Source organism: Desmodus rotundus, chromosome 12 (genome assembly GCF_022682495.2).
Source record: "Desmodus rotundus isolate HL8 chromosome 12, HLdesRot8A.1, whole genome shotgun sequence".
In the NCBI taxonomy this organism is placed as follows: domain Eukaryota; kingdom Metazoa; phylum Chordata; class Mammalia; order Chiroptera; family Phyllostomidae; genus Desmodus; species Desmodus rotundus.
In genome coordinates this window covers 30,476,185-30,995,622 of record NC_071398.1, presented here as the reverse complement: position 1 = coordinate 30,995,622, position 519,438 = coordinate 30,476,185, and the positions used below count along the sequence as shown (strand labels likewise).

The window sequence follows — 519,438 nt, the reverse complement described above, 5'->3', positions numbered from 1 at the left end:
CTCCGCAACACACAGGGCACCACGCCATTGCTAGATCTGAAGCACAGCCAGCACGCTTCCAGGGCACAAACACAGCCGCAGAACTCAGTAGCAACACACTCCCAGCACAATCGCACACACAGTTGTTTGCTAATGAAATTCTAGTTGTGCAGATATGGCAAAAGTGGGCTAGTGTCAATAACAGAACAATGTCCTCCTTCTTGCAAAAATGTCCATGAGCACTTCAGGGGTGATCTTTCCAAAATGCAAACTTCGCCATGCCACGCTCCTGTTCACAAGCCTCTACGGCCCCCCTAGTGCCCTTAGGAAGACATGTACTCTCAGTAGGAAATTGAAGGCCTTTCCGACCAGGCCCTAAGCTATGTTCCCAGACCCCACGCCTGTCCCTCCTCTTCCTGATGATGATGATGGTGATCATGGTGAAGGTCATAGTGATACTGATGATGTTGGTGATGCTGGTGATGCTGGTGATGATGGTGGTGGTAACAATAGGGGTAGTGATGATAATAATGGTGACGATGATGATGGTAATGGTGATGGTGATAATGGTGATGGTGATGATGTTTTCAGTACTACATCCTTCAAAGAATGCTCTTATTTCCTGCTTCCTTTGTATGCAACATAGAACTTCATGGGGTGCTGAGTCCTGGGTGGGTGGCAGGTGTGGAGTGTGTGTGAGGGGAGAGAGCTCAGCAGCAGGAACATACTGGGCACTCATATTCTGAGTGACGTTGGCTACATCTCCTCCACTCTCTGGGCTCTGGTTTTCTCATCTGTGAAACTGATGGGGTTCAAATGGGGTATCATCCAGGTCAAATGGGGTTGAACTGGATGATACCTCAAGTGTCCTTCTGGGTTTAAGGCTTTTTGACTATCAGTTTTTCTATTATGTCAAGCAGTTTTGCAGGGGTCCTTCTTCCTCCTTGAGATATTTGTACTTTCCTGGGTGAGCCACTCCATCCCCAGGGACAGGAATGAGTGGGGTATAGAATTTGGGCTGTCCTATGGAGCTGAGTGCTTTAGCCTTGGGTGATCTTGAGTGATGATGGGCACATTCTGAACCCCCTGGACTTAGTTTCCTCCTCCAGGTGACTGTCCCACCTCTCAAGGAGGCCTGAGGACACACAGAACAAGGCAGAAAAGGACTGGGTTCAGAGTCTGTGGCTCTGCAAACACTTGGGGACACCCGACTCTGCCTGGCACTGTTTCAGAGGCTGGGACACAACCAAGAAGGGACTGACATCATCCCTGTCCTCTCAGGCTATCCTCTCCACTATCTACTTCCTTCTCTCCCCTGGGAGGTGTGATGCCTGAGGTCCTCAGCCATGGTGCCTCGAGAGATGGGTGCTTGGGTCTCCTCTCTGAGTTCCTCTCAGACCCAAAAGAGTGGCTGTCAGGAGACCTGTCATCTCTGTGTGGGGACTTCTCTTTCCAATGAGCACAGTGTACTGGGTTGAGTTGGGTCCCCCTAAAAGATGTGCTCAAATATAGCCCCCAGCCCCTATGAATGTGACCTTCTTGGGAAAGGGGTCTTGCCGATGTCATCCAGATGCAGTCCTGCCGGGCTAGGATGTCCCCTGTCTAATGACTGGGGTCCTTATGAGAAGAGGGGAATTTGGACATGGACTCAGAGAAAAAGGTCATGTGCTCATAAGGGTAGAATGGAGTCGAGAGGTGCCCAGAATCCCCAGGAGCTGAAAGAGGTAGGAAAGATCCCCTTGGAGGGGTGTGGCCAGTGCACACAAATGCCCAGTCCCGGGAAGGGACATGGTGCTGCATTGTTTTCTTTAGCAAATTGCCAAAAGTTTAAAAACTTAGATTCCCAAGGTTGGCTAGCGTATGAGACAATGGGGACTCCCACACTGCTACATTCTGGCATATTCCTCCATTTTGTGAATCCATCCTGAGGAAGAATCAGGTTCAGAGGGAAGTGGGGTCGCCCCTGCACTCTGTGATGTCACAGGAGGGCAGACCACATAAATGCTCACAGTAGAAGATGGTTTAGCTACATACACCATAGCCAAGCGGTACTGGGAAGTGACACTTTTACTGACATGGGAAGTTGCTCCTGATGTGCAAGTGTAAAAAGCCAGATATAAGAGACATCTGTGCTAATTTTGTAAAATGGTAATGAAAAGAGATGCTCACTCCTGGGGCAGGAAGCCTGTGGGAGAGTTCACAGTGGGTATCTCTGGGCCTGAGAAGGGTCATTTTGAAATTTCCCTATTTGGGTTTTGCAGTGGTTTCCAAACTTTGGTAAAGAGCAGACATTATTTTTGAAACATGGAAACCATACAATGAAAAGCAGTGGACTCAGCCCGAGCACTTGAAGCCATTGCTGCCCAGGCCAGTTGGCGCATGGGATGGGCTGGAGTGAAGAGCGGTAGTTTCTGAGGGATGGCAGGAGCAGGGTGCTGTGACTATGCAGGCATCTCTGGGGGCTGAGGCTGAGGGTCGGGCCTTCTGGGACTGAGTTTCACTTGGCCCCCCTTCAGCAGGTCTACGCTCAGCCCTATGAGAGCTTGTTCTGCCATCTGAGAGACAGGTGGTGGGATAGTGTCACTCTGTAGGATTGTCGTGAAAACATGCACATGCTGGGAGAGTGCCATGAGAGCGTGAACTGTGACATGAGTATCTCAGTGCAAGATGAGGGCTGGGCTCAGAGAGGCCAAGCAACTTGCCTAAGGTCACATAACGATGGGCTGTGGGCCAACATTAAACCTGGTTGTGTCCAAATTCAATTCTCACGTTCTTCCCACATGGCTTGGTGGCCCTTCCTGTGGAGAAGCAGGACAGGAGGTCCCACAGGCACCCATCCTGCTGGGTGGCCCTCATTGGGCCCCCTGGGCCAGCCATATGCTGATTTGGAATAGATTTGGCTCAGCCTACATGCTGAGAAGTGCCAAGGAGAGTGGAGGAGCCCAGGGAAGAAACAATAGGCCTTGGTCTAAAGGGGTGGATTTGCATGTCACTGGCGTGCCAGGCTGGGATGTGGTTCTCTGATACGTGGTGCAGGCATGGCCTGGGAGATGGGCTTGCCTGTGATACAGCCAGGGAAGGACCTTTGAGGTCACTGATGGGTGGCCAGAGCCATGTGTGGGATGCGTGTTGCAGGTTCAGTATTTTCTCTGGGATCCTTGCCATCCGCTGAAGGCCACCCAGGACTAGATCCCCCTTTTGGAAGTGACACTGAGGCTCAGAGGGCTGGGTCACCTGACTGAGGGCTCCCAGCAGGAAATGGCCCTGCTCCAGAAGAGATCTGTGCTAGAGCTCCAGCTATCCTGGGGGAGGGCTTACTCCCATTGAGGGAAGGGGAGTCCCTGGCCATACAGCTCCCTGGAGGTCAGCAGTTCACACCCTCCCCTCCCCAGAGGAGAGTGGTGGGGACAAGCCACTAAGACTTGAGGAGTGAGAGGAGAACAGCAAGCCAACATTCACTGCAGAGGCCACACTCTCTGGGCCACACTCTGCCAGGGCTGCTTCCAGCCAATGACTATGCTCCATCCTTGAGAAGAGAACCCAGAGGCATTGGAATGCTGGGGAGAGGAAGGACAGAGCTGCCACCTTGCAGTGCCCCCGGGGTGCTCTGCCTTCTGTCTGCTTCTGGGACAGGGCCATATCCATCCTCAGGAGAACCCTCAGCAGACTCCCAAGCGCATGGGGTCTCTTGCCCCCTCCTCCCTCCCCTCTCCTCAGTTCCACCCAGGCTGTGACCCAGAGGCTCAGCCTTCTGTCCAGAAAGGCCAGGCTCTGATGCCAAATCCCTTTCCTGGGGCAGAGGCAGGGCGAGCAAGCAGGCGTTTGTATTTGATATAAGTGCTGGATTGTTCTCTCTGCCCTCGTTGGCTATTATGCGGAGGCAAGTCCTAAAATAATATTGCACTTCCTCTCTCATAATTTGGAGGGAGGACACTCATCCGGAATTGAGCTGGTTGGAGATGCTTTCATGTAGGGGCACCAGGGACTGTGCACTGCCTCCCAGTGTGGTGGATAAGAATGCTGGGCTCTGTGCTGGCCACGTTCTCCAAGCCCGACAGCGTGGGGGGGCTGCCCTGGGAGAGGACTGCTTTTGTGTTTTAATGAATATGTCTCTTGGAAAGTTGGTCTCCTCATCGGATTGTTCAGCATTCTGGACGGGGCCATGAGTCCTGGACCCCAGAGACCCGAGCCAGTGACTGGCTGGTGACCAACAGTGAGTCCGGTCACAAAGGCACCACTGGGAGACGGTGGTGCCTGGCATGCAGTGGGTGGTCAGCACATACTCAAGTTGACTCCAGCACAAAGAGCACTCACACAGCAGCCTTCCCTTTGCTGCCATGGGTCGCGTGGCTTTGATTGCTAAATATTGCTTTAGTTTGTGACAGTAGCTGGGATGTGCACTTCCTTCTGTGTCCTTAACTCCTTTCTGTGTTTGCTATCCTGGCAAGTGTCCTGGTGCCCTAAGCATTCTGGGAAGGGGCAGTCATTCTTCCTGGTGGAGGTGAAGCACAGGCTTCCGTGCCACTCACACCCTTGTTCAAATCCTAACTCCACCTCTAATTCTGGGACCTTGGGCTTCACCTTTCCTGTGCCTTGATTTCCTTTCCTGTAAAATGGGCTAAAAAATACTGTCCTGGAAGCATTGTTGTGAGGATTGAGATAAGACAGCATAGTGCCCAACATCTAACTCAATACACGATGTTACCCTTATTAAAATGAAGAACATGTGTGTAGTTGGACTGAGTGTGCCAATTTCTTTCATTTACTCCATAGGCACTCATGGAGCAGACCCTACGGTAGCCACCAAGGGTGCACAAAGAGGGACATGGATCTTGTACTCAGGTGAAACAAGATGATGACATGATGACGGTGACAATGATGAAGGTGATGATGGTGATGGTGATGATGATGATGGTGATGGTGGTGAGGATGGTGATGGTGATAGTGATGGTAATGATAAAGATGACAGTGAATTGTGCACTCCCCCCCACCGCCCCCCACCGAGGTACATCTACTTGGGAACCTGTGGATGTAAACTTGTTTGGAAAAAAGGTCTTCGAGGATGTAATTCAGTTAAGGACCTCCAGCTGAGATAGCCCTGTGTGTCTGCTGTCCTCACATAGAAAGGCAGAGAGGGGTTTGAGACATAGTTGCAGAGAGGAGGCCATGTGAAGACAGAGGCAGAGACTGGAATGATGTCTGGAGCCACCAGAAGCTGAAGGAGATAAGGAAGGATCCTCCCCTAGAGCCTTTGGGTGGAGCAAGGCCCCAAGACATCTCTGTCTCAGACTCTGGTCTCCATAAGAGGGGGGCAAAAAATTTCTATTGTTTTAAGCCAGCAAGTTTGAGGTCATTTGTTATAGCAGCCACATGGAACTGGTATAATTCTCCTGGGAAGCTTGGAAACATCCAGATTTCTAGACTGCCCCAGACCAGTTAAATTCGGAGTCTCTGAGGGTGGGGCTGGGCATCTGTGTTTTCTAACACCTGATGGAGCATAGAACTCAGCCTCTGGGGCTTGCTCAGGGCTAAGGGGTCAGGGCCCGGAGGAAGGGATTCATTGGGAGTCACAAGTCCCGGGTTCTCACCTGCACTTGCCACCCACTTGCTGGGTGACTTTGGGCAAATGGCCCCTTCCCTGGGCCACCGTTTCTCTATTGCCATCTGGTTCTTCAAGGCATTCTGCCAGCAGCCGGGGCATCCAGAAGGTCCCCTCTTTCAGAGTTTACAGATCATAGGTCATCTGACTTAGCCCCTGACCCCTTCCCTGGGCTAAACAACAGGGACTTTCATAGAGAGGGGGGCTGTTGGGAAAACTCCTGCCAGCCATGAGCAAAGGCAGTTCAACCAGCCCCATGGCTCCCACTCTGTCCCACCCCAGTGCTCCTGAACTTGTTTGCAGGGATGTTAGAATTAAAGTAAAGACCCTTTTAACACAGACAGTTTCAAAGGCATTTCCCAGTGCGACAAACAGGACCTGTGGTGGAGATCCAGTTGTTTGCCCCTGTTTGTAGAATCACAGTGACCAGGACAGATGTGCCTGCAGGACAAAGAGGGCTTAGTGTCTGGGATGGCACTGCCATTGAGTTGCCCCAAGGGAAAAAGGAACTCCTAGTAAATCTCTAAAAAGCAAGAGTACCCTCTTTTCTAAGATACACTTAGCATTTGCATTCCTGGAAAAGTCAGCGTGTGTTAAAATTGTGCACAACTGGGATTGGACGAAGACGGTTATTATAAAGACATGTGACCTAGTTGGATGTCCTGCAAGATGCTTGCTCCACAGGCAGGTGGGTGGTGTGGCACTTCTTCACAGAGAAGACACATTTTCATTTTGAAAAATGACAGCAGATCCCACAGTTTGGGGCACCCCCAAGTGGTGCCTCAAGATCCCCCTACCCACAAACATCCCTCCAAAACCTGCACACTGTTGCTCAGGCGCTGGCTGTCCTGTGTGTCGTTTCAAATTGTTACAATGCACACTTCTTGGGTGTAAGGGCTGCAGGCACAGACAGGGGAACTGCAGAGGCTGTTCAGCTTCCTGCCTCAGGAGAGAAGAGTTTGTTTTCACCTTGGGCATAAAACAGATGCTCTCATGGTTCCAATTCAAGTGCGAAAAGGGCTGACAAGTCTGGGACAACATCAGCAACAAAATTAATAACGACAGTAATTGATTCTTAGTAACCAATAGAATGAAGTAGATGGCTGCAAGTTCACAACAGTATAAGTAATTGTCTCAGTACATAAATTGGGGGGCATAGGCAACCCCTCTTAGAGCATATCCCAAGTATAGCCGCAGAGGGAGCAACACACAGGGGATCATTATTTGTCCAACACCACAGTTATAGTTGTTGGTGGCAAGAACCATCAGTGGATGTCAAAATTGGCAAGCCAAAGTGCAATGAGAAATGGAATGTTTATATCCTTGCAAAGTATTGCCCACAAGATACTTCTTAATTACAAAGAGAAAAAGAACAGTTCACAGCCTAGAAACTCAGCACCACTTAACCCAGTGATCAAAGCTACTGCTGCTCGGAAAGGGCCCCAGTGGTGTCCTGTGCTCCCCAGCTCTTGTGTTGAGAAGGACGAAGCATCCCTTCTGTGGGGTTCCTGCCACAATGAACAACTCGTCTCATCTTGAAAAATGTCAAACACAAATTGAGGGACATTATCAAAATAATGGGTCAATACTCTCTTCTCAAAAGTATCAAGGTTGTAAAAAACTGAGGAATAGGCCTGGATTGAGACTAAGGGACACCACCAGCAAGTGCCATGGTAATAAGTTGTAGCATGTCGATGTTAATTGCCCCATGGCTTTGGTCCAAAGGGGTGGGTGTGCATGTCACTGGCGTGCCAGGCTGGGATGTGGTTCTGCTACGAGGGTGCAGGCATGGCCTTGGAGGTGGGCTTGTATGTGATACAGCCAGGGAAGGATCTTTGAGGTCAATGATGGGTGGCCAGAGCCATCCCAGGCTCATGTGTGGGACGAGTGTCGCAGGCTCAGTAGTTTCATCATCAGCTGGAGGTCAGCCAGGAACAGGTCCTCTTGGTAGTGCCACTAAGGCTCAGAGGGCTGGGTGACCTTACAACCTCTGTTGCAATGTTACAGATTTTCTAGGCCTCAGCATCTCCTGCTCCTTCTCCTTTTCCTAAGGCAGAGTGTAGATGCCTCCACCATCCTGGTCATGGTCCTCTGAATGTGCTCTCGATGGCCAAGATCTTTCCTCAAGGCAGTGTGACACACCTGGGGGTGGAGAGCTGATGGGCCCCGCCCTCCATCTCTCTGCGACTCCATTGCCTGATCAGTTTGCCATGCACTCATGGTTCCAGTAAAGACTTGTAGACCACATGAGCCCCCCTACCAGCTTTCACCACCTGTCCCAACCCTTCTCTTCTTTGGGCCCCTTGAGAAAAGCACTTGTGGTGAGTAGAATAACAGTCCCCAAAGGCATCCATATCTGAATCCTGGGCCCCATGGACATGCTACCCCACGTGACAATGGGACAGTGCAATTGTGGTGAAGCTGAGATGGGGAGAGGGGGAGATGGTCCTGGCTTATCTCGGCAGGCACTGTGTTATCATGAGGGTCTTTTTCAGAGGGGAGCAGGACAGGCAGAATCAGTGGGAGATCTGAAGAGGCCATGCTGCTGGTTTTGAAGAGGGAGGAAGGTGCCACGATCCAAGGAATGCAGGTGGCCTCTGCAAGCTGGAAAAGGCAAGAGAATGGATTCACTTCTAGAGCCTCCAGCAGGAATTGGTTCTTCGGACATCATGATGTTAGGCCAGTGAGTCTTCTGACCTCTAGAACTGTGAGGTAGTAAATGTGTGTTGTTTGAAGCCACTAAGTTTGTGGTCATTTGTTACAGTAGTCACAGGACCCTCATACACTGGGAGGAGTGGTGGCGGTGATAATGAATTAGGTTGCCTTGAGTGCTAACCCCATGCTAAGCTGTTTTGACTTATATTGTTAACATTTTAATCTCCACAAGAATGCTGAGATAGGCAGAATTACCCCCACCGCACAGAATCATAAATTGGGAAGAGTGAGGTGAAGTCGGCTGCCCACAGTGACAACATGGAGGCGGGGCATGTAGCAGCTGGGACTCAAACTTAGTAGCCTCACTCTTATCTCTTTCTGATGGTCTATGTGGTGATAGCCCCTCTGTTGTGATAAGTTAAATGGGACCCTCACCTCCCTTCCCCAAGTTGTTCCAACCACAGTTCTTATTTGTCAAGTGTTCAGGGATGGTGGAGGACATTCACAACCAAGATCAGCCCTGTGGCCTACAATAATCCCCTGGAGTTGATTGCTCATGGCCAGGACCCTCTGGTGGGCTGTGACAAGTGACAGAAGAGCCAGCCCAGATGAGCCAAAGTTAGAAAGGGAATGTTTTGGCTAACATAACTGAAGAGGCCATCAGCAGCCCTGGTGGTAGGAACATAGCCATGACAATGTTAGCCTCAAGCCCTCCTGGTTCTGGTTCAGCAACAAAAGGGGGCATGATTCGATTCCAATAGCCCCAGAATACCAGATCATTGCTGCCGAATGGGTCACATGCCAATCATGGTGGCCAGGGGGATATGTTACTCCCATTGGAGGTGCTGAGAACTAGGCCCACACTTGAGCTGTGGGTGTAATCAATACCAGCTTATCTCAGGAAGATAAGTAGAGTGACATAAACCAAAAAAGAAGGGAGACTGGATGTTGATAGTTAAAAACTCAACAAATATCTAGCACCTAGGCATAGCTTCTACTCTGCAGATAAGAACACGGAATTCAGGAGATCTATGTATGATTACTCAGCTAACGCTCAGTAGGTCTAGGACTTGACTCAGATGCCCAAACAGTGCTACTTCAATGTCTCCACAAACAATTAGAAAACAAAATTAAAAAATCAATACCATTTGAAACATCAGAAAACATCAAATATCTAGGAATAAACTCATGAAGAATGTGCAAGACATTCACACAGAAAACCGAATAATGTTACTAAGAGAAATTAAATGAGAACCAAATAGAGCTTCCAGCCAATATGGAGGTGTAGGTAGATAACACTTTGCTTCTTCACACAACCAAAAGAAGGACAACAGAAAATTTAAGAACAAAAAACGACCAGAAACGTCAGAAAATTGAACTGTATGGAAGTCTGACAGCCAAGGAGTTAAAGAAGAAACATTCATCCAGATTGGTAGGAAGGGTGGAGATGGGCAGAGAGGGTGGAGAAGACCCATGGCAAGGTGGCAATTGGAGGACTGGAAGGCCGAGAGGCTGCTGGCAGATCTGGGTGGTCCCACGTTCGTGTGCAGATAAGCCAGGAGGAACAACTGGGGAGCAAGATACACCGTGCAACACAGGATTCCAGTGCAGGAAACTAAAGCCTCAAAACCTCTGGCTTTAAAAAACTCGGGGTTGTGGTGGTGACAGGAGAAACTCCTAGCCTCACAGGAGAGTTCATTGGAGAAACCCACAGGGTCCTAGAATGTACACAAACCCATCCACCCGGGAATCAGCACCTGAAGGGCCCAATTTGCTTGTGGGTAGCAGTGGAAGTGACTGAAAGTGGGGTGAGAGCTGAGTGAGCGGCATTGTCCCCTCTCTGACCTCTTGCCCACATACAGTGCCACAATACACCAACGTGGGTTACCCTGCCCTGTTGAATACCTAAGGCTCCGCCCCTTACAGTGTAACAGGTGTGCTGACACAAAGAAATCTGGCCCAAATGAAAGAACAAATAACTCCAAAAAAGAACTAACTGATGAGGAGATAGCCAACCTATCATATGCAGAGTTCAAAACACTGGTAATCAGGATGCTCACAGAATTGGTTGCATATGGTCACAAAATAGAGGAAAAAGTGAAGGCTACGAAAAGTGAAATAAGGGAAAATGTACAGGGAACCAATAGTGGTGAGAAGGAAACTGGGACTCAAATCAATGGTTTGGACTAGAAGGAAGAAATAAACATTCAACCAGAACAAAATGAAGAAACAAGAATTCAAAAAAAATGAGGAGAGGCGTAGCAACCTCCAGGACAACCTTAAATGTTCCAACATCCAAATCATAGAGGTACCAGAAGGACAAGAACAAGAGCAAGAAATTGAAAACTTATTTGAAAAAAATAATAAGGAGAACTTCCCCAATCTGGCAAAGGTAATAGACTTCCAGGAAGTCCAGGAAGCTCAGAGAGTCCCAAAGAAGCTGGACCCAAGGAAGAACACAACAAGGCACATCATAATTACATTCCCCAAGACTAAAGAGAAGGAGATAATCTTAAGAGCAGCAAGAGAAAAGGAGACAGCTACCTACAAAGGAATTTCCATGAGACTATGAGCTAATTTCTCAAAAGAAACCTTGCAGGCAAGAAGGGGCTGGAAAGAGGCATTCAAAGTCATGAAAGGCAAGGACCTACATTCCAGATTACTCTATCTAGCAAAGCTATCCTTTAGCATGGAAGGGCAGATAAAGTGCTTCCCAGATGAAGTCAAGTTAAAGGAATTCATCATCACCAAGCCCTTATTATGTGAAATGTTAAAAGGACTTACCTAGAAAAAGATCAAAACTATGAACAGTAAAATGACAACAAACTCACAACTATCAACAACTGAACCTAAAAGAAAAAAACAAAACCAAAACCAAACTAAGTAAACAACTAGAACAGGAACAGAATCGCAGAAATGGAGATCATGTGGAGGATTATCAGTGGGGAGGGGGAAGAGGGCAAATGGGGGAAAAGGTACAGGGAATAAGAAGCATAATTGGTAGGCACAAAATACACAGGGGGAGGTTAAGAATAGTATGGGAAATGGAGAAGCCAAAAAACTTATATGTACAACTCATGGACATGGACTAAGGAGGGCGAATGCTGATGGGAGGGGGTTTTCAGTGTGGAGGGGGATAAAGGGGAAAAAAATGGGACAAGTATAATAGCATAATCAATATAACATACTTAAAAAAAAGAACCAAATAAATGTAGGGAAATAACACCCTTATGCAGTGGGTTACTCAAATGTGTAAATATGTCAATTCTTCCTAAATTGGTCTATGGATTATGTGCGATTTAAATCAAAATCCCACCAGATTGTTTGAAATCAATAAGCTGATTCTAAAATTTATGTGGAAATGTAAAAGAACAAATATAATGAAATGTAGCATATCTAAAACATGTCACTCCCAATGTCTAGGGTGCAATCCAAAATTACGTGAAATATGAAAAAACAAGAAAATATGACACTTTTTGAAGAGCAAAGACAACCAATAGAGGCCAACTATGATGTGAAACAGATGTTAGAATCAGTAGTTAGGATTTCAGACAAGGATTTCAAAGTAGTTATTTCACCTTGATCAAGGATATAAAGGAAATTATGTTTGTAATAAGTGAAAAGACAGAAAATCTCACAGAAAAATAGAAACTACAGAAAGGAAGCTGATGGAAATTCTAGAACTAAAAAAGTACAATGTATGAAATAAAAATTCACTAGGTGGGTTATACAGCAGAATGAAGATAACAGAGAAAAAAGTTAGTGAACTGAACATAAACCAATTGAAATTATTTAATTTGAAATCAGAGAATAAAGACTAAAATTAAAATCATCAGAGCTTTAGGACCTATAAGACAATATCAAAAGGTCTATGATATGTAATTGGGGTCTCAGAAGGAGAGAAGGACAAGAATGGGCAAAAAAAATATTTGGATAAACAACTGAAAATTTCCCCAATTTGGTGACAGACATAAATTTACAGATTTAAGAAACTCATTGGTTCCCCAGAAAGAGAAATATAAGGAAGACTACACATAGGTTTGTTATAGTCAGACTTGTGAACACCAAAGATAAAGGGAAAGTCTCAAAGCAACCAAAGATAAATGGCACCAAAAATCCCAGTGGGCAATGATCCAAATTACCACTGAATTCTCCACAAGAACAATGGAAGCCATAGATTCCAGATTTTCCCCACAAGAGGTTAGTTTTTCTTTTTCTAGATCTTCATATAGATGGAATCATACACTGTGTTCTCCCTCTGTGGGATGTCAGGGGGACACAGATTACCTGGGATAGGGCATGAGGGTACTATCTGGGATTCTGTACCTTGACAGATTTGGGCTTATATTTGTTGGAACTCATTGAATGACATCTTTAAGGTCTGTGCATTTAATTGCACATGAAGTTTACCTGAAAAGAATATCAAGAACCATATACAAAAATTGGCCTCTAGTTAATGATATACAAGTTGAAGTATTTTGGGCAATGTATATTAGTGTCTGCAACTTATTTTGAAATGCATCAAAAAAAAAGGTGTTTTGATGGATCAATAGGTGGACAGAGATATGATAAAGCAAGTATATTTGATGTTAATTTTAGGATCCAGGTGGTAGATATATGTGTGATCACTGTAGAGCTCTTTCAAGCTTTTTTTATTTGAACATTTTCACAATTAAATATTAGGAAAAAAGAAGAATCAATGAAAGCCACACAGTTAGAGAATATATTTTCAGTGTTTTTTTTCCCAACAAAGAGTTGGCATTTAGAAAATAGAACACAACAGCATCTTAGATAAGTGGGCAAAGACTTAAGCAGACACTTCATAAAAGACGATCTCTCCGTGGTCAACAGTGTTTGAAAGTTCTCAGTGTTCTTAGTCAGTCAACAGTGAAATGCCAATAAAATCAATGTAGTCCCTTCTACACAAACCAGCATGGCTAAAATGAAAACAGTTCATGAGAACAGATGTCAGCCAATGTTAGCTAAGAGACAGAGCCACTGGAATGCTCAGGTATGGCTGGTGGAAGGGTAATGTGCTACAGATACTCTGAACATGTATTTGGCAGCATCTAAGTAGGCTGAGCATGTGCCCATCCATGACCCAGCGACTCTACTCCTGGGGATAGTCCTGGCAGAAATGGGAGTATCCGTGGACACCACAAATATGCTCAAGAATGTTCATTGCAGTACAAGTCATAATAGCCCTAAACTGGAAACAACCCGTATCATTACCGATGGCAGATGGATAAGAAAATGTGGCACCCTCACCCAATGGATATGATACACCCAAGGTGTGGGTGATTCTCATAATGTTGAGACATAATGTTGGTAGAAAAAAAAAAAGCCAGACACAAAGAGTACATTCTGAATGATCTCATGTATATAAAACTCAGAACTGTGAGCCTGATCTCTGGTGATGGAGGACAGAGACTGGCCACTAGTGGGTACCTTCCCAGCCAGGACTAGGACGGTTCCAGTGTGCTGGAGTGTCTGGATGTTGGTGGTCATTACGTGGGTGGGTGGGTTCACTTTGTAAGCATTAAAATTATGCAGTTTGCTGTATGTAAACGATTCTGCAATATTCCTACAGGACACACTTTATGGCACTCTGCCCGAGGCAGCCTGGGAGGCTGGGCAGGAAGGCCAGCCCTTCCCCATGCAGGGACCTTCCAGCTGGCGGGGTCCTGGGGGTCATAGGTCTGAGACCCTGGGCACTGGGGAGTCCAGGCCTAGTCTGTTTACTTAGCTGGGCCTCCTCACAACACCTCCTCTGTTCTTCCTGGCTTACGTCATGCACTATGGTTGCAGAAGGAGGTGGCCTCTCAGGCAGGCAGCTGGGGATGGAACCCCTGCAAGGAGCTGGAGAAGGCAGACCTCAGTCTGCCCTAACTGTTCCTTGCACCTCCACCACGGGCTTCAGTTTTCTCCTGGGCCAAGTGAACATTGGGGCAGAATCTGCCGCTCTGAGCAGCCCTTGAGGCAGTGATAAAGGACGGACACTTGGAGGAAGAGCAGCTTCTTGTTTCCGCCCATCTGCTCTGGCCACTCTGGGTCCTCACCACCCACTCCCTCCTGCCTCCCTTGTCTACACCTCCTGGCCTGAGTCACTCACTTAATAACTAACACGGTTTGCGAAACATTTAAAGCACGCTGCACATTTTTTTCATTGCACGAGCAACGAGAGCATTAATTGAATCATGATCTCCCATAAATGTGGATGGGAAATAACTCCGCACAGCCTTGAAATAGACTTGGCATGCTTTCCAGCTGAGTTGTAGCTAACTCAAACCAAATCCGCTGGTTTCTTTACTGTCTGGGCTACAGCCCCAACCCCAGCCCCACCCTGCGCTCCAAGTGAAGCCAGCTCACCGCAGCTGCTGGGACTTCTTAATAAAGGCCTCGAGGTCAGCTTCTACCTCCCCCTGGATGCCCCCAAGGTCATGGGACAGGAAGGAGCTCCAGGATCAAGGCTGGGCTCAGACTAGAACCTAAGTCTCCTGGTGCCTCCTGGGAGGCCATTTTCCAGGGCTCAGTGATTAGGTGTCAACATGCAGGTGAGGGAGGCGCAGAAGTTGGTGTTAAGGCTGCAATGGCAGCAGGTCCTGCCTCTGGTGGCTTTGAAAGCTTCTTATGACCCCTGTCCTCACAGCTGCTGGGATGGGGTTGTCATGCCCATCTTATAGGTGAGAAAACTGAGGCCAGGAGAGGCTGCCTGAGGAGAGAGTAAGTGGAGAGGGAGACACTGCTGAGAACAACCACAACTCCACAACTATTTCAGAGCGGAGTAAACCAAGCTTCCAGAAGTTTCTCTGTGCTTACCCAAGCTTGCACAGCTGTTAGCAATAGAACAAAATTCAGCACATATATGCCTGGCCTGGTGCATCTTGCCCCCTCTCCAGCTGCATGTGGTTCCTGCCCTGAGGAGCTTCCAGGCCAACGGTGGAGAAGGCGGGTCTGCCTGGCTGTCCCAGAACTGGCTGCTGCATGGGGTGCTAGGTCTGTGTCTCAAGGCCATAGAGGAGGGGGCCAGTGCCTTCCCCCAATGTTGCCTTCTTCCTTGACTGGGTCCTTCAGAAAATTCTGATTGGATCCACACACAGTGAGGATGTGAGGATGTAGTGAGGATGACAAGAGTACTTATGTGTTTACATAAGTGTACACAAACATGCACACCCTCCCCCACACAAACATAGGTACACAGAAGCACGTGTATATACATGCCAGCACACACAGGTACACATCAGTGCCCACAGGTACACACCCACACACACTGACATTCAAGAGCAGCTATTCCCATGGACAGAGGCTCACCTATTGAATCCTTTTCCTGGAAGTGCACTGAGACTCAGAGTGTAAAGGCTCAAGGTCACATGGAGTGAAAGAATTTGACCCTGGAGCCTCTGAACCCAGCCCCTCCACTCTGACCTCTGACGCAAGGCTCCCATACTTGACCCCTGGTAGGCACAGCACTGGTCCGCAGGGCTTCAAGGGCTCCTGTGCCCCAGGAGAAGCCCCTTGAAGCCCAGGAGAAGTCCCTTGAAGCCATGAGTGGGGTGTGCAAGGGAAACAAGCATATGGATCTGATTTTCTTGAAAACAGAGATATCAAATGGAGTGGCAGAGGGCTTGACAATCCATTCGGTTGACATTTGAAAGAGGTTATGAAGACCAGTGGGCCCGGCTTGGAAGAAGCTCAGGTGAGGTGGCCATGCCGGGGATGACCACAGGAAACCCTACAAGGCTGAATCCTCTTCCTGAGTTCCTGTTTGCCAGCCTTTGTGTGGGCCCACAGGCTGGTGGTGCCTGCCCCAGAGCCAATCCCCAAGAATGGGCTGGTGAGGACCTGTCTGCAGTCCAAAGCCTCCTTCTCATCCTCCCTTGGGAATTCCATGCACCCTCTGGTCTGGCCCCAACACCTCCTCTGGCATCCCCTTCTGAGAGTTCCCACAATGCCTGGTTGTGGCACGGCTGAGCGACCACCATGCTGCAGAAGGGTGGCCTGGAGGTCTCTCTTTTCCATATAGGTCTACATCCCTCCAGGGCAGGCCTCTCTGTGTCCTTGTTGGGCCTCCCATGGATTCTGAAAATGCCTATCCACTAACCTGCAGCTGGGGCAACCTGAGGACCACCGCTGTGATCACGGGCCTGGCCTCAGGTCCCTTACCATGCAGTAAACCCACCTTGCAGTCTAGGACTGGGCCAGGCAGGCTGTGTATGCCAGGTTGGTGGCAGCTATCATTGAGAGTGCGGGAGCCAAAGTCACCGACAGTGTTTTCTCACGTTCCTCAGCTCAGTCCCTCAGGCCAGGTGCAAAACCAATGAGGAAAAGAGCATATCTCTGCTCTGTCCACAAGAATGGTTAGACGCTGGGAGGGACCTGGGCTGCAGGGGTCAGAGCCTGAGGTTACTGTAAGGAATCCATGTTTCATACTCTGTGTTGTACAGTGGAGGAAACCAAGGCCCATGAAGGTTAGGGGTTATTCAGGGTCACACTGCTGGAGTCAGAGTGACAAATCAGATTGCTCAGTTCTCTAGAGCTGTGGCCTGTGGGGGTTCAGTGGTTTGCTCCACAAAGGAGGGGCAGTTGTCCCATTTTAAAGCTAAGAAACCGAGGGCTAGTGTGGCTGAGCGGTCAGCAGCTCACTAGATGGGCCTAGCTGGACCCAGCATCTAGTTCTGTCCAGTGTCCTGCGCCCCCAACTGCCCTTGGTGCACCTGAGACCTGTGGGAAACCAGGCTGCATGTCCACATTCCCTGCATATCAGGGTGGGGTGGGGGGGCGGCAAGATAAGAGCCCGGAGGAGATAAGCAGGGCTGGAATTAAGGAAGAGAAAGTCTTTCCAGCTCCTGGGTGCCCTCTGCTTGGGACCACTCAAACTTGACTCATCTCCAGCTCTTCCCTGGCAACACCCCACTTTGATCTCTTTTGCCCATCAAATCCTGGAACATTAGAACTAAGAGGCCCCTTTTGAAACTGATAGAGGTGGTTCTAGGACACATAAAAGGCAGCACTGTTTAATGGGCTGCAGGGAAGCTTGGGGAACCTGGTCCCCTTGGGTGGCTGTTTAGGCTGAAAATAGAAATTAAATTCAAGGCGGGTTTAGATAAATTAGTGCGTGATAATAAACAGCTGCTATTTCATTCGTGCCAATGAGCCAGGCACAGTGCAAAGCCCTTCCACATACATCCTCTTACTTAATCCTCAAACATTCCTCTTTTTTTTCTATTTTTTAATTTCGATATGCAGAAATATCTATTAGTTATTTTTTTTGTTTTTTCTTTTTTTAAATTGTTGTTCAAGTACAGTTGTCTCCACTTCCCCCACACCAGTCCCCCCTCCCCTACCCATCCCCACCTCTAACCCTCGATCCTACCCCCCTTTGGCTTTGTCCATGTGTCCTTTATACATGTTCCTTGATGACCCTTACCCTCTTACCCCTGTTATCTCCCGCCCCCCTCCCCTCTGGTTACTGTCAGTTTATTCTTTATTTCCATGTCTCTAGTTATATTTTGCTTGCTTGCTTGTTTTGTTGACTAGGTCCTACTTATAGGTGAGACCATATGGTATTTGTCTTTTACCACCTGGCTTATTTCACTTAACATAATGCTCTCCAGATCCAGCCATGCTGTTGCAAAGGGTAGGAGTTCCTTATTTCTCTCTGCTGCATAGTATTCCATTGTGTAAATGTACCACAGTTTTTTGATTCACTAATTTATTGATGGCACTTAGGTTGCTTCCAGCACGTGGCTATTGTAAATTGTGCTGCTGTGATCAAACATTCCTCTTAAGGTTTCATTATCCCTCCTTGAAGAGGGAAACTGAGGTGTGGATAGCCTGCATGGCTGGCCTGAGGTTACATGGCTGGTCAGCACCAAAAAAGGACTTGACCCGTGTTTCTTCTGACTCCAGATCTTGAAGCCAGTGCCCTGTCTTTTTTCACACCAATCTCTCTGCTTCAGACCGAAACCTGGGCTCCAGAGGACAACATCCAGAGAGCTGCTGGGGATTCAGGACATTGCACTTGCCTCCAGGACATGAGGCACCACCCCTCATTTCTCCCTTGCCCGAAGGAGAGCTATGGATGTGGATTTGGACACTGGCAGGTCCTGCTGTCCTCTGCAGAGGACCAACTTGCTTCCCATAGAAGAGAATTCTTTGGGTTTGGAGGGGACGTCACAGGGAGTTGTCTTGGTTTTTGATCCAGTCATTTAATTAATTCATTCAATAATTAAATTCATAAGTATTTATTGAGTGTCTACTATGTGCTAAGCATTGTTCTTGAAGTGCTGTGTTAGAAGAAAGGAAATAACAAAGATCAGAGCAGAAATGAGTAACATAGAGATTTGAAAGACAATAGAAAAGACCAACAAATCTAAGAGTTGGCTTTTAGAAGAGATAAACAAAATTGACCAACCTTCTTTCTCTCTGCTGCATAGAATTCCATTGTGTAAATGAAAGAAGGAGCTTATACCCTTTGTGACAGCATGGATGGAACTGGGGAGCATTATGCTAAGTGAAATAAGCCAGGTGGTGAGGGAGAAATACCATATGATCTCACCTTTAACTGGAACATAATCAGCAAAAGAAAAAAGCATACAAAATATAACCAGAGACATTGAAGTTAAGAACAATCTAACAATAGCCAGAGGGGAGTGGGGAGGGGATAGTGGGGAGAGGGGATTACAGGAACTACTATAAAGGACACATGGACAAAATCAAGGGGGAGGGTGGGGGTGGAGGAGGGAAGTGGGTTTGGCTGGGGTGGGGTGGAGGGGTGGGGAGAAAATGCAGACAACTGTAATTGAGCAGCAAAAAATAAAAAAAATTGACCAACCTTTAGGTAGACTAAGAAAGAATGAGAGAAGACACAAATAAATAAAATCAGAAATGAAAGAGGAGACATTATAGCCGATACCCTGAAATACAAGGGACCATAAGCATTGACTATGGACAATTACATGCCTACAAATTAGATAAACGAGAAGAAATGAATAACTTTCCGGAAATATACAACCTACTAAGTCTAGATCATAAAGAAGTAAAAAATTTGAACAGACAAATAATGAATAAGGAGGTTAAACAGTAATAAAAAACCTCCCAACACATAAAAGCTCAGGACCAGATGACTTCACTGGTAAATACTACCAAACATTTAAAAAACAATTTAATATCAATCCTTCTAAGGTATTCCACAAAACTGAAAGGGGGTGGGGAACACTGCCAAAGTCATTTTATGAGACCAGTATTACCCTCATACTAAAACCAGACAAGGACACTATAAGAAGAGAAAACTACAGACTAGTATCCTTGATGAATATAGAAAACTTCTCAACCAAATACTAGCAAATCAAATTAAAGAGAATATTAAAAGGATTATACACCATGATCAAGTGGAATTCATCCTTGGGATGCAAGGATTGTTCAATGTACTCAAGTCAGTCAACATGATACACCACACTAACAGAATGAAGTGTAAAAATCATATGAGCATCTCAATAGATGCAGAAAAAGCATATGACAAAATTTAACCTTTTCAGGGTAAAAGTTCTTAACAAATTAGGTATAGAAGGATTGCACCTCAATGTAATAAAGCCCATGTAGGACAAGTCCATGGCTAAACTCATCCTCAAAATAAAGAGCTGAAAGTTTTTCCTCTAACATCAGGAACAAGATAAAGGGTTCCTGCTCTTGCCATGTCTATTCAACACTGTACTGGAAATTCTAGCCAGAATAATTAGGCAAGAAAAATAAATAAAAGTAATTAAAATTGGAAAAGAAGAAGTTAAATGATCTCTGTGTAAATGATTTCTTGTATGTAGAAAATACTAAGATTTCACCAGAAAGCTATTAGAACTAATAATTCAGTAAAGTTGCAGGATACAAAGTCAACATACAAATATCAGCTGCATTTTTATATTCTGGCAGCTATCCAAAAAAAAAATGAAACAATCCCATTTATAAGAGCACCAAAAAGAATGAATTACTTATGAATAAAATTTAATCAAGGAAGTAAAAGATCTATAAACTGAAAACTATAAAACACTGATAAAAGAAATTGAAGACAGATAATTGAAAAGCTATCTTGTGTATTATAGATAGATTGGAAAAATTGATATTGTTAAAATGTCTATACTACCCAAAGCAATCTACAGATTCAATGTAATCCCTAGCAAAAGTCCAACTGGCATTTTTTACAGAAATGGAAAAGAGAATCCTAAAATTTGTATGGGACTACAAAAGATCCCAAATTCAAAGCGACCTTGAGAAGAACAAAACTGGAGGCATCACATATCCTGATTTCAAACTATATTACAAAGCTTTAGGAACCAAAACAGTATGGTACCGGCACATATATCAATAGAACAGGATAGAAAGCCCAGAAACAAATCCATGCATACATAATCAATTAATGTTTGACTAAGACACCAAGAATACACATTGGAGAAATGTGTATCTTCAGTAAATGGTGTTGGAAAAACTGGACATCCACATGCAAAAGAATGAAACTGGAGCCTTATCTTACGCCATACACAAAAATCAACTCAAAATGTGAAAGACTTAAATGTAAGACACAAAACCCTAAAAATTCCTAGAAGAAAACAGGGAGAAAATTTCTGGACATTAGTTGTGGCAATTACTTTTTGATTATGGTGTCAAAAGCACAGGCAACAAAAACAAAAATAAACAACTTATACTACATTCCACTAAAAAGCTTCTGCACAGCAAAGAAAACAACTAACGAAATAAGAAGGCAGACTTCAAAATGGGAGAGAATATTTGCAAATCATGTATCTGACATGGGGTTAACATCCAAAATATATAAGGAATCATACAACTCAATAGCAAAAATACAGACAAAAAACAAACACAAAAAACAAAAACAAATAAGCTGATTTAAAAAATGGACAAAAGACCTGAATATACATTTCCCCCCCAAAAATACACATGGCCAAAAGGCACATGAGAAGATGCTCAACATCACTAATCATCAGGGAAATGCAAATCAAAATCACAATGAGCTATTCCCACACACCTGTTAGAATGACTATCATCCAGAGGATAAGAAATAACAAGTGCTGGTGAAGATGTGAAGAAAAGAGAACCCTGGTACATTGTTGGTGGGAATATAAATTGGTGCTTCCACTATGGGAAACAGTATGGAGTTTCCTCAAAAAATTAAAAATGGAACTACCATATAATCTAGCAATCCCACTTCTAGGTAGGTATTCAATGGAAATGAAATTGGGATATTGAAGAAATATCTGCACCCCCGTATTCACTGCACCACAGTACCAAGACATGTCTGTGGATTGATGAATGAACAAAGAAGATGCAATATACACCAGGGGCCCCTGAAAGCTCTCTCTATGTGAAATTTGGGACCTCGAGCATGTGCACCATCAGCCTGACTGTTGTTAAGGATTCTGGCATTTCCCCACAATTCCCATCCTCTCCCCAAGTTCTCTGGACTTCCAGCCTGCTCGGCAGAATACCCTCCAACTCTGCACTGTCTCAGGTTTGCTTGGCGTGAAGCCTGGCCTCTCCCTTGCCAGCTCATTGGCAGCCCTCAGATCCTGAGGCTTGAAAGCCAGCATCGGTCTAACTTTCCTGGTGGGGCGGGCACTCGGTCACCAGCATCCAGGCACCTCACCCCGATGGGAACCTGCAGTGGGCAAGAGCCCAGAGGAGCTGATGCATTGGGTGGACTGAGGGGCAGAGCCCATGGGTCACCTCCATCCCGTGGGGCTGGGTGGTCATCAGAGCTGGGAGGTCAGGGGCAGCCAGATATGGACATCTTCCCATGACACGGAGATGCCCAGGGAAAAAGGAGGAGGGGACTGAGACTCTCGGGGGTGTAGCTGCTGGGGCCATGGAGGTGGCTCCACTCAGGGCAGCTCCTTACCAACATGCCTGCCATTTAACCCTCCCAATGACCCCGTGAAATCACCCCTACGCTCGTCCCTATGGTACACATGAGGAAACTGAGGCTGGATGCCTGAGGAGCTGGACTGACAGCCTGGTGTGTGCTTAGCCCCGCTGTGTTTGTCTGAACAGGACACACTGTGCCTGGCACTCGGAGGTGGTGAGAATATGTCTCTTTGCTTGTGCGATACCTCCAAAGGGTGATGCCCCAGTTATTTTTTAATTAAAAATGTTTTTTTTAAAAAAGACTGGTTGCTAGAGCTATATGATTTTAATTTGTCATTTCTGTAGGTTTGCATGAGCTTTAGTATTGCAGTAAAATACACATACCTAAAATTTCCTATCATGACCATTTTAAAGTGCTTAATTCAGTGGCATAAGGTACATTCACAGGGTGTAATCATTACCTCTGTCTAGGTCTAGAGTGGTTTTTTAAATCTCCGCAAGAGTAAACCCTGAACCATTAGCAATTACCCCTGATCTATGCCTCCCCACTACTAATGGACTCTTTGCCTTAATGGATTTGCCTGTTCTGGATGTTTTGTATAAATGGAATCACACAATAGGTAGCCTTCTGTAACAGGCTTTTGTGCTTTGCACAGGTTTTTGAGGCCCATCCGTGTTGCAGCCTGTGTCAGAGCTTCACCTCTTTTTATGGCTGAGTATTATTCCAGTGGATGGATGTGCTGCATTTTGTTCCTCCACCACCCCTTGGATGGCCCAGGTTTGAAACCCCCACTGTGGGCGTCAAAATAGGATGTTAGAGGAGAGTGACTTTACCCACACAGACAAGCACGAGAGGTGAGTGTGGGTGGTGGGCGGGGACATCTGGGCTGGGTGCCCCCTCGTTTCCCTGCAGCAGAGTCTCCACCAACCCCCTTCACCTCTGGCCAGCTGGGCAGGCACTGCAGGGGCGGCAGGCTCCCTCAGAGGCTGTCTCAGCACAACTACAGCCTGTTGGGATCTGTACACAGTGACCTGGTGTCCGCACCCACCCTGGACCTTTCCCAGGGGAAGCAGGAACATCACAGCCACCATCTGTGGCATGTGGCCCCTAGGAGTCAGGGCTCTTCTGAGGCCTCATCTTTTGATTTAGGTTTTCTTGACAACACATCCCTAAAGCCCAGGGAGGAAGCCAAGTGAGCCTGAGGGGCAGAGAGAGATCTGGGGAAGTCACCATCCACATTGCCCTGCTTTATGGATGGGGCAACCGAGGCCCAGAGCAGTATGGTGACATATTAGCAGGTGCTTGGGGCCACCAGCAGGAAGGGATGGCAGTCTAGGCCTTTGTCCCCCACCCCTTTCTGTTGCGATGTGTTGTCTGCTCCCCCCAGATGCCAGTGTGTGGGGGGCCTGGGAGAAGCTATGCTGACAGATACTTGTCACCTCTTTTCTGAGTGCCCAGAGTGATGGCCTTGCTGAATTCCTCCGCCATAAGGGACGGACTGCTGCTACCCTACTCATGATGAGAAAACCCAGTGAGGTCAGGACACTGTCCAAGGTCACACAGGCACAGCAGGGGTGGGGCATGTGGTTCCTGTGGAGCTGTGACAGATCACCACAGAGGTGGCTAGAAACCACACATGTTTATTCTGACAGTTTTGAAAGTCAGAAGTCCAAAGTTAATCTCGCCGATTTGACTAAAGTCTAGGTGTCACAGGACTGGCTCCTTCCGGAGGCTCCAGGGGAGAATCTGTCCCTTTGTCTTTTCCAGCTTCTAGAGGTGCCACAGGCCTTGGCTGGTGGCCTCGCATCACCCCGACCCCTGCTTTGCTGCCTCTCTCCGTCTCTCTGCCCTGCCTGCCTTCCCTCCTAAGGAGTCTGTGATGACTTTGGACCCACTTGGATGGATAATCTGGGTCATCTCCTTTAATCACAGCTGCCAAGTCCCTTTGTCATGTGAGGTCACACACCACAGGCTTGGGAATTAGGGCAGGGATGTCCTTGGAGCTGTTGGGCTTGAACTTAGACTTCCCAGTCTCCCAAGTGGGCATTGCACAGAAGGGGAAACTGAGGTTCTGAGAGGGAGGTGAGGGGAGCTGTCCTGGTGGGCAGCCCAGCTGCAGGCCGAGTGCTCCAGGCTGAGGGGCTGGCTGCCCTAGGGCACGTGATAGCACCCTGGAGCCCATGCTGGGTCCCGCCCAGGTCCTACAGGCTGGGGACAGGTGACAGGAGATCTGGGGATGGTGGGCAGGGGCCCAACCACCCTCAGGAGGGGGGATCCAGCAGAGAGGCCACCCTCAGCAGAAGTATTTGCAGAATCAGGTTTAGAGGGGCCATTGTGGCTATCTTCTCTTTAAATGTGGAAAGTATTTTTCCTCCAGTAACTAAAGTAGTTCTGTGTTTATACCATCAGCCCCTGAAGTGGGGGCAATGGGAGGGAAACATCTGGAATATGAGGTTTGCTATGGATCTGTGAACGGTGACCTGGCATCCATTTGCTGAGAGGGAGCCCTGCTAACTTCTGTGGTGGGGATGCCCTGAGGCATGAAAAGTGGAGGTGTGTGCCATGTGCCTGCATGTAACATGCATGCAGCACGTGTACTCACATAGCAGGCGCACACAACACACACACGTTGTATGTGCACGTAGCTTTCCTGTGCATGTTGCATGTGTGTGCATGTTGCATGTGTGTGCATGTTGCATGTATGTGGGTGCTGCTGCCTGGCAGGCCTATCTGTAGCACCTTCACTGTGAAACTTGGGTCCTGTCTCTGTCAGCCTCAGTTTCCTTATCTGTCCAATGGGGACGTGTACTGCTGACTGGCTGTGTAGCTGGAATCAAGATGTTGGCAAGAACGAAGTGAGTGGCTGCCCCGCTTCTTTTTCCAGATTGCTGGAAGCTCCCTCTGCCTTCTGGCTGGAGCCATGCTGGCCTGCGGCGCCACAGCACCTTCAGATCTTTCCGAGTGAAGTGATGGAAACTGGGGTCAGAGAGGCTGACGGTCTGCCCGGGGCCCACAGCCGGGAGGCAGGAGACAGAGCGCCTTTGGGATCAGGGTGCAGCAGTTGGTGGATCTTTCTGGGAAGGGCATGGGGGTCTGAGGGCCTCTACCCACTGCTATTACTCTCCCTCCCTCAGGGGTCAGACCTGTATGGCTGGAGGCTCTCGTCTCTCCAGGTCTCACCCCCATAAACTTCTGGCAGGCCTAGTCCCATCTCTCCCTGGGGGACCCAAACAAACTCATTGGTCCTGGAGGCTGGGGTGCAGGGTGGTGTGTCCTGGGCCCTGGAGAGGGGCCCTTGGGATTGTGGGGAATTAAGATGAGACTGGAAGGATGAGAGAGTGGAGGGAACAGTGAGTGCAGAGTCCCAGAGGTGGCAGTGAGGTGGGAAAGGTGGTCTGTTATTTCTTCTTAAAAGTAGGGACTCTAGTCCCTGCTTCCAGGCTTTGTCCTGTGCCTTTGAGGTGACGCTGTGTGAAGGACCCAGGCCAGAGTTGGGCAGAGGACCTCTTGGCAAGCGGATGAGAAGTTTCCCAGAGAACGCTGCCAGGCCCTAAAGCCTCTGCTTCGGACACCAGCAGACAAGGGTGGCTGACCCCTCAGCCCCATGGGCTCCATTTCCCCAGAGTCTCCCATGAAGTGAATGGACCACAGAGGCTAGATTCTCCCTGTCCAGCTCCTCAGCTGGCTGGACCAGGGGTGGGAAGAGCCATCTGGAGAAATGTGCCTGGGTCAGAGCCAGAAATCCCCTCCCCAGAGATGTTAGCTGGGCACCAACAAAGAAAGAGTAGAAATGGAATAAAAATTCTTTTTTAATGCTCTCGGCTGCTAAGTTCAGCACTTTAGCCAGAAATCTGAGCGAAGTGCTCACACCATGGCCTGTTCCAACAGTCCGCCTTTCACGCTCCCGCCTGGTCCAAGAATCATGGGAAGCCATTTTCCTCTGGTCCTTCCAGGGCCCTGTGTTGCCAGGCCGTTACCATGAGATTGGATTAGAGCAGAGCAAGATCATCCATGATTAAGGAAGACAGGCCAGGTGAACAAAGGCAAAGTCATGAGAAGCACAGCCAGGTCGCTTCTGGGGCCCACAGAGGCAGGGCTCGTGAACTTGACACCAGGCCCTGGGTGGGTGTGCTAGCCCCATGTTCCCTGCTAGAAAGCTCTCTCACAAAATCTGCCTTCCTTCCAGGCCTTGGGGGTTTCATCAGCATGCGAAGAACCTGGACCATATTCCAGCAAAGCCTCTTGGAAATGACCCTTAGCGGCATTGCAGTCCTGGGGTTCTCTGTGACTGTGTATAAAGCTGGCTTGGAAGAAGACCCCATGTGGAGGAGGGAGGGCAGGTCCAGCCTGCCCAGACCTGAACTTGAATTCTGAAATGTCAGCCTGGGGTGGGGGTGGGGGGTCCTAACAGCGCTGTTGGACTGACTCTTTCATTTTACAAGGTGGGGGTGCTGAGGCCAAGGAGGAGAGTCACGTGCCCAAGTAATGTGCTAAGTAACCACCGAGGGGCCATAGCTTGGGTCTCCTCCCTCTTTGTCCCCCATTACCCCCAAACAAGCACCAGCTTTATTTAGCAACATAAGCTTGACTAGAAGATTGGACTTTCCAGCAAAGATGCACTCTTTCCTCCCCAACTTCTGTGGTAGGGTTAGACTCCTCTGCCCTGTGGCATCTGGCCTGGGCCCACAGGATGTGGGAGGACAAGACGATGTATGGGTTCTGAGCCCAGGACTTAAGAAGCAGCTGTGTTTCGATTTGCCCCTGGGATCTTCTGCTCGGCCAGGAGAGGGGCAAGCCCCAGGTATCCCACTGAACCAAGAAGAATGTGGGGCACATCTGAAGTGAACCCATGGCCTGGTACCAAGTTCAGCTGAGTGCAGACTAGCCCAGATGTATCCCAATAGATCTGTGGACAAGTGAGTGAGAAAGATATGTTTATTGCTCTATGCCACTGAGATTCTGCAGTTATTACACAGCCATAGCTGACTGACTGATAAAGCTCGAAATCTTGTAAAGACAGAGGGAAGACAGGAGAGAGTTCCTAAAATCTGCAGAGTGTTTTCCACGGACCATGTTCTTTATAAGAATTACCTTATTTTATCTTAATACATTATCAGGTTGGAATGGCTATGGCCCTCATTTTGAGACAAGGAACAGTCTCAGAATGGTGAAATGATCTGCTCAAGGCAACACAGGGAGGGAGTGCTGGAGCTGGGGTCCAAGCCCATGTCTATGTCCCCAAGGTGCCTGTGTTTAGCCACTGCATCTGCACTGTCCAGTCGGGTAGCCACTGGCTACCTGTGGCTGTTTAAATTTAATGAATTAAATTAGATAAAACTACAAGCTCAGCTCTTCACACTAGCTACCTTTTGAGTGTTCAAAAGCCACATGTGACTGGTGGCTGCTCAGGGGAGCAGCACAGAACGTTCCCAAGTGTCCCAGGGAGTTCTGGTGGGCGGAGCTGTGTGGGGATGGATTCAGCCACTGTTCTGACCGCCTGGGAGTCAGTTCACTTATTGTCCGAAGTCTCCCACCAGTTTGCTCTGTGACCTTGGCAGCAGCTCACCTCCCACCTCAGTCTTGTCACCTGTAGGACAGGAGACAAGGCAGATGGATGTTCTCAGACGCTTCTAGAACCTCGATGCAGGACTCTGGGGCCATGCTGGCCGAACCCACAGTCAAGGCAACTGTTCTGACAGACAAGACTGTGCTCTCAGGGATGTAGCAGCCACAAATTCAAAATCTGGGCTGTTGTAAGAAGTCCCATATGCTGAGTGATGGAGGCAGGGTGACCGAAGGGGGTGGTACCTGGAGCACTGAGCCAGCCTGGGTTCCTAGAAGTGAGGCGTGGGTGCCAGGGGAGGTAGTTTAGGAGGAAGCCCCAGCCCTAGCCCAGCCTCACCATCAGGGTGGAGGGCACATCCCTGAAGGCCAGTCTGAGGCCTCAGGTAACCCCTCCTTAGAACCTAGATGCTTTGGGGGGAACTTCTAGATGCATCTTAGACCCATCACAGCTGTGTGGAGAGCTGTTCCCCCTTTCCTTAAATGCTGTGGTCAAAGGGGCCCAGAGACATGTGGGCACTGCCTGAGGGCACACAGTGGCAAGAGGCAGAGCCTGAGCACAGCCAGCGGTCTGGCTCTCAGTTCCAACATACCCCGCCCCGCCTGATCCCTCCCAGAGCCTGGCCGCTCACCTCTGCCTGTGTGCCAGACACTCTGATCAAGCGAGCCCCTGGCTCTTCAATACGCCTTAACTTTCAAAGCAGTTTGGGACTGACTGAGTGTTGCAAGGTTAGTATGAGCTGCTCCTGCATGCCCTTCATGCAATCTCCCAGGTTGTCTGCATCTTACCATCGCGGAGTCCAGTGGCCACAACGAAGACACCAGCACAGACACACTACTTCGTTCAGATTTCCTCAGTTTGTCCTTAATGTCCTTCCTCTATTCCAGGATGCCACCCAAGGTCCCATGTACATTTAGTCACTATGTCTCCCCTGGGCTGTGACAGTGTCTCAGATGTGCCATGTTTTCAATGGCCTTGACGGTTTTGTCCTACCGCCAGTCAGCGAGGAGCAGCGAGGAGCTGGAGAGCCAGGCTGCAGGGGTGGGTGAGGACTCGGGCTCCCACTGCCTATCCTGTTGAGTGGGGAGAGGGGGAGACGGCTCCCGCTAGGGTCCCCTCCTCAGCCCTTGTGTGTCACCCAAAGACAGAGGCTGTGCAGGGCTGCAACATCGTGGGCGGTGCCATCATTACCTGGTGACATCGGAGCTTCTACTCATATTAGGAGAAACTCTAGGTCTGGGGGTGGGGGTGGAAGGTGTGGAGTGAGGGGCCCGGAGCAGAAGCCTCTCTCCCGTCCTCCTGTGCCCATTTCCAACCCTGCTGCCCTTCTCCCCTTGCCTTCCTTGCCTCCTGTTTTGTGTCTTTCCCCTCACCTTCCTCTCCAATATTGCTGTTCAAGAGCCCCTCAATCCAGGATGCTGAGGGCAAGCCCTCGCATTATCAGGGCTACTACCCTCCATCACCTGAGCGCCCATCTCTCCGTCCTTCCCTGCCTCCCCTCTCCCATCTTACTTCTCCAAGTGGACGTGCCTACCGTCTCTAAGTGTACATGTTATCGCTGAGCTGACCCCACCCACCAGCCCCAGTCCTTCCCTGGTCTTTCTAGGTTGCCAGGAGCCCCTTGAGTCAACCTTGACCCATGGTGCCATCATGTCCTTGGTCCCTGAGTCACACCCTTGCCCCAGGTCAATTCTCACCCAGTAGCCCTCTGTCTGTAGCCCCTCAAGCCTCCTGCCTCCTGTGGAGGGCAAAAACTTGCACTGTGTCCACTTCTGCTATGCTGCCTGCTGGCCCTCCACTCCGACCCTGTAGTGCCCACTGATGGGAGCTAAGAACACTCTGGTATACAGGTGTCTGCTCTCCAGGCAGGGAGTGAGTCAGTACAAAAGGAAACCAGGATTAGGTCAGAGCCTGGAGGGGGGCCTGATGTGAGGAAACCTGGAGGTGGCCCAGGATAAACCAACCCTGAAGAGAACAGATCAGAAAAGCAGCAGCTCGCGCCCTTTGCTGCCCCTTCTAAGTCTGCTAGGAAGAAATAATATTTTCCTCCTTAAACGCATTAACCTCCCAGCTCTGGGTCACCCGCTTGCTCTTTCCTTGTTTGAGGCAGCAGGAAGCACAGAGGAAGGAAAAGTGTTTTCCTGGCCAGCTCAGTTCCTCGGTGTGTTTCCCCCAGGACCTGGCTACCAAGGATGGAGGCAGCAAAGGCTAGCCCAGGCATGACTAGGACAGTGAGCTGTGTGCTCAAGTCTCCCCACTTCCTCTGGACCAGAGGCCCTAATGGTGACCTGGAAATGGCCCCAAGATTCCATGGGCCCATCATAAGGTACAGAGAACCCAGAACCCAGAATCTCAGCCCTGGCCCTCCCACATGGTCCAGGTGAGTCAGTGTTCCCTCCCACAGTGGTCAGGAGATGCCAAGAATGTTCTGCAGACAGGCCCTAGAAATGGAGGATGCATGAGTGTTAGTTAGCTAGAGTCTCCACATACTGCCCTACTTCGTGAAGTCTACGGAGGAATGAAGGAAGACCAGTGAACTCAGGTCTATTTGCCATTTCTTATCCACTTGCCCCTTCCTCCAGGGAGCTTTCCTGGGCCCCTCCCTGGCTGTTTGGGGCTTCCTGCCCTCTCCCACTGCTATGCACTTGCATCAAGCTGGCTTGAGGGTTTGCATGAACATGTCTATTTCCAGCGACAGGCACAGAGCCTGCTGCGTGCCTGCTGAGTGAGCGAGCAGCCTTGGATGCATTGTTGGGCAGATGGTGCATCCACACCAGTGTGCAGAGTAGGGCTGAGTCCACAGTGTCAGATACAACCTCACATTTTCCCTCCCTCGGCCCTGTAAGCTTTATGTGGTTCTGGGGGCAATGATCTACTCACTTTCAGGAGCAGAAGGTCATAGGTCCATTGTCACTGCCCCATGGTTGAGTTCGAGGCAGGAGGGACTCATTTAACCATTGGTGACTTAGCCTTTTGTGACCGGGCCCTGAGTCAATGGTGGCTCAGGTGCAGTTCCTGCCGGAGGCTTGGAGCTGGGGGCCAGGTGGGACAGGGGGTGCCAATGCTGCGCAAGGATTAGACAGGTCCCTGAGGTGGTGATGCTGTGAAGGGAACCCTTTAGCTCTTGAACTCCCATCAGCACGTGGGCTTCTCTGCTTTGGCCATCCCAACAGGGGAGTCAGCTCCCAGGCATAGCTGTGAGCAGGGTTCAGTCTACCGTCTTCCCACCAAAGGCCAGTGGGCGTGGGCTCACCTCCCCTGTGAGGGCACCCTGGCCATTGGGAGCAGGGATGGTGATAAGGGGTGTGGGACCCTCACACACATTAGCAGGCAGTAAGCACTCCATAAACAGGGTAAAGATAACCAAAGGGGATGGCCACAGCCTGTTTGTACTGCCTGTGAGCTAGGAATGATCTTTACATTTTTAAAGGATTGTTAACAACAACAAAAAAAGTGATAGAGACCATATGTGGCCCACAAAGCCTAAAAGATTTACTATTTGGCCCTTTACAGGGAAAGTTTGCAACCTCTGGGTTAGAGGAAAGGGCAGGGCACTCAGGCTGCGCAGGAGGGGACTTTGGGTGATGGCCAGGAGGCCTGCAGTTGTACTCCCTCTTGGGCATCAGCCCCCACCAGTCCAGACCCCTAGTCTATCTGGAGACCCCCAACTCCCTCCCACCCCAGGCCTAGTCTCTCTGGAGGGTCTCACCTCCCCCACCCAGGCCTGGTCTCTGGAGGCCCCACTTCCCCTGTCCTCTCTGTGGCCTTTCAGAGCTGGTCCTGCCAGCAGACATGTATTCTATAGACAAGACTTCCCCCACTGGCCCAGGCCTGCAGATTCTGTTCCAGAGCTCCTCCCTGCACAGCCCCCTTTCACTGCTCAGGCCATGGAGCTGTGTGGCCCTGAGCCAGGTGTTCCTCCTTCTGGGCCTCGGTTTCTTCATGTGCTTGGTAAATAGGTCTGCTTCCCTTTCCCTGGGGGCATTTTCACCTCTAAATGCCCATATTCTCCAATTCTCCCAAGCTCAAGGACCACCTTGAGCTTCGAGAACAGAGGGGCATCCTGGGACCTTAATGGCCATGCTCTGACACCTGGCCTGTGTTGCTTGGCTCTAACACTTGGCCAGTGACAACTGGCTCACTCCCAGCTGTGAGGTACTCTATTCAGAACAACACGAAGCCATCCTGCATGCCAGCTCCACCAGTAGCCTTATGGGCCTTGACTGCCTTGCTGAGAAACAACCTCTGTGATGGATTAGTGATGTCTGCTGGGGGTGGAGGAGGTGGTGACAAGAGTGCTGGGTACTTGCTGACCCCATTTTACAGTGTGGGCAGGTTTCCTTAGCTCAGATCCTAGCACCGTTTCCTCCCTCAGAATAGAATCCAAACTTCTAATCTCAGTTAGGAGACCTGTCTTCTGGCCTGCTCTGTCTTGGGGGCCCTGCCAGCCCCACCATGCAAACCCGGGCTTGGTGATTCCCAGCTACATGCTCTGCCTCATGTGGGACCCACAGGGCACAGGCTGGTGGTGCCTAATCCAGAGCCAACCTCCAAGAATTGGCTGGTGAGGGTCTGTCTGCAGTCCAAGTCCTCTCTCATCCTCCCTGGGGAATTCCATGCACCCCTGGTCTGGCCCCAACACCTCCTCTGGCATCCCCTCCTGAGAGTTCCCACAATGCCTGGTTGTGGCGCGGCTGAGCAACCACCAAGCTGCAGAGGGGTGGCCCCGAGACTCCTGTTCATTGTCAGGGCCCCTTGAGCCAGGGGGCTGGTGGTTCAGCCCGCGTGCCCCGTGACTTTTGTGCTCTTTCCAGAGGCCTCCTTGGCCTCTGTGTTCTGTGTCTTGTGGCAGCCCAGACCCTGGCTGGCACACCTGCCTCTCACCCTCTCAGGAACTGAGCTGCAGGTGCTCAGTTGACACTGGGTGCCGTGGAACAAAACGGGGCCCCCACCTACCTTCTGCAGCTCCCTGGTGGCTGCATTTCCAAGAGAAGGGCCCTCTGAGGGCTGAGCCCTGGGTTTTCCCTGACAAAACAGTGAAGTCTGAGGTCACCCTCTTGGTCCTGTTTGCCAGAGTCCCCAGGATAGCCCCCAAGAGCCCTGTGTAGTCCCCAGGTTTGTTGGATCTGGAGAGCCATTTGTACATGGGTCTTCCTCCTCACAGGGACAAAGGTATCACATATTGTCTGTCCTGTTGTGTTTCCGAGCTGGTTGGGCTGTGTGGGTGGAGTTGTCTTATTCTTGACACCTATTGCTGTCACCGAACTGTTCCAGAACAATAAAAAGAGAGCGGAGGGAGTGAAAGGAAAGCATTTCTTCACGCTTGTGGGAAGCAGATGAAAGAAGAGGTGTACCATTCACATAAATTTGACTGTTTTGGACAAATCTGTGTCACTTTTGTGGGGCCTGCAGACTGACACTGCATTTCACCCCCTCCCCCAAGGAAATGAAGACCAGCCTGTTGGAGAAGGACTCAGGGAGGAGGAGCCTTGCCCACACCAGGCACAGCCCAGAATGCCTGGGATTGCACCCCAAAAGGACTTGTCCACTCAGACGGAGCTCTCCCTCCTTAGGACACAGTGCCCATGGGGATTTAGCTCGTGTAGTTCCTGGCGCTCTGCTTGCATGAGTACTATCAGGAGTTGTGCTAGGTTCCAGAGCTGCTGTAACAAAGTGCCACCAACTGGGGGGCTTCAAACAACAGACATTTCTTCTCTCCCAGTTATGGAGGCCAGAAGTCCAGGGTCAGGGTGTGGGCAGGGCTAGGCTCCATTTGAAGGCACTAGGGGAGGGCCCTTCCCACCTCTTCTAGCTCCTGGGAGTTGCTGGCACTCCTTGACATGCCGTGGCTTGGGGCAGCACCATTCCAATCCTGCCTCTGTTGTCACATGGCCTCTCCTACATGTGTGTCTGTGTCCAAGTTTCCCCTCTGATAAGGACAGCAGTATGACCTCATCTTAACTAACTCCATGGGCAAACCCCCTATTTCGTAATAAGGCCATGCTCACAGGTTCTGTCGGGTGTGGATTTGGGGGCATGCTGTTCACCTGGCACAGAGGCCATGCCACAGCTCTGACTTGCTTCCTTCTCTGAACATCTGTGGGTCTTCCACAGTTACAACTGTGAGAGAGATGGGTGTTCTAGGGATCTTAGAAGAAGGAAATCCTGAGGATGGGCCAGTAAGGGTACAGAATGTCCTGGGGGAATGAAGCAACAGTGTGTCCCAACACGGCCTTTCCTAATCAAATAGCTAACGTGTCACAAAAGACGCTAGCAAATGGGTGGCACTCTGGTTGTCAGGGTTCATTTCGTGCCAGGACAGACATTATTAATGAATCACAGAGCCCTTCCTTGCAAGCCTAGTTGCAGCTTAGTCTTGCCTCAGCCCGGCACACAACGATCTCCACCACCCAGGACCCCTACTCCTGGAGCCAGAGGGTCTCTCCCCAGTTGACCAGAGGAAATGAATGGGCTACTTGGAGCATGTAAACAGAGAGCCAGGTAGTTTGCCTGTGGCCTGTGGAATGTCCTGGATATGAGCACTAAAAGCCAGCACTACTGGTCACATTATAGCCATTTTCTGAGATATGTCACCTAAAATGAAGGTAACCAAAGGAAAAGCAGACAATTAGACTTCATCGAAAAAAAAAAAAAATTTGTGCTTCAAAGAACACCACCAGGAAAGTGAAAAGACAATCCACAGACTGGGAGAAAATATTTACAACTCTTATACCTGATGAGTTTAGTATCTATAGAACTAATATACTTATAGAACTCTTCCAACTTAACCACAAAAAGGCCAAAAGATCCGAATAGATGTTTCTCTAAGGAAGGTGTATGTGGCCAACAAGCACATGAAAAGATACTCAACCTCGTTTGCCATCACCAAACAAAAACTCAAAACCACAAGGGGATGCCACTTCGCCCCCACTAGGGTGGCTAGAATAAAACATCAGACTATAACAAGTGTTGATGAGAATGCGGAGAAATCAGTGCCCTCCTGCACGGCTGGTGGGAATGTAAAATGGTGAAGCTTCCTTGGCTGGTATTTCCTTGACGTGGTAAATACGGAGTGATTGTAGAACTCAGTGGTTCCACTCCTAGGCGCACACCCGAGAGAAATTAAAACATGTCTCTGCACAGAAGCACGTACACGAATGTCTGTAGCTATGAAACAGCCTAAAAGCTCATAAGTGATCAATGAATAAATAAAATATGATCTATCCATACAATAGAATATTATTCAACCATAAAAAATGAAGCACCTTGAAAACATTATGCTAAGTGAAATAAGCCAAATACAAAAGATGAATGCTGTATGAATTCACTGATATGAACTTTCCAGAACAGGCAAATCCATAAAGATAAGAAAGTGTATTTGTGGTTGGCTGGTGGGGGGTGGGGAGTGACTGGGAATGGGAATGTGTGAGGTTTGTTGTGGGGATGAGAAAAATGTTGTGGAATCAGATGGTGGCGATGGTTGTATGACTTTGTCAATGTGTTTAAAGCCACTGACCTGTATGCTTTAGAAGGGTCAATTTTATGGTGTGTACATGTATCTCAGTTGTAAAAGTGTCATTCGCTTATTCACTCAGCACTCGCCAGTGCCCACTCTGGAGAGCTGTTAGGTTGGAGCTTCTAGTCTGGAGGGTTTAGGATTGGGTTCTCAGTCACATTCCCCCATCACTCTTCTGATGGATGTTCCCCCTGCTCCTGCCCCCTCACCCCTGCTTGGAATGTGCCTCGGTTATTACCCAGTTCTATGGCTCTGCCAGGAGTGTAATCCTTTTGGGTTTCCCTATGAAAATTAGGGGCTCCTCCTGGGGGCTGGGTTTGCCTAGGTGAGGAAGGGACATAGGAGGGGCAAGGACTGAGCAAGCGGGACTGGAAAAGCGCTTTGTAAAGTGACCCTTTACGTCAGGCATCATCATTAACAGAGGTGGTGGAGCCCCATCTGATGACTTTGCCAGGACAGTGCTGAGTGTAGCCCCAGATGGAGCCAGGGAGGCCCAGAGCCTGGGGGAGGTAGGGAGGCTGATGGCCAGCAAACAAGCACAGAAGCCACCAGAAGCACATCTGGGCCCCTGCACCTGGTCTTCCACCCAGCATGGGATGGGATAAACTGTGATGTACAGTTTGCGGTAGAGCTGGAGATCTCTCAGTTCTGGGGGTCAGAGTCCTGGGGTCTGGTCTCCTCTGGTCCAGTTTCACTTGATTTGCTGAATGACCTTCAGGTGGATTATCTTCCAGATCCTATGTGCACCTGTCGTGTCCCCTAGTACTGACATCCACCTGGAACTTGTGAGCATGGCATTATTTACAAATAGGGTCTTTGCAGAGGCAATGGAATTAAGATGAGGTCATCCTGCAGGAGGGTGGGCCCTGATCCAAGATGACTATTGTCCTTATGAGAAGAAGGGACACATAGAGAGGAGGCCTCAGGAAGAGGGGGACAGAGACTGGCCATAAGCAAGGCTCCCCAAGGACTGTGGCAACACCAGGAGCTGGCCGAGGCACAGGAAGGATCCTTCTCTGGGGCTTCCAGAGGGAGCACGGCCCTTTGAGGCCTTGACTTCCGACTTCTAACCTCCAGCATGTGAACAATAAAACATGTGAGATAATGTGTGGGATATCTACACCACAAGACCAGGAGAAACAGGGGAGGGCTGGGAAGAGTGGCAGGGCCATGCTCTTGGCTGCTCCATCTCGTTGAGGACGGAGGCACCACCGGGTGGAGGATCGTGGTGTCCAGCAACCAGTCGGGGAGAGTCTAAGGCCACACAAATGACACATGACAAGAGGCTGGCCTGCCTCCCAGCTTGTTTGCTGTAGTCCGTCACTGCACCATGCCCCCGTGAGAAGGCTCCAGGGCCTGACGCCCATGGCTATCAACTGCCCCAAGCAGCTCAGAAAACCGTGACGTGTTAGCACCATCTTCAGATAGAAGCCCCACTGGCCAGCTAAAGAGGGAGATTTGTGAATGGACCGAATGGACCAAGAAACACACACCCTTCAGGGTGGGGTCTGAGGTGGCGAGGAAGGGACAGACATCTTGACATAGGAGACTCAGCCCCAAAGCAGCGATGAGACACCAGGGACATGATTCGAGGGAAGGAGGAAAAGTTAAATAAATGCTGATATGCCATCAACAGGCCTGCAGAGTTGGCCATGAGCCTGTGACTGTTGGAGGGTACCCCAAAGGGACCCCCGAAAGGACCCTGCAATGTAAGCCCCATTGGGGATTTCGGCCCATGCTGTGGATGTGGTTCCCCCCTGGCAAATTCAGTTGGTTTTCCTGGTCTGAGGACTCATTTGGGAATAGTGCTTCTGCAGCTTGTTCTGCAGGTAAGAGAAGCCTTGAGACTGGGCCTTGGCCACTCCCCGCACTCCCTTCACCCCAGGCTGGTGAGCTGACCTTTCTGTGAGGGCCCTGGCATTGCCACAGCAAAGGACCATGAACTCAGCACCTTAAACACAGAAGCGCATTCTATGTCACTTCTGGAGACCAGAAGTGTGAAGTCAAGGTGTCTGCATGGCTATGTTCCCTCTAAAGTCTCCAGGGGAGGGTCCTCCCTGGCCTGTTCCAGCCTCTGGTGGCCCTCGATATCCCTTGGCTTGTGGCCGCATCACCCCAGTCTGCCTCCATCTTCACATGGTCTCTTCTTGTGTCTGTGTCATAAATCTCCCTCTGTCCTTTTCAATCCCTCTTAGAAGGACACGCCATTGGATTTATGGCTCACTGTAATCCAGGATGATCTCATCTCAAAGTGCTTACATTAACTACATCTGCAAAGACCCTATTCAAGTCAGGGCACATTCTGAGGTTCCAGGTGGACATATATTTATGGTCTGAAAGTCAACCCCCTACTCCCAGACAAGTTAACAGCTCCTGGCTCTGGGAGCCATGCCCACCTAGATTCTCACACTGCACTGCTAGGGACTTTGTGGGTAGGAGTCTCCACCAGCAAGCCCTCACTGCCTTTGGCTGTTTTATTTACTATTATATCCTCAGAACTGACCTCAGAGCCTGGAGGTGTCCAAGGTAAGAAGTGATGAACTGAGCTGACTCCTTCACCCCATTCTCTCACGTCCAGTGTGGGTTGACTTTCACCTTCTCTGTTTATGTTTATCTTGCTCATGGTCTTTTGGAAGACACCAAACCTCCCTGGCCCTCAGCCACTGGAAGAATAGAAGTTCCTTCCTCTTGGAAGGTGAGCAAAGCAGCCGTGAGTGATTGTGTAGCCACGTCTGTTCCCTGACAACTCTGTCTTTGTACCTATCCTTTTTCCCACCCATCAGACTGGTAGGAAGTACCCCCAATTTTAACCATTGCCATGAGCCCCGCTGTGAGCCTCTCCACAACCCGCTGTTCCCCAGGACCTGGATTCTGTCCAGCCCGGACTCCTGGGTAGACGGACTTGAGGATGCCCGTCTTCCCCATGAAGGCCAGGGTATGGCTAGGGTGTGATGTGAGCCCAACTGGGGTCCTTCCACTGAGCCTCACAACAAAGTCACCAATGGATGGTAGCAAAGGTGACAATAGCACACAGTGGTGGAGGCATCACTCACTGGAAGCACAGTTCAGGGGCTTCGAGGGGCATAGGAAGGGCTATAGGCTGGGAGGCTGGACCTCAGACTGAAGGGTCAACCTGGGACCTTAGTCTTCTCACCTGTGAAATGGGGTAATGATGTACCCCTCAGATGTTGTTAATACAGATCCCCCATGGGAAGATCTTTGCAAACTGTAAAGTTCTGGGCACTGTGTACCATAGAGGCTCCTAACATGTTCCTCAGCATCCCTCCCTCCAGCCTGCCCTTCTCAACTCACGTGTTGTGGGGTTCAGTGTGGAGGCCTTGCTTTATTCACTTTACTGGTGCCTTTTCACTGCCCATCCCACTATAGCACTTGCCTGGTGGCTGCACAGAAAGGGTTTGTTCTATTAAGTGGCCCTCAGCCCATGACTCAGATTCAGAACCAGGTCAACACCAGCCCCAGCCATGCTTGTGAGGACCACTTGCTGATGGTTGGTGCAAGCTCTGATGCTGTGCCCAGGATGGAGTGCCCATGCAGCAGTGGCTGGGAGATCCGGCTGGGGACGGGCACAGAGCGTGCGCTGACAGCCGAATCCAGGGTTCCCACGGGTGTTTCCAGGCCCCAGGCCCTCCCGCAGCTCCCCACACAGACAGCGTCATCCTCTTGCAATAAGCCACAGCATTTTTGGATGCCACACTGAAACCCAACTCACTTAATACCTAAGGGGATGGAGCACTGGGAATGCTGTTTCTTATGAGTCATTTTCCGTCTTCCATCTGTCAAAAATGCAATTTTGTTTATTTCTGAAAGATTTTCTCAGTGGCTTTACTGATGACAAGCAAACACAAGGGAAGGGTTGGCAAGAACCACTGTCTCACTTTGCCTGTTCTCAAGACCATGAGGGGAACATCTGCCGAAGCAGAGTTTGGAGCTCCAAAGGCCCAATTTGGGGGAGAGGGCCTCTGACTGAGCAGCCAGGTCTAGGTCCACCTCTGCTCTCAGTGAGACGGCCTTTGGCAAGTCACCACCACCACAGTTGGCTTCAGTCTTCCTGTGAGCAAACAGGGGACTGTCCCCAAAGCCTGTGTCCTGTAGTTCCAGGACATAGGAGTGGACCCACAGAGGTAATATGGATGGTGATAATGATGAAAGTGGTGGTGATGATGGTGGTGATGATGATGGTGATAATGATGAAGATGATGATGATGATAATGATAGTGGCGATGATGACAGTGATGATGCAGCTACCCAGCATTTAGTGAGTATGTACTGAAAGCCAGGTGTTTTGCCAACGCTCTCTCACTCAATCTGTGTGACCCATTTGTAAAATAAGGAATGCTGCTTCCTTTCTGTGGATAAGGTTCAGATGAGTGAAAGGGCAAGCCCAAGGTCACAGGACAGCAAACAGGTAGTGTGAGGTGGTGGCCAATCTGGCCGCCTCTCAGTGGGCAGGCTTCATATAGGAAGCTTTGGGAATAGAGGCCAGGGGAAGGCCAGGAGAGAGCTAGACATTTTCCTGGGGTCACAAGCCTCACTTCCTCCATCCCAGCTGGGGACAGAGGCAGCAAACAATATGGGAGGGTCTTCCTCGTCCCCAGTCCCCACTAAGTGGTGGCCCATCGGAACCGAAGAAATGCAGAGTAAAACTAGGAGATGACGTTTTGGTTTTTGGTTTTTATTCTATTGTGGGATCCATTGGTAACATGCAGAGCTAATGCAGGCATAGTGGCCTAACTGGCCAGCATTTAGGGAGGCTTGGTGGTAGGCATGAGTACTTTACCCAGTACTTCTGTGGCCCAGCAGTCCTGTGACCAGGGGACAATGCTACAGAAATGCCGAAAGAGTATTCACACCTACACAGACGAGGTATGCTCGTGGTGGACAGCTCGTGGTAGCAGAAACAGCAAGGACCTGTGTATGCATCATCCAGGGACTTGGTGAGTGACTTATCAGATGTGTCCATGGAGAGACGTCCCTGACAGCACAGTCAGTAGGCTGGTGTGCTAAGTGAAAAACACAGTTTTGGATCCCACTTATAGCGACACTAACTATATATCCACCAAGGCATAGAAAGTTCCAGAGTTACTATTTACAGTAACTCTTTGCTGACAGAGAGGGGCTAGGTCTCCCTTGGACGTGGGCTCATTTGGGTGGAGACTGAGTCTTAGCTGTGACTCCGTGTCCCCAGCACTGAGCATCGTGCCTGGCAGAGCAGGTGGGGCTGGTATGTGTGGATGCGTGGGTGCAGAGTGGATGAGCTGAGCTGAGTAGGGACTAAGTGAACTGCGGAGCAGATGACCAAATGCAGGGCTTACATTCTGAGGCCTTGGCCAAGCTGCTTGCCCTCAACCTCAGTTTACGTCTGTAAAACGGGGCGTGAAGGACCCTACTCCACGGGACTGCTGTGTGGGGGGAACCGCAGAGTGGACACGAAGGGCTGCGCACCACGCTCCGTTATGGAACTGCCATTCCCCTGCTGCTCCCTTTTTTTGCCAGCTCTTCTTAGTTTGTGAGGTAAGGGCAGAAGTGGTTGAAAAAAGATGGGGAATGGCTTTGAATGAAGGCAAAGACCTGAGGACTTGCCCACAGGCCAGGCCTTGTCCCTCGCCCCTCCCTGGAATCAGTAGTGAAATTCCTGAGCAGGAACATCAGTCCCCTTTCCTCCACCCCCAGGCCCTCCCAGCAGGGGGACAGGCAAGCAGAGGATTCCCAGAGAACCTCTGACAGGCAGCATTTAGGGGAGGGGAGCCCTGTACTACAGAGAAAGCAGGTGGGGCCTTAACGAGGGTCCTGAAGGACTCGATGGTGGGAGGCCCTCAACCTACCTGGGTATCAGGAGAAGCAGCAGGAGGCCTTGCTGGCAGGCACCATCTTTAGGCAGGTTGTGGAGGAATCCGGATGTGGGGTATAGGGTGATTGACTGACTGCCCCAGTTTGCCCATGACAGGGAAGTTTCGGGATGTGGGATTTTCAGAGTTAAACTCGGGAAGGTTGGTTGCCTGGGGCTGTGGTCCAGGGTTGCCAGTTACTTTGGGGCATCTGACACCTTCCTGTGGCTGCCTGTTAGCTGAAGGGATAGGATCAGATCACAGGTGACTCGTCCCAGACCTGTGCCTGGCCTGGTTGCCTGGAGTCCTGGGCAAGGAAGATCCGTGGCCCCAGCCCAGTGCCAACCACTTGCTGAGGGCCTGCAGAGCCCTGGTTTGTGCTCCCAGAGGCAGCTGGAGGTTGGATTATGGGTCAGGAGCAGCAATTCCAATAGATAGGCTCTGGCCCAGAAGAGACAAACACGGAGCCCCAAACCAGGCAGCATGAGTCAGGGGAGCCACCTGGAGGATGAGGGGGTGAGAAGGGGTGTAAGTGCCAATCAGAAGCGGGCAGAGCTGGGGGCACAACCTCTGACACAGAACCAGGAGTGGGTACACTGGTGATTAGGTGGCTGCTAAGATACTGTTTCCATAATTTCCTCAGAAAAACCCGAAATTGCTTCATTGACTGATGGGTGTAGTTTTGCCGGAGGCATGCAGAGGTCCTTACTGGACACCCTCTCGGCAATGCTGCCCCCAAACGTCTGGGTCCCTGGGGGAAGCACTGCTGGGTCACAGAAAGTCATGTGAGCTCTGAGCTCTTGTGTCCCCCACACACCCTGGCTGACTGCCGGAGCCCCACCCACACAAAGACAGCTAGGACATTTCAGAGATCTCGGAGATGCTGAGGGAGCCTCTGTCTCCTTGGATACAGGCCTCATGTTGACTGTGGCTCTGTGTTTCCACGTCCCTCCACCACAGGGGCCAGTGCCGCTGGCCCTCCATGTCCAGCCCACCTCCCAGGTGCTGGACTTTCCTTCTCAGTTTATAACCAAACCAGCCATGGTCCTTCTAAAAAGAGAATGACCACCGGTTGTCCAAAATAGCAGCTGCTCCTGGGACAAGTCACACGCCAAGAGCCCTCTCAGAGATATCATCACTTGTGGAGCCCGGTCTGGGTTGCCCCAGAGGAGTGGCTGACAGGGTCCATCCGAGGGCTGCCCGGGAGGCTTTCCTAGGCCAGGGGAAGAGTAGGGAAGGCAGGCTGCTCCACCCATAGCATGGGATTAGTCCCTCCCCCACCACGGCTACCCCTTCACCTGTTCTGGGGAAATGGCTGCTGGGATGGTGCTTAGTGGGGACAGGCCTGGGCTCGGCCTGGAGCACATCAGGGCCTCTCACTGAGCTGCTCTGGGCCATTGGCCTGCGTCTGCTCAGGGTGCAAAATGCTGGGCAGGAGCTGAATGCACGCTGGTTGAAGAAAGAGAGAAAAGACAGCAAGAAAGAGATCCGACAAGTGGCCTGTAGGAACGAGGCACCTGGAGGCAAAACCTGACCCCAAAGTCACTGGAGCAGAAGCCTCTTTGCAGTCCCTGTGGGACGCTGGCTACAGCAGGCACTTGGGGTCTTATTCCCTTGGCCCTGGGTGGGGTGCTATGCCCTGGCTATGGGGGCAATATCCAAATGGCCCTCTGTCTGGGCTCCGACCATTTGGAGACCTGGACACATTGATCGGCCCAGCTGGCTCCCCAGGCCATTGAGGGAGACACAGGGTCAGACGACCTCTGCTCCTATCTCTCCAGGAACTCAGAGCTGCAGCCAGCCCCTTGAACTGTGCCCCAGGCCCCATGCTCCTGTAGACCTCTGGGACCGTCTACTCAGGAAAGTGAGCATTTGATCTGGATTGGAAAAACATGAATTCTTTGAATTCCCTCCTTCCAGCAAAACAGAGTCAAGGGGGGTCATGACCTCGTCACTTCGCCTGCAGGCCCCTTGGCTGAGGCCTCACAACCACCACCTCAGCACACCCCTGGGGCCACAGCAGTGCCTGTCAGTTCTTCTCTGACAGAAGCCAGGGCCACAGGCATATTCCTTTGCTTTGATTTTAATACTTTCTTTGGTAATTTAAAGATTACCCAAGTAATACTTATTCGGTGTGGGAAAGAGTCAAACCTACAGAGGAAGATGCTTCCCTCACCCCATATGGAATCACTGTCAACTCCCAGCCAGAGTGAGCCACCTTCTGGGTGGCTTGTCTGGGGCTGAGGTGTTCCCAGGATGTAGGCTCCATTGGGGACCCCATCCTGGGACATGTAAGCTGGAGCTGCTGGCGCTCACCTCTGACCACAAGACCCTCTGAGGAGCGTGGTTCAGGTCCAATGACATCCCACCCCATGGAGCACCTTGCTCCATCTTCCCACCTGACCCACTCTGCCTGGGGGCTCAGTGCCCACACCCCAGCCGCCTCCACACCCTGTGTAGCTCCAGTGCTGTCAGGCTCAGTTTCCTCGAGGGAGCGTCCTGCTGGGTCATGAGGAGTGATTAGTGGAAGGAATGAAATCACATCCATACTCCTGTCTTATCTGCCACCTGTTTCCACATCTGGACTGAAGATGCTAACCCAGACTTTCCCCTCTGGCAGTGTTTCTGAGTTCTCAAAGATGAGGCAGCAAAGCCCAGCAGAAAGTGCTGAGGAGCCTCCACCATCCTGTTCATGCTCCCTCCCCATCCAGTGAGGACAGCAGTGATTGTGCTACTCCCAGCTCCTGAACCTTTGGTGGCTCCCTATTGCTGACAGTAACAGTTAACATGAAGACCTCTGGGCCCCATTGCCAGGCATCCTAATCTGCGGGTCAACAGCAGGGCCCAAGAATTTGCATTTTAACAAAACCAGAGGAAATTTGGAGAGGGGTGGTCTCTGAACTTCCTTCACAGGACTCCACTTACATGTACAAGTCACAGACCTGTGTGTGGCATTAAAGGCCTTGCACGATCAGGCCCGATCCGCCTTTCAGCTCTGTTTGCCTCTACTCTCTTCTCTGCCCCTACTGCTTTGGCCAAACTGCATTTCATCTGCTTTCACGGTGGTGTTCATTCTGTTCTCTCTTTCTCTGGAAAGCTTGCCTCTCCCCCGTGTGTCTTAAGTTCCAGCTAAAGTGCTCGCCCTCACTGGCAGCAAATTTCTTCCCCCTGCAGTCAGCTCTCAGCCGGGGCTCCCGAAGGTTATGTCCATCTTTGTTTCCCTCACCTGGTGCCTGGCATGGGTGGTTGCCTCAGGAGCAATTGCCACTGTCATTGATGCAGTGTGGTGCGATTGCTGCCTGTGCTCTCTGAGAACTTGGTGTGGGCATCTGGAGGCAGAGGAAGACTATTTCCCAGTTTTCCTAGCAACCTGATGGGGGCATGCCTAGTTCTGGACGAGTGTGGAAGGATGTGTGTGCAACACCAGGCGGTGCCCTCTTCTACTCGCATCCCAGATTTTGGGGAGTGGAGGAGAGCTGTGATGGCAGGAGCTGAGGCAGTTATCTTAGGCCATCAGGGAAAGCTGAGGGGTAAAGAAATAAGAGCATCAGGGAGAAGGACCCGGGGCCTGGACACCTTGGAGATGCTGTGTCAGCTCTAGCATTTGCTCAGATGCTTCAGCAGAACAAATCAACTGCTGCTCTTTGTTGGGGCTGTTGGCAATGTTTATTTCAGCAGTTCAGCCTTTGCATTAACTAGCGTGGCCAGGCCCTGGGCTGAGGGGTTCCAATGACATTTTCTCAGGGAACTTTTTCAACAATGCCGAGAAGTGGAGGTTCAGATCGCTTACTGGCTTAGCCTCAGTCAAGCAACTCACGGCAGAGTGGGAACTTGGTTCTTTTAAAAAACATTGAAAATAAACTTTTAAAATAGAATACAGCACATAAACAGAGAGAGACACAGTTCCTTCAGTGTACACCTCAGCTCAGTGTACCAACCAAGAAGCAGATGGCTCTGGGTCCTGGGACTCCTGGACTGCCCCTTCCCTTGCTGCCCTGCCCTCCACTGGGGCTTCTCTCCCAGTTTCTCCCTTCACTTCTTTCAGCATTAGGGCCATGGAATCACACTGTGTGTGACTGCTTTTTTGTGTCTGGGAGAGCCATCCTGTGTGAAGAGGTGGCTTGTCTCTGCCTCTCTGTAACACCCCTGTGGCTAACTCCCACTCTGTGGGGGATGGCATGTGAGCAGCTGGGGTCTGGGGCCATGACCTGTTGTCATGGGCAGCCTGTGCTGAGCATGGTGGACATGGCTGTTGGAAAATGCTGTTCCCAGCTATGGTCCCACTGCTGAGTAGGTGAGCTCCAGCTGTTTTCAGGAGGACCGGGAACCCAGGTCTGACCACAGACCTGGCCTCCTCATTGGTCCCAGAACCTGTGCAGGGAAGATGGGCAGGAAGGAAGAGCACAAGGAAGGAGGAGGAAGCGTGGGGTGGGCTTGCTGAGATTGCTCAGCCCCCTCTAAGTCATGGAGGGAGGACACACCTCATTCTGCTGGGGGTGACTGGAGCCAAATGTCAGCACAGCCCTTCCCAGCCAGATGTCCTGTCACTCAGAGGATGGTGTAGAGCATGGCCCCAGGTGCCCTGGCACGTCAGATGTGATCGGTCAGCTCCACCAGGGCCTGGCCTTTCCCCTCACAGATTCTACTCAAGAAACAGATAATCATGCCTGTTCTCACCTCCACACTGCGGATGAGAGAGAACGAAACCACCTGCATCTCTCTGGCGGGCGGGACGGACCCAGTGGGGCCCCGCCGGCAGCTCTTCCTCAGTCAGCCTGGGCACTTTGATGCTCCCGGCACCCACCCGGCTCTATTCTAGTGGGTGTAATCCCTGTTTTGTCCAGGGGTCAAACCTCCACTCAGCTGAGCACTTGGGGGAGGGACCACCCCCACTGGGGGCAAATCTTGATGACTTCAAGCCACGCATGGTTTGAGAAAGGGCAGCTCGTGTAGTATCGGCCCTTGTTAATTAGTAAGCACTTGACGAAGGGAAAACCCCGTCTGGACAATCCTGTGCACCATGAACCAACCCTGGGAACCGCCAACCGTGTACTCCAAGTGTCTGGTGACATGGATGATAGGCTCTCTGAGGGCCCAGGGCCCCTGGGATGGGCTGTGCGCTATCCCCCAGACACACCAGTCATACCCCCATGATGAGGCAGCCACAGCGGGCCCTAGATGTCCCCCTGCCCCTGCACCAGTGAGAAGAATGGATCTCACTCTTGGGTGCAGAGTGACATTTCTGCCTGGAGACCCCACAGGGAAGATTCTGGGAATGGAGGAAGGACATGCCGGACATTAGCCTCATGTCAAACATGGCTGTTCTTACAGTGTTGGGGGAGGGTGCTTGGCATAGCATCCAATTAGAGACAGAGGGTTGGGGGGACACAGAGTCAGAAAGAGGGACAGACAGAGGAGGGACAGGGTGCCCCTGGGTGTCTGTGTGGTGATGAGGGATGAGTCAGGAGAGTGCTGGGGGTTCAGAGAGCAGCCTGCCTGGCCGGGGGAGGCCTGGGTGCCCCCTGCCCCACACAGGGTTGTTCTAGAAGGTCTGTAAGGCACTCACCCAGCTGGAATCCGGATCAGGGAAGTTGATGCAAACACCCAAAGGTCTCTGGGTGCTTAACTCCCAGGTCTTGGGAGAAAGGTGGCTGGAGGGTGACCTCCAGCCGAACATCCCTGTGTCCCAGTCTGGCAGCTCCGTCTTCCTGGAAAGGGACCTCAGGGCTCTTTCCAACAAAAGTCCTGGCTCAGTGACAGCCAGAGGCTGCAGCTTCCGGGAAATCCTGTGGTACAAAGGGTTTCTGGCCCTTTCTCTGATTGGCTCTCAAGCCCAGGGTGTCCTGGGGGCTTGTGGACAACTGAGCCTGCAGGCTGCCCCTTGCTGCCAGCCCAGCCCCAGGTGGAGGGGCTTGCTATCCACAGACACAGTGGGGGTTTGCCTGGGTGGTAGGAGGTGGGGGCATCAGCTAAGTTTCCCACCTGGCCTTGGACAACAGTGAAAGGCAAGCTTCCAGCCTTCTCTCAGACCCTCTGTGGTTCCACCCCACTGGGCCCTGACAGAGACTCAGCGCCCACAAGAAGTTGGCAGCGCAGGGCACAGGGAGCTAGAGGCCCCAGGATCATGCTGTGCACCAGGCCCCCCAGCCCTGTCTTATGTATGTAATATGGGGGTGCTGCTTGCATTCCCAGGAGCCTGTGAGCTAGAGTCAGCACACAGTAGGTGCTCAACACGTGCTCGACCTTTGTCCTCCTCTGTAGGCATTTCTGGATGCTCAGTGACTCCAAAGGGCCACCATGGGGGGATAGGCTCTTGGGATCCTGGGCTGGCCTCATGGGTTGGGGATAGTCTGTTCTTCCACAGGAGAGAGTGAGAGGGAACATGGGATCAGGGCTCCCTCCTTTCTCTGTGGGGGTCCTGTCACCCTCCTGCCACCAGAACCCCCAGTAAAGCCAGAGCTCTGTGCCTTCAGCAGGTTCTCAGCTCTTGGGGCAACACGGGGGCTGGAAGGAGAGCTGGCAGTGGACAGGGGTGTGGCCCAGCCCTGTCCAGCAGCTCTGGGCAACTTTTGACCCACCTGCCACCTCCATCACCTCCTTCTACATGGTCACATTGCATCTGACCGGTTTTGGCTGGCTTGTGAGTGATGGCTGATCAAGACTATGGTGGTGACAGTGTGCCGAGGTGGGGTGACTCCTCGTGTATCATGCGAGGAGTCACGATGGGGACTCAGCACCTCCTAAGATGTTCAGAATAACCCCAGGCAGTTACAGTTATGGGATGCAATGGGACTCCAGTTGGCACACCTGTGAGAGCCGGGCTGTGCTCCCCACAAGTACGAGCTTCTGGAGTGTTCCTGCCAGTTTGCCCCCATCTTCCTCGGGCCCACCCCATCTGGGGACCAAGGCTCAGGAGCCTGACTGATCAAGCTTGGGACTCAGGCCAAGTCTCATGTTTCCCAATAAAATCCATGCTGAATCCATTTCAGGTGGAATATAAAGGGAGACTTTCACTTATTTTCTGATTGACCTCTCCTGCTTTTAATCACCAAATAGAGGAAAACTGACGCTCTGAGCGGAGGCGGCTCTGCTGTGTCTTCTCAGAGGCACGTGTTCATAGTTTGTGAGGTGCAGCCCCATCACAGCTGGCTCCCAGCAGCATCTGCACTTTGGGCCCCTTGTAGGAGGGAATTCAGGCACCATCTCAAGTAGGTTCTAGTACTCACTCTCTGAGTCAATTCTGAGCACCTTCAGCCCCCAGACAGCTATTGCAGCTGCTCATGATGTCCCATTTAATTAAGCTCATCAGCCAGAGCAGAAATGAGTGACAACCTTGTGCCTCCACATCCAGCAGTCAGTTGTTCAATTAGCTGTCTGGCCTCTGGAGACCACAGCATGTGCCAAGCAGGGGCCAGGCTGGCAAGGAGGAGAGGGAGAAGGTGCCTGCCGAGCCCCCATTGTGAGCGTCGGGCTCATCCCCAGTCAGATGGAATAGGGAGGAAAAGGGAGAGCGGGTGCCTGGCTGTCTTCCCTGAATTAGCAGGAGCACGAAGAAGTGACTCTTTGCGTGGGGGTGAGGGGCTTCAACTCCATGGTGGACCCACCTGTGGCTCTGGTGGTGGGATCAAGAACGCAGGATGCTTGGGTGTTGGTTACTGAAATAGGCTGTTGCCTTCCTTTCTTCCTTTTTTTCTTCCCTCCCTCCCTCCCTTCCTCCTTCCCTTCCTCATTCATTTGTTTATCCACCATCTATCAAGCTAAGCCATTCTGGGGGTGTGGGCATCAGTGAACCTAAGGGCGGGGTGATGAGTGACCCACATCAGTCACAACTGTGCTCACGGACCATAGGAAGTGCAGGGCCGTGTTGGCTTTTAAATGTCTATCCACCACGAGCTGGCACTTTGGGGATATGCCCTGCTCGAGATGAGTCCACTAATCATGTGCCAGGATGTCAGAGACATGTGGCTAGGCTGCTAGAGAAAGTTCTAGAAGTGGTCTCTGAATTTCTATGCTGGTGCACATGGGCTGGGGCACTTGAGCCCATTAGGGGCTGGTAAACACAGCCAGGGATGTGCAGGGCTGAGCAGGTAGGTGATGCTACAGCAGAGGAGGGGTGGAAGTTTCTTGAAGCAGGAAGATGAGCAGAACCAAGGACAGACGTCCCACATTCCCAGCACGTGTCCACACATGAACAAATATGCCGCATCACTAGCATCTGGGGAACACAGATCAAAAGTACATGGCACCACCTCACACCTACCAGGATGCTGTTGTCACACACACACCAGGAAAGGACAGTGCTGGTGAGGCTGTGGAGAAGCTGGAATACTCGAGCACTGCTGGTGGGAAGGTAAAACGGTGCAGCTGCTGTAAAAACAGGCTGGTGGCTCTGTGACATGTTAAACACAGAGCCTCCAGACGAGCCAGCAATTCCACTGCTAGGTGTATATACCCAAGAGCACTGAAAACAGGGACTTCAGCAGCTACTTGTGCACCCACGTTCATAGCAGCGTAATGGCCAAAAGTTGGAAACAAACCAAGTGTCCACAAACGGATGAATGGGTAAACTAAATAAGGCCCGTCCCTGCATTGGAGTATTGTTCGGCCATGAAGGGGAGGGAGTTCCAACGCACGCTGCAACCGGGATGGACCTGGAGGACATCAGGCCGAGCCAGTCACCACAGGACAAGTACTGCACGATTCCGCTCGTGTGAGGTCCCTAGAGGAGTCAAATTTATAGAGACTAAAAGCAGATTGGTGGTTGCCAGGGGTGGGGGAGGAGGAAATGGAGAGGTAGTTTCAGTGGCGACAGCATTTCAGGTTGGGAAGATGGGAGAGCCCTGGAGATGGACGGTGGAGACGGTTGCACAGCAGTGTGAGTGTACTTAATGCCACTGAACTGTGCACGTAAAGTGATTAAAATGGCAAATTTTATGTTATGTATATTTTACAAAAACCCTCCAAAACACTCACCCCAAAGTGTTCATTTTTCAGTCCTCTCAAGTGAACCATAATTCCAGTTGTCGAGTGTGTGTGCTGCCCTCGGAGTGCGACTCAGTGTCTCAGGAAAAGAGCGGGGCACGAGGAGGCGGGTCCTGTCCTCTGGAGCCCAGGCACATGGTATGCGGTCCTAGCACCACCTGGCCAAAACTGCCATGGAGCTGCGGTGCACAGGGCACAGGGGGAACATGGGAAGCAAGGAAAGTGACTGTGGGGGAAATGGGATCAATCATGGTAGGCCTCTTGGAGGAGGCAGCATTAGAGCTGGGTGTTTAAAAATGGGTGGGTGAAAAGGAGAATGAGTCAGAGAGAGCTGGAGGCATCTGCAGAAGCAGATATGCGATGCCTGGGCTCAGTCCCAGAACTTTGTCTGTAAAATGAAGAGGACCCTATGACTCATCCAGACTGAGATGCCTGCAGATGGGGGCAGGGAGGTGGACACGATGGCAAGAGCAACTGCCACTGCTGGCAAAGTGCTCAGTGCTTTGAGACTTGAATTGTATGTTCAGTTTTCATAACCTATTGACAGCAAGGACACTGAGCACAGGAGTGAAGTAGAGACCTTAAGTCTAGTAGGACAGAGAGTGCGTCTCTGTGGTCCTGCCTGGGGGTGCAACACACAGCGTGTGTAGAAGGAAGGAGGGAGGGAAGGATGGAAGGAGGAAGGCAGGGTGCTGTAACTCAGCAGGAAGTGTGTGGGCGAGCCCTCAGACCAGGTGTCCTGGCTCTGCTGTGGACTTGAGAGGTGGCCTTGGGGAATGAAGCAGGCTTTCTCTCTGGCCTCAAGGCCAGGGCTGCATCAGAACCATAAGCCCTAGAGGCCCCTTCAGCTCTAGTGCCTGAAACCCAAGTCCCTTCTGGCAGAGACTGGCAGGTGTCACTACCCGTAGTGCCCCCTGGTGGTATGTGGTGGGTGGTGGGGCTGTCTCTTCTGGGCTCTTGCGCCCTTGGGTGTGACTAGGAAAATGTATCCTCTGCCATTTGAGCATAAATTGAGAATCAAGATGTTTTGAGAGGAAGCCCTGCCTCTCCCGATACGGCACCAACAGTTTTCTTGCGTGGGCACTGACCTGGTGGGAATGTGCTGAGTCTGAACCCTAGCCTCCTGCTTTTTGGAGGGATGAGCTGGGCCTCAGTCTCCCTGTCTGAGGATGGGGGTGTGGTACCCACGTGAAGCTGCTTGTAAAAACTGAGGTCATGAACCAAGATGGAGGCGTAGGTAGACACACTGCGTCTCCTCGCACAACCAGAACTGACAGAAAATAGAACAGCAAGAAGTCCGACACCAAGGAGATAAAAAATAAACATTCATCCAGACCGGTAGGAGGGGTGGAGACGGGCAGCCAAGGTGGAGAGGACTCGCGTTGCCGTGGCAGGACTGAGACTGGTGACCGAGACTGGCGGAGTGTGGGACGAACGGGGCAGGCAGTCTGACCACTAGCAGACCCTGTGGCCCCACATTTGCGCACAGATAAACCGAGAGGGCCGGACTCAGAGTGGCGGAGAACGGGGCAGACAGTGTGGCAGGTAGCACCCTGCGGCCCCACATTCGTGCATAGATAAACCGGGAGGAACAGTGGGGAGCGAAGTAGACCGTGCAACCCCAGGATCCAGCGCAGGGAAATAAAGCCTCAAACCTCTGATTGAAAACACCCGTGGGGGTTGGAGCGGCAGCAGGAGAAACCCCCAGTTTCACAGGAGAGGTCGTTGGAGAGACCCACAGGGGCCTAGAGTGGGCACAAGCCCACCCACTCGGGAACCAGTACCAGAGGGGCCCAATTTGATTGTGGGTAGCAGAGGGAGTGATTGAAATCCGGTGGAGAGTGGAGCAGGCGCCATTGCTCCCTCTCGGCCCCTCCCCCACGTATAGCATCACCCCGTCCCAGTGAACACCTAAGGCTCCGCCACTTGACATAACAGGAGAGCCAAGACAGAAAAAATGGCCCAAATGAAAGAACAGATCAAAGCTCCAGAAATAATACAACTAAGCAGTGAACAGATAGCCAACCTATCAGATGCACAGTTCAAAACGCTGGTAATAAGGATGCTCACAGAACTGGTTGAATTTGGTCGAAAACTAGATGAAAAAATGAAGACTATGCTAAGAGAAACAAAGGAAAATGTACAGGGAACCGATAGTGATGGGAAGGAAACTGGGACTCAAATCAACGGGGTGGACCAGAAGGAAGAAAGAAACATCCAACCTGAAAAGAATGAAGAAACAAGAATTCAAAACAATGAGGAGAGGCTTAGGAACCTCCAGGACTTCTTTAAACGTTCCAACATCTGAATTATAGGGGTGCCAGAAGGTGAAGAGGAAGAGCAAAAAATTGAAAACTTATTTGAACAAATAATGAAGGAGAACTTCCCTAATCTGGCAAAGGAAATAGACTTCCAGGAAGTCCAGGAAGCTCAAGAGAGTCCCAAAGAAGCTGGACCCAAGGAGGAACACACCAAGGCACATCATAATTACATTCCCCAAGATTACACAGAAGGAGAGAATCTTAGAAGCAGCAAGAGAAAAGGACACAGTTACCTACAAAGGAGTTCCCATAAGACTGTCAGCTGATTTCTCCAAAGAGACCTTACAGGCAAGAAGGGACTGGCAAGAAGTATTCCAAGTCATGAAAGGCAAGGGCCTACATCCAAGATTACTGTATCCAGCAAAGCTATCATTTAGAATGGAAGGGAAGATAAAGTGCTTCTCAGATAAGGTCAAGTTAAAGAAGTTCATCATCACCAAGCCATTATTATATGAAATGTTAGAGGGACTTATCTAAGAAAAAGAAGATCAAACATACGAACAGTAAAAATGACAGCAAACTCACTGTTATTAATGACCACACCTAAAACAAAAACAAGAGCAAACTAGGCAAACAACTAGAACAGGAACAGAACCATAGAGATGGAGATCACATGGAGGGTTGTCAGTAGGGGAGTGGGAGGGGGAGAGGGGGGGAAAGGTACAGAGAATAAGTAGCATAGATGATAGGTGGACAATAGACAAGGAGAGGGTAAGAATAGTGTAGGAAATGTAGAAGCCAAAGAACTTATAAGTATGACCCATGGCATGAACTATAGGGGGTGAATGTGGGAGGGAGGGGGTGGGCAGGATGGAGTGGAGTGGGGGGGGGAATGGGACAACTGTAATAGCATAATCAATAAATATATTAAAAAATAAATAAATAAATAAAAAAACTTGAAAAAAAAACCTGAGGTCATGAATGTGACCCAGTGAGTGGGAGGAAAAAGGAGCTTTGGGAAGGACCCTTCCCAAGGTCAAGGTGGGGATCCAGGGACGGGGTGAGATGGGAGGCTGGGAACAGCATGAATGATGTGACAGCCTTGGAAATGAAGAGAGGGTGTGGTCAGTGCCCCTGTAGCACTTTGTAAGATGGTAGAATGTTTTAGATCTGCACAGACCAATATGGCTGTCACCAGCCACGTGTGGCTTCTGGGCACTTGGAATGTGGTTGTTGTGACGGAGACACAAAATCTTCCATTTTGTCAAATTTTAGTGAATGGAAGTCTAAGAAGCCCTGTGTGGCTGGTGGTGACAATACTGGATGCCCCAGAATTCGAGGGTGGGGGTGGCTGGATAGGGAGGCTGTGTGCAGAAACTGAAAGGCTGGTGATGAATTTGAGTTCTTGCTCATTACAGACAATGGCTTTGGGCGAGTCACTTAGTTGTTCTGAAACTCAGGCTCATATCTGAGAAATGGGGCTGCGCCCCAGCTCTGATGGGGCACCAGAATCCTGGACAAATATGCCAGGTGGGAGGTCAGGGAGCCAGTCTGTGTGTCCGCGAGCCCAGCACCGCCCGGGCCTGGGGGACCTGACCTCCAGGGTAGCTGGAATGAACCTGAGCTGACCGGGGAGGCTGTGGTCGTCCTGTGGCTTGTCGTCATGGTGCAACACCTTTAGCTAATATGATTTCACGTTTAAATTGTGACAAATGACTTATTGGAACCAGGAGCTGACAGTGGGCCCAGCAGAAACCTGTGTCCCAGGCAATCACTGTCACCAGCCAGCTGGGGAGAGTGCTGTGCCCTGCCGGGCAGAGGGGCTGCTTCAGGTGTGCGGCAGATGCTGCAGGTTCTGGGGTCTGAGCTCGGATGACACCCAAGGAACCTTTCCTCCCACTGCTCTCAACCCCTCCTGGCAGCCTAAGCTGCCACCTTGGGGTAGAGACAACCCTGAAAACATCTCCATTCAGTGGCAGACTCTGTGTTCCTTCCTGAACCACAAAGGGGAGGGCCTGTTCACACAGACCCTGCAGAAAATTCAGGACTGGAGTCCTGCTGTGGATGAACTTCAGGAAGTCCTGCCACCACATTTCACACCCTCAAGGTAGGCTTCCAGCAGATGCACCTGTCTCTCAGCAGCTCCTCACATCTCCCTGCCCACTGCGGGGTTCAGGGTCCCCCTTCCCATGATGTCAACTAGATGCTGCAAGTTTATCTTGTATGGGGACAGATAGGGCAGGGAAAGGGCCCTTGGTCACATCAAAGCACCGGATGGAGGGTCCCCAATGGAGGCTGCCCACAATGGAGGTTGCCCATATGGTGGAGGGGCTGCAGGAAGCCAGCCAGACCCACTGGCATATCAGAGGACACGGCAATTTGTTTGGCTGAGGCCTTCAGTTCTCCCGGCTGCAGGAGGGGTGCAGGGACCCACATGAAGTGGCATTTCCTGGGAGGGGGTTAGAGGCAGGGAGGGAGGGCACAGAGACATGGCCATGTGGGACATCAGATCCAGGGATGACTTGGGAACGGCTGGTCCAGCCCTCTAGTTGTCATTTTACAGATGAGGGAACTGGGGCTCAGGGAAGGATAGCTGTGCTGGCAGTCAGAGCCTGAGCTAGAGCTGAGGATGGGCGGGGTGAGTGATGCCAAGCCCCTCCTCCCACCCACGCGGCAGGGCATCCATACTTGGAGAGTTCTGGGCAGGTCAGCGGGTCAGATGACACAACCCTCCTGTTCTTGTGAACTCTCCCCATTAAGGGGTGTATGGGGCCTGTGTCCCCTTCCCTTCAGCCTGGACTTCTTGACCAAAGGGAGAGTGGCAGGGTGACACTGAGAAAGTTCTCAGGCCCAGGCCTGAAGAAGCCAGCAGCCCCCATGCTGTGAGGCGCAACTGGAGAGGCCCCAAGAGCCATGCCACCTCGAGAGCCTACTGTGTGGGAACACCATCTTGCAAGTGGACCCTTTGCGCCCATCCAGCACCCCAGCTCATGCCCCTGGCATGGAGAAGTGTTGCTGCCCCCATCCTGCCCAAACTGTAGATCTGTGAGCAGAACAAAGAACTACTGTTTGGGGGTGGTTGGTTATGCAGCATGGAGAACAGGGACAGATGAAAGGGTGAATACCCCCTAATGCCAAGACCACAGGGATGATCCTGGCTCCATAATGCTAGCTGTGTGTCCTGAGGCAAATTGTTTGCCCTCTTTGAGCCTCACTGTTCCCATCTTTAGAATGAGAATACTAACTTTGCAGGACAGTGGGAGGACTGTGCCCGGGGAGAGCAGGCCCCTAGTTCATGTGCATGACCATTACCAGTTGTGGGTGGTGGCTGGTCCAGGGAGCAGTCCCACTCACTGTGGGTCCTCCACCCCATCCACAGGGCAGTGAGGATTTGGAGAGACCAGGACTTCTCCAAGAGGGTGGTTGGCTGCAGGACTTCCTACCACGTCCTGGGTGCTCCTGGCACGGTTTTCCTGTGTTCCTAAGGCCAGGTATGATGGCCCTCACACTCACAAAGACGTCATGCTACTATGTAACTTCAGAGATTCTCCAAACACAAATGCTGTCGGGGAGCATGTACAGAGGGAAGTGGTTGTTAATCATTTCAAGTTCATGAGTAAAACAGCCACCATTTAAGGCAGCAAGACATGACCCCAGTGTGACAGGACTTTACTGACCCACTGAGAAGCCTGTGAGTATGCCAGGGGCTGGGGGTTGGGCCAACTTGTGCAGGTGGCAGTGGGTGTGGGAAGACAGCACAGATGTGGTAACAGAGGAAGAGATGGCCTCAGTCCCCCAGCAGCTTGGATCTTACAGTTTATAGATTATTTAGGGGATGTGGCACTTTATAGCTTGCAAGGATTTCAGAGCTGTCTCCTCCGAGCCCCACAGAGGGCCTGGGGCAGGCTGTGTGGATAAAAGATGGCGGGCAATCACTTAGCCTAGCACAATGTGGAAACCCAAGAAAGGCAGCATAAGGCGATGACTGTCCCCACTTTACAGAAAAACTGAGGCCCTGCTGGATTGGGATGATAGTAGCTAGATGGCTGTGGCCAGGGAGCTCACCCTGTTTTCTGATCCTCAGAGGGACACAAGCCCCGAGGGACCTGCTCCTTTGTGCGGAGCGCATCTCTCAGGCTCTGAAAGGCTAACGCTTTGGATCTGGGCAGCTCTGAGCCTGGCCTTCCTGTCCTGGGCCAACTGCACTTGTCACAAGCTCTTTCCTGAGGAGCAGGGGCAGCAGTCACTCAGAGGGGTGGGAGATTGTGTGGGGAAGGTGTGACTTGGGTCCTTCGAGGGCTCCAGAGCCCCTCTGTGGGGGCATGGCCTCTGTCCACTCTGCACATGCTCCTTGTAAACACACCCTCCCCAGCATTGCTGGATTGCCCATTGCTGCGCCTGCCATCTGGGGCCAGAGCCACAGCACGCTGCTTGATATCGAGAAAATTGCAATTGGCATTCCCCATTAAGGAGGGCAGCTGCGGGCAGTGCCTGCCAAGAAGCTGTCAGGAGGAATGTGCCCAGAATAATTACGTGAGGGAGGGAGAGGGCAGGGGACTGGAAATGCCATGAAAACTAGAAAATGATCAATCGTTCCCCAGGCTGCCTCACGTGTCACCACTTGTGTGACATGGGACGGTCACAGCAGATGCTGGCTTGGGCCTGCCCAAGGTTGGCAGTAGGGCCTGGGGCAAATTCTCCTCCCCAGGGCCTTGGTTTTCTAGGGTAAAATGGGTGGGGAGCTTAAAGTGCCAGCTCTGAAGTTCTGTGGCCCCATCTGTGCAGGAAGCTGCCACCCAGAAGCTGGGAATGAAAGCCCTAGGGTATGGGGAGGGTCCGAGGGGGCCTGGGCTCCTCCTGCCTATCATCCTGTGATTCTGTGACCTGTAGGCATGTTGGCTCCATCCTGGCTCACAGGATTTGATGACTGGGTTTATGGGTCAATGTGCCCAGGCTGTGGCCCCCAGCAACTCAAACACTCACTTGGGTATTGCTATGAAGTATTTTGGAGATACAGATGACATCTACAATGAGTTGACCTTAAATAAAAGAGATGACCTTCCATCATGTGGGTGGGCCTCTTTTAATCAGGCGAAGGCCTTAAGGACAAACAGAGGTTTCCTTGAGATGAGGAGACTTTGCCTCAAGGCTGCAGCGTCAGCTCCTGCCCTGTGCACCTTGGACTTGCAGGGACACGAACCTGGACCCTGTGTCTTCTCAAGGGGCAGGCTTCATCCTGGGGCTGCTGGCCATCAGCCCACCTCTTCCCCGGACCACACCCCATTTCAGACCAGGTTTGCTGGGGGTGTTTGAAGTTTGAAGGTTGGGACATGTTTTCATCTCTTGCCAGCGCACATTCCTAGTTCCTTCTGTCGGTCAGTGTGAGGCATGTCCCCAGCCCCACTGTTCTCCTGGGCTCCTTCTCTCCCAACAGAACACACTGCTGTCTGCCCAGATCCCTTGGAAGCACTGCTGAGGTAGAGGTGGTCCTGCGCTGCAGCTTCCTCAGTCCAGGACAAGACCAGGAGGGCCCTGAAGCCCCTGGCCTGACCCCCAGCATTTTACAGTCACGAGGCAGCCTCCGTCACAGTGTCACACTCACCAACCTGTCTCTGCACCCATACCTCACTTCACCCAGTGTCCCCTCCCATTTGCAAAGTCCTGGGGGATAATCGTGCCCTCTGTTGACTTCTGTCGGGCAAAGCCACCCTGAAATCAAAGACCAGTAAAACCAGTGCCCTCAGGTGACACCCCAGGCCATCTGGCAACATCTCCCAGGCTGATGGTTGGTTGGTAAACTGGTTGACAGGCTGTTGAACCATTTTATTGCTATTTTAGTGTTTTTCTAAGAATACCAGAGGTATGACTAGCAACCTCCTGCCCCCCATCACTCTCTTCCCACCAGGTGGGTGCCAGCCAGCCTGAGGGGCTTCCATTCAGCACACGTGAACCTAAGTGCACGTGACCATGAGGTGGGGGGCTCAAGACAGCATATCAAATTCAATAGCAGCTTGTCATTGTAGAGAATGTCGTGGCTGTCATTTAAAAAATGGTGACATTACTGTTAACAATAATTATTCTTGTTAAATACATGATTTCTGTCCTGACAGATATATAAACATATATATTGACTACATATTGAAGATGACATTTTAAGCCCTTAATTTCTTTTGGGGTTCACTTAGTAAACATGTATTGCCCACCCTCAGCTATTTAAACTCACTCCATCAAAGCATTTCCCATCATGCTGTGTGTACACCTCCAAACTTGCCTCTGAATGACTGTATAGTATTCTGTGGATGGTGACACGCCAATGTGGATTAAGGGGTGGGTCTGGATCGGGCCTGCCCAGGTGCCCCACTGGGGTGAGTAACTCACCCCAGCTTTCCTGAGTTACCTGCCCCAGCCCCACCCCTGAAGGTTCAGGACCACTTGGTTCCACGGAGTGGAGGCTCTCAGCCTGTAGGAAGTGTGGGTTTACAGGCTTGCCTGTCCTGGACACCCCAGATCCTCTATCCCGGCCTCCAAAAAGCCTGAACTCCAAATCCAGCATCCAGAGCCTAAGCCAGAAGATACTAAAGTGCCCTCAGAGAACCCGCGTGGCTGAGACTCCCACCCGCCCACCCCAGTGTGCATAGGCCCCCACCCGGATACCGTACCAACAGCACACCCTCCTCCATGGGATCCACTGGAAGCCTCAGGTCCGCCCACATACTAGACGTCTGGCGTTCTGCATAAACCTGGACTCGCTTCGACAAGCTCTCCCTGGGTTTCCTCAGCTGATGTCGGGAGGGAAGACCACGATCACGTGAGGACTGGCTGTTTCCCGTGGACTTGTGTCCCGGCTGTGGGATCTTCACCTCAGTGCCGGTCCCTCTGGACGTGACTCCATCCCATGCTTTCCACACAGACACTTTCTTTCCCTTTCTACATGCTGTAATCTCAGGCACTTCCTTTGGCTGAACAATAACTAAATTCTGAAACACTGGGCCCATTTTGTCCATTCGAGAGACGGGACAGCAGGTCCAGGTGGCTGGGTGACAAGCCCAAGCATCGTTGTTCATGAGAACAGAGCACAGTGGGGCCCCCTTCCCGGACTCCCCGCCCTCAGCCAGCAGAAGCCATGGCTTCTCAGCTTTCTAAAGGGCTTGTGGGGAAAAACCACCCAACTTATGATGTAATTTCTAGTCCCAAAGCCAGTGAGAGGGCCTGCTGCCCGGGGAGGCCCATTCCTGTCTGCCCGGGGGACTAAAGAGTGTCAGGTAGAGGAGACGATGGTGACCTCTCCAGAGGAGAGGAGGCAGCTCGATGTGCTGTTCCTCAGAGGGGTGGCTTCCTCCCTCCTACCCTCCCTCCCTCCCTCCCTCCCTTCCTTCCTTCCTCTCTCTTTTTCTAAGATTTTATTTATTTATTTTTAGAGAGAGGGAAAGGGAGGGAGATAGAGAGGGAGAGAAACATCCATGTGCAAGAGAAACATCGATCAATTACCTCTCGCACATCCCCAACTGGGTAGCTGGCCCACAATCCAGGCATGTGCCCTGACCAGGAATCGAACTGAGGACCTTTTGGTCTGTGGGATGATGCTCAATCCACGGAGCCACACCAGTCAGGACCAAAGGGGCAGCTTTTACTCCATGGAGTGTCCCTGGTGACCCCTTCCCTCCCATCCTTGCACAGCTCAGTAGCCCTTGGGAGCAAAGAGAAGCCTGCTAAGATGGAGGCCACTGCTGTCTGGCCATCCAGACCCTCAGTGGCTGCAGCCAAGAGTCCTGGGGATCAAGGTCCCTCTCACCACATGTGGGACACGTCTCTGATGCTGGAATCTGTGGTCATAAATACCTCGTGATGAAGAGATTGCAGATTGGGGGCAGGGCTGCAGCAGCAACTGGGTCAGCAGGGGAAGGAAAAAGTCTTGCCCAAGAGCCACCGAGGCAGACCCACCACACGTGCAGGCTCGGGGAGCCCTCCCCACCCCCGCTAACACACAACTGCAGCTCACGAAGCCTGGGCTCATCACCACCCTGAGAGGAGGGCGGCCCAGCTTGGAGACAGGCTGGCTCAACGACTCCGAAAACAGGAGGAAATCTGGGGAATCCTTAACTGGAACCAGATGGACTTTGGGAGATAAAGGGAGATTTCTGGAAGGTTCCTCCGAGTTCCTGGGGACTGGGGTAATCGTCAATGAGAACCAGTTGGGAAAATGTTTGCACAGACTTCCTGAGGCTGAAAAGACTTGTGGCTGGAAATCAGAGTGGGAAAAATAAAACACCCCGTACAGGGTGGGGGACAAAGGGAGTGGCAGACACACCACAAGGACTGGAGAGGTTGCCTTAAAAGGGAGGAAACGTAAGGGTGATTTTTGACAAAGGGGCTGCCCTGTAAGCCCCAAGTCCTGCGCTCCCACTGGGTGACCACCGGAAATCTGTGGAGGACAACATCCACCCCAGGTTGGGGAGTATCGAGGAGAGGCCCCTGGGTGGGGTTCTGCAGACCTCACACTGTCCTTCGCTCTCTGCTTCAAGGGGATGCAAACCTCTTCCAGCAAATCACTAGCCATCCTCTCCTGAGCCCCTATCCTCCCAGGTTGGCCAGGTGTGCAAAGGTTCAGACATACTGGGGGTTGTGGGCCCCCAAACAAGCAAACCCTCCAAATCCATGTTTCAAACATGGGAAGAATGGAACATGCCAGGTGCTGCGGGTGCTCTGTCTTGGGGAGCAAGAAGAGGAAGTCTCCATAGACAAGGTGATGCCTGATTTGGGCTGTGATGTATGAGTGGGAGCTCATCAGGTTGGAGGAGTAATTGGGGAGCTCTCCTTGCCTTTCTGCTCCTGCTCACTGAAACCACTGGAACAGAACAAGTGAAATTCTGTTCCCGCCTCCTGCCAGACTAGGAAGGGGCCAAGTCAGCTTCTGAGTAAAAGGGCTTTAGCCCTTGGTAGATTTGATTCTCTCAAACTGGGAGCAGGGGGCTACTCATATGTCTGAGCTAAGGGCAGCCCATGTGGCCACTCCCCTGAAGTCTCTATTCCATTAGCCCATTACTCTGCTCCAGATCGCACCATTCAAGGTTGATTTATCTGGGTTAAGCATTACCCCCTCTCAGCCTAGCTGGAGAGGAAAGGACTTAGGCCAGAGGCTCTGAGCTTTGGGCTCAGAATCCCGAGGACTTGTAACTGTAGGTATGTATATGTCTTTTGTGGAGAGAGTCCCACTTTCAGCAGATTCCCAGCACGATGGGGAGTGGGGCATTGTGATAATGAGCATGTCTGTACTCCCTGGTGTTGTCCATTGTGAGCTAAGCGGCAGTCTGCTCAGGCCTGTTGCTGGGGCGGTCCACGTTTCCACTGGCATCACCCTCATGCACAACAAATCCAAAGTAGCATTCTGCTTGGTTTTCTGGATGAGGAAAGATCGAGGCAGATAATGGAAGAACCATACCAAGGAGAGCCCGGGCAGAGCCTCTGTCCTGGCCTCATTAGAGTGGTACTTCGTCCTATCCCAAAGGTCTTCCATACAGTGGTGACAATGCTGGCAGGAGTGGGGCTGGTGGCTGCCATCATAGTCCTTCAAGGTGTAAAGATTCCTGCAGCTTCCTGGGCCCACCCCTTTCTGCTGTATTCAGATGACAGGGAGTTAAAGAAATAAAATAATATAACTACTCTGGAGATTCTGGCAGAAAGGAGCCTACTGTCGGCACTTCAGTTTGGGAGGCCATGGGGGATGGTCCTCTCTGCCATTTCTACCCACTGCTCTGGCCTGGATTAGGGAGAGTGGCCTGGTGGCTGGGAGCCATGCAGAGCTGGGCTTGGCTTCCCTGGGCAGTGCCTTGTGGCTCATAGGCCTCCTCTCACACCTGGGACCACAGACGTGCTACAAGTAACCAGTGGTGTGAAGCTGCAGGTGCCTGGCTGATGGAGGCAGTCTTCCCAGGGGTGTAGCCTTGCTCAGTTCAGCTCTGTGTGCACTTGGTGGTTTTGTCAGCAATGTCCAAAATAAGTGGCCTGGGGCAGTGGAGGCTGCATGTGGAGCCTCTCTGGCTCCCAGAAGACCTTCGCATGTCCCCTCAGTGTCTTGGGAGGAGGCAGAGGGGCAGGAAAACTGGCTGGCCAATAGTCCTATGCCTGACACCCTCCAGTCTTCCTCCTCCCAGTCCCCTGCCAGGGCCAGCCTCTCCTCTTGGCGTGGCATCCCACTCCTGGGCAAGAGGTAGGAAAGGTACCTTTTGGATCCCTGGGGTCCTCAGGGCTGAGCTCCTGGGAGAGGGTCTTTTCTTGCCCTCCTCCTGCACAGGAAAACACACAGCTGTATGTTTCAGAGTGGAAGCTCGCAGCCATGGAAGCCATCCCACACTGGCAAGGCTACAGCCTTCGGAGAGCCTCTTAGGCCTGACTTCCTCACCTGTAAATTTACTTGGTCACAGTTGTGATAAAAACAAGCCAGCTGGGGTGAGTGGGATCTATAAAGAACAAATGAAAATATTCTGTCCCCACTGGTGGAGGGGTAAGAACCACACTGCAGAATCTTGCCAGGTATCAGGTACACAGGTGGCCAAGATAGTGAGAATGGCAGTGGCCACTGATTGCTGAGTCTGTGGCTGTGGGCACCTAACTGTCCCCAATGATCTTTCACCTTGCACCTGTGGGCCATGGGCACCTGACTTGACCTCTTGGGGTCTTAGTTTTCCCTGCTCTGAGATGGGACAGCATCCCCCACCATGGGGTTGTAAGGATTAAATTAGGAGTATTTTGGGAGATGGTAAGAATAGACCTTTTAATATTAACTCATTTTGGGGGAAAGGTTCTCCAGGCTACCCCCAAATCACCCAAAGAATCATGGTTTTAAAGTCCTATTTCTGATCCAATGCAGTCCCCATTATAATCCCAGCTGTTTTCCCCCCAAATAGTCAAGTTAACCCTAAAATTCATATGGAAATGCAAGGAACCCAGAATAGCCAAAATAATCTTGAAAAAGAACAAAGTTGACTCACATGTCCTGATTTCAAAACTTACTAAAAATCTGAAGTAATCAAGAGTGTGTGGTATTAGAATAAGAATACATACATGGATTAATGGAATAAAATAGAATTGAGAGGCCAGAAATAAACCCTCACATTTATAGTCAATTGATTTTTGATGAGGGAGCCAAGACAACCCCCGGAGAAAAGCAGTCTTTACAACAAACGGTGCCGAGACACCTGCACGTCCACACACAGAAGAATGGTGTGGGCCCTGCTGCACACCACACACAAGACTAACTCACCAAGGCCAACAGCCTAAATGTCAGGACTAGAACCATACGTCTCTTAGAACTGAACAGGAATAAATCTTTGTGACCTGGAGTCAGGCAATGATTTCTTAGCTGTCACACCAAAAGCACAAACAACAAAAGAAAAAAAATAAGCAGGACATCATCAAAGTTAAAACTTCTACACTGCAAATAACATTATCAATAAAGTGAATAGGTAATCCATAAAATGGGAGGAGATATCTGCAAATCATATATCTGATAAGGGATTTGAATCTAGAATATTAAAAAAACCTCTTGTAACTCAATAATAAGAAGGTAAAATATCCAATTAAATACTGGGCAAAGGACCCTGGCCGGTGTGGCTCAGTGGATTGAGCACCAGCCTACAAACCTAAAGGTCACTAGTTCAATTCCCAGTCATGGCACATGACTGGGTTGCAGGCCAGGTCCCCATTTGGGGTCCATGTGTTTCTTGCACACACATGTTTCTCTCCCTCTTTCTGCTCCCCTTCCCCTCTGTCCAAAAATTAGATAAATAAATTCTTAAAGAATATATCGGGCAAAAGGTCTGAATAGACATTTTTCCAAAAAAGATACGCAAGATTTGCAAGACATGCAAATGGCCAATAAGCACATGAAAAGGTGCTCAACATCATTAGCTAACAGAAAAATGTAAATCAAAACCACAGTGAGTGATAACCCCTTCACACTTACCAAGAAGGCCATAACCAAAATAACAGAAAACAACAAATGTTGGTGAGAATATGGGAAAACCGGAGCCTTCCTATTGCTGGTGGGAATGTAAAATGAGGCAGCCACTTTGGAAAACAGTCTGGCAGCCCCACAAAATGTTAAACACAGAGTTAGCACATGATCCAGTAATTCCACTGCTACGTATCTACCCAAGAAAAATGAAGATCTATGTGCACTCAAAGACCTGGACATGAATGCTAACGGTCGCATTATTCATAATAGCCACGAAGTGGAAACAACTCAGATATCTATCAAATGGACAAATAGACAAACTCTCTGTAGTATACCCATACACTGCAGTATCATCCAGCTTAAACGCAGCACTAACACAGCCTGCAGCATGAAAGAACCTTGAAATCATTTGCTAAGTGAAAGAAGCCAGTCACAGAAGGGTCACATACTATATGGTCTATTTATGTGAATTGTTAAACCCATGGAAACAGAAAGTAGAGAAGAGGTTGCCAGGGACTGGGGTGGGTGTGGAGGGGAGGAATGGGGGTGTGATGGGTAAAGGGTTTCTTTCGGGGGTGATGAAAATGTTCTGGGATTAGGTAGTGGTGATGGTTACAAAACCCCATGAGTATAAAACCTACGGAATGAACCATACATTTAAAAGGATGAATTTAAAGCATGTGAATTATATCTAAATAAAGCTGTTTGAAAAAAATCTCACTTTTCTATACCGTCCGTGTGCAGCAGGACAAAATGAAGATGGAATAAAGTCAGGTCCCCTTGAAACCTACCTCTGGAACAAGGAAAGACAGGGTTTGCAGGTGCTCATAAAATGCACACATACAGCACTGAGCAGCCAGCCACACACGTGCGGTGCCGGGCGTGCTGTCAGTGACTGGACTGGATGCTTCCTTGCGTCCGTAAGCCCACACCAGGTCTGGCAGGAGCGTCTAACCCCAGCATGTCCAGGTCTTCCCACATGGAAGTTGAAACTGAGCTGTGTAATGCTCACATTCATGTATGTGTGAGTGGATGGGTGTGAGTGCACATGTGTGAATGTCCACATGTGTGCATGTGTGTGCACTCACATTTCCTGGACATGCAGAAACCCCTTTACCTTGACCTGCCCCACACCAGGCACGGATGCCAGAGGCTCCAGAGGGATTCTGAGGTTTTCCACCAGGGCATCATCACACCTGCTGACGTTCACCACTGGCAGTTCACCCAGCATGGGTGCCCTTCCCCTTATCAGCTTCCCCTGGAAACTGATCTGTTTCCAGCCGGGTCCTTCTTGCCCTGGCGTCCAGAAAACCCCTGAACAATCCAGAAGCTGGGTTGGGGTGGGGGTGGAGGGGACTCCCAGATGGAACATGGGTGTGGCTTGGAAAGGCCAGAATTCAGGACCTCAGTTGGGGGAGCCAGCTCCAGCACTCAGACCCCTGCAGGAGAAGCAAGTCTGCTGGTCTCAGGGCACAAGCAGCCCCGGGGTCCTCCCTTCATCGATAACACATAGTGTAGTTTCCTCCTCAGCCAGTTGAAACAAAGCAAATTCCTCAAAGAATCAGCCCAAAGCCATAAACTGCTTTTGCAACATCCAGGAGCAGCTGCTCTTTGGGAGGAATAAAATGCTAATAAGATGGGAAAGAATGCACTGGGCTGGTGCTTGCCTTTTTATGCTCCTTGGCTTCGAACTCCTGAGGATGAGTACACCATGGAGACCAGAGCAGCTGGGCCCCATCAGATGCACAAGTTCCTAAGTGAGTCTGGTGAACATGGGGACACGCAGGCCCTGCCCGTCACCAGGATGAGGGGTGACTCAGTTGCCGTAAGTCAAGCACCCTCCCTGCTTGTTTGGAAAGGGAGTTTTGGACGGAGACCAGGTCTGCTGGTTCCTCTGCTCTGTCTCGTGTCAGTTTCCCATTTTCGGATGGTCCGAGGCTGCTGGACAAACGCATGTGCAGCAGCGAGGGATATGTGTGGGCTCCATCATCCCTGTTCACCGGGTGGGGCTGGGTCCATGGCATTGGACTCTCAGGGCCTCGACCACCTCTAGGTAAATGGGACAGAGGTCCATTGTCTCACCCATTCTAGCCTCTCTCACACCCTCAGGACAGCTTCTGAAAGAGTGCTATGTAAGGGTACCCACCTGCTTGCAAAAGCCTGTGAAGACTTCTCACAGCAAGTCTCCACTCACTCTGGCCGGAGTAACAGCTCCAGAACTGGAGCTCCTTTGTCACCTCTGGACAGTGGCCCACTGACCAGCAGCTCCTTGCAAAGGCAGGTCTCCAGAGAAACAGCGGCAGCTCTCGGACATCACCAGCAACTTTTGACAAGAGCAAACGACACCAGGTGGGGGCCTGTGGTGTGTGGTGCACATGCCCCCTGAGATGAGCCTGTTCCTGTTCCCATTCTCCAGAGGGAGACTGGAGACTTGATGGGAGAGTCTAAGCTCTTAATGAAAGGCAGGAGAATGAGTGGGATAGAAAACAACACAAGGCAAACTGGGGCTGTGGATCCTTCTGGAAGATATCATGTGGGAAGATGGAGCTGAGCCCGATGTCCTTTGGAGGTCCTTTCTATCTCTGCGGTTCTGAGACGCCTCAAACGAGCACAAGTGGAACACTCAGCAGTGCAGTTCTGTGCAAGGCCGGGCAAGTGGAGCAGCTGCGGGCCGGTGGAGGGCTCGGGAAGCTGAGTACAGGACCGCAGGCAGAGGTTTGGGGACAGGAAGGGCTCCATGGGTTTAGATGGCTCCCAAAGGTGCAGAGCAGCTGCACTGCCCAGGAGAACTCAGGCAATGATGTTCTTGAAAATGGCTAGTGTTACTGAGGACGTGAATTTTTAACTTCCTTTAATGATAATTTACTTAAATGTAAGTAGCTGTGTATGGCTAGTGGATGTCATATTTAAAGAGCACCTCTGGACTCCTCTGACAGCCTGTGAGCACAGAATCCTCAGACACAATTCCACACTCAATTATTGGGCCAGAGCTACAGGGGGATTGATGTTTTGGTCTGACAGATAGAGACCAAGGAATAAGGAAACTCACCTCTTGACTTATAGGTTTAAGTTTAAACCTCCTGGACCTGCCCCCTGAAGGACCAATGAGATTGAGACTGGCATTCCATGCCAGTGCTGGGAAGTGGAGTGCACAGGGGTCAGAGGTGGCTGGCGCTGTTGGGTACCAAACACTTCCCACCCGTTTGATTTTCTGTGGTTTTCTGGGATTGCTAGTAAGCATCCCCTCCATAGCAACCCTGCAGCAGCCTGGGGAAGAAGGTGCTGTGATGCAACCACCTACCAGCCTCTACAGCACAGAGTTGAACTGGGAGATGGACAAGAAAACAGGGAGGGCAGAGACCCAGGGGTTTTGGAAAGAGGGCAGATGGGGAGCACAAGAAGCAGCAGCCAGGGCCTCACAGTCCAGACAGAAAGCCCGAGCCAGGGAGAAGATGCAGGTCCATCTCCTAACGCCTTCACATCCATTCGCTCTCACCGGCAAGCAGCTCTGGGTGCCTTCTGCATGCACAGCCTGACCCAGCATCTCCTCCGCCAGGACAGTGAAGCGTCTGCCCAGACACGGACCCCAGCTGTGAGCAGAAGGAGGTGGCGGGAATGCACTTTGCTTTTAATGGAAGAGAGCTGAGAGACCAAGGGCTGGGGATCAGGCTGGGCGGGCTGTGCATCCTTGGCCAAGGGAATCAACCACTGAAATAGATTTTTAAGACGTATGAAGCACCACATTTAAATATATTTGCTCTTAAAAATAAAAAAAAGGAATGAACTTTATCTTGAGAAACTGTCAGCCAGACTCAGAGATGAAATATTTTTACCATTAATATCATCTGGGCTCATATGTGTTTGTTTCATAAGAGCTTGGGGCCCCGGGCCAGCAGCAAGGACAGCGGGTCAGGCAGCAGATGGCCAGGCTCCTGTTCCCACCTTGTCTCACCTCTTCCCGGTGTTGGTTACACCCTGGGTCTGCCACCACCCAGGACACTGCGATGCCCCTCCCCCAACTCAGACCACGAGGGACATGGCTCTTCATGGGCTCTGCCTGGAAAGGCCAGAGCTTGAGCAGGGATTGGCACTGCTGAGATGCAGTCATGGGCTTCTCTGTGCCTCAGTGTCCTTGTCTTCAAAGTGGGCACAATGACACCCATGTCACAAGTGTTGTTTGAAGATGAGGGCCTGGGACTCACTGGTGAACTAGGAAGCGGCAACCATGGTCAGAGACCTCCACTCTCCCCAACAGTAATTCCCACTCTCCCACCACCTGGGATCCCACCACCTGGGAGTGGGACCTGGTGGGGCTCAGGAGACAGAAGTGACAGATGAGATGGGCCGAGACAAAGCCGGGCTCGCTCTGTGGATAGCAGGAGGGTCCCAGCTGACTCACAGCCAACACCTCAGCTGGCTCCTCTGGTGTCTCCTGGGAATTCCCGGCTGGATTAACTGTCCACGTGCCCCACACAGGCCCCGTCACAAAGGACGATCTGTGCCCCACTAGCCCGAAGGCTCCCTGAAGGAGCTGCTTGGGGAGTGTCCCTCCCCACCCCCTACTACAGTGTTCCACTGTGTGCAAAGGGAGGTTCTCATCCCAAAGGTTATCCCTTATACAAGTGAGGCTGCCTCCTCTTAGCTTCTCACGCAGGAGGCCTGGTCCCAAGGGCTATCTATATTCAGAATTAGTCCTCTTAGGGGTCATCATGTAGGCCCCACGGGACTGGGATTTTTCCAGATGCAGACTCGTGCAGATTTACCTGTTAATTATTTCAAGGGGCTAAGTCTGCTCTGCAAGTGTTAGATTCAGTTGCAGCCCTCACCCAAGCTCCCTGTGTGTGTAGCAATGCAGCCTGTGAGAAGATAGTGGCCTACTGTGGGGTGGCAGCTTCCTCTGGCCTGGGTAGAACACAGTGCAGAGCCAACAAGAGCTCTCCGAACCCACTGAGGGATGTGTGCCTTCAGCTCTGTGTGGGTTCCAACTCCACGAAGAAAAATAAGGTGTATCTCTAATGATCTCAGCTGAAGATGGTAAGACAGTTGGTTAAGGTGACTGGCTCCTGAGGGTGGAGCCCAGCTCTGAACTTGGGTCTCCCGGCTATAAATCCAGGGTCCATCCACAAAGACCTTCTCACCACCACGAAAGCCATGGCCATTTCTGCACAGCAGTGGGAGGGCTTCCAGGAGACCCATCAGCTCCTGAAGGAGAATCACCCTTGTTTAAATCAAAGTGACTGTGGGCCAATGACAGAGAGCAGAGGAATTCCAGTTTCTTTTTCCTGGGTCAGACAACCAAGGTCAAGTGATGTAAGCCAGACTGCCTGGAGCTGGGCCTTCTTCGCTGGGCTCTGAGGCATCCAGGACCCGCCCAGTTCCTTCCCCTCTGCAGAGGCCCTGGCCCTGCCCCGCTGTCTCCACCACGGCAGCAGGCTGCATTGCAAGAAGTCTGGCAAGGGACCACATAAACCTGCCACTTAAAGATCCAATCCTGCTCAAAGAAACATGCCGTGACACTGCCACCCACCCTGGGCAGTGCTGGCTGAGGGCCAAGAGAGGGAAGCTCCAGGAGGGGTGCTCAGGCCCCTGGTAGAGAAGTCTGCACAGCTCACAGCTGGGCATCTCTCATTGGCACAAGTCCCCCGCAGAGGGACAGACCTGGGGCCACCACCCCGTCCCCCCATCTCATCCAGTGGAAGCACCAGGAGAACCAGCAGGACCTCTCAGGGCTTGGGCACAACCCACCCAAAGTCCCAAAGACCACCCAGCACATCCGGAGGGATTGGTGCCCAGCTGGGTGGGTTCCTGCAGGACCTAACCCACTCGCGCTGCCCAGGAACAGAGATCTGCCTGCTCTGCCTCTGGGAGCCTCTGCTCAGACTCCTACCATCTAAACTTCACTGGGTTCTGCCGGTGGCCCCAGAAAGCTGCAGCCTCAACATGAGCCACCACCGGACCATCAAAGATGTTGTTCTTCCGCACCTTCACGGCATCTAGCGCTATGTGATTTGTCCCTGTCCTCTCGCTCCTACTTCCAGAGCAGACTCTGCTAGTGCCTGGAACTGCCCCACCCTCTAACCCATCTGGACCCCTCACACTTCAGCCCACCTCCTTCCTCGCAGCCCCTGTGACACCCAGCCCCTGACTTGCAGGGCTCTTCCTACTTCCACTCGAGTACCATCAGCCCACTACTCTACAGGTCAGGGACTCCGGGAGGGTGGCCTGGCTTCTCCCCACTCAGCAGACATCTGCTGGATGTCTGCATCCCCCAGACATACATCTTGCTCTGGAGAAAGCTCCCGGTCAAAGGTCAGCACTGGAAGGGCTGCTGTGATGCAGAAGAGGGGCTGCCCCTCAAAGGAGACCTTGCAGGACCTTGCGTGGATATGGGGTTTGGCTTCAAAGGTGGAAGGAATTTCCAGAAGATCTGTCTACTTAGAGACAGAATGTCCTCCTGCCTGCATAGTTGTGAGTTCCACCTCAGGAGGAATTCCCGTACAGTCTGCAGAAACTCTCAGGAGGGTGGGATAGAGGGGGGTCCTAATACAGGGAGTATGGATGGGCCCTGTGACCTCTTGGGGGTTGCCTCCATCAGGGACACAGAACCACTACACAGTCATAAATGCTTCCATGCCTGTGTGCTTTATTCCATTTTCCTAACACGAGAAGTTAAAAACAAGAAGAGACATTCCCGGGTTCTGCCCTCTATGGGCTGCCTTGACCTGTGGTTGCGGCCTGTCAGCCTTTCTCCAAACACAACTTCCCGTGTGGGCAACACTGAGAGGCTCCTCTCGGAACTCGGTAGCTGGATCCAGTAAAGCTTGTCTGCGTGCTGGACCCCGCCCGTCTCCCCAAGGGCATCTCTGTGTGGCGGCACTGCGAGGAGAGAGGAGCCCCGAAGAAGACACTCTGTCTGGGGTGCTCCTGACCATCCATCTCAGAGGGCAGCTGCTGCCTTCAGCAGTGGACAGCCACAGGCCCCGAGGCCTCTTTCCTAAAGTCTTGATGGAAGTGGTGACAAGATTAGGGGAAAGAACTCGAGTGTTTGGGACCTAGGTGCCCCTCGCCCCTACCCTGTGGGCTGCGGCACTGGTGGGGATAGTCAAGGAGATGGTAGAGTCATGCTTGCAACTGTTACTTTAAAGTACTTGGACCACTTATAAATCTGAAGACAGAAGGGTTTGATGTCTAGAGCACAGGACCTTTACCCTGGAGGTCCCCATCCCAACCTGCTTTCTTTCTCCTTCCCTTCCTTCCCCTCAACTCTGAGCCGGAGCTTCCTTCTTAGCCCTTGTTCCATTTCTAATCAGGGGGCAGTCACATCTCCAAGGAGAAGTGTAAACAGGATGTCAGGCATGGGAGGTGGCAACTCATTTCAACAATTTCTCCTGCTACCTTGCTGCTTGCTGTGTGCCGTGTGAGATGCAGAGGGGACCTAGGCAGGCCTGTGACCCCCGGCCACTTGGGGAGGTAGGCACAGGTGCCCCACAGGTAAGTGTTCAGATAGCAGGCAAAAGGAAAAGAAGAGAAGAAGCAGGGAAAAGTTGCTATGGGAACAGCAGGCCTGTCCCACAGGTGGGATCACCCCTATATGTCACTGAAGCATGTCTTAATGGGACCTGGAAAACACACCTTTAGTGTGTGGGCTGTTAACATGGTCAGGTGACCTGTCTACCCACTGCCAGCTCCTGTCCCATCTCTGCCTGGCCGCTGACCCCACCTTTGCCAGCTGGCCTGCGGACTTCTGGGGCAGACTGAATGCAGGTTGCAGACTTGTGCCAAGTGCAACCCCTGCGCGAGGAGACAGGATGTGGGGCCATGGTCGCCGGCGGGGAGACAGATGTCTGCTGGCTGCATGTCTGCTCCAGCTCTCTAACAGAAAAATGGTTTCTCTGAAGTTTGGGAGACATGCTGGTTGAACATAGCACTTGTTTCCACAGCTGTTGTTTTCACTTCTGACCCACCTGGCACCAAAAGACCCCACTGAGGAGCCACACCAGAGCCGCCATTCTGCCTGAGGGCAGATGGGTCCTTTCACCCTTCCCTGTCCCACCCCTATGTGGTGGGAGCCCTGGGTCCTTGGAGGGCAAGGACGCCCCTGTGGAGCCTGGTGGCCTGCCATCCGCAGTCTGGGACCAGTTATCAAATGCCCTGCTGTGGCCTTGGGTCTCTTACAACACATGGGGGTCTGTGAGGGTTGCTTTGGAAGGAAAGTCGCCTGGAGGAAGGATCTGCAGAGATTGGGATGTTGCATGGCACCACCAGGGGGGGCCACTTCCCGCCCTTCAAAGGCAATATCCTCTGCAGAGCCTGAGGCAGGCGAGGCTTATCACACCAGGCGTCCCACCAGCAATGGCACCCAGCAGTCAAAGGCTTGCTGTGAGCAGAGGGGCCTGCAGGCGCTGCCTGCATCAGCTGCCTCCATACTTCTGGGGCCTACTGAAGGCAGCTTACAGGACTCCTGCCAACTGCGCTGTGCACATCAAGGGCATATCCACATGGGCTGCCATGTCTCTCGTGTTCAGGGAGCACAGTCGTTCATACAGCGTCTTCATGAGATCCTCCCCGAGAAATGACTTCTAGAGCTCAGCCCTCCCAGAGCCACAAAACACAGCAGTGAGCGGGACTGCCCTGCCAGCACCACCTGGCCCCCCCGTGCACATGCCTCCTGTGTGCGTGTGGTCAGCCATGAGGTCGCAGATCACCGCTTTCAGACTGCAACCCAACTCACGCACCTTGGCACACTCAGGCTGGGCGTTTCTCCGAGAGAGAAACAGATGCTCCCAGCTGGAGAAGCACCTGGAACCCACTTGGTTGCTCAGCAAGCATGTCCTGGGTGCCCCCTCTGTGGGAGGCACTGTTGTGGGCGTCCGGCAGGGGGCAGTCCCATTCACGGGGGAGCACACGATTCTGCAGCCACACCAGGAACAGCAGGCAGAGGGTGGGGGTCCCCAGGGAAAATGCGTCCTGAAGACAGGGTTGGCCTAATGTCCTTCAGGTTGTTTTTGATCAGGGTCTGAATAATCAGGTGCCTACTAGCTGTTACTTCATTCACGCCCTCATTGACACCCCCAGCATGAAAACCCAGTGATGATGGCAAAGCTGAGGGAGACCAGACCGGGAGAACTAGTTCCGAGGTGGGAGTGGGGGTGGCTAGACAGGAACCGACATCAACGGTGCTACTTAGTATACGATGCTCAGAGTCAGGGTTGTTTAAGTCTTAACATTTACTAATGTGAAATTGTGTACAGCAGCATGGAGCCCTAGAATTCTCAGGAATCCCTTAGGAAGGGAATGACTCCGCATCTCAGATGTGCTGCTGGTTGGGGCTCTTGGAACCGAATTCCGCCAGCTTATCGTGTGAAACTGAAGGCGGCCCTGAAGAGGCACAGTACCCACTCTGCAGAGGTGACTGTCTGTGGGGGAAGGGGCCTCGCATGCCGTGCAGGCAGCAGGACGTTCAAAGAACTTTCAACATCCGCCCCTTTTGTGCAAAAAATGTATCTTCATCTCTCCCCTTTATGGGCACAGTTCAAGAGGAAGTGAGAAGTATCCAAGAGACAACTTTGAGATCAAGGGCACAGGAAATTTTGCCTTTCATCTGGAAATCCATCAGCTGCAGAGGAAATGCGCAGCCAGGCTGATGCCTGGGCAGTGGCTCAGAGTGCATATTAGTTCCTGCTGGTGTGAATAAGCCCGTGGAGACGGCTCCCGTCTGCGGTAAGTGCCTCATATCTCTGGGATGGAGCCACCCCATAGACAGCCCATCTGCGGTGTCCATGGCTGCTGTTTGTGCTCCAAGCAATGCCCAGACAGAGTCTGTCTCCTTGTGTTCCGACAAAGCTCCAGGCTCCGGACACTTCCGAGTGCCCATGACCCGGAGCAACGGCATGAAGTTTCTTGGCCAGAGAAAGCTATTTCCTGGTGAGGCAATGTTGCAGGGATTCCCTCCCTCCATATAAAACATGCAACAGCCACGTGTTTGGGAAGGTTGCATATTTGTTCCATAAATCCTAATGTGAAGCCTGCTAGTCTGTGCATTTCTGACAGCTGTCACGAGATTCTCGAGGCACATGGACCATGAGAGAGCTCGCTGCACACTCGCTGGTATGCGCCTCTCTTTGGAGTCCCACTGCCGGGAGTGAGGTGCCTGTTCCACCCTCCTAAGCCACTCTGTTTCTCTCTGTGTCAGTTTCTTCATTTGTACACTCACCTCCACCCGCATGGAGTGGGGATGGGTTTTTTACAGCATTTGTTACCTCTTTATATTAAGTTTTCTTTGTTCATATTTGTTATCATAGGAAGCACAGAGTCTGGAAATCAAGAGACCTGGGTTGGTTCTTTGCTGGGCAAGGAAGTCCTGTGATTCTCTGGGTCTTGGTCTCTCCATCTACATGACAGGGGATTTCATGGGATGATATCGGGCGTCCCTTCTAACTCCAATATTCTAGGGTCCTTCTTGATGGCAGGTTGATCCTTCAGCTTGTTTTTGATCCATTGTGAAGTCCCTCAACACACATAATAGGTGATCAAGAAAAGCATGCTGAATTAATGAATAATTACAATGAGTATAAATGCCAAAATGGTAATGCAGATAATATTAAGTATCATTAGGCTTAGAAGGAAGAAGCCATCACTTGTGACTGAAGCAATCACGAAGGCTTCCTGCAGGAGGTAGCAGTTGAATTTAGCCTTAAAGATTGATAAAGATTTGAGTGAGTAGAAGGGGAGCAGATAATATTTGAAACAAGAGAAGTAGAGTGAACAAAGGTGCAAATGATGAATCGGAAAAGGTCCTGCCACAGAGGAGCCTGAATGACAGAGTAGAATAAACACATTTGAAGACATGCAAGTTCTCAACAAATGTACCTCCCTAGAATCCTTTGTCAGAAAGCTATAGGGGATGCACTCCAGAAAAACAAGGGAGAAAATCAAAAAAGTGAAAGATATGGATCGCAGAAGCAGGGGATCCAACACAAGAGCAAGGGGAAGATATTTCCAGGGAAGATGGGGAAAGGAGATTCCCAGAACATCAGTCGGGCACCAGGCACGGAGAACATGCAGTTCAGAGTGGAGCAACAGAAGACTCCAGAAAAGCTTTCTTCATGGGTATGAAATGCAAAGATGGTCTAATGTGTTTCAAAGTATTGGGGGAAGATTTGTACAATGGGTAGAGAGTTTGGGATTGAACTAGTGATGAGTGCACAGAAATGCAAGCCAGCTGACCACAACCAACCAGCTGAAATCCCAAGACACTTATAACAGAACTAGCAATAAAGGAAAGGAAATTAATTACAGCATTCAACCAAACTCAACTATGAATCGTGGCCATGTGATTGGTATGAAGTCAACACTACAGAGCTAACAGGAATGGGTTTGAGAGGTCTAGTGTGGAGAGCGAACACACAATGTCCAAAACAGAACACAACAAGGTGCCAACATACAATTATTCATTGTGACTCGGAGGCAAAGGCCCCAGGAAGCAGCTCTAGGAATTGTGCATAAAACACTCAAGGCCAGGAGATGGTACCAAGGGGATGGAGGGCCCGGGAGGAACATTGTTTCTCATATAAGCCTTATAGAGCTGTTTGACACTCTAAATGATGTGCATTTACAATTATGATGAAATGGTATACAAAATAAACAGTGAGATACAATTTGTCACCACTCAATTGATGGAGAAAAATAGGAAACGCTGTTTTGGCGGTGCCTGGAGCCAGGGCTGCCCTCTGGTGGGCGTGGGTAGTGGTGCAGCCCCTTTGGAAATGCCTGGCTCTGCTGGTGCAGTTGCACATGCCTGTCCTCGGCATGCAACATTCACATGCGAGCTTGCACCTGGAGCAAGCTTTGTACACCAGGGGGCTCAGGATGTTCCCAGCCACTTCATTGATGATGGTTAAACCCTGGAAGCTCCCTTGTGTCCATGACAGGAGAATGAGGCAAACAGTGCTGCATCTGCACAAGGGAATATTATATAGCAACGAAGAGAAAAGGCTGTCAGCTATGGACAGCACCCCAGATGCACCTTAGAATCAGAGTATTCAATGGAATAAAGCGAGTCACAGAATGAAATACACCCTGGATGATACCATGTTAGTAAAATTCAAAAACAAGCAAGACAAATCACAGGGCTTAGGGACACTCTGTATTTGGTAAGATTGTAAAGAAAGCAAGAGAATAAGAGCATGAGGAGTGTGGCTGCCCCTGGGGGCACAGCATAGGGGGAGGCAACTCCCAAAAGAGGCGCTATGGAGTGGACAGACTGTGTCTTGGCTGGGGAATGGGTTCGCAGGGTGGACTTTGCCTTTGAGCTCACAGCTCTCTTGTGCTTTGCATATATTCACGTCAGTGCATCAAATACATCATTACAAGGTTGGGAAAAGGTTTCCTTTTCATGGGAAATCTCTTGCTTTCTTTACAGTCTTACCAAATACAGAGTGTCCCTAAGCCCTGTGATTTGTCTTGCTTGTTTTTGAATTTTACTAACATGGTGTCATCCAGGGTGTATTTCATTCTGTGACTCGCTTTATTCCATTGAATACTCTGATTCTAAGGTGCATCTGGGGTGCTGTCCATAGCTGATGGCCTTTTCTCTTCATTGCTATATAATATTCCCTTGTGCAGAAGATTCCATGGGAATCTTTTTCATTTCCTTCAAGGAGCCCCATGGTGTGAACTGCACACTGCACTGGGAGTGTGACGGCACTTTTCATTGCTTCTCAAGCTCACAGCAGTTCCCCTGTGTGTCAGGAACCCTTTCATCTCAGCCCCAGCTGAGAGGTGGCATCTCATTTGCACTGACATTGCATTCCTTCCCACACCTGCTCAAGACAAAGCCCTGGCTGAGGCCCAGCCAGGTAAGAGCAGGAAGATGGCCGTCTGCAGCCCAGACCAGCAGCCCCCACGTGCCAGGCTGTGAGAGGATGGTATGGGAGAACTGGCTTCTGCAGACAGGTGTGATGGGCAGGGGAAAGGAGAGGAATGTGTGGAGAGGTTTAGAGCAGACTGGCAGGTGCAGAAAGCTCTGACCACCACCTAGGACTGAGTCTTCTGATAATAGCAGGCAGATGCCAGAACCAGGACGGCTGCCCTGGGCTCTGAAAAGTGTGTCAATCCTGCCACACAGGGAGGCAGGCTGCATCCTCAGTCTCAACCTGTAAAGTGTTCTGTGGGGAAGGACATGGGCCTCTTAGGGGAGGATGGCATGGTGGCGCTGCCCTGCCCCCATCCGTCTGTACCTGCCTACAGCACCCCTTGTCTCTCCTTAGAAGGGGCTCCCACCCTGGGACTGTTGGTGGTCAATTTCATGCTTATTTTTACTGAAGCCTGTTTTTAGGGTTAGCCGCGGGCTCTGTCTGTTCACGGAGCTACAAGACCACTGTAGCAACACCATCAAAGCATCTAGGAAACTGGCAAAGTTGGGTGTACCTGGGGGTCACTTTGCATTGGTGTTCACAGCTAACCTGCTGTCCCTTACAAACTCAATGTCAAGATGCTTTGAATTCTGTATGTCTGTTCATAGAGCTTCAGGGCTGCTGGGAAGTGGTACACTCTGGGAACACCTTCTCCCCCTTGCAAATCCAATCAGAAACAAGCCCAGAGAAAGCTGCTTTCCAGAGGCGGGTTTTAGGCTGTAATCAACAGCCTCCTCTGTCCTGTTAGGAGACGGAAGGTGTGGCTGGTTCTCATAACAGGGATTACCATTGTGGGCAGGACAGCCTTCCACGTTTACAGTCAGGTTCTTTCTCGTGGTGCTCTGCCACAGCCCACAGATAAGGGTTGTGGGTTGGCGAGTCGACATCTGGACAAGCAACGGCTGCGCGCTCTGCTTGGACCTGGCCACGTTCTGCACTTCATATGCATGCTCCCACTGCACGCGTTGCCTTCACATGTTCCCCAGCACCTTCAGCAGGGTGGGCACTGGAAGATCACTTCCTTCCCGAGGAACATTGAAAGGCGGGGCTGAGGGCCAGTACACCACAGGCGGCATGAGCTTGCTCTGAGTGAGGCTCTCCTCCCATGCCTACCAGGGGCTTCTCTGCCAGGCCCAGAGATGGCCTCAGGTTATTTCTCAACATAGCACCAGGTGGCTGCTACCCAGTGCCCAGGTCTGGCTTAGATGTGATCCCAATTTTCAGCCTGGAGCACAGGGTGAAGATGGACAGCTGGAGGCACTATTTCTGACCACTGTCTAAGCACACGGTGCTCACCCAGGGCTGCCTTCCGCCCTCCTGTGGACACAGCCAGCACTGCCCTCTGAGCCACTTCCATCAAAGGCTGCGGACCTGGCTGAAGACGGTTTTCCTGCCCTTGGTTCATTCCAAGAAACACTCGAATGCCTGGGTCACATGTCTTGTCCATGACCAACCGAAACCGTGCACAAATATCAGCTTAAAACTAACCATGTACCAATGTTGACACAAAACTAAATGCCCTGTATCAATGTCAGCTCAAAACTCACCACGCACTAACGTTGGCGCGATACTGTGTCCCAGCTTCAGTGCCACACTAACACAGGCATCATCATCCGCTCAGTCCTAACCTGTGCACAGTACAACCTGTGATGATAAGCACGGGTAAAACAAGGCAGGACATGGCGCCAAATCAACCTTCAAAGAGAAGAGAAAGCTGCCTCTTACCTTTGCGATACCAGGTCACAGGCCAATATTTCCACTCCAATGGACAGGCCAGTCTGCCCGCGGGTCTGCCGTCCACACAGCTCTTCCTGCTCAGCCACTGGCAGACTCTGCAAATGATAAATGACCATTTAGACTGAAACACGATGAAGCAGTGCCAGGGTTTCGAGCATCCCAGAAAACCACCATAGCACAGACCCGCAGGTGTGGAGGGTGAGGGGTGGCTGCTGGGGCATGTGGTGGGTAAGGGCACTGCCTGAAACCTCTTCTCCCACCCCTTCTCACAGACCATCTTCACTGTGCGCCCCCCTGGCCCCCAGCTCCATGTATGCCACTCAGCCTGTGTGTCCCGGAGTGGCCTCAGTTGTTGACAGGCACGGCCATCGAGGTTTCCAGGATACTGTTTCCTTGGCACCTCCCTTATTTTTCTCACTCCACGTGCCCCCTTTGAGGTCAATGGGTACAATTCTAATGTGTTCTTGTTGGTCTTTGCCTGGTGTCCCTGGGGGGAGGGGTGTCACTCGAAGGAGGGGGACCTTTTTTGCCCCCTCACCATGGGCATCACTTGCTGCCCTGTGCAGGGCTAACTGAAGCATGCTGGGAGGCACCTTGCGGGGCAGGGTGGGTCTCTTCCACAGGCTCACAGGAGGGGACCCTCATCTTGATGGGCCTTCATTGCTGCTTTCTCCAGCCCCTCTTGTCCTCATCCTGCAGGGCTCTGTGTCACACCGTGGACCTTTCAGCCAGGAGTATGTGGTCTGGTGCCTTCCCCTCCCCTCTCATGTCTGCTGCCTGGCCTCCTGGCTGGTCCTCATCCTCTTGCTCATCCTCTTCTCCATCCACTGGACAGCAAAAGTGGCAAGAAGCCAGATGCCAATGAGGACACTTCTGTTCCCATCCACAGGCTCAGAGGGCTTTTGGGGAAGGGAAGAATCAAAGCTGTGACAAACGTTTATTTAAAAACTGTGCTGAATTCAGAGTCAACAGACCGGGTCAATCAGCCCAGCCTCTGGGCTGATTTTCCAGGGAGCCCGGCACCTGCCCTTTCTTTTGGAGCCTCGGTCAGTCTGTTTAGGACACAAAGATAAAGACCCATGTCTCCTTTTCAGGACTGTTACAAAGATGGAATGAAATTGTGAGGACTCAAGAAGCTCTCAGTGTGATAGGCTTTGGAGGTGGCTCCCTATCCCCAGCTGTCAACGCCACACTAGGAACGCCGATGGCTACAGGAATGGCGAGGTCCGAGGGTGTTCTCCGGGCAATTGCTTCCAGCCTCCGCCCTCACCGGCCCTGAGTGTCTGAATGAACTCTCACTGATCTGAAGTGGTCCCCCACAGAAGTGCTTTCCTGCCCTCCGGTGATATTTCACATTTAAAAGTGGACACTCTGGTGGCTTGGTCTTCATAGTCACAGCTGTGTTCTCATGACGCTGCTTGCATTTATCCTCTCCAGGTGCTCACTGGCTACTTCCATCCTCTGCTTTATGTAGAGTCATTTGGACTGTCAGCAAAACATAAAAAATAGCTGCCTTCTAGGCCAAACACACCACAGGCTCCTATCTCATCTGCTGTCTAATGAATAGTTTCCAGGTCACCGTGGCCCTTGGGAACATCTGGCCTCCGTCTCTCCAGCCCACAGATGTTGAGGTAGAAACAGACACGCTTTCTGGAGAAACCCCCGCCCTTTCCCCACACTCACTCTCTCTTTAAGGAACATTTGTGTGTGTGTGTGTGTGTGTGTGTGTTTTAATCTTTAAATTGGAGAATGCTGGTGTGCATGTGTTTGTAACATAGCCTGGCCGTTTGCACAGGGGCTGGTGTTGCCCCTCAAGCCAGCCTTCTCCAGCACAGGCCTTCGGACCACACTGGGGCTATGAGGGAGTTCTTGTGATCCAAGGTGACGAGGAAAGACTAAAGGCAATATGGTGAGTCCTCCATGAAGCTGTAGACCTTTATTCCAAGATAGCACTTCCGTATTATTAAAACTTTTCTCTGAGTGTAACAGACATACAGAAAAGTGAACACATAGCATCAGCTCCCTGCACTGCCACACACTGAGCACACCTGGTACCTAGAGCCCCATTGAGAATGAGAACGTGGCCCCCTTTTCCCCGGATCTGCCCAGGAGCAGCCTGACCCTCACAGCACAGTGGGTTGGTCAGCTGGGTAACTTCTGTCGGTGGAATCACAGTGTGTGGCTTCTTTCATTCAACTCTATATTCATGAGATTCATCACATTTTTACTTTTAATTGTTGGTAAAATATACATAGCACAAAATTTACTGCCTTAGTTTTAGGTGTAGAGTTCATGGCATCAAGGGCATTTGCATTGTTGAATAACCATCAACACTAGCCATCTCCATCGCTCTTTTCATCTCGTGGAACCGAAACCGTCCTCGTTAGGCAGTGCCTCTCCGTCCCCCTCCCAGCCCCTGGCAGCTGCCATCCTCCTTTCTGTCTCTAGGAACTTGTCCACTATAGGTCCCGCATGTTAGTGGGATCTTAAAATATTTGTCTTTTGTGACTGGTCTGTCTCACTCAGCATAATGTTCTCAAGGTTCATCCACGTTGTGCCATGTGTCAGAATTTCCTTCCTTTTAAAGGTTGAATAATATTCCATGGTAGAAATAGACCACATTTTTGTTCATCCACTCATCCGTCAATGGATGTTTGGGTTGTTTATACCTTTTAGCTATTGAAAATACTGCTTCTATGAACACAGGTGTGCAGATTTATTTTTGAAGCTCGCTTTCACTTCCATTAGGCATATATCCCAAAGTGAAATTGCTGTGCCATATGGTGAGGAAGTGTTACACTGTTTTCCCAGTCTATATTACCACCAGCAGCACACAGTGGCTCTAATTTCTCAACATCCTCATCAACACTTGTTATTTTCTATTTTTTTATGGTAGCCATCTTGATGGGTGTGAGTTGGCATTTCATTGTGGTTTTGATTTGTGTTTTCCTGATGATTAGTGATGTTGAGCATCTTCTCATGGGCAAGAGTTGTCCATATTTTTGTGTAAATTCTACTGTGTGAACTCAATTTATCCATCTAGTCTACTACTGATCAGCATTCAGGCAGTCTCCAGCTTGGGCTACTAAGAATGTTCCAGTCCATGTCTTTTATGAATATACATGAGCATTCCCACCCAGGAGTAGAATAACAGGATTGTGGGCAGAGAAAGCTCAATGGTTCTCTGGTTTATATTCCCCTGCCTATCTATGCACATACCTTCTAGGAGCTTCATGTTCTCTGGACGCTTGACGTGGCCCAAGGCTTTCTTTCACTGTAGGCCTTCTGGTGAATGAAGAGTCGTATCTCATGGGGGTTTTAATTACATGTCCTTGATGGCTAATAAAATTGAGCATGTTTTCTTATGCTCAATTGTTTCCTATGCTTCTATGTTTACTGTCCATTTGGATTTCTTCTCTGTGGAATGTATGTTCAAGACTTTTGTCCATTTTTCTGCTGGGGTGTTTGTCTTTTTCCTTTTGGTTTGTAGGAGTTTTTTAAAGACACATTCTACATAAAGGTCTTTTGTTGGATGAATATGCACTGAGAAAATTCTATAAGGGACAGAGCTGTGACTGTCTTTCTTGGAAGGTCATTTTTCCCTAACATACCATCATGCCAATTGCAGCAAATGGCTTCCACCATTTGCTGCTTGTGAGCAACTTCATTCATTCACTCATTCATTCATTCATGCACATTCAAGAGCATTTGCCACATCTAGAGCCTGGCACAACCCCCCATCCCACCCCACTGCTCTGGTCTTAGACATAGCTAAGACAAAGTGGCACCAATCGCCATGGCAGGTGGCTTCCTTTCTATGCTGTCCAAACCTCCCTCCTACCTGGGCATTCAAGGCCTTCACAGGCTGGTCCCCTATGGACTCACACCCCTCCCCAGGAACTGGGAGCACTCAGGTCTCTCACTTCTGCCCGTGCTGGTCCCAGCTGGACCGCCTTCCTGCAAACTCACTCTCCACAATCCTTGAGCTGTCGTAGTCCCTTGCCTGCCCCTCCCTGGTGCTGATGAGCCACGCCTGTCCCTGCATTCCATGTGTTCTACAAGCCTGTCCCAGAAGCTTTTCCATGGAGTCTATTATTAATGAAGACAAAGAGGGTAGTGGCTGACCTTGCTGAGTTCTGTTGGAGGCCAGAACATTTTGTCCAGAACGTTCCACACAGTGTCTCACTGACTCCTCTTAACAACTCAGAAAGTAGGTTCTATTGTACTATTATCCTCATCTTACAGATAAGGATGCTGAGGTTCTGAGAGGCAAAGCTACTTGCCCCAAGCCACACAGTGAGTAAGTGACAGGCAGACTCCACGATTCCAGAGTGGTTGCAAGCCCTGGACAGGGGACAGGATCTCTATGTTCCTAAGCCAAACCAGAATAAATGAGTGCAGAAATGAGCAAAGTCTCAAGCATATAGCACGGGTCTCAAAGACAGAAGGGCTCAGAGTTAGCCACTAACTGGGTGTCTCCCAACATGCCTCAGGACTGCCCGGTAACACAGACTTTCCTTCCTATACAGGAACAGCAAGCAGGAGGGAGAAATCAAGAGAAAAATGGTAAGCAGAGAAAAGTAGCCTTGGAAACTTCCACTGCAGCAAGCGTGATTGCTTTGGAGGTCTGGAATCTGGGTGCAGTTGGAGAAACATCAGGTCATGATCAGTGTTTTATTTCACTTGCTGCAGGCAAATGAAATACAGCCGTCTGGAGAAGCTCAGGAGCGTGCCACATGAAGGCCCGGCGAAGCTGTCCTAATAAATAGGCCCTGACGCCCTTGGCTGTTCCTACTTCCCACTCACTCTGCAGGCATGGGATGCTCACATTTGTGGGGCTCAAGGAGCTGGCTGTCCTGAGGACATCACAGAGCCTTCAGCACACATTTCCTGCTGGGCTCAGGCCTCACTCAGGGCCCACAGGGTCTGGTGTTGTGAGCCTTTGTGGAGCTCACACACTGTGTGTCTCAGCTACAGAATCATCTGTCCTCAGGAAGGGCTGAGGCCAGGGTCTGGGCCAGGGTCGGGAGGTCCATGTGAGCCCCAGTGTAGGACAGGGGAGGCCCTTTCCCCTTGGGCTTTAGTCTCCCCAATGTACAGGACTCCGCTGGTCTCGAGGGCTCTGGGGTTGCCCCAGTGCAAGGCAGTGGGAAGTCTCATCAGCAGATCGTAGGGCCCTGTGCACCCATGAGGTGAGGTGAATGTTGAGTGCAATGAGAGAACCCACCTAAACCAGTGTGGAGTTCCTGGCATGGAAACACAGCTGTGGCATGCCCCAGGCAGGAGCACAGAAGGGCCAGGGTTGCACAGAGTGGGAGTCTAATCTGAGGGTCGGGGAGGGGAAGGGACACGCCTCTGCTCTGCAGGCACTTCTTCCTCGGCACCCAGTTGCCCTAGCTTTTCAAATGTGGATGAAATGCCACCCCTGGGCTTGGAGTCTATTCTCTGGAGTGGCCCTGGTGGATGGGCAGAGTGCTCACTCCAACAGGGCCCGCCCAGCCAGGAGAAACAAGAGGGAAGGTGCTGAGCAGATGCCTGCCCTCCTTTCTCTCCCGCAGGTGCTCTGAGTGGCGGTGCCTTCCCCCTCAGGGGACCCTGCCCACTGAACTGTCACACCAGCTGGGCTCCTGCCTGGCTCCAGAGCTCCTGGAGACTGGCTCCCAAGCAGGAGATACACCTATAGTACCCCAAATAAAAGTAAAATCCTATAACCTTTGCCTCCACTCTGCACTCTGGAGCACCTGACTGAGGTAACCAGAGCCACAGATCTCACTCCAGAGGTACTAGGGTGGGGTCAGACCAGGCCAGGGTGGGTGGCTAAAGGGGAAGGAGGAGCAGGCCGTGACCAGAGGAAGATGGGGGCCTGTGGGTGGGGGAAGGGCTTGGTGACAGCCTGACAGACAGCTCTTGTGCAGGGGGACCTGGGACGAGTCAGCAGGTATCTCCTATTAACCAAGACCTTCATCTTCTCATTTTCTGTGGGCAGAGAAACATGTCAGATGAATAAAGTGAGACACAGGTCTTAAAAAGCAGGGAGGGCTCTCTGGAGCCCCACTGTCACACGTGTGAACTCGAGGCCAGATCTGGCCCTTTGGGGAAAGCCAAGCTCCCAAGGGATCCAACCTCCAGAAGGTCTGCACTGCAGAGAGGCAAAGATCTACACCACAGCATTTTAAGTCGACCGGCGCAGACTGCTTAGGGTCAGAGGCGGGGTCTCAGGGGGGTTTTGTTCCTGGGAATCCCACGAAACCTGGAGCCACTCAAGCCTGGGACACTTGCCAAACCTCACCAGGCTGAGAGCACACAACAGGCCCTTGGGGAGCCACGGCACCCTCTTTCACAGGTTGGGGAGGCTGTTTGGGGAGCATAATAAACCCAGAGCCTTAAAGATTAGCCAACAAAACAGCAGCTTTTTGAAGAGTGAAGACAAAAAATTGAAGTTAAAAAGTACCGCAAGGCCCAGCCAGACAAACCATAACAGAGGCCAAGCAGGGTCTTTCTGGAGAAGACATGATCATGTGAAAAGTGAAAGAAACTAAAGCAAAAGCAACAACAACTAGAGCCAGAAACTGGGCAGGAGCCTGCCAAGGTCAGAGACCCCAGACAGAGGCCTTGAAGTTCAAGGCCTCCAGACTTGGAAAATTCAGACAAGTCGGACTTGGAGTAAGGCATTGAGTCAGTTCCGCAGAAGGTGAGCTGGTCAGGAAGCAGGTGGCTGAGGGCCGCCCTTTCCAGGGGCAGTCACACACTCTCCCTCCCAAGACCCCCAAGACCCCACCTCCTTAGGTGTCCCTGTGACCCCCATTACTGCTTGGACAACCCCAGACTACACCCCTGTGTCCAACAAATGGCGAGGTGCCTTCTCTTCCCCAGTAGGGCCCCAGGGCTTCCCCTCAAAGGTAGGATGACCCACACCTACCCTCCTGTTTGGAGGCAATGGAATTGGGACATCCGGCAGCCAAGATATAGGGCCACGCAGAGAGCATGTCAGTCCTGGATGAGCAAGGTGATTCCTGATTTTGGTGCCATTTATTTTCTCCCCTCCTCTCTCGTCCCTTGGTCAAGCTGTCCTGAAACCCAGTGGTTGCTTTGCTTAAAAAAGTTAGTACAACAATTACTTGCCACTGCCACTTTCTCCACTGGCTTTCCCTAGTTAATCTGGAGGGTCTGAGGGCCCCCACACAGCTGGTGTGGCTGTACCAGGTGAGCTGGTGGGGGCAAGCGTGGTGGGGGTGAAGTCCCGGGTCTGGCAGGTGACCTCACAGGAGGGTTTGTGTGGGCACAGTGGGGGCTGGGGCAGGGCTTTCAGCGGGGCAGTACCAGCTTCCAGCCTTGCACTGCTTCTCCTGGACTTCCCTGCGGGAGCCCCTCAGGTTGCTGGGATGGATGGGGTGTCACATCAATCCCTGACACCCCTGAGTCTTTGAGAAAACATGTCTGTCATGCTGCCATCACCTGACAGATGCCCCCAATGGCCACAGCCCTGGGGCTGTGCTGGCGCCAAAAGCAAGATGGTCCTGCTTCTTGTTGGTCCCTGTGTCAACCTCAGTGGCAGGCCCCATGCCACAGTTGGCCTGGGATCCGCACTGGTATCTCCCCTGCTTCTTCACCCAAGCCACGCTCAGGCATCTGCTGTCTGGCCCTGCAGCATCTTGGCAGAGGTGGGTGGAGTGGGCAGACACGGCTGTGTCCACCACTTTCCTGTGGAGGTACAAGGGCAGCGCCGTCCATGTTTTGGTGCCCTGGCCAGCTTTCATAAATGACATGTTTATGAAAAGCTATGTTTAAGAGCTTTTGCCTGGAGAGAGCAGGTCAGCACATTCTGTGTTCTTTGCAAAGTGGACCCCCTCCTCCACTCCTCCGTGTGTGCCATGTCCTTTACCAGCTGGCTGAGCAAACACGTGACACTGAGCTCCTGTGACCTTACTGTGGAGGAAATAGGGCCTCGTGAAGGGCCGATGAACTGACCTGAGTCTAAAGATAACAGGTATTCCTTTAATGCGCATACAAGCTCCTAGAATCAAGAGAAACACTATGTGTGGAAAAGCAGGTAAAGGATGTGAGCAGATGATTAAGAAAAAGGGCTCCCAAACACGTAATAAGATGCTCACTCTTATTCCTAACAAATGAAATGCAAGTTAACTTATATTAAGCTACATATCTACAGTGATAAAGACAGCGCAATTTTGGCAAAGGGATAGATACAGAGATCAATGGAATAGAATAGAGGTTGGAAATAGGGCCATACTTAAAACAGTCAACAGATTTTGGCAAAGTTGCAAAGCCCATTTAAAATGGGTCACATACCTAAATGTATAATGCAAAATAGAAACTTGTAGAAGAAAACCTTGGGAGAAATTCTGCTTGAACTTCAGGTTGCCAAAAAGTTTTTAGATTCAACACCCAAAGCATGATTCATGAAAGAAAAAAAACCCTGATGGGTTGTATCAAAATTTTTTAATTTTCTCTGTAAAAGTCAGTGTTAAGAGAATGAAAAGATAAGTCACATACCAAGGAAAATGTTTGCAAATCGTGTTTCTGATAAAGGACTCAAATCTAGAATGTATAAAGAACACTTAACAAGAAAATAAACAAGCTAATTTAAAAATTGGCAAAAGATCTGAACACTTCACTAAAGAAAATATGCAGATGGCAAATAGGCATATGAAAAGGTACTCATCATTTGTTAGTAGGGAAATGGAAATTGAAACATGGAGCTACCTCTGTATATCCATCAGAATGGCTGAAATTCAAGAAACTGATAACACCAAATGTTAGCGAGAATGTGGAGCGGCAGGAACTCTCTTCCACTGCTTGTGGGAATGCAAAGTGGTACAGTTACTTTGGAAGACACTTGGCGGTTTCTTAGAAAACTAAGCATAGACATACCATTCAACCCAGCAGCTGACTGCTAGGTATTTAATCAAATGAGCTGAAAATAAGTTCACAGAAAAACTTGTTTATAGCAGCTTTATGCCTAATTACCCCAAACTAGAAGTAACCAAGATATCCTTCAAGAGGTTTTTTTGAGAAACAAGCTTGGTGCATGCATACAGTGGTATAGTATCCAGTGACAAAAAGGAACACACTATTGATTCACAACATCATGGATGAATCTTAAATGCAATTTGATAAGTGAAAGACACCAGACCCAAAATGCTACATATTATATGACTCCATTCCTGTGACATCTGGAAAGGCAAAACTATAGGGACGGAAATCAAGTTAGCGATTGCCTGGGGCCGGGAGAGATGCCAGTGGCCAATTACAAGACACACACGGAGAATGTTTAGGTGGATGCAATGGCACTGGGGTAGTGCTTACAGGTCCCCAAGTATTTATGTCCCAGAGATAACTTCATGCCACAAAGAATGAACTTTTTTTTTTTAATCACAAATAGGCCTTTTTATTTGTCACCATTAAATGTCTGAATTTAAACAGATTCTTGGACTGGGGGCTCAAATCCATCAGCTCGTTCAACTTTAGCACCTGTCTCATCCCCAGTAGCTTTTCCAGAACTGCTACCTTCACCATGAAGCTCCATGAGTTTTTCCAATTCAAACTTTGGCTTCTTCAGCATTTTGACTTTTCTAACAAAGACATCATGAAGTGGATAATAGATTGGCAAGCCTTTCCTATGTCTTTCCCAGTGCTATCTGGGATCAGTTTACTGACCACTTCTTTCAAGTCATTTGTCTGCACCTCTCGGGTCATGATTTCCATCATCTTCTTCCGGATTTGGCGGACCTGTTGATGCTGAGCATAAGAGGTTTTCTGAATCTGATTGTTGTGTTTTTTAGTAAAACCAACACAGAATAAACAAAGCAAATACCCAACAGTGGTCTTGACATCAACATGAGCTTCAATCATGGTCTGCTATTTTTTGACCATGGAGCACATTTTGTCACGGGTAAGATCCGTGCCATGGAAGTCAGTCAGGCAGTTTTTGCCCTGAACATCCTCAGTAATTAGCTTGAATTTTCTAAATGCAACTTCATCATTCTGCATATCAGCTAGGCTCACTTCAAATGCTCGGCCCTTCAGACCATCCGATGCGATTTCGGTTCCCTGAGTTCTCGTGACTAGTGTTTTTCCAGTGTTTCTTATGTTGAACATAGCTGGTGCTTTCACATCATACCAATCTGTCTTAGAAAATGGATCAACCACTTTCTTCTTTGCTCCCTTTTTGCCACCTTTTGTCAGGCGCTTGTTCTTGCCCACTGCCATGGTGCTGCTCAGAGAGCCAAAAGGGCAAGAATGAACTTTAATGCATGCCAATTAAAAATAAACTAGTCCGCGTGGCGGGAGATGCCAGGATGGACACAGACTGTGACCAGAGAATCTAACTGTATTGCAAACATTGATACAACCTCACTGGGGAAAGAAGCTGACCTAAGTAGCTTTGGGAAATGGGGCTTAGGCTGGGCACTAACAGACAGAAGAGCTACCTGCACATTCAGACTTTAGCTGGTGGAGTTGCATCCCATGGGGACACAGGTTAGTTTTCAACCTGCTTTGCATGGACAGAGGAGTTGAGAAAATGAGGAGACAAATGGTGGACAGTGGAGCCACTGTCTCTCTGTTGGAATGGGAGGTTGCACATGAGCAAGGGTGGTCCATGTGCTGGGTTAGTCAAGGACAGCAGCATAAGCTCATGTTTAGCTTTATAAATAGATAGGTAATAGATAGATAGATAGATAGATAGATAGATAGATAAATAGACACGGAGAGATAAAGAAATACTTGCAGATCTGTGTGTATACACGAGCCAGTACACACATATATTCTCTAGTGTCCAACCTTTTGGTGTCTCTGTGCCACACTGGAAGAAGAAGACTTGTCTTGGGTCACACATTAAATGCATTGCAAAACGTAATCACACACAAAAAATCTCATAATATTTTAAGCAAATTTACGTTCTTGTGTTGGGCCACATTCACAGCCATCCTGGGCTGCACGCAGCCTGGGAGCCGCAGGTTGGACACTCCTGTGAGTCTATACACTCCCTGACTCCATCTGCTCAGTAGGCGGACAGAGAGTAACATCCATAGCAAGTGGCACACCTGATGACCAGATCTTGGTTTCTAATGCCATCTCCAATAAAGGGACCAGGGCTTCTTGGGGAAACAGCTGACTCTAGGGCTGGGTCAGCGAATATCTGAGATGAGCCTGGAGCATCTTGTAGCACCAAAAAGTAAGGAAGTGTCCAAAGAGTAAAAGGATGGGTGGTCACAGGGACACAAGGGCCACCCTGAAGGAGTGCCTGCTGGCCAAAGCTGGAACACCTGAACAACAACATGGAGGACATGGGATTAGGACCCAGTGTGCAAAGTCGTCAATATCGTGGAATCACACTGAGAGAAATAAATGAGTGAATACCTAAATACACAGGAGAGAAGAGACACATCTCCTACACACAAAAAAAACTTCAAATGACTTATGTAGGTACCTTCCCTTTAGGAGGTGAACCTTAACCTCTCCTGTTCTTAGTATTGAAGGTGGCCTAGATTTAGTGACTTGCTTCTAAATATAGAGCAGTTTAGAGTGGACAAACCTGGCAACACAACCTCAGTCAGTGATCAAAGTCAACATCAACAGTGATAGCCATGGTACAGAGTGTACCCCTCTATATGGGGAGGGGTGGGGAAGGATGGAGCACTTGGCCTCTGTGTGTTCTTCCCCAAACCCCATAATCTCAGTCTAATCATCGGGAAAACATCGGACAAACTCAAACTGAGGGGCATTCTACTGAATGCCTGTCCAGTATTCCTCACAATGATCAAGGTCATAAAAACCAGGAGAGCCTGAGAAACTGTCACAGCACAAAAGAGGCTGAGGAGACTAAATGTAACATGGTATCCTGGACAGGACCCTGGAGCAGAGAAAAAGACATTCGTGGAAAACCTACTGACTCTGAGTGAAGCCCAGCATTTAGTTCATCATGGTAAATGCACCCGATGTTGCTCCTGAGTTTCAATGGCGGCACCACGCTGCTGTGAGACGTCAACGGTGGTGGAAACCGAGTGATGGGCGCTCAGGAACACTCTGTGCCATTGCTGCAACTTTTCTCTAGATCTAAAATTCTTCCAAAATAGAGAGTTTATTTTTAAAAGAAGGGCAAAGACTTGAACAGGTATTTTGCCAAAGCAGACCTTTGAATGGCAAGCAAAAAGGTTTTTAACCTCATTAACCATCAGGGAAGTGCAAATTAAACCATCGGGAGATTGCAGCTCACACCTGCTAGGACAGCTCTCGTCACAGAGACAGGCAATACGGGCAATATGGGAGAGAGCTGCGAGACCACGGCCACGCGGGAGCTCTGCACCAATGGTGGCGTTGAGATGAGACAGAGTTTTGCAGTCTGGTAGTATGTTAAAGGGTAGACAGAGACTTACCCATTTCACCCCTAGTAATCCACTCAAGTGAAGTGAAGCCCGTCTGCATGGAAACCTGCATGCAGATGTTCATGGCAACATTATTCATGAGAGCCCTGAAATGTTCATGGCAACCCAAATGTCCGCTGAGTGGTGAATGGATGAACCAAATGTGGTGTGTGCATACACTGGAATACAACTCACAATAACAAAGAACAAGCTTCCAATACAGCTACAAAATGGATGGAATGCAAATACATTATGCTAAGTGAAAGAAGCTACATCTTAAAAACTGCATGCTCTATGATTCCATTTCTACCAAATTTCTAGAAAAGGCAGCTCTCTAGAAACAGAAAGCAGAGCAGCAGTTGCCTGAGGCTGGGCTGGCAGCCGGGACTGACTGTAACTGGGTGGGTGGGGTACTTTCTGGGGTGATGGAGATGTTTTAGGGCTGTACTGTGGCAATGGTGATATAACTCTATACTCAGATTTAATGTGGATCGTACCCTTATGATGAGTGAGTTTTGCGGTATGTGAATTACACCTCAACAAAACTGCTGAAAGAAAAGAAAGGAGATGGGCGGTTCTGTGGGGCAATTTCACTTTCAGTAGCTCTCAGATGGGTCTACAGTGAAAATATATCTTTAAGTTTTGAGAGTTCCTTGGAAGAAGGGGAGCAAGTGAAACACAAATACAAATACACTCTGGAGAAATCCCACACTATGAACAAACGCCCAGGAATTGAAAGGACAGCCGATTGTTTCCTTGATGCTCCAAATGTCTCTGAGTGCAGCCATCTTCATGGCCTTGGATAAGTCAACCCACTGACAGGCACCCTCCCCATCTGTCCTTGCTCTGCTGGGAGGAGCACCTACTCAGTGCTCACCATGCAGTGAGGAGCCCCCGTGGAGGTGCCCTGCCACAAAGTGTGCCCACAGAGGGGCGGATGTGGAGCCCACCTGAACTCTGCATCTCATCCCTACATCTCTCAAATGTTGGCCACGTGCCACTCTGCACCCGTGGCGGGTCTGACACTGGCACAAGACCTCCAAGTTCTCTTGCAGGGCAACCCAGGGGCACCTGGAATACAGCACCAGGCTCCAGCACTTGCTGCCCCATGTTTGATTTCGGAGACAGTGGTCCCCTTCCTGCCACATAGGATCTGGAAATACCACCTCACCCCATTCACTCCCACCTCTGTCTTCTTGACCCAGCTGCCCAAAGAGCCCCATTGTTCACCAGTCCTTGAGGCTGGGCTTGCTCCTCACACACTCCATGGTCTGAACTCCCAGTGACTTGGTGTGCAGTAGGCGCCCAGTCCTCGTGTATGGATGGAATGGTGAACTGTCATTGAAGGGTCCCAGAGCAGAGGGTGAAAGAACACAACCATCACTGCAATCATATGGGCTGTGTGTCCTTAGGGGAAATCAGTGTGCTTCTCTGAGCCTTGTGTCCATGAAGGGTTGACATCACCCTCCAGGGGCAGAGGCCCCTGGGCACAGGGCCTGGGGGAGGGAGAGCTCAGCCACTGGAATGTGCTGGTGTTCTCTGCTCCCGGGGCTGCCTGGTTGCACCGCTCCAGGGGCATCAGTCTTGTTGTGGCCAGTGTGAATGGTGACCTCACCAACGGCCACCATGTCCTCATTATGTGCGTCACTCCTGGCTCACACACTGGCCTCAAACACTGCCGAGAAGCCACGAGTGGCCAATTCGGCGTAGGCCAAGGTCCGCCAGGGACACCTGAGTTGTCAGTAGGGGCAGGCCGCCATCCTACGGGATGCAAAGGTGGCCAGTGCCTTGTTATAGAGAAGACGGCCCAGACAGGGGTACATGCGGAGGCCTGGCCGACTGGGGAAAGTGGCCAACCCATCTTGGGGGAGGGACACTGACCAGGTGGTCAGGATCCAATAGGAGTGACTTTGGGCAAACCATGGTTGGTCAGATGAGCATGTTGGACCATGTCCAAACCAAAGCATGTGAAAGTGCCTCTGGGAGTCTGGATTCAGTGCAGGAAGTGAAGGAGTAGGTGGTGGTGCACCCAGCTGGGCCATAGGCACACCCGGGGGCTCACCTCTCTCCCAATGCATGTGATGGCAGTGGGTTTCATTGCCCCACTTCACAGATGGGAATACTGAGGCCCAGAGGAGCTGAGCTCAAGCAGTGCTCCCACTGCCCTTAGGGAGTCTCCTGGGGCTGGTCCGCTGGCAGGTGGGTGGGCAATGGGGCACCTCTCCAGAGCACCAGGGTTATGCAAGGGTTCAGAGGTGCACCCAGTGTGCTCCCCAATTACTTGGATGCTCTTCCTTGGGTTGCTTTTCTCTCTCTTGGGAGAATATTGGGTCTCAGAGCCAAACCCTGCAAAGTCATGTGGCGGTTGTTGGAGGAGGGAGCGGTGACTCAGCCGCATGAGAGAGACATGGGGTGCTTCCAGACCCCAGTGGGGAGGGATGGCCCATCAGGAGGGCAGCTTCTCATCACTCCATTGGAATCCAAAACAGAGTCGGCCTGAGGTGTCCCATGCAGGGTCAGAGGTGATGTGGTGGCTGCTGAAGTGTGCAGTTTCTCCTCACACCTCCCTGCCTCCTTGACCCTAGTACTTCTGAGTGGTCAGTGTTGGGGTTCCAAAAGCCTTGCAGAGGAGTGAAGTTCTGTCTTGGCTAGACAGAAAGGTCCACTCTGTCTCTGCCCCTGATGAGGAAGGGAGGAAGGGGGAGGAAGGAGAAGGCATGGCTTACATCACCTGCCCCCTGAAGGTTTGTGGGGTACCCACTTCCAAAAATACACTAAAAATGCAGCCCAGTGAGCATGCAGGAAACACCGATGTGTGGAGGCGAGGGTCCAAGACTGGGAGCTGGCTTGGTTAGGTGATTTGAGGCCAAGGCAAAGCTGGGCACTGAGTTCTAGAAGGAGCAGGATGAGCAAGAGCTTAGAGATGGAGCTCTACCAAGCTCTACCTGGTAAACAAAAGGACCTGGGGGTCCCCTGAGTGGTGGGATCACCCTGGGTAGTGAGGGCAAGCGAGATGTCCTAAAGTGGCTGAACCGGAGCTAGAGAGGCCCCTGGTCGACAAACCCCCTGCCACCAGGGCTTCAAATGGGAGGCTGGTGGAGACTGGAGGCTTCCTGGGGTTCAGGAAGGCCCAGGAGGGGCCCACCCTCCCCTCGGGCACCCCTCCAAGGGCCTGCTGGTCTTCCTACCATGGTGTAGGAACAGCAGTGGCAGGCCTGTGCCTCACAGCTCCTCCTCCCACAGGAGCGGCAGCCAACCTGGTCGCGGCGATCTCACTTCCCTGCAGAAGACAGCAATGGGGAGGGCCAGGTCACCCTCTAGAGAAAGCCATCGCTTCTTATGTTGGCAAACCAATGAAACATCCAGGGTGAAAAATTCAGGAGAACTTCTGAGGAAGCCGCTGAGCACGGCTTGGTTTCCTGTTTGACTAAGGTCCAGAACTTTCCCCAAGCACTCCCCCGCCAAGTCTCGTGGCCATGACTTCCCTGGATGTTGGGGTCCTGCCAGAGGCAGGAAGGCCTGCCTGTCTGAGCTCCGCCAAGCTCCCTGCAGAAGGCACTTGCCTGAGGCCAGGAGCCCTGGGACCTGTTTGGGGGCCTTCCTCCCGCCTTGTTCCAGCCTCCTGCACGTAGGATGACACCTGGTGTCAGTCTGCTCCCCCTGCTGGATGGGGGACAGGCTGTGTGATGGGTTCCAGACCTGCTCCTGGGAGGTAGTTTTGAAGCCATCCACTTGTTTCCCTGGCTCTTAAGTGACTCCCAGCTGCCGACATCATCAGAGTCCCAAGCTCCTTGGGGACGCAGAGACTTCTCTGCTCATGTGGTTGGGCCCTCACCTGCCCACCATGTCCCTGTGTTGCTGGATTGACATCTTCCACACAATGGCCCAAAAGGCCCCTCTGCTCAGGCAACTCTTAGAATAGGGCCCAGGCCCAGTGCCACCCCTCTGGGCAGACACACGAGCAGCTATTCCTAATTCCGTGGGGCTTTCCACCTCATGGTGGGGGTCTAGCAGCTTCTCCCCAGTGACAGGTGTGTAATTCCTGTGACTCAGCCACTGAGTCCTGACCCGCCTCCCACACCATGGCCCGATGGCAGGGAGGGTCCTGCTCGGTGCAGTGGAGATGTGCTGAGGATCCAAAATCTCTGTAAATTCAGGGGGAAAGAGAACAGCCCATTCCCTGACACGAACTCTAACACAATTCCCGTGAAGACTTAGCCTTTACACAGTCTTGATTCTTCTTCCCATTTGGGACGGCGGGATTTTCACAGATCTTGCTCCCCTTAGGAGGCCACACCTCTGTTTTCGTGGAGAGCAATACTCCAGCTGTCTCTAATGAAATCCACTCCAGACTGAGATCTTATGTGAGTCAGAACTTGGCCACCAGGGCACTTTGTGCTGGTCATGCCACCATGCTATGCAAATCTTTTTTTGCCAGAAGTCTCTGTTTTATCATGCTTTGAATGATTTCCCAAGATAAACCTTCAAGAGTTTCCTTGTAAGCACTTAGGCCTTTGTTTATGAGAATCTTTGATCCACTAAGAGTGTTTAGAACTCAGAGAAGCTTCTTCCCTGCCCTTCTTCACCACTTGGGGAGCTTGGCTGCCCGTGACATCATCAGCCTGTCCTTAGTCTGGGGACCCAGGGTCCCAACAGAGAGTTCCCAATCCAAGGCCTTGTTCCCTTGACAGGCCCCTCCAGGCTCATGGCTGCCTTTTCCAGAACAGAAGTTCTGTACTGGGCCCTGGAGAGCTACTGAGAAGGGGCACATTTCTCTAATCCTGTATGGGAACTTGGCCTTCAAGCTGCAGGTCAGGATGGGGTCTATTCCCCCTGCCCCTATGAAAGACCAGCCACTTACCAGCCACTTGAGTTTGAGGTGCAGCCCCCTCCAGCCCCCTAAAATGTATGACCATCTCCAAAGTGCCCAGCCCTTTGGCCCTTCTGAGTGCCCCCATCCCCTCCATGTAATGTTGTCTCCAAGACAACATTAGAGAGCCTTTGCAACATGCCCAGTCCTTTTGTTATTTCAGGTTGTTTTACTTCCAGCCCAGATTTCCATTCTGTTACCACCAGGAATGGAAAAAGCCTCCTCCATCTGACTCCCACAATCCCAAGATTCCGACTCTTTAAATAAAGCCGAATGTGGTTTGGGGCAGAAACAGCCTACAGGATCCAAGAGAATGTGAGGGTGGGCGGCCACGTGTGGTTGGAATTACTGGCACAGCGCTGAGGTCACCCAGCCTGGTGTCTGCGATGAGCCTGTGGAAGCTACAGACAAGCCTGGCGACTCCGGAGGCTGGTTCGGATGAGTGGCTGACTCCTGTGCATTTCAGACCAGAGTCTGCATCTTGGCTTCTATTCTGCGGTTCTGGTTCTCTCGGGCTGTGAGGCCTTCCCCTGGCTCAGAGGGCACGATAGAGTCCTTACGCACCGACTGACTTCAGAGGCCCCCACAAAAGCCTCCTCCTAGCCAGCAGGGAACCTCCAAGAAAGTGGTGCCATCCTGAAGATTCGATGGATTTCTTCATTCCCTGTACTCCCTGCTTGCTTCCACAGCCCTCACAAATGGCACATCATCCATAGGCAGCACCCCCCATCCCTGACTTGCTCCCCGATGGGGACCCTCAACGAGTAGGACACACGGAGGTCTGGTGGGGGAAGGACGGCCTGCAGATGGTGGACTTGCTGGTTAATTTTACTCCTCTGTACTTTCAATCCAGTCGAAATCAGTTCTAAGGCCAGGACTGTGGTCTGGACTCCGGTGGCACCAGGCCTCCATCTCATATGGTAGGTTTATAATTCCACAAGGTCAAGGAGTTGGGGTGACCTGCAACAGGTCATTTGTGGAAGGGACAGGGTCATCTAAAAATGTCTGTACCTCACGTGTGATATGAAGGGTCAAGCTCTGGGACCTCAGACAAGCACTGTGGCCTCTGGCATCTTGTCTCTCACCTGAGGGTTCAGAACCAGATGGTTGTGAGAAAGACCACCCATGGGGATGTGGTCACACACTCACACCCATAACCATGAGTCATGAGCCTCCACCCAAATGGGGTGGAGGGAGTAGGGTGAAGGTTGCCACAGGGGAGAGGAAAGCGTGCTGGTGGGCAGAGGTGTGAGGCAGGCCCAGAGCTACACTCACGAGGCAAAAGGAGTCCATGTGTAGCATTGACCTTTCTGGGCTCCCCGCTTCCTGGACCGAGGCTCCCTTCACCCCCATCCCCTCAATTGTCTCATCCCCTGAGAGGCCCACATGTGCCCCCTCCCTGCCCACTACGCGTGAGAACTGGATTGGCTCCTGGGCCACAGCATGCTCAGACCTCTCCAGAAACCCTCCCAGCTTATAGACAGAAAGCTCCCGCAGGCAGAGCACACTCCACAGGCTGGCCCTAGGCCCCCATTTTCAGCTAAATCTGGCAGATTCATTGCTTCCGGCCCCCGCAGGCTGCAGGCAGGCCTTGGCTTGCGGCCACATCACTCCAGCTTTCCTCTGTGTTCAGGGCCTTCTCCTCTCTTTGCATCTCAGATCTCTCTGTCTCTTTACAAGGGACCCCTCAGGACCTTTAACTCAGCCACGTCTACGAAGACCTTTTTTTCTAACACACTCACACTCACAGGTCTGGGGATAGGACCTGATAGCTCTGGGGCCATTACAGGCAAGTCTGGGGTTTGCTAACCGAGGAAGGAAAAGATGTATCTTTAGCTATGTATCACAGTAAATGGTGGCCACTGTATGTTATTGAATAGAAAAATGTCAAAAATCAAGTGTTTTTTTGAAAGATTACAGTCTCTCTGCTCTGTCCCAATTCCAGCAAATTTCTCAAAAAACAGGGACCGCTCCTGTGAGTGGCAGGGCACTGGTTTTCCTGGAAGGGTCAAGGGGTGGAGAGGGAACTGTGGGCCCTCCTGGGGGCCTTTCCCACGACTGTGTCAACCTAAGTAAGTGCAGGGGCAGAGGTGTAGGTTTCGACTCCTGGAGCACCAGCTGAAAGCTTCAGCCCCTGAATGCAGTAGTGCCGGCGCCCCCCGGCCTCTTTCTGTCCACCCATGCCTGCTTTGAGAGGGGTGTCCTTCCAGCAGCAAACACAGCGGCACATGTATCACGCAAACTGGTATGTGCCATTTCAGACAGTCTCCAGTGTGAGGTTCAGAACCAGATGGACCCCAGGAGAGATGGCTTGAACCCCGATGCTTCAGCTGCATGTCCTTCCTGAACAGCACGGCCACTGCAGCTGGGTCTTGCTGAAAGCCACAGCTCCTCAGAGCTGGAGAGGCCCCAGGCCCATTGGCAGCGTCCTTGGCCAGCCCAAGGCCACACAGGGCCAGTTCCTTACCTGCCCCTGACAAGCCCTCCCCACCTCTCCTGCTCTACGGCCCAGTGGGCTGGGGTGGTCTGGCACAGGGAAGAGTTGGAGATGCTGTATGTGGAACTGAGCGCCAGGGGAGCCAGGAAAGTGAGAGCACAATGGCTCCAGGTAACAAGAGCAAACACTTATTGAGAACCTTCTATGTTCATGTCATATAAATGTCCATTCCTTCATTTAGCCAAATGCTTTTTAAATAAACTTTTCACTTTACAACACTTTCACATTTTCACAAAAATTGTAAGATAGTGTAGAGGGGTCCTTTATGCTCCACTCCTAGTTCCCTTACTGTTACCATCTTACATTAGCGTGGTCCATTTGTTACAACTAATAAATTAATATTGACACATTATTATTGACTGAAGGCCATTGTTTATTCAGATTTCCTTAGTTTCCCCCTAAAGTCCTTTTCTGTTCCAGGATACCAGGTTACGTTTAATCGTCATGAATCCTTAGGACTGTGGGGTTCAGGGTGTGGGCACGCATCTCTTCAGCCCGAGGGGAAGGCCCTTGAGGAGGTGGAGTTTGGGAAGGCACTTCACGCAGGAGGCACCTGCTGGGGCCCCTGGGGAGCTGGGTGTGAGCAAGTGATTGGAGACAGGGAGAAAGAGGCGGTGGTGGGGGGCATGGTGCTAAAAGCGTGGCTGAAATCCTGGAGGCCACGGGAAGCAGGGGTCCTGGGGTCTTTCTAGGGGTTGAGGGAGCAGAGCTCTTTGGAGGCAGGAGGGTTCCCTGCAGCTGCAGCCCTGGGACAGTTGGGGGACCAGGCCTCCAGAGTCCTGTATTTCCTCACTAAATGAACAAAGACCATGACTTTCTGCGTGTGGAGGAGAAAGCATGCAGTGTATCTAAAGCTATAAAGGCTCCAAAGTGGAAAAACCTGTTGTTTTTCCTGAAAGCAGCGCCTGGAAACAATGGTGGTTTTGTTTCACAGACTCTCCCCTGGCTGGCTTCCTGGTGGGAGAAGAGGTGTGGGGTGCCGGGTGGGAGGTGGGGGGAGGTGGAGATGCCCGTCAGTGGCCCTGGCATGCTGCCCCACACAGCCACCTCTGCAGCCACCTCCCTCTGGATGGGCCAGCCTGCCATTGTCTGAAGGGAAACCTCAGGAGGTTCCTCTTCACAGGCCGGTGGGTGGCCATGAGACCTGAACTCAAATTGCTTTATTCCCAAGACTCTTTTGCTTGTGGACATGACTTTTTTTTTTTTTTAAAGAATAGTTTGCTTAAAAAGAAAGAAACAAATGCACTGTTCTCTGGTCCTTCTAAGGGCTGAGCTAAGCTGCATCAAGAAGCCACAGCTCTGTCGCTCCTGGAGAATGTGATCCCAGGAGACTCAGCAGGCAGCTCTGCACTCTCAGCCTGCGCTCCCACCACAAGGCAGGGGCTTCAAATGCAGCGCCGCCATCACACGCTGTGTGACCTCTCCGAGGCGCAGCCCCTTGAGGGTAAAACAGGTGTAAGAATAACGCCTGTGTTGTAGGATTATTGTGAGAACATTACCCATGTGTCAGCCTCTGCTAGATGGCAAGTTCGTGATGCTGGAGTCATGTCTTTTCCACCCACTGCTTCAAGCTCCCTGCAATGTCAGCTGCTTTTGTCACTACCATAGTGACTTATTATTTTGTTATTGTTATTATTATTATTATTATTGCCCCAACCTCTTCAATCTCCAAGTTTCTAAAAGAAACAGAGGGTTCATGCCAAGTGCTACAATGCTTAGCATCCCATAACCAGATCTAAGTCTGCCCTCCAATGTTGCTGCCTGAGATTTCCAGCCTAGAACCTTGAATGAACTCAGACTGGCCCTGGGCTGACCTCCTCCAGCCATGGCTCCAGGGCCCCCAGCCGGGACAGCGAAAGCTGAGCAGCAGAGCGCTGCACCGTGGAGGGAGGTCTCCTGCCCTGCTGTGCTGGGCTGTCGCAGGGGCCATCCCTCCTCTTCCAGGAAACCCCCCTTGTACAAAATAATCAGATATCATCCAAGTGGTCTTGAAACCCCTTCCTCTGGGGCCCTGTAATTCAGATCTCCTGACACTGTTCCCCTGAAGGCAGAGCTAGGTGGCTGCTCCCCCCACTCACACACACACACATACACTAACTTTGTCGATTACGTCGTCTCCCACAACTTTTGCTTTAAGCTGTTAATGCAGCTTCCATTGGTCTGTACCAGATTCTATTAAAATAACTTCTGGTTGGGGCAAAATCACACATTTAGTTATTTTGTGAGTGTTTTTTAGTGTTCCGTAGTAGGTCCCAGAGCCCCTGGGGCTTTGGGAACAGTGGTCAGAGAATGCAGACTGAAAGGGACAGCGTCTGGGCCAGGATTCTGTTATCCTCATTCTGGAGTCTGTGAAACAAGGAGGGGTGTTTAAAAAAGGAAGTGATTCTAGAGCCTTCTGTTGCATCTTCCATAGCTGAGTTTCCACAAAGCTCTGCCCCAGCTAAGTCCTCTGGATAGGGCAGGGTTTGGGGCTCCTCTGCTGATCAATGGAGGCCTTTATCCCAGTTATCCAACCTCCCCAAACTGCATCTGTAAAATGGGCCCGCTTTATGGTCTTGCTACAGTGCAGAGTAAGTGAGGGAACACGGGAGGTAGAAGATGCCTGGCCTAGAAGGGGAGTCAGATGGTGTTTAATTGTCATCCATATTGAGCTCCTTCTCCGTGGGACTGCACCTGGGTTAGTGCAATATGGGGTAGGAAAACAGTATACAGTTGTTCATTGGGAACATAACACAATAATTAAAAATAATAATACAAGAACAAAGTTGGTGTTTTGCATACTCACAGTTGTAAACCTACTCTTGCCCCACCCTATATTCCCACGTTTGGGCACAGGGCTGACACTTGATGAATGTTTGAAGAATGACTGAGACAGCTTGCATGGCCAAAACCACACAACGGCCAGAGTGACCCATTACTCACCTGTGAATGACAACTTGTCTTAAATTGCTTGGGACTGATGTCCAAATTTTAGGCCTTTCTCTGCTACCGAAACCCCCAGAACCCTAGAATGGGGCTGATATGTTTATGTCTTAAAGAGCTTCTGAAGAATTCTACATTGAAACAACAAAATGTTATTTTGAGAAATTAAGAAAGACCTAAATGGATGGAGAGATGCACCATGTCTATGGATTCACACACTGAGAGCCATCAGGATGTCAACATTGCCCCAGATGTAAGTATAGTCAAACCAGCCCCCTTCACAGTCCCAGAAGACTTTTTTTTTTTGGTACAAATTGATGAATGGTTTCTGAAAGTTACATGGAAATGCAAATGATCTAGAGTAGTCAAACAATCTTTAAAAAGGACAAATTAGAGGAGTTACACGCATGATTTTAGGTCTTACTATACAACTACAATAATCCACGAAGTATCATTGATGGGCAGATAATGCCATAAAGGCCTAATAAAGAATCCAGAAATAAGATGCAAAAAGACAATTAATTGATTTCTTCTTTTAAAAAAGGTGTCATGGCAACTCAATGTGAAAAAGAAAGTCTTTTCAACAGATAGTGCTGGGACAATTGGCTTCCAAATGGGAGGGAGCGAACCTGTACCTCAGTCTGCGCACACACATTAATCTGCAGGGTATTGAAGACAGAGAGACAAACACTAAGGACTAAAACCCTCCTGCATGGGTGGGCCCCTGGCGAGATGGCAAAGGTAAGAGCAAGAGGAAACCAGCTCAAGATACCATACTGTGGAGAGAAAGGTGCCGCCTCAGCCCACAGGCCAGGCTCCAGGGCCCACTGCCGCCAGAGCTCAGCTCGCACAGGCCACTCCCGCAGCACCCGAGGTTCCTGTCTGTGCCACGCAGGGTTGAGATCGTCACAAAGTTCGTAGGTCTGAAGTGTCATTATACTGAGCTCATGAACATGTTATAGAAACCCCCTCTTCTCTGATCTGTTTCACAACTAGCCTATCCCCCCTCCCAACACACACCAAACAGCATTCTTCTAGCATACACTCAATGTTATAAATTCTACATAAACTAAAACTAATTGGGAGGAAATTTTTGAGAGTATTGCAACTCTTTGAGAGAAATTGGAGCAGTATTAGGAATATTGCAAAATCCAAGAATATCTGCTCAAAGGCTTTATCAGACAGCTCCAGCTGGTCTACTTTTCCATGTCTGGCAGTCTCTGGCCTGCTTCACACACCAACTCTCCTTGATGATTTTCATAGTGGCCATTAAATGCCTCTCCACATCAAGGTGAAGTTTCCCAGTCAGGGACTGGGCTTCATTCAGATTTGGACTTGGCTGTTGAGTGGTCTATTTGCCTCTATCTGAGTAGTCCAAGTGGCCTCCCATTGGGCAAGGTTGGACAGCTGTGGCAGACTTCTGTCCCACTTACTTCACAGTCTAGAATCTGCAATGAATGATGCTCACAGATGCTGGGGGTCAGGAAGGTGGATATCTGGGGCCAGATGGAAAGAATGGAAGGCTGCAGATGATTCACCTATGAGGCTGGACTTATCAGGGTGGGGGAATCCTTCACAGGTTATGGGGGCACCCATCCTTCCCACACATAGCCTCTCCTTTTGGCTTTGCTTCCTCTAGCCTGGTGGCCCCAGGGCACTCAGGCTTCTCACATGGAGGCCCAGCAGCCAGCACGAGTTCCATGAACAGGGAGATAGCCAGCCCGCTATGCCCAGCCTCCAATGTCTGGCTGCATCTTCCATCGCAGTGTGTTAGAGAAGACACATGTTCCACTTTCAAGGGGAGAAGACCTAGTCATAGACTAACCTGTCTCTCGAAGGTGTGACAGGTTTTAAACCTCCATTTCCTTGGTCTCTATGCAGTGGCAAGAGGGAGCAGTACACCATGAACACCAGTTTGCCGCTGCCCTAACTAATTCAAAACTTCTATGGATGCCCTGCCCCTGGGGTAAGCCCTCACTCTTGCATCTGCCCTCAGGCAGGCTGCCCAGCCCAGGGCTACCCACTTCTTTGCTAGTAGCACCCTGCTTTGTGCTGGCTTCCTACTCAGAGCATGGCCAATGGTCGACATGGCAGCTCTGTCATACTAGGGTGACAAGTGGGTAGTGTCCCTAACATAGCTATTTTAAAAGTTCTGGCAAATTCTTCTGCCTTGGGTTTTCCAAATGAGCATTCATTTTAGGCCAATACAGATTTTACCATGGGAAATGCGGCTTACTCTCCATTTTTGTTAGTGGTTTGTTTAGAAACTTTGGAACTCAGTGTAGTGAAACTGTTCCAATACAGAAGTAGGAATAGTAATAGTTTAAGAATGTATATAGAAGCCTACGGTTCGCTCCCTGAGCTCCTGGGTCACCTTGAATTGACTCCCTAGGGCTGGGGGTGAGGACAGCACTCTGACCATTGGCCTCACCAGAGCGTCTCCACCTTCATGGGCTTCTGTATTGGGTGGAGGGGCCATTGGTTTCTTTGGGAAGCCAAAAGGGTCCTCCTGTTCTGGGGAAGTTGGAGCAACAATGTTTCTGCAATGTTCTACCAGGATGACAAGTAGCAATGTTCCATGAACCTGCTTTTGCAGAAAGTAACCGGCACAGGGAAGGGATGGTGTTGGAAGAACAGCATCTGAGAGTCAGGCTGAAGGAGACCCAGGGAGGAGGCACCACGTGTTTGTGAGGTCATCCACATGGAGGTCCTCTCTAGGCTCGTCACAGGTGTACTTGTGCCTCCCCTCTACACTGGCCCTGGGCCTTATCCATGGAGTTCGGAGACCAAGTCAAGGCTGTCCTTCCAATTGTGTGATTAACATGGTTGTCAGCCTCAGACCCTGTATACATGACCTTGTCTGTAGGATATAAGAGAGAAGCTTAATCTTTGTAGACCCAATTCCATCATAGCAAAAGCAACTCCAGGCTTGTTCATTCATTCGTTGGTTCATTGGCACTTCCACCTCTACCCTTTGCACATGCTTCTCTCTCTGCCTAGAACAGTGGTTCTCAGAGTGAGGTCCCTGGACCCACAGCAGCAGCATCACTGCAGACCTGTTAGGAATGTAAATTCTTGGGCTCCCCCCTAACCTATGAATCAGAAGCTGGGCAAAGGAAGGTCATCTGTGCTACAACAGGGCCTCTGGCAGATTCCAATGTAGGCTCAAGTGTGGGAACTACTGTGCCTGAACATCCCCTCCCATCCCCCTCCTGCCCAGCTGATGCCAGCTTATCAACACTCCCCTCCTCCCAGAAGCCTTCTGTGACTGCCTGCCCTCAGCCCCTCAAACTTCCCCCACCATAATATATGTTTCTCCTTGTTTCCTGGGATAAATTTCCTGAGGATAAAGCCCATACCTTGCACAGCAGGTGCATGATAAATGTTGTATGATGAATGAATGAGAGAGCAAATGTGTGAATGAATGTAGACTTTATCAAGCCTTTTCTCACTGAGGAATTGGGGTTGTGAGCACAAATGAGGTGGAGCTCTTACTCTTGGATTGCTCTCAGTCCGCTGCTGGAGTTGGAGAAGAAGTGGATGGAGCTCTCGGGGGTCAAGGGTCAGGATGGACGGCCTCTGGGTGGCTGCTCTGTGAGCCCTGCTGGCCCTCAGTGCTGGTGATCTTCGTACAGCACCCGGATTGGTGCTTCCTAACTGCTTGCACTGGGTGAGCCAAAGCAACCATTCTGGCTGTGGTCTAGGCTGGAGGATGTCCAGGTGTCATGTGGCTAATCCAGCCCCATCCCCTGTGGTCTGGTCAGGCTGCCATTGTCACCAGGGCACACGGCAGTCGTCCTTCCTCCCTGCTCCCTGTTTTGGAGCCCACAGTGGGATGGAGAGTTCCCAGAGAAGCTCTGATCCAGGGTAAACAAGCCTTGCCTGCTTCCACGCTCTGGAGAAATGGCCTAAAAATAGGTGGGGAGGTTTGACTCATGGAGGGGAAGGACACTGGGGGATGAGAAGTTCCCTTTTCAGAGCTGACTTGTTTGGGCTTGCGGAGGAGAAAGGTGACTGTCACTCGGTTACTCATCTGGGAATTCTCAGAGGTGACCACTGCCCATCAGCCTTTGATTTCTCCCAGGCAGCTGACCTCTCAGCCTTGGGATGGACACATCACCAGATTCACAGAGGAGATGACAGCAGGGAGCCGTGGGAGGACAGGATCCAGGGTGGGAAAGGCCAGGAGCTGACACATCCTCTCCCCCACTCTTGAGAAATGGCCCTGCCTCTGCAGTCTGTGGACTCAGCCATCCTCGCCTCCTGAGGTTCTTACTTGTATCTGCCCCAAACTCCTCATGCTGCAGGAAGCCTGCTCTGTGCACCCAGAGAAAGATCCTCATCAGGAAGGGCAGCAGTACCCTCAGAATATACTCCTCCCTCTTTGTGCCCCAATAGCAGCAGGACCCTCAAAGAAGCCATTGATACCACGCTAAGACCTAATACCTGGGCAAAGTCCAGTCTTCTGGAAAGTCCTCGGACTGGTTCATGATCTTCCCTTTAGCAGGGATGTGTTGATGAGGGATCTCTTCTTATCACTGGCAGTAAATTCCAGGTCTCCTGGGGATGATCAGTCTCTCCCCTTTCTTAGATAATGGGCTTTCTGAGGCACCACACTGGGCAGATGACATGCTTGGTTGTCACAGGTGATCGCCCTACACTCATCAGCCCATCCATCCACCCATCCATCCCCAAAACATACATGAAGCAGCTACTCTGCACTGCTGCCTACATGCCCACTGGGAGCACGGGGCTGAATGAGGTGCTCCCTCCCCTGTGCTCACCTGGGAACTCGGGCTGAGTGGGATGCGCTCTCTCCTGGAGAAGTATATAGTCTCTGAGCGGCCCATAGCAGGCAACTGCAGAGCAGGGAACAAGTGCCAAGTGTGGATACAACTGATGGGCACCCACTCTGCCTGGAGGGACTGAGGGAAACTGCCAGGAGGGCTTGTGTATGTCCTGCGTTCCAACTGAAGTCAGAAGCCACTTGCAGTCAGGGCCTGGAATCTGTGTGGACACAGGACTTTTGAGCAGGACCAGCATGAACGAAGGCTCACAGATGAGCATTCACGGGCTATGGACAGACCTGCCCAGCACCAGCGTCCACGGCACCAAGAGGGACTGCCTCAGGTGAGTGCCTTGGGACGGAGTGAGCTTCTGTGTGGAGCCAATGAGTCAGCTGCTGGCCAAGGGCACTTCACTGTTTTTCCAGCCTCCGAGAGCCATCTCCTGACATCTTGTGCCATTATAAGCAGTGACTTAAGCATCTGGAGAGTGGATGCAGGGGAATGCAGACAGCCAGGGCCCCTGGGGCAGGGCAGGGAGCTGGGAGCTGCTAGGATGGTAAACATTCCCAGTCAGCGGCTCCCTGCGGGGGGCTCAGTGAGTGAGTCAAACGGCTTTTGTTCCTTTTGTTTTTGCTCATTCCACAAAAGATTTCACTTGACTCATGGTTTCCCAACCAGCTCCTTCTGCAGCTTAAGAAAGCTAGAGTGAATAACTGCTCTGGGTTTTTGCTTCTTGGGTTTTCCTTCATTACAGGAATGTGTAAACAGCCAGGGTATTTGGAGAAGGGCTGCCAAGCCTTGTGTGTGAGAGACTCCTCGTGCTTCGGGCAATGTCTGGCATCTTCCCTGGGGCAACTGGGCTGACCCTTTTGGTGAGGTCTGCCACTTACCAAGCCATCGAGGACCCTGGCCTGGGAAAGTAACCTTGGCCATGCTGGATCTTCTCCATCTGCCAGGGGCTGAATCATATCCCCACCCCACCCCTCAAGTGCACATGTTGAAGTCCTAAGCTCCAGGACCTCGGATGTGACCGTATTTGGAGAGGGAAACTTGACCGGACACACACGAAGGGCAGGCCATGTGATGACAGAGGGGAGGGTTGGGTAACGAATGAGGTGCAAGTTCAGGAACGCCTGGAGTCCCCAGGAACTGGAAGAGGCAGGAAGGACCCTCCCGTGGAACCTAGTCCTGCACACATCTTGATCTCAGTCTTCTGGCCTCCAGGACTGGGAGAGAACAGATTCCATTGGTTGAGTCCTCATGACCTGCATTCACACGGTGCACCCGCCTGTTCTCTCCATGGCCATTTGGCCCTAGCTGCCACGTGGCCCATGGCCATTGGGACTCCACACGCAGGCTCCAGAAGGGAGGCTGTTTACCATGGCACAGTGATGGACTGCAGCTGGAAACACATGCTAAGCTAGCTGGATGCTGGACTGGCTGGACTTTGATAGGGCACAGAATCTCGTGGCACTGACTCCCTTTTTGGCCCTGGTTTGCCATGTCAGGATGGAGGGAGAGGGAACATTAGAAGCCCAGGGGGCAGCTTCTATTCCCTTGTAAACAAACCATCTTGCCACCCCACAACCTCCTGTGCATGGGCCCTTGGAACGCTTTCCTTGTGATTGTTTGGAAGAACCTAATTTCCACCAAAACAAAGCTACTCACAGAACCTTCAAGAAGAGCCTGTCCCTCAGGCATCTGGCCACCTTTGACAAGTGGGTAGGTCACTGTCACTGTGCTGACTCCCAGATTTTCATGTGGCCTGTGGAACGTGAGTACAGACCTCAGGGGACTTGGCATGTCACGTCTGGCCCCAAACTGCCTTTCTAGCCCCATCTGATTATCCTCCCCCTACTCTCACCCCTCACAACCCATGCCAGCCTGTGTTCCAGTGCAATCGGGGGACCACTTGTATCACAATAGCCTGGGGTGCTCACAAAACATGCTGAGCACTGGGCCCCACCCCAGACACCCGGCTTCAGAGGAGTATTCTTGAATTTGCATTTTGACAAGCTCTCCAGGCATCCTTGTATCTGCAGAAGCTGGAGGAGCACAGCCCAGGCCCTCAGCAGACCGAGTCGCTCACATTCCCTGCATACATCCCGCTCTGGCCTTCCTACTCCCTCTGCCCAGCAAACTCCTACTCATCCTTCAAGACCCAGGTGATCTGTCTCCCCTCTGAATTCTTAGAGGCTCTGCCAGGCATACAAATTCTTCACTCTGTGCTCACCTGACACTTTGCAAACAGCTCTATTAAAGCTCTTATACTCTCTGTGTGGTTTGAGTGTATGAGTATGTTGGAGTGTGTGTGTAACACTATTAGTGTGTATTATGAATGAGCTTATGTGTTAGTGTGTGTATGTGTGACACTGGAAGTGTATAGGTGTTATGTGTGTAGTGAATGTATGGATCATGAATGTGTATATGTGTGTGTCCATCCTTCCAGCAGGGCAAAAACCCCAAGAGGGCTCTTGTGTGCACCCCCAGGGTGTGACTCAGTGCCTGGTGTGGAGAAACGAGGCTTGGGGAGCAGGAGCTGATGTGGTGATGAGCATGTCACAGCCAAGGACCTGGTGGGCTGGCACAGGGCTTGGAGGGGCAGGGCCTATCCTTAGAGTCTCCCATTAGGGGTGGGTCCTCCCAAAATGGATGGACAGAAGAGGAACGGGAGAAAATTTTCAGGGTTGAGAGCATCTACCATCTAAAGCTGTGGATGGTGCTTCGAAGGAATGACACAGGCAGGTGTGAGGGCGGGCAGTGGGCGAGGCTCCCCAGCTTCAGGCATATCTACACATTTTTACAATCGTGGTGGCCATTTCTAGCAGCTGACAGTGACTGGTTTTTCACCACAGGGTTTGCGGGTGATTTCCTGACAGGTGTGGTGTCTTGGAGAATGTGCCCTTTGTCCAGCTTGCACAACCCCCCACTGAATGCCTCAGGGATCCCCAGCTGCCACAGCAGAGGGCTGCCTTGTGCTCTGAGAAGCTCTGTAAGGCCAGAGGGCTTCATTGCCTCAGCTACAGAGCAGGGCTGTGTAAGGGCTGGTATTTGGGAGTGGGCTCACTGCCCCACTCTTTCCCCCCAACCCCATCCCCTCAGAAATGGATCAGGACACCAGCAGGCATGGCCTGTCCCTGCAGCCTCCCTACATGCAGGAAGGGCTGGGAGATGAGAAGGAAGACTTGATTTCACTCCTACATGACCTGCTGGGTGTAAATGGTCGTGGGCTTGCAGGGAAAGGTGAAGATGCTCGTGGGGTGTCAGGGAGGGCTTCCAGGCAAACCCCTCCACTGTGGGGAAAGAATCACAGAGCCCCAGGAGAGGGTGGCCACTGTGGCTTCCAGGGCCCAGTGGGCTGGTCCAGGCTCCTGGCGTTTGACTGCCCAGAGCCAGCTTGCAGAGGGCCTGGCTTGGCGTGGTCATTCTTGAAAGCAGGCCCTGTGGATGGCTGTTGTGCCAGCGATCTCTGGGGAAAGCCCTCCTGGCTCCAAGGGCAGCCTTGCTTCCTTCTGGAGGCCCATGCTGGCTCTGTCCAAGGCGCTCAAGCTCCTGGAATGGGCCTTTCTTGCACACAGTCTTCAGTTATCTCCCCAAACCCCATGGGTGGGTTGCAACTCACTTCCTCCTGTCTGGTCAACAGCAGTGATGGGAAGAGCTCTTTCCATCTCCTGTGTGTCCTACACTTCCAGGCATTTCCAGAACATTAGGGCACCCTCAGTCCCCTCCCCCCTGGACTCCCTGTCTCTCCTCATATCCTTGTCTCCCAGCAGTGTCCTGGTGGCTGTGCTCTGAGCTCCGGCTGAGACCTCTCAACCTTCCTCAGTGAGGAGGGGCGCAGTCTGAGGCCCCAGGACTTGGGCCCCTTACCTACCAGTCTCCCCAGAGGCAGACAGGGGCAGAATGAGCCCCTGTTCAGTCATTTATGTGCCACAGCATGTGCTCCCTGGTACCTCTGTTTCCTCTCAGGAACGGCCTCTGTCGCTCCAGCTCCAGGTCTGCAGGAGGAGAGCTTGTGCAGTGTTGCGGCAGGACACGGTGGGACATGAGGCACTGTGTCAGGAGGATGTCTGGAGACCTGGTGCCACCTCCCCCTGCCCTGGGAGGTCAGGGAAGTTCCTGCCATGTACCTCAGTCTGCCAGTGTGCAACAGAGAGAAACAACCCTCATCGCGGGCCTGCCCCTTTCTGGCCATGTCCCTGGCCCTCACCTGGGCCCTGATGGTGGCATTGGTGCCCACTCTCCTGAGCCTCCTGGGTCCCAAATAAAAAAACTTCTCATGAAGCAAAGAAAGTACTTCTAACTCATCCCACTGCACTGAGAATGAATGAAGGTTCACCAGTTAGTGTGCGAGCAGACATGTGCTGTGCAGACGTATATGTGAGTAGATGAGCATGTGTAAGACATGTGTGAGCAGATGTACCTGTGGAAGTATATATAACATGTACATGAGAAACACTTGTGTGAGATGTGTACAGATAAGTGCATGAGCAGATGTATGTGAGGCGTGCAGACATCTGGGGCAGACATGCACGTGAGCAGCTGCTCCGGGACCACAAGGACGCTGGTGTGGGCGGGTCTGCCGGAGGACAGGGTTTGTGCCAGCCTCCAGCATAGACCTGGGTTGAAGGCACTGATGCATCTCTCACCCCCACCCCACTGAGAGAGGGTGGGCGGCTGTGCCTTGGACATACCGAAGGTCCCTGGTGAAAACTGTGGAGCAGCCAAGGGCTTGGGGAGGTGGCTTTTCACACTACAAGTGCCTTCTCTTTCCAACAGCCTCTGAGCCAGCTGGAGGGAGCCTCGTGGCTGTAGACAGCAGCTGGATGATGTGCCCCCTCTCCCAAATGTCCTTGAGTCACGTTCTACCAAGAGGAGCTCATTGCCTCCTCCTCATAGCTCTGGAGTGCTGCTCTATGCTTCATGAGCCCCAGGTCCCACTCTGAAGGTGCTTTTCTATGCTTTCCAGTGGATGCATCTACATCCCTGTGGACTCGAGCTTCAGCTCTGTGCTGTTCATCACTATGCTCCTCTTTTGGTCCTTGGACGTGGTGGTATGTAATGGGTGCTGAGGGCAAGTGGCTGGCATGCGCACAACAGCTGACCTGTAGAGGGAACCCAGCACCCTCATCCCTGCCTCTGCCAGCTGCTAGCTATGACCCTCCCTCCCCACTCCATCCCTGTTTCTCTCCTGCCCCCCAACCCCTCCCTATCTGCCCTCCTCCCTTCTTCCCTCTCCCTCATCTTTACACAGTTATTAGAGGAATGACTTGAATGGTCCCAATGTTCCTCAAGAGAGTCATTTCTAAATGACAGGAAGAGCAATGATTGGGAATTGTTCACTTGCAGAACCTCCCGCAGCAGATTGGAAGAGGCCAGGGCAGATCAGGTGCTAGAATCGCCCCTTACACTATCCCGGGCAGCCAGCATCACGCTTAGGGCTGGCAGTGAACGGGCCTTTGCTGCATTCTGAATGGGGAGCAGACGGCTCTGAGAATGGGGCAGAAGGCCCTCTGTCTGGCCTGGCCTGCCAACCTGCCTTTTCTAAACCAGGGCATCCTAACACCCACTGGCAACTTGAATCCTGAAATGACATAAAGGTGGGAGTGCCCTGAGTTGCACGGGTCACTGAGAACACACACACAAGTTCACGAGCGGACCCAGCTCCAAAATCAGCCATTACATCACACATTCCATGTCTTATCTAAAGGCAAAGCAGCATATAAAAGAATTCCAAAGTTTCCTTGATATCTTTTTTTTTAACAAGTCCGTGTTAAATATGTAAAGAATCCTCTTCATCTTCTTTTTAACCACATAAAAGAAAAAATGAAATTAACCACTTTTTAATTTTTTCCTGGCCTACCCCACCAACCCACAATTCTGGATTGTAAAATAAACAGAAGTCAGCAGGACCTATAGGAAAAGCCCAAGAGCATGGACTACCCAATGGTAGAGTCTTGAGCCTTATCCAATGTCCCACTCTCTCCTGCACCATGGCAGACATGTCTAATCCACCACAGAGTGTGGATCCAGGGCTCTGCACAGTGATTACCAATCATCCCCAGCTGACTCACAAGATGAAACCTGTCACTCGCCCCTCATCTGAACCCAATCAAGAAGTCAGAAAGGGGGGGTGACTCACTCAGTGAGGCTGGACCTGCATCCAGCAGAGTGATGCCCCAGGAGTGGTGCTCAGGGCTATAGAAGACTAAGAACAAGAACCTTCACCTACTTGTTCTCTACCCAAGGATTCTGCTACAAAGCAGAGCATTTTGTTCTTCTCAGCAAAGGACACTAGGCTTTTGGAGGCTCTGGGGGATGAGAAACAGCACAGCTGCCCCCTTGTCTGTGGTCACACCCCCAAGACTGTCCCCTATTACTAGAGAAGATTGGGATCTAAGTGATCACATCTGGATGAATAAAAGATGTCAACTTCACTCAATTGTACTTGGATCCTGATTATTCTCAGACATAAAGATTTTAAAGAGTTTAAATCAGGTGGAGATTTGCAAAGCCCAGTCTGCAATGCCAAGAGATCTGAAGGGAGGCCTTGAGCAGCCTGAGATGGGTTTAGACAAAGTGGCCTCTCTAGGGTCTGCCCCTCCCCTCGGGGTGCCCTCCTACTGCCTCCCAGCACAACTGCCACTTGTGTGGCCCTCCACCCCTCCACAGGGATAAAGACCAATTCCTCTCTCCTTTCTCAGTCAGGATCTGCCCTCTCTTCTATTCCCCACAGTCCAATTCAACAAATACTGATGAAGCAGAGGGCGTGACTCTCACTCGGACGGGGTACTGCCGGGCACATGGACACAAGTGGGCTGAAATTCCTCCCCCTGGTAACTCAGGGCCTGGTGTGGGTCACAGAGGGGCAAACAAATGCAGTTAGAAGATGGCTTCATTCAGAATAGCCCAAACCTGGAAGAACCAAGGTGCCCTTCACTAGGTGAACAGATAAATAAACTGTACATCCAGACAAGAGAATATAATTTGCCCTAAAAAGAAATAACTATCAAGCCATGGGAAGACATGGAAGAATTTCAGATGCATATTACTAAGTGGAAGGAAGCAATCCTAGAAGGTTGTGTTCTGTGTGACTCCAACTCTATGACATTCTGGAAAAAGCAATGATAATGAGACAGTGAAAAGATCAGCAGTTTCTGGGGCTTGAGGGGAGGGGGAGTGAAAGGTGGCACACGGAGGATGTTTAGGGCAGTGGAGCAACTCTGTATGATACAATAATGGGGGTACATGCCTTTATGCATTTGTCTAGACCCATGGAATGTATAGCACCATGAGTGAACCCAATGTAAACTGTGGACTCATCAATGATAACAAGTGCACCACACTAATACCCAAGTTTAATATGAAGGGGGGAAATGAAGTGGGAGAGTGGTGAAGGGAGGAGGAGAGAGTACATGGTAACTGTACTTTCTGTTTAATTTTCTGGAAACTTAAAACTGCTCTTAAAAAGGAAGTCTATTATAAAGAAAAAAACGAGGGAGATGGTGGTGTGTGCCACACACCATGAACCTTGTCATAACAGGGAACAATGGTTTGATGTCTTTCTCTTCTCAGATCTGAGTTCATATGAAATGTCGATCTTCCAAATCAGGAGGCAGAGATAAAAGACAGGATAGAGAATCCTCTGGAGGTCCCATTTCCCTTTACTGAAAGCCCCCTGATACCGTTGAAGGGAAAATAGCACTGGAGTCCAACAGGGCTGGTTTCAAACCCTGCTTTGCAATCTGATCTGGGGTAAACAGATTTTACCCTTGGAAGAACCAGGAAATGCAAAGCCTCCAACTCAGGGCCTGGGTAGGGGAGCAAGCTCCGGAAGGGAGGGGGGATGGGAAGAGCCAGTGCAGGCTGATGGTGCTGTCTGCGCTCCAAGCATGTGTTATGGAGCAATGCACATGAGGGCGTCTGTGCAAAAGGAGGGGACTGGGAACATGGGCCCTGCTCTGAAGCCAATCTTGCCAGAAGACATCCCAAAGAAAGGAGCTGTTAGAATGGACAGAAATGGAGGTTTACATCCCAAATTCTATGGACAGGTGGGGGCACACAGAGACAGTAAGGGACTGAGGAGTGACCCCCAGGACTTAAACATGATGAGGCAGGGCCAGCTTTGTCACTTGTGGTGCAGAGTGAATGTGCGGGGCCCCTTGCCAGCAATCACTAAGATTCCAAGATGGTGCAGGCATGGGGCCCTCCTGTCACTCCGTCATGGCAAGAGGCCCATGTTCTTGGGGACCTGAGACCTTGGCTGATGCTCCTCTCCTTTCCCAGGGTCCTGGGCACATGGCAGGCATTTTGTCAAGTGGACAGTGTAGGTGCCGGGAAGAGAGGAAGGGCCGGTGTGAGGCCTCAGCTGGAAATTCCTCTTACTTCTATGAGCCCAGAGCCCAGAAAGAGCCCAGGAGTGGGGAAGCCTCCTAACTTCTGCCCCAATTCCTATTTTTTTTTACCTTCCTTGTGAGTCAGACCAGGATAAATCTGCACTCTGTCCAGACCATCCCAGCCTTTATCTGATTGGAACGAGGTTCGCTGAGAGCTGTGTGGGGTTTGGGAGGGTGTCGGGACACGGGGAGATAAACACCAGGGATGACTCGCCCACGTTCTGTCAGGAAGAGAGCTGCACGCCCACCGCAGAAAACCACCACCAACCAGCCCAATGGCCATCTGTGAGAGGTGCTTTCAGCTGACCTCCCCAGATGGGTGAGGGCCCCTGAAGGGAAGGCCTGGCCCCACAGGCTGACCAAGGCAGCCCTCTGCACCCTTAGTGGGTGATCCAGAGCCGAGCCCTTCCTCAGCATGGCCCCTTTGTGCCTCTGAGCGGAGGCCTCCCTGCCCCCAAGTCACGCTGTTTCTCAACTCCTGGGAAGCCTGGTTCTGCGGGATGTAAACCCCAGCCCATCTTTAATTAATATTTGAAGTTGACAGTTTAATCCTGTGGCTCACTTGAGAGGGAAGCTGAGACCATTATAATCTGAATGCTAACCTCTCCTCAGGGGCCTTATTAGAAATCTACAGTGATCTCAGAATGTCACAGAGCTTCTCTTACTTCACTGACTACTTGGGTGGGTGTCCTGGAGACCCAGCACCTTTGGGTTCCACGGCATGTCTTCCCCCTGGGTTCAGAAGTACACGACCCCCTCCGATGAACAAGCTCCCATCAGAGCCAGTGAGCTCATTCACATAGAAAACAGATAATTTCATATTTTAGAAACGTACTTAACCAGCAAAAGTTCCTGTGGAAACCGCATGTGGAAAACTCACTTACAAACGGGCCAAATCCCCAAACCGAGGTTCAGAGTTGCAGAGGGCTCACGTGGTGCTGGTGGGAGGGAGAGGGACTAGAGGACAGGGGTTGAAAGCGGAAGGTCCACCAATGTGCAGACCACAGCAGCACAGTCCTCCCTGTGCGTGCAAGCAGGCCAAGCTCTCCACACTCGTTCCACCTCATCAGGCCGTCCCCAGCACTGACATGCCGAGCAGCTCCCCCAAGGCTGTTTTGTCTCTTGAGCATCTCCACGTGTCCAGACCAGAGCTGCTGCCACAGGTTGCTTTACCCTCAGGAGGAGGGGAGCCAATCAAAGGCTCCAGTTTGGGCTCCTATTTCTTGCCTCCACCAGGCAGAATTTTGTTTTTTCCAGATTAATCGAACTGTCTCATCAAAACCAAACTCTTTGAAGTCACCTGTTACTGGGGAGACTAACTGCTGCATGTTTGGACACCTGTGCACAGGGCTTCCATTCTGCAGAAATCTCCAGAACAAGGCACGCAGTTCCAGTCTATGGCCACGCAGGGCCCATCCAGGGTGGCTGTTGCTGAGTGTCCAAAATCAATTCCTAGGAAACCCATGGCCTGGCCTGGTCCAGGAAGAGAGTGCAAGGTCCAGACTCCAAGTGGACCAGACCAGTCCAGGCTCATACTCTGGGCCACAAGCAGGGAAGAAGAGGGAGTTAACAAACCATTGACCTTGGTGGTTTACCCGACAAGAAAGTTGGGGGTTTCCTCCCAAGCTCCATGATGAAAACAGAAGCAGAAGTCAGATATAAGTATGAAGAATTGAAAGGGGCTACTCTGCAGAACGCCACGGGCAGAGAACGCTCGCCTGGCTGCAGTCTGAGGCGTTCTTTCCCATTTGTCACAGTGTGTAGCCAGCCTTTTGTAGCTGTGCTGACTCGGGTCCCCCAGGCTGGAAGCCTCCTCCTTGGATGACTGGAAGGGGCAGGACTGTGGAGCCTGAGCAAGCTAGGAGGACTGGATGGGGTCAAGGGCAACTGTGGCCCAGCTGGCCCACACTTGGCAAGGCAGTGGCTATACCAGCCTATCCACCTGCCAGAGCAGGAGCCTCATTCACCCCCTGCTCCTGGCTGTCACTGACCTAAGAAGGATTTAGGCACAGAGCCTAGGGAAGCAGCTCCCAAAGTCAGGCAGTCAAGGGGCTCCAGAGGGAAAGACATATTGACCTTGCCCAAGCACATGTCAGTTGCGTCCTGAGTAACCTTGCACACATGCCTGCCCCATCTGCCAAGAAGAGCGTTCTCAGGCGTCAACATAAACCACCATGGCGGTTTCTCTGCCGATAGCCAATGGTACCTTCAGATGGGCCTTTCCCAGTCACTTACCAGTTTCAGCTGCAAGTGTGAAGACAATTTTGCTGTCCTCTCCTCCCTGAAGTCTCAGGGAAAAAACAGTAAGTGGGACTAGAAACCAAAATTCCAATTCCATTGCCAATGAAGCTGAGAAGTACCCAGAGCTTTGAAACACAAGACATGAGGAGCCCCTTCCAAATGGAGGGCGGAACGGGACTAGAAGTGGAAAGGACCACAAGAAAGGATGCCTGTCATTGGGGATCCTAGGCTCCACCAACACAGCCCAGGTTTCCCCAGAGGAGAGTGTGTCCCCCGAGAGAAGAGCCAGCCTTCCTGTCAGTCCTCTCAGGGACCTACTAGGGACAGCAGGTCTGAGATGTGAGGGTGGCTGGGGGGTCACCGGACCCCTTGGACACGTAGAGTAGCAAGAAGGAACACACAGATGCCATTGCTGGAGGAAGCAGTGTGTGGGCGAGGCTGGAGGGTGGGGAGGATAGTCTGGGACTGCATCACACACCAGACATGTGCACATACACTATACATGCTCACACACACCACACATGTACAAACACCACACCCACCCACACATGTTCACGCTTTTGTGCTAACACATGCCACACACACCACACACAATACCACATGTGCACACACACACTTACATGTGTTCACACACACTAACCCATACCACACATGCTCACACACACATGCTCCAAATATGCTTATACACACCCATACCACATACTGCTCACTCTCCTACATGTTTACACACACTCACACCCCATACATGCTAACACACAGTCACACACGCTCACTCACACACACACTCATGCTCTCTCAGGCACAACTCTACATCACAAGGAGCACCACACTCAGGAGAGCCGCTGCCAGCCCCATGCCCTTCCTGGCCCATCCTCACTGCAGCCCACAGCTCACGCAGGAAAAACTTTAGTTCAAAAACAACTGAGTTCAGTCAGGACCAGCAGTGGGGCTGGTGCTGCACCAGAAGCCCACAGGCATGCGCCAGTGGGGCATCTGCCACTGACTCATCTGTTGAGCCAGTGTCCATGGGGACATCCTCCACGTCTAGTCCTGCTGGACATGTGGCCTCACCTCACCTCACGGCTCAGCGCAGGATGGAAAACAAGCTTCCTGCTTCCTTCCCTCCAATCACTGCCAAGCACATCCATGTCTTTGGAAGTGGGGCAGCCCCCACCAGCAGGCCCTTCACTTTAGAAGTGATTTATTCCTGATGTCGGACCGGAGAACAGTCTCGGGTGAGCTGGGGACTCAGTGCAAACACTGTTGGTCAAGGTCTTCAGCAAGGTCTCTCAGGTATTTCTTCTTGAGGAAAGATATTGCAAAATTGGTGATAATATTTACATTGACTTTATCTCTTTATCCTGGTTTGACTTTTTGTTTTCTTTTTGTGGTCGATTCATTTTAGTGAGATGGAAAACAAATCTGTTTACGTCTGCAGTCTCAGGAAAGACTGAAATCCTCAGAGAAATGACTGGTTCAACGCTGTTTGTCCAACAGGCACCACAGGTGGTTCAGCTCTCACCTGGATGAAGATGAGGATGAGGATGGCTGGTGAGGGGCAGCTCAGCCTCACCGGCCCACATGCTGATCCGTCCTCAGATATGGGCTCTAACCCCAGCTCCCCAGCATATCAGCACCAGCTGCCAAACTTTTGTGTCTCACACTAAAAATAAAGCCCATTTATAATATCTGACCCAGCCAAGCCTCCCAAGGGCTGTGTAAAAATTGTTTTCCAGATCAATCCCAACTAGTAAAACAATTTACAGTAAAAAAAAAAAAAGTCTGAAAGTAAATACACCAAAACATGAATAATGGTTGTTTTGGGGTCTCTTCTTGTTCTTTTTATCGACTTCTCTGTGTTTTCCAAATTTCTTAATGAGAATGTATTACCAAAAACAGGAGTTGCAGGTTTGGAAGAGCCAGCTTCCAAAAACTGCTACAGAAATGTCTTCTTGCTCCGGCCAGGAGACCAGTTGGTTGGAGCATCATCCTGTACACCAAATGGCTGAGGGCTCAATCCCCAGTCCGGGTGCATGCAGAAGGCAACCAATATTGATCGATGCTTCTCACATCAATCTTTTTTTCTCTCTTTCTCTCCCTTCCGCTCTCTTTAAAATCAATAAATATATCTTCGGGTGACGATTTAAAGAAATATCTTCTCCCAGAGAGCACTTCTCTGCTTGAACCAACTCATGGCAGAGTAAGAATGAAATGGTCACTGAGCCCCACCTGCCCAGGGGTCCTGCGAGGCAGGTGCTGTGGTCCTATTATCGTGAGGGAGATGAGACCCAGAAACACGTGGCCTGAGGTCCCAGGAGGCTCACATGTATGCCCTGTGCCAGGCTACAGAGCTGGCCACCAGCTTAGGACCATCTGGTCCACCTGTGCTGGAGAGGCAAGAAGGATCCTCCCCAGACACCCCGAGAGGAACCAGCCTCCAGAATGTCAAGAGAGTCGTGTGGGCCTTTGTTAGGGCAGCCAGAGGGCACGGACACTCTCTCAGTCTCTACTGGTATCTGATGACTACAGGGCGATGATCTCTTAAAGGTGACAATCTAGAGTCTGGGTGGGAACTAGAGTGGGTTACCAGGGCCTGTGTCGGCCACAGGGGCCGAGGAAGTGCATGGAAGACATCCGAGGGATGGAGAGAGCCCAGAGGTCAGGCACAGCTTGGGGGCCACAGGGTCCTTCCTCACTCTCCCACTCCTTCTACCGATATGCGTGGAACTCTAGCCTCACATGAGGCATGGTCCCAGGCCCTGCAGGCCAACAGGACGAGCCTGGTTCCTGTCTTTATGGATACTTAAGGTCAGCAAGTGCGGTTCAGGAACACCTACGGCAAGATCTTGCCGCCACCATCTGAGCGTAATTGTGAAGTGTGGGGGCTCCCGAGAGGAGGAAGGAGAGGGCATTTCTGGGGGTGAGATAATTCCTTTCCTGAGAGTTCTGTGGAAGACTGGAATTTCAACTTGCAACCCTGTGGTATAATTATTTTCCAAATGTCCTTTGCTTTGGAAACCACACTTGTGAACTCTAAGGTGAAGTGAGCAGGGATGGGAAATAAGAATGTAAAGTGACCAAAGGGCAAGGAAAGAGAAGTAAACAAGAAGAAAACACAGGGGAAAGCGAGGGCGGCCGTTTCGCATGCTTTAAGAGAGTTCCCCATGCAGGGCGCAGCCAGGCGCCTGGGGCCTGGAAAGACTGTCACTTGCCAGTCCTGGGCTGCCATATCCACAGACGGGGTGGCTTAAACAACAGGAATCTATTCTCCCACAGCTCTGGAGACTGGACGTCGGAGATCTAGGTGTTGGCAGAGCTGGTTCCTTCCAGAGACTATAGGGAAAAACCGTTCCTCATGTCTCCAGCTTCTGTGGCTCCCAGTGCTCCTTGGTGATACTTGGCTGGTAGATAAATCACCCCAACCCTGCCTTGTCATTTCACGGCCTCTCCCTGTGTGTGTGTCTTTTCCTGTCTTATCAGGATCCCACCCTAATGACCTCATTTCAACTTTATCACACCTGCAAAGACCTATTTCCAACCAAGTAATATTCTTAGGTACAAGGGGTGTTAGACCTGCACATGTACTTTGGGGACATAGTTCAACCCACATAACTGTCCAAAAGAGTGAGGACTTGGAGGAAGTGGAATAAATTTAGAACCCTCACCACACATACACACACACACACACACAGAGGAGAAATCTCTGGTCATGGCATCATGGGTGACTGTGGACACAAGGCCATAGAAGGACTGTCACATCAAGCACATCGCAGCTCCAGCTGCCCCATCACTAGGCACTGGAGAGAGAACCTCCTGTACGTGGGGGCTCCAGGTGAGTCCAGTCACCAGGCTAAGCAGGCAGAGCCCCACAGACTTTTCAGGGAAAACACAGCTGCTCCTTCTTCACCCATTTGCACTTACCTCCTACAAAAGGAGAAAGTCCCTGCTCCCAGCCCCCCTGACTAATCTGTGCCCATTGATTCCCTCATTTCCATTAAAAAGGGCCCCTTTGTCTAAACCCTCCCTGAAGTGCCCTACACTGTAGGAGATTTTAGGATAAGGGTAAAGAATGTGTCTTCAGCTTAGCCCTTGGGTGCAGGCATTCAGTGGGAATTCAGCCAGCCCAGGAAATCAGAAGCAAAGACTCACCAGGGTGCCATCAAAGGTGATTTTAAAAACATTGAAAGAAACCTGAAGAAGTCTGAGAAAGGGGCCTGAGGAAGCCAGTGGGGAACCTGGGAGGGAGGCCAGGGAGCGGGGCAAAGTGCTGAGAGTCAGGGGTCTTGCGCCAGCCCAGAGGCCCCAGGACAGCAGATGGGTGGGGAGGAGCAGGGGGAGTGGGCGTGGGGGAATGGCAGCCAGCAGGGGCATCCTTGTGGCCTCTCCTCCCACAGTGGGTGCATGCTCTTCCCTGCTCAGCTCCCAGAGGGACCAGGGCCAAAGAGGAGACGTGCCGGAGGCGTCTCAGAAAAGGAGCCAAAGGCCGTGAACCTACAAGCACACGTGCAGGCACACACACACCCGTGCACGGTCACATACATGCACACAGAGCCACCTACACACCGCCTCACACATGGACACCACGTTCACCCCCACTCTCACCCCGCTCCACACACACTCACACTCACACTCATGCACTCGCACACTCACAGATGCCCTTCTCTGCCCTCTCCCCAACATCCCATCATTATGATTTTTCCATATAATGTTGCACATTTTTTCTCAAATGCCCTCTTTTTCCCACTCTACGGCATGGCCACAGACCCAGCTCTGGTGCTGTAACCAGATACACATTGGGAAGGGCCGGTGGATGTGGACAGTGAGTCCCTGACAGACAGGGCAGGTCGTTCTAGGAGACGCACCTGGGGTGGGCTGGCTGCACTCAGACCTTTGCCCTGGAACTCCCCTCCCCAGCCTGTCACTCAGCTCCTGCGGAGAATGCCACACATCCTCCCTAACACATGGCAAGCATGCGCCCCGTTTTGTGTGTAACCACTGCTTCCTCCCAAGTCTCTGAGCTCAGGGAGCAGTAGCCCAGCACCCTGACGGGACCCCAGGGTCAGCCCCCAAGTCACTGCTGAGTGAATGAATGAATGAGGATGCCCTGAGGGCGCTGACCCTCCCTCTGAGTCTGGCTTGGGGAGGCACTCAAGAGGATGCTCCCCCTCCACTTCTGAGAACCAAGGCCCAGCCAGGTGAGACACCTGCCATGACCCACAGCTGACCTCATCATCCCTATTGCACCCCCGGCTTTGGGGCACCCAGCACCTTGGGGCTCCCCTTCCAGAATGGGTTTCGTTGAGAATGGGAGGTAAGGAGAAGGCACAAAACAGGAGGATCAGGGGTGGGCCTGGGAGGAAGGGAGTGATGATGAGGCTACCCTGTTGTGGCCCTGGAGGGCAGAGCCCTGCATAGTGCTGCTGAGGCCGTGCCATGAGGGACCAACTGTGGAGCCCTGCACTGGGCCCCAGCCCAGTCCTCTTGCTGTGTGACTTTGCCTAGTCCCCCAACCTCTCTGAGCCTGTCTCCTCTCCATTACTAAAATAGAGCTACTGTGTTCTCCCTACGACATGTGAGAAGTGCCTCATCTGAGCTGTGGACCGGGCAGGCACACACGCTAGTGTCCTTGCGGCAGGTCCTCAGGTGTTTGTTGCTGACATGAACCAGAAAAGAGGGCTCCTTCAATGGGCGAGGATCGCATACTTGAGACTTGTGGTATTGGTGCCGTGGCAACATCAAAATGGAAAGAAATGGCTTACCTCTGTGGAGTCGCATGATCCCTGTGTCCTGATTCTGTCCACGTGGCTTGTTAACACTAGGCCCTGACACGTGCTGTCAGCGTCAGGAATGGACAGCTTGCGTCGTCAGGGAGGGATGGCCCAGCCCAGGTGTGCGGGGTGGCATCTCAGGGCCATTGCTTCACCATGTGGCTTGCGTGTGGAGGGAGCTTTGTCCCTCCAACCCCTTCCTCAGGGTCCGGCAGTTGGGCCTCTTGTTCTCCAGAAGGAACTCAGCTCCCTTCTGACACCTGTGTGGGGAAGCAGCAGCTTCTTCAGCTTTATTTTATTTTGTTTCAAATGTAGAAAAATAAGTATCACTCTTGCCATCTGAAAGAAAATGATCTTCATCACAAGTGATCAGGGAAGTAGGGAAATGCCCAAACCATCACCCACCTGTCATCTGTCATCTGTCACTCATTCATTCAGCAAACACTCACTGAGCCCTGTGGGTGGGGTTGTGTGAGGCTCCAGGTTGTGTCATGAGCAAACAGACAGGATGGGCACTCATGCTGCCTGCATTCCACGGGGGAACAGACAGCTGAGAGGGACAGAGAAAGAACGGAACCAGCACGGAGTGGGAAAGTGTGGAGGATGGAGGACACGCGGACGTGGAAGCAAATATTTTCTAGTCTTTTCTCAGAGTGTTCACTTATTCAATCAGCAAACATGTACCGATGTCTCCCCTGCACCAGGCACCACTGTGGGCACTACAACTGCAGCATTGTACCCAAGTATACATCATCTTTAAATCCTTTACCTGCCACTGTGTCAGAAGTTTTTCTCCATGTTTCTAACCCATTTCTAACTGTGGCCTTTGGGGCTGTATAACATCCAGTGAGGGCCCCCCTAGTTAGTAAACACTGAGGGTGTCTCCATCCTTCCCTATTATAAATACCACTGCTGTGAACGTCTTTATACTTAAGATTTTCACCTGCATGTGAGGCTCTAAGCAACTGGGTTCAACCCTCCTTCACCAATCAACATGATTACCTCAGGTGTGGACCCGAAATGTCAGGTGCTATTCAGACAGCCTGGGGCCTTGCAAAAGGAGCCTTTGATACAGGCCACCAGGAGGCCAGGAGTCAATTTAGAGCATTTGCAACTGATATGGGAGAGAAGGAAGGAGAAATAGAATAGAAAATATTGCTGTGTGAAACAGAAAGTAAGGATTAACATCACTGTACTGTGTTTCATCTGTGGGTGTGAGAGTGCACATAGGGTTAGGATCAAGATGAAAAATGCATTCCTTGCTGTGGATCTCAGTAAAAGGGGTTTGAAAGCATGATGCAGTGTGTTGAAGGTGACCCCCTCCCAAAAGGTATGCCCAGGCCCCAGAGCCCGTGAATGAGACCTTATTTGGAGAAAGGGTCTTTGTAGGTGTGATTAAGTAAAGGATATTGGGATGGGGTCATCCTGGATTAGGGTGGGCCCTAATTCAGTGTCCTTATAAGAGGAGAGAAAGGAGAAAGGACACACAGAGGAGGCCCTGGACAATGGAAGCAGAGGTTGGATGGTGCATCTAAGTGAACAAATACCTGGAGCCACCAGAAGCTGGGAGAGAGACAAGGAATGGATCCTCCCTCGGAAACCCCGGGAGGAGCCAGTCCTGCCCACACCTTGGTCTCTGACCTCTGGCCTCCAGAACGTGAGAGAAGAAATTTCTATTATTTTAAGCACCCCCATCCCAAGTTTGTGGTCAGGCACAGGAAATAAATCCCTGAGTTCAGCCTGGTCTCAGGTGGCACGTGTTGGACATGCTGCAGGCCTGACAATGGCTTTCGCCTGGAGTAGAGGTCTGGGCAAGGTTCCTCCTGTGCTGCAGTCTGGAGGGAGCATGCAGAAGCATTCCCTTCCCTCTGGAAACCACTACATTTGGTGATTCTGCAAAACCCTGTACTCTGGCCCTACAACCCCCTCAGGAAAATGTCTACATGACTAGTGAGACCTTTGCTGGACTGGAGAGGACAGGCAGCGCCAGAATGTGATAACAGCCCACAGAGACTGTTTTACAAGTGACAAAGCATTTCCTCTTACATCATCTCACTTGAGCCCGCACAACTGTGGGAAGCTGGTTTTATGGATTCAGGAAGGAGAAAACCAAGGCCAGGAAGAGATCACAACTGTGGCAGAGCTAGCCCTGGCCTGTCCAGGGCACTTCAGTGGGACAAGAAAGTGGCTGGCATTGTTCTCTGACAATAGGAAGTGTGGGATTAACTACACTCGCTTCCCATTATGAATCCCAAAGCACCTCAGCAGAGCTGACACCTCATTGCTTTTTCCATTAATAAGCAATGATCCAGGTTCTGCACATGGTGGGAGTGACCTCTGGCCCACATAGCAGGCCTTGTCCAGATCTCGCTGAAGGATGTGCTAGCAGAGGGAGCCACAGAGCTGCTGGGTTCGGGATCCTAATAGTGAGCTCCAGGTGGAATTGAGAGCCAGCATGCGGTGGTCACTCTTGCTGAGAACAAATAGAAAGTTCTGGAGGACACAGAACTGCTGAAAGACATCAGGAGCTGCTGAGTGATGTGAGCAAGAGGAAGACTTCAGTGAGGGGAGGACCAGGGAGGTATGCTAACTCTTGCTGCTCCTTTTTTTCTGGAGCATCTGCCAACTGTAGGCACTGGCAGGAGGCTGACAATTTCTGTGGTTTTGTACCCAGGTGCCACTGCCGGGGGATAGATAATTAGTGAAACTCGGTGGAGACCTGAGAGGTATCAAGGATATGGTCAATTGTTCCCCTGGGGTCTCATGGTAAATTCTGGGGTTATGGAAAAATGGGATATATTGGAGGCCCTGGAGAAGTAGAATCACAGCAAAGTTTAGACTTAATGACCCACCAGGAGGGGTGAAAAAGAACACATCAGGCTATCCATTGAAAATCCCAAAGGACCAGAGGGCAATGAGTGGGAGACTGAGTTTGCCGGAGCTGCAGCCTGCTTACTTGGCAGAATACCTGCGTGGATTAAAGTCATCCATGCAGTGGGGAACATAGAACCTCTTTGAGGAAAATAGCATCAAGAGCCTCTACAAAGCTCTTTATTTGCAATGTTTAGCATTTAATTAAAAATAACTTGTCATGACAAAAGACAAGACCACCTGACCAAAAACCAAGAAAAAATACAGGTCTTAGACAGAGACCCAGAAATAAACCAGGTATCAGATTTAGAAGGCAAACACTTTAAGCTTAACCATGTTGAGTAAGTTCAAGAAAATAGAGGAAAAGTTGGAAAAATTCATCAGAGAACATTCTAGAACTGAAGGCAAAATATAATATCTGAAAAGGAAGAACATATATTAGACAAAACAGAAGACAGAGTTAGCAACATGTAAGACAGGTTAATAACATAACCACATTGAAACAAGAGAAAAAAAACTAATAAAAATATTGGAGACAAAAGGGTAATGGTTAAAGGTTAATATGAAGTAATTAGAGTCTTAGGAGAAGAGAAAAAGAACAACAAAGAAGGAATATTTGAAAGGCACTAAAAGAAATCAACCCCCCAATGCCCATAAAATCCAAAGCATGATAAATACAAAGAAAGTCACACATAGGCACATTATATTTAGACTTCTTAAAACCAAAGACAAAAATCTTAGAAGAAGCCTGAGAAAAACCTCATTATCTTCAAAGGCACAGCAGTGAAACTGACAGCCAACTTCTCAATAGAGAGGATGGAAGTGTAGAGGCATTAAAATAATGTCATTAAAATGCTGAAAGACAACCCTGGCTGGTGTGGCTCAGTAGACTGAGCAGCAGCCTATGAACTGAAGGGTCACCAGTTCAATTCCCAGTGAAGTTAACATGCCTGGGTTGCAGGCCAGGTGCCTGGTTGGGGGCATGCAAGAGTCAACCACACGCTGATGATTCTCTTCCTCTCTTTCTCCTTCCCTTCCCAGTTCTCTAAAAGGAAATAAAACATTTTTTTAAAAGATTAAAATGGAAAATTATTTTTTTTAAATGCTGAAATATAGACTTCCAGTCAAGATGGAGGCATAAGTAAACATACTTTGCCTCCTTGTGCAACCACAGAAAGAATTACAACTAGACCTCAAAATAAATAACACCAAGAACCATCAGAAAATTGAGCTGCACGGAAGTCTGACAACCAAGGATTTAAAAAAGCCACATTGATCCAGATGGGTAGGAGGGGCAGAGACATGGAGATGGACAGAGAGGTGCAGAGACATGGTGTGTTGTAGAGAGGGGGTGGCGGTGGAACTGGTGGTCTAACATTCATGTGTGGTGGATAAAAATCAAGAGGGATACCTTGGGAGTGAGAGATCCTAGCCCCAGGCCAGACTGCACAGCCCAGGATTCCAGTGGCAGGAAGAAAAATCCCCATAACTTCTGGCTGTAAAAACCAGTGGGAATCAGGGCGGTGGAAGAAACTGCCTGATTTTCAGGAGACTCTGTTTAAAGGGCCTGCACAGACTTAAAACATAAGCAGACAAAGCCCCTCTGGAATTCAGCACTAGGGCAACACCTGGAAGGTTACAGGTTGTGTATAGGGAGTAAGCGAAGTGACTGGGAAGTGAGAGTAAATGAAGTGACTGGAAACAGGGCAAGTTTCAGGCAAACCTCCAAAAGCCAGGTAGCAGCATTGTCCCCATTCTGAGCACCCTCCCTAACCCCTCCCCCCCCAACACACACACAGAGCCACAAGGCAGTGAAGTGGGTTGCCCCACCCTGGTAATTACCTAAGTCTCCCCTCCACACAATTTACAGGTGCTTTTTCTACAATAGGCCACACTACGAAGACAGGGAGTCAAAACAGCTCTACCTAATACACAGAAACAAACACAGGGAGGCTACCAAATTGAGGAGACAAAGAAATAAGGCACAAATGAAAGAACAGAACAAAACACCAGAAAAAGAACTAAACAAAATGGAGATAACCAACCTATCAGATGCAGAATTCAAAACACTGGTGATCAGGATGCCTAAAGAACTCACTGAGTATGACAACAACATAAAAAAGACCCAGGAAGAAGTGAAGGTTACACTATGTGAAATAAAGAAAAATCTACAGGGAACCAACAGTGGAGGGGATGAAGCTGCTATTCAAATCAACAAGTTGTAACATAAGGAAGAAGGAAGCATTCAAGCAGAATGGCAAGAAGAAAAAAGATTAAAAAAATAAGGATAGTATAAGGAGCCTCTGGGACATCTCCAAACGTACCAACTTCTGAATCATAGGGGTGCCACAAGGAGAAGATGAAGAGCAAGAAACTGAAAACTTATTCAAAAAAATAATGAAAGAAAACTTCCCTAATTTGGTGAAGGAAATAGACAGACAAATCCAGGAAGCACAGAGTCCCAAAAAAGTTGGATCCAAAGAGGACCACACCAAGACACATCATAATAAAAATGCCAAAGGTTAAAGATAAAGAGAGAATCTTAAAACCAGCAAGGGAAAAGCAGAGAGTTTCCTACAAAGGAGTTCTCATAAGACTGTCAGCTGATTTCTCAAAAGAAACTTTGACTGGCAAGAAGTATTTAAAGTCATGAAAAGCAAGGACCTACAACCTAGATTACTCTATCCAACAAAGCTATCATTTAGAATGGAAGGACTTTTATACAAGTGCTTTCCCAGACAAGTTATAGCTAAAGGAGTTCATCATCACCAAGCCATTATTACATGAAATGTTAAAGGGACCTCTTTAAGAAAAAAAAGAAGATAAAAACTATGAACATTAAAATGGCAACAAATTCACAACTATCAACAACTGAATCTAAAAAAAACAACCTAAGCAAACAGGCAGAACAGGAACAGAATCATAGATATGGAGATCATTTGGAGGGTTATCATTTGGGAGAGGGAAGGGGGAGAATGAGGGAAAAGGTACAGGGATTAAGAAGCATAATTGGTAGGTACAAAATAGACAGGGGAGGTTAAGAACAAGTATAGGAAATGGGGAAGCCAAAGAACTTGAGTGCACAACCCATGGACATGAACTAAGTTTGGGGGGAGTGCTGGAGGGAATGGGGGTACTGGGTGGAGGGGGGCAGAGGAGGAAAATTGGGACAATTGTAATAGCATAATCAATAAAATATATATTTAAAATACATAGAAAAAATAAAATGCTGAAAGACAGTATGCACCAACCTAGAATTCTGTGTCTATATAAATTACTCTTCAAAAATGAAAGTCAGATAAAGACATGTTCAGGCTGGTAAAAGCTGAGACTATGTTGCCAGAAAAACTGCTACAAAAAAAGAAAACAAAACAAAGACAGTCCTTCACACAAAAGGAAGATGACCCCAGAGAAGAACATGAAATTGAGGGAAGCAATAGAAAGCAACAGAAAGAGTAAATATATGAATAAATACAACGAATGCTTCTTGACTATTGGCTGCACAAAGCAATGATACAATAAATTGTGGGGTTCAAAGTATTCATACATGTAGAATTAAAATATGTTGCCACAAAACCACAAAAAGCAGTTGGACTTAAAAAAAGTTAAGTTATTCTAAGTTTATATCATCAGGGAGAGACCAAGGCGATAATTTGTATTAGATTGTAATAAATAAATGTGCCTGTTTTAATCCCTGGGGTAACCACTAAAAGACTTATAAAAGTTAATAGAGGAATATAATGAAATAATAAAAAAAATTTAATGGTCCCAAAAAAGGCAAGACATGAAAAACAGAAAATATAAAAGAGATGAGTCATATAGGAAAATATTATGGTGGATATAAGTCCAAATAGTTCAGTAATTCCTTAAATGCAAATAGTCTACTGCAACTTAATGACGACGGTTATTAGAGACTAGGTAAAAAACATAAACACTAAAATCTACTTCTGATTATAATAGACATACCTTAATTAGAAGGCAGAAAGTTTGAAAAATAAAATCATGGAATGAAAATCATAATCCAAACATAACCAGAAGACAGCGGCGTAGCCACCCTAGTGTTCCATACGAAGCTCTAAAGAAGGAAGCGTTGCCTGGGCCATGGGAACATTTCCTCATGGTGAAATGGTTAATGCGCCAGAAAAATATTAGAATCTTAAGTTTGTTCTTATTCAGTAAATAGTCTACAGAACCTGAAAAAGAAGTAGAGAGCCCTTGCTGATGTGGCTCAGTGGATTGAGTGCCAGCCTGTGAACTGAAAGGTCACTTTCCGGTCAGGGCTGCAGGCCAGGCCCCTGGTTAGGGGCGTGCAAGAGGCAACCAGGTGATGTTTCTCTTGCACATGGATGTTTCTCTCCCTCTCTTTCTCCCTCCCTTTCTCCCTCCCCCCCTAAAAATAAATAAAATCTATAAAAGAAAAAAAGAAGTAGAGAAACCTACATAGTGGATGACATCAACACACCTCTTTCAGGATACCAAAAGTGATCCTGGCTCCTTCCCTTGGATACCCTAACTTCTGCAAACGCTGAGCAAAGACCTAACCTAGCCTTCCCGGGGAGCATCCTCCCTCTCTGAAACGCTTGCTGTGAGCCAAATGCAGATGGGCACTCCTGGAGAAAACCTAGGCATGCTCTTGTCAAGAGGGATCAATGAATCCTTTCTGAAGGAACACAGCCTCTTTATGGAGTAGGCTAGTTTTGAGTGGACACACGTTCCCTTGTATTTAATACCTGTGCCCACATTTATTGCTCTTTTCATTCAAAAGTAAGCTCAGTACTTCCCCAAGCTTATTCATTTCAAGGTATGAACAGTTCCCTATTGAAAAAATGTGGAGGTAGGAGTTACGACTTCCCTGGCAGCCGAGATAATAGTGCCCACCTAGATCTGAAGCTTTCCAAACATCCTCTAAAAATCATGCAGAGCAGCAAGAGCAAAACCACACAAATTCCATGCCTTCAGCATATCAACATGACAAAGAATACCAAAAATGTAAAAATTACCTGTAGGTAGAAAAATAAACATGAATTTTAAACAGAGCTATTTCTTGAATTCCCACTGCAGAAAGCTGGGTGGGAACAGAAAGAGTCTGGAAAGGCTGCATGGAAAACAGAAGTGGAGACTGGGCTAAGAGCACTCCCAGAAGAAGAAATCCATCATAATGTGAAAATACCAGAAAAAGAGTCCCGATAAGTCAGAACACTTATACAGGGAAGGATCTCAGAAGTACACATGAGATTTGAGGTGCAGTCTCAAAAAGGCACTTCTGAGGAGAAAGGGGGCTGTGCCCTGTGGAAAGAGCACAGTAATGGAACACAGTCAGGAAAGAAATTTAGGATCACAGAAGACACAAAAATGTAGAGGAACACACCCCCTTCTCCATACTCATCCCCAAGGCTCTTTGCTATCCTGGACTCAGAACCTTGTAAACCACCCCAGCTTGCCAACCCTATCCATAAAATGCAGATATGTAAAAGGCCTTTGACTCCTTTGAAGAAGGTCATCAAAAAAAAAAGACAGTCTAAAACTCCAAGTTCTAGATTTTCCATTCTCACCCTGGCTCATCTACTTGCAGAGCCATTATAAAGTAATACAGCTTCTGTGTGTGTGTGTGTGTGCAAGTGAGTGTGTGTGTATGTGACTGTGTGTGATGTATATGCATGTACACACACACTCTCTGTGAGATACAAGAACTGAGATTTTGGAACCTGGGAGTATCTTCTGGTCAAGATGACAGCATAGGTAAACATGGTTCACCTCCTTGCAAAACCACATCAAAATTACAACTAAAATATACAACAACTATCACCCAGAACTATCAGAAATCGGGTACAGTGGAAGTCCATATCTATGGAATTAAAGAAACCACATTCATCGAGACTGGCAGGAGGGGCGGAGACATGGAACAGGCTAATCTCACACCCACGTGTGGTGGATACAATTTTGGCAGGGCTATCTCAGGAGTGAGGAGTCCCAGCCCTACACCAGGCCTCCCAGCCCAGGGTTCCAGCACCAGGAAGATAAGTCTCCATAACTCCTGGCTGCAAAAACCATCAGGGATTGAGTCTGTGGTAGAAACTTCTGGAGTCCCAACCATTCCCTCTTAAAGAACCTACACATGGACTTATTCAGACTCACTCCCTCTGAGCTCCAGCACTGGGATCGCAGCTTGAAAGGCACCAGTGGCATACTGGGAGGAACTGAAGTGCCTGGCGAGGGCTGGGGGACAGCTTTCTCCTAGACAGATAGGTGGGCAGAGGCCATTGTCTCCTTTCTGAACCCTCCCCTACCACAGAGCCACAGAGCCAGCAGGTGGGTGCCATATCTGAGACTCCATCAACCTTGATAACACTGTTTGCTCAGGCCTGGAGACACCCTGAGACTTCGTCCAACCCAACTTACCAGCACAACCAAAATGTTAACTATGACTTTTCCATGTGAATGGCTGGTCTTGGCTCATGCTTCACAACTACCTAAATCCTCTCAAACAAGAAACAGCTGGCCTCAGCAAGCCCCAAGCCCCCTATACCTCTTGCTAAATGGCCCCAGGAGAGGCACTAGCAGCAGCCAGACTAGATTCATAGCTTGGCTTCACCTGGGAATCTCCAAGCTCAGCACAAGTAGCAGCATCTCAGATTGCTTTTTAGCTCATGGAGGGTGGCCCCAGGCAGAACAGAGGTGGGGGCTGATCTTGGCACAACACCCAGGAAACCCTGGAGCCTATGCACCCAGTGGACAGCTACAGACCACGTTGGAGCACTACCACCTGGTCCTCCAGGAGAACCAGCACAGCTGATCCTCCACAGAAGGTGGAAGTTGGTGGCTAGTGGTCACAGCCAGTCCTTGCAGCTAAGTGTCTTGGGTAAATCCCTCTCATTGACCTGCCAATAGAAATCAAGTCTCAACTACAACAGGAGGGTGTATTCAGCCCACCTGAAGGGTACAGCCCACCTCAAGTACCCAGCGTGGGTGATAGGGGATGCTGTGCCATTTAACCCTATAGGATACCTACTACATTAGGTCACGCTACCAAGACAGGGAATCATAGCAGCTCTACCTAATATATAGAAACAAACACAGGGAGGCTGCCAAAAATGGGGCGACAAACAAACATGGCCCAAATGAAAGAACAGATCAAAACTCCAGAAAAAGAACTGAACTGAATGGAGATAAAGAATCTATCAGATGCAGAGTTAAAAACACTGGTTATAAGGATTCTCAAGGAACTTAGTGAGGACCTCAACAGCAAAAAAAACCCAGTCAGAAATGAAGGATACACTAACTGAAATAAAGAACAATTTACAGGGAAACAACAGTAGAGTGGATGAAGACAAGAATCAAATCAGCAATTTGGAACATAAGGAAGCAAAAAACAACCAATCAGAACAACAACAACAAAAAAGAATAATGAAAAAAAAACCAAGAAAAGTGTAAGCACTATTCTTCAAGTGATCCAACATTCACATCATAGTGGTACCAGAAGAAGAGAAAGAGTAAGAAATTGGAAATCTACTTGAAAAAATAATGAAAGAAAGCTTCCCTAATTTGATGAAGGAACTAGACATGCAAGTCCAGGAAGCACAGAGGGTCCCAAATAAGATGGATGCAAAGAGGCCCATTCCAAGACACATTATAATTAAAATACCAAAGTTTAAAGATAAAGAGAGAACCTTAAAAGCAGCAAGAGAAAAGCAGTTCGTTACCTATAGGGGTTCCCATAGGATTGTGAGCTGATTTCTAAAAAGAAACATTACAGGTTAGAAGAGATTAACAAGAAGTATTCAAAGTCATGAAAAGCAGGGACTTACAGCCAAGATTGCTCTACTCAGCAAAGATGTCATTTAGAATCAAAGGGCAGATAAAGAGCTTCCCAGACAAGAAAAAACTGAAGAAAAACATCATTACCAAATCATTATTATAATAAATGTTAAAGGGACTTATTTAAGAAAAATAAGATAAAAACTATGAACAATAAAATGGCAATAAAAACATATCTACCAACAATTGAATCTAAAAAACAAACTAACCAAACAAGAAGAACTAAACAGAACCATGGATATGGAGAGCGTTTTGATGGGTGCAGAATGGGTAGGGTGTATGGGGAAATGGGTGAAGAGGTGAGGGGATTAAGAAATACAAATAGGTAGTTACCGAATAGCCATGGGGATGTAAAGTACAGTATAGGAAATGGAGAAGCCAAAGAACTTATACTCATGACCCGTGGACATGAACAATGGTGGGGGGATTCCTAAGGAGGTGGGGGGATTCCTAAGGATTTGGGGGAAGCTGTGTGGAGGGTGACAAAGGAGGAAAAATTGGGAAAACTGCAATAGCATAATCAATAAAATATAATTTTTAAAAAGCTGAGATTTTGAGACAGTGTTAGCAAAAGAAAAAAGCTATTGTAAAAATCAAACAGATTATTAGGGTCACAACATTTTAGATGATTAAAAATCACTGCTGTCTCCAATCACAATGAAACAGAAGGGAAGTAAGATAACACTCCAAACTGCAAGGTGTTCTCAAACAAGCATTGGAGTATGTGAAATTCACCCTGAGATGTAAATTCAAAACTAACAACAGAAATGGATGCACCACCCCCCCACAAACCCACAGGAGGAAATTCAAGAAAGAAATAAAAGAAAAGGACAAAGTCACATAAAAAATGAAGACTGAATTAAAAGTACTCCAACAAGAACAGATTTGAATAAAATTGGAATGATACTAATGAAGAAGGTCAGAAAATCAACCATAGAAATGAAAATGAGATGAAATAAAAAAGCAAAAAGTGTTAAAGAAAAAGAAGTTAACATAGAAGACAGGTAATGAGAGCCAACTATGTATGATTGGAATCACTGAAAAAATAACTAAATGCAATAAAGCATTCCAGAAATAGAAGATCTGAATCTACATACCTGGGCCCACCATGTACCTGGGGAAATTCACCTGGAATAATAAACTCTGAGACATATCCCAGTGAAACTATTAGACATTAAAAATAAAGGAGAATCCTCAGATTCTTTAGGCTAAATAAATAAATTAGGATAACACCAACTAACACACAAAGCAAAGCAACTAAAATTTCATTTACACTAATGGCAAATTACCCCCATAAGATTAACCCCCCCACAAATAACAACTGTAAACACTAGACACCTAAAGGAACTGGGAGGATTTGAAAGGAGGAGAATCTGGAAGAGTGTCTACACAGAGATGAAGGGAATGACACTGCGTAAGTTCCCATTTCTATGGCGTTTGGCTTTGGAGAGACCCGTTGGCACTGCACAGATGGCTAACATTCTAATAGAAGACACATGATCTCACTGGGTTTAGAAAACAAAGGACAGCATTTGTAGCAATCATAGAGCTGGAAAGTAAGGCGGGATGGGTGGGGGGTGGGGGAGGCCCGGGAAGAGATATATGCAGAGAGGCAGAGACTGAAATTCTGCGTATAAATTCAGCCCAAATCCCCGTCTGACACCTGAACTGTGTATGCGCTTGTTCAGCTAAGTGAATTGTCCAATAAAAAAGACAGACACAAAAAAATCAACACACATCAGAGGAACATTACAGAATCCAAAATTGTACGATGTATTAGTCACAATTTAAATATTAAAAATTTTAAAAGTACGGACCACAATGAAATTGAAGTAGAAATCAATAACAGATAGATAACTTGAAAATCTCCAAATATGTGGAGATTAAACAATGTATGGGTCAAAGAAGAAATCTCAAGAGAATTTAAAAATATATTGAACTAAATGAAAATGAAAACACAACTTATCAAAATTTGTGGGATGCTGCAAAAGCAGGACTTAGAGGAAAGCTTGTAGCACATATATTACAGAAGGAGAAAAATCTACAATCAACAATCTACACTTCCATCTTAGAGCACTAGAAAAAATGAGAGCAAATTAAATCCAAAGTAAGCAGAAGACAAAAAGTAATAAAAATTACAGGAAAAATCAATGGAACTGAAATAAGAAAATCAATAGAGAAAACCAACACATCAAAAGCTGACTCTTTGAAAAGATGAATAAAATCAATAAGCCTTGGGGTAACTAAGAAAAAAGAGAAAACAAAAAATAACTAATATTCAGACTGAATCCCTACAGATCCTATGGATATTAAATGTATAAGAAAGGGATACAATGAACAACTATAACCTAGGTAAAATGGACCAATTCCTTGAAAGACACCATAGCCAAAACTCTCACAAGAAGAAAGAGATGACCTGAGTATGTCTGTATCTACTAAAGAAATTGAATCAATAATTAATAACCTTCAGAAGCAGAACACACCCAGCCCAGATGGGTTCACTGGTAGAATTTCATCCTTAAATTCTACCAAGCATTTAAGGATGAAATTGTTTCCATTCTCTCCCACCTCTTTCTGAGGACAGACGCAAAGGGAACACTTTACTCTCTGAGGCCAGCCTCACTCTAATGCCGCAACCGGACCAAGACATTACTAATGTCTTTCATGAACATAGATGCAAAAATCCTCAATAGGACACTAGCAAATTGAATCCAACGAAGTATGATAGAATTACACACCATGATCAAGTGGGATTTATCCCAGATACACAAAGCTGGGTCAGCATTAGAAACTGATTAAAGTAATCCATCACATCAATAGAAAAAAAGGAAAAGTACACAATCATATCAATAGATGCAGAAAATATATTTGACAAAATCCAACACCCATTCATGATTTAAAAAAAAAAAACAACTCAGTAAACTAAGAATAAAGGGGAAGTTTTTGACTTGATCTATTCACAAAAACTTATAGCTACAATCATACTTAATAATAAGAAGCTCAAAGCTTTCCCAGCAAGATCAGGAGCAAGTCAAGGGTGTCCTCCTCTCTCCCCACTCCCTTCCTGCATCATATTGGAAGTTCTAATTCAATCAGACAAAAAAGGAAATGAAGGTATGCAGATTGAGAAGGAATAAATAAAACTCTGTTTGTTGGTGGATAACATGATTGTCTATGTAGAAAATCTGATAGAATCGACAAAAAAAAGTCTGGAACTAATAAGTGATTAAAACAAGCTTGCAGAATGCAAGGTTAATATGCAAGAATTAATCACTTTCTTATATACCAGCAACGAACAAGTGGAATTGGAAGCTAAAAACACAATGCCATTTACATTAGCACCCCCAACATGAAATACTTGAGTATAAATCTAACCAAATAGGTATAAAATCTATATGAGAAAAACTACAAAACTGAGGAACAAAATCAAAGAACTAAATCCTGTAAATGGAGAGATATTACAAGTTCATGAATAGGAAGACTTAATATTGTCAAGATGTTAGTTCTTTTCAACTTGATTTATAAATTCAATGCAATCCCAATTATAATTCCAGCAAGTTATTTTGTGGATATTAACAAATTCTAAAGTTGATATGGAGAGGCGAAAGACTTGGGTTAGCCAGCTCCACACCGAAAGGGGAGAACAAAGCCGCGGGCTGACACTGCTCAACTTCACAACTCATTATAGCGTCACAGTAATCAAGACAGTGTGCTATTGGCAAAAGAACAGACAAATGTAACAATGGAACAAAATAGAGAGCCCAGAAACACACCCCCATAAAGGGAGGCAACTGATCTTCTGCAAAGGAGCAAAGGCAATACAGTGGAGCAAAGATAGTTTTTTCAACACATGACACTGGAACGCCTGACGCCCACATGCATAACCAAACTGAATCCAGACCCAGATCTTACACCCTGCACACACATTACCTCACAAAGGATCACAGAGCTAACTGTAAAATACAAAACTATAAAATTCCTGGAAGACGACATAGGAGTAAACCTAGATGACCTTGGGTTTAGTGATGACTTTTTAGATTCAACACCAAAGCCATGATCCATAAAAGAAATAATTGATAAGCTGGACTTCATTAAAATTAAAAAAAAACCTGTCAAAAGAATGAGAAGACAAGCTCAGACTGGGGGAAATAGTTGCCAAAGATGCATCTGATAAAGGATTGTTATTCAAAATATACAAAGAATCTTTAAAACTAATAAGAAAACAGAAAACCTGATTTAAAAATAGGCCAAAGATCTGAACAAATACCTTACCAAAGAAGATACACGGATGGCAAATAAGCACATTAAAAGATGCTCCATATCATATGTCATCAGGGAAATACAAGTTCAAACAATAAGATAGAACTACATACCTATCAGAATGGTCAAAACTCTAGAACACTGACAACACCAAATGCTGACAAGGACCTGGAGCACCAGGAGCTGCCACTCACCACTGGTGGGAGTGCAGAACGGGGCAGCCACTTTGGAAGGCAGTCTGACAGTTTCTTACAAAGCCAAACATACTTTTACGATATTATTTTGTAATTGTGCTCCTTGGTATTTACCCAAAGGTTTGAGAAGCTGTGTTCATACAAAAGCCTGCATATAGATGTTTATAGCAAGTTTATTCATAATTGCTAAAACTTGGAAGCAACCAAAATGTCCTTCACTAGGTGAATGAATAAATAAACTGTGGTACATCTGGACCGCGGGATGTTACTCAGCGTTAAAAAGAAACGAGTGATCAAGCTATGCAAAGACGATGTGGAGGAAGCTTAAATGCATGTTACTAAGTGAAAGAAGCCAGTCTGAAGAGGCTGTGCGCTGTATGATTCCATATGACGCTCTGGAGCAGGCCACACTATGGAGACCCCATAAGGATCAGTGGCTGCCGGGGGTTCAGGGAGGGAGGGGACGAACAGGTGGAGCGCAGGGGGTTTTTAGCACAGGGAAAATGCTCTGTGTGATACTGTCATGGTGGATACATGTCATTACACATTTTTCCAAACCCATAGAATGACTCCCAGAGTTACCTGGTATAAACTACAGACTGGGTGACGATGATGTGTCAGTGTGGGCCCATCATTTGTAACAGATGTACCACTCTGGACAAGGGAGGCCGAACGTGTGTGAAGTCAGGGAGTACATGGGAAATCTCAGTACCTTTCCCTCAATTTTGCTGCGAACCTTAAGCAGCTCTAAAGAAAAAATTAAAGATTTAATTTAGAAAATCTACCAGCTAAGAGCACATGAAAAAAAATAATTTTAAAAGCAAATTCTCCAGGGTTAAGAAATACAAAATAAGAAAATTTAAAGGACAAATAAAAATTGGCAAAATATACATATCAAAAATAGAAGGATAATACCTTACACAGAGAGAACTATTAACACTTGAGGGTGGGGGTGACCAAAGACCTAAAAGAAAAGTGAGCAAAAACATGAAGAGATAATGCACCAAAAATATACAGAAATGGCCTTTTACTTGTGGAAAGTTGCTCAACTTCACTCACAACAGAAAAGCAAATGAAAGTGCCCTGTGACATCATGTCTCGCCCCTCAGAGCACAACCCTTTCAAGGTACTGTTGCCGTTACATTCTGTTGGTAATGCTTTGGGGAAACAGGCACTTCAGATGCTTTTGGTAAGCACCAAATTGGTATGACGTGCATGGAGGGAAATTCCACATGATCTAATAAACTACGTGTGGGTTCGCCTCTGCTTTAGCAATCTCACTGCTAATGTTTACTCTCGAGACACCTCTAACAGAATGAAAGTACATGTGCACAAGGATGCAAAACACTGCAAACAACCTACATGCCCACAGACAGGGGAGTGGTAGAATGCACTAGGGTGTGTGCATGTGGTGGAGTACTATGTGACTCTGAAAAAGGAGGCAGTCCTCTCAGAACTCATATGGAATAATTTCCAGGATTTGTTGTTAAGTGAAAAGAGAGAGCAAAAAGGTATACTACCTTCTGGGTAAAAGGAAGTGGAGTAAGAAAAAATATGCTTATTTTTGCAAAGAAAAACATGGGAAGAATAATCCAGAAACAAATGAGACTGTTTATCTGCAGGAAGTAAGTGACAGTGTGGTGGCAGAGATGGAGTAGGGTGTGACACTTTTCTGAATATACTGGTGTGTGGTTTTGTGGAACCCATGTTGACATATCACACACCCCAAAAAAAGGGTGAGGTGACTCTCAACAGATTATAGATAGAAGAACCTCACTATATTTCAAATTAATAAAATTTAGGGAGAGCGAAAACCCAAGCCATGTTTGAACAGCATTTTAACTAAAGACAAAAAGAAATGTAAGAAATATCGAACTTCGGTTAATAGATTTCCTTTTTTCAGTGGTGTGGGGTAGCAATTCTGAAACTATTTTCTGTTTGTTCTAGGACTGAACAAATAAGTACACCAAGGATGACAAAAGCCAGGTTTCTCCCTGTGGAAGAAGAGTCGCAGCTCAGGACAGGAGCGGGCGGTCTTGAGCCTGGAGGTCCGGGACTGGAATTGGCGGTAGCAGCATGAGCTCACAGTCACACGTATAATGTGTATGTACACATCCTCTAGAGAGATTATGGGTATAAATATGTGATGTTTTTTCCCCTGCTCCCCTCCTCCTTCCCTCATATCTCCTTGTTCAAGCCACTGAGAAGTCCCAGAAGCTGTGGCCTATCAGTGGCAACATGCACACCTAGCTACCAGATCTTGGTTTCTAGAGGCCACTCTCCAGCAAAAGAAGGAGACCTTGGAAAAAATGCCAGATTGTAGGGTTGAGCAGAGAAAGCACAAGATGAGCTGTAAGGAAGTGCTCGAAGAATGACGGGGGCATGTCAAAGGGCACAGGAATCAGTTTGAAGGGGGTTCCACCAGACAAATCTGGGCATCAAATATATAATGATAGTAATGGATTAAAACCCATAAAATAAAATAAATTCTATGAGCCCATACTGATATATAAATAAAAACATAAATAAATGGCAGAGGAAAGAGATCTCTTTCTTATAGTAGGATGTTCACTAATACACATAGAAAAAATGATAGAAGCAAAAAAATATAATTTAGTATAACCATGAAATTTAGTGAAATACCACAGGACATTTGTATATTCTTGAAGCATATCAGAAAATAGTTTTTAATTGCTGTGGTGGGCTAAATAATGGCCCCCCCAACACGTGCACACCCAAGTGCCCAGAGCCTGTGAAGTGGCCTTACAGTGAAAAACAGTCTTTGCAGCTGCGATTAAGTTAATGATTTTGAGATGAGATTTTCCTGTGTCATCCAGGTGCGCCCTAATTGCAATCACTTGTACCTTGTAAGGGAGGCAAAGGGAGCTCTTGGACCAAAGAGGGCGGGGACATGCGAAGACAGAACAGAGATTGGAGTAATTCAGTCACAAGGTAAGGGACCCCTGGAGCCATCAGAAGCTGAAAGAGGCAGGAAGGACCCTCCCCTCGAGCCTCCAGAGGGATCGTAGTCCTACCGACACCCTGATTTCAGACTTCCGGCCTCCAGACTGTGAAAGGACAGATTCCTGTCATTTTAAGCCGCCCCATCTGTGGTGCTTTGTAACAGCTTTCCCAGATCCTCACACCACTGATCAACCACTTACCAGTGGAGAAACCTAGAGGGCCCCCTAACCAGTAGTCATTTATCACCACAGTGAGGGGCCTGCTGACAACTCATGCCTCTGGGCAGGATATACGGGGCAACACAGCCTCACCTCTGTTCTGCTCCTGACAGAGACGCACGACGGATTCTCAGGTCCCGGAGGCTTGAGGTATGTCCCACCAGACAGCCATCTGCACCCCGACGACAAATATGTCCAACACTGGCTCCTGCTTGGACCCTGGACCATATATATATTGCTACAAAGAACCTTATTGGGACAAAAGGCAGAATTTGAATGAGGTCTGTAGACTAGTTAATAGGAGAACTATTAACTTCCCAAGCTGAGCTGTGGAAGAGACTATCCTTAATGTTAAGAATCACACCTAAAATATTTGGGGTGAAAAGAACTCAATGAAAAGTTCTGGGAGAGGTGCCCTGACCTGCCCCCACCATGTTTCATCTGGGTCGCACATCTGCTCGGACAGGCTCAGGACAGCAAGGTTCAGTGGCCCTTCCCTCCCTGAACCCAGGGCCAGGCCGGCAGCAGGAAGCCTTCTGGTCAGAGTGGGCTGAGTTTGGGGATGGAAAATGCAGCACAGACCAGAGCAAGTCATAGACCCTTCACACCCTGCACCGCTGTGGGCAAGAGCAAACACGGTCTCCACTGGACCATGTGGTGCTGGGCTCTGCTGAGCTTTTCCGAAGGCCACTGCCCAGGCCCTTTCACGTGCCTGGAACCCTGGCAAGGAGGCAGTGCCCCCTGCCTTGACCCACACAAACCTGTCCCTAGGTCACCCTGGTGCCCTTATCATGTGACTGGACCCTCCTTTTGTCTTAGACCCTCCAGTGCCCCCAGCCCCTGTCCCTCCTTGGAACATTCCCGAGGCTTGGCCTCCCTTCGACTTTCCTTGGCCTGTAGGACTTCTGTCCAGGTCCTTGTTAAATCCATCAGTTTCCTGGCCTGCACGTGTCCTGACACACGTCACTCATCTCTCCCCTCACGAGGTTCAGAAAACCCAGTTTCCTCCTCCTAAAAACATCTGACAGGACAGTGCCTCTCTGACACTTCGTTACAGTGACAGCGGGCACTGAGATGGGGAGATGGCCGTCTCAATGCTTTCGGGCCTGCCTGGGTTATTTGTGGGGCCAGCTTGGGTGGGTTTTTCTGTGCAAAGTCTTATGGAGCATTCCAGCATAACTCCAAGATCTTATATTCCCCCTTCAGGGTTGCCACGTTGGAGCTCAGCCCATTAAATTGATGTGAAGGAAAAGATTGTAAGGTTGATGGTAGGTGTTAAAGGGTGTTGGAATACAGGATTAGAATCCTAAAAAACATGGCCTTCTCCAAATACAGCTGAAATGGGGAACTCTGCCAGGAATCACATTTCCAGCCCGGCTGTCCTGTGTTCCTGCACCCTTCAGGAAACTTCTCAGCTCTCCCTCCTGTCCTTGGGGCCACCAGAATCCTTTCAGGAAACCCTTCAGCTCTCCCTCCTGTCCCCCCAGGCCACCAGAATCCCTTTAAGCAAACAGGAAAATAATCAGGGGTCATAAGATGCTGACTTTCTATCGGAAAACCTCTCTATGTGGTTTGAGGTTATGTATTTGGATATTATTTTCCTCATTCACCATTTATTTTCTTAAAATTATCAGCTCCCTCAGATTCTTGTGGCAAGGAGCTTCCAGTAATGTCTGCGGTAAAATCAGGGTGCTGGGAAGGTTGCGTGCTTTTTAGCTAGAACGTCTCATGAAAGAAAGCCCGTAACATTCCGATAATACACGATAGGTCTCTGCTCCCTCAATGACACCTTTGAATGTGCGCCACTGCTTTTTACATTATAAATAAAGAACTGGCACTCGCTGAGGTTGCTATTGGATGCCTGCAGCACACCGCTTGCCAACTTCCTAGACGCTTGGAGTCAGGCTGCCAGCATCCAAGTTGGAGCTCCAACTCGACTTCATAGCAAATGACTCCGTTTTCCATGTCGGGTTGGATCCAGGTCTCCAGAGTGATAGTGAAAAGCTGCAGACTCCTCAAGGAAAAACACAACAACGCCCCACCTACGACCTTCAGCTTTCAGAAGGCCGAGTTAAGTCACGTGGGGACAGTGCAGAGATGTCTGTAACCACCCCAAAACAGCCAGCTGCGCTTGCTCTGTCCTCAACTTACGCCTGATTTCCTCTCAAAAAGGTACCCCTGTGTTCTGGCCAACATGGTTTTCAGCCATTTTAATAGGTATCTTCTCTCTTCTCCACCCATCTCCCTGTGGACAGTTTTCCACAGTAAGGGAAGAGGAGGGCCTGGAGTAAGGGGATGAAGCACAGGGGCATTTCCACTTTGCTTGGCTCCCAGGAACCTCAGAGCCAAAGCAACCTGGCTCAGAGACAGGTGCTAAGAATGTCGCAAGTGGAAAGGAGAGTGAAGAATGATGCATACTCATCAGGCCTCTGCTAGCCACTCTGTGATGTTTATGACACACTTCTTTAAAAAATCATCTTATTTCAAAATTTCTACTTTATGGGTTGCATTATGCCTACTAATTAAGTCTTAATGCTGGTACCAGTAAATGTGGCCTTATGGCCTCTGCAGGGGTGATTAAGTCAAGATGAGGCCCTTAGGGCAGGCCCTGACCCAATGACTGGTGCCCTTGTGAGAAGAGGGACTTGGAGACAGAGAGCTACAGAGAGATGCAGAGGAGGAGGCCATATGAGGACAGAGGAAGAGATGGAGGGATATGGCCATGAGCCAAGGGATGCCTGCAGCCACCAGGAGCTGGAGGAGGCAGGAAAGATCCTCCCCTGGAGCCTTTAGAGGTAGTACAGCCTTGCTGGCCACCAGGTCTAAGAGAGGATAAACTTCCGTTGTGTGAAGCCCCCTGGTGTGTGATCATTCATTACAGAGGCCCCAGGACACTAGCACAAGCACCTGCTCAGCTGGGCTGCTGTGAAGGCAGGAGGCACAATGCAGGTGAGACCTGTAGGCACACCCTGGCACCCTGAACTGCAGGAATGCTGATGGTGAGGGAGGCCTCTGGGCACAGAGGAGGTGACCCACAGCTAAGGTTCCAAAGACCCTCTTCCTCCTGTGCCTGGGTCTCAGGGATGTCCAAGCCTGCTGCCCTATGGGGCTGGGGGCTCCTGCCTTCCCGGGAAGTTGGGTAACCTCTGCTCAAGCCCCTGGCTGGGCCAGTGTGGCTCCTGCAAGTCCACTCTTCCCCACCTCTGGGTCTCCCCTGCCCACTTCCCCCTCTCAGATCCAACTCCCTGGTGGCTGATTTGAGCATTTCTTTTGTTCCCAAAGACTTGCTCACCTTGCATTTGTCGCAGGGCTCTTTACCTGGATGTGTACAAGGCTACCTGCACTGTATGGTAAAGGTTTATTACAGTAAAGAGGACTCTGTGCCCAACACTAAGGGACTCACAGGCACAGACCCTCCAGGGCTCAAAGCCTGCCCTGGGGGGCCTATCCCATCAGGGCTGCTGGGCCGCCCACCCAGAGCCCTTTCAAAGCCCCCACTGCTGCCTGTTGTTCACTCCACACCAGCAGGTACTGGCTCAGAGACAGGTGCTAAGAATATCGCAAGTGGAAAGGAGAGTGAAGAATGATGCATACTCATCAGGCCCCGCCCTGAAAGTGTGAACTTGGTCATGTTTTCCAAAGCTCCTCTCCAGAGCCACAAAGCCTATTCTGCACCCCAAACCTTGGGTTCTAAGGAAAAATGAACCTGGATTTGACATGCTCTCCAGTGCTGCCTTCTGTGTTGATTCTGTCTGAGATGAGGGCGATGAAATGGATGATGAGACGTCCCTGTCCCAGAGACATTCAGGGATGAGGTCTCCATGCAGCTCCAAGCCATGCTTCCCCTGGCCTGGCATGGGTGGCTGACCACGGGAACATCCCAGGTCTGGGTTGTTTCATCCATTGCTGGGACAGCTGGACACTGCTCACCCAGAGAGGCCTCCATGGTAACACAGGGGCAGGACGGCCAGAACCACACAAACACCCCTGACCAGAAGACCTGGATCTGTCACGGCTCCTGCGGCCTGGGCAAGCTCTGGGCCTCATTTCCCCAAGTGAAGCACAGGCTGTGAGTACTCACCTTCCGTGCAGCTGCCATGTGAAGGGCGTGTGGAGAGTGGAGTGATGATCAGCCTCATAACTTGGCAATAATAATGGCCAACGTGCATGAGCAGTGATTAGGTCTGAGGCACCTGAGTGCCACGGGGAAGGAGCCCATGGATGCCATACTGTGTTCAGCATCGCCCCATCTGGGGTCACTGGGATGCAATCTCCCTGGGAAAGGCCTTGCAGAAGTCACTGGAATCCCTAGTTGGGGGGGGTCTCCTCCCAGAGGGAGAAAGGAGGAGAAAGGGGTCCGAGGGGGGAAGGCTGAGCCCCTGGTGGCAGCACAGATGCCTCTGCATGACCTGTGTGTTAGTCAAGAGCACAGACAACAGGGTGGCAGGACCAGGCTGGGATAGAGCCCCTACCAAGCAGCAGGCAGGATACTTTTGGAAATTCTCATACTTTAAAAGCCTCAGTTTCCTTATTGGTAAAGCACAGGGCTAATGCAAGTGATCATGAGAGCTAATGCTGTGCCAGGTCCCAGGCACTGTTCTAGGCACTTCTGTGCGACCCTTGAGGCAGCCACTGTTTTCACCTCTGCAGTCTACTCAGGGAGTTGCCAACTGTGGCTTGGCCAGACCTGGCCCAAGGCCCATTTGTGTGTGGCCTGTAAAGTGAGGCTGGTGTTCTACCAATCTTATAAATGATAGAAAGAAGGAAGAAGCAAAGCAAGATTAGGTGACAATAGCATTATTTACCATCTGGCTCTTTCCAGAAAAGAGTTTGCCACCACAGATCTAGATGGGTAAACTGAGTCAAAGAGTGGGCCAGTGGCTTGCTGCAGGTCACAGGGCTAAGGAGAAGCATGCTCAGTGCAACAATGACAGTGTCTGGGGCCTGGGGGGGCAGGCGTCCATGGACACAGAGGGGACCCATCCTTTCCTGGCAGCACAGAACTACTCAGGTCCCCGCCCAAGTGACAATGTGCTCAGAACGAAGGTTGGGAGCTTGTACACTCTGGCCGCCTCACCACACACACATGGGCCCCATGCAGGCAGGGCCAGAGGTCTCTGAGGCCAGAGCTACCCACTGCCTCTCCTGCAGCTGGAGCAGCAGGACAGCACCGGGAACGTGGGCTGGAGTGTGGGGGAAGGGAGGGTAAGAGACTCAGGGGCTCCCAGAAGACTGGAAATGTATCTTGTTTATTAGAATTCTTCTACAAAGTCACATCTGATGTGTTTCCCCATCCAATGGCTTTGACAGTGAGACCAGGCAAAGGAAAACAAGCTGCTGGTCCCTTGTCCAGGCTGCCCTCACCTGGCCATGGCTGTGACATCCAGCCCCAGAGCTAGGCAGACAAAAAGCAGGAGCACCCATCAAAGCAGAGTTAGGGCGAAGCTCCTGAAAACTCTTTCCTTGTGTCACAGATCATCTGTCCAGTAATAAGGGACAGTCAGTCTTCCTGCTTCAGCTCAGCTGGGGGGGGCGGAGAGGCACCAGTGTGCCGAAAGCACTCTGCCCCAAACCAGCCTTCAGTTCTGGGTGACAGAGGGCAGAACTGAACTGTCCCTTCTGCAATCCCTTGGTTCATGCTCTGAATGTGAGAGTCAGAGCAATGATTTCCCAGTTCTTCCCAAGGGAAGGTTTCTGCCTATGAATAGGAGGCAGTTCCTGGATAAGATGGGACTTCTTCCTGGGCCACCTTTGAAAACCAGGCACATGCTGACTCCGTCTCTGCTTCCTGCTTCACCTGCTGGTTCCTACTGAGTTTAACCTGTTCCCAGGTGCCACCTCCTCTGGGAAGCCCATTAGGGTTTTGTGGTGCCACCACTGCCTGTGTGCCCCTTATCATTCCTTGCTCACTGACACATCCCTTTCATCTGTTTGTCATCCTCTCCATAGGGACAGGAATGCCTCCTTCCACCTGCTTGACTATCTCTGCTGCCTAGGGGTGGGACCTGGAGGTGCTCGGTATAGAGTGTTGAATGAATGACTGGGTGACCAGAGTCAGGCCTGATGAGCCCCATGGTGTGCCTTCTTGGCCTCAGGCCAGTGGAGAAATCTCTTGGGGCTGCCAGGACTAGAAACTTTTGGAGTTTCAGCCTGGCCCCTCACTATGGTCCTCACTCCCCTTTGTCCATCTCGCTTTTGGTTTCTCCACCAAAGAGAGGTGAGGACACAGAGAGCTTGCTTTGGGCAGTCAAGAACGTGCCTGCGAACCCACTCCCAAGCTCCTTGCCTCCACGGGTCCCGGGTAGGCCACTCTGCGCCTCCTCATCCCCTGTTTGAGGCCCTCAGTTTGCTGGGGCTTGAGTGAAACAATGCAGGAAATATGGGATAGTCGAAGGGTTTCTACAGCCTTGTTGGTGCGTGCTGCGACTGTCTGCACTGTGCTTGGGGCCACTGTCCCCTACCCAGACACCCCCAAGCAAGTGCCATTTGTGAAAAGCAGGAACCCTGAAATTAGATCTTGCTTTGCTGTGAAAATGCGTGGGTGGTCCAGGCCAACTGGTTCTTGAGAAAAAAGATGGGACGTTCACCAAAGAATGTCCAAGGAGAGAGAGGTGGGTTCAAGGGCGCCTTTATTCAAACAACAGTCAGCACAGAGGCTGGAGATGACCTCTCAGATCCACATACCTTCAGTATCCTTAGAGGCCTGAGGCTCGAGGTGGAATGCTCTCCTGCTGGCCCAGCCCACCACAAAGACAAGGGCACCTCGGGGCTGGACGGATTCCACTCTCATCTATCAGGCGCTTGCCCCATGTTGGCTGGAATTTTTCCCCCCAAACACCTTTTTTATAATGAAAAGGTCTCATCTTTCTCTGGCAAGCTCCATTGTTTGCTCTCACATAGTCCTTTTGTCTTGGGGCTGTCAGATGCCAGGAGGCTGGGGGACGTGCTGAGGACAAGCTCACAAACTGCAGAGCTTCCCAGGCGGGCCAGGCCAGCACCCTGCGAGTTTCCTTTGGAAGCTTCATTCATCTGCAGCTCCCTCCTTAGCCAAAAATCCACAGGGGCATGCACCAGGGACTTGGCCCTGAGCTCTCACTGTGACCCAAGGGCCCCCTAGCTGTATGACGAGCAGGTGCACAGCAGCTGACAGGCTGTCCTTGGAAAATATCTGCAGCCACCTCAGAACCAGCAAGACCTTCAGCATGCATGATGAAGTCTCTCTCAGGTGAAACAGAAGTTTGAATCCCCAGTGGCATTTTGCAGGAGGGGAAGGGCCAGAGCTGGGCCATCAGGGCAGGCCTTACCACAGATCCCAGTGCTCCCCAAATGCTCTGAAGAGAGCCCCAGCAGAACCTTGGCCAATATAGGTCACCAGAAGAACACCAGGAGGCAGCAGTGTTCCTTGCTAAATAGAGCAGGTACCATAAAGATGGGGCTCTCATCCTGGCCACTTGGTGGGGCCACTTGAACCCCTGAGACCCTTGCATGGTGACTGCCCCAATTTTTAGTAAACTTGGCAAGGTTTCTGGATTTGACTGGCCCACAGAACCACTAATGAATAAAGCCAGAATTCAAACCCAGATTTCACAACCCTGAGGCCTGGGCCACTAATGACTCATCCTATTACTCATCAACACAGTTCATCATCAGGAAATCCATCAGACCCTGGCTGGCTGGCTCAGTGGACTGAATGCTGGACTGTGAACCAAAGAATCTCCAGTTCAATTCCCAGGCAGGGCACATGCTGGGGTTGCCGGGCCAGGTCCCCAGTGGGGGGCATGCAAGAGGCAACCACACATTGGTCTATCTCTCCCTCTCTTTCTCCTTCCTTCCCCCCTCTCTAAAAAATAGTAAGTAAAATCTTTAAAAAAAAAGGAATCCATCAGCCCAACTTTTGAAATGTACACAGGCTCTGGTCACATTTTACCTCCTTCACCACTGCCACCCAGACCCAAGTCATTGCCACCTGGCTTGCAGTGTCCCCTGTGGTCACTGCTAACCATGGGTGGCTATTTAAATTCAGAGTGATTAGATTTAAATGAAATTTAAAGTTCCCTGCCTTGGTTGCGTGAGACACATTCCTAGCAATCTACAGTCACATGTGACTGGGGGTGATCACAACAGTGCAGATGTGGAATGCGTCCAGGTAGAAAGTTCCACTGAAGGGTGCTGGTCTGGACTACTGCTGCAGCCTTGAACTGGTCTCACTGCTTCGGCATTTGCACCCCATTGAAGTCCCACCCTTTCTATCAAAGTAGAATCCCCACCCTCACTCACATCCTTTAAAGAACTTTTTCTTCAGCACATATGATGTGGAATACACCTGTGTATTGTCCATCTCACCCACTATGACGTGAGTTCCATGGTAGACCACTTATGTCTGCCTGCCCTCAGAACTCAGAACACAGCAAGCATTCATTAATTATTTTTCGAATCAATAAATGGTCTAGCTTTATCTAGATTTGGTGGGCATGGTGGTTTTAAAGTGTGCCCCAAAGTTTTGGATGCTCCTCCCTTCAGAAAGGGGAAACTAATTCCCCTCTCCTTGAATATGGGCTGGATTTAGTGACTCACTGCTCATGGTGTGTGACTTGCAAGACAAGGGCAAAGATACTGCAGGCTGTGCCTGGCTGTCCTGATTGCTTGCTTTTGGTGGGGGAGGGACATCAGCCACCATATTGTGAGGACCCTCATGTAGCCCCATGGAGACATCCACATGGTGGTGACTTGAGGCCTCCTGCCATCAGCCAATGCACAAGTTCTCCAGGCATGAGCTTGGAGCTGGAACTTCCGGGCCCAGGAAGGCCTTCAAATGGCTGCAGCCCAAGTGACAGTTTGACTGAGAGACCGTGAAGCCAGTGCCACCCTGTTGCTCTTGGGTTCCTGGCCCATAGAAATTGTGTGATTTGGTAAGCATCAGTTGCGTTCAGCACCTGCACTTTGGGGTTGTTTGCAATGCAGCAGTGATAACTAACACAGTGGGAATGGTCTTTCTCCACACCTGGTCAGTCATCACAGATGTTGGCCCATACACTTTTAGGACAGACATCCACTTTCCACGCTGCTTTAATCCCACACGACACGCACTGACTAGGTACCTGCTGTGTATCCAGCACTGGGAATGGAAAGATAAAATATTAGCTTGTGCCTAACTCCGTGTGAGGAGGCTGTCCCTGCCGGTTTCTGCTCTGTGGCCAGAGAGACCCCATCTCTCTGTACAAGGAGGCAGCCCACTTCCCGCCCTGAGGCAAAGGCAGGTTTGGGCTACCGTCTACGTCTTCTCCCATCTCTTGCCTGTACTTCCTGACGTTCTTGCTCCATTGCGGAGGCCAAAGTGGCAGCTCTCCCCTGCAAGCATGGTTTATCCAAAGGCCTCAAGAGAGGGAACAGCCAGCTTCCTAGATGTGACAGCCTCGGTGATGCAGTCCAAGACCAGTAAATCACAATGAAATGGGTGGCAGCCATGTCTGAAGACGGTCAGTGGTGGAAACCGACCGACAAATTATGACCAGCTGAACAGCATGTTCCTACTCTTGAGAACCCAAGTTGAACGTGACCCAGACAGAAAGAAGCTGGCTTTTCAAGATCACGTCATCCATTCTGAGACATCTCACTAGAGGCACAGGCAGTACTTACTGTCCCCAAAGAGCAGGAAAAAGATTGGCACGGAGGCCACTTGGTCTCTGGGAAAGATTCCTGGTGTGGGATGAAACCATGTGCAAGTCCTGCTCCCGCTCTCCCCACTGTGTGGCCTCAGGCCACTTGTTGCTGTCTCTGAGCCCCACTTTCCTGTCTACAAGAAGCAGCTGATATCGCGGTACAAAGGGCCATTATGAAGACCCAGGAAGTGTGACACCCTGGTGGTCCATGGCAGGCAGACGCTAAATGCCATTTATTCTTCATTCCGTCACAGCATCTCTCCAGTTACTTTCAGTGGTTGGTTCTCAGTGGACTCCACCAAATGCTCCTTCTCCTCATGGACGGAGTCCGTGCTTGGCAGAGCAGTTTCCCCAGTCATGGCTCTGGTGGACCCAGGGACAGCTGGACAGGCTGGGCCCCTTTCCTCGTAAGATCACAAATGAGAAAGATCCCATTCAGAGCCACCTCTTACCTGACCCCAGTAGCCTCCTCCTCGGCCCTCCTCCCACTGTGCGCACTGGTCACAGTAGCAGATCTGACCTGGGGCCAGCTCCTCAAAGCTGATGGCCGATGAGGTTCAGTGCCAACCAAACAAATCAAGGCTGAGATTGAGGGCATTCAGACTGTAAGCACAACTTCACATTGTCAGTGTCACTTTGGGTGAGCCACACCCTTTCCCCATTTCCCGGCCTCACTTTCCCCACAGACTGAAAGGGTAGGGTCAGCCTTAGAGGTGCCAATGTTCTGAACACAGCCGGGCAGATGGGGATGAGTCACAGCACAAATCTCAAGTAAAGATAGATTATTGCTGATTTGGCCTGAGACATTGGGAGACTTCTGCGGATGGTGTCTCAACCTCCTCTGGGTGAAATAATTCCAGTTCCCCAAGTCAGTCATCATGGGACCAGTTATCTGGCCATCGAATCATCCTCACAGCTCTCTTTGGAGCTCCAGCCTATCTTCCCAAGCCCACAGAGAATGTCCTCAACCAGTTTACACAGAATATAAATTACTTTGGAAGAGATTCCTGTTTAGATAGCTCAGGGTACAGAAACCAACAGGAGTCATTGGGGCCCTTTCTTGATGTTCCCAGCTCTGTTCTTGTTCGCGCCTCTGGGACACCCCAAGGTCTCAGAGCAATTGCCCATTTCTACCCCTTCTTTAAACAGACTTCCACATGTCATTATTTGTTGGATTCATCCACTTGGTGAGGACTGTCACCACCTGTGTGCCAATCCCTGGTAAGAAAGGTCAAGTTGAAAGTAGGTTTGTAGTTGCGAGTACATGAAACCGAGTTTATTCTTGTATTATTATTTATTAATTGTTGTATTATTTTCCATATAGACAACTAGAAACCTACTTTTGCCCACCCTGTATCCCAGAGACACCCTCAAACCAGACCTGGCTTTCAGAACCTACCGTGCAGCCGCAGCCTGGGCTGTGGTCAGGGGCAGGGCAGAGGGCCACAGCCTCCAAACTCACTAACAAGCAACCTCTCACTTCCTCAGAAAATTGTCACTCAGCAACAGCCTCAACTCAAAACATTAGTGTGAACCGAGTCGTAGATTTTCAGGAAACCACTCGCTGAGAAACCATTCTCTGAGGCCCCCAAACCCACTATATCTGGTGGCACAGCCCTGGTGCACAGGCTGCACGCTGTGCCAGACAAGGAAGGCAGGCAGTCCCTGCCTCCTTCTCCTGGCTTCCTCTAGGTTTATTAAGGCTGGGAGATTTTGTTTGTACACACTCATACTCATGAAAGCACGTCCGTGTGCACATTGTTTATTGCCAAGGTCTGTAAGTGATTACAAGACAGCCTGGATATATTCTGAGAAGAGGTGGTTTGTGAGGAGATTGCCATGCCTTGGAGCATGGGCCTCCTCACCCAAATTGGCTCTCCATTGGGGCTGAAGTTAGAGAGAATTATTCCCTGGGAGAGAATTCGGGTCTTTCCGACCAGAACCCCAGAAATTCTCTGAGTATCTTTAATCTGCCGCCTCCCTTGTGACCCATCCACTCAATGTGCTTAGCCTCCTCTAAATTGCAAAAGACAACATTGTTCTTGTCCCTGTATTGACTCCTAAAAGGACAGAACAAAACCTGATATTTCCCTTTTGGCCGGCTCTGTCCTGGCATGGGAAAGGTAGATTTATGCAAGTTAACCGAAACGTTGACAAACCACTGGATTGGAAAATAATAAGTGGCATAAATCTGCCCCAGAGCAAATGATGACAGCATGGGGAAGCAGAAGATGCAGTGTGAAATCCTAGGCTGCCCCACCCCACGCCAAGGTAGGAAGAGCCAATGTGGTGATGTCGCTCTCTCTAGCACAAGCTAATTCCTTCCAGACACTGGCCAAGCACCTGGAGCCCAAAGCCACCACGCCTGGGAGTTGTGAGGTCCTGCTGGGCCAAGGAAAGGAGTTAATGCAGGCTGTTTCTTCCCTCGTCCCACTGTCCAGTACGTGCAAAGAAATTGACGTCTACCTAACCTGAGCTGTGTCCAGACCAACTCCCCACTCTCCTCTAAAAACCGCAGCTTCCTCCCTCCTCAGCTGGAATGACCATGCAGGGTGCTGAGGGGGTTGAGAGTGAGCTCTGCACTGGCCACCACACTGCCATCTGCTGGCTGTGACCTGGGCAAATTATTTCAGCTCCAGGCCTCTAGTTTCTTATCTGGAAGAGGAAAATAATGAATAACCCCAACCTAGCAGATATGTGAGGGGAAATAACCAAGTAATCAAGGTCAAGAGCTTGAAAGAGTGGCTGGAACAAAGCCCATGCTTCAACAGGTACTGACCTTCATCAACAATGTTATCATCACCATCATCATCATAATCCCCATCACCATCAATATCATCATCACCACCATCACCATCATGATCAACATCATCACCATCACCATCACCACCATCATTATTATCATCATCTGCTCTGGACTGAATGTTTGTGTCCCCCCAAAATCATATGCTGAAGCCCTAATCCCCAAAGTATTGGTATTTGTAGGTGAGATCTTTAGGAGGTGACCTGGGGGGAGGTCGAGAGGGTGGAGTCCTCATGATGGGGTCAGAAGATACATGAGGGTTATTCTTTCACTGTCCTCCATGTAAGGACATAGCAAAAAATGTGAATGTGTCCAGACCAGAAAGTGGGCCTTCACCAGGTACTGAATCTACCAGTACCCTAACCTTGGATATCCCAGTCTCCAGACTGTGAGGAGTAAGTTCTCGTTGTAAGCCCCAGTCTATGGTATCTTGTTATAACTGCCCAATCGGGCTAATATGCCGCTGTGTCTGGTGAAGTCTTTGGGTGAGCATGCCCCTGCAGGGAGATGGGGTCAGGGAGGCCATACCAGTGCCAGGGATCTGTAGAGCTTCAGTTTCTTTGGCTCAAGCTAGGTAAGGTGAGAAGTCTAACCCAGGAAGTTCTAAACATGCCTCTTTGGTAGCTTTCAGAAAATGAAGACAGATTTCAGCGCTGGCCCACCTTGTGGAGAAAGATGATAAGTCATAACAGGGCAATATGATGGGAAGACCCATGGATTAGATTCCATCCCATGAGATTTGAGGTCACAGTGACTCTAGGCCATTACTGGATCTCAAGCCTCTTCTCCTCAAGAGCCAGAAGCCTAGGATTGTGGGTCAGCTGAGTACAGACAAAGTTTCAGTGTGGGCTCTCTTTCTGGCTCCCAGGTGGCTGCCTTCTTGCCATGTCCTCCATGGTAGTAAGAGGTTGGGAAGAAGGGGGAGGGAGAGGGGGGGAGAGAGAGAGAGAGAGAGAGAGAGAGAGACAGCGAGCCCTGACTGGCATGGCTCAGTTGGTTGAGCATCGTCCTGCAAAGTGAAAGGCTGCCAGTTTGACTCCTGATCAGGGCACATGCCTGGGTTGTGGGCCAGGTCCCCAGTAGGGGCACATAAGAGAAGCAACCATTCGATGTTTCTCTTACACTTCAATATTTCTCTCACTTTCTTTCTCCCTCCCTTTCCCTCTTACTCAAAATAAATAAAATCTTTTAAAAAGAGAGAGACAGAGACAGAGAGACACACACACAGAGACTTCTTCCTCCTCTTATAAGGGTACTAATCCCATCATGAGGGTCCCACACTTGTGACCACATCTACCGACCCTCCAAGGCCTCACCCCCAAATACCATCAGAGTGAGGGTTAAGGCTTCAACTTAATGAATTTCATGGGGGGTGCAAACATTCAGTTCATCGCAGGCAGGCTTGAGAGAAGCACCTCAGCGCTTCACTCCAGCAAGAAGAGCCCAGCAGAACTGCCAGTAACTCTCCAAAGCTACCACTGTAGTGCACTTGAACACAGTCGTTACTGCCTATCTGCTTACATTCTGTGAGAGCTGGAATTCATCATTTCTTTTTATATTCTCAGCAGAGCCCATTACCATGTTTTGGTGTTTAGGAAATGAATAAATGAAGTCTACCAATTGGTTCCTAGGGGAGATGCTGATGGCATTCTGCTTTTTGTCCCAATACACACTTTTTCTATTGCCTGTCCCTCGATGCTGTCTTTCTTCTACTCTTATTTATTTATCTCCCTCAGCCCTTTGTTTTTCTCATCTGTGACCAAATGAAGAAAAATAAATATATTAAAGATTTGTTCAAAGTACCTTTAGATGCAGTTTGTCAATCTTTCCCATTTGCCAGGGGTCAGTTGAGATCACACTGCTGAGGCACCTCATAGACTCAGACCCAGGTTTTCAGATCTCAGATCCAGTGCCCACCCACGCTCAGGCTGCTTTGTGGTCTTGCTGCAGCCTGGGAGCCCCTGACGTCTCGCCCCAGATGGAGCCCAGGGTGCCTTGGTGCTTTTAGCAAATAGTCGCACTAATGCTTGGAAATGCAGGACAGTGCTGCAGGAAGAGCTGAGGACCAAAGCCAGCATGCTAAGGATGGTAGGGTGGAGAGGTGGGACCAGCTGGGTCCTTGGTGCCACAGGGGAGCTGCCAGTCAATCCTAGCACTGCCCAACTCTATGCTTGTCACATGAGGTAACACGTGTCCGGAGGTTCAAGCAATGTTCAGTTGGACCTGGGGTTTTATGCAGGTTGGAGGCTTTACTAGAGCATTCGAGAGCCTTTATTATGGTTTGCCCAGCTCTGAACCTCTTTTCTCTCACTTCTGACCCCCAACCCCCATAGCCAGTGTTCAGCCACAGTCAGTGTTCAAGTCAGAAAGGAGCACCCACAAGACCTCATCACCTGCAGTTCTCAGGACTGGGCTGAAGCTGTGGACAACCCAGACTGCTAGTACCGGTGAACACATGTACTTTCAAAGTAGCAAGTACTTACAGAAAGCAATTCACACATTGACTTTCTCTCCATACTGCTGGTACACCTTCTCCTTCCTGTTGGTAAGCTTCAAGTTCTTATCAGCACCTGCCCAAACACTGCTATACCGGTGCAAGAGAATGAGGGTTGTTTGGATGGTCAGGAAAGGAGCCCTCAGGGAAATCAAGACAGGGACCCTCATAAGCTTAAGGTCAGATGGAGAGAAGCATCCCAAGCAAAAGCAAAGAGCACTCAGTTCATTAGCATTGGACTTCCCAACAACAGCACACACAGTTCTCTCATTAACTCCTCTGTACACCCAGGGGCCAAAACCCCGGCTGTGGACTCTGGACATCCCCCCCAAGAACAGCATACAGTCTGCACACTGTCTCCCTGCCCTCGTTACCCTCCCAGACCCACACTGCTTGGCCATTCATGGAGGCTCACACGCTTGGCAGGACAGCACCAGCAATGTGTTGTGCTGTGCTTGGCATGGGCCCCACACAATGAAGGATGAGCTGGACAACAGCAGCAGCGCTGGTGCCAAACTAATTGATTTCACAAGCAAGAGGGCAACTTGCCAGAGTACCCCGCCTGCCTGAAGCAAGGAGGGTGCCAGCCATTCTCCTCATAGATAGGAGGGGAAAGAAGGCAGGGCAGGAAAGGAGAGGGGTGGGGAGGGGTAGTGTGAGGGACGGGAAATCAGGGGTGGTCAGCGGAGCAAGGGGAGGGAAGGAGAGGGGAAGTGAAAGAGGATAATGAGAGGATGGAAGGGCAGGGGAGGGGACAAGTAGAGAGGGGCAGGCAGGGGAAGGAAGAGAAGGTGCAGGATAGACTATACCTATCCTCACTGATAACTCTGACACGCAGCTCTGACAAGAGCCTAGGGGGACTCTGGTGCCACTTGGCAGGTGTGCTACAACACCTAGGAGGGGCACAGAGACCCTGCCCAGAGCCGGATTTCAGATGGCACACCCACTGAGCACACACGTTATCCTGGCCTCTAGGCCTTGCACAGCCAACTGGCCAGACAAGGGCTTTCCCTCAGAAGCAGCCCCACACCCTGGCCTGGGTGAGTGGTCTCCGGGGTCTGGTCTGTAAAGCAGGGATAATGACGTCAATGTCACAGAGTTGTGAGGGCTGGAAGGGCTGTGGGAGTGGAAAGGCAGTGTCCAGCCCTGTTTCCACCACCCTCTCGAGCCTGTAGAGCCAGGAGTGCCAGCTCAGCATTCTGGGTGCTCATCACAGGGGAGGAAATGAAGTCTCCAGGTAAGAAAACAAAGCAAGGCAGAGACACCTTCACACCATATAACATAACATGCATATGAGGTGGATAAGCAACCTTGGCCATTAGAGTGATGGGTTTGGAGTCTGAAGACCTGAATTTGAATCCTAGCCCTTGCCTTCCAGTTGTGGAACCTGAGTCTGGGGTCATTGTGTATGAAGTGGAGACCCTGGTACCTGCCTTGTTGGGTTGCAGGGTCCCCACTGATACCATTCTGTGGTCTATAAAACGGGGTCATAGCACTGAGCCCAAAGTTGCCAGGATCTGAGCATGGGAGAGGGGAGGATGTGGTCCCTCCAGCCTTCGAGGTGGTCCATCTTAAATAAGAGGTGAGATTATCTTCCACAGACAACGTTCACAAAGACTGGGAAATATTTCAAGGTATTCAGATCCTGCTCACTGAGGAGAATGCCTTAAATGCAACATTTGTTCCAAAGTCCAGCTGTACTCTCTTCCCAAGTAGCTCCCTCCATATTCCAAGGCACAGGTGGCAAACACAAGGCTTGTGGGCCAAATCCGGCCCTCCACCTTGTTTTATCCGGCCCGTCACCTTGTTTCTACCCGGCAGCAACGCTGAGCTCCTTGCCCCTAGTTAAGGAGTGGTTACATTATACAGTCCTAAAATTACATTTGGCCCTTTGAAGGCTACCGTGAGGCCGATGTGGCCCCCGGTGAAAATGAGTTTGACACCCTTGTCTAAGGAAATCCAGAGACTCTCAAACTGTACACTCAATTCCCTTCGCCGGAAAGGGATGGCATTTGAGAGATTGTCTAGAGAGGGATGGCATGCTAATCCAGCATAGCTGGAAAGTAACACTTTTGTTCCTGTGTCCTCACATCCGAAATGCACAGCACACATTCTCTGGGCTCAAATCCTGCTCTGCCACCTGCTGCTGGGTCACCAAACCTCTCTGAGCCTCAATTCTCTTACCAATACATGAGGATAACCAGAGCCCCTTCTCAAGGTTGTTGAAGATTAAAGTGATATGTCTGTCAGATGCCCAACACAGCGCCTGGCACATAGCAGATGCTCAATAAACACACGCTTCCTTCTGTCTTCCCTTGCCATGATTTGAAGGCTCATAACTTTGCCCCTGGCACAGGACTTCATGAGAATGTAAACAGCTGAGACTTTTTCCTATAAAGTTCAGGACATCACTGGTGTTAGAGAGAACCGAGCTGACTGCAGACATGTATTCACATGAAACTTTCCTCATTTTTTTCCAGTGTTCATTTGATGTGGTCGCTGGAGTCTTAAATGTTTGTAGTTGTTTATAAATGCGCTCTGTCCCCCACACTCAGGAGGGAAGGCCTAAGTGGAAGCTGAGCCTGAGCCCCTAAGCTCTGCGTGTACACTGCGCTTGGCCCCCTACTGACTCTGCCAGGCTGGGGATGGTCACCGTCTAGCCTGGTCGTAAGGCAGGCTCTGAAGCAGGCTCTGCCGCTTGGAGTCTCAAGAACAAAACATCCCCAGACAGAGCTCGACCTTCCCATCCGATACGCACATACTGGCCACAGCTCTACCCAGCATCCACGCCCCAACTCCTTGTGATGGGACCCCTGCTGTCCTCCTCCAGCCCCTGATTCCCTCAGGTCAGATGGTCTGGGCCAGGCTGACCAGTGCCATGAACGACCATGTGGTCCGGCCCATCAGAGCATCTGTCACCTGGTCTCAGGGACTGGTCCAGAGGGGCAGTGACTGAGTCAGACCCAAAAGATGAAGTCCTGGGATGTGGCTGGGGGTGCTGGAGAAAGGGGGTGTGAACCAGAACCTTCCAGAGGCTACCCTGGCACCATGAGGGCCAGGTCCTCCTGAGAAGAAAGCAGAGCCTTGAACTGGAAACATGCCAATCAAACCTTTAAGCTCTGTGGTCAGCCACCCCCAGGCAGCATTCCCATCTGTGCTTGAGGCAGCTGGGCTGGGTTTCTCTTACTTGCAGCCAAAAGGTCCTTTCAGTAAAATGCTCTCCTAGCTTCCCCAGCACGATGGGTTGCCTAGCTTTTCTGCAATTGCTTTCCCTGGCAGCCCAGCCACCCTGCTGTCCTGCCTCCAAACACCCCTCCTTGCCCCTCTGGTCCAACATCAGAGCATGTGGTTTGCGTCTGTTGGTGCCTCACTGACTGGGCACACTGGGCCACATTGCTTACCTTCTCTGAGTCTGTCGCACCTCTGTCCAGGCAGGGGTGCAGCTGCCTCTGCCTGCCCCTCTTGCCAAGTTCCTTGGAGGATCAGAGGCCATGGAATGCTTCCCAATGGCAAGGTCTGGGTGAGGCCAGAGACCATGGGAACCACTTCCACACGATGGAGAGTCACCAAATGTAGGCGAACCCTCAGCCACATGTGGGGGCTGAACAGAGTCCCTGCAACCTGCAAATGCTACCCTGCAGTGATTGCTAAGGCACTGTCGATTCAGCAGATGCTCCTGGACTGTCAGGGCAGGCCATAAATGCAATCACAAACATCCTTCAAAAGGGGGGGCAGAGGGAGGTGTGATACACAGAGGGCTGTGTGGCCACAGAGGCAGAGAATGGAGTGATGCAGCCATAAGCCAGAAGCACCTGGAGACCCCAGGAGCTGGAAGAGGCAGGAAGGATCCTCCTCTAGAGCTTCTAGAGGGCACTTGGCCATGTCCACACCTTGATTTCAGATTTCTAACCTCCAGAACTGTGAGAGGATAAATTTCTGTTGTTTAAAGCCACTAAGTTTGTGGTACTTTGTTACAGAGGGGACAGGACACTAATATTCCATGTAAGTCAACTGGAAAATCAGACTATGACAATTTGTTACAATACCATTTATACACCTTTATATGTATATACTGTCCTAGTTCTAGCCAATGCCACTCCCCTCCCTGGTTCAGCCTCAGCCTCCATCTCAGCCCTGACAAATCCAACAGGGATGCTTCTAACACACAATTGTGCTTGTATTGCTCACAGCCTAGAGTCTTCGATGGCTCCTTACTTCTTATAGAACAACAATTAATCTCAAACATGCATTACATGGCTGTGTGTGATCTCATCCTAGTTTACTTTTCTTGCTTAGTCTTTGCTACCCTCTTTGTCATGCCCTCCCTCCTCCAGGTAACATGAACCTCTCTTCATTTCATACATGGCCATCTCTCTCACTGTGTGAGCTAAGAGGGTGAAGTGTGCAAAATGTTTGGCATGGTGCCTGCTAACTGGGGGCTATGGAGGGAAAGGGCAAGGCATAAGTTCCCTTCCACAGGTGCCTAGCTTCCCTCTTTTCTCCTAAAAAACGTGGCAGTGTTGGACCTGAAACTAGCCTTCAAAGGTCTTCGCCACTCTTGTGAGTCCACAATAATCAAAACATTTCAGATCAAGAAAAAAAATACACGTTACCCAGAAAAATGGGAGGATCTTGGCCTGACATATCCAGACTAGCTATTTATGTGGATCTGGACCACCACACCGAAGCCCTGTGTACAAGTACCCGTTTCACAGTGTGAAGGCTCAAGGTGAGGAGATGAGACAGAAAAGTCAACACAGCAGTGAGGCAGGTGTGGGAGTGAGAAATCACGCATGAGGCTCTTGAACTTTCTCCGGAGCCTGTGTCCTTCCTGCTTGGTTAATATTTCTGTGGCTTTTTCTACAGTGACAACTAGCACAGGGAACAACACTTCCTATGAGAGTGTTTCTCCAGTCCCCAACCCAGTACCCTGCATACACTAGGAGCACAATAAGTAGAAGTGAAAATTGTGGGGCCCCATCCCAGGCCTCCTGGATCAGCAGCTCTGGGTGGGGCCCAGGAAGCTGTGCTTAACAAGCCCTTCGGGGGGAGTCCAACGCTGCAGCAGGTGTGAGCACTGCAGGCTGCAGACCATGGTTGGCAGATGCCTGTCCAGAAGCTGCCATTTCCTCCTTTCTTGCACATGATAACATCACTAAATAAGACGTCATACTCAGTCTCAGAATCCTTCTCAACACAGCAGTCCAGACAACCCATGGCCCTGAGGATGACAGCTGTGCCATCTAAACAGCAGACAGATGGGCCCCACAGTGTGACAGATGCTATAATAACAAGATGCACAGTGATGTGGGAGCTTGGAAGAGAGCAGCTCATGGGTTTGAGGTGGGCAAGGTATCACCGAAGAGGTGACACAGGAATGGGACATTAGGAGAATGAATAGGAGTTCTCCAGGCCAATAAGGGAAGGCACTCGGGTAGGGGCTAACAGTGTGGGCAAAAGTAGGGGTACAAATGCACATGCTTTGCTTGGAAACTGTGAGTGTGAATCAGTTTAGGGCCAGACCAGGGCTCCAAAGTAGAAATGGGGCCACGGAATGAGGATGGTGAAACAGGATCCAGGAGGCTTGTGTGAGAGAGGCAGAGCCCAGTGGGGTGGACACCACAGTCTCAGCAGGAGGGTCTGTGTCATCCAGGCTGCCCCTGCCCACCCTGCCTATGTGCCCAGGCCCCTTCCCTGAGACCCCACTATGGGGGAAAAGGACAGGCGGCAACACGGGAGGAGGAGAGAGGATTGACTGATGAGATTCGAGACACTCCAAGATAAACATACAGAGAAACTGAAAAGTTGGGACCTATTGCATTAGACATGGGAAAAAATTAGCTTTAGGCACTGGGTTTTAATAAAGCATTCTGTCTGGTTTTGATTTCACAGATGTAAAATAATGCAGGCAATCTGGAAATAGGTTGGACTACTTTAAACTGTTTCTATAAACCACATTTGGGATTCTCTCAGCATTGCTGAGATTCAGTTTACAGAGACTTCTTCAAGTTAAAAAGAAAACACTAAATAAACTCTGGAGGGGGGTGGGCATTGTCGGGTCTGTGGTGTGTAATCTATTACCACAAAAAGCATCATCCAACGGAGTGAGGCAGACTTTCCTGTATTATTTTCATTGGCGTGATCTAATGTCGCTCTGATTATGGAGATGCTGTGAGATGCTGCATTTAGGAGACATGGAGATTTTCCTTCCTGTGTTCAATGCAATCTGTACAGAATTTGGCTATGAACAGAAAGCATGCATTCTCAGGTTGACCAGGAGACTGCAGTGTTGCATCAGGGCAGGCACAGTGTCCCCCTGGGGTGTGGGTACACACTGAGTTTCTGGGGATCTTGGCAAGACCCAGGAGGCTCTCAGCTTTGAAGGGTTTCTGTGGGCAGTGCCTCCAAGTAGGAGCCCTCTGGGGCACACACACCCCAGTCCATTTGCTCAGGGCTCACCAGCCTGCAGAGCTGGACAACCAGAGATCTTGGGCAGGGACCTCAGCTGGACCTGACCTGTGGGCCAGATTTCCACTGGCTCCTCGTTATGACAGGGGACACCTCCCACACACCAGCACCTCCCACCCTTCCCACCTGCTGAGTCACTAGAACCTTCTTCCAGGACAAATCCTGCTATCACATCCCCCGCCCCCTGCCCTGGGGAGTCCTGTGAATGTCCACAGTCCACTGTCCCTGAAGGTCTGTCTTAGCAGTGGTGCCTCTGGATCTCACCCCCGCTCAGTCTTGGCTGCTTCCTCCAGTCCTTTGGCCAACCACATCCCCCAGTGAGATTAGAACCTGACAAGGAGCCCTCCCAATGAGGTGGTGTTTGTTTTAGTTTGCACACATATTTTCCAACACGAAGGAACTCAAGCATATGCCCATCCAAAGCCCTGGGTGACATATTCTAGCAGCAGCCTGTGCCATTTGGACTGAGCTACCTTCGGTTAGGGGAAGTGAGGCCCTGCCACATTCAGGGTGGGGGACGACCACAGCTGGTACTTATATTTTAGAGCTGTCTTTTGACTCTTCACCCCTAGCTGGTCAGTCTTCTCTGGGAGAAAAGACAGCCAGCAACCCTGCAGCTAAATGCTTCTGAGGAGCCGGTGCCAAAATCAGCTCTCCAGCACATGATATGAGCCTGGCTCACCTTCCTCCAAACGCATCACTGAGGGGGAGCCCGCAGGGGGCCAGCCAGATCCTCACACATGGCTCCTGGGATGGCTGGAGCAAAGCAGCTCTGCTTCCGGAGGCTTCTGGTGAAGTGCATGAGCTCTCATTACTGGCTGATTTATAAGGAAAGGGGGAAAAAGGCCCAGTTTAGATATCCATCAGCATGAGCTGATCTACACCCTCTGACAAAGCCAGTATCCCACCAGGAAAAACAACACCCTGGAATATTGAGACCCGGGGCTGGGAGCTCATCTTCCCGGAGGGAAGGTCACAGAGCTGGCCTGCACACCTCGGAAACACCCCACGTCCCTTCCGGTGCCCTTGGAATCTAACATGCTTTCACGAAGAACAGAACAGTAATGAACAACAACAATAGTAATGAACAACAACAACATCCACTGGTGGTGAAGCAATTTTATAAGAGTTTAGAGCACTTATATTGCTTCACTTATCCCCAGAACAACTCCTGTGAGCGTGTGTGTGAATGTGTGAGCTAGTGTGTTCCTGTCTTCAAGTCTGTGTGAGAGTGTATGACTGTGTGTGTACTGTGTTGGGTATGTGTGTTTGTATATGTGTGCATGTTTGTATGAGTGTGTTTCATGTGTGAGTCTACTCATGTGTTTATGTGTGTGCATGTGTCCATGAGCATGTGTAGACTTACGTAAGTGTGTGTACTTTATGTGTGAGTCTGTGTGTGAGCTCGTGTGTGTGTGCATGTCCTCGTGCATGAGAGGGCCAGCGAGAGGGAGTGTCCCCTGAGTAAATCCGTCAGCAGCACTTGCTTAATGACAAGATTATGGAAACAACATCAGTGAGTTCACAAGTGCCTCCAGCACTTTCCAGCACACTCTGAAGTAACAGCTCATGAGTGCAGTCCATGTGGCCGTGGGGTTTTCTCTGTCATCACTGGTTGTTTTGCTTGTGTGGCCAGTGGCACTTCCTTGCAAACTTCAGAGGTGACCAAGCTGACAGGCAGATGACGAGGGCATGGGTGGACGGAGCCCCCGCCCACCGCTACAGGCCCACGGGCACCACTGCCGCTCAGTAGTGAGGAGAGAAAACAGACCCAGTGCCAAAGCAGAGGGAACTGAGACCACACAGCCAAGAAAAATCGCCTTTTTCTTTCCAGTCTCTTGCTAAAATAGCTTTCTCGTTGGCTGCACCATTGGGGAATGGCAGACATAATACGTTAAATAGCTGAGCCCTCCTCCTTTCTGAAGGGTTTTTCCAGCTGCAGGCAGACGGCAGCACTGTCGCTTCTCAGTCAATGGCTCCTGCATAGTCACCCCAGGATGGGGAGCAGTCCTTCTTAAAATGGAGTCTTGTTAATCAGTCAAAGTGATGCGTGGCTCCCCCCGCCTCCAGGGAGAAGGAAGGGCCACCAGCTGGCATGCCACCCTCCTGGCGGTCTACACAACAGAAGGGGCAGATACATGCTGACTTGGAGCTTCTCTTCGTCTGCCTCACCTCAAAATAATTAGAGCTCTGTTCCAACACTGGCTTGCTAGAGTCAACTCTCCCAATATATCCATCATTTGTCAGCTGATTAGCTGTGCACCATGTTCCTTTAACCATTTCTTCTCCCAGGCCCCAGTTTCCACGAAACCTCTCATTTTCCACTGAATCTGACACAGCGGTACAGCGAATCTGAATTCTGTTTCCCGTGGCATCACCCTGGTTTGCCAAAGAGCTCGGCCAGAGGAAGGGAGAAGGGTTGACATCTTTAGGAAAACAAGTTTGCTTAATAATGGGTGAGGAGACTTTGGAGGCAAAGCCAGTTGGATAAATCCTCACATGTCTGGTTCCCTTCCCAAATGCAGCTGAAATGTCCATGCTGGAAAGCCTGGAATGGAAGTTTCATCCTCCCAGGTAGGAGCAGAAAGCTGGGAAAGGGCAGGCATGAGAAGGAAGTGTGCTCATAGGTGGACAGGATGGAAAGGAATGAGGTGTTCCTGGTGGAAGTCTGAGCAGGTATGAGAGGCTGGGAGTTGGCCTCTGTATTCTAATGGTACCTGGTCAAATAAATACCAGACACAGCTCTGAAATACAGTTGACCCTTGAGTAATGTGAGGGTTAGGGGCACCAATCCCCCTCCCGAAAAGTAAAAATCTGCGTATAACTTTTGATTCCCCCAAAACTGAACTAGTAATAACCAGTTGTTGACCAAAAGCCTTACTGATAACAGTCAATTGGCACACAGTTTGTATGTTGTATGTATTACATACTACATTCTTACCACAAAGTAAGCTAGACAACAGAAAATGTCATTAAAATCATAGGGAAGAGAAAACACATCTACAGTACTGCACACATGTACTTTAAAAAATCCACATATTAAGTGGACCCGCACATTTCAAACGCATGTTGTTCAAGAGTCGACTGCATGTGCCTCAACTCCTGGGCTGCTCCTGCCAAAGCCACGCCTCCCCTCCCACTTCCTGCTCCTCCCACTCTCCCAGCAGTGGCTCAGAGCTCCCAAGGGCACAGGGTACAGGTTCTCACTTACTCTCACTTCACAGGCAGTTCCAGCAGGTGTGACAACCTACTTGCCATCCCAGCCTGGGGTCTACAACAAATTCAGAACAGGGCAGATGACAGTTTGGCTCACAGAAACCCAGCCAGTTGTTAGGGCTGATGAGATTTTGTGCATTATCTCCCCAAGCAGAACTAGGACACAGCTGAAACCTTGGCTGGAGCGCCAGAGGCTCCATGAAATTTAGCTCTGCCCTGAGTTTGAGAGCTTCCAATAGTCCCCACCATCTACCGTAGTAATCAGAGCTTGGAAACGCAAGACATGAGTCCCATGCCTCTCCCCGTGCCCAAATGCATTCCAGCACACTACCCACCAAACGTCCCCATGTGCTCCTACCCCCTTGCCTGTGGTGGGCTTTCCCTCTGCCTAGAGTGCCTCCTCTCATCCATGCCCGGTAGGGCCACCTTCTCCTACATGACACCTTTCCCAGCAAACAGACAAGATGGGCAGCAATAATAGGATCTTTTCTTTACTGAATACCTAATTGTCCTTTGTTGAGCTTGGTAGTGTTTGCCATTCGAAAAATTTACTCATTACATCTACATTATTAAATTTATTGTCATAAAATAATATTCCCTTATTATGTTCCTTAGTATTCCATTTTGTGTCTGTAGGATTTGTAGTGATGTCCTTATTTCACTTTGAATGTTGGTAACTTGTGACTTCTCTCTTTTTTTCTTGATCAGTCTGGCCACAAGCTTATCAATTTGTTGTTCCATTCAAAGAACCAGCTTTTGGTTTTGTTGATTTTCTCTGTTGTTTTTCTATTTTCAAGTTCATTGATTTCTGTTCGTATTTATAGGTTCCTTTCTTCTGCTAACTTTGAATTTACTATGCTCTTCCTTTTCAAAATTCTTGACAGTGGAAACTTAGATTATTGATTTGAGAATTTTTTTCTTTTTCAATATATACATTTAATGGTATAAATTTTCCTCTAAGTATGGCCTTACTAGCATCCTACAAGTCGTCATATGTTGTGTTTTCTTTTTCAATTAAATTTTTTTTCAAATTTCTCTCTCTTGATTTTTTTGACCCATGGTTTATTTAAAAGTATATTGTTTAACTTCCAGTGTTTGCAGATTTTAGATATAGATATTAAATACTTCAATATTGTGGACAAATAACATATTTCACTCCTTTTAAATATGTTGATATTTGTTTTATGGTCCAGAATATGGTCTATCTTGGTGAATGTTCCATGAGCACTTGTAAAAATGTGTATTTAGCTGATATTGGGAGGATTGTCCAACTAATGCTAATTAGACCAACTTGGATGATACTGTGATTAGGATTTCTACGTCCTTAGACTTCCTGCTCGCTTCTTTTATAACGTACAGAGAGGAGCATTGACATTTTCAACTACATTTGTGAAGTTTTCTATTTCTACTCTGCTTTTGTTTCATGTGTGGATACAAGCACATTTATAATTGTTATGTCTTCCTGCAGAATGGCACTTTTATTATTATTATTATAAAATATTGTTCTTCTTCTTTAGTAATATTCCCTGTTCTTAAATCTACTTTATATGATGGTAATATTTCTACTCCAGCTTTATTTATTTTTTATTAGTACTTTCATGGTCTAACTTTTTCTGTCCTTTTACTTTCAATCTGCCTATGATTTTATTTTGATACTGTGGGTGTTGTTTTTTTGGAAACAGCATATAGTTGGGTCCTGTTTTTTAACCCAATCTTACAATCTCTATTTTTTTTATTGGGGAGTTGAATTTAAATCTATCATCTTGCTACTTAAATTTAATTTGTGTTACCTGTTCCTTTTAAAACTTTTTCCTTTTTCCCTTCTTACACTGGACTGAGTCGTTTTGTGATTTCATTTCATCTCTACTATTGCCTTAAGTTTTATACCTTTTAAAATTTTTAATGGTTTCAATAGAGGTTAAAAGTACAACTTTAACTTATTAAAATGTATCTTTAAGTGATACCATTTCACACAGAGTGTGATAAATTTCCAGCAGTATCCGTTGATTCCCTCGGTCCCATCCTTTGTGCTACTGTTGTCACATACTTACTTCTACATCTTATAAACCCCAAAACACATTGTTATTATCTTTGCTTCAGATAGTCTATCTTCTTGTTTATGTTTCTGAGGTCTTTGTTGAGACGTAATTCACTTGCTTAAAATTCACCCATTTAAAGTGTACAGTTCCATGGAAAGGAGGTTCTCAAAATGTCAGAATTACCTGGGGGCTTATTAAAAGGCATATAGCTGTGCCCACCCTTGGCACTTCAGATTCAACAGATCAGGGGTGGAGCCTGAGAATCTGCATTCTGTTAAGTTCCCAGATGGTGCTGAGGTCCAGGGACCCCACTATGAGAATCAATGCTACAAACAGAATTACAAACACAAATTATTAACCTAGAGCAAATGGTGATTCAGCCACATTAGGAGGATGCAGAGAGATGGGTTGGGATCTGAGGGAAAAATCCTGATGGCTGATGAAGTGGTCTGACCCCATGGGTCTGTGGAAATACAGGAAGCCTGACTCTGAAAGAGAGGGGACATCTTCCAGCGGACAGCGGTCAGTACCCTGTGGCCAAGGCAAGGCTGCAATTGGAACCCCATAATTACTTCCAGTGAATGAATGATTTTTGTTGTCCTCTTCCTCTGGGCACTGTGACTCCTCTTCAAGCAAACCTGACATGCAGGGAAACTTAAGTCTACACAAAATATGTTAGGTAACGAACATTTGTTTTATAAATATTACTTTTTTTTTGTTCTTCTGACATAGCGAGTTTTAAAAAGAGACTCCTGGTTATACTGAAAACAGCCAGAATGCTGACAGACACTTTTTTCATGTTCTCCCTTTCATTGGCAATGCTGACTCTTCTCCACAGGGGCACCCTTGGGAAGGGTCTGGCCCACCATCTGAGCAGGTCCCCACCGGGCATTGTCCCTCATATCCCAGTACTTCAGAGCACTTTAAATGCACCCAGTTCATAACCTGCAGCGTCCCTTCCTGTCCCTCCACTCAATTCTCGAGCCTACCCCCCAGAGCCCCTTTTACCAGAGTTCCCTCAAACCTTCCCTGTTACTCTCTCAGTTGTCACCTCCCCATCTCTCCTCAGTTCCATGGTTCCTCCTGCCCCACATCCAGGAGCCAGCTCCCCCCGCCCCGTTTCTGCATCACATGTCAGAGGGAGTGAACAGTGGGGTGGTCTCTGTGGTTTGGCCAATGAAATAGGATCAAAAAGTCACAAAACTCCTACAAGAGCAAACAAACCATCAAATTTGACTGTTGCCTAAGTTATAGCCCGAGGAGATTTCAGAAGCTCTGGACCGCAAGAGTCAGTACCACCTCCATGAGGACTGTGCCAGGTGGCAGTTGAAAAGCAGAAAGAATTTAATGAGTGAGTTTCACTTTGCTCCGATAGAAAAGGCTGGCTAAGTTGTGACTGTGACTGGCCATGGCAGGAGGAGCTGAGCAGGGTGTCATGGTGCATCCCTGGGGCTATATTTGGGATGCCAAGTGCCAGTACGGAGGCCTGACACCCTTCCTCTTTCAGAGGAACTGTAAAAATGTTGCTTCCAATAGAGCTAGCATTCAGATTCCGACGGACTCACATGGCAAGAAAAATAAGTTCATTTGCCAGTGGGGAGTGAGGACAGAGGAGGGGAAACTAGGAGGGACAGAGGAAATTCCACAAGTTGCACAAAGTTGGACCCCTCCATCCCTCGATAAATAGTGTTTTAATTTGTTGTGATTAATTCAACATTTCATTTCAGTTATGGAAGTTGGGCACATGGTGTGTGTAGTTTGGCAAATGAGTTCAACTTAGCCCCCTAATCTGCTTCTATTTTCTCATTCTCTCCTCTAAACTCCCCCTTTTTATCCAGATGAGTGAAGGAATAAATTAGTTGGGAAATGTTTCTGCTCCAATAAAACATTATCACCTGTCAATCACTGGATAAGTACATGGAAACCCTCTCCTTTGCTTTGTGATTTCTATGACCTCGGAAAAGCTTGCGTGGTTCTGAAATTGGAGCTTCTTTGCCATGTGAACAAGCCATGCCCCTGTCCTGCCAAAGCTTTCAGGGCACGGCATGAGAACCATTGTTTCACTATCTACAGCTTACATACGTGTTTTGTGTAACATCTGTTTGGTTTTAATTCTCTCTTTTTTTCAAAGCGGCTTTTTACCCAAACTTACTACGAAATCAGACAAGTAAGTGAGATGATGGGCTGGTCATCTGTGAGTTTTGATAGATGATTGGATTACAATTGGACTGGCAGTTCACAGTCTACCCACCACAGGCAGCTCAGAAACTTGCCAAGGGACAAAGACAGTAATAACAAAAATTTTCCCACCTTAGTATTTCCCTCAGCTAATGTTTCACGTTCCAAGTTCAAGACATTTGGAGCAGGACCTGCTGTATTATCTCATAGGAGAGAGGGTGGTGTGCGAAGCTGTCTGAGCTGGCTCGGGGCACCACTGCCCCCACGGTCCTGTGTTCTGTTGGAGAGGATGCTGGCCGTGTCTGGAGGTTACTGTATGGCCTTAGCCAAGCTCCTTGGCATTGCAGAAAAAATCTCCTTCTCCTAGGCCTCTGAACTTTGACTGAAAGGATGCAGGCTCCTCAGCCAGCTTTCCTTGGGGGCCCCAGTCCAGTTCCTCATGTTTGCTCCACTGCTTCTCTGGGTCCTCTGGAGAGAAAGGCCAGCAGTGTCAGTTCACGCCGGTGTCTCTGAAGACCAAAGCACTCCAGGAGCGGAGCACGTGAGGCCCTTCGTGATGATGGACATGAGGCTGAAATTCGTGTTTGGGCAGTCTGGTATTAATAACACACTACCACCAGCAACTTTAAGCATTTTACAGAGTGCAATTGGTGCAGGACGCCAGACGTCTGCAGTCCACCAGCCACAGGCCCACTGACTCTCCAGTAATCTGGTCACCGGCCCCAGGCAGTAGGAAGTGGGTACAGCTTGCAAAAGCAGGGAAGGTTTGTGTTCAAATCCTAGCTCCAGCACTTCCTGGCTACCTGGTCTTGGAGAAGTCTCCTGACCTCTTTGAAATAATTCCCTCATTGTCAGAAAACATACTTTATAGGGCTTTAATCTTCTTAATTTATTGGGACCTATTTTATGGTCAAGAATATAGTCCGTCTGGAAGAATGCTCCATGTGCTCTCTATTGTTGTTGGGTGGAATGTTCTGTAAATGCCAACTATGTCAAGTTAATTGACAACATTTTCAAGTCTTCTGTATGGTGACTGATTTTCAGTCTACTTGTTTTACCAGTTGTTGGGAGCTGGTTTTGATGGCTTCTGATGTGTCTGTTTTGCAGGCTACAGTCCCGTTATCCAATCAAACAATAACCTAGGTGCTGCTGTGAAGGGATTTTGCAGATGTGATTAAAGTCCCTACTCAGCTGATTTTAAGTGAGGGAGATGCTGCAGGGAGGGCCTGACTTAATCAGTTAAAAGACCTTAAAAGCTGGGCTGAGGCTTTCCCAGGGAAAGAAGAAATCACTCCTATGAACGGCATTGGCAGTGCCTGCACTCACATTGGCATGCTGTCAACTTGTGTGGCCAGCCCGGCATTTCTTGTTTTTCTTGATACATAAAACCTCCCTCTGGTTCTGCTCCTCTGACTGAGCCCTGACTGATACAAGGATATTGAAACCTCCAGCTGTGATTGTGATTTATTTATTTCTCCTTCTACTTCTATCTGGTTTTGCTTCACATATTTTGAAGCTGTTATTAGAAATCTATGCATTTCAAATTTATATCTTCTTCATGAATTGACTTCCATATCCCTGGAAATCTTCCCTGGTATGAAACCTACTTTGGTGTTAATACAGTCACAGCCATTACTACAGCTTTCTACTGCCTCATGTTAGCAAGATAAATCTTTCCCCACCCTCTTACTTTGAACTTGTTTGTGCCTTTCTATTTAAATTGCACCTATTTAGGCAGAATTTCCTTGGTTTTTGCTTCTTTATCCTATCTCACAATTTCTGCCTTAATTTTGAATGTTAGAGGATTCACATTTAATGTAATTACTTATCATTGTAATAAATAAGGTTGAATTTAAATCTATTTCCATGATATTGTCACGCCTTCTTTCAGATTAACTGAGGATTTTATTTTAATGATATGCTTTTATCTCCACTATGGGCTTATTAGCTACACCTTAATTTTTTGTTTTTACTGAATGTTCCAGAGGTTAATTACAGAAGATAATCTATAACTTATCACAGTCTACCTTCAAATAATATTATTCCATGTCACATATGATGTAAGAGTCACTCAAAAATCTACTCTTAAGCCCCCTTTCCATCCTATGTGCAATTATTGTCATATATTTTACTGCCACGCATACTAAAACCCTCAAAATACGTTGTTAATTATTTTCACTTTAAACAGAGAATTATCATTTCAAGAGATCTAGAACTGAGAAAACATCTTTCACATTTACCTATATAATTACTATTTCTGGCACTTTTCACTGCTTTTGTGTTGATCTAAATTTCCATCTGGAATTATTTTTCTTCTCTTAGAACTCCCTTTAACATTTCTTGTAGAGCAGATTTGCTGAAAATGAAATGAAGCAAAGGACAATAAATTCTCTGTTTCTGTTTGTCTGAAATAATCTTCATTTTATCTCCAATTTTGAACCATATTTTTCCTGGATAATAATTGTTGACAGGTTTCCTTCCCACCCCCACCTGTTAGCACTTTACACATGCTTACCCATTGTTTTCTGGCTTGCATGGTTTCTGGTAAGAGGTCTGCTGTGCCTCATGGCTCCATTCCTCTGTCCGTGGTGTGTCATTTTTAATGTGGCTGCTTCCAAGATTTCTCTTTTTCGCTTGTTTTCAGCAATTTGTTTATAATGTACTTTAATATGGCTTTCTTAATGTTTATTTTACATGGGTTTATTTAGCTTCTTAGATCTGTGGATTTATAGTTTCCATCGAATTCAGAAAACTTTTGGCCATTATTTCTCCAAAATATTTCTGTGTTCGCCTCTCTCTCTCTCCTCTTTCTAGAACTCCAATTTATATTGAATACATAGGCCACATGACTGGATATTATCCCTCAGCTAACCAGGGTTTTGCTATTTTATTTTTTAGACCTTTTTCTCTCTGTTCCAATTTGAATATCTATACCTTCAAACTCACTGATCTTTTCTTTTAGACTGTTTACACCTGTAAGAGTCCCATCCAACATGTTTTTCATTTCAGGTATTATTAAATTTTCATTTGTTGAAGTTCCATTTTTGACTTTTTATTTCTCTTATCTCTCTTATCATGATTATGTATTCCTCTTCTTCTTGAACATATGGAGCATATTTAAATAGTTATTTTAACATCCTTATCTGTGAATTCCATCATTTCTGCCACCTGTGGGTATCTTTCTATTGATTTATTTTTCTCCTGATTTTGGCACTTAATTTTCTGCTTTATTTTGTGCATGATTATTTTTTGATAGAATGTCTGACATTGTGAATGTTCATTGTTGCTTTCTGACTCTTGTACTCCTTTAAATGTGTTGGATTTTATTCTGGTGTGTAGTTAAGTTATTTGGGATCAGTCCAATCCTTCTGAGGCTTGCTTTAAGTCAGTGGTCCCCAACCTTTTTGGCACCAGGGACCAGTTTCATGGAAGACAATCTTTCCACGGATGGGGGCCCGGTGGGGGCTGGGTGGGGGTGGTGAGATAGGAGGTGGAGCTCAGGCAGTAATGTGAGCAAAACTTGCTTGTTCACCTGCCACCCACCTCCTGCTGTACAGCCCACTTCCTAACAGGCCATGGACTAGTACCATTCCACAGCCCAGGGGGTTGGGGATCCATGCTTTAAGTGACATTAGGGTAGATCCAGTACAGACTTAGGCTAAAGATTATTCCTATCGTTATTCAGAGAAATACTCTTCTGATGATTCTGTCAATTCCTATTGTATGTATAGGACTTTCCACCCTGACTGTCATAAATACAAGCTGTCCCCAGCCTATTGTAAGCTCCAAGGACTGTTCTGCTTGCTCCTTTGGACAGTTCCCTCCCCAGCCTTCTGTAGTTTCTTAACACACATGTGTACATCAGCACTCAGCCAAAACTTGGGGGGCCTCTCTGCAGAACTCTGGAGTTCTCTTCTGGCAGCATTTTCCTCTCTAGCACTCTGTCCTCCAGTTCTTGCTAATTTGGCCTCCCTAAACTCCAGTTTCTATCTTTTCTACTCAGTGAGACCCCCACCTCTACTCATCCCCTCCCTGCAGCAAGCTATCATGGGGTCTTGTTTGTTTTCCCCATTATACTGTCTGTCTCTAATGTGGGAAAACTGGTTTTTGAATATTTCATCTGGTTTTCTGATGGTTTACAGTGAACAATAGATTTCATTCCTGTTACTCCATGTTGGCCAGGATCAGATGTCCAAAAATCAATAAAATTATCAGAAAAGATTTTTGGTCTAATATAGGGATGATAATTTTTTATTTCCACATTTTAAATAAAAACCCTAGAAATTATTACCTTCTATTATCATTGTATCAAAAAATAAGAAGTACATAATTTCAGGATTAAGGGCATTTCTCCTAAGGTAGGACAGCTCTGGATCTTATACCAATTCATAAACTCTCTGCAATTTCCTTATTTAGCCACAGACTATAAACAGTTTTCATAGAACACCCAATTTAAAGATGGTGGCATAGGCAGACACTGCTCACTTCTTTGCACAATCACATCAAAATTACAACTAAAATATAGAACAACCATCACTCAGAACCATCAGAAATTGAGCTGAACAGAAGTCTGACAACTACAGAATTAAAGAAACCACATCTATCCAGACTGGTAGGAGGGGCACAGATGCAGAAAGGGCTGGTCCCTCATCCATGTGTGGTGGATAAAAATTTGGGAGGGTTATCTCAGGAATGAGGAGTCCCAGTCCCACACCAGGACCCCCAGCCCAGGGTTCCAGTGCCAGGAAGGTAAGTCCCTACAACTTCTGACTATAAAAACCAGCAAGGATTAAGTAGGTAGAAAAAAACTGCTGGAGCCCCAAGCATCTCCTCTTAAAGAATCCACACATGGACTCATTTGCTTAAAGTTACTCCCTCTGAGCTCCAGCACCAGGGTAGCAGCTTGAAAGGGACCAGTGGCATACGGAGAGAAACTGAAGTATCTGGCACCAAGGTGAGCAAAGGCCATTGTCCCTTGTCTAAACCCTCTCCCTACAGAGCTGGCAAGGTGGTGCTATATCTGAGGCTCCATCAACTTGGTTAACACTGTTTGACCTGCCTTGGAGATCCCCAGAGACTCCACCCCACCCAACTTATGGACCCACCCAAGCTGCTTTTACATAGGAATGGCTGGTCTTGGCTTATGCTTCACAATTTCCTAAATCCTCCAAACAAGCAACAGTTGACCTCAGTGAGCCCTAGGCCGGGCACTTGGAGCAGCCAGACTGGATTCATGGCTTTGCTTTGCCTGGGAGTCTCCAAGCCCAGCACAAGTAGCAGCCATCTTAGATTGCTTTATAGCTCAGGCAGGGTGGCCCCTGGAGAAACACAGGTAGGGGCTGACCTTGGCCTACACCACCTGGGAAACCACAGGGCCAGCACACCCTGTGGACAGCTACAAACCACATTAGAGCACCACCACTCTGCCCCGGCACAGCTGATCCTCCACAGTGGGCAGAGGTTAGTTGTCAGTGATCACAGCCAGTCCCTGCAGCTGACTGGTCTGTGTAAATCCCTCCCACTGACCTGCCAAAAGCAACCAAGGCTCAACTACAAGACGAGGGAGTGCTCAGCTCACATGGAAGGTGAATCTTGAGTACCCAGCTTGGGTGATAGGGGAGGCTGTGTCCCTGGACCCTATAGGACACCTACTACATTAGGCCACAATACCAAGACACAGAGTCAAACTAGCTCTACCTAATACACAGAAACAAACACAGGGAGGCTGCCAAAATGAGGAGACAAAGAAATGAATGAAAGAATAGATCAAAACTTCAGGAAAAAAGCTAAACAAAGTGGTGATAAACAATCTATCAGATGCAGAGTTCAAAACACTGGTTATAAGGATGCTCAGTGAACTTAGTGAGGACCTCAAGAGCATAAAAAACATCCAGTCAGAAACAAAGGAATTGAAATAAAGAACAATTTACAGGGAATCAACAGTAGAGTGGATAAAGCTGAGCATCAAATCAATGATTTGGAACAAAAGGAAGCAAAAAACAACCAATCAGAACAACAAGAAGAAAAAAGAATCACAAAAAATGAGGAAAGTAAAAGCAGCCTCTGGGACAACTTCAAGAGTTCCAATATTCACATCATAGGGGTGCCAGAAGGAGAAGAGAGAGAGCAAGAAATTGGAAATCTATTTGTAAAAACAGTGAAAGAAAACTTCCTTAATTTGAAAGAAATAGACACACAAGTCCAGGAAGCATAGAGAGCCCCAAACAAGATGGATACAAAGAGGCCCACTCCAAGACATGTCATAATTAAAATGCCAAAAGTTAAATATAAAGAGAGAATCTTAAAAGCAGCAAGAGAAAAGACGTTATTTACCTGCAGGGGAGTTCCCATAAGACTGTCAGCTGATATCTCAAAAGAAACTTTGCAGGCTAGAAGGGACTGGAAAGAAATATTGAAAGTCATCAAACTCAGGGACCTATAGCTAAGATTGCTCTACCCTGCAAAGCTATCATTTAGAATCGAAGGGCAGATAAAGAGCTTCCCAGACAAGAAAAAACTAAATGAGTACATCATCACTAAACCATTATTATATGAAATGTTAAAGGAACTTATTTAAAAAAAAGAAGAAAATCAAAGCTATGATCAATAAAATGGCAAAAATTCATAAGTATCAACAATTGAATCTAAAAAACAAACTAAGCAAACAAGAACAGAGATGGAATCATGGATATGGAGAGCATTTTGATGGTTGCCAGATGGGAGGGGGCTATGGGGAAATGGATGAAGAAGGGAGGGGATTAAGAAGTACAGACAGGTAGTTACAGAATAGCCGTGGGGATGTAAAGCACAGTATAGGAAATGGAGAAGCTAAAGAACTTATACCCATGACCCATGGACACAAACAATGGTGTGGGGATTGCCTGAGGGAGTGGGGGATACTGGGTGGAGTGGGGCAAGGGGGAAAATCAGGACAACTGTAATAGCATAATCAAGAGATACAATATCTGGCAATAGGAGTTTTTAAATACTCATTATTATTATTTAGATGTGTATATTTGAAGCAGATATTTTGAGCCTGACCTTCCCATGTATGGCCCTGGCAGATCTCTTATTTCGGGAGCTGTTGGATGTGCTGGGTGGGCTAGGGCTGGGGTGGAGCAGTCAGAGACAGGTACTTTGTCACTAATCACCTACAGCAGTGATGTTCACATACACCTAGGTAAGCACTTTATATCATCATCATATTGCATTCTCAAAAGGACACTGTAACAGGCTGCAGAAGGGCCAACCACCCTGAGAGGTAGACCTGGGATTGAAACTCAGGTCTGCTCAGCAACAGTATAAGGGATTCTCCACTATTTCAGGGTTTTCCAACCAACCAATCATTCACAAAGCACCCTCATGACGTTCGCCAGATCTCCACAATGCCTATCTTGTTGTTCACTTAACATATTTTAAAAAGTCATCTCATTTCTTAAATATCTAAATTTATTTTTAAAAGAAATTTATGTCACTACCAACAATGGGATATCAGTATCATTTGCTTTTAAAAAATGAGGGAACCCATGAAAATAAAATACAATGGTACATTAATACTAAATTCTAGCTAAATGCTCCTGGTATCCTGTTGCTTTCTCTTTCTTCATTAAAAAAGAGAGACCAGCCACTTTGTGAGAGGTATGGAAGTCATAGTAATACCTAATTGAGACTTTCTCTTAGGTAATAATCAGAAAACTTGAAAAAGTTGCCATAACTTCCAGTCAAGTTTGGCTGACTGAACACCATGCCATTTTTTTCCTGCCCCTTAACAAAACCCAAATGACAGCACAAACCCATCTGAAATAAAAGAGCTAAAAGGTAGGCACATCAGAGGAAAGATGAAACACAAGAGGAGAGAAAGCTGGGGTGTCTGAGAAACTGAGAGGAGGGTAGACAAACCTGGAACTTTGGTGCCTACAGAGAGGAACACCCACTGAAACAAGCTGATTCAAGTGGAAAGCCTGCCAGCACTTTAGGAAGAGAAGACCCCAGGAATCCCTGAAGGTGGGAGTATGCACAAAGATGGAAAACAGAACACTGGTTGGAGCCCCTTCCTCCCCACCCCCAATCAACTTACACCATCTCTCCCCCTGTCCTGGTCTGTTCCAAACTGGGGGATCCAAAGTGTAATGTGAAATAAGCACTAACTGCCTCACCCAAACGTCAGTTGAAGGCTGCCTGCCATGCTCCCAAACCTCTCCCACTCACTGCTGGGGTCTGGAGCCGGGCTTACATCCTTCCTTACCCTCAGATGGAAATTGGTGGGCCCCACTCCAGAAAAACTGCCATCCCAGGAGCAATGGCCACAGATTTGGAAATCCTCCAGTGAAAAGGCTGGTTTCCATGTTTTTGCCTCCCTGAAAGTCCATTGATAAACCCTACTGTGGTCACAGCATCAAAGTCCAGGTCTTTTCATGTCCACACTAAGAATAGTGGTCAGCCAGGGACGACTGCATCCTGGGTGAGGTCACCACAAAAAAAGACAGAGACAGACTCCCCTCCCGTGCCCCCCAAAACAAAAAACAAAACAAAACAAAACAAAACAAAAAAACCCCAAAAAACCCAGAGGGAAAAAGGAAATAAAGAGAAAAGTACTCACAGGAAACAGAAAATGCAGAAAAGCAAGAACTTCAGAAAAAGCACATTTAATAACCTCCAGAAGAAAAAGGATAATATATTGATTAAATAAGAACAGAATAATGTAAAAAGAAAAAATATTCAAATAATTTTAAATTTAAAGCATATTAGTAAAAGAAAACAAAACCAAATCAATGGAAAAGTCAGAAGAAATAGTTGAGGAAATTTCCCAGAATGTTGAACAACTAGAGGGAAACAAGAGAGATCAAGAGATTAAAAATAAGGAGGGAAAGATATGAAAATGAAAGTATCAACTCCAAAGGTCCAAGACATGAGCAACAGGAGTTATAGAACACAAAATAATTAAAGAAATAATAAAGAAAACTTCCCAGAACTGAGAGGCATGAAACTTGAGAGAGAAAGGCACTGAGTTCCCAGATGAGTCATCAGAAGGGACACATGCCACAGCCCATCTGTGTGAGAGTCCAGAAAGCCCAGGGTCAAGAGGGGTCCTAGCAGTTTCCGGAGAGAATACAAATCACCAAGGATCAGGAATCAGATGGCATTAGTTTCGTAACAGCAACCGTAGATGCTAGAATATGATGAAGTACCTTTGGTATTCAGGTGAAATAATTTTTAACCCAGAATTCTGTGGTCAGACCTGTTGTCTGGTGTGAGGGCAGAATAAGGGCATTTTCAAGCACACAAGTCCTTAAAAAGGTTACCTACCTCACTGTTTCCCAAGAAGCCATGGAAGGAAGGAGAACACCACAAGAAGGCAAGACATGAGGTCCAGGAAATGGTGCTTCCAACCAGCAAAGAAGAGGCAGGAATGGCAGTGAAGGGGAGCAGAGAAAGAAGGGTGGAAAGAGTGCTGGGGTACGCTGCAAGAGCGCTCAGCAAGGACGGACAGAACACCTGAAGGAATACGGAACTGATGAACTGTCTGATGGGCTTCCATTTGGAGAAAAGTCTGAGAGCTGAGTTTAAGGGCATGGAGAAAAATAGAGAGGACAGGTACATGGAAAACTAACCAAGTAGGAGAGAAGCATTTACCAAGCCCAGAGAAGACAGAAAGTTGTACAAGAAAAGAAATGTGATCATAACACATCATGCACCTTGATGTGAACATTATTTACATAGCCCATTATAATTCACACACTGAATATTTGATTTAGCCAGGGGTCACCATTAAGCTATATTAGGAAGATTGGGAAGACGCGGCCGGAATGTGAATATTGAGGGTGGGGAATTGTGTATGGGAGACAAAATGTGCAAAAAATGTCAAAAATTAAGAAGTAGCAACACAAGCAAAATATATTTAATGGAAAATAATCAGAACAACTAAAAGAGATAAGAGCAATCAGTGTGGAAAGTAGGATTCGAGGTGGGAAGATAGGCAGGAAAGGGCTGTTGTTCAGTAGAAAGTATCTCCTATTGGACTTTCCACACTATGTGTATGGATTACATTGGGGAGGAGGGAGGAAATACTCTGAAGAACAAATAAGCAGGAAAATAATTGGAAAAGGGGGGCGAGTTTTTCATGACAGCTAGTTACTGCAGTCCCAGATCAGGTGGGCCATGATTTGTCTGCATGGCCTGTCTAATGGTGCTTGATCTTCCTCTCCGTGAATAAAACTTGACTGTGAAATGGCAACCAGTGAGCTGGCACTCAGGCAGTAATCAGTAGACCGCCCTATTCCTGGAGCAGGCCTCGAGCCCCCCAAGCAGGAAGCCCCTTACCCTGAGGGCTCTGAGGACCAGAGAGCCGCCCCTACCATCAAGCAGTCCTGCCTCTAAAGAAGGGTTCCCACTTTGGACACAACTGACATTTGGGGCCAGGCCGTTCTGTCTTGTGAGGGGCTGACCCGTGTGGAGGGCATCCACTCTGCCCACTGGACGCCAGTAGCACCCCCAGCTGCCGCACCCAAATCCTCTCCAGACAGTGCCAGAGGCTTCCTGGGAGCAGGGACGCCAGAGGTAGCAAACGAAAACATAGGATGCCCAGTTAAATTGAATTTCAGATACACAACAAATAGTTTTTAGTGTAAGTATGTCCCAAGCAATATTTGGGATATACTTATGCCTCTTTTTAAGCCTATTAGCTTATCCAAACAAGTCTCAACTTTCTAATTGCACATCTCCATCTGTAAATAATTGTGTCTCCTTCTTTATAAATCACACGCATATGCTATTCTATTACTACTCAACGCAGATGCTGTTAAACACATATACACACTGAAAGATTAAAAGAATGATATTCAGAAGTTTGTGGAAGTTTTCATCCTTTCTTCTCACACCCTAGTGGGTCACCTTGCTCACCCCATTTGAACACCTGTGTGTTCAGTAACCACCTGTGTGAATCTGACCAGCCCCTGGTGATGTGACCTCCAGGGGCCCCTTCTAACTCCTTGGTGGCTTCAGAAAAACAATTGTCCTCCTGACATGAATTTCATGCTAGGACTACTGCAGCTCTTGGCTGTTACCATTTCCTGATTGATTCATCAAGTCATTCGTGTGTCTGTTTGGCAAGTATCCATGGGCCCCACATGTGCAAAGGGTTGGGTCCTGGGATGGAGCAGTGAAAAAGACCAGAAAACCCCCACAGCGCAGGGCTGATATCCTAGAGGCAGGACAGACACTAAATACTAAATATGTACATCAAATGTTGGCTGGGATTGCAGTGGGGGACAGAATGTGTCTGGGGAGGTGGCCTTTGAGCAGAGCCCAAATGGAGTGTAGGAGCAAGTGGGCAGTGATGGGTCTGGGCAGGAGGTCCCCACACAGAGGGCTAGGATACCTGCCCTGGACAGAAGGGCAGACAGACAGGAGGTGTGGGGACCTCTCTGGCCACAACTTGATGCCAGGCCAGGGGGGATTGGGAAACCTGTCAGCAAGCCATGGCAATAGTCCAGGTGAGAGGTGGGGCTTGGGCCAGGGTGATGGAGGTGATGACAAGATTTTGGATCTTTAAAATGGCACCAGAGGACCTGCTGAAGGACTGGATGTGGGCGCGCGAGAGAGGGGATGGAATCCAGAATGATTCCAAGGTGCTTGGCTAGAGAAAGCGGGAACTTGGAATTGCTCCGAAGGGGAGCTTGTGGGAGGAGGCAACTGGATGCGTGCAGGCGACTGGATGCGTGGAGCTGGGGGAGGGCATTGTAAACAAGTTCCCAGAAAGAATGGGTCACTGTGTATCTTCTTCCCTTACCTCAGAAAATAAAATGACGAATATGCGAAAGCAACCTGCTAACTGTAAAGTTCTGCATGTAGATTAATCACAGCCTCCTTGGTTATTGATTTCATCATGATGACTAAAAAAGTGAGGAAGGAGGAAATTAGCTAAGTCCACTGGCAGAAACAAAGCATGACAGGGAATTATAACAATGACGATGTAATGAACATGAAATGGGGTTCAGAACTCAGGGTGCCTGAGAATCTAGGGAAAACCCCCACTAACCTGGCTTGGGGGAAAAGCAGAGCACAGCCATTGAGAGCTACTTCGCATTACTACGACAACTTGGCTAGCTTAATAGTTATGTTAAAAAGCTGTGCTTGTGCCTGGGGCAAGGGAGATGGGCATGACTTTGATTTGTGATGTAGATAATTGTGGGAGGAGTCAGAAGTGGGGAGTTTACAGTGTCTTTGAGAGAAGCCAGGAGCTTGGAGTCAGAATTTAAATGGAGCGAATGGGTAGCCAATAAAGAGCTGATCATGAAGTCTGAAAGCAAGCAATGAGAGGGAAGAAGTAAGCGAGCAGCTATGTAATTTATGGTGAGGAAGAAGGCCATGAAGACTGGACTAATAAGAAAGGAGCAACTGCTGTGATCATGCCTGCTCTAGCTGACTCTGGAGCTGCAAAGGACTTCCTTGCAAGACCCTGACCTGCTGCACCTGTATTTTACCCGGACTTTTAAGACCCGGGCCTTTCCTGAGTTTCGCCATGATCCAGAGTAACACAGCACATGCTTTTCTGGACTATTACACAGGGGCTGATGACAGCGTATTTCAGATCCAGCACAGATAAGATGTGGGGAACTTTGGGGGATGTTTTTGGCTTGTAGCCTGGTGGGAAGCATGGGAAGTGCTTGGTCTCATGGGAGAGGAGGCTCTGAGCTGAGATGCTCTAACCTCTCCCAAGGTTGGAATATTGTAAATAAAGACCTGTTTCTACCAGCATTAATTGTTGGGTCATACACCAAAGCACCACATGAATGGGCCCTGGTCTGCTCAGTAACAAACATGCAACTGTACAGTGATTTCCACATGTTGCCTTGGCCTCCATCCTCATAACAGCCCCACGACACATTATTATCCCCAGTGACAGGTTAGGGGAAGGGATTTTGCCCAACATGACACAGCAGGTTAGCAGCTAAGCTAAAACCAGGACTCAGGACCCGACCCCCAGGCTGGGACTCATTCCACCACACCCAAAACAAATTCCTTTTAAAAACAATGGAAGCCCATGGAAAGATCCTCAACATATCACTCATGAAGAAATACAAATGAAAGTCCTAGGGAGGAGCCACTGCATACCCACCCGGATGGCTGAGAACAGAGACACTGAAGAGACCAAGATCGGAGCCTCTGGGCTTCACCAGTGGAGATGCCTCATGGTGCAACCACTTTGAAATGATTCAGCAGTTTCTTATAATATTAAATATATTCTTATGCTACAACCAGAAATACCTACACATATGCATAGAGCATTGGCCAGGAGTGGGGAGAGAGGGGCAGAAATACCAGTCTGAACACAAAGCCCATAGCATCTCTATTCACGGCTGCCAAGAACTGGAATCTGCCCAGATGTCCTTCAGCAGGTGTCTGGATAAACCAATGGCAATACGTCCGAATCACAGACTATCGCTCAGCAATCAAAGATGCAAACTGCTGCTGCCTGCACCAACCCAGTCATCAGATGCATTATGACGAGTGGAAGAAGACAGACTCAGAGGGTTTGGATCATTCCCTTTTGATGACGTTCTGGAAAAGGCAAAACTAATCTCTCTGACAGAAATCAGATGGGGGCTGCCAGAGGTTGGTGGATGGAAAGGGGTTGACTGCAAAGGTCAAGAAGTTTGGGGTGTGGGTGATATAACCCTCCTGTATCTTTAAAGATTTTTATTTTTTTAATTTATTTTTAGAGAGAAGGAAAGGGAGAGAGAATGAGAGGAAGAGAAACATCAGTGTGTGAAAGAGACATCTATCAGTTGCCTCTCACATGCCCCCAACCAGGGACCTGGTCTGCAACCCAGGCATGTGCCTTAACCAGGAACTGAACCTGCAACTTTTTGGTCTGTGGAGCAATGCCCAACCCACTGAGCCATACCAGTCAAGGCCCTTCTGTATTCTGATTGATGTGTTGGATACACAACTGTATGCATTTGTTGAAATCAGAACAGCATAACAAAAAGAGTGAATTTAACTAATGTAGATTATATTCCAATAAACCAGGCTTCAACAACAATAAAAATTGGACCAAGTCCCTCTGCACATGTGTCAACATCTTCTCATTACTCTTTGGGTAAAGTGCAAACTCCTTTCTATCACCTCTGAGCCAAACACGAACTGGCCCTGCCTCCTCCTTTTTGTCAACACTCCCATATGACAGTGTCCTGGTCCTTGAGCACACCCTGTCCTTCAGTGACTCAGGGATCCTGCATATGCTGTCTCCCAGCCAAATGCTCTTCCTTTTGCCCCTCCCCTCATCCTCCTTCTCAAGCTTCTGACTTCTGACCTCCTGCCACAGGAGGCCCTGCCTTGTCATACCTTGCTCTTTCCCTTCATCACAAGTTGCCATCATATTTTTATTTAGCTGTTTACCTGTCAGTCACCTATCTCCCCCATGAGAGTGTCAGCTCTAGAAGGGCACACATATGTGCTCATCACCGATGCCCAGCCCTTACCATCATGCTTGTCACGTGATAAGTTTTCAATAAAATTACTGAATAAGTGCATGAAGAATGAATGAATGAAGTTCTAGAGAAAAGAAACAGACAAAATTACTTCTCTACATCCCATTCTTTGGCCAAAGAAAAAAGGCCATAAAAAAGAAGAAGAAGAAGAAGTTACCTAGACTCCTCAAGACCTTGTGCAAGGCAACGTAGCCACATACGGGACCATCGCAACCAACAGAGGAGCAAGTGACACTGAGTCCTACCTGTCACAGAGGTGGGCCCTTGGTTCCCTGCTCAAATCCTGTTGTCAGCCTGAAAAATATAAAGGCAATAAAGAGTTAACAACTTTGTCTAGAGTCTAGTCTTTCCCAACTGCCTGGCTTTGCTCAGCCTAAAATCAGTAGAAAATGTTTGGCCAATTTCAGTGCCCACTCAAACACCAGAGCTGCTGAGTTTCAGACCAAACATCAGTCTTTTGAAGTGGAGGTCCTTTTAACACTTGGCTGAAAACAACAGGGTCAGTAAGAGGCTTATAAAAAAAATTTGAAATGCCACCTGGGCACCAATTTGCTCTTAACAAAAGTCCATATTTTGATGAGCAATGTGTAAATGAATTAGCTACACATGGATTACATTCTCTGGAAACACATAAAGGATGGTTGGGAGAGGTGGAGTCCAGGGAGAGGGATCTTTGGGACCAAACGTCAGTGCAGGTTTTGCCAGATTCCTAATGTTGGGAGGAGGTAAGTAGTTGAGGACATCTGGCTGACATAAAAACATGGCTGGGTTCATCCTTCCTCGAAGCAAATATTATTCTTGTTAAAACATAACCAGATAATCTATTGGGAGGAGCGAGTCATCGTGGAGAATGATGCAAAGAATCCCTTTTGTTACACAACAGCTGCTTCTCCATGGGACACCAGGAGGGAGGTACAGAATCACCACTGTTGTGGTTCCTGCCCAGCATGGGCTCCCTCCAATGACTAGTGAGACTCTCAACCAGGAGCATGGCCCTTCCATTCCAGGTAGGTCTCTGGAAACCACCTTTCCACATTCTCAGCCAAGGTGGGGCAGAAGGTCTCAACTCAGAGACATTGCAGTGTGTGTTAATTTTATGCATCAACCTGGAGAGGCTATGGTGCCCAGTTGCTTGGTCCAACACAAGTCTTAGCATTTGCCATCAGCTAGCTTTCAAGAAGGGAGACTATTCTTCATAAAGTGGGTGGGCCTCATTCAATAAGTTGAAGTTCTTAGGAGCAAAAACTGAGGTTTTCCAAAGAAGAAAAAGTTCTGCCTCAGGACAGTAACAGATATCCTTCCAGAGTTTCCAACCTGTAGACCTGCCCTACAGATTTTGGACTTGCTAGCCTCACAATCCTTAAAATAAAAATTTCTCTCTCATTTGCTTGTGGGTAGCATAGGAAGTGACTGAAAGCCCTTCGAGAGACAAGCAAGTGGCATTGTTCCCTCTTGGACCCCTCCCCCATATACAGCACCACAACCCAGCTACATGGGTTGTCCCACCCTGGCGAATACCTAAGACTCCACCCCTTACTACATAACAGGTGGGCTGAGAAACAAAAATGGCCCAAATCAAAGAACATATCAAAGCTCCAGAAAAAAATACAACTAAGCAATGAAGAGATAGCCAACTTCTCAGATGCACAGTTCAAAACACTGGTAATCAGGAAGCTCACAGAATTGGGTGAGTATGGTCACAAAATAGAGGAAAAAGTGAAGGCTATGAAAAGTGAAATAAAGGAAAATGCACAGGGAACCACAGTGATGGGAAAGAAACCAGGACTCAAATCAACGGTTTGGGCCAGAAGGAAGAAATAAACATTCAACCACAACAGAATGAAGAAACAAGAATTCGGAAAAATGAGGAGAGGCTTAGGGACCTCCTGAACAACTTTAAACGTTCCAACATCTGAATCACAGGGGTGCCAGAAAGAGAAGACGAAGAGCAAGAAACTGAAAACTTATTTGAACAAATAATGAAGGAGAACTTCCCTAATCTAGCAAAGGAAATAGACTTCCAGGAAGTCCAGGAAGCTCAGAGAGTCCCAAAGAAGCTGGACCCAAGGAGGAACACACCAAGGCACATCATAATTACATTAGCCAAGATTAAACAGAAGGAGAGAATGTTAAAAGCAGCAAGAGAAAAGGAGACAGTTACCTACAAAGGAGTTCCCATAAGACTATCAGCTGATTTCTCAAAAGAATCCTTGTAGGCAAGAAGGGGCTGGGAAGAAGTATTCAAAGTCATGAAAGGCAAGGACCTACATCCAAGATTCCTCTATCCAGCAAAGCTATCATTTAGAATGGAAGGGCAGATAAAGTGCTTCCCAGTTAAGGTCAAGTTAAAGGAGTTCATCATCACCAAGCCCTCATTATATAAAATGTTAAAGGGACTTATCTAAGAAAAAGAAAATGATCAAAAATATGAACAGTAAAGTGACAACAAACTCACAACTATCAACAACAGAACCTAAAAAACCAAAAACAAACTAAGCAAACAACTAGAACAGGAACAGAATCACAGAAATGGAGATCACATGGAGGGTTATCAGCAGGGAGGAGGATGGGGGAGGATGGGTAAAAAGGTACAGGGAATAAGAAGCATAAATGGCAGGTACAAAATAGACAGGGGGAGGTTAAGATTAGTATAGGAAATGTAGAAGCCAAAGAACTTATATGTACAACCCATGGACATGAACTAAGGGGGAGGTAGGGATGCGGGTAGGAGTGGGTTTGCAGGCTGGAGGGGAATAAAGGCGGCGGGGAGGGGGGGGGGGAATGGGACAACTGTAATGGCATAATCAATAAAATATATATTTTTTAAAAAGGTAAAAAATCTCTGTGTGTGGATGGATAGATAAGATTATCTTAGATGAATTAAGATAAGATAAGATAAGGTGAGATGACATATTCTATTGGTTCTGTTTCTCCGGAGAACCCTGGCTGATATACAGAGAAAGCAAAGCCCTTGAAAAACCCCTCGCCCAAGTGGCAGTATAGACTGGTGATTAAATATGCTGACTCTGATGTACATGAAGTTCTGGAATGGGCAAAAGTAACCTATGATGAAAAAAGTCCAGGACAGTGGTTGTCTCTAGTGGGGGTGGAGGAGCCAGGGCTGACTGGGAAGTGAGGGGACTTTCTGGGAAAGTTCCAGATCTCACAGGGGAGGCATGCCACAGGTGTTCACTTTTGTCAAAATTTGGAGTGTATTACACCCAAGGTTTATGCATTTCACTGCATAGAAATTTTACTCAAGCACAGAAAACAAATATTGAAGTGTAGTCGATGAAATGTGAGGTAAAGTGTTTAGGGGTGAGGGCAATTGTTTTTGAAATGCATACCGAAATCAGATTGGCTTGCAGATGAATAGGAGGATGGAGAGATGGCTAGAAGACGTGTGATAGTAAATACACTTTTATGTTAATGATGGAAGCAGGTGGTGGGTAGGTATGTGGCCGTTTGCTGTAAAATCATTTTAACTGTCCTTCGTGTTTGAGTTTTTTATAATAAAATGCAGGAAAAGAGAACAAATGCAGGCTGTGGGGCCAGCCCATCTGTTGTGAGTCCTGACTGTGCTGTTAGTCCAGCTGTGGGACCTTTGTCAGCTTCCTGACCTCTCTGTGTCTCAGTTCCCCCAACTAAAAATGGCAAGTGATGACAGCGCCCACTTTTAGGGCTCTGTGTGGGTTAACAAGTTAATGTGCATAAAGCCCTAGAAGCAGTGCTGACACAGAGCAAGTGCTCAGAATCACCAGCGATCCTTACCCCCAGAGTTGTTTCGCCCTAGAACTCTAGGAACTGAGAAGTTGAGATTTGACTCGGTGAGACAGTTCAAAGGCCTGGATTTCTGAAGCTTCTAAACATGAACTCCTGAGTAAGCACCTGACTGAAACGGTGAAGAGAAGATTCACCCTGGCAGCAACACCCTCATTCAATTACCTTCAGTAAGATCAGGGAACACTAAGTTGAAGGCTCATGGGGACTTGGATAAATAAGACGAGCCATAGTCACCTGGGGCAGCATGAGCCAAGGGCTGGGAGCCCAGAGCAGGCAGAGGTGTGTTCTATATGGACAGACAATGGGTGGCCTCTTTGGGGAGGCAGTCAAGGTGGGTAGGACTTCAGCAGATGGGCATGGGCCCCGGGATGGATAAAAGATGCTCTGTGATGCAAGGTTCTCATCCACAGATATGGTGGGGGTCATCTGCCTGCTGCCTGATCAGAGTCAATCTGGAAACTGCACTTGTAGAACGTGATCCTGCCTCTCTGCAAGGGTCCCTCCCTAGCTAGTCCTAGCTTCCAGTGGGCAAATGCCCTGTCCAGTCATGAAGGATTCCACAGACCACCATTCAGAAACCTGAAGTCCAGCTGTTTCCCAGCAAAGGTTTTGAAGGTTTATATTAACCCAGTCTTGTTTTCTCACCCACTTCCCCTGATGAGCAGGGGCTCACAGAGCCCAAAACAATGTGAAATGAGCTAGCCAATAAAGACATTGTATTGTAAGGAACTAGGAGAACATGTTTCAGACTCAGAAAAAGAAGAAAACTCACCTTTAAAGTACCAGTGATGCCCTTATGAATGACTAGATTTAATCCACTCACCTATTCACTCACCACCCATTCATCCCTCGATGCATCCACTCCATTGGTCAACCCATCCATCCATTGTCCATCCATCCATCCATCTCTCTATCCATCCATCAAACAACCACCTATCCACCCACACATCCACTCATGCATCCATTCACCCATCCGTCTATCCACCCATCCTTCCATCCATCATCCATCCTTCAACCATCCATCCATCCATCTGCAGAACTTTAAGGAGCCTTATATTGTTATAACCTTACTACATGCTGGGTTTACAAAGTTACAATATCTGGCATAGAGTAGGCATTAAGTATTTGTTGGATAGTTTGATTAAGTAAACAATGATTACAAAATGAATAAGATATTTGTATCTTTAAGGAGCAAGGGAACAAAATAATGCCACAGATGCGTGTTACGCAGTATAATCAGGGCGACAATATAACTAATCAAACAACACAAGACACAGGGGAGAGTAAAAGGGGCACTAAAATAATTTTTAAAACACATACTTTTTTGAAATACCTATTTATTGTCTGACATTTTTATTTTCTTTATTGGTGGGCCTATAAAATAGTTCTATTTAATTATTATCAAAAATAAATTATTCCAAGTCTATATTGTATATATTAAAGCAAAGCTTTAACAATTTCTTTGTATTTATTATCTGGACATTTAAAAACAAGCAGAATAATTATCATTCCTGCTACACATTCACAAACCTTAACTCATTTTCCCAGCATGTCTAGCTTTAACCCTATGTCACCAATATTTTTTGAAGAATTTTTTTTCATTATTTATTAGTTTTACTTTTTCATAAATTATTACCAGTCTTCTTCAGTGTTATACTTTGTGACTGATGAAATGACACCTTTGACTGACTCTATAAAATGTAATATTTTATTGAAAAAATACTTTCCTTATAGGTACTGACAGACCTGGCCAGCTCAGAGGACAGTTGGCTAAGTGGAGGGTCTCCTCAACCCTGACTTCCCACATGGACTCGTGTGGTGGTTCGGCCTGGTATCTGAGCAAGTGCTGTGCTTCTGCCTCCGTTCAGAGGCCTTCTCATCAACCAGCCGTTCACAAGGCAGAACTCACCAAACAAGTTGTCTCTATTCAGGATTCTTTTGAAATGTTTTAAAATCTTAGGCTGTCTCGACTCCATTCCATTTGGGCAGAGAATATAAATTTATCCAATTAAAAAATGTGAACTTCATGAGAAGATTCAAGTCCAGAACATTCCAGAGCACAACTGTAGCACTGTGCATGAAGCCCAGCCCCAAGTTCACAAAATTTGATGCCTCTGCTTCTCCCTGGCTTTTGTAGGTCAGCATTTTGGCATCTTTCCGTGGGCAAGCTTTCCTGGTGATAATTGTGCTTCATTAAAAGCTTCAGGAACTGAAATTTTCTGGTACAACGTTCACTGGGAACTTTGAAGTTTCCAGTGAATCTTGAATACAATGCAACCAAAATGTAAGGACACGTTTACAGAGCAAGTCAATGCCACTGCGGGCCACTCTGTCTCCTTCACAGGGGCTCTGACCCCGAGCCCCCTGACGGCAGGGGCACAGAGCAGAAGCATGGACTGCCCAGCAGAAGCCTCTCCTGCTTTTTAACTCAACGTTGGTTTCCTCGAAAAGATTTTGTGGTCTCCTTCCTCTACTTCAGTCATACACTCAGACAAGCTCAGCCGCTATGGTGACTGGGAGACTATTCTGATGCAGTCATTGCTCTGTGGGGCAGCATTGGTTGTGAGCCTATTTCTGCCCCATACACATCCCAATTCAGCAAAAACATTGTTTTTACTACTAATATATGAGTGCCCAAATCTGAATTTGCGTTAACACTGCAAAAATAAATCATTGAACACATCGCATTGAACTTTTAACTGACTCAGCAGTAGCCTTTATAGTTTCTAGGCTTCCTATTGCCCCTGCCAGCTGGGGCTCCCTGTGTCCCGCGGGCCACTGGTGGGGATGGCACAGTGTTCGAGAACCAGAGACTGGCAAGGAAGTAGGCTCCGCACCCTGAAAAAATTCATTTTTTTAAATCCTCAAATTCTAGCTAGATTCTTTGGTCCACCAAAGTCTCTGGGACTGATGTCTGCTGCTTCTTTGTTTCACTGGGAGATTAGTGAGTGTTGGAGATGACTAGCTAATGCCTGGCCGAGTCTCCCCTGGTCACAACCACAGTGTTGGAAAGAACAGCAACCCCAGTCCCTTTCTATGGTTTTCAAGGCATTTGGATGCTGCACACGTGAAGTCACCCACGCAGGATGGGGTGTGGGGAAGCAGGTTCCCCCAGGCTACCCCAGCCGTCATGGAACCTGAACCCTCCATACCCTCCACAGACCACCCATGGAGACCAGAGGAGGCCTCACCTGTGCTGTCCAGTCATGACCCTCAGAGCTTGGAGCTGTGGCCCCCACCATGCATGACAAGGTGAGGAGACTGCTGGCTGCACCGTGGGACAGAAAGCTATTGCACAACAGGAAACATGAAACATCCCTTAAATGCAGCAAATAATTCTAAATTAGAGGAGGAATGTTAAAATAAATATTTAGAGGTTTTGATGAAATGCAGCTCTGTTTTGAAGGAAAATGAGAAGCTGAAAAACAGGTTCAGATGCTATTTTTGCTTCAAGAAGCTGTGTTGGATGCAAGACCATGTGAGGAGAAGCCTTTCTTCCTACCCTCGACACCCCCAACCACGATTCCATATTCATTGATTCAGTCCTTTCCTTCACAGTAGCTCTCACAGCGAACATGCCTGTCCCCAGGAGCACCGGCAACAGTGGGCAGGCGGCCATGCCTCTCAAGGGCCAGGACGGTGATGATGGCCAGCCGTCATGGGCTCTCCCAAAAGGCCAGGCACAGCTGAGCACATGCAGTGGGCACCGCACTCCCTCCTCTCCACTACTCTCCACTGTGTTCAGTGACCATGCCTATACCCTTGAGGACACTGAGGCCAGTGACTGTGAGAGCCCAGCCTAGCGTCACACTGAAAAGTGGGCAGCCCTTGCTGCCTCTGTGCAGCTCCTTCCCCTCAGCTGCAGCCCAAGCCATCCAGGGTGGTCTGAGGACCAAGGACCAGGCTGTTTGCTCCAGAGCCTCCTCCTGACAGAGCAGAGCAGGACAAGGGGCAGGTACAGCCCCTGCAGAGGAGCAGGGACAGGCCAAGTGGACATGTGGACAGGACCAGCTGCCTGGGATGGAGTTAGGCCACAGGAGAGTCAGCAAAGGTCTCATGTATTATCCTGGAGAAAGAAGGAGCCAGGCACCTGTTGGAGCTATTGAGGGAAGTGCTAGAAAAGTCCCTCACTAGCAGAGGAGGGTGGGATCAGAAGGCACAGGAAGGGTCACACCTGACACTGACCTGTGGTCATTCAGAAAGACCCCAGTGTCCCCACCAGCTGCCAGCACTCAGCAGTAACTAGGAATGCCAGTCCCTGCCTTCATGGGGAAGTACAATCACATAATGACAACAGAGAACCAAGAGACACTGCCATGGGGGCTTCAGAAGGTCTGAGGCTACATACCTGGGAGTAACAGAGGCTGCAGGGGACCACAGCGTGGAAGGTGTGAGCAAGCCAGACTGACACACCATCCTAGCATTGTGGGGGCTCTGGTCAAGGAGGGCTGCCCAGAGGGAGGATTCGGCTCTTCTTCATTAGCCTCACATTGGACTAAATCAGACTTTCTTGTCAGAGCCTCCCACTGTGGCATCTGGCCCCTGAGAGGATCTGCATGGTATGGTCACCAAGTGAGCAGGGTGTTGCTGGCCTCAGGAGGAGGATAGCAGGTCAGAGAGACCCCGAGAGATGAACACTCCCCACCCTCAAGGGACGAGAACTTGTTCTTGATGGGGATGGTAGAGGTTGTACGGGACAAGGCTGGGCTGCCCTGGGAGTAGCAGCTGAGATGGAAGAATAACTCTTGCCAGGACACTATCTAATTCATTTTGCATGTGATTTTGCACAGGAAGTAGAGTTTGGTGCAAGCAGGATTCCCAGGGTATCCCAGGGTATGAGAAACAGCTTAGAATCCACATCTTCCCTGCAACCAGAGACATGGTGTCACCACATGATATGAAGTGAAATGAAGTGGCACCCACTCATGCTCCACGAGATGGAATATGGAGGACATGTTCCCCCACCCAAGTTTAGAGGCACTCCATTGAATGCAGCTGCACAGAACATTCTGGTAGAAAGAATGTTGAAACAACAGCCCTCTCAGAAATTGCTGAGAAAGCCCATGGGAGTAGTGGTCTTTGCCTCAGCCCCCAGCCCACAGCAGAACAATGCAAGTATGGCCCCAAGTCAGTGTTGGCAGGTGGATGACACCGCTGGGTGCTATCTCCCTGGGTGCCCTCACACCCTTTTCATTCAAGAAGCCTGAGGAAAGCCACTCTCTGAATCCTACAGCTGCTCTGCAGGCAGTGGGTGCCCAGTGAGAATATCTGGATAAAGGGGCCTCCCTGGAAACCACTGCTTAGGGCCAGGTCTTCTCCAAGCCTTTGTTACCAAGGACGTTTTGTTCCAAACCCCTACACGTCACCTGAGATCATCGTCTGTCTTTGTGAAAAGATGGAGTAATTCTTTTCATGAGTGCTGGCCAGGTTGGGTGTGCATGGGCCAGGTCACGTTGGCGTGGCAAGGAGACAGGGATGGGAGGAGTGAAGCCCTACCCCCAGCCTCAGCTCCAGCCCCCTGCCCCATTCCTCCCAGCCTGCATCTCTGCAGCAGTGCACTTCTTCCAGGAGAGAACAGCCCACCCTCTGCACCTACACAGTCTTCCTCACCACCACATCCTTGCCCAATCCCTGAGTGCCCATTAGGTGCCAGGCCATGTATGGGAAACTCCTCACATGAATTATTTTATTTAACCCTTATAATAGCAATAGGATGCCAGCATTTATTTTTATCCTGACTTCAAAGATAAAAATCTGATGCTCTAAACCCTCACATATATAGTCAATTGATTTTCAATAAGGGTTCCAAGACAATTCAGTGGGAAAGGATAGTGATTTCAACAAATGATGCTGAGACTGGACACCCACATGCAAAAGAATGAAGCCTGAGCCCTGTGAAATAATGCACACTAAAATTAACTCAAAGAGGCTCACAGACCTACATGTAAGCTAAAACTGTAACTCTCAGAAGAAAGCAAAAGTGCAAATCTTCATGACTTTGGATTAGACAATGGTTTTTTAAATATGACACCAAAAGCACAATGAGAAAATAAAAAAATAGATGTACTGTACCTAACATTTAAATTTCTGTGATGCAAAGGACACCATCCAGAAAGTAAAAGGACAGAAAGCAGTGACTTAGCAATCTGAAGACATATTTATTGTGGGGACAGTGCATCAACCATAGGAACAATATTTCACAGGCAAGTTAATTTGGCGTTCAGGAGCAAGGCTCCTGGCTTTGGGTTCAAGATGGCAGAGTAAGAAGATCCTGAGCTCACCTCCTCTCATTGACACCAAAACTACAACTACGTATACAACAGCCATCTCTGAGAACGACCTGAAGACCAGCAGAACAGATTTACTACAAGTACAGATACACAGAAAATGCCTCATTGAGACAGGTAGGAGAGGCAGCAACTCAGTCCAGTCAGGACCTATCCTATTCCCCGCTCCCTATGTGGTGACTCACAGGTAGGAGGAATATCACAACCATGGAGGTCCACTCCTGAAGAATGAGGGATCCAAGGCCCAATATCAGGGACCTGTGCCAGGAAGAGGAGCCCCCATAACATCTGGCTTTGAAAACCAGCAGGGCTTAAGTCTGGGAGAGCCAGAGGGCTATAGGAAACCAAGGCTGTGCTCTTTCTCAGTCTCTCTCCACCCACCCAGCCAGAGGCAGCAGTTTGAAAATCACCTGGGTCATACATGAAGGTGATACATTGATTAATGTATGTAATGTGTATCCTGGAGGGATAGGGATCTGCTGGAACTTTCCCCTGAGGCAGAAGTGCTAGAAGGTGCCATTTTCCCCATCTTTACTCTCCTTCCTCCTAGCTGGTGTGACACTGGCAGGCAACATTTCTGACCTCTCCATTAACCTTGCTAACACTGTTCACCCCACCCTAGTGTTTCCCTGAGGACCCACCCAGGCTGGCAGCCCTTCAAAGTGGCTCGTGCCCTGCAACACCTGGTGGGCGGTCTCAGTCAGCACCAGCACACAGCAGTGTGTCTGCAGTAGCGTGGCTGGGCCTCTCAGCCAACCACACTGAAGACCTGCCCTGCACACCAGCATATTTGCAACAGTTGGGACCAGGCCACCTGGGCCAGGAGCCAGCCTCACCTGCCCACAGCAGTTGTTACCCAACCAGGAGGCTATAATAGTCCATACAGTGAACACCTCTGTAACACCTGGCTCTAGTTACAAGGGGGATTCCACCACTGGGCCCTACAGGACAGCTTCTAAATAAGACCACTTTTTAAAGACCAGGAGACATAGCTGATCTACATAATACACAGAAGCAGAAAGGAAAAATGAGGAGACAAAAGAGTAAGTGCAAACAAAAAAACAAGGCAAAACCCCAGAAAAAAGAGGAGGTAAGCTGTCTAAAGAAAATGGAGGTAAGCTGTCTACCCGATAAATAGTCACAAAAATGCTCATCAAATCGTGCAGACAAGTAGATAAAATCAATGAGAATTTCAACAGAGATAATAATTGTAAAAAAAAAAAAAGAACTTATCAGAACTGAAGAATATAGCAACTGAAATGAAAAAAATAATACACTAGGGAGAATCAATATCTGATAGGATGATACAGAAGAATGGGTCAGCAATCAGGAATACAAGATAGTGAAAATCACCCAATTGGAAGATCAAAATTTTTTTAAAAAGTTAAAAGAATGAGGATAGCATAAGGGACTTCTGGGACAACATCAAGCATATTAACAGTTGCATAACACTGGGCCCCAGAAGGAAAAGAAAGACAGAAAACCTATTTGAAGAAACAAGGTGAAAACGTTCATATCATGGCAAAGGAAACAGAATTCCAAGCCCAGAAACCACAGAGAGTCCCAAACAAGATGAACCTAAAGGAACCCACACCAAGACACATCATAATTAAAGTGTTAAAAGTTAAAGATAAAGAGGGAGTCTTAAAAGTAGGAAGAGAAAAACTAGTTACATACAAGGGAATGCCCATAAAGTTATCAGCTGATTTTTCAACAGAAAATTTGCAGGCCAGAAGAGAGTGGCACGATATATTCAACATGATAAAAGGGAAAACTGAGAACAAAAGACAGTCTTGCCAGCAAGGTTGTCATTCAGAATCGAAGGGGAGAGAAAGAGTTTCAAAGACAAACAAAAGCTAAAAGAGTTCATCACCACCAAACCAGCATTACAAGAACTATTAAAGGGGATTCTTTAAGTGGAAAAGAAAAGTCAAAAACTAGAAATAAGAAAATATATGAAAGAAAAAATCTCACTAGTAAGGGCAAATATATAGTTATGGTAGTAGTAGGCCAACCATTTATAAAGTTAGTATGAAACCAGTTAAAATAACAATGAGTACACACCTATCAATAATTACTTTAAATGCAAATGGATTAAATGCTCCATTAAAAGCCATAGGGTGACTGAATGGAATAAAGAAGAAAAAATACAAGCCCTTTACATATGCAGCCACATGAGCCTCAAGTCAGATTGAAAGACACACACAGACTGAAACTAAAGGGATGGAAAAAGATATTTCATGAAAATGGAAGTGAAAGAAAGAAAATCTGGGATAGCAATACTTATACCAGACAAATAGCCTTTAAAACAAAGGCTATAACAAGAGAAAAATAAGGGCCCAGCAATTTCACTTCTGGGTGCTTATTCAAAGAAAACAAAACACTAATTGAAAAAGAGATATGCACCCTTATGTTCATTGCATCATTATTTTCAATAGCCATGATACAGAAGCAACCTAAGTGTCCATCAGGAGTTGAATGGATAAAGAAGTGAGGTGTTCACACACATGCACGCGCACACACACACACTGGAATATTACTCAGCCGTAAGAGAATGAAATCTTGTTATTTGCAACAACATGGATAGAACTACAGGGTATTATGCTCAGTGAAATAAGTCAGAGACAGACAAATACTGTGTTATTTCACTTATATGAAAAATATAAAAACTAAACAAATGAACAAACTGGGCAGTGGGAGGGGGTGGGCAAAAAAGTGAAGGGAGTTAAGAGGTACAATTTTATAGTTACAACAAGCAAGTCAGGGGATATAAAGTACGGCATGGAGAATATAGTCGGTATCACAGTAACTTTTCACAGGGACAGATGGTTACTAGACTTCTTGTGGTGATCACTTCATAAGGTTTATAAATGTCAAATTACCATTTTGTACACATGAAATTAATATAATATTGTATGTCAGCTACACTTTAATTTAAAAATCTTACAAAGTACACATGGACAAAACCAAAGGGGGCTAGGATTGAAGGTGGGAGGTGGGGATGGCTGGGGTGGGGGGAAAATGGAGACAACTGTACTTGAACAATAATAAAAAATTTAAAAAACAGGAAAAAAAGAAAAAAGTTTATATTCCAGAATAAAACTTTTTTAAATAGCAAGTAAAATGAGAGAAAATACTTGCAAATCATTTACTTGATAAGCAACTTGTATCTAGAAAACATAAAAAATTCCCACAATTCAAAAATAAAAAGACAAAGAATATACACAAAAGGGCAATAAGCACATGAAAAACATGCAAATTGAGGACTTCTGGTCAAGATGGAGGCATAGGTAGACACACTGTGCCTCCTCGCACTACCAAAAAAAGGACAACAACAAATTTTAAAACAAAAACAACCAGAACTGACAGAAAATTGAATTGTATGGAAGTCAAGGACAACCAAGGAGTTAAAGAAGAAACATTCATCCAAACTGGTAGGAGGGGTGGAGATGGGCAATGGAGCACAGAGGACTCATGGCAAGGCAGCAGCTGGTGGATGGGATGGTGAAGGGGGCAGCAGGTGGAGCGGGTGGTCTCACATTCGCGTGCGGATAAACCAAAGTAACAACTGAGGAGCGAGACAGAATGTGCAACCCAAGGTTCCAGTGCAGAGAAATAAAGCCTCAAAACCTCTGACTGAGAAAACCTGTGGGGGTTGAGGCGGTGGGAGAAATGCCTACCCTCACAGGAGAGTTAGTTGGAGAGACCCACAGGGACCTAGAACATACACAAAACCGCCCATGCAAGAATCAGCACCAGAAGATCCCAATTTGCTTGTGGGTAGTGGAGGAAGTGATTGAAAGGCCGTAGAGAGCTGAGCAAGTGGCATTGTTCTTTCTTGGACCCATCCCTCACATACAGCACCACAACCCAACTACATGGGTTGCCCCACCCTGGAGAATACCTAAGGCTCCACCCCTTACTACATAACAGGTGCACTGAAGAAAAAAGAAATGGCCCAAATGAAAGAACAGATCAAAGCTCCAGAAAAAATACAACTAAGCAGTGAAGAGATAGCCAACCTATCAGATGCACAGTTCAAAACACTGGTAATCAGGAAGCTCACAGAATTGGCTGAGTATGGTCGCAAATTAGATGAGAAAATGAAGGCTATGCTAAGAGAAACAAAGGAAAATGTACAGGGAACCAATAGTGATGCGAAGGAAACTGGGACTCAAATCAACGCTTTGGGCCAGAATGAAGAAAGAAACATCCAACCAGAAAAGAATGAAGAAACAAGAATTCCAAAAAAATGAGGAGAGGCTTAGGGACCTCCGGAACAACTTTAAACGTTCCAACATCTGAATCACAGGGGTGCCAGAAAGAGAAGACGAAGAGCAAGACATTGAAAACCTATTTGAACAAATAATGAAGGAGAACTTCCCCGATCTGGCAAATGAAATAGACTTCCAGGAAGTCCAGGAAGCTCAGAGTCCCAAAGAAGTTGGACCCTAGGAAGCACACACCAAGGCACATCATAACTACATTACCCAAGATTAAAGATAAGGAAAGAATCTTAACAGCAGCAAGAGAAAAGGACACAGTTACCTACAAAGGAGTTCCCATAAGACTGTCAGCTGATTTCTCCAAAGAGACCTTACAGGCAAGAAGGGGCTGCAAAGAAGTATTATTCCAAGTCATGAAAGGCAAGGAGCTGCATCCAAGATTGCTCTATCCAGCAAAGCAATCATTTAGAATGGAAGGGCAGATAAAGTGCTTCCCAGTTAAGGTCAAGTTAAAGGAGTTCATCATCACCAAGCCCTTATTATATGAAATGTTAAAAGGACTTATCTAAGAAAAAGAAGATCAAATAAATGACCAGTAAAATGACAACAAACTCACAACTATCAAAACTGAACCTAAAACAAACAACCAAACAAACTAAGCAAACAACTAAAACAGGACTGGAATCAGAAATGGAGATCACATGGAGGGTTATTAACAGGGAAGGGGAGGAGGTAATGGGGGGGGAAGTACAGGGAATAAAAAGCATAAATGGTAGGTAGAAAATAAATGGGGAGGTTAAGAATGGTATAGGAAATGGAGAGGCCAAAGAACTTATATGTATGACCCATGAACATGAACTGATGGGGTGGGGGCGTGGGGAATTTGGGTCGGAGGGGAGGTACAGGGCAGAGGGGAATAAAGGGAGGAAAATGGGACAATTGTAATAGCATACTCAATAACATATATTTTTTAAAAAGAAAACAGTGCAAATTGAAAGCTCAATCAAATACCACTTCACACTTCTTACAATAGCTCTAACCCAAAAGACAAAATGAGAAGCATGGGTGAGGCTGGGGAAATGGGAAACCTCCACATTGCTGGTAGGAATGCAAAATGGTGAAGCCCCTGGGTCTGAGAACTGCTCAGAGGGTAAAGCTAGGAGTGACCACATGACCCAGCAATTCCACCCCTAGGTGTCTGCCCAAGAGAAGTGAAAACATGTGTCCACACAACTGTACACAAATGTTTGTAGCAGCATTATTCATAATAGCCAAAATACAAAAACAACTGAAATGTTCACCAAACTAATGGATAAACAAAATGTGATCTATCCACATAATGGACTATTACTCAGCCATGAAAATGAACAAACTGGTGGGTGTTTTTTTCTTCTGTTCTTGTGTACCTTGGTAATGGCTGGGGCCAGGGATCTGAGGTCTGCACTGGCCCAGAGGGCAATCTCAGCCTCTGGACCGGGACAGGTGTGGCCTCTGGACGGAGAAATGAAACAGCACAAGAGAGGGAATGTGACCTCCACAAAGTCATAGAGTAATTGGCAGAGCAAGGCAAGAACCTGAGCCTGTAACTGAAGAGACCAGAGATCTTTCTATTATACTCTTGGGGAGCAGACCTTAAGCTCTTTGAAAATTATCTTGTGAGGGGGAAATGGCTAAGGTCCAAAGAAGCCAGAAAGCTCCCCCAATTGGCTAGGAGTTGTCTGAGCAAACATGGGATGAATTAGATCAAAAAATGAAAGAAGCTAAAGCAGAACCTCATGACGGAAAGAGGAAAGTGGAATCTCTGTGGCCCATCTTCAGGACCCACCACCTGAAAGCCTGCTATATTTTTGACCTGTTCTACAAGCAGAAAGCTATAAGCAGAGAACTATACAAATACAGGATGGGACAAAAGTAGGCTTACAGTTGTGAGTACATGAAACAGAGTTTATTCCTGTATTATTATTCATTAATTACTGTATTATTTTCCATGCAAACAACCTCAACCCTACTTTCGCCCTTCCCTGGAACAATCAAAGAAGGCTACACAGAAAAAAACTGATCTCAAAATGAAAAAAAGCATGGGTGTGGGAACTGATGCTGCCTGAGGTGCATTCAGACATGGGACAGCAATTTGGGGACAAATTACACTTGCTGGCCCCCAAAAGCAAGGGGAAGTGGGCTGCATCATCGAGTGCGTGCTCTGTGGCTATGGGGCTGCTCTGGCTGAGGCCTCAGGCCCTGACCCCTCTGCGCCCAGGACTCTGGGTTTTGCAGGCTCCTACCAGCCAGGGCACCCCAGTCCCTAGGGCAGCGCTTCTCGCAGAGTGGGGCCCCAGGCTGGCGCTGGAGTGTGGCCTCCATGAGTAAAAGCGTTGGTGTACATCAGCTGGGATTTCTAGAAATAAAACTTTTAAAAAATATATATTTATTATGTTATTACAGTTGTCCCATTTCCCCCCCTTCACTCCACTCTGTCCTGCTCACCCCCTCCCTCCCACATCCCCTCCCTATAGCTCATGTCCATGGGTCATACATATAAGTTCTTTGGCTTCTACATTTCCTATACCATTCTTACCCTCCCCCTGTCTATTTTCTACCTACCATTTATGCTACTTATTCTCTGTACCTTTCCCCCCTCTCTCCCCCTCCCACTCCCCTGTTGAGAGCCTTCCATGTGATCTCCATTTCTGTGGGTCTGTTCCTGTTCTAGTTGTTTTCTTAGTTTGCTTTTGTTTTTGTTTTAGGTGTGGTTGTTAATAACTGTGAGTTTGCTGTCATTTTTACTGTTCATATTTTTTATCTTCTTTTTCAAGATACATCCCTTTAACATTTCATATAATAAGGGCTTGGTGATGATGAACTCCTTTAACTCAACCTTATCTGAGAAGCATTTTATCTGCCCTTCCATTCTAAATGATAGCTTTGCTGGATAGAGGAATCTTGGATGTAGGCCCTTGCCTTTCATGACTTGGAATACTTCTTTGCAGCCCCTTCTTGCCTGCAAGGTCTCTTTTGAGAAATCAGCTGACAGTCTTATGGGAACTCCTTTGTAGGTAACTGTGTCCTTTTCTCTTGTTGCTTCTAAGATTCTCTCCTTCTCTTTAATCTTGGGGAATGTAATTATGATGTGCCTTGGTGTGTTCCTCCTTGGGTCCAGCTTCCTTGGGACTCTCTGAGCTTCCTGGACTTCCTGGAAGTCTATTTCCTTTACCAGATTAGGGAAGTTCTCCTTCATTATTTGTTCAAATAAGTTTTCAATGTCTTGCTCTTCCTCTTCTTCCGGCACACCTATAATTCAGATGTTGGAACGTTGAAAGATGTCCTGGAGGTTCCTAAGCCTCTCCTCATTTTTTTGAATTCTTGTTTTTTAATTCTTTTCTGGTTGGATATTTCTTTCTTCATTCTGGCCCAAACCGTTGATTTGAGTCCCAGTTTCCTTCGCATCACTATTGGTTCCCTGTACATTTTCCTTTGTTTCTCTTAGCATAGCCTTCATTTTCTCATCTAATTTGCGACCATACTCAGCCAATTCTGTGAGCTTCCTGATTACCAGTGTTTTGAACTGTGCGTCTGATAGGTTGGCTATCTCTTCACTGCTTAGTTGTATTTTTTCTGGAGCTTTGATCTGTTCTTTCATTTGGGCCTTTTTTTTTTTTTTGTCTTGGCGCACCTGTTGCATAAAGGGGCAGAGCCTTAGGTATTCACGAGGGCGGGATAATGCTCATAGCTGCACTGTGAAGCTGTATGTGGGGGAGGGGTCCGAGAGGGAGCAATGGCGCTTGCTCTGCTCTCTGCCAGTTTCAGTCACTTCCTCCACTACCCACAAGCAAATTGGGCCCTTCTGGTGCTGCTTCCTGAGTGGGTGGCTTTGTGTACATTCTAGAACCCTGTGGGTCTCTCCAACAAATTCTCCTGTGAGGCTGGGAGTTTCTCCCACTGCCGCCTCAACCCCCACAGGGGTTTTCAGTCAGTGGTTTGAGGCTTCATTTCCCCACGCTGTAACTGTGAGTTGCGTGGTCTGTCACCTGGTCCACCAGCTGCTGCCTCACTGGCCAGCTGCAGCTTTGCCCGTCCTGCTTCACAATCCGTGGCCTCGCTGGGTCCGCCAGCTGCTGCCTTGCTACAAGTCCTCTCCGCCCGGCTGCCCGTTTCTGCCCCTCCTACTGGTCTGGATGAGTGTTTCTTGTTTTTCTCCTTGGTCGTTGGACTTCCGTACAGTTCGATTTTCTGTCAGTTCTGGTTGTTTTTTGTTTTTAAATTGCTTTTGTCCTTATTTTGGTTGTGCAAGGAGGCACAGTGTGTCTACCTACGCCTCCTTCTTGGCCAGAAGTCTGAAATAGCTAAAAATTATTAAATTGTACACTTTAAATGAGTGAATGATATCTTAATAAGGCTGTATAAAAAACTACTGAGTCCCAGGACACTGGTCGATGAGCCATACCCTACATAAAGGGCAGAAGTCAGGACTGGAACCCAGGCCCTCAGGCCAAAGCTCTTTATTACCTTCTATGTACTTAAGTCTTCCATGTAAGATCCCTAACTCTGGATTTTCTCATCACTGATGACCTAACCCCATGATATTCACACATGGTCCATAAGTCAACAGCATGGGCAGCCCCTGCCTGCTGGTTAGTAATGCAGAATCTCAGGCCCCACCTAGTCCTGACGATCAGAATCTACATTTTAACTAGAGCCAAAGGGAATTCATGTCCACATTACGGTGCGAATTATATCCCTCGCTTCCTGATAAAAGTGTCTCAGAAGGACTCGCCAGTCATTCCTAGTGTGTGGTATGGGTCACCATGGTAGTGAGAAACATGATTTGAATGAAAAGACCCAGTTTCAAGTTCCAGCAGTGCCACTTCATTCATTCATTCATGCACACATGCATTCAACAAGCATTGATTGATTGATTATGATGTAGCAGACCTGCTTGAGGGATGTAGAGATGAACAAAAGAGACAAAAATACCTGCCAGCTCTCACATAGCTTACACAATACTGACACTAACTAGCTCTTGCAAACTGAGGAAACTCAGCGAGTTGGTCCCTCTCTCTGAGCTTCAGTCTCCAGGTCAGTGGAATGGGGATGACAATAATACTGCCTGTGGAAGGATCTGAGGACTATATGGGAAAACACAGGGTCTTGGCAACAGTGAAATATCACATTTATAATTATATACCAGCTTTTTCCAAAGTGTTTTTTTTTTAACAGAAGCAAAGGAGGAGGTTATGGTTAAAATATCTGAATTATTGCTTTGGTCCTAGCTGCTGATTCATTGTTTTCTCAGGGTGCTGAGGGTGGCTACTTCATCCCACCATGTGAGTGGGAAACACCTGTTTGAGGAGAGGAGCTGAGGCTGGCCTCCCTGATTCAGGAGTAAGAAGCAACTGCTCCCTGTGGTTAGAGGGAAGCAGTTCATCAGTGTGGCCCAGGAATCTGGAGACAGGGGCATGCCCTACTGGTGAGCCATAGGTGATTACAGCCCTGCCCAGACTCACTTGGAGGCATTGTGTTGGAAAGGACTTTCATAGCCATTGACTGAGTCAGCTTCCTACCTTCTATAAGAGATGCCCTCCAGGTGTTTCTGATGGGGTCATCTAGCCTCCCACAAGACAAGCTTCACCCTTCACCTTATTGCATTGTTAAGCAGAACCAAGCATTTTTGAAGGAAGTGGCAAACACCCTTAAGAATCTGATTTTCCACACTGAAGCTCCTGAGGGATCACTGTAGCTCACTGACACTACCTTCTAAGTCAGTAGCTCTCCTGGGTCAAGATGCTGTTTTAGAGTCCTCTTCTAGTCATGGTAGAATAGATCATTTGGACCAGCCCACCTACTAGAAAAGTTGGACAAAATGCACACACACAAAAAGTAAAAAGATTTGAAGGCAAGTTAACAGCAGTGAAGAACTGTAGGAGCAAGATTTAGGAGAAGGATATCTAGAGAGGGAAGGTTGACTTGGAGTCTCCTTTCTATTCAAGACATCTGTCATCTGCCCATTCCATAGAGGCAACTGAGAGGCTGATGCTTGGACAGATAATTCAACAGCTCCAAGTGTAAGGGGCACAGACTAGAAGCAGGATATGAAAAACACCAGAGGCCTAACTTGGGAAACTGTGCCCCTAGGAATAAAGGAAAACTGGCAATGGACCATCCCTTGCAGATACTGAAGCCCAGCTTCAAAATAACTAATCCTTGATTAGCCTGCTGGGATAATGGCATTCCTAATGCCCCAGAGGCTTACGTAAGTCCTCTTGTGGAGGAAGATGACATTGTCCTAGGCTTCAAGTTTTCTCTACATTTTTCCTCATGTTAAATATGCAGCACAGAATAAAAAAATAACACAGCATATAAGGAGATGGGACAACATGATCAAAAAACAGAAATGGAATATGGAAGATGGCGGTGAGATAGGTGGGAGCAGAGTCCACTTCCCCTTGGCACCAGTGAAACACTTAGCTGATCTGAGGAACAGAGTGAACAGCCAATGGTATTCCAGCATATATGAAGATCAGAGACTAAAGATAGAGGATACTGAAAGATCAGATGGTAAGAAGAGTGCTTAAGGAAAATAAGGTCCCTGGGACCAGCACGGGGATCAGGGCGGCTGAAGCTCTGGCCAGGTCACAGGGTCTGCTGCAGGATTCTTGGGAGAGAACCAGGCTCGGTTGTGTGAGAGTCCAGGTGCTTGTTTGGACTGGGGGCTTGAATAGGAGGAATTTCTTGAAAAGAAAAAGAGAAAATAAAGGCACTCGGGGGCTGTTTAGAGAATTCTCCGCAGCAGCTGTGGCCTCTTGTGCACCTACCCCCTCAGCCTCTGGACTGTGAACACCAGATAAGCAGCCCCAGCGCTCACCTGAAGCCCGGTTGGTGCACACTCAGATCAGCGCCCGGCTGCCTAGGTGCACAGACCCAAAGCCCCCAGGTGGGTGCGTACACCGATCAGCGACCTGGGTGCCCACACCTGAAACCCTGGGTGGGCGCGCACTCTGATCGGCAGCCCCGCTGCCCGCGGGCAACCACGCCTGAAGCACCGGGGACTAAACACCTCCCACCTAGCCCCTGCGCACAGAGCCCTGCAGGGCCTACTCGCTCTCTAGGAGGAAGGCAGAATGCCCAGCAGAGAGGAGCTGCAGGGTTAGGGGAGACTGCAGTCCCCAAAAAGACTTGACCCAGTAGGGGGCTGAACTACCCTGAAGGAGCACTAAGAGCCCCTAGCACCTAAGACAGCAAAGAGCAAGAAAGTGGAGTGTGAGTTCCCCCTAATTGGTGCACCTCAAGGACAGCACAACTGGTGAACTAAAGGCCTAGGGGAGAGCAGAAGAACCCTGAAGAACTGGACTGGAGGCTGGACAACAGCGAAAAGTGTGGCTCAGGAAGGGAAAAAAGTGAAACCAATCCTTCCAACCACCCCCTCCCATTTAACAGACAGGAAGACCAGCAGAACTAACCTGACGGATTCAAAGCCAGCAAAAGACTTTTTTCTTTCTTTCTTTCTTTTTCTCCTTTCCCCCCTAAATTCCTTCTTCCTTTCTGTCTTTTCTTTTTTTTATTCCTTCTTCCCCCCATCCTTTACTTTTTTATTCTTTCTTCCTGCCTTCTTTTATTTATTTTTTATTTTAATTTTTGTTAAAATTCCTTCTTATCTTTCCTCTGATCTTTTTTTATTCCTTCCTCCTTCCTTCCTTTCATTCCTTTTCTATTCCTTTTTTCTTCCTTCCCTTCTCCCTTTTTTTTTCTTCTTTCTCCTTTTCCCACAGGTGAGACAATAAAACCTGGAGCTCTGAAAAGACCAGAGTTAGACCCTGTTAGACCCATAAACGTCAGCTCAAGACCAGTGAGCTCAGGAGATTAAGGAGACGGCACCACTGAATCCCACTGGCATTCTACCATAGAAGTTTATACCATAAACCCAGGGAGTCAGAACAGATCAATTTAAGAAGCAGAGGCAAACAAGAAGAGTCTCACAAACAATGGGAAGACAAAGAAACAATTCCCAAATGAAAGAAAAGGAGGAAACCTCAGAAAGAATGCTAAATGAAATAGAGGCAAGTCAACTATCAGATACTGAGTTCAAAGCAATGGTTATCAGGAAGCTCACTGAGCTCACAGAGAACTACCAGAAATTACAGGGAAACTACAATGAACTCACTGCAAACTATATCAACATGAAAAAGGAAATAGAAATTATCAACAAGGGCCAAGAGGAAATGAAGAATACAATTTCTGAACTGAAGAACACAGTAGAAGGAATGAAAAGCAGACTTGAAGAAGCAGAGGATCGGATCAGCGAGCTGGAGGACAAAGTAGAAAAAACACCCAGAAAGAGCAAGAAAAGAAAAGAGGCTCAGAAAGAATGAAGAGGGATTAAGGGAAATGCAGGACAACATGAAACGTAATAATATCCATATAATAGGGATACCAGAAGGGGAAGAGGAAGAGCAAGGGATAGAAAACCTGTTTGAAAAAGTAATGATGGAAAATTTCCCTAATCTGATGAGAGAAAAAGTCACCCAAATCCAGGAAACACAGAGAGTCCCAAGCAAGAGGAACCCAAAGAGGCCCACTGCAAGACACATCATAATTAAAATGGCAAAATTCCAAGACAAGGAGAGGATCTTAAAGGCAGCAAGGGAGAAACAGGAAAAGTAACATACAAGGGAGCCCCAATAAGGTTAGCAACTGACTTCTCAATGGAAATGCTCCAAGCCAGAAGAGAATGGCAAAAAATATTCCAAGTAATGAGAACCAGAGGCCTGCAACCAAGGCTACTTTACCCAGCAAGGCTCTCAATCAAGATAGAAGGCCAAATAAAGAGCTTCCCAGACAAAAGAAGTCTAAAAGAATACACCTCCACCAAACCAGCTCTGCAAGAGATGCTAAAGGGACTGCTTTAAGGAAAGGAAGGAAAAGAGAAAGAGAGAGGAACACAGGTAGGAAAAAATGGCAATGAATAACTACCTATCAATAGTAACCTTAAATGTAAATGGATTAAATTGTCCAATCAAAAGACATAGAATAGCTGAATGGATAAGAAAACATGACCCACACATATGCTGCCTATAAGAGACCCACCTCAGGACAAAAGACCTACACAGACTGAAAGTAAGGGGCTGGAAACAAAATTTCCAAGCAAACGGACAGGAAAAAAAAAGCAGGGGTAGCAATACTCATATCAGACAAAATAGACTTCAAAAGAAGTGCCATAAAGAGAGATGCAGAAGGTCACTTCATAGTACTCAAAGGAAGAATCCACCAAGAAGACATAAACATTGTAAATATATATTCACCCAACATAGGAGCACCCAAATACATAAAGAAAATCTTGGAGGACTTCAAGAAAGATATTGACAGCAACACAATTATAGTAGGGGACTTTAACACCCCACTGTCAAAAATGGACAGATCTTCCAAACAAAATATCAACAAGGATATTGTGTCACTGAACAATACCCTAGATGAAATGGACTTAACTGATATATATAGAGCTTTTCATCCCAAAGAAGCAAAATACACATTCTTTTCAAGTGTCCATGGAACTTTTTCAAAGATAGACCACATGATAGGACACAAAGCAAGCCTCAACAAATTCAAGAAAATTGAAATCATATCAAGTATTTTCTCTGACCACAAGGGACTGAAACTGGAAACCAACCCCAAAGGAAAAAACCCAAAACACTCAAAATCATGGAGACTGAATAGCATGCTATTAAACAATGAATGGGTCAAGAACAAGATTAAGGAAGAAATCAAAAAGTTTCTGGAAACAAACGAAAATGAACTCACAACAACCCAAAACTTATGGGACACAGCAAAGGCAGTCCTGAGAGAGTTCATACTGATACAGGCCTACCTTAAAAAGATATAAACATTTCAAACAAACTACCTAACCCTACACCTTCAAGAACTCGAGGAACAACAACAAAGACAGCCCAGAGCAAGTAGAAGGAAGGAAATAACCAAGATCAGAGCAGAGTTAAATGACATAGAGACTAAAAGCACAATTCTAAGGATCAATGAATCCAGGAGCTGGTTCTTTGAAAAGATAAACAAAATCGACAAGCCTTTAAGCAGGCTCATCAAGAAGAAAAGAGAGAGGATCCAAATAAACAGAATTAGAAATGAAAGAGGAGAGATTACAACTGATACCACAGAAATACAAAGGATTGTAAAAAATTACTATGAAGAACTGTATGTTAAGAAATTTGAAAACCTAGATGAAATGGACACATTTCTAAAAAAATATAATCTTCCAAAACTGAATGAAGAAGAAGCAGAAAACCTGAACAGACCAATACCAGCAGACGAAATTGAAGCAGTCATCAAAAAACTCCCAACACACAAAAGCCCTGGACCAGATGGTTTCACAGGAGATTTCTACAAAGCATTTAAGGAAGAGCTAACCCCTATCCTTCACAGACTATTCGAAAAAATCCAAACTGATGGAAGACTCCCAAACTCTTTTTATGAAGCCAGCATCATCCTAATCCCAAAACCAGATAAAGACACAACGAAGAAAGAAAACTTCAGGCCAATATCGCTGATGAACATAGACGCTAAAATTCTCAACAAAATATTAGCAAACCGCATCCAGCAATACATTAAAAAGATCATCCACCATGACCAAGTGGGATTCATCCCAGGGATGCAAGGATGGTACAATATTCGCAAATCAATAAACATAATACATCACATCAATAACTGCAAAGACAGAAATCACATGATCATATCAATAGATGTGGAAAAAGCATTCGATAAGATACAGCACCCATTTCTGATAAAAACACTCAGCAAAGTGGGAATAAAGGGAGCATTCCTCAACATAATAAAGGCCATAGATGAGAGACCTACAGCCAACATCATACTCAATGGACAAAAACTTGGAGCTTTCCCACTAAGATCAGGAACAAGACAAGGATGCCCTCTCTCACCACTCCTATTCAACATAGTATTGGAAGTCCTAGCCACAGCAATCAGACAAGAAAAAGAAATAAAAGGCATCCAAATTGGAAAGGAGGAAAGGAAACTGTCACTGTTTGCAGATGACATGATAGTGTACATGGAAAATCCTATAGACTCCACCAAAACACTACTCGACCTAATAAATGAATTTGGCAAAACAGCTGGATACAAAGTCAATACTCAGAAATCAAAGGCATTCCTGTATACCAACAATGAAACAACAGAAACAGAAATCAGGAAAAAAAAATCCCATTTGATATAGCAACAAGAAAAATAAAGTACGTAGGAATAAACCTAACCAAGGAGGTAAAACACCTATACTTAGAAAACTACACAACACTGAAGAAAGAAAGGAAGGAAGACACAAACAAATGGAAGTATGTACCATGCTCATGGATTGGAAGAATTAACATCATCAAAATGGCCATACTTCCCAAAGCGATTTATAGATTCAATGCAATCCCTATTAAACCACCCATGACATATTTCACAGATATAGAACAAACATTTCAGAAATTCATATGGAACCATAAACGACCCTGAATAGCTGCAGCAATTTTGAGAAGGAAGAACAAAGCAGGAGGGATCACAATACCTGATATCAAACTGTATTACAAGGCCACTGTAATCAAAACAGCCTGGTACTGGCATAAAAACAGGCACATAGACCAATGGAACAGAACAGAGGGCCCAGAAATAAACCCAAGTCTTTATGGTCAATTAATATTTGATAAAGGAGGCAGGAGCATAAAATGGAGCAAAAATAGCCTCTTCAACACATGGTGTTGGGAGATCTGGACAGTTAGATGCAAAAAAATGAAACTCGATCACAAACTTACACCATACACAAAAATAAATCCAAAGTGGATAAAAGACTATAAGTCGTAACACCATAGAAGTCCTAGAGGAAAACATTGGCAGGAAGATCTCAGACATTCCACGCAGCAACATCCTCACAGACACGTCCCCTAAAGCAAGGGACATAAAGGAAAGAATAAACAAATGGGACCTCATCAAAAGAAAAAGCTTCTACATGGCTAAAGAAAACAGCATTAAAACGAAAAGAGAACCAACAGTATGGGAAAACATTTTTGCCAATGATACCTCAGACAAGGGCCTGATTTCCAAAATATATAAAGAACTCACACGACTCCACTCCAGGAAGACAAACAACCCAATTAAAAAATGGGCAAAGGACTTGAACAGACACTTTTTCAAGGAAGACATAAAGAGGGCCCAGAGACATATGAAAAGATGCTTAGCATCACTAGCCATCAGAGAGATGCAAATTAAAACCACAATGAGGTACCACCTCACACCAGTCAGAGTGGCCAACATAAGCAAATCCACAAACAAATGTTGGAGAGGATGCGGAGAAAAGGGAACCCTAGTACATTGTTGGTGGGAATGCAGACTGGTGCGGCCACTGTGGAAAAGAGTATGGAATTTCCTCAGAAAACTAATAATGGAACTGCCCTTTGACCCAGCAATTCCGCTGCTGGGATTATACCCTAAGGACTCTGAAACACCAATCCAAAAGAACCTATGCACCCCAATGTTCATAGCAGCACAATTTACAATAGCCAAGTACTGGAAGCAACCTAAGTGCCCATCAGCAAATGAGTGGATCCAAAAACTATGGTACATTTACACAATGGAATTCTACACAGCAGAGAGAAAGAAGGAGCTTATACCCTTCGCAACAGCATGGGTGGAACTGGAGAGCATTATGCTAAGTGAAATAAGCCAGGCAGTGAGGAACAAATACCATATGATCTCACCTTTAACTGGAACATAATCAACAAAAGAAAAAAAGCAAACAAAATATAACCACAGACATTGAAGCTAAGAACAATCTAACAATAGCCAGAGGGGAGTGGGGAGGGGATAGTGGGGAGAGGGGTTTTCAGGAACTACTATAAAGGACACATGGACAAAATCAAGGGGGAGGATGGAGGTGGGGGAAGGAGGTGGGTTCAGCTGGGGTGGGGTGGAGGGATGGGGAGAAAAGGCAGACAACTGTAATTGAATAACACTAAAAATTAAGAAAAACAACAAAAAAACAAAAACAAAGAAATGATAGACATTAGAAACAGAGCCATAGGCAATGGTAATGGAGTATTAGAATGTGCACTTTCAATAATTCCTTAAAATATTCAAGAAAATAAAAGACAAGATCGAGAATTTTGGAACAGTGGAAACTATACAAAGGAGTCATAAAAAACAGAAGCACAATAACTGGAATTTAGAACTTAATAAATAAGACCCAGAGGAAAGAATTAGTAAACTGGAAGATAAATCAAATGGAATTTTCCAGATTAAAATTATAATTATTCTGGTGAGTATATGTCATATTTGTTGTGGTTTACATTTGCATTTCCCTAATGACTGGTGACATGGAACACCTTTGGATATATTTATTAGCAGCTGGAGACTTTTTATGAAGTGTCTATTTAAATTTTTTGCCCATTAAAAAAATTGGATTGTCTGTCTTTTTAAAAAATACTAGTTTTTATTAAAGTTTAACAAGTCCTAGATGCTTGTCATGTTTTAATTTCTATGGCAACCTAAAAGAACAACAAAGGTATTTATAACCATCAAGCCAATAAATGAGTGTGAAATAATAAAAATAATCATTTTCCAAGTCAAGAAAGAAGAGAAAAAGCTACATACAATAGGAAGGGTAAACAGAAAGTGCACGGTAACTCAGATGGGAATGTTAGAGAAATGAAGTCACAAATATACCAGCATCACATTAAATGTAAACAGGCTAAATGCTTGAATTAAAAGACAAAGATGATATCTTTTTGGCATGACTTTTTACTCAAATAAGTTACTTTCTTGGCAGCATGGTTTTTGTCTCTGTCCATCCCCCATTGGCGCTGCACCGTGAAAAGCAATCTGCGTCTGCTGTCAGTTATCTGGAAGTGTCTGCTCATCATTGCTGACAGACTGTTTTAGTTTGCTACTGGAAGCTAGTTCATTCTGCAAGACAAATTCCCTTTCTGAAAAAATGGCTATCAGTCCTACTTGTCAAGATCCTTTAACAAGTGTGTTTTTAAAAATCTGATCTACCATCATTACAGTTCCCTTTAAATTCTCACAACTCAGTCCATCCTTGCCTCTGGAATATTGATTAACGTCGCAAGTTCTGGAGCTGCCTGGGTTCAAATCCTAACACTTACTAGTTGAGTTTGAATATTTATTTCACCTCCTGGACCTCAGTTTCCTCATCTATAAAATGGTGTAATGGTTTCTACATCACAGGGTTATTTGTGGATTGAATTAGTAAATGCATAAGTTATCACATAATGAATCACAATGAGCAATAGCTGTTATTATTACTGTAACATGAGAACCAATGTATTAGTACTGCTCTCCCATCACCCTTTTTGCTCTGGTCACTCCTCCTGATCCCCCTAAAAAAGCCAATTCAAAAGCCACTCCCTCCTGTGACTGCTGCCTGACCACTGTGGCCATGCCTCACAGACACACAGAACTGTGCCACTCTATCTCCCACAGCCATGTGCTCTCGGCAGAAGTTTTGCAAATTTAATTGACCACATATTGGCAACCACAGACCCATGAGGGTAGAGAAGGAATGATTTCTTCCTCTTCTGATTCGGTAACATGGAATCACATCTTACATGGGAGATTCTAAAGTCAGCAAGTCAAGACACAGTTATGTAGTCAAAGTGTCCCTTGAAAATCCTTCCTGTTGTCCTTGCAGAGCACACGTGGTTTGGTATACACATCCCTGACTCTAGGTCTAACATGGTGAAGGTGGAGACCCACAGGCCCAAACAAAGAATGGACCCAGGGGAAAGTCTACACACTGCTGCAGGGCATTGTTGTGCTATTCTTTGAAGAGGACTGGCCAGACCCAAGAAGGAACAATAGGAGTGGAGGGGAATGGAGATGCAGGGATGATAACTCCAGTGTCCTGCTCACCAGGAAGACTTACTCAATTCTGTCCCTGCCGAGGTTTATACACTGTAACACATGAACAGTTTTGGTGTTCACTGAGAGGAGGAAAATAAATGGAGCTGTGTCCACCATGCTGGGTAGATTCTCGACCCCAGGAGCTAGCTCAACGTGTGCCTGATGGAGGCTCCAGTGCAGATGGCTTTGAAGTCCTATGGTGTGTCATTGAAAAATCATTAAAAATTCAGAAATGAATAAGGGAGTCTGTTTCTTCAAGTAGGTTCCACTCTCTTCAGTAACAAGTGGGGAGTGGGCAGTCACCTAAGTGGATGTTTCAGCAGATAAATTGACCTCTCCTACATTCCAAATAGAGAGTAGGGTTTGGTCAATGTTTGTACAATAGTTTAAATGAATGAAGAAGAAAAATGGAGGAATGAAACCACTATCAGGAAAGTCTAAAGAGCACATGTTAACAGCTCCTGACTGAAGAGGCACTTGGGGACCACAAGTAGCTGTTTCCTCCATATTTTGTGTCTGAACTCTACTTCGGGAACATCGAGATCAGAAATTATGGCTCCCGGTGGCCTCTCTCACTTCCACGCAGGCAGCAACAGTGCTCTGCTCGATCCACGGTGCTGTGAGCACACCTCTGTAAATTCTTGGCACTCCATTTTCACACTCCCAGGGCTGCCGGTCCTGCGCCCTGCTTTCGTCACTTTGAAGGATGAGCTGTTACCCTGCTAGACTCCGGCCAGCGGTGCTCTTTCCAGTCCCATACTTACTCTGAGACAGGTCTGGGAAAGAACTCCTCACTGCAAATGTACACACGTTTTACATGTTCTCCCACCTCCCTGGGGGCAGGCACCCCAGGTACCCCGGGTACCCCCTACACTAATACACACACACACACACACAGCAGTGCAGAGCCCCCTGCTGGCTGCGGACACAATGGCACAGATGAGGACCTGGAGGTCCTCCCTCTTTCATGCAGGTCCCCCAATTCCTCCTGAATGAGAATGGAGCCCACTGCTCCAACAAGGGGACAGACTCACCTTCCTGGAGAGCAAAACAAGCCCGGGAGGGTCAGGAGTTGTGGCTGCAGGCACACGGACACCTACACCATACACTCTACCCCTAAGCTGGAACAGACGGCCTTCTTGTCACTTTGTCCTCTCGGCATCAGAACTGCCACCAGGCCAACTGAAACCAGGAGGAAGGGGCCACATGTGCCCGCCAGATCAACACAGATCAGAAGGAACTTTAATACACAGCATTGGGTGAAGTGCAGACAACCTTGCAACTGGATATCTAAACTGATGCACCAACATTCAAAAGCCACGTGGACACAGCAATCGCATCCCTGGGTTTGTGTGGTGCAAAGATGTGCGCACAGCGTGATTCGAAATAGTGAAATCTCAGTTCAGCGCCAATGTTGGCAGCAAGGAGTGCGTAAAATCAGCACGGGGCATCTGCCCTGTGGAGTACGACGGCGATGTTCAGAGGAACAAAGTGGGGCCGTGCTTATGGAAGTGGAGTGACTCCAGATGAGCCAAGTGAAATCAGCAGGTAGGAATAGTGTGTGAAGTCCAACCCACTTCTGGAGTAAAGGAGACCTGCACACACGTGTGTCTGTGCAGGTCTAGACGATCTCTGGAAGAAGGAAACGCAGAGGAATGAGAGGTTTTATAAGGACAGAGACTCCCTCTCCCTGAATTTCTACCTGGAGCATGGATGACTTATTCGAAACAATGAATACTGTCAACTGCTCTTCACTATAACATTAGAGCTGAGAAACCAGCAACTGTCCCCATATGTGTCCCTCTTCGCTCCCAGAGCCCAGTGTCTGTCAGTAAGGCCTGTGGAGCTCCTCAAGGTGCCAGACTAGTGGATTTAAGAATTTCTTGCCAAACTCTGCCTCTCCTTACACCAATGGGAAAGACGCCCCGATTTCAGTGTGGCAACACACACTGGCGTGGGGCCTGGTGGTGAGGTCGCAGCCTGTTGTAAAGATCTTTAGAGAGCTCTGTGATGGAGACAGACTGAAAATACAAACACACACGTGGGTGGGACCAAATTGTGTCCCCTCTAATCCATGTCTTGAAGCCCTAATGGCCCACATGACTGCATTTGGAGAAGGGACCTTTGGGGGGAGTGATTAAAGTTGAGTCAGGTCATAGGTGTGGGGCCCTGACAGAACAGGACTGTTGTCCTTGTCAGAAGAGGAAGAGACACCACAGCTCTCCTTCTTCCAGAGGAAAGGCCACGTGAAGACACATAAGGAAGGCGGCCATCTCAAACTGAAGAGAGAGCCCTCTGGAGCAACCAGCCCTGGCCTTGGACTTCCTAACCCCAGAACTGTGAGAAATAAATGTCTATTGTTTAAGCCTCCAGTATGTGGCATTGTGTATGGCAGGCAGAGCTAAGCTACTATGTCCCTAAATCTTTGACCTGGGGACCTCACTGATGGTGGTGATCACCTTCCATGCCCACACACCTCACTCATTTTCCCAAAATGCAAACACAAAGTTCAGCCTCGCCTGTGATGGGGGGCACAAGTTTCTGCCCATTTGGAGAAAAATCTGCACGGCTACCAGCAAATTCTACCTTCTTTTCCCATTCTTTTTTCTCCTTCCCAAACACCAGGTAGCCTCACTGACTCCAAGGTGTCAGCGTGGCAAGAGATATCGGAGAACCACCTGGACCACCCTCCTAATTTACGTTCAAAGGGGCCTGGAGAGAGGTTTTAGCCAGGTGCACAGTGTGGAGCTCGGTAACCCCGCCATGATGGCGAGAGAAACCCCACCTAGAGAACGCTGGTGTCGACCCAGTCCTTTGGCACACCTGCTCTGTTTCCTCACCTGAGTTCGAGGGCAGTGTGACAGAAACTAGACCGTGTGGAAGTGGGCCACACTGTCTGGGCTGCTCACCCTCTGGTGGGGAGCAGATACAACCTGGGTGAGCGGTGCTGGGGGCACCCACAGTGTGAAGGGACGCCTTCGCAGCAGGCAAGCAGGAGGGAACAGCATTTGGAGCCAATCCCCTTGACAGAAACTTGCCCCAGGTCCAAAATCATCAGTGAAACCCAAATGGTTTAAGTCTGGCAGCTCATCAGACGGCTGTTTGTGCAATGAATGGTCGCGGCAGAGGCAACAGTCCCAATACTGCATGCGGGTCTTTAGGGCCTTAGAAGACCCAGGAAGCGACAGCTTCTCTGAATGGAGCGAAGGGATTTACCAGTTGCTAAGTGTTTCTCACATTAAAAAAAAAAATTCATCCAGGGACCCAGGTAGAGGTTAATGGTTTCTTTCCCATTAGCACAGAGGGTGCCCTGTGACTCAGCGGGGAAGGCACCAGCCACAGGCCCAGCGAAGACCGGCCGTCAGGGCAGATTCCAGCCCAGTGGTGTTTAGTGGGCCAAGCAGACATCAGCCACAGGGATCCTGCGCCTCTGGAGCAGCCAAAATCCACAGCTGCCGCGGTCCCGGTTCCGGCCAGCACCTCAGCATGCAGAGCAGCTGCACTCCCCTACCCCGCGTGAGAAAACACCCCATAGGGATGTGAGAAAACCCTGTGGAAACCGGATACCTGCCTGCGGTCTGCTCAGGGCATCGCGTTGTTTCTCTGCCACCAAAGCCCATCTCAGAAGGTTAGGATCAGCTCTAGTGCAAGGCAGTGCCTGGTGCGGAGTTGTAGCCAAATGCTAATTTTTTCCCAACACATTTAAAGATGAAATCTTCCTTTTGCTGCTGTTCTTAGAATTGTTTTTCCATCCACAGTTTAAGACGCCTGCCCCTTCCGCCCACTACCTCACCCCTCAGCCCAGTTTTCTTTCAAGTCAGCTCTCTGCTGGGCTCACCCACTCCCGGCCCCCCAGGGGGCTGGGGAAGCAGAAATTATAATTTTTTAAATGTTCACTGTATGCAGGACCTGGGAAAATCTATATTTGGTGTAAGACAGCTCCTCTGCAGAAACATATACTTCACAAAAGTGTTGGTTAACCAAGACAAAAGTTTTCTGGGTTTCCTGGGTCCTGCCACTTTGTTACCCAAGCAAGTTCTGAGCTTCAGCAGTGATTAATGCATGAGCACCCTCACACTGAGGGGTTTTAAAAATTATTTAATGCTTCCTTCCCAACTCTGAGCTCCATTTCTTGTGAACTGAAGTCTGCAGTTCAGAAGTGGCCAGAACGAGGACTGAGAACACTCGCCAGAGCTCAGTGGGTGCATTGGTTGTTTGTTGAAGAATGGGCACAATGCTTACAGTTGGTGCCCCCAGTGTATATGGAAGACACTAGCAGTGGTGTGATAGACGTGACCGTGACAAGTGACGTTAGCAGATGCAATTTTAACATGTGTCATTTGGAACAGTATCTTCCCAGAGGCCAGTGTCTCTGCGGACATTTCAAGGACCGTCTTTGATGTGCAACACCCCTTACAGAGCTGGGGCACCACAAAGTGAGACTGTTCAGAGCAGGTGACTTTGTGGCCAGTTCTGTTCCATGATTCCACCAGGGACACACACACACACACACACACTCCCAATGTACTCCAGTTTCCGTATTTTAAGTTGTTGCTAGGTAACTGAATAAAGTAGGCTAAGTGACCATGTGGATTTTGCAGGCCAACCAAGATCCTCTCTGCTGATTCTCAGAACTACCGATAATCTAGAGGGGTGGGGGCGTTTCTCGCTATCCAGTAACTGGCTGAAGTTACTTTGGGCAAAATAGATCTCTCTTTCCTTCTTTGCTTTTGTTTTGGTTGTCGGATAAGAAGCAACATCCAGGCTAATACCCACCACTCCAATGAACAGCGTGGCAATTATTTGACTTGCTTACTCCAGGGGTTTCCTTTTCTTATTTTATTTTAAAAAAGAAAGAGCTGACAGCTGAAGCCTGGGCGACGTGTCCTGGCTCAGTCTGACACTCAGTGCCGGGCACCAGTGGTCTTGGCCGCCTGGGCTGCGTCCGGGACGACCGCGTTCCTGGGAGGGTCTACACGTGGCCAGGCTGGCTGAGCAGCTCTTGGGATTCTGGAGGCTTTGCCCCACAGGGTTTCACTCTGAGGGACTCCGGTTTAAGGACAAAACAGTATGTCTGCACGTTTAAATTAGTGAGTCTTAAACACTTTTGAAAGGATTTTCCTCCTGGACATTTCAAGACTACATTTTTAAACCAATGGCCATGATCCCCTCCAGGGGCCCAAGGAATCCAGACCCCTTGCCTCTGCCCTCAGTTTCCCTACTAAATCAACTCATGCCTCAGGGGTGAGTCCCTGGAGAAGAATTCTAGTGCCCCCCATCCAGGGGTCCTGTGGCACTTCTACAGCTGTGCCAAGATCACTCTCTTGCTTACTTGTTGCTTCCTCACAATTAACACCTCCCCCCACCCACCTCTGCACCAAAAATAGCGTCCTGTCCTCCCTTTGTCCCCACTCTGCACTGTGACAGCCTGTAGCTGTAGGTCCTATACCTGGATGTATTGTTGTTTCCCACTCTGGACCCAAATCCACAGGGCAGGGGTGGGGTGTGTGAACGCCACTGCTAGTGGACATTTGTCAAGAAGGGTGAGGAAGGACCCCAGGCTTCAAGAACACTCCGGGGGAACTGGGGCTCTGCTCACTGCACCTGTGCCCCATGGCAGTAAAGCCACGGTGTGAATACCTTCTGTTGAGACTGGAGGTAGGAGGGAATGTGGCAAATGAGAAGTGAATTCTAGAACTACACCTCTGACAGGTGACAGGGAAGGTGTTCCCCAGTGTCGCAGAGCATGCCAAGTGTCAAATAAACCATGACTCCAGCTCCCTCAAAAAATTAAGGTAGGATTATCATATGATCTAACGATTCTATTTCTGGGTAAATACTCAAAGAATTGAAAGCAGGGTCTCGAAGAGAAATTTGTGCGTTCACATTCAAAGCAGCATCACTCACAACCGCCAAGAGGTAGAAGCAAACCGAGTGTCCGTCAACAGGTGGGCGGATAAAACACAATGCGGTGTATTATCCTGCCTTGAAGAGGGAGGGTCTCCTGACACGCGCTGCAACATGGGTGAACCGTGGGGACATTCTGCTGAATGAGATGAAGCAGTCACAGAGGGACAAACACTGCATGAGTCTGCTTACCCGAGGTCCCTGGAGGAGTCAGTCATAGGGACAGAAAGGAGGACGGTGGTCTCCAGGGCCTGGGGGAGTGGGTGGGGAGCTGGTGTTTAGTGGGGACAGAGGTTCAGTTGGGAAGATGAGAAGCTCTGTGGGTGGACGGGGGTGACGGGCGCGCAGCAACGTGTGCTGCTGAACTGCACCCTTAGAAATGGCTAACGTGATGCGTTTTATGTTATGTGTATTTCACTGCAATAAAAATGAATAAATAAACAAACCAAGAATCCAGACCAAGTCCTTCCACCTAAGCCTCGGTTTATCCAACGTCTCCTGGGCACTGTGGCTTCAAAGCTCAAAAGCCCAAAGCTGCCGCAGAGCACCCTGTTTTCACGAGTCCAGCTCACGCGGCACTTCTAATGACCTGGGCAGGGGTTTCCAATGTGTGGTCAGAGGACCACCTACGGAGGAGCCGTCTGGGGGCTGGTTTACAATGCAGATTCCTGGGCACCACTCCGGGCTCTGGATCCATGTTGGAGTGGAGGGGCTCAGTTACTTGTAACTTCGCAAGCTCCCCACAGAGTTTGTATGCCCACAGAAAGAAGAAAGCAGTGTAGAGGGCAGATCCTTCACCCCGATCCTTTACCCAGAGTTTCCTTCAAAATATTGACTCACAAACCAAAACTCAGCTCTGGTCAAATCCCGGAGAGGAAAGTCACTCAAAATTGCTTTTCATCAGCACGTTTTGTAATATTTCAAGTCCCCAGGTCTCCACACTGTAATAACCTTTTTAAAAGGGTGTTAATCTAGAGGTGAGCTTAAACTGTTACTAACCATGAAAATTTATACAATCACTGAGTTTTCAGGAGAGGCCAACAAAACCCAGCCCTCTCACTTGCCACTGAGGCCACCTGGCTGATGGGGGCAAAGCTGCAAGTCCAGGGGAAGGTCCCAGCAAGTCACAGTTGCTGCCAGGACCACTTGTTGCTCTTAGGTATAAACAGTGACTCAAAGTCACAGTGCCTGGGGGGAGGAGGGGGGAATGATGTTACCACACTGTGAAATGTGAATTTCCCCTTGGATTCAGGGGTCTCACCTGGCATTCTGCCTGCAGGAGGAAGAAACAGTGCACAGGTAGGAGGGTGTCAGCTATACACCGTCAACCTCTCAGGGATGCTGGCCAAGTAGGCAGTCCCCTAAGGACATTCTCCTTCTTTCCCTTGATGAGTAAACCTCACCCAGAAACCCAGTTCCGGTCAGCAACAAGCAAGAACTCTCAGTCCAACCGGGCAGGCTGGTGGGCGAGGAGGTCAGAACTGAAACCAGACAAAAGTGACTCGGGGAAAGATAAAGTATAGGAGGGCATGTCCAACCCACGGAAACCAGGCCTGGGGTAGGCCGGGGGGCACGCTGCTGCAGTCACCCAGCTCAGGTTCCCTTCCAGAAAACGGGCTTCCCAGGCGTTATTTTGCACATAGAGGAAAGAACAAGAGCTCCTTTAAAACAGGCCCATTCAATGAGGACGCCTGAGAAGACCACCAGCTTTGAAGTAGTTTGTACTCTCTGCTTTTGTTCAGTTAATAAATGGTTTTTGAATCTGCAGATGTGCTGGGAGCTGTCTCCCTGCCTGCCCGTGGGAAGTGACAGAGGTATGTGACACATGGCAGATTCTATGTTGGGACACAACAAAGACCCAGAAGACAGTAACCCATCTCCACCCTGAGAGGAGGGGCACGTGAGCTGGGCTTTGAAGGAGATGTAGGAGTCCGCAGGGTGTAAGATTTTAAAGACCAGCTCTGCCCCCTGTTTTACCACAAGGAACCGGGACCTAAAGAGAGAACAGAATCTTCCCAGCATGTTTTAGTGCTAAGGGTGGACTGGGAGCTGGGCCCCAACAGCCAGCATTATCCGTGTCCTGGCGAGCAGTGGGGCAGGAGAGGCAGTTCTTCAGAAGCGAGACCACCTGACACATCAGTCCTGTTGCTTCTTTGTGAAACATGTTCTCTTAGCTTGAGTCTCAGACATGCCCAGTTTTTACTAAATTCCTCTCCACCTGGACTGAGCGGCTGGCAGCCCTGAGCAATGCCAATAAAGAGCAAGATGAGCGATTCTCTCGTCTCTGCCCAGATGCGCTGTTGCAGGGTCAGGGAGAGGCAGGGACTGGACAAATGGTATCTGCCAGGGGACACTGAGACGGCTGCAGTCTTTTCTGTGAAAACAGACCCAGGGAAGCCTCCACATACCCCATCCGATGCCAGGCAGAATGAAGTGGCCCAGGAAGGAACTGGAGAGCCCATGGAAAGGTGCCTTCACATATGCCCTTCCTGGAACAGCACCGAGGAATGGGCCTGGGTGCAAGGGATGCAGTTGGCAGTATGACCTTGGAGAACACTCCCCTTTACTCCTCCTTTGGAGGAGTTCTGTTTTCTCCTCCAAAAATGGCAAAAGAATCAGGTCCGGCCTCTCCTGACCCCACCAGGGAAGGTGGAGAATTTGACTTAATAAACTGGCCAAGCACATGGGAATCCAGGAGGGGTTTGACATCACTCTAAAGGGACAAGCCCAACAGTGGCCTGGCAGCGAGTGTTCCTCTCTTACCCTCCACATCCAGAGCCTTCTGCAGCACCCACTATACACCAGGGGTGCCAGCCCCACCTCAGTCTCCTCAGCATCACCCTGCACAGCAGTTACCTGTCTCTGGAGGTGCTCTGGAACAGAGGCCCAGCCAGGGCCTGACACCCCAACTCTGGTGTGCTATCTCCCTGGGCCCCTGGGGACCTGGTGGTGAAGCTCCCTTCAGACATTGGGAAGATGAGACTGAGCAGCAGGAGCCCTCTGCCCTGGGCCTCTCCCAGGAGCCTCTAAAGGACAGCAGCAAACGCACGAGGACAGCTGTTTGCTGATGCAGAGTGGCCACACGAGGCTGGCAGAAGTCAGGCAGCAAAGCTGGTGCTGCACGGAGAAGCCAGGATTTCATGCGTTATTTTGCGAAGGGTGTCTGGGATTTGCCTCCACGTAGTCCAGTGGGAGAGGAGGTGGGGGGCAGAGAGCAGAGCAGTGACCACCCTGCAGCTGAGCAATGGGCGTGTATGCGTTCACTGTGTGTGTGCACGTTTGACACTTCCCCAAATAGCTGTTTTCCAAACCCTGACTGATTCAACTATAAAGTCAAGCTAATCCCCTCCCTGGGACTTCAGGTCACTTAAGGTTCTAAAAAAAGGGTTTTTTTAATCTTTAAGGTTTAACAATGGCATTTAACTGATGCCTGAGGTGAGAGACTCTAGTCCAAAATTCAGGGGCACATCCAGAGAGGAAGAAAATTGTGAAATCCAACAGTGAACTTCTCGTTTCATTATTTTAGGTTGAAAAACAAGGACGTGGCTTTGCCTTCTCATCAGAACAAATGGATTTTGCTAGGCCAAGTGGCGATCGTGGAGGTGAACTGAGAAAACCCATCCTATCTTCAACAGCCTTGAGGATCAAAGGCAAAAATTAAACTAAAACATTTCAAATGCAGCACGTGTTGCATCCATGATTGCATCTGTCCTTGAAAACTGAGATAGGAAAATGAGCCTCAAATAGCAAGAAAGAACTTAAATGTAATGTATTGACGGCAAAGGTAGTTGGAGGGACAAGATAGATTTCATCCCCCTTGTGAGAGCAAAGGCAGCTGGTGTTAATCACATGTGATCCCTTATCTTCTGACTTCCTCCCAACAGGACTTCAGAGAGCTAGGTTGACGCCAAGCAAATATTTAGTAATATTTTATTCTATTTACAGCATCTCATGGCAACACTGTGCATGGTTATTGAAGTTAGATACAACCCAGTCAACAAACAGACACAGCTGCAGCTGGTAACACAGTTCAGCTCCCAGGGGCAAGACCCTGTCCTGGACCACCCCAGAGAGTGCCTGGGCTGTGCACCCAGCTGGCCAGCCTCCCCTGCCCACAGCGTACCTCAGCCCAGATGCACAATCTCAACCTTATGGCCCAAACCAACATGGTATCTGCAGACCACTGATCATCTGCCCCTCTTTACTTCCAAACCCCACTCTCACAAATCCAAGGTGTTTGGAATGCTTTCAGGAGGCACAGAGTTTTTGTTCCACAACCAGAAACCAAATATAAAATGAAAATCAACCTACACAAAGCAACATCCTGGCTTAAATTCATACTACAGTGTAAATGACTGAGAGCAGATACTTCTAAGCCCAACAAAGTCTGGACTTCTTTCCATTAAAGTGTTTAAGGGTTTAATAGAACAGTTTGGCCCTGCATCTCCTCTCACCTGTCCCCTCTGTTATTTGTTTGGCACTTTGTGCTGAACTACTACCACTTCCTGTCCTGCCCACTGTACCCTCTTCACCCCACTCTGCTGTTCCTCACTCATAAAGGTCAGACCAGGCTCTCCTCTTCTCCCATCTGCTCCATTGCTGCCCAGGCGCATCTCCACCATCTCACCTTTCCTAGGTGTGACCTTGCATCTTCTCCTCAAACAGAATGGTATTGCTTCTAAGCCTTGGCTGTTTTTCTAGCACCTGGTACAGGGCTGGCACCTGGTAAATGCACGTGATGGAAAGAATGAAGGCAGAGAGGGTGGGAGGCCCAGGCCAGATGCTACCAGAGGCCTTGGGAAGAGTAAGGCAACTAACATACACACAGAAATAGCAGGAAGTCCTTGTTCTGGCTAAGGACCCAAACTGTGTCAGTGACCCTAAACTGTACATAAGGAGGGCTCAGGATGATGAGTTGGCACAGCCCAGGGACAACACCTGGGCCATTGGCATGACCAGTGCCCAGTGGACCTGGGCTGCAGGTGAGAGGCCACTCGTTCTCTGGCCAGCTCAGCGTTCCCTTCCCCTCGCAGCTCTTGGCAGCTTGGTGTGGCAGGCATATCCACTGGGGTTTACTTGCATCCACTTTGTAACAAATGGATTTCTTCCATATTTATATCATAGAATAAACAGAGATTTTCCTGATCAAAGGCCACCCTGGGGCCTGGAGACAATTACTGGAGTGTTTTCCCAACTGAGGTCATGCTGCCCATTCAGGAGACGGGTTCTGGCTGTGTCCAGCATGTGTTCCAGCTTGGTGACCGTCAGCATATTCTGAAAAGGAACAAAACTTCACACTCTTTGGGGCAGGTGGCTCCCTGCTGGAAAGAGTAATCAAGAGCCCAGCTGGTGGGAGTCAGATTGCCACTGCCACGCAGGCAGACAGTCACTCGGCAGGCGGGCTTTGCCCTCCATGCAGCACTGCGAGGCTGGTGGGCGCACGCCCCTCACAGACGGGGCGTGGAGGCCTGGTCTGACATGTGTCCGAGGTCACATGATCTCAAGTGGAGGAGCAGATATTGGAAACCAGGCCAGAAGCTGCAGATCCTGCTCTTGGTCACAAGGTGACCTAGTGTGGCCGGTTTGCAGAGAAATGGCTTGGGGACTTATTTCCATCTGTAATGAGGGAGCGTGCCGAGGACAGCAGAGTATTTAGCTCTTTAGTCCATATGGAATTTATTTTGTGTGTGAGGTAGGGCTCTAACTTTATGTGTTTCCAAAAGGTAGATTAATTGTACCAACAATATTTCTGAATGATCCTTTCCTCCATTTGAAATATTGCCAATTTCCTAAATTAAATCCTCCTTTCATATGTTAGACTCTATTATTTATTTTTTTAAACCCACTGACCTGTTTCTGCACATGCTTCTGAATCTGCATAGTGTTGGGGTATGGTTTGATAACTAGGAGAGCAAAGCCCCTGCCTCTCCCAAACATCTTTCAATATTGCCTCTTTCAGGTTCTATCTATGCGTTTATATTCTGGCAGCTGTCGCTGGACATTTCCACTCTATCCTCCCTTTTCTTTCTTTAAGACTGATTTGAGAGAGAGAGAGATGGGGGGGAGAGAGAGAGAAATTTGTTGTTCCACTTACTTATGCATTCATTTGTTGATTCTTGTATGTGCCCTGACTGAGGATCGAACCTATAACCTTGGTGTGTCAGGACGATGCTCTAACCAACTGAGCTACTGGGCCAGGGCCTTTTATCCTCCACTTCCTAACGGATTCTATCCTCTTTTCTGTGTGCCTGTTTTTCTCTTCTGTACTGTAATTTCCTCAGATCTGTCTTCCAAATTGGCTGCTTTTCTCGTCAGCTTTGTTAGAATTACAGTTTAACTTATCCAATGAGTTTATTTTAGTGACTACGTTTTTCATTTAAATAAATTCCACTGGTTCAATTCCAAAACCATTTCTCCTTTTCTGGTCTTTCGTTCTGACTCCCTTTATATGTCATAATTTTAAATAAACACATCTATTTCATATTGTTTGTTATTTCTGGTTGACAGAGTATCGGTCCTGTGTTGGTTAATTATTCCTCATGAGAGTTCATTTCTTAATGTGGTTTTTATCGTGTGCTCCTCTCCGGGAGGAGCTGTTTTCTGGGCGTGTCCCAGTGACATCAAGTTGAGAAAATGTATATGCATTTACCAGCTCCCTGGGTTCTGGCCTCAGCTTTAAGTGCATTCCTGTCTTCGTGACTCTGTGCCATGCAGACGGCATAAATGCAGGCCCCAGACCCACACATAGCAAGGTTTGAATTGATTGTTCACGGCAAATTGTTTTTTTTTTGCTGCACTCCACTCAAATCCCTGGACAGACAGCAAGTTTCCTCATCAATTCCCCAGGCCGAGGGGCAAAGGTTTTCAATCCATTTTTTGTGGTATCGCAGCCTTTGAAACTTCACGGGAAGACTCTGTCTCAGTCCCCTATGGCACCCAGAGTTGTAGGCATGCATAGTTATAGGCACGTGTAGTTGTGGGCACCAGTAGTTATATTCCCACCAGCCTGTCCACAGATGATGAGGTTTTTGAGCTCCGAAGACAGATTTCATCTCTACACCCTCCTCTGCAGTGGCCAAGCCCAGGACAAAGCTTTGTGCACATTCATCACTCAGAGGCACTTATCTTAATCCAGCAACAAAAGTCTGGACGCTCACCACCTGGCATTTTTAGTCATAATACCACTTAATCCTCTCAAGAAGAAAAACAGATTGGATTAAGGGGCGACTAGCTAAACACCTGCCCAGGGGACCCACTTGTAATGGGCAGGAAAGGATCTCTGGATGAATGGGAGTCAGGGCGGGTCAGCCAGGTCTCCACTCCCTTCTCTTCATAATTAGCAAAAGTAAACATGTTTTCAGGAGATGGTGCCCACACTGTATCTGTTGGGTTTACTTTGATTGACTATTATAGCAGGGTGCTTCTTGCCAGGAGCACAGAATTTATCTATATTGTCAACCCTTTAATGTAAAACCCAGGAAGCTGTGTGGTTAAGAAAATTGCAAATTAAAACTGACAAGAAAATAAAGACTACTGTTCCTGATTTTTTTTTTCCAGAACATCAATTCAGCCAGAGGAAGTAAATGAGAAAGTGAGCCTGTTTCTGTGTGGATAGAAAAGCAGTGTCTCTGGTTCTGCTCAAAGGCCACCCTCCACAGCTGCACCAGGTAGTGAGCCCTCTGCACTCAGGCCCTGGACCCAGGGGTTGTCACCCCCTTTGCAGATGAAGAATTTGAGACTTGCAGAGAACAGTCACTTGTCCAAGAGGCCACGTAGCTGATGAATGTCTGTGGGGGTATTTGAGGGACCCTAATTGAGGACCTCCCCCTCCATGAAATCCCACATGTCTGCTGAGGCTGCTTGGGGCACAGGCCCACCTGAGGAATCGGAAAGCGTTCTTTACATTCCCATCCACAGGTAGACTTCTGGTTAACTGTTTTTCTGCAAACCAAGCCTTTTATCAGCCTGCAACCAACTGGCTGATGGTCCTTCCAGAAGGGATTGGTGTTGCACACAGCGCCCAGACATGCAGCTGTCTTCCCAGCTCATGACAACCAAGCCCCTCCTGGAACCCAGAGGGAGAGCTGGAGGGAAGGAGGTAGCACAGCCCTGCAAAGAGACAGCTTCCACCCTCTGGATCTCACCCCGCCTTCTGTCTAGACCAGAAGTCAAGAACAAATCCCCATCTGCACCCAGCCTCATGGCCAAGCCAGAGATAACTCTGCCCATGTCTTCCCAAGGCCCCAGGACAGTTGTGCCCCCTTGGAAATGCCCTGGCTCCATTGCAGCAATTTGTGTTTGAAATTGTGTTGAAATAACAGAAATTGGGAGGTGAGAAGGCAGATGTCTGTGCCTGTAGAGATGGTGAGGAGCAGGGGCAGGGCCAGACTGGAAAGAAAACCAGATATGACCCTGCTCCTCGGGGCCTCCCCCAAGTAGCAGGGACGGCTTTGAATATAGCAGCTGGTGTCTCATCACAGACAGATGCTGTTGGCCAGTCACACTGTTTGTGATCCTGGGGGGACATCTTGGGGGGGCCGTTAATCAGCCAACCACAAAAAATAAAGTGACACATCATTGCCCCTATGAAACAGCAAGGTCTGGAGGCCAGATCTGTGCCCTTTGGCTCATGAGGTCCCAGCACACAGCCGGTGTTTGCTGGGCAGCTGAGTAATCAGAAATAAGCAGCACTGGTTGTTGGAATAGGAGGGCCAGCTGTGGGTGTTCGTTACCCCGAGGTGGCTCCCAGCGGCACAGATGCCCCATGCCAGCAGAGAGGCGCGGTAGAGCGCTCCTTCCAATGTCAGGTCCCTTCCAACGCCAGTCACCTGGAGTGAACTCTCTCCAGTGGTGTCACTGACAATAGTCAAAAAGCCTTAAATTCTTTCCAACAGATGACATCTGAGCGAGCTGAAATCCCAAACATCGTGCAGGAGAACAAAGCAGTGGACAAGTGGTTTGGGTCAGAGAAAACTCTTGAGCAGATATGGACTTAGGACAAGAAGCCTTTGTGAGATAAAGGAGGGAGAGATGGGTGCTGCAGAGTAGCGGAGAGGTTCTCCCACAGCCCTGTGCCAAGGGATACTCACGATCCAGCCAGCAGCCTTCCCTTCTGACCCCAGGGGGTGCCCCTGCCCTCACACTGTCGGAGGGCCCTCCACCACCTGTGCTCCCCACAGCCACGTCATCAAAGCACAGAGGAAACACAAGCAGTTGTCACTCCTGACTAACCATCCATAACCGGCACCTGAAATGAGACATGTCCTGAATGAGACAGCAGAGTCACACTAGTGGCTATGCCGTGTGACAGGGGTGTGGGGAAATACCAGGCTGGCAGAATGGAAGCTGCTGCAGGCTTTTTAGGAATTACTTATGTATGTGTCCAAATTTTCAATGGGCTTACTCCTGGTTCTGTGATACCACTGCTGGTAACTTCTCCAAGGCATTAACAGGACAAAGATGGATAAATAAAGATTCTCATTGAGACCTGGGTTTATAGTAGGAAAAACTGGATCCCCTAAATCCATCAATGAGGGATTTATCACATAAACATTGATGCAACCACGCAGATCTTATTTTTCTTCTTCATGTCTGCGTCTCAGGCCCAGAAAGCACCTGGCACACTTCAGGAGACCCTCTGCCAGCATTTGCTGACAGCGCGAACACACCAGGGCGCCATGCAGCCGTGGAAGGGAGGTCGCTGAGGCAGGGTTCATCCTGTCGGGAAGGATGGCCACAGTCCGAGGAACACTCCAAGGCATTTAGACAGAGGGTATAAAAAATCCATTTACACCAAAGTAAGTGCAGAAGAGATACATTCAAATCTTATCCACTGGGACCACTGTGCTACTTCAATGCTTTATCAATAACATGCAATCAGAGAGCCACAGAAAGACATTTCCAATATTGAACATGCGTGAAATCTTATCACTTTAATATCCCAGGAGCATAGAGAATTTGCTTCCAACTTGGACTCAGAGGCCAGCCTGCATTCCCACCAGCATGTGACTCAGTTGTCAGCTCTGGGCCGCGGGTCCCTGGGCTCTGACCTGACCGAGCTCTGGGGTGCCTGACAGGGAGGGGCACAAAAAGGAAATGAAAGACTGTGTGAAAATTGTTCACAGGAGAAGAGCTGCTGAAATGGGGGGTGACGGGCAACATCACTGGACGCAGGACACCCTAGAAAGAATGCTTTCTTCTTAGGCCATCAAATAATAACAAGGAAGAGAGCCCGTGCACCAGCCCACCACCCATCTCCACGTCCACGTCTCCTAAGTGGTTGTGGAGTGGCCAAATGCTGTGACCAGCCACACCTGGGGGGTGACACTTCATCATGAGACTGCCTTTACTAACAGTGAAGCCGCACACACCACGAAGGTGGCCTTGTTGTGACACCACTGTCATCCCAAACGTGCTGGCGCCCCTCCTGCTAGAGCTGACTGCGAGGCCTGCCTGCGTCTCTCCATAGAGCCCTCACTGCACCCGCTTCCACACAGGCCTCCACTGGTGCTGGGGCCTCCACTGGAGACCTGCTGTGTGTGGAGCGCCCTGCCAGCCCGATGACGTGTCTTGGTTCACATAATCCTCCTCCAGGGCCACCAGGTGGGCTCCCAGCTCCCACTTTGCCAGAGAAACTTGGGCTTCCAGACTGGGCAGTCACTCGTCAAGGACACTCAGTGGGTTTCCATTCCAGACATTTCCCTTTTGTCTTGAAACTCAAATCCACCCTCACAAGAAAAAAGTTTGTCACCACTGAGAACATTCAAAAGAATGAAATATGGATGCTTTCAACAATTCCAAAAATATTCTGGTAAGTGGCAACAGAACTGGAGCGAGCGAGCGGTATCCGGAGCTGACCCCAGCAGCCCTGCTGTGCAAGTGTGCTGCATTTGTGACACTGGACAGGCACACTTAGAAGCCCTGGAGACAACACGGACACCACATGCACAAACATCGCATAGCTCAGCAGGCTGCGAAAACTGCAGTTGCCCAGAGCAGAGCTGAGGGCTGTGTGTTTCAGCCGATACTATCTGACCACGGAACGGTGCTGTGATCCAGTCAGCATCCCCAGTCTTGCTCCTGGGCTTATATTTACAGTCCAGGAAAGGAGTGGGGCACGCAGGACAGGGGTGTCTCAGTGACCTGTGGCTGTTGGAACCAATGACCACAAACTGGCTGGCTTAAGGCAACACAAGAGGATTGTCCTCAGTATGGAGGGCTGAAGTCCGCCGTGGTCATCCTGGGCTGAAGTCAAGGTGTCACAGGGCTGGCTTCTCGAGAGGCCCCAGGGGAGAACTCACTCCTTGGCCTTTCCAGCTTCCAGAGGCACAACCGGCCTTGGCTCCTGGCCCCTTCCTCCGTCATGCAAACCGGAAGTGCAGCATCTTCCCATGTCTCTTTGATTCCCCTGGGTTCCTGTCTCCTCTCCTCTCTGACCCTCCTGCCTCCCTTTTAGGGGATCCAGGATCACTTCCCCACCTCAAACCTCTTAACTCAATCACACCTGCAAAGTCCCTTTTGCCATGTAAGACCACATATGCACAAGTTCTGGGGGTCAGGATGCAGACGCCTCTGGGAACCAGCATTCTGCAAGCACAGGGCAGTGGTGCCTGGGCCGAGCTCTGAGACAGAAGGCCAGCGCACACATGTCACCGTCTTGGAGCTCCACAAACCCTGTGAGGCAGGTGCTGGTCTACTGCTCCCAGGGGAGGAGCCTGAGACTCAGGACAATCTGGAGTCTGACACAGGTCCAGGAAGCCTGGAGCCCAGTCTTTTCACTAGGCTGCTTCCACAACTGAGTCCCACAGCTGGCCGCACCCCAGCCTGCAGCAGAGGCAGGGCTGGACCCCAGCTGGCCCTCTGGCCATGATCTAACACTCACCATCGATACCCCCAGTCCAGCTTTGGTGGATCTTCAGGCCCGTCCAGGGAAACAAGACAAACCCATGGAGACATTACATGTGATGCTAACATTTGCGAAGAACCTAAGCATTTGTTGCTTTGAATCCTGCTCTCACAAGAGAAAACTGGGGCTGGGGAGGGTGGAGTCATTGACTTGAGTCACCCGGGACGGAGTGATGGAAGCGGTTAGCCAGCTGGGTCTCCAATACCCCGTGTGGAGTGTGCCTCTTGGCTGAGTCCCAGTGAATGAATGACCGGGGAGGTGGGATCTGCAGCAGTCTCTTCTGGAGCTTGTGGTGGCCAGGGGAGCCGAAGGTCGGGGTGGGGGATGGACAGAGAGAGTACTCTCCCAGTTCTGAGCTAGAAAGGGTGGCAGGCGGTGGGTCCTGTGCCATCACCACATAGAGTGTGGCCAGCTGAAGTCATCGCAGGGCCAGCCCATGGAGGGCAACTTCCAAAACATGTGGCTGAGAGTGATTGTGAAGCTTCGGCTCTCCAGGCCACGATGCAAAGCAGATGGAGAAGCTGGGAGTGTCCTCCAACAGCTGATGGGGCCCAGAGGGGCCAAGAGTGAGCATCACTGTCCTTAGCTCCCCTGAAGATGGGTGGAGGGGCGGGCAGCATGGAGCATCCTGCCCAGGCCTGTCATATGTGGACAGCTGGAAATGCCAAGGCACCCACCAAGATGTCACAGAGGTGGATCCTGACCACGGGAGTGTCTAAGATGAGAGCGCATGCTCCTGCCCATCAGCAGCTGACAAGGCTAACCCTGTTCCATGTCCCTCTTCTGGAGGAGCGGCCACCAAGACACCCCACAGACCCCGCTTTGCCTCCCGCGTCTGCTTTCCCAGGACCCAGCAAACACATCTGCAGTAACCTCACTGAGCCTCTCTCGCCTCATCAGCTTGAATTCCCCAAGAATCTGCACAGCACTCCAGCCGGAGGGGAATTTGGTATGTTTTTCGAAATTGTGGAAATGTGAAACCATGCTTCCTTCCTTGCCCCAGAGTTAGCAGACCTGGGGAAGCGCCTGTGAGGGAATGACCCTCCCTCTAGGAAGGGACAGCAGAGAGGCACTGACTGGCCTCCTCTCTGCATCTGGATGGGGTCACAGACTTCAACGGCACTCCAAGTCTGTGTTTTGTTTGCCTTCTTTTGTTTTGCTTTTCATTTTTTCAACAGTCTCTGGCTGAGAAAAGCAATCACTCTTACAAAGAAACTCTGTAAGACAGCTCAGGCCCGCAGCACAACGGCCCTGCTCCAATGCTTGTTTTGAAAATGTGAATTTGCTCCAACACGATTGATGTGTGAGGGATCAGTTTGAACATAACACAAATGGCATGTTTTCTTATGCACAACCTCATCCGCCAGAAGCTCTTGGTGCACAGACAACAGCAACTGCTGAACCCACACACCTCAAAGCCCAAGGGGCTGGCCCCAGGGCCCCCCTGAGAGCGAAGGCCATGCCCTCTACTTCGGGGACCACTAGACATCTGACCTCACAGTGGTGACGCTCCCAGGCCTATGTCCCAGCAAACTCTGCCTGATGCCGTGCTTACTGTACTAGTTAGTTATGTGCTTAACCATTCAACACAGGAAGCGGGGCTCCGTGTTTATTAGATTCTTATCTTTCCATGTCACTGATGAAGTTGTGAGTGCGGTGCCCACAACCCCATTATTCCCACAAACTCTGTGGCTTTTAATTACATGATTTTGCACAGTTTGCTGATTTTTAGGAATGCGTTCATCACATGTGAGTATGGTTTGTCTAGAGAACACCCTTGGCCTTCATCCTCCCTAAAGAGCCAAAGAGTCTCTTGACTCTGCCTTGGGGGTGTGTGGGGCAGATCTGCACCCTTTTCCCACTCCACCTCTGGTGACACAGGGTGTGGTATGACATTTAGATTATATCCAACAGTGAGCAAGGACTGGGCTATACTGAGCTCTACAGAAAGACCCCCTCACCTACACTGTACAGAGGTCCTTTTAATCCAGACATACAAGTCTTTTTTTTAAACATATTTTATTAATTATGCTATTACAGTTGTCCCATTTCCCCCCCTTCACTCCACTCTGTCCTGCTCACCCCCTCCCTCCCACATCCCCTCCCTATAGCTCATGTCCATGGGTCATACATACAAGTTCTTTGGCTTCTACATTTCCTACACTATTCTTACCCTCCCTCTGTCTATTTTCTAACTACCATTTATGCTACTTATTCTCTGTACCTTCCCCCCCCCACTCCCCTGTTGATAACCCTCCATGTGATCTCCATTTCTGTGGTTCTGTTCCTGTTCTAGTTGTTTGCTTAGTTTGCTTTTTTTTGTTTGTTTTAGGTGTGGTTGTTAATAACTGTGAGTTTGCTGTCATTTTACTGTTCATATCTTTTATATTCTTTTTCTTAGATAAGTCCCTTTAACATTTCATATAATAAGGGCTTGGTGATGATGAACTCCTTTAACTTGACCTTACCTGAGAAGCACTTTATTTGCCCTTTCATTTTAAATGATAGCTTTGCTGGATACAGTAATCTTGGATGTAGGCCCTTGCCTTTCATGACTTGGAATACTTCTTTGCATCCCCTTCTTGCCTGCAAGGTCTCTTTTGAGAAATCAGCTGACAGTCTTAATGGGAACTCCTTTGTACATAAGTGTGTCCTTTTCTCTTGCTGCTTTTAAGATTCTCTCCTCATCTTTAATCTTGGGGAATGTAATTATGATGTGCCTTGTGTGTTCCTCCTTGGGTCCAGCTTCTTTGGGACTCTCTGAGCTTCTTGGACTTCCTGGAAGTCTATTTCTTTCACCAGATTGGGGAAGTTCTCCTTCATTATTTGTTCAAATAAGTTTTCAATGTCTTGCTCTTCCTCTTCTCCTTCTGGCACCCCTATAATTCGGATGTTGGAACATTGAAAGATGTCCTGGAGGTTCCTATGCCTCTCCTCATTTTTTTGAATTCTTGTTTTTTAATTCTTTTCTGGTTGGATATTTCTTTCTTCATTCTGGCCCAAACCGTTGATTTGAGTCCCAGTTTCCTTCGCATCACTATTGGTTCCCTGTACATTTTCCTTTGTTTCTCTTAGCATAGCCTTCATTTTCTCATCTAATTTGCGACCATACTCAGCCAATTCTGTGAGCTTCCTGATTACCAGTGTTTTGAACTGTGCATCTGATAGGTTGGCTATCTCTTCATTGCTTAGTTGTATTTTTTCTGGAGCTTTGATCTGTTCTTTCATTTGGGCCTTTTTTTTTTTTTGTCTTGGCGCACCTGTTGCATAAAGGGGCGGAGCCTTAGGTATTCACCAGGGCGGGATAATGCTCATAGCTGCACTGTGAAGCTGTATGTGGGGGAGGGGTCCGAGAGGGAGCAATGGCGCTTGCTCTGCTCTCTGCCAGTTTCAGTCACTTCCTCCACTACCCACAAGCAAATTGGGCCCTTCTGGTGCTGCTTCCTGAGTGGGTGGCTTTGTGTACATTCTAGAACCCTGTGGGTCTCTCTAACAAATTCTCCTGTGAGGCTGGGAGTTTCTCCCACTGCCGCCTCAACCCCCACAGGGGTTTTCAGTCAGTGGTTTGAGGCTTCATTTCCCCACGCTGTAACTGTGAGTTGCGTGGTCTGTCACCTGGTCCACCAGCTGCTGCCTCACTGGCCAGCTGCAGCTTTGCCCGTCCTGCTTCACAATCCGTGGCCTCGCTGGGTCCGCCAGCTGCTGCCTTGCTGCAAGTCCTCTCCGCCCGGCTGCCCGTTTCTGCCCCTCCTACTGGTCTGGATGAGTGTTTCTTGTTTTTCTCCTTGGTTGTTGGACTTCCGTACAGTTCGATTTTCTGTCAGTTCTGGTTGTTTTTTGTTTTTAAAATGTTTTTGTCCTTCTTTTGGTTGTGCAAGGAGGCACAGTGTGTCTACCTACACCTCCATCTTGGCCAGAAGTCCAGACATACATGTCTTTTTCACTAAAAACTACAAAGCTTTCTTTCTGCCACTTGACGGGGTTTTGACTAAAAGTAAGAAGAATTCAGCCCCAAACTGGCAACTTTTTCAAACCAGAGACCAAAGAACTTAAGGATTAACTCAGAGCAACTTCAGCAGCTGTCTAGGCAGTTGTGTCCATTGAGTGAGCATTTACTTGCCACCTATGGAGTCCTCAGCCCTGGCCATCAAACCAGGCTGATTCTAGACAGAGAAGCAGCAGCTCACATAAATTAACATAATACAACCCAGCACTTGCAATAATAAATAATAATGCGCAAAGCACCGAAGCTGGGAATGATGAGTCTGCTTCCTCCCCTGAATCACGAGTTCTGTGGCATCAATGGACAGCAAGAGTAGCAGCCAGGTTCCCCCCTCCCCCCTCCAGACACTGCCCACAGTTGCCCCTCGAGCTTACTAAGCTCTGTGGCAGCCCTGAGGTGGATCTAGACAACGAGGGGATCTGAGGCTCAGAGAGGGTAGTGACTTGCACAGATTTGCACAAAGCAAGTGGCACAGCAGGGCACTGAACACAGCTCTTCTGTGAATGAACGAACCAGACGCCTTTCCATTGTCTGGGGGATTTTATTCTGTAGAACTCTATTACAAGTTGTTTTTATTAACTCATTTTGCCTACTCTTAACCATTCACACTATATTGGTAAGCACAGGACCTTTTTAGGAGCAGAAGTATGTAACTTGTGTGTTCATTTTATGGTACAAGTTTTCCGTAAGTTGAAGGACTCTCTCCATTCTCTCTCATTCCTTGAACAATGTGTGTGTGTGTGTTCAGAACTGGTGGCAATGCTGCTGAGAGCAGACCCGCCTCCACTCAGCCCGCTCTGAGGTTTCCTTGCAGCCTGGTTGAGCAGTGCACCCAACTCGGTGACCAAACAATTTCACTGGAAGGGGGCAGCATAACCTGGGAAAGGCTCTCTCTCAGGGGTCCCATCTCACCCCCAGGGCAGAGCCTTGGGAATGCACAGCCTGGAGGGGTTTACACAACCTTCTCGAGATGGTGAGAAACTGCCCAGAGCAAATATTGGAATCCATTGGCAGAGGGAGACTGGATGGGGGAAGCAGAAATCTGTGACTCCACCTGGAAAGGTTGTCTTGTCTGGGCTGCGGCTTCACACCACAGAGGTGCGCCTAGTCCTTTACTTAGAAGTTCAGGTTCCTATGGGTGGAGAGAACTTCCGGAATGTGCCCTGCCAGCACTCATGAAATGGGGTGAATGCATCATGAACAACAGGGGTGAATCTTCCCAGAGCATTAATTTTTATTGAAGGGTTGAAGGATAAGAACAGGGGGAAAAAATCAACTGGTCAGTTATTTAAAACATTATTTTCATATGTTAAAAAATATGGCTGTCTGGTGGGATTAAATGTAAAACTTCAAAGAAATGCCATCCTTGTTAAGGACTCCACCAGCCAGGGCCCCCAGGTTGCCATCAGGGTCACCCCACAGATGCTGACACCTGCCCTTCCTGGGTGTGCATGGTAACAACCTCACTCCCATGTGTGGGAGAGGGTGCCAGCTCCTCCTTCTCAGGACACACATCTATACTAATATACTAATTGCAGCTTAGCGTGAAATTGCCTTTACCCAGATGAACTGCGCGTCCACATCCTGAGGGAGGCATTTGGGAATCAGCTCTGGTCCTCCGTGTCAGGACAGCCCTTTTAAGACCCGTCTACCCTGAGATGACAAGATAGAAAGATCCTCTGATAATCTGAGGGAAGCATTGCTTCAAGTGACAAAGCTTTTCTCCTAAACACAGTTCCAGTTGTCACCGAATCTAATCTTCTTCATCTCAGATGCAGAATCCAATCAAAAGGAGACCCTCCGCCACCAACAGCTGGACCTGGCTGGTGCCTCCATACACGCACACACACTGACTTGGAAGACAAGATGTCCCCAAGGCCACTCCTTCCGGCATGCTCAGCGTTTTTCACACTTCAGTCTTTCCATCTCTATGCAGAATTCTCGCTGCGTCTAAATGCCCCTATTCCATTGTCCACTTATCTTACTTTAAATAGATTTATGTGTAAGCTCAAATATGTGCATGGAAACCAACCTTGACATTGCTACTGCAAGTGAAAATCAGAGTCAATGGACTAAAGAGTAAGTGACCATAAAAATAAAGAGGAGGTGATGCTATTAAACTCTATCTAGATCCTGAGATCCAGATGGACTCATCGCTGTAGTCTACCAGACATTTGAGGAAAAATAACCAAACTTGCACAAACTCATTGAGAAAACAAAGGAGAAGGAATGTCTTCTCACTCATGTTATGAGGCCTATTACTCTGGTACCAAAACCAGATGAAGACATTACAAGAAAATAATAGACCAAAACCCCTCATGACCACAGACATAAAATTCCTTAATATGTGAGCAAATTGATTCCAGCAACAGTTGAAAATGACAGCACATTATTACTAAGTGGGGTTCATCCTGGGAATGCAAGGTCAGTTTAATATCAGAAAATCAATCAGCCTAGTTCACCTTACAAATAGAAAAAAAAGAGAAAAACAGTAACACCCTCTCAAAAGATACAGTAAAAGACTTTTGACAAAACCCAGAATCCAGTCATAATTTTTTAAAAAAACAAAGAAGATTTGCTTCTATCCCTGAAGCAAATTAGGGATAGAAGAGAACCCCTTCAATCAGATGAGGGCACGTGTGTAAAATCTAGCGCTCACGTCGTCCTGGATGGGGAGATGCCGGGCTTTCCTCCTGAGACGAGGACAAGGCAAGCATGTCCTCTCTCCCTCACTTCTCTTTGTTGTGTGCTGGAGGTCCTGGGCAGGGCCAAAGGACAGAAAGAGTCAATAAAAGGCATGCAGGTTGGAAAAACAGTTGAACTTTATTCACAGACAATGTGAACATCTACCTAGATAATCCCAAGGAATTAAAAAGAAGCTACTAGAACTAGAACTAAGCAGGGTCCAGGATAAAGGTCAATATCAAATACCAGTTGTATTTCTCCACATAAGGACAAGAGATTAGAAGTTGAAAACACGAAATATCATTTACAGTTGAACCCTAAAATGCTCAGGGATAAATTTAATGACATGTGTGCTAGACCTGATGATGAAAAACTCCGAAACACCATGGAGAGAAGGTGCAGACCTGAATCAAAGGAGAACGTGAATAAAAGAAGAGGACACTCCAGTCAAGGACTCAGGGGCAGTCAGCTGGCTGGCAGCTCTTCCCAGGCGGGTCGGCAGATTCCCACCAATCCCAGTCAAGGACAAGGAGACTGTTTTTGTAGAAGTACACGGGCCGATTCTAAAATTTCTATGGAGATACAAAGGATGTGTACTAGCCAAAATAATTTTGAAAAAGAAGAACAAATTTAGAAGACATACTACTTAAAATGTGCTATAAAGCTACAATAATCAAGGCAGTGTGATGTTTGTGTAAAGACAGAAAGAGTCAGAAAGAGACCCACACATGAATAATCAATTAATTCTCAACAGGTTTCCAAAGTAACTCCGTGGGGGACAAATGGTCTTTTCAACAAACAGAGCTGACACAATTGCATATCCACATGGAAAAAATATGAATCTCAACCCTCACTTCACCACACACACAAATTATCTTGAAATGAATCATAGATCTAAATGTAAAAGCTAAATTTATAAAACTTCTGGAAGAAAACATAAGAAAAATTATTCATGACCTTGGGATAGACAAACCATTCTTGGCGAGGACACAGAAAAGCATAAATTAATTTAAAAATTGATAAATTGAACAAAAATTTTTGTTTTTCAAAAGACATTATTAAGAAAATAAAAAGGCAAGTCACGGACTGGGAGAAAATATTCACAAAACACATATTTCATAAAAGACTTGTGTCCAGACTACATTTATTTTTTTAGAGTTTGAATTATTTTTCAGACTACATCTAAATGCTCTCAAAACTTGGTAATAAGAATACAAATACTCCAATTAAAAATGAGTAAAAAATGTAAGTAGTTACTTCATCGAAGATTGTAAATGGGTACATGAAGAGATGCTCAAAATCATTAGTCCTTAGGAAAATGAAAATTAAAACCATAATATGATACCACCACATACATACCTATCACAACGGCTAAAAAAAATTTAAACAACTGACAAGACCCAGTGATGGCAAGAGTGGGGGTCACTGGCAGCCCCAGAATGAGGGGGGCAAGTGAGGCCTCTAGGGTGAACATTGAAGGAGGCACACTCTCCGGGGGTCGTGCAGGCTGACCGTGGGGAACCCTGAGTGTGCACACCTCCTTAAACTCTGCCTGAGGTGCCTCGCTTGCCCACCCTCGTCCCAGCCCTGACATCTGGAGCTCTCCTACACTGTTGCTGGAATGCACATCGGAGCGGCCTCTTTGGCAAACAGTTTGACAGCTGCTTGTAAAGTTAAGCACACACTTGTCATGAGACCCAGAAACTCCACTCCTAGAGCAGAGAAATGAAAACACATGTCCGTAATAAGACTTGTACATTAATGTTCATAGTAATTTTATTCCTAACAGTCAAAAACTGGAAACAACCCAAATGCCCATCAACAGGTGAACACATGAGTTGTCATACGTCCAGACGACAGACTACTGCTGACTGTAGAAAGGAATAAACCTCTGGTAAACAATACTATGAGATAAATCTCAATACTGTGCTCAGTGAAAGAAGCCAGACACTCAAAAAGTGCATTCTGTATGATTCCATCGATATGAAACTCTAGAAAAGACATTAATCTATGTGAGAGAAAGCAGATAAGGGGGGCTATAGGCTGGGATGATGAAAATAATGTATCTTAATTGCGGTGTTGGTTACATGCATGTATAAATTTGTCCACACTCCTCAACATGTGCAATAGAAATGATTACAAGTATTTCATATGAAAAAATTTAAAACGAGAATTTAAAAGGACACAGGAACACCCTCAAGGGTCTCCCACCAGCCAGCGATGGAGCCGTTTGAGCACCAAACAGTTAATGACGGCAAGCGACTGACGCAGACAAATGCGTGTGCAAACCCCTGTGTTCATACCACACAAACATGTTGGAACTGGCTTTTTGGAGGTTCGTCGGGATAAATGCCTGGTTACCCCTCCCACCTCATTTACCAATTGCTGGAACCAGACACGACCCTGTACGAGCTGGGCTTTGAGGCAGCCTCACGGTCAATGAAGGAAAGTCCTTCTCTGTAAAGAACCACGCTGAGAAACATGGAAGGGACGGGAGAAGCAGACAGTCCCCGCCACGCAGTCCCAGACACAGCCATGGATCCAGGCACCTGCACCTGCTGCCCTGTGTCCCAGAGAAGGGCTGGAGGGGATTTGGTAATGAACGGAGCAGGCCCAGAACATCCCAGCCTGCAGGTCCGTCCAGCCGGGATTTGCTTTATGTACTCTGCTGGAGGAGTGGGATGCGCGTGGGAGGGGGGACTTGATGAAACAAACGCAACCTGCTGATCTTTGCTGCAGCTGGGGACTGACTCGCTCACTCAGATCATTGCACTCCTGTGTGGGTTTGAAATGGGGAGGAAATAGCTTCGATGGGGCTGACAGACCCACATCATCTCTGTGCATTTTAATGAGTTTCTACTCTAGTGGCCAATGGGATAAGAAAGAAAAGGCATCCTTTGACAAAATAAAGCCAGAATTATAGAGGGAACTTGACTACAGCAGGGATCTAGCTTGCTAATATTTACGTAGTTACATCAGAACTGTGTAATTTCGTCTGGCAACTTCTTTGCCAATTAGGGGTTAGGAAGGCAAGACTTAAAGATTACTGAACAACAGGCAGAATGATTTATTATTCTTAGGTCATTGGAATAAAAGATAGATATGCTTAAATATTTATGGAATCTCACCTACTCACTCTCACACAGGCCCAGGGCCAGATTCAGACACACGAGCCAGCATCGTGATCCTCCAGCCAGACTTTGAGGGCTGTGCAGCCAAAGTCGAATTCCTCTCAAGGATGATTGTTTCTCTGTTGATAATGTCATTCTGATTGTTGAGCCCATTAGTCCGTCCAATGGCCACCAACAGTAGTTTTGAAATTGACAGCTGGGGGCATGGATTGAACTGCATTGCTTAGTTTCTGTTTTCTGTCTGACTTTGAACAAGTCTCTTAAATTCTCTGAGCCTGTCTTTTTTTTATTAATCTCTATGTAGGGTTCACCTCTAGGAGAGTTTTGGCAAAGATGGGGTTGTAGTAAGGAAGCCATAGCACAGACTCTGCCTGGCACTGGGCAGGCACCCAGCCATACGCCCAGCCACGTCATGCCAGTGCTGAAGGGACAAACATCACACACCTTATGACAGGCTTTTCCAGAACCTCAAAAACAAACTGCCCTGGCTGAGATCCAAGAAAGACCACACCAAACTCCCGCCGAGGCTTTGGGCACGTGGCTGCAGCGGGAGACTGGCTTGGCCGCTCGGCCTGCCTTTCTGACTGCCCCACAGGCTTGTCTCCTCCAGGGCTGGTTCTTGACCCCAGTGACAGTGTCTGTCCCCTATGTTCCCTTTCTTCAGCATGGTTCAGCCAGCATGCAGTGTCTTCAACCAGCCAGAAGCCAACGTGGAGGAGCATGAGAACCATGTGTCCTCACCTGCGAGGCCCACCTGGAAGGTGTGACTCAGGCTTTCTGGCGGGTGAGGACTGAGCACCACGAGCCCAGCTGAGCCCTCTAGGCTGGAGGGCGGTGCCTTCCCTGGGAGTAGATACCCACCTGCACTCAGCCACCAACTTCAGGGTTCAGGTCATGGTTGCAGCCACCAGCAGCCTGGGGATGCCCAGCCTGCAGCCCCTGCTGCAAGCCATTAATGAGTTTTCAGGTGACCATAATAATGTCCGGCCACTTCCACCAGCTGCCTGTGGTTCTGGGAAGAGCCACCTCGGCATTCTTTCCCAGCTCCATAGCTTAAAGCGCCTCCCTAAAGGGCCCATGACTTCACTGCATGGAATGAAAACAAAGCTCCGAGGCACAGATTGCTTTATCGTCTGCCATTTCTGTGATGTGCACACGAAGGAAGGGGCTGCCACCTCCTTCACGAACCCTGGAGAAAGTAAGCGCTCAGAGGCACAGCCAAGGAAGGGACGTGCTCCCCCAGGGGCCTACTCTGGCTTCTTTGAAGATTGTTCGCACCCTAAAAAACAATCTGGGCCAATCCAGCATTCTCTGGAAAGCTGAGGAATGGATTGGGACAAATGCTTCCCCACCTTCCACGACCATGGCCACCCACCATGGAACCAGCTAACGTTAGCTTCTTTCTCCAGACCCCTGTGCAGACTTGGGGGTGTCTTGGTCCTGTTAGTGACAGATCCAGGCGAAAGCCCCACCTGTTCTACCCAGAAGAGGGAGTTTTCCATACTGCGAGCAGTTCGACCGGAAGTTCGCAGGTAGCCCCAGCGCCCAGACTCTCCGAGCCGACTCCCACTTCCATAAACACTGGTCTGAGTGAACCCTCGAGAGGCCTCACCGTCGTGGTCAGAACAGGATCCATGGGTTCACATTCCTTCCCCCATGGAGGGCCGCCTTCCCCTCAAACTCACACTGACATCTTTCCAATTAAGAAAGACCAGGGTTTAGGGAGTGGGGCAAAATCTCCTTTTCAAACTGCTCCCCGCTTCCCAGAAAAGCAGGGAAGCAAGGAGAGGGGGACTCCTTGGGAATAGAACACTCCCATGACTTCCAGACCCTGGCTGGCCAGCATTTCCCACAAGGGTGGACAGCCACCTAGCTGTGGGTCATTTCTGGCCCCTGTATCTCCAGCTCCTTGTCATCTGTGGAAATCACATCCAAGGTGTCTGCCCTGACCCAGTAGTAGGGGGTGTTCAACTCTGCACATGGCGTGAGGGACTCTGCTGAAATCTCTGGTATTTGGTTACTTTGAGCATTGGGCTTAGAAGGAAAATTGGCGACCAGAAAAAACACTGTGTTATTGCCAGCAGTGCAAGAGTAGCCGTGCTACGCTCCATACTGATAAATGCACCACAGGCTGCCCATGTGCTAGGCTTCTGGGGCAGGGATCTTGCCTGCAAAGGAAGAGTGTGAGAAGGAGAGGAGGGGAGGGAGAAACACAGGAGAGGTGGAGTGGGGCGGGAGTCTTAGCCCCAGTTCCAGTCAGAGCCTTGGCTGACCGTGGACCCACAGCCTGAGCTGCATGCACCACCAGCGAAGGCTGATTGATTCGATGCCCACACAGATGTGCCTCTGCAGAGCCCTTCTTCCCGAAGTACCCTTCTTTCACTCCGACAACGATTTGAGAATTAGAGAAATATTACTATTCAACAGTTACAAGTGTTAGGAAAATGTGCAAAAGACTTAGAAATGGGCTAAAAGCAATTGAGCACCCTGTCTGGTCTCTGCCTTTGATCATCTTGGAGCTATTTGACAAGTCTAGATGGTAAAAAAGTGGTGGTAATGCAAGTGACACTAGTCCATAGAAGTGCAAACGAACAGCATCTGCATGGAGTGCAGGCTCCTGGCCCTGGGGGCCCTCCCCACAGCCTCTGCGTGTGGTTCTCTGAACTCCCCTTGGCAAAGCTAATAATATCCGACTGGACCCCTCAGTAGTTCATGAGTTAAACAAAATCTCTGGGTTGTGTGTCCTCTGTAAGGGTTTGAGTCAGAAGTTTACCTTCTTTTTATTTTATTTTCCTTTCCTACCAGGTCTCACTGCTAGTCAGTGGCAGAGCAGGGATGGGAGCCAGCTCAGCCCACTCTGTCCAGAGACAAGAGGAAAAGGAGGCTATCTGGCACATCGGCCATGTGTCTGCCCCCTGTGCTTTGTTCAGTCCTCTCTGCAGATGAGGAAGCTGAAGTTCAGTGTCATAAGTGAAGCAGTGAATCAACCACACTGACAGACTCTGCTCTGAAATCCATGATCAGCGCAGAATGGGTGGGACACTCCTGCCCTTGCTGTGGTCCATTTCTGGGGTGGCTGGCCAGAGTCCCGCACCCAAGGCCTTCACGTCCCAGGGACATGTGTGAACAGCCTTGAAGAAAGTCAGAAGTCAAAGTACTGCCAAGACTTTCAGAGAAGCTCCACCCAGAGGGACACTCCACTTCTGGAAGCTTGAAGGCAACTTCTCACTAACTAGCCAGCCACAGAGAGAACCATTCCACAGGTGAGATTGTGGAAGGAAGGAAGGTAGGAAGGAAGGAAGGAAGGAAGGAAGGAAGGAAGGAGGGAGGGAGGGAGGGAGGGAGGGAGGAGGGAGGGAGGGAGGGAGGGAGGGAAGTAGGGAAGGAAGGAGGGAGGGAAGGAGGGAGGGAAGGAGGGAGGGAGGGAGGGAGGGAAGGAAAGAAGGAGGGAAGGAGGAGAGGGGAGGGGAGGGGAGGAAAAGGAAGATTGATAGGTACTGGCCTTGGGGGCCTCTGGGTCCGGGCTTGGCCATTCCTGTCCTGGGGCTGAAATACCAGCACAACTCTCATTGTTAGAACCCTCCCTGCATCCTCACAATTTTCCTCAACTTTCGTAAGTGTAACCGCCCCCCGCAGGGAGTTAAATGCAGATTCCTGGGTTCTGCCCATGGAGTTTTTAGGTCTGGAAGCTTCGGGGAGCCCAACATCTGTATTCTCCAGGAGCAGGCCCTGTTGTTTCTGAAGCAGCACTCTACCCCAGGTGCTTCGCCTGGCTCCACCCGCCGTCTTGTGTGTAAAGGCTCCACGAAGGGAGTCACTGAACTTGACTGGGAAAGCAATAACCTCTTCATTTTCACTAACCTTAGATGAAATGGAGCATTTCCTTCAAGTACAAAAGGTAGGTCCCCATGCCACACCTGAGACTTGTCACAGGTGGAGCTGTTGGCGACCCCTCCAATGCCCTGTCCACTCACCATGGCACTGAAGTGCAGCCATTGCTGGAGCTGCCTCTCCGTCTCCTCAGAAGCAGACACATCACTCTGCCTGGCCTGTTTTATTGCGTGTCTGCACTGCAGTACAGCTGGCCTCCTTTCTATGCCCAGAATGCAATTTTTATTTTATACATTTAAAAATCTTTACTCTGAAAAGTGGTCGGTAGGCTGCCCCAGACTGCCAGTCACCCCCCCACACCATGAGGTTTGGGAACCTTTAATCTGAGCGATGACCATCAGCAGCACCGCCACACACAGCTGTGAATTTGACTTCAGTGAGGGAGTAGCAGCTCCCTCGATGCTGCGGCTGGGTGTAGACGGCCACTGTCCACCCAAAAGGTGGCCAGCCGACCTCCCCTGTCCAAATGGGGCAGCACAGAGGAGGCTGCCTTGGGGAGAGAAGGACTGAACGGTGTCGCTGCATGTTTTCTTCCTCACATCCAACCCATTGTTTCTCCATAATGATGCTAAGGACACGTGACCCACAGAACCAAGACTACGCCATTCCAGAAAGGGTTGCTGTTCCTCACAGAAAGGAGAGGGGTCCCTTAGCCTGAGTGGTAACAGGACTCCTCTCCAACCTGGCCGCAGGGAGGAAAGGAGGGCAGAGCCTTCCCTGGGTCCCCACTGCACAGCCTGTCAGAGCCTGAGGGTAAGAGGCCATGGTCCAGAGAGGTGAAGGGGCTTCCGTGAGGTCACACAGCACGAAGGGTCAAAGCCAGGTCTCCGAGCAGAATTCAGGCCCCTGAGCAGAATTCAGGCCCCCAGGGCACCGCTCACCTCTTCACCAAGCTGCCTTCTCATCAAGCTGTCACAGCCACAGGACCACACTACGGGATATGTGGACATGCTGCGCATGCACGGTTACAGGAGCTGGCTGGGCTCAGAGCAGCCCCCTTCCTGCCCTGATATCTGCTGGTGACCCGGGCAGAGGCTTGTCCAGGGCCTTGCTGTGACTGCTGAAGGACCCCACAGAGGCAAAGCTGTGTTCTCAGGCCAGGCCTAGCTTCCTCCTCCCTTGAGCTCTGCTGCCTAAGAAGCCACATTCACCTTCTGTGACCTGGGCCACGCAGAGGAGAGACGGCCTGGCGTGGGCAGGGCTCTGCCTAAGTCAGAACCCACAGGGAAGGAAACGGGCTGCCCAGGTTGCTCAGCTGAGCCCCAGCGGCCAGGACACAGGCTCACCCTTAGTTTTATCAGTGGTGTGATCGATCATCAATCTCCTGAGGCTGGAGAAATGCCTTCTAGAGCCGGGTGACCTAGAAAGGACTTGTCCTACCTGGGAAAGGAATTCCAGGAGCGTGTGGCAGCCGGGCACCAGCTTTTCTTGCATTAATTTTGTGTTAATTCTGGTTAATCACATGGCCTGCAGAACCGGATGAACTGGGTTCAACCCACTCTGCCACTCACTAGCTGTGTGAGCTTGGACAGGTTGCTGTACCTCTCTGTGCTTCACTTTCCTCTTCTGTGTCTGGCACACAATAAATGCTCAATAAATATCTGTTGAATGGATGCTGAGTAATACAGCTGACAACTTCTTAGTTTACTCCTCAGTTACCAAGGCTCAGAGAGGGTCACGACCTTCCTGGAAAGTCCCACCTCTCCCCATGGATGTGTGAGAAAGCCTGAGTCTCAGCAGCCCTGGCCTCCCCAGAGCCCTCTGGTAATTCAGATGCTAATTGTTTAAAGATCTTAGTCCCCCAAGTTTAAAAAGCCAGGTGCTGCTGCCGGCTGAGGGAGCCCACTTAGAACTCTGCATTCCGTGATAGACTGTACTGCTGGATTTTTAAGTAAAAACCATATCCTGATATTGTTTAAAGGAAGGGTGGAAAAGTGAGGAAAATTTTTTTTTCAGAGTAAGTCTAATTTAAATGGTTTGTTAGTGGTTCATAGAATCTTTTGTTAATGGAAAATTACAATTACGTGGTGTAAAAAAACTTAACAAGAAAACAGGCCGTGTGCTCTGCACCAGCCCCACGCAGAGGGCTTCTCAGTGTCATCTTATTCCTTCTTCCGCCGTTCTTCCCCGATCTGGCCAGGCAGGGCCAGGGGCCGCCAGGCCTGCAGGCCTCCTGAGCAGTAGCCAGGCTCTTCTTAGAGAAACAGCCCACAGAATGATCTGTGAGGGTTGATAATGCCCCCCAAACATATCAGGTCCTCTTCCCCGTGACTGTGACCTTACAAGGAAAGAGGGTCTTTGCAGGTGTGACTGAGTTAAGGATCTTGAGATGGGGAGAGTATTCTGGATCATCCTAGTGAACCCAAGAGAAGGGGACACGTGAAGTTGGAGGCAGACACGGAGTGTTGTGGCCTCAAGCAGGGGGATGCCTGGAGCCCCCAGGATCTGGAAGAGGCAAGGATTGTCCCCTAGGGCTGGCGCCTGCACAAGTGTGCCTCTCTTGGCTCATGGTGGGGGGTGGGGGGACTCGTGAATAATGCATGCAGGGCCAGCTCCCTTTCCTGGTTGCAAGGCTGCAGAGGGCCCACCTTCTCAAGATCCAGCTGCTCTGACCCCCCAGCGGCCGTCTCTTGCCCCTTCCCCCTCTGATGAAATAACTATGTTTCTTCTAGAGAAGTTACCTTAAAGTGAGTGTGTTTTGTGGTTCTTAGCTGAGAGCTACAGCTCACATGCTAGGAGAACTTTTCAGTGCTGGTTCCTGATGCATGGAAGGGAAGAACCAGAGCCCAAGGCAGCAAGCCAGGTTCCAGAACTGTGGAGGTCGTCTCGGCCTGTGAAACTGCTCATCTGTGACATGGCCCACGGGTCTTAAATGCAGGCCCTGTCACCAACCTGCATCCTAACCAGCTGGGGACACCCAGTGACACCCATAGAGCCAGCCCTGCCCCAAAACCGGTGGGTGAGAATCTCAGAGGGGTAGAGGAGCTGCCAGTTCAGGCCAGCCAGAAGCTAGAGGGGGAAGTGTAGGCCCCAGACCAGCAGCAGCACCACCACCTGGAACAAGTTAGAAATACAGATCTTAGGAACCCACCAGTTTCTGACTTTAACTGTTTAACTGCCATCTGTTGTAACTGGATCTCCAGGGACCTCTGATGCACTAGCTTGAGAAGCCCTAGACTGGATGATTTCAGAAGGGGTGGTTGGTCTTGTACACGAAAGCCAATGTTAATCATTTCATCTAGTTTTCTTCCTTGTAGTATCTGATTAATGAGGGCAAAAGATGGATTATTAACAATGAAATTCCAGACATGCGGAGGGGTTTAGTAACACTGTTTCACAACAGAAGGGTTTTCTTGAATCGCCTGTGCAGATGGCCGTCTCTGCGTCACCTGTTCACATCTACTATACTCCACAAACATGTGTAAGAATCTATCACATGTCTGGGGGTAAAGTGTGAGCAAGCTGATGAAGCCCCTGTCCTCAGGGAGGGAGGAGAGGCAGGAACATGGACACAAATGCCCAAAATGATCTGATTGATGTGACATCAGAGGGGCCAGGGAGTAGCCACCGGGTCTGTGTCCCAGGCGGGTTCCCAGGACGTGACACAGAGGCAGAGACGTGGCTGCAAAGGTTCCACAGAGGGCATGCCCAGGAGCAACGTCTGCAACGAGCGCTGGAGGCAGGCCCCGGGCAGAGCGCAGCTGAGTGGGCAGCTGAGTAGGCCACGGGCATGCGTCTTGCTCTCCAGGACTCTTAAGCTGGGACGCCCACATGGAGGCAAGAAGGCCAGGCACTTATACCCATCGTGCACCAGCTATTTCCCCAGGCTGCCCCTGAGAAGTGTAATCATGGGGAACACCGCAATTTCCAAAGGGGGACTCAGCTGTGAGCCACCAACCCCTTTCTCCACCTGGCTGTGTTGGCAGACTAGCTCTCTGTTGCTATGTGACAGGTCATCCCAGAACTTTGTGTCCTAAAATGACAACAGTCATCGATTATCTCATAGTTTCTGTGGGTCCAGAATTTGGGTGTGGCTTGGCTGGGGGTTCTGGCATGGGGTCTCTCATGCAGCTGCTGTCCAGACGTCATGCTGGGGCCATCCAAAGCTTGGACTGGGGCTGGAGGACCCACTTCAGGGGTGGCCCCTCACATGGCTGTTGGCTGGGCCTCAGGGCCTCTCCCTGTGGGAGATCACACGAGAGCATGACTGCACAAAGCAAGGGTCACAGGGAGCATTTGGGGCCACCTCCCTGAGAGAAGGCACCTCCCAACGCTGGGGGGCTGTCTGCATACCACACGACAGCACCCAGACCATCCACTCTGCAGGAAGTCTTCCCAGGAATGGGGCACATGCACTGAGCTTGTCCAGGTTGATGGAAGTTGGAGAGGAGCCCAGGGCTTCTCTGCATCAGTAACTCGGCCCCTGAAGCTTCCGTGTCTCACCTTCTCACCAGGGAAGGACTCACCTTCCCTGTAGTTTTGTGTGACCATGTCTTCACAGTTGAAAGAGCAGCTGGCTTCTCCCTCACACAGGAGACATTTGGCACAACCAGTAAACTCATCCCCAGCACTGGCCGCCCTGGAGAGGCCACACTATAGCAGAGCCAGCAGGGTGATTCAAACACCAACCTGGAAGCTTCCTCTCCTTGTCACTGCTGTGTCTCCCATCCTGCCCGTCGGCAGCCATTTCCATAAATACCCATAGAATGATGAGTAGTCAGTGCCACTGTGGACCCACAGCCCTAGGGCTGACTCCTGATTGCTATAGTCCCGGCAGAGAGCCCTCCATGTGGCCTGGCTGGGAAGGCAGATGGGTTGCCGGTTGGACATGTCGGTGAGCTCTCCATCCCAGGGGCTGAATTTGGAAATTCTATGCACTACCACTCCCCTTATTTTACAAATGAGAAGAGTGAGGCTTGGGGCCTAAGACCCTTGTTCAAAGCCACGCAGCACCATGCTGGATGCCTGGGTGTGTCTGTATCCACAGGACCCCTTTCCCCCACCAAGCCACATAGAGTTGGAACTCTCAACACACAAGCTCAGACCCAAGGAGAAATGCAGACCACAGACAAAAATAAACCTGGGTACCTGGGTACCTGACTCAGTCCTGGAGAATCACCTTCCCCTAGATGCCCAGAGCAGAGAAAACAGCATCCAGGACCTTGGGGGACCTTCAAGGGGTGCTGTTCCCCAAAACAGGCAGTACAATAACCACACCCCCAGCCCTACCTGGAAGGGAGCTGCCACACTTAATCTGGTCTCTTGCTCCAATTTCTACTTTGGAGCCAAGTAACATCTCTCCTACTTGTTCCTACTCCTCACCCTGTCCTCACCACCCTAACCCTGTACTGACAGTTGGGCAAGGCCTCCTCCTGGCAGGCCGTGCACTGTGCCATCTCTGTTCATGCGCCTCAAGCTTTCCCCTCTGCCTTCCACCCCCTGCTCTAAGCTTGGGGACTGGAGTGGGCTGAATTACAGTCCCCAAAAGAGGTATCCATGTCCTAGTCCCCTGTACCTGTGACTGTGGCCTTATTTAGGAAGAGGGTCTTTGCAGGCATGATTAACTTAAGGCTCACAGGATGAGATCATCCACACAGGGAAAGGCCACATAAGGACAGAGGCAGAGACTGAAGAGATGCAGCTGCAATTCAAGAACACCTGGGGCCACCTGGGGCCACCTGGGGCCACCTGGAGCTGGAAGAGGGAGGAAGGGTCCTCCCCTAGAGCCTTCAGAGAGAGCTCAAACCTGCTGACACCTTGATTTCAGACATCTGGCTCCAGAACAGGGAGGGAACGCATTTCTGTTGTCAGCCCCCTGGTTTTTGGGCACCCCAGGATCCCTTGGCAGGGATGGGTCAGCTGAAATGCCTACCAGGCATTCTGGGGTCAGCTTCTTAAAGTGCTGCAGACAGGAAAAGTCCAGGAAAGGGGCATCAGACATCAAGAGGGACCTTCAGTCCCCCCTTGGAGGCCTGCCAAGGGGGTCCTGGCAGGTTCTGGGTGAAACGTGAATATCCTGGTAATATCAGTTTCCTGGCACAGTTTTGTGCATAAACAATGATTTGCACGAATAAAACTGGCTGGAAGTGCTCAGGCATGCCCCCTCCCTGCTCCGCTTGGAGCCCACCCATACCCGGCACACACACACTCTGGTTCTTATTCTTACGCACCTGTGCAATGACATCTTACACAGCTCATATTCTAAAAAGAAAGAAATGGAATTACTTACCTGTCCTAACGGCCAGACTCACTGAAGCCACCCACACGGCAACTGGGCCTGTTACCTTCCCTGAGCTTCTCTGAGCTTCTCTGGCCTTGTCCTCTCACTTTAGCCTCATCACGGTTCCCGGTCCCAGCTGGTACAGGGCACCTGCCCATTTCTGAGGTGACACAGGTTCTGGGGAAGAGTGGGCTGGCCTAGGGCCACAGTTCCTCCGTAACAGAACTCACTCTTCCTTAAACCATGCTGGCGCACACTAGTGGGACTGGCTGCTGGAGAGCGCCAGGGCTGGGGTCCTGCTGCCCCTTCACACCAGCCCAGCTGAGTGTGGGGTGGCTGGGTCTCCCCACCAGAAATGACTTCATAAGTTGAGGGATGCAGGGAACATTTTCTGAGTAAGCAAATAGCCTCATTTCTTCTTAGAGAAAGAGGGGCAAAAATGCTAGGAAAAAAGTCATCTCTCCTCCACCCTCATTCATCTCCAAATGATACAAAAAATGGCATGGAGGAACATGGACCCTGGGGTCAGTGAGCCCCACTCAGGTCCTGGATCTTAGCTCAGTCACCTTGACTCAGGACCTTAGCTGATGACCTGGACCTCAATCACTGCACGGATTTCCTATAGCTGCTGCCACAAGTTACCACCATTCACTGGTTTAAATCAACACAAATTTATCTCTCACAGTGGGTCATTCGAGGCTAAAATCAAGCTGACGGTGGAGTTGTACTCCCTCCAAAGTCTCCGGGAGAGTCTGTTGCTGCCCCTGCAGCTTCTGGAGGCAGTTGGCCATCCTTAGCTCGTGTGTGGCTGCATTGCTCCAAGCTCTGCCTCTGATGTCACGTGGCCTCCTTCTCTTCTGTCTGTGCCAAATTTTCCCCACCTCTCTCTTATGAGGACCCTGTGATTCCATCGGGCCCACCTGGACAATCCAGAAAGACCTCCCCATCTCAGACCCTTAACTTAATCACATCTACGAAGTCCTGTTGCCATGTGAGGTCACATAGTCACAGGTTCTGGGGATGAGGACATGGACAACTTTGGGGTCATTTGTCAGCTTACTACAGTCACCCCATTTTAAACACGAGTTATTAATGTGTGTGCCTAGGCCTGAGAGGGCAGAGGCTCCTAGGTACATGCCCACTGAAGTCCAACAAAGGCCGTGGGGGTGGTGGCCAATCTGAGCTCCAGCACTGTCCCATCCAATAGCAAGGCACTGGCACTTGCTATATTACCCCATTCCCCAGTCCACAGCAGGCATCACTAATGAAGAGCTGGTGGCCCCCACCCCCTGGCCAGCTCAGGTTAAACGCCCATCTCTCAAGATCAGAAGCCTCGGGCCAGTTCAGCCCACCTGCCCACATGCTGCAGAACAGAAGAGGAGGTGGATGATGTTCCAAGTCAACATCTACAAAGAGAAACTTCTGGTCAACCCAGATAAGGAGAGCCTGACCATACAACTCCTCTCTCTGGTCTATGTTTGTTGTCTGGATTGGTTTTTAAGGGAAAAACCTGATCTTTCACAAGAAATAAATTAAGCAGGAGGTTACAAACAAAGGAGATAAGTAAGGTGACACTGAAGAAAGTTCTAGAATTCTGGCAGCATGCGTCCAGACACCCTACTCCCTTGAGAAAGTACACAGGGTTCTTCCCATTAGGCAGCCAGTCTCATCTGTGGGAGTTTATTGTACTCAACTCAGTCTGTGTTGGAAGAAAATTCCTTAGGGAGCCCTATCTGCCAAGGACTGTTTGATAATTATGAGAAGGGAGGTTCAGGGGGCAGGATGGTGCAGGGGGAGAGGATGGGCTTGCAATTCCTTTGCAATGCACTGACTTCAGAGGTGTGGGGCATGTGGTGGGAGGCTGGAACCCAGCCTGCGGAGCTGGCACTCATCCACACTGTCTCCCTCTGCTGGGACCCACTGGCCAAGAAGGAAATGCATTGTGCGAGCCCAAATATTGCCAGATGTGACGAGGCAGTGGATTCTGGTTTTTAAATCCTCGATTACTCAGAGGTGGCTGACCTGGGACATGACTTCCTCCTGGACTCCCTGAAGCCAGCTTGCTGGGCCTGCGCCCAGATCCCGCCTGCCTGAAACTTGGCCCGGTCACTGCACGGCTGGGTCTAAGGATGTGTCTACACACACACACACACACACACACACACACACACACACACACGAATTGGTGGAAGTACTTGTCTTCTGGATGTGCCCCAGCCCTAACTTCTGGGATCCAGCGACTTTCTCCCTTCTTACCAAATTTGAACCAGACACCAAAGCATAGCACACTTGCTATCACCCCATTCCCCAGTCCACAGCAGGCATCACTAATCAATCACCAAAATCCCAGCAGGCGCTTTGGGATCCTTTAAACACAGTGCTTCAGGCCCTCGAGATTTTATCCATCTGAAATGACACATATTTACTAACCTTGCCTGAGATCACTATGTTTGCTTTCAAATACACATTTCACACAGTATTTTGAAAATGTCCCCCAGGGCCCCCTGAAAATGCTGCATGTGTTCCAGAGGCTTTTTATATTTTTAGTGTTCAAAATTCCTCTTATTATCCAAGTGGCGTCCTCTCCGGGAGGAAAACAACCACAGGCACATGCATTAGCAGGGGAAAGCGGTCAGGCTGCTAACTTAGCAAACCTGGCCGAAGGCCGCCCGGGATCCACAGCCTTCTGCATTTATTGGGGGATGGGGAGCAAGGGAGCAGTACAGAGGCATTTTGTCATGATGCCGAGGACAGGGCAGAACATGGGATTGCCATGAGGAAGGTGGAGTGGTCCTGGTGACGGAGCCACAGCCAGTGAAGAGGGACCACTCACAAGTCTGTCGGCTCCACCAGGAGAGGCTAAGACCTCAACTGGAGACACACCCTGCAGCGTCTATGATGCGGAGTGAGAGAGGCTGAACACGAAGACACACACACACTGTCTGATTCCTTCACAGACACTGCCCAGAACAGGGGAATCCATGGAGACAGAAAGGGGATTGGGGTGGCCGGGAGCCAGGGAGATGGGCTGACTGCTAACGGGAATGGGTTTTGTTTGGGGTGATGAAAATGTTCTAAAATTGATGGTGGTGAGGGTTGCACAACTCTGTAAATATACTAAAAACTATTTGAATTGTAGTCTTTAATTCTAACTGTACTCTTTAATGAGTGGACTGTATGGTACATGAGTTACATCCCAATAAATCTGTTGGCATTTTTTTTAAGATAGTGTCTGGGAGGCAATGACGTCACAACAGGATGGCCAGGTTGCTGGCAGGCACAGAGCTTCCGGGCCACGAGGCCTTGGCCAGGGTCTTAACCGTCCTGAGGCCCAAACTCTGTAACTGTAAGATGAGGTTAAGACAACTCACCCTGCTGGACTGTGGGGTGCTCTTGTGAGCACTAAAACCCACCAGAGACAGCCTGGCATGCAAGAGACACAATACATCTCAGTCCCCAGGGAACAGGCTTGGTGATCCCCAGACATGGATGTAAAGGTGACCAACAGTGATAGGTGCTTGACTAAGACCCAAGTGCCCCCCAGAAGGTCCTGGGGGGGGGCAGGACTCGCAGCCCCCATGCAGCAAGAGCATGCTCACTGCAAGAGTAAGGGGACTAGATGCCCCTCACCCCCACCCAGATGGCCCCTGGCATTGCATAATGGGAGCTTAGGGGGGCAGTGCCCCAAACTCTTGTGGGGAGTGCCCAGCCAGGAGCCCCTCCATGAAGGGTCTCAGGGAAAGCGCTCAGGTAGAGAGGACCCGCACCCACCTCACAAGCACTACTGCCTCCTTGTAGAGTCTCATCAGAGAGCGGGGGAGTGGGTGCAAATGAGTCTCCACTGGACACTGCCAACTCCAGAGGTGGCAATAAGGGCACTTTGGGCACCTGAAGGCCTTTCCCTGCTCACGGACTCTACCCAGGTCTGGAGAGTTGGAGGCAGGCCAGTCCTTTTTCTGAAGAGCCTTCAAACACTTGAAATTAGGACACCATTTCAAGAAAAACCAAAACCATGAAAAGATGCATTCACCCCAAGCCTGGAAGTGTCCTTCCTTCCGGGGTCACAGCCACAAGACATGCCCTGGGACACAAAACCGAAAGGACAGGATCCCAGCAGACAACTGTAGGAATAAGTGCACTCAGGTCCCAGCAGCGAAGACACCCACCCACCCAGCTCCGTATTCTGTCTTTTCAGCTCACACCAAGCACCAGATCAGGAAGAACTATTGTCAGAGCCCAGTGCCAGACGACTGAGGGGATAGCAGATAGATGGCATTTTCAAATCTGGAAGCCTGACCTCCAGCAGGGACAGACTGGACAAAGGCCGTAGTGCGGTTGGCAAGCCTGAGTTCTTAGCTGTCCACACTGGAGTAAGAAATCCCGCCAGTGTTTCCAACAACCAAAAAGCCACCTCCGCCCTCTCTCCCAATACAGCTCAGGACACAGAAGGCAAGAGGAATAGCCAACACATGGCAATAGCTCGCCAAGATTTTACATCATGCCAGATTTTTACATAAGGTGAATGACACGGAGGAGAAACGGAACTTCTAAAACGGCCTTTGGCGAACTCCATACACTTTCGTTCCTGTTCCGTTTCTCCAGTCCCCTCCAAACATCCCTGTTAACAATCCCAGCTGCCATCCTTCCCAGCTATGAAGCTCCAGACCAGGGCACCTACAGCAAATACCCCCCAAGAGCAAAAGCTTTGGGTTGAGTTTGCATTTTATGGGAGAACCTTCCCAGGGAGTTTCAGGAAGTTCATGTGCAGAAACCCTGATTGTCACTTTCGTTCATTGCCCCACTTTATAATGGGAAACAGACATGTCAGTAAGCACCAGGAAGAGACCCACTTTGAAAACTTGCTCAGATGAAACTGTTGTTAAGAGACCAGCACTCACACGTACTGTAAAAGTGGCTTATTATCAGTAGCGCATGCTTAAGATAGCTTGTGTACAATCGCAAGCTCTTGATCCCCAATTCTGCTTCTAGTTGGTCAGGGGGACTCAGCCCTGCCTCCATTCTTGGTCAGAGAACCCGTAATGAGATGCACATTTAGCAGAAAGTATAGCTCATCAGGTTTGTTCATGGCACATCTGAACCCGGGTGCTGAGAGACAAGCCTGTCACCAGGGACATGTCACAGAAAAAGAAAGAATAATGCAGTAATTGATAGAAAACCTTAAGGAAGGAGGAAGCCCCTGATTGCGTCAGATCAAAGACTGCAGACAGATCACTATTTCTACCAAATGAATCTGCTTTTGCGCTCCTAGCACTTGGAATTTTCAACGGGAGAGCAGAATGCTTTGTTTTGCTCAAAGATATTCCCAGACAGCATTCGTCCCATGATTTCACTGCAAGTCTGAATGCATTAATAATAATCTTAAAATGCAGTTTGCTCTTATAGCATCACATTCAAACTCCTAAAGAAAGCACTTAATTTCCAATGTCTAGGCTGATGCCCAAAGCCAGCTCCTGAGCCAGGGAGCCTGCACTTACCCCGGAGGCGGCAGTGGGTGTCTGCTGTGTGTTCTGCCGCGCGTCCTGCCGTGTGGCATGCAGCGGGTCAGCTAGTGACGTGTCCTCCCTGACTGCATTGGCCCAGGTACCCGCGGTAGCCACAGGGCGCTGACTCTGCTCTCCTGGACTGGCTCGCGCTCAGCTGGGAAGTTTCAAGTTCCAGGCAGTCTGGGATTCCCTCTCCCCTCACACACACTTAACCCTGCTTTTGCCTGGTTAAGAGGGATCCAACTGAAATCAGTCCTGCGCTCTTGGGGACATGGTGGCTGTGCTTGGGGGAGAGGGACCCGCCCTTGTTCTTCATCTGGCTTCCCTCCTGCTTTCTCCTTAATAAACTGGAGCATGTGGAGGAAGATGCTGGATGCCTCTTTGCAGAGGGTTTTCTTAACCCTCTGGACTGTTTTTCCGCAGGCAGCAGAGGGCGCACCTGCTGGAGGGAATTTCAGAGTCCTCCCTGGGGATTACCAGGCTGTGGGTCTCTGGATGGGGTGGGGGGCCTTTGCTGGGCTCCTTTCCAGGACCTCCTTTGAAGGGTTTAGGGCTCAGATACTGCACCCTCCAGGCTCAGGGAGGGTGGGGGCACCTGGAGAGAAGCTTGGTCGGTGAAATCCAGCCCACTCTTAATTGTGTGAGGATGCTCAGCCCCCTCCTTCCTTCCAGAGCCCCAGGTCTGCATCTTTAACATGTAAATAGTGTCCACTGACCAATAAACTCTGGGAAGCAATTTACTTGCTCAGGGGAGGCTATGATTGCCAAACATCTGAGCCCTCACACATCCCCTGGCCCCTGAGTTGCCTGTTCTGTCTACTTACCAAGGCATCCTGGACTCTCATGAGCTACAGGGAAACCGAGTCATGAGAGCTTGACAAGCCGTAATTTGCCCCACAGTGGGCACTGAGCTCCCGCCATGCACCAGGAGGGGTTCCATGGTGGATCCAGGAAGACTACAGCGATCTCACACACACACACACACACACACGTGCATGCACGCTCATATCTTGCTCCTGTCCAACTGTTGACTGTATGAGGCCATCACAGTATGTTTCTCAGTTACCTGAGAGTCACACAACCCTCCAAAGTGGTCCCTGGGGTCTTAGGTGTTCTCTCTTATTGACTAAGATACCTTCAAGGAATAGGTGTCAGTAGCCATTAGGTTGGGGGAACGAAAAGACACGTCCCTGATCTCGGCTCTGATTCCTGATTCCAGAACTGACGCCCAGGGTTCCATCCATTGGAGGCGCATTTCTGGAGCTTCCTTCTGAGGGCCTCCGTCGGGCCCCATAGGAAGGAAGAGAGCGAGACACCCTCAGCACCCACACCACATGGCCCAGAGAGGCAGCAGCCTGTAGGGGTCAGATTCTGACTCTGCACCCAGCTGCCTGGATTCAAAGGGGACTTCACCACTTATTGGCTATGCCCCTTAAGATCAGGTGCTTAACCTCTCTGAGCTTTCGTGTATGCACCACTAAAATTTGGGTAACAGTACCCCTCTCATGGGGATGATGTTCAGGATTAAATACTTTAATACTTGTAGCATTCTTGGAAGTGTTATTACTGAAACTCAAAAGAGAGACCCCATCATCCCCTGGTCTCATCACAGGGCTCCCTGGGGGCTGGGGCACCTAAGAGCCAGGCCCGGAGCTCACGCCCCTGACTGCGGCCAATTCTGTTAACCTTTGCCACAGGCGTTCCCCAGAATCTCCTCTACAGAAGGAATCCAAGGTCCAGGAAAGAGGGTGCAGTTGTACTAATTAACCAGAACCTAAATGTCCTAAAATAGAGGGATGGCAAGTAAGGAAATGTGAAACGGTTCAGCATCAGCCCATGGGTGATGCATAAAGGACTTCTACCCCCACAGGGCTTACAGATAAATGTATATTTAGATATAATCAATTTATCTAGAATTGACAAAATAAGACCTTGAATATAGAGGACCAGTACATTAAAATAAAATCATTAGAAGTTTTAAATAACTTTAATTGATGTCTGAGACATTCCATCTAGCATCTGGGGCAGGGGTGTGGGGCAAGGCTGTGCAGGCTGCCGTATGCCACACGCTCCTCATGGAACATCGGATGGTAGGATCACGGGTGGTCTTTATCTTGTTTTTCCACTTTTCTGTATTTTTGAAGTTTTCTACAATAAGCATGGATTTTTCTCATCCTCAAAATCCGGACATTTATAAAGTAAAAAAACCAATCCTGACTTCTCCCTCCCTCATTTCCAGTCATCGGTTCTTCTATTGCAACATCTTTCTCCTCGTTTCCACTTCTCTGTTCCAGCTGTTCTCTGCACTCAGCGGACCTCCCACTGCCCAAACAGCTCCCTCGCCCTCTGCTGGAGCCGCCTGCCCACAGCGACACCGCCCACTTTCACGCTCACCCTCCCAACCACCTGGAGGCTGCCGGTATTACTGTGCCTGACTCACAGATGAGAACAGTGAGGCTCAGAGAGGGTGACTTGCCCAAGTTCCCCAGCTAACAGGTGGCAGGGCTGGGACTTGAACCGTTTTACACCAAACCCCTTAGCCATCCTGGGAGGTGAGACATTGCACCCCATGAGGCCTAGCTGGAAAGATGCCGAACTTGGTCTGGTGGGGCTTCCCTTTCAGGGCTTGTCTGGGTATGGCCTTTCAGGGCAGTGGCCTCATAATTCTCATCCCAGTCGTCCTCCGTGGTAACATCACAGTGAGCATCTGGGGGTCAACGATGGTGTGCAAAGCGCCATGTGGGAGTGAATATGTAGTCCACTTACTCAACGCACACTTTTGAACACTTCCATCCGAGCAATGGGCACTCTGCTGTGAATGAGACACAAGTTCCCCTGTCTCGGGAGCTCACGCTATATTGAGAACAGACGAACCATCAGCGGTGCAGATGAGCAAGGAAACGTGGGAAGTGCCCAAGAGCAGTGTGTTTGGGCACAGAATTCCATCAGGGTCTCTATTTTAGGGGGTGACCAGGAAAGGCCCCTCTGAGGAAGGGACAGGAGGATCCCAGGCTGAGTTTGGGACCTGGGATGGCTCAGCCAGGCTGTCTTCTCAGTGATCCAATCAAACACTTATCTGGTGTTGCTGTGAAGGTATTTGTAGGCACAATTAACCTCTGCCATCAGACTTCAGGTAAAGATCATCACCCTCCATAATGTGGGTGGGCCTCACCCACTCAGCTGAAAGGCTTTTGGAGAAAATCTGAGGTTTCCATGAGGAAGGAGAAATTCTGCTCTGGACAGCCGCATCAGCTCCCGCTGTTTCCTGCCCTGCCCTCCAAATTTCAGACTCCCCAGGCCCAAGGTCGTGTGAGCCAATTCCTCAAAATAAATTTCTTTATGTATCTAAAATCTCCTACTGGCTCTGTCTCTGATGATACAAGATGGAAACTTTGAGTCCTGAGAATCTACTGTCTGAAGGAGCCTAGGGAGTTAATAAAACATGGATTTCTCTACAGTGTTTCCTTTTGTAATGAGGTTTGTACAGTTGTGAAACTGCGTGCAAGGTGGGCACACAATCGGTTAACTACAGTGTCCATGGCCATTTCTGTTTAAAAAGCCAGGCTGGGCACCCTGCCCTTCCAGCACCACGGCACTTTTTCCTGTAGCAAAATGCGATTAAATACAAACCATTTCAGGTCAGACCACCATTTCCAGAAACAGTTTCCTCAGATGTGGACTGCCAGGAGTTGTTGGATTCAACTTTTTAACCAAGAGCTCTATTTTGTAAACAAGGCCTGAAAAAAACCGTTATAAGCATGAATCCGATACATCTAAACCAGTGGTTTTAACCACAGCTGCACATAGGAACCCTGGATAAGTTTGTTTTGGGAGCACCTGGCCCTACTCCAGAAAACTGTACCAGCCTCAGGGCCGGGGCGGGCGTCAGGGCTTTGAGATCCTCCAGCTATTACCACAGCTCCAGCGAGGGTGAGCGTCTCTGGTTTACCCACGGGGCTCTTATTAGGCATTTCAGACAAGCTTTCTCCTTCATGGGGCAGACACAGAGCGTGTCCTCTGCTAACAGCATGCCCAGCTTTCGGGAGGAATCAAGAACCAAACACAGCCTCCCAAGAGGTGAACTTGCTAGGCTGAAGGAAGCCTCCTCACATTGCAGTGGACACATCAATACTGGGTGAAGTTGAAACCTCAAAGCAAGTACTTGATGCTGATTGGACTGCAGTTACCCCAGGATCATTAACAAGTGTCTTGGGGAGGAAAAATAAATGGCATGGTCTGTTTGTGGTCCAAAAATATGGTATATTCCCTCTTTTATACTCTGTGTGGGGCTGGGTGCTTATTTCAGTAATCTGTTGCTATTACAAAGCGCCTCAAAACTTGGTGCCTCAAAACAGCAAAATCACTTAGGTCTCACACTCTCTGTTGGCCAGGCCTGCGGGGAGGGCTTGGCTGGGCAGTTCTCACTTCTACTATGTCATGCAGTTGTGGTCGTATGTCAGCAGGGCTGCGGTCACCCTGAAGGCTGGACTGGGGTGGGAGGACCCCTTCCAAGGTGGCTCCTGGCACAGCGGGCAAGCTGGTATTGGCCGCTGACTGAGGCCTCAGATCCTCTCTACACGCCTGCTTGGGCATCCTCACAGCATGGCAGCAGGCTTCTCCAAGAGCGAGTGATCCTGTAGACTAAGGTGGAGCTGCAGGTTTTTATAATCTAGCCTCAGGGGAAGTCCCACACTGTCACTTCCACCACATTATACTGACCATGCAGGGCCAGCCCTGGTTCCATGCGGGAGGGGAGTGCACAAGGGCTTGAATACCGTGAGGTGGGGATCACGGCCATCGCCTTGGAGGCTGGCCCCAGAGCCTGCCATGTGTCCCCAAATAATCCATACTCCTCCCATTTCTTATTTCTAGCGTTGTTTGCCACTGTGAGGATCTTGGAATGAAAATAAGCTATTTTAAATCACAGAAGCTGTCCCCTTTATATTTAACCATCCATCTTTTAGCTTATCCATCTCTCATTTTATTGTAAGAAGCTAAAAGAGGTCACATTCAACATTCTCCTTACAAATCTCACTATCTCCATCACTCAGTTCACTGGGTACATGATCTATTTTCCATATTACTGCAGTGACAGCACTACTAAAGTGTAGCCAGGACCCCCTTTCTCTAGAGAGGACTTGATGGGCATTCTTGCTGGGGTCTCTCAGGCAGTTGTGGTCCTGGGTTGGCTGGGGCTGCTGGTCTCACTTGAAGTCTTGGCTGGGTGGGACAATCACTTCCAAGGTGTCTCCTCACATGGCAAGTTGTTGCTGTGATTAGAGACCTCAAGTGTCCCCTCTACAGGGCCTGTGATGTCATGGTGGCTGGCTTCCCTCAGAGTGAGTAACCCAAGAGACCAAGGCGGAGCTGCAGTGCCTTTTATAGTTTTACCTTGGGAGTCCGCTCCATCAGTTCCACCATTCTGCTGGTCACACAGACCACCCCTGACTCAACTTGGGAAGCTGTGAACACCAAGGGGCACGGGTCATTGGGGTCCCCTTGGAAGCTGACCACCACAGGGCTGTCCTAGAGAGAGGTCAAAATGAAGAGAGCTCAGAGAAAAGCAATAAAAGGTCAAGGGAATCAGATTAATCCACCTCATCTGAAAAGGACCAGATTAGACAGGGCTGGGGGGCAGGGTTAAACCATGAAAGTTCAGCTCACCGTGAGATGGGAAAGAGCCAGTCAGAATCTATGGACCAAAGACTTACCCTACCACTTCTTGTCTGGACTGTGATATCACATGACTTCCTCATCAGAAAGTTGGAGAGCTGCCCAACCTCCCTTCTATATCCATTTGTTGGAAGAGCAAAGGAGTGACAGAAAGCATAGTAGAGTACCAACAGTTGTGCTGTTTCCATCAATTTATTTATTATAGTTAGAATAAGGCCCATTAACAATTCCAACTTTATTGTGATATAATTTGCATACCACACACCTCACTGACATGACGTGGGCAATTCACTGGGTCTCAGTCTACCATCACCGCTACAGATTAATAGGGTCCCTTTGACACATGAGAGGGTCTTGCCGGACCATGAAGAAAAATACCAGTGGATGAGCAAAAGTTAACTGGGGACCTCCTTCCCCAGGAGGGACTAGGACCATGAAGTTCCTGCTGAGAAAGGGCTTCAAGGTCTGGACACACTGGGGCTGTGCAGTGGTCTCGGGAGAATCAGCTTCTCTTCCTTGAGGTTGGAATGAAGGCTGGCAGCCTGAGGGGCCTCAGCACCACATCAGAACACACTTCCTGAATCTTGGGCACCAATGCCCAAGATGTCCCTTCCCATGTTCTCTTTCTCTGGTGGCGCAAGGGCTCCTTTACTTTCAAGGCAAGTTGTTTGGGGGCACAGGTCTGTGGCATAATTCTGCCCCTCCCCTCCTGCAGAGATTGCCTGGCCCTCACAGCTTGGCCAGTGGGACCCATCCAGCCCCGTGGCATAGGGAGAAAGGTCATCAGTTTGGGGGTTTAATATTGCCCCTCTATCTGACCCTCCTGGAAGCCTTTCCCTCAGTACTTCTGGCTCCAGCCAGGCCGTTCTGCAGCCCAACCAGGGGAGAAAGGAGGGTGGGATCTCTAGGCCAGAGCACCAGTGGTTGGTTGAGCAAATGGTGGTAGAAGCAGGAAGTAGGCTCAGCCCTGCCCAGGTGCCTCAACCAAGGAAATGGGCCGCAGTCAGGTGTGGCTTCCCCTCTAATTAACCACATCTATGAAGGAGACAGGGTACACAGGGTCCAGCAGCATGGGGAAGAAAGAGCTGGGAAACACTGACTTACTGGATGTTCCGACTTGGACTTGCCTCTCTTGGCCCCATCCTTGTTCCATAGCAGTCCAGTGAGCAGAAGCCAGTGCCAGCCCACAAACAAGGGTACAGGGGTATCTTCTGGAGGGAAGCTGTCGGGGGGGGTGTCCATCATGACCCCAGCAAACAGGGAGTCCCAGGTGCCCTTGGACACAGGTCAGAGTGCTCTCTCCTCCACTGCGCTGCCCTGGAGCCAGTCCAAGCTGTTTTGCCAAAACATTCTCTCCTCTCACCTCCACAGGCTTCAGCCCTCTGGCCCTGACCATAGGTCAGGAGTCAAGAATTCTGTGTCGGACATCCAAGCCACAGTTCACGGACATCGATGGGCATGATGGGTTTTTCAACTCTTTGCTCTTATAAAGAACATAGCTAAGGTCAGAAATCTGTTCAGAGAACCTCAATGGCAAATGGAGCTCTGCTACTTGTGCAGGTTTCCTGGTGAGCCCACGTGCTTACTCTGTCAAATTAGAGGCTCGAGGAAGATGCTTCTTCAGGGCCACAGAATCCTGGTCTGGATCAAGTGAAAAATGCTGTGTACCAGTGAAGTCAAAACAGTCCAATTGGCAAGGGAAGGGAGCCAGCAATTGGCTGAGTGGAGGAATTCACTGGCAGATAAATACGGATAAAAGTGTGTGAGCGAGTGAGTGCATTTGTGTGAGTGTATATTTGTGTGGTTGTGGACCACATGCACACATGTATCTGTTACACACTTGTGTGTGCACACACACACACTGCCCAGTTCTGTTTACTGGTAGGAATGGACCTGGGACACCCCAGGAACAGGAGCAGGAGCACCCCCAGCACCCAGATCTTGGTTTCTAAAGACCATCTCTCTGTAAAAGTGAACAAGACTCCTTGGAGAGATGGCTGGTTCCAGCCTGGGCAGGAAAAATACCAGATGATCCTGGAACATCTTGACACATCAGATGGCCAGGGAGCCATTCAGGAGCCTGGGTGCTGTCAATGCCTCGGGAGCCAGCTGGACGGGGTGCACGGAGAGCTGCAGATTACGCCCTGTTGAAAAAAAATTGTAATTCATGAGTTCACAGGCAGATGAATAGACAAATAAGTGCAAGTTTGAGAAAGCATGAGGTGTTTACAAGTACTGGTAAACAAAGTACATAGTTTTCAAGTACTTGCCTACAAAATACTTATTTTTAATAAATAGGGAAACAGTAACTTTGCAGGGAAGGGGACTAGCAGACACCATATTAATTAAACAATCAATGCTCACGTGGCCAGTAATGGGTCTAATTAAAATTTTACACACACACACACACACACACACACACCATGGGATGTATGGAGAGGCACAGCCACTCTTCCTGCTGTTCCTGCCCAACTGGAATATCATTTGCAGGAGACATCAGACATCCTATGAAACTAGCCACATGCCAAGGCCAAGAACATTGGGACAGATTAGAGAAACTGCACAGACTGAAGGAGACAGCGGTGGGGGTGAAAAGCCAGTGCTGAGTGCAGGTGGACCTTCTGCTCTCCAGCCTGACTGGGACAAGGCTCAGATGGACTGTGTTGCTTTCTGGTTCTGATGACACGCTGAGGCTTGTGGAGGGCTGTGTTTGCAGGGGACACGTGCCGCAGTGCTTGGCTGTGGAGGTCATGGGTAGCCCTCACCCTGCACAGCATTCCCCGCACAGTGGCAGTGCTCCCTCACCTTTGAGTGGATCTGCTGTTTCGTCCACGTGTCCCTGGGTGTGGAGGCTAGTCCTGCTACACCCTCACATCTGCTCATTTCTCTGCTGCCCCCACCACACCTGCATGTTCTGCTGCCTGGGTCTTCCTCCCACAGTACGGCCCAGGGCTGGAGGGACTGTGAGGGCATCCCAGGGAGGAGGCCCCCGCCCCCCCCTCCCCCGGCCATGGGTCTGAGCAAGACCCCAGGGACAGGCATGTCCCTTGCACACTAAGCCTCCACCAGAGGTCCCTGATCTGGTTGATGCACTGCCTACTCCTCCAGTAAATGCTGCATACAGACATCAGGGTGAGAACACCCTTGGGGCTAGGGCATCCCTCCACACACTTCTCCCCTCTGCCCTTTTATGTCACTCCACTGTCACCCCCACATCAAGGTCAAAGAAAGAAAGGAGTGTCCTGTGGATGGGAAGCCAGCTGGGCCCTGAGGGCACCTGGCCTCACTGGGGAAATGGAGGCCTTTAGTGCTTTCCTCCCTCCCTCCCTTCCTTTTGCTCACATTAGCTCCTGCACCAGCAGGTCCTGCCTCCACCCACTAGATGCTGATAGCACCCCCTCCCCAGTGTGACAAAAAAAATGTCTTCAGACATTAATCAATGTCCTGTGGGAGGAAGAGCTGACCCTAGTTGAGAGCCCACCCTTGTCATGGTTAGCCCTCAAAGCCCCAGCTCCATGGCTTATAGGCAAAATGACTCTACCAGATGAGTGAGGAGGTGGGGGGCCGGAGCAAGGCCTGGGAGCTCCTGGCATTCACGCGAGTCCCCTGGGCCTCTGGGGGCCTGGTCCCAGCTGGAGAGAGAAGCATGAGGAGAAAGCAAACTGTACTGGGGACACAAGAGGTCTAGCTGCAGGGCCTGTGATAAACTCCAACAGAGCTCAAACACAGGCTTTCCTTGTCATCAGCAGCCCACAGCCTGAGTCGGCTTCGCCCACTGCACTGAGATCATGCTTGAAAATCCCCCAACCAAAGACCACTGAAGGCTGGAGGAAGCAAGAGGGAACTGCTTGGCTGTGATAAGCCATGTCTGGAGCTCACGGGATTCCCGGGGCTGCCCCAGGCCTGTGGCCAGAATGAGGTCCTCACTTAGGTATGCTGTCCCCGGGGGTCAGCAAAGAGAGCCTGGGAGTCCACAGAGAGGCCTTGACCCACTCCCACTCAAGCTGGCTGGAGGCCAGGTGCCCCTGTGTGGTCACACTCAGCGGTCCTCCCAGGGAGCAGGTCACCAGCCAGGGCAGTGAGGGAGCAAGTCCTCCCAGCTCACTTCCTCCTGACAGCCTGGTGCCTGAGCAGGGCTGGGAAGGACGTGGTCAAAGGGAGTGATCTGAAGGGGATGTTTAAGCCAGACCAGCCCCATGGGTAGGCAAGTGCTGGGCAAAGGTCTCCAGGAGGCCTTCTGTGTCCATTTCCTCTGACAGGTGGGGCCAAGAGGGGAACACAGGTCTGCCCAGGAGAGAGGCTGCTGCTCGTCCCCCACAAAAGGGGCCCCAGCTTGGGGGTTTGGATCAGCTCAGGGTTCAGGCAGTAGTTAGGTATGGCTTGTGACCAGAAGGGTCAAAGGGATGGTGCACAGGAACCAAGCTAAACTCAGGTTCCCACATTCCAGTCCACCTTGGTGGTCCTTCTCTTTGGGTCCTTCTGCCACCTAGCTCCCACGATCTTTCTACCTGGGGAACCAGGGAGTTCAGGGACAAATCCAGGTTTTGTGGGGCCTACAGCTTATGTTATTTTAGAGGACCTTTTCAAGAAAAGCTGTACAAAATCATAGGTACTAGACACAGCACAAGGGTGGACGCTTCGCTCCTGCTCTGCAGGGCACCCTGAGGGTGGTGTGGTAGTCAAATAACGGAGGGAAGCTCGGGGCACTGGGGCTATCCTGCCCAGAGGGGCTGTGGCACTACCCCCAGACGCCCGCCAGTGTCTTGGGACAAATCAGCAATATCCTACCTTTACTTGAGACTTGTGCTCTCGCTCCCTTCTTCATACTCTAAATCTATTTTTTAAGCCCCACCATTTCCTTTATACTGTCAGTTTTTTAGACTATTCACACATTTACCACTTTCTCTGCTCTCCTTTCCCTCCTGCATCTCAGACCTTCCATCTGGGATCACTTTTCCTTTGACAAAAGTATAGTCTTCAAAACTTCTTTTGGTGCGTGTCTGCTAGTGGCAAACTTTGCCCCCATGTATGTATTTTATTAAATTTTTTTTTTTAAGTTTAGATTGAAGAATGACAGAGGTAAGTGTGTAACTATAGCACCCCTTCTCCCAAAGTGAGCGCACACACAAAACACAGGGACACCAGGCTCCCACGTCACTCAGGCCTCTTCCTCTATGGAGGCTTCCGCACACCAGCCATTGTTTGGCCTGTGTTTGAAATGGGCACAAATGGGCCTAACGGTGTCCTCTTTCTTTCCATACTTTGTGTGCACAACTCATTGGTGTGACTGTGGGAGCAGCATTCCGTGCACTGCCATGGCTGTTTTGAGCCCCGTGGAATGAGTAGGCCATGAGGAGTGGCCCATTCTGCTGGTGGTGAGCATCTGAGTTCCCTTTGGGGCTCACAAACGGGCTGCAGGGGCCGTCCTGGCATGTCTTCTGAAGCATACAAGCCCACACGTACTGTTGGATAGAGAGCCCAGAGGGGCTGCTGCACAATCTGTGTGTGTGTGCTCACTTCAGGAGAAGGCGCCTCACTGTTTACTACAGTGGTTTTATCAATCCTCAGCCATACCGCACAGGAGGCTCCATAGTTCACCTCCCTCAGTATCGTCGGTATTTTAAATCTTAGAGATTCTGGAAGTGTATCACGGTGGTTTTGATTTGACCAGTGAAGCTGAATACCTTTTCAGATCTTTATTGACCATTTGGAGATCTTTTCTTGATTACATGTTCATGTCTTTTCCCTTTTTTTTTTTTTTTTTTTGGAGTGGTAGAGGAACAAAAATTCACGAATCCTTAGATAATTCAGCAGTGATGAGTGAATGAGAGCCATAACCCTTGTTTCCGAAAATGATCAGGGCGGCTTTCCCTCCTCCATCTCCATCCCATCTGTTGTCTTCCTGGTGGCACCTTTGGGCTCAGTCCATCTACACATAGAGTTGTCTGTCTATATTACTTCACAAGTAATAAGCCTTGTTATCTTATTTATCATGGAAATAAGTCCTTTATTGGTTAAAAAGATAGCAAATATCTACCCTGTTCTGTGGCTTGATTTTCTGTCCTCTTTTAATGCTGTCTCTGATGAACCTAAGTTCTCAGTTGGAATGAATGCCAATTCATCTGTCTTTTCCTTTATAGTCAGTATTTTTATATTCAGTTTAAAAAACCTTTATTAACTCCAAGGTCATGAAGAGATGTCCTTAGCTATGTCCTAGAAGTTTTATGTGTTCCTTTCATATTTTTCTCCATAAATGATTTTTGTGTGAGTTGAGAGATGGGGATTAACCATTGTTTCCTTTATGAATATCTAGTTGACCTGGAACTACTTATTGACAACAGTGTCTTTCCTGACTGGGCTGTAGTGTCTCTGTATCACCCGAGGAAAGCTGCACGAGTGGGTCTGTTTCCAGGCCCCTTATTCTGCCCGTTCCCCTCTGTCCATTCTCACACTAACGCTGCCATGCTTTCTGAGAGCATGTCTGTCCGCCAAGGTCACTCAAAGTCTTCCAAGTCTTCAACACTCTTCGCTATTCTTAGCCCGTTGCATTTTCAAATACACTACAGAATAACTGTGTCAATTTCTACAAAAATCCATGCTTGGATTTTGGTTGCAACTGCACTGGATCCACCATTTAGGGAAGAATTGACCTCTTTACAGTACTAAGGCATGCAATCCACAAACATGCCCTGTAGCTCCATTTCTTAGGTTTTCTTCACTTCCTTCAATAACATTTTACAACTTTCTGTCTCAGGTATCTTTTGTTAGATTATTTCTATGTAGTTGAAGTACTTGAAAGGCTATAGAAACATTTACAAGTGATCATTATTGTTTGTTTCTAATATTTAGAAGTACAACTGATTCTCATATGTTGAGCACGAATCCAGGGATCTTGCAAAATTTACTTATTAATATTTTATTTTTGGATTTCTTTGGTTTTTATTTTTATATAACCATATCATCTGCAAATAATGCGTTTCACTTCTGGCTTTCTAAACTTTGTACCTTTAAATCTCCCTTTCTGGCTGGGATCCATGGTGCAGCGCCAGACGGAAGTGGTGCTGGGCAGCAATCTTGTCTCAGGGACAGGACTGCTCCCACCTCAGGGACAGAGCTTTTCATATTTCACAATTATGGGGGATGTCTGTCATAGATTTGTTGTCTGATCAGATTAGGGAAGTTGCTTTCCACTCCTAGTTTGCTAAAATCTCTCTTAATCATGAATGGTTGTTGAGTTGTACAAAGGATTTTTCTGCATTTATTGAAATGACCACATGGTTTGTTTCTTTGTTGATGTGGTGAATTACATTGATTAAATTTTTTGAATATGATTCAGAACTTGCATTCTTGAAGCCAACCCAACTTGGATATGATAAATTATCACTAAACATCACTGAATCCAGCCTGTTCATACTTTGCTTAGGGTTGTTTAGGATTTTCAAGAGAAACACAGGTCTGTAATTTTCTTTCTCTCTCTCTTTTCTCTGTAACATCCTTCTCAGGTTTTGATGTCAAGGTTATATTGCTTCATGAAAAAAGATAGGATATGAGCCTCTCCTTTTTGCTATGTGAAAGAGTTTATAACAGATTCCTATTCTTTCTTAAATATTTGAAATATTTAACAGTGAAACCATCTGAGCCTGCAGTTTTCCTTGTAACAAAAATTTAAATTATAGGTTAAGATTTCTTTAAGATAGGCACTATGAAGAGTAATCTCAGTGAAATTCTGGTACAGAAGTCATTGGTGCTCGTTCTGCCCCAGAAACGTTAATTTGAACAACTAATGCCTTCACACAAAAATGCCTTCACAAGAGTTAAGGATTCCATGTGATGAATGACAGCACCTGGGTTAAACCCAGATGAGAAAAGACACTTTGAAGAGGGTAGAAAAGACTGTTTCATGTTACCCCTGTCACCGCCTCCCCTAGACCTAGCAGCCCAGCACAGAGAGAGACACCCTCTGCAAGGGGAGGGAGAGTGAAGTGAGTGCCCAACCTCACCATGGACTCCAGGGCCAGCTGCAGGTGCCAGGTGTGTCCCAGTGAGCCCAGGTTCCAGGCCCAACCCTGTAGATCCAAGCACCAAGCCTGCTCACCTGCTGACCCAGATACCAGGCCGTGCCTGCCCATGAACTCCACCTAGGCTCCTAGATGCACTGACTGGTGTAGGACTTCCCCTGCCATAGCCAGTCGGTGAAGACTGGAAAAGGTGCCTACTCCTTCAAGTGTGCAGACACCAACAGAAATCCACAAGAATCATGAATAATCAAGGAAATATGATACCACAAAAGGAAGCTAATAAAACTCCAATGACTGACTCTAAGAAATGCAGGTCTATGAAATAACTGAAAAGAATTCAGAATAATCCTTTAAAGGAATTCAGTGAACTACCAGAAAACAGAGAGAGATAAACTAAATAAAATTAGAAAAAAAAATTCATGAACGAAATGAGAAGTTCAACAAGAAGCAGAAAACACGTTTAAAAAGAACGAAACAAATCCTAGAGTTATATATGATGTCTGAAACGAATCTGATAGAGAGGTTCAATAATAGATTGGACCAAGCAGAAGAATTGGTGAACTAGAAGATAGACCATTTGAACTATCCAATCAGAGGAGCAAGAAGAAAAACCTACATGAATTATAGGATGCTAAAAGAAAAAAATACTACATATTACTGGAGTCCCAGAAGAAGAGAGAAAGGGGAAGAGAGCTTATTTTTTTAAAAAATGGCTGAGAACTTCTCATATCTGGGGAGACATTTAGATATCCAAGTTCATGAAGCTCATAGATTCTTGCCCATCCCACCATATTGCAACCCAAAATGAATTCCAGCAGGATACATTATAATAAAATTGTCTAAAATCAACATCAGAATTTTAAAAGAAGCAAGAGAAAAAGTTCTCCCATACAAGGGAACCTCCAGAAGGCTATCAATAGTTTTTTCAGTAGAAACTATGGAGGCCAGGGGACAATGGGATGTATTCAAAGTGCTGAAAGAAAAAAATACCGCCAGAAGAATACCAGGCAAAATTGTCCTTCAGAAATGAAAAAGAATGATAAAGACTTTTACTCAAATAAAAACTGAGGGAGTTCATCATCAATAGACCTGTCTTACAAGAAATACTGAAGGAGTTCTTCAAGCTCAAATGAAAGGACACTAATTAGTAACATAAAAACACATGAAAATAAAAAGTTTACACTGGTAAAGGTTAAGTACAGTCAAAATTAGAATACTCTAATAATCTAATATGGTGGTGTGTTAATCACTTAACTCTAGTATAAAAAATTAAAGGACAAATTCTGGCCAAGATGGAGGCATAGATAGATACGCTTTGCTTCCTTGCACAACCAAAAGAAGGACCACAACCAAAAGAAGGGCAACAACCAATTTAAAAACAAAAAACAACCAGAACTGTCAGAAAATTGAACTGCATGGAAATCCAACAAGCAAGGAGTTAAAGAAGAAACATTCAACCATACAAGTAGGAAGGGCGGAGACAGGCAGCCGGGGTGAAGAGGATGCGTGGCAAGGCTGAGGCTGGCAGACTGGGCAGGTGAGGTGGCAGCTGGTGGACTGGGTGGTCCCACATTCACGTGCAGGTAAACTGGGAGGAAAAACTGGGGGAAGAGAGAGACCACACAACCCAGGGCTCCAGCACAGGAAACTAAAGCCGCAGTACCACTGGCTGTAAAAATCTGTGGGGGCTGTGGGGGCAGGAGAAACTCCCAGTTTCACAGGAGAGTCCATTGGAAGGACCTGTGGGGTCCTAGAACAGACACAAACCCAACTGCCCCAGAATGAGCACCAGAAGGGCCCAATTCATTTCCAGTGGGGAAAATGACTGAAGTGGGGCAGGAGCCAAGCAAGAGGCATTGTTCCCTCTCTCTGACACCTGTCCCACATACAGTGCCACAATGCAGCAAAGTGGGTTGTTCCACCCTGGTGAACACCTAAGGCTCTGCCCTTACAACATAACAGGTATGCTGAGACAAAGAAATATGGCCCAAATAAAAGAACAGATCAAAACTCCAGGAAAAAAAAACTTAGCAATGTGGAGATAGCCAACCTATCAGATGCAGAATTCAAAACACTGGTAATCAGGATGCTCACAGAAATGATTAAGTATGGATGCAAAATAGAGGAAGAAGTGAAGGCTCTGCAAAGTGAAGTAAAGAAAAATATACAGGGAACCAACAGTGAAGGGAAGGAAACTGGGACTCAAATCAATGACTTGGAGCAGAAGGAAGAAATAAACATTCAACCAGAACAGAATGAAGAAACAAGAATTCAAAAAAATGAGGAGACTTCTGGCCAAGATAGAGACGTAGGTAGACACACTGTGCTTCCTTGCACAACCAAAAGAAGGACAACAACAGTTTAAAAACAAAAAACAACCAAAACTGACAGAAAATCAAACTGCATGGAAGTCCGACAACCAAGAAGTTAAAGACACATTCATCCAGACCGGTGGGAGGGGTGGAGACACACAGCTGGGCAGAGAGGACTCAAGGCAAAACGGTGGCTGCTGACCCAGTGGTCCCACATTCGAGCGCAGATAAATTGGGAGGAACAAAGGGGGAGCTAAACAGACCACGGAACCCCAGGGTTCCAGCCCGGGGAAATAAAGCCTCAAACCACTGATTGAAAACACCTGTGGGGGTTGAGGCAGCACTGGGAGAACCTCCCAGCCTCACAGGAGAATTTGTTGGAGAGACCCACAGGGACCCAGAATGTACACAAACCCACCCACACGGGAATCAGCACCAGAAGGGGCCACTTCACTTGTGGATAGCAGGGAAAGTGACTGAAAACCGGCAGAGAGCAAAGCAAACACCATTGCTCGCTCTCGGACCCCTTCTCCACACACAACGTCACAGCACAGCGCCGTGGGTTGCCCCCAACCCATACCTAAGGCTCTGCCCCTTTACATTAACAGGCACGCCAAGACAAAAAAAAAAAAAAAAAAAAAGGCCCAAAGGAAAGAACAGATCAAAGCTCCAGAAAAAATACAACTAAGTGATAAAGAGATAACCAACCTATTAGATGCACAGTTCAAAACACTGGTAATCAGGAAGCTCACAGAATTGGCTGAAATTGGTTGCAAATTAGATGAAAAATTGAAGGCTATGCTAAGTGAAATAAAGAAAAATGTACAGGGAACCAATAGCGATGGGAAAGAAACATCCAACCAGAAAAGAATGAAGAAACAAGAATTCAAAAAAATGAGGAGAGGCATAGGAACCTCCAGGACATCTTTAAATGTTCCAACATCCGAATTATAAGGGTGCCAGAAGGAGAAGAGGAAGAGCAAAAAATTGAAATTTTATTTGAACAAATAATGAAGGAGAACTTCCCCAATCTGGTGAAGGAAATAGACTTCCAGGAAGTCCAGGAAGCTCAGAGAGTCCCAAAGAAGCTGGACCCAAGGAGGAACACACCAAGGCACATCATCATTAAGTTACCCAAGATGAAACAGAAGGAGAGAATCTTAGAAGCAGCAAGAGAAAAGGACACACTTACCTACAAAGGAGTTCCCATAAGGCTGTCAGCTGATTTCTCAAAAGAGACCTTGCAGGCAAGAAGGGGCTGCAAAGAAGTATTATTCCAAGTCATGAAAGGCAAGGACCTACATCCAAGATTGCTCTATCCAGCAAAGCAATCATTTAGAATGGAAGGGCAGATAAAGTGCTTCCCAGATAGGGTTGAGTTAAAGGAGTTTATCATCACCAAGTCCTTATTATGTGAAATGTTAAAGGGACTTATCTAAGAAGAAGATCAAAACTATGAACACTAAAATGACAACATACTCACAACTATCAACAACTGAACCTAAATAAACAAAAACAAAAATAAACTAAGCAAACAACTAGAACAGGAATAGAATCACAGAAATGGAGATCAAATGGAGGGTTATCAGTGGCGAGGAGGTAGAGGAAGAATGGGGGAAAAGGTACAGAGAATAAGAAGCACAATTTGTACGTACAAAATAGACAGGGGGAGGTTGGTAGTGTAGGAAATGTAGAAGCCAAAGAACTTACGTGTACAACCATGGACGTGAACTAAGGGGAGGAATGCTGGAGTGGGGGCCGTTGGTGCAGGGCAGAGGAGGATAAATGGGAGGAAAATGAAAAGGACAACTGTAATAGCATGATCAATAAAATATGCTAAAAAAATTAAAGGACAAAAGTATTTAAAAATAAGCAGTTATAATAATTTGTTAATGGACACATGACATAAAATGATGTAAACTGTGACATCAGAAACATAAAACTGGGGGCAGGAGGAGTAAAAGTATGGGGTTTTTGCATGAGATCAAAGTTGCTACAGCTTTACAAAGCCTGTTACATTTATGTAAGCCTCATGGTAACCACAAAGCAAAATGCTAAAGAAGTTATACAAAAGATAAAGTTAGGGGAACCAAAACATACCACTACAGAAAGTCATCAATTCACCAAGGAAGACAGCAAGAAGAAGGAAAAAGAAACAATAAAACAGCAAAAAACAATAATATGGCATTGTCATTACCTATCAAAAACTATGTGAGTAGATTAAAATCTCCAATCAAAAAAAGCATCAAGTGGTTGAATGGATTAAAAAAAAAGACTCAAGTGTATGCTGTCGACAAAGAAGACTTAGTGCAGTTTTAAGGAGACATATAGGCTCAAAGGGAAGGGATGGAAGATATTCAATGAAAGTGGAAAATAAAAGACAGCAGGGGTAACTATGCTTATATAAAAAATAAACTTTAAGTCAACAACTGTAACAAGAGACAAAGGTCATTATATAATGATAAAGGGGTCAGTTCAGCAAGAGGATAGAACACTTGTAAATGTATATATAGCTCACAGTGCTGGTTTCTGAAAAGATAAACACAACTGACAAACCTTTAGCTAGATTAGGAATAAAAGAGAGAAGACTCAATAAATATAATCAGAAATGAGAGAAGACATGACAACTGATTCCACGGAAATACCAGATCTTAAGAGAAGACTATGAATAATCAATCATACATCAATAAACTGGATAACCTAGAAGAAATGGATGGAAAATTCCTAGAAACAAGACTGAATCAAGAATAAATAGAAAATCTAAAGAGAACATTAATGAATAAGGAGATTAAACAGTAATCAGAAACCTCCCAACACAGAGAAGCCCAAGACCAGATGGCGTCATTGGTGAAGTCTACCAGACATTTAAAGGAGAATTAAGGCCAATTCTTCTCACACTCTTCCAAAGAGGAGGGAACACCCCCAAACTCATTTTACAAGGTTAGCATTATTCTGATACCAAGGACAGATGGGGACACTACAAGTTGCTATTCTTGATGAATACAGATGCAAAAATTCTCAATAAAATACTAGCAAAACGAATTCAACAGCATGTTGAAAGTACAATACACCATGATCAAGTGGGACTTTTACCTAGGATACAAAGATGATTTGACATATGCAAATCAATAAATGTGAAGCACCATATTAATAAAATGAAAAATAAATATCATGTGATCATCTCAATAAATGCAGAAGCAGCATTTGACAAAATACAACAGCCTTCATGATAAAAACTCAACAAATAGGGTACAGAAGGAACACCGACATAATAAGGGCGATATATGACAAGCTGAAAGCTAACATCATACTCAATAGTTTATGAAAACAAGCTTTTCCTCTAAGATCGGTAACAAGACAATGGTGCCCATTCTTGCCACTTCTATTCAACATAATACTGGAAACCCATGCCAGAACAATCAGGAAAGGAAAGGAAAAGGAATCCAAGACAGAAAGAAAAACATTGACCTATCTGTTTGCAGATGCTATTATCTGATATAGAGAAAATCCTAAAGTCTCCTCCCCACCCCAAATGGTAATATTAATGAACAAATTCAGTACAGTTGTAGGATACAAAACCAATATACAAAAATCAGTTGCATTTCTATACACTAACAACAAACTATCTGAAAAGAAATAAATAAAACAATTCCATGTACAATGGCATAAAAAACAATGAAATACTTAGGAATAAATTTAACCAAGGAGATGAAAGTTGCACACTGAAATTTATAAGGCATTGATGAACGAAATTAAAGAGAAATAAATGGAAAGATATCCCATGTTCATGGAAAAAAATATTGTTAAAATGTTCATACTACCCAAAGACATCTATAGATTCAAGGCAGTCCCTATCAAAATTCTAAAGGCATTTTGCATAGAAATAGAAAAAGCAATCCTAAGCAATCCTAAAATTCTCAATGGAACCAAAAAAGAACCGAGTAGCCAAAGCAATCTTGAGAAAGAAGAACAAAGCTGAAGGCATAAAAATAGACACATGGAACAATGAAAAAAACCCCAAGAACTCAGAAATAAATCCACACATATACGAACTAATATTTGACAAGGGAACAAAAAATACTCAATGAGGAAAGAACAGTTTCCTCAATGTGCAGTGCTGGAAAAACTGGATATTCACGTGCAAAAGAATGAAATTAGATCCCCTATCTTAAAAACATTCATAAAAAACTAACCTAAAATAGATTAAAGATGGAAATATGAGACCTGAAAAATGAAAATCCTAGAGGAAAACAAAGAGAAAAAGATCTTTGACATTGGTTTAAGCAACAGAGTTTTTTTTTGATATCACACCTAATGCACAAGCAATAAAAGTAAAAATATTCAAGTGAGACTACACCAAAATAAAAAGGCTGTGCAAAGCAAAAGAAATAATCAGTGAAGTGAAAATGCAACCTACAGAATGGGAGAAAATATTCACAATCTATCCATCTGATAACAGGTTATATCCAAATAAGTAAAAAGCTCATACAGCTCTATATCAAAACAGAACAAACAAACACCCAAACAATCCAATTAAAAAGTGAGAAGAAATGAATAAACATTTTTCCAAATAAGACAAACATGGCTATCGGGTACATGAAAAGATGCTCAACATCACTATTCATCAGAGATACAAATCAAAAGCACAAGATACCACCTCACACCACTGGAGTGGCTACTATCAAAAAGACAAGAGATAGGAGGTGCTGGCAGGGATGTGGAGTTAAGGAAACCCTTGCGCGCTGCTGGCGGGACTGTAAATGAGCCACGCCACCATGGAAAAGTCTGGGTATTAACAACAGAACTACCATATGATCCAGTAGTCCCAATCTGGGAATATAACTGAAGGATCCCACAAGTTTTGTTAAGTCCCTTTGTCATACTTGTCAATTAAAAACACTTCCCATTTTGACTTCTTGTTTGACCTTCTTTATGGCCTGGCCCGTGGTCCACCTTGACAAAGTTCCAAAGAGCACGTGTGCTCAGTGACTGCTGGGTACAGTGCTCTTCTGCTCGCCGACTAGGTCACGTTCCTCAATCACAGAGTTGAAATATCCCACTCCTTACTGACTCTTTATACACTGCTTCTTAAATGTCTGTCACAGATACTGAATTTCATGTCTTCCAATTGTACAGTATCTTGACACTTTTTTTCCAGGGCCATAAAAATACAGGTTTAAAACAAGTCAATTTCTTTCCAGGCCATCCCAACTTAGAGAGTAATGTTTTCCAATACTTTGTTTTTGACAACTCCAGTAATACAGTTTCATACTGAGCACGTAGACATATCCGTGTCTTCCCTGTCCTATTTGTTCACTCTCCTGCTTGCTCAGAACCTCCTCCCGGAATCCACATTTCTCCTCTTGAAGAAAACTCCTTGCACATTCTTTCTGAGAAATCATCTGCAGGTATCACCCTCATTTTTGTTTATCCACTTTTTTAAATGTCGCTCAATTTTTAATAACTTTGAGATATAATTTACATACCAAAAATTTCATCCTCTTAAGCACAATTCAGTGACTTTTAGTTAGTTTATAGAGTTGTGCTGACATTACCAAAACATTTTCATCACCTGAAAAAGAAATCCCACATCCCCAATTCTCCCTCCCCTCAGCCCAGGGCGACCACTAATCTGCTTTCTGTCCCCATAGATTTGTCTAGTGTGAACATTTCATATAAACAGGATCATATAATATGCAGCCTATTATACGTGGCTTCTTTTACTCAGAACAATGTTTTCAAGGTTCATCCATGTTATACATCAGTGCTTCATTTCTTTTTATGGCTGAGGTATATTCCATTGTATGAATGGGCCACATTTGGTTTATCCATTCATCCTTTCATGCACACCTGGTTCTTTCCATTTGCTGGCCACTGTGAATAGTGCTGCTATGCTATGAATATTTATATAGAAGTTCACACATGGACATATGGTTTAAATTCTCTCAAGTGTATACCCAGGAGTGGAACTGCTGGGTCAAACGATGTTTGTCCCTGGCACTCTTGAACCACAAACCCAGTTCTGTGTAGAGATTTTCCCTCAATGCCTCATTGGTACTACCCTCTGCTTCTGACTTCTAGTGGTCACTGAAAAGTTAGCTGTGATTCTTTCATTCCATTGTCAGTGGTCTGGCCTTTCTCTCTGGCTGCTTTCAGAATTATTTTGATCTTTAATGTCCAGGCATGTGTGTCCAGGCATGGACTTATTTTTATTTCTATGTGGGATCTGTTCTTCTTCCTGAATCCTTTAAATGTCATCTCTTTTCTGTTGGCTCCACTTCCTCCATCTGGGATTCCAGATATATGTTAGTTAGACCTTCTCTTTCCAGTAGTGTCGTTGGTCTTTCTTCCCATTTCCATCTCCTCGAGATCAACCTCTCTCAGGTGACTGTCCGGGGACATCCTGAGTCTTCATGTCACGATGCCCATCATTGGAGGATGAACGGAGGCGTGGAATGTAGACATGCTGTCCCACTGTGGGGAGCTACCCACCCCACCTCTTGGCATGCCCTGGTATAAGCCACTCAGCCCAGGAACCCTCATGGGACAGAACGGGAAGAGGCGTGACTGTTTGGAATGGCGATTTAGAGTGCTTCTCGGAAAAAGCACCGAGCAATCACAGTCTTAAGTCAGCGAATGTAGTTTTGTTGTGGGAATCTCCCACACTCCACGGATGTAAATGCCCAAACGGTGTGACAGCAGCAGGCCCCACATGCTGGTCATGTGTAATGCGGACTCCCTCTGCGTCTGTGTTTGGAACAGTTTTCTCTGCCTTTGTTCTTCCACTCTAGATGATGAGGCAGGCTCCTCCAGGCAGGACTTTCTCTAAGAAGCCCTGGAGCTGCAACTTTGTGGACCTGGAGAAGGTCATTATCATTTGACAGCACCTGCAATGCTGAAGCAGGCTCCCACTCCTGCGTCTGAGGGGCCGCTCCATCAGGCAGCGTTCTGCATTTGGGGGAGCTGACACTCCAGCCCACTATACGGGTCAACAGAAACACCCACAACCCTTCCTTTGCAAGAACCCCACAAGTACTGTTGGCACAACCAAAAAGGCTTATTGGGTGACCCCTGAGTACCCACCAGGAGAGAGGCTGGCCTTGGTAAACCATCTCTTAAAAGGAAATAACATTAAAGCTGCTGTGGTCATAAATACATTTTATTTCATTAGAAATGCTTAATTACAGTGTTGAGAGCATTTCCCCTAGAAAAGTAGGTAAGCAATATTTCCACCAAAATCGTTAGTCGTCTTTGCAAATACCTATTTTCATTACACTGAACAGAGCACACAGCAAAAGGCTTCTGCTACTCCTTTTTTTTTTTTTTCAATTTTCTTTTTTGTTATAAACACCATAGCAAATTAAAAAAAGCTGTTTAAACAGAGAAAAATATTGTGGTTCTTGATTTTCTGCATGTACTTAACGCAATCCACACTGTGCTTCCCCACTCTTTCTCCAGATGCCAACAGTGTGACTCAAACGAAAGGGGTCTTCTGCCAGGGGCGGCGGTTGTTGCTATCATCTGTTTATTTATCGGGACACTATCCCCTGTGGACGAGGCTCAGAATGCACTTTAACAGAATGCGTGCAGTCACCTCCGTGCGAAGCCGTGGGGTCGGGGCGCCTGTAGAACTGAGAGGTTGGCTGGAGCCGGCACTGAGAGCGGCGACAGCGCCATCTTGGGTCCTGTCGTGGTTGGACGGCCTGTCCTGCATCACTGGATCTGGATGGCTCCGTGCTCAAGCTGCATTTCGGGCTGCAGGGTGGGCTGCAGCGTCTCAGCCGTCTACAAGAGGGGAGAGAGGAGGGCTTTTCTATAAAAGTACCCACCAACTCAAGTCCAGGACACTCATTGATCACAAATGCCTGATCACAGTGGTTTCCACGCATACAGCAAACATGCAGCAGAGCTGGGAGGGTCCTCGGTTCACCCCTGCGCGATGACTCTCCCAGAACCTGAGCCGCTAGCAGCAGCTCTGACGATCCCAGACTGTGATCCCTCCTTGTGGGGACTTCTGATTGCCCAGGTCCTGACCAACCCTCCCACACAAGCCTCCCTAAAGCCTGTGGTGCTGATTTCCTATTCCCATCTGTTGCTGTCACTGGGGAATACTCTTTAAGCGGTTAACACATCCTTAACCAAACCTATTTGCCTAGAATTTCAGTTACCATTTTGCCTTTTCTTATAAAAACTGTTCCATGAAAGCACGTTAGGGATAGCTACCTTTCTCCCTTTAAAGACATAAGTTCTGGCCCTGGCTGATGTGGCTCAGTGTGTTGAGCACCAGCCTGCAAACCAAAGGGTCACTGATTTGATTCCCAGTCAGGGCACATGCCTGGGTTGTGGGCCAGGTCCCTAGTAGGGGGTGTGTGAGAGGCAACCACACACTGATGTTTCTTTCCCTCTTTCTCCCTCCCTTCCTGTCTCTCTAAAAATAAATAAAATATTTTTTTAAAAAGACATAAGTTCTAAACAATGAGTTTCAGATATTAAGAGGATTTTAAATGCATATTCACAATTTTAAGGTACATTAAAGGGAAAAATACTATCTTGAAATAAGTCACCAATCATCCATCTTGATCATGCAGAACTGGACCTTGAACGGAGATTTGGGGATTTTCAGGATCCCTTAAGCCATCTGTCAAAGGCAATGGTCAAAGACTAGACCCTCAGAGGTGGGATTCCTGGCTTCCCTGGCTGGAAATTTAGCTGGAGGGGCCTGGCATGGTGGCCAAAAAGAAAGAGACAAAGAAAGCCACAAAGACTGGAAGGCAGAAGTTCCTGGATATGGCAGCTGGAGCTACAACTCCTACTGCAGTTTAGATTGCACTTTTGAAATGCTATACACAATTCAGCACAGTGTTTCCTTGAAGCGGAGGCCTCCCGGTTTCAGAGGAAGGACTCAGCACAGGCGTCATCTGCACTGTGTACAGAGCCCTCAGAGTGGCTGGACGAGAGCAATGAAGAAGGGTGATGCCCTGTGATACAGACAGGAGTGGGGCTTCCCACAAGTTTTTGGACAAGGAAGAGTGGATTAGACAGTGCTGGTGGCTGTAGGCGGAGGGAGGGAGGAGAGAGGCTCCAGGCCGGGCAGTAAGCATGCATCTCATTCTCTGATCTGTTGCTATTTGTCTTAATTAAATGGGTCTTGAGACCTGCCAGATGTGAATCAACACAAAGAACACTGACAGGAAGCCACGGTGACAAGGGCTTAAGATGGACATAGCTTTCCTCAGTTTCCTCATGCTGACTAAACATTTCCACAGTTCTGGAATCTGCACAATGACCACAAGCCTACCATCCAGTAAGATGACCCAGCACACAGCCCCAGACCTGGAGCACAAACACCGTGTGACCTTCTGTACGTGCCCAGCGGCACTGAGCGAACTGCCTTTACACACAACCCTTTCACAACAATGTGGGGGTCAGGCAAAAAGCTGGTTGGGGAGAATTCATCTTCACACACACACGCACCCCTCCCTGGCTCCAGGCCACATCTCATCCTTTTCGGTCAATGTCCAGAGTGGAAGGAGCCTCCATGGTCCCTACTGTGTGAAAGCCCAACCCCCAGAGTGGGATGGGCCTGGGCTGTGGGAGCAGCTGGAAGGGTTGGAAGCACAGCTTCTTCAGGACACACCTTCCCAAACTCTGGGCCAACTGGGGCCTCACCGTGAATCAGAAGACTAAGATTATAAGTCCTCAGAGAACTGTTGAGTTCACCCAGCTGGCCACCAGGGTCACCTTGAGCAACCTACTTGGCTCCATGGAGCCCTGTTTTTCAGCAACCACCTCACAAGGCTGCAAGTGAACCAAATGAGAATTTCCTTTCCTCCAAGGGCTATGGAGGGAGCACAGTGCAGAACAGAGTGTGAGAGGGAAGGGGGACCACCTGGAAATTTGGGGCTCTAAATCTAAATGTCAAAGGCCGATGGCATCAAGACACACAAGGCTCATCAGTGCTGACGGAAGAAAGGAAAGGAGCAGACCCAGAGAGGAATGTGGAATGAGCCAGAGGGCGGGGCAGGAGCCAACCCCAAGCGGCTAGAATAGAACACCAACAGGGTCCTGGGGGCAGGGCGCTGAGGTCGCCCCAGAAAAAGGCTGCCCCAGACACAGAACCTTCCCCAGGCTTCCCGTGGACATGAGAAAGCCCCTGCATCACACTGGCGCTCATCTTGATCTCAGCAGTCAGGTTGGTGATTTAAACTTACAGCCTATGAGGTTTGAGAATTCAGGCAACTAGCACATCTGTGTCACCCACAGCACCAGTGGCCTTGTGCTTTGTTCCAACAGACCAGCTGCCCTCTGGGGCCAAGCCTATGATTGCTCTCGTGAGACAGAATATGCACTAACTTTAGACTTGGTTGTTTTAAACACAACCAGCCAACCAGACAGAACCCACTCACACTGTCCCCGAAAGAGGCTCGGGCTATCAGGCTTCTGCCAGCTCTCCCTGCTGGTATGAGGGGGTAAGAGGGCAGGCCTGGGTCCCCCACACCCAGGGGACTCTGAAGGAGAAGTCATGACACTTGTTCCACGAAGCACACTCACCGTGTGGCAGCTCCATGAACACTTCAAATATCTAAAGCAGCAGCCCTCTCCTCTGACATTTTAGAAAGTGCCCAAATGGAGTGTGAATGCTGGAGTTCCCAGTGCTCCTGGGAAAGCACAGATAAGGGACAGCTTAGGAGGAAATCCAGCTAAATCAGATGACGAGAGGCTTCTGTGGGAAGCTTGTCGGTGCTCACGGTCAATCAGACATGCTGACTAAACATGTAACAAACACAGGTGGGCCTTACAAAGGCAGAGTTCCTGACAAGGCTGTCAGGCTGCCACATTAGAATATGGTTTAGGAAGCTAGAGACCTGGCTGACCAGTGCCCCCAGGACCAAATGCAATCACCATGGTGAGCCAAGCCATCCTACACTTCCACCCCAAGCAGAGAGCTGCTCAGAGGCAAGTGCCCCCCCCCCAAACCTGCCCCTGGGAAAAGGGTAGAGGCTAAGGGCTGTCCCACACAGAGGAACAGTGAGGTCTCAGGTCAACGAGGTCCCCTCACTTGCAAAGGAGAATTGAGCAGAACTAAATTTTTGCCTCTGAATGTACAGGCAAATATTTGCATAAGGCAGAATAGTTCAACAATCAGTTTAAGACTGGCTGGCACCTACGCCAGGATTGAACTTCTCATCACCACATTTTTAGGCACTTAAAAAAATATAATTTCCAGTGAGTGTGTATGTTCAAATTATGCATCTTTCAATGGTAACTACCTTCCTCCCAGTAAGAACATGAGAACGAGAAATACCCAAGCTGTGTTCATGCCTGCAGACGACCCAGGACCTGTCCACAGACAGAGGCAGGACCCACCTGAGCTGCCGAAGTATGGTCAGCCACTGGTGCCAGCTGGACATACTGGACCTGGATATCGCTTCCCTGAAGAGGCGATCCATCCACTCCTGCAGCAGTAGGGTCTGAAGAGGCCACAGCTATCAGCTGGGCCCCCTGCAGCACCTGGAGAGAGAAAGCAGACACCATCAGCACCGTCACCGGCACGAGCACAAAAGTGAGCACCATGCATGCAGACTCCACCATGACCGTGCGAACCAAGGACAGCCGGGGACTGCACTCCATGCTGTGAGGTCCGTCTGTCTCGTGCATCATTCGGGAGTAACATCTGGTTGGCGACTGTATGTGTGTGATGTGAGCAGGTGTGAATGCATATGTGTGCAATCAGGTTGTTCCACTACACCTGCAAGGTTCTTCCCTCAAACATCCATATCTTAGACATAAAGATGGCTTTTTAAACCTTACAGGAAAAACGAACCAGCTCAAGTTTCTGAAGAGTGAGTGTAGGGATGTGGCCAAAGGCATGCCTGAGAACACTGGGATAGAGAGACGGCAGGACGTGCAGCAGGAGGTAAAGCACTTGAAGACCTCCTGGCAGTCGTTGTTCTAGGTTGATGGGCAGGGGAGACATGGAGGGCAGCCAAGAGGGACAGGTGATGGCAGCATGTCCTCAACCTGCAGGCAAGATATGTTCATCGGCTCTTCCAGGAGCCCCTGGAGCAATTTCAAGTCAGGGGAGATGAAGAAGCCGCCAAGAGTTGACCGCTGAATTTAAGAAATGGTAGAAACATGTATGAGTTACGAAACCCAATGCTCCACAGAGAGCTGAGCAGACCTCTGGGTGAGGAGTGGTGGTCAGGAGAGAAGACACTGATGAAGGGCCGCGAAAGAACTCCCAGGGGGTGACACCAAGTTTCAGACAAGTCACCCGTGACAACCAGGGACAGTGCCCTGGACTGTGGCCTGGAGGTGGGGGCCAGGTAAGGCCCGAAGGGACAGGCTTTGGGTGACCCCACCACTCCTGAGCACCCCCACGTCCAGGCCCAGTTCCCACCCAGCCCAAATGGTGCTCCAGTAGCCAGAAGGCAGGCTGGTGCCTCGCTGTCCCAAAGGTCAAGATGGGGGGATGGGGGGTGGGGATTTCTGAGGCTTCATAGTCATGTCAGTGAGTTGCCATAAGTTATGAGAGTTTTTACTTGGGGGTTGTGTCCCAACCCTCCTTAAATTATATGCCCATAGCACCACCTCCCAGGGTCACCTGTGGGCCATGCACAGTGGGGCAACAGTGACCACAGTTCCCAGCCAGCCCACTGCCTCCTCCAACAGTGTCAGAGCTGAAGAAGAAGGTGCGGGTCCACAGAAAGAGGAGGGTTGCCCACCCTGGGAAAGGCAGGCTTGGAGTCCTTATGAAAATACAATCTGTGGTTTTAAAATAGCATTCAAGGTTTTGATAAGCAAGAGTTCTATTTCTTTAACAAGGAACTCATCAGTGGAAAAACAAGTAAGTACAATTTTTACAGTAAAAGATGGCAGAAAGTCCTCAGAAACCTTAGTTTCACATTCTAATGACAGCCAGCTATGCTGGGAGGAACACTGCCCCCAAGATGTGCCCTTCGGCAGACCCATGGGCGTGTCCTGCCACGGGCAGGAGGCACTTTGCAAATGGGATTAAGTTCTCAAGCTGGGGAGAGTGTCCCAGAATATCAGATGGGCCCAATGTCACCAGTGTGTCTTGAAAAGCAGAAAATCTTTCTCAGCTGCAGAGGGGCAGAGGGATGCAACATGAAAAAGAGGCCATATCTGGCTTGGAAGACAGAGGAAGGGGCCATGAGCCAAGAAATGTGGTGCCTCTAGAAGCTGGAAAAGGCAAGGAAATAGATTCTCCCCTGGAGCCTCCAGGGGGAACCTCAGAGCACCTTGACTTTGGCCCAGGGAGACTACTCCACAAACCCCCAGCACAGACAGAAGGTCAAAGGACTCTAATGCAGAAAAACCAGCTAGGATCTGAAGAAAGGGAGACACAAAGCTGTATTTAATCATGGTTGTGTTTTAGGAGCCTCTGTCCATCAGACGGGAGGGGAGGTGGTTTTACTTTTTTGGTATGAAGGGCCAAACCATCAAAGCCTACTAAAAAATCAAAAGTTAAGATGTCACGTAACCTTGACTGAGCAAACTGAACTGATGGGTCTGCTCCAACTGTCCCCATCCATACAACACCTCAAGGCTCTGCCACGTATGAGGAAGAGGACACCCCAGGATCAGTCATGTAGGTGACTGCAGGTGGGGTTGAGCTCCAGGTCAGCCAGGCTGTGAGACTCATAGGGCAGGCGGGAGCGGGTGACATGCCTGTGCATACCCCAAGCCATGTCGGCCGGCCCCAGTGCAGACCCACCCATGGTCTGCTGCCTCGTGGCCTGCCCTTGTGTCCAGCCTGGTCAACCCTGCCTCCCTCTCTGCTGCTGACCTTCTTCCCATCCACCAAGAGAGGCCAGCCAAGGGGACCCCAGGATTCCTACTGACCCGCTATGACCCTCTCTGGAGCCCTGGCCACCTCCAGGCACATACTGCATCTTGTTCCAGTATTTGCTCACACTTACCACCCCCACTCCAAACACACACACACGCACACACACTCTCTGGAATAGGAGCTCCAGGATAGCACAGGGTGGTAGTGGGGAGGGGTGTCTGTTCAAGTCTGTTTTGTTCACTGCTAAATCCCCAGCATCTAAGACCGTACCTAACATTCAATAAATATTTGTTAAATAAATGAAAATGAAGATAATGTGGATGAGAAAGAGTAATAATGAGAAACAGAACAGGCTGGCGCCTTGACGGGTCCATCAGACAGGAATTGGTCGTGAGGGACTAAGGAACACGGAAACGTGTCTGTGTGCATTTTCACACAGGTTCTCCTCACGTCTACCTAAGGAGTAGATGCAGCTATTACTGAGCCAGGCAGTTCCGGGGCAAAGCTTGGGAGACTCAAATGGTAAGTTTCAAAAGAAAAGGTTAAGTGGGTAAGAGCAGTTAAGAGTTAAAAAGATATTTTGGTAAACTAGAAGGGTGTGTGAGGGCGGACTTTCTTACAAACACAACATCCCCTGAGGTGTGAGTGGGGAAGAGCGCAGACCACACAGGCAGGTGGGCAGGAGGGGAGACCACACGAGCCAGGCCTGAGCCGATGGCCCACTCCACCCCCCGGCCAGGCCTCCAGACCAGACGCCACTCACTGCACCTCACTCCTGCCCCGGGCTGTGGGCCTCTCTGTGTCCCCAATATCATACGCTCCTTCCTTGGCCCTCTTCACAAGACTGAGCCAGCTGTAAAACTACCTTTGTACTCTCGGATCTTTGTAACACTTTGCTAGCCCAGGAATGGACACAAGGCTTCCACTGTTCTTGTCAGTGTTCAACGCTGGGTGAAAACATGGCACTGTGACCTGGCAGGGTCTCTGCAGGATTGTGCAACATGCTCAGGACACCAGAGGGGCTGCCAGTTCCTTATCTTCTCTCCCCAGTTTGCTTTACCCTGGTCTTTAAGTCTGAAGTTAATGACTGAACTGCAATGGTTCAAGGATTCTATACTGTTTGCCCTCATCCCCCATCTTCAAAACATTTCTATAAACTGTCAATTCTTTGTGCTGCTGAATGTATAGCTATGTTCTTGGGATTCTGGAGACTCAAAATCTCTAGTGCAGCATAGGAGCCACTGCTGAAACACCGACCTGACAATGTGTCATTAGCTGGCCCTTTGGCCCACAAGACCCTGTTTCAAGTCTAAGACTGAGACCAGCACAGCTGCAAGTGGGTGACAAGCTGATTTAGAGCCTGGCACAGTGCTCACAGCATCTGTACCTGCATCTCTTAGTTAGCAGACTTATTTCTGACTTACATGCCTCTGTGAACTTTTTGTGAACTAGTCCCATGTAGGAATGTCCATATGATGTTCCTGTTGCCAGCCCCCACTTTCCCCAAGTGGGTAACCTCATGTCTGGCTGGCTCGTGTCAAATGTGGTTTATTCCCAAGTGGCCAACCTGAGGAAAAAGTAAAGTGGGCCACAAAGGCCCACTCAAATGGAGGTTTGTGGTTCAGGTCAAGGTTGTGCTGGGTGACAATGCTGCCCTACAACAACTAGGAAAAACTGAAATGAGGAAAAGATAAAAGGTAACAGACATGGTAGGAAGTTCACAAAACCACACAGCCATCTGCCCTTTTGGTGGGTGAAAAAGGGGAGGGGGCACAGGCTGCAATGGGCTGTGGCTGCCCCTAACTCAGCACTGGTCTGCCAGACCCTGGACTGAACTTAAAATCTAGGCAAAGTTTTCAAATACTAATGTTAATAATGTTAGTTAAAATACCTAACTAATGTTAGGTATTTTAATGCAGTCATAGTTTTGTAATGATGTCTATTTTAAAAGGTCACTTAATTAGTGAATTTAAGGTCAAATCATACAGCCATTTTTTAAGGAAACTTATAAAATCATGGAACATATTTCCGAGAAGGTTCTGCCTGTACTCTGGTTTTGGCGATGAGCCACCCTACAAACCGAAGGCATTTTACGGTGTCCTAAGAGAGAGTTTTTCCCTGTCAGCACTGCCAGTAAAGTGACTTTTCACATGATCTACACAGCTTATTAAATATTAAGAGTTATAATGTCAGAAACCTCAGAATCTAAATGTACAGCATTATAATAGCAAAGGTAGGCACATTACCAGCCTGGCTGGTAAATGAAAATAAAAACAGGAAAAGATTCTCCACTGGGAATTCATTCAAAATGCTATGCCTTTAAAATGTTTTACATTGCTTTGGTTTTGCTAAGTGATTCAGAAAGGAGTTAGTGCACACCACTGGAGAAAAAAACCTTCCAGCCACTTAGTTATCATTTTCCTCCTTCCTCCTACTCCATACCCTGCAGAACAAACCTGCCGGGGGCGGGGTGGGGGGCGGAGGGGTGGGGGGTGGCGGGGACCTCCCCCACAGTGAGTCCTCAGCAGGAGCCCTGTGCTGCCCCAGCTCCAACGCCTTGACTCTGAGCCCTGGGAGAGAGGATGGGCACCTGACATCTAAGCCCGCCTCCTCCTCATGCAACCACTGCCCCATCTCCTATGGGACAAAGCTTGCTTGGGTGACTCCCCACTCATTTCTCAAAAATGAGCTTTCAGCTACTTCTTCATTCTTCCTGCTCATTTCTGTTTGGTACCTCTTCCAAACAGGCTCTGGAATGTAGTAAGATCTAACTGGAATGCAGTGAGCTCCCAGGCCAGTAGCCAGCAGCAGCACCTCTGGGCTGCCAGCCACAGTGAGCCTGCGGCTGCACTTACAGTGGGGCTCCCGAAGGGCAGCACATCGCCACGAGGCACTCAGGGATGCGGTGCAGGCACCGGCTAGTTTCTCATCTTCATTTGGAAGGTTCCCCTGTACATTTCTGAAGCACAGCCAATTATTTTCAGACAAAAGAAAAATGGCCTAGGACACAAATATAAAGCAGCCTACTAAGGGGATCCTGGATCTAAACGCACTGTTTTTTGGAGCACACACATCTGGTTTTCCTCTCCACATTACCAATTCTGAAGCTGTTTAATAGCCAATTGAGATAATGCAAAACTAGTGCAAAACCTAAAATAAATGCAAGAAACCCAAGGACTTTTCTGTAATATTTTGATATAAAATTTCAAATCCAATCAAGAATCTACATACAAAAAAAAAAAAGAAAGAAAAAAGGGGGAAAAAAGAAAAAAGCCCAAGTACCCCAGGACAAACCAACAAAAACCCCTCAATGCACTTACAAGATCTGCTTTTAACAGTTTAAGTGAGTGTGTGGCCAGGAACGAGACCACTAATCCTGAGGCCTCCTAGAAACAGTCGCTTCCTTGTTTGGTGCTTATGTTTAAATCAACTTGTTAAGGGAACACAATCAACAACCAGGTTGAAAATCTGGATATTAATTCAAAGTGTAGCTTCCTTGTGAGAGACAAGTGAGGAGCTGGGAGAACTACACCCACCCCAGGGCACTCCCAAACAACCAACTGGCCAGGAGACCTACCTGCCTGAAATCTTTTTTGTATACTTGTGCAGCAGATGCCAAAAACAAATTACCATTCTTAAGCCGTTAAGCCCTCTGCTGGATCACTAGTCTGTTTCCCTGGATGCCATTGTGAGTGCTTTCATAAACCACATCACCATTAGTACACGGTGAGCCTGCAGCTGAAAGGAGCTCAAACAGCAAGGCTCCTTTGGATCATTCCTCAACAAGACCCAGCATAGAAACTTCTCATGGCCCTCAGGGTTCAAGCCAACTGATGCAACATTTTAGAAAAGCATCCTATGGCCAGCAAGGCTAAACTTGCAAAGTTAACAGGCTAACAGCCATAAGCCAGATTTACAGCCCGGAGCCAATGGGAAGATGCCCCAGGGAAGCCAGGTCCAGATTCTGTGCACACAAAGATTCCGTGTGGCAAGCAGTTAATAAAAAGCAGGTTCTGCTGTATGCTCTGTGGCTTGTTCCAGCACTGGAGCATGAATCTCAAACACAATCTAGGAGAAAGCAAATCAAAACCTAAAAAATAGAATAAAGCAGAAACGGAAGCCTGGAGATACTTGGTATTCATCCCCCATCGTTCCAGATAGACCAGCTTTCCTGGGAACAAATCTTAACCATGTGTCTTAAAACTTTCCAGTTGATTGGGGATAGGTTTGGGGTGGGGGTTTAATAACTCAGCCACAGTCAAATCTAAGGCCCTCCACTCTTTCCCAGGGGTCCAGACCTCTGGCTTCTAGAAGAGGTGGGTGGGTAGGTGGGGAGTGGGTGAGACAGAGCAGGAACAAAATAAAAGGTTTATTTTAATTTTATCTGTAAGTGATACATCATATCACTATAGCCCCTTTCAGACCCTGGGAAGAGAGAGGGTGCGCCAGCCTATCAGCCATCACACTTCATGACCGCAGCGAGCTGGTCAGCCCAACCATGGAGGTGAATGCTGCCAGCTATCATCCCAACTGATAATGCGGACAAAGTGGCCACCACCCCGCAGGACAGACAGAGACTGTGCAAGCCCTGCGCTCAGAGCTGCTCCTCATGCTGTCCTGGGACAGTCAGTGTTCTCACAGTTCTGACCATTCTTTAATTCAGGAAACTCACTGTACATAACAGCAAAAACTATTGTTGCATTCACTGTGACGGGGCGAAGGGAAAACTAGAAAGAGGCAATGCATATTTCCTACTGAGTTCAACTCCGTAGGAAGCATTAATAAAGTACCACTTTATAAATGTCTGTGATTTACTGGGTGATATGAATGTCAACTCACATTCCCTTCTAACTGGAATGGGAAAGAGTGATTTTAAAATAGGATGTACCAGTCTTCAAACCCTTCAAGCCCAGACTGCACGAATGATCAGAAAAGCAATCAGCAGACCAGAGGCTTCCCTGGGGAAAACCAAGCCAGGCCTCTCCTACAGCAGGGTGTACCCACAGCGGAAACGCCTTCAGAGCCTTGCATAAATTTAAAAGCCCATCATGTTGCTGAAATACAACCTCACTATTCATGCCAATGGATGCTTTGTTGTGAGGTGCGGACTAATGGGACATCTACATTCCTCACACTGGTGACTGAGCCTCTGTCAGCCCAGTTCCTTCATTCTGATAAACCACGGTGCCTGCCATCTCTTAAAGAAAATTTAAGAAACTGATTTCTATACCAACTACTAATAGTAGGACTATCGCTACTACTTAATAATAGTAAGACTATTACACACCAAGTGGACAAAATCTCATGAGAGTCTTTGACATATCTCTGTCCTCACCACAGAGGGCCTTCGTGGTAAGGACAGTACTTCTCCCCTTTCAAGGCACCAGTTCTAGAGGCGACTCCGTTTCCGGGCCTAACCTCAGTGCATCAGGAGGTGCAGAAACACGTGTGCACTACCCAGCACACTTTCCTGTAAGCACCTGTGTGCACATCAGACCATGAGCGGGAGGGCCTGGGAGGGACGTGAAGACACAGAGGGCACACCGATCTCCCACAGGAAGTCCCACAGCACCCAGAATGTCACCACACTCACGTCGCTTCACAAACAACGTGTTTCACGGTGCAGAGCTTGGGTTTGTCACACGTCGGTGTGCGATGTGGGTCCAAGGTGTGGTGGAAGGCCAACATTTTGCCAATGACAGCAAGGGGGGACATGTAGTGGGATCAACTGTCTCCCCCAAGATATCTCCATGCCCTAACCTCTGGAACCTACAATGTGAACTTATTAGAAGTAGGATCTTGGAGGATGCACAAGATAAGGTCACAATTAGAGCAAGATAGGCCCTAATCTGGTGAAAAGTATCCTTATAAGAAGAGGGGAATTTGGACACAGACACAAAAAGGAGAACGCCATGGGAACATAGAGGCAGAGGTTGAGTGATGCATCCACAAGCCGAGGATTGTCAAGGGCCCCCAGGAGCTGGAAAAAACAAGGAAGGATCCTCCTCTAGAGCCTTTGGAGGGAGTGCTGCCCTGCAGACCATGATTTTCGACTTCTGGCCTCCACAGCTGGGACAGAACTCACTTCTGGTTGTTTTAGGCCACCCAGTGGGAGTCCTGGTGTTGGGATGATGGCCCAGGTGCAGTCTTCACACTTTCAAGCCCTCAGCTAGAATGCAGTAACTCCATACCCAGGGCCACCTGGTCAACTGTTTCCAGTTGACAAAGGTTCAGGCCTTTTGCTTCCTGAGAACATCCTGACAGCTCCTCTCCTCTCCCTAACATTTATCAGCTCCTGACAGGCAGGTCTCTAGTTTACCTCTCTGCCCTTTCGAAGGAGCAACCAACAGTCTTCTTCCAAATTGCAGGCCTTTGGCTCCCTGGACACCCTAAGAGGTATGGGAGCAGGTCTGCACTCAGTCCAGTAGGTGCTGAACCAAGCACAGATAGTACAAGAATGACAACACCTGGCAAGACACACAGATAAGAGGACAGTAGGGCGGGGCTGCAGCCAAGAACAACCAGACATCGGCATGAATCTTAAGCTGCTCCTGTTGCTTAAAGACCATCATAAGAAGCTGCCAAAATTCAGAAGACATAAGCTGATGGTCCCTTAAAAAGACAGATTCCAATTTCCTATTGAGAAGAACTGGGCACCTTCAGTATGATTTCTAATTAACCTGCAGGACAAGGGGCACCTCCTCTCACACGCTAACAATGGTGTCACTTGCCTGAATCAATGCTGGGTAGGAGTGGCTCTTGTGACCACTCAGTCCCCTCACCAAGACCCACCGTGCAAATGGTCACTGGGATGCAACTCCACCTGGGGCCAAGAACTCTCTAGGAGGCAATGTCTCAGAAAATTCCACATTGAAGTAAGACACAGTGAGAGTACTGTCTGGTCCAAATATCTAGAACCAAGTAGCCACAAATATTTTCAGGCCCAAATCCTTTTCTGTGTAGCAGAGAGACAGTGCTCTGGACTAAACGTTTGTGACCAACCCCCCACCCACTAAATTTACATATTAAAGCCCTAATTCCCCAAAGTGATGGTGTTTGGAGGTAGGACCTTTGGGAGGTGATTAGGATTAGATGAGGCCATGAGGGTGGGGCCCCTATGATGGGATTAGTGCCCTCTCCATGCATGCACCAAAGAAAGCCATGGGAGGACACTACCAGGGACAGAGGGTCATCACAAGAACCTGACTGCCAGCACCCTCATCTCCAACTTCCAGCCCCCAGACTGGAGGAATACATATCTATTGTTTAATCCCTCAGACTGCCAGAACTGCCAGAACTCAGACAGAGGGTGATGGTAGATAAACAATTTCATCTTCCTTCTAATGAAATGGAACAGATATGCTTAGGAGAGGGAGTTTCAAGAACTATTTAATCCCCAAAAGGACCAGCTCAGGGAGAGACCAATCTAGGCATTCTGGGCCAGTTTGGAGATAGCTGGAAGGACAGATCGCTGTGAAAGAAAAAACCTGCTAATGAGCCAATAGGTATCTCTAATAGCCTTCAGTTCAAAACCCACTGTTGTTAATTTTTGTAGGACTTTTAAATGAAGGGACATTCTTACACACACACACACACTGTTATCTTCAATGGTTCGAAAAGCACTAGTTTTATACATTTCAAGTTCAACTTAGGAAGAATCCCTTGGGTGAGTCCCTGGACTCCTGGCACTATGGATCATTTCTCTGGGAGCATTTGGGGAGTTCACAGCGCATTCACCTTGGCCCCTTGACACTGAGAGACTGTGTCTGACCTCTGGGTTTCAGAAAGTGGAAAATGTAAGACAGGCAAGGACAACTGCCTTTTAGTGTGCCCCAGCCTCTGAAGGGTTCCCAACCTTGAACACCTTAGCAGGAACCAGACCAGCATCCTTTTTTCTTCCCTGGTGCATCCTTCAGATGGGACCAGGAGTCATTTGCAATGTTAAAGCACAGCATGACATTTGCGAACACTTTGGCCAACACAGATGTTGAGAACCGCCCCGCCTGGTTTCAGAAGCTGTAACCGTTCCCCCCCCCCCCCCCATGGCTAAGGCTGAGTGAGAGACCTTGGGACCCTAAGCCACTAAGGAGACAAAGCTTATCTCCCTGACAGGGGCACCACCTCTGCCCCCTTTACTTCACCCTGCCTGGCCCCCAGTGGACGACCGGTTAGCCAATGATTGGTAAGATTCCTCAAAGGAGGGATGGCCTAAGACAGGCACAGTCATGAAGGGGCCTTCAGGGAAGGACTTGGAAGGCTACAGAAAAAGGGGGTGACGGACCCTCGCCCCTTGGCTTTGACATAGCCTGAGTCCTCATTCTGTCTGCATGAAGTCTCCTAACCTCTTGGCTGCCTTACTTCCCCTGCCCAACTTAAGTCTGAAACAATGCCGGAGGTGGGTATGGCCCTGCGCTGGAAAGGGCACGTTACCAGGCAATCAGGCCTAAGAAAGAATACATAAAATCCTGTGAAACCTGTTTTGCTAATACCCTCAAATTAAATGATAAGGGTCCAAGCATGAAATGAGTTTGTTTCCCTAAAGTTTTATGGCCCTTTAGCTATCTGACCCTGACTCAAAATAAGCCCTCATAGTTCTTTGAATGTTATCTACTGTTTGATCATTACTGCCTGACAATGATTGACGAGCTTTATGTATATGCCCTGTTTTCCTATGCAAATTAAACCCAATAAAAGCCCAGTGAGGAACAGGCTCCTTGCCCTTCTCCTTTGAGAGTTGGCCACCTTTCCTCCCCAAGCAGATCATGTCTTAGTAGACTTATTTTCATCCGTGCCGTTTTCTGCAGGCAAAGCACCCCTCCCCTCCGCCCAACACAGAAAAGCCTGGTTTGAATGTGACAACTGCTTATTCTCAGTGTATAGTGCACTCAAGGCACCCCACTCCAAGGTCAGATTAAATGATACCAGGAGTCAGAACCGGTGCAAATGGTCAACTTCAGGGGTAAAAAATTTATTTACACTTTGTCCAAATGAAAAACACTCAAAAAGCAACACTTCACACTCAACCAATAGTGGACTATCTTTGGCGAGGAAAGTGTGGGCTGCTCGTAAAGAACAAGCTCACACCTTATAGTGTGCTTCTATATCACATCCAGCGTGGGGTTGTGTTTAGGCAATCACTCACACACTGAAAACAAGAAACCACCACCACAATAACTCCAAGTGAGAGGCGGAAGGAGGAAAGGGAAACTTTGTCCTGAAAGTGATTCCATCTCAGAAACACCATTTGGCAGATATGGAGTTTAAGCTGCAAGTTCAAGCTGTTCTGGGGTGAGGGTGCAGCCAGGCCAGGGCCCAGGGCTGATCAGCAGAATAAAGGCCTAGAGCTTGGGGTTCCCTCCTCCTGTACCCCTCATTGGCCAAACACAAGAGGGAAGCCAGTGGGTGAGAGTGCCTAGAGAAGACTGAGCCAGGAGAACAAGGGTTCATACAAGAGAAGCAAATAACCAGGATGCCCCTGCATCCTGCTCCACAACACAGTGTGTCTCTCTGGGGGATGTCCTGGCTACTGCTGACAGCTGCAAGTGCCAGGACACAGAGAAGCTCCTGTAGTTATTAGAAGAGCCCCTGTCAATCATCATTCGGCCTGAATGTGAGCAGATATGGACTCAAAGCCCTGGGTGGTGGGCAGGATTGCCCAGGCCAGTGAGTTTACATGGGAGCAGTGGGATTGGCTGGGGTCCTAGGGCCTCGGCCACATACTGCACATTTGGCACAGATGCCATCTTTTTGTTATCATTAGCTCCACTTTGCCAGGAGGAAACAGGGCCTCAGTGACTAACTTATGTGCCCAGAATCACAGGCCAGTAAAAATACAACCAAACAGAAGAGGCTTTGAATGTAGTTGCGGCAACTCCTCCTGGCTGCTTCCATTGCACCAAGAGGCCAGAGCCAATCCCTTGTGTGTGACTGAGATGTGTCAGAAAAAAGTGAAAAGAATGATTACACAGCAAATCATACAACTCAGAAACCTCAAGAGCCCCATTTGACTTTACAAATAATTTCCCTTTAAAACAAGGAAAATTATAGTATTTACGCTAAATCCTCTATACTTCAGCTTTTGGGAAGAAAACAGCCTCCAGCTCTTCACTCTGTTTCCTCCTGGCTAACTTGTCTGAACACCTGCCAGTCACAGCCTTGGTGTATCCCCACCTCTGGAGGGGCTTCTGGGAATTCAACTCAGGTGCCAACAAAGCATCATCCCAAATGGAAGATAATTCTCTCAAAAAGACTTGCCAACTGTTAACATCACATGAACCTATTTTTAGGGATCCACATTTTTTCCATCCTATTTCAGCAAACCTTCCATTAACTGGGCCCAGTTTACCTGATTGTCTTCAAGTGCTATGGACCCACCAGTGGCGTGTGTCCTAGGAGGGCTCACGGCTCACTGCTCGGTCACTGCTTACCCCACTCTTGATGAGATAATGCATCCATTAATGGACAGGAGCATCTAGAACTGGATTGTTGGCCCACACTACCACTATTCTAAGGGCTTCCATTTCAAAATCTTCGGCACAAATCCATTTTCATCTTTCACTAGCAGGAACACTATCCTCAGAGCTTAGACCAACTTTCAATAGCAGGCTCAGGGCTTATTTCTACGGACTGTCCCTAATACCGAGTGCATACCTTTGGGTGTCTTGCATACACCTGATGACACAGGAGCATTAAGTGAGAAGAGCTGCTGAAGAAAGCAATAGCTCAAAGGAGCAGATGAAGAGGCAGAACTAAAAATCAGTCTGGGTCACTTTGTAAGTTTTTTGTTTGTTTTACTTTGGGAGTCAACATAAAACAATGGCCTGAATTTTAACAATAAGTGACTATTTGTGTACACATAAAAATCATTTCTAAATTCTCTCCATGCTCTGAATGTTTATTAGAGCAGCTATCAGTTCAATGTGTTCCTAATCGCCCCTCTCCCTGTCTCTCTTACCTGCTCCCCTCTCCCTGTCTCTCTTACCCGCTCCCCTCTCCCTGTCTCTCTTACCCGCACATACTCGCCTGTCTCAGATAGGTGTGAGATTGTCTCAGATATCATACTTTCTCTTCAATCCAAACCCAGTGGTATGTCACATGTACTTCATTTCATTTTAGAGAAAATGTCAAGGAAGATGGTAATAAATTTTATCAGATATTTGCAAATTAATTACCCCTGCGAGAAGAAACACAGAACCTTCCAGCTGCTCAGAATAAGGGGGAAGCATCCTGACTCTTTGGTATGTTACTTGATCAGAAATTGACCTCTGCTCTAGAATTACATAAAAAGTCATAATACTAGCATTTACACTGGTTCTGCTACGGACTGTGCCAAATCTCTCATAACTCCTTATGTAGACAGAGCACTGGATGCTCCTCTATAAACCTGTCTTTGTGAAAATGCCCATGGATTGCAGGCTCCTGATGAGAAAGATAGGGATTTGGACCTCATGTCCTCCAGTTTCCCCCAGCTGAGCAAGTGAGTTAAACAGTACAGGATTCTCTTTTAGCCAGTTCAACACACTTTTAGAGCAGCAGCTTTCACAATTTAAGCAGGGACTCTGATCAGACTGGGTCCATGGTTTCTCCATGAAGGATTCCTCATAAACACACAGTGAATTTAACAGTCCCTTCAGCAGTTCACTCTCAAAGTGAGTAAAAAGTGGGGAATTACACTGCTTGAAATTTTTTTCCTTCTGCCGTAATTGTCATTGAATGGTTCGAGGGCTCAGTGAGATTTTAGCGAGGCTCACTGGTGTCTTGTCCATGAGAACTCAGAACACTGCAGGCCCCACTGCTCGCACCTCTCACCACTGGACTGTGCAGCAGGTGGTTCCTCTGGTGGCCTCAATTCCACCCTACTCAGCACCCAGTGATGAAGACAATGTGCTCCTGAAATCTGCAGATCTCGGACCAGCAGCACTGGGACATACTGCAAATTACGGTGCCCTTCCCAGTCCTGACTCCTGTGAGTGTTCTCCACTATCTACACTCCTCCCTTTAGGAATGGAACCACCAGAGTCCAAACACAACCACAGTGAGGGGCAGGGAGACAATCTGCCGGTTAACATGGACCAGTTAGAGCTCTCAGAATTTCCACAAGGGAAAAGCCCAGGCCTGCTCAGAATAGGTATAAAATATCCTAGTGAAATGTCCCAATTTCTTTGTCTAAAAGGAAGTGAGACATCTGGAGCTAATGACAGGTGCATTCCTACTTCTGCAACTTTACCTCCCATTCACCTTCACTCTCCACAAATCAGAAGTTCAGAAACTAAGTTTCTGGTGCAGAAGTAGTAACTTTGCTTCCTTTCAACAGATAGCAACTGCGCTGATGGCTTATAGAATAGAATTCTTGGGTCTAAAGAATCCTTTACACATTACTTAGATGCTCTGCATAGCCACTCAAACCAACAGGTACACTGGCCTGGCCCCGGACGTGGGCTCAGGCTGACCGCCCAACCAGGTGACAGTTCCTTCCCATGACAGAAGTCCTGCTAGCAGGCAACACAGACACATTTAAAAGAGGTTGACAAAAAGTTTCAGAAAAGACCAAAGAAACCACCAAAACTTCCCCATACTTAAAAAGTTCAACAACTTGAATCCCACTAAAAAGAAAATTAGAATTACTGAGGAGCCCCAATTTTTCAGGTTAGTGAGCTGTAGGTTTTAAATAAGTATTCTTCTATACATTTCCAGGTTATTATTCATGATTAAAATTATTAATATATGCTACATTTTTAATGGCTTAAAAAAGGAAGAGTGTTTCAAATTGTCTTCAATTAACCTGTGTATCTTACAATTTACTAAGTGTTTATTTGCAATAATTACTATTGTATTCATTCATCAATCATTAAGTACTGATAATTTGGTACTACCCCAGGTATGTGCAAAATAAAAATGAGTAAAAATCAGATCTAACAGTATTAAAACTACTTAACCTTTTAAACATATACTTGACAATAATAAATTGATCAAAAAGTGACTCTAGAATTCTAAGCCCTGCCACCCCTCCTTTGACTATCTCAAGTCAGAGGTCTGATGTGGAACTCAACCAAAGGGGCCCCGGTGGCCGTGACCACAGTGACCAGCATGCCATGTGTCCAAATCACTGGAAATCCCGTTTGGCATTTCACTATAGAGCACAGGTGGCAAACACAAGGCCCACAGGCTGAATCTGGTCCTCCACTTTGTTTTATCTGGCCCAGCACCTTGTTTCTACCCAGTGGCAGTGCTGTCCTCCTTGCCCCTAGTTAAGGAGTAGTTACATTTATACAGTTCTAAAATTACATTCAGCCCTTTGAAGGCTACCGTGAGGCTGATGTGGCCCCCAGTGAAAATGAGTTTGACACCCCTGCTATAGAGCTAATTCAGCCTACACTAATAAGAGCCCCTTCAAAGAATCATCATTTCAACTACCTAGATTCTGAAAATATATTTAAGTGACCATTTCATCCAATTTCTCTCTAAAAATCACTATAACACCCTGCTCAGCCCAAACTGTTTTTCAGCTTTTTCCTGATATTTCCCAACCTAAAACAGTGTTGTCCCTTACAACTACAGGGGCAAAACAGGCCTCAGGGGACTCATCAGCGTGACCAACTAACCATCACCTGAGCCTAAAAGTCCACACTGCTCAGGAGAGACCAAAAAGCTACAGCACAGTGAGTTCTCAGGTCCTCTGTGCCCACTGGCATCCGGTCCCTTTTGCTTCATAGAACAAGCCTCTGTTGGGAACCAAAAGGATTCCTGAAATATTAGAGCTAGCAGCAGGAAATACCGCAGGCCTCTTGGCCCATCCGGGCCAGCTGCCTCAGGCAGAGGGACGAACCCTCTTGTTCGGCCCAGGGTTGCCGGCAGGCCAGGCCCCTCATCCAGGCAGCAGGAGATGCACAGTTGTTTTGTGACTTTTCTAGGATATTTTTTGGAACTAGTCAACAGCAAACTCACTCCATTCTGACCTTTAATGGCTTAAATGATCTCTTCTACCATTTCTGGTATGGAATACTTTTCCATAGGGATGAATTCCGTGAGCTACCTAGGTTCTCCAAGATTTCTGTTCGTGTTTTGGCATGCGATGCAGGAACACATTTTCTTGAAGGGAAGGAACATTTTTAATAGGAGTGAAGTGATCAGAATATACCATGTGGGAGGCTCACATTGTTCTCTTCAGTGTGATAAACCATTAAAAATGGATTAAAGCCTCCCAGAAATACAAAAATATTTTACCGCTACAGATAAAGGCACCCGACATATGCGTGCATGCACGCATGCATCCGCACACCCCCACACACCCCTACACACACTTTTTTCACACACTCCAAAAAAGTTCTACACATAAAACGTTGGCTACTTCTCATTTCTTCAAATCTTTTTCCCAGCTGGGTTTAGAAGGCCTCACTCCATGGAAAAAATTCTGAAATTTACCTTTAAGCAAAATATAAGGCAGGACACAAATGCCAAAGAAGCCAAGAAAGGTTTAAAAATTTAAAGAATGCCAAAGCCATTGTTAGCTGGATATTGGTCAAGTTATCTCACAAACAGTTGATGAGAATAACCTGGATTTATCACTGTGTTGCTTAACTTTAACACTACCGTGTGTGTGCATGGTGTATTCATTATTACAAAGACGGGCTTACCAGAACATACACAGAATCTCCCAGATTATCAAGTGACCTGACATGGTTTAGCCTACAGACATATATAAACTTTTCATACACATTTTAGATGACAGTAGCCACAACTGTGAAAAGAAAACCTGTAAGTGTCAAAATACAAACCACCCAAAACAGTGCTAAGCCATTTCATGGCCCATGGTCTAAGCAGCACGACTAGAGCTCCAGTCTTTTGAGATTTCCTAAGTGGCTGGAAATCTTCCAAACACAGAGAAAAAACTGACCCAGATTTGAATATTTCGATATAATATTGCCTAGTAACAAAGTCTGGTACAAAGTCAGTGTTCAAATCCTACTAAATCTCAATCTGCTGGAGTCAGATTCCACACAGTACATGCAGCCTCTATCTGGAAACAGCACTGTGCGTCTTCCTGGTTCTGCTCCACACCCAAGCACCTGCTGAATGCACACTGTAACAAGGCAGGAAACAGATTTATCCCTTATATTTCTTGGACATTTCGTAGCTTTAGGTATCTTACTCCCAACAAAAACTCCTATGAGCTGGGCAAAGGAAACACTGTCATCTCAGTCTCAACAGAAAAAGGTAGAGAAGTCAGTAAGTAGAGAAGACAGATTAGAACACAGCTCAAGGTAATCAAAAAACTCACTTGATTCCTTGGTGATGGTGGAGGTGGTAGTGATGTCCATGATAACAATAGTGATAATGATGTTCTAGAGAAATGGCGCTAGTCTGGAGCTTTGGGAGTCATGAGAGTTGGGGTCTGCATCCATCCCTGAGTTCACCTCCCTCCACAACCCTGGAAAAGCTACTGGCTACTGATCACATGTGTAAAAAGGGAGTTACACTTACCTAGTTCCTGAATTTGTCTCATTTCCTCTACAGAATACTACCAGAGGTTATGACATAGGAGAAAGCCCATGTCCTGCTCCAGAAAGGGATACCTGCCTGAGTCACTTCAGGGAGATGGCAAAATCCCTGTGATGTTTTGGAAAGAAAGGCATAGTTTAGTGTCTGAAGGGAATCATATATGATGGGGAACCTTCATATGTTACATCGAAATTAAAGGGACCCCTGACTTCTTGGTTGTGCTTGATCTTTATTAGCAACTTAGTATTAACTAAAACAATGAATGTACTAGCAACCTCTCAGGAATGGGTGCCTGTCCTTGGGTGTTAAAGAGCCCAGTAAACAGACAGGAGCCGCAGGCATGTGCTTAAGAGGAATTTGAGGTCAGCCAGCAGCAGTTGCCAATTATCCACAAACAGATTGGCTTTGGAGCATTATTTCTTAGTCAGATGCATAAATGTTTAGGTCTTTTCTTTGTTTTCTTAAACTCTCCAAAGATGAGCAAAATGCAAAAGAATCTCAGAAACTATATAAATCTATAATTTTAAAAATCCAATTTTTTAAAAGCAAAAAAATTTCAATACTTTTAACAGTTTGATAATTGCTTGGGTGGTAAGGTAAGCACACAATACAATACACAGATGATGTATTATAGAATTGCACACCTGAAACCTATGTAATTTTATTAGCCAATGTCACCTCAATAGACAAAGAACATGTCTGAATGACCCATGGACACAGACAACAGTGTGGGAATTGGCGGTGGAAGCGGGGCTGGGATGGGCAGAGGAGGGCAAAGGGGGAAAACTTGGGATAATTGTAAGAGAATAACAATAAAAAATGATTAAAGAAACAATTCAATAATTAATGATGTATAATTATGAAAATGTAACTAATTTTATCATTAGCCAAGCTACCTCAACAAAGTACAGTTAATCAATCATATAAATTTTCTCAATGTGGATTTTATGCCACATGGGTGAGCTGCTATCTGCCTGAGGTCACGACACTGGCATTGACACACTAACCCCCAACCCATCAGCCTGAACAGGGAAGGTCATTTCGGGGTGGGGGAGCTGCAGCACAGGATTCTCCCAATAATTGTCTACATGAAAATATGTCCATCCTCCAACTGCAGTGGTGCCTTGCCTTAGCATCACCAAACTCCAGAGCAGCTCATGCTTCCTGTGTGCCTCATGTGTACTCAGGCAGGGCATGGGTCCTGTCTTGAAGAACTCAGAGTCAAGTCATGTTAAGCACAGCATGGGTGCTGAGAGATGCAGGCAACCTCATACCTCCTCCTTCCCAATTCCCGATTCCAGCATGGATGTTCCACACCACCACTCCAGAAAAACACAGTCACCATGCGGGCTTGCAGGGCCTACAGCCTTAGCTCTTAAATGCTGGTTACATGCCCCCTTGGAATCCTGCCACAATATTGTTAGGGCCCAGGCCATGCAGGGAGCCTGCAGAGCGGAGACCTGAGGGACTCAGGTGGTCACTCCAGCTGAGCTCGCGCCATAGGCCAGCACACTTTAGCCCTGGGAGTGAGCCCTGGGACAGGGCAGCCTGCTGAGCCTCCAGATGACCCCAGATGATCCCAGAGACACCACCTGGAGCAGAGCAATCACCTGCTGGGCCAAATAAACCTAGAGAGTCATGAAAAATAATAAATGGTCATCATCTTCAGCCCTCAGTTTGGGGGTGGTTTGTTAATACATCAAGAGGTAACTAAAACGAGAATGACAATGAACTGGTTGTATAGGGAAGTGTCCTTGTGCTTACAAGTTCTATGATAAAGCTTTTAGTGTCTGCAACTTATTATCAAGTAATTTAAAATACAACAAATACACACATATCCATACTTATACAATATATACAAATGTATGGATTTCTGGTTGTTTGTACTTTTCTACAACTGAATCATGACTTGTTCACGACTGGTTCTCATTCAGGCAGATTTAGAACTAGAACCCTCTGTACTGCAATGCCAATGTCAATTAACGTCTGCGATTTTTATGGACACAATAACTTCCTATTCAACCACCATTCCCACTTACATGATGAAGTGGAGACAAACCACTTACTCGGCTTCACTGGCAACTCAAATGCTCAAGGTAATCATCAACAGGAGAGGCCACAAAGGCAGTACATACACTAAATGCAAAGCGCCATGTCTATCTATGTTTAACTGCAATTTTCCCTGATCTTGCCCGAAATATCCGAATTAACCCCAAAGAGAAGGATTCACATCCTTGTTAATGTGGCTGAAATGCTCATCTGGCAAAGGACTGGAAACCAGGCCCACATGCCCGTTCTCTCCTAAAGAATGTTCTTAATTTGAGGAGTATTACATGATGCTCTAATTAAAAGAACACATTTTCTATGCCTTATGCAATCAAAAACCCCAAGAAAACAATTATCTTTAGAGAAGTAAGAGGGAAAAAATAAAGCATTTTCATTTCAGATCACTTAAATGAGTTACAGAAGATGTCTGGTTTTGATATGAAGTCATGTGGCTGGGAGCTTCGTGTCACCAAGCGTGTGACCTTGGAGCACTCTTGCTTCCACTGTGGTGCCAAAGCCAGGCCTGTGTCCTATGTTGACTCCATGAAGCCCCCTGCAGAGCGCAGGGCAGGGCATGCCTCACCGTTTCAAAAACTGCCATCTCCCTTACCTGTCACACAGATGTAAACTTTAATACCTTATTCTTTCATATTGTGATTTGTTTTGTGGAAGCCAGTTGGGCACAGGACATTTTCAGAATAAACATCCTTTCTTTTTGGCCATGTTTTTCTTCCACTATTCAAATTTAATCTCTCTGCCCAATCTATTTCTATGTTTAATTCTATAATTGCAATGTAATCTCCTAAAATGAACCAAACTGTTTAGCTGTTTCTCCAACTGATTAGATACTTCTGGAAAATTATCTTGACTTGGCCAAGTGTTCAATCACAACACGTTAATCAAAACCAAGGTATGTGTGCACCTCTTGCTATCTGAGGTGAGCATCCAAATATCCCATATAAAACTTGGGAATTTTTCACCCAAAACTCACCATTTAAATTGAAGTCAACTGTTTCAGTTGCATGTGACTTCTGAGAGGCTGGCGTGTGCTGTGATTAACTATATCTGAGTCTGCCCCACTGTCTTTGTTCTCATGGTTTAGAAGTATTACCCGTCAGCTTCCCCTCATCTTCCTATGGGTTAGCCCTCTGATACCACAGTTTCCTTCTGCCAGCACCTGGGGATGCTGCCAATTGGGCTCAAATTTAGAGATCTTAGAAATTATTTCATGACAGTACATAGTCCTAGCTATGTAAATAGAAAGCATGTTCACACCCAACATTCTCACGTAGTACTGCAAAATACACAAAACACACCAGCAACAAGTTCCTGGAGCACTATAAAATTAGGTCATTGGTGCTTTAAAGGCTTTGAATTAAGCAGAAATCTTCTGTGGACTAACAGTTGGGAGTGTTTTAGCGATATCCGGCTAAGAGGTGGGGGTTTGAGAGGCACTGGAATGCAGCACCATTGTTCCATTCAGAACACCAAAGCAGAGAGCCCCCACATGCCAAAGGCTTGCTGTCCGGTGCTCAGGGAGGGCAGGGATCTGAAGAGTGAGGGTGCTTGGCAAAGGGCCCGGCTCTGACTCACACCCACGGTGCTCACCTCTTCGCTCTCACAAGGGCTCACAGGACAGAGATGCGCACTATGCTTTATTTCACCAGACCCCACAATGTGCAGGCTTTGCTGTACAGAGGTGGCTTTACCTGTCCCACAGGGGAGGCGGGACAAGGACAGAGCATGACTGAGAGCCACCCCAGGATCTGTACATCCTCCCCTCCCTTTCTCTGAGGGCAATTGTTTCTATTTTTCCCTTCTCACCCAAAAAAGCTCTCTGGCAAAGCACAGGGTGTGAGAGCACCACCGGGCCAACCAAGCACCTTCCTGAACTCACTCAATGAGTGAAGGAGTGCCTGACACCAGGTCTGGGTGCTGATCTGCTATACTCTGTGGGGACTGTGTGTGGCAGGCTCCACTTTTGAGGCTCAAATCCAAATCTTAATAGTTGAAAGGGGTTTCAAGGATCCTCTTTTATTTTCCCAGCAAGGGTTCAACTTTGTAGTAACATTGTCTATGTCCACCAAGCACCTTGGGCTCCTGCCCTCCATCCACACTGGTGGAGGCAGGCAGCACACACGACTGTCCACCGGTGCCACAGGCCTCTGCTTCCTACAACATTTATTCACAGGAAAGGCACTCACTCCAGAAAGCGAATGTTTCCCCTTCCTTCCTCAAGATTTGCATCTTTTTGCTTGAATTCTCACTTTCCCCTAAAAAACAACCCGTGTCACGAGGAGCAGAACCATCAGGCTGACACCACGCGGGAGGTAAGGAGACCCTGGACGGCAAAATGCAAACCACTATGTAACATATGTCTAGATGTGTTGGACTATGACTGAAGAAGTTCCAGTCGAAGGACAGTAACACTGTGCTACACAAACACAGGTACAATTAACCAGAATTTAAGGGTTGCTCCCAAAATGTTTTTAACCTCACCATTCTTCATCAATGCTCAAAACTGGGCCAGATTCTATTTATTTAAAAGTTTCTGTAAAATGTTTTGCCAAGGTTAAAATGTCCACCTAATTTTACAAGTATTTTCAACATACAAAGGAGCAAGGCCGAGAAAACACAATCACCAAAGCTAGGCCGAACTGAATTTCGGGCCTTGACCTTCAAAGTAACGTGAATGCTTTGAAGACTGTTCTATTTATGTCTGCTTAAACTTGACTTCCTGGTTCAGGGAAAGGAACAAGCCCACTGAGACACATGAAAAGGCTGCCTTGACCAAGATGTTCATTGTGCCCAATGGAAGTTTGGTAAGAAATGTGACTGGCAGTTTTCTCTGAGGAATCAGAACAAGCATCCTCAGCCTTTTTCCACCCCAGCATCCTGCACGGTCACACGCCAGTCAAGTCCAAACCTTGGCAGCCCTGTGAACCATAATCTGGGATTTTCAATAACACAAACATAATGCCTCCTGCCATCCAAGATTCCACTTGCTAACCATTCCCTAAGATTACTAAAACATGTTTGTATTATGTTTGGCATTTCTTTAACAAATAAGTTTAATTCATTTAAAAAAGCTAAGTTCTAATCCAAATTGCTTCACAGTAATGAGGTTCAGATGATCTGCCTCTTTGAAAGGTTCATTCATGGCCATAATTTTAAGAAGAAATGGAACATTTCCCATTAATGCTTTAAATATATAGTTTTCTAAATAATGTCTCTAAACTCCCCCCCCACCCCTCTCACACACACACACACACACACTCTAAAGGGATGTTCTCTGCCAGAATCTACACCTAGAATTTCTAAGGGTCACAGTCCAGTGACATCACTCAAGAACAGAACAGATCTTACTTTTCTAAGCGTGTAGAGTAAAAACATCTTCCTTTAGAACCTACTCATGACCCCCACACCCTACCTGCACAGTCAGTTTCTGAGGGTTTGGACAAATGCACCCACTCTCCCAGGGAGATGCCTGGGTGCACAATGAGTATCCATCAGGTGCCAACCAGATGCAGGCTGGTCAGCCTTCTGCTCTTGGTGAAGGCACACCTTCCTGAAGCAGGTCCCATTTCAGAGTTGAGGAAACCCAAGCTGAGAAACGACACAGTGATGGAATGGCAGCACTGAGGCAAGACTTGGATCCCAGTTATAACTCTCCCACCCACTTGGCTCTCTTTCAAACAATATCCCATCCCAAAGCTGGGCCTCCTCTGTGGCCAAAACAAGGGTGTCAGGAGACAGCACCATGGGAGTGCACGGACGTGGCCAGTAGGGCAAGAGCCCTGAATGGGTGCTTCACCTTTCACCCCCTCCCCTAGTTTGAGTGCCTAGCGTCACAGAACCTACCAGGGAAGGGGGAGCCCTACAACCCTAACTTCCTCTGACAGAGAGTAAGTGGGAGATTCAGGTGCATTAGGTCTAACATGGCTGCAGGGCCCCATGGAGAAAGGCCTCTGTTTCTGGCAGAAGCTGGGTCGATGTCCAGGGCTGCTCCCAGCAGGACCTCCCAGCATAGAGCAGCTGCAACTGACCCTCCAGGACAGGGCTCCTTCTCTCCCTAACCTTCTTGGCAAGATGACATGGAGATACATAGTAAATGATTAATTTAAAAATACTAAGTAAGAAAGGAGACAGTAGCATGTAGTGGTATAAAAAGTCACCTATACTCCAATAGGTGGTATGGTCAGACTAGGGACAAGAGAAGTCAGCACAGTTTTAACTTGTTTAATAATGTGACTTTTAACAACAAGAATCATCAGGAACAAAGCCACAAATGCTGAAGGATATCTGAAGGACCAGCCTCAGGCCCATGCATCTTTCTCCAAGGTGGTGTCCTGGTCCAAAACCCAAGGCCAGAATTAGTGACAACATCTTAATTTTAACCCTAACAAATTTGACCATCTGGCCAAAAACAGTAGATTAGATAAAGGACGAGGAATGATCACTACAGGAGAACGTGCATGGTCAAAAACGGAGGGAAGAGAAGAGGAAACACCTGAACACACCACAAGGCCCAGTACTGCCTCAAACCTGCCTGTGGCCACAGCCATCCCTTGAAATGTGGCTTCCCACCTCTGGTTCTCTGTGGGTCTGCAAGCTGATCATCTTTCCAGATCCTTCCTTCTAGTATTGGGAAGCACTGGACACAGCTGCCCTAAGCCCCCATGTCTGTAAAGTTCCAGGCGCTCATATACTCTTATTGGACCCACAGTGGACCTGCCAGGTGCCACACCCCTACATGGGATGGGACTAGGATCTCTTGATATTTAATTTGAAGAACATATATGACTCAAAAAGGATGGTCCAGTGCCAGAACCACATTATAAGATTATATAAATGTAGTATAATAAATTCAATGTGACATAAAGGCATCAGATTTCTCTCCTAGAAAAAAGGTTTGCTGAGGGCTTGACCTTATAAATCCCAGCAGCAGCAGCAGCAGCAGCAGTAGCAGCAGCAGCAATCAGCACAGCACACTTCCTTCCTTCCCAAAGAACCAGGGATAAGTGCTTTCACAGGAGCTCTGCCCTGAATTAGGAAACACTCAGCCAACACAAACAAGACCAGCGATACACATCTTAGTAGAAATGAAGACACAAATGATAAACGTGACCATATCATGGGAACAGAAGCTGGAAGGGGTTTGACAGCCCCCCAGCATCAGGAAGTAAGTATCCTTACCCTAGGAATCCCGAATCACCAATCCAAAAGAACCTATGTACCCCTATGTTCACAGCAGCGCTACTTACAATAGCCAAGTGCTGGAAACAGCCTAAGTGCCCACCAGTAGGTGAGTGAATCAAAAAAAACTGTGGTGCATTTACACAATGGAATGCTACACAGCAGAAAGAAAGAAGGAACTCTTTTGTGACAGCATGGATGGAACTGGAGAATAGTATGCTAAGTGAAATAAGCCAGTCAGTAAAAGGCAAATACCATATGATCTCACTTATAAGAAGAATCTCATAAACAAAATAAACTAATGAGCAAAATAAAACCAGAGACATGGAAACATGGAACAGACTGACAGTGGCCAGAGGGGAGTGGGAAAGGGGATAATGGTGGAAAGAAAGGGAAGGGACTAGTCAAAGAACATGTATGAATGACCCATGGACATGGACATGGACAATGGTGTGGGGATGGACTGTGGGAATGGGGGAGTAGGCTGGGCGGAGGAGGGCAAAGGGAGAAAAATTGGGACAACTGTAAGAGAATAACAATAAAATAAAAGAAAGTGATCAGTGCAGTGGTGCTGTTTATTTTGTAGAGAGGTTGCTAAGAGAAACGGTTAGTGGGAACTTGGAGGAAGATGTGCTTGAACAGACATAAATCAGCAGTAAATCACGACTGCTCATGTGAATAGGCCAATGAGTGATGAACATGAACTTAGGTGAGGCAGCAGCACTTGGTGAGTGTGCAGAGTGGGACAGCACTCTTGTCTGGGGAAGTTTCAGAAGGTGCCTCTTTGGATGTAAACTCTAGGAGTCGTTCCTTAGTTGACAACTGTGGACAGAGCTCCTTTGCCTGCTATTCCTGTCCACAAAAGCTGGGTTCTCTTCTTTCAAGACTTCTTTGGAATGGTGTTGCCTGATTAAACACAGTGACATGATAGTAACAATATTAAAAACCTGATTATATTTCAAAATCCCTGGTGGAATTTTGCTCAGAAATAGAGACAGAAACAACGGGAAAATCAAAGGCAACAGACTTATTTTTCTTATCAACTGAAGTTTAACAACATTTTAATTAGAATTAAATTTCACTCCCAGTATGAATACAAACCACTAAATTGTCAAAAAACAAAGAGATAAACTACTAATAGTGACCCGTCCTCTCCTGCCCCAGGCTGGACATCTCTTGCCTGACCAAGAGAAACACCCAATTAAAACTGCTGAGAAACAACTTCTCCTGGGCCTGGCCAACAACTTTATCACCAAGACAGCACAGAGAAACAACTGTAGGGTTGTTGTGGGTTTTTTTTTTTTTTTAATTTTGCATTTCTTTGGCTTTTTGGCTCTTTTCCACAGCAGCTATATTTATATATCAATACTGCTTCAGGACACTGATTAAAACCTCATGTGCATGCTCAAGAAGAAACTTTAAAACTAAGACACTCCAATTCAAACAAATGCTTTAAGGTCTGTTGCAATTCTCCCAAGGCACTCTGAGGGTTCAAGAGAAAATCCAAGGGGTAGAACTATTCTTTCATTTGCTAGTCTAGGGACACATGTTCTCCACGACCTGTTCATGGCAGACATCAGGCCCTTGCCAACGACTATGGAATACAGGTGTTTCAAAGGGAAGTGTGCACTTGGTTTTGAGAATAACCAGTATCATTATCTTGACAATAAATAAGCTCTGTGTTTATGGTTCATAGGTTTTACAAAAACGGAGTATCATTCAGACGCATTTTCACAACTATTCAAAGGTTACAATCATCACTTTAATAGGAACTCTTCAAAAGGACATGAAAATTTTAATCCTTGAATTCACCAGCAATTTTACTAGATCTTTAGGAAGCAAATCACTCCTCACATTGTGGAGACAATTCATATTAAGTATGTTTAATGACTGGCTCCGTTACTTTTTGTCTGAGATTAGAAAAAAGATAGCAGTCAGAGTGTGACAGCAATATCCATGAACAAAACCTCCCTTGTTCTAACGTATAGCTACTGTAGAAACACTGTCATCAACGATACTCATGTCAATTTATAGAAAGCAGTGATAAACAGATAAGGGAGATTTCATCCATAAGACAAAGAGCTCCTGAAACCCTACTAAGAAGCAGATGTAGCCCAGAGCCCTGCAGTCCACACATCCACAACCTTCAGGACCTCCTCAGCCACCAGGAGTAAAGCCATTATTTCCCTGGGATTAATGCAGTCCCACCCTCTGGCTCCCTGCTCCCCATTCCCTCCCTGGGCAATGCAGTGTCTGGTGATCTACTATGGAAAGCAAGCATGAAGTAAAGGCAGGTGAGCACTTACCTGCCCATCCTGTCCCACGTGGTGTATCTGTAGATTGCCCTGCAAAATGAATGAAAACGAGAGATAAAGGACAAAAATGACTTCAAGACACAGACAATGGCAGGAACTTCCTCATGCTATTAGTGAATAATCTGCAAAACCATTAACACCAATTCTACAAAACTCAACCCTTGCAGCAATAAATACCTGAAACAAAATATTTAAGCTGAGTTTACAGGTTACTATTTTTTCTTGCAAAAACAAACAAACTCAAAAAAAGAAAAAACAAAAAAATCATACCCCTGATCACAAAAGCAAATGTAATTTTTTTTCTAATTTTCTGAGACAATTTTAGACTCACAAGAATCCAAAGTGGCACGGAGAGGTCCATGCGCCCATGGGGATGCCTTGTATAATCACAGCACGTTAGTTACCACGGCAGGGTTACTGACAGGACACAATGCCGTTAGCCAGACCACGGGCCTGCTGTGGTCTTACCGGTTAGAAAGTCATTTCCACTTGTTTAAAAAATAACAACAATTGCCTTAAGCTTGGTAGGTTCTGCTAAATGTCTCTACAGACATCCTCATTTTGACAAAATAATTACTTCATTTTTAAATGAGTATGGTAAGATTTTATTGTGATTGCATATTATAGAGACAATTGCATATTATAACTTATTACAAAGTAATCATTAGTACTATCAGCAATTTCTTCTAATTCATTGTATTTAATTTCTAATGGAAACAAAAAATACGGGATTATTTAGACAAGAGGGGTTCAGTTACAAAAACTGAAAAAAGGGGGCAAAACTTATTTAAAAAATTGAAATTCAAGAAATATTCTAATGATTTTTTCTTGCAAAAACAATATAGAAGCAAATATATGTTGATTATTTCCTGTTACTATTATATCCAGTTTCCTTCTTTTCAAATGGCTACAGCAAATTAAGCATTCTGATTGAGGGTCCATGCCTTCTAGAGTGACACCTCTGAACAGTTTGTCTGGCACCCACCTGTCTGTGCCTGTAAAAATGAAGACTCCCTGGTCCTCAATGGGACACCGCACTTAGTTTGCGGGTTTCCTACACCACTCTGTGCATTTCCTGTACAACCCACTTTAGGGTGAGCTGAAAGATTCCTCTCCCATTACCTCCGGTTCCTTAACCTTGACATTCAGGCCTTCCAGGACCACTTCCAAGTTCAATCACTGCCTGCTGCTCTCCTTCCCCTGCCTGATGCTTTGGCCACACCAGCGTGCTCTCTTCCATTCACTCGTTAGGCCATGTGCCGATCAGTGAAATAATTATTCATATAAATGAATCAATCCCCTCCTCTGACCGGGTATTTACTGTTCCTCTCGTAGGAATCCACTCAGCCAGGTATCCCCATTCTCCCCTCAGGACCTCTGCTCATCATTTCCCCTTTGCATGCAGTGCCCACTGACAGACCTTCAGGGTCGAAATGAAAAAGTTCCCTTGTAAAACATCCCAGAGCCCCTCTCCCAGGAGCCCCCTGTTCTCTGGACAGGCCCTCCCAGCACAATCATCTCTGTACAGTGCTGGGAGCCTCCGACTCGCACTTTTACACGGCAGCCACAGCCAGCACAGCAACCCGCACAGAACGGGAGCTCGGCAAGTGCCCCATCCACGCATCAGTAAGCAAATACCGCCGCCTCCGCCCCCTATGTTCTGGGAACTGGAAAGTCAAAAGGGAACTAATGTCATATCTGCTTAAGAAAAGCAGCCTAGGTGACTGCTAGAATACAGAGAAATGTCCACAAAGCAGCTCTGAAACTAGTCCAATGTTTTTCTCAAGAGCTTCTCCTGAAAGGCTCTTTGACAAGTTAGGACTTTCTACAGTCGCTGCTGGTCTTGCACCTGCTTTCGCAGTTGGTATGTGAGGAAACCTGACACCTTGTAACAACACACCTGCAGGTCAGATACGCAGCTGATACTATTTTCACGGCCTAGACACAAGTATGTTCTTCAGCTCCTGGCTCACGTGCGAAGGGCACACTGTTCCACACCACACTTGGTCAGCACAGAGCATGAGCACCACTCAGCAGCCATGGGACAAAGTCACAAGAAGGCAAGTGCGCTGAGTCTGCTGACACTGTCCAGGTCTGTAGGAAACAGTCAACAGTGTCCCCACAACAGACAGCCACCAACCACCCATGCCCTCTACAAGAAGGCTAGAAAGACAAGATCCCCCCAAGGAGCTCAGAGAATATCAGCGCCACAACCGACTGGCCTCACCTTCCAACAACCCAGATGGTCAACCTGACTTTCACGTACCAATCCCTACAGCAGCTGATACACATACATAACAGCACTGTGCAGCTGGAAAAGACTCCCTGAATTCTGTCCTTACCATGAATTAGGATTAATGAAAAGCAGAACACCAAAGCACAGACTCCAGTGATAAGAAGCCTGGGTTTCATGAACTTAAGGCAGCTGAGGCAATCTTAGAAGCGGGAGGGGTGGGGAGACCACGAAAAGATGCACTGAAAGCTCATAGGACATACATGTGCTGTCTTAAGAAATTCCCAACCAGCCCTGGCTGGTGTGGCTCAGTGGATTGAGTGCTGGCCTGCAAATCAAAGGGTCACCACTTCGAATCCCAGTCAGAGCACATTCCTGGGTTGCGGGCCAGGTCCCCAGTAGGGAGTGAGCAAGAGGCAACCACACACTGATATTTCTCTCCCTCGTTCTCTTCCTCTCTTCTCTCTCCCTTCCCCCTCTAAATATTAAAGAGAAAACCTCCTCCCCAGAAATTCCCAACCAACCCACAATATGGAATGGGCATTTGTCCTACAGAGACTGAGTCTAGGCCTGTAGGCCTGTGGAGCTGTGGAGAACCTGTGAGGTCACAATCACAGGAGCAGGGCCCCACCTCCTCTTCCCATTCCAGCATGCTGGGGAGCTCTCCAGGCAGGGTATCAGGGTCAGAGCCATGCTGGAAGCTAGGTCTGCATCTCAGATGGGAAGACAGGGAGGGTGGGCAGAGAGAAGAGGGGTCTTTAGAGGGTAGCTCCAGCCAGGAGCAAAAACATAGCAAGTGTTTACAAAGAAAACCAGATGGGGATGCACAAGGAAACTACAATCAGGTGGCCAATGCTGGAAGCCACGTTGCTGTCTGGGAACTCCCAGTTGTCCACCTCATTTAACAAAGATCGGAATGCAGAGAGCCCACAGAAAGCCCACAGGCACGGAGTGGGCACTGCGCAGTGCTGGTGGCCACAACTCACCTCACTGTCCTGTGTGATCTGCACCTGCTCCCCTTGAGGCACCTGGGTGATGTGGAGGTGACCCTGTGGGATCCGCAGCGAGAGAAGACAACAAGAAGCATCAGAAGAAAATCAAAACTAGAGGAAACAAGAAATGCTTTCTGAAAGTTTTGTTCTTGATCATCTGATCACAATTCAAAAAATTAAAATCTTGAAAAGTGCAATACAATATGTGCATAGTACTAGCTACTAAATAGCCTCTTGAGATTAAACTTTTAGTATATAACACATACAGAACATTTTGTAGCAATTCTTAAAGGAGCAACGGGACCTAAGAAAATTCTGTTAAGTCTTTAAATTTGCTTGAACAAGCAAATTTCAGAATGTGAAGGACAAACAGAAAACAAGGGAAACAGAATTTTCCAGAGAATTAGAATAACTTTTAAAAAATCATACTGTTAACTCAGAGGGACCTGAAACCTCATGGAACTAGCCAACAGGGTCTCCCAGCGATCCAGAAGTGCTGGAGGGTCACACAGTGGTGTGGGACTGCGGGGAGGGGAGTGTACATGTACATCTACACTAAAAACAGGTCAGGCGGTATTTTTTAAATCACAGAAACACATGACCATTTCAACAGCTGGAATAAATACTACTGAATGTGGTTCAAAAAAAAATCAAAGCATCCAACTATACAATGCATTTATGTTTGTAGATACAGGCAGATAAATAATTCCTATAAGTCTTAACTTTGTTCAGTGCTATGAATACCCATGATCTTATTTAAAATTCTATCTTGATGAAAATGGATCTTAAAGTAAACTACTATAGAAATTTCTATTGATTTCATTTTACTAGGTCTATGTGCACGCTGTATCCAAGTTATCTATTCTGGAATTCTTCCAAAACTTTCTTACTAAGATTAACTGTCTTTGTGACTATCAACTAAACAAAGGATTCACTATCTATAACTACTTCATCTCCTCTGTAAAAAGAAAAAGCCCATTTAAAAGTCCTCATCAGCACTTTCTCAAAGCCCACCCTTTTCAGGCAGTGTGCTGAATGCAATTGCCTGTGAACTGAGATGGGACCAGGTGTTCCAAGAGAAAGCCCAGTGAAGCAGGTGTACGACAAAGAGGCTGGTGTGACTCAAACATTAATAGGATCCCAGCGGCGCACTGAAAACATCCCATTTCCTAGCAAAGTTCCTGCCCCCAACACCTCAGCCACAGGACCCATGAAGGGTCTGGAGAAATTTCCACCTGGGCCAGCACAGCCAGAGACAGGGCAATGAGCCCATGTGGGCCCACTGCTGAACTAACTGCCCACACAAGCTCAGTGCGCATCCCACAACCCAAAGGAAGTACTACACAATAACTAAGGCCACCAGCTCTGTCAACTGACCCCAAAAGGAAATTACTTTTTCTCCTCCCAATTAAAGGGTGCCCTATTTCTGCAATGAAAAAATATCTGACACATGTCTGATACCTCCCAGGAGGACAGGCAGCAGCACAGACCCTTAGAGCTGACAGTGACCAGTGGGTGCAGCACAGCAGGAGGGTCACAAAGGGGCCACAATAATGACACGGTCACCCGGAAATCACCCTCATTATGAAATGCTAAGGGCTCATACCCTAACTATTTCTACTTTAACATGGCACTTCCACCTCAGCCCAAGCTATCCATGTGACCCAGAGGCACTAGGAGGACTGGTCTTGGCCTTTCGTGATCCCTGCCACACCCTCCCCTCCAACCCATGCACGGACACAGACTGGTAGAAGGGTACATACTACTTGGACCTGCCCGTCCTCTCCAATCTGGTGGATCTGGACCTGCTGGGCGTTGGCCAAGGCGTAGTGCAGGGCCTGCGGCTGGGGCTGTGGTAACTCCGTGGTGGGAGGTGGTGTGCTCATCATGCTCTCTGTGGGGAAACAAAGGGGCTCAGCAACAGCTCAGCAGACCACCAGCGCCCAGGCCCCCTCCTCTTCCTTGATCCCCAACCCCAAACTCCCAGAGAAGAGAAAAGGAAGCTCTTCATTCTGAAACCCGAGTCAACGTGTCCCAATGGAGGGTGTGGCATTTTGTAGAGTTCATTAGTAATTAGCGTTAGATAACAGACTTCTGACCTGCAGATAGAAGGAAACTAAAGAAGTGACTATTCTCCCTGCTTGCTGCATAGAATTCCATTGTGTAAATGTACCATAGTTTTGGGATCCACTCATTTGCTGATGGGCACTTAGGTTGCTTCTAGCACTTGGCTATTATTGTAAATTGTGCTGCTATGAACATTGGGGTGCATAGGTTCTTTTGGATTGGTGTTTCAGGGTTCTTAGGGTATAATCCCAGCAGTGGAATTATACTGCTGGGTCAAAGGGCAGTTCCATAATAACAATAAAAATTAAAAAAAAAACAAAACTGACTATTCACTGACATAGACTATTCTCATCCACTTATTTAAATGAAGTTCCTCAGGATATATTGACAAAAAGAAAAAATAGGAAAAAGTGGATATTAAACTCTGTTTTAAACCAGCAATAAGTAATATTTGTCCTTGGTTAATACTACAGAAAAAAGCTCCACTCACTTATGAGATGTTTGTATTAATGATGTGTATTAATTTTAATTGTAATATCTCAATCAGAGAAATTTTCTCAAATACTTAGAACATTAAGGGTTCAGAAATCATTTTTAATTTTTACATTTTTTATTACAGAAAATTATGATGGATCAATAAAAAACTTTTAAACATAAAAACATTACACTAGGAGGAAATTCTGTGAGAGAACTAATATGAATAAAAGAAAAAATGTAAATGTCTGATTACTGAAGAAAAACCTTTCATGTATTTTTTTCTAGTAATTTAATGGTGGGCATCAAACTGAGATGGTATATAGATTCCACTACATATATTTTTTTAAAAGTAATATAGCAATATGCTAGAAATTACATCTTTTTAAATTATTTCAAAGCATAATGAAAAATCTTAGTTGTCATTATTATAAAATGTCAACTTAAAAATACCCAAGGAAAAGCACTTTTTCAAACTTCTTTAAGAGGGTAGTGACCAAAACATGTAAAATCCCCTCTGCTAGTTATTAAGAACTATATAACTATACAGATTCCCAAATAATTCCTACTCCAACATTAATAAAAATCAAGTGATTTTTCAAAAATGTAACAAAAAAGAATGATGGTCTCCAGGGTTCTAAAAACACCGCAGAAGATACGACTTGTGTCTGATGCTTCCCAAACCTAAGATGCAAATTACTGAATTTACCATTTAATCAATAGCTCCCTTTAATTATACAACATGAAGACCAATTTAAATTCATGTTTTATAACTCATACCGATATCAAAGTCCAGTATAAAAACTCTCACTGGTGACTTGTTTTTGATCAAGAACAGACCAAGATCGACAGGAAGTGACAAGAGACAAGCACACTCATGCTGAGGAGGCCCTGGGCCCCAACGCCCACTGGAAGAGACTGGAACAGAAAGGATAGGCCATCCAACAGGCCTCCTGCCCTCCCCAGCCTGGCTCTTCCCTGCACCCAGAGGAAAACCAGCTGCAGACACAGATTTGCAGTCAGGGCATTGTCAAGAGCTAGTTCTTTGCAACTCTAAAATAATGGGCACCATTTAGATGCCCACCTAAGGCCTTCAACTCACCAGTGAGACTGCGGGAAAAAAACAGCTGAATTGTGTTTTAGACAATAAAATGTAGCCATCTTAAACTCAAGTACATATACAAATTTGTGTTGCTAGATAAAACACAAATGTTTTAATATATTGATTTTTAAAAAATTCCTTAAAAATATTGATTTTATGGTTTGTGTTCAAACTGGCAGTACTAACCTTGGCTCAGAATCTCATTTGTAAGCATTTATTTGGAAATTCTTTTTATGTCAGCTGATAATTCAAAAGTAGCAAGACACCCCAGCTGGAAATACTATCGATAACAAAATCCTGGTTTAATTACATATTACTGAACTATTTCTGTCACCAGAGTAGCCTGAAATACCAGATTTGTATTGTTAGGTTCAGAGTATGCAGAAAGAACACTGACAGAAATTCCAGAAGGCCCTTTAAATAGCCACCTATTTTGCTTTACCTAATGTGAGCCAAGTATGCAGTATATTAAAATAGAGAACTAAATCAACAGAAACATACAAAGTAATGTACTCTTTTTTAAAAGTTTGATTGAAAAAGGAGTATGTTCTGTGTTTCTCTCAAAACTAATTTGATTCCAGTGCTCACGAGGAGGCAGCCTTCAGACCAGGATGCCTCCGGCCTCTTGCAAACTGAGCAGAAAGGAGACACCTACCAGGGTTTATTAGTAGGAGCATTAAGACTAAATGTAATAGCTCAGAAACTCATTCTTCATCCTCTCCAGCCACATAAACACCTAAAGGCCAAGGGAATATAATTATGCTCATCTCCCTCATGTGGTTTTTTTAAAAGCTGCACCTTGAATGCTACCCTTCCCCTTACCCAACTGTGGCTGTGCTCACTCCTACTCCAAACACCTGGCACACAGCGAGCGACATGGAAAATAACTAGGCAGAGAGAGGAAGTAAAGGAACTGCTCAGTACAGCACCCCATGTGGCCCTCACTGAGCCCATGCTTCTGCCTCCCCACCAGGTGACATTGGTGTGTGGTGACCCTGGTCTACATGCCCTCTTCTATTGCCTCTGGAAAGGAGCCTTACGCGGATCTGGCTGCAGCTCCCCGCCTGTCACAAAAGCAGCTAAGCAACTTACACTGCACTTGTGTGCACAGAGTTAAGGCTCAAGTCACTGGGTTCTGAGTAGGTTTTGCAGGCGAGTAGCCTCACTCCCCCAAGTCCCGCAGCGAGAACTGCTCCGGGCTGCCCCCGCAGTGTACCTGACGTGCTGTATGAAGATGAGGACGGTGTTCTCCGGGAGAAGCTCTTGACGGCCAGGCTCTGGCCTCGCTGTTTCCGCCGCCAGGCTGTCCGGCATTTGGAGTCGATGCTCTGTTTGATTCGGTACCAGTCAGATTCCGTGATTCCAAATTTATAGAAGAGGTGACCTGGAAGAACACATCCCAAATAAAAGCACCATGAGATGAAGTCCTCCCTCTTGGGTCCTGGCTGTTTGGGAGCAACTTGAACACAAAAATGTGATTGGGGCTGAGAGCTTCCCCCTCAGGCATGCCAGTTATGTTAACTTTTAAATAACTTTTATTAAACTTTTAAATAACTCTGGCACCACCCACACCAGAGAGAAATAAGGCAACAAGCTAGGTGCTGAGGGCTTACACGAGCTTCCCAGATGCTCCACAGTCAAACTCTTCTCTCTATTCTAACTCCCTGGATGTCAAAAATGAAAATCAAGGTGCCCAACAATTTTATCAAAACTGCTTCTCCAGACTCCAGCTCAAAATTCCTTCTGCTCATTCCTGTCTTCCTGGCTGTCTCCCTCCCTTCTTTCAAGTCTTGGCTCAAATAGGACCTCCACAATCCCACCCTTAACCAACCCATTTGACTCTAAGGTCCCTCTCACCTCCAACCCTGTCCTGGGTCTCTAACATTTTAAAGAATTTATATATTTATTGTGTTTACTCTGTTTACCTCACAGACACAGGGATCTTTATTTTGTTCACCCATGTATGCCAAGAACCCAGAATATCCAGGCCCTTAGTAGATGCTTCAACATTTGTTGATTAACTGGAAACAACAAGACCTTCTCCCATTGCTACTTGAGTCTGAGCCTGGCTTACGTAATTCTCTGGGTGTCTCCATCTGCCTCCCCAATCAGGGTAGACACTCTCTAAGGGCAGAGGTGACTTTTTACCCCCACATGCATTACCTCTATTGAACTGCTGGCCGCGGAGGGTACATGGAGTCTTGCAGTCCTCCAGTAGTTTACCCTGCACTCATCAGAGTGTGTTCCACAATTGCTAACCTCTTATGTTACAGACAGCCCTCAAGATGTGACTGAATGGCATCCAGAGACCCCCATATCAATAACAAGGGACCCAGTGACATGAGAGGCCACTAAAGAATGAGTGACAAATGGCAACCCTCATTGCCAGCCCGGCCCAACTCCCACTAGTCACACCACCTCTTCTTCATGCTGAATCAACAGAAAGTAATGGTCATGAACGTGGGAACCACAAGAAATGCTTCAGCAGGGTGACCTCCTCTCTAGCTGGCCTGTGAAACTTCACTGATTAATGGAAAAACAAATGGATGAAATTCAAAAACTGAATAATAAAAAGATTAAGCTGAAAAACGTCCTGTTTTGACTACTAAGAGCTTTAAGTTTGGACCATCTACTGAGAATTAACTTGATGCCCAACTCCTAAAACCAGTTCCTATGAAGACCAAAATACTACAATTAATCAAAACAAAGGAACTGTTTGTTCTCCTCAGTGCTATATTAAGTATCAAAAGTTTCTTTTGTCTTGAAAAGACATTTTTTGCTTATGCTTAAGATATCTTGGACTCTATATATAATAAAAACCAAAACTTCTGTAATCTAAATACAATAAAAAAGAAATCGGGTTAAGGAGGGGATTTATAGGATCAGAAAGAACAAAAACCTAAGACAGTTCTCGCAGCACTTTGTAATCCTCGTGCATAAAAGGAAATACGTAAGTGAAGCGGCAACTCTTTGCTTTCTGATTTTCAGGTCATCTCTAAAATAATCACAGAATCATTCATCAATACCCACTAAGTGATCACTACATGCTGGGTATGGCTTTAGGTGCAGGGGGTGGCCTCTCAAAGTCCTGGGCTAGTGACCAACTTTAGTGACAAGAAAACCCAACTACTTGCTATAACTGCAGAAGAACCTGAGTATGAAATGCAGTTGTATAGTTTCAGGAGAACTCAACTCCTGACTGTAATTACAGGGGAATGCAACTATCAGAACTGCAGCTACGTAGTCCAGCAGAACCCAACTACTGCGCGTAGATGCAGAGGAGCCCAACTACAACTGTGGTCTCCAACACAAGAAAAGAAACAGCAATCACAGTATCAAAATATCTTATTAAGTGCATGCTTCAGTAAAGAGAAACATTCTACAAACCATTTTCCTGTTCTCCTCATACTTTCACACTCAAGGAAAAAACCTTCTGAATACCTCAGGGGATTAATGAAATTATACCCAATTTTGAAAACGTGTTAGTAACAGAAAAGAATATACGAGTGTATACAATGTTAACATGTAAATTCAACTTTGTAAAAACCGATTTGCCAGTTCAAAACCTAGCTTACATCCTTTGGAGAAAAAATATACATTCATGTAGTTACACATTATCCATTTCTAAATTCTCCTAAGACATCCTATTACATAATTCCTTCCAAAAGCAACTCAACTGGATGGCAAATGCCACCCTGATGGCTGCCAAGGAAAACTAATGAATCAGCAACACAGACGCTCCCCTGCTGAGAGCCCTGAGGGCAGGACACGGGGAGGGATCCCAGTGGGGCACACTGGAGTCAGCTCTGCCCTCAGCCCTGAGAGCAGAGGGTGTAGCCTCCCGACCACACCTGCTGCTGCACAGATACTGCTGCTATGACTTTTCCTAAAGTGGTCTTTATCTGAATTTAACTGGTATTTCACACTTGTGAAGCATTTTCTCTCTTAAGTTATTTGATGCTCATAAAAAAAAACTCATGAAATACGAATGTCATTACCCTCACTTCAGTTACAAGTCGAATTATCAGTTAGGTGTGAGACGCGGCTTTAAAATGCAAGCCTCCCAGCATCCACCCAAGTGGAAAAGAAATGGTCACAGCATAAACCCCAGGAAGTGCCTCACTCAGCCCTCAATAGCACCCAAGAGACCCACTAGGGGAACTCGGGAGACCAGGAAGAAGATGACATCAATTTCACGCCATAGCCTCTGCTCCCATAACTCCCCTCAGCTAGGCTATCGCCCTGGCTGCACTGCATAGGAGACAGCGCAACTCTAAGGCCAATTCTGGTTCACTGCCCCAGGGCAGGGGGTCCCTGGGGAGCTGCAGGACCATCACATCTGGAGGGTGAACCACTGAGCCCCCTAAGTATCTCTGTGGGATAGCCATTCAGCAGGCAAGCCCCCCGGGCCACCTCCAGAAAGATGGCCCCTGTGAGCCAGCCTATCTGCCTTCCTAGCAAGCTGTCTGGCCACCTCCTAAAGATTAACTGCCTTCTCCCTTTCCATAACACCCATGGCTGACACTGGTAGTTCAAATCACAAAACCAGACTCCCAGCTCTCAAATAATGAGGCTCACAGAGGAGCTGAGTTACACTGTGGGAAAAGGGGCAGAGGAAATAAAATGAACACAGCATGTAATCTTACATCCTTGGTGGGTGGCATGGGGCTTATCAGTTGCAAAGGAATGAAAAACACTATCACTGCTAATGTAATCTCAAGTTCAAGGGGAAAAAGAAGCAGAAAACTGAGTGCCAACAATTTATTTCTTAAAATTACAGTCTTGACTTCATAGTGACTGGCCTATAAAAACAACAGGAATCTTCAGTGCTCTGAGAGAGCGGAAACTGGCCAGCACCTCTCTCGTGCAGGTAGGGCCAGCATGCCTCATTGACATGTACACCTCGCATATCCACAGTGTCCTAGCCTCAAGGCCAGGTTAGCCCCTTCTCCCGGAGCAGTGGTGATCTGCTGAGTAAAGATCAGCACAATGGAGTGACACCACTCCTCAGTTCATAGGAGGAGAGAGGCCAATGTCACTGTCAGGCTTCTCCAAGCACGGCATCCAAGTGACCTGTGAGCAGGCCCTCAACTGTTCTGCATCTCACAGGCCCCTCCCTCCTCACCACTGGCCCACACTGACCAAAGCTTCCTCCCAGCTCTCCATTCAAACGGTGCTTCAGCCTCCCCAAAGACAAGCGGTGGGACCTCCACCAAGAAGATATGTGACACAACATTTGGCTACCAAAGTTCTAAAGAACCTAGGCCCTGCGTACTGTGCTGACATGAACCCCAAAATCCATGTCCTTCCCAGGACCTCAGAATGTGACCTCCCTTGGAAAGAGGGTCCTTGCTGATGTGATTAATTACATTAAGATGAGGTCATACTGGAATACAGTGGGCTCTAAATCCATGACGGGTTTCCTTAGAAGGAAAGATGACACAGGGAGATGGCCATGTGATGACAAGAGGCGCAAGGACAACACGGCTGTGCGATGGATAGAGACACAGGGAGAGACAGCCAGGTGACAATGGAGACCCGGCAAGGTCGACCAAGTGGAAACAGAGACACGGGAGAAGATCATTTGAGGATTACTGAAAATGTCCATGTCACCCTGAGTCTGCAGAAACAGCAAAGACCAAGGTGGGCGTGCCAAAGTAGCCAATGCCCACATCTGCCACTATTTAAGCTCATTGCTCAGTCATTTTGATGCATCTGTTCATTTGTTCCATTTTTTGAGTAACAATCAACAATACAAATTAAACTGGGCCAAAAGTAAAAAAGGTCAACAAATACTTTTAACCTTTCAAAAGTCCACCTGAAGTTTAGCGCTGAGAAGGCCACAGTTTGCGATGGTTTGCAAATGGGGGAGAGCTTGGAAGGCAGCCAACTGCCCCACGTGCAGGGAAGTAGGACTAGCTTGCTCGGACCATGTGGACCTCCACGATGCCACTCAGACTCCCTGGGCACAGCATGTCCCCTCATCCCCACATGCTTCTGCTCTGAGTACCCTAGCCCAGCTTCCCAACTACTGCCGTGGAGTGTTCTCCATGCTTCTGTCTAATAACCAGGGTGTTCCAAAGCACCTCTCCAAATCAGAGGCACCCTGTGCTGGTAGCCCTGTGACTCCCTATGGGAACAGTAGCCCACCACCTGCACAATCCGGAGCCTGACCCAGGCCACTCTTGGAGCCTCTGCGCAAGCACCTCTCTCTGTTGGGCCTTTTGCTTCCAACCACTGCGGTGTGGTCGATCTCCCTGTGATGCACTCGGGGCCGCAGCCGTTCACATGTATCTGACTGCACACTGTACAGTTGAGAACCGCTTCTTGTTCATCTTTGCATCCCAAAAGTGCCTCGCACTGTGGGTTACCCTATCACAGTCTGTCGAACAGTATCCTGTCACCATGGAAACCCACATGTTGCATGCACATCTGTGCCAGGCCCACAGATCTGAGTGGTGCCCTCTGCACTAGGCATCATGCTCTAAAGCATGCGCTGGCAGACAGTCCACAGACCCCTGCTTGCTTCAGAAAGTCAGGTTTACATGTCTGTTCGTTTCCATTTGGTCTGTGGCTGCTTTCAGAGCTGACTAGTTACAACACAGACCCTATGCCACAGCCTAACATACACATCAACTGCATGTCCCTTAGGAAAAGTGGCAACTCCTGCAACTCTGTTCATCTGAGAACTGCTTTATTCCCACCTGAGGGACTGAAGTCAGCGGGTTTCACATGCAGTTTGTCAGAAGCTACTTGAAATGATTTTCAGGGTCTGAACGACCCACACTCCCAGTGTCTTTCCTCTGGGCTAGGCAACATTTACTAAAGGAAATGCTCTATCCAGAAATCCCTCTCCTTGCTCTGTGACAAGTCCTGACACCAGTGCCCCCCAACACAATAGTGGAGGTCCTGACTCATCCCCAAAATCCTGCCTCACAGGGCCCACCCTGCAGCCAGGTCCTTCCTTAGCAGGGTGAAGAGAGGACAGGAAGCCCACACTTACACCGGATGCCATAGATGGTGAGGGGGTCGAGCTGCTTCTTGCCATGCTTCCCCTGGCCCGAGAGGTTGGAGACGGCCTGAACCTCACGGTGGAAGAGGTAGTCCAGCAGCGTCAGCGCCATCTTCTCGGCCGTGCGGCAGTTGGTGCTGATGTGCAACATGTCAGAGGGGATGATGGCGCAGCGCACCCGCATCTCGGGGTTGTTCTCATCTCCCAGCCAGGTGCCATTGGGGTAGTCCTCTGAAAGAGAGAAGGAGGTCTCAGACAAGCTCACATACTCCAAAGGGCCCAGTGCTCAGCTCAAATATACACAGGAAAGATCTGTGGGGGCTGGTCAGCAAATCACTCCCCCAACTTCCCAAATGTTGGCCAGGAGGACTGGGGCAATTCCTGCGGTCACAAAACAGTGGTGTGGGATCTTACGTCTGACCAAGAACAGAAACAGGGACATCATTCCCAAAGAACTGGCCTGGGTTTCTGTTGATGCATCTCAGGAAAATTAATGTAACATGCTGTAACATGTAAATGTTTTTCTGCCATGGAGACTGGCTTCCACAGGGCTAAGCCCACCTGGTTAGCTCACTTAAAAGCAAACAGAAGGCAGAGCACTATGTGTTGCCGGCGCGTCTGCCACCTACCCGATGGCCTGCCCAACCAGAGCTCTCGCAAGTGTGGTAACAGGTAGCTGTGGCGGCCCCAGAGCACCAGGTGACGAGGCTGCCTGGACCCCACACACAGGTCTGTGTGTCTGGAAGAGGTGATGTCAGACAAACCCCAGATTCTCTTTACAACTCCAACAGGGTAAAGAGCTTTAAAAAAAGACTTGTGTTTGTTTTCAGCTTCGCCCCACATCCAGAGAGCAGCAAGTTAGAGTGCCCGGAAGGGGATTAGAGAGGGAGGCCACTCGGGTTCTGACTGTGAATCTGGGCCCTCAGCGTGGGACAGCCACATGGAGTGTTCCATCTCTGGGATGAGAATCAAGGCACGATCTTGTGTCCAGAGGACTTTGTGACTCAAATCTCCACTTGGAAGTGCTCCGAGAAGAGGCTGCCTAGAGGCTGGGCCCATCCTAAGTGAGATAAACTATTGACATGATATAAGCTCTTGCTCTGACCTGCTGAGGAGCTGGGCAGCAGCCAGCTCAGCATGAATAAAGGGCTCAGGGATGCTACGCTTCCCACAGTCTCCTCTCCTCACTCTGAGTCCTTCCCCTCTCCTGCTGTGTGACCTTTACTCCCTTGACCTCCCAGCAGTGAACCTGGAAATATACAGATCAGAAGCATCTTCCGACCTCCTGCTCAGAGCACTGTGACCCCTCTCCTCCCCTCATGACCAAATTTCCTTTCCTGCCACTCGTTCTTTCTTTAACCCTGTGGAGACACAGCATTTGTGACTTTAAGATCTCAAAGGTTCCTACTAACAGACTAAACATCCCCGAGCCTTGTGTCCGCATGCGCCAGCCTTTGGCTTTCTCAGTGGTCATCTAAAATGCAAACACCCAGAGCTCAACATTCATAAGTGGGAAGGACCCCACTTTCTGTACCTTCAGCAAGGCCACGGTGATAATCACAGGTCAGGCATAATGCTGATGTGGAGAGAGAAGAGGGAGGGCGATGAGGTGGCTAGCTCTCCCTCCCACTCAGGAGGAAAAGCACTTCACTTATGATCACAGCCCAAAAGAACTATCGATTCTACCTGGAAACTCAGCAGTTTTCAAGCAATTTATTCTGACCCTAACGGGAAAGCAAATTAAGGTGCAGAGATAGTCACTGTGCAAGTATGCCACTGTGGGAGGGGGGACATTAACAGGCAGAGTGAGAACCTCCTTCTGGCTGGCTGGGATCTCAGAGACGCCAGCTTTCTGCTGAGTGTCTACTAGACCTGTGGGCTGTCGAGTCATGTCACAGCCACAGTTATCACTAGTTCAAAATTCCTCATGAACTTATTCCAAAATGCCCCGACATTTACATTCCAGCCTCCATGCACAGAAGAGGTACCCAGAAAGGGTGGCCAGCCTGCCTTGCTTTGCCAAAGGCCTGGAGCAGAGCAAAAGATCAAGTGACTAGCTGTCTGTGACTCCTACATCCTGTCCCCTTCACAGGCGCCTCCCCCATCCCCGCTCCTGAATCACGAGATTTTCTAGGGATAGCAGGCAAGGCTAGGTGCCCAGGCAAGGTGGCGGCCCCATGGCCCGTGGGGTGCACCAGCGGGTGAAGGATTGCTGTAGGTGGCTGAGGCTATGCTCCTGGCTTTGGCTAAGGGCAGGAAACAAATCATAGGTCTGAGGTTTGGAACCCAAAGTAAGAGATGAGTAAGCAGCCTCATTTCTCAGATACACTGACGGTTGGGGGTGGAGAGGTGGTGCCATGAGCATATGCTCAGATACATGCTTTTTTCTGAAGGTCAGTCAGCTACTGTTATTTTTAGCTTTTCTACGGGAAAACAAAATAAACACGTGATCTAAATACGATGAGATTAGACTTTCAGAGGGGCTCTTGTGATGTCATAGCCGGAATGCCAAAAGGGCTCTAATGTCTTGGGCATTTATTAATTTATCTACAAATACTTTACCGGGCAACTCTATACCTGCCACTGAATCCAATTACACCAAACAGACGATCCACCCTCCATCTGCAGCAGTCGAGCCATGAAGCAAGTAGAGAGAAAGTGGGGCTGGGGAGAGAAAGGGTATACAGGGAAGAAGGAGCAGGAGGAGGGGAGGGGGGAGGCAAAGAGAAGAGATGGGGTAAGAGAAGAGGAGAGAAGGCGGGGAGGGCTGCTACAGAGAAAAGGGAACAGGACAGTCTTCTGGGACTAGGAAACTATATTTTAGTTCAAAACTTGGTTATAGACAGTTAATGGACTCAGTGGGAACTGAATATTCACGCCAGAGTCCTCGAGATGGGATGCAAAGACGTGCCTCAGACACAGTGACAAAGGAACAGCAGAAGGACTCTGAGGACTGGAGGGCGAGGGGCTGAAAGGCCGTCTATGCTTCTCACCATCAGTGGAAGGCTCCCAGAAACAAACTCTGCCCCCTTGGGCCAAACTCGCCAAAACACAGCATACTGTTCCAATCCAATCGGGCCTGAAAGGTTGAACCCCTTGACTACGTTTAGCCCCTCCTGACAGAGGGCTCTGAGGAGTGGAGGCTCTGCTTAGTGAGGAGCTTGCCAGAATGCAGGATTCCTGAGATCCTCTCAGTGGCTGGCTGCCTCACCAGCTAAAATGACGATAGACAGAGCAAAAGACCAAGTGTCTAGCTGTCCCCACACCTGGTTCAGAATCACCTCCACACTGCTCTGAGTCAAGTTATTAAGTGGACACACTGAAATTCGTGGATACATCTCATGGACATCTAACACCCCGAGTCAGCCAGCGGAGCTGCCCATACTGAGCTGTTGAGCAGAGGGGAGTGAGGTACAATAAACAGAGAGGTGGCAGCTGCAAGACAGGAAGCACCACACCACAGAGATGCAGAGCTGACCACTTCAGATGGAGACCAGAGCCAGCCTCAGTTAACAAGAGGACTACAAGCAGCCACCCACAAGCAGGTTCCAGAGGAGGAAGCATTTTGCACTGGCCTGGGCTGGGAAGGGCTACATGCTCTGGGAATGAAATGGAGCCACTGTGGCCAGAGCAGGAAGAACTGGGCAAAGAGGTGAGTAGAGAGAACTGAACAGGGAGTAGCACAATCTGTGCTGAGAACAAACGGATGGGAGAGATGGGGCCACAGAGAGCACAACTGGCCACTTCTGGGGCTACTTAGCAGTCCAGGAAGGCCCCAGGGCACATGGGCATTAAATCACAGGACAGAATCTATGGTGTGCAAACCTTCTCATGTTCAGGTACTGATGCTAAGTGATACCATGCATGTTTGGACTTAAATATTTAAACAAGAGGATCCCATGTGAACCTGCAGGGAAGGGCCACAGCATCCTGAATCCCTAGGAGTCCTGGACAGTGCAACCCTGCCTCCCTGACTGCCATCAACACTGCACACGGGCCAGTGCCCAGACAGTGAGCTAGGGCTCTCAGCCTAACTGCCAACACTGCCGAAGCTTGAAGTGGCCTTTCTCAGGAATAACAAGCAAAGTGAAATCTGCTTAGCAAGTTCTCCATGTTTACATAACATATTCAAAGCAATGTAAACACCAGGAGAGAGCTAAGTGTTGTCTTCCAAACAGCGAGTCAATATCTTGTCCAAGTGATACTAAGACTGTGTGAGTGGAAGGAATTCAGGCAGGATGGCCCTTTGGTCAAGAAGGGATGACTACTCGAGGTCTCTATAAACTCTCCGTGAACCTTACTTCTTATTCCAGCCCTGAGAATTAGCTTCCTATTGGGCTGCCCTCCATACCCAATCCTCTTCCTCCACCAAAGCTGTGCCCCTGCACCATGAGGTCTCCCACTGGCACCATGCTGGAGAGGCCCTGCCCAGCCTCTCGAATCACAGGCCTGCTGGGGAGCAGGGGGCCTCTGACGCTCACACCTGTGCTAGAAGCACTTCACCTTGTCTAAACCCTGTACTTTGCCCTGGTGCTGAACCAGTGACACGCAGGAGAAAGACCCATTCTTCCTGCAAATGTCACCCACTGAAGAGCCTCACGGTTCCAGGAACAATGAAGAAAACATGCCCGCACACCAGCGTTGTGACTGCCCATTTACATGGACACAAGAAGCACATGCGTGTGTGAAGGCAGATATTTTCAAATTGCTTCAAGAGGAAGAATGAAAAAAAAAAAACGACTTCATCTATGCAATTTAATTCTTTTTAAGGCAAAACATGATGTTAAATCAACAAAAAAACATTTATAAATGAAAGGCACTCTTTGTGTAAAAACTGATCTGTCAGTAAGACTGATTAATCAGAAATACCTCAGGGCTCACAGACCAGTTTCTGCTAACAGTGTGGTAAAAGGTAGTACCAAAGAGCCGAAGTGAAAAGCGCAGCACTGCCCTCTTAGCTGAGGAGGTGACCATCCAGCATGGAGCGTGAGAGAGAGGCTTAGGTGGGCTCAGTGGGCCCTTGAGGGCTGTTTCCTCACTGGGCCCACCATAAGATGTCAGCTTCAATGTCCCATGACGACCCCACTCCCTGCTGATGCCTTGCCTACGGACAAAAGCTGGTAGGACGAAAGTAGAGAGACTTCCAGAAATGTAACTGGAGTATTCTGGAGGATAAATAATGTCATTTTAAACTCCTACAGTAGTTATTATTTCAGGAAATATTGTTCCTTCCCCCCCAAAAAGTAAATTAGTCTAAAAATTAACTTTTCTTATCAGCCCAGAAAATAATGATTTAAAATAATGACTTAAAATTTCTCTGGTAATGCAGGAAATTATCTAGAAACTTTATTTCAATCAAACATCTCAAGATTTTATAAGGTATTTTATAACCTATTTATAACCTACTCATTCCTAACTTCGCTTACCCTGTGAACCCTGGTTGCATGGTCGTCTCTAGAGCAAAAAGTCTGAACTAGGCAGTCGAGAAACAGGCTCCAGCAACTCTGACAACACAGAGCTGAAAATCACTGCCATGGGAAGGGACAGGAGACCCAGCTCAGAGGGAGCAGAGGATAGGGATCCACCGTCACCATCCGTGAGACCCTGGGGAGACAGGTAGCACCTCCAAGCTCCCTGGCAAGAAGAGAGGCTCAGTGGGGCCACTGGGTGCGCACTTCTCACCCAAGTCATGCTGGGTGCACCTGTTGACTCAGCTCTGCTCCCTGGAAATTCTCAGCCCTAATTCACCTCCGATCCAGACCAGGTCGCTGTCCGGACCCCCACTTCTTCCCAGTGACAATGAATCGTGTCTTTCAAACGGAAAACAAGACAGAGTGCCTGCCTACATAAATATTTGAGAAATTTGAGAAATTCGCCTTTTGACAATTCAGAAAGGGCATATTTATTTTACTAAAATTGCTTGGTCCAGTTTTGGCATGTGAAACAATAGAAAGATTCTAGTAGCTTTATTAGAAAACTACCAGTCGAATTATAAGAAAAATAAACTTGCTTTCTATTCCAATCATTTAAATCTTCAATGAAATTAACTGGCACTCCTGAAAAACCTACAATGAAAACCCTTCAGCAGTAACTTGAATTTTCTTACCATTAAAATACACATACTTGTTTTGAGGTTCCGTTTCAGTGCCAGGAAAATGAAATGAACAGGAGAAAGCAATGAGATGAAAAGGACAACCACATTCCTGTGGTCAAGTTCAAAACCAAGAAACACAACCAGGCGCTGTTATGTTTCCTTCCCCACCTGTCGACATACATACACACATACATACATGCCCTGAAATTGTGACGCACATTCCTGCCAACAGTGTCAGTCAGCCTGGGCTCCCAGTCACTCTGTTCTCCACAAGGCCTAGACTCGAAAACAAATCTCTCTTCCAGGGATAAGAGTGGGTCATGTGCGGCAAAAAACCAGACAATTGTTACTCAGCACCTACTATGCAGCAGGTCTCCACATGTATTACTGCAACTCGGGGCTCTCTGCTAAGCCAACTGGACAGCTAAGCTGACTTATACGACGTATCCTCACTCCTCCAAAGCAAACAGCAAAACCTATGTCTGCGGACAGTGGCACCACACATATCTTGTGCATGAACAACCTCATAAAGTGCAAGGCCGGGCAGTCTACATGCCACCTCTCACCAATCTAGCCTGACCCACCACCTCACCTCTTTCTAAAGATGATGTGGTTTTGCCCATGGTGTTCCGGCCGCCAGCCACACGGAACATCTCAAGAGTCGCAGTGTCCCACAGTGTCAACAGCTCTCATGGGGAAAGAGTGAGGGATCTAGTGCCCACTTTCCACAAACATGCTGCTTGGACACACCTGCGGATCCTGATTATGTTGCCTCTGCTCCCAGACGCCACCACACCCTTGCTGAGAGCTGCTGGTCCGTCGGCTATTACGACGACTACATACTCAGTTCTTTATAGCCGTGAGAGGTAACTACTGACCTGTTTCAGTCTCTGCCAAAAGGATAACAACCCAACCAAAAGAAGGCAATACTTTATGATTCCCTAAATGCTTCAGGGTTGTTCAAAGACACGACACATGGTGTCAGTTCCACAACACAACGGACCTCATGTTAATCTAGTTCCCCAAGGTTGGCCTCCCCCATTCTAAGCAAGTCCTCAGAGAACAGATTCATCATGGTCATGAGCTGGTGTCAAGTTGTATTCTTCAACTGTACCCAAAACTAATTTTCATCTGGCTTTTGTAAAAGACTGCCCAAACTATTTATGAATTTCAAAAGCAACATATGCATAAGATAAAAGAAATAGTTCCAAATATGGATGGTAATACAAAACAAATCCACACAGAATTCAGTGAACAGGAAGTCTCAGGCCAGTGTCCTGAAACCTTTCAGGCTGCATTACTGTATACATACAGCATGGCTCAAAGTGTTTCAAGAGCCAGGACATGGATTCTCTGTAACTAAAAATAATTAATTTCTTCCTCCTGAGGAAGAAAGTAAGAATCCTATGTGTAATACACGAAACATTTTACTATTGTACTACTTACAATTGTCTGTCCCATAAACAATCATGTGTTGGGGTATTTCAGGGTCCCGGGGGGGCTGTTTTTATTTATGTAAAAATAAAGCAGCATTTTTCACAACATGTCAACTCTGGCCATCTACTAGCTAAATATCTATGAGGTCATATACAGATCATCCCAACCGTGCATCAGTGCGACACTTGGGGGTGGGCAAGGGGCTGGAATGATTAAAAGAGAAGGGAAAGGCACAGCATGTCCTGAACCACGTGAATAGCTACATGTGGAAAGGACAACTGCAAAGACCAGGTGACCTTCCAACAAGTCATCCTTTCTATGAAATCAGGGTTTTATAATTGCATGAAACAAAATTTGAGAATTTTAGAAATCTATAGGAATTGGCATTCCCCAAATTACAAATTACACAGATTTCAATTTAGAAATGGTACATTCTACCATTTTCTTGTAAAATGCTTTTCTGGTATGGACTATTTCTGTTTTGTTTTTTGAGTGAGATGTTTTAGGTCAACAATTCTATTATAGAGATTTTACCAGTAATGCTCAAATACTTAAAATGAAAATACTCCTTGACCATCCCTGAAGTTGTCAGGACCCTGCCACGAGCCAAGTTCTCTGTAACTGGGCACCCTCATGGCTAACGACCACTTGAATGGAGTTAAAGGAAGGCCTAAACTGCAGCCTTAGCATGCCCTGACCCCACATTTCAGGTTCTGCCCCAGCCTCCTCTGCCTACCCTCTGCATTTCTGCAGGTGGTGGGATGTGGTTTCAATTATTTGCACAATACTTCTGCTCTTACATTTCTTCACCATCAGTTATCTCACCAGACTCAGAATCTGGGGTGTGGAATCACTAGCATCATGGGAGCTATTATGATCGCTCTGTTCTCCCATTTCTATAAAAGATCTCACTGCTCTTACATTTCTTCACCATCAGTTATCTCACCAGACTCAGAATCTGGGGTGTGGAATCACTAGCATCATGGGAGCTATTATGATCGCTCTGTTCTCCCATTTCTGTAAAAGATCTCAGAGTCTCCACCATATCCATGAGTGAAGGGGTGGAGGGAGCTAGGGCCTGACTCACTCCAAGACGTCCCTAGGAGAGAAGAACGTGTCACTGAGTGGCAGTCAGGGTTAGGACTTAAGGGACAGGACATCTTGTATTGCAAGATGACACGTGCTGTCTGAAGACACAGATCAGTGTGACATTTCTTTGAGGTTTTTTGACATCTCCAACGTTCAGATATTTCATGTTTACAAAGGAGTCAGTGGTTAGAAGACTGAGAAGCCTGGTCTAGGAGAATCTTATCTACACATTCGAAGTCCAGTGCACCAGACAGCTACACACACAATACCCAAACTAAAGCCATGCTGTGCAGTGTGTGTGGAGGGCAGAAGAGTAAGGTGGCCCCATGACCTCTACACATGATTATGTCATGGGACAAAAAGGATCCCATAGATACCATTAATGCCACTGATTAGTCACCCTTAGGGTGGAGTCTCCAGGTGGGCCTGACCTAATCATGTAAGGCTTGTACAAGCAGAGTTTTTTCTGATGGTGGCAGAGGGGGATGGGGATGATGGAGATGTTAGAGGGTCACGGGGACTTGACACAGGAGAAGACCATTGTAAAATGAAGGGGCAATGGGGCAAGAACCTGAGCACAGTCTTTGGCCAACAGCCAATAGGAAAATAGGAACATTGGTCCTCTAACTAGAAGAGCCCAATCCTGCCAACACCCTAAATAACCTTGAAAGCAGATCTTCCCCAGCACCTCCAGATACCAGTCCAGCATGGCTGACACCTTGACTCAAGCCTTGTGAGCCTGTGAGCAAAGGCTTCTGCCCTCCAGAGCTGTGGATGACAAGCAGTGCTGTTAGACCCACTATGTTGGTTGCAATGTGCCATGCAGCACAGAAAACAAATGTTTGTGTAAACTTAAAAAGGAACAATTAGAAAAGGCTACCAGGGAGGCCTCTAAGCCGTTGCCCTGCTATACCTGGGGCTCTGAAGCTGCAGGACCACGCTATCCATTGTGCCTCCGGGGGCTCCAGGGCTGGTAAGTCACAGGACCTACTTTAGGAAATGTGTTGGGTCAAACATTAATACGTGGAATACAAGGTATTTGTGAGCTATTTCCAAAATAGTATTAAATCCATACTCAAGCCAATCTCTGGACTGCCCTTTCCCAGCTTTAAGTTCACCAACAAGTTTTTAAAACCCTAGTGCTCAATCCATGTGTGAGTTGCTCCCAAAACCCAGTGTTCACATACTTCTCCTCTGACCCTCACTCCAAGGTGCTTCACTCACGCTTCAAAGGTTTCAATGTAATGTCACCTCCACCATGTCCCTCTCCTATACCAGACAACCTCTGGAGCAAACATCATTAACTCTAGGGTGAAAGGATGAGCCAGGAAAGAAGGGCTATGGCTTTTAAGTGATGGATAAGGTGCTGGAGGTGAGGACCAGGGGAGCCCGTAGTCTGGGGAGGAACAGGGCCAGGAATGAGCCAAATGAGGCTTTTCCTCCTAGTGTTGGATCACATGGTACTTAAAATCTGGCTCTTAAAATTTCTGAGCCCTTACAAATTAAGGCGTTTACATTCTGACTATGAACTTCATTCACACATGTGACACCTCCAGTGTCAATAACACCCTACCCGCTGGCCCCTTCTTGGTTTTAGACACAGTAACTTTGTACCTGTGGCCCAAACACACATGCTTATTGGGAGTAATGTGACATCTTTAAGCTTTACACAGGTTGATATTTGGGTTTTTTTAACTGGCAATTCAAGAAGGTTGAATCACATAGAGGATAATGATACAGGAAAATGGAAAAAACGAACAGCTCTTGGTAGCAGAGTCAATTCTTTTCCCACCGCTATCAGTGTATTTTCAGAGAAACAGCATGACCACACACCACTGGCCAAGGCCAAGGCCACCCACTCAGGCCAGGACAGTCAGGAGGTCAAATCCTCAACAGCAGAGTGGGGCCAGGCAGGCGTCTTTCCCTGTGAACTTCTGCCTGCTTAGCACGGATATTGTCATGAGCTCAACAATGAAAAAACAAGTGTTGAAGGAGTGGTCAACCCTGGGCACAGACAGGATGTCCCTAATCAGTGTCATATGCTGTCCATTCTGAAATTCAGCATGAGACACTGAAATGACGTCGCCCTCCCAGACACTGTTCTAGACTGTCCTCCCGCCGCTTTTCTCTCATGGAGGAGAAGCGCAGCACTCACCACGTGGTCATGCTCAAACATCCACTGGCATTCTTGTACTAGTTCCTCTTCATTAACTTGATTTTATTCTGGTCACTAACCTGCCTGTAATCCTATTCTTCCTACTAGCCAATTTACGATCACTAATAAAATGTGTTTTAATGTTATCACACAAAAAATTTACATAAAAATGAGTTTATGTAAAATAAATTACGGAAATAAATTCTCAAGAAATGTTTTTGGCTAAATTTCCCTCCTTATGTATATAAGGCTGATGTTTTAGGACTCCAGGAATTTGTATTAACCTTACTTCATAGCCCCTGGCACCATGGCCATCCTGGGGAACATGACTTGGCTTCCCATTACTGTGACTGACCACCCCTCACAAATGAACTGCTTCTCCCGAACTACATTTTACCACTCTCACCGAGCATATCCCAGTTATTTACCATGTAAGTCAGCTTCCTGACTGGGCTTTGGAACATCCATAAGGCCACCCTCTGACATTAATTCAATTACACTTGAAGTACAACCTTCCCACTAAAATTAAGTATCCAACATTTTATGCACAGGATTAGTCAAGTTTTCTGAAAATTATCACATGCATAAGTAGCAAAAATTTAAATTCTTCATTAAGAATCTAACTAAACCCCTTTATTAATCAACAGATTCCATTCTGATCCATGTTTGCTCGTTTGTTTCTCTAATTCATTAGCCAGTTTACTGTTTGAGGGAGTATACCCAACACACTTTCTGTACCTCATACAAACAGAGGTACATGAAGACCAAAACTTCCGAGGACAGACAGAGTAAAAACTAGGGAATAAGTTTACTGTTCACTGCTCTCAAAAGCACATTTTTCTTATTCTACGGGAGTTTATGCCATGGCAGATGGAATTGCCTAAGCAAAATACTGGGATAAAATGTTATAGTACCTTTGCAGTATAAAAAAGTAACTCCAGATTTGATATAAAACAGCATGTCAATTCATGCAAACCATTTATAATTCTTCAGGAGTAACCATGTTGATACCTGTGGTTCTCTAAAATTTCAGGCACTTAAATATTTTTATAAGAAGATAAGAACAATCTGTCTTGTCACAGCTCTGGGCTCTAATCAGGAACTAAAGACAAGCCGATGGCCCTTTAGCACTTTGCATATTAACGTTTCTTTAATGTAAACCAGCTGACTTGACATTCTCTCCAGTTGAGCATGTTGCTCTAGTCTAGGGGAGGGCGCGGCAGGAGACGGCTAATCTGCTCTTCAGTGCGTTCATAAATCTCACAGAAATATTCAACAGATGATGCCGTTACAGGTCAGCAGTAAATCTGATACAAGAGACATTAATGGATTAGCTCTTTCTCCAACATTACATACACAGCAGTGACTTAAAGACGACTCCATCCGTCTGCCTCTGTATCATCTGCCCAAACCACTGTGCCAACTAAGACTGCTCAATCCAAGCTCCTGTCACATTGAAACTGCTGGGGGAAACCTCCCCAAGGGCAGTGTCAGTGAAACACATTTATTACAAAATGTTTCTCCTAATGAAATGGTAAAACAGAATGGTCTTAAATTATCACCTCCTCTTCAAAATAAAATTTAAAATCAGAAAGATTTCTGTAATTTGCCCCAATTCTAACAATCTGTGTTGTACATCAGTCATGTTTGATCAAAACAATGTTTTCTTTTTCCTCTATTTTAATAAAAAAGAGAGAAACAATAGGTTTTAAATGTTGTTATAAAATTTGCTCAAAGGCTTTGCTAAACAAAAATATTCTACACAAAGTGTATCGCCTCATATTTAAAGAACTTAGACGCAGATACAAAAAAAATCTGTATTTTCTTCTCAAATATTAATATGCTCAAATATTGATTTCTTTTTGTATGTTCATTTTAATTTCAATCTATTGTTTCCCTCCACTGAAACATATTTTACACTAATCAATCACATTAAGGAACATAAATTTAAAAGATGAAATTTTTTGCTTTTATGGTAACCCCAGACTCTCCCCAAATTATCCAATATTACGTTCCTTAGCTGATACAGTTTAAACCAAACAAACATTAGACCTGAAACGGTAGCCAGACCTGGTGAGTATTTACTCAAAATCCAAGTGAAAAAAGAGTAACAGCAATTCATGTAAATGTGATTTAATCCAATACTCATAAGCATAAATCAAATCTCTCTTTCCATCAAATTTAATGTGTAAAAAACCTAATTGCCCTGACCCAGCAATTTCACTCCAATTTCCTGGGTTGACTGTGTACCCAAGAAAAATGAAAACATACCGTCACATAAAAACCTGTACACATATGTTCCCAGCAGCACTATGCATAACAGTAGAAAAGTGGAAACAAGTGTCCATCAGCAGATGCACGGAGAGACAAAATGTGGTCTTATCCATGTGGTTGAGTATTATTCAGCTATAAAAACGAGGGATATACTGATGCCTGCTACAATGTGGATGACATTACATGACTCCCTGTACGTGAAAGGTCCGTAATAGACAAACCCATAGACACAGAAAGTAGATTAGTGGCTACCAGGAGCTGGGAGGAGGGAGAACTAGGAGCGACTGCGTGGGGTTTCTTTACAGAACAATGACAATGTTCTGGAATCGGTGGTGATGGTTGCACATCTTTGCGCATACGCTAAAAACCACTTCAAGTGTGTGACTTAAAACGGTGCAGTTTATGGTATGCAAGTTAGAGTTCACTTTTAAAAAGAAGTTGCCCATAGTGTTCTTTTCTCCCCCTTACTCTGCCATCCCACTCCAATCAATTTACGTAAGAGAAATTTTGAGTAAAACATTGTTTTTAATGTTTCAGACATGGTAACAAGTCTTTCTAATTGGAAAATATTTGTTCAGTAGAAATACCTACCTTTTGTTTTGGGGAAAATTCAACAACTTAGCCATAGAAGCAGAAAAACCTCTCAAGTTCCTACTAATAAACAAATTGCAGACTTTTGACCTCAATAACAACACTGAATTTGTCTGAGTTCTCTCCTTTCTCCTCACGCTGTAGTGAGTACTGTGTGGGAAGTGTTAAGTTAGCCCCCAAAGGCATGACAGAAGTACCAGGAGGCAGAATCCTTCGAAGGGCACACCAGGCCAGCCGCACTGACCAGGGGACAGGGGAGAGTATACCTCAGGCCTTGGCAGGAAAGAGGACAGAGGAACAGAAACCCCAGTGTGGGTGAAACGGGTTCACTTACAGGCTAACGGCCACACCACGCTATTCCCTCTGAGTCTCACTGGAAGAGCCGACACACCTCGTGGCATGGACCAGACTTGAATGTGCAATCGCCCTGAGGGGCTACGTCAGGCCCTCATCAGAGCAGAGACAGAGCCCGACCTATTGTCCAAGACAACAAGCCAACTAGCAGTTATACCACTGGTAATAAAAATTAAAACTGTCCATCACTAGAAAGCCCCCAGAACTTGATTAAATAAATGAAATGGACTGAAAATGATTATGTAAGTCTGTATTAATGTGGAAAGACTTCTACTATGCAAAGGAAAAAAGCAAGTTATAAAATCGTAAATCAGTGTTAACATAGAAAAATCCCAGAAGATTTACAGAGAGCTCTGGATGTGGAATTTTTCAGGTTATTTTCACTTTATCATTTTTATATTTCATCACTTTTTAAAAACAAAACCATATATTCGTTTTCTAAGACAAGGGGTGAATTGCTATTCAGGAAATGAAGGGAGGCTTTGGGGGCGCACCTTCTGAGTTGAGGGTGATGAGGGTGACGTTGTTCCCTATGTTCTGACTTCCCGACTGTCCGCATGTGGAAACGGAGTCGCTGGCCTCAGACCCGCTCTCTCCGTCCTCATTGTGGCTGTCTTCTTGCCCCGGCACCTTCACCACAATGGTGTTCTGCCGACGCCCAGGAACCGCGCTGAGCAGAAACAAAAACAGCATCAATGTTGTGAGAGCCACACAGCGGACAGGCAGAGACCAGCCCGAGTCACTGCCGTGCTCTTCTCTCCTTCCCTGGTCAGAGACTAACTTCGCACGGAGCGGTGGGCCACAGTCTTCCCATGCAGCTCCTTCTACCAAGATTAATAGCCATTTAGTGCCAGGAAACAGTCCAGGGTTGGAAGAAACTGTATCTCATTTTCCACGTTTAAAAAAGTGTTTACATCAGGAAGCAAAATCACAGCTTTCTGTGCACAAGACCTAAATGCTGTCATCTGAGGTATTCCTACAAACGTTGACATTTGCAGAAAAGTAACTTTTAAGGCTATCTCAAAGGAAAAAAGAAATTAAGAAGTATGGCTAGAGCTTCCATTGACCCAGACATTCTGGAAATGACTCGGCCTTTGAAAATGCAGTTATCACTCCCAATTACTCCCACTCACAAAAATGCTGAAGTGGGTCTAAAAAGCCAGTCAAGTATCTCCGACAAAATAGTCTCACCACCATCAGGGGTCCCGCACAGAGCAATGAGATATTGCCAGAAAAGCAGGGCACTGTCCAGCTCCAAAATGTAATCAAAAAGGAAAAAAGAAAAATAAAAGACTATCCAGAGCCATGCTAGTTGCCTTTTTAACGACCCTTTCAACATCCCTTCATGTGGACTGCTATGCACTGAGAAAAAGGAGAAAAGCACAATTTCCCTACTGACACATCAAATTGTGTTTTGAACCCTGGCCCTACCCAGAGAAGGGCGTTACATTTTCTCCACTCCACAGAGGCCTGTCTAAAAGGCCCAGACTCTGCCGGCTGACTCCACCCAAGCCACTCCAGACGCATGCCTGACCTTGCCTCTTTTCCACCTGCCAGACCTCCTCAGCTTCTGAGCACCTGGACACTCAGACTTCACCACCCTGTCTCGCCCCAGCACACAGGCCCTCAGCAGGACAGCTGGGCTCCCAGGGACTTGGGCTACAACAACAAAGATAATAGGACACAGCTGGAAGAGGAACAGTCTGAAAAGGAGACTGAGAAAAGGCAAAACAGAACTTTGAGGAGACATGGGTAGGAAACAAAAAGCAAAAGAGCCCTCTTGGGGACACCTTATCAGGAAAAGTCCCCCAGGGCCACCTGCTGCATACCTCACCGTCACACCAGGGTGGTGACAATGCCCTTTTTGCACTCCCATCTCTGACAAAGGTTACATTCAAAACGCCTCAAAAGAAAAAGGTGTGAGAAGAAAACCACTACCTCAAAATGTCTCCACCACTTAGCAAACTTACATGAGGATGTCTGTTCACCTGACATGCTGCTGGACAGACAGACAGATGTGAGTAAGCCATGAGCAGATAAGAGGATAAGGGCTTGACTGACTGTTGTGAAAACACAGCACAGTATCCCAACACCACACACTACACTGGACACAACAGTCCCAAATGCCACCTCTCTCATAACCTCACACTCTTGCTCTTCTCCAGCTCACCTGGCAGGATCTCGGCCTGCAGCCTGACACAGCCCTTCCAACCGCAAAGAACTGTGGGCTGTGCCTATGGTGCCCCACCCATGTGAGGACAGAAATGCCCAGCTGTGCCCAGGTCAGAACACTGATCTGTCCTCAAGGGGACTCATCACGGTGGCAGTGGCAGTGAAAAGTGGAATAGCGTTGTGGCTACTGACTTGCTAATGATATTTTCCAGGGAATCCGGTGCCCTGTTGCTCAAGGGGTCTTCCATCTTGGCTACAATGGCGTTCTGCCGATCATTGTTGAGTATTACTGTAGTCTGGGGGACGACGCTAGGGAACAAAAGAATCACAAAGAAAAAGAAGACCTTAAAACAACAACATTCATTGTAAGAGTGCATAAGAGTAATTCAATACAGTCAGCTCCCAGTGATGAGCACTATGGAAGGGAGGTGGCTCCAAGCAGATACCACATTTAAAGGAATAAACAATTTACACTGGGCAGGGAATAAATAGGAGATGGGGATTTTTTAAATAGAGACTTTAATCTTCCTCATTGTTGGTATTCTCAGTTTGTACAATGGGCTAATACAGGAAAGGGATATTTAAACCTTTATACAGAATAAATCTAGATGTTACAAGTTATGCACAGTAAATAAGGTTTCTAAAGTATCATGCTTGCATGAAAAACAGCTTGATATTTTTAATCATTCCACCCCAACAAATTACTACAAGAAAAATCTTGGCTTTTGTAACTACTGTACTTATCAATATCTTGCCAAAATGTCAGTGTTGCTCTAGAAAGAAAGGGCAAACACAGTACAGGGACTGCAGGCGGGCCGCACGGCACCGACTACCTCCAGGGTCCACTGGGAGAGTGAGGGAACCATGACCAAGGGGCCTCGGGGTTTTGTTTTGAAGGAAAATGATCACCGGGAAGAAGTAAACCCTCACCAGGCACCTTCCTTCAGGTAACACTCTATGTTCACCTATAGCCAATAGCCTGTCTCAAGAGGTACACTCACTGAGACATCTCAGTCATTAACTCCTAGCCCTCAAGGCTCATGGCCCCAGGGAATTTGAGAGTCTGCGTTGTTCTGGAGGTCAGACTGCCAGAGCAAGCATTTGATACAGACAGCAATGTTATCTGAAGAGAGAGTCATTCTTGGATTTCACTCTCCAAATCACAGTTGTGGGAAACATTGCCTTTACTTGAGAAGATTCACGGAGCCAACAGCACACATGAAAATCTAGCCCACTGCCACAGCCACACAGCTGTCCCCTCCCAAAATCAGGGCACAAAAAGAACACTTCCTGCCCAAGTAAACTTCAGGGACATGGCGTGTTCTTCAAAAATAAGAGCATGATCCACTACACTTCACTCAAAGGTCATTTGTTCAATTATTCTACTTGCTCTTTGGTGACACCTAAAGTCACCACCAAACCCTGAGGACTTTGCAAGTAACACAGGTGGCCTCTGACTTGGTCACATACAGCTGATAATTTCATGCTTCTCTTATACCGAAAGAGACAAAAAGGTGTGCCTGCATCTGGTGTTTCCCAAAGTGTATTCTGTGGAACACCAGCATCCCCCAGGATGCCACACACATGCCCATGCCCATTCCCTGCGCAACTCAGTAAGGAACTTCTGCTGATGCGCCACACAGCAGTCCCCTCGTGGGCATTAGCACACTGAAGGTCTGAGAAGTCCCACAAGAAATACACAGATTGAAGTTTATTCATGTCCACCTGGCAGCTTGTTTTGACTAAATATACCTTTTCCCCTAAAGATTATTAGGCAACCAGCTTCGTGTTGGAATAAGCATAGCCCTAGAGGTATCCCAAGACTTCCAGGAGGTTCCTGAGTGTGGGCAGCTCTCAGCATCTCAATGTCAAGATCCTCACCTTCCAGAATGTAATATTTCCTAAAAATGATTCTTCTTGTGAGAGCACCCCGGTCAACTTGTTCAGTCCACTTTTAAAAAAATCTCTACTCTAAAAAACCTCTCACTCTAATTATACTCGCTCTAATTATAATCACTCTGATTATACTCAGGTGCACTGTCCGTCCAGGAAAAGAACGCCTGAGGTGCAGACCCAGGGGCAGTCTGAGATACGGCGATGCCTCTGGTGACCCACTGGCAAACCGTTCTTTGCTTTCAACAAAACTGACAGGACCTAGGTAAATATTCGGCTCACAGATCATCAAAAATAATTTTTGATGATAGACCACAACAATTTTTGGCATATAACTTGAAGACCTGAGGAACTCTTTCCTCTCCCACATACTTATTTATGGGAACATTTCTCAGAACTTAAAACTGTAAAAGCTAGAAAAGGAAATAAAACCAATGCTGAACCCTGTCTCATTTTAAGCAATAAGTCATGAGTTCAGCAATTAACTAAATCCACATCTATCTGAATAATACATTCAAAATATGGGGTTATTAAGAATTTATTATAAATGAAAGTAATACATTGTTGTTTTCTTCAACTGTGTATTTATAATTGTAATAAATTTCTTTAACCCTTGGAGCCTTACTGTTGCAGGAAATAAATAGTTTAGCTTCAATTTCTATTCCTATTTCTGTTACTAAGGAGTGTGACAGACTGAAAGGTCAAAAAGCAAAGGAACAATGTAAAATTTGGCTGTCAAAAGCCTATTCAGGGGATTTTTTAAATGAATGATGGTTTTAGATTAAAATAGTTAAGGAACAATGAATCATTTTTGTTTTTTAAATATCAATATTACAGTATGCCAGAAATTACAGCCTTTCAACTAATCCAATTTATGTCAACCTCAAATTGTACAAAAGAGTATTTTGTTTGTCAAAAATTATGGAACATCCATACCACATTAAGAAGAATGAAGTAGTTATCTAAGGGTTGATATGGAAAAACTGTCACAATATTAAGTTTCTTGACTAGGCTGAATTATAGTCCCCATTCAATCAGACACTAATCTGGATGTTGCTATGAAGAGATTTTACAGATGTAATTAAAAGTCCTAATTGTTTGAAATTATTCAAAAGAAGGAACATGCTGGGTGGGCCTGGCCTGATCAGATGAAACCTTGAAAAACGGTTTAGGCTTACCCTAAATGCCCTTAACACCTTAGGGCAGGTGTTAAGAGACTCCAAACAGCTCCTACCAGCTGAACACAACCTCCCTTCCTGTCCACCTGCCCTACAGACTTCAGATGTGCCTGGCTGCTCCCACAAGTCTGTAAGCCAATCCTGCGTGATAAATCCCTCATGGGGGTAGTGTATTACTCTTTCCGTCCCCCTCTCTCTCAGGCACATTATCTCCTGATGGTTTTGCTTCTCTGTTTGAACCCTGATGGTACATTTTTAAGTAATTATAAATCTACAGGAAGTTACAAAGGAAGTAGTATATCAAGTCCTGTGTCCCTAGTGGTGACATCCTATAACCTGTAGTACAATATCAAAAGCCACAAAAACCATAAAAATTCTAGAAGAAAACATAGGCAGTAAAATCTCAGACATCTCATGGGATAATATTTTTGCTGATATGTTCCCTGGGGCAAGGGAAATAAAGGAAAAAATAAATGGGACTACATCAAACTAAAAAGCTTCTGCACAGCAAAAGAAACCATCAACAAAATGAAAAAGGAACCCTCTATATGGGAGAACAAACACATTTGCCAATGATACATTGGATAAGGGGTTAATTTCCAAAATACGAGCATATATAAAGAATTTAATACAACTCAACACCAAAAAGACAAACAAGTCAATCAAAAAATGGGCAAAGGACCTGAATAGACACTTCTCCAAAGAGGACATACAGATGGCCAATAGACATACAAAAAAATGCTCAAAGTCACTAATCACCAGACGTGCAAATTAATACCACAATGAGATCACCTCACACCTGCCAGAATGGCTCTCATCAACAAATAACAAGTGCTGGCGAGGATGTGGAGAAAGGGGAACCCCTCATGCACTGTTGGTGGGAATGCATATTGGTGCAGCCACTGTGGAAAACAGTATGGAGGTTCCTCAAAGAATTAAAACTGCCTTTTGACCCAGTGATCCCACTTCTGGGAATATATCCTAAGAATCTGGAAATACCAATTCACAAGAATACTTACACCCCTATATTCATAGCAGCATTATTTACAATAGCCAAGATCTGGAAATGGCCCACGGTGCCCATCAGTAGATGAGTGGATAAAAAAAAGCTGGTACATTTACACAATGGAATACTACGTGGCTGTAAAAAAGAAGGAAATCTTACTTTTGCAACAGAATAAATGGACATGGAGATTATTATGCTAAGTGAAATAGACCAGTCAGAGAAAGACAAATACCATATGATCTCACTTATATGTGGGATCTAATGAACAAAATAAAATGATGGACAAAATAGAAACGGAGGCATGGACACATGGAACAGACTGACAGCTGTCAGGGGCGGGTGCTGGATGAAAGAAGGTGAAGGGATTAGCCAAAGAACGTAAATGCGTAACCCACAGACAGACAACAGTGTGGTGACGGCCAGGAGGAAGAGGGAGCAGGAGGTAGGTGGAGGCGGGGAAGCAGTGGAGGAAATGGGGGCATCTGTATTAGTGTCAACAATAAAGGAAAATAAGTTACGTAAAAATACCAGGAAAATGGCATTGGGACAATCCTGCTAACGAGACTACAGGCCTTGCTCAGATTTCACTGGTGTCTGCATGCATGCACGTGTCATGTGTGGTTCTATGCATCTGCCATCACGTGCAGATCCACATACTGTTCCATCGCCACCAAGGAGCAGCCTCGTGCTACACCCACCTTCTCACCCCAGCCTATCTCCTCGCAGCCTCTCACCTGTTCTAACCTATAGTTCCAACATTTTGGGAAAATTATAGACATGGCATCATACGGCACATGACCTTTACAGACTGGCTTTTTGCACTCAGCACAGTGCTCACCAAGGTCATCCAAGCAGTAGCACATATCACAGTTCACTTGGTACTGGGCTACTGAGTTTTCCAGGGCACGGTGTTTGTTTAGGTAGACTGTTGTGTTTAACCTTTCACACACAAGGGTATCTGGGGTGTCTGCAGGTTTTGGTTATCACGAATAAAGCTGCCATGGACATTTGTATATAGATTTTTGTGTGGTCATAAGTTTTCATTTCTCTGGGACAAATGCCTAAGAATGTGATTAGTGGGCCATATGGCAAGTACCATATTTTTCGGACTATAAGACACACCGGGCGTAAGATGTACCTAGGTTTTAGAGGAAAAATAGGGGAAAGAAAACCCCAAAACCCCGCTCCACCACCGCACCCTATACCCCCCACCCCCTGCGAGCCAGCTAAGCTATATTCGGACTATAAGACACACCCCCATTTTCCGCCCAAATGGGGGAGTGCGTCTTACAGTCTGAAAAATACTGCCGAAGTGCATTCCAGGGTGGCTAAACTATTTTATACTCCTACCAATAACAGATGAGATCCAGTTTCTCCACATCCTCTTCAGCATTTGGTGGTGTCATTATTTTCTTATTTAGCCATCTGATAGGTGTGGAGCGGTATATCATTGTGGTTTTAATCTGCATTTCCCTGATGACTAATGACATTAAACATCTAGATAGCCATATGCTTATTTACCCTCCTGTATCTCCTCTTTGGTAAAACACCTGTAGCATTTTTTACTCATTTTCTAATTGGGCTGTTTATTTACTGTTGAGTTTTGAGACTACTTTATTCTAGAGACCAGCCCTTTGTCAGATGAGTGGTTTGCAAATATTTTCTCCCAGGCAGTAGCTTGTCTTTTCATGCTCCCAGCAGGTCTTTCACAGAGCATAAGTTTCTTATTTTGACCAAGTGCAATTTATCTTTTTATGCTTTCAGTGTCAAGTCTAAGAAGTCTGCTTAGCACCCAGGGATTTTCTCATGTGTTTTCATATAAAGGTTTTCCAAGTTTACATTGGATATTGACATCTGTGATCCATTTAAATTAATTCTTGTTCAAGTTATGAGGTTGACATCAGTGTTCTGCACTTTTTTGCCTGTGGATGCCCAATTGCTCAGCACCATTTGCTGTAAGTCTGTCCTTCTTCCACTGAACTTCTTTTTTACACCTTTGTCAAAAACTAGTTGGGCATATTTGTGTGGGTCTATTTCTGGGTTCTCTATTCTGTTCCATTGATCAATTTATCTATTCCTTGGTCATTTTGATTTTTAAAAACTTTCTTATGTATTCAATTCATTCTTCTGCAATCTTAAATCATTATCTATGCCTTTACCTATAACTATATGTTGTTCAAGCTCATTAAATAAAAACTTAATCAAGATTAAGGAGAAGAGAAATAGCTAGACCCACAGACTGTCCTGATTGTTTTAATTCTAAGACTATGCTAATTAACAAGCTGAATATTCTTTTTTTTTTTTACCTCCCCTCCTTCTCCCCACTGAAAACCCTCCATGTGATATCCATTTCTCTGACTCTATTCCTGATCTAGTTTGCTTAGTTTTTGTCTTTGTTGTTTTTCTTTCTTTTATTTTTTTAGGTTCATTTGTTGATAGTTGTGAGTTTGCTGCCATTTTACTGTTCATAGTTTTGATCTTCTTTTTCTTAAGTCCCTTTAACATTTCATATAATAATGGCTTGGTGATGATGAACTCCTTTGACTTGACCTTATCTGGGAAGCACTTTATCTGTCCTTCCATTCTAAATGATAGCTTTGCTGGATAGAGTATTCTTAGATGTAGGTCCTTGCCTTTCATGACTTCAAATACTTCTTTCCAGCCCCTTCTTGCCTGCAAAGTTTCTTTTGAGAAATCAGCTCATAGCCTCATGGGCACTCCTTTGTAGGTAACTCTTTCCTTCCCTCTTGCTGCTTTTAAGGTTCTCTCTTTGTCTTTAACCTTGAGTAACTTAATGACGATGTGCCTTGGTGTGTTCCTCTTTGGGTCCAACTTCTTTGGGACTTTCTGGGCTTCCTGGACTTCCTGGAAGTCTATTTCCTTTGCCAGATTGGGGAAGTTTTCAAATGAGTTTTCAGTTTCTTGCTGTTGTTCTTCTCCTTCTGGCACCCCCATAATTCCGACACTGGAACATTTCAGGTTGTCCCAGAGATTCTTCAGCCTCTCTTCATTTTTTTTGGATTCTTGTTTCTTCATTCTGATCCAGTTAGGTGATTATTTCTTCCTATTGTTCCAAATTGTTTCCTTCCTGTCACTGTTGGTTCCCTGAATATTTTGCTTTATTTCATTTTGGGTATCTTTCATTTGTTCTCTCATTTTTTGACCAAGCTCTATCAGTTTTGTGAGCATTTTGATTACTAGGGCTTTAAATTCTCCATCAGATAGGTTAGTTATCTCCTCCTTGCTTAGCTCTCTTTCTGAGGTTTTTGCACTGTTTTTTCATTTTGGCCCTATTTCTTGCTTGGGGCCCCTGATAAGTTGTAAGGGGGGGTAGCCTTCGGTAGTCACCCGGGCAGGGTAAAACTCCCTGCTGCACTGTGGCGCTGCTGGTCTGGTTGTTCTCTTTGACTGTTTCTTTAATTCCATGGTTGTCGGAGTTCCATGCAGTTTGATTTTCTGGTACTTCTGGTCCACAAGCTAAATATTCTTGTTTACTTCTAGGATTATGCTAATTATATAAGTTGAATACTCTTGCCTAAATATATTGGGTTGGCCAAAGTCTGTTTAGTTTTTTCCATAAAAGATACATTTTTCATTTTCACCAATAACTTTATTGATTTGGATATTCTGAGTGTGTCAGCTATCTCCTGCTATTGGCTTCTAGTGCGTAGAGGCCAGAGGTGCTGCTGAACATCTTCTAATGCATAAGACAGCCCCACAACAAAGAGTTATTTGGCCAAAATGTCAATAGTACCAAGAAAACTTGCAAACCATTTTTGACACATTTGATCAGTCACAGCACCTTCTCCATACACTGCAAAAATCTTTTTTTTGCATTTCAGTTGCATTTTTACCTTTCTTGGAATACTAAAGCATAATAAGCTAAAAATGTTGAGTATTTTCTTCCCTCTTCAATATTAAAATGGCTGCACAAAAATGCATCAATTTTGATGGCTTTTTTTTTTTTTTTTTAAATGCAGGCTGAGCCCAGGATGGTGAGGTTCAGTGAATTGAGTGCTGGCTCACAAACCAAAAGGTCGCCGGTTCAATTCCCAGTCAGGGCACATGCCTGGGTTGCGGGCCGGGTCCCCAGTTGGGTACCCTCATACATGGATGTTTCTCTCCTTCTTTTTCTCCCTCCCTTTTACTCTCTCTAAAAATAGATAAATAAATAAAATCTTAGAACGCACACTGATATGACAGCTGTCACAATATAATCTAAGAAAAGTGTTTTGAATGAAGTTAAAGACAACTAAGTACCACCAGAGCCATCAAACGGAGAAAAACTAAACTAACATTTTGGCCAACCCATAGTACCAGAAGTAAAACACACCCTATAGCTTGGTCCAGTGATCTGTGATGGGTGAAACAAAGACCATTCACCCCCGTGGACAGCGCCTGTGAGTGCAGGACCCCACAGACTCCAGCAGGGACAGTCCCAGTAGCAGGACAACCCCAGGGGCTCTGTGTGAAAGGAATCATTCAGTCCTGGAAGCCAGAGGGAAACTTGCAGTATCTTCACTGCAGAGAAGGTCAGTAACTTGCCCAAGTCCACACAGCTAGTAACTGGAAAAGTTAGGTTTGAGCCAAAATCTTCAAGCAGCAGAGCCAGCATTCTTAACCAAAATCAATGAAGCAAGAGTCTAGAGCCCCCTACTTCTGAAATACCAGAATTTCCTAGGGAAGCTAGGGCCCACCCCCAGACAGCCTGGAACTTTTTTTTTTAAAGCAATTTCCAAGGTGATTCTGATGGATGCCCCTAGTTTAAAACAACAAAATTATATACAACCTTATACTACTGGTACAAATCTCCTCTGTTCACTGTTCCCCCACAGCACACAGTACCTTCTCATCAATGATACAGTTAGGTTATTTTACTTTAGTCTGTTATGTGGTTGTCCATGTACAGGGATATTTTTGTCCTTTTTGTTCAGTTGTACATCACAACTGCTAAGGTGAACGACCAGTACACAGTCAAGCTTGTCTGTTTAAGACATGAATGAATTCAAGAATGAGCCTCGTATCTGAATGCAAACCTCTGGTTGTTGCCTGTAGATTTCCTTAGTCTCATGCTGCTAATCTGAATGCTAAAAGAAAAACGGTTAAGAATCACAAGCCAGAACAGAAACCTAAGAATGCAATGCCAGAGGCCTAGGATGCTGTCATACATTGGAATTTCTGAAGATACTAACCTGAGGGTGACCTAGAATCCTATGGTCTTACTGGTGTGCACCCAGCATGCATCACAAGGCCTGCTTGATACTAGACACAGTGAACACCAACATTAATATTAACTTTTAAACCTCACAGAGTTGTGGAGTCTCAAGGAATACTAAATACCTATATGCATGTTTTGTACCCTGAGAAGATTCATTCAATGTGAGCTTTGAGAAGGAATTTATCTGCTGAAAATGAACTCCCCAGGCCCAGATTTTATAAACAATGAGAGCCTAGTGGCTGTGTCCTGATATGGGCTTCTCACTTACTCTGTACGCTGAGACCCTCGGCTTCTCCTCGCTGTGCCTTGTTTGTTTATCATTTGAGCCAGCCACTGCAGGGAAACCCTGGCTTTGACTTTCTACCAATGGACTGAGACCTGCCTTATCCAATCAGTACTGCACAATTAGATACCTTATTTACATAAAACAGACCTAATTTAGAACCTGAGCAGGAAATTTTTTAAGTAAAAGATGGCCTCCCCCACTTCCACCAGGTAAGAACATGGAGAAAAAGGCACTGTGAACCCTGAAGAGAGCCCTCACCAGACCATGCTGGCACCATGATCTCAGACTTCCAGACTCTAGAATTACTGAATTATCTCCATTTTTCAAATCAGGAAGCTGGGGCCAAGAAAATCCAAGTACTCGTAGCAGACTCAGTACTAATTTAAGCCCACTCCCTGCAGTGAGAAAGCCCTACTGCTTGTGTGGACCAGCACTGCTTCTTATAGCATGGAGTGCTGGTGGAGCACCCACCTCAGCAAGGCTGATGCTTAGTGAGCTGGTGTGAGACAGGACAAATTGTGACAACAGGCTGAGTTGGGGTTCCCTTTTTGATGAAGGGGACAGGGAAAGACCACAAAATGACAGTTGCTCTCAAGAGCTGTCAAGATGATGTGGAATGGTAAGCATTTACCATGAAGTTCCTACTGGTGATGTCTGTTCTTCATATAGATATTTTACTTTTCTCAATTTCTAATAATTTAGCAGCAGCACTATCTGTAACATAATGAAAAGCAACTGTCACATCACTCAAAAACCATAAAACAAATGGTAATGGAAGGGTGGTAAACACACAATACAATACACAGATGATGTATTATAGAACTGTACACCTGAAACCTGTATAATTAACCAATGTCATCCCCAAAACATTCAATAGTAACAACAACACAAGATGGCCCTTTTTGTCTCAGTGGAACACAATTTAGGTTGCTGGCTAAATCAGTGTCTCCTGGGCTGCAGCTCCTTTTGGTTAAATAAATGCCTTTTATTCTTTATTATGGTCTAAAACTAACTTTTCTTTTTTGGTTTACAATTATCTCATTCACAGAAACCCTAACTTACTACTTTTATTATCATTTTACCGACGAAGAAACTGATGCTCTGGAAAGGTAAGACTCTGCCCAAGTTCTCACCATTTGTTGGTGACAGAGCCTGGATCTGAAACCAAGTAGGCGTCACACTCTCAGCCACTTGCTGTGCAAGAGCAGGAATAACCCTACTTCAATTACTGCTACCACTTACCTTTTCAGTGTTTCAGCAACTTAGCTGTTTTGTTTTTAAACCTATTTTGTATCTTCAGCTTTCAGAGTTGTCATGGCAAACATTCTCCAAGTCACACTTAGGAAGTGGCCAACTTCTTGTCAGTTTCAAGAAACTGCTGCGTGACCATGTTAGAAGTACCTGTATCATTACTTTAAAATGTCAACTTCCTTGTCCCTTTTGTTCATCAGTCACAAGAAATGGACTATCATTTGAATGTACACTTAGGGGCTTTATTCAAATCTATGCAACCCCCCCCCCCCCCCGCAAAAAAACCCTACCAGAATAAAAAGACTTGGAAAATGTAGACTGTAAACTATTTTTCACAAGTTTGTGTTTGCCAGTTTTTATTACGAAAGGAAAACTAAAAACAAGTTGTACAAAAGCAGCCCCTTGGTTTGAACCAGAGCTTGGAGCCCATACAATGCAGGCAAGAACGGGGCAGGGGTGGGGGGCCAGGACAGGATCAGCCAACACTTGAGAGGAGGTCGGTATCTGACGTGTGGAGAGCCTAACAAGGAACACGTGCAAACCTGGGACAGAGGCCAGGTGCGCCAGAGATGGCACCCAAGCACTCTACTGAAGAACTAGGGGTGTCAGATCTGTGTATGCTTAGAATACTTCGTAGGAACTCTAACACAGAATCTGCTAAAACCCTATGTAGATTTCAGGGACTTATAATTGGATTCTGGATGTACACACACATGCAGACATACACACACACACACCTCTTACCAAACACTAACAGAGAAACAGAAAACCCCTTAGAACCGGAATAGTCAAATAATTTAATATTTAGAGCCAGCTCCATGTCTCTGGAAACACCACATTGATTCAGGTGTCAAGCTCAGGGGGATGGGCAAACATCAATGAACAAGCTCTGCCTATATTTTCCATCCCTACCCAAGTTTCAGTGCACTGGGGTTCAACCAAACAAACACTTCTTAGGTTCCCTTGCAGAATGGCCTCCCCTGGGAGAATCAGGTTTGTATGAGTAGCACTGTCATTGCTTATTTCCAATTTCCAAAGATCAAGGAAAGCTTCCATGAACACCAAAAGCATTTAATCCAAGCAAAGAACTCATCCTGGAATAAGAAATCAACTGCCACCAAGTCTGATACATCAACAGTGACATGTCTATAGATGTTCACTCAGCAAACATCTAGGGCTAAGGGGACATGGGCTTGTTGCATCAAGTAGTTAAAACTGTCCACAATTATGTTCTTTGCTTAAACCTCGCCTTACACACATGGGTGCTAAGAGCACACCCCATTTTAGGAGAAACTAATCTTCCAAAGACAAGTTTAAATAACCTAAAATGCCCAAAGACCCAATCCTCTGAACCCTCCATCACCGATGCTGTCCTGAGTGGCAGTAAGTGAGAAGCCCACTTCAGGCACAGCAGAAATGCCCCACCCTTGGTTGTTCACATTCTGAGCTATTTGTATTAACCCAAACCAATAGCAAATCTTACCTTGAAGGCTTAGATAAGACTAAAACTTTACACAGCACTATATTATTTGCAAAGAACTCCCGACTCATTACCTATGTGAGGCAGTCAAGTCAGGCAATATTTCTAGCCACAGTGACCTCCAATTTTGTGTTCCGTGCCGGGCAGAAGGAGTTCATCAGCATATTTGAAAATTATTTGAGGGGGTTTTTGTCTCCTTCCCACCTACAATTAAGCCTCACTACATTATATTCTGCTGGCCACTGATCCTTCTGAAACTCAAAGTGAGTACTCATTAAGTTGAGCATGGGAAATCGATATAATACTAATTTTCTAATTTTTGTGAATGATCTCAAAGAAAACCTCTCAATTAACAAAAGCAAGCCAGCAAGAATGTGAAGTAATTTCTTCTGCTTTCTACTTATAAGAAGATATGTTGGACATATTCTTCTAAAACCCCACAAATTCTTGTTCCCAAAGCACACACTCTCCTCTGGCTTTTACAATTACACTCCTGCATACCGTGCAAGAACCTGGGTCACAATAAAGCAAGAAAATTTTCAGTTTGGTGCAATGTACTTAAAAAAACGGAACTGTTTACCAGCTTTAGAGTGTCAACAAGGGCAAAAAGGGGGTGAGGTGTGGCTGGGGGTAGCAATCCTCAGTTAAACAATAAAGTCAAATACTCAGAGGTCCTCAAGCCCAAGACAGGCAGATGGGCTGAGGCCCACCATGAGCACCTGCCCCCCTTTCATAGGGTGGTCCTGTCCTTGGGAGCCACTACACAGGGCAAACGCAGCCCCAGGACAAGTACTCCTGGGGTGGGATATAAACAAGGCAGGGATGTGTCTCTCTCAGGCCAGAATTTTAAGAAGAGAAATGTGGCTTCTCCAGCCTTTCCTTTCCCAGGCTGAGGCCTCTGAGGCCTTAGGGGCTGGCAGAGCACGGATGGGGATCACCAGCCTCAGAGCCACATGGGGGTGGGGAGAGAGCTGTGGGAGGCCCAGCAGCACCCACACTGCACCATGAGCACAAGCAAAAGGCCAGCCCGATGGTGTAAACGCCCAAGCATCGGGGATTCTTTATCACACAGTTCGTGTGATAATCAATACACCAAGCATTCAAATGAAACATTTACTAAAATTTACTTTAAAAGGTTCATTTGTATTGTTTGCAGGTTAAAAATTAAAAAGTCATAATAACCAGGATCCCAAAAAATACTCTTAGGGACAGAAATAAATTAACATTAAAACTTTCTTTCCGATATAATGAGATGAGCAAAATATAGGATAAAATCAACCCCTCCCAAAAAACCAACTGCACCAAAGACACGGGGAAAAGCTAATGCAACAAACTTTAAAAATCAGCTGATGAAGAAAGACTGTAGAGCAGACACTGGAAGGCCCAGGTCCTAACCTGCACCTTACCCTACCCCACAGGAGCCATGCTTGTGGATTCAAACTAATGGCCCCAAATCAGGACAAGAGCATGTTGGTTAGGAATGCATTTTTTTTTTCTTTCCAAGGAGCTACAGAAACTACTAATAAGAAACTAATGAAGAAGGGAAACCTGAACCACAGGGCTGACTCCCAGGTAGGAAAAGCACCCCATCACTGCACAGAAAAGCACGACACTTGCATGTGACACCCACAGGAATACACCCTGTGGGGAACACTTAGAAGACACCTGGTGTCCAGATCTTGACTCTGATACCGCCTCCCAAGGAAAGGAGAAATGGCTTGCTCTAGGACTAGGATATACAAGATGAGTGAGCAGGGAGGGTCTGGTCTTATGGTGCCAGAAAGTACGAAGTGCTCAGACCAAAAATAATCACACAAAGTAGGGGTGGAGGATGGGGGTGTCAAAGGCCACAGGAGCCACCTGAAAATGCTCCCAATGGCCAAAGTTAGAACAACTTGAGAAACGAAATATAAAGTATTGTGTTGGCCAAAAAGTTTGTTGTTTTTTTTTCCATACGATGGCTCTAATAGCTCGTAGTTGTCTTTAACTTCATTTGAAACAATTTTGCTAGACTGTATTGTGACAGCTGTCATATCAGCATGCATTTTTTTAAATTACCGAAATTGATGAACTTTCATGTATCCATTTTAATACTGAAGATGGAATAAAGTAAGCAACATTTTTGGCATATTAGGCTTTATTATTTCAAGAAAGGTAAAAACACAACTGAAAAAAAAAGATGTGCAGTGTATGAAGAAGGTGCTGTGACTGATCGAACGTGTCAAAAGGTTTGCAAAGTTTCGTGCTGGAGATTTCTCACTGGACAATGCTCTGCTGTCAGGTGGACCAGCTGAAGTTGATAGCAATCATGGGACATGGCCAACATACTCAAAACTTTCAAATCAATAAAGTTATTGGTAAAAATGAAAAATGAGTCTTTTATTTTACAGAAATAACTAAATGCACTTTTGGGCCAACCCAATAGTACAGATGCTTTTCAACTTATGATGGGATTATATCCCAATAAAACCACTCATCGAAAATACTGTTTAGTCAAAAATGCATTTAACACACCTAACTACCAAACATCACAGCTTAGCCCAGCCCACCGTAAACGTGCTCAGAACACTCACACTAGCCTGCAGTGGGCAAATCATCTCACACAATGAATACGCCATCGTGTATCCGTTGCTGACCCTGGTGACCACGTGGCTGACTGGGACCAGCAGTTCGCTGGCACTGCCCAGCATCACCAGAGTATCGTATTGCATATCAGTAGCCCAGGAAAATAGCAGAATTCAAAATTCTAAGTATGGTTTCTACTGAATATGTAACGCTTTTGCACCATTATAAAGTTGAAAAATCTTAAGTTGAACCATTGTAAATTGATGCTTATCTGCATTGGTTTTCTAACCCAAAGCATAAAATAAATACCCATTTATAAATGACTAAATTAATAAATGGGGAAGAAAAGACAAATTTCCCACAACAGAGTGTGTATAGATGCTCTACCTTCCAGGAAATGCAGTGTGACTCCCCACTTCAGAAGCAGGAACTGAGCTTAATGACACCCCTCCAAAGAGCATGGCTGAAAGGGGTGGGGGCTACAGCAAGCGCACAGTGGAGAAACCTGACTGACACTCCGCAGCCCAGCGATGCACTCCACGTGTCAGCACCCACAGCAACAGACAAGGCGACGGCGCACACCCTCGATAAGATGTGACCAGAAAGGCATTTGATCGCTATGGTCTTCCTTTTGAAAACCCACAGTCCAAGTCCAGTCAAGAGAAAAGCATCAGGCAAATCCCAATTGAGGGATATTCTATAAAACACCTGACCAGCACTCCTCAAAAAGTCATAATAAGCAAAGCCTAAAAACTATCAAGACATGTCACCTAAATGTCATGTGGTCCTTCCAAGGGATATTGTGAAAAATGTTATGCTAATGTATTCTAGAAGTTAGATGAAAAGGGAAAACCCCTTGAGAGATACAAATTAAACAACACTGACTCAAGAGTGTCGACACTGATTAAAGTTCTGTATTAAAGAAATTGAATTCATAAGTAAAATCTAAGCACAAATAGCTTCACTGGCAAATCCTGTCAAAAAGTTAAAGAAGAAATAAAACTAAAACTATAGAAACACATTCAGAAAATAACCAATAAAGGACAAGCTCCAGCTCACTTTTTGAGGCCAATATTAACCTGGTAACAAAACAGATAGATCAAAAAAGAAAACCATAGATTAACATACTCCATAAACATAAAGGCAAAAACCCTTAACTAAATATCAGCAACTCAATCCAAAAATAAATAAAAAGAGTAATACACTATGATCAAGTCAGATTTATTTTAACAGAAATGCAAGGGTAGTCTAGCATTCAAAATCAATTAGTGTAATTCAGTATAACAGGAGAATCAAGAAGGAAAAGCATAAGATCATCTCAAGCAGATACATTAAGAGCATGTGAAAAGTTGACACCTGCTCATGATAAAGTATCACAAAAAATAATAACATAACTTTCATGAAATCAGAAATAGAAGGGAACTTTTTGACCTGACAAAGAATGTCTACAAAAAAGTAACAACTAACATCACGCTCAAAGGTGAAAGATGATCTTTCACTCAAAGATTAGATACAGGGCAAAAATATAAAAAAGAATACACTGAAATAGAGAGGCTAGCCAGTGCAACAAAGTAAGACAAGACATAGAAATTGATAGGAAATAAAACTTGTTATTTAAAAACAATGTGACCACACACATTTTTTAAATCCCTACAGAAAAGCTCCTAAAATAAGTGAATTTAACAATGATACAAAATAGTGGTCGGTATAGAAAAACCTCTTATATTTCTATATACTACCAGTGAACAACTTGACAGTGAAATTAAATACAGTCTCATTTAGGATAGCACCTAAAAATACTCAGAAGCACAGAGACAAGTCAGATGAAGTGTGTACGGAAGTGGTGCACTGAAAGTGCATGACACTGCTGGCAGAAATTAAAGCCCTCGGAAGGGGACAGCTGCACCGTGTTCACCTACCAGAAGACTGCATGGTGTTAAGAGGGCAGTTCTCCAAATTAATCGACAAACTCAACTCAATCCCAGTCGCCGAGGTATGAGTTATTCTAAAACCAGGAGTACAACAAATTATTAGAATGTGCAGTCTATTAACATGTTTGACTATGCTTATTATCTGTTTCAGTAGACTGCATTTGAGCCATCAGATTATGTGGATGACTCCCTACATTGTATGTGTGTAAACTACTTGTATTCCTTGGTTAGTACTCAGCCCTGACATGTACAGGGAATCCCAACGAAGTCATCAAAAGTCTGCAGGTGTGTGAGACGGTGTAGACCAATCGAGAATAGAGATCATATGTATACAAAATTAAATAGGAACATCAAAAACTCAAAATTTGGTAAGGAAAGAATTAAACAAGCCCTTCATGGCTGAGACCAAACCATTCCATCACAACTCAAACATCCTTAGACCTCTCTCTACTCACAAGCCATGAGGGCTCGAAAGACCAGAACAGTCCTTCTGCAAATATCCACCAACATTTAAAACCAAAGACCCTCTGGGAAGCAAAATAGAAACCCAGCAAACCTGCATACTAAAGGGAATTTAAATAATTTCTTGATCAAATATTTCAATTTTCTCTCTGTAAGAAAAACTTTAAAAGAAATCACTTTTTTACTTTTAGAGGATTATAAAGAAGCCTCTGATTTATTACAGCTGTTTTAAAGTTGTAGAAACACAATAAAGCTGCAAAACAAGTTTAAACTTTTAAAAATAAAAATCTCAGTGAAAATAAATCTCAATAAAAATAAACTACCTGTGCATACAAAAAATTAAAATAACAAAACAGAAATCTATTGCTTTGAAAAATAAGAAACAAACATTTTCCTAGTTAGTCAATATGTTCAGTTAATGAAAACAAACCCAAAACATCTGGGTCTCGCGTTGCGCTGTGACTTACCCGATAGTCTGTTTCTACGAGATCCCACTGCACAAGCAGCTATTCTGTCCCACGATCCATGACCCACTGCCCGCGTGCAGCCAGTCATGCTGGCATTCCAGAGCAGTCATCAGCCAGGACAACACCCCACACCAGGCCAACACCAGGCTCAGCTGTGACTTACTTACTGTGCACTTTCCTCTAATGACTCTATATCAAAACTCAAAAATGTGCAAAAAATGGGTTTTCACACTGATCTATAGTATAAATGCCCTGTCCATACACTTGATCCTGGCAGCCCCAGCTGGACATTTAAAGAATGAACCGCCCTGGCTGCTGTGGCTCAGTGGATTGAGTGGATTGAGTGCCAGCTTGTAAACCAAAGAGTAGTTGGTTCGATTCCCAGTCAGGACACGTGCCTGGGTTGCAGGCCAGGTCCCTAGCGAGGGACGCTCAAGAGACAATCACACATTGATGTTTCCCTCCCTCTCTCTTTATCCCTCCCTTCCCCTCTTTCTAAAAGTAAACAAACAAAATCTTTAAAAATAAATAAATAAATAAAGGAGGAGCCTAGCCTACTCTACACAGACTTTCCCAGTACCAATGCAAAACAGCTTTAGAGTTAAAACCTCAAGTGGCTACTCCTGGAATTACGATGAGCAAAATCCAAATTATTGGCTCATTTGCAAGTAAGAAAAAAGCACCTACCTAAAAGAATTCAAGTCCATTTTCCTATTCCCCAAGTAGAACACCATTGTTGGGTGAGACCCCACCCAAGTGACCTCGCATTTTTACTACAATGATTAAGCTTCAGCACCAAAGAAAAAGATTTTTCTTTCTTGAATTTATTTAAAGAATCTCATTCAGGTATGGGATCTGAAAATCAGGATCCAAAATTCCAGTTGAGGTTGGCAGCAGTCTACTGCCTTCTGTGCTCCAGGAACTAAAGAGAGTAACTCCCAGAGCTGACAGCACAGTCTACTCCAGGCCAGTTTTAATTAGAAATCACCAACAGGTGAGTGGGTTTTGGTATGCAGAGAAGGACTCAAAGCTGGGCCCCACAGCCGAGAGGCTGCACCAGCCCCTTGCAGGTGGGGCTGGCTCTGGGCCACGTGCAGACTCTTCAAGGGGAAGGGAGAGTGGTATTTCAGCAAACAGCTTGTCACCCACTATTCAGAGACCTCGTTATAACTGAAAAGACCTTTACGGTGTCAGCACTTAGGACATACAATTATACTCAGAGTCCTCAACAAATCATTCACAACACATTCAAGTGAGCCTAAAGAACCTTAAGTAATTTTTAAAAGCATACTACTTGGATATAAAATAATTTAGGACTTATATAGATCTAATCTTTATTTTTCCTTTCTAAATTCCACTAGCCACACTTAAAACATACAATTCTCATTTACTTATGTGTTTACAAGTTAGTAACTTTCTAATTTAAATATACATTTTTTATTGATATACTGGGATTAAATTCTTATTCTTTAATTCTCCCCCAAATTTCTTATTAATAGCTTTCAATTGTTGGCATTTCTTTTTCTCATTTTCAGAACTTACCCAGAGAGAAATGCCAGATTTAGTATCTTCTTTAAAAATCATTCACATGCATCCTATTTAAAACTATGCTTATGAGAAAATGTAAGACTATTTTTTCCTTCTAATGATTAATTTTATATTAACCTTTATTAGTAATAATTGTATTAATAATATTAATAAACCTTGTTCCAATATACCATAAGTGTTTTCTATAATAGGCTGATTTTATCTCAACAATACAATTCTTTAAAACCAGAAAACCTAACTAGATTATACATCTGAATTATCATAAGAACCCTTAACTTTACCACACAGAGAAAACCATGGCAAGTCTCCCAGTGATAAAACCCTTCCCCCACAGAGGGAAACTCGGTGACAGTCCTGACCAGGAAAGCTGCCCAGTGTCCTTCCCACAGCCCGCAACCACTGTGATGTGAAGAGCGCCAGAGAGAGGCGGCTCCCTGCAGCCTGGAAACGCCTTTACAAGTAGCTCTGATGTCAAACAACTCAAAACCCGAAGGACTGTGGTACACCAGTCAACTTCGGCAGAATTGGTGCCGACCTCTCTCTCTCACACCTGCACGAGTGAGTACAAGTGAGTGTGGCAGTTTTGTCATGAGAACAGTGAGAGAAACTAATGGGCTCCAGCATTAGACTAAGTTACCTTTTCCTGCTCTTTTTAAAGCTGATGAAACTGGAAACTGGAAATCAACACAACTATATGACTTGGCCCAGGACATCCCAGCAGTTTCAAACCAGGGTGATTTGTGATGGGCAGAGGCCTGTTCTCCTAATACACCCCTCCTAACACAGAAGGAACTCCAAAACAACCACAGCTGCAATAGCTCTTCAGTCCCTGGGCACTCACCCTCGACCACCTGACCTGGTGGAAGCATCACAAATAATCAAAGGTGGAATACGAATAGAAAGGTGGAATACAAATAGACAGATTTTGTCACCGTTTTCCCTCATTCATCTCATGAGAGAGGTAACCATGATTACCTCTTCTGAACACAGGTAAAGAAGTGATACCCAACCAAGGAAGGCTGTCCTTAGAATATGTAAGCTTCTTAGTAATGAATAGGAAGCATGTCATTCATTCTTTTCTTAACCCTTAGAGCAATGGAGGTGCTGGGGGTGGGGGGTGTGGCAGTGTTGAAATCCAACGGGACACATCTGGTTATCAGAATTAAGGGATACCACTGAGATTTAGTGGGTATAGGCCAAAAAGGTTAAGACATCCTTCAATGCATGAAACAGTCTCAACTACCAAAAAAATCTTCCTGCACAAAGTTCAAATGTCCCACACATTCCTATTAGTAAAAAACATGCCTCTAGCTCTCTGACCCTAGAATCTTACTCCATTCTACATTTATACACAAAATATTTTTAGGTAGTTGTAAAATTTGAATTTTCCAGGAACTTAACTATTGTTCAAGTCTAGAAAAAAATATTTTGTTTTATTTGAAACCAGCAAAATCGCTCATCTTTTTACAATATTCCATCACCAACTAGTGTGAGTCACCAAGCAGGACTCAACATGGGAGGTTTGGGCATTTGGCCTGTTCACTGCCTCCTTATGTATCTAATCCAACCATTTACACATTGAAATACACGTTATTTTATTGTGAACTACTATCCTTCTGTTTCTCCTTCCATTACACTAAAGGCACTATATTCATATTTTAACTATAAATTATATTGTCTAAACATTGCATTCTAGAGTAAGAGGGCATTACAAAAAATTATTCTTAAAAATAATAATAAAAGCATTGGGTCTCATAGGTTGGAGACTCACTGCCTGCCCAGAAGACACGCTCAACAAATGTTTGCCAGGAGTAAACGCATGGGTGATCTGTTAGGACAAAACATAAACCAGGGCAAAAGGCCCCATCTCAGCCACAGCATGGACTGCCCCAGGTTCCCCTGGGGGAAGGAGATCCACAGAGTCCTTGACCCCCAGCTGGAGATCAAGTTTAAGGGCATGCATTGTTTCAAACACAACCAGGATACTTTTCAGAGTTAAAGGAGGCACTACAAATTATGCCCACGCAGCTGGCGTCCTCCACAGCTGTCCCAGACAAACCAGGACAGGTGACTATCTTGAAACTAAGGCATGTTTGTGATCATCCCAACCAGGAACTCCTCAATCCCACATTCCCCTGAAAGGTCCACAAAGTCCTTAATGCTTCTCCAGTTTCTAGGTACACGGGCAGGTCAGAACCCAGTCGACCCTGGCAGCAAGGCCAGCTGCTGTCCCTCCATCTCACTGTGGCGCCTACTCCTCTGCATCTACCAGGATGCCACCCACCCACACCCCAGGATCCCATTGCCCTTGCTCCTCACAGACACACAGGGCAGGAGGCAGCAGTCGATCCAGAGAACCACAACAGAAGGGCCCTCAGTAAAAATGCTTCAAGCTCTTGTTAAGTACAGAGACAAATTTTGCCACCAGCAAAAATATGGCTTCTTTGTAGCCAGCTATGGGAAAGCATAAAAATGCCAACAGGATGAATGGAACTGCTGCCCAAAGTCTGAGCTTTAGCTTGTCTCAGGGGCTCCAGTAGGTGACAGGGTGCTGTGGACTAATGAATATATAAAGATTTTGATCCTTAGTAACTCTTAAGTCCAAACAGATCAAAGATTTTGAGACATCTTTCTAATCTAACCAGATTCTTCATAAAGTTTCTATTCAAACAGCACATACACTATTACACATCACACTGAGATAAGGCTCTAAACATTTTTTTTAATCAGCACAATAAAAACTACAGACATGAATGGAAAGCTTGATATACTCAAGTAAAATTTATAAACAGTACTATGGAGAAAAACATCTAAGGATTTGTCAGATAGAAAAGACAGAGAAAAGAAAGAAGAAAAGGAAGGAAGGAAGGAAGGAAGGATTTTCAAAGACCTGATAGGTCAATTCCAAAGAAGAGATGAGCCAGTCTGGTTTATGTCAGAAGGAAAATGTGAGAGACCCCAAGCCGGTCCAGCAGGGTGTCACGTGTTCAGCTGGGGACTCAGTGAAAGAAGTGCCGTGAAACTGCTGAGGCAGATGCCCTGTGCGTAGTGCCAGTCGGGGAGTGAGCTGGGGAGCCTGGGTGAGGAGGTGACCGTGGCCCACTGGTCTGCTCTTACCATCGCACTTTGTTGCACGTCTGCGTCGCGCCGAGAGGGGAGCCTGCCACCATGGGGACTTGGATGGGACTGTGCTGCTTGTTTGTGACCAGATCCAGCTTTTCTTCTAATGATTTACAAGTAGCCTCGAGAGCTTGCAGCTTGGCTTCAATGCTATCCAATCGTAAGCATATTGTCTGGTTAATGGAATACAGGAATGACTGGAAGTGAAAAAAAGGAAAACTTCAGAAAAGGGATATCTTGAACTTTAAGGAGACAGTTTCAAGGAACACCAAATAGCTGTTTCCTAATCTGAATTGTATCTACCCCAATGAGAACAATCCCTGCACTTTAGCTCTTAAATTTTAAGCCAGAAACATTTGAGTAAACAAGTTCAACCTCTTGTATTTAAAATGTGATTACTGAAATCATGGTTTTACTTCTATTTGTAGTTTTGATCCTTAGTAATGCTTGAGTCCAAATAATAAAAATGTATATAGTCTTTAGCATGTTCCTCTATTAATCAGTAAGCTTACACATAAAACTAGTCACATCTTTCTAACTATAAAAATATATTTACTTGCAACATCAAAATAGTACGGAAACCATTGGTCCGGCACATTCACATTATCCCCACTGTCTTGATGTTGAAATTTGGTCAAAAAGTTATGAACAGCACGTCTGCCACCTAGTGGTTGACATAAGAGCTGCCTCACACTAGGTTATCATTTCTGAGCCAAGTCCCAATTACTAACTCCAATTGATTCCAATAAGCAGAGTCATGTATGACTCTGGACCCAAGAAATGGATCAGATACACACCTAGCCAGGAAAGCTCTTCACTTCCCACAACTGCCATTCCTGCCATGAGAAGCATGTTTTCAGGTCAGACTTCCACTGTGCAGCAAATGCCCTAGGCTGGTCTTACCAGCTGGTAGAAGGATTCAGAGTGCTAGTTAGGAGAAAGTTCATAAAGCACCCAATAGCTCAATGTAGTGGAAAGGCTGGCTTGAGAGTCAACAGCTGAAAATAATAAATCTCCCTTTCTCTCATCTTTCCCTCTGCTTGTCTACCCAAGTAAAAAGCTGGCCTCTGACGGACTGACAGGACACGCCGTCTAACTGCTGATGACCTACAGCATTAGCTAGGCCTGCTCTCCTAACTGGAAGCAAAAGAGCAAAATTAGAGCAATATCACATCATGCAGAGGCATCAGTGCCTGGGAAAGGGAAAAAATGCTTACTCTTAACAGTGCATTTTCAACAGACTGAGCTTAACTGCTGAAGAAGTTAAATGCATTAGTCTAACTGCCTGGTAGATATGGCAGTAAGGGAAAACAAGCCCGCACTGCCTGAACAACTCACTTTGTCTCAAGCAATCACGACCCCGATGAGACTCATGAGTGCTAACATACAAAGCAAGGGGCTAAACTCCATGTCCTCGCCTCTGCTGACTGCCTTCAGGAGAACAGGACGTTAAAGTAAGTGTGTGACAGGCAGAGACACACACACAGTGCAGACCCTCCATCACCAAGGACCTACAAAGAGGTAATGTCCATGGTTCACCCTAATGTAAGTCACCATTAGAACCATTCACTGGTGCTGAATTTTTGAGACAAAATCCCTTATAACTCCGCTATTCTTTATTATTTGAAGACATCAAATACTTGCTTTTGAATTCTTAAAATACAGTAAAACCCTATTATTTTAATTCTACGTTTAAAATAATCCTGCCTGGGGTTTGGACAAAATGCACTGCTATGTACTAATAAAACAATTATCAAAAAAAAATAACAAGGAAGAGCAGAGAACGTATTCTGAATAAGCCTTTTATATCAAGTGACATTAATCAGAGACAGTTGCATCTATTCATTGAAGACCTCTGGGCCATTTGGTGAGCAAACTTTTTCCAACAGCATACACATGTGGCAGTACTCAAACCACAGCCCAAGTCTAACTTATTGATAGCGGGACTAGGACTAAGGCTGGGCCACTTTCATTTTTTACTTTATACAATGTACCTCTAATGGTAAAACTGTAACTGCATTTTATTTTAAAATATGATAATTTGTTGTTACTAATGCAGCCATCTTCTATCCATTAGTTTGAAACAGAAATTTAAATGTGAATATACTTTTAAATCACCTACATATTTAAGCTTATACTGCTTCCCCTCATTAAGGAAATTAAGTTTTGGGGGACATGAATGTTTCTAAAAAGACACCCCATATAAATAGAGGGATTACATGAAAAATTACTATGGTTTTCTTCTCTCTTTTTGTTTTTTTTTTCTTTTACTTCCTATACTATGGTTTTCATCTGCATTGCTTTCTTAAACTTTTCACATGTGCTGATATTTATCTCCATGATTCTGTAAACACTAAACCAAAAAAGTAAACCCAAAAATCCAAAATCACTGACTGACTGACTCAGTGGTTTACAAGACTACATCTAGCAAACTTTAAAATTTAGGTGACTTAAATGGTAGTACAGAAGTACTTTGGCACAAGTGGAAAATATTAGCCACTCAAATTGTTCTCTTTCCTTATGTTCACAACAGGTCTACGGTTCCATAGGAAAAAGCCTCATTTGGCAGCAATCTCAATCTAAATAATGTTGATTCCTCATAATCTTTAAGGGAGAAAAATGGCTTTATGTGCCATGTAGGAGGTTGAACAGTGACTCCCAAAAATGATATGTCTACATCCTATCCCCAAGAATTCATACATGTGGTCTTATTTGGAAAAAGGTCTCTGTAGGTAAAATTAAATGAAGGATCTAGAGATGAGATCTTCCTGGATTAGAAGGACACCCAAAGTCAATAACGATGTCCTTATAAGAGAAGAGAAAGAGCCCCATCCGGTGTGGCTCAGGTGGATGGAGCATCAGCCCATAAAAGGAAAGGTCATCAATTCGATTCCCAAACAGGACACGTCTAGTTGCAGGTTCTGTCCCCAGTCAGGGCAGTACGAGAGGCAACCAGTCAATGCTTCTCTCTCAACTCAGTACCTCTCTCCCTCTCCCTCTCCCTCCTTCCCCCTCTCTCTAAAGTCATTAAGCATGTCCTTGGGCGAGGATTAAAAAAAGAGAGAGAAAGCCCTGGCTGATGTGGCTCCGTGGATCGAGCGCCAGACTGCAAACCAAAAAGGTCACTGGTTCGATTCCTGGCCAGGGCACGTGTGGGTTGCAGGCTGGGTCCCCAGTTGTGAGTGTGCGAGAGGCAACTGATCGATGTTTCTCTCACACACTGAGTTTCTCGCCCTCTCTTTATCCCTTACTCCCCCTCTCTCTGAAAATAAATAAATAAAATGTTTTAAAAAGAGAGAGAGAAGAAGAAGGGAAACCGACACTGACACATAGGAGGGAGAGTCCATGTGAGGATGGAAGCAGAGACTTCAGTGATGTGGCCACAAGCCAAGGAACATTTGGAGCCACTAGATGCTGGAAGAGGCAGGAAAGATCCTCCCCTAGAGCCTCTGGAGAACGTACAGCTCTGCCCACACCCTGAGTTCAGACTTCTGGTCTCCGAAGCTGTGAGAGTATAAATTTCTGTTGTTTTAGGCTCCCCAGTTTTTGACAATTTGTTACGGCAGCCCTAGAAAACTAAGATATCAACAATAAAATACATTAGTATTTTTACCTTTATAGAGGGGTCCTGGCAATTGATCTCTAATCGTTGGCGTTTCAAAGCTGGTTCATCTTCGTCTGTCACTACATGATTCTCCAGTACAACTGAAAACCAAAGGCAGAAACAAAAGACTTAAACTTTAACATAAAAAGTTTCATGGACTGTTTTAATATTAAGATAGTAAACCATCTGACACCTTAAGGTTAAATGAGAAGTGATACAACCTGTTTCATGGTTTCCTTTTTTATAGTTTTAACTTAAAATTTTCAGACACAACCTACAGAAAGTAGGTTCTCTCCTTAATCTCAAAAAAACCCTGACATACTGGATAAATAAATCCCCTAATGTGCCACTGAGTTGATCCTAACACCACAACTACGCACTTCTTATTACTCAATGCTCTATTTAGGCTACCCTGTTTGAATTTCAGCATAACAAAACCGAATGATTAATAATGATATTTTCACACTTTAAAGTCTTGGCTGTTGCCTACTTCATTACAAATTCAAAACCTTCCTGGTTATTACATTTTCTTAGGTGATGAGCATCAAAACAGTCCCAAACTTAACACACTAAGTTCCACAGAAAGGTATTCCACAGTGCCGCTGAAATCAATGCCTCCCCATCAGCAATTTTCAGCTGGTCATGGCTTCCCCACAGATGAGCAAGTGCCTTCCTTTCATCTAAAATTAGCTACAAGACAATATTAAAGATAGCCACAAAATCAAAGACCCAAACTGTCCACAATTCCATCATTTCTGCAAACCATGTTTCTCTGTTCCTGATTGCTTGCCCTAGACCTAGTCAATCACTAAACATTTACATACTAGCAATGACAGATAGAATTTCATACTCAACATTTTTTATTGAACATGATACCATGAGTAATTTTCCAGTTTGCTACAGTATTTTTCCCTTCTCATCTCCTTGCCTGAAATCACTAATGTTAACTGCCTGATGTAGTTTTCCTCACCTCTTTCTACAAGTTCACACACAGACACATAGTACATATGTACCAGAGGGCCAAGGCCCTCTTATATCAATAGATCTGTATCTTTCGTCCTCACTTAGCAATGTTAATGTGGACAGTCCTCCCAGTAAGTAGCTTTACCTCACTTTTTAACAGTGATATCAGTTTGTGGATCTATTTTATAGAAATGAATGTCAGTATACAATATACAAATATACAGATAGAACATGTATGTTATAATATTGTGTATATATACCTGTGCACACAGAAGTGCACTCATTGTAGCATTTGTGGGAGAGTGTCCACATGTGGAGAATAAGGTAGGGGGCATGCACACTTCGGCATATCATCCATCCTTTCAAACGCATCCCACGTTACAACCGAGCAGGGTAAACTCCATGTAGACAGACGACGCCTGGCCTCACTTGGACAGTGCTATCTGACCACATCCCAGCCCGTCCTCCTCCAATCCTCCCTAGACCCACAACTGTCCAACCACCTCCACTGAAGGAAACCTATCCACCTTTTTCCACCCAGGCCCACACAGAGGCTGGAACTAATGCCTGCTCATGCTGTGACACCAGCCGTGGCATAGGGACTACCACCCCCAAACAGAGGCCCTCCAGCCCCTCACACAAGGCTGTCTACCGATGTGGACACAGCTCATCCTGCTGGCATTTGATTTTTCATCTGCTAAGGGAGGGCGGGGGACAGGCACAGGGGAAGCCAAATGCATGGGTCACTGTAGCCCAGGCCCCGTCTCAATCAAAGCACCTCCACTTCAACAGGCTGTATATGTTGAGGTTCTAAATACTATCTTAATTTTTTTAAGCGTCAATGCCTTTAAACCTATTGTTACAAAATGACTCATCTCAAAGCTCTTAAGTGTAGAGATACTGCAATGGCCTATGACTCTAACACAAACTTTTTATGGTTCCTCAGTAAGAGCAGTAAAATGATCTCCCAGAGGTGACTACCCAAAGCTCCCCTGCAGAAACCAGCCACAGACCAACAATAACAAGGGGCAGCCTGCCTACCTAAGATTTTTGCATCAGATACTATTGATCCCATATGCAGAAAATGCCCTACCCACCTCCACAGAAATAGATGGGAATGAATGTTCATTTAATTAAGTAAAAAAGGGAGAAATCCATGCCTACAAGTGTTTGTGGTTAGCAAAACACAGGTTCTGAGAACTTTAGTCACAGTCTATTCACCTCCATAGGGAATCAGTAATTTTACTGGGACTGGGAGGACAGATAGGAATCCTGGCAATCATTTTTCGAATCCTTTTAATTTGCTGAATAGAGAGCCCTGTATGCATGGCTTTCTGAGGTCTTCATAGGCAGAAAGCCTGCAATTTCTGACCCAAAAGAACTCTCAGCACACCTGGCAAATGCCATGGTGCATTACACACATTTACACCAGAGAGGTTAAGTGACTTGTCCAGTGCCACACAGCTGGTCCCTGTAACTACAGAAAAGAAGACTCCATGTCCCTTGGCAGTGTGGAGCACCTCAAGCTGGAAGCAAAGGGCAGTGAAGCAGACATGTAAAAGGAGATGTGTCCATGGCAGACGACAGAGGCACAGGTACCAGGGTTCAGCAATACCTTCCCATGGGCTGTGGGACTGAAGTTTCTTTTCTTCTTTGTCCGTTGCTGAATTGTTTTTTTTATAATTTTGCATTCATTACTTTTAAAATTAGACTAAAGAACTCAATATTCATTTTAAAGCCATCACAATTAAATAGAATGAGAGGTCTAGTGAAAGTCACATGCAGACAGGTAAAGTGAGTGCAGCTCTATGGTGAGTACATGCAAAACCAGAACCTAAACATTTCTGTTTTAAGTGGAAATCAGAACAAACTGGAAGGACATACATGCAAACAATTTAAAAGCAGTCCTATTGCTAGGATTATGAGAAATTTTTGTTTCTTCTACTTGCTTAACTATATTTTTAAATTTCAAAAAGGTCATATTTTAGAGATAAGGGAAAAATAATCTCAATCCTAAACCCACTCTGAATGCAAATGTGTGTAATGCACCATGGTATTTGCCAGGTGTGCTGAGAGTTCCTTTGGGTCAGAAATTGCAGGCTTTCTGGCTGTGAAGGCCTCAAGAGAGTCCTGCACACAGGTTTTCATTAAACAGTCAATGAACTCTAGTTCCCAGTTATTTAAGGAACAGAGATGAAACAAAACAACATTAGAAATGACTTCTCTAAGCCTTCTTTGGGCTATAATCTACAGAGAGGAAATTTATATTGGAAGTTAACTATCAGAATTTTAATAGTTCTATCCCCGACCAGCGTGGCTCAGTTGGTTGAGCGTCAGCCTGCAAAGCGCACGGTCATAGGTTCAAATCCTGGTCAGGGCACATGCCTGGGTTGCAGGCTGCTCCCCAGCTGGGGTGCTTGTGAGAGGCAACCAAATGATGTTTCTCTCTTTCTCTTTCTCCCTACCTTTCCCTCTCACCAAAAATAAATAAATAAAATCTTTAAAAAATAAAAAGAGTTTTATAGTTCTAAAAATGGTTAAATTTTAGGTAACCGGAACATTTTTCTTTTATAACATTACAGTGTATGCTTCCTAAAGAAAGTGTTGTTCACGTACCAAAATACAAACATGGATTTTTTTAAAAATTGCTATATATAGTGATAGTGCTGCTTCTTTTTTAAGTCCAATGGTATCTATGCTGTGGTGCTAATGAGGTCAAGGCTACAAGTTCTAGCTCTAAACAAACTGGTTAGTTTTTACAGAGAAAACTGTAGTTGAATAGCTACACTCATATCCCCAATTTTGTTCAATGATCTGATAAGCCTCTTGATTTTGCCAGTTAATAGGTGATAGTGCTTCTTATTAAAAAAACAGAACCAGCTCTGAGCACACCCTGGCAGTGGAAAGGAATAAGCAAGTGCCTTAGCAAGTGCCTTATGAAAGGTGGCAAAAAGGGAGCCAAGAAGAAAGTGGTTGGTCCATTTTCTAAAAAAAGACCAGTGTGAGGTGAAAGCACCAACTGGGTTCAATATAAGAAATGTTGGAAAAACACTAGTCACAAGAACTCAAAGGCACCAAACTCACATCTAATGGTCTCAAGGGTTATTTTATTTTTTTAATCCTCACCTGAGGACATGCTTCTTGATTTTACAGAGAGGGCAAGAGAGGGAGAGAGGGAGAGAAACTTGGATATGAGAGAGAAACATCCACCAGTTGCTTCTCATAGGTACCCACCAAGGACCAAATCTACAACCCAAGCACATGCCCTGACCAGGAATCGAACCTGCGAACTTTCAGTTTACGGGACAACACTCCAAGTGAGCCACACTAGCCAGGGCAAGGGTTGTGTTTTTGAAGTGAGCCTAGATGATATGCAGAATGATAGAGCTGCACTGCATTTAGAAAAATTCAAGCTAATTACTGAGGATGTTCAGAGCAAAACTGCTTGACTAATTCCCATGGCATGGATCTCACCTGTGACAAAATGTGCTCTGCGGCCAAAAAATGGCAGACCACGACCAAAGCTCGTGTTGATGTCAAAACTACCGATCGTTATTTGCTTCATTTATTCTGTGCTGGTTTTACTAAAAATAGTAAAGAAGTCAGACTTCTGCCAAGATGGAGGCGTAGGTAGACACACTGTGCCTCCTTGCACAACCAAAAGAAAGACAATGACAAATTTAAAAACAAAAAACAACTAGAACTGACAGAAAATTGAATTGTATGGAAGTCTGACAACCAAGGAGTTAAAAAAGAAACACTCATCCAGACCGTTAAGAGGGGTGGAGACAGGCAGCCAGGTGGAGAAGACTCACGGCAAGGCAGTGGCTGGAGGACCTGGTGAGGTGGCGAATTGCAGAAAGGGCAGACCCACATTCTCGTGCAGATAAACCAGGAGGAACAACTAGAAAGCAACACAGACAGTGCAACCCAGGGCTCCAGCTCAGGGAAATAAGCCTCAAACCTCTGATTGAAAACACCTGTGGGGGTTGAGGCAGCGGAAGAAACTCCCGGCCTCACAGGAGAGCTCGTTGGAGAGACCCACAGGATCCTAGAATGTACACAAACCCACCCAGGAATCAGCACCAGAAAGGCCCACTTTGCTTGTGGGTAGCAGGGGAAGTAACTGAAAACTGGCAGAGATCAGAGCAAGCAGCACTGTTCCCTCTCAGAGCCCTCCCCCACATACAGTGCCACAAGGTTGCCTCACCCTGGCGAACACCTAAGGCTCCGCCCCTTACTACGTAATAGGTGTGCGGACACAAAAAATATGGCCCAAATGAAAGAACAGATAAAAGCTCCAGGAAAAATACAACTAAGCAACGAAGAGATAGACAACCTATCAGATGCACAGTTCAAAACACTGGTAATCAGGATGCTCACAGAATTGGTTGAATATGGTTGCAAATTAGATGAAAAAATGAAGGCTATGCTAAGTGAAATAAAGGAAAATGTACAGGGAACCAACAGTGATGGGAAGGAAACCAGGACTCAAATCAACAGTGTGGACCAGAAGGAAGAAAGAAACATTCAACCAGAACAGAATGAAGAAACAAGAATTCAAAAAAATGAGAGGCTTAGGAACCTCCAGAACATCTTCAAATGTTCCAATATCCAAAGCATAGTGGTGCCAGAAGGAGAAGAATAGCTGCAAGAAATGGAAAACTTATTTGAAAAAATAATGAAGGAGAACTTCCCCGATCTGGTGAAGGAAATAGACTTCCAGGAAGTCCAGGGAGCCCAGAGAGTCCCAAAGAAGCTGGACCTAAGGAGGAACACACCAAGGCACATCATAATTACATTACCCAAGATTAAAGATAAGTAGAGAATCTTAGAAGCAGCAAGAGAAAAAGACACAGTTACCTACAAAGGAGTTCCCATAAGACTGTCAGCTGATTTCTCCAAAGAAACCTTGCAGGCAAGAAGGGGCTGCAAAGAAGTATTCCAAGTCACAAAAGGCAAGGACCTACATCCAAGATTGCTCTATTCTTCTAGAATGGAAGGGCAGATAAAGTGCTTCCCAGATAAGGTCAAGTTAAAGGAGTTCATCATCACCAAGCCTTTATTATATGAAATGTTAAAAGGACTTATCTAAGAAAAAGAAGATCAAATATATGACCATTAAAATGACAACAAGTTCACAGTTATTAACAACCAAACCTAAAACAAAAACAAAAGCAAACTAAGCAAACAACCAGAACAGGAACAGAATCACAGAAATGGAGATCACATGGAGGGTTACCAATGGGGGGTGGGGGGGAGGGAGGGGGAAAGGTACAGAGAATAAGTAGCATAAATGGTAGGTAGAAAATAGACAGGGGGAGGGTAAGAATAGTATAGGAAATGTAGAAGCCAAAGAACTTATATGTGTATGACCCATGGAATGAACCAAAAGGGAGGAATGCGGGTGGGAGGGGGTATGTAGAGTGGAGGGGAATAAAGGGGGGAAATGGGGAAAACTGTAATAGCATAACCAATAAAAATAAAAATAAAAAAAACCACATCAGATTCAGGAGACCTCCTGTGCTCCACATCAACAGGTCCACCAAATCCAGAAGATGATGATACAAATCACAACTTGAGAATTGCAGACAAATTATTTGAAAGAAGTGGTCAATAAACTGACTCCAGATAGCACTGGAAAAGACATAGAAAGGCTTGCCAGTATTTACCTGCTCCGTGGTGTCTAGAAAAATCAAAATGGTGAAGAAGCCCAAATATGAATTGGGAAAACTCATGGAGCTTCATGGTGAAGGCAGAAGTTCTGGGAGAGCTACTGGGAATGAGACAGGTGCTGAAGTTGAATGAGCTGATGGATAAGAGCCCCAAGTCCAAGAAGAATCTGTTTAAAATCTAGACTTTTAGTGGTGACAAATTTGTTTTTAAATATGATTTGTGAAAAAAATCAAAAGTAAAATAAGGGAAAAACTAAGAATAGTATTCCTGTAGAATGCCTTCATTTCTTTATGACTACTCATTTAATTCCAAAATTATCTATATTACTCTCCCCTTCCGTAAGATACCTAATTTCCAAATGAAGTTTTTTTCAATTAACATAGCAAATAGGTCATACAAGATAGACATCATGCTTTCTTATAAAATTTCTGAAAATTCTCTTTTCTATAGGAAAAATAATTTGGCATTTCAATTCTACTATTCTAGAGAGAAAAAATGGGCAAAAGACACTCAGTGACTTAATTATGTGCACTTGTGACTTCAAACTTAAGAGAAATATAAAACATGTAAAACTTTAAGGTAGAAAAAAAAAAGGAGGAAACTTACTAAGAAACCTTTTTATAAAGTAAAAATGTAGACAAAGATTTTTCAGAGGTGAAGTTCTTGAAATTTAGGGTCTTCTTAAAACAAGCATTTAGTTAAGTTTTCAAAGTAAAGGTACACCTTTAACATCATTGAGAGAAATCACCAGCCTTTGCAAAAGAATAGGGAAGAAGTTCTTCTCATTCAGCTGATGTAGGAGTGACTTTAGTAAAACATTTCTGGGAAGTCTGTCAGTGTCTTATCAAAACTGTGAACACACAAAGCAATTCTACTTCTGAAAACTTAACATAAAAATGTATCTGCCAAGATATATGTGCAGGAATCTTTATTGCAGGAGATTATATGAAAGAAGAACAGTGCAAAAACTGAAATGCCATCCACAAGGGGAAATTTCAAGAAACTATGGGGGGAGGGCACCTAGAAATGGAATATCATGCAGCTGTCAAAAAAAAAAAACTGCAGTCAATCTGTACATACCAACACAGTAAGATTTCCATGACCCATGTCAATAGTGAATTTTAGAAGGGGGCAACTGTAAGGAAGAAAGTTGTCACAGGAACCCCACGGGTGGGGTAGGAAGAGGGAAAGAGACTGTCAGTGCCTGTGCCCATCAGAAGAGGGAAGAGCGGACAAAGTGCTGGAGGGCTACCCATCGGGGAATGGATCTTTCACACAGAGCGTGCATCACTCTTTCTCTTGCTTCCCTTAAAAGATTAAAGACAACTTCTGGAAGAGGTTTTGGATGTGTAAAGCACAGAGAGAACAAGGCCCATTTACTCTCCCACAGCTCTGTACCTGGGTGATGAGGACTCAGATCTTCTACTGCAATCTGCACCACATCCGCCAGATCCTGTTCTGACATCATCCAGAACGAGAGGAAAGGGGCCAGTCAGTGAGGAAGAAGCAAACTCACACAGGACTAGGATTCTGCCACCTACAAGACAAACAAAATGGCAGAGGAGAGGGAGATTAATGGTCATGACCTGTGAAATGGAAACTGCTGACCATGTATGTTCAAGAGGACATCAGACGGTTTTTAATATAGTTCTTCTTGTCCCAAACCACCAAAAGGTTAGTGTTCTTTGAGAATTGAGAAAGAGCCCCCAAACTGTTCATTTTGTCTGTTCTTAACCACCAGATTAGCCCCTACCTGAGAGCCTCTCACTTTATCAATCCATTCCACACCACCTCCAAAGTCACCTTCCTAAAATGATTTGAACATGTCATCCCCAAGCCAAGTCTCCAGTGGTCCCCCACTGCCCACAGAACGCGTCCCATCCTCCACCTGCTCCCCATGGGGTCTCGGCTCCTGCTATTCACACCATATCCTAGAAAACCATCGCACTGTTGTCTCCACCAGTAGCATACCTCTCACTCCCAAATTTCACCCAAATGACCCCTTCAGCCAAGGGTATGCCCATACTCCATTTCTGCTATTCAAAACAGCCCTCCCCTCCCCCCCCCCCCCCCCGAGTTCCTCTGTTTTGCTTCCCCTTGGCTTCCAGCACAAACCTGAACTGCAGCACAGCCCCACTGCTGTGCCCGGCAGCACCGCCATTGTGTCCACACTGCACCTTCCGGGACTGGGCCACCTCTGTGAGCTGTCATCCCTGAGCCTAGCACTGTGTCTGGAACAGAGTCAGTTACTTTCTTCCTGCTTCTGAAACACTGTGATTAGGCCTAGAGAAATCTTATTTTCCAAAACAAAAATGAGGCCATGTCATTCCAAATAAGACCTATCAACCAGGGATCTGAATTTAGTACTAGAAAACAGGATGTCCTGAAGAACCCAGGAATCAATGTCACCACAGTATTTTTATCATATCATACTTTATTTTATTTATAAGTAAATACTTATCAAATAAATTATTTACATATCTTCCCCACCTAGACAACATGCTCCCCGTGGGCAGAAACCATGCACTCCACCTTACAGCACAGCTCCTTCCACAAGTAAGCACTTATGACCCCGAGTCACAACCCCTGTGGGGCCGGAGGGGATGACTGCAAAGTTTCAGATCATCTAGTTTCAAGTCAGAATCTCCTGACAGCTTCTTCTAATGGTAAATTCCAACAGGCATTAAATTAAATTCACAAGTTGTATACTCTTAAATCCTATAAATATCGTGGTTCCTTTTCTCTTTTATCCAGATTTAAATTCCACAGCTTAAACAGTAGCACCTCCAGAATTTCCTAGGGAAGACAATGTGTAGGAGGAACCAATCTCTCTTAAATCTTCCTTCATAGAGTAAATGTAACTTTTTTACATAAACAACTGATTAAAGGTATGATCGTTAAAATGGTAAAGGTGTTTTTATTCCCGGATTACACACTTCACACAAGACTGAACGAGATGAGAAAGCATCAAATGTACTTAACAAAGAAGAGACTGATGACAAATCATCTGGATGAGAAAAAAGGATCTCAGAACCACTCTGAACCCTTGAATAGTCCAGCTAGGGAAAGATGGGAGTAACAAAAACTTTTAATGTTCCCAAACCCTCCCATAAAAACACACAGAGCAACTAGGATAGCAAAACCAAAATTCAGGTCACTGTCTGTAACAGAACTGAGTGATAAGGTGTTCCTAACAAACCCCAAAATACAAGTAAGCGGGGACACACCACTGACAGCTACAAGACCATCACGGTACAAGCAGGTATGAAGCAGTAAGCAGAGAAGCAATGTGTCAAGTTGAGAACAGCAGCTGAAACCCGGAAGTGAGCACAATCCCACAGTAGACAAATATAAGAGGTCTGCAGTCAAGTCTGAAAGGCCTAGAACATTCTGGGCCCCAACAACATTCAAAATTAATCATTCAGAGCTCCCTTTAGGTCAAACACACTGAAGAGAAATGACTGGGAACAGACTACAAAATATACACGACTGGGAAAACAGTGACAGAGGCAAATGAAAGTCTAATTACCTATGGAAGAGAAAAACAAAGCCAAGAGAGTTCAGAAAATGAACTGCTACATTTATTAAAACTTCCTAAAAAACACAGAAAATAGAGCTCTACGAACACTGAAATTAGTAAAACCATTCAAATAAAGTCTCCCTACTAAATATTTGGGAAAATTAATTCTACATAAAAATGAACAGAAAAAATACTGAGGTCTAATTCATGCAAAGACAATGTATTTTAAAAGAGACTAAGGCGTAAAATAACATCACACAGAAGTGAACGCATGCTAGAAAGACAAGTCGACAAAAGAGATGAAAATGCTATGGAATATTTCAAAACAAGTTAAAATACATAAAGCAAATATTACATTATTAACCATAAACCATCAAGAGAAAAGCTCCAAATGAAGTGACAGAACTCAGAAAAGATTAAAAACTAGAGGAAAAGAATTCTGGAAATGAAAACTAGAAGGAATCCAAGAGCAAGTAAACACAATAAATGATGCCTTCAGAAAAACAATGAGAAGAGGAGGAAAGTTTTAAGAGTAAAGAAGAATTGGGAGAATCAAGATGGTAGTGTAGGTGGACACACTGCGCCTCCTCGCACAACCAGAACTGACAGAAAATTGAACTGCAAAGACATCCGACACCAAGGAAATAACAAATAAACATTCATCCAGACCGGTAGGAGGGGCGGAGACGGGCACCAGGGCAGAGAGGACTCGCGTGGCCGTGGCGGGACCGAGACTGGCGGAGTGTGGGACAAACAGGGCAGGCAGTCTGACCACTAGCAGACCCTGCGGTCCCACATTCGCGCACAGATAAACCGGACAAATGGCGGGGAGCAAAGCAGACCGCGCAACCCAGGGCTCCAGCTTGGGGAAATAAAGCCTCAATCCTCTGATTGAAAACGCCCGTGGGGGTTGGGGCGGCAGCAGGAGAAACTCCCAGCCTCACAGGAGAGGTCATTGGAGAGACCCACAGGGGCCTAGGGCGTGCACAAGCCCACCCACTCGGGAACCAGCACCAGAGGGCCCAGTTTGACTGTGGGTGGCGGAGTGAAGGATTGGAGTCCAGTGGAGAGCGGAGCGGGCACCATTGCTCCCTCTCGGCCCCGCCCCCACATACAGCGTCACAGCCCAGCGACCAGCGTTACCCCGCCCCGCCCCAGGAACACCTAAGGCTCTGCCCCTTTAAGTAACAGAGGCGCCAAGACAACAACAAAAAATGGCCCAAATGACAGAACACTTCAAAGCTCCAGAAAAAATACAACTAAGCAAGGAAGAGATAGCCAACCTATGGGATAAACAGTTCAAAACACTGGTTATCAAGACGCTCAAAGAATTGGTTGAATCTGTTCGAAAAGTAGATGAAAAAATGAAGCTTATGCTAAGAGAAACAAAGGAAAATGTACAGGGAACCAATAGTGATGCGAAGGAAACTGGGACTCAAATCAACGGTGTGGACCAGAAGGAAGAAAGAAACATCCAACCAGAAAAGAATGAAGAAACAAGAATTTGGAAAAATGAGGAGAGGCTTAGGAACCTCCAGAACATCATCCGAATTATAGGGGTGCCAGAAGGAGAAGAGGAAGAACAGAAAATTGAAAACTTATTTGAACAAATAATGAAGGAGAACTTCCCTAATCTGGCAAAGGAAATAGACTTCCAGGAAGTCCAGGAAGCTCAAGAGAGTCCCAAAGAAGCTGGACCCAAGGAGGGACACACCAAGGCACATCATAATGACATTACCCAAGATTACACAGAAGGAGAGAATCTTAGAAGCAGCAAGAGAAAAGGAGACAGTTACCTACAAAGGACTTCCCATAAGACTGTCAGCTGATTTCTCCAAAGAGACCTTACAGGCAAGAAGGGGCTGGCAAGAAGTATTCCAAGTCATGAAAGGCAAGGATGTACATTCAAGATTGCTCTATCCAGCAAAGCTTTCATTTAGAATGGAAGGGAAGATAAAGTGCTTCTCAGATAAGATCAAGTTAAAGAAGTTCATCATCACCAAGCCCTTATTATATGAAATGTTAAAGGGAGTTACCTAAGAAAAAGAAGATAAAAATATGAACAGAAAAAATGACAGGAAACTCACAGTTATTCATGACCACACCTAAAACAAAAACAAGAGCAAACTAGGCAAACAACTAGAACAGGAACAGAACCATAGAGATGGAGATCACATGGAGGGTTGTCAATAGGGGAGTCGGGGGGGGGGAAGGTACAGAGAATAAGTAGCATAGATGATAGGTGGAAAATAGTCAGGGGGAGGGTAAGAATAGTGTAGGAAATGGAGAAGCCAAAGAACTTATAAGTATGACCCATGGACATGAACTATAGGGGGAGAATGTGGGAGGGAGGGGGTGGGCAAGATGGAGTGGAGTGAGGGGGGGGAATGGGACAACTGTAATAGCATAATCAATAAATATATTTTTTTTAAAAAGAAGAAAAGAATTGAAGAAAAAGTAGCATAGTGACAAAGAAGATCCAACACATGTGTAACAAGGAGACCCCAAGGAAGAAAACCAAAGCAACATGCACTCAGTGTGGTACACTGTACTGGAGGAGAATTGGGAAGGAGAACTAGCTCTCCTGTGCCTTTGGCGGGAATCTAACCCTGAAGAGCAACAAGCAGTATGGCTATCAAAATGCTACTGGCCACGGCCCTGATCATACCTTTTCCCATTCAAGAATCTTTCCATGACACAGATTCAAAGATTTATGTTAAAAACAAAAAACAAAAAAAACCCTCTAAGACAATGCTTTTAGCAGCAAAAGAATGGATGCAACCTAAATGTGCATCAACAACAAAAAGGTACGGCACTGCCAAACAGTGGAATTCCAAACAACTGTAGAAGGAGGCAAGTATCTCTAAGGAAAACTCCCAAGACGCAGTACTACATAATAATAAATGGAGCAAAATGTGTACAACATGCTTTTTTAAAGAAATATGCTAGATGTGCACAGAATATCCCTGGAACATTAAGGGTAAAGAAAATTATTTTTCACTTTTCACCTTTTTATATTTTTTTTATCAAGTGCATTTATCATCTTTCCAAAAATAAAAAACACTTTTAAGATGATCAGAAAACTAAATATTTAGGCATAAGACATTTAGGCATAAGCTGTGGGGAAAATTCTCAGTTCCAACCTCAGTTATATCCAGTAATATTCTTTGAACCTGGTGCCTGTGCTGAACACTGGGAATTTCTTCAACCTTCATCCTCAGCAACTGCTCCAGGAGAACCTGTCAGGATAAGGAAATAGGGTGTCGTGCTAAATCTGTGCCCCCTGAAGATGACCTTCAAGTACAGGTTAACTGGTGCTCTGTTTGAAGATCAAAGCTACTCATGCCATAAACTCAGTCTTCTTTTTTCCAAATTAGAAACCAAAGTATAAAAGCTTACTAAAGGGATACACTGAACTTTGCAGTGAAGGCGACAGTCTTCAGATAATACCACTCAACTGAGCTTTGACTTGACAGATATAAAACATTTTATAGTCACAGACTGCTTATGGACCCTTTCCCTGGAAAAAAGCACACGGACAAAATTCTGCCAAGTTTCACAGGCTGCACCAATACCAGAGTAGGAGCCCCAGTTTATAGGGCCATGTGGCCACCAGAGGAGGCTCCCTGCCTCATCTACTGCACACTGTGGCTACCTGACCAAGTTCGAGCTAATGGGACATGAGCTCAGACACGGTGCATGGCAGCTCCAGGACACCTCACCAAAGGAAAGCTGGCACACAGCGGTTGCCCTCCTTCTTGTCCTCCTGCTGCTGGACTCCAGGGATGAGGATGGGACGGGAGCTAGAACAACAGAGCAAAGAACACGAAAGAAGTAGCCTGGGGTCCTCATACCTACAGTGCTGCCACACGTCCTGGACTGCCTGCCCCAGACTTCCTCACAAGGAAAAAAAGAACCAACCACCTGCTTTACAACAACGTATTTTGCAGGGTCACATGCAGCCCAGCTTAACCTAAGTGATACACCGTGGATATATCAGGCTCATTCATGATGGCCCTCGATCTACAGCTTCCAGGTTAAACACCTGTCTCGCACACAGGTCTGGTGGAAAGTTTTCAAGGACCTAATTCAAGCCTTCTCCTGGTTTCTGAAAGCTCTGCAAGTGGCTTAAAACTCCAAACTCACCATAAAATCCTGAATCCTAACCTCTTCCAAATGAGGCCACCATACGTTATCCAAGTTGTTTACTCAAAAATGATTCTGTGGCCAGGATAGTCATTTAAAATTCTGCTAACAGTGAAGGTTTGAATAGAAAAAACTAGGGCAACAAGCCTGAGAAAACTGAAACAGAGCAATACATGCGGTTGCCATTTTGGCAAATTAAATTTGCCGTTTCTCAGAACTCATGGAGACAGTCCAGTCTTAATATAATAAAACAACTTGGCTGAGATGAATGTTCAATAATGTCTTTAATGGCAATGACTAGTTAGAACTCTGCTTTAAAACAACATATTTTGGAATCTGTCACATGCAGTCACCCTGAAGCCCATTCAGGGTCTCCCTGGACCCACCACAGCTTTCAGGTTAAATACTTGTCTCTCATAAAGGTCTAGTGGAAAGTTTCCAAGGGCTTCAAGCTTTTTCCTGGTTTCTAAAAGCTCTGTAAATGGCTTAAGAAAATACTCTGAACCCACCCTAAAATCCTGAATCCTAACCTCGAGTAGCTGAGGAGAGCATCGTCTAGGGCACACATGAAAAAGGAGCCCACCGACCAAATCAACAACTTAAGTGCTCGATCTTAGGAGGTGGCACATGATGGCACACCCTACTGTGAAACCGTGCAGACATCACTGTGAGTGACACCGGTCTGATCACATGAACCACAACAGGAAGATCTCCGGAACATAATACTAACAGAAAGGAATAGAAAAGGAAAATTGCAAGACAGTATGTATATGACCCCTATTCTGTTTTCTGAAAGTTGCATGTGTATGCAGTCACATGTCCTCGTGTCTAAATGCACACCAGATGGTCTGAAATGACAGATCCTGAACTTAAGGTTGCCTGTGAGGGAGGGATTACAGACCTTCATTCTGAGGTGACCTTCATTCTTGATCCTTCTGGATTGTTGAGTTTTCCACTAGCCCCTATTTATATATCACCTGTGAAATTGTTTTTCTAACACAGAGTAATACATACATAGTCTACAACTCTTGTGTGCATCCTCACTCACAGCCATGACCCCTGGCACGGTGTGCCTGAGCCAATGGGCACAAAACAGCCGTTCTCTGCTCTGTGAGTACTTCCGTTCTCCTGGACCACTGTGTCATACTTTCTCCTCTCCCTTCCAAATCCCAGCTCCTCCTTCCCTCAGTGAGCTGGCAACCTTGCTTTCTCTTCCCCAATCAGTTCCCTTGAATTTGGCTTCCCTGACTGTGGCTGGTATGGGCACCACCTGGCCTTGCTCTTGTCCACAAGCATGCCCTCCCCTCTTCACAGCTGGAGGCCCTCACGCTTCAGCAGTCCTCTGAGTCCCTCACAATCAGCCTCCCGGGTTATTCCCAATACACACTGCACTGCGATTTCCCCACCTCCCTCCCCTCCATTCCTCTGCTCCCCTTCAGAGCCGAATTCCCCAGAGTCGCCTGTACATATTTGTCTCCATTTCTTCCCCTCCCATTCTCTCTAGAGCCAGAGTAATCAGACTCTGGCTTTTCCACCCACCAAACTGCCCCCATCCTCCCCACTGCAGCACCTGCCCAGGGCTTACTTCCGCCTCCTCCACAGCCCGTCTCCCTCCCTCACCTTCCTGGCCTGGCTGCACTCTGCTGGCCTTGTCTTGCAGAGGTTCTTTGAAGGTTTGCATCATCCCCCTGACATGGAGGGCCCAGGGCCTGGTGCGGACCTCTTATCAATCATCCTGAAATACCATCTATTTGCTGATGGTGCAGATTCACCTCAACTCAGACCTCACATGTGAACTCCAGATCCATGAAGCAAACAGGCTGCTGGACAGCTCCCCTGGGACTCTAGTCCCAACTGTAACATGCCAAACTAAACCCCGTACCCACCCCCACAACCAACCTGCTCCTCCCACACTTTCCATCTCAATTTATGGTACCAGTTGCTTAGAACAAAAACCTTCAGTCCTTGGTTTTTCTCTCAGGTCCTATCTGTGGGCAAATTCTCTCCTGATAGGCATTCTGCACACATCTGAAGTCATGCACTGGCCTTCACAGAGGCCTCCCTGCTCTGCCTTTACCCGTAATTGTTCCCAGTATCTGGTTAAAAAGCTCTCCGGATCCTGTTGTAACTCATGTTTTTAGACTGTCCCTCACCTGTTCAGAGCCCACTGAAAGAGTCCTGCTTACTCGGGACGGCTTTCCCAGCACACTGAAGCCAGCTGAGCACCACCCGGCACCTGTCACAGTGCCCCTGAGTTCTCCTTGCTGCTCCTCACTCGCCCATCGAAGGAGGCCTCCCCAGCACAGCAGGTACAGACCCAGCTCAGGGTCCTTACAGTCTACCACCTACTGCCTCTTCCGTGACATGGAATTATGTCCATTCAATTACACCCACCACCAGCACCCACCTCCCTGCTCCCCTCTCCTGCTTTACGGAAAAGCACTTACCAATTAACTTACTACATGGGCTAAATGTTCGTTTAAATCTGTCTCCCACACTAGAAAATCAGTTCCATCAGCGCAGGAATTTTCATTTTGTTTACTGCCTAGCCTAGGGCTGGCACAGGCTGGCCTCAATGAACACACATGTGATGAATCTAGAGGAAGATCCCACTGTGGAGTTACAGTAATGCAGAACTACACAAGTCAGCATTTCTACTTAAAAACCATGGGACAGAGTCTTCCAAGTTCTCTGTGTCTATGTCTTGATTTCAATAGGAATGTACCACAGTTAAATCATGAGCCTATTTAGTTTATGACTGTGAACTTCATGTCAATGACACTTTCAGCTGTTAATAGCAAAAATACAACAAGCTACTCATCAGCTGTCAGCAAGAGACATAGCTGTTGTTCATCAGCTGAAGTGCAGAACTGCAAATTCATTTTTAATGTTTAAAGAAAACTTAACCTTGGATACCTATACTATAAAACCACAATGACACTAAAGCAGGAATAAAAGAAAGGCTCCTGTAACTGAGCAATCAACTTAGCTTCAGCAGTAAAGGTTCAAAAGGAAAACACTGTCGACTATCAGCTCTCATTAGCAAGAAAAAAAATAACCAAACAAAGCCTCCCTGTATGGACTCTGGAATAGTCTCGGTCACTGTGGGAATGACATCACATGGGTCATCTCACTAGGGATATCACAACATACGGGGGTTTTTTTCCACCAATTTTTTAGAACAGTCTTCATAGAGTTGTTTCTTATACCAATCCTTGGATGAAGGCCTGCTGCGGAATCTGTTTTGGACCAGGTGATTTCCACAAGAGGCAGAATAATGCAGCCAGGTGTATAACCTCCCAGGGCAGTGACCTGCTCTACTAGAATTATTTACCCGCCGCCAGATACATGCAGAACGACTAAAGAGATGCAGTCCACAAGGCTGGGTAAAAAGCTTGGCATACCCCTTATATATCATTATTATTATTATTTAGAGAAAGAGAAAGGGAGATAGAAAAAAAATACTGACTTATTGTTCCACTTATTTATGCATGCGTTGGTTGATTCTTGTATGTGCCCTGACCAGGGCCTGACCTGAAATCTTGGCATATTGAGATGAGGCTCTAAACAACTGAGCTATCTGGCCAGGGCTACCCCTTATGTATCTTGGAGGGGCCTTGGAAGTCACCTAGTGCTATCCTAACTTCCTTTTATAGGCGACAAAAATATGACTCTGAGGGTGAGATGTATCCATGAACAAGCACAAGAGGGAGATGATCCTAAATACAATTCTTGGAGTGCAATTACACAGAAAATATGCTTGGAACAGGACAGGAGTGATGGGGAAGGACCACTGTCACCAAGGTCCTACAGCAGGATCTGCCTCCCTGGATTCTTAAAATTAATGAGGCCCCAAAACCTTGTGCTTGTATGGGGGTACATGGTGTTGTGGACTTGACATTCAATCCTCTACCACAACCACCCCCTGAATGTCAAGTCCACAATGTCTTAAAAATCGGAACAGTAATTTTCATTCCCATTTAAGAAAATGGCTAATTAGTACCTACTTAAAAAGCTAAATCTCTAGAAACAGGGAAACCCCCAAAAAACTAAAGATCATTCTGTTTAGTCAAATCCTTTTGAATGTAAGTATTGTAATAAATTAATTAAAAACCAGTATGGAGTAAGCAAAGAAACCAATTTTTATTAAACTGAGATAAGGAGAAAAGACTCAGCTTACTTATCTTTCTCCCAAATTCAGTGTGGACTGGGAGGGGGATATGCAAAGAATGAAACAGGGAAGAAAGAGAAGGACGACTAAATGACTGGTCAGGTACTAGATAAACTAGGGAATTGGCATAAAGCAAGAAACACTTCTTCCTCTGGTTTCCACTTAGGAAAATTCAGGCCAGACTGTTTCTTCTTTAAGACCACAGGTGGCAAACGCAAGGTCCATGGGCCGAATCCGGCCCTCCACCTTGTTTCTACCTGGTGGCAGTGTGGAGCTCTCACTTAACTGTTAAGTAGTTACATTTATACAGTCCTAAAATTACATTTGGCCCTTTGAAGGCAACTGCGAGGCTGATGTGGCCCCTGGTGAAAAGGAGTTTGACATCCCTGTTTAAGACAGTCCCCCCACACCCACAAAAATGTGTAAGTTTAAAATCAGGAAAAGAAGGTCAAATTAGCCTCAGAGGGCTGGTCCTTCCTCCTTAACAATTAATATATTTGATTAAATTTGCTACTTTCAAATGTATTCATGCTTTCCAAACTATATGAACCTCCTCAAATATAAACCACAAATGCAGGAAAGAGAAGCAGCTGGATGTAAGCTGATCCCACAGCACCCACTGTCCTAATCCACAGACTCACTGGTCTGAGGATCCCCTTTACCATCTCAAAATTAGGTAGGCCCCAAAACCTTGTGCTTGAATGGGTATATCTACCAATAGTAATCACATTTGAAATTAGAACAGAAAATGTTTGAATATTTCTTTATTCATTTAAAAATTATAAAAACATATGACATATTAACACACAAAACATTTTTTATGAAAAATAACTGTAGTTTCCAAAACAACAAAAGCAGCAAAATCTTAACAAGAAGAGGGACATAATTCAGCATTTTTACAAGCCTCTTTAATGTCAGAGTTAATGGGAAACAACTGGATTCTCTTATCTGCGTTGGCTTTCAATTTGTTGCAATAGATTGTTCTGGTTGATGCGTATGAAGAAATCCCAACCTCACACAGAGGTGCTGCTGGGAAAGGGAAAAGTATGTATTGTAATAGCCTTCAGGTAATTGTAGGTATTCTTTAATACAATACCAAAACTCAACAAGTGTCTAATTTTTCCCTAAAGGTCTTTTGCGATGTGGAATCTAAAACCATATCAGTGAACTTTGTACTTTATTACTTTAAAATCCATTGGTCTGTTGTGCCCTTTAAATGGACCTTTATGCAGGTGTGATTTTGTAACATTATGCATTTGTCATCTGGAAAATATTGATTCATGAGTTATATAGATCATCCAAATGTTCACTATATATTATCAAAAGCATCTCATTCATTAATAGGAGCCCTGATCTCATCAGAAAGTCGTTAAGTATTAGGGAGCTGTCAGGTTCAGAGCAGCAGATACAAGCTTTCTGAAATTTCAATTTCACTTGAAAGCTCAAATTTTATCACTGGCAATAGTGTTAGTACATTCCTTGAAGTGGCGAGCTAATTTTGTTCATTTAGTAGGAAATATTGGTCAAACTAGTCAATTATTCTTTTCTGGCAGTCCATGAAAACAAAAAGTGGCTAGTTCAACTAGCAACTCAAATAACTGCAGGAGGGCTTGTCCTCGAGGGAATCCTCTCAGTCCGAATCGCAGAACAAGTGCTTTCCACCTATAACCTGTCTTGTCACAAAGAATAGTTAAAAGAGGCGCACTCAAGTTGAGATTTAATAAGATGAATGATGTTCCCTGCTTCATCAAGGGCATTCTTAAGTGAAAAAGGTTTTTTTACAATTGCATGGAAGTAAATAATGCAATGGTACAACTGCAGTTTGAGGCCTCCACTTCAATTATGCTAACGCAGAAGCAGTTTTACTACCATTGACCCTGCACCCTCAGTGCAAATGTCAACATGCACAAAAGGCAATGACCCCTTCCAATCATTATGGAAACTAGTGTGACCTCACAGAACCCCGGGAAGGTCTCAAGGACACCCCTGGGGTTCTGAGCACCACTCTTGGACAACCACTGCTTTCAGGTACATCTCTAGAAAAAAAACATAGAAACCACATATGCATTAATGTGAATTCCAAATAAATTCTGCTATAAAATATAAACCATAAATGTATTTAAAAGTAACTTTTACTTGGTTTACCAACTGCCAAAGATAAATGTAAATATACTGCAGAAGCCTGAATATATCTTGCAACAAAAATTTTGGGTTTTACATACATAACACCCATATTTTAATTCTTTTCTTACAGTTACTAAATTACTTACATTGTGAATTATTTATTTTGATCAAATAAAATACTACATCTGCCAAAGATGAAGAAGTTTAATAATATACAATTGACTATAGGCTATAACACCTTAACCTTATTTCTTAGTTCCGGGAGAAATTTTAATGAGTCTCTGTGAACTCGTTTACACAATTAATATTAAGTGATCTTATTGTATTCATTCATACATTATTCAAAAAGTAATCATTGGGTACATACTGTACATACATATACCTAAACATATGCTACAAGGGAGGAGAGTGTAACATGTAACCCTACCCCTAAGACATGGGCTAATTATGAAATAAGTCAAAGAAGTGACACTTGGGACCTACTGCTTAGTCAAGGCTAAACACAGCACTAGGGGAACACAGACTGAGACAGCTACTCCAGCCCCAGCAGATCAAGGAAGGCTACTGAGAACTGGGGGAGAACTGAGTCAGGAGGGGACAGGGCAGGGGGCGGGGGCAGCGGTGCAGGTCTACTGGCCAGGACTCGTGAAAGGTCCACAACACAAAACAAACTAGCAGAGCTCTGCTCTCGATTAACCGAGACTAAGGAGACCTGCCAGATGTGGTGAGGTCCTAGGGATAGAGTGGGGTTCAGCCATAAAAGAATTTCAGGGGAAATTTAAATATGGACAGTATCTTAAGTGACATTGAATTGTTGTTCATTTTTTTAGTTTTAGTTATAAAAAAGAATGTCCTTGCTCTCAGACATGAGTGCTCAAGCATTTAGGGATGATCAAAGTTAATCTCTGCAACTTACTTTCAAATGCAGGGGGAAAAAACACACAAAACAACATGCCAAACATCAACCCTTTGTGAATCTAGATGAAGGACATACACCTGTATATTCATTGCACTCTTCCAGCAACTTTTCTCCAGAGTAAAGTTAGGAGGAGGTGGTACAAAATCACTGGTTTGGTGGAACACGCTCATGCTAGATCAAGAGCTCCGTGTTGGCAAACACTGCCCCACGTCACGGTGATGCGTGTTGTTAACGGGGAAAAACTGGGTGTGGGATACACAAGAACAACCCGTACTGTAAACCCGTACTCTCTTATCTGTAAACCTCAAATTATTCCAAAAGAAAAAGTTTTAGAATAAGCAAATTTTTAGAAAAAACAAAAACAATAAAACTCTCCAATCTACTTTACCTGCCACCAGCTACCAGAATCACATCTCTCTTGCGCCGAACTGCTAGAGCATGTTCTAGAGCCCATCCCCAAACACTGTCTCTTCCCCCTTCCTTCTGAATTCCAAACTAAAAATCTGGTTTCCAAACTCACTGTCAGACTGGAACTTTTCTCCAAGGAACCAGATGAGAGTCCTGTAAACAATGCCTGACTGCATTTTGGCACCAGTATTTCTTTTCCTTTTTCATTCAGACCACCCATCCATGTCTCCCTCCCTCTCCTGGGGCCTTGCTCCAAGGTCCACCTGAGACCTCTGCCTTCCTCTGAAAGCTCTGTCCCTTGCAGAGCATGTTCATCCACCTGGCTCCATATCAGGTGGGTCCCTCCAGCTACAATGTTTTGACTAACCAATAAAGCCCCTTCGGGGCTTTGAGGAAACAGAGGAGCACAATGAAAAGCAGTATCTCCCAGGGGGTGCTGGCAGGCACCCACTTTGATTATGGGACTCACACCCATCTCTTCCAAATGTCTGTCTGCTGCCTTGAACTCTCACCAATGCTTTCCCTAGTCCAGTATTTCAAACCACCCTACACCCATTAAACAACAGAAAATAAAATCTACTCCAACATTTCCAAATTTGAAGTATTCTCATGTCCCTATTAGCTCTTTTCCCCCAAGAATATTGCTCAAGGAGATACCACTATATCCCAACTCCTCCGAGAAAGAACCCTGCAAACTCCTTTTTTGGTTAACTCTCTCTGCTCTGTTACCCCTAAGTATCCAACCATCATCGGCCCCTATGGTTTCTTCACACTTTTAGCTCCCAACCTAACTTCCTCTTCCTCTCTCCCACTGCACCTGGTCTGCTGAGTGCCTCATCATCCATGAACTGGCCTCTTCTGCAGTCCCTCTGATGTGTAGGTGTCATCTTTCTGGGACACACTCTGAGGCTGAGTCCACGGATCTGGCAGGCTGACTGTCCCTTTGTCTCTCCCAAAGTCACAAAGGGCTGAGGCAGGAAGCCAACTCCCTCTCATCCATCCTCTAAGTTCCAGAGTAAATTTTCCAAAGACAGCTCATCCTCCCAGAGCCCAGCTCAGCACCCTCCATGGCCCTCCAATGAGAGCATCACATCTAAACTCCTCCATCCAGGTTTCAAGCCTTTCCCAGTCTGGCTCCCCCATCTGCCTGTATATAATCTTATTCACTCACTCGACAAATGCATTCTAAGGCAATGGTGGGCAAACTATAACCCCAAGGGCCAAAACGATGACTCCACCTGTTTTTGTACAGCCCATGAGCCAAATCAAAGGAAGAGCAATATTTCAAGATGTAAAATTATATGAAACTCAAATTTCAGTGTCCACAAATAAAGTTTTATTAGAACGCAGCCACATCTGCATGCTATCTATGGCCGCTTTGGGGCTGTAACAGCTCCTCTGGTGGCTCAAAGCTCACTTCGAGGCAAAAACAAGTGCTCTATGCCTGGGATCACCACTACCACGAACACCATGATGGACACACGGGAGCCACCCACAAATACTTGTTTAGCGAATAAAGTAATGACTTTCAGGTTCAAATGGTCCTATAGGTACAGATAATCCTGAAATCATTCAGCTGCGAGGACAGTAGAAATCTTGGTTCTAATCATCTTCTCATTTTAAGAAGTCAAAAAAAGCAGTAAATACTGTATTTGGATACCACAGTTGATGCTCTCTCCTACTTTCACTGCACTTGTACCTACGTTTTTACAGTTAAAATGAAAAACATTCAGAGATGTGAAAATGAATTAGGTGACATAGGTTGATTTTTGTACCTCTATAGAAGAAAGCTATGCTTCAGAAAGACATTATATTGATTTTGATTATTATATACTTATATCCAACTATACTCAGATACTGAATTAGAGGTAAAATTCTAAAGTCATTTTCCCACTGATAACATGTTCATATAAAAAATATTGGCCCTTAGGTAACAAAAACTCATACTCAACATTGCAAATTATCTAAATCATCTAATAGAATTTAAAATTCTCAAAAAATTGTCACTAACAAATTATACACCAAAATTACAACACTGTATAGTGATCACAACTTACAATAAAAGTACAAGAGAAAAGTCACATCCCTGGAGACAAGAAGAGGGTGTCTTAAACCTAATGATTGTCAGGAACAGCTGCCGGGGACAGGCTGCGGGGTTCTGTACCCCAGAGCATGGGCCTACACGTGCCACTGGCAGGTTCCTCGCAGTGGCAGCACCCAGTTACAGTCTTCTTGCACTTACAACAAGTGTGTACTTCACAGCCACAGCTGAGCTTTTAATCGGCAACTTGTACTAATTTAAAACACCTCTAAGCTCCAATTCTAAATTTCTAAAATTCTGTGATATAAATTTATCACAGACAAAATTCAGACTATATGGAAACTTCTATCAATTAAATCAGCAGCATTTGAGGCTGACAAGCATAAAAAAACACAGGACCTGGCACATAAAGTTGATGATAACAACAATAATTACAGGAGCTACCATTTACTGAATCCTAACCACTACATTAAACACGATCTCAATTAATCTTCACAACCTTTGATGTAGGTGTGTCCCTATTTTAGAGATGGGCCCATCCCTAACCGCTCCCCTTATCTGAAACAGACATCATGCATATTTATGAGGAGAACAGGAGAGCAGACAGCAGTGTAGAAGCGGGGGGTGGGGTGAAAAGGAAGTAAACAATGCTCCCACAGAAACTCACTTTGTGTCTGGTTAACTAAGCTCACAAGTCAGCCATCACCATGTTCTCCTTCCCTTCTCTAGAGTTTGGGTTGGTGTAACCATCCGTCTCACAGCGCCCTCCAGAAATGGGAATCCTTTTATCGCCCATCTGCTCCTGCTGTTTATTGCCTCATACTACAAGGCTTGGGGAGGGAGGTGGTCAGCAGTCCAGGGGTAAATGTCCTAATCTCCTCTGTCCACCTCACAATTTTACAGAAACCAAACAAAACAATTAGCATGTGCCAAAATGTTATGGGGGGTTATAATCCTAATTAGCAACACAGAAACAAATGAAAATTAACTCCCAACTTGAAGTCGTTAGAACAAGTAACAAACAAAAAAAAGTAGCAGCAGCAAGTGGAAGATGCAGAAATCATTCCAAAGGTTTCTCACCCACACAACAGATGTCAGGCAAGCGCAACCCCTCAGAGGCAGAGTGGATAACCAAGGAGAACTAGTTAAGGTGATCTAAGGCAGAAAATGGAGAGAAGTGTAGAAAGGCCCACTAAGATTACCAGGTGGACACTGGCTGACCCATGCACGGCCCTGGAAGACATGTCCACACAGTATCATCACGGGAGCCAAATGTTCTTGAGAAAAAAATATATTCATCAAAGTTCATAAAGGTGTCCTCTCTTCCTTCACTATAAAGGACATTATTGGGATAATTAGTAAAATCTGAATTAGATCTGTTGCTTAGATAATAGAGCTACATCACTGATAAATTCCTAATTTTGATCATTGTACTGTGGTTATATAAAAGAACGTCCTCTTTTTTAAGAGACCCTTAGCCCTGGCAGGTGTGGCTCAAAGGTTGTAGGTTCAATTCCCAGTCAGGGCACACCCCTCGGTTGCGGGCCGGGTGCAGGCGTGATCCCCAGTCTGGGCATATATGGGAGGCAACCAACTGATGCTTCTCTCTTGCATCAATGTTCCTCTCTCTCCTTTCCTCTAAAAGCAATTTTTAAAAATGTCCTCAGGTGCTGACAAAAAAAATAGACACAAATGTATTTTAAAGGTAAAGAGATACATTTTAAACTGTTCAGAAAAAAATACATATACACACATAGCTGTACAGAGGAGGAGCAAGGATAAAGCAAATAGAAAACATTAACATCTGAGAATCTAGGAAAAGACTATACCATAATTCTTTGTACTATTCTTGCAACTTCTGAGTCTGAAAGAAACCCAATTCCTATAAAGGGATGTTGAGGCTTTTTTCTTAAAAAAAAAAGGCAAGATGAATAAAAGTATTTTCATTTGACCATAACTTTGCCAGTGCTAATTATACTTCTGAGAGGCTGCCACTGACATTTTCTTTCCAAGGTTTTCTCGAAATAAACTACGTTTCTGACCTACACTCTCAGTGACTTCACCAGATACATGAGATGGTTCAGTGGACTCCTGCAGATCGCCTGAAGCTCTCCAGGTAAGCAGTGAAGAGCAAGGACGGAGGAGACTCAGAGAGTAATCCCTTACACGACAACACTTTGAACAGTGCTTGGCACCAGCTGAAATGTGCCTTATTGTCCTCTTACTGTTACTGAACCCCCAACCATGACTTCTTTCTCCAACTTGCATTAGTATTTTTAGTCTAGAGCTTGGGGGATCCAAACTACAACCTGAGGGCCAAATCTGGCCAAGTGTCAGTTTTTGTAGGTAAGTTTTATTGAAAAACGCCATGCCCATGCAGGCTTCCACCCTCCGAGGGCAGAGTTAAGCTGCTATGACAGAGACCCTCAACCCCCCAAACCAAAAATATTTATCCAGCACTTCACGAAAAAGGCTGTTAACTTCTGCCCTACTGTCTAATGATGTCAGCAGCAACTAAAGAATCTTGAGACTGAGGGGTTAAGAAATTTGAGACTACTATTGAAGAATAGTAATCTTGACCTCCTGAGAGGTGCCTCCGCTATTACAGGATTTTTCAATTACCTCCAGATCTGGATTGGCTTTTCCTGCTCCACTTCCCGTTAACCATAAAGAGCAATTTCTGATTCAGAGTATAGTGGATTCACAGACATCCCAATGATGCACAGCAGGCTTACTGAGCTCTTGAATGATCCCAGGAGAACCCATGAAGCAAGTTGAACTGAATTTTTTATTAACAACTACACAGGGAGGGAACCCCAAGCAGTTTGTGTTTGCTTTCATCTTATTGTACGCCCTTGAGCTTCCTTTCTCTTCCCTAACATATGATTGCATTTTATACAATTTCAAATTATACAAATTTAAATCACACAAATTTAAAATAACAATACATATTAAGCCCTCATTTTGCAAAAAACAAGCGAAATTAGTTGAATCCCGAAAATCTTAAAATGTTTAATTTCAAGACCAGAAGGCCAATTAATTGAAAGCTGTATTTGCCTCTGACAGCTGCAACTTTTAAATGGTTAACAGGACATCCAGCCTTCTTTGTCAGCCAGCCTAAACCAAGGGGAGTGTGAATTACTTGGCATCTTCAAACAAGTGTTCTGGCATAAGACGAAGCCTAACATAGCACTTTGCTCCAGAGGCCCATCCCTGGCTTCCACTGACCAAAGAGTTCCCAGGAGGAAGGCTTGGCAGCAGGTCCCAACCTGGCCACCCACCTACCAACTGAATTGCAGGGCTGCACTGCGTGGTGACAGGAGGAACTACAGCCTGAGTCCTCCCCTGCTCCATCTAGTAAGACTGAGATGCCTGCGCCCCGGCCACATTCAGGGGACATTAGTTCACTCAAACAAGAAAGTACCAGCAGCACACATACCACGTTTTCACTGCCAGTGTATCCACACCCACTTCTGGTTCAGAAAGGTTAACCTCTGCTTTGATGGCTTTCCACCCTGAGGACAAAGGAAAAATCACGAGAGACCACAAGCAGCACCTTTGGAGCACACAATGTAAATCTTTATTACTAAAAGGTTTGCCAGGGCAGGGCCCTTGCCCAGTCACAAAGGGCTCAATGCAGGCCCAGGCCTCCTGACCGCACTCTGGAGGGAACAGCAAGGCCTCCACTCCTACCTGGGCCCTTCTGCCCCACTTTCACTTTCAATGCATTATTCATGCTAACTATTTAAAGTGCTAATACAAAATAACTTAGGACAAAGTCATGGTAGTCAATTTCCACACATTCGATTCCACTTACCAACTTTTTCAGGGACTTAACTAAAAAACTTGTTCTCATCTCTTCACCCTCTATGGCCTTTTCTGGCAGATTTTATTCTTCCATGATTGTGCCTTGTAAGCAATCCAACCTTGTGGCTTATCTGTCTGAGGCACCCAGTCACTCACACCATCACCATCCCCCTCAACCAATGTGAGGCTCCTTAAGGGGACAAGGAGAACCTTACTGTCACCCTACCACGGAGGTAGATGGTCCAAAACACTTAATCAAATCGGTAAGTGTGAAAGATGCAGCAAATTGAAAATAGAAACCAATTCATGTGATTTTGGGCAAACTATCTGCTTGTGGCCTAAGAAGTTAATGGTTCCCTCATATTTTAATTCAAGACTATCATATTTTAATGGTTCCATCATATTTTAATTCAAGCAATGGGAGGCTCTGGGTGCTGACATCAAGCTCTACTTCTTCTTAGAGACTTTGGGGAACTATGCTATAGATGCCCAACCTCACCAAGTGCACTGGGGGAATAAGTAGAGGTCAAGGGCACTCCTCCTGCTCCTTGCCTTCTACGACTAAGGACCAACATCCTGTCTTCCAAGAGCTCAGCCGTGGACAGTGGACAGAGAGCCAAAGGCAAGGAAGAGGGCATAAAACGAGATGAGTAGCAGCTCTCATTTTTAAGTAGTTTCACAACCTGCACAAGACAAAAGTGGGAAACCCACGAGTTAAGTGTTCTTTAAACTATTTGCTTGGGGGGATGAATAGTAATGGAAAAAATATAATTAAAAAAAACAACTATTTGAGAAGGCAGAGATGACTGCTAAGATTCTCCTCTTCTGTGATGTGCTGAATGAGCTCCAGGTACTGTCCACGAACAAGAAAACAAGGATAGCTGCTTAAGAGCAAATTGCAACCATATGACCCCACTCAACATTTGCTCTCAAAGTCGCTAAAATTCCTCACATCCCCCGAAACTGAACATTTCAGAATGATCAGAGCACTTCTGACAAGCAATTCATTATGATTTGTTTTTATTACCACCATGTACATGAAGTCATAGAACACAGGAACAATCTTTATTTACCTCTGGTATAGGGAGGACTTTGAAAGCTTTTACCTGAGACACTGTCATTGAGACCCTTAATATGGATGTTCCCCCCAGAAGTCTTTTCTTCAAAATGAGAAAGTGTTTATTGTTTTCAGATTTAAGTAGTTAAACTGGTTAAGTTACATGGGCATTTTAAAGTCAGTTTTGCTCTGTCATGTAACATATTTAATTGTACAGCTAATGTTTTCAGGATGCATACAGTATAGATCAGGGGTGTTAAACTCATTTTCACCAGGGGGCCACATCAGCCTTGAGGAAGCCTTCAAAGGGCCAAATGTAATTTTAGGACCGTATAAATGTAACTACTCCTTAACTAGGGTCAAGGAGCTCGGCGCTGCCGCTGGGTAAAAACAAGGTGCCGGGCCGGATAAGACAAGGTGGAGGGCCAGATTCGGCCCACAGGCCTTGTGTTTGCCACCTGTGGTGTAGCTGAAGATCATAAGGAAAAATTAAGGCTAATAAGCTATAATAGGTGTTATCAATAAACCATTAATGCAAAATGATCTAGAACCTGTGCCTAACGCACTTATTTACAAGCCCACAAAACAAGGTTTGCAGTTCGTTATCTCTTATCTCCTTAGCCACCATCTAGCACAGGAAGTATTTGTTCAGCATCAAAGTGAATATACAACACCTGTCAATCTTTTTAAATGTAAATTCTGAGTCTGTCTTTCAAGACTGGACACTTCTATTCACTGCCACACTCCATCTAGAGAATAACTAGAAATGACCTAAATGACCAACAAGAAAAGAAGAGCTAAGCAAGTAATGATCCATCCACTCAAAGAAATGTTTTACATCCGTTACAGGTTATCATGAGAACTACAGAAACAGGGAAAACAACAATGTCATATTTTTAAGTGAAAGTCACTGAAAGTTATGTATGTATGCAGTCAAGTTATGTTATAAAAGTGTCTTTTGAAGATAAAAAAACTGGAAAAGTATTTTCAAATATACAACATTAATGTGGTAAGATTAGAGGATTTTTTTTTTCAGAATTTTATTTTATGTTGATGTGCTGCTTTACGATAATAAAAGAAAATATTTGGGAAAAGTGTAAGTTTTTAAGAAAAAGAACTATTTGCTTTATCCTGAAAATCAATCTGGAAAAAAAGCATATGCACTTAAAAAACAACAGATCAGAAAAAGATCCCCAGACTCCTATTTGGTAAGGGGGAACACCACAAGAAATCAGAGAAAGTTTATTAAGTATAATTTTTTTTCAATTATATCAAAACCTGAAGTTTATTTCTGGAAGTAGTATTCATAATCAACTTTAAACCTCAATGGAAGAGAAAGAAGCGTGGAAAGCATACCTATTTGCCTTTACACATTTTCTGACAGCCTTTTAAGGTTTTAATTTACCTCAGCTGATACTAACAATTACACCAACTAGGTGATGACCCAAGAATTTGGGGGATATTCTCAGCAAGAAAATTAGCTTTCTCAAATATCCCTGGGACTGCCTTTTCCTAACAAAATAAAACAAAATTTTTTTAAAAGCCTTTTATTGAATTTGTCACAATATTGCTTCTGTTTTAGAAGAGAAAGATCAGTTCACAAAACTGGGAGTACTATTAGCCCGTATGAGTCATTTTTCTGTAATCTGGGGAAAACCAGTATGATACAAATCACTTCTCCACCATACAGCTTATCGTTTTACGTTACTTAAAACCTCAGAAAATTCATTAAGTGAATGCTAACTTAAACAGATTTGGAGAATATATTCACATCATTTCTTTGATTCTCCACATTTTGATTGTGGGAGTAACTTTGTTTGCTATTATTTTGTGCATGTCAATAAAGTGTATGCGTATAAGCTGTCTGCTTTCCAAAAGAGAGATGAGTCTCAGTTTCCAAATTTGTAAAATAGCAGCAATCTGCTTCTGTGCAGATCACATGACATCATGTCTGTAAAATGCTTAACTCAGGCAAAAGCAGTAAGCACTAAGCAGGGGAGAGCTTGTACCCTGCAATGGATAAGCATACAATCCTGAAGCCATATTGCCTGCTTTGAAGAGTAGCTCCATTGCCTGCAAGTCACTTCAACTTCCTGTGCCTGTGTCTTCACCTATCACGTAACAGCGCCTACCCCACAAAGTTGCTAATAAATAAATAAATTTGCATATGCAGAGCACTTAGGACAGTGCCTGGCATATATTCAGTGCTCACTATGCTGCATACCAATGAGGCAGGCCTCAGAAGGAACCAAACCTGCTGACATCAGATTTCTAGTCCCCAGAAACTATGAGAAAATAAATTTCTGTTAAACAAAAAACCCGAAAAACCTGGAAAAGCTCTAGTCATTATTTTGGTGAATGACCCTCAATTTGAGTTTTCTCATGACTAGACTGAGGGTATGTATTTCCACCTCAGTGCATACCAGGTCACGTATCATTGTCTTATTACTGGTGATGTTAGGGTGTCTCTGCAGGCTCTTCACTGTGAAGTTACTATTTTTCTGTTTGCAGTTTACAGATATATTGGGGGAGATACTTTGGGGCTATGTAAACATCACAGATTGGAGAAGACTTAAGGAGACACGACAAATAAATGAACAGTGGGATCCTGGAGTAGATCCTGAAACAGAAAAAGGATATTAGCAGAAAACTGATGAAGTTCAATAAGGTCTATTTAGTTAATATAGTGTGCCGATTTAGTTAATATGCTGTGCAGATATTAATTTTCTGGTTTTCATAAGGATATTAGATTACGTAAGATGTCAGCATTAGGGAAAGTAGGTGAAGGGAGTAGAGAAGCTCTCTAAACCATTTTTGCAACTATTTTGTAAGTCTAAAACTACTTCAAAATTAAGTGTACAAAAGCTGCAGATTCTGAATCCATACGTCTGGACAGGGCCTGAGTCTGCAATTCTCTAAAATGCTCAGTGATGGCGACGCTGCTGGCCCACGGACCGCTTCGCTAGACAAGGCCTTGGCGAACATAGCTGATGCATTTCCCAGTGCACAATTTTCAAAGGACAATCAACTAAAATGCATCAAGATTACACTTCAAGTGCAGTAATCACTCCTTAACTAGAGGCATTCCTTAAATTCTGGCACACGGAAATGTTCTTTTAGTACAATGATACAATGAGAAGCCAACTGAAGAATCTGAAATCACAATCTTTGCTACAAGACCCACCTATGGTTGGCCTTCCCCAGTTGGGGCCTTGGCACCCCCTCCAACGCTGCAGAGCCAGGAGAACCTCCACAAGGAATGTACACCATCCGCCCATGCTTGCAATATGGAAGCAGCCATGGGGATCATAACTGGCCCCAGGTCCCACTGGTGGTGGGTGTCATCACCTAGGCCACTCAGAGGCAGGAGAGGGGAGCACAGTGATGGCAGCACAGGTTCTGGAATTCCTGCTCATAGTGAGGGACTGGCCAGTACACATGGGATCTCTGCTCATCCCATTAAAATGATTTTTAAGTGTGTAATAAACCCATAAGAAAGAAAATAAGACGGCAGATGAGATTTTGCAAATTTCTAGCAGGCTAAGAAAATCTACTGAGGGCAAAGGAAACAGCAATGTGAAGCACTCAAGAGTGGGGACAGTGGAGGAGGGCTCTAAGCCTGCAGCATGCCAAGACCCAAAAGGCAGGACCCTCAGCAGAGATCGAGGGCTGCGCCTGCACACAGAAGACAGTCCTGGCACACAAGAGCTATATACGAGGGGACTCCTAGACCAAGTGGTGCAGCCCCTAATTGAAGGGGTCTTCCTTAGGCAGAAAGGCCCAGAGAAGACCTGCCAATCTGGCTTTCCAGCTCCAAGCATAGTAACAAGTTCCCAACCACCCACAGGGAAACATACACATTTTCGAAGCCAGCCCTCAGACTCATTTATCAGCTTCCTCTTGCTTTAGACAACAATTACCAGTAATTAAGGAGTACTTGCCATCCAAAGCAAAAAGCCAGTATTTTTAAAAGGACAACAGTGATACTAGATGAAACAAGAAATCAGAGAACAAAAAAAGAACTGAAAAAAAATCCTTATTAGTACCCTGAGTATCAAGGAAATAATACATAAAAATAAAAAGCTACTACGAAAAAGGACAGAACAAATGTAGATATATTCTTGGAAATTAAAATTTCAATAATGGCAGTAAATTTAAAATAGAGTTGAATAAAAACTGAAGCCTTCTCCCAGAAATAAGAATAAAATGACACAGGAAGAAGATAAAGACAAGAGATTCAGAGGGTCAAGATATCCATCATCAAATTAATAGAAACTTGGAAAAGAAGAGTAGAAGAGTAAAAGAATTTCTCAAATAAATGATACTAGAGACTTTCTCAGAGCAGAAGGACAAGCCCCCAGGATCAAAGAGCACATCCTTTGGCACTCTGGAAATGCCCTAGAACCAAAGAGGATCCTAAAAAGTTACCCATGGCGACTTGGCTAAAGGCTCTCACTGAAATGAAGAAAGCCAAGATGAAAACATGGAGTCCTGAACAACCCCGAGTGTAAAACAAAGGAAAACATCAGGATGATACCTGTGCTGGCATGGAGTAATCTGTCCAGATCAGAAAAAGAGGACAGAGGGCTAGAGAGGTCAGGATGGAGAGATTTGACACTTACCCTTGAAAACTTAAAACAATGTAAGAAGTTGATGGAAGCAGACAACGCAAACAAAAAGAAAGGCCTTTACAAACAATAGAAAAAACAAACAGCTGTATTAGAAAGGAAATGCACTATTTGGCTGGGAAGTAAGCAATATTTGCACAGTTATAAACAATTTGAGTTCAATGAACTAGTGAATTCAGGGGATAGGGAAAGTGGGATATGATGGGAAGAGCTAAACCGTATTATTGTAACAAAGTCAAAAGTGTGTACAATTACTAATTGTCTAGAGTTATGAAAAACTTCTTGAAGAAACAACAAAAAGATATAAAAATCTCTGAAAAGAGGGACTAAAAGGTGGGATGAGGACGACTGCTTCTCATTGTAAGTTTTTCACGACATTTCATCGTGTGCATTACTTTAAAATATTAAATATATGCATGTTTAATTTTTTAAGGACATTCAAACCTTGGCTGTGTGTGTCTTAGGCAACTCACTAAACCTCGGTGAGCCTTGGTTGCCTCGTCCACAACACAGGACAACCTCTGTCTCACTGGGTCACTGTGGTGAGACGCACTGTACATGAACAGCAGTCCCAGACACAACGTAGGACCCATAAATGGCAGCTGCTGTTTTAAAAAGTAAAGCCAGTGATGGCAGAACACATGACAAGAACATATTAATTGCAAAACCAAGGGGAAACTGAGCTGAATATATAGAATTGTGTATAGGCAGTTCCAGTGTTGTTTTACCACTGGGTATTGGTACCCAGGGTTGCCCTAAAAGCTGGACGTTAAGGGATCCAATCATCTACTTCCTGATGTAGCGTCTCCCTCACTTGGGAAGAAAACAAGCCTGCGCTGGCCCTTTGACTGGCCCTCTCCCTCCCCCAGTCTCGGAAAGCAGGGGGAACAGCGCCGTTGAGAACCACTCAACTATTCCAAGTTATTTTTCTGTTTCCCAAACTTCCAGTTACAACTCTACCCTTAGAAAGGGCTGTCTCCTCTCATCAATTGGTTTGGTTTAGTGCTAGTTTTACCAACCCAATCAGGCTTTGGAGTACATTCAAAGGCACTGGGGAAGAACAGGTAACTGCAAATAGAGAGCAATCACCTGTTTCACCGCCAGGCTCTAAACTGTGCCCTCCCTGGTCCGGGCAGGCAAGCCCTCTATCCCTCGAAGTTACTCTTGTTGACAGTTCTTTGTGGAACATTTACTTCTCCAATATCAAAGCAATCCCTACCGTCTCATCAGAAACAAATCAGTCCTCTATTAAGGCAAGGTATCCAATTCGCTCACACAGTAGAGGTGGAATGTACGTCTTTTCCAGCCATGGATTACGTTCCTAAAGGATTAAACCACAGAAACAGCAGAAAGTATGGGGGGAGGGAACCCTGAAATCCTCACTCATCAAGGTCTGGATAACGGGATCCGATCCTCTCTGAAGTCTGAAGTTGTCTATTCCTCAACCGGCACCTTACGCTCCTATTTCCCTTTGTGAAACCATAAGCAAATTAAAAGGATGCTGTTTGTGTTCCTGACTCTAGGGGCTCCATCTCACATTGGTAACTCAGGATGCCAGCCGAGTCGGAAGTCGGACTGACAGGAACTACCACACCGCAGGGTCCTTTGGGTGCGTTTTCAGTTTCCCATTTCCCAAAGAAGTGAGACCCAGCCCGCCCCCTCCTGCAGCTGCAAGCCGTCAGTCTGCAGGGCGGCCTTCGGGACGTCTGGGAGCAAGTCTTGCAGGGCTGCTCCCCAAGTTTAAAAGCAGCTGGCAGGGTCCCGGGGACCGGACCTGTCACCCGGACCGTCCTACGCGGCGCACCGCACGGGGGCGGAGGGGAGGGAGAGAGATTGCAAGTGCAAAAGAAAATTAATGACAAGAAAGCAAGAGCCTCCTCTGGGAAGAAAACAAGCCTGCGCTCGGCCCTTTGCCCCGGCCGCCCCAGTATCCGAACGCTGGGGGTACAGCGCTGTGCGCCCAGGGAAGAACGCAAGGACTGGGGGGCCGCAGAACCAGGGGTGCTGACAGAGTTGAGGGTGCACCAGGAGGGGCTTAAAGGAGCAGCGGGGGTTAAGGTGGTGCCGGCAGGACTAAGGGGGGCGGCGGTGCCCGGGGACGCCTACGCCATTGGGGCGTCCGGAGGGGCTGACAAGGCTAAGAGGAACGGCGAGGGGAGAAAGTGCCCGCAGATAAAGGGGGGCAGGGCGGCGGGGATCGGAGGCGCTAAAGGGGCAACCGGACGGAGGCAGCGGGCCGTTGGCGGGCCAGGCAGGGAGTCCCAAGTAGGGATGACGGGCGCGGGAGCCGCGGCCGGAGGAGGGCGAAGGGAGGAGGGAAGAGGGGAGATCTCGCTCTCGCTCTCGCCCCGCGGGAAGGGGGAGGTGGAGACGCGACCGGCTGCGGGAGCTGCAATTACCGTGTGGGCTGCGGAATTCTCGTGGTGTTTGTCGGGGAGCTGCGATAATGGCGCCCGTCCTCGCGAGAGAAGCGGTCGATCTGCGCAGGCGCTACGAGTCGCTTCCCGCGGCCCTCCGCCCTGCACAGTCTACGCAAGTTCCCCGGACAGTGCTCCGAGAGCTGGGGCGGGGCCTACAGCCCTAGGCCTCTAGCGCGCGCTGTCGCCCGCGCCGTTGACAGCCGAGCATGCGCACGCGTCCTGCTCCCGCACCACGGTTTGGACCCCCGAAGAGTTCTTACTTAGCCAGGGTGCGCCAGGGTTTCTCGGTAGCCGGTGAGAAGTCGCCTCGGCGGGCTGTATTTTTTGAGATTGAATGAATAGGAATTAGTCCCCCAACGACTACATATCCCGGAGGTCCCTGCGCGAGTCGCGAGCGGTGCATTCTAGGACTCGTAGTCCCGGCGTCTGCGCTATGCCTGCCGGTACTGGTAGTCTCTTCATACTCTGGTCGCCGAGTCCGCGCAGTTGGTTGGTGGGACTTGTAGTTCATGTGCTCGGGCTCTGTGCTGCCGGAGCGTGCAAACGTTTCCGCCCTGACGGGGTTCCCCCCCGAGATAGGTGTTGCTCAAAGGTTCCCAGTATCATAACTACAGTCTTGAGGGCACGTGCGTGGTATAAATCTATTTATTACATGTGGTATATTTTTACATGTAATTAATATGTTATATACCATATAATATGTGCCAATGTAAATATAAACTATATGAATATAAATATAGCATGAATGTGGATACAATATATTTATATAGTATAACTGCGCGTTTGTGGATACTCGTAGAAAAAAAAATTCCAAGTTATGGACAATTCCCAGGAACGTTATTCCTGTTCACTGGCATCGTCATTGCTTTTCATGTGTGCTGGAATCATCATTGCTTTTCTTTTTTCTTCTTTATAATCGCCTGTATTTTTGAGTTGTTTACATTGAGCAAGAATTCCTTTGATCATCCAAATGCAAGACAATGGAACTATTTTCATTTGGAAAAGAAAATGCTTTACATGAGTTTCCTGCTCATTTCCCATTTGCCAATAAGAAAAACCTGATTTAGGGCAGCAAACAGCTGTGTAACCTTGGGCAACCTTGTTGAGTAAGTCTCTTCCAGAATTATCACTCAGGGTTTCCGCTGAGGCTGGTCACTGGATTCCTTTGCAGGAAAAGTGCGTTAAAGAAATTCCAAAGAAGAACCACAGAAGGTCCTCTGGAAAAGCTACTGATACGGAAGTGAGATAAATCTTACGTAGAAATGAGAAGCCCATGGAGATTGGAAAAATTGCTCAGCAAGTTCACATGGCTGGAAAGAGACAAAAGCAGGATTTGGAATCCCAAACACCTGAGTGCACTCTCACGGAGGGTGGGAGGATTCCAAACACTAACCACACACATCCTGAGATGGGGGGAGGGGGGGGCAAGTTCTAGCCGTGCCTTCTACCTCTCTGCCTCAATCGCAGCCACACTCAACTATGGAAGAATTCTTAACACGCTGCATTTGACAGGAAAGCAAATAAATGTAGAATGATGTTTTTCATATTATTTCAAAGTATCACAAAATCCTCACCTGTAGCTCTCTCCCAGGTGTAGGTTTGCCTGCTCCTTCCTGTCCAGGCCTTGCACACTGATCAGTGGCTCCAAGCCACTGATGACTGTCATGGTCAGAAATTAAATCAGTCAAAATTATAATTGTGCCGTGTTGGAGTTATTGACTTCTTTTTTTTGGTTTCAATGTTTCAGTTTGTTTGGGTTTTGTTTTTTTTTTCATTTTTCTGCCCAGGAAGCTAAACTAGAGGAAGGTGTTAATATTCACATGTAGCTGGTTAAAAAATATTAAATAGCTCGAAATTGGCAAAGACAGCTGTCTACCAATGAAGGGTCACTCTATGACCACAGAGGACCCTTCTCCTTGCCAATCAGTTCATATAAGAATCCAGTGGAAGTTCCTGAAGCTAATTAGGCTGAAGTCATGTTGGTGGGGACTTTATAGGAAGAGTGGGAGGTGCATTCTGGCCTGAATGGCACCAGAAATCGGGGACTACTTAGATGTACATGCGCTGGGCATTTGCAAAGATCTCAAAGACACCTTCTTCCAAACCAGGTAATGCCTACCTTAGCACAACCTGGAATCCTTCAGAATGGTTCTATTCCTGGAGATGTCACTAGGGTAGAGAAACGTGGCTTATTCATGAAGCCCTTGGTTGCCAAAAAAATTCCCTGGAAAACTGAGCACACCTGTTTATAGGAGCAGGCCTGATCTGGGCTTTGTATTCAAGCTCTTCTATGGTGAGTGGCTAAGGCTTCATGCTCACAGCTCAAGAGGATCTGGGGAGGAATCAATGAAGCAGAGTTTGTAAAGGGTTTAGCAGAGGATCTGACTTAGGAAATTACGTATAGCCACGTGTTAAGTTACCATGCCTTGAGCCACACGTCTTATTTTAATCCCTCTTCTTTGTGAAGAACATAAAGTTCAGAGAGATTAACACACCCCAGGTCACACAGCCATCGCAGGGCTAGAACCTTGAGGAAAAAGACTGTGAGATGTGGCAGTAAAGGTAGTTAGGATACGGGCTGTGCAGGTAGGTCCCTATTGGCCAAGAGACAAGTTTTGTCTTGATCCTAAATATAATGGGAAGCCTTTACAAGGTTTGGGGCAAGGGTGAATATGATCACATTTGTGTTTTCAAAAGTCACTCTGGCTGGAGTGTTGGAAAATAAATTAGGGGTAGGGAGGAGGGGTCCTGAGTTTTGGGAGAGCACTGGAGGAAGCTGTGGCAGGGTTCCAGGCAAGAGATGAGGGAGATCTGCACTAGAGTGAGCCTAGATTTGGATGCAGCAAAGTGGACAGAATCAAGAGATTCCAAGGGGTGAAATCAATAGGAATGACAAATATAGGGCAGGGTAAGGGAGAGGAGGCAGCTGGGATGCCAAATGGGCCTACATTCATGCAAAATTGGATGGTTGGAAGCACTGAGATAGGGAACCCTGGGCGCCACTGACCACCATGGTTCTGGAGACTGCCAAGAACAATGCTTCTTTGTTATTGCTCCAGCCATGGGGGCCTCTTCTGTAATTTCTCCCCCACCCCAAGACACCTTTGTCTACTTTGACACAGGTTTGATTCCCTCTCAGGCACATACCTAGGTTGCAGGTTGTGTTCGATCCGCAGTCAGGGCACAGATAGGAGGCAACCAGTTGATGTTTCTCTCCCACTTTAATATCTCTGTCTCTCACTCTCCCTTCACCTCTCTCTAAAATCAATAAATATATCCTTGGGTGAATATTTTTTAAAAAATTTAAGAAAAGAGACTTGAGGACCAAGAAGTGATGTCAGCAGCATGGCAGAATAGGAGGTTCCCCATCATATCCTCCCTTAGCAACAATAATTTGGCAGCCATGGACAGAAGTGGCTTTGTGGGACCTTTGGGGTTCAGGTAGTAGACAGTTGAAACCTAGGTGGAGCCCAAAACCAAGGAGGGTCATTTTGAGTCAGCTGCCCCCAAGTGACAGACCCATTCACCTTGGTCTCAACTACAGATCCAGAAACAGACTATCCCCCTGTGGACTTGGCTACAGCTCCATTTGACCTCCATCCTGCCACCAGCATCATCTGCCAAGGGACCCAGCAAGAATCAGGCCTGCCATGCCCCAAGTAACAGGCCCGCTGAAATGGGTTCTGTCTGTGGACCCTGAAGCAGCTTGAGACCCAACTCCATCCCCTCTTAACCATGATCCAGGAGCAGTCCCACTCACCCAGAACCCAGAAGGAGACACACCCACCCATAATGCGATATGCCACATTAACAAAATGAAGGGTAAAAATTACATGATCATCTCAATTGATGCAAAAAAAGCATTTGGTAAGTTCAACATCTTTCATAATTAAACCTTTCAACAAGGTATAGAAGGAACAAACCTCGACATAATAGTCCATATATGTCAAGTCTACAGCCAATATCTTGCTTGATGGTGAAAGGTTGAAAGCTTTTCCTTTAAGATCAGGAACAAGACAAGGATGACTGTTCCTATTTAACATACTACTGGAAGTCCTAGCCAGAGCAGTTAGGCAAGAAAAAGAAATTAAATGCATCCAAACCCAAAAGAAAGAAGTTAAATTGTCTTTGTTTGAAGATAACATGAGCTTATACATAGAAACCCTTAAGACTCCATCAAGAAACTGTTAGAACTAACAAACAAATTCAATAAAGTTGCAGGATACAAAATCAATATGCAAAAATCAGTTGCATTTTTATACACTAACAACAAACTGTCTGAAAAAGAAATGAAGAAAATAATCCTATTTACAATGACACCAAAATAATAAAATACTTAGAAGAAATTTAACCAAGGACGTGAAAAATCAATACACTGAAAACTGTAAGACATTGATGAAAGAGAGGAAAAAGACGCAAATCAGTGGAAAGAGACCCTGTGTTTATGGATAAGAATTAATATTGTTAAAATGTTCATACCCAGAGCCATCTACAGAGTCATTCCATTGCCTAGCAAAGTTACAATGGCATTTTCCACAGAAATAGAAAAAACAATTTTAAAATTTGTGTGGAACCACAAAGGACCCTAAATAGTCAAAGCAATCCTGAGGAAGAACAAAGCTGGAGGTATCACACTTTCTGATTTCAAACTCTATGGCAAAGCTATAGTAATCAAAACAGCATGATAGTGACATAAGAATAGACACATAGAGCAATGGAACTTTGCATAGAGAGCACAGAAATAAACCCATGCATATTTGGTCAACTGATCTTTGACAAGGGTACAAAGAATACACACAGGGAAAAGAATAGTCTCTTCAATAAATGGTGTTAAGAAAACTGAACATTAGCAGGCAAAAGAATGAAATTTGCCCCCTATCTTACACCACACATAATATTAACTTGCAGTAGATTAAAGACTTAAATGTAAGACCTGAAACCATAAAACTCCTCAAAGAAAAGATACTGGGGACAGCTCCTTTACATGGGTGTGGCAGTGATTTTTTGGACATGACACCAAAATCACAAGCAGCAAAAGCAAAAACAAAGTAGACTACATCAAACAAAAAAGTTTCTGTGCAGCTAAATGAAAAGACAACCTACAAAATGGGAGAAAACATTTGTATACTATATATCTGATAATCAGTTAATATCCAAAACATATAAGGAATTTGTACAACTCAACAGAAAACAAAAAAAAACAACAAAATAACAAAAACCTGATTTTAAAATTGGCAGAGGACCCGAATAGACATTTTTCCAAAGAAAACAAATAAATTCATGACGAAGTGCTCCATACCACTCATCATTAGAGAAATGCAAATCGAAACGACAATGAGATAGCTCCTCACACCTGTTAGAATGCCATGATCAAATAGATAAGAGATGACAGTGTTAGTGAGAATGTAGGGGGAAAGGAACCCTTGAACACTGCTGGTGGGATTGGCACTATGGAAAACAGTAAGAAGATTCCTCAAAAAATTAAAAATAGAATTATCATATGATTCAGCAATCCTACTTCTGAGTATTTGTCCAGAGGAAAGAAGTCAGTATATTGAAGAGACGTCTGCTCCCCATGTTTACTGCGGCATTATTCAGTCGCCGGGATGGGGAACAACCTCAGTGTCCAAGTGTCCACCAGTGAGTGAATGTGTAAAGAAGTGCGAACGTGAACGTGTGTGTTTGTGGGCATATACACACGCACACATACATATGTAGTGGAATATTATTCAGCCACAGGAAGGAAGGAAATCCTGCCATTTGCAGCAATGTGGGTGGACCTAGAAGACATCATGCTGGACACAGGAAGAAATACTGTTTGATCTCACACGCAGAGTCTAAAAAAGTCCAGCTCATAGAAGCAGAGAGCACAGTGGTAGCCAGGGGCTAGGGAGTGTGGGAAGTAAGAGCTATTGGTCCAAGGGTACAAACTTTCAGTTATGAGAGGAGGAAGTTCTGCAGGTCTAATGTATAGTATGGTGACTATAGTTAGTAATACTGTATAGCAGCAACTTTTTATGGGTGTGCTGCAAGAGTTTTTAAAACATGCAGCACCTGACTGTTTAGTCAGAGATACTGACCTCTTTTCCCCTACATTGTCAAATAAAAGAAATAACAATAGCCAACACAACAATAGCCATCCCGTATGAATGTCCCGTCTTGAACCATAAATATATTTATGTAGGTCACATTGCATAATAAGGTTGCACCTAGTTGGTTCATTCCTGGCACCAGAAATCCTTGTATAAAAGTATAGGCACATGATTTTTTTAAAAAGTCACTTTGGAGCAAAAAGGGTAGGTAATTACTTTTATTATTTTGGTAAGTTAATCAAAATTATACTTATTTTATGTCAGAATAGCAAAAACATATTTTGGGAGGAGCCACAGAATTATTTTATAAGTACCATGGATGAAAAAAGCTGAAAATTTCTGCTGTATAGTGTATTTGAAATTTACTGAGGTCTCAAGTATTCTCACTACAGGTGATGGAGTTGTTAATTCATCTGATTGCAGTAATCCTTTCAAAATCTGTACATATACAAGGTGTATTAAATCATCATTTTATTTGTCAATTATACCTCTATAAAGTTAGAAAAATAAATATTTAAAAAAATTTAAGAGCGATAAGGACCCTACCCAAACACTGTTGTGTGGATGGGATGTCCTGTGACACTGGGAAAGCCACCTAAATTGCCCCTGCCTTAGTTTCCTCCCCGTAAATGGGGTAGTAAGACCTCATGAAAGTTACCTGTGAGTAGTGTGCCTTTGAGCGTAGACTCACACGGGTTCCACTACCAGCTCTTATTACCTTGTTTGGCTCTGGACCAGTATAGTAATCCTGGCCTCATTGTCCTCATCTGTAAAATGAAAATAGAATCTACCTCACAGAGTGGTTTCTAAGTTTTGAAGTTGTGGAAAGTGCTCGCCCACAGCATTTGGCACAAAGGAGACACCCTGATACATTTTGTAAAAAATTGTGTCTATACAAAGACTTAGTGCTACTGCTACCCATACAAAAGAAGTATTAGCTACCACGATTGACTGTTCCCTGGGTTCCCATTTCTGTGCCTTTGCCTAAATCACGTAATAACCCGCTGGTCTATCTATACTTTGCCAAACCTGCCTGGCTGCTTTTTCTCTCTCTTTCTTTTATTATATTTAAATACACATAACATAAATTTCACCATTTTAACCATTTTAAAGTGTACAGTTCAGTGGCATCAAGTACATTCACAAAGTTGTGAAACCGTCACTGCTAAGGAAACCCTGTGCCCTTTGTCAGTCACTCCCCTTCCTTCCGTGCTCCCTCCTCCCCACTCCCCACCCCCTGCCCCGACAACCACTGATCTGTTTTCTATCTCTACATATTTGGCTATTCTGGGTATTTCATATAAGCGGCATCATACAGTATGGGGCCTTTTGTGACTGCCTCTTTACTCAGGATAGTATTTTCAATGTTTCCGTGTCTTAGTGTATATCAGAGCTTCACTTTTTAAAATTAATGACCTCGAGTTTTTAGAGCAGTGTTCAGACCACAGTAAAGTTGAACAGGAAGGTACAGAGACTTCCCATATACCCCTTGCCTACCGCCTTATCAACATCCCTCACCAGAGTGGTGCATGTACTGCAGCTGGTGAGCTTGACACGTCATCACCACCCAGGTCCGTAGTTTACATTAAGGTTCACTCTTGGTGTTGCACATTCTTTGTATCTTTTGCTAATATTTCCTCCCAGTCTGTGGCTTGTCTTGTCTTGACAGTGTCTTTCACAGAACAGAAGTTTTTAATTTTATTGAAGTCCATTTTATCTATGATTTTGTTATGGATCATGCCTTTGGTGTTATATCTGAAAAGTAATTGTCAAACCCAAGGTCGTGCAGGTTTTCTCCTATGTTATCTTCCAGGAGTTTTATAGTTTGGTGTTTTACGCTAAGGTCTGTGATCCATTTTGAATTATTTTTTGTAAAGGGTATAAAATCTGTATCTGGATTCATTTCTTTTGTATGTGGATGTCCAGTTGTTCCGGCACCATTCGTTGGCTGATTTGGCTCCACCGTGTTACCTTTATTCCTCTATCAAGGGTCAGCTGACTATATTTATGTGGGCCAACCTGTCCTGCTGATTATTTGTCTATTCTCTCACCAATACCACATGGTCTTGATTACTGTAGCTTCATTCTTTTTTATGGCTGAACAATTACATTTTGTGATATATCACCTTAATTTGCCCATTGATGGACATTTGGGTTATTGTGAAAAAGCTGCTGTGAACATGTGTGTACAAGTGCTTGTGTTGATGTATGTTTCATTCTCTTGGGTACATGCCCAGGAATGGAATTGTTGGGTCGCATGAGAACTCTGGGTTTGACTTATTGAAGAAACCACTTGACTTCCTACATGACACTCTTCATTGTTTGGGAGTGAGCAAATGCTGACTTCCTGATTCAGAGAGGCCCATGTGGAGAGGAACCGCCAGCCAGCCAGCACCACCTTGCCAGCTATGCGAGGGCACCATCTTGGAAGCGGGTGCTCCAGCCCCAGATGAGCCATCTCAGCCGATGCCTCCTGGAGCAGAGATGGGCTGTCTCCCCTGAGCCCTGCCCACATTATAGATGTGTGAGCTCAGTAAATGATTGCTGTTTCCAACCGTTGAGTTGTGGGGTGCTTGTTAGGCAGCAATAGATAACTGGGGCATAGGCTTCCATACACACTTTATATTCCAACTAAAAACCCCCTTGCTTCAGTAAGAATTTAGAATGGATGACTGGCCATTTCCCTGCAGTACAGCATGCACTGATTGTGCACCTTACATGTGCCTGTGCAAGCAACTAACAGCCATGTGTCGGGGCTCAAAGAGGTAATGAGCTCAAGGCCATGTACTTGAGCCCCAGCTGTGCCACTTGCCACTTTCTATCTAGGGAGCACTTAGACCATGCATGTCATGTTAGGGTCCTTGGGAATACAGAGAAAAAAATTAACTCACTTAGTAAAAGGAACTTACGGGCCCTGGCTGGGTAGCTCAGCTGGTTAGCGTGTCATCCCAATATGCCAGGGTTGTGGGTTCGATTCCCGGTCAAGGCACATACAAGAATCAACCAACGAATGTACAGATAAATAAGTGGAACAACAAATCAATGTTACTCTCTTTCCCTCCCTCTCTCTAAAATCAATAAATAAAAAATTTAGATAAATAAATAAAAGGAATTTAATGATTCACATAAATGAAAAGTTTGGAAGTGGACTTATATATCCTGGAGCTTACAAGCACACCAGGGGGCAGACAGCCAGGTCACTGGTGGAGAGAGAGCATGAGCCTGTGGTTCTGCTTTTATTGGGGTCCAGGGTGGGGCTCGGGTTTCATGGACTCACTCTTTATTGATGAATTTAAAAATATAAGTGGCCAGGTGGCTAAGTTGGTTGGAACATCAGCTCATATACCAAAAATGTGCGGGTTTGATCCCCATTCGGGGCATGTACAGGAGGCAACCGATCAATGTTTTTCTCAATCTTAAGTCAATAGAAACAAAACATATCCTCGGGTGAGGGATAAAATTAATTAATTAATTAAAATACAAGTACAAGAATGTAAATGGTGGGAGGAGAAAAAAAAACAAGTGAGCCACATGATCAGTTATTAAATCAAGCAAGATCTCTAAACAAAGGTGTCTCAGTGTGGGAGGTGACCTGGCCCTTTATCTAGTGCATAGCTAGTACTGTATTAAATTGAGATAGCCAGCTTTGAAGTAACGATCAAAGCTTAACTGAGACACTTTGATTACAAAAAGAAAAGCCAGAGTTTCAGTCAGTCAGGATGGCAGCGTAGGCAGACATGGCTCGTCTCTTTGCACAACCACACCAAAATTACAACTAAAATGTAGAACAGCCATCACTCAGAACCATCAAAAATCAAGTTGAATGAAGTCTGACAACTATGGAATTGAAGAAACCACATCCATCCAGACTGGAAGGAGGGGAGCAGAAGCAGAATGGGCTGGTCTCTCACCCACACATGGCGGATAAAGATTTGATAGGGAGCCCTGGCTGGTGTGGCTCAGTGGATTGAGTACTGGGCTGCAAACCCAAAGGTCACCAGTTCAATTCCCAGTCAGGGAACATACCTGGTTTGTGGACCAGGTCCCCAGTAGGGGGCTCATGTAAGGCAACCACAAATTGATGTTTCTCACCCTCTCTTTATCCTTCTCTTCCCCTCTCTCTAAAAGTGAATATGATCTTTTAAAAATAAAATAAATTTTGAAAAATTCGGGATGGTCCCAGCCCCTCAAAAGGCCCCCCCAGCCCAGGATTCCAGTCCCAGAAAGATAAGTTCCCACAATTTCAGGCTGCAAAAACCAGTGGGGATTGAGTCAGTGGAGGAGCCCCAAGCAGTTCCTCTTAAAGAACCAACACATGGATTTATTCAGACTCAATCCCTCTGAACTCCAGCACTGAGGTAGCAGTTTGAAAGGCACTAGTGGCATACAGGGAGAAACTGAAGTATCTGACATCAAGGCAAGGCCATTGTCCCTTTTCTAAATCTTCTCCCCACAGAGCTGGCAAGCTGGTGCCATATCTGAGACTCCATCAACCTGGCTAAAACTGTTTGACCCACCTTGGAGATCCCCAGAGACTCTTCCCCACCCAACTTACAGGCCCACCCAAGCTGCTTTTTCTTCCAGTTTTGGCTCATGCTTCACAACTTCCTAAATCCTATCAAACAAGCAACAGCTGGCCTCAGTGAGCCCCAGGCCCAGCACTAGCAGCAGCCAGCCTAGATTTACAAGCTTGCTTTTGCCTGGGACCCTCCAAGTCCAGCACAAGTAGCAGCCATCATAGATTGCTTTATAGCTCAGGCAGGGTGGCCCCAGGCAAAACATAGGTGGGGGTTGACCTTGGCCTGCACCACCTGGGAAACCCCAGGGCCAGCACACCCAGAGGGCAGCTATAGAACACAATGGAGCACCACCATCCTGACCCTGCACAGCTGATCCTTCACACAGGGAAGAGGTTGGTGGTCACTGGTCACCGCCAATCCTTGCAGCTGACTGGCCTGGGTAAGTCCCTCCCTTTGATCTGCCAATAGCAACCAAAGCTCAACTACAAAAGAAGGGTATACTCAGCCCGCATGAAGGGTGCACCTTGAGTACCCAGCTTGGGTGATGGGGAGGCTATGCCACTGGACCCTACCAGACACCTACTACATTAGGCCACACTACCAAGACATGGAGTCATAGCAGCTCTATCTAATATATAGAAACAAACGCTGCCAAAGTGAGGAGACAAAGAAACATGGTCAAAATGAAAGACCAGATCAAAACTCCAGAAAAAGAGCTAAATGAAATAGAGATAAGAAATCCATCAGATGCAGAGTTCAAAACACTGGTTGTAAGGATACTCAAGGAACTTAGTGAGGACCTCAACAGCATAAAAAAAGACCCAGTCACAAATGAAGGATACACTAATTGAAATAAAGAATAATTTACAGGGAAACAACAGAGTGGATGAAGCTGAGCATGAAATCAATGATTTGGAACAAAAGGAAGCAAAAAACAACCAATCAGAACAAGAAGATGAAAAAAGAATCACAAAAATGAGGAAAGTAAAAGCAGCCTCTGGGACAACTTCAAGAGGTCCAACATTCGCATCACAGGGATGCCAGAAGCAGAAGAGAAAGAGCAAGAAATTGGAAATCTATTTGCAAAAATAATGAAAGAAAACGTCCCTAATTTGGAGAAGGAAATAGACATGCAAGTCCAGGAAGCACAGAGAATCCCAAACAAGATGGATGCAAAGAGGCCTACTCTAAGACATATCATAATTAGAATGCCAAAGGTTAAAGATAAAAAAGAGAATTTTAAAGGCAGCAAGAGAAAAGAAGCTAATTACCTACAGAGGAGTTTCCATAAGACTGTCAGCTGATTTCTCAAAGGAAACTTTGCAGGTTAGAAGGGATTGGCAAGAAATATTCAGTGTCATGAAAAGCAGGAACCTACAGCCAAGATGGCTCTACCCAGCAAAGCTATCATTTAGGATTGAATGGCAAATAAAGAGCTTCCCAGAAGGAAAAAACTAAAGGAATTCATCATCACCAAACCATTATTATATGAAATGTCAAAGGGACTTACTTAAGAAAAAGAAGATCAAAACTATGAATAATAAAATGGCAAAAAAATACATATCTACCAACAACTGATTCTAAAAAACAAGCTAAGCAAACAAGAAGAACAGAGACAGAATCATGGATGCAAAGAACATTTTGAGGGTTACTAGATGGGAGGGGGCTGTGGGGGGATGGGCGAGGAGGTGAAGGGATTAAGAAGTACAAATAGGTAGGTACAGAATAGCCATGGGGATGTAAAGTACAGCACAGGAAATGGAGAAGCCAAAGAACTTACACGCAAGACCCTGGACACAAACAATGGTGGGGGCGTTGCCTGAGGGAGTCGGCAGTGCTAGGTGGAGGAAGGCAAAGGGGGAAAAATCAGGACAACTGTAATAGCATAATCAATAAAATATAAATAGAAAAAGAAAAAGAAAATTCAGTGCTCAGGGCTCACACTACCATTCCCTGGTGTTTGTGGTGATGTTGGTGCAAACAAACCCACTCTGCCACCTGCAGGATGAAAGCAGAATGCGCACAATTACAGTAGCAGGCTGGACCACCCAGGTTTGAGTAAGTGCTCTACGGTTTGCACAACAAAATTACCTAATGACCCTTTTCTCAGAATGCATCTCTGAAATTAAGCTTATGTAGCATGGAAATTTCCAGAAAGAGCCACAAGAAACTGCAATCAGTACTTCACTCTGGGAAAGAGAAACTTTTCACTTTTGAACTGCTTGTACAGGGTATGGCTTTTATATATATTTTAATGGCAGAGATTTCAAATTCTATTGTTAACAGTGATTAAAATGATACATAAGTCAGCTGTGAAGGATGTGCAGGACGAGATGGGTGATGATATTTTCTAAGTAAAGCAGAGCCCTGCCATGTGGCTATGGAAGATAGCGAGATGCCAGCCCCACTGGGATGGCCAGTGATGCGATCTACCTTAAGTAGGCAGGTTGAAGATGGCAGCGCAGCCTGGAACGGCAGAGGACGTGCCGCTGAGAGGAAAGGGGACCTGCTAGTGTCCGCTGACTGGTTTGCTCGTGCCAGGGGACGCCTGTACTCACCTGGGCCTGTAACATGATGCTTGGTGTGTAGTAATAGCAGTAGTTCCATTCTAAGCACTTTATTCATATCAACTCATTCAACCCTCACAGCAATGCAGCGGAGTGTTATTTCCCCACTTTACAAATGATAAAACAGAGGAAGAAGTGAATGAATGAATGAATGAATGAATGAATGAATGAAGCAAGCTACCCAAGGGTAGGTATATCTCTAAAGTGACACCGTGGGAAGAAAAGCACACGGATCAAGTTGTATTTTTTTTGTTGATTGCAACAAAGGCAATAGAATTTGTGAGTCCATCAAAGAATTGGATGAAAGCTACAGACCAATTATGCATGGAATCAATGGGATTCTTGGGTTCCCGGGAGCCCACACGTGGACTCAAGTTTCAGAAGCCCTGTTCTGTGGGTTTTTCAGATCCAAGATCCTAGGATTCTATGTTAAGTTATGATATCCAGCCCTGGCTGGTGTGGCTTAGTGGATTGAGTGCTGGCCTGCAAACCAAAGGGTCAATGGTTCAATTTCCAGTCAGGGCACATGCCTGGGTTATAGGCCAAGTCCCCAATAGGGGGCACGAAAGAGGTAACCACACTGATGTTTCTCTCCTCTCTTTCTCCCTCCCTTCTCCTCTCTCTAAAAATAAATAAAATATTTTTTTAAAAGTTATGATATCCTTTGTCCCTTTGAAGCCTACAAGTTTAACCCCCCACCAAAAAAAAAAAAGTACAAACTTCTCCAATCCTGTAGTCTCCACCTCATGGGTAAAAAGTGTCTGTGGAATAAAATACTGTGAAGTCCAAAGTAAGTTCTTTTGTTGTCTGGCATGCGCAAATATTACAAGCTGTATAATGAGGGGGACCATCTAATTTACTGACCAAATGTGGACAGTTTTGTGCATGAAAGGAGCACCACAACCTGGGAGTGTCTAAGCCAACCAGGACAGATTACTTGGGGCAGAACAAATTTGTATCAAACGCTGTCTGTTTTATGGACAGTGGGGACTGGCTGCTTTGCCAGGAGACCTAGGCAGAGAGTTCAGCTGCTCATGTGCCCCACCAACCCCGCAGCTTTGGCTGATTCCTATCCCTGCACTTGTGAACCTGCTGCTCCTGTGCATACACACAGCGTGGCTTTGTGCCTGGCCTGGAGCGGCCCGAGGCCGGAGAGCTGTGCATTCCAAACTAGAGGTCCAGACCAAGAGCAGGGCCTTCACCCTCCCCGGTGTGCCCTCCCCAACTCCCCTGGACTCACAGCAGGCCTGCCTCCCTGGCTCTCTGACCCGGCTGTTTACCAGATCAAAGCACGGTGGCTCCAGGGACCTGACCATGGTGAAGGCCACAAGTCACGGACACCTCTAAGTAAACCGAGTGTCATCCTGGAAGCTGGGGCGGGTTAAAATTTAACCATCAGGGCTCACGGTTTGCGTGAGTTTTTACAATAACAGGTGGGCGCAGTCGACTCCGCTGTGGTCCTGATCAGCGTGAGGGCAGTAGGAGAAATCACCCTCTCTTCACGGGGCTCTGCGGGGACAGACCCAAGATGCTGAGGGCCCCGCTGCTGGGCAGGAACCACCTGAAGTCCTTGGGTTTCTCCGCCGTGGTCAAGCAGGTGTGGGGGACCCTACAACGCCATCTACTAAGGCCTGAGCGACCATGCTCCCAGGTTTCCTGTGCACAGAAAAATAGGAATAATGCTTGTAAGTAGAATTTCTTAGAATTCTCGATTTCCCCAAATGCAATTTGATGTCTAATGGTATGGTGTCTTTCAAAATAGAAAACAGTCTGGAGCCATGCTTGAGTTCAGATTTCTGCTCTTTTCCCGTGGGTGACCTTGGGCAAATCCTTTAACCTCACACTCCTGGGGTGGTTGGTTGGATGAGGGGCTTGGAACTAGACAGGTACCCAGTGCCCCTCCTCCAAGCTGTTACTATGAAACATCCAGCCCAGAAGGACCGAACGAGCCCGTTATTAGAGCTCCCAAACCCCTCCAGCAGAGGACATTCTCAGCAAACATGCAATAAGGAGACTACCACCCAGCTCTGTCCAGAGACTGTCTGCGTCAGCCTCATTCTGGCATGGGCATAGTTAATGTTCTGTGAACTTGAACTCATCCTTTTCTCTTCTTAAGTCTCAGATTCTTCCTCTGTCAAACAAAGGGCCTGAGTTGAAGGCTGATAAGTTGGTTTCTGGTATAAACACCATATTTTGCCATGTACAATCTGCAGTTTTTTGAGGGGAAAATAAGGATGCATGTTACACATGGTTAGTACCTGACCTTTGTATCTGGTGTTCTTGTGTTTTGTAATTATTTGTTACACAAAATTTCTTGTACCAAAACGTGTTAAAAAATAAATGCTAAAATTCCTTTATAATACCAAACCCAAGTATCTAAATATAAATAAATAAATAATTGAATTAAAAAATTAAAATGAAAGATTTTTTTCCTGCAAGTGTGGACCAAAAACATGGGTGCGCAGTATACGTGGGAGCGCATTACACACGGCACATACGGTGCTCCACACTCTCCAGGACTGGGTGGTTGAAAGACCATGGGCTCCAGAGCCAGTCGCTCCAGGGGTTGGGCACTACTTACACTTGTCTGCAATGAGATCTGGGCATTGCTTCACCTCCCAAAACCTCAGTTTCCTCATCTGTAAAATGGGATGAGTGTCGCACAGGGACACATGAAAATGAGTTGATGTGCGTGGAAAGCCTTGGCACACCCCAGGCTTTCGATGAGCATTATTAGCTCTATCCAATCAATCTGTTGGTCCACACCTGCGGACAATGCTGAACTCTCTGTCTCAGAATCGCAGGGCGATTTACAGAAGCACCTCAGACTCCCCTGGGGTTCCTGTTAGGCCAGAACTCAGGCCTGTGAAAGTGAGGGCGAGCAGCCTGGGGTAAGCCCAGGCTCAAGCTTTAAGAGGCCTGCGGTATTCAGGAGCTGCAGTAGGCCTCCGGGAGCAGGAAGCCCAAGGACATGGCTCAGAGATGGAATCCAAAGTCGCGCATCAAACTCCCCACCCAGAAAAGACAGGAATGGAAGCCTTGTCCCAGCCCTAACCTGGTCCTTTTATTGCCCCACACTTAGTGTGGGGTCCTCAGACTAGCACCCACAGCACTTCCTGGGAGCTTGCTAGAATTGAGGAACCTCAGGCCCCCACCCCAGACCTACCTGTAAATTTCAGACCAAACAGAAGCTATGCGTTCACGTGGAAAGACCCCCCGACCTGTCTGCCTCTGATCCCAGTCCCCAGAGGCAGCTGCTACGAGTGGTTTTCGGTGCAGCCTTCTGACACTTTCCCCACGCACAGAGAAACCTGTCCACACACCCGTGCGACTTGAAAAAAACGACACAGTGCTGCACTGTACATGCTCATCTGCCCCTCGGTTTTCTTTCTTTACCTAACGGTAGACGTTGCCACAATAGTCTCTCAGCAGCTGTCCTCCTTAGTGCTTAGTACAGCCACGAGGAGCATCAGGCCACTTGGATGGAATCTTGGCCCCACCACTTTGTGGCTGTGTGCCCCCAGGCAAGTTTCTTAACCTCACAGAGCCTCAGTTTCCTCACCTGCAAAAGGTGGGCGATGAGACATCACGCACAGCACCGCTGGAAGCATGAAATGAGGCGAGGCACGGAGAGGCTTGGACCAGCGCCCGACGCCTCGTGAGAACTCCCGGCCACCATGTGCACGTCCCTTGGTTTAACCATTACCCTGTTGGGGCACAGTAAGTGGGGTTCCGTTTGTACTTCTTAGAAAGCACACTCTCCACACCGTTGCACAGAGTAACAAAACCACTGCATCGAGTGCCTGAATTGGTCTGGGCGGCAGTGCTCAAACTGCTGACCGGGAGTCCAGGGCGCTGTTATCTCAGCGTCCCCCAGTAAATGGGGCCCATTCTGCCCAACAGAGAAGACTGGAGCTCGCTTCTCCTCAGTGTTTTGTGTATTGGGACTTGGCAAAACATTTCATTTTGGGAAATAAAAGAAAGTTTACTACTAAATATGATTGAGAATCACTGGTGGTTTGGCCCAGAGAGAAAAGTCAGTTATAAAATGTTCAGAAATAATTCTAGGAACAATTTCAGTTGTGTTCTCTGGCCACATTTCCATGTGTGTGGAAGCTGCCTTTTACCAGCAGTGGGCATTTCATACGAACTCTGTGATCGTGACTCCCACGGCAATAGCTTGAGATCAGCCACAGTGGGAGTATTCGTGGTGGTAATCAGCAAACATTCCACATCAGAGCTTCTTAATCCTGCGCTGAGCCAGTTATTAAACTTTCAGCAGCACACCACTGCGTGCTCTCAAACATTAAATAGGCATTTCTTGCTCATTTGTCTGCAGGACTTCTTGGGTTTGGCTCCCCCGCCCCCACCCCAGCTGGGCTGTGCTCCAAGCTGGCAGGGGGGCGTCTGGATCTGTTCAGTGTGTCTCTCATCCCTCCCTGCACTTGGGCCAATGCTGGTCCCACAGGAAGAGCACTATGAATATTTACTGAAGGGTGGAAAAAGTATAGAACACTTTACCTTTATCACTTCCTATCAGAGAGCAGCTTTAGTTACAAGACTTACTTTGCTGATACCAGCTTTGGCCTGTAGACACATGGAGAACTTGAGCAAACATTGGAAACCTATTTAGGGTTTAAGCAACGTCATCTCTTTGCAGGCCACAATGGGCAGTGCCCTCTTATTTGGTGGCAGGGACAGTGTTCAACGCAGATGTTTCGAGGTTGGCAGCCCCTTCACCCTTCATGAAGTTTCACAGATGTAACCTAAAGACCCCACTCTGCGCACCTTGCATCTCCGTCTTGGGGGCCAGCTGAGCCCCCAGTCAGAGGAGGGCGGCCTCTGTGCTTCGCAGGTCCTGTGTTCCATCTGTGTTAAGGGTCGTGCAGCCGTGTTAATTCCCCGTTTTCCTTCAGGGAGGGTCTAACTCAGGGGTGTCCAACCTTCTGGCGTCTCTGGGCCACACTGGAAGGAGAAGAGTTGTCTTAGGCTACACATTAAATACATCGCGACACGTAATCACAAAAAAATTCTCATAATGTTTTAAGTAAATTTACGATTTTGTGTTGGGCCGAATTCAGAGCCTTCCTGAGCCACAGGCGCCCGCGGGCCACAGGGTGGGCACCCAGCACGAGGACAGCTGTGAGCTCCCTGCTGTGTGAGCGCTGCCTCCCGTCAGACAGTCCCAGTCTGTGCGGCACAAGGGGCTTGGTGAGAGATCAGACAACGGAGACTGGGCACTACTGGAAAAGATCTGGATTAAAGCAGAAGGAGGCCTGCTTCACAAGGACACCAGACGAAGGTCCAGGCCAAGCACCCGGCTCTGGGTCTGCTGCCATCCATCCGTCCCCCGAAAAGGAGAGGCAGATGTGCCTGCAGGGCGCTTCAGGCTGCTGTTCCCCTGAGCGCAGTGGTCATTGCTATAGGGCGCAGGATGGGTGCCAGGCTGTGAGGCCTGAGCGGGAGCCCTGTCCTACGAACTTGCCAACCCACTATTATTCTACACGACTATTCTTCTCTCTGTCCACAGTGCACCCTCTTTGGAAGGGCACAGGCTCCATGCCAGGGGGCTCCCGGCAGTCCCCCATCAACATCCGCTGGAGGGACAGTGTCTACGACCCCGGGCTTCAGCCTCTCCAGGTCTCCTACGACGCTGCGTCCTGCCTCCACATCTGGAACACCGGCTACCTCTTCCAGGTGGAATTTGATGACGCCACCGAGGGGTCAGGTGAGCCCAAATTGGGATCTGAAGCCTTTCTGTCCTTCTGTAACATCCTAAGAGTGGGGTCATGGGCTTAGCACAGAAGGGGATGAGAGCTTTAATTAAGTACGATGTCTGGGGACCAGGAACAGCACTGTGGGGGCAGGAACCGGAAGGATTCGTGAAGGCTCTCTGCAGGGACAGGGGAGTGACGCTTACTTTAAAGATTCTAATGCCAATCATCTACATTCACATGGTTTTACTGGGGACAAAACTATTAACAAAGTTAATTCCCTTCCTTCATGGTTTGCATTCCAGGAACTGGGGAGGAAGAAACACTGAGCTAATAAAAACACAACCGTATTGCACGTCAGAGGAGAACAACAGAGCAGGGCAGAGGAGAGGGGTGTGGCGGCAGCGAGGCTTGCACTGAACCAGGGAGGAAACGGTGCTGGCACTGGGGCGAGGTACCCGGAGCCCTGAGCCCGGTCCCCGTCTGTTCTTACAGGGTGGGACGGACCGACAACAGACACTGACCTGGCTGATGTTTTAAGTTTTTGTTTTTATATACTTATTTCTTTTTAGAGAGTTGGGGAGGGGAGGCAGAAAGAGAGAGAGAAAAACATCTATGTGAGAGAGAAACATCTTCGATCAGTTGCCTCTCATGTGCACCCCAACCAGGGACTAAAACCCGCAACTCAGGCATGTACCCTAACTGGGAATCGAACCAGTGTCCCTTCGCTTTGCTGGATGATGCTCAACTGAGCCACACCAGTCAGGGCAACCTGGCTGACGTTTTAAGTGAATGCCCAGCCTCTATGAGGAAGAGGCAGGCCGGAGGACAGGGGTAGAACAGGGACCACCTGGAGGCTGTCTGGGACGATGGTGGTGGAGGGCTGTGTGACAGGTGGGCAGGGAGGTGGGAGAAAGGCCCCAGAAGACCCTGTCCCTTACTGGGTCCCAGTGCCCTGAATGGGCTTTATATGAACCACCTCCTTAAATCCTCTCCAGGATGCTGAGGAGTTTAGATCGGCTTCTCCTCTGATACTTGTCAGGATTGGCTGCTCCATCCCAGCTGGTGTTTCTCAGCCCCTTTCGGTATCATCATCAACCTTGTTTATGTGGAACATCTGTTTTCTTTTGGGCATGGAGAATGTCCATACATGCCAGGCAGAGGGTGCCCACATGACCGGCCCCCAGGGAAAACCTTGGGCACCAAGTCTCTTATAGGCGTCCCTGGTGGACAACACTTCACTCGTGTTGTCACAGCTCTTTGCTGGGGGTGCAGCGTTTCCCTGTGACCCCATCAGAGAGGGCACTGGAAGCTGGGGCCTGGTCTCCTCCAGGCATCGCCGCATGCGCCTTTTCCCTTTGCAGATTTGGCTTGGGCCCTCTCGCTGTAATAAATCTGACCCATGCGTCCATTCTATGTGCTGAGTCCTGGGATTCCTAGAGAATCATGGATCCTGGGGCCCCTGACACAGCCCCCAGCCCCTGGCCTACCTTCTTCGACATGCTAGTTCTCGTATATTGTTCATTTACCTGTTGCCCAGGCAGGGAAGTGTACTCCATGAGGGTAGCCTGAACCGTGCGTGCTAGCCTTCTTGGAGCCCTGGCAGAGGGACTGGGTGCCAAGCAAGGCCCAACCTCCCCTGTCTCACTACTGATGGACTGGGTGGCTGCAGCAGGGGACAGAGAGCCCTTTTCCCCCATTTGCACCCAGCAAAGTGCTTCACGCACAACCTGGCTCAGCCTTTCCAGGCCTCTCTCCTCATCTCACAGGTGAGAGGGAGTTTGTGTTTCTTGAGCAGCCACCTACATGCCTGGGGCTCATGGTCATTGGTCAGTCTTCACAGTAGCCTTCAGGGACACTTCTCAGGTGGGACTCCTTGAGTACAAGGGCCAAGAACCCCGACTCTGGCCAACATAAGCAAAGCAGATTTTCTTGAAAGGCTAAGCCAAGCTCAAAGAGGAGAAGAGAAAGTTGGACACCCAGATCTTGGAAAGCACAGGAACTGGGCCAGCACGAGGCTCCGGGGAGCGGGGTTATGGGTTTGTTTACTCAGCACACCAACTTTGTTTTCTGCCCATGCTGGTCTATTCCAAGTTCAAATTCCCAAGGAGCAAATGAAATTGGCTTTGCAGGTTTAATATGGTTTGTATTATTTTTAAACATTTTATGCAGCAACTTTAGAAGATTAAATAAAGAATAACAGTCCCTGAACTTTTGCTTGGTTAATAGTTATGTGACTAGTCTAATAAGGTTAAGAAAAACAGACATGGATGTAGATGAGTTCGCATCCTCATATACAATTTTTACGTGTAGCTGTGGGTCTGATACCTATATAACAGGTTTTTTTTTAAGTTTTAAAATATAAAAACTTTTTAAAAAATATTTATTTATTTATTTTTAGAGAGGGGAAGAGAGGGAGAAAGAAAGGGAGAGAAATATCAATGTGTGGTTGTCTCTTGAGCGCCCCCCACTGGGGACCTGGTGCACAACCCAGGCATGTGCCCCGAGTGGGAATTGATCCCGCAGCCCTTTGATTCTCAGGCCGGCACTCAATCCACTGAGCCACCCCAGCCAGGGCATAAAATATAAAAAACCTTTAAGGTTACTTTGGACTTTTGTATGAGTATTAAGATACATTTGACAAAATAATTCAGATTCCCAGGCAAAAAGTTCTGGTGGCTGAGCTTGGCATTACCACAGCCTTTGGTCAGTGGGGGACCCAGCACCCTGACCAAGACCACATGCTCAGGAAAGTGGGGTCCTGGGGGAAATTGAGGTGCTATTTCTAGAGGAGGGAAGCTGTGCTGGCCAGACAAACATACACCCTCTTTAAAGAGCACCACCATCGGTGAATAACAACACGCACAAAACAGACACTGCTGTGGAGAGCACTGGGGGCCTCGTTCTGTGCAAGGAGAAACAGAGACTCGCAGTGGGGGGGGGGGGACTCGCTCAGGATCGTGTGGTAGGGAAGTGGAGGGGTCAGGTTCAAGCCCAAGTCCTGCTGATTCTAAAGCCCCCAAAAGCCCTTCACTGGCCCCTTCTCCTTGTCAAGGGCTTCACTCACACAAACTTAAGTATTCTTTGTAACAACCATGTGAAATGCATATTATTCCCCATTTTACAGATGATAAAAATGAGGCTCAGAGAGATTCATGGCTGGAGGCCACAGAGCCCTCCCAATGAGCCCTCCCTCTGCCAACCAAAGGAGGAAGTTTGAGGAGCATGAATCTTCTGTGGAAGGAATCTGCTTCCATACCCACAGGGTTCAGGCAGGAGCCACTGTAAGGTAGGGGAATGCTAGAGCACAGGGTGAATGCGAACAAGCTTGTGTTAGGTCCTGAGGAGAGCCAGCAGCCTGCTCAGGGTCCAAGTGGGCTCCTGGCTTGAGCCCAGCCAAGCCATGTCCAGTGTGGTCACCCAACAGGAGGGCCAGTGGGCAGTGAGGCCAGCCTGGGTGCTGGGTGAGAACCTACCTACCAGGAGGACGACACCCATACCCAGATCCTCCTGACAGGTGGAGCAGGGGCATCTCCATGATGCTCCAAGGGACCAGTCGTTTATATTTTTATATTATATTACTTTTATTTGAGTGTCTTATAGCATGTGTGCCTTGGAATCTAGTTGTTCCTATGTCCCATGTGAGTGCAGAGTCAGAGTTTAACCTGTAATAGTTTAGACTATTACAGGTGACAATCCCCAGAATCACAAGTCAAGGCCTCCTTTTGGTCAAGAATTTCAACCTCTTGAATTTTTACCCGAAGCTTGAATCATAGGAGTGGGCGTGGCCAGTCCCAACAACCCTTTCTCTGGCTTCAGTGATTGGTCCAGGGGTGGGCATGTGACTCAAGCCAGGTAATGACAGCCAAGAGCTTTTCTTGGAAATGTTAAAAGAAAACCTCTTTTCTGCCTGCCTTGTGTTGGGGTCAGCCTTGTGCAAGGCTGGGCCTGCGGGTCCTCCTGGCAGAACAAAGAGGTGGGTAAAAATTGAGGCCCCAGGCCACCTCTAACGGCAGTTGTGCCTGAAGCCAAACTAGCTCCTGGACTAATCAACCTCTTTCTTGCCTCAGTCAGTTTGATTTAAATTTCAGTCACTTGTTTTCAAGAGTTCTAATACAAGTACACAATAAAAAGTCTACTTTCAGACTACATTAAGAGAGAAGAAATAGAAGGAAGGCAGCTGGAGAATTGCAAGTTTCAGTCCTTGCAATCTTTGCTCAAATGTAATTCAGCTGGAAAAAAAAAGTAATTCAGCTATAGGCCAGGTCTATGCCTCCCAGGGTGAAGGGGAATATTGGTAAAGACATGTAACCCGACCCAGAGAGACTGGTGGTCTGAGTGTGGTGCTTTAAGACTCTCACACCTGTCTGAGAAGCCAGACCCACATAAGCTTGGCCCTTCTGAGTACACAGAGACCTGATAAATGTTTAGCAACTGGCTTTCTGGGGTGTAGGGTGTGGGTGGAGGTGAGGGGAACAAGAAGCCACGATTTGTAGTGTTTGCCGCTTTCTGTGGTGTAAATACTGCTGCACAGCCAGATGATGCCAACCTCCCAATGCACAGTCACTGATCATGAGTTAGGAAGAGATGCACACGGTGAGTTTCCAGGAGCCAGTATGAGCCTGCCCCATACGTCACTGTCCTGTTCTTTCTTCCCTCCACTCCCTGCTGCCTCAGATCTTATTTTTGCTCTCATTTTTGAGAGCAAAAGACATTCGCTGTAACTGGTTAAGACTTCCTTTGTGTTGCATGTGGCAGAAACTCAACTCAAACTGGCTTAAGCAAAGAAGGCGAATACTTACTGGCTTAGAGTCCCAAAAAGTTCAGGGTGTGGCTGGGTCTGAATCCTCCCCCTCTCAGCTCTGCCTTCCCCTGGTGGGTTCTTTCCAGATGAGGATCCTGGAATGGGGCAAGACTGATGGCCCATAGCCCCAGGTGGCAGCTTGGTAGACCCTCCCAACAGAGTGGCGTAAAGGGACAGCACCTCTGTCCCAACAAGGGCAGCCTCAGCCCCAGGGCTGGTTCCCATTGCCCAGTTTCTGTCACTCACCTTGGATGAGCTGATTACAGTGACTCTGATGGTGAGCTGCCCTGGAGTAAGGTGAAGCCAGAGTGGAGGGCCCAGGGGTGCTGTTCCCAGAAGTAAGGTCAGGCTGGAGAGACACAGTCAGGGCTGTCTCTACTGGCCCTGACATCCTTGCTGGTGACCCTGGGCTGACCTCGGCCCACCCCTGATTCACATCGCTCTCAGAGTCCAAGGTCTTTGCACCCATTATTACAGCCAGGCTTCTACGTTGACCCGGTCCTGACCCCCACATTTTGGCTTCCCCACCACCTTCTCTATCTGGTTCAAAGAGACCCACCCCACCCTGCCACAGACTGAAAGAATTAGCTGGGTGTCTCTCCGCGGCCACATAAATTAGTTGGGTAATCCCTCCTGTGGCTCATGTCCACACAGGCCAATCTGGTTTTACTTTACTTGTCATTTTCTGCAGAACCCAGTTTCCCTCTTTCTTCTTTCCTACTCAGTTTCCCAGGCTCTTTTTCCAGCCTCTGGTCCCGCCCTTTTCAGATTATCTGTCTTTTTTTTTTTTATCTGTCTTCTTTTTTCATCTCTGTTGGAAATTGGAAGCTGCAGGAGCAAAGGAAATGGAAAACACAGTTCAAAGAGAGAAAGTACTAAAAAAAAGAGTTTTACAGCAAGAAACAGAATAACAAGACTCCCACATTTAAAAAAAAAAAACAGAAAACAAAAAACAAAAACCCTGGGTGGACTAAAAGAAAATGCTTCATGAGCAAGAAAGGAAGTGAGTAGAGAAGGTACACGGGGTAAAGTAATTTTGCATAAAATATGATTACTTACACTGGGTAACACCAACAGGCGGGACCAGAAACTCAAAGCAAAACAGAACCGGGAGGCCAAGGATATTTTCCGTCAGCGCGGTAGGTTCCAGCAGTTGTTCCAGCGGGCGAGGTGCACGAGCACTTGGATGTTCACACCAGCCAGAGAGGATGAATAACAGAGGTGGAGGCAGCGGCTCCTTCCAAGGAGTGTGCGTGGCGCTGAGGCCCAGGAAGCCAGGGCTGGTGGAGCCACGAAGGGTTGTGTGGAGGAGGGACAGCGAAGGAAAACAGCACTGGCTTCAACTGGCCCCTGCTGTCAAATGCCACAAACTGCTTCACAGATGAAGGAAGATCCTTTTCCTTTTCTTAATGAATGACAGTGCCCCACCTGATGGGCATGCTAGTGCAGAAAACGTGTCAAAGGTCAAAGGCCACAGATCGATCCCACCGCTACTTGAGAAGACCCCCTATGCTCTGTGAACCAGACCTTATACAGCTGCAGTGGCAATAGTCCCTGCCGCCGCCAGTGCTTGGATGCGACACACCAACCTGCCAACTGGGGAACAATTTCCAGGGCATCCAATTCTCACAAAATCCCCAAGAGACAGGTGAGTAGTTCCGTTTATTGGGAAAGGACACCCACGTCCAGTATTCAGACTCAGAGCTGTTTCCAAACCCGACACTCTCTCCGCCGACCACATTAAAGAACCAGTGCATCCGGTCTTGCTGCGAGTGTGGGCCTGGGTGCCCTGCTGTCTCCTCAGCCCACCCGCTTAGCTGTGTGGGTGAGTGGAATGGCAGATGGCAACGTGTCTCTGTCTTCCATGCGAGACCCTTCTTCTTTGGGGCAACAGGGTCCTGGGCTGCCCCTCCAGCACCCAGGGGGCATTCACCTTACTCCTCGGCGGGGCGGTGGGGGGACAGCATGGTATTGAGGGCCTCACTCTGGAGTGGGCACAAACAGGGTATGAGGCTGAGTTCCCCCACTTACCGTCCAGCCAGTGTGAATATGTCACCTGCCCTCTCTGAACCTCAGTCTCCTCCTCTGTAAACGGCAGATCGGAACCCGTCTGGCTGGCTGGTGGGAAGATTAAAAGAGGACCCGTGTGAACCACTTAGCTCCATGCCAGGAGAATTAAGTACAGTACTTGGTGACAATAGCTTCACCTACTGTGGTGCATTCAAAATATGAAGACCAAAGCAAGGCTGTGTGCTCTTTTAGTGTCTTCCACCAGAGGGAACACAGAGAAATCAGAGAAGCAGCTGCTGGCCAGGCCTAGTCTGGCTTTCTTTGACTAGGGAGGACTCCGTGTGTTTTCAGAACCAGTGGGCAGAAGGAGGACAAATTAATCCTCCCAGGTTCCTGCGCAAGCCTCCAGGACACTTGGGTGCCCACAGAAAGAGCACTAGAAGGAAGGTCTCATAACCAAGTGCAAGGCTGGTGTGTAGAACAGAATGGGCCACTATGCTTCCCCAGGGTTTCGAGAGACAGAGGAGCCTGTAGAGAGGAAGAGGAAGGGGAGGAGAAAGAGGGGCAGAAGGGCTGTGTGTGGCTCAGGGGACCACCTGGGGGACCACCTCGGGAGAGGACGGGAAGGAGATGGTGGGCAAGACTCAGCAGAAAGGAGGCAAGAAAGAGGAGAGATTTGAAAGGAGCCACGGTGGAGGCCTCGGAAGACGAGTTCAAGGACCTTCTGAATGAGAGGCTGAGTAGAGTCCCGTAACACACGCGGGAGAGCCTGCCACAGAGACGTGTCATTCTTCAGGGCTGTTGATGTTGGCCTTGTGACTGGAAACCACACGCATGGGCAATGGCCCGCAGCCTCCCGGCCCTCGGCTGGGCTCCGGTCCTCGCTGCTCCACCATGGTAGGCAACTGCCCGAAAGGACACCCGGCCCACACACAGAGTGGTTTCTCCCTGCACGCCAACGGGCATGCTAAGGTTAGAGTCAGGCCGGGGGAGTTGAGGAATCAGTTGATTTGTCTGGGCAAATCTTGTATGATGTATCCATTTTTTAAGACCAGAACGTTCAAAGTCTGTTGACGAAGCCTCCTCTGCTCTGTCACTGCCCATACCTACACTTTGCTCCTCCAGCCCATTTCTCAGTGCTCCCTGCACAAGCCTCTCCCCCCCTATCCCCAAGCCACTGGGACCACCCGTCTGCGCCAGCACAGTGTCCTCCTCTCTTTCCCTCCAGGCTTCTTGTCTCCCGTCCCTGGCTGCCTAGAACCATTTCCATCTTCATTCTAGGGGCTCAGCTGAACCACCCCTTCCTCAGGGATGCCCTATACCAATTTAGGACCCCCAAAGGACTTATCCGTGCCTGTTACAGCCCTAAAACCTGCTTATGTTCGTCACTCAGTTACTGTCTGCCCGCCTCCCTGGATTCCCCGCGCTCAGGAGGTCAGGACGGCAACTAACTGCTCTCTCCCAATCCCCAAAACTTGGAAGAGGGCATGCACACAGTAGGAACTCAGTGAGTATTTGTTGAATATATGAATGATTTTTCCTCTTTGATACATCTTGGCTTGGCTGAGCCCCTTCTAATGGACAATCTCTTAAGATAATGTTTACCCTTCGATGTCTTTATGGGCAGGTCCTATCTTGGTATAAAGAGTGGCTGTTTCAGGTGACTGCAAATCTCTGTTTTGATGATGATATTGATGATAATTAAAATCAATTTTTTTAATTGTCACCCAAGGACATGCTTATTGATTTTAGAAAGAGAGGAAGGGAGAGAGAGGGAAAATAAAAACATCAATGTGAGAGACAATCATCGATCAGTTGCCTCCCATAAGCGCGCCAACTGGGGATCAAACCTGCAACCTAGGTATGTGTCCTGATGGGGAATCAAACCTACGAACTTTTGGTGTACTGGATGACACTCCAAGCACCTGAGCCGCCTGGTCAGGGCGATGGTGATGACAATTTTAACAAGAACAATAATACCAGTAATAATAACCAAAAGTTCTACCACCAGTTGAGATCTTCCTGGTGCCAGGGGCTCTGCTGGGGAGCGTTTTGTCAGCCTCACTGTATTTGATCCTCACCATGTTCCGATGAACAAGGTGTCATTAGCTTTTCCAAACTTTGGAATCTGAGACACAGAGATAAAACAACCCATGCAAAGCTGAACTGTGTGAAACCAGGATTTGAGCTCAGGTTTGCCTGGCTGTAAAACCAGAGCCAAACCGTGATGCCCTTAGCATTTAACCCCCAGGCAGTGATCTGGACTCCCTCATTCAGGGGCCCTGGGGTGGGGTTGTGCTTCACACACACTGACAGTGTGCTGGCAGCTGCCGGGCTCCCACTTGCCTGGAGGGTGGTACAGAGAGCTTCCTGGTTTGGAGAACACACAGAAACCCTTTGCCCTTGAGCTTGACAGCTTCAGAACATTACCTAAATCCCAGAGTGGCACCAAGGTCAGGCTCCTCCTGGGTGAAGTCGTGTTCTTTGCAATTTTGACTAATTCGAACATCTCAAACGTCTCTTACACTTACTTTAAACATTAAGATAGCCATGCCTGCCAAAAGCCTGCTTATCCTGCTAAAAACATGGAACTACAAATAGGTGGCCATTAGTGGCCACTGCTGTAAGCACAGAGACAGTAGTGTCTGGGGCCAGAGCAGGGCAGCATGAAATCATCCTCCAATGTCTTCTGTCCTCAGGGTATTTCGAGCGTCTGGCAGTCGCTAATGCAGTTCCCCAGTGATCTCTCAGTGCACCTGCTCATGGAGAACTCAGGGGTGATGTGCTGCCTCCTCTCTGGGGACAGACCTTGTGGACAGCAGCCTCGGGGATGGGCGCCGGCAAGCTAAAGGCCCCCTTCTCATGTAGTGGGCTTGTCTTTTTAAATTGCTTTATGAAGTCTGGCTGGTGTAGCTTGGTGGATTGAGTGTGGGCTGTGAACCAAAGGGTCACCAGTTCAATTCCCAGTCAGGGCATGTGCTTGGGTTGCAGGCCAGCCCCTCAGTAGGGGGTGCATGAGAGGCAACCACACATTGAAAGGGAATATGAAAGGGACTTTATGAAAGGGAATATTTTGACACTGTTGTCGTTACAAAAATTCACTTTGAGATCATCTAAATCAAAGGCTGCGACCTTAAATTGGGTTCCTAGCTTTCCAAGAAAAACGGCGGGTTTGCTAGAACCCTGCTATGTGAGCTGATGTACTGAACCTTCAAGCAGGCCTGGGGTGGGGTTACCAGGTGACCTGAGGCACATGACTGAACTCCTGAGCCCCAATTTCCTCAACTCAAAAATGAACAAATAGTACCTGCTGCAAGGAGGTTGCGTTTCCCAGGGCACCCAAAATGCCACGTACAATGCCCAGCACATAGTAGGTTCTGAGTAAATGCTGGCTGGTTAGGTGGCGGCACTTACAGCAGGTGCAAGCTTTCCATTAGGCGCTGAGAGTCACACAGGCAGCTGGAGGTGGCGCACAGCACCCGGAAAGCAGGAGATGCTAACCAATGAGAGCCTTGCTTCTTTAATTGGTTATTTCATCCCATACAGAGACATGTCAACGGCTGCTGGGTTTTGTTCTTTGAGTGCTTCCAAATTGCCAGGCATAATACTAAGAACTTTGTATTTACCACATCACTTAATTCTTGCAATGCCCCTCTAAACAAAGCTAGGATCACCCACATTTTACAGGTGGGGAAATGGAGGCTGGGAACAATTCAGTAACTGGAACAAGATCACTCGGTTTCGAAGAAATGGGGCCAGAATCTGACTCCAGACCCCTCTCCTGACCCCCTACAGAAAGGGCGACAAAGCACCATTTCCCAGTTTTTAAATAAATACACGGGCACTTTGCTAGTGGGTTGTCTTTGAGAGTCAGGTCTAACTTAAGGGACATTATTACAATTACAGATTCTTCTCTGTAGTCCGTATCTGCTGGCATTCTTGAATTTATTGTGGTTTTTTATGTGCTCTTGAAGGAGTGAGGCTGCGTAGACCAGAATGGCCAATACCGGAGAGTCTCCACCGATAAGCCACAGGGGGGCGCTCCAACCCCGCTCATTTTGTAGCTCATCTTCTGCCCACCTGCCCCACACCCTCTTTTTCCTCCCGCATCCTCCCAGAAAAGCTCATGTTTTGCTTATCTCCTATTTGTGTTTGCATATTTTAAAGCAAGTGAGGGGCAGCAGGCTTTGGGGGGTTTTGTTAGGTTTGCTTGGTCTCAGCCCAGGTTTCCAGCAAGTCACTGTTTCCTGTACAAACGACCAGATGTCAGTTTGAACGTGAGAAGGAAATGTATATTCTGGAGGCCCCACTGAAAAGGAACATTCTTCCCACGGATAGGAGAGTTCCAGGCTTTCAAAGAACAGACTTCCACTTATATTCGGGCTACTGGGTCTTCCAGCAGCGGACAGGTGGGAGTCTGACTGGTAAGAGGGTTCTTCAATAAAGAACTCTGGGGGCAATTCAGTGTTGGTGGGGTAGAGCGTAGAGCTGTGTGTGGTCCATGGGCTCCAGGCCTACTTGGAGGGTGAACTTGGAAAGCCTTCTGACCTCTGCATCTCTTTACCTGCCAGAGGAAGGAGCAAGGCTCTGTGCTCACAAGTCCCCTCCCATCCCTGCAGTCTCTGATTCTGGCTCTGTTGTTGGCAACAGTGGGACGTGATTTTTTGAAGGTTATTTTTGGCGGGGATCTGGCAGGCATCCATCTGTTGGCGAATACATGCCTCACGCAGTTCATATCATTCCTTTTGGAGACATATGTACCTACATAGAATTCTAAGATACTTGAGTTGAAGGGACCACTAAAACCATTTAGGTAGTAATGCTTTTTTTTTTTTAATAGACAAAGGAGCTAAGTTCCTGAAAGGTTATGTGACATTTAGTGACCAGCATCATTAGCATCATCATCGTCTGGCAGCACTTTACAAAGTGATTCCCCGCCATTATTTCCATTTATCCTGCCAGCGCTCCTCATTTTGCAGGTGGGGAGGCTGAGGCTCAGAGAGACTGAGTGACTTATTCAGTGGTGACACAGCAAGTTGGAGCTAAACTGCAAATCCAGGTCTTTAAATAATTGGAGCATTCTGTGGAATTCCCTAGAAATCCCAGGCAGTTCCAAGCTACCGTGGGAAAGGATGAATTCTGCTGTGATACACAGATCTGCTTACGGACTGAATGAATGAAGCAATCAGTGAGCTGAATAATCCCACTCATTCATCCGCCGGGTGCCTCCAGTGGGTGTGTCTTGGACTAAGTGCTGAGAATACAGTGATGAACAAGACAGAAATGGTCCCTGTCCTGGGAACTCAACTGGGTGGTGTTTAACTCACAGCCTTACAAATTGTGTCCACCAATTTGTGTCCAACTCAACTTTCCCTGACTTAGATGAAACACCCATCACTCCTGCCTTCTCACACTTGAGTTCTGGAAAAGATGACACAGACGTGCATTAGTACCCACGGGGTTACCTTCTGTGTGCACGAGCATATTGCCAGTCTCAGTGTCTCAGAGCCCAGGGCATCTCCTGGAGGACAGTTGGTCAGACGACAGGCTCTTGGTCACTAAGCGACGCGTTTTGGTGGCATGTGGTCTCTGGCTGCCCAATGCTACAAACTCATTTTCCGCCACTGATACAAGGTACCAGGCAGAAGTGCCACTGGCTGTGTTTCATGGTCCTGTAACTCCTTGGATTACCTTTTGTACTTTCAAAGGTAAAGTGGAAAGGGGCACGTTTGGTGTCAGACATGGGTTTGAACCTACCTCCAATCATTACACCTCAGGGATCACTGGCAACCTTTTTAACTTCTCATTATAAATTAAATACAACACAAAACTACAAAGGCCCATCTGCTCAAGTATCCTCACCCCTCATCGGCAACAAAAATCACCACTCTTGTATTTCTAACCACAGAACATTTCCATGAGTCTTGCAGTGTGAACCCACCTGAGAGGTTTTCTTCCTTCATGCTCACAGTGCTCTCAGCCAGCAGCAGATTCAGAGTCTATGAGTTAAAATGGTTTTATATTCCTGATAGGGAAAGCGATAGTTCTACATATTTTAAACAATTAAGACATAATTGGTATCTGTGTGTGTGTGTTAAGGGGAATAGAAGATTATCTTATGAAAACACAGAACTTTATGACTAGATGAGACCCTAATGGCCTTCTCGTTGACGCCCTTATTTCGAGTCAAGAAAGATGGCGGGAAGCTTTACGACTTGATTGAGAGCCGAGTCATGAGCTGAGCCTGTTTTCCTGTTTCATAGTCCAGTGTTTCCTGCTACAAATACTTCCTATGGCAAAGACCAAACAGAAAACACCACTAGCTTGTCATATTTGACACACCGAGGAGCTGATGCAGACAAGGACCTCGGGAATTCACTCCATGGCTCTGCCATGTCTTCCAGACTCGTCCCAGCCAGCCAGGAACACAAGCTCACTTCAATGAAAAGCGAGGTGTCCAATAAGGACTGCTGTATCTGTAGCAGTTGTCTGTGGAAATCTAGTAGCAAAGTGCAACCAGAGGTGGGCTAAGCCATGTACATCAGAGCCAGCCAGGGGGTCACTAAAATAGAGTCCCTGACCTGAGTCTGAACCTTTGGAAGGCACCCCCAGTTCTGCCAGATTCCACCACGAAGGTGCTCTCTGAGCTCATGTGCCTCAAGCTAACAGCTTTTGGGGAGGCTATGCCAGGTGTTTAGAGTGACTTAGAAAGGAGTGTTCCTATAAACCTGGTCATAGAGGGGACTAGACTGAGCTGAACTGCATAGAGACCAGAGATGGTGGAAAAGGCAGCATGTTGTAGTTCCGAATTTGTTTGTTTTAAAACTTGCTCTTTACATACTAGTTTGTGAAATTATTTGGTGATAGGATTTAAGCCATTTTTTTATTCAAAAAACATTTTTTAAATTAAGGAAGTCTGGAAGTCTTATAGGACGTGCACGCATCTCACAAAGGGTTGTTCTTTGCCTTATTGCGGCAGCCAGGGGTTGAAGCCTCTACCGCCACCTGGTGGCAGCACTGGAATCCTCATTCTCTCAGGCATTTACTGTAAGCACAGAAGGGCTGGCTTGGGGCCAGGTGACTGGAACACGGGGCCCACTTTCCAGTTTGTCCTTTCAGCAGGACATCAATCAAGAGTGAAATCACACGACTTCAGTGTACACAGTGTCACAGCAATACCACAGCCCACCAAACAGGCAATCTAACACACAAGTTCCACTGGTTTCATTTTTCAGGAATTAGTGGTGGCCCCTTGGAAAACCACTACCGGCTGAAGCAGTTCCACTTCCACTGGGGAGCAGTGAACGAGTGGGGCTCGGAGCACACGGTGGATGACCACGTGTACCCGGCAGAGGTTTGTAGACGTCTCCACTGCAGCAGTGAATGTGGGGATGCTCTCTATGTGCCCAGCTCAGGTGTAGGATGACCAACCATCCCAGTGGCTCGGAAAGGGAGGATCTTCTGGGCTGTGGGGCTGTCTGTGCTCAAACCAAAGCAACTGGCCACCCTGTCCGTTCAATCCCACAACTGTCCTAAAGGAAAGGTAGGATAAGCACTTTCATTTCACAGAAGAGACTAAAGCTCTAGGTGCTTAGGTAACTTACCAAAGCCAGACAGCTGGGACTCAAGAACACTTCGTGCCCCTGACAGCTTCTCACTTAGCCCCGTGCTTGCTGGTGGCCGATTTCCGACTAGCCCCTTCCTGCCCTTCGAGGCATTTGAGGCCCCCTGTTGAGAATCTGAAAAGTCTTTACAATAGAGATCATCCTAGAACAAAGTGATATTTGCAACATTCAAAAACGGGAGTCAGGGAAAAAATGAGCAGAAAAATGTTAGGAATTGGTGCTTGTAGTTATGGTGGGGTGATAACTGGTGCCTTATAGATTTACCCCAATATTGTATTCTGAAATTCTTCAAAAAAATGGAGAGAACTGTACAGTGAGTGAGAGCCCATGAGGCTGCCCCTCCAGATGCTATGATTAATATTTGCCGAGTTCACTTTATCCGCTTCTGTCCACCCACCCATCCCTTCCTCCACCCACCAACCACCTGAATTTCAAATGCATTTCAAGTTATGAACTCTTTCAACTTTTTGTTGCCCTTGTTATGGAGTAATACTATAGTGAAAATCAAACTAGAGTCCAGCCAAACTAAAAAATAAAAATCACCTATAATCACACACCCAGAGGTGACCTCTGGGGATAGCTTATAAATTGAGAGTTACATCTATTGTTATAATTATACACATATTTACAAACCTGGCAAAAGGAACATGCTTCCCTTCATCTGACAACACACCTTTTATCTTCATGACTGTGTATCCTCACCATGGCTTTTAATGAGCAACTATTTTAACAGGGAGGTTGTTGTAATTTATTAGCATAGAGGCAAGAACCCAGACGGGACCCTCCAGGGGCTCCCTCTGAGTCAGATCCCTCCTGCCCTTGTCTGTGATGCAGGTCGCAGGCTGCCATTTCCTGGGGGGGGGGGGGGGACGGGGGTTAAAAGGCGAAGCCAGCTCCCAGCGTGGTGTCCGTGAAGGAAGGAGGCTGCAGGCAGGACCCTGGGCCCCACAGCCTCTGTTTCTGGGAGATTGCAATAGGGCAGCAGGTGGGGGTTCCAGGTCAGCAATGGATGGGCCTCACCACCGTCTCTGGCCCCGACGCACATGGCTGGGAACACTGGGACTTGGGAGTGAGGAGCCACCTAGAGCACAGGCAGAGGACCCCGGGGCCCTGGGATCCAGCAGCTGCGTGGGGAGGGCTTGCTGGACTCTGTCCTTGCAGACGCGGGGTTTGGGTCACCGTTCAGAAAGGCCTCCACCACAGGTCATTTCTGTGGAAGGAAGTGTGTATGGACACCCAGGCCCTTCTAGGTTCTGAGCCAAACCCACCATCGACATCCACGCTCTCATCACAGGGAACCCAGAGCCAGGCCCCCACTTGCCAGTGACCCCAGAGAGCCTGTTTCCCAAGCCATCCCCTGCCCCTGGTTTAGATCCCCATCATCCTGTCGATACCGATGCCAAATCTGGACTTAGGAAAATGGAAGGATGGATGAGAAATAAGGACACAGAGGAAGTTCAAGGGAGGGTGACAGATGTAGAAAAAATGCAGTTTCTGGGCAATTAAAAATTATTTGTCGTTTATCTGAAATTCAAATTTAACTGAGAGTCCTCTATTTGATCCAGCAAACCATATTCAAGGATATCTGAAGCATAGGAAAAATAGCAAGAAATGCAACCACTCATTTTTATTTTACAAAGTTAAAATGAGCCTCTTGCTCTCCCACCAAAATCACTGAGGCGCTTGCTGTCCGTGATTTGGGCAGCCCGTCGGGGGCTCCAGGCAGGCTGCTGGCGCCAGCGTTCCAGAACTGGCTGCTCCACCGAACTCCCCACATCAGTAAGGGGGCAGGCGGGTCTGCCGCCAGAGGGGGAGCGGCAGGTTTACCTCTTGCTGCATTGTGATGGGTGTAAGCTCTCTTTCTCCTGTGTTTCAGCTGCATTTAGTTCACTGGAATTCGGTGACATACCAAAACTACAAAGAAGCTGTAATGGGAGAGAATGGCCTGGCTGTGATAGGCGTGTTTTTAAAGGTAATCTCCTGCTAGCGCACAGCTCTCCTAGCGGAGAAAGTGGTGCACAGTAACGAAGAACGGCTCTTCAAACGCTGCCTAGTAGAATGAGGTGCGCGCGCCCCTGTCCCTACCTTTTCCAACGAACGTTCCGTGTGTCTGTGCCGTGCAGCTGGGGGCCTGTCACGAGGCACTGCAGACGTTGGTGGAGGTCTTGCCGGAGATAAAACATAAGGTAAGCTACGTATATCAAAATCAGCATAATTGGGAAAGCAAAACTGTCTAGAACATTGACTCATTTGTGAGAGGAAAACGACCGGCGTGGTGGAGAGAGTGTTGCAGAGAGGGTCTGAGCCCCACTCTGGAAAAGGGACACGCTGGAACAGCTCCAGCTCTGTCCCTAGCTGGCTCCCTCTCTGACGTCCTTGTGCCCCTGCTCTGCCTGGGGCCTCTCTCCTCTTAGTATAACTGGGATGCTGGACTCAATTTGAGTTTCTAAAAATTCAGTCATTTAGGCAGCATCTTGAAGATTTTTGCCATGTCCCCATGAGCCAATCCGATCCCAGGCAATGACATCCATTAGTGAAAATGTTTGTTTTAAAACTGATTGAAATAGATACCTAATATCAACATTTAAGAGTGCCTACCCAAGTGCCACCTGGCACACTCCTGGTGGGGGGACTTAGGGCCACCCCAGCCCCAAGGGCACGGAGATCACAGAGAGGGGAAGTCCTCTCCCCACCCCTCTTGTGTGAAGAGCAGATCTTGGCCCAGCTCCCCTTGGACACCTTGTTGCATTAAGCATGATTCAAAAAGATGACAAGGACAACAATGTAGCTTTTCTCCAACATTGGTTAAGAAAGGACTTTGATGGAGAAGTGGAAATTCCAAAGAAATGCAGTTTATTTGTTCGGTACCAAACAAAAGGCTTCTGAGACAGAAGGAGTCACCGCAGTCCTTGAACGTGTGGACGGTTGGGGCTCCCACCTGTCTTAACAATGGTGAGCTCAGCTCCACAGGAAGATTGGGGGTCAGCCCTTCCTTGGTTGGTTCACAGGGGTCCTTTGATCTGTGTGGCGCATTCCCCTTGATGTTGACCTCTGGGTGGGCCTCACAGGACTGAGACCAGATCACCCTTCCCACACCCCACTGCCATGTCTGCCAGCTCAGGAACTCCACAAGGTCAAGGTGCTCAGTGTATCCTCTTCCTCACTGGTCTTCGGCCAGAGTAAACCTGGGATGTTTACCCCACCAGCATCCACCCCCTACAAGGCGTGTTCTCCACCTCCTGGTGGGAAAGAAAGGAGCTGGCTTCAGGTCCTGTTTACTCAGGGGAGTGTTTTCCTTCTGTGGAAGGCTCTGCAGCACCCCCCCACACCCCCTCCACATACACACAGGAGCTAAACTAAGGGTCTCCTGGGCTGACCGCATGGGAGAAAGAGTGTCGGTTCAGCGACAGAAGACACTGCCAGAGCTCCATTCCGGTCCTGATGATCATCGCGGGGCCTCAGTTTCCTCACCTGAAAAATGAGTTAGAATCTTAAGAGGAAAAAGAGGAGCCCACACACACTACAAGGGTTGGGAAGTGTAATCCATGAGGGCCATTTGTTGCAGTCTGTGCTCCGTCTTGGGTTCTGTGTCAATTTTTAAAATTTTGCAGTGTTACGAATCACCTTGGTGGTATACATTCTATCGGTTTTGACAAATTTGTAGAGTCCTGGGTCCCCCACCCAGGACCACACAGAACAGTGCCCCACCCCGCACATTCCGTCCTGTGGCCCTGCCTGTGGTCCTGTGGTCAAGCCCCCTGCCCCCAAGCCTTGGTGACTACCACTTTGTTCCAAACCTTATGATTTTTCCTCTTCTCCCACTTTTATTCTCCCATGTTGTACTGAATGGAGCTGTCTTTGTAAGCCACCATCCCTCCTTTTGCAGTGGGATGTGCATTTTAGAGAAGAGAATGGCGAGGGCCCATCCACCAGGAGCTGGACTGTCTGCATCCGTGATGGCCGGTGGTGCAGATCGTGCCCCGGGCTCCCACCTAACACTCCAGCCAGTGGGGCCGACAGACTCCTATGGAAGGGGCCCTGCGTGGCTTTGGGGGCCCCACCAGAGAACAGCTTTCTGTAACACAGGATGTTCTGAATGCTAATGTGCTTTAGGGACAGGACACACAGCTCCTGGGGACCTTACTAGAAACACATAGATGTCCTCTCAAAATTTTAATTGGCAAGGAACTGGCAGTGAGCAGAGTGCTGGGACCACCTGCCTCTGCTCTGTGTGATCCGCTGCCTTTGTATCCACCCTGCAGCCCACAGGGAGGGAGGAACCAGTCCTGGCTTTAAAAAAAATTATTATTATATTTTATTGTTTGTGCTATTACAATTGTCCCAATTTTCCCCCTTTGTCCACCTCCACCCAGCACCCCCACCCCCTCAGACAATCCCCACACCATTGTCCATGTCCAAGGCTCCTGCACATGTGTTCTTTGGCTACTGTATTCCCTATGCTGTACTTCACATCCCCGTGGCTATTCTGTAACTACCTATTTGTACTTCTTCATCCCCTCACCTTTTCCACCCATCCCCCTGTCCCTCCCATCTGGCACCATTAAAACGTTCCCTGTATCTGATTGTTTCTGTTCTGCTTGTTTGTTTATTTTGTTTTTTAGATTCAATTGTTGATGGATATGTATTTATTGCCATCTTATTGTTCGTATATTTTTATCTTCTTCTTAAAGAAGATCTTTTAACATTTCATATAATGATGGCTTGGTGACAATGAACTCCTTTAGTTTTTTCTTGTCTGGGAAGCACTTTATCTGCCCTTCCATTCTAAGTGTAGCTTTGCTGGATAGACTAATCTTGGTTGTTGGTCCTTGCTTTTCATCACTTTGAATATTTCGTGCCTGTCCCTTCTGGCCTGCCAAGTTTCTTTTGAGAAATCAGCTGACGGTCTTATTAGAGCTCTCTTGTAGGTAACTGACTGCTTTTCTCTTTGTGTTTAAGCCTTGGCATTTTGATTATGATGTGTCTTGATGTGGACCTCTTCGGGTCTCTCTTCCTTGGACTCTCTGCACTTTCTGGACTTGCATGTCTATTTCCCTCACCAAGTTAGGGGAGTTTTCTGCCATTATTTCTTCAAATAGGTTTCCAATTCCTTGACCTTTCTCTTCTCCTTCCGACTCTGAGACAGACAGACCTCCCGCTGCACTGGGCTCTGCTGCTGTCCAGCTGGGTTTGAGAGAGTCACTTCTCTCTATCTCACTTTCTTCCCCAATAACATGCAAACACCCCTTAAAGGGTGGTTCTGAAAATTCAAGGCAATAGTCTCAGAAGGTGTTTGGCAGCCTCTGGGGCAGGAGAGGGTGCCTTTGTCACCACCAACCCACTCGTACTTTTTCATTTTGTCCCGTGTACATATGTGACCTGTTTCCTGCAGGAATTAAGTAGAGCAAAAATGGAATGAATACCCTTCGGCCATGAAAAAGAATGAAACACCAACACACACTATACTGTGGATGAACCTTGACAATATAAGCTGAGCGAGAGAAGCCAGTAACAAAGGTCCACATATTATATGGTTCCACTCATAGGGAATGTCCAGGATAGCCAAATCCACGTGGATGGAAAGCAGGCTGGTGGGGCCTGTGGCAGAGCGGGGCAGGGATGGAGAGGTTAGGGGCAGCAGGAGCCACATAGCATTTACTGGGGCTCCTTTTTATTTCTGGAGTTCTTTTTTGAGGCGATGAAAACATTCTAAAGTTGACTGCGGTGATTGATGGCTGCACATCTCTCTCTGTGAATTACTAAAAGCCATAAATTATATACTTTTTAAAAAGATTTTATTTATTTACTTTTAGAGAGAGGGGGAGGGAGAGAAAAAGAGAGGGAGAGAAACATCAATGTGTGGCTGCCTCTTGAGCATTCCCTACTGGAAACCTGGCCCACAACCCAGGCATGTGGCCTGACTGGGAATTGAACCGGAGACCCTTTAGTTCACAGGCCTGCGCTCGATCCACTGAGCCACACCAGCCATGGCAATTGTATACTTTAAAGGAGTGAATTCTGTGCTATGTGAATTAGATTTCAATAATGCTGTTTTGAAGACACTCCAAGATAATCAGTTACAAAGTGGAATGACACCTGGCACACTCAGTGTGAACCAATTTACTTCCTTCTTGTCAGCAACTTCACTAGTGTCTCCCTTTTCTGACTGATGAAAGCCAGCCGTCGGTGTATAAGCGAGGGTGTCTGGGCCCTTTGATTTTGCCTTTGAAGGCCGGGTGGAAGGATTTGACGCACAGGGAGGCCTCCTTCTTGCGGGGAGAGGATGTCTGCTTCATGCTGGAATGTCCTCCTGCAGTGCCCGGCCTGGGCTGGGTCCGAGGCTGAGGCTAGTGGTGCTATGTTGCTTGCAGGCCTGTCCCTACGTCAGTCTCACTTGATTTACAGAGGGGTGGAAGCCACTGTCCTGGGCCTGTCAACCCGAGGGACCCTGAGGGATCATTTCCCATCTCTGCAAAAGCCTGCTCGGGTGCCTTTGGCTTACAATGGGGCAGGCTGTGGCCCAGAGGCCCTGCCCCCTCTTCACACCCTGGCACTGTGCTAGGCAGCACCAGAATAGTAGCCCCTTGCTTCTGCCTTTGCTGGAGGGTTTCCTCAGTGGTCCCAGCCCTAAGCAGAAGCAGGGGTGTCCCCACCTTCAGGCTCCTCCCCACCCCATCTCTTTTTATTGTTTTTGGTTTCATTTATTCATTCCAGCCTCTTTGCTGTTCCTCTAGCCTCTCAGGGCCTCAACTCTGTCCATCCCAGACCCTGCATAGCCTCTTCTGCCACCTCTTCCTTGTCTTTGCTCAGATGACACTATCCTAGTGAGGCCTTCAGGTCCTCCTCCTTACATCTGCCCCCACCCCACATACACACACTGCCCTGCTCAATTTTCCTCCATCATGCTTATCACCGTGTAAACTGCTAGATACATACTTATTATTTGGTGTGCTGTTACTATCCTCCCATTAAAGGTGAGTGCCCTGAGGGCAGGTGGTTTTGCACCCCAGCACCTTAGATAGACTCGGGCTCACCGTGGGTGCGAAACGCATAGCTGTGAGTGAGTGATTGAGTCAGTGGTGGCATCCGTCGGCGTCCCTTGGAACTCAGAAAGGCAGGTCTCTCCTTATCCTTTACAAAGCACAGAAAGCAAGCACACATGAATTCTGAAGTTCAGAACACAGGGCTCCCAAGCAGAACATGCTGGTGGGAGTCCCCGTGGGAGCAGCACAGAAATCTGGGCACGCAGCGACTGAGAACGGCTGTCCGGGTCCATCGTTCCCGCTGCTCCCAGTGGGACAGGAGATTCTGGCCTAAGAGTCAGGACACAGGCTCAATGCGGGGCGTCCTCCTGAGTGTACGTCCTTACCACGGCTCTTTCGTCAGGGGCAGTTGCTTTAGAAGTTCAGGTGTCTTAAAAGGGCAGCCACAGTGGAAAACAGTCTGGCAGCTCCTCAAAAAACTAAACATAGAATTCCCATAGGCTCTAGCATTTCCACTTCTGGGTATAAACGCAAAATAATTGAAAGTTGGGTCTTAAAGAGATACTGGTTTATTCATGTTCACGGCAGCATTCCTCACCATAGCCAAGGGAGGAAAGCAGCCCAAGCGTCCGTTGCCGGATGAGCGGATAAACACGATGTGGTGCATTATCCGGCCTCTGAAAGGAAGGAGATCTGACACGCACTACGACATGCATGGACCTTGAGAACATCATGCTGAGTGACATAAGCCAGTCACAAGTGAACAAATGCTGCATGAGTCCCTCACTCAAGGTTCCTAGAGGAGTCAGATTCACAGACTCAGAAGGCAGGAGGGGGGCCTGGCCGGGCGGCGCAGTTGGTTTGGTTGGTGCATCGTCCCGCACACCAAAAGGCTGTGTTTTATCTTTGGTCAGGGCACCTACCTAAGCTGCAGGTTGGATCCCGGGTCAGTGTGCGTATGGGAGGTGACCAATCGATGTTTCTCTCTCACACCGATGTCTCTCTCTCCCCCCGCCCACCCCCTCCTTTCTCTCTAAAATCAATAAGCATATACTCAGGTGAGGAATTTTTAAAAAGTAGAAAGAGAGTAGGATGGTGGGCGCCAGGGCCTGGGGTGTGAGTGTTTAGTGGCGGCAGTTCCAGGCTGGGAGGATGGGAGGTCCTGTGGGTGGACAGTGGGGATGGTTGTACAGTGGTGTGAATGTGCTTGATGCCACAGAACTTAAAAGTGGTTACAACAGTAAATTTTGTGTTGTGCATGTTATTTTACCACAATTTTTTAAAGTGTAGTATTTTCACAGCCTAGGTATATGAAAACAAATAACCTTAAAAGAAAAAACATAAGCTTTCGGTGGGGATTCGTGTTCTGCTGTAAGAGTCATACGTTCTTGTCACAGCTTCCAAGTGTGACAACCATGGCCTCAGAGCCTTTATCTCGGTGAACACACTTCCCCCAGCGACATGGTGGCCACATCTCTGAGATAAAGAAGGAGCCGCATTCCCTTCCCGAGCCCCTGTGTCTCTGCCCAGGCACTGACGCAGCCTGTGGCCTCTGTCTTTCAGGACGCACGGGTGGTTGTGGGCCCCTTCGAGCCCTCCTGTCTGCTGCCCACCTGCCAGGACTACTGGACCTACCCAGGCTCCCTCACCACTCCCCCACTAACTGAGTCGGTCACCTGGATCATCCTGAAGAAGCCCATTGAAGTGGCTGCGAGCCAGGTGAGCTGTGCCTGTAGCTGGGGCAGTGGGACCGCATTAAAGAAATTGTTGGGCAGTGTCACTATGATATTGTAAGCGAGCATCATGGGTTTTATCTGTTGGTGCATTTTGAATGTTCCTGCACGAGAAGAATTTTCCAGTTGAAATACAAGCTTGTTGAGATTGGACAGAGGTTCAGAAATCACAATTCTTCTGACTTTGAGATATTAGTGTGTGAGAGAGACAAAGAGAGACAGGAGGTGGGGGGAGGGGTGGAAGAGGGAACTGATATGGGGGGAAACAGTTACATTTTAGCACGATCTAATCTTTAGTGGTTTGGAGTTCAGACATGGCAAGTATCCCTAATGACTAATGGTTGAACTTGGTCAATGCTTCCTCTTCAGTCTATGTCAGGATAAAGCTACTTTAAAAGAACAGCAGTGACATTATAATTTTGACACAGGTCATTGCTCATAATGGGCCCACAACAGGTATTTGTTGGTGAATAAATTAACCAGGAAAGGGATGCCATAAGTGGATGTTGGAAAGCCATTGAAGAAGTAGGATTGTTGAGGGAGAAGAGAACATTTTAGTTCGTTATACTTCTTTGGGTGATAGACCAGTAAGAAATTGGGATTGCAGAGGATTTTCTCAAAGGCTGTATTAAGAAGTTACAGAACTATATATGCCAAGAGAAAACTCCAGGAGGACTATATTAGTCAGCTATTGCTACAATAATGCTATATAACAAACCACCCCAAACTCAACAGCATATAACAAGCATTTGTGTTTTCTGCGTGTGGGTCTGTGAGCTGGCTGGGAGGCTCTATGTTAGACTGTGGGTGCCCGGGGCTCACTGACGGTGGTTGGTGGTTGGGTCAGGCCCATGTCTCTCCTGCCCCTGAGACCAGTGACCACCAAGGGCTGCTTCTCATGTAAATGATGAAAATGTAAAAGGCAAGCCAAACAGCACGTGCACACTTAAGGCTCCTGCTAGCATCACAGCCGTTCACACCCTGCCAGCCAAAGCAAGTCATAACGTCAAGGCCGCAGTCAGTGGGGCAGGGAGGAGGTGAGTGAGTGTTCACTGGACAGCACCGTGATTTACCACGTAGGTACACACCAGAAAGTGGCTCCTCATTGTCCCAGGCTCATAGATCTGCAGGGGGGTTTATTTTCTTCCTTTTTCTTATCTCGATATCCTATTTTTTCTAAAATAAGTAGATATTATGTATATATATTTTTTAAAGTTGTAGTATCTTTTTGTCTGGAAATCTGAAGAATTGGGAGAAAGCCCACCTGTCTAGGGCAGTTTGGACTTAGGGATGACTACTATGCAGCAAGCATGGTGTCACTGTCCCACCACCCTTGCCCAGGGCAGCCATTTCTGATCAATCACAGCAGTTTCTATCACCTCTGGTTCAGCTACACTCTTTCTGAGGGCGCTGGATGTTCTCTTAGAGGTTCTTCCAGCTTCAGGAATCTGTGAAAATATTCTCTTATTTAAAAGTCATGGAATGGTGCCCTTTGCTTTGAGAGGCTGTTGAGATGTGGGTTGCAAATTCCCCATCCTACCCCCAAACCAGAACTGTTGCAGACGTCAGGAAGGCCTTGGTAGAAGAATGGCACTAGTCACCAAGACCCCTCTGTCACTCAACAAACAAGTAGTAAGCGCTCATTCTGTGTCAGGTGTGTAGCAGGAGAGGGCAGGAGGAGGTAGGGAGGAAGAGGGTGATACAAAAATGATGTCAGTCTCTGCAAACTGCTGTCTGGTGGGAAGTGGATAGTTTTAAGGCAGGGTGGTAAGGAAAAATACAAAAATACAGAGCAGAAGCCCCTTACCCTGACCAGGGGAGCTGGGGAGATGGCACGTGCACTCCCTGGACAGCATGAAGGAGGTCACCAAGTGCAGGAGAAGAGAAAGGCTGCATTTCTGAGACAGTCGAAAACATGAGCAAAGCAAGAGCACTGAGCTTGAGTGCCTGGGAGACTGTGTGCACCGTGCCCTACACAACTCTAGGGGGCACTTCATCAACCATGCAGATTTAACTTGCTCAATATGTGGTCACTGTGAAGGTAAAAATGTCACTTCTGTATTAATTAGACATGTGAGTTATTCTCACAGAGCTCATAAGTACTTTCTGAGCACAAATGAGATGATACATAAAAAAATAATCTTTTAGTTCCTTGAGTGAAAAGTGAACCAAATGTTACTGTAGCATTTATATTGTATGTATTAGTTCTCCATCCCTGTGTAACAAATAGCTCCAAAACTTAGTAGCTTAAGAAAATGATAATTACTTATCTCTCAGAGTTGCTGTGGGTCAGAATTTGGAGTCTCTCATGGAGTTGCAGTCAGCCAGCTAGGGCTATAGTTTTCTGAAGGCTTTCCTGGGGCTGGAGGATTTATTCCCAAAGTGGCTCATGCAAGTAACCTGCAAGCTGGTGCTGGCTGTCGGCCCAGCTCCTCCCCACGTGGCCTCCCGTGGGGCTCTTGGCATGTCCTCACAACACGGTGGCTGGCTTCTCCAGAGTGAGTGATCCCAGAGACCATGGTGGAAGCTACAAAGCCTTTCCTGACATTGCTCAGGAGTCACCTCTGCCGTATTGTACTGGCCACACAGGGCCATCCCTGACTCAGTGTGGGAGGGGACTGCACAGGCATGAGGGACCCCCAGGAGCTGGTTCACTCTGTCCCTGTACCCACATAACTCTGGTAGCCCTCTATTCCAGCTGGCTGCATTTCGCACGCTCCTGTTTTCTGCAGTTGGTGAAGAAGAGAAGATGATGGTGAACAATTACCGTCCACTTCAACCCCTGATGAATCGGAAGGTCCGTTCATCCTTCCGGGCCGCGGAAGAACGCACCAGATCCTAAATTTGTAACGTCCAAGTCAATGGGTAGAAGTGGCTTTAAAAAGAAGATGTGAAAAATACCCTTTGCAACAGCATGGATGAAACTGGAGAGCATTATGCTAAGTGAAATAAGCCAGGAAGTGAGGGACAAATACCATATGATCTCACCTTTAACTGGAACATAAGCAATAGAAGGAAAAAGCAAACAAAATATAACCAGAGACATTGAAGTTAAGAACAATGTAACAATAGCAAGGGCGGGGGTGGGGGGTGGGGGCGGGGACAGTGGGTAGAGGGGATTACAGGAACTACTATAAAGGACACATGAACAAATCCAAGGGGGAGGGTGGAGAGGGGGGAGGGAAGTGGGTTCACCTGGGGTGGGGTGAAGGGATGGGGAGAAAAGGCATACAACTGTAATTAAATAACAATAAAAAAAATAATTAAAAAAAAAAAAAAAAAAGAAGATGTGGTGGCTTTCAAGTCTCGCAGTCTGATCATATGCGATCTCTGAAATTAAAAAGAGGGACAGAAATCACTGTTTTATTCAATGTACGTTCCAGTTCTGATGAAAAGAATCACTTCGAAGAAACATAAGCATGACGGGGAGTGGATATCAGGGACAGACTATCTCGCGGGACTCAGAGCAGTGCATGGCAGCTTCAGGCGGCTGAGGTCGTCTGCCCGGCCCTCTCTCAGGTCCATGCTCTCCTCTCCCCAGCTACATGCCTTCTGTTTCTCCACACTCATGGTCACCCCATAGTGCCCAGAGTCTGGGCTAATGTCCTTTCACCCAATTCCAAATGTCTGGGTGTGTCTGTCCTGGGGCTGCATAACAAAGGACCACAAACTGAGGGGTTAAACAACAGAAATGTTTTTCCCACAGTTCTGAGACTGGAAGTCCGAGATCAAGGTGCCAGCACTGCCAGGTTCTGGTGTGATCCCTTGCCTGGACTTAAAGGTGGCCCCTTCTCCCTGTGTCCTCACACTGCTTTCCTCGGCTCAAGCATGCAGAGTAAACTCTCTCTCTTTCTCTTCTTACAAAGCCACCCAGCCCATCAAATCATGGCCCCACCCTTATGACCTCATTCAACCTTAATTACCTTCTAAAAGTCCCATTTCCAAATACAGACATGTTGGAGGTGAAGGCTTCTACATATGAATTGAGGGGGGGGCACTTTAGTCAATAGCGATCACCAACTGTGGCCTTAAAACAAGGGCAATGTGCTGTCTCGCAGTTCTAGGGGATAGGAGCCCAACCGTAAGGTGTCGTCAGGGCTGGTTCCTTCTAGAAGCCCCAGGGGAAAATCCATTTCCTTACCTTTTCCAGCTTCCAGAGGTGCCTGCATCCTTAGCTTGTGGCGCTGCCTCCCTCTTCAAAGCCAAAGACCTCTCCAAAGTGGCTGCTCAGGACAAGCCACCATGTTATTGTGCTCACGGTTTCTCCTTGTTGTTTATTTTTAATCTTGGCGAAATACACGTAACACAGAAATTATCATCTTAACCATTTTAAGTGTATAGTTCAGTGATATTAAACATATGCACAATGTTGTATAATTATCACCACCATCCATCACCATAGCTCTCTTCATGTAAAACTGAAACTCTACAATTGAGCAAAAACTCTCCATCCTCCCCACCCCCCAGCCCTGGGCACCCACCGTTCTGCCTCCTGTCTCTATGACCTGGAATGCTCTAGGAAGCCATACGAATGGAATAATGCAGCGTTTGTCCTCTTGTGACAGCCTTATTTCCCTCGGCACGCTTCATCCCTGTTGCAGCGTGTAGAATGTCCTTCCTTCCCCTTCTGGAGGCTGAATAACATCCTAATTGATAATAGTATTTTTATTTTTGGAGCATTTAAAATATTCCCCTCTGGTAGAGATGCGGCTCTACAAATACCTAATCATGTTATCTTCCAACATTATCTTACTATCAGATAAACCAGGAAAAACAGCACAGAACAATAAGCAAATGCTATTCTGTCTACCAAGAGGCATTGTTAAACTCCATCTCATTTGGGGGAGATTAAAGAATAAATGTACTCATTATAGTCCCTAAATAACATCTAAAACCAGAGAGAACCTATATTATGAATGTGGTTTATTTTGGCAGAGATTTACATTTTTTCCCCAATCACAGAATGTCTTATGGTACCAACAGCTCACAGTCTGGCCTTGAGCTATGCAATGTTCTGGCACCTACCACAAAGAAAGCGGCCCTAAGTGTCCTCATACACCTTCTTTCCTGGGAATGCAAAGGTGCTCACAAGCACCCATCGTATTACCATGCTTTGTCCAGAGCAGCACACGAGCTTTCACGTTGGTTTACAAAGGCCCCAGAGTCAGTTTGGTTTCACCACAAAACAAAAAAGGTGGGGTGCATTAGTGGTGGGTTGAGACATGGATTTACAGTTGGGTGCAGGGCTCTGGGCGGGTGGACAGCTTCAGTCGTCAGAGACATATGGTATCCAAGAAGGAAGGAGATATTTTTAAGTTTGGTTTGAACCCCAAAATATTTCTTGTCTTTTGAGAAAATGTAGCCATTCTTGAGTCTCTAGTGGAGTGGGCTGAAGCCCATAACGAGTTTCCTATGACTGTTGTAACAATGACCACAACTTGGTGACCTCCTGCCTGCCTCTTATAAGACCCTGTGAGGACATCGGGCCCACCAGATATCCAGGATAATCTTTCCTCTCAAATTCCTTAACTTACCCACACCTGCAAGGTCCCTTCGCCATGTAAGGTCACAGAGTCACAGGTCCCAGGGATCAGGACGTGAACCTCTTGGGCCATTATTCAGTGGACTGTATAGGCAAAACCAGTCTGTAGCAACTTCGGCCAAGGAGCATGCAGCAGCCATGAGGTTGGTCTTTGCTGGAGGGAGGGACGGGGTGGGCTGGGGAAGGTGCGGTGGAGGGGGGCGAGGGTGGGGGTGGGTATTGGAAGTGTTCCGGAGCTCTGCTCTCCTATGGCATTTTCTGTGACGGTGGAGTCATCCAGAGCTGCACTGTCTTATATACAGCAGCCCTTGGGCACCTGTGGCCATCGGGCACTTTAAATGTGGTCATTGTGATTAGGGGCTGAATTTTAATTGTATGTAATTTTAATTAGTTAAAATTGAAATGCCACATATGGCTACCTTGTTGGACTGTGCAGCTCTCTATCTTAACCTGGGCGTTTGTTACGTGGGTTTGTTGTATGTAAAGCACCATTGAAGTGAACATGTAATATTCATGCACTTTACACACTTCACAAGGTGTATATTACATGTCGATTTAAATGACTACTTCGCTTACCCACTTGAGAGCTCAGTTTCTGAGCTTCCGTGGAAAGGACATGAGGCCATCTGGGGTGTTGGCTCAAGCATGTCCAGGAGGAAGTGAAGCAGGTGAGAGATCAGAAGCCCCAGGATACACTGACAGGGGTGCAGGGGCTGCCGAATCCAGGATGTCACAGGGGTTGCTTAGCGGGGTCACTTAGTGGAGGCCAGGCAGACAGGCCCTCCCTGGCCTCGTTCCTTAGCTACCCACAAAGTGCATCAGGAAACAGACTGCCCCCAGGGAGCCAGCGCCACCAGGAGAAGTCGACTCCCTTTACTGAGGCAGCCACAGGTAATCCATTCCCAACAAAAATGGTTTAAAATAAAATACGTTTGGTTCTAAAATGATTGAGTTCGGTGATGATTCTGGGTGAAAGAGGATTGGCTTGAAGGAGTCAAAATAAATGTTGAGGAAGGAATGTGATCAAAACAGACACATTTTTGTTCAACTTCTAAGCTGCTGTCCCTGCATACTTAAAATCGATAATCAAGAGTTTGCCCAACAGCAGGGTGTGCCACTGCCAGCCGCAGTTCACACAGCTCTGGCTGTGATCCCAGACAGATGAGGGCTGAGTGTTTTCACATGTATTCAGCAGTCCTCGACCCCGCTGTGGGTCCGCACCACAGGGGCCCGGCCCTGACCCTCAAAGCTGGTGTCACCCTGGGTCTGAGGGAGGGTTCTCACAAAGCTCCCCAGGCCACTGGGTTGCGTGGCCAGGGATGAGACCGCGGCAATCCCATTCAGTTGTTATAACAAGTTCTACAAAAATTCTATGAAGGTACCCTCATGGGGAAACTGAGGCTTACTTGAGGGGTCAAGACTCTTGTGATCTCTGGATTATCGGCAGTCTTCTGGGGCCCACGCAGCATTTCACTTTTGCCCTCTCCGATGTGCGCAGTTAAATGAAAAAAAGAAATGTAGCCTTACAGCAAAAATACAAAGTCCTGAACTTTACATTTTAGTGAGAAATTGTATTCTATAATAAGCTGCAGTTGTGTTTCCAAACTCCATACAAAAAAGGCACCTGCTCACACCTCCTGCAGCTTATTAGGAGAGGCATGTTCTCAGACGGGGAAGGAGTAAGGAGGGGGTAGCCTTTGAGTTGGAGCGTGCAGAGAGCAGCCCGGTGTCAGTTCTCCATGGGCCATTTCAGCAGGGACTTTGGGACAGAGAAAAGCCGGGGTGTCTAGAGGAGCCTTGCAGGAAGCGAAAGGATCGCAGCGTCCTGAGCTCCGTTCCACTCGTCACATGGTAGCGCCATGTGCCAACAAGAATTCCAAGGCCAGGTGGGGTGCTTTTCTCTTCATTTTTCATGTCGTCTTTCCTCTGAATGCACAAATGTCTTTGTCTCCTGGTGGATGTTCTCTGTTGTCAGTTAGTTTTTAAACACTGTTGTTAGTCTTGAGATGCAGATTTTCCGGGTAAGCACACCAAGCCTGACACGATGCCCTGGGAGGAAAGACATTGATCTCAGCCCTCAAAGCAACAGCACAATAAAACAAACGCCGGCGCTCCACTCCCTGTCCGGAGCGCGGCCAGGCGCGGAAGTCAAGGTCTGGGGGTGTGCGGGATGGCTCTCACTGTGACACCATTGTGATTTAGGGTTGTATTGTAGAATTTCTGGCCCGACTTTTAAAGTTCAAGGCTTCCTCCCTTTGCTTTTATGTTATTTTCTCATTTTGTAAAAATACAAGTGTGAGAAGCTTGCAGGTTCGTGGCAAACTGCTGCCCCTCACTCCCTTCCCTCCCTTTCTCCTACTCATTCTTGAGTGATTGAGTAAGAGAGGGCCACAGGACTGACTAAATCCCCTCCCTATTTCCCCCCTTGGGACAAAATCCATAGTTCTTATGTAGTGACCCTGCCCACTTCCCCCTCCACCCCAGGCTGCCCATTCTATGCCAACCAGGAATCCAGCTACTCTCCACAGCTGGTCCTGGCCAGCCTGGACATCCCCTCTTCCACCCGGTCGGCTGCTCCTCCTTCTGCTCTCAGCTGAAACACCCACTCACAGAGGCCTCCCTGGGGGCCCCAGACTGTACATGGTCCATAGCTGTACCCCACTGATAAAGAGGTCCCTTGTTCCTTAGGTCTTGTCCCTCTTGCTAAGGGCACCCACTGACCCCATCTCAGTAAACAGCACCTCCATCCATCCAGTGCTCAGGCCAGCTGAGGGGAGACCTCTCTTGCCTCCCTGCCCCCTGTTCCCCACATCCCAGCGTCAGTGGGTTCTGTTGGCTGCACCCCCACCCTAGTGCATATTCCAGATCCACCCACTGGTCTCCATTTCCTCTGCTACTGGCACGAGACAGCTCCATCTCTAGCTGGAATTATATCGCTAGCTTCCTGGTTTTACCACTTCTTTCCAGCATCTCCCCCTTCCCACCTAATCCATTCTTCTCTTAACAGTGCTGATATTTTGGAGGGGGGAACGTCAACTTGACTATCTGCTTCCCTGTTCAAAACCAAGGCTTCCTATTACACTTGGAGTTGAGCACAAGCCTCTCTCACGTCAACCTCTGAGCGTGGTGCTCTCCTCTTGGCTTCCTGTCCCCAAAGCTGTTTGCATGTCACCTGCACCTTCAATCTCCTCCTCAGCCTTTGCCTTGGCCATAGGCCTCCCTGCCGTCCTCTACCCCCACTACTTGGATCCAGACTTATCTGTGTGCACAGTTAGCTTGTTATCATGTTAGCTGTTCATTGCTTGTTTCTCGCCCTGGGGGGTAAGTCCTCTGAGGGCAGAGTGCTCAATTGCTCACAGCACCAAATAAACATCCACTTGGGAGAAAGTGAATGAGGTGCTCCAGCTTGTAAAGTTCAGGGCACCTTGACATCCCCAATCAGCAGTGTGCACTCTTGCCTCTGCACCTTAGGTCATGCTGTTCTCTTTCCTGGGAATGCCCTTCCCTTTCAGGCTCAGCTTGTAAACTTCTTTTCATCATTCAGGCTGAGGTCAGGTGCCTTCTCTTTTGTGATATTTTCCTTGACACCACCCTAGGAGAGGTCAACCTCTCCTGTGTTCTGCTGCATATCCTACTGATGTATGTGAGAGTGAGTGGGGGGGGCAGGTATGGATCAGTGTGGATCAGCATGGAGTACCTGAAGCAGCATGGAGTAACATGGGGCAGCATGGAGTAACATGGAATATGCATGGGGTAACATGGGGCGGCATGGAGTAACATGGAGCATGCATGGGGCAACATGGGGCAGCACGGAGTAACATGGAACACACATGGGGTAACATGGGGCAGCATGGAACATGCACAGGTAACGTGGGGCAGCACAGAGTAACATGGAACATGCATGGGGTAACATGGGGCAGCATGGAGCAGCCACAGTTTCTGGACTCTCACAACAGGAGGCATCGTGTAGGGTCGTGAACATTTCTAAAGTACAGAATTGAGCTCTCAGCTCCCAAATCTGCCTTCAAAGATCTGACCTCTTGCCCCTGAACTGGTGTGTGTGGCATCTGCCCTGTGGCCTTGTGTCCAAAAAGCTGAGAGGAAGGCCAAGGAGCCTGAGCGACCAACTCTGAAAACGCTGTCTGCAAAGAGTGCAGGTATCTCCACACTGTACAGAATTACAAGAGTGGCCTCCTAGTGCACACTCAGTGCCGGGCTGTGGCACGTGGGGTGGGTGCTCCCTGCAGTCCAGGGCAAGGTCAATGTGAGAGTCAACCTGTCTTCACATCCACTAATACACAGGCTCAGTTACACTTGTGAGGCTGAGCAGTAGGAATGCCTGGCTCCCATGTCTATGGAAATGTTCGAATGTATGTCAACAGGAAAAAAACCCTTCTGTTTCCGCCATACTTAGGATATATTCACCAACTGTTGCATTGAAGATTGAGGCTGTATACTTTTTCAATGTCAAGAGTATTCTCTTTATCAAAATTTCCTGTGTCAGTTTGGAATATATTTTTAGCAACAATGAAATAGGAGAATTATTTTTAAGCGTAGTAAAATCTTCTGATCCTTTTTACTGAATTCTGGAAATTCAGAGGGGCCCACCCTATAGGGGTTCTAGGTCCCTGAACACATCAACACAAATCAAGGGTGGAGACATCAAACAATAGGGGTTTCATGTATGTCCACCTTACATAGTCCTTGATTTTTTTCAGTACAAGTTAGTGTGCAAGACAAGTGGGATATCTCAGTGGCCAAAGCCACAAAGCACCCAGGCCCTGCCCCTGGTGCAGCTTGTGCCCTTGGAGCAGAGAGCACCATGACAGTGGGTAACAAGCAAGTGTGGGGCATGCTAGGGGTGACCGGGGCTCCAGAAAAAGTAGACTGGAGGCAGAGAGCCAGGTACCAGGTCAGGGTGGCCTCACTGAAAAGTTGACATCGGAGCAAAAACTTGCAGGGGCTCAGGGGGTGAACTGTGCAGAAAACGGGGATGGTTTCTGGAAAGTTCCGGAGCAGCAGAGAGACCACTGTGGCCAGGATGAAGTGAGGAAACAGCAGTGTCAAGGGAGGAGGAAACAGAGGGGACAGGCCCAGAGGAGCCTTGGGGATCACTTAGAGGTGGGGCTTCACTTGAGGAGAGGACCCTTCTGAGCAGGCACATCTCACTCCTGCTCGTAAGGAAGGGAGACGCAGGCAACCTGCAAACTGCCCCAGCAGCCGGTGCAGCAGCGGTGGTGAGAGATGTGGAGGCTGGAGACAGGCGTACCGTGAGCCAGCCCTGCTGGCTGTGGGATAAGAGAGAAAGTGAGGTGTTGGGGACAAAGCCACGGTGTTTGGTGCCAGCAGTTTGGAGGAAGGAGTTGCCCTCCGTGGACCTGGAAGGCTGGGGGAGGAGGAGAAATCTGATCAGGCCAGACATCTTCCTTCCCTGCAAGTCTGACTGTACCTCGTCGTCATGTGAGCTCCACTTTTGTTTAGTCGTAGCTTGTTTTCCCATTTCCCACTTATTTCTGCAAATGAAAAAGGGCAAAATGCAGTTTTTTAAAAAAGGGAAATGTATTGCTGAGTGGAGAAAGATTGAAGTCACTGGGGTTGGACCCTCAGCAGGAGGAGTAGCCTGGTGGGCCTCAGCTGGCGTGCCATTGGGGTGACGTGTGTAGCACCCCTGGAATGGAGTGCTCAGAAGCTTGCAGGCACAGTAAGCAGGATCTCAACTGGTTTCTCCCAAGGAAGCTCTCTAGTCACACGGGGTTGAGAGCAGAGGCAGCCGAGACCTTCCTGACGGTGCCTGTGCCCACTTGGGCTGAAAATGCCAACAGGGACAGGACACACCGTGCTGAAGCCCCTCACCCAGTCCTCGCCACTTCCTTCCTGTGGGCCACCAGGAGCTGACTGACCACTGGAGATAGCTCATCGCCCCTGCCCCTCACCCCTTGATAGAGGAAATGACAAGTGCCAAATGTCCCAGAGATGGCCAGCTCAGGGGGAAGGAAACCCTGGGTCCTGATGATGTGCAAGCTTCGCTCAGCGTCTGCAGGACCGCCTTGTGGAGGCCACCCGGTGGGGCCTCGGGACCTCTGAGGGCAGCATCACATCTGTCCTGTCCCTCCCTCCAGCCTTCAGCTGGCTCTGCACAGACACCCTTTGCCAGCTTCTGTCAGCTTTGTGTCCCACTCACTTCAGAGGCATCACCACCGTCTAGTTCCAAGACAAGTCATCACCCCACAGGGAAACCTGGTCGCTCCCCATCTTCCTCCCGCAGTTCCCAGCAACTGCCGATGCCCTTTCTGTCACTGTAGACTGACCATTTCTGGACATCTCATATAAACAGAACCATACAGTACCACGTGTCTGGCCTCTCTCACTGAATGTAACGTCTTCACAGTTCATCCATGCTATAGCATGTTTTAGTACTTCATTCCTTTTTATGGTTGAATAATATCCGTTGTGTAGTTATGACACATTTTATTTAGCCACCTGACTGCTGATGAGTAGGTCTGAACTCTTCATCTGTTTCCTACTATTGCTTCTTCACCACCTTCAGGAAGCAGAGCACCCTTTTTGAGCACTCTGCAAGGCCAAGCTAGGGGACAAAGCTGAGGTGCAGCCTCACAGGGGCCAGTCATAGGCCCAGTGCCTGAAACACAAACTCCTTTTTTCATAATTCGGCTGAGCCCTGAGTGAAAACTCTAGCTCTCTAATCTCCAACTTTGCTTCTCACCACTACTCAGAAATGCCCAGGGCTTTCGGTACCCCATGGAGTTGTAGACACTATCACCATGTCTACCCTGTGAACTTCAGAAAGTTGGGTGGCTTTACTGAACTTTTGAATGCAGCCAAAAAGATTCTGTGAAGGAAGGTCACAGAGTCCTCTTCTCACAAGAATAGGAGATTATTCCAATCAAGGGTAATGAATCTGCGAGAAGCCACCAGGAGTAGCTGAAATACAGCTCTCTTTTAACCGACAGAATGCACATACTCATGGGTCTGCTCCCAGAGGGCAGGTGGCCTGCTGGCCTGTGTGAGAGGCACAGTGTGACCTCAGCGTTGCAGCTACAGTTTAAGGCTCACCCTAGGTCTGAAGCTGGCTTGGTCACTTACTAAATTACTAACTGCCTTATTTCTCCAGCACAAATACGTACCACTAATAGGGTCAAACTAAGGTTGATGCAAGAATTAAATGACGTAAAATATCTGTAAGTCCTGGCCCAGCTCAACACTCAATATGTGGATTGTCTTGTTGGGGCCCAGAGACTGTCCCCTTTCCCCTTGAGTTCTCCTTGCTGGTCAAATAATTCAAACAACACACGGCAGACTAACAGGAGAAAATAAAAATTGTAATATGTGCACACAGGGAATTCACATGTGCATGAAAATTTCAAAGACAGTGAGGCAACGTTGGGCACACATGACCTTTTATACAACAGAGAAACGGGGAAACTGGGGTCTTAGATTTCAGAAGTGAGAACGGCTGACATATGCCTGCTTCAAAAAAAGCTGAACGGACACAAGTAATTGTTTGCCTGGCAACTCAGGAACACTGGGCCCCCAGGGTGATGCAGTAAACATCCTTCCAGGCTTCTAACTAATGCTAAGGTGAAATACTTGAGGTGATTATGCAAATGTTCCTTTTCTGAAGCAGCCTTTCCTGGCTGAGTCTCTTTAGGAAAAAGGGAAGTAAAAAAACTCTTCCGGAGTTTGTTGGGACCCCCACAGTTCCCTCCTCTGAAACTCCCCCAGGAATGTCACAAATCACAAGCAGCAGTGGCTGCAGAGAGAAGCGAGTTAGTAGTTGGGGGTGAGGGAGCTGCACAGAGAGAAAAGAACATAGATTAACTGGAGGATAAAAAACACACACAGAAAAGAACCAATGGGAGCACATTGCCCCACACCCCCTTAAACCAGTCCCCCATTCCTGGGAATGAATCCATCTGATATAATTAACAGAACAAAAGCCACTTTCTCAGGCCCTCTTTCCCAGAGCTGGCTGGACCCCCAAGCACAACTCACCCTAATTGTTTTATGAGCCTTTATGCTCAGGACTAGAAAATTACTGGAAGCACCCAGAAGGCGCAGAGGCTCTGGGAACCCACGAACCAGGACCCTGCATCCGAAGATAACATCAAAACAAGCTGCAGCCCAACTGAAACATCCTGTTCCACAACCACTGCATCACCGATAACAGCTCGAAGCCCTGACCCTCCCTCAGCGCCTGCCGGTGCGTTCTCTGCACCCAGCCCCTTTCCCGCCCTTGGGAAAGTAGAAATAAAACCTTTACTCTCTTCACTGTCTTCTCTTCTTGAATTCTTTCACAGCCTACATCACTGCCCCCCGCCCCCTAATAATGTCTTTGCTTTATTTATCTGGTGGAAAGTGTTAATCCTTTCTTTTAACAGATTTAAGTTACACACTACCTGTCCTGTTTGGTTGACATAGAAGCAACATTCTTCACCGATGGCTGTATAAAGTCCTCGTGGGGCACGATGACTTGGGAGAGCCACACAAGTTAAGCTGTTAACCCCTGTGGTTGACCTCGGGAGTATTTTCAGAGTTTGTATAGCGGTGTTGAACCCTGGTTTCATTACCATGAAGAGTTTTAAGACTGCTTTTTCCAATTCATAATCTCCAAAGCTTGGGAATAAGACCTTTAATATTGAAAAGAATTTAGAGCTTTGAGTGAATTTAGAGCTTTTAGGGCTTCTACAAAGTGTTCAACAAATGCGTTTGGAGGTTCTCCTTGTTGAGCACATAATTCAACTTTTGGCCGATTTACTTTAGGAGGAAAGAACTCCATTATCATTCTTATTAACCCTTGAGTGCCAGCCTCTAGTTAAGCCATCTCCTCATTTACTGGAGGGCCTGGGCGAGGGTCTGACCGACTGTTTCCCCTGGGGGGGGCATTCTTCAGGTGATTGTCGTAATGGGGGAACTCAAGAGTTGGAATATTTTCTACTTTTAAGTTATAATGAGTAAGTTTAGTAACTGATACATGTAAAAAACTATTGTTTCAGGAATTGAAGATATGACCCACCCTGATTCCAAGAGACCACAAGCAACTCCAGCTTTGTGCCCCGGGAGGACTGCAAGCCACCAGGATGGCACCTGAGACTAGTGCTCCAGGGAGAGCTGTCTGCCGCCCAAGACACAGATGAAGAGTCACCTGGTGAGCAGATGAAAGGGCGCTAGGAAAATCGTCAGCTGCAGCTTTTATCTGATTAACCTTTTCCCTGAATTCCAAACCCATTACCTAGTTTTTTCCTGAATTCCAAACCCCTTACCTACACCTTTTTCTCCTTACAAAAAAGGTTGACTTGAAATTAAATGTAAGACAGTCTTTTAGGGTATAACCTGCCGTCTTCTCAGATTGGGGCCCATCTGAGTAAAGTGCCCATGAAGATTCAGGCCTTGTCTCTACTTACTGGTTCTGGTGGCGACAGGCAGAGTGAACCCGACTTTCCCGGTGTCAGCCTGGCCCGTCTGATGATCACAGTCCCGTCATGGGCTGCAAGTGCTCCCTCGGCAGCCAGTCCAGCTCCCAGCACGTGGGGTTGTAATAGCTATTAACCTTTCTAATTCCCCTCTGAACTTTGTGGGATCTTCGGCTGCTGTCCAGGGGACATGTATTCTTGGTGGTGGGGGTTTGGGGACAGGATACACTCACCAGGGATGTTGTGCGGGCTGTTCATGAAGCCCGGGACACAGGAGAAATCAAAGGGGACAGCAAAGTGGGTCTTTCTGCCCTTCCTGACTTCCAGCTTTTATACAAACTAGCTGGCCACCTCCAAGCCTGGAGGTCAGGCCTGGATACCCTCTGTAAATCTTGTGAGAAAAGGGAAATTAAAACAGGCAGCTGGGCATTTAAGGGGTCTTCTGGGGAGGTTGGAGGACACTTAGGGTGGAAGGGATCTGAGTGTAGAGCTGGAATTAGGCTTTGGTGGGGGGCATTCAGACCAGACCGTTTTCTGCACAGTCAGGGGCAGGGAGTTGTGGGTAAAGGGACCTTTTTAAACTGGGTGCTCTGCTCCTTCGTGTTTGCTTTTCAAACCTGTCTTCCCATGGACACCAGCAAGGCAGTTGCTTATTATGAGAACTTTCTAAAATTCATTTTAAATAGAGAAGTTTCTCTAATTCAGTCCTGGCTGGTGTGGTTCAGTGGATTAAGCGCTGGACTGCAAACTGAAAGGTCACCGGTTCGATTCCCAGTCAGGGCACATGCCTGGGTTGCAGGCCAGGTCCCCGGTGGGGATCTGCAAGAAGTAACCAACTGATGTTTCTCTCCCATTCTGCTCCCCTTCCCCTCTCTCTAAAAATAAATTTAAAAATCTTTAAAAACAAAGAAGTTTCTCTAATTAAAAAATCTGCCTTCTGGTCATTGACGAATAGGATCCTTATCAGTATATTTATTCCAATATCCACTCATTCTAATAAGCCTTTTAATGGAAAGACCCAAGGTTACCTTCCCAGGCTTAGAGTACATTTTTACCATGGACATTGAAGGTGTCCCTGGAGTGGGCTCACAGTGTAGCCCCTGTGATCTAAAAATTTACTCCCAAAGAAGATCAGAGAAAGCACAGGCCTTCACTGCCTAGGCTACAAGGGTGGCGTGGTCGTGGATGCAGTGTCTCAGGTCTCCCAGAAAACGTGAGACCCTCTAGCCACAAACCTGCTAACTTGTGGCACTGGGCAGGTGCTACAGGAATGAAGTTTTTCCAGCACTAACAATTAACAATGGTTTAGACCACACAGGCCTCTAGTGGCCTGGGATCCCTTTTGAAAAACTCCCCCAAGAGTTGGCACAGCTGGACAAAGAGGCACTCGGAGCCCCTCCATATTCCACTGGCCACAAGGTGCACCCGTAAGTGCACCTTCCAGATGGTGGAGACCAAAGAAAATATTTTCACTGGTCACTAAGCCCAGGTCTTAGGACATAGAACAAGATGGGGAAAAAAACCCCCCACCTCATCCAGTTTTTATAGGGACCCACAGCAAAGTTTGTGTGAAAGGCATTAGTCTGGGGAGAGCTGCTTAACTCCCCGGTCTAGGAGGCTGGCTCGAACAACAGGCTCACAGGCATCTCTGCATGTGCTCCCTTCCTGTGGTATTTCCTTCTTAGGACAGACAACGTAGAAGACATAGACACAGGGGAGAATAAAAGACCATCTCTGTAGAAAAGGATTGATAAAGAAAACCTAAGAGTCAAGAGGCTCAAGAAGTTAGCTTCATAAATATTTTCTGCCAATCTAAATTTAGAAGAGAGAAAAGGGACTCTCACCACTTCTCTCTTCTATGGAACTCTGCAGAGAAAGACCAGAGTGAGTGAGTGACAGGGCAGACGGAACTAATTGTCACAGCAGCAGCAGTCCCGAGGCCGGCAGCACCCAGCCTGCAATGCTCCTGGCAGGCATGGCTGAAGAGACTCCCTTACCCCTTTAGTTCTGGCTGGACGAATAATTCAAACAACACACAGCAGATTAACAAGAGAAAATGAAATGTTTAATAAGTGCACAGAGGGAATTTGCATGAGCATGAAAATTCCAAAGACAGTGAGGCCTCCTTGGGTATATATGACATTTTGAACAATGCAGACAAGGGAGGAAAGGGGTCTCAGATTTCAGAAGTGAGGACAGACAATCTACCGCTACTTGAGGAAAACTGAACACACACAGCAGGTAAATTTTTGCTCAAGCAACTCTGGCACAAGGGCCCGGGGCTGATGTAGTGAACATGCTGGGGTCTTCCTGATTAACGCTAGGGTGAAATGTTTAAGGTGCTTGCTGATGCCAAGGTTCCCTTCCTGAAGCAGGTTTTCCTATCTGAATTGCTTTAAGAAAGAGGGGAAATAAAAAATTCTTCTTGAGTTTGTTGGGTTTTCATTGATTTCATTGATAATCCGCATGCCAGGGTGGCACATTCCGGGAACACTTGTTCCCGACCCCCACTCGAGACACCCGCATCTGCTGGGACACAGAGCCTAATTTTGGATGTTGCTAAGGGCGGTCCCACCTTTACAGGCATGCAGACAGGAAAAACGAGCAGCTGAGCACAATAAAATCATGGCTTTCAAAACAAATTTCCAGAAAAAAAAAAAAGGACTCTTGCTATGTGAAAAGAACACAAACACTTCTCCCATATGTTGAGAACAAACCTAGCAGGGCAGCCCCACTATGGAGGCAAGCTTCCACATCAGTGATTTATCAGGCACATACTTTCTGGGAAAAAGAATGAGTTCAAAAGAAGAGCAAGGATCTAAAAGGGTTATAAATACTCAGGCCATCACTCTTGAATTTCTGGGGGTGATTAAAACCACAACCTTGGACATCAGGAAAACTATATTGCAAAAACAAACAAAGAATTGTCTACTACCTTTCCAACTCTCTACCACCTTGCTGCTCTATTGTGGTTGCTTATAAGGAGACAGAACAATGACACAGGTTTAACCCAGTTAGTGAGGGCAAGCTGTGAACCTCTCTGCTCTGTGAGATATTGTATCTGCCTTATCTCATTTAAACCTCAGGCAAGTACTCTTACTTCCCATTGTACAGAGGTGGAAGCCGAAGCACAGGCTGACACATGGTCACACTGCTAGAGCTTCCTTCTAAAGCCAGGCCACTAGCCATTCTGCATGCATTTAGGTGAATGCAATCTAAGTCAGCTGTAAATGCAGGGTTGCTGAGGAACATGTGGAAATAAACAAAGGAAAACCTCATTCAAACTGGAGTCCCCTGAAGTGGAAGTTCTCACACATGGATTTTACCACCCATCACAACTCACTTTACGAACTGGGACAGAAAGAAGCTTACTTCACAGACCCAGAGAGGAGGAAGATTTTCTCCTCACCTAGCAACAGCCAAGCCAATGAGAAATGACCATCACCCTGAACTCCCACTTTCCTCCCAGGGACTTTTGCTCATACCCACCCCTCTCAACTTCCTCCTTTTTCTCCATTAAAAAATGCTCCCCTCCTCTGTTCTGTGGGCTTGCCTGCGGTTGGCATGTCCTGAATTGCATTCCTCTGCTGTTCCCAAATAAACTCATTTTTTGCTGGTAAAATAACTAGATGTTTTATTTTCAAGGATGGCAAACAAGTACAACGCAGGATGGGAGGCAAGGGTTTTTAAACCCTGTAAGATAAAGTGAGCCACTGTCTTTCTGAGCAAAGGGTCTGTCTGCAGGCAGAAAACCACTCTAACATGTTTTGTAACTTGTATTTACCTACAGAAACAACAGGCTTGCTTTAAGAGAAACACACCTGGAGATGACTTTTGTTTGGAATATTTGTGAAACTCAATCCATTTCTGCTGATTAGATTTCTAGGGCCATTCAACTCTCCTTGGGCAAGGAGGCCAAACTTTTTCTCTCCCAAGGCCCCAAACATCAGAGCTTGCCCCTCCCTACAAACAGCAGGCAGAGACTAAGCCAGATGACCAGGAGGGAGACTTTCCATGGGGTCCCACTTTCCCCAGGGAAAAGACGCAAACCACGGTGAGGAGAGTAACGCGCAGCTCCAGCGGAAGGGGAGACAGAACCACAAGGCGGCTCTTGTATTCTGTGGGTGGATTTCCCTTCAGATCAACAATGTAAAGGGAGTATATGCTCATACAAAGTTTAGAAACAACAGGAAAATACAAAAAAGAACAACATCATAAAGCAAGTCTTCACATCACATGGTTAGTTGCCCATAGGCTCTGCAACTTGAAGTGAACCCAGTTTTACCATCAGCTAACTGATACAAATAAGAGTTAAGTTCCTGCAGCATCTCATCAGTGTTAAAATGAAACAATGTTATTGGAGGACCTGCTGTATGTAATCCCCTCCACCTGAAGATGGCTGCTATTACCATTTTGGTATACATTTAATCAATTTTGTAACCATTTTATAGACACTATTACTACCACTACTGGCTACTATTTATTGAGATAGATGCTGTTCTAAGTGCCTCACACATATAAATTCATTTGTAGTAGGTGCTACTCTTCCCATTTTATAGCAAGTGAAACTGAGGCCCAAAGAATAGGGTTTGCCCAGCTTCCTTCAGCTGGTGTGCAGTGAGGCCCAAGGGAGAACTTAAAAAGCCTAACTCCAAGCCCATGGTTGGTACTGCTGCCATAAAATCCCCCTCCCCATTTCCTTCCCCATAGTTTTATTGAGATATAATTGACATAAAATTGCGTTAGTTTAAGGTATACAAACCTAATGATTTCATATTTGTTTATAGTGCAAAATGGTAAGTCTAGTTAACATCTATCACTTTATGTAGTTACCATTTTTTTTCTTGTGATGAGAACTTTTAAGATATTCCCTTATAGCAACTTTCAAATATACACTACAGTGTCGTCAACTGTATAGTCACCATGCTGCACACTACACCCCCAGGGCGTACTTGTCCTGTAACTGGGAGTTTGTACCTTGGGACCACCTCCGCCCTTTTCCCCACTCCCTGTTTCCTATGGCCCACATTACGCCCTCAGGAATCTGAAGATCACTGATGGTGTGGCGATAATTGGTGAGAGCTCAGAAGGTGGGCAGAAAAAGCTGGAAGGGCAGCCACTCCTCTGGCCCAACTGCCAACCTGTCTTCTGGCAGCTGGAGGGCCTGTGGCTGGTTCTTCTCTCCTCAGGTGACCCCAGGGCCTCTGGGACTCCACACGACAATCCCTCCAGATGCATCTCTGCCTGACTGAAGTGCAATGGCCATTTCCCTCCAGGGAGGCCCAGCTTCTGCAAAGCCAGTCCTTCCTGTCCCAAGATGAAACGTGCCTCCCACAAGGCCAAGTTACACCCTACACTTGAGAAGTACTGCTCGCTCCCACAAAATGGCAGCTTTCCGATCTCAACAAGTGGATATGGGGTCCTAGCTTAGCCAAAGCACCCTAAGAGTCCACCAAATGGGGCCTTGGAGTGCTATACCCCATTGTTTCACTCGTGATATATCATGAACATATTTTACATCTTGATTTTTAATGATTATACTGTATTCTAACATGTGGATATAGCAACATTTACCAAAGCAAATCTGTTGGATGTTTGGTTTATTTCCAATGTTGGCTGTTACATTTTAAAGCTGTAATAAGCAACCATGTACACAGCCAAAACACAGCACACTTCCTATTTCCTTAGATAAATTCCTAAAAGCGAAATTACTGGCTAGACAGGACACATGTTTTTTTGTTTTTTTTAAATATTTTATTTTATTTTTTTTACAGAGGAGGGAAGGGAGGAAGAGGGAGAAAGACATCAATGTGTGGTTGCTTCTCATGTGGCCCCCACTGGGGGCCTGGCCTGCAACCCAGGCATGTGCCCTGACGGGGAATAGAACTGGTAACTCTGGTTCGCAGTCCATGCTTGACCCACTGAGCTACACCAGCCAGGGCAGGACACATGGTTTTAAAGCTTTCAATAGAAACTCCCAAATTTTCCCCTACGGAAATATTCAAGATATTCTCTCCAGCCTCAGTGAGAATAAACGACACAATTTCCAATAAATTGCCAGCACTGAGAATCTGTGTCTGAACAAAAAGCTCCTTACGCATCACCAGTAGATGGCACTCTTTCCTCAGATTTTAGTCTTCGATGTGGGGAAAGGTGATTCAGGATGTCAAGATACATGTAAATCAAAGCAAATTTGCAGGAGGAAATCTAGGATGTTATATGAAAACCAGTTGATAGTGGTGGCAAAGCAGTGGGATCTTGGGATCCTGTGAGATCTTGAAAATTGTCCGGGGATGTTGTCACCCTTCCAGCTATTAAGATCTCCTGCAACTTCCCAAGGGTCCTGCCGGGGAGGCACCAACATTCCAAGTGTACCTGTGTTCTCTCTATCTCCCTTGTCAATTCTCACTCCAGGAAAGCAGGTCCCTTCTGATGGGCTCTCTGGGCCCTTGTAGCACCCTTAGCTATCATGGCTGTAATTTTACATTTCTGTGTGTGATTGTTGATTGCCTCTCCCTCTTACCTGAGGTGGCATTCACTGTTGTATGCCTGGGGTCTGAGGGCGGTGGCCAGCACAGGGGGTACACCCTGCAGGTGTTGGCTGTGTGAACCCAGGGGGAGGTGCTTGGGACCTGGCCTTAGAGCTTTGCCGAATGATGCCCTTCCTTGTGAAACCAAAGTCCATCCTGAGATTTCCAAGTCTTAGTTGCTATGAGTGACAACAACTTAACAGTCTGGAGGTGAATAAACTACAGGAAAAGGGTGGCAGAACGACTGCCACCTTGCAAAAGTACACATAGGTTTCGGGGTCATTAGAAGGATGGGGGTTCCAGCTCACTTACTGGCCAAACTTACATCACTCCACTAAGCCTCAGTTTCTTCCTCTACAAAAGGGCTCTAATAATAGCACCTACTCTATTAAATAAGAATTTGCACTCCAAGGGCTCAACACAGTGCCTGGTGCCTAGTAAGGGCTCTGTAAGTTTGCTTGGCCTTTGCAGGCCAGCCTCCTGCCCCGCAACATGCACCTTCTGAAAGGACAGTGCGAAGAGTGGAGAGACTGTGTTTTATTACCCTAACATCTTCCAGGCGGGCAGTGACTGGTCATCCCTCTGACTGCCTGGCCGCCCTTCTTATCTAAGGCGCCTCTCACATTCTTCAAGAACAACAGGCCAAAGCCCCTTTACCTGCAGCCTGCCTTTAAAGTTCCTTGAATTTCCAAGCTAGACTTTTGGGCGGAGTACTCAAGGTTCTCCTTTGTCAATTTAGCCCAGCTTATGCAAATTTCTGGTTTCCCAAAAGCCTGTTACTGCTTTTCAAAGCTGTGTGCCCCTGAAAGCTGCCCTTTCCCATTTCTCCCCAGGGCAAGGAGATTCCCCTTGGGGTAAACGGGAACTTCTGTGCTCAGAAATCAGTTCAGAGTACAGCTTCAGACATCTGGCTCAGTACCCCAGGCCCCAGCTGAACCACGAGATTCCCCTAGGAGGGGTCTTTTTGATCCTCTTCCTCCCAGGACAGTGGGAGACTCTATTACCGCCCTCCAGGTAATAGGTAGGCCTCCTCTGAGCCCCAGAGTCACCCCCAAATCCCACCATTCCTGCGCTGTGGCCCTAGGTCGGCCCTGCTGCACCGCCTGCTGCCAGTCTGGGACAAAGCGGGGCGGGGTGGGGGGGGGGGAGGGCGACCAACCGCGGAGTAGTGTTCAGAACCGGACGACAAGGGCGGGCCCCGGGGTCGCGTTGGGAACCACAGCTATACTAGGGCTGAAGCACGTGTGGCCCATACCTATCTTAAGGATCGGTGGGGCACAGTCACTGGATTGCACCTGGGCGAGGCTGGGGAGCTGGGCCTGGCGTGCGCGCTGGCAGTCCTGGTGATCACAGAGCGAGCAGAGCGGTTACTGACTCCCGGCGAGCGGCGGGGGGCGGGGAGGGGCGGGGGCGGGGCCAGGTCCGGGGCGGGGTCAGGGATTTACAAAAGCCGCGGACGAGGCGAGGTTCCTGTTGGGCCCGGACCTCGTGGTCGGGCGAGAGCGGTCCCTCAGGGCACTATGGTGGGCATGGGCCCGAAGCGGCGCGCGTCGGCGGCCCCTGCGGCGGCAGAGGAGGAGCAGCAAGCGCGAGAACAGATGCTGGAGGCGCGGCGCGCGGAAGGCTCGGCTGGCTTGGAGAGCGAGGGAGTGACCCTGCAGCGCAACATTACGCTGCTCAACGGCGTGGCCATCATCGTAGGCACCATCATCGGCTCGGGCATCTTCGTGACACCTACCGGTGTTCTCAAGGAGGCGGGCTCACCCGGGCTGTCGCTGGTGGTGTGGGCCGTGTGTGGTGTCTTCTCCATCGTGGGCGCTCTCTGCTACGCCGAACTGGGCACCACCATCTCCAAATCCGGCGGTGACTATGCCTACATGCTGGAGGTCTACGGCTCGCTGCCCGCCTTCCTCAAGCTCTGGATAGAGCTGCTTATCATCCGACCCTCCTCGCAGTACATCGTGGCGCTCGTCTTCGCCACCTACCTGCTCAAGCCGCTCTTCCCTGCCTGCCCGGTGCCGGAGGAGGCCGCGAAGCTCGTGGCCTGCCTCTGCGTGCGTGAGTATCGGCGCGGGACTTGGCCTAGGTGGCGGGGGTGGGGGGCGTCCCCAAGCCATCCCGCACCCCCGGGCCATCTCCCGAATTCCCGGCTGCCTTCGTATCCTGCCCACCCCCGCATCCCAATGCCATTTTGCATCCCCAGACCATCCCCGCGGTTCTAGGCTAAGGTTACTGGTCCTAGACCCACGTGCGTTTCATTCATCCATTCATTTACACATCACCAAGGAAAAATCCGCAGTGGTAACGGCAGGGTTCCTGCCCCCGCGTCTTGTGGGCGGTCCACTTCGCCACGGTAACCCTATCTGAATTTCTTGACTGAGCTCCCCCGGTGCTGCTTATGGAGATAAATTGTAGTTTTGTGGGGTTTTTTCCCATTCATTTCTCCTCTCCAAACCAACTTATCAGGAATCAGCAGAGGTTGACTCATACAAAAACAAAACAGTAATACAATTGTGTGTGGGGAGCAGTGTCGAATCCCCCGAAGATTGCTTTAAATAGTAAAAGAACGGTACTTCACTGTAGATTAAATTTGTATGTATTGGGTAGGTTTGGGGCCCCCAGTTGTGCTGCCAGCCATTCGCCATAGTCCCAGTGCTGGTGGGCACTGTGCTAGTGTATTGGTGGACCCGGCCCTAGCATGTCGGTGGACATGGTATTAGTATGTTGTGGGCATGATCCCAGTGTGTTGGTGGGTGCATGTTATGTAAAATTTCCCAGGGACCAGAGACCAAAGAAAGGCTGACAACATCATTACACTGAGAGTTTATTAAGGGAACTTCACCTAGGAGGCACATCTTGGGCATTGGCAAGAGAACATGGCTATCATCTGTGCCACCTGGCCAGGGCTACGGAATTATATAGGACAGGGCAGGGTGATTGGGGAACTTGGGTGTGACCCACCCAGATAAGAGGAAAACATGTTACATACTTGCCCAGAGCAGGGCAGAGGCCTGTTCCAGGAATAAACACATCTGAGACATTGGCAAGGGGTCAGGCAGTCTCTGAGGGGGTTATAGGAAGTAATCTGTGTTTTGGCTTGGATCTAGCACAGAGGTCCAGCAGCGGGTTCCCCTTCACTGGAACAGTTTCTCCTCCACACTACAGTGTTAGTGTGTTGATGGGCGTGGGCCTGGTATGTTTTTCACCTGAGAGTGAACCAGAGTGGGGGAAATTGCTGCTCTGCAAAACAGTTTTCTTGTCGGGCCTCAGAAAAGAAGTCATTTGTACCAAATGCCATGTGATTTTAATTTCTTTTCAGCTATGGGCAGTTTGTCCACCTACCTCTTGGCCAACCTTGAGGGAGGCTTGCAAGATGGAAGTGTCCTGCTTTCAGAGCTGCCACCTAATTTGAAGATTTGCCCAAATCTCTGTCATGCATTTAAGTACAGAAATAGCAGAGTACATTCATGGTTTCAGGTCCTAGCTGTGGGGTTACCGGAAGTGGCTTCTGCCTGGCCATGCCTGCTGGTTCTGCTGCGCTTGTGGAGCATGTGGACTGAGTTTCCTGCGTCAGTCCCCCTGTGCTACAGGGGCTGGTGGTTTTTTAATTAATTAATTTATTTTATTTTACTTCTTTTAAGATTTTTATATATTTACTTTTAGAGAGAGGGGAAGGGAGGGAGAAACAGAGGGAGGGAGAGAAACAGAGGGTGAGATACATCTATCAGTTGCCTCTCACATGCCTCCAGCTGGAGACCTGGCCCGCAACCCAGGCATGTGCCCTGACTGGGAATCTAACCAGCGACCTTTGGGTTTGTAGGATGGCCCTTAATCCACTGAGCCACACTAGCCAGGGCTATTTTTTATTTTTTTAAATAATATATGTATTTATTTATTTTTTGGACAGAGGGGAAGGGAAGGAGAAAGAGAGGGAGAGAAACATCCATTGGTTGCCTTCTTGCATGCTCCCCTACTGGGACCAAACATGCAACCCAGGCACGCGCCCTGCCCAGGAATCGACTGGCAACCCTTCACTTTGCGGTGTATTGCTCAACCAACTGAACCACATCAATCAGGATTGGGGGCAGATGTTTTAGAACTCCAAGACATGCTCCAGAAATGGCATATCTAGAAGGCAGAACTCCTCACAGCTGTTTGCCTGCTGAGATCACACGCTGTCCTGAGACCCTGAGAGACAGCCATGCCAGGTGAAGGGGCAGTATTTGCCTTTTGAGGGGACAGGGTGGGGGTGTCTCAGTGATGTGGATCTCGGCTTTAAAAACCTTGGTCCAAATCAGGAGTAGTTATAACAGTAGTTGATGTGCCTCAGAATAGGAAAGCCTCTGGCTTCTGGTGGACTTTAAGATGAGGGTTTTAAGGGATGATGCACTGGACTGGCTAAGGAAAAGCCCCTCTAAAGGCAAGGCGACTTTGTTGGATTGTTTTGTCATTAGGAGAATTTTAATTTCCTGATAGTCATCGTTGTTAGATTCAATATCACATTTGAGCCCAGGATGTGATGAAATTGATCATATCTTTAAAGGGTCCCCTCTCTAGTCTTTGAAAATGGATCCCTTACTTTTTAAAACTTTTGGGTTTATGTAGGTAAATCCTCATAGGTTCTAGAGGGCTGCAGTGGATAATCCTCTAGGTCACTTGTGTTTGGGTATTGCCCACCCAGTGGTGCCGGTCATGCCAATAGCTCCCCCTGTGGTAGGGGTGAGGTGACGGTTTCCAAGTGTGCATCAGTTTTCATAGCTCTTTTTCTTTGAACCACCTCTGTGAATGTGTGATACATGTGTGTGTCTGTATGTGACTTTTTCTGATGGAAAGAGGATTTTCAGTAACACAAAGGGATGTGCCATCTGCAAGAGCAAGCACTAGTCTAGAGCCTTACTCCGGTCTGCAGAGAGCCGTGCGTGGGCTGACAGGACTCCGCCTACCGAGCTGGCATGGCTGTTCTTATCCAGTGCAATGAAAGGTCATGGTTGTCCAAGGAGTGGACTTCTGAGAAGGCAGTGAGAGTTCCCACAGAAAAGCCACAGAACACTCCTGAGTGTTCTGTAATTATTGCACAAAAGCAGGCTTCTAGAATTTTTCCTTGAGAAGAGAAAGGGGGCTCTGCACCACTTTCTTCCTGGAGCACATCCCTGCAGGCACGTACCCCAGGGTGGCCTTCGGCCCTGGCGCCGCTCTTTCCAGTAGTTTGTTCTGGAGCACAGTTCTCATTTTGCTGGCTGATCTTTTCAGTCCCCTGGGCATATCCCGCAACAGTTTCTTTCTGCTTGTTAAAAAATTGTGCTGTGGGCCCTATCCCGGTTGCTCAGTTGGCTGGAGCATCATCCTGTACCAGGGGTGTCCACCCTGCAGCCCGCCAGCCACATGAAGCCCAGGATGGCTGTAAGTGTGGCCCCACACAAGATCATGAACTTATTTAAAACATTATGAGGTGTTTTTTGTGATTAGATATCACAGTGTATTTAATGTGTGGCCCAAGACAGCTCTTCTTCCAGTGTGGCCCAGAGATGCCAAAAGTTTGGACACCCCTGCAAGGTTGTGGGTTTGATCCCTGATCAGGGCATGTCCTGGAGGCAATAGATGTTTCTCTCTCTCTCTCTCTCTCTCTCTCTCCCCCCCATCCCCTTTCCTCGCTCTCTAAAATCAATAAATATATTCTCAAGTGAGGATTTATAAAAATCAGTTTCAGATCAAAAACTTATGAATCAATAATTAACCAAGTCTGTAAAACTTAAAAATAATTGTGCTGTGAAATGGCTTTGATGCTTAGAATGATCCTAGGGGCAGTATAAATGGGGGGAAAATCCTTTTTCTTGTAGATCTGACAGAAATGATGACATGGGCCCTTTCATAGTATGGCTCTGGTGTTTTCATCTTATTAATGAGTCAAAAAGGCAAGAGGCTAGATTCATAACTCTTTAGTGGCCATGGGGAATTTGATTTATGACTAGATTTATATGGATTATTTACTGCTTAATGAAAACTTGTTAGCAGTTGCTGAAATCAGTTTATCCCTCCTTCCAAGGCCCCTTTCTCTGTAAAATGTCTGGAGAGGACTCTGCTGGGGGCCTGGGCCGGGGGCACAGATGGGGGCCAGCCCAGGGCAGGGCTTGTATGTGAGAGTGGCTGTGGTTCGGAAAGACCTGTGGCCTCATTGGTCCTTTATCTCAAGGGAGAAGCTCTCAGAAGGGATCTGAATGGGTCCACCTCTCCCTCCGTTGAGTTGTGCAAAAGACTCGGGGCCTGTCTGAGTTGTGGTCACTCATGCCCACCCAGGACATGTAGGTGTCAGGGAAGTGGCTATAGCAGACCATTGTTTGCTCGCCCTCCTCTTTCTCCATCCTAGTTGGGTGGAGGATGGGATGGGGCAGGAATGGGGGAACCTTAGCTGTTGTTCCTCTGAGGACCCATGACCTGAAATATTTTCTCCTGGTGTCAGGTAGAGCCTATACTGCACGTGGGCAGACCTGGGGCTCTGTTTTGAGAAGTTCACTGGGACCTCTAAGCCTCAGTTCACACATATGTGAAATAGGGATTTGACGAAACCCTGCCTGGTGTTCGAGAAGACTCTGGGCTGTGGTGGGCTTCAGGACCCAGTCATGGTGGCTACGGCTTATTCTTCACACTGCCCTCTGTCTGATATTTACTTGTAACATCTCAAGCTGCCCTAGAACATGCTCTTTTCTGGTTTAGAGAACAGAAGGAAGAAGAGAGGGTAGAGAGGAGGGGAAAGCCAGAGGTGCGTGCCAGTGTTCCTGGCTGGGGTCTGAGCGGGTGAGATGCTCAGTACACGGGTCAGCCCTGCTGGCCTTGGGGCGGTGGTAGTGGTGGGGGTGAAGAGCACTGCCAGCCTGCTGTCAGCTCCTCTCAGGCATAGATGAGGTGCAGCTTTGGTATCTGGACCATAGCCAGCTGACTTGCAGGTAAGTTGGTCAATTGGGGTGATGCCCAGAGATGGGGAGAGGATACCATAACAGCACCCCCTGATTCCCTAGTCTTCTAGCTGCCTGGCCCATTTCTGTCAGCTCCAGGTGATGGTCCTGCTTCTGGGGGGTGTGGGACCCCAGACAATGTGCCCACCACTGTCTTCATGACTCCAATCAGACCTGTCACAGTGAGGCCTGGTCCTAGGTGTCCAGCAGCCTGCCAGCCACCAGGGCTGAGCCCCTTGATGCATTAGGCAAAGGCTCCTGGGTATTTCCAAGGAGGCAGTGAACCCAGAATCACAAGCCGTGAGCTCAGTGCAGACAACAGCCCAGTAATTAGCACTAAAATCCAACATGAAAGTGGTCTGGCCGTCGGAGGGAGTCGGGCCAAGTCACAGGACTGGGGCTGAGTCCTGTCTGATCCTTTATAGAAGCGTTTGAACTACCCCCCTCCACCGCCTCGCCCGCCAGGGAGGTGGTGGGTGTGGGGAAACATTTCAAACCCTTTTTCCCAGGGTCACAGCCCCCTTTGACAATCCCATGGAATGTGCGGGCTCTGCCCGGAAATGTGTACCAGGCACATTCACTCCAAACTGTGGTCATAGGGTGTTCAGGCCCCCTAAGACCCTGACCAGGTTGGAAGCTCCCTCTGCCCCCAGGAGGGGCCCTGATCAGAAACAGTTCTGACGTTTTCTAGCTGGTGCACTTGGATTCCCCTTCCCACATGTTCTGCACCTCAGCCTGTGAAATCAGTGTTGTCATTCCCATGTTATAGCTGGGGAAACTGAGGCAGAGGTGGGCTGGGAGGGTACGCTGTGTGCCCTCCTCCACACTCAACTGCCTTTAGTCATCCTCAGTGTGGGGTCACATGACCGAGTCTGCGGGGAGGGTGGTGGGTGCCAGCAGTCTGGAATGGTGTCGGATCCCATGTCCAGGCATCTGGGTGGCAGAGCAAGGACATGTAGGTCTGAGGTTCGTCCATATGCTGGATTCCTGCGAAGTGCTTCTCCCCCTGTCTGTGGGGCGCCAGACGTCTTATACACTTCTCGTCTTTCTATCGGAATCACATGGCAGATGATCTTCCAGGGCAGGGCAGGCCAATAGCCATGCCATGGCTTGCAGCAGCGCAGTGGCCATGGGCCTTATCCTGTGGCCACACTGGCCTCCAGTTCCTGTCCTCTCCTTCCATGACTCACAGCAGGTGCTGGGGACTGCAGGGGCCATGTGATTCTATACCCCTGGTCAGTGTCACCTTCCAGGGCCTTGTCAGGACTGTGGCCAGGGGAGTGGCCCAGAGTGCACCTGTTCCCACCCCTCAGCTTTACCCTGTCCTGTCCCCACCAAGGGAACTGCCGCCCAGTCCAGCAGCTTTTTGGCACCGAATGTTGGGGTCCCATCTACATCATGGCAGGAGGACCCCACCCAGTTCTTTCCTCAATTCTGGCATGGTGCTGAATTCTTGCCCTTGCTCTGGAGAGTGGGAAATCCCAGCAGGGCATTTCGTAGGATGGAGCCCACCCCTCCCCCAATGGGTTTTGCCTGCTATGTGAAGAATTAGCGCTGACTTCCCATTCGGGCTCTGCAAGCAGGACACCCGCAACCCGATCCGTGCTCTGAGTCACTGACCATGGCTGCTGGCTGACATCCGTTGCTGCTGAGACTTGATCATCTGTGAGTTGCTCCAAGGGTAGCCAATACAGAGCCACGGCCATTCCCCGTAGGCATGAGCCCCATGGCCAGCCCAGCACAGGACTCAGCCCTTGGCACTCAAGGGCTGTGTCTTCACCTGGTTCCCTTCTGGGGGACCCTGTCTGCCCGGTCCAGCTGGATGGCCATGGCTGATGCAGAAGGCCTGAATGGGGCCCTGGCTCTGTCCCTCAAGCTCTTTGAGTGACTCGGCTGTGGGACATGGGCCAGGTGCTTGGCTTCTCTGGGCCTGTGTTTCAGAACCCAGGGCAGGGTGGGGTGGGGGTGGGGTGGGTAGGTTGTGCGTGCAGAGGATGTGGGAGTTGAATATCCCACTGGCAAGGGTCAGGTGTCAGAGGGACTGTCCAGGAATTAAACATGACAGCAGGTGTGCCCGGCAAGGGGAATAGTGGGGGACCAGGAGCTATGACTCCTCCAGGTGTGGAGAGAAGGCTGCAGGTACTTTGAGTGCAGTGGCCAGAGATGGTGAGGCCTGGTTGGAGCCACTTCTGGTGGGTCTGGGCGCCCTACGCACTTGCACCTGTATGGTATGGGTCTGAGGGTGTTGAGACCCCCTCAGAGCTAAGGGAAAGGACAAGTTGTGTGTGGGGTAAGGGTGGCTGGCAGGGTGGAAGGTAGGGGAGGTTTTCCCCCAGGCCAGCCTGTTCCCTGAGGGGCTGTCTACTGGCTAGGGCTGAGGGGGCCAAGTCCAGGAGTCTGGGGAAGGGGAGGAACCAAACCAGTTTGGGTAAGCATTTTGTTTTTTTAAAAAAACACCTTTATTTTTATTTATTTTTAGAGATTTTATTTATTTTTAGACAGAGGAGAAGGGAGGGAGAAAGAGAGAGAGAAACATCAGTGTGTGGTTGCCTCTCAGGCATGCTCATGTTGGGTGGGGCCGTATGGGGTTTGCTCCCATCAGTGGGTCTCAGCCCTGGCTGTACCTTGGAGTCACCTGATTAGGACTGATGCCCAGGTCCGCTCTGTGACCTAGCAAAGTGAAGCACTGTACAGGTCAGGGAGCTGTGGCGGAGCTTCTCATGGGCAGCCAGGGTTGAAGCCCCTGGCTGAGTGGCCAGGAGACCTGAGCATACTCACCCTGCTCTCCTGATGAGCGCTGTGTGACTTCCAGCATGTTGGACAACCTCTCTGGGCTGTCAGATGAGGGTTGAGTACTACATGTGTCCTCTCACCCCTCAGGTACAGTGACTACAGAAGGTTTTCTCTCCTTTTTCTTTATTTCTTCTAGCATAAGTGCTGGAGGAACAGAGGGTTTGGGGAGGATGTTGGGTTTCTGTCCACAGGTGTATGCGTGTATGCTGGTGGCAGAGACTCCTAACTGCTGAGACCCCTGCACACCCAGCTTCATCTGTTCTCAGCAGATCTTCACACTAGCACTGGCCAGTCAGGTTAATACTAATCCTTGATGGGGTGCCAGACGGTGTGCTTGCATTACTCACCCACAAAGCAGGCTGCAGTATTCTTATTTATTGGGTGAGGAAACAGGCTCAGACATGCTAAGTAACCTTGCTATGGTCACACTGCGTGTTAGAACTCCCTCACGTCTCAGAGCCAGGGGATGGGCCTCCTTCCAGTCAGTTCTGTCTGTTCTTGGGTTTAGGGGTCCTTTTGGACCCTCTCTTTTCTCCATGACTCTTACTTCCCACGAGACCAGTAAAACAGAGTTGATGTTTGTGGGGTTTCCTGCTTACCCTGGGACTCGGTGTTGGCGGATTTCAGAGTTAACCAAGCTGTCTCTGGCGTGTTTTGAAATGAATGTGTCAGCCTTGTTGCAGACACTCGCCGACACCTGCACTCTGGGCTGGGATGAACTCTGTGTGGTCTGGCGTAACCCAGCCCTAGTTAAAGATGGAAAAATTAGGAAAACACATGTTCTTGGGCTGGTTATAGGGAATTTGGAAATGTGATGCTGGTCTATTAGTAATATCTTTTTTTTTTTTTAAAGATTTCATTCATTTATTTTTAGAGAGAGGAAGGGAGAGAGAAAGAGGGAGAGAAACTTTGATGTTCAAGAGAAGCATTGATCGAAACATTGATCAATTGCTTCTCGAATGTCCCCTACTGAGGACCTGGCCCACAACCCAGGTTTGTGCCCTGACTGGGAATCAACCAGCGACCTTTTGGTTGGTGGGGTGACACCCAGCCCACTGAGCCACTCCAGTCAGGGCCTAGTCGTAATACTTTTTGCGGAAATCAGTGAATGGAGTTGGGGAGGTGCTTGAGGGCCTGGGCCTGTGTGATCCCTGGGACTCCAGATTTCATGTCCTGCCTTGCCTGTGGGTGGCAGCCTCTTGATTTGCTCCTGGGTAGATTGGAGTCCCACCTGAACAGGTCCCTGCTCCTGGGAATTGCTTCGTTTTCCCTCAGCGGCCAGCAGTAGAGTCGAGGTCTGGAGCCCTCATCAACCTGAACTGCTCAGGGTTCTAGTGCATCCTGGCCGTGAGGCCGTGTCACGTGGTTGGAGTTGGCAGTTCACACACACTGATCTTCTCTGGGCCCAGCAAAGGTGATTCCTGGGGAACCACCTGGGTCCTCCTATGTGCCAGGTGGATTTGGGTGAATAAGGCAGAGGCAGGACAAGAACCCACAGTGACTGGATGCCCCTTCAGTGGTAAGTCCTATTGGTGTCAGCTCTCCCAGTCTCCTGGGTCACACCATCCTGTGCCTGGTCATTGGCCTTCATCCTAGGAACAAGTCCACCTATAGCCAGGGCTCAGATTCCAGACGCCTGGTGAGTGCCGAGATGTCCAAGCCAGCAGGCTGGCCATTTGCCTGAGCTCAGGTCTCCGACCAGCTTTAGTCACAGAGGTCAACAGGCATTTTTTATCTCAGCCCAGGGCTTGCTGCTGAGGTCTGGGTCAAATGATGCTCATGTGCCTGGCATCTTGGCCCTTCCCGGCCAGTTCCCCACAGCCAGGCCCCACCCCTGCTGAGGAAGCATTGCTCATAGGTCCTGGACTGCCTCTGCCCCAAGAATTGACCCTTTTTATCAAGGACTCTCAAACCTCATGTAGAAAGCACTACCCAGATGGGGAAGCAGAGAGAGTGGGGTGTCTTGAGCCACACTAGTAGGCAGAGACCCCCCAAGGCCACCATGCTCAGGATGGGGGGGTCCCAGGGGCGCTACCCAACGGGGTCCTAAGCAATAACGATCGAGGGGAGGAGCCGTTGTGTGTCATTGAGCTTGTGCCCAGCCAGTGTCCTTAGCCCTCGGCCCTCGGGATGGTCTCCCCTTGCAGTCTGCAGATGACCAATCTGAACCGAGTCACCCGGTCAGGCTAGCACTGGAGCTGGACCTCACAGCTGGGCTCTAACTGTAACCAGGTGTCCCCTGAGGCCAGGGGACGAGAGCAGGAGGCCCAGCTGAGGGGGCGTCCTTCCTTCACTGGGCAGCACTTCAGGCCCTTGGGGCATAATGGACATGAGGATGGGGGTACAAGTAGAGCCACCAGGGAAGGAGGAGAGCAGGAGCCCCTTAGCAGAGGAGTGGTGCCCTTGCAGTGAAGCCCTGGGAGCCCAGCTCCTTTACTGAGGTGGACCTGGCTGCCCCTGCTGGCCAGCTGGGTGGGCTGTCACCTCAGGACGAAGAAAGGAGCAGACCTGAAGGAGGGCTGTGGAATGAGCTGGCAGCATTCAGCCCAGAGCTGCCTCCTCTCCAGGGGGCTCTGGGCTTTATCTCCTTAGCCCCAGCTGTCACCATTTGTGAGTGCAGCCATGCTTATCTGGGGGTGCTGGCTCAGGGAACCCTGGAGAGGGCTGGCTTCTAGCCAGGTGCCCTCCTTATAGTCAGTCACCCATCTTTATGAGCCTGCTGGTGCTGGTGGGCCCCATTCTCTCTCCCACTGCTTGCGGCACAAGTATCAACATTTTCTCCTCATCTCCCTTCCTGGAGGGGCTGTGAGTTAGTAGCCATGGTGACAACAGCAGCAAGCCCTCCTTACATCTCTGTATACCCAGCACCTCCCCTTGCGCCCATCAGTCCCCACCCTGCAGGTGTGGAAATGGGCTCAGAGGGGCTGGGCTGCACCCCCAGCCCACCGACCCCTCCCTGCTTTTTGTTAAGGCTGAAAGACACTGAGTCCCGATGGATTCGCCTATTTACTTAAGATTATATTTCATTTTGAAATTTTTTAAAAAGTAACGCTGTGAGAACAATAAAGTATGTGTTGACCCATCAGCCAAAGTCAATGAAAGTTAAAACTTCATCATGCATTTTGGTTCTCTTTATAAAGGAAAAATATTATAAAGTCCCCTTTGTTCTGTGAGCTGGTTCCTTTCCCTTCCAGACTGGGCCATCAGCCCATTGCTTGTCCACAATCTGGACATTTTTAATGTCTTGAGATGGTCCTGCGCTCGGGGAGAGAGCACCTCAGTGCAGAGTGGCTCTCTGATAGGGGCAGGGCTCAGCCCTTGTTGGCAGGAACAGCTGGGTTGGACCTTGGAATGGGCAGGGTGTGTGCCCTTTGTTATCTATGGAGGGGCATTGGGGTGTCAGAGGAGGGGCCTCTTTCTCACCCTGGTGACAACTAAGACCCACCCCCTGTGTCAGTGACCATGGCAGTAGGACAGCCCACAGGCTGGGGGCTCTGGGAAGGCTATCTCCCCTTCCAGGAGCCTCAGAGGCCTGCCTGCCCCTGCTCACCACACATTGGAGAGACCCCGAGTGGGAAGTCGAGCAGAGGTGGCAGCCAGAGCTGGTCACACTGCTGCCAGCAGTGCTGCCGTAATATCTGAAGCAAGAGCCCCTGGTGGAAGGACTAGCTTGCCCTGGGGCTGGTGGCTGCAGAGCAGCTGCCTGCCTGCCTGCCTGTCTTGGCTGTGCCTTCCCGTCTGCCCTGCCTCCCAGTGGCAGTGAATGGAGTGATGCAATCTTCAGGCCTCTTGCTGCATCGGGAAAGCTGAGTGTGCCTTGAGAGGAGGGACTAGGGCGGTTGCTTCAGGATTGTCACTCACCTATAAGAAAATGGGAGGCTGACTCAGAAAAGCCAAGGGACCCTGGACTTGCCCTCTCGCTGTGCAGAGGCTCCCTGGGATCCATCTGGTGGCAGGAAAGAACCTAGGCTTGCCTTCAAGCCCTCTTCATCCTGGCTCCCAGTCACTGGGCATGTTGGACCAGAGATCACTAAGCTGGAAGCACTTCCCAGGAAGCTCAGGAAGAGGGAATTCCACTATTACCTTCCTCTCCCCACCCTGCACTGTCAGTCTTCTGGGAGACATCAGAGGGCCCTGGAGACCTGGGTCTCACTCTTGGTTCTGCCCCTTCCACCTTGGACAGGTGATTCCTCTGAGCTTCTGTTTCCTCTTCTGTGCTGGGAATGGCAGTGCTGATGTGCTTAACATAGGACGGCGGTCTTCTCATCGGTCCTGAAGGCCGGGACCAAGCATGTGTCCACCCCAGAGCCACACAGTGAAGGCCACAGGTGCTGTTTGCCATGTGCACGTCGGCCCTTCCTCTGAGCCTTTCAGCTCCTGCTGCAAGAGGTGGCTTCAGTACTGTGACACAGGCACTCTGTCGTGAACCCCACATCCTCACCGCCTCATTTAAACCCCTACCACCCTGAGGCAGCTCATTTTACTATGAGCCTCTGAAGGTGCAGAACAGCCTGAGAGCCAAGGTCTCCGCTAGGGTCCCCACAAGTGAGAGCCAAGCCAGGCCCGTATGTCACGGCTCTTGGGGGGAATTCTGAGTATTTCAGTTCTGGAATAGCAGCTGAAAGCAAATACTTCCAAAACATTTTTCAGCCTGAACTTTCTCAGTGCATAACATAAGTCTGTCAACCATTGCATTAGCCAGAGTGTCGAGCAGTGAAGGAAGAATGAGGGGAGTTGCTATTGAGGTGTCAGTTAATTTCCAAGAGAGATAGGCAGGCAGAGCGGTGAGGCCCTTAACCCCATCCAGAGCACACCGGGACGATTTCCTGTTTTCCTTCCACCCAGACTGGTGGGTCTCGTCCAGTTAACTGCATGGACTTATCTCTTTGGACCCGAATCTTCAAATAGTAAAATTACATGTAATTACTTTTGCTGAGGAAAGATGCCACCTGGGTTCACCAGCCCTGGGTTCTGTCTGGAAAAGAGGAAGGACAAGCAAAACGTCTTTATAGACTTTCTTACCTTACTGAAGCCTTCTGAGGAAGAGACGGGTATTCAGGAAAGGTGGAGAGCGGCCCTTGCATGGGCTCTGGCCATGCTGGTTAATGTTTAGTGACCAGCCCTCCATGTGAAAAAGGCCCCATATGTGCCCCTGCCAATTCCTGATGTAAATTCTCCCTGGGCACCTGGCGTTCCGAACCTGTGGGTGGGGAGCTGGGATGAGAGCGAGGTGCACTCACCAGAGAGCGAGGTGACTCAGCAGCACAGAGACCTGAGTGTGTGGATGAATTAGAAATAAGGAAATGGGAAGGAAACAGTGTTGAGGGAACACAATGAGTGTTTCATTACCTTTGTTTTAGTATAATTTTGTTTCATTGTAAGTTTATGGGGTAGCTTTGTGAACTGCCAGCTCTCAAGATTCCTAAACAGTTAGTGGTGGCTCCTGAGCACATGCATATCCACCCCCACGCCCCTCGAGCAGGGCATGGTCTTCTCACAGGTGCCAGGCAGCACCTGCTTATGTCTGGGTGCGTTTGCTGAGCCCAGCTCAGCTGCCACCCTGTCTCCATCTCTGTTCCCATCCAGGTCAGGGGGAAGCCACCTATGACTGGTGCAATTTTCTGTTTCAAGGTATGCCGTCACAACAGCAGTTGAACTGTGGTTTCCTGTACCAGCTGGGACCACCGGAGCGTGCCTGCTCCTTGGCCCCGGGGCTGTGGCATTCACCTTCAACCCCCACTTCAGGTGTTGGCAGTCCCACCGTTTGGCTTGTCACATGGCTTTGTGCTAGCAGGGTACCTCACTCACCTGTTAACTTTGTGGGGTTCTAAAAGATTCTCTCTGAAGAAAGAGTTTCCCACCTTCGAGTGTGGTAGGCTGTGTGTGTAAACCCAGTAAGTTATGGTAAATGTTGAGTGGTGGGTGCAAAGAGGTAAATGCCGTCCCCCTCCAAATGAAGGTTAGCTATTTAACCTACACTCTTCAGATACGCTCAGCTCAACTCAGGTGTGTGGAGGGTGGGGGAGGAAGGGAAGGTAGCTGTGTTGATTGTTGGTCCCTTAGGAGACTGAACTTTATTCACTAAAAAAAAAAATCCTTTGTGACAGCCCAAGGGCACCTGGGATCACAGCTCAGAAGCCTGTGATTCTTAGCCTTTGACCTTGGGCCTGGATTGCTGTCAAGTTTAACAAAACAAGTCCCGGAGGATGAGACCCCACCAGAGGGGCTGGGCTTCCTCTCAGCCTGCCCCTGTGTCATGCTGACCATCTGTCCAGTGGGACTCACTCACTGCCTTGTGTCCACAGTGCTGCTCACGGCCGTGAACTGCTACAGCGTGAAGGCTGCCACCCGGGTCCAGGATGCCTTCGCTGCCGCCAAGCTCCTGGCACTAGCCTTGATCATTCTGCTGGGCTTCATCCAGATCGGGAAGGGTGAGTGCAGCCTCTGGGCCTTCACAGCTGTCTTCTGAGACCCTGTTGTGCTGGGGGGGGTCCCCATCTCTGCATACTCCCAGCCCCCAGATCTACCAGGTTCTCCAACACATCACTTCACCTGCTGTGCACCATTACCCTTAGTAGGGGGTCCCCCTTCCTGAATGAAGCAGCCCTCAGGTCTGGCACACTAGCATGAAGGGTATCCTTTGAATCCGGACACTGTGTGCCAGGTCATACCGTCCCAGGAGAGGCAGTGACATTGACTCAGAGAGACTGAACATCACCCAACAAGTTAGATATCACCCCGAGCAACAGGGAGATATAGATTCCCCCTGTCCCGACCCCCGCTCTCTTACCCACTGTTGGGACTGGGGAGGAGTAGGATGGGGACTTTTGGAGAGAGCTTAGCACTGTGCCTGGCATGTCGTGAGCTGTTGCTAGTTTAGTCTTCCAAGGTAGATGTTGCACACAGGAAGCCACACAGATAGTAGGTGCCCTACAGGTAAGTCAGAGCTGCCGCCCAGGGGAGGATGCAGAGCAGCCCAGCCCCCAGCAGGGCCCTCGTGCTCATGGATGCCCCCACACCTGGGCATCTACCATGCTGACCTCTGCCCTGTAATCAACACTTTGTCCCATCCCATGTGGGTCGCCCATGGCGTGGCATTTGGTGACGGTGCATCCTCTGGCTTTTGGGCCTTATTCCCTGTGAATGTGCTGATTTGCTCATCATTCTATGGGCAAGGGTGATGTGGTCCCCCCGTTCCTGGCCACTGTGGAGAGCCCTGTCAGCAATACTTCTGTAGGCGTCTCTTGGTGAACAGAAGTGCTGGTTTCTCCTGCACAGCTGGCCCAGGTTGGGCATTGGCTTGGACTCCACAGACGAGCACAGTGGCTGGTCCGAGACAGGCTCTGAGAGCCCCTCCACAGGAGGTCATCACGGGGACACACACGGCCAGCATCACAGCCCTGTGTATGGAGGGGCAGGTGGGCACCAGGGCTTCACTCTATGTCTGCGTGCTGTCTGCGTGTCCCCTAGCTCACTAGGGGCACAGCTGGCCTGATGCAGCTGGTCCTGGCAGCAGCTCAGAGCTCTGTCACAGGGGGAACCAGAATTTGAGCCACTTCTAAAATCCCATGTAGGCACCCTCTCACGTTGACTGTCCTTCACTGTGAAGCCCTGGGCACTGGGCAGGAGGTGGCTATTGTCTTGTCATAGCCCATCTTCTTTCACACTTTGGAGCTGGCTAGCTGTGAATTGTGTGCTTGGAAAGCCCCTAAAGGCCTCACACCTATGTCCTCAGGGCTTCAGGCTACGACACCCAGAAATCCATCCTTGCAGTTCTGGGTTTCCCTGATTCCTTCCCTCCCCATCCCCGACTGGCCACACTGGGCACCGCACTGTAAAGGGGTCTGGTGTCCAAAGAGCATGGGCCTGGGCAGGGGGCATGCTCATGACTCAGGAGAATTGGGTGCACATGGGGCTGCAGTGGCTGCCACGTTGCCTGCCCTTGCCCATCCCCTCTCGGGGTAGAGAGAAGCCCACAGTTGTGGTGTACACTGACCTGGTGAAGTCGAAGCAGGAGTCCAGATCATTCAGCAGGCCATCTTTGTTAAATACATTAATATATGTGAAGCCTTGAGCATGGCGCCTGGTACCTAGTAAGAACCAGCTCCCATAGTCACAATCATTGTCATCATGGAAGGGAAAAATTCCACCTGATGTGTGATCACTCTCTGTGGAAGGTAGCCTAGGTCATCACCCCAGGAGCAGGACCTCTTGGGAGTGTGCATCTGACCAGTGGTATCTGGCTCCCCAGGAAGTCCTCGAAACACGCTGTGGGTGAGCCCAACAGGCAGGGCTAGGATGAGCCAAAACCTGCCTTTAATCCCTGCCACTGCTGCTCCTGGCGCTTCCACCGTACTCGAGGGCCTTCCTGGGACTTTGGGTTCCAGCATATTCCTGAAGACAAGACCTTACCTTACTCTTTGCTTCTCAGGGCTCAAGGGCCCTAGTCAGGGCCGATGGGTGGTAGAAACAACTCTGTCCTGCACCCACCGCTTTGTCCAGCTGGGCGATGGGTCACCGGAGAGAAGCCTTGCTTGTGAAGGCTTTTACTTGGCTGGTATGATCGGATACAGACAGATGAGGAATGTTGGGGGGGAACCTGCATTTTGTAAAAACAAATTTCAGTAGGAATAGCAAAGAGCTTTTGTTCAGCTTGAATGTATAATGTGTTTATAATTCCACTGCTGTTGAAAACATCCTCCCCCCCCACCTCCCGCCCGAAGCAGTTTCTTTCTGAACTCGGGATATAGTGCAGTGTCTGCAACATTCCTGTCTCCTGTTTTTAAGAGATTTACTTTGTTCCCAGATGAATGCCTTCCTTTCTGGAGGACACATTGTTGGAAACGTTGACCCCTTTCTCCCACAACATTTGTCTGACTCTGTTTCCCCCTCGGGCAGCCTGCCCAGCCCTGTGGATCCTGGGCTGATGGAAAGAGGGCTGGATCCTCCTGGCAGAGACTCAGCTCCACGTGCTCAGGTTAGCCACAGGCCACCCTGCACTCACCGAGGCACCCTTTCCTTCACTCCACTCAGCATTAAACCCATCTTCCTCCTTGGCTCACCTGGCACCTGGAGCTGCAGGAGGGGCTTGGGCATGGGGCCCAGCCTACCCAGGTTCAAGTCCAGCTGGCTGTTTGCTAGCCCCAGGCGTCTGTTGGCCTTGTTTCCTCATTGCCGTGAGACTGTGAGCAGTCCTGCCCTTGTTCTTCACCAGAACTTTCTTAGGCTCTGAGTGCAATGAGCGCACGGCCCTGCCGGCCAAACCTTACTCTGTGGTTCAGAGACATCGGACGCGCAAGAACAGGAAAATGCAGACGGGGTAATGGGGCTGCAGCCCAGACCTGGGAGGCCCTGCTGAGGGCAGGAGGGTGTGACTGCGTGAAGGCCCCGGGGCTGAGATCTCCGGTGTGGGAGGGGCTTAGGCTACCCTGTGGCTGGGGTTCGGAACACCACCTAAGGTGTCTGGATTTGCTCCTGGCCTTTTCAGAAGGCTGTGCAGAGGTTGGGTGGGCATTTCGGATCTTAGTGGCTGAAACAGCTGTCTCAGGAAGTGTGGGTGGGGGCGGCTTGGCGTGGGGAAGCCACAGAGAGAAGCAGGCGGACATGGTGGGTAGAGGGCACTTTTTGGTTCAGGACATACCTGCCATCCCCTCCTCCTGCTTTTGCCATTTTTCTTTTGTCTGTGGGCTTATCCATGACACCCTGCAAGGTCTCCCGCCCCAAGGTCAGGCTGTTCCCAGAGCTGAGCAGCTTTTCCAAGGCTGGAGGGTGACAATGGGGTATAGAAGACTTAATCCCTAACGCCCAGGTCCCTTCCGGAGGATGATGCACAATGGAACGCTTGTGTTTTTTCTCGGCTGTGGCATCCAGTGGGAGAACGGTCCGAGTCTCCTTGAGCGACTGCATGGTTGGGCAGATAAAAGATCCCACAAAAACACTTTCTTTCCCTCCCACATTGTGTCTGAGCAGGATGCCCTCCCCCTGGAGGTCATGGGAGATGTGTTCCCTTCCCCAGGGCCTGGTCCTCCAGCCTCCACGGCAGCTCACGAGAGCTCACCTAGCCACTAGGACGTTGTCCCCAAGGGCCGGGAGACCTGGTGTAGCACTGGGAATGGAGGCACTTAAGACTCTGAGTTGGTTATTGCCTGTGTCCAGTATTGCCCAAAGTTACTGGGAAGATGGGAGATTGAGAAAGCACAGGAGATGCTACCGGCTAGAAGGACCAGCCTTGCACTGGGGAAGGCCCAGGCAGGCCTGTGAATGACCACATGTGCCCAGGGCTAGAGACTGGTCTTTGAGTCATTTTACAGTTGGCATTTGATTCTGAGGTTATTGGGTCAGGGTCTGGAGAAGCGATGGCCTGTCCAGTCCCACGTAGCTGTGTCAGCAACCGCACATGACTTGTGATGGATACCATGCACAGGGATGTGAGCTTCCTCAGGGGCTCTGTCCTACCCAAGAACGCAGTGTCGGGCTTACAGGGCAGGGTGGGGAAAAGCCCACACAAACAGGCCAGGCGGCCTGGAACAGCCAGGCAGAGGCAGGGAGGAGACCCTGGTCCTGGGAGGGTCTGGGTCTTGAGTATGGCTCCCCCTGGGCAGGTCTCTTTGTTTACTGGAGCTTTAGTTTCCTAGTCTGTGAAATGGCTACACTAGCAACAGTAGCCCTAGGCCATTGGGCCATCTCTTGCTGCTGTGAAATGTTGCCAGGCATGCGCTATCCTCCCCTGCAGGTAGGGGATCAGCATATCAAGTGCTCCCAGGCCCCACTTTCCCCCTTAGGGAGGACTCAGGGGCACCAGTGACAGAATCTGTCTCAGAGGGAATCAACAGTGATTGCAGGACACTGTAAGGGGGTGAGGGCGGGGCAGGGAGGCTGGGGTTCTGTGCTCTGCGCCAGTAGTCACTTGTGCCCCAGGAGACAGGGGCCCCTCCCCCACCGCAAGCCAGTCTGCCCCTCTAAAATGCCCACAGTGGCGGTCACATGGCAAATATGGGAACTCCCCAGCCCCCGTGGAAGAACTTGTGGCAATGTAGCCACGATCATGGGAAGGTTGGCTGCTTTTCCTGGGGGTGTTCTTTGATCATTTCTAATTGAGTCCTTCCTTCGGGCCTGCACGGTTCTGTGCTAATTCGCCATCCAGAATCCTAACAGATTTGCAGTCATGTGCTTTGTGTGCTGCCCTCTGGGACGAAATCAAAGGCCTGGAAATTGGGCTCTTTCCCACTGCAGCCCTCGCTCGCCATGCCCTGGGTGGGTGGCAGCATGGACAGAGCAGTCGGGGCCAGAGCTGCAGCAAGAATGGGGGTGCAGCCACAAAGTTCTGTGCTGCCTGGTTAGTTCTCAGGTGTCTCCTAAAGGCTGTTCAGTTGGAAAAGGGTCCCTTTTACTGGGATTTGAGGCTTGAAGCTGATTGCGAGGCCAAGGGGCCGGCTCCACCAAGAGTGTAAAATACTACATCACGGGCAGGCGGTGGCTGTGGCGAACCGGCACTGTCCTCCTCTCGGCCAGGCCAGATTCCTGCCACATCACTGTTCTCAGACGTCAGGCAGAGCCAAAGTAGAGCAAGCACTGGACTTAGTCACTCAGCCCAGGGTGGGGAGTTGGATGGGAAAATGGGATCCCCAGTGAGCCGGCCATGGGGTGTGGCCCCTTCGAGGGTGCACCCGTGCTTTCTCTCTGAGTCCTCTAAGGGCACAGAGAGCTGACTATCTGGATGGGACCCCCAAGGTGTGGTCAGCCCATTTTACAGAGCATGCTCCCAAGGCCAAGCACCTGCTCGCTTAGCCTGTGATTGCAGAGCAGGACCCAAGGCCACAACCTTTCTACCACATCCCAACCGTGCCTGTGAGGCACAGAGTAGCAAGCAGCGCGGTCTGACCAGATGGAGCAAGGCCTGCTTGGTCTCTGACTGCCAAGAGTGCTTGGGGCTGTGTAGCAAATGACACAAACTTTGGGGGACAGGGGAAGCTGGAAACAAGACATCTGTCCTCTCACAGTTCTGGAGGCCAGAAGGCGAGGACCAGGGCCATGCCCTCTGAAACCTGTGGAGGAGGAGCTTTCCTTGTCTCTTCCAGCTGCTGGTGGTTCCTTGGCTGGTGGCATCATCACTCATCTCCGCCTTCGTCCTCACGTGGCCTCTTCCTGTGTCTCTCCTTTTCTGTGTCTTCTAATGACACTTTCATGGAATTTAGGGTCCACCCTGATTCATGATCTCATCTTGAAATTCTTACTTTAATTATGTTTGCAAAGAGCCTTTTCCAGGTCAAGTAATATTCTGAGGTTCCAGGTGGACATGAATTTGGGGGCACCCTGTTCGGCACATTCCACAGCGTAAATGACTGTCACGTGGAAACCCAGAAGGTGAAAGTGGGACTGAAGGCTGAAGGTTACAGTGGTGGACACTCCCTCAGTTGTGGGGATGACTTCCTCACAGTTGGCGCCCTGAGTCCCTGGCCTGGCAGGGGTGCCTATGGGCCAGCTGAGCCCTCGACCTCCTCAGGCTGTCACGGGGTGGAAGCACTGGGCAGGGTGAGCCTGGTCAGCCCTGAGGCTCTGGAATTCTCTCTAGCTGCACCCCAAAGATGGCCATTCCCAGACTGGAGATGTTGACAGGCCACATGTGGGTTTCCCTGGCTTGGGGCCCAGAAAAAGCCCTGCAGGGCCTTTAGCCAGGACTTGCCCATGCACAGAGGCCAGCTGAGGTCTCAGGGGCTGCAGGGACTGGGGGAGCTCTTTGTCCCCTGATTCAGGACCCAGAGGGCTGTGCATCCCCCGGGTGGGAAGAAGGAGCGATCCTGGGCCTGTCCCTACATGCACATGGCCACGGCTGCCTTCCCCGGCTTCTTCTGTTGGTGAGGAAGCTTCTCCGAGGGTGGGAGGGCTCCCCCGCACATCCTGAGTTGATGATGGCTTCCATGGCTGTGTCTCTGTTGGTGTGACACAGTGATTTCGGCTGGTTTTCCCTGAAATCAGCTCCCCAGGGCCTTTTGAATGTTCCCAGCCCAATTACTCTGGTTCTCTGGGGGATCCTTCAGGCTGGAGGCAGGCACTGCCTGGTTCCCAAGGCAGCCTGTGACATTGCAACTTGCCAAAGGGCCCAGCATCTGGCTGTGTGTTAGCTTTCTCACTCCTGGCAACCCTCCCGGGAGGTGCTGCTAAAGACTACATTTTACAGCAAAGAAGGCAGACTGAAGAATCAGGAGCTTCAGGGGTGGGGAATGCAAGTTAGAGGCAGCTTTTAGTGTTGCTGTAGTGTGACAGGAGCCATCAGCAACGTACTGTGGGGTCCTGGGGTTCCCATACCCTTGCCCCTGGTCCTGCAGGAGGTCCTGTACTGCTCCTGTCCCTGTCTTCCCAGTGGACAGCAGGAGGGTGGACATGAGGCTAGAGCCCAAGTGGGGGATCTATGCAGTCATTCATGTGTGTCGCCTGGGCCTGGAGCTCTATGTTAAAGCAAGGATCATGCCCTGGTTTGGGGTCCATGGGAGAGAGGACATGGAGCAGTTAGTGGGTCTGCCCTGGCTATGGGGAGCAGTGGCATGTGGGCCAGACATCTGTCATCCTCTGTCTAGAGCGGGGTCTCAGCCCAGCATTGTTGCCTTTTGGGGTCATCTGCTGTGGGGCTACCCTGTGCATTGCAAACTGTCGAGCAGCACACCTAGCCCCCCACCCCAGTGTGCCAATCTGTAGTGTCTCCAGATGTTGCTGCATATGGCCTGGTTGCTGGAGTGGGTGGGTGGTTGAGAACTGCCGTTCGGAGTCTAGAGTCTGCCCTCCTGCTGGGAAGGAGGAGCCCTGTCCCCTTGCCACTGCTAATGTACATCATTAAGTGGAGGTGTGACTGCCTCACTTGCTTCTTGCTGTTCTAGAGACAGGCAGAGCCATTGCTCCTGAGCCATCACCCCTGATCTCCTTCAGGCTGTGCCAGCCCTGTGGGGGCCAGGCCGAGTGCCGGGCAGAGCCAGCAGGCCTGGCGCCCTCTCCGTGGCACCCACTGACAGGGGGCAGCCCGCTCAGCCAGCTTTTGGTCAGGTGCCTGGGGGAGCTGTGGGTCCCTGCTTCGGGCCAGAATTTGGCACGGACAGGCTGAGCAAACCCAGGAGCTCTGCCACGGGTGCACATCTGTGCTAGGCTGCTCTCAGCAGCTTACTCTCAGATTGCTCCCTCTGTCCCTGGCCCTCAGTGGACCACACTGTGCCTGTGTGAGCTGGGAAACAGTGAGGACACAGGACGGGGTGGGGGGACAGCTCAGGGGAACTAGCAGCAGGTTGATTGGGGTCCAAAGCAGCTGAGCCCTGGACTGAGCTTTGCCAGCACTCGCTCACCCCACCCCATGCCAGGAGAGAAGTGGGAGGTCTGCCAGCCGTGCTCACAGCTGCAGGGACTGCTGCCCCTCTGTGTGCCTGGATCTCTGCTTTCCTCCAAGGGTTTTGGTGGTGAGGCCCTGGACAACCGAGGAAGGTCCTGGCAGGTTACCCCAGCCACAGCTGTCCTAGGAAGAGAAGCATCATGGACTGGTTGGGAGGGACCTGCCTGAGGCCCCACGTACATCCCAGTGACACTCTTGAATGAGTTGGTCAGAGCAGCTAATAGTATTCATTTACCTGGGGTTTCAGAGGCTGCAGAATCGAGCTGTAAATCCTAGGAAATACCATTCCATAGCAGGAATTCTTGTCCCCAGCATCATTGGCTCAGGGAGATGACTGCATGTACCTGTCACACTCTGAGTTGGCCGTCCCTTGATGACAACATCGTAGTCACCCAGGCCTTAGGGCTGGAAACATTTGAGCCTTCCCAGAAAGCCCCGGGCTGTATTTCAAGCCTGGAATTTTTTCCTCAGCACGTGTAGCGTCCGTCGTCCATGTAGAGGCGTCTCACACCCGTGTGCTTGCGCACACACCGTGTCAGTAACTCAGGGCCGTGCTCGGGTGGGAGCCAGTGTTCACAGCTCCACCAAAATCTGTATCCCGCCTATGGGAAAAGAAATCCAATCTGACTATAATAAATAGGAGATACAAGTATATCCTGCCCTGGCTGGTGTGGCTCAGTGGACTGAGTGCCGGCCTGAGAACCAAAGGGTCGCTGGCTCAGTTCCCAGTCAGGACACATGCCTGGGTTGCAGACCAGGTCTGCAGTGGGGGGTGCACAAGAGCCAACCAATTGCACATTGATGTTTCCCCCTCCCTTCCCCTCTCTAAGAATAATTTTTTTAAAAAAGTATATCCTAATAGGAAAATGGGGCAGATTAATGAGAATATTATAAATTCAAGTCAAGCCTGCATCACTCCTAAGGAACCGTTATCATGAGAGACCTTTAATGTTCCAGAAGTAGTCACAAGAGTCTGACCCAGCATCGCCCTGTTGAGGAAGGGGGTGGTATGTGACCTTTTGGAGATCCAGGCTAGCAGGAGCGGCCCTGGGCAGCAGCTCCAGACTCTAGGAGCACCTGTAGCATCCTGGGGTGGTGTGGCCTCTGGCTCATGCGTGCCGTACCAGGAGATGAGACCTATCAGCTGCCCCAGCATTCTTGGGGACTGCCCTCATGATCCCAGACCAGTTGCATGCCAGCGGTCCCCACGCCTCTGGGCAGGTGACCTGACCCCCAGTTTCCCTGACTGTAAGACAGATACTCCTCCTCTCTCCCCACAGCAGAAGCATGTGGGCAAGGCCCTGGGACAGGCAGGGCTCCACAGGTGCAAAGGAATGCACATTACAGAACATTCTATGGGAGAACAGCTGGGAGGGAGCACAGAGGAGCTCCCACTGTCCTGAGCTGGCTCCAAGCACTACCCCCACCCACCCAGCCTGCTGACCACCCTGTGACCAGGCAGTTCTGGGACCAGGCCTCCAAGACAGATCATGTGCAGGCGGTTCAAGGGGTGAAGTGCCAACTACCCTGGAGCCTGTTCTTGTCACAAGATCATGGCCTCGTGGTCAGGGTGAGGGGAGCTTGTGGATCCTGTGTTCATCCCTGACCTCAGGCAGGAGGTCAAAGGCCTGAGCATACCTGCAGGGTTGGAAAAAAGCGCCGGGACAGAATTGAGACTGATGGACAGATGCGGGCTCCTCCGCCACTGCAGCATTTGCTGTAGGAAATTCCCTGCTGCCTTGAAGTGCAGGCTTTAGTCAGGTAAAGTGTCAGGTTATACGGGAACCTCCTTCCAAAGGTCCCTTTGCAAACCTCACATACTGTCACCCTGTCCTGTTTCCAGGGTGACTGAAGGTGTCACTTTTGTGGAATGCATAAGCGCCCTTGGGGACCTTGGGTCCCCCATGGGGTCCCTCACCCCTGTTTCCCTAGCGACCTGCTGGCCCATGTAGCAACCCAGGGGCTATGTCCCACCCAGCTTGGGCCAGTTGGACCTGGACAGCAGCTTCTCAGCAGGATGAGGGCACAGACCCTCGCATGTAGAGCCACAGGACTTGGTTTGAAGCAGCCCCCAAACTAACAAACGCTCCACACCTGACCAATAGTTCAACTCGCTCCTCCAGTGTCGGGTGAACAGGAGGTAACAGGGCACCTGTGCTCCCCTTGGGGGTGCCTTTGCTATTGTTTGAAGCCCTCTTGTGAGTGTACATGTGTGTTGTACCCAGCCCAGAGCCAGGGACTAAAAACCCATGGGCCTAGTGACCCTCACCAGCGCAGAGAGGAGGGCCAGCCCGCCTGACTCCTGGCCTGTGTCTATCGGCACTGGCTGGTGGTCTGGCCCCTCCTCACAGAGTGAGTCTGTCCAGGCCCACGTGTTCCTGGACCATTTGGCAGATGATGTATGAGCCTCAGAAAGGGCTGGAAACTGTCCTAGTAGCCAGGGACCTTTCTGAGGTACCCACATTTCACAGTGTCTACTGTGCTGGGCTGAATGGTGGTCCCAAAATACATGTCTACTGGAGCCTGTGACTGTGCCTATATTTGGAAAAAGAGTCTCAGATACAAAGTAAGGATCAAGATGAGACCACCCCGGATTAGGGTGAACCCTAAAGCCAAAGAGTGTCCTTGTAAGAGACAGTAGAGAAGACTTAGGGAGGAGGCTTTTGAGGAAAGAGGCAGAGACTGGAGCCACAAGCCAAGGACCCCTGGAGCTCCCAGGAGCTGGAAGAGGCAGGGAGGACCCTCCACAGAGCCTCCAGAGGGAGCGTAGCCCTGTGACACCTGGATTTCAGCCTTCTGGCCTCTGGAACCGGGAGGGAAGAAGCCTCTGTTGTCTGAGCCCACAGTCTTCTGGCATCTGTTAGTGCAGCCCTGGGACACGCACATGGGCCTCGCTGAGCCACCATGCACGTCAGATGGGCTTGTCTCTCCACGCATTCCGAAACAGTGAGTGTGGGCCGTGGGATGTGGGGTCCTGCCCGCTGTGCGTAGAAACGGTTGGCAGAGGAGTGGTCCTGAGCCGTCCAGACCACACCCTGTATGTCCAGGAGCCCAGTGCTTTCATTTGCATTAAGGACCAAGGCTGAAATCCACCGGCCCTGCCACACACCTGCCCAGAAGGTGCCCAGGTTGCACAGCCCTGGGGAAGAGAGTTAACTGGCATCGTGGCACCGTCAGCCTGCGCCGTCCTCTTGTTCTGCTCAGTCCCTGCCATGTTCCAGGGTCTAAGTCATTTTTGGGTCATTTCACGCTCATGCAGCTATGAGGAGGTGGCATTCAAGAATTCCATCACACACACGAGAAGCCCGGTGTGGGTCCCCTGACCTGCAGCGAGGTCTGTGAGGGACCGTGCTCTGAGGTGACCAGGGCTGATCAGCCCCTCCCTCCTGACATGTCTCTGCATCTGCCTGGGCTGTTGGCACTCAGAATGGTCAAAAGTATGCAGAAGTACCATCCCCCTCTCAGATGGACCACTGGCCCCTTGAAAGCCACATTCCTCCAGGTCATGGCAGGGTCATGCTCACCTTGCCTGAGCTCCAGGCCCCCGGGAAGTCAGGACTGTGCATCGGTGGCTCAGTGGGTGCATTTAATTTGTCACAGTGGAAAGATTTCACCCCAGTATTTTTGTTTGTTACTGTATTTTGTTCCAGGGACATTCTGGAACTTACCACATGGCCTCTGTGCAGAGCTCTCTAACCCAACATTTCTGTCTGTTTGGCCTTTGCAGGTGGTGTGTCCAATCTGGATCCCAAATTCTCATTTGAAGGCACCAAACTGGACGTGGGAAACATCGTATTGGCATTATATAGTGGCCTCTTTGCCTACGGGGGGTGGTAAGTTCCACAATGTGTGGGTCTCTGGGCCTTGGGACACACAGGACAGGCCCTGAGCGTCCAGAAATCTGAATCTCTTGGCCACATGTGGGCAGTTTTAGAGAGTGGCAGGAAAGCTTCTTGGGGCTGCTTGAGCCCCATGAATCCTGGGAAAGCACAGGGAGGTGCCTGCAGCAGCCCTTGGTGGCCTTTCTCTGTTGTGCCTTGGCTCCTGAGATGGCGGCCCTATAGATAAACCTTTGCAGAGGGGTGTGAAGCATTTGCACTCAATAGGCTGGGCCTGGTGGTCCTAGGCTTCTTCCTCGCCAGCTTTCCCCCAACACTTTCTGTTCTGCTGGGTCCCCAGCTGTGGCCCCGCTCTCAGGCCGGATTATACTGGGCCACAAGAATGGCTGCAGTGTGGCGGGCAGGTGGGGGGTGAAGGTGCTGGAAGGCAGGTGAGAGAGAGGACAGGACCAGCTGAGGGGGTGGGCCTGCTGGGGTCATGCTTTTCCCAAGGGAGCAGGACTGTGCCCTTGCCCCCAACTGCCTACCGAGAGGGGCCCCGGTAGTGGGGGAGGGCTCTCCTCTCCTCTGGCCCAGAGCAGCCAGCAGGGGTTCCCCGTGGGATCTGTGTTCTCTTTCCCCCCAGTGACTCTGGGAGGAATGTGTGGTTAAACCCTGCTCTCTAAATTCCAGGAACTACTTGAATTTTGTCACAGAGGAGATGATCAACCCCTACAGGTATATATGTGAACAGAGACATTTCCTTTTGTTATTGTAATGTGAGAGAAGGAAGAAGCCAGTCCTGCCTAAGAACCCTTCTGTGGGCCCAGCCTGATCTCAGGTGAAAGCAGTGCAGGGCCTTTCCGGAGGGGCCTTGGGGTTGGGATCATGCTGGGGTGAAGGGGGCTGGGTTTTGACCTCCAACCGGCCACACGGTAGCTCTGTGACCTTCAACACGATTTCCCCGCAGAATGAACAGGAATGCCCATTTGACAGAAGGGGAGCCGAGGCCAGCGGGGTCGAGTCCCTAGCCCAGGTTCATATAGTTGCCCAGCCCCCGGTGCCAGGGGCAGCTGGTGGTGGTCTCCCTGCTCACCACATTCCCCTCACAGCGAGGCCCAGGCCCAGGACCCTGTGCGCTAGAGTACCATCGGGGCTGGTTCCATCAGGGGCTGCACTTGGATGATGTGCCCTTTCATTCCTTTCAGAAACCTGCCCCTGGCCATCATCATCTCCCTTCCCATCGTCACCTTGGTGTACGTGCTGACAAACCTGGCCTACTTCACCACTCTGTCCACTGAGGAGATGCTGACGTCAGAGGCTGTGGCTGTGGTAAGATGACCAAGGCCGGCCCTGCCGCCTCTGAGCCTGTGATGTGGAGCAGACCGGGCCCCTCGTCTGCAAACTGCACTTCTGTGCAGAGGGGTTGAGCTGCTCTCTGCCGCCGAGTCCACCGGAAAGTGTAGGGCACTGGTTCTCAACCCTGGCTGCTGATGCCTGGGCTGCACCCTAGGCCAGTTTTAAGTCAGCATGTCTGCAGTGATTCCAGCATCAGTCCTTTTTAAAGTCAAGTGTGGAGGGGGTGAGTCCATTATGGTGATTTGGATGGTCCAGTCTCTGCAACTAAGGTCTGCGACCCAGAGCACAGGGAGGAAAGGCTCGGTGGCCTTCTCCCATCTCTGCCCAAGACATCCTGAGCCATCTCTGCTGGGCATTCTGGACACAGGGTTCAGAGGAGGGAGAGCAGCAGCTGAGCACCTTGTCAACCTTCCATACCCAGCAGAATGGGGCCCTAAGTAGAACCAGTGGGCTTTTTTGTTGTTGTTGTTGTTGTTATTTAATTACAGTTGTCTGCATTTTCTCCCCATCCCTCCACCCCACCCCAGCCGAACCCACCTCCCTCCCCCACCTCCACCCTCCCCCTTGATTTTGTCCATGTGTCCTTTATAGTAGTTCTTGTAATCCCCTCTCCCCACTGTCCCCTCCCCACTCCCCTGTGGCTATTGTTAGGTTGTTCTTAACTTCAATGTCTCTGGTTATATTTTGTTTGCTTTTTTCTTTTGTTGATTATGTTCCAGTTAAAGGTAACTAGTGGGCTTTTGAATGTCCTGCGGGGGTCCTGTAGTCTCCCTTCCCATAGTGTCCGCACTAGCAACTTTGGCAGGTGAGGGTCGGCACCCACCCACCAACTCCACCCTCTGAGTAAATACTCACTGAGCCCTGCTCTGGGTCGGGCAATGGGGACCCAGCCAGAGACAAAGCAGTGTTTCCGTATGGAGCAGACTTATGAATGGGGAGAAAGACTGGCCCCTGGTCAACCCTGTGTGGTGCTGGGGTGAGGAGCGCCTGAGGACAGTGCCAGCATGTGGGGCTGAGGGGTAAAGCACCAGTGTTGTTCTAAAGAAGTCTCTGTCCCTGGGACAGCTCCCCACAGTCCAGACCCCGAGGAGTCACTCGTGTGCAGAATCCTTGTGAGGAGTGTGTGGGAGGGCGGCAGACAAGTGGCCTGGGGCTGGGCCAGGCTGGGCCTGAGGGCAGCATGCTGTACAGGGGTGGGGGAGCTGGCTGCATGCCGGACATCACAGAGCACCGGCTCACTTGTGCTTGGCCTCTGTCTAGGAGTTCGGGAATTATCACCTGGGTGTCATGTCCTGGATCATCCCTGTCTTTGTGGGCCTGTCCTGCTTTGGCTCCGTCAATGGGTCCCTCTTCACATCGTCCAGGTGAGCCCACCCAGGACCACCCTTCCACACTTGGGCTCTGTGGGAGCTAGGGTGGGACTGGGGGGCAGGTGTGTGCAGTGCTGCACTCTGCTTTTTAACATGAGCTTTCAAAGCTGTGGGTTGTTTTGTTGTTGTTGTTGTTATATTGGGTAATAAATACATAGCTGTTAAGACGTTCCAGTAACACAGAAGCAGAGGAACCATGACTCCCCCCTCCCCAGAGGTGACACAACTGGTCAACTGCTGTGTCCTCCTAGACTCTTTCATGGGTTTGTGGTGCGCCCCGCCTGGGGGAGGGGGACTGGAGGTGAGCAAGGCCCCTGAGCTTCCCCATTGACAGTCGAGTCAGCCAGGGACACCAAGGGGCCCCTGTCGGGGAGCCCAGCACTTGGGCACAGGCACCCTCTACTGCCCACCCTGCCTGGGCTGCTCGGAGATGAGGCTGACCACCAGTTTTTCTGTCCACAGGCTGTTCTTTGTGGGGTCCAGAGAGGGCCACCTGCCGTCTATACTCTCCATGATCCACCCGCAGCTCCTGACACCCATGCCCTCCCTCCTGTTCACGGTAAGCCGGCAGCGCCGTCTGATGCCCCCTTCTCCGGGAGGACTGCAAGCAGATAGAAGTTGCAAACTCAGGTTTCACTTAGGGATCAGTCTTGAGGGCCCCCAGCAGGAGCAGGGGGTGGGATGAGGCTGCAGGGTCCATCTGCATGACGCCCTCCGGGCTCTGCCTGGTGTCATCGGGACAGCGGGCCAAGGCGGAGGCCAAGACACAGATAAGCTAGCAGAGCGCTTCCTTGTGTGGCGCCCTTCACTGCATGCTCCACTGAAAAACAAAGGGCTCTAGGGTTTTTTTTATGTTTTTAATTCCAAAAATAATATACAGTAGTTATAAAAAAAACTTCAAACAGTCCAGCATATGTGAAGCAGAAGCCCCATTCATTCCCCGAGGGAACCAGAGTTCATGGGCGGCGTTAGTGCTCCGAGCCTGCCCAGAGAGGCAGACCACCCGGAGCTCTGTGGCGTGTTAACAGACGCATGTGCACAGCGCTTGTATTTCGAGTGAGGTCACATGGTGTGTGTTTTTCTTCAGCTTGCCTTACGTCTCTCCTCGCCCGGTACACACGATTTTATTAGTTCTGCATTGCTTTGTAACAAATCACCCAAAACTTAGTGGCCTAAACAGAAAGCATTCATCATCTCTTGGTTTCTGTGAGTCAGGAATTCAGGGCAGCTTAGCTGGGTGGCCCTGGGTCAGGGTCCTTCGTGAGGTGGCAACAAGATGGTGTTCAGGGCTGCCGTCCCATCCAAAGGCTCTGCCCTGGCTGGAGGAGGCCACAGTTCCTCAGGGTGTGGGCTCATCCACAGGGCTGCGTGGACATCCCCGCTGACAGGGCAGCCTACTGCCCCCCAGGGCAAGGGAGCTGAAAGGAATAGCAGAGGAAGCCACCATGTTTTTATGACCTTGCTCAGGAGTCACACTTGTCATTTCTGTCTCGCTCTGTTGGTTAGGAGTGAGTCAGTAGATGTAGCCCAACTCAGGGAGAGAGGGCCAGGCCCCACTTGTCGAAGGGACAGGTACCAGATGATCCTGGCACCCCTAAAACCATGCAGAGCTTGAGCTCAGTTTCGAAGCCCCGGTGTGGTGTCCAGTGTCCTGAGTGCCTGCCACTGACTTAAATGAGCCCCGTGCTGGGTACTTGGGGCGGTTCCCAGCCATTGCCCTCACAGGCAATGCTGCAGTGAGTGTTGGGGGTGGGCATTTGCACCCTCCCCCTCGCAGTGGGGCCTTTGCTTCTGAGAACTCGAGTGTTGCTCAGACTGGGTCTTCCTTTAAAGTGGGAGTGCACACGTGCTGTAAGCCCCCTGCAGACATGTCCTGGCATCGGGGTGGCCTCCGTTGCCCGGCGGCCCCGTTCCCTGCTCCAGCCCAGGCACTACGAGGGCTCACACTCCCCGTCTCTGCTTTTAGTGCATCATGACCCTGCTGTACGCCTTCTCCACCGATATCTTCTCCGTCATCAATTTCTTCAGCTTCTTCAACTGGCTCTGTGTGGCCCTGGCCATCATCGGGATGCTGTGGCTCCGCTACAAGAAGCCTGAGCTGGAGCGACCCATCAAGGTGAGGGCCCAGCTGTGGTGGGCGTCCCAGGCCTTGTGCATACCCAGGGCTAGTTGGGGGTTCGGTGGGTCGTGCGCTGAAGACACCGGGCCCAAGCGTCCCAGGCGGCTCTGTGTTGGGAGCCAGCTCTGCATAGCTTCTTGGTTCTGCCCCTTCCGGCATCTGCCTGGGCAGCCACCATCCTCCTATAGGGGACTCTGGTGAGGATCCACCACGATAAACCTGTGAACGAGCTTCTAAGCCCGGACGTGGGGGATAGTTCACTCAGTCGATGACCGTTAATTGGGAACCTTTTGAGTGCCTGCCAAGGGGGTGATTCCAGGTGCTGGGGCTCATCAAAGGACAAAATAGACTCCCCCCAAATCCATGTCCTCCTAGAGCTTATGTTCTAACAAAAGGCAGAATGATAAATAAGACACCTGCAGTGGCTGGTGGGCGGGTGATGAGCACTGTGGGCTCAGGCAGGCTGGGGGGGCCTCACTGGCCTGTGAGCCGCTGACCAGGACAGCCGGGTGCTGCTGAGAGGACGGCATGTGGGCAGAGGTGTAGGGACCACGTGTGGTCGGGGGGTGCTGCCCAGGGGGAGAGGGCCAGACCGTGTGGGGCAGGCAGCACATCACTCCCTGTGTGGGGCGGGTAGGAGGTGACATGTGCTGCCTGCCCCACACAGGGTGGCTCTGCTTCAGTGAAGAGAGTTTGGGTGTTAGGCTGCCTGGGTGAAAGCTGAGGTGCCAGCTGAGCCTGGCCTAAGATGAATGCAGCTCTCCTCATTAACCCAGTACTGGGGGACAGCTGCCCAAGCGTGGCCTTGTTTCTCCATAACGGGGGGCTGGTGAAGTCTACACTCCTGCTGAAGAAGTTCAGTGAGCACCTCGGCTGCGACTCGTGTTGGGGGAGTTAGAGGGAGGAACTCATGGTAGCCACTGCCTAGCAGCTCTTGTCCCTTGTCCAGTCCCCAGGGATATTTGGTTGTCCCATCTGGTACCTGCCCACAGGCTACATCCCAGTGTCCCCCACCCAGCAATTCCACAGAGGCCAGCAGGGCCCAGTTCCCTGCCTTGAAAAGGTTCTTCTGGGGCTCCAGGGCCACCTTAGTTCTATCTCCATGTTACCTGGGTATGTGGTGGGCTCGGTCCTCTGTCAGCCTGTGCCTGTGGCGGACTCTGTCCTCATGCTCTCCTGGGCACAGGGTGGGCTTTGTTTCACTGTTAATCTGGGCTGGGGATGGGCATGCAGTGTGGGCTGACCAGGCTGGACCCTCGCTAGCCCTTCGTCTCCCGGGGCCTCTTGCCAGTGTGTAGACAGATGGCCTAGTCTGTGTGTAGACGAGCCCACCCCAACGCAGAAGCAGGGCAGGGGAGGGGGGAAGGCGGGGCTGGGGCACCTCTGTGACTGGTCTGCTGTGAACTCCGTGGCTGGGCCTGCCTGCCCACAGCTGTGCAGACTGTAGTCAGCCTGCCCACAAAGGCTCTTTGAGAAGGCGGCTGCCCCTCACTTATTAGTGGGTGGCAGTGGCCTTTCCAGAAGTGCCCCCACCTTGGGTGACTGGATGGGTGCTGGGCTAGGGTTTCTGTCCTGTAATGTGGGAACCAGCAAGGTCGACCTCTTTTGACCTTGGGAAGCTTCGAGGGACCAACCTGGTTATTTGCGTTCACGGTCAGCACCGTCTGTGCTCTGAGTAATTACTGCCTGGTGCCTTGTGCTGAGTAAATGGAGAACAAGGGAAGGTTTCAGTTCTCCAGAGACACCCGCCTCTTGGGAGGCCAACTCCAAGGAGACCGACATAGGTTGGACTGGAAGAGGGAGGCAAGCAGGAGTGACAGCCCTGGGGGTCAGAGCCGTTCTCGCACCAGGCGGTGGGCATGTGCTTGGCGCTGGGGCACAGGTGATGCTCTGTGGGTTCCCATGGGGGAGGCAAAGTGGCCCTGAGGAGGAAGATGGCTCCACCAAGGTCAGGAGGGTGGTGGGGACACAGCACTTTCAGCGGGAGGGACAGGACTTGTGCTGACAGGACATGGGAGGTGTGTGGAATGAGTGATGGGTGCCCACTGCCATTGCTGCATCCTCTGTCCCCAGGTGAACCTGGCACTCCCCGTGTTCTTCATCCTGGCCTGCCTGTTCCTGATTGCCGTCTCCTTCTGGAAGACCCCCGTGGAGTGTGGCATTGGCTTTGCCATAATCCTCAGCGGCCTGCCCGTCTACTTTCTTGGGGTCTCCTGGAAAAACAAGCCCAAGTGGCTCCTCCAGGGCATTTGTGAGTATCTCCCCACTGCAGCCCGGCAGCCAGCACCTCTCTCCACCCCTGCTCAGGGTCCACCAGTGCCCCTCCCTGGAGCAGACTGTTCGCTGTCACCCCCTCTCCCCAGCGGGGGGAGAGGGTGCGCTCACGGCGCTGACCAAGGGTTCAGCCACTTGACGTGTCTGGAGGTGACATCTGGCCCATGTATTTCAGGGATAAGATGCTCAGCTTGGCACCAGCTAATCTCAGAACAAGGGATTCCAGAAAACCAAGCTGCTTTTGCCAAGTAATGAAATCCCACTGCCTGTCGCCAGCTTAAACACAGGCTGACCTAGAAAGGCAAGGAAGGAGAAAACAGGATCTCTGCACTGAGATCACAGGGTCAATTGACAAGCCAAGTTTGGGAGCCAGTACTAAGGCTCCTAATGTGACCAGCTCCTGGGAAAGTCATTGGTGTTAGCAAGCCTGCACTGCAGTCGCCGTGTCCTGGGTGGCTCATAAAATTGCTGGGATGGCTGTCTTGGAATTCTGATTGGCACCTACCCAGTAACTAAGACTGTCAGTCATTCCAGCAGACCTTTGCCTCCAACCCAGTCTAGGCTCCCTATTGATCACCTTGCAGAACATACGCAGGCCGTAAAGCAGGGCTCTCTGTCCTGAAATCACCCCCCACAGAGTGCTTATCTGGGCCCCACTCCACCCCTTCTGCAAGACCACAGACCTGTGTCTGTCATCTGGTGGTGAGCAGTGACCTTGCTTTTGGTCCTGGGTATCTGCGAGGCAGTGGCCCAGGTGCGGACAAATGGGAAGGGCCCATCAAACAGTCCCCCAGCATTGGGACTTCTTATCCCTCTAATTTCTCCCATGATCCCAGGGTTCTGAAATAGGGTGAGGGGCGGGGCTGGTGCTTAGCCTGTTGCCAAGTTCCTTGGCCACACACCCCCTCCAGGGTGACTTCTGGAGTCACTGGAAGAGGGGCAGTGTTTCTCTGCTGCTAATCTGGAATGCGGGCTGGTGCCCACCAGGAGGGAGGCCTTTGGGCCCAGTGCTCACATTTCCAGGTCAGGAGGTATCACTTAAAGTTCAAGGTTTCTGGCTTCTCTTGCAACCTTGGAAGTCGTGGTGTTGTGAGTCTGTGTGAGCTATGGCTCACAGCACTCACGGGTGCCCCTGGACCCCAGGCATGTGATCGCCTGACACCCGAGTAACTCTGCTCTCCCCTGTCCTGCAGTTTCCATGACAGTCCTTTGCCAGAAGTTCCTGCAAGTCGTCCCCCAGGAGACATAAGGAAGAAGAGCCAGGACTTGCCGAGCAGGGCCAGTTTCTTGGCCGACGGAAAACGCACAAAGATCATTTTAAAACAACTCATCAACCTAAAAAGCAACCCAGCCCCTCATCCAGGCAGCTCAGCTGAGCGCCCCTCATCATCCTTCCACCAGGTCAGGTGCTGGGGCCACTGTGAAAACTGGTACAAATTTAGTCCCAGAAGACGAACTTTTATCACTAAGTCTTCAAGAGCGCAAGGCACAAATGTGGAACTAAGAAGAGGCTGGGCCTTCTGACCGACCGTGGACTTTTTGCCAGGTTGGGTCCTTGTCCTTTTCCACCTTTATTTGAATTATTTTTTTAACTTAATTTTTAGGTCAAGTTGATGCCACAATGATGATTATTTTTTAAAGAAATGGGGAAGGGCAGGTAGGGGGAATCTTTTGTCCCTTTACACTGCCAGCAGAATGATGTGCCTCTGGGACCGACTCCTGTCGTGGGTGTGACCCCCAGCACCAGCTCCAGGCACAGTCTCTCGGCAGGAGGGATTCTGAGAGCCGAACACTGCAGCTGCCAATGAGCTACCAAGGCTTGGCCTCGCCATGTGGGCAGTGGGCTTGCACTGACAGGTGCGTGTGTTTGGCTGGTTTTTTTCTCTTTTGTTAGTAGATGTAGTGACATTGGGAAAACTAACCCTGGGCTTATGTCTCTGCCTTAAAGACCTGAGGTAGATCCACCCCTCTCTAGCCCCTAGAAAGGAAAGAAAATCTCAGTGAAATGGCCAGCCCCAACTCCACAGAAAGAGCCCGTTCCTGTTGCTGGTGGAGCTCCAGGTTGAGGTCATGGGCATCTGTTTGATCCTGGAGCTCCCGCTGGTTTCTGGGCTAGACCCTGGTCATTCAGGATGCCATGGGGCTCCTGGCTTTGTGCCTCCTGCCTGGTGTGGCAGCCTGAGCAAAGGCACAAAGGCAGGAGGATTTGGGCCTCTCCTGTGGACAGGGCACCAGGCCTGGTTTGTAGGTAATGCTGCCTCCCGATCTGTCCTCTATCCAGTTTGGGAGTTAACTCTAGTTCTCTCAGACAAAGCCCCAGGCTGGAAATCTAGCAACAGATGCTACCAGGAAGGCAGATGCTCAAATCCTTAATGGGCTTCTCATCCAGGCCCCCCAGGCAGCCCCTCCCAGGGTCCCCAGAATTGGCTTCAATGGGTGGGTGGCAACCCCAATAGGCTGACTGGGGCTGGCTTCCAGCTCCTGGCCAGGGCACCATCATCCCCTCCTGCCACTGGCAAGGCCTGCCCCAGGTTCAGTTCCAATCAGCACAAGATGGAGCCAAGCCTTCCTCACTGCTCCGACTCTGCACTTGCTGTGGAGGCCACCCTGACCCTCCAGAAGTCTGGCTCCCAACACAGCATGCCCACCCTCCTCTCCAGAGAGGCTTTTGTCCTTGGGCTCCTGTGGTGTTTTGCCCACGACAGCTGAGACAGCTGAGGCCCAGCCAACACGTCTGGCTACCAGCTGGCTTTCCTGAGCTGTCACTAGGAAGCCATCTTGGGGAGCAACATCAGCTAAGTTCAGGTCGTCCTCTTCTAGGCCCCCATCTTAGGTGCTGGGTGTCTGCCTTGGTCTCTGACCACTTGTCTTTTCCAAGGAGGAGGCTGAGCTGAGCCCTCAGGCATCAGGCCCCATTGCTTAGCCATGTGAGCTTCGAATGGCCTGTCCAGCCAGCTGCCCCCCCAACCTGGGCTCCAGGACCCCCACACAGTCCAGTGGCCCTAGAGGAACCTGACAAAGAGCTCTGGAGACCTGGGCTAAGTTAGGCCTTGAGGCTGAAAGGAGTCAGCCAGGTGTCTGTCTCCCCCCGCCCACCACCCCCTGCTAGAAGGAGGCAGAGCAGGGCAGCAGACCTGTGCCATCCTATGACTTCTGACGCGTAAGGACAGGCCTCTATGCGAGTCTCATCTTGGGGCCATATGTCACTCATCTGGGGTGGAGCTCAACATCTGAGGGTGGAAATTCCCTAAGGCAAGCTGGCTGGAAGGGCCATTCGAAGCTGCAAAGACCTGACTGCAGACTTCCTGTGTTGGGCAGAATCCCTGCCCTGGGCCTCAGTTTTCTCACCTGCAAATGGGGGCAGTAGCCAGTCAGTGTACCACCTGCCTGGTGGTTTGCACATGTCTGGGAGACTGGAGCTCGTAGTGACTACAGCCCTGTGCACAGGTGGCAGGATGCTGCCTCGGGTGCATGGCCTGCCTGCCTTTTCATGGGGATCCAGCAGCAGCTAAACGGACAGTTGGCTTCTCCCAGAATGGGAGGGGGCACTTGGGCTCCTGTTGTGCTTCAAACCTCTGGCTCTGGAGCGATAGGGCCTTGCCAGAGGTGGGGAACCAGGCAGCCCTGTCCAGACCATGGTGGCACCCCACCATGGTCTTCAGCAGCCTGTGGACAGGTGTGTGTCATGGGGAACTGGGGCAGTGTTGCCCCTGAAGGGCTAGACTGGGGCCCCAGGGTTCCCTATCCACACTGAGGCATGGGCTGGAGGGGACATTGAGAGGTCAAAGGCAGTTCTGAAGCGCAGCTGGCTGTCTCCAGCGCCTGGGCTGGGAGCTCTGCTGAAGGTGGGTGGGAGGCCTAGTCGGTGATCCTTGAGGCTATGTCTCCCAACTCAACCCAGCCCAGGGACCCACCTCAGCAGGTAGGGACTTCTGGGGCTGCATCCCGAGGTGCCTGCCTGCAGACACCCCGGGGTCCTGCTGTGTTGGTATCTGGGGAGCGGAGACTTTGCTCTTTCTGACTACTCTACTGACAAGTATCTGGAGCGTTCACATTTGCGGGGATTAATTTTTTTTTAACCAAACCCCGGCATAACCAGCAAGCATTTGTTCAGTGTTGTGCTGTTCTGTTTTGTCCTGAGGTCTCACTAATGTGTAGGATGCTGTCGGCGCCGTGTTTATTTATTTGCAGGGTCAGTTAAGTCTGGCTTCTCCGGCATGTTTTTTCTGTCTGTGTCCTTGTCGGAGTCCCCGCCACATACATCAGTGCTGCCACTGTGACATTGTCGTCGGCCCGGCCGGAATACCTCCACCATGTAACGACGTGTGTGGCTTCAGTGTCTCTCGTGTTAATGGCTAACCTGTTACACTTGGCTGGTTAGGGATGGGGAGTTTTGTTTTTTAGCGTGTGTGTGGGTTTTTTGATTTTTTTTTTAAAGAAAATGATCAGAATTGTAAGTACTGCTGGTGGCCTTCATGTTCTTTCCGTCAGCGTCAAATTCTGGAGTAGGAATGTGCCTGGGGGTGACACTTGGCCCACCTCATTCATTCACTTACGTACTCACTCATGGACACAGCCTCCGGGAGGCCAAACAAGGTGGCCATGGCCCCTGCGGTGGGTGCCAGAGGCTGGGAAGGAGGCAAGAGGGCTCAGCAAGAATTCAGTCTACCCCTTAGAATGGGCATCGAAGTCAAGACCAAGAAGGAGAGCGGAGAGAATGTTCTGGGCCCCAAGGTGAGGAGAGCTTTGCCGCAGGCCAGTACCAGGAGGTCAGGGAGGAGACATGCCAGGTTGGGGTGGGAGGGAAGGAGCAAGCACATTCCTCACATCTACAACACTGCTGAGAGTGCCTGGTGTCTGGGGGGCCTGGGCTGAGAGCCGTACCAGCTCTTCCACGGACAGCTCTCACTTAATTGGAACGAACTCCATTCTAAGCATTGGTGTTTGACCTGGGCCTGGAGGACAGGCGGGCCACAGGTATGCTAGGATGGGAAGACTGTTGCCGGGTGGCACAGTAAGGGTGGGCTATGGACCATGGTAACTGTCTAGTGAGCCTTGGCCAGGGCACTGGCGCATGGAGGCTGGAACTGGGGGCCTTGGATTCCCACTGAGGGGGCTTCTACTCTCAGGCATTGGAGCCACTAGACAGGCTTGGGGCAGGAAGTGCCACCTAGAGCCACCTGCAGTGAGCAGAGGCCCTCTGAGTGCCAGGTCCCAGTGCTGCTGATATTGTGAGCATCGCAGTCCCCAGGTCCCAGTCACAGAGTGCACCCTGCATACTGGACCCCAAAACCAGGCAGGCCCCCAAATGAGCACATGGAGGAATTCCCCTCCCTGCAGGCTGGGTGGGGGTGTGGAGCTAACAGGTGGCCCATGGGATTTCACAGCCCTAGTGGGTGGGGGCTGCCCTTGCAGGGCTGATCGAAGCTGGCTTGCCTAAGTTACACCCACACAGCCTGTGGGTCAGCACCCCATGATGGTCCTCCCACCCAGGCTACCTGAGCATCCACTTTCTGCTAGAACTCCTGGAAGCCTGGCTGAACAAAAACCCCAGGGGCAGTTCTATATGACTCACAGGTCATGATGCATTGAGAAGTGTATTAAAATCCTACGTCCGTTGGCACAGAAGCATTTGGAAAACAACGGGAAGAGGTGTGAAAGGTTGGGAATCTCATTGTGACTACTCTGCCGCCCTGGCTGGACCCGGCAGCCAGCCCTTCCAATTCGGGGACGAGCTCTCCTCCCACTGCTGCTGATGGCAAAGGGTCTGGACACTTGAAAGGGCAGTTCTCAGACGAACCCAAACAAATGGTCCCACACGTGTGGTCAGAATAAAGCTGTCTGTCCGGCTCTTCCTTTGAGAGAATAGGTAGGGATGAAAGAGAGCTTGAGACAGATGAGAAAGAGGGAGGGATGGGGAGGGAGACAAAAATGTCCAACTGGTGAAACATTCCAGCAACAGCTACAATTACTCAACCACCATGAATGGAGAGGAATGGGTGTGTTTGGAGGAAAAAGGGAGAGGGAGGAGGCAAGACAGGGATGCTGGCTGCAACAGGAGGAGACTTCTTGTGATCCCCAAATTCTTAAAAAACTGCCAGGTTCACCAAATTTGCCATGTATGTATGTGTAACCAGTGAAGGAGGGTTGGTGGGGCCAGGTCATCATCAGTGAGGCAGGGACCTCTGACATCGCAAAGCCACCCTTGCCCCTGGAATTAGTCAGAACCACCCCTAGAGTGGGTGTGGGCAGGCTTCAGGAATGGGCGTGACATCTGGGCCACAAAGGACAGCTTGGAAATGAGGACCCGAGGAAGGAATAGCTGCTTCCACCTCGAGAGCCCCCCTGGTCATGCCCCTTGCCTCTACACAGGACCCCTTTTATGCCTCCCAAACATATGACACTTCTCTGGCCTCTAAAGAGATCATCAGTCCTTGTCAGTCTCTCAACAGCCTCTAGAGGTGGGCACAGTGGCAGAGGCCCCAAACCAAAGCCCAGGCCCTCATCTGCGCAGTCCCCGGGGGATGCAGCAGATCCTCCCTCCAAGAGCGGCAGTCCGCAGGCACGTGGGCTGTCGGCCGGCATGGGGGATCTCTGGGGCCCATGCACCCGTCTCCTGCCAGAACTCGCCCAAACCCCCTGTGAGCACGCCCACACCAAACAGGTTGTGTGCTGCCCTTTTCACTTCTTGGGGTTCAGTTTCAGCAAGACAGTTCTTTCTCTTCCAGCCAAGGGGTGACTTAATTCTGCAAGTAGGAACTCAGCTGTGTGATTAAAGTTAAACACTTAAATCACATAAAATGTCCTGGATGAACACGTTGTTCACAAAACTAGTTTTGACCAGTTTGACTGGAGAAAAAACCCTCTGGGTCAAAGAGGGGCACAGAAGGTTCCAGAAGTATTCTTCCCCTCATTGACCTTTATACAGGCTGCCATGGAAAGGCATGTGGCCCCCAGGATGGCTCTTACCCCTCCAGGTGGGGCTCCAGGGCCCAGAGTCAAAGTGTGGGCCCGGCCCGCCCACCTCGTGGTCCCAGCCCTGCCGAGCTCTGAGAGGTGGTGGCCATGCCATACTCGATGGAGCCCCAGACTTCTCCGAGAAGCCTCAACCTTCTGATGGCTCTCGCCCGACCTGAGGTTGGGAAAGGCACCGGGGAGACTGGGCCAAACTCAGTACCCCTGCCTGAGGCTGCAGGGGCAGCTCTGTTTTACCACACCCACGCTATTGGACAACCCACAAAGCTGATTTCTCCAGTTAGTGAATGTTTTCCTAACATTTCCAAAGGACCTCTCTCTGTCCTTCTGCATGTCCCTGCCCCACTCCTTTAGTCACAGTGACATTTGTCCAGGCTTCTGACACCCTCATGGGAGAGCCCTGCCTAGTTCTCAAAGAGCCATGGGGAGGAGGTCCTGAGTTCCCTTTTATTCCATTAAAGCTGCTTCTATTTTATTTCTGGGCTCAGCTTAGTCCCTCAAGTCGGGCTGCGAATTCCACAGGGAGGGAATTGTCAAATACAAACCAAATCTGGACCCAGGAAGGAGACAGTTTATGGGAAAGGGTTATGGCAGAGGGGACGGGCCATCACCGTTGGGACAACACTGCTCTGACATGAGATGTGCAGCATCTGGGGGCTGGTGGGGGTGGGGGTCTCTCTTCTATGGGGTGGGGTCAGATGGGAGGGTGGAGGGTAGGGAAGGTTTTCCCCCAGGCCAGCCTGTTCCCAGAGGGGCTGTCTGCTGGCTGGGGCCAAGGGGGCCAAGTCCAGGAGTCGAGAAGGGGAGGAGCTGAACCAGTTTGGGTAAGGAGCATTTTGTTTTGATGAATCAGTGGGGACAGGAGGTTCAGCTCATCGCTGCTGAGGCACAGGGAAATGTGATGAGGGTCTGTGTCTGGCCTGGTCACAGGTAAATGGGGGCATCATGTGTGTCCTATAGAGGTAGAGGGAGGGGCTTCTCTACAGGATGTGACGGAGGGGCTCTCAGCCTTCACTGTTCTCCAGGGTGGCAGGGCTCAGTGGAGTCCAGTGCTGTGTGATGAATATGGGGTGTTCGTTCTGCTGCTCCTGGGCAAGCTGCCCCACTCCAGCCACTTGCCCCTCCCCCACTGTCCCAGCACCCCCACTGACAAATACCTTCATCGGCTGTAGACGTGAAGAGCCTGGCCTTGCTCTCCTCTGTCCTCTGTCTGCTGACCTCAGACCCTGCGGATAGGTGAGCTGAGCAGGGAGCCTGAGTACCTGAGGCAGGGAAAGTATTTTTACCTGGTACCTATTTGTTCCTTTGGCATTTTGAATCAGGTGTATGATTCACCCATTCATGAAAACAATACTTTTTAATAACTTTTAGAAATCAGCAGGTTCTCTGGGATGCTCATGCTGGCCTGAAGTTTGATTTAGGTGGATGGGAATTCATTGTGTTGGGCACATAGAAGTTACACCCTTTTCTATATGGGTGTTTGAAAGCATGCACTAGATGCTTTGCTGCCTGGCCTTTGCCCTGGTCTTGCCATGCTTTTCCAAGGTTACCTGCAGACCCTAGGACCCTGCCTATGTGCACATGGAGGTGTCTCTGTCCCTTCCTCTCCAGCCTTGGGTGTCTGTCTGTCTTTGGCATGGGACCCCTGACTCATCAGGAGCCACACAGAGGCATAGGAGTCCCAGGTGTGGGGAGGTGAGGGACCAGGGACTCTGGTTGGGCAGACTGCCAGGCAGCACAGGGGCATTCGCAGGCCGGGAGCTACCTGCCCTCTGTGGGTGGGAGCCTCTAGTACCAGCTGCAGGAGGTGTTAGGGCCTGGGTGCTTCTGAGAGACCGGGAAGCCCAAGTTTATTAACTCACCAAAGTCCAGATTCACTCGTTCTGTGCCCCTGTTCTTGTCCTGACTAGGCCTCCCTGGGAGGGAGGGTCAAAGGCATCTTGGGACATTACTGATATCACCCCAGAAGAGAGAGGTCTGGAGCTCCTTCTGGAATGGCCTTCAGGGCTCCACACCCAGGGCCCCACCTTGCTGCCCCAGGCGGTTGCCCTGGGCTCTTGCTGAGTGACTGTGGCCCTCACTGCGCTGCTTCTGGAGGCTCACTCACCGAGACTCCTCGTGATTGCCAGATGACAAAGATGTGTCTCCAGGCCGGGTGAGTCAGAGTCTCAAACTGGGAGCAAATGGCTGCACCAGGGTCCTCGGGGCCAGTTTGTTATACAGATGGAGAAACTGAGGCCCGAGAGAGACAGACAGAAAGATCCTCTGTTTGGGGCAAGACTACATGAGCTACAGATGAGATAAAGTGCAACGCCGGAATTCCTGTTAGAATTTCGCCTTCTTTATCAAAGAGAATGACCTCATTGCTTTCATTAATCACATATTTTTAATAGACAATATATACAAAAGGTACAAAATTCCAAAAGTTCACAGGATACGTATTACAAGCAGGTTTCTGCTCCCCTACCTGCGCCCCCCGTTCCCATCTCTCTTCCCAGGGTTCCTGGGTCCTTGTGCCCTGTTCAGAAGGGCACAGAGCAAGCACCCAGGACACAATAATGAAGTGACTGTAATGAGCTTAAGTACTGGGCTTTGAGAAGTTACATTCTGCGGGACAGACAGAAAAAACTAGAGATGCCATCCCCTGAAGAAAGTGGAAGGCCCTGGACAGGGGCCACTGCAGCTGCTCTTTCCGAAGGGAAGGAAGAGACCTGGGGCGTTTCAGGAAGGGAAAGTGTCTAGAATGGACTCGTGGGAGGACGCTGTGTGAGTTCACAAAAGGAGGCGATGCTCACTCTGGAAACGTCAGGCTGGCCTGGATTCCATTTGGGGGGCGGCGGGTGTAGCGTTTGCTTGAGTGGCGGACCCAGAGGTCTGCAGCAGGCCCCCTGGACCTCATGACTCCTCATTCCCAGAAGCCAGCAAGGCTGGTGGCAGGACAGCACATTGGTGCTGGTGGGTGAGCCACTGGCTGCCACCCTGAGAGGAGCCCACAGATGAACTGATCATCTGTGGGACATACCTGGGGGTGAGCCACAGGTCTCTGTCCTGAGCCCTGTTTGTCCATCATCTGTCCTTGGCTTGGACACAAACAAGGAGCCGGGGCAAATGTTTGAAAGAAATAATGCAATGGCTGTGGCTTTCGAGACAAAGATCCATCTCTTTAAACGTCCCTAGGGCCTTGCATGTCTGCCCCCTGCCTGCTCTTTAATTTTTATTTATTTTTCTAATTTTTAAAGATTTAATTTATTTATTTTTAGAGAGAAGGGAAGGGAGGGAGAAAGAGGGCCAGAAACATCAATGTGTGGTTGCCTCTCACACGCCCCCTACTGGGGATCTGGCCCACAACCCAGGCATGTGACCTGACTGGGAATCAAACTGGCAACCCTTTGGTTCACAGGCCTGCGCTCAAGCCACTGAGCTGCACCAGCCAGGGCCCACCTGCTTTTTTAACCTTTGTTGAGCCACCGTCTCCTTCCTTCTATGCCCCAACCCACAATGGCCTTATTTTAGATGTTACAATGTTCCATACTTAGAACACACCTAGGGCCTTTGTGTACCTGCTGCTTCCTCACTGAGCCGCTCTTTCTCTGCTCCCCCCGCAGTATGTACCGTGGCTGCTCTAGTCATGCAGAGTCCCTCTCTCTGGGCACGGGGAGCCCCAGAGAGGCTAGTTCTCTACCCCCTTGAGGTTTATAGAATGTTGGAAATACCTATTTACTGGCTTTTCTTTTCCTTAGTCATTCTTAAGAACAAGTTGGATGCTGGGGATTCCTGGAGACATTTAGATGGAAGCCGGAGAATGGGGGATATGTTGTCTTGTTAGTCCACACAGGATCTGAGATGGTCGTTTCTGTGTGAAATCCCAGCCCACCACCCTCCAGCCAAGGGAATTTGAGCAAGTTGCTGTGCTGTCTAAGCCTCAGTTTTCCCACCTGTGAGGTGGGTATGGCAAGAAGACCCATCCATCTCCCAGGTGGGTGAGGGTTCAGGGAAGTGGCTCCACCACCAACCACACCCATTTTCACTCCAGAATCCACCTTCCTTCTGGGACCCTGAGCCCACTGTGTGCTCCTGAGGAAGAGATTGGTTCTTTGCAACTCTGCCTCATGAGCTGCAGGCTCATGAGACTCATGAGGTGCGAGGCTTAGTGAACCCTGAGGAGCATTTGCTGGGGCCCCTGGGGAAAGCTCCTAGAGGAGAAGTTTTCTTCCTCAGGGCAAGGCTGAGCACCCACAGTGTGAGCCCTGATACCACTACTGCTCTGGCTGCAGCAGAGAAAAGGCCGGCAGGCAGGGCTCAGAGCCCAGGGGAGCACAGCGGAGCCGTCACCAAAAGCGCTCTGACCCTCTGGACGTCCAGTTGCAGAGATCACTGGAGTCCCAACAGCCCACTAGCCCTGCTGGAGGCCATGGGGTGAGTGAAAGAGTCGTCACGAACCAAGATTCTGAGCACAATGTCCGTGCCTGGGACATGGAAATAAGTGTCATTATCATGGGTGTGAACACTCATGGCCCCTCCAGGAGCCGCCCAGGATGGCAGGTGTCGGCCCCTGGCTCTGTCCAAGCCACCAGAACGAACACTGTTAGGTACAGCCCAGGTGCCCCATCAAGACTGTGCTTTGCCTGCCCCCATGGCCACTGACCACTCTCACTAAGACCTCCCAGACTTGCTTTTGGCTGGAAGCGTCCACTCACCCTTAGCTAGCCCCTCTCTGTGGGGTACTGGCATCCAATGACGACCAGGCATGTGGAGGCCCCTTCACCCCAATTTAGAACAATTCTTGGAGCCACCTGGCCCCAGAGCTCCCATGGGGCCGGCTAAAGCCTCTGTTGTGATGGCATACTGCACAATGTTTTCTATACCCAGTGCCACCTCCCTCACAGCTGTGCTCCCTCAGGGCCACCCCAGGAAGCCTTCACATCACACCTGTCTCAGAGTCTGCTTCCTGGGAGCCCACCCAAGAGAGGCCACACAGCCATCTCTCAAGTCCTCTGGAGAAAGGAGCGTGGGCTCTTCTCCTCATCCCTCTGTCCTCTCTGTCTTCACTAGAACACCTGTACAGCGGTCACAGCAGAAGTCAGAGGAAACCTGGGAACACGGGAGTTGGTAAAACCAAGCGTCCAATACCAGGCCCCAGGGCACGGCAGATCCCGATGTGGGGAGGGCAACCTTGCTGCGTGGCCAGCGGTCCATTCCTGCTTTCTTTCTGAGTCTCCTGAAGAAAAATCTGTGTCATCAAACACAGGCGCTCTGGGCAATCACAAAGAACTTCAAAGATAGCAGAGCTGGTTTCTGCCCAGGTCCCGAAGGCCTGCAAGCCAGGGTGTGGTGGGCAATTATTCATTCTTCTAGGAGGAGCTAAACTCTTTTATCCCAACAACCTGGACCAGTTTGATCTGGCTCTGTACATATTTTCCAGAACCCTGCAGGCGGCAAAAATTCCATTCAGCTAAACCTCCCCTGGATCGTGCATGTTTCTCAATCCACTGCCCTCTCTCATTCCACTTCCTCGATTTATGCTCATTTTTTGGCCAAGAGAACACGAGGTGTCCAGTAATAACAGAGTTCCAAGTTTTCATACTCTGCCACGGAGAGGGTGTAAATGAGTTCAACCCCTTTGGGAGCGGCCAGGAAGCATTTACTAAATCTAGTAAATGATTCAGCAATTCCACTTCTGGGGGTGGATCCAACTGAAAGGTGTATGTACACACACCCCAGGCACGTGTGAGGAGACTGTTTGGATCACAACGGCCCAAACGGGGAACTCCCTGGACCTTCATAAATGGTAGAAGGAGAAGCGGTGCTGTGCTCACGTGCTGTGGTACTGACCAGTGCTGAGGGTGGTGACCTCGCTGCCCACGGCCACGTGGAGGAGTGCCACAAACCTGCGGTTGGGGGAGAGAAGCCTGTGCCTGGGCTGCCTGCTGTATCACCTTGTTCCCAGAAAGCTAAAACACGGGGGACATCAGTGGCATGACATGGCAGGTGGTAGTGGCCCTGGGGCTGCTGGAACAACTCAGCACAAACTGGGGTTTAAACAACAGACATAGGTCCCCTCACGGTCCCCCAACAGTTTGAAGGCGGGGTAGGCCTGGACCCCTCCCGAGGCTCTAGGGGAGGGTCCTTCCTGCCTCTTACAGCTTCTGTGGCCCCAGGCAAACCTTAGCTTGTGGCCACATCACTCCAGTCTCTGCCTATGTCCTTACACGGCCTCTCTGCGCGTCTGCGTCCAAATCTCCCTACCCCTGTCACTGGATTTAGGGCCTGCTCTACTCCACCACAACCTCATCTTCTCTTGGTCACCTCTGCAAAGACCCTGTTTCCAAATAAGGCCACATTCTGAGGTTCTGGGGTTTGTGAATTTGGGGGGCTTGCCATTCAACCTAACATACGCTTGCTTGAAGGGGAGTCATGACTGGGGTGAGGTCCCAAGAAGCCTCCTGCGTCGTGCTGGTCATGCTCTGCTTCTGGTTCCGTGGCAGTGGCTCTAGGAAAACCCATCAAGCTGTGGACACTCAGGATATGAGCCCTTTCTTATTTGTATGTTCAATTAAAAGTTTCTGTTAAAGAAGGGGGTCACAAAATATTGAACTCAAAGAAAATATTGATCTGTTCATTCCACAAATTATTATTAATCCTATTAGCTTCCTGGGGAGGCTGTAACAAAATACCACAAACTTGGGGGCTGAAACACATGTTTATTATCTCCCAGTTCTGGAGGCCACAGTCTCACTGGACCACACCCCAGGTCGGACCCATTTCTTTGCTTGTGGCCCCTGTCTAACTTCAAAGCCAAAAGTGTGGCATCTTCTCTCCTCTCTGACCTCCTGCCTCCCTCTTATAAGGAACCTGTGATGACACTGGACCCTTCTGGGTACTCCAGGGTCATCTCCCCACCTCAGGATCCTGAACTTAATCACATCTGCAAAGTCCCTTTTGCCCTGTAACCTAATGTATTCACAGGGTCCGGGATCAGAAGGATTCGGGTGTGGACATCTTACGGCTGTTACTCTGCTGACCTCTGAGAAGGGGAATCCAGACAGGTGAGCTGCACCTGAGCCAAACCCATCCTCCCACTTTGCCCCGACCCCTGGGTGGATCTTGGTGTGGGGTTGTGTGGTGCTGGATTGAATGGAAAGGGCGGTGACTCAAAGGGCTTTGAGAGCTGGGGTGCAGTGTGGAGTTCGGGGGGATGAGGCAGGTCATATTGAAATGTCCCCTGCAGCCTCGGCTGTTGGTGAGGTAGCTGTAGAACTCTGCAGCGTGGGAGCCTGGGACTGGGGAGAAAGAGAAAGAGGGCGGGTGCTAGTCAAAGTCTCACATTCTAGGAAACTCTCTAGCCCCCAGCCTTTCACATCAAGATGGCTCAAGTCCAAGACTTTGTCAGGGACTCAACTTTTCTGCCCTGACAGATACATGGCAGCCACCCACAGGGACAGATGGAGACCCTGCCAGAGAAGGGTCCTGACACCCAGTCCAGCGCCGGGGACGCAACAGGTTGAGCTGCTTGTGGGAACCAATATTCTCCTGGACTTGCCTGTTCTTATTTTCCCTATGTTTCCCCAACTCATTCATCATCTCTTGCCTGGAAGCCTCCAGTGAATTGTCAGTGGCTAATCCATCAATCTCTCATCCGCCATGGCCTTCCTTCCCACAGGCCGATAGTCAGCACTCACCTTGCTGCCCAGCGGGCCTGTGTGCGACGCCCAGAGCACAGCCTGCCCATGGGAACTTGTGGGGCATTTGCTGTGTCCTTGGGTGAGGCTAGGGGTACTTGGGCGGCCGATATCAGTGCATGGACACTGGGGCTGACAAAAGCTGTAAGTTTGGATTCAAGCTATTGCAAAGTGTTTAAATATTTCCTCTGAGAAGATGTAAAGATAATGCAATGTTTTATGTGACAGCAAGAACATTCCGTATTATCTTGTTTATAAATGTCCTTGCTTATAACTATTGCAATGAGGCTTTGGACACAGGCTGACCTGAGGGGTCCAGGACCTCCCTTTCACGTGGCCGTGGGTGGAGCTGGCCTAGTGGAAATGCCAGTGAATGAACCCATTATTAGCAGACCCTTTGCTTGAAGGGGGAGCCTGGGCTGGGGGGGTAGGGGGATGGCATTTTTCCTCATGTGTGATGGGTCCTCCAGGGAGAAGCTCCAGCAGACAAACCCTGTCCACAAGTTTGCTCCTCTTAAGCGATGTATTCAGGGTTTTCTTAAGCATTCAGTCCCCATCACTATGACCGTCTTAAGATGTTTTTTTTTTTTTTAATTCTCAGTGAAAACAGCCTATAGGTTTTAAAGGTCTCTGCATCAGTGTCCTGCGCTACTATAACAAAGAACCACAAACGGTGGGGGAAGAGGGTTAAACAACAGGTATTCATCCTCTCACAGCTCTGGCGCGTCTGAACTCCAGGAGTGGGCAGGCTTTGGGCAGAGGGTCCAGGGGCAGGTCCTTTCCACCTCTGCCAGCTCCTGGGGGCTCCAGGCATCCCTTGGCTCGTGGCTGCGTCACTCAGCCCCTGTCTCTGTTTTCACATGGCCTCTCCCCTTGTCTGTGTGTCTCTGGGTGTTTCCTTTCTCTTCTCTTAAAGGACACTCATTGGATTTAGGAACTATTGTAATCCAGGATGACCTCCTTTTGACCCTCATCTTAATTACATCTGTGATGTCCCTATTTCAGAATAAAGTCACATTCTGAGGTTCTGGGTGGATGTGAATTATATTTTGGTGGAGAGGGCCCCATTAACCCCACCAGAGACTCCACGGCACTCCTTGCTAGCATCCACCTCTCCCTTCTCCCGATGTGAACATTTCCAACCTTGGCCCATGCAGAAATTCCTGGCATTTTGTAAATTGTCCACCCATGCAAGGGTCCCACCCAGAAACTCGAACCAGACTACGTGCTCATATGTTAGGGGAAGGGGAGAACCTGGGATCTCAGAAAACCTGACAACCGCCTCCATCTAAACCAGAATCTTTAAACTTTGGAGCCAAATGACCCTCTTTGCAAACAGTAGCTAATGGGAAGCTGTGAATAAAGCAAACAGATCCAGTGGGGCTTCGGGGATCCTGATGTTGGAGGCCTCCCTTCTCAGCTCTCCACCCTCACCCCCAGAGTACCGTCCCAGGCAGTGAGGGAGGGGGACAAGGAGGGGGCACTGTGCTGGGCTAATCGTGGGCTCTTGGGCCCGATGTCGAACCTCTGAGCCTCTGTGTCCTCCCAACATAAGGGTGACCTCATGGGGCCACCATGGGGATGAAGAGCTAACAGAAGCTTTGAGGCACCCCACTTACCTCACATCCAACTGATATTCCTGCAGCTTCCATTTCTGGGTTGGCATTAGTTAGGTGAATTTGTTACAGAACCAAACACCCAGCCAGAAACCGTGGTCCAAGCTGCCCCGAGGTGGGACTCAGCCATCCTGGACCATCTCAAATGGTCGGTGGTGTCGGACCCCACAGCTGGGAGCATAGTGCCATACTCTGCTCTATGACCAGGTGCCTCCAATCACATTGTGCTGCTTTCTGTCATACTCAGAATAAACCCCAAATAAATAAGGCCCTGGTGGTCTGTGCCTCCGCCCCTCTCACTCCCCTCAGTCTCCGGGTCACGCTTCCCATCCTGTGAGCTCCCAGCAGTATGGGCAGAGCAGGCTCAGGCTGCCCCAAGTTTCCCTTCACCTACCACCTCTCGGCCACTTGGAGTTGTCCGCATATCTCGTGTTCAGTGAGGCCTTTACAGACCTTGCTCTGACCGCACTGAAGCATCCTCACATCTTTTATTCCAGAGCAAACGTGCCTAGTCCAGGCATATGCCTTGTTTCATCTCTAAAATAAACGCTAGGATGGGCTGAGTATTGAAGGAGATGGTTGGCTCATTCTGGCTCCAGAGTGAGGTTGGCACAAGGGGTTGCTCCTTCCCTTCATAGCCCTCTCACAATCTGTCCCGCGGCTTCCAGGTGGGGCTGTGGATGGGAGGCTTCAAACGAGAAAGAGAAAGGTGTGCAGTCCCTATCCTGCTGCCCTGCCCATGCTTTGGGGGTGGCCATGCTCCTCCACTGCTGTCACAGGCTGAATTGTGTCCTCAAAATATATGGCCACATTCTAACCCCTAGTACCTGTGGATGTGACCTTACTGATGTCAACAAGTTAAGATGAGGTCATATTCAAGTAGATGGACCCTAAACTC

The 519,438-nt window shown here is 47.9% G+C and overlaps 4 protein-coding genes, 1 long non-coding RNA gene and 1 pseudogene across 15 annotated transcripts; 3 read left to right on the top strand and 3 right to left on the bottom strand.

The window, feature by feature from the left end:
• Nucleotides 1–88,280: 88,280 nt before the first annotated feature.
• On the bottom strand, nt 88,281–89,148 carry LOC112300697 (small ribosomal subunit protein eS1-like). Its single transcript, XM_045191977.2, has one exon. It carries the CDS (start codon nt 89,100–89,102, stop codon nt 88,752–88,754), a length of 351 nt encoding a protein of 116 aa, XP_045047912.1. The 5' UTR covers nt 89,103–89,148; the 3' UTR covers nt 88,281–88,751.
• Nucleotides 89,149–122,732: 33,584 nt separating this feature from the next.
• On the bottom strand, nt 122,733–256,986 carry LOC139440412 (uncharacterized). Its single transcript, XR_011650650.1, has 3 exons — nt 256,851–256,986; nt 184,656–184,704; nt 122,733–122,999 (listed from the first exon to the last, which is right to left on the bottom strand). It is a non-coding gene; the product is annotated as an uncharacterized lncRNA (long non-coding RNA).
• On the top strand, nt 200,373–201,012 carry LOC112300577 (protein BUD31 homolog pseudogene; annotated as a pseudogene).
• Nucleotides 256,987–262,714: 5,728 nt separating the features above from the next.
• On the bottom strand, nt 262,715–403,762 carry BANP (BTG3 associated nuclear protein). 10 transcript variants are annotated; one of them, XM_045191842.2, is made up of 15 exons: nt 403,645–403,762; nt 381,088–381,183; nt 376,540–376,655; nt 375,823–375,961; nt 367,795–367,886; nt 364,179–364,378; nt 341,969–342,085; nt 340,099–340,274; nt 325,602–325,841; nt 319,815–319,982; nt 316,719–316,849; nt 314,950–315,021; nt 311,722–311,760; nt 284,230–284,373; nt 280,011–280,647 (listed from the first exon to the last, which is right to left on the bottom strand). In XM_045191842.2, exons 4-15 carry the CDS (start codon nt 375,890–375,892, stop codon nt 280,576–280,578), a joined length of 1,521 nt encoding a protein of 506 aa, XP_045047777.1. In that variant the 5' UTR covers nt 375,893–375,961; nt 376,540–376,655; nt 381,088–381,183; nt 403,645–403,762; the 3' UTR covers nt 280,011–280,575. The 10 variants fall into 10 exon arrangements, 9 of the variants coding, with proteins under 9 accessions (XP_071075852.1, XP_045047777.1, XP_045047779.1 ...); XR_011650594.1 differs by lacking the exons at nt 376,540–376,655; nt 381,088–381,183 and adding an exon at nt 262,715–264,676 and having other exon boundaries at nt 280,457–280,647; XM_045191844.2 differs by lacking the exon at nt 376,540–376,655.
• A 14,466-nt stretch (nt 403,763–418,228) lies between these two features.
• On the top strand, nt 418,229–448,784 carry CA5A (carbonic anhydrase 5A). Of its 2 annotated transcripts, none has more exons than XM_045191881.3 (7): nt 418,229–418,529; nt 422,375–422,572; nt 436,608–436,726; nt 438,874–438,969; nt 439,121–439,183; nt 445,544–445,699; nt 448,446–448,784. In XM_045191881.3, the coding sequence occupies exons 1-7, from the start codon at nt 418,373–418,375 to the stop codon at nt 448,464–448,466; spliced, it is 810 nt and encodes a 269-aa protein (XP_045047816.2). In that variant the 5' UTR covers nt 418,229–418,372; the 3' UTR covers nt 448,467–448,784. The 2 variants fall into 2 exon arrangements, with proteins under 2 accessions (XP_045047816.2, XP_024412006.2); XM_024556238.4 differs by having other exon boundaries at nt 418,239–418,529; nt 448,412–448,784.
• Nucleotides 448,785–468,666: 19,882 nt separating this feature from the next.
• On the top strand, nt 468,667–506,727 carry SLC7A5 (solute carrier family 7 member 5). The gene is made up of 10 exons (XM_024556003.3): nt 468,667–469,274; nt 483,265–483,390; nt 495,058–495,163; nt 495,842–495,886; nt 496,357–496,480; nt 497,768–497,871; nt 498,340–498,436; nt 499,844–499,993; nt 502,070–502,247; nt 503,464–506,727. The coding sequence occupies exons 1-10, from the start codon at nt 468,737–468,739 to the stop codon at nt 503,517–503,519; spliced, it is 1,524 nt and encodes a 507-aa protein (XP_024411771.1). The 5' UTR covers nt 468,667–468,736; the 3' UTR covers nt 503,520–506,727.
• The last annotated feature ends 12,711 nt before the right edge of the window (nt 506,728–519,438 follow it).

Excerpts from the sequence above, each read along its gene's own strand:
- CA5A (XM_024556238.4), top strand. The coding sequence starts at position 418,373 with ATGCTGAGGGCCCCGCTGCTGGGCAGGAACCACCTGAAGTCCTTGGGT. Across the intron at positions 439,184-445,543 it reads TGCCGGAGATAAAACATAAG|GACGCACGGGTGGTTGTGGG; the intron begins GTAAGCTACGTA and ends TCTGTCTTTCAG. Across the intron at positions 445,700-448,411 it reads TTGAAGTGGCTGCGAGCCAG|CTGGCTGCATTTCGCACGCT; the intron begins GTGAGCTGTGCC and ends CCTCTATTCCAG.
- BANP (XM_045191842.2), bottom strand. The coding sequence starts at position 375,892 with ATGATGTCAGAACAGGATCTGGCGGATGTGGTGCAGATTGCAGTAGAA. Across the intron at positions 316,850-319,814 it reads ATCTTCATACAGCACGTCAG|AGAGCATGATGAGCACACCA; the intron begins GTACACTGCGGG and ends GTTTCCCCACAG. Across the intron at positions 315,022-316,718 it reads AGGACGGGCAGGTCCAAGTA|ATCCCACAGGGTCACCTCCA; the intron begins GTATGTACCCTT and ends CTCTCGCTGCGG.
- SLC7A5 (XM_024556003.3), top strand. The coding sequence starts at position 468,737 with ATGGTGGGCATGGGCCCGAAGCGGCGCGCGTCGGCGGCCCCTGCGGCG. Across the intron at positions 469,275-483,264 it reads CGTGGCCTGCCTCTGCGTGC|TGCTGCTCACGGCCGTGAAC; the intron begins GTGAGTATCGGC and ends TTGTGTCCACAG. Across the intron at positions 496,481-497,767 it reads CGTCAGAGGCTGTGGCTGTG|GAGTTCGGGAATTATCACCT; the intron begins GTAAGATGACCA and ends GCCTCTGTCTAG.
- LOC112300697 (XM_045191977.2), bottom strand. The coding sequence starts at position 89,102 with ATGGCAGTGGGCAAGAACAAGCGCCTGACAAAAGGTGGCAAAAAGGGA.